At 37.3% G+C, this 484,094-nt stretch overlaps 7 protein-coding genes across 8 annotated transcripts; 3 read left to right on the forward strand and 4 right to left on the reverse strand.

Moving 5' to 3' along the window:
* Positions 1-42,022: 42,022 nt before the first annotated feature.
* LOC134798253 (semaphorin-1A) lies at positions 42,023-427,759 on the forward strand. 2 transcript variants are annotated; one of them, XM_063770644.1, is made up of 17 exons: positions 42,023-42,612; positions 379,502-379,598; positions 403,452-403,560; positions 408,527-408,722; positions 414,180-414,284; positions 415,945-416,033; positions 416,479-416,620; positions 417,290-417,492; positions 417,577-417,722; positions 417,830-417,912; positions 418,027-418,255; positions 419,252-419,400; positions 419,680-419,808; positions 420,174-420,384; positions 421,111-421,318; positions 422,429-422,573; positions 423,014-427,759. In XM_063770644.1, the coding sequence occupies exons 1-16, from the start codon at positions 42,516-42,518 to the stop codon at positions 422,498-422,500; spliced, it is 2,265 nt and encodes a 754-aa protein (XP_063626714.1). In that variant the 5' UTR covers positions 42,023-42,515; the 3' UTR covers positions 422,501-422,573; positions 423,014-427,759. The 2 variants fall into 2 exon arrangements, with proteins under 2 accessions (XP_063626714.1, XP_063626715.1); XM_063770645.1 differs by having other exon boundaries at positions 421,111-421,312.
* LOC134797875 (uncharacterized) lies at positions 87,935-89,613 on the reverse strand. Its single transcript, XM_063770224.1, has 3 exons — positions 89,484-89,613; positions 89,201-89,280; positions 87,935-88,211 (listed from the first exon to the last, which is right to left on the reverse strand). The coding sequence occupies exons 1-3, from the start codon at positions 89,496-89,498 to the stop codon at positions 87,986-87,988; spliced, it is 321 nt and encodes a 106-aa protein (XP_063626294.1). The 5' UTR covers positions 89,499-89,613; the 3' UTR covers positions 87,935-87,985.
* Positions 237,801-243,845, reverse strand: LOC134798009 (uncharacterized). Its single transcript, XM_063770342.1, has 4 exons — positions 243,429-243,845; positions 242,084-243,146; positions 240,899-242,041; positions 237,801-239,434 (listed from the first exon to the last, which is right to left on the reverse strand). The coding sequence occupies exons 1-4, from the start codon at positions 243,843-243,845 to the stop codon at positions 237,801-237,803; spliced, it is 4,257 nt and encodes a 1,418-aa protein (XP_063626412.1).
* Positions 264,568-265,679, reverse strand: LOC134797876 (cilia- and flagella-associated protein 20-like). Its single transcript, XM_063770225.1, has one exon. The coding sequence runs from the start codon at positions 265,601-265,603 to the stop codon at positions 264,626-264,628; it is 978 nt and encodes a 325-aa protein (XP_063626295.1). The 5' UTR covers positions 265,604-265,679; the 3' UTR covers positions 264,568-264,625.
* On the reverse strand, positions 267,041-268,018 carry LOC134798010 (cilia- and flagella-associated protein 20-like). The gene has a single exon (XM_063770343.1). It carries the CDS (start codon positions 268,016-268,018, stop codon positions 267,041-267,043), a length of 978 nt encoding a protein of 325 aa, XP_063626413.1.
* Positions 427,760-440,244: 12,485 nt separating the features above from the next.
* Positions 440,245-447,687, forward strand: LOC134798248 (uncharacterized). The gene is made up of 7 exons (XM_063770630.1): positions 440,245-440,586; positions 441,220-441,495; positions 442,277-442,618; positions 443,183-443,526; positions 443,924-446,584; positions 446,663-446,768; positions 447,077-447,687. Exons 1-7 carry the CDS (start codon positions 440,305-440,307, stop codon positions 447,629-447,631), a joined length of 4,566 nt encoding a protein of 1,521 aa, XP_063626700.1. The 5' UTR covers positions 440,245-440,304; the 3' UTR covers positions 447,632-447,687.
* A 1,248-nt stretch (positions 447,688-448,935) lies between these two features.
* Positions 448,936-480,380, forward strand: LOC134798259 (cAMP-dependent protein kinase type II regulatory subunit). Its single transcript, XM_063770649.1, has 7 exons — positions 448,936-449,470; positions 453,721-453,911; positions 458,010-458,147; positions 461,188-461,400; positions 469,529-469,700; positions 472,426-472,515; positions 476,786-480,380. The coding sequence occupies exons 1-7, from the start codon at positions 449,257-449,259 to the stop codon at positions 476,914-476,916; spliced, it is 1,149 nt and encodes a 382-aa protein (XP_063626719.1). The 5' UTR covers positions 448,936-449,256; the 3' UTR covers positions 476,917-480,380.
* Positions 480,381-484,094: the final 3,714 nt, after the last annotated feature.

Raw genomic sequence — 484,094 nt, forward strand, 5'->3', positions numbered from 1 at the left:
ATGTAAGATAGTTTTAGTACACAAACAACAAATAAATTCAAAAACTTGAATTTTTTAATCCCTAAGAGGATGATGAGGGGGTTTAATCTTGTATGGGGAATCAATAATCGCTGAACCGATTTAGTTGAAATTTGGTATGTAGATAGGTATTGTTATGGGGAAGGATATAGAATAGATTTCAACCTCAAAGTTTACCCTTACGGGCTGAAGGCAGATTTCAACCCCAAAGTTTACCCTTACGGGGTGAAGGGTTTATATGGGGAATCAGTAAGAAGTACATTGTGTAACAGATGCCCCCAGATACTTATTTCAGGATTTTTAATAGTAAATCACCCCCAACCCTTTAAATTAGGGGATGGAAGATTGTCATAAGCAACTTACAAAAAGAAGTGAAATCCCACCAAAAACATTTTGATGTAAAATGTTGCCAAGACGAAACCATAAGGCTCGCACTGTCAAAAAGTTATCAGATCTCTTGCCAAGCTTCTAACTCTACAAGCCCTAACTTCACTAGCTCTACACCTTAGTCAAAGTATGTAGCTCGGCCGTTTCGTTTCTACAAGAACTATTGTATGTATAATAAAAAAATCGCCCAAGTGCAAGTCGGACTCGCGTTCCAAGGGTTCCGTACATTACACAATTTTTAACAATATGTTTTTTTAGTGAAAAGTGAGTAAAATGTCTTTTAAAAACCCGTAGGGATCGGATCAAAAACTAAGTACTTAAGTCCGACTCACGCCACAGATTATACAATAGTTCTTACGAACAGATACTTATCTCTCAAACAAAACGCAAGTACCTACCGTTTTGATACCTACACAAAAATACAATGGAGTGACCTTCAACGCGCCGCTCCCCGCACCGCGCGCACCGGCACAACGCTAGGGTTGCTGACGCTTAGAAATGATAAATAAATACCCACTTAAACAGAGGAGTGAAATAAAAGGAAAGCTAAATCTTAAATTATACCTAATATTCCGATTATGCTTTAGTGTTTGCGAAATAGTCATTTTAAAAGGTCATATGTCCCTGCAGTAACCGCAGTGTTTACGCCGTTTTATAAACCGCGCAATAATCCCAGCAAGAATTAGTTTTAAAACTTCGTGTAATTTAAAACCAGATAGAGATTAATGTTACATAGTAAAGAAAAATAATAGAAACCCCATGAATAAAGGTAATTAATTATAAGTTAACCAGAGCAAAAATGAGTAGGCACTTTCCGGTGTAAACTTACTGTCGTTAAAATAAACATTTACCAAAATAAATTAAAAATTTACTACCTATTTCAAATAGATAGATATCTAAATCTATACATTTGTCACACATATTAAACATTACATGTTTAATTAAAGAAATTCAATAGTAGGTAGGTACCTACTACCCGCGCGATTCGAACTTTAAGATATCGCGCCGTTAGACTTCACTAGATATGAAATAGTAAAGATATGTGACGTTCCACGGCAAAAGGTACCTTATGGCGGCTGGCGCTTACGCTTATTATGATCGCCACTCCAATATTCAGTCGGGGCAATGGTACCTTTTGCCGTGGAACGTCACATATCTTTACTATTTCTTATCTAGTGCATCTCTAATTCATTTCCCGAATCCCGCCGTCCGTGTAACTATCGTAAAAATTGACAGTGCGGCGCGCGGTGACGTGCGTACGTGAGCGCGTGTGGCAACCAACTGGCTTGCTTTTCTACCGTGAACGGGAGCAGATTCGTAGGTATTAATCCGAGCTCGCGCAGAGAGTTCCATAGGCCTGCTCACGCTTAGCTCCACATTTCTAATAGGTTTTCCTGTCATCTATAGGTAAAGAGCTAATATGTGTATTTTTTTCATAATAAAAAGACCCAGTAGTTTCGGAGATAAGGGTAATGTTAATTTTTTGCCTGTTTTCTAAAATAACTTCTAAACTATTTATTTTAAAATTATGAAAAAAATATATTTGAGATTCCAATTCTAAAATGAGCCCCTTCATTTGATATATAACAAAGATATAGTTTTTTTTCTTCTATTTATCATTCATCTCAAAAGTGACCCCTTTATTTAAATTTATATTACATATTTACTTTACATGTATGTCTTTGGGTTATAGACAAGTTTCAACTTATTAGTCCAGTAGTTTCGGAGCAAATAGGCTGTGACAGACGGACAGCCAGACACACGAGTGATCCTATAAGGGTTCAGTTTTATTCCTTTTGAGGTACGGAACCCTAAAAATAATGATTATAATAAGTTTTTCACCTTATGCCCATGTGGCGGTAGCAAAACAGCCAAGCCACATATTTTGACTAAGGTGTAGAGTTAGTGAAGGGGCTTGTAGAGTTTGAAGCTTGGCTCGACAAGAGATCTGATAACTTTTTAACAGTGCGAGTCTTAGGCTTATGGTTTCGTCTTAGCAACATTTTACATGAAAATGTTTTTGGTGGGATAATTTTTTACAGTATAAATATTTATTCGTAACAGTTAGTATTATCTTTTAACATGATTTTTACTGTACATCTGGGCCCTATTTCACCAACGTGACAGGTGCGACATTTGTCGACATCACTGTTACTGACGTCACAGGCCTTTATAGGCTACGGTAACCGCTTACCATCAGACGAGCGGTGTGGTTGTTTGCCACCAACCAGTGTTGGGCGTAATTAATTACTCGTGTAATTTAATTACATGTAATTTATTACTCGTATAATTTAATTACATGTAATAAATTACTCGTGTAATTTAATTACATGTAATTAAAATGTTTGTAATTTAATTACATAAAATTTAATTACATGTAATTAATTTTTCTGTGTAATTTGCAATTGTGATTACATTAATTAGTAATTAAATTACTCAATTACTTTTCATTTACCTTTTTAATAATATGCAAATATGAACAAATTTACTTGTAGTAATTATAAAGAAAAACTTTTATGAATTCCATTATACGCTGGATAACGTTATAATTATAACATATTTTTTATCCCTGGAATCATACCTTTACAGTGTGACAAACCACGTTGAATATGGCGGTCGGCGCTTACGTCGCGTAGCACCGCATTAGTTTGCACGATGCACATCCCTGGTGCGCCGGGTGCGGGCCAGCCCCAACCCTATCCTGTGTGTGATAGCGGACAGACTTGACTGCCCGTATATGAGACACTGCTGCGAAATGCATGTTTCCAGCAGTGTATATATATTGTAATAGTTAATTAGGTACTAATATTAGGAACGTAAGTCTACTAACAAATCTGTATGAGTCCATAGTTGCTCGAAATAAATATTTTTCATTTCATTTTCATTTCATTAGTATTAGGGCGCCGGTAATATTGACGTAAGTGCCTTTCGGGTTGGACTGTAGCAAAGGGGGGGCTGGGACTTGGACAATTGTCACAAGAAATACGACAGTTGTCACGAAATTCCGACACAGAACTCATTTACTGTCATGAATTACCGAAAGTTCTTTGAAATCTTGTGTCAATTGTCATCATTATCATCATAAACATCACAAGAAAGATACCTGTTTTTTGCCGATATAATAAAGTTTTTTTTTAATAATACAATGATAGTGACAAACAGGAATAAGGCCCGTCCGATGGTAAGCTATAACCGTAGCCCATGGATGCCTGTGACGTCAGCAACAATGTCACGTTGGTGAAATAGGGCCCTGGTGCTACATTACGACACCGGTGCTATAATAAGCACATTAAAACACTCCCTTTGGCCGTGTTTTAAAATTCGTCATTCGTTGCAAAATTTCAATTTTTCGCACTTCTATCGTAAATAACTACCTATGTATTAATAAAAAAAGTTACCTATATAAGTAAGTAGTTACTGCCTTTAAAAAGTATAAGTGTCTAAATGTTATTAGACTTTTTGATTCTTTAAAACGTCTTTAGGTCAATAAAGCAAGTGAAAAATTATTAGAGTTAGACCAAGAAAAGTCTGCAGCGATTTGGACAGCCCACGCAGTGAAGGTGTTATTTATAAGTCATAATTTCATAGAAGTTTCTTCAAATCGGCCTTATTAATGAGAGATTAAAAATATTCAAAATTATCTAAAAATATTTTAATCTATTATTTCATCTCATACGTTCAATAAGGCCCGGGACTGGACCTTTTTACCTGCACTGACAGTGGATCTTCTTAGCAACAAGTACAAATTCAGAATAATAGGGAGCAACTGCTATTTTTGAATGCTGGGCCTTGTTACCCGCCGGGCCTCATATGCCTGCACCTAGTGCACCTCACCTACCTTATTTATTTGTTTTACAAGGGGAAAATTTGTTGATTAATCATGCTAATATTGATACCCAAACAAGCGAAACATTCTAAAATTGAACCACAAGCGTAGCGAGTGGTTCGTAAAGTTGAACCTCGAGCGTAGTGAAGGTTTCAAGGGACGAGGGTTAAATAAAATTTTCACTACATCAGCTCGTAAAGGCCCTCTTGATTGTTCGAAACGGATAAGAAGAGTGGCATTTAATTTGATGCAATTTTTGAGTTGTTTCCGTAGGTATACTCGTAAAGCTCAGTTGGTTGGTAAAATTGACTTTAAAATGATAAATATTGAATAACGTTAGTTTGAAATTGATTTAAATGATAAAGTAAATATTATCGGAGATATATTATATATCGGATATCGCTCTTAAACAAAAAATATATGTCGCTAGTCATTTATAACCTAAAAGCGCCAAATTACGCAAAATTATATTGAAATGACACCTGTCTATTGAATTTGAAGAATACTTTAACAAGGGTGGTTATCTGTATGACAATGCACCTAAAATAATTTTCAAATGTATCTATTATTTCTATACTTAACACGATAACGAATTCTACGTAAACCAAACCGCGGGCAATCCCTAGTACATATAGAAATAAATAAGTGTAGGTAAGTTTCCATTAGTGTACCTACTATTAACAATATAACTATTTACCATTGATAATAATTTTATAAACGTTTTGCGTATTTTTTACGGGCACCGCGCTAATCGCTAGCCCGCCACCGTCGATCGCTGCCTCCTGCCACGGCGCACAGCGCGGCGCGCGAAAACGCCGCGCGTTTGAAATGTAACTCAATATAAGCGCGGAATGCATACTTACGTATCAGTATTTAGTGTCGCCGTGATTTTATATTTCTAATATTTTGTGTGGGAACTAAGATCTTTATTATGACTGTGTAATATTAACTCTACAAACTTTAATTCAATATTGGCTATACTGCTTAACCAGAAATCAATATCTAGACAAGCACATTGTCTACATTTCTAATTTTTTACAAGTATACTAAGTTGATAGATAATATCGTAATTTTACAATATCAGCTACTTTAATTCTTTATTGACAAAGTAATTCGTGTTTTTACGTTCACCAGAAAGCAGCTGTTCCAGATTTCTAAAAACCGAATATTGTGAATAAATTAAAGTGTTATTGAACATGTTACAGTTTTTTGTAACTTTAATTTTATATTTACATAGTTATTTAGCAAAATTGAAATATTTAAATATGGCCGAACGCTCCACCTATAATTTTCTAATATTTTACATAAATGTTATTTAACATGCATGCAATAACATACCAAAAAAGAAAAAAACTTTAATGTTATCACAACCCATTTTTGTTCCACCGCTGGTCTATTATTCACCCACTGCGAAGGAGAAGAACTCATTTTATGCTGTGTGCACATAAAAATCGCCTGACTACTTTAATTAAATTGCACGGGGAAAAATACTTTTTTATTCGTCCTGTTTTGATGTCACGCTTTATGATTTCGATGCACTAAATTCTGGCAGCTTCGCCCCGTTCGAAAATTGTTTGCCAATTCTTGGACGCAAGTTTGAATTTTCCCTTACAATCTAGTGCCAAACTAGATAAAACTACCTATAAATTATTCAAGCTAAGTAAAAAGAAGTTATTTAGAAACCATTCTTAAACAGCACTTTGAAGATGGTATCGTCTTGGGTCGTCCCATTCGTTTTTCGTCACGTTCTTAAATTAGTCCTATTCTGCTTTCGTCACTCATTCTACATTGAAAGCCACCGACGATTGTGACGAATGTAGAATGAGTGACGAAAGCAGAATAGGACTAATTTAAGAACGTGACGAAAAACAAATGGGACGACCCAAGACGATACCTTGAAGATAACATGGGTCTCTATTGTCTCCCATAAACGCGTATTTTTTCAGGATTGCCATAAAACAAACCTAACCTAACCTATCTATAGGATAACCTTGCGAAAATCCCGAAAAGTTAACGGTTGCAGAATTATGACTAATGATAGTAATGATAATCTAACATTCATTACATTATGACTTTCAATAATTATGTCAAACAAAGGGATCCGAGATAACATATTTATTCCGACAAAGCATTTTCTTGAGTACAATCCAGATAGTTGCATTAATTTTTAAAGGAAATAGCCCTGTCCAGGCAAGAGTCGCAGGCCGAGTTATGATGATTGTAGTGGTTTTTTACGGCTTCTCCTTTATTAGGGAAAGTGGATGTGACGTCGTGCCATTCCGGCGCGATGCCGACTGTATCTTTTATAAGAGAATGCGGACGTTCGCGGACAGGTTTATTACTTGTCCTTTTGTAAAACGATCCTTATAATATCAGAGCTTGGTGTGCACAAAAAGTTTTGCGGAAATCCGCAGCTTTATACGCTTTAGAATTTTGTTCGCTCAGGGATTCAATGTTTGATGAGGATTTATGCCTCGGTCGGTTTACCTATTTAATACTTTCGGGACATTCGTCGGGGCGCGCCGGGTAATCGATGCAATATTGGCGGAGCGTCCTATTAGTCTTAAAGGCTGTTGAACATAGATAACGGCGTCAATCTAAACTGTCTGAAATCGAATGTGAAAGGGTTGTTTGATCAGTATAATAATAGTGAGAGTTCAAGGGCGGCGGGCAGGCGCCAGTTTCAATATAAATATTATTGCAGTGGCGCGCTAAACGCAGAATAACATTTGCATATTTATAAGAGAGCAGCCCTCAGCAAACATGGAGGGAATTGGCTACGGGAGGCCGGGTTTGTTTTTGACATAATGGGCCCTTTGTCGATGGAAGCTGTTTTCCTTACAGTCATTACTCAGCCTCTGTCTGTTCCTACGCGTGAGTTAGCATATTGCGGACTGAAAATGATGTTTTGTCGACAAGATACGACGGTATACGAGACTGGGTTGCCGAGTTTTAATTTGCCCGCATTGTACTTTTCGCCAAAATATCTAATGGATCTTTCCTTTACGTTAGCTCTGGCGTTTATTTTTGGCATACATAAAGACCTTCATTTTGTGATTAGTTATTTGGCCGGTAGATTTTATGACGTAAATATCTGTGTTGTTGCAACAATTACTATTCACGTTTAACTCGAGCAAGATTAGATAAGGGTTTCGTACGTTCTTATACTGATTTTTATATATCAAGAGTTAACATATTTTCTTATTTATCTCACTTATTTTTGCTTTTATATTCGTTTAATTTTAACAAATCTACTCCAGAGATATTTTCATATAAAACCAACCAAATGTATTGAAGTAAAAAAGTTAAACGACCTTAGCTCCAAACAGAAAGCGCTATGTTTTTCATTCCCCACATAAGCACAGCCGTTACAGCCAAATGGGTTTGAAGTGGTGTCACAAGTGGAATTATTCTTGAAATTCAACACTACATTTACACCTGGCGAGACCGGCTAGACTTGAGCTTCCCTGCCCCTCTGTTGACTTAGCAGGTTAGTAATGTTAGGGTAGAGGAGGTATGACGTCATGGGTCTTGTAGGTTGGTGATGTTCAGCTTTCGTTAGTTGTTAAGGACATGATATTCGACGCCCGTAGGTGTCGGAGCCTGAATTCCGAGGAGAATTCTCGCGTGCTTGCCTGTGATGTATCCGACACCCGGTCAACAGCTGCTATATGTGTAGTAACCTGGTGTCGTAGGGCTAATCACTGGAGAAATTAGTCTTAACTACTTTAGAGCTAGGGTAAAGAACAGCCTTTGTCCGTCATCCTTTCGCGTAGACGTCGTTCCACAGCCCGCATTAAATGTACAGTAAGCCATAAAATTACTTTTTTTTATATACAAATCCCTTTTTAACCCCTTTAGGAGACAATTTTATTCATCCTCGATGGGTTATAAAGGGGTTAACCCTTTTGAACCCTTTCAATTGTGAAATGTCAAAAAGCGGTGTAATGACTTTTTTAGTTTAAATATAAATTGTCTAAATAATAATATTCAAACCTCGCAGTATAAAAAAAAACAACGGGTTGCACTCCGGGAGTGCCGACAGAAGTGAAAACTCAATAACTAGTCCAAAATGTTTGCAGCACTATGTATAATTGACCCATCCTCCTTTCTATTGAAAAACTTTAGTTCCGAAATTGCTGGCCAGTGAACTTAAATTTGTAGCGTTAATTGTTTAAAATTCGAATAGAAATTGTAAAGTTACCTTGCAGACCTCGCATCTAAATATATTTGGTCATGATATTTTGAGTTTTATTCACCAGTACTAGAGTTCACTTTTATTAGCGATTTCATCAAGATGAGACTTTATTGAATTATTGAATTATATTGGAGTGATATAAATTTAGAATGTAACTGTGAGATCCTCGTATTTCAGCCCGTACAAGATTAGAACATTGAGCTTTATTGCTTAATATAAAAGTCCAGTTTTAAATAATTGACCTGATTATGATACGTTATGACTAAAGTTCTCTGGTGAATAACATTGTCCGTCACACATGACATAAGTCACGCAAGCGCCCTGCGCCGCCTACATGAAACAGCCGGCTCAGGCATACATTTTCGCCGTGCGGTAGAAACAGAGGAGAGACGCATTCGCGTTACGCGTTACGCTGTCCCGAGTTTATCATTTTTTCCCCACCTCAAAAAGTGCTCAGCGCCGCTAAAGAAGTTTTCACTTCAAAAATATTAATATGTTTATTATAATCTCGAAAGACTTCTTTATTCATTCACAGATATATATGCCTATCGAAGCGCTACGTCGTAGCAGGTATTTTCCGCTTCGTAGCGAAAATCTGGCGTAGCAGCTTTGACGACGGAGGCCAATTCGAACGTACGTAATGTCGCTTAGTTTGTACTTGTCCGTACATGTATTAGTGCGAGCGAGACGCAGACGCAGATATCATTCTGATGTCAGTGTATGTTCGAATTGGCCTCTTAATTATTGATGTCATGAATTTAATGTCATTTTGTATTTATGCAAGCGGGATACTGGCAAGTAGGTAATCTATCTGGCAAGTAGGTAATCGATGTCGATTACCTTCATAATCAATATAATCATTTGCAAAATTTAAATGTCGTTTTAGTATACTAATGACAAGTCAGGCTATTTCTATCGTACCTATATATATACACTGACAGCAGAATGATTTTGAATCATGCTAAATATAATTGTTTTACAATAAACAAAGTGATGGCACGTGGGCGGAGGTCGGAGGATCTTGAGGGAATCGGAGAGAAAACAGCGTGTGCTTCTTATCGTGTCTATTTGGAAAGTGTAAGAGTACATCACAAATTAACTAGCCTAAAATAATTAAAACTAATAACAGCACCACCTATGCACTTTGTAGGGAACTAAGTAGGTATTAGGTACTTACGTTTATCAAAGACATATGTAACTTCGTATAAGATGAATAAAGTCTAAGGAAAAAACGTGCCTCGGAATTGAAGCAAAAGTCATTCTCGAATAGATGGCGCACACACCTTTAGCCTATCCTCGGCTAGGTGGCGTGACGACACCGTTTCATATTTAACAATTTTAACACATAGATATTAGTTGAATGAACATGGATCAAAATGATATAAAAATAATAAAATCATTTATCCATATATATACATTTTTTGATAACTTTATACGTTTTCATTTTGAGTTTTAGTCGTGTGTCGATAGATGGCAGTAAATTTACAGTGACTACAAAATTTACAATGACAGGACCCCTCTATACTATCTATTCTTTTTGCGTTTATGTAGATCATTATTAAAAAGTATGTAAGAGGTGAGATAGATGGCGCTGTTAAATATACAATTTAACACAAAGTTATGAATACACGAAATCATTAGCGCACCCAAAATCCCGGTGTATAATAATGAGATTAATGAGTGATCGGTAACAACGTTGACTAATGATAATGGGTTAGTAGAATGAGTCTGAACCTAGAATACAGTGCAATGAGTATACATACACATACTACTAGAAGACTTTTGCGCCTAATGCCTTTACCATTAAAGTCCTTGAATGAAAAATGTCAAAGAAAATACCTCAATGTTAAAATTGTCTTTCAATCGTACATTTCCCTCGCGTTTGAATAACAATTTCTTAGAAACCGAACAAGGGACAGATTATATGTATATTATGAAATTCAATTCTTAATTGATTAGTGTGTATATCACCGTAAATAAAAAGCCACGACGTGCCGGAACGAATCGCATCCCCAGCGATATGGGGTTGGAAAATTTAACATTGTAATTTATTTTTATAGTCTACTAGAGGGGGTGGACGACGCATGTCTTTAGGGATTAAATAATCATGGTATTGCATTCTTTCTGTTTATCTTTATTGGTAAACACATCGGGAAAGAATCACTTTGTTTTTATTACGGGTATTACTAGAAATAGGGATGGTGAAGGAGATATTACAAATATGTACCTTACAGACTAACATTCATATGTATTTTATAAACTTAATAATAAACACTATTTAAGCGACAAGACGGATTTATTTGTTTTATTACGTTTATGTTTCTATCAAAAGTATCAACTAGGAAATTTGTTGGTTGCGTTTGAAAAAAAAAACATAAATGAAATTGGTGCCAACTGTCATTCCATATCAATTGATATCATCAACGCAAAAATGTAACAAATGGTACAGATGTATTGTTACGTTGCAACCGCACGTTAACAATTGACAGTCGACTGATTCCGCGGCTTAATTAATTCGAACAAACCCAGCAAACGTCAAATGAAAGTCAAACTCCAATCGTATCGCAAATCGACGAATTTTAACATCAAACATCCCTACCACTAACTTACTAAATCTCCTATCTTCCGCAGCTGACAGTCTTCAAAAACAACCCTACTGCATGAAAATAAAGTTAACTTTCAAATGTAAGGGAATGAGGGTTTTGGTGTTTATGAAGCCAGCAAACGTGTGCCTGTTGTTTTAAAAATTCTATAACATCGATAAATGTTTGCGCAACGATCATTGCTTTGATTTGGACCGCAGACTTGCTTTTATTGTTTGCCTTTTTTTCGTTTTTCCTCTTTGTTTCGATACGCACAATTTCAAATTAACTTTCAATTAGGTGTTTGATTAAAACAGAATTTTGCTTCAACTTTGATATAAAAATTCCGGAAATAAGTTAATTATGTAGATATTCGTGAAAATAAATATTTTTGTGCTCATTAAGCCCAATCAACTCAATATTTTTTTGGAAACTGCAGTCTGTCCCTTTACGGAAGCCAGAAACTCGACGTTACCCGCAGTCGCCTTCTAATTATGAAATAACAGTCCTTTCATTTTCTGACACCTTAAGCCAGTTAATTGACAATCAACCAATCAAGCTATTAGCGAAAGGGAAAGAAATACAAACACATTTTCGTGCTCGGCTAAAGATTTTTTCCGTTAATTAGGTTAAGTAGTTTGCTCTTTTGTTCACCGCAGGGTAATACTGTAAGGCTGCTGAAACTCGACGCGACATCGCGAAGAGCTGAGTGAAATTAACGACACCCCTCTTATTAACCCTTCCTTGCTCCGACTCTATTTCGGGAACTAACAGCCTTGCTGTAACGGTATTACCCAGACACCGGCGCTCGGCAATTTCAGTAGATTTTACGGCGGGCTACTTGAGGCACGGTTTATAGCGATGATCGGTAGATTTTAATGCTTTTGTTTATGATGCTGATTAATAAAAAGCATTTTCATTTCAACAAAAGGAATCTCATGTAATTTATTGAGCATACACGTACTTGTTATCGTGTATCTCGAAATAAGAGCTCTGCTGTTCCGAGTGGTATTGAGGGTCGAATTTTAAGTTTAAGTTTAGTCCGCACAACTTATATGCTTCTCCTTCGTTATTCGATTGTACAATATACCGATTATTGAAAACGATCGCTTAGTTTTAATTACATATTCTGGCATTTCAGAATGAATTCCGACTGTCGGGTATTTCATTTCAATCGTATCATCAGAGTCCATTTTCGGAATTACCCGAATACATTACACCTTCTTCGATCGATCAAAACTCTTAGAATTCTTATAGTGGGAAAGAATAACTTAGAATCTGCCTTTTAAAAGTAGGTGGAAGGTATGTAAACCATAAATAGTTTACCAGCCAATAGTATAAGTGGGAAGTGGGAACCAATTCAAAACAAAACTCGCCTATTCCACCGCTGTCTAGCTTCGAGAATCTTTACATTTTCCAAGAAAGCTCATTCCAACTTAGCCGATTGAGCATTTTGTTAAGAAGAGAAAAAATACAAAATTTAATTAACAAAGTTATCTGAGAGCTAAAACACAAGTTTCCGAAGAAAAACGAGCCAACTGACACGTTAATTTGATTCTGTAGAATTACAACCGAGAGCGTGTGAAAGAGATCGTGGTGAGAATTTTAAGAAGGAACTGGTATCGCTGATGTAGGGTCTGCCCCTGGTACTTGCGGTAGTTTGCTGAGGCGATATTTATGTCGGCCGATACTGGCGGTGCAAAGAAAATTAGGACCACTTCGTTAATGCACTAATTACAAGCTTTCTTTTCTGTTTCTACTTTCGTTAAGCAGTAATTAGCTTAAGATTTATTTTGGTGGAAATTGGTTGGTTTTGTCCAAGTTTAGCGCATACAGTAACAATATCTGTTATCAAAAGTGTGTGTCTTCGTCTCTTTGGTCGGTCCCTCATGTCTGAGGATCGTGGTCAGTATCAGGGTTGCATCTGGAGCGGATGATCTGTCTCCACCGGTTTCTGTCCAACGCGTCTCTGACGACCGTGTAGAAAGCAGAGGATGACGAGTCTTTAACTTGATCGGTCCATCTTATTGGTGAACGACCGCGTGATCTCCTGCCTTCGGTGTGTCCAATCACTATCAGTTTTTCCAAACTTTCGTCACCTCTGCGCACTGTGTGTCCGAAATATGATAGTATACGCTGTTGGCATATGGTGGATAGACGAGTTTTCACTCGGAGCTGGGTTAGGATTGATGCATTAGTACGTCTCGCCGTCCAAGGTATTCGTAACATTCGTCTCCAGCACCACATCTCAAATGCATCAATCCTTTTTCTCTCTCTGGCCAGGATAGTCCACGTTTCCACTCCATACAGGAAGATAGGGAATACTAGTGCTCGTATCAATCTGATCTTGGTTTTGATACCAATTCCCCTTTTCTTCCAAATGTTATTTAAACGGGTCATAGCATCCTTTGCCATCCCGATTCGCCTTCTTATCTCGGACACACATTTGCCATCATTGCAGATTTGGGAACCCAGGTAAATATAGCGGTCGACTATATCAATGCCAGGAATGTTGCAGGTGACAATTGCTAACTTTCCGGCTCGATCCACCACCATCACTTTGGTTTTCGCTCTGTTCACAGCGAGACCTACGTTGCCACTTTCTAATTCGAGTCTTTGAAATAATTCACTCATGTCTTCCATTGATGTTGCCAAAAGAATGGTGTCGTCTGCATATCGGAGATTCGATAACCTTTTCCCACCAATAGGGAAACCCTTGTCCCAATTTTCGATGGTTTTCCGAATGATGTATTCTCCATATATGTTAAAAAGTGCAGGAGACAAGATGCACCCCTGTCTCACTCCCTTTTTTGTTTGGAACATATTGGAGCATTCAGTGCCTATTCTTAAGTAATTAATTCTGAGCCTCATTTCACCTTTCTGCATGTAGGTACCACAGTCGGAAATGTATAAGTGCTAACGTTTCCTATAATAAATTAAGGCTACAAATATAATGACCACCAAAGAATACTTTGGTACCCTAAATAAAAAAAACATGCTTACCAAAAAAAATTACTGAACACCAAAAAAATTAGGCCTAAAAATACAAAAGTACCACCGTTTTAATTACGACTGCCCTTCAAATTGTATTCAAATACCAAATATATTGAATGACCACCAAAAATCATTAATGATCACCAAATCTTGAAGACCAAATTAATGCGATATTTTCACCTAAATAAACCACTATGATTACCAAAAAATTTATACATATTACCAAATAAAGTAATCTGATGCCAAAATTACTAGCCCCTCCCGCTCAACCCCCCGTACCCCGCACCGCATACCTACCTAACCTAACCTACTTTTCTAGTAGCATTTCGTTATGCTACTAGAAAAGTAAGTTAAACTGCTATCAGTTAAGTGGGTTAGGTTAGGTTAGCACTGCGACCCTTACAGAAACGAAATGGTACTATAAAAGTAGGTTAGGTTAGAACTGCGACCTTTACAGAAACGAAATGCTACTATAAAAGAGGGTTAGGTCCCAAGTAACAATTTGTGGTTCTATAGTAGTCGATAGAACGTTTCCCAAATACCACCTAAGGTCCTATAAAAGACCAAAGAAGATTGTATAAAGCCGAAATGGCGCATCTTATGTGCCATTCAGTGATATAGTAGACCTGTAGCAGTGTCAGTCGTGACGTTTTAGGTCTATAAAAGTGATGTGATGATCACTTTTGTGCTAATTTGTTGTCAGTAACGCCATTATAGTGTTAATTTATACTATAGTGGCATTTGAGATTCCATTATAGTGCTTGTTTTATACTATAGTAGTATTTGAAATTGTATTATAGTGCTTTTTTATACTATTGTAGAATTCATAGTTCCTTTACTACGAAATTTGCTGTCGAGTTTTCCATCAACTGTTGTGAGTGGTTTTGTTGTGTGTTTACTTCACAAAAACGGTACTAAGTAAAATGGTGATACGTAAAGACTTTATATGTGGTATTATCTATGAAAAGGGACCTTATTGTCGATGGCGCTTACGACACTAACATCGATGAGCACAAAACGCAGTAGTTTAAAATTGGGGATTCTGGCCCATTTTAGTTATTTTGATTTCCAATTTAGCAATTAAGTTTCTTTGATTACTGGAACATTCAATGTTGCTGTCTATCCAATGCGGAGGTCAATTTATGTTATGTGACGCTGATGAACTTATCAGTCATCGGGTGTAAAGGTCCCTTTGTAGTTTTTTATAAATAACTCGTAAACGGTGACCTGTAGCAAAAATGTTCTGATACATAAGTAATCTGCGTAAAATTGTCTACATTAAATATTCTATACACTTTTTCGCTAGGATCAGTATTTAAAAAAATATTTAAGGTAAAAAGTTAAATATGATCAATTGTTAATATTTTTTGTAAATAACTCGTAAACGGTGGCCTGTACCAAAAAATGTTCTGATACATAAGTAATCTACTTAAAATCTACTCACACCAGAGGATGCTGAAGACCGGACGCTTAGCTAAAACGCTAGGTTGAAGGAGAAGAAGATTGATCCTAGCGAAAAAGTGTATAGAATATTTAAGGCGCTCTTATACTCGAGTTTTACGTTTTCAAGGGGGTGAAGCAGACGAGTGGTAGAACGGGCAGGCGGGCGCCCTGCGCGGCGCACCGCACCATTCCCGCGCAGCACGTCTACGTCCTTATTCTGACGAAATCGGTATTCTGAATCGTCAGTTCCGGGATTTTTAGTTCGGCAATTAATATTGAAAAAGATTTATTAGTAAATTCGAATTTTGATGAGTACTTAATGAAATTAAAAACCGGACAAGCGCGAGTTGGACTCGCCCACTGAGCCCACCGAGGGTTCCGTACTTTTTATTTTTTGTTGTTATAGCGGCAACAGAAATACATCATCACGGTTCGTGAGATACAGCCTGCTGACAGACGGACGGACGAACGGACGGACAGCGGAGTCTTACTAATAGGGTTCCGTTTTACCCTTTGGGTAGGGAACCCTAAAAATGGTAGGTAAGACGGTGAGGTCGGTGAGTGTACCTAAATAATTATTAATTATATGTATACAATATGAGTGTATACTTGACTGATCATGTTTTTGTAAAAATCGATTTCGACTGGCAAAACATATTATTTTTTGGCAACCGGGTTTTTTAACGTAATTAGACCCCGCTGAATCCGAAATTGCCGGTTGATTGATCGAATTCTTGACTGGAAGAGAGATAGTTGATATTAAAGGTCCCTTTTTTTTAGTTTTTCGTAAATAACTCTTAAACGGTGGCGCATAGCAAAAATTTTCTTAAACATAAGTAATCTGCATAAAATTGCCTACAAGAAAGATTCCGTACAATTTTTCGCTAGGATCAATATTCAAAGAGATATTAAGGCGGGAAAGTTAATTATAATCACTTTTTGAAGGTCTCTTTTTTTAGTTTTTCGTAAATAACTCGTAAACGGTGGCCAATATAAAAAAAATTGTTAAACGTTAATAATCGACACAACATTTTCAATAAAAAAAGATTTAGTACATTTTTAGCAGGGATCAATATTTAAAAAGATAATAAAGAGGGAAAGTTAATTATAATAAATTCTAAGGTTCCTTGTTTTTATTTTTTCGTTAATAATTTGAAAAGTATGACTCATAGCAAAAACAAATTTTACACAAATAATAAACATAAAATTTCCTACAAGAAACATGTAGAACACTTTTCGCTAGGATCAATATTTAAAAAGACAAAGCATCCGGTAAGTCAATTATAATCAATTTTAAAGTCCCTTTTTAGTTTTTTGTAAATAACTCGTAAACGGTGTCCCACAGCACAATAGGTTTTTATGAATAAATAATCTCCATAAAATTTTCTGCAAATAACATCTGAACACTTTTCTCTAGGATCAATATTTAAAACGATATTAAAGGAAGAAAGTTAATCACAATCAGTTCACAGGTCGCTTTTTTTTCGTAAATAACTCGTAAACGGTTGCAACGGGGGCAGTTGCAAAAAATATTATTCATAAATATTGAACATAAAATTGTCCACAAAAAAGGTTTTTTACACTTTTTCGCTACGATCAATGTTTAATGAGGTATTAAAGGGGGTTAGTTAATTATAATCAATTTCCAGGTCCCTATTTTAAGTTTTTCGTAAATGACTCGTAAACGGTGGCCCATAGCAAAATAGGTTCTTAATGTTAACTAACCCCCCTTGGCTAAAATGTGGCCTCCATGTTTAAAATTCATTTGTTTACGTAAGATGTCCGTCTTTGGGTCACGAATTTACATGTGTGTACCAAATTTCAACTTAATTGGTCCAGTACTTTTGAAGAAAATGGGCTGTGACAGACGGACAGACAGACAGACAGTCGCACGAGTGATCCTATAAGGGTTCCGTTTTTTCCTTTTGAGGTACGGGACCCTAAAAACTAAAAAAAGTGACATGTGAATTGATTGTAATGAACTTTCTTCCTTTAATATCGTTTTAAATATTGATCCTAGAGAAAAGTGTTCAGATGTTTTTTGCAGGAAATTTTATGTAGATTATTTATTCGTGAAACCTATTTTGCTATGGGACACCGTTTACGAGTTATTTACAAAAAAACTAAAAAGGGACTTTAAAATTGATTGTAATTAACTTACCGGCTGCTTTGTCTTTTTAAATATTGATCCTAGCGAAAAGTGTTCTACATGTTTCTTGTAGGAAATTTTATGTTTATTATTTATGTGTGATCAACAGGGTAAAGACCGGTAGTGATCACCGAATCGTAAGAGGCACACTGAATATCAATATTAAACTTGAAAGGTCCAGCCTGATGAAGTCTACGCTCCGACCTACTCGAGCCCATGTTCAAAACCCCGAAAGCTTTCAACTCGAGCTCTCTAACCGCTTTGCTTGCCTAGAGAACTTAGCTTCAGTGGACGAAATCAACGACGGGCTAGTGGAAACTGTCCACACAGTAGGGTCTAAGTTTTTTAGACCCCGCCGTAAAGATAGACCTCAGAAATTGACCGAGCAAACCTTAAACCTCATGGCTGAACGACGCTCGCTACAGTTGCAGTCTCCCGATGACGCGGAGTCATATAGGCAGCTCAATAGACGTATATCTAAGTCCTTGCGACATGATCTGCGTCTCTTTAATACTAACCGTATTAAAGAGACTATTGAGCGAAACCAAGGCTCCAAAGTGTTCGCAAAGGACAAAGCAACGCAAGCAAAGCAAGGGTCTATTGGGCAAAGCCAGCTGACAAAGCTGAAACGGGAAGATGGCAGCATAGCGTCGAGCAAAGCGGAGGTTTTAGGTGAGATCGAGAGGTTCTATGGACAGTTATACACTTCGATCGCAAAGCCCGTTGACAGCTTGGTAGGAGATCCAAGAGCCAAGCTGTCCCGACATTATACCGAAGATATCCCGGACATCAGTCTGTACGAGATTAGGATGGCCCTGAAGCAGCTTAAGAACAACAAGGTGCCGGGCAAAGACGAAATCACTTCAGAGCTTCTGAGAGCGGGTGGAACACCGGTACTTAAAGTCCTCCAGAAGCTCTTTAATTCCGCCTTGTCCGAGGGCATAACGCCTGAAACATGGAATAGAGACGAGGTGGTGCTGTTCTTCAAAAAAGGTGATAACAACCTATTGAAGAACTACAGACCCATCACGCTTCTGAGCCATGTCTATAAGCTGTTTTCAAGGGTCATCACGAACCGTCTCGAACACAGACTTGATGACTTCCAGCCTCCCGAACAAGCCGGTTTCCGAAAAGGCTATAGTACCATAGACCACGTCCATACGCTGCGGCAAGTTATACAGAAGACCGAAGAGTATAACTTGCCATTATGCTTAGCGTTTGTGGACTATGAGAAAGCCTTCGATTCGGTGGAAACATGGGCGGTGCTTGAGTCTCTTCAGCGATGCCATATTGACTATCGGTACATCGAAGTGTTGAAGTGTTTGTACAATGTGTCTGGTCAACGATGTCGGAGCCGTTAAGGGCGTGTAGTACAATCGATTTTATCGATAAATCACCACGTGTTTTTTCTTTTAAGTCAACGGTAATGAAATGGCGGCATTTTTAATTTTTCAAACAACTGAGCACGGGTGCATGTGGTATTTTTGACATTATCTGTCAATTTTTCGTCCTACGAATACAAAAAATATCTTATTGGATAGCTAAACATGTAAGCAATCGATTAAAGCTAATAATTGTACGCAAACATTTCAATAACAGGGCAAAAAAAAATATTGAAAGTAAATAATTAGGACAGAAATGCATTACTTTTTCAGTTTTTATTTTTTTATGTAAAAACTAGGTCATTTACCTACATTTTTTTCGTACTGCATTTGTAGTACAGGATATTAGCTAGAAATGCATACCAAAATCATAGCTCTATCTTTGATACTTCAAAAATAACACGTGTTCAAATATGACCCTGTTAATTACCTTTATTAATAACTTGAGATAATCCCAAGAATTATCATCCCCACTCCCAGTTTTTCTTTTACAAGCAAGTAGATAAGTCAAGGGGTGCTGCCAGGTCAATCATTCATCCCTCGCTCTGCGTTGTGATAACAAACTTCTGCTATCTTCGGCTTACTTCAGTTCGATTGTGTTATTGTTGAAACTTTTGTTAGTTGTTGGACCTGCTGTTTCCGTTTTTGTTAAAATGGAAGACGGCCACTATTCTAGTCAGCACACTGCTGACATACATGTCGTTTATGGGTTTTGCAACGGGAACGCTAATGCTGCTGTTCGAGAGTACGCAAGGAGGTTTCCTAACAGACCCATTCCGAATGCTCGCACATTCATAAGAATTCATGCACGGCTCGCTGAGAACGGCATAAGAAGACCCGCCGATGAACGTGTTCGACTTGTTGCTTGTTGGGGTGCTCCCCAGGACGAAGAAGAGATCTTAAGATTAGTCACACACGACCCGAGACTGAGCATTAGAAGAATAGCCAACAGGATGAATTTATGCAAGTGGACAGTCTGGAGAGTATTAAAAAGAGAAGGATTACACCCTTACCATTTCAGACGAGTACAAAACATTATTGGACCAGATTACGCTGCAAGATCAGTTTTTTGTTCCTGGATAACAAGAAGAGCACGAATGGATCAAACGTTTTTGAAACGTATTATGTGGACCGACGAGGCCACTTTCACGCGTTTGGGATACGTAAACCACCGCAACGAGCATCTGTGGCAGTTGGAGAATCCTCATGCTGTGAGACCAAGTTCATTCCAGCACCAATTCTCAGTAAATGTTTGGGCGGGAATCATTGACGATATTTTAGTTGGGCCAATTATTCTACCTGGGACAATGAATGGCCCACGATTTTTAGAATTTCTCCAAACACAGTTCCATGACGCATTAATGGAGCTGCCTGTAGGAGCTGCCAGGAGGAGGATGATTTTGCAGCTAGATGGTGCTCCTCCACATTTTGCAAGAGATGTGCGAAATTATTTGAATGAGCATTATGTCCCGTGGGTTGGACGTGACGGACATGTCGCTTGGCCACCTCGATCACCGGACTTAACTCCACTCGATTATTTTCTATGGGGCACCTTGAAACAAAGAGTGTACGTCGACATACCGGGAACAAGGGAAGATTTAGTGCAAAGAATAATTGAACATGCAAACATGTTAAGAGAAGATAAGGAGATGATTCGGCGGTCTACGCAGCATATTGCGATAAGAGCAACTGCTTGTCTACAGAATACTAGCAGTTACTCAACTAGTTAGTCATCTTTAGCCTTAAGATACTTTTGTTATGATTTTTATTAAAATTTAAATTATTATTAGCGCTTTGTTTTATTTTTTCTCCTTTTGTAAAAAAAACAACATTTTTAGGTACATCTTGGAACCTCTGTAACTTCTAAAGTTATTATGTCAGATACGTAATTTTGGTATTGATGTCTATCCAATATCCTGTACTACAAACGCAGAGCAAAAAAAAATTAGGTAAACGACCTAGTTTTTACATAAAAAAATTAAAACTGAAAAAGTAATGCGTTTCTGTCCTAATTATTTACTTTTAATATTTTCTTTTGCCTTGCTATTGAAATGTTTGCATACAATTATTAGCTTTAATCGATTGCTTACATGTTTAGCTATCCAATGAGATATTTTTTGTATTCGTAGGGTGAAAAATTTACAGATAATGCCAAAAATACCACGTGCACCCGTGCTCAGGTGTTTGAAAAATTAAAAATGCCGCCATTTCATTACCGTTGACTTAAAAAAAAACACGTGGTGATTTATCGATGAAATCGATTGTACTACACGCCCTTAACGGCTCCGACATGGTTGACCGGACACATTGTATAATAACGCCACCATGTCGGTCCGAGTACAGGAGCAGAGCACGAGGGCGATTCCATTGCAAAGAGGCGTAAGGCAGGGAGACGTTATCTCTCCGAAACTGTTTACTGCCGTAATGGAAGACGCCTTCAAGCTCCTGGAATGGGAAGGACTTGGCATCAACATCAACGGCGAATACATCACTCACCTCCGGTTTGCCGACGATATCGTAGTCATGGCAAAGTCGATGGAGGAACTCAGCATGATGCTCGATGACCTCAACCGAGTTTCACAACGGGTGGGCTTGAAAATGAACATGGACAAGACGAAACTTATGTCAAATGCCAATGTTGTGCCCATCCCAGTCTCTGTTGGGAACTCGGTACTCGAAGTTGTTGACTCGTACATCTACCTAGGACAAGTAGTCCAATTAGGTAGGTCCAACTTCGAGAAAGAGGTCAACCGCCGAATCCAACTCGGTTGGGCAGCGTTCGGGAAACTACGTAATGTCTTTTCGTCCGACATACCTCAGTGCCTCAAGACGAAAGTCTTTAATCAATGTGTGTTACCAGTGATGACTTAAGGCTCCGAAACGTGGTCTTTCACTATCGGCCTCATCTCAAAACTCAAAGTCGCTCAACGAGCTATGGAGAGGGCTATGCTCGGAGTTTCTCTACGTGATCGAATCAGAAATGAGGAGATCCGTAGACGAACTAAAGTCACCGACATAGCCCACCGGATTAGCAAGCTGAAGTGGCAATGGGCAGGCCACATTGCACGCAGAGAAGATGGCCGATGGGGTCGAAATGTGCTCGAGTAGAGACCACGGACTAGCAAGCGCAGCGTAGGACGTCCACCCACAAGATGGACAGACGATCTTGTTAAGGTCGCCGGAAGACGCTGGATGCGGGTCGCTTCCAACCGGCACGTATGGAGGTCCAAGGGGGAGGCCTATGTTCAGCAGTGATTGTGAGCAGCAGCAGCATGATGATGATTTATGTGTAAGATTTGTTTTTGCTATGAATCATACTTTTCAAATTATTAACGAAAAAATAAAACCAAGGAACCTTAGAATTTATTATAATTAACTTTCCCTCTTTATTATCTTTTTAAATATTGATCCCTGCTAAAAATGTACTGAATCTTTTTTATTGAAAATTTTGTGTAGATTATTAGTTCATTTTTTTTATATTGGCCACCGTTTACGAGTTATTTACGAAAAACTAAAAAAAGGGACCTTTAATATCACATATCTCACTTCCAGTCAAGAATTCGATCAAGCAACCGGCAAATTCGGATTCAGCGGGGTCTAATTAGGTTAAAAAACCCGGTTGCCAAAAAGTAATATGTTTTGCCAGTAGAAATCGATTTTTACAAAAATGTGACCAGTCTAAATTATTCAATTTGATTAATTTTATAGCCTTTTAAAATATGTTTACACAATTTATCAATCGTGACTGAATTCCGGATTGGTTAGATGGGTGTGTGCCTTTGCTGCCCAACTTGTTATAAAATGACAATATGACGGACGAATGTCTGAAATGTCACCGTATTTAAGAATTATTTTGCTTTTCTTCGTAAGTATGTTGAAAAACATTGTGTGTATAACATATTTGCATATTTATACTGTGATTACCCATTTTATGAAACGTCCGCTAAACTAGCACAGGTCCGACGCTGACAGTGGTCACGGGCGTACTGGCGTGAGGAATAGGCGCAAGGTATTGCCGCGTAGGGTTTAATTTAGTAGGCAAAATGTTGAATTCATCAAATGATGAATGAAAAAATTAACGTATCGGTAAAAGGACTAGCAATAATGAAGATTTACTTAAAAGGTATCGACTGAAGTCAGTTTCATATACATTTTCGTCCTAGTACTTCTAACATAAGGAAATAAAGACAGTGTTAGGCATGTTTTCAACTTAAGATTCTATCGAGAAAATAATGAGCCGTCGTGTTTCTGACAAGCAATAACGTAGTTCAAGGACTGAAGTTATACATACTAGAAAATAATGCATGAAATCCTTGTAAAAGTCTGTAAATATGGTGGTGGTAATCAAAGAAACTTAATTGCTAAATTGGAAATCAAAATAACTAAAATGGGCCAGAATCACCAATTTTAAACTACTACGTTTAGTGCTCATCGATGTTAGTGTCGTAAGCGCCATCGACAATAAGGTCCCTTTTCATAGATAATACCACATATTAATATGCGCCATTTAGATGTCGAATAATTCGGTCCTTAGTGCAAAAAGTATATGGGACGGAAGTTTTACCGTTAGAATAGTATTAGTTTAATGAGGAATTTTAAATGCCCCCTCGATTTATTTATGTTTTTAATAAAATAATTTAATAAAATATTATACCACACCATAGTTACTACTATACAGCCAAGAAGTAAATCCGACGCTTTTATAGGCTAACTATAGAACTTACGACGAAATATTCACCGCCATCATGATTAAAATTAGGGTTCCAAAAGAATTTTGCTGTGACCCAGTTACACCTACAAACTCTTTAGAAAGATATAGGATTTTTTTTCATTTAGATATAGTCATTACTGTTGTTTCCTTTTTCAGTGTGATTGGTAAAAAAAATGTGCTAATAATGGATGTCGATAAATATCTAAACCGTCACGATTTTATGCTTGTATTAAATCATTGATGATAAATCTCACCTACAGTCACTAATATCACTGGGGTCTTTTTTATCAATTCATTAAAATATAAAAATATTTTGTACGGAACCACATTATGTGGCTTAGGCCTGAACTTATATAAGCAAGATATAAGTAGCCATTACAGATCAAATTTATCATTTACAAGTAGTCGTTTTCTACCTTTATGTATCTAACTCGGTTTATAAAAGACATAAAAACTCAGCTATAACGCTGTTGTCTTTTAAAAGAAAAAACAAAACCACTATACAACAGTTTTGTGATATAAAAGAGTCATTGTGACGTTTACAGCGATGAGATATAATAGGGATTTAAAAACTACTAAAGCGCTTTTTAACACTATAAATAACGCTACTATAGAGCAAAACAGTTCTATAATAGTGTTCATATGACTACTAAAGTATTATGTACTATAGCAGTGATCTCTAAAGCCACTATATCCTAAAATCGTTGTATAGTTGGGTTTTTGTCACTGTTAAAACACAAAACTATAGCGGCTTGCAGGGAACCTTAATAGCGCAAACTACTAAAGTATTATGTACTATAGCAGTAATCTCTAAAGCCACTATATCCTAAAATCGTTGTATAGTTGGGTTTTTGTCACTGTTAAAACACAAAACTATAGCGGCTTGGCAGGGAACCTTAATAGCGCAAATTAGTTGCATAAAAGTAATTCCAAATACTATTATACAGTAATATTGCTCTATAGTAGTTATATTTCAACCTGTTATAGTACACGCCTATAACGGCTCTATAAAATGATGAAATAAACCTTTACATCAATTGCTTATAGAATATATTAGCTGTATAAGCCTATAGAGCAAAAAGGTGTTGCCAAGCGCTTTTATACGACAGGTGGTCACCTCTGAAATACGACGTCTATACAAGCTTTTAGCGATAAAAACTACAATTATAGGACTAAAATGTTACTTGGGGTTAGGTTAGAACTGCGATCCTCACAGAACCGAAATACTACTAGAAAAGTGGGTTAGGTTAGGTTTCAACTGCGACCAATACAGAAACGAAATGCTACTAGAAAAGTGGGTTAGGTTAGGTTTGAACTGCGACCCTTACAGAAAAGAAATGCTACTGGAAAAGTGGGTTAGGTTAGGTTTGAACTACGACCCATACAGAAAATAAATGCTACTAGAAAAGTAGGTTAGGTTAGATTTGAACTGCGACCCTTACAGAAAAGAAATGCTATCAGAAAAGTGGGTTAGGTTAGGTTTGAATTGCGACCCTTACAGAAACCAAATGCTACTAGAAAAATGGGTTAGGTTAGGTTTGAACTGCGACCCTTACAGGAAAGTAATGCTACTGGAAAAGTGGGTTAGGTTAGGTTTGAACTGCGACCCTTACAGAAAAGAAATGCTACTAGAAAAGTGGGTTAGGTTAGGTTTGAACTCGACCCATACAGAAAATAAATGCTACTAGAAAAGTAGGTTAGGTTTGAACTGCGACCCTTACAGAAAAGAAATGCTACTAGAAAAGTGGGTTAGGTTAGGTTTGAACTGCGACCCTTACAGAAAAGAAATGCTACTGGAAAAGTGGGTTAGGTTAGGTTTGAACTACGACCCATACAGAAAATAAATGCTACTAGAAAAGTAGGTTAGGTTAGGTTTGAACTGCGACCCTTACAGAAAAGAAATGCTATCAGAAAAGTGGGTTAGGTTAGGTTTGAATTGCGACCCTTACAGAAACCAAATGCTACTAGAAAAATGGGTTAGGTTAGGTTTGAACTGCGACCCTTACAGAAACCAAATGCTACTAGAAAAATGGGTTAGGTTAGGTTTGAACTGCGACCCTTACAGAAAAGAAATGCTACTAGAAAAGTGGGTTAGGTTAGGTTTGAACTGCGACCCTTACAGAAAAGAAATGCTACTAGAAAAGTGGGTTAGGTTAGGTTTGAACTGCGACCCTTACAGAAAGAAATGCTACTAGAAAAGTGGGTTAGGTTAGGTTTGAACTGCGACCCATACAGAAACGAAATGCTACTAGAAAAGTGGGTTAGGTTTGAACTGCGACCCTTGCAGAAAAGAAATGCTACTTGAAAAGTGGGTTAGATTAGGTTTGAACTGCGACCCTTACAGAAACGAAATGCTTCTAGAAAATTGGGTTAGGTTAGGTTAGAACTGCGACTGTTACAGAAATAAAATGCTACTAGAAAAAGGTGACGAAGTGGATTAATTAATTTAATAGTATTATATTAAATATTTGCACATTTTAAATAAAAATGTGGTTACAATTTTGGTGGTCATAAACTATTTTTGGGTTTACAATGATTATTTTGGAGTAATTTGCTTTAATAGGATAGCAAGATTTAAAAATTTGGTTATAATTTTACATTAAAATGGAGTTCTAATTTTGGTGGTCATTTACTATTTTTGGGTTTACAATGATTATTTTTGTGTTATTTTCTTTAATAGGATAGCAAGATGTAAAAATTTGGTTATCATTTCACATTAAAATGGGGTTTGAAATTTGGTAATCATTTACAATTTTTGGGTTAATAATGATTAGTTTGGTGTCATTTCCTTTAAAAGGATAGTAAAATGTAATAAAATTGGTAATAATTTCACATTAAAATGGTGTTATAATTTTGGTGATCATTCATTATTTTAGGGTGGTAAAATAGATTTTTTTGGTATTAAATTTTACTAAATCTGGTGATCAGTTAAATAGCAGCCATAAATTAAGAGTGAAAATCATCAATCAAATTCAAACTTAAATTGGAAATTACGAGATCAAAAATGTTTTTTTACGGTGCGCGGTTGTACCTCATGTAATTTCATTATGATTTTCAAAGTAATGTCACTATACGGCTCGATTCGGAAAATGAATTAGATTTCTACTAGACTTCAACAAGTTACGATACGGATAATTTAAAGATATTTGTAAATAGGGAATGCAATAACCGGCCAAACTTCATAACCGGTTTCGGTTACGGTTATGCCCGAAAAATAACCGAATATCGGTTATAATCGGTTACGGTTATTTTCGACGAAAAATTATAAATTTACAATGAAGTAATTAAAAAAATACAAAACTCTTTGTTTTAGTACCTACAGTATTAGGGAATGTGAGTAAAAGTCTTCGTTTTTTAGTAAAACACACCTAATACAGTAAAAGTAAAATATGACCTTGGACGTGATACAATATTCAATAAAAATATTTCATAAATAAGGGAAGTAAATTTGGTATATTTTTGTTTTTAAAGTCCACGAATGACAAAAATCATAGTCACAGGCGTCCCAGCCAAAAATGGCAGGATTTTGTAGTCATTAGATGATAAAAACATACAATTTAAGTCATAAATAAATAACCGAAAATAACCGTAACCGGTTATTCGAGTTTCCAATATTCGGTTATGAAATTTTGTCAAAATATTCGGTTATAACCGAATATTTTGGTTACGGTTATAACCGATTTGCATTCCCTATTTGTAAGATAGATATGTCAAATTTGACGTTTCCCCGATTCTGGAGGTCCTCTTGAACGATTTCGACAAGTTATGACTTAGATATCCAAGTCACATCTCGTCGATATCTAATGTAGATCTAGTTGATCTCTAAATCGTCTCAAGATCTTGTGATTATCTCGAAATCGGAATAGGCCTGATAGTCAGGTGAGACTTTTCCTTGAATATAATGGAATTTTTATAACAGGTAAACAAATTTTATAGAAAGAAAAGAAAGAAGTTCCTTTTGCCTAAAGTGCGTAGTAAGTTATTTGGTAAGAAATGAATAATAAAGAAAGATGGTGTCACTTACAAAACCTACGCATTAAATGAAAAAATAGAGCGATCCTTTCAAAGGATCAACTGCAAAATGTAAATAAAACTGTTAAGTAAGTCGATCGGGCCCGGATAGTTCACGCTGAAAGTTATAGGTATAAAATTGAATTGCCAGCCAGCCGGCAGACCTCGTCGCCGTGAAATTATCCCAGTAAGTGCAACATCGGAGATTAAATGACGATCGTTGCCTACTGAATAAGGCTACTCCATTATAAACTCCTATTTACTGTAAACTGAGTGGAAAGATTGCTTATTTTAATATCTTATGAAATAGATAGGTACCTATATTTCATGTTAACTAGAAAACTAAACAGCTTCTTTTTATTTAAGAATTTTTGGATATATGTATATCTATTACTGTTTAAGTATAAAACTTAGAACTAAGCGAAGACGCAAAGAGAGGCGAGGATGGGAAAAAGTGGAAAAATTAAAAAGTACTTTACATGTAAAGTGTTCTTTTACTTTTAATAGCATAGTTGGTTTCTGAAAACTTTACATCTTAATACCCAAAAATGTTAGATTAGGTTAAAAAAAACTGAAACATAGTTTGATTTGTTTCACTAGTCGATTACATCAAAGTATTTTATCGATAAGATTACACGAAACCTAGTTAAATTAATTCATTACATTACTGTAGGTATAGATCTGATTTATTGAATCACGAAATGAGATGCGTATAAATTTATTTATTCGAAAGCGAGGGTTAGACCGAGTAGAATTGGTTCCAACTATCCTATCCGATATTGGAGTTACCCTCTGCGTATATCAAATGAAGTCTTTCTAAACTATTCGTCAGAGGAACCATTCTATTGACGGTCTCTATACCGGGATGTGATATTTTTGATACGTTGAATTCGATCTATATTCAAACGCCTTTCATCGATGTCTTTCACACTGATATTTATTTTATACGTGAAATGCTAATACATTCAGATGAGTTGATATGTGACTCGTGTATCTTACCTTTGAACGAGCAATTCTTGTTTATATATTTATCTCGGAAACGGCTCTAACGATCTCGATGAAATTTGCTATATGGGGGTTTTTGGGGGCGAAAAATCGATCTAGCGAGGTCTTATCTCTGCATGGGAAAACTTGATTAATGTTATGTAATGTGTACTTTATCTGAATATATGTTGTCTTCCTTCTTCTTCCTTTAGCGCGAGATGTTTACACATACTACTTATATTGTGGGTTTACTTATAAATGTTTCTGTGTGGCGTGTGAGTAGGTTTTTATAAAAAAACTAGGTATATCATTATGCGTCTCGTGTTTAGCAAATTACAAAAAAAGAACAGTAACGCTCGGCGGAGGCTACACTATTTGTATTAACTTTTTAAAACAAAATCAGCTAGTGTGTGCTTGTGCAGTCAGGAAGTGCTTAAACGAAAGTACCAAGACACAGCATTCCCCGCACCAGCCGGGATCGATACTCATATGATTGTAAATGTAGATTGATTGGCTGCATGTCTTTTTCCTCTATTGCAACACCGACTGGGTGATGGACTGATGGACTCATCATGGCACTATTCTGCCCGATTTGCTGACTCTACCAGCTACAAATAGATTTGTAAAAGCTTTTAGAAAGCTCGTGTTTGTAGTGAACGTTGTTATTTGGTTTGAGTATTTATTTCGCTCGCTGTTCAATTTGTGAAGTTCTGCCCTGTTGACCCTGTTTGCGTGTACGGAGCCAGGGTCTTTAACTTAAAAGTCGGTATTAGACATCGTCGAGCGTCAAATGTAATATAATAGTATAGAAAATGATTTAAATTGAAAGGGATGCTATTCAGGAACCGTAAAAGTTTATGATTGAATTAAATTGAGAACGGTGTTGATTTATTAATTATGAATGACAAGAAGTGGTCGAGTCCGCCTTAGCTAATTCTGTGCTGATTTGTGAGATATCGGGAAGAAAAATTATAAGATTCATAAGATATCGTTATTTCCGGTTTCGGTTTTTAAATTATAAAACTTGTAAGTTAGGCGAAGGTGGGCAAATTGCCAACACATAAGGGAAAACTCAAATTTAATCCAAACTGTAAGAAGTGATCAGTCTCATTTTATTTATTTTAAACTTTGGACGTTCCTATACAACTGTTACCAATAATTTAACTTAAAGGAAGGCGATTCTGATGTACCAACTTGTCATTATGCATGGTATAATAATATACTCCGCCTGGTACTCCATTCCGAGATTCGCGTATGACCTAACTGACACGCGCCTACGCCTACGTCATCATGCTGTTTACAGGTTCTCAAACTTTGAAATGTGGGAGAATTTTAACCAACGGTGAAAATTATTTTAACGGCATTAATTTTAAGTTATTCATGTAGAAACATAGTAAAATAAAACAAATCTAATGTATTAAATTAAACTTTATTTATCTATACAAGACAAACGTTTAAAAAACTAATTCACAGTTACACATTAATTACCAAGCTTACGACGTGAAAAGTTTGGAAAACACTGCGACTGCTGACGTGCTGACACTGAGCGAGAAGGAAATAACAATTAACACGCGTTCGACAAGGATGACGGTCAGGGCATGAAGTTATCTAGATCCGAATTGTCAAATGTGCACAGCGCTATCCTGTGTTGCCAGTAGTATAAACAGAATTACCCGAAAGTCTGAAATTTCTTTCGTGAATCGGAAGATATTGCTAACGAGTAATTAAAAATGACGTGTTATTGTAAAATTTAAGCTAAAATACGTACAAATGAAAATTATAAAATTATAAAGAAATATTTTAACTTATTAACCATAGGTATAATGTACCCATGTAACATCTTATGTTGAAATAAAGTGGCAATGTTATTGTGACGTATGCCCATGTCACTCTGGGAATGGAAGACCATGTTTTATTAGACCATGGTCATTATGCATCTTGCTTGCACTTATTGGTGCGCGTAAGACGTGTAAGGTCTGTGAGTCGTGTCAAGATCGGATTATAACAAAATCAACACTTTTACAAATCGTTTAATCAGAATCGACTTTAAGGTTTGCACATATTTTGAAACTATTATTGCAATAGGGATGATGACACACGTTGAATTTAATAACAAAATCTAGTAAAATTTTCGAGCAACACGGAAGGGAGGCGGCATTCGCACTATTTCCCCTCTGCCGAGGTACAAGATTAGCGCGTCAATCTAATCTAGCGCGGGTAATAAAACTAGTTGCACTTGGATTTTTCACTAGACCGAGTCCAGACACGCGCGTGAACACTGCTGCACAAAAATGCCTGTTTGCTCGGTTTTTTGTTATAAAAAGAGGTCGGGGACATCAAATTTACAAAAAGAAAGTGTTACATTTCACATGTAATATTTTTTTTTACATATCATACGTTTAATTACATTCAAACACAATTATTATATTTTAGTCTCATGTAATTGTTGGATTTATCGATTTTGCTCGCTCAGTACAAATTGCGGATCGGTCGAGCGACAAATCCGACTTCTCATCTCTCAGAATACAATAACATACTTCAACGAAAATGTGTTAGTGTGCGTGTTGTGACACTTGTCACTCGTCCGTACACAAAAAGAGATCGAGGTTTGCAAGATTTGTCTTTGACGTGTGTCATTTTCTATGTATTTGTGTCGTCATTACAGATTGGATTTTGTATGTAAGTGTGTGAGAAGTGCGACTGTGTGCACCTTTCCCCCCGCGAAAAATGGCAGAAAGATTTGTACGGTGAGATATCGCTTGGGCCCCTCCCTTCCGATGTGTCGGAAGCCGGTGTTGCTCGAAGAGTAAAATAGATAGCAAATGAGCAATTTAATGTGGATATTAAAATAATATGTATATGAAAATACTACAAAAATACCGGACCTGAAAGTTTAAAAATTTACGTTATTTTTAACTTCCAAAAAGGAAAAAAGTAAGGATAACATTCGATTCCTTACATTTTATCCAAAAAAAGATTGTATAGCAATTAACTATATACATAAACGCAATATTTCACCGACAAAAACGCAATTTTCTTGTTTTGTCCATACTTCAAGATGGGTTCTCAGTGACCGTGACGTCACGGTCACATATCGATTTGTTAGGAGCGTTCCGCGAATGAAGTACGATTATCGGGCTTTGGCTATCATTTCTGACATTTGTATTGCTTTAATGCAATGGGTCCTATATAGACAGTTGATCCTAAAAACAAACCTGATCGATTGATACCATTAATGAAAATTTGTCATCTAGCCTATAATAAGACTATTTGCACTGTTCGTTGTGAGATATGAAATTGCGTGCGCCTGCACCTAGTCTGGCCCGTGGCCGTTAATATGTTAATAGTCCGTTGTTATTTGTAACACACACACATAATTCCATTAAATTGCCGAACGCACAAACTAATCCCGCGCAGTAAACAGTTCCGCATACTAAGTACTTACTAATTCGCCCTGCGGTATTTTAATTTGGAACATTAAAACAAATCGCCGCATCACCACTTTGAATTCGCGGTACAAATGCTGCAATTAATCTTAGCTTTGAACACAATGCAGTCATTCGTTTAATTATTTTAATAGTGTTGGTTGAATTTGATAGCTTGCCCACAAATTATGTATATTTTTTTACATGCTCACTGGGAAGTCAAACACTGCATATCCAAAGGAGGAAATGTTATTGTTTTGTTTTGGCAAAGGAGTGGATTCAAATTATTAAGATACGCATGAAGTTAATGGAGTAGGTTTTAGAACTGCCGACCTTTACCTATTAACAAATATTCTCACTGATCTAGAGCATTTATGATAAAAACTTGTCTGTTCAAATCGACAATATAATGTCTAAATATTTTGTAAATTGTTACAGACGGAAACAAATAATAAACCCTGGCTTACCAACAACAAAAGAGTAGTCCTATATTACCCCTAAATACAAAATTCTGCGTAACTCTACATAATATGTATATAGGCACTTATGTAGGTATAGTTACCTACCTAGAAATAAAAGCATCATAATACATTATTTAAAAACGGTCCAAGTCATTAGGTGTTCCCGTAAACCGCCGCCTCGTGAGTAGGCGTGTCCGGCGCGGGCCGGACATAAAACGCTTATTCTATGTGCGGGTAATATAAAGAGTTACCGACTACAAACACTGCCAACACCTTGCGAGTACTCACAGCGACGCTGAAGCGATTTGGAGTTTTGATGAATCCAGAGACTTCTTTATAGCTAAATAAGAGCCTTATCTAATACGAATCGGGAGGCCAAAATGATATATAATGTTACTTTAAAAGCCCGAAGTAGGAACGGTGAAACCTAGATTTACCGCTTCCGATCGGTGAATATAATAATTGTTCACTTCGGGCTTTTACCGACGATTGTAAGATTGTCTTATGATATTTATTTTATTTATAGCCATTGCAACAGTGACTTACCTAAGTTTAGCAGAAGAGTTATCTCACATTCAAAGAATTCTTTTATTTGTATCGTTCGCGACTTCTTCGGTAAAAGCTTCCAGGTTATGTGTTGTAATACTTGTAATAAAATTTACGTGCAACATCTCTCTTTGAATTGCACCAGCCACAGGAGAAAAGTTGACCTGATATGTACATGTTAGCTTTAGGTCATCTCGAGTCAAAAAAGGCAGCAGCTTAGGACTAGGTACGTATTTTATTTATTAAATAAAAATCAATCTTATTAACATTGTCTGACATTCGATGTGAAAAGTTGCAGACTAAATAAAATCCTGATGTTTGACGCCTCATATGAGTGATCGATATTTGTTTACAAGACTTTATGAAACTTATTCACTTGAATCAATCTTTATTACGACTATTAAACTATTGATGATTTCTACTTTTGTGTCAGTTTTATATACAAATAGCGACCCGCCCCGGCTTCGCACGGGTTAACAAATTATACGCGTAAACCTTCCTCAAGAATCACTTTATTGATAGGTGAAAACCGCATGAAAATCCGTTCAGTAGTTTTTGAGTTTATCGCGAACATACCTACAGACAGACGCTTATAATATGTAGTGATTCTTACTAAAACGTATAATACAAAGTCCCCCGCCGTTCTAAGGTGTAAGTAAGTAAGTAATCATTTATTGTCAGATTGTGCATGTCAGTTTACAATTGTTACAATATTATTTTGATTAGTGAGTGTCACAATCAACCGGTTTACGGTATACAATGTCCTTATTCCTAAAAGTGCAGTGATAGTTAATAAATTAATACACTAGTATTGTAGGTACATACCTATAGCTAAGTAGTAATTATAGAATAGAATAGAATAGAATAGATTTATTCGTAAGCACAAACAATCGGAACAGTACATAGTATAAAAGAAAACACAAAATAAGATTAAAGTGCCACGAAATGGCCCCATCTCAGCATGTTGCTGGTGGCTTCCAGCGCTGATCTTCCGATGAGACCATCAAGTGAGAAGAATCACGGAAGGTAACAGACAAGAAGAAAAAAGACAGAAATAACATACAGTAAACAGTTAGTTAAATAAGAAAAAAGTTACACAGCAAGAAGATACAACATAACGACTATTTACAATTAAGATTAATTAATACAAAAACAAGCATCGTGCTCTAAATCGCTGTATCGATCCGGTCCGACCATATCTTGGCTGAGCATTACAGCTGTATATACTACTAGCGCCAACGGTGGCTACACTAACTAAAAAGCAATGTCAGACCAAACCAATATCGAGCGTTCATGAAATCTACGTTAAAAAATCTTGTAAGATTAGCTTATTAGCAAAACAGCATTGTAGGATGACGAATTTACGAAAATGTACGAAATACTAACATAACAGCACTCTACTAAGCACAAACAATCGGAACAGTACATAGTATAAAAGAAAACACAAAATAAGATTAAAGTGCCACGAAATGGCCCCATCTCAGCATGTTGCTGGTGGCTTCCAGCGCTGATCTTCCGATGAGACCATCAAGTGAGAAGAATCACGGAAGGTAACAGACAAGAAGAAAAAAGACAGAAATAACATACAGTAAACAGTTAGTTAAATAAGAAAAAAGTTACACAGCAAGAAGATACAACATAACGACTATTTACAATTAAGATTAATTAATACAAAAACAAGCATCGTGCTCTAAATCGCTGTATCGATCCGGTCCGACCATATCTTGGCTGAGCATTACAGCTGTATATACTACTAGCGCCAACGGTGGCTACACTAACTAAAAAGCAATGTCAGACCAAACCAATATCGAGCGTTCATGAAATCTACGTTAAACAATCTTGTAAGATTAGCTTATTAGCAAAACAGCATTGTAGGATGACGAATTTACGAAAATGTACGAAATACTAACATAACAGCACTCTAAAGGAATGATGAACCCTTGTCAGGCCAAAGGAACAAAACACTTGAGGTAAGCATAAGTAAAATTACAAACTACAGGCAGCTGGTATCAAGTCTGTAGGCTTCTTGGCTACGTTGGTGATTAAGTAAATATATATTATGGGACAATCTTAGCCCTACTTTACTGTCTCAATAAGGTTTGTGTTGTGAGATGACGATAGGTATATACTCGTACATATATATAATTGATAGATATAGATAAATTCTGAAATACATAGAAAACATTCATTATATGTCATATACTCATATCACTTACTATAGCGTCGCCCTAACGCGGGCTTGTAGGAGGTCGCTCCTCGTGACTTGGGGCAGAATGGCTGATTGTGTGATATAGTACATACAATAACAGTGAATCCGTCGCTTCGCGTTGAAATTTCTCACTATACCCCGTTACTGCAACTTGCATACTATGGCAACATGGAGTATTAAGGCGTATTTTGTTGACTCTTCGAGACGATTCAAATTTTATTAAGTCGGTTTACATATTTAGGATTGGAACATAAAAATCGACCTACCTACTATATACGTAACAGCTTGGTTACTTAGATACTGACAGACAGCTCACAGCTTAGGCCGTTATAGTACATTGAAATTTAAAACATACAGGGTTATTTGGTTACGTCTGGTTTGATCAATCTGACCATACTTTAAGAGGTTGATAAGTAGCACATATGTAGTAGGCCAATCCTAAAAATGCAAAAAGCATTCTATATATTCAGGTATATTGTTAAAATCTGACAGAGCTCCACAATAACAGGATTTTCTTTTGAAAATCAATATCAAACGGGGGAAATGGGGTTGAAAGATCGGTACTGTAATATAAGATCTCTGAGGTAATAACATGAAAATATTAAATCGTTAACATACATACATAATCACGTCCATTTCCCGGAGGGGTAGGCAGAGACCACGGATTTTCACTTGCTACGATCCTGCCATACCTCTTTCGCTTCCTTCACTTTCATAACAGTTAATTTAGAATGTTCTCTTTTATTTCAGAACCGGTTTAAAAATAAACTTGTCAAGTTAACACCACCTACTTACAACCAACCATATCTGTCAATTTCTATCAATGAACGGAAAATTATATTTAACCCACCCCATCAGCGTCAATTGGGCCAGCCATAGTTTCTAATAAAGAAATCATAAAACTGTCATTAATAATACCATTCTATCACCAAATTAAGATGTTCCCTGCAAAATGGCTTCGGATTCAATTAAAAATGAATCGTGAATTATGTGCAAGTAATAAGTTGAGGAATGGCCGAGGGGACCCCGGCATCCGGACGATCTTGGAAGTTGAGGGTGAAGGGAGTGGCAGCGGCGATCGAAGCGGTTTCAACGCTCAGCTGGCTATTTTAAAAAGTTCTTAACCTATTTCCAAAGCATGATCAATATTTTTATTTCGGGTTATCCGCAGATGGTCTAAAACGCAAAATGACTAGTGTGTTGTTTTGCCTAAATCGCAATTAGTCTACATCGCAAACGGTCTAGAACGCAAAATGCCCGAATTATTTTTTCCGTTTTATCTTAACTTTATAGCGATGTCGACGGAGCCCCGCTTCCGCGGGGCTCCTATTCTTTGCTGTTTGGCCTTCGGCCATTTGAAGATACCTAACGAACCTAACCTACCTATGTAAAATGTGGTGATATACAAATTGGGCAATTTGCGTTCTAGACCATCTGCGGATAACCCTTTATTTCGACTGTATGTTGTGTATGCTATTAGGACTTGGGGTAGTAGGTAGTGCTTGGAAATTTAGTACCTTGTGTTGCTGAGAACTACCAAAGTCAAATACTTATTTATATTGACAACTATTTTATACAACTTCCGAATGGTCACACGTTAAGCACACTCTTTAATGAATCAGCATTTTTGTGCTGCTCATAAATAATTAAATAGCGAATGTACCTATTACTGAAAATAAAACGGTTAATGGTAAATTACATTTATCGCAAACTAATTAATTACTTATACATATATGAAGCTTAATTTTCTTTAATGGTTTTTATTATAATAAAAAAATCTTATATCATAATCAAAAACATTACGAAGTCGAAGATCCATTGCTATAAACTTAATCCTAATTAATGTAATAAAAATATTATTTGAAGATTTAATTATTTTCTGAAATTACTTTCACTGCTGTAAAATGAATAACATAATACCATGAAAATCTAATTATCTGAAAACAATATAAGCCGACTGTTATGGGCCTTCTTTTATGTGCCTAAAACGAACTTAAAAATACAACGCTTTATCAAATACAAAGCAAGTTGAGGCAAGCAGTTTGAGATAGTATACTCAAGTTTGATATTTGCTAAGATTAAAACTTCATTAAAGTATTCTATTTCGATCGTATTACAAAGAACCGTAATGGTTGAATTTTTATATCAAAACGATATTTGGAATGAGCTTTTTATCGAGAACGGTACGTAGATCGTATCGAAACATTATTTTTGATAGCGTGTTTAAAACAATGTTCTGAACAGGAATATAAAATCTACTGGTTTCATTTATATACCTATACAGTCAGCAGCAGAAGTTGCTAAGTGGGCGAGGTGTTCAAAATTACCCTGACTTGACACGATCTTATTCTCTTAACAATAAAGTCGCGTCAAGATCATTTTGAACACCTCGCCCGCTTAGCAACTTCTGCTGCTGACTGTACCTACATACTAGCGGGACGCCATAGACGTTGTTCTGCCTACATAAACGATTTTTGATGGCACTAATTGTTTTCGTAGTTTGACTCCATAATTTAATAAAACAAACCAATTCTATAAAATATTTATATAATTGGATAAGTATTTATATGTTTCCTCTGAGTAACAATGGACTGTAGGTAACGAAAGACAAAAGACTCACGAACAATAATGACGAAGAAATTAAAGGAATAAATTATAAACATCACGAGTCCAGGCCTGCAGCCCCATTCAACCGCACCCCTCGATTCCAAATGCACTCAACAGAATCCCCGAGTCTTTAAAGTTAAGTAATTTTTAAGTTTTACGAGTCCCAATTTGTGCCAGGTGCGAATTACTGTAAAAACTTTAGGTTTAAATAGGTTTCTGTTATCAACGTCTTCAAACTGACGTCCATTTATATTTTACATGAAACTACAGTCCGACAAGATATTGTAGAAAATTATTTAGGGCGCCACTTCCTATGTAACTGTCACATTTTTGACGTAAAATGCTTAAACATGGCAACAATTTAGTATGGTTTTTTTTAGTTCTATTTTATTTAATACTATTTTATGGCACACTATACGTATATCAAACTTTTAGCTTAACTTATGTAAAGTTATTTACTTATTGTTATCCTATATATTATGCACTATAAAGTTTTTATACCATTTTTAAGAGTAAAGTTTGACATATCGGACCTCACTGACGGAAAAGTCTCTAACTTTTAGGGTCGCCGTCATCGGAAACGATGAGGCGAACTGTAACAGGTATAAATACGAGTTTGCTGAAACTCCCATAGAGTTCTCCCTTCTAGGCAATAAGCCTTTCTAGAAATGCCGGTAATATATCAAACGTTCGCACCTCTCCTATCGAGGCGAGAAACTTTAAACAAATAGGAAATCAACCCGCTCCCAGTACTCAGCATGCTTGTGAATGCTGGAACTTTCTAGGAAATGAGGAAACTTAATACTTATTCAGTTTTAACTAAATTTATTTTGTTTGAATGACAGATCGATCTTGGTTTATAAAGATATATAAATTACTAAAGTATTAATTATCTTTATGTATGTAATGGTGTCTGAGGCTGAGGTGCTTAAAATTCAAAGCATTGAACGCATTTCATAAATGTGAGTTAATATGTGTTCAAAACGCGAATGTTTAAAATATTAAATTGTATGACTAGCTCTTTTGGATAACATGTAAAAGATAACTAGTAATATCCATACGAAAAATACGAAACATTACGGTGTTCTAGAATTACCTTAAAATGAGCAAGATAACGTTAGAAACGTACCCATTGTACAGTGCCAATGGGATAAGCTAAGTAGTTGGAAGTCCCTAAGCCAACGTATTGATTAAGAGTAAAAACCTTATTCCGTTAGCAAAGCCGCAATAGAATTGTAGCGTACGACAAAGTATTATCAGTTCGTGTAGCTTAAGTACTCCTCATAACTCAACTATATCTATTTATACACACGTATTGTATGTAATGTAAAAAAGTAGAACAATACCCCAACAAGGGGTCATTTTGACAGCTGAACTAGAAGTGACAGCGCCTCACAAAACTTAAAACGAAAACGACTTGGACTACACGTCACTTCTTGGGGGTATACAATATACATCTATCTTGAACTGCAACACGTGGCATAAAATATTCAATCGTTGCTATACTTACTTTTTGCGTGGGTGTCACACCCACGTCCAAAGTTATTGGATGACGTACGTCAGTGAAAACCTTTTTGGAGACTACTAAATTAATATTTTTCTATTATAAAGTAAAAACAAAACTAACAAATTTTATTATTCGACCAAATGAAAGCATTTATACGATTTCAATTTGACGGTCACGTTGAAATGTGTAGGTAAGTGTACTACTAAGAATGTACTTAAAATATGTGTCTGAATAAGGACGCCGCCTACATCTGTTGTTATAAACTAGACAAAACTTACAAAGGAAACTTTAAAAAAATTCCAACCATTATTTTTTGTTCGCACTGCAGTCTCTGTGAGCAAGTTTTAAATTTCAGACTAATTGGATTATTATACTGAAACGATGTTCAAAACGTGTGTCTATCCGCTTGCAAGTCGAACGGCCACGGGCTACGGTACCTATGGAATACAGTCAAATTGTATCAAAAACGAATTTTAACATTTCAGTTTTAGATTTTTGCGTAAATCGAGGAACCATAGAATAAATTTAAATTCTTTCTACAAACCGTACACGATTCAAATGGCTTTAAAAACCCCTAAGATAACCATGTTGGGTTGGGAAAAGGGCGGAATGTTTGTGACAAGTTTTACCGACTTTTCAAAAAAATCACATGATCATGCCAGGTTGCTGTCTAAGTGCGGTTTATATCTAAAATTCATAATTACGGATTATATATCAAAATCCCGGTGCTCGTTGTAGCTCTGATGTTTCTGTTTGTTTACAATCATGTTTAGCATACGAAGATCCTACGTAAACCATAATAATAATCGTTTGGCACGTTTATTGCTTAGCGGAGAATGTGACTAAACATCCGGTTGTTGTATGTTATGATCTTAAATGGTGTGAAAACTTCTACCTCTGTGTTGGTAACGAATACAAAAACGAATTTAAAAATCTGTTATATACTTTTGGTTGTCATTGTCACTCCCACAACAACTAACGAGAATATCGGAATACTAAACCTACGTTTGTACCTCCGTCTGGTCATATGTTCGTCATGGCTCTTTAATCTCAAGAACCGTAATTGGTATTTTCCTTAACACTATGTATTAGGTAGGTACTATGTCATAGAGAAAAAAAGTAAGCTTAGATTACTCACTCCATACATGGATAAAAACCGACTTAAGTATAATAAGTTAAGTATTAAGCGAGCTTTGCGAAAAGTCATTTATTATTAAGCTTAGGTAATGGGTATTCAGTTTAAAGTGAGTTTCTTTTTATTAATAAGTAAGGAAAGTCGTATATGAAGTGAGTACTCTAAGCTTTATTTCTCTATTTTATATTTATTGTCTAAACCTCAATTATGATCCAGGGCCTAGGCAAGACTTTCACTACCTTTTTGTGGGGCGGAACGTATAGGATTTGACTACTTTCGCAAGCCGGATAGTGAAAATCTATTTCATCTATTTCTACGTTATAAAATGTGCGATCCCTATGTTTCTCTACTCCGTGGTTACCAGTCTTCCAGAACTGCGGAACTGGTAACTTATTTTAGTAAAAGTCTCTTTTCGAGATAGTTAAAGGTTCGAGATAGTAAGTTAGTCTTCGTAATGATTTCATTAAATATCTCCATAATCCTGAGACGGAGATGCACGTCTTACCTAATTAACGTTTATATCTAATTAATTGTAGTTTTCACTAAAGAGTTATTTTTGGATTTCAAAATCAGTCTTATATCAGTAAAATCATACGTGTCATAAAATATCTTTTAAGTCGCTGTATTTAAGGCCTGTTTACACATTGATACAACCGTAAAGTGGACATGGCGTCGACATTTCGGGTTAATACAGAGTATTACAGAGTAAATAATTGTAGCTACTAAATTGACTGACAACTTGCTTAACCTACTTACTCAATTTCAGTGCAACGAAGGAAATCATCGATAAGCTAGACTTTCACCTAAACTGCCTATAGCAAAGTAACTACCTAACCGTATGCATGCATGATTAGATACAAATATTTGGTAGTTTACCGAACATAAAGAGAATGCCCGCTGCACGCTCTATGCAACGCTATAAAGGGGCCATCGATAAAGGAGTCATGCACAATAATGTTTATTTTATCGATTTTCACACGGGCCGACAACAATGCATCTCACTGGTGCTCTAACATCGAACACGACTTAGTTTGGTACGGTTCCAAACTGACCCAATAACGCTATAAGGGACGAACTTTGTCGAATTAAAAATAATGAACAAGTTGCTAGGGCACCCCACCGTTCCACGAAAAGTATTTCGACAAAGTTATATCCCTCTTTTTCATGAACCCGGATTTAGAACTTTGTGTTAGCAATGTTTGCATGTTGATTTTTTTTCCTGAATGGTAACTAATAATCGATTAGTTTTATGACGTGTATCATTAAACTATCCATCATAAGACCTCTCTATTATCAAATAAATTTAATACCGTTGGTTATAAGTAAACAATACTTTAGTTTACTATTATAATTGTATACCATTATATTACTTGAATGGTTTGTAACGAATTCCAAGAAACACCGATAACTGATCGGTTAACAAGACAATTATAGACTAGGAGGCACCTACCTATTAGACGGTTCTACTCAGTCGTTAAGGAGGAGGCGTCAATTAGTAAAATCACGTCGACTCGTGTCTGGTTATTTTTTCCGGAAGGGGATTTATAATGCATGCTTAAACCCGCTTGTAAACTTGAGTCGTAATTGCGACCTTACGATTCGCTGAACTGTCACGCCCCTAACGAATTTTTAATGCACCCAAAATCGTTTATAAACAAAGACTCCCCGCCAGTTCCAATTGCAGGTTTAGTGTTCATTAGGATATGCAGGCGCTTTTTTAACGCGATTATGACGTCGCAGGGTTGGATAGCCGAGGGTTGCGAGGAGGGCTGCGTCACGTGCGAGGTCCGCACTCCGCAACACCACGCATGCGAGACCGCGGGGCGCCGCCAGCGCCTGCGCGATCCGCCGGCAGTCAGTCCACCGCCGGCCGCCGCGCGCCCCGCCTGTGCCCCGCGCGCCGCGAGTGCTTCAAGTGATGTCGCTCTGTGACTAGTGCCATGCTCGTGCTCCGCTGTGCCCTGCTGGCGGCACTGCTCGCCGCCGCCGCCGCCGCCTGGCAGGAGAACGTGCGCCCGAAAGTCTTCGCCCAACTAGGTGAGTTCACCGCCACGGAAACGCAGCGGTGCAATAGACCTAATAGCTAGTGTTAAGTGAAGTTCACGACCGCGGCACAGCCAATGTTTATGTTGTTTTGTTTGGTGACAACGCGCCAACAAACGCTCCTTTCAAAAGTTTTTGTGTTTGTGTCAAAGTGTCATGAGTCCTCTGACGGAATGTAAACAGAACGCGTCCTGTCTGTTAGGGGCATTCTTATATGAATTGGTAAACGGAATCTTACAAGACAACTAGAACACGCTGTTAACTTGTTGTTTACCCATCTGTTTGACTTAGGTATAATGTTCAAACATTACCCAAAGTTCTGAATCAAGTATTGTCAACACATGTTCGAGGCCAGTTTCGGGAATAGGCAAGTTATTGTTCTCCGAATATTGGGAATGCCAAATGTTCACAAATACATATAATTTGGCTAGCTCTTGAGACCTCTATAGCCGTAGGTGTGACATTTACCAAGGAGAAATTACACAATCGTAAGGATCGTTATTTCGAGAATACAGCGGCTTCGGTAAATCCCTAGGCTCTGTCAAGGGCTTTCAATGTCTGGCTCTAATCTTGTGCTGAAAATCTAATAAATAGAATATTTACGAATATTCGCCAAAATAGGGTAATATAATTTTAGGGTACGTATGAAGCGGGTACTTATGTACTTATTTGGAATTGGTTGATACTCTTAAAGCCCTTTCATCGGGGAGTAATCTTAAAATATATTAGATACAACAAACATCACATTATACAGGTTCAACTTTTAAAGGTAAAAAGCAAAGCCACAAAGTTATAATGATTTTGCGAAATGAACAAATTCAATTTCAAATACAGCAGACAACAACAATAGCGGTTATCATGGAAGGATAAACGACAACGTTGCCATTCCGGCGACGCATTTGGAAACAGTCGGCCCATACAATACAAACAGTCAGGAACTGAAGTAACGAGTCGGAGTCACGCGACTCCTGCAGGAATAGTCGACTGTGTACTACTGTGCATTGTTTTATTGTGCAGCCTGCAATGCGGGGGACAGCCACGTGGCCCTCATTAGTGCAACACAAAGAGAAGCAGTTTGTTCTGCGTTTTGCAGCGAGGATTAGCGGATGCGATGCTTAACGTAGCGGATGAAACTTTGTCGATAGTCGCTTCAACGTGTTTGTTTTAATATGCTGGGAACTTTCGAGTCATTCGAGGCAAACTGCAAACTCCAGCGGATATACACAAGCGCTTTAAGCTTGCAACAACAGTCCACCACCGTTTAATGATAATGATCAACGTAAATTAGACACGCTGACGTCACACATGGAGACGCGAATGTGTCGGACGCATATCCTGCCTCATATCCGGCCATTGTTTCGGATCGTTCGTATGTGTTATAATGTTTAATGTGCTGACATTCTAATGTTAAGTAATTTGCGAAGGCATTTGTCTTAAGTTGAGACAATCAGGGGCTAAATGTACCCGTAATAGTGGGAGTAATGGGGCAATATTGACAAAATTAAGTTCGCGAGTTAATTAGTCCGCTACAGTTACTGTGTTTGATGTAGAGACACTCGAAGCGAGTCAACACCTCTCATGTAATGTGATCCAGAGATCGAAACCAGAAGGGTCAGATATACCGCTTGCGGTTTAATATACGACCATTTATAGCGATGCGGGGTCTCGGCAAAAGTACTGAGCATGCGGTCACTGCTATATGAATTACACAACGATATCCATTCTCGAAATATCAACTTTATTAACCGCAGTATCAAATTAAATTCGAGAACTGATGGGAACGGATTGGAATCGAATTAGAAAAGTACTTTGTGCAACTGATACACGCATTTGAAGAAATAAATACGAATGTTACGATGTTAATGAGATTTTTATTGAGAAAATTGTTATTCGTCGATAAGCGTTGGCCGTATCTGTCACCATTATTGGTCGTGAACTATTGAAGGGTAATTGAACTTGGTTGGAACAATTTGTCTCAATGCATAACGGTGAAGTGATGAATCGTGTTCCCAAGCGAGATGTGAAAGCGGCTGATAATGATAGGGTAAAATGCATTGTTGGCGATAGTTCAATGATAGTTCATACGCCTTAGGAGATAAGTTGGTGCAATCTAACTAACCTAATTGCGAATAGTGTTGCACCAGCGTCCGGCGGCAGTAGATAGTGTTACTTGCTAAGTGTGCCACCAGGGTAAAGATTCCATTATAACTAGAGTGCCAGCGAGATAACATACTATTTTACGAGTTTCAAAGTGTTCTTGTAATAACCAAGATAGGGGAAGCCAGAGTCATTTGTAGAAATAGTTCTCACAACACAACATGTTACGTGTATTCCAAATAACGGTTTGGCCATTTCGTGGGTTGAATTAAACAAACATTCTTGACCGATATCTAACAGGACATGGCATCGACATTGGTGACATATCGCTGTCGGCTCCGATATTAAATATCGCTTAGGACGATGTGGAAGGAAGTTCTTCAGTCATAAATTTAACTCCAATACCGATATTTACTGTATTCATTTTCATTACTCACTTCAATAAAAATGCGTCGGTTGTAAGGGTGTGTATCACTCTATATAACAACTATTTAATGAATTATTGATATATTATTGGTCGATATGACGATCAATGGATATAATGAATAAGACATACACATGCGTATGACATATTCTTATCAGGTAACTCTCATGCGGTAGGTTACGCTAAAGGTCAACCTCCGTGTAGTAGTGTAGTAACAGTAACGTAGTAACGCCCATAGGTACTTTATAATAACTTTCGATATAACATTCACTGCCTATTTACGTACTAAAGACATATTTGACAAGATAATTGTGCGTCGTATCGTGCAGTGTAGGTTAGAGAGGTTCAATCTTTATTTCAATAAGGAATGTAATGTATGTAATTACCGCTAGAAATTAGGTACCTATTATTGCTATATTGAATGTACTTTATAATGTGAAAGTAGATAATTTGTGCCGTTTGCAAGCAAAAAGTGCCATTTTGTCGCTTGCCATAAGGACGCTTTGACATGTTATTCGTATAAAGATATAAGCAAATCTCGTAGTAGTAGTAGTAGTAGTAAAATACTTTATTGTACAAAAATCAAAACAAAACAGGAAAAATAACCTTCGTCATTAGTACAAAGGCGAATTTATCCCTTTGAGGGATCTCTTCCTTATGGTAAGTGATAAAGTGGGACCTTTGACTAGACTTCGACACATTTATTGTTATAGCGATCATTACACATCCGATCCTCACACCCGTAAGGATAATTTCAGTGCGTCAGACTTTTATACCCCTATGTATATGTGCCAATCCTCGAAGAACCTGGACCGTTATTATATACGAGCGTTACAAGTTAACCAGTACAAATGTGATCTCGAGATATGTAATAACTATGTCTAATCGAAGCTTATGCTTCAATTGGTTTATCTGAGGCAATGGATTGGTAAGTGATGGGAACACAGGGCCTGTTAAGATCATACGACCGGTTCGTTTACGAGTGGGTAGGCTGTGGAGGGCTGAACTGGTTACTAAGTGAGATTTCTCTGACTCAGCGCAGATGAATCATGGCTCTATATCCAGCTATATGTTAAGATAGGTTAGTTTATGCTCTGATGCCATGGGTTTGACTCAACAAGCGCAAAAACTTGAACAAAATATTTTTGAAACGTGCGCAATGAAAACTAGACTTTAACTTTTTAGTAATAAGAGTGCTTACGGTTCTCCAATAGGCCACCTGCATCGAAATTAAGCTTCAAGAGGGAGCAGTAATATTTATATCAAATATGAATAGGGGACTGAGTTAATATGGTATAAATCGTACAAATAGATACTTAGGCTTAAAAAGTCTCCCTAAAAACTAAGATTTATGACCTTTGACTTAAAACAGGTGCCGTCTCTAGTACGATTCCGTAGCTCACGAGCGAGTCACGTTGCATTATGGTTTCCGACACCCTCTTTTATGCTTGAACTGCGTGGATTATAGAACGTTTAAGTGGGACCATAAAATAACCATTCACGGACTACCTGAAGAAGAAATAAATTACTTAACAGGGTAAAGCTTTTATATCCGGGAATGTTTTGTACGTGTCGCGTTTTGCCTCGTGGGTGCTTATTGGGTTATTCGTCAGAGCCGATACCCGAGGGACCAGTTATGTGGTGGGGTGCATAATTCTGTGACGCCAGCCTTGTTTATGATTGCACTCTCTTGTACAATTTATTAACCTACGGCGGGAAGCTCTTCGATTATGAAATTTATTTATCGCTGCAGCGATGCCGCAGGCTTTACGATGACAGTTAAGAAATTGCACGAACTTTTGCCGTTCCGATAGCGAGTAAAGCCACAATGGCGACCTAACTTATCAATTCCGCGACTCGTAAGTCAGTGTCGTCGCCTTTATCGTTGAAACCGCACAAAAGCGAATAAAAATCTAAAGCCGCAACCGCTAATTTACAAAAGGACAAAAGTTCAAACGTTCATCGACAACAATCGCTTTTAAGTCTCGGGAATGCGGCCGATGAGCACCATAAAATGTGCTTAATAGTAACGTGATATGGTGAGTAATGGATTGTGCAGCATCCTTGGAAAGTACAGGATTGATAATGGACTTTAATAGTGTCCGTTAAGGTGTTTTGTTGCTTGGATAGTGATGTTCTCAATGGTGGAAGCAAGTAGCTGTGCACGCACGTGCGTGCGGCGGCGTCGCGGCTTGAGGGTGGCGGGGGAGGGGACGAAGAAAGGGGGGTCATGGCGCCGCCTGGCGGGAGAGGGACAAGTTTATGATGACGCGATATATTGTCTTCTCAGTGTGGGATTTATGGTTCCGTTTGTTTTATTTTTTGGACACGTAGATTAATTTATTATAGTGGTAAGAGCTGTCTATGATATTGTTTGTTTGCGGTTGCTCGTAAACAGCACTTGGTTTGATGTTAACGGCCGCGGCACTTGTTCGTATCTAAATGTGAGCTGCGAATAGTCATTGCGGCAGTTAACCGCATGTGCATAACATTTGTTGCTTGAGGCATTTCCTTTGCGAGCTCGGACACAAATGTAAGTTAGTTATTATTAGAAATACAGTACCAGGAACGTTCTTTATGAGTAATTAGACTATTCCCGGGGCTTCGTTGATATAGGAAAAGCAGATGAAAGTTAACGTTGATAATTTCTTGTAATTGAGCAGAAAGATAATACGGTTACAGTTTTCTAGTGCATTGTGTGACAAAAAAATGGAATACTTAGACCTTTTCTATTTGAAAGCAGTCATTGTACAGTCGAGGACATAAATGTAACACAATAACACCTTATTTCAATGGGTTAAGGTGAAGAAATGTATACATATTTATGTCCTCGACTGTACTATCCAGTCATTTGCAATTTCATTCGGACTGCATGCAGTGTGATAGATTTGCCTCAACACTGCAATCACTGTTTTCCTCAGCTTTATTCAACTTCTAAATATAATTAGAAATATATCCTTAGGTTTATATTCCAAAAAGACAATTTCAAGATTCGTACCAGAATTTAGGCAAATCACAATCAAGGGCTGATTTTATTCAACCCGTCCGACAAAATCAGCTCAAACATTGGTTTACTTATAAAAATATTGACGAGGGCGTCGTCGGCGCAAATACGGAAGCTTTTTAAAAATAGTCCCAGTCGGTGTTAGACCTTTTGTAATGCAGTTTAAACCCGGATTATGAAGATAATAATGAACCAGCCTGGGGCGAATTCAATCACTTGCTCCATGAATACTTCGCTATTGTTGAAGTAGAAACATAATAAAAACTTGGATACAATAAGGATTTGCAATGCTTTTATTGCGCAAAAAGCGTGATGTTTATTTACAGCGTGTTTTTTTATTTTAAATTGAAATAAAAATATTATACTAATTCCCTAACAGATCAATTACGTAAAAGAAAAAGGCTTTATTAAAATCCGTAATCGGTTGGAGTCGGGTTAAACTTTTTACTTTGTATTTACTTACAATTGACATTTACTTCAAATAAGGATAGTGTTAATCTTTTGTCACGGATTGAGGTCAAAATTTTCTATACATGCATGTAATAAAAACCTACTTATTAGAGCATAAAACTAAACAAACCTTCATTGCCCCTATTAGCACGCTCAAGCGCGATGCCAAAGCTAAAGAGGCCCTTACTCCAACAATAAATCTCCATTCGTCCTCATTTACACTGAGTTTCATTTACCCCTTCATTTGAAAAGGCCCGATGAATGCATAGCAGTCAATGGGACATAAGAAATGGGCCAGTGACGTGAGGCACTAGTCAAGTGAAACGTGTTTCCCTACCACTCCTGTGGGAGCTCGCGATTTCCAACTGTCTCCTAGAGTGGGGATTGTTCTCAAGTTTAATCTTACTCCTTAGAATGCAAATAAGTATATAAAAAAATTGTATAGAAGAAAGAGAAAAGAAAACAAGGCACTGGAGTACTTATTTGAATTTGAATACCGATGTCCAGTTTATTTGTGATCCAACATCTTATAGAACACTTACACTAAGAAGATAATTATTTTACAAAACAGCATTGGATACAATCTAAATCCGATTAAGTAACCCATACACACATATTTTAGGGACCTACATTTATCCAGCTCACATGTACTAAGAATAATATTTTGGATTATATTGAAGCTTGCACCAAAGTTATTCTAGAAGATCCACCTCTATGGGTACCTATCCCAATATCTCTATACAATAGACATATCCACGTATTCGAAATTCGATAAAGCTGGAAATTGTATATGGGCTTTTGGAATACGTGTATGCAGTCGAAATTGGTTTGTTTACTCAAGTAACATCAAAGCGATCTTAACCGCACGGTCACCAATCGAACTTCTATTACATTGTCAACAGTTTACTAAAGCGCCAGCATTGACAGCCGTGCAAAGTTGAAATAAATTTAAAGACCGGGAAAAAAAGGTTCAAAAATTTACGAGATCTTTATACATGGTGCTCACGAGGAATGCGAAAGATTTTTACCACGCATTTCTGAGGTCAAACGAAGGAAAAAATTTAATATGAGTTTAGGTCAATTTCGCCAAAAAAAATTTTTTTTGTTTGGTTTTTTTTTTTAATTTTTGAATGTATTTGTACATAAAAAGTAAATGTTATAAAAAAGTAAATGTTGTAAACTTGTCACTTAAAATGGATTATTACTTTTTTTTATGGAAAACTTAGTTTTTGCAAAGTGTTACTTGTTACTTTTTGACATCTATCAATAAAGATATTTAGACTACGTCCCATAGTAGCAACATCACCATCAAAAAGGCGTTTTGCACTATGTAACAATATTTTTTAAATTAGTATTAACTCTGAAACTAGACGAATTATTAAAAAAAGTTTATAGGACGTTATTGTCTCTAAATATGATCAGGAATACGCTGTTAATGTTATTCGGTTTTCTCATGTTACACCGTGTATATTTCCTTTTCACCGAGCTTGGCACCGAGCAGATCTCATAAGTGTATTTAATACTAGATGAGTAAAAACTTCGAAACATTGTACTAGTATTTCCCTGCACTGGAGAGGGTCCTAGCTTCACTGGTTCCCCCTAATGAGCTGGAAGCCAGGTGCTCTTGCACAATGTACGCGGTAACAATAGGGGTAAGTCGCACCCTATTACGCGTGCCAGTAGAAATTTCCAATTGACTATTTTGTACGGGCGGGACAGCTGGTGGCCATGTGATTCGTGTTTATTAATCTCTGCCAATTGGATAGGCAGTTTAAAAGTCGATTTAGGTTGGGTCCATATATCACATGCCTAAAAATTTTAATCAGTGTTTTATCGAATGGATGTCGGAGCGATATAATATGTTAATGTAGGTATTTTTTAACTAAAACTTGGTTGATTTAATAGAGTTGCTATGCTTGGACTGACGTATTGATATAAAATTTAAATAGGTACATTTTCACAATATTTTAACATTAAATTCAACGCTTACCGTCCTGCCTAAGTACATAATAAATATGTGTAATATTTATTTTTTACTTAGTTTTACTTTATTTCGCTTATTTGACAAAGACGCTTAATATTATGAAGCACAATTAATTTCAAGTACCTCTGGAAAAAAGCACGTACCGTTCACGAAGATCCGTATCTGCCGCCTTGGCATGAATATGCTACAGGATTTTAGTGCTCTAGCCAAGTCTATTCCGTAAAGTACCTCATTGGTCACGGCAGAACGATCTGTTTGAGATAGCAGCTTTACCAACACCAAGCACTCCGTCTCGGACTATCCAGTATTAGGGTGATCTTGGATTAAGCATAGTTGTTACGAATCTTGAGGTCACGTTACACTGGTTTCAAAATTACATAATAGGTGATTGTATTTTCCTGCCAGCTATTTTGTGTTGGCGGTCAGTTCTACGCTCCATTTGTTAGGTCTGAAAAATTACTATTGATATCTATTTTGGTTAATCATTTCGGCAGTTGATATTAATACCTATTTTTAATAAATGAGACATGGCGTGGCGTCTTCCTCGCACAACGTATTGCGATACAATGAGGAAAGTATATTTAATTATGGAAATAAATGCTTTCTGATGCTAAATATGAGTGTTAGGTAAATGTTTATGCTCTAAGTTCGAAAATACTAATGCTTCATGTTGTTGTGCTTAACGAAGCGGCTAATAAGAATACCTAATACGGGACAAATTTAAACTTAATTTCATTCAAGAAATTGCACTCTTTCAAATTGTAGCAAAAACGACGTAGGTATTACATATTTGAGTAAGTATTAAACTTATTAATGTCACCTCCTTGTGCCTTTCCCCTTAACTTATTTTTTTTTGTTAGCCTGGTTTAGTATCCCACTGCTGGGCAAAGGCCTCCCCTCCTTTCCTCCACTTATAACTTATAATAACGTCTAAAAAATTATATCAACATCTTCCGGTCAAAGAGTCAACTGGAGTTAATTTGTAAATGAGTTTGCGCGAGTTGCTGGAGCAATAACTGTTTCTCGCGACATTTGCCCGCGTCAACCAATCAAACGTTAGCTGAAGGAGTTGAGTATATTTAGTGCCCTAAAAATAAACAGGAGCACACTTGAACTTGACTGGGGTTCAACGAACGGGGCTGGCCGATCATTATGTACCATACTTGATTCCGATTCCTAATGGAGTAGGTTTGTTATGTTGGATTGGAGCGCTGTAGAATGAGTATTGGTTTAGTTTGGGTGGAAATTATTGTTGAGGTTGAAATTACATTTAGAGGCCAATACGAACGTACATTTTGATATCAAAATGATGTTATTTAGTTATCATTCGCGTGTGATTTTCATACATGTAGCGCACAAGCAAGACGCACGGGATTTAGTGCATAACTGTACTCCTTACTAAAGTTACCCTTTTGACTTGATGGAAAGGTCAAATTGATATAAAAAAACATAATTTGACCTTTCCATCAAGTTGAAAAATAGTTCTGAATGTCGGTATCATTATCACTATTAAAATAATATGACCATCAGACATATACTCTAATGTATTCATTAAAATCGAAATGAATCAAATGATACTATCATGTGGTCGAATCATTAACACCAAATTTGTATTTTTGTTATACCTACTTTTACGTCTTTTTTGCTAGAAAAGTAGTGCATTTTCAAGTCGTGTTTTGTTTTATCTAAAGATCGCTGCGAGGAGCAAGCTGTATTTAAATACACATTTACTTTGGGTCGCCGCACACTACGATGGGCCGATCGTTATCAACGAAAATAAAATTTGTCCGCGGCAGAAAATCAGTGTGATTACTGAGGTTAGATGGCTGATAAGGTATTATGAAGTAATTAAGTCGGACTGTTTAATTATTTTAGCCGAATCAAAATTGTTTTAGCCGTAATATCAAGAAATTAATAAGTAGGTGTAGCAATGCTATGCTGCGTTTTTGTATATGTGTAATACATTTGTGGGAAAGAACACCTCGAAGTCTAGGAACCCCACGGTTGTCACTCGCGCTTTTTGCCTACCCGGGCTGTTTTTTATTTCATGCCTTTTAATTACCATTATATTTAAACAATTTCCATTAATCATTTCAACACATGCAACCATTTAGTCGTTTTGCGTGATTTAGTAGCAAATTTATTAAACCTTCCCAATTATAATATTAATAAAATAAACTTGAAATACACAATATCAACAATACAATATCCTTTCTGTTCCTTGGAATAATTATTCTAAAATTATATAAGTACTCATATTTGACACTCATGTTGAGTTTGTCGAGTCCACGCTCCTATCTTTCATCATACGCCTTCCCACTGTCTCCAACGCAAATATTTTGACTAATTAATCTCAAGTAGATTAAGCAGTTAGCTCACAAATTAAAGAATAACATGGCTGCCAGATGTGATGTAAGTCCCACGTTTCGTTCAGCAAGAAGGCCTTAAGAGTCCCCAGCAAGCTCGGCCGAATTTCACCTTCCCATACAAACGGAGTTTCGTTCTCATTTTATTTTAAAACTACTTTTTGGATTGTACCTAATGAAACTTTGCACTTACAATGACATGATGTATATCTTGTCCTGTAATTAGTTTACTCGTACAGCTCCAGTTTATAAAGCAAACGAAATAGAGCAAGAACAAGTTTCTGTATGAAAAACATAAATTCACTGATACAATACAATACAATACAAATACTCTTTATTGCACACCTCAATAAAAGAAGACAACTCACTCACTGATTTTTTTTAACTATGATATCTGAAGCTACATAAACTAATTACAGGACTCATCATCATCACAGGCCTTTCCGTCTATTGTAGACGATTTATGCATTGCTGTTTAGACAACGGGTTTGGTGACTGTGGAGGCCGATGCGTTAGCGGCAGGACCGATCTCCCACATTTTTATTAATTACAGGCTAGATATACCTTATCCTATTGTAAGTACAAAGTTTCAGAGCAATCTAGCTAGTCGTTTTAAAATGAGAGAGTATCTAAGTGTGTATGGAGAACCGAGCTTGCTGGGGAAGAGTCCCTGAGGGAGAGAGTCTAAGAACGCATGAGTTTCATGTATTTTACTGCGATTGCTTTGAGGGAGGGAGGCATTGCGTCGGGTATTGATTTCGCTATATTTGGAACCCGTCTGCCCACCACGTGACAATTTGCATTTTGCAGCTACTGATGAACTATATCTCTTCGACTGTCTCGTCTATATGAATTACTGTTGTGTACCAATACTATCAACTTTGTCACGGTTTATGATGGTTGCCTTTATTTGTTGATTTTGTGACGGAATCAATTTCATTGATGTGTATTTGGTTTTTTCACATTCAGATTATTTTTTAACGTGAAATAAATATAGTTACATTTTAGGATTACAGTTGAAATTGTATGAATTCCCATCTCTAACGTTTTATCATAATTATAATTAATTTCACCAGTAATTAAATTTGCTAAGTTGGATTATTTTTATGGATAACAAAGTGCCTATTCTTAAAAACGTCATTAATAATAATTCATTACATTCTTGTTTTTTAAGTAACATATTTGACATATTTCATTTTCGCATCATATTAATTACTTAAAAAAAAAATCTATTATTAGCAACATAATTATTAGGTACATAGTTAAGTTCGTACTTAAGTAGCTAATTATATGGCCAGTTAAATACAGAAGATATAGTCTATAGGAATATAGTTCTACAGTCCCCGCACGATATCGAATATAAAAAGGATTACCTATCAAATCTTCTTTTACTACATAAATCAACGTCCAAGGCACGGCGAAAGAAGTACACGGCATGATAGCTCGTCTAGCTATGACATAAATATACCTACGTTAAAACAAGCATTCTGTACATTAGACATCCTTTTCTCCGATAACTAATATTCAATTCCATTTGACCGTTGCACTTTTACGAGGAGCATATGCATTCCCAATTTCCCATCCTAGCCCGAGAGCCCATTTCACAGGCTGGTTTTACATGCACTTTATTAAACATTCACAACAGGTGCTACGATCAATAGTCCAATGTCTACTAAACTACTAAACAGTTTGTTCTGGAATAATTTAAGCAATCCGACACCGAACGGAAATAGACCTTTAAGGAAAAAGCTTGTACTTTGGACTATTGGAGATTTGTTTGTAAATGCATCTAAATAAGACGCTCTGTTTAGTTTATTTCTTGGTTGGATAAAGAAATAGACTTGTTTTTGCAGTTAAATAAATCTACATGTTACGCATTTAGATATCTACAAGAATTTATGAGATAGGTTGAATTAGATCCTCTGCGCGGACTTGAAATAATGTCTTTTTGAAAAGCGATTCTAAAAGTCAATTTCTTTGCAGTTATTCATCAGTGGCGTTTATATTATTATTATGTAACTCGATTCCCATATTCTTACATATTTCGAGACAAATGAGCACCTGTTGCAAGTTTTGACAAAAAAACAATCCAATGCGGCAATGACATGCCCAACGGGTACTTATTAAATTTATGTTCGACGGCCTGCTAAACTGTTCCATGAATGTACTTACATGTGTACATGACAACGATCGTTCTGCATTTCTGGTTATAAAAACCGGATTCAGTTGATAGATTTAATTATGTATGTATCTAGGTGAGGCGTAATATTTACTTTTGTAAGCAGGTGCTTTTGCATGTCGACGACATGTATTGAAAACTTAAACCACATTGATAAATAATTCAGCAACTTGGTAAACATGCAAGAAAAAACTCGAAACAGCCAAAATCAATTTATTTTGCCCACCACTAAGTGGTCTAAGAAATGCTTTAAATTCTATCCAAGTCGGTTGGATATTTATTGATGTTAGAAACTTTTCAATGTTGGAGTAAGGCTGTATAGGCTGAGGAACTTATGTATTCGTAAGCAGACAACCAAACATTTTTTACGAAGCGGTTAAGTTAAGTGGATAAGTGGTAAAACCAAGTCTGGGATACTAATTTGAGTGGGCAGTCTGGATTATTTTAGATGGCTCTAGACAAACATGTATTTAATATATATATATATATTGTAATAAAATAAATTCGCGATAGACCCGTCTATAAATGTGACTTAATAAACATGTAGTTGGTCTATACCTAGCTATTATTTTAGCTGTTATCTATGTACGGTCGAGTTAGCAAACCTTTCAGTGTCTTAGAGGCGTGTAAATATTTTTGGAACGTGGGCTTATGAAGATGTTTGTGAACTCGACTGTAACACAGGAGTGACAACTTTAATTTTGAAACCTCTCTATATAACTGACCTAATTATCTTGTGGTATAAGTAATATTCCTCTTTACCTTTCGTATGCCTTGTCCCGTATACATTAATAATTTTACCTATAGATCCAGTGTCTAGCTGTCAACATAAAATTTTGATCTAAGAAGAAAAACTTGTCTCACTAGATCCATTTTGGATCTATAGAGAATGATTGCTTCCCCGACAATTTGAACTGTAATTTACAATTTCAAGGTTATTAATTCAGTAGGTAATTTTTGACAAAGGCATACGAAAGGGTTAATCCATCTTTAACATCAAAAATCTATTTTACCCGTGATAATACGAGAAATGCTATCTCCAAAAAGTAATTTAACCCGTTAACGGTGTAATGATTTTAATAAAATATTCTAAAAGAAATGACCTTACACCTCTATTGTATCGGATCGCATCGCATTCCGGTGGTTCCCTAGATTCCGTTCAGTTAAAGGAAAATGTTCTCGACTTTAACGATCCTCTTAAATCTTTTGAAAAATAACTACAGTTTTATGGTATGTGACGACCGGTGCCTAGCCGTTAACTTTTTGAAGGGTTCTAGTATTTTAATTCCAGCATTACCTACGTGTATTTACCTACTACAAAAATATTCACAATAAACCAACTATTTTGATATTGTCGTCTGGTAACTATGTTCTATGTTACATAGTGTACTTACCTATAAAGAAGATACTTATTTGCAAATAGGATAACATATAGGAATTTTAGCCCCGCAGCATTACATAAAATATTTTCTTGGTGCTGGTGCATTTGTAAGTACAGTACCTACACATTTATATTGTTTTTCATCCACATAATTTTTCCATTAATAATTTATGTTCAACTTTCTATACAGGCAAAAGGAAAGCTCCAATGTAAATAGCTCATATTATTCTTTTGACAAGTTTGTATACCTATTCCCGACGGGAGGCCAGCTAGGTGACGTACAACCTCAATAAAAAGCCAAATATATCGTCAGAATAGAGCCGTTTACGCAACTCCCTCAAGAACCTTAAACTCACGCCGCTTACCAACAACGTATCAAATTACAAAAACACGAACAATAAATTTCAATCGCTCCAGGCGCTACATTATATGATATTTATGCGACTAATAATTAATGAAGTCGTGAAGCCGTAACGAACTTCACGAACTTCAGGGAGTGACTCGGCTAACTTGGAAGTTACACTTCCTGTTCCGAAGTCGACTTACGCTTACTTACTTCCTTAGTGACATTAGATTAGTTCCGACCAGTTGGAAGTTTGGTATGGTGACCTGTCTGTTATGTCTTGCATATGGCCCGGACCCGTGGATTACAGATGTCATGAGATGCGTTATGTTGCCGTCCTAACCTTAGGCGTGAAGTCCATCGAAGAAACATAAACTCAAGGAAGGAAGGTAGCTAAGTGATGTTAGATTAGTTTCGAACAGTTGGAAGTTCTGTGCTATTCTCGATTTTTATTAATTGTATGTACCTACTCTCGAACCGCTAGATGGCAGTTACAAAACCATTTACTTAGTGATAGCTCAAACGTAGTACACATATGTAATCATCATGTTGTGTTGTGTTACCTCGGGGCAATCCCATTCCTTTTAACACGGAGACAAATGAGCGTTGAAAATAAACAAAAGTAAATTAGAAACTTTAGCGGCCACGATTCAAGGTTAGTAACAGTCAAATTATTAAAGAAGGAAATACTAAAATTACCGTACAAAAGTATGTAAGTTTTCTGTCGTTTCATACGAATGTGGTTAACGACATGCCATAAGTAATTGCCAGCGGAGACCTCCCGGCCTCGTGACAGAGCCTGCTGGGCAATAGTGGCTTTTATCGTGCTTTTATCGTTTTATTTCATATTAGAAGTACCTAATCAATTTATGACTCAGTGAGTAGTGGCTTTTATTATATTATTTAATTAAATAAGTAAATCGATTTCGTTGTTGTAATAAACGGTGAACAGGAAAGGTAATCGAAGGCCTTATTCGAGAACTTCAGAGCGTTCTGGCGTACTCAAATTAGAATCGTATTGGTTGGTATGTGCGTCCCACTTCCAGTTTACTGTTGTGAAGCGAGTGCGACACGTGACACATTTATTTGAGATTCTATTAGTTTAGCGTAGCATCAGGCCCAACCCAACTACCTAGATTAAAATGTGTTCAAAATATCTATTGTTAATAGGTATGTTACCTAGCTTTTAAATGTCTTTCATTTTCTGTGTATTTTTAACTGTATGGTCCACAATAATAGTACATTATTGTCGAGGCTCGGAAGTAGTTACTTACAGGCTGAGGATTCGTTTTAAACGGACGACCTTGGGAGTCCGTTTAATTGAATCCGAAGCCAGCAAGTAGCCTTCCAGCCGAGTCATATATAGTGCTTTTCTCAAAAATGGTGCAAGAAATATAGATATCATAGAAATATTTTACAAAAGCAACTTTCTTAAGTATATATTTTCACAGAAAAAAGTAGAAACAATTGAAAATATTAGCTTTGCCGCCTTTTTATTTTTTTAACAAAAAAATAGAAGTGTATTTTTCTGCCGAAAATACGCCAACCTATTTGAGACAGCTAAATAGTCCCGGTACTAATCATCTGTTTGGCTGTTTAATGGGCCTGTGCCTTCATTTGATATGGCCATTTCAACTTTTAAAAAGTTTGGAACTCGACAAATAATGGAATTTGTATGCAACATTGCAGTCCCAAAATCGAGACTGCAATGTTTTTAACTTTTTAATTTTTGACTGACCATAAACTACGCGCTTCGCAACCTATTTTTTAAACGGCAAAGTTGACTTTGCCGTCCATTTTTGAGAAAAGAATATTTACTTACTAATTATTATTAAGTAGGTATTTATTACATTTAGTTAACTGAACTGCTCGTATGTTATTTTCTTTATTGATATTTAGAATTGCAAAACAGATCTTGTAAACTAGCTAACGACATCTACCAATTAAGTGCAACACCAAGCACAACACCCACTTGTCAACATTAAACATACATTCAAAATACACGCATAACCCCAAGCGATAAGTCTCTAATTGCGTCACATGTCCCAGAAACCAATTCCCACATGAACGATCGCCCGAAGTGGGGTCAAAAGTTAAAGGCGGTAAAAAAGCGTCGGCAGCTGTTTGGCACATGGCGCTCATGGAAAAACGTTTAATAAAACCAAGGACTGGCTCGCTCATTTCTTTTAGCTCACGTTTTTTTGTCAGCTCCATCGAGTACTGGATACCGAGTTTGTAGAACGAATTGGTTGTTAATTCAGGATGAAGGCAATCATTAGTGTCGTTTGTCTTGGCGCGTATACAGCGATCTTAGCGTAAATTGTAGGGTACGTGAGTTTATGAGATTTGTACCGTTTTAGGTTACGCCTTTTGGCTGCGACTGCATGAGACCATTGAGGTTGAGACAGGATAAGGACTGACCACATAGGGATTTAACGTAGCGTGCAGCGTGTAAGTCAGAGTCACGTGAGCTGCGTAATCTTCCATAATGTCATTCCATCAACGTTAAACATAACGTAAACGTTGTGTCAACCAATTTAAGCTTCGGTGTGATTGATCTGTTAAAAATAGCCACATTATTTCTTTTCGCAAAGACGTTTTTAGTTTTAATAGAATGTACTTAGATAACTACATACAACACAAAATTAGTCAACTCCAAAAGTGGCTCATAATTTTCTCAAAGCGTCATTTCTGAAATTAGTTTTTGTTCAGTCCGCCGTACTGATGCGAATTATAATTTCCGAGTGGTTGCATTTTATGCACGGCTCCGCTGTGTGACACCTGATCGCGGTAATTTCCTTGTGCCACCAATTAACCGGAGAATCCTCTGCAATTCACAGGAAATTCGGCTTCGGATATCGCGTATAAATGTGCAAAAATATGCACCATTCCGATCTGATATCCAAAATATAACTGTTGACTATTGTGTAGGTACATATACCTACTTACATCACACGGTACAGTACATATTACAATAAATTCTCTGAAGTTTATCATCGCTGTTCTATGACTAATCACTCCTCTCATCTACTCAAAGGTTAACTGGAAGAGATCCCTCAAAGGGATAAGTTCGCCTTTGTACTTCTTACTATTTTTATGTTATTTTTAATGTCTTTTTGTACAATAAAGAATTTACTACTACTAATCTGCTTATAGTAAGTAAAAGTGCAGTTGTAGTAGTGTATAGATCATAGGCAGTTAATACAATTTCAGGATTTACGGCTAGTCCTTAAGTGCAATTTGCAAAAAAAAAATCTCTAGGTCAACTGTCTAATTTTAAATAACTCTAATTACGCGCTATTCTCGCCATCAGTGCAGCATTAAATTAATTAAGAAACATCAACACTTAAAATTCTGGCCCAATAGCCACTTAATTTTCTTTATTATAAATGTTTATGGCAGCTGCGGTTTTTTCTTTTGGGCGATGGAATTGTCCCCTTGATAAATTGAGGCTGTTGCCGAAAGGAAGGAAGCGATGAAAAAGTTTGGGCATTGTTTTAAACACTTCGTTCATAATTTGGATATCGTGTTTCCTGGTCAGCGTTGCGTCGGATCCAACCCGAAAATATTGCCTAGATAAATCGCGAGTTCGTAAATAACTTGGATAAACAAGCTTGGTATTGCGGAAAACTTTCCGGAATCAATAATTAGGTAAACTTTCGGTTTAACTTTGTTTTGTATTGAGATTTCAGAATCACTTGGGTATACGTTCCCTTTCATTGAGGTTTAATACCTTTATACACAGTTCTATTGTGTAATAGAATGTATGTTACCAATTCATATGATCTTGTGAAGCCCTTTAAGATCTAGTGAAAGCGCAAACTCCGAGTATGTTGACGCCTCTTTCTTTAACACAGCGAACACGTTTTTAGTCAAAACTAGTACTCAAAAATTTGGTTTTCCTGTCATACAATTAGTTATTTTTGTTGCTACTTTATTCTTAGCAAGTGTTCGTCGAAATATTTGTTGTATTCCTTTCACGAAGGACAATTTAAAGGCTCGGATACTGAACTTTTTGCACAAGCTTGGGATTAGAGGACTTGTCGCCATTCTCTTAATTACTGACATCCGTTTGATTGGTCACCGGCATTGTTTGTGCTCCTCTAACGCAATTGCACCAGATCCCAAGTCCCTTTTAATAGACGGCAGACAATTAACCGCAGGCTATCGACCTTTGTCACGCGTTCTGTGAATGTTCGCAAATCGAGGGCATGACATTCGTGTAGTTCATGAAAATCATGAACTTAGTTATAGTTCGTTTTTTTTTAGCATTAGAAAGAAGGTAAGCGATCTTGACATGTCTTTAAATTGAAAAACGCTTTTTTAAAAATCAGTAACTATTACTTATGAAAGCAGAAGAATATAAATGATTGTACTAGATTCATAATTATTACATATTTGCCGTGACTTATTTTTAAAACGTGCTTTTCAATTAAAAGACTTATCAAGATTGTTTACCTTTTTTCTAATGCAAAAAAAACGAACTATGTATAGGTAGGTACACCGTTTTCTCGTAATTTTTTCGGGGTAGAATTGGGTGAAGAGAAACGCATGATCCGTTGCGTTTCTTAGCGTGTACCTACATATAGTAATGAATGTAGCAATCGTTATTTTAGATAAAAACAACTTTTATCTGGCAACTCTAGCATATAAAGTACTCTTACTTAACGTTCCGTAGCTAGTCTCAAAAAAATAATGTTGGAGTTTAAAATGGCATTTTCTATAATTATGTTACCTAATTTTTGTCCAAGGAATTATTATTTATATGAGTTCTTGAACAAACTCTATCGCTCTAAAGTAAGTACACGATAAAGAAGCATGTACTCACGTAAAGGAAAGTGCATCGCTATGTCGCGACATTAAATTGGGTACCTAATTCAATGATAACAAATAAAAAGCTACAACGGTCTCGAGACGAAGGAGATGGAGTTATATCCAGCTACATTTGTTAGAGTAGTGTATAAGATTAGAGTCTCACAGTGCGGTCGGTCATTCAATTTATCTCGTGACAAATAGATAAAAATCTGTATTTGATCGAGTGAACGCATACGTTCGTTTAACTGCTTGCGAGATGCTGGTGTGTGTATTGATTTAACTATTTTAAAGCTACCTACCTATATTTTAAAAATGGGAGCTAATTCTAGTTTCATAGATATTTATTTCTAGATAGATCCTTTTTTTTCGCTGCACAAATACAAATACCATTTAAGACAAGTATTAAAGATGATGCTAAAACAAAATACTAGCTGCTCTTGCCTTGGTCTGTGTAGGACAAGTCTATGTAGTTTTCTTGCGGTTTACCTTATCAAAGTATTCTTTTATTTTGATACTTGTATCGCCCTTAATCCGTGATCTGGTATAATAAATACGTTTAATAAAGCAGCGTTTATGTATGGCCGTATCGTGTAATACATTTTTAAAGAATCGTATGATAGATTAAAGCCTCCATGTCGCAGAGGCGTAGTAAAAATCGTCATTGCCAGTGTGGACGACCATTTTGTCGACATCATAGTTTGATAACCCTCATTTGAATCTCGCTTGATCGATTGCTGACTTGAATATTATAGTGCAGTAGCTGAGTCGAATACTAACGTAACCGCTCATCAGCCCTGCTATTACTATTTATAGAATCAGTCATTTTTGTAATTTTGCCTGCTTCCTAAATGAGGACTCCTAAATGTCGACTTCAGGCAAAATAACTACAGGTCAGGTGCGTCCTTTATGCTGTTTTAGTGTATTTTTTAGCTGTAGGTGACTTAAAATAAACAAAGATTCGTTGTACTAGTAAGTTAGTGCCTAACGCATGTTATTCTTACAATTTGATGATGGGAGCATTCTCCGGAAAGGAAAAATAATCTTGGTGAGGGGGATCTAAGACGAGAAGAAAATCTATTCACCCATTTGTTATGAAAAAATGCGATTATAAATAAAATACTACAAACTGAAATAAATGCCATATACTAAGAAAAAGTGACCAAGGCCTCCAGTGCCCCAGGCTGGAATCGAACCAGCGTCCTCTGCTATCGCGGCAGGTGCCTGAACCACTCGGCCACCGGGCCACAGCGACATTAGTCAAATTTTCCAAGTATATGCACTTCCTACTGAAGGCTTGTGGCGCCCCCTGGCCATCTCTAAGGTAGAACAGTATGGTTCGAACCTTCTATCTGGATCATTCTCATGATGATACCGAGCTAGCGAGAGAGATGGCGCTGCCAATCAATACTATGAAGTATTTGAACAAATTAAATTATTTTTCAGAAAATATTTTAATTTGTTTTTATCAAGTAGAAACACTACTATATAAATTATAAACTGAAATAAATGTCATATACTAAGAAAAAGTGACCAAGGCCTCCAGTGCCCCAGGCTGGAATCGAACCAGCGTCCTCTGCTATCGCGGCAGGTGCCTGAACCACTCGGCCACCGGGCCACAGCGACATTAGTCAAATTTTCCAAGTATATGCACTTCCTACTGAAGGCTTGTGGCGCCCCCTGGCCATCTCTAAGGTAGAACAGTATGGTTCGAACCTTCTATCTGGATCATTCTCATGATGATACCGAGCTAGCGAGAGAGATGGCGCTGCCAATCAATACTATGAAGTATTTGAACAAATTAAATTATATATTATTTCAGTTTATAATTTATATAGTAGTGTTTCTACTTGATAAAAACAAATTAAAATATTTTCTGAAAAATAATTTAATTTGTTCAAATACTTCATAGTAAATACTACAAGATATAATCTAAAATATAGTAATCGATACAGCAACTTTTTCAAAGATCAATAGACATGCGTGCTACACGGACGTAAACATACGTCCGGGAATGATATTTTCATTGCTTCATGCAGCGGGTGCGTTTGTCTCAGGCCGAACTATATAAATATGATCTTCAATTACGCATAGTCGTTACGGGTCCTGAGTTCATGCTAAATACTGGTTTGCTTAAGGCTTGTTTGGTGAGGGATAGGAATACAACCCAGCAGCGGACAGCCCTCTCGTCCCCTGGTATTGAGCGCACAAAAGACGAAACGTTTTCGCATAGAATCGCATCGAAAGCGAAAGAAAAACTGACAATGGACGCTGGACAATACCTACTTTCGCAACCGCGTAACTTTCTCAACTGTTTAATCGCGAAAAGGACCCTATGCTCTAGTGCTTAAAGACTAAAACGTAAAGATATGTGAAATTTTGAATAGAAGTCGACAATACGTCCCTCACTGGTTGATCAGTGCGGTCTCTCAGAGATAACAAATGAATGATACGGAACCCCATCTGTGCCAGACTAATATGATCCTCCCTCGCTTACTTTCGAGTTTTTCGATGCAAAATCTGTTGTTGACTTAGAGAGTGCCTTTGATTTTCGCTTTGTACCATTTTTAATCATGGATCGATTTCGATATCCTTTTTGCTTCGAAGTGCATTCAATAAGCCTGTTTAATCAAGGTTCTGTTCTGATGAAGATTTATTCGCTTAAAAAATTTGGATTTTAAACTTGCGAGTGAATTTAATTCCGATTCCGATAGAAGAATTTAAATCCAAGTGGACTATCGCAAAAAAAACGGGCAACGTAAAATCTATCTAAACCTCTCTGTATCTTTAGGTATTTAATATAAGTAAACAAACAATTTGTACATTTTCGGGTAGTTATAAGATTTATTGGTTAACCAACCAAATACAAAACTCCTGACTTTAACCTACATTATTTGATTGTGTAACGATTTCATCTACCCTCAACTGGCTTAAAGAGCCATTTGAGGGTAGATTTTATTTATTTATATTTAAATACCTAAAGATACAGAGTATAGAAAATAATTTTATAACATGACTGTTTAAATACGACCTTGACAATAGTCTTGGTGATCACACACACAACACTCACTTCATTTCGCATGCACCAATCAGCGTGAGTGATTTTCCAGTTCGTTAAAACCATAACAATATGTTAAATCAGAATTGGGCCCCAGGGCTTGGCGGTAAAAAGAATGCTATTATCTTTAACTCTATATTTTATTTTTATTTTTATTAGCCTATGTGTGTGTCCCACTGCTGGGCAAAGGCCTCCCCTCTCCCTTTCCAATCCTCCCTGTGCTGAGCAAGATCCCGCCAATCCCGCTGGAATGCATCCAACTCGTCTCGCCATCTCTTTCTCGGTCTGCCCTGCCACGACTACCCTGGGGATGCCAGCTAGTGGCTATTTTGGCCCATCTATCATGCATCCGGCAGACATGTCCAGCCCAGTCTCACTTTATTCCTGAAATAAGGCTACCCTCAAAAATAGTAATATAGGAAATCTGAAAACTTGTCATTGTCGGACGCTTCGAATTCACTTCACGTCACGTCTAGGATCTAATTTAAGCGGATACACTTTTGCTTTCGCTTGGAACTGAAGGGGTATTCAGAAAATTTAATTTCCGTAGACAGATCGAACAATTGATGCAACGTGGCGTCGCAGTAGATGTGACATATTCAGTAAGAATACTGTGTCATGTAGAAAAATGTGGTGATTTTATTATCTGGTACGATTGACCGGGAGGTCTGTAAATTACATATGGATAATGGAGGTAATTTCTTGTTATTAACTTGTAATGGACGTAATCTAGCTGTCAGCTGTCAAAAAAAATTTGGTTAAAGTAATGTAATTTTTGCCAGCTGACAGATCATATCCATTACAAACAAGACATTACTATATAGTTGAATAGACCCTGGCTTTCTGAATCAATATCTTCATTTGGTGCTGTTTAAAAACTTGGACTATAGCAGAAAATAAGAGTAACAGTATTACGTAATACAAGATTTAAGAATTTGTTTTTCTTCTTCTGATAAAAAGGCATGAAAAAAAGATATTCCGCCGCCCGGTTTCAGTTGCAACATTATTTGTACAAAACATCATGCTGCGAGAGTAAGGTGTAATTTAATTACTCTGTGGCATTTCTACTGGCCAGTCTAGGCTGTGGTACTGATTGAGACAATTCTACTGTGGCGCAGTAGTAATTGGGTCAACCCGACGGACAATAGACTTTGACAATGTTATTATTAGGTATCTTACTCATTCACTCGTTTCCGTGCTGATCAGTCATCTATTTGGTAAATTTAAATGGACTGTTTTAAGGGGCGTTCAAAAAGTTGAATAAAGCGGTCATTGGCCCCACAGGAATACATGCAGGGTAATTTTGTAAGGTTTGAAAGGGATGCCGGTCGCCTTTGATTGGTTCATTATCTCAATATAATAAATGAATTTAACCAATCGTCTTCGCCGTTTTTGTAAGTTACTTGAGGAACTTCTGTTATTCAATTAATATATGTAACTCGTATTAAAAAAAATAGTCACGAATTATAATGCTTCATAAAAAATATAATTCAGTGAGGCAGAAAATCCAAGTTACCTAGTTTATTCACGCCTTTTGCAAAAATCTGCACTTTGCAATGGTGTTTGCTCAAATGTACCTATTTGAAATCAAACTCTCGTCCAAATCAAGCCTTCCATCAAATTAGTCACAACTACAAATTACAGACATCAGTCTTGAATACAGACTCAATCTTAGGGTGCAATGAATCGAAAAGATTAAGAAGGTAAAGTTGGGGGAAGAGCAAATCTAATCAACAGTTCGATTTACACAAATCGCCGGCGCTGAAGCAGGGGTTATATATCCACCACATACCGAGCACCAGCCGTGGCAAACCCGTACACAATGTAGTCGCCTAATACTCACAGTTGCAACAAATCGAGGTTTCTATTATACTGGTTCGATTGAGGCAATGTGGTCGATAAGCGACGACCATAACATCCCGGGAATGTCCCGGTTAATCTCTCTATTTGAAAAGAAGACAGTGCTAACAATGTATGGGGCACGTGTAGTCTTAGGACCTTTTTCGTCTAGATAGGCAATCTCACCAATCGATTATGCCAGCGGGTTAATAAAGAAGGACCTTTCATTCGACATCACTTTTGGCGAGCGTCCATATAGGTACCTATAGTGCGATTCTTTGGAAAACATTAGCGTAAATGTGGTTGTCATCAAACCTCATTGTGCTTCTGTAAAAGCCTACTTGTTTTGTTATATAATGTTGTTATATTGAGTGTTTGTTTGTGTATTTATGTATATTTTATTCGAATGTGTGACATGTCGCAGTTTACGAGTACAAAAAAAATGGTGATCCATTCGAATGATCCAAACCCTGAAAAAGTAACAACTGAAAAGTAGAAACAAATTGTAATTTAGATTAACTTAATTGCCATGTTAGCATTTTTTATGTGGAAACCGAAATTCATCAAACTATTACCAAACGTTACATTTGCCAATAGTTAAGTGATACATAGTTGTTTAAACTTAACAGTTTAACTCATTCATATATAATTATACGACGTAATTGCATTTAAGTAATTAAGCAAGTGTATTTGTAAATTGTTTTGATTAAGATTGACGTGTAATTTGTGAGTAAACTTGGTGCTCCTCAATTCCAAATCGTTCAGATATAGGTAAGCCATTTCAGCGATTTAATTCAAATATATAAATTGATATAGCACAGCCTATGATTTATCTGCTTTTTTTCTCAAGTGTATTTTATAGCATTAAGATCGTATTATTGGAAATAAGTTTTTTTGTGCAATAAAGATAAATAAAAGTAAATATCTTTAAAGTATTTAAGATTATTATTCTACGTTTCTTTCTAGTTTTCAACTCGAGTATCGAATGAATAGTGTTAATTTTAAAAGTCAATGGATTAATGATTAAAAACTAGATTAAGAGGGCGCAGATATATCCTGCTAAGATGTACTTACTGAAGAGAGAGTATTCCATAGATTTCTTGTTATATTTATACGCATTTCTTATATTTCCAGTCGTTTGTACTGAAGAGTTACGTTATATTCTTAAACTTTAAATTTATTACTTTTAACGCAGACATCGATAAGGAACCGCTGGTCAGCCTCAAAATTCCCATATTTTTAAATTCCCTCAAGCTCAAGAGGCATTTGAAGTTGATCACTACCAGTGGAGGTGGGAGGGGGTTGGCCGAGTCTGCGATCAGTCAATGTCAACTTGCCGATAGCAGAAGACGTCTGGGCCCAGAGTTTTATCGGTAACGATATCAATTCGTGTTTATAATCGAAAATTTGCCGTGTAATGGGATTTGAGGAAGCTTGCTTGATGTTGAAAAAAGTAAGCTCGTGACATGTTTTGTAGCAAGTGCGTGTATGTTTAAGAATGCAGTTACTTTTTTAAGGTTGAAACGATAACTTGCATGGAAACCTTTTAACGGTTTGCTTTAAACTTACATAGGAGGAGTCCACATACAATTCATTAATATTTAATTAAATTGTCAAAAATTCAAATGAATACCAAAAATATTTCAGTCTGTTTATCAAAAATTCAGTCCATAAGTATTGAGGTTTGACTTATTTCAGATTAAATACGTACAAAGGGGATGGCAACTGTCAATGGTTTTAAGTGGTATATAGTATAGATGGCGCCAGTATAGGTTTGCTCTGTTTTTAGTTTTTTGTTCTATTGGATTTGGCTAGGATCCAGGTCATACGATTCCAAAAAAACCGGACAAGTGCGAACCGGACTCGCCCACCGAGGGTTCCGTACTTTTTAGTATTTGTTGTTATAATGGCAACAGAAATACATCATCTATGAAAATTTCAAATGTACCCCCTAACCCCATTGTTGGTAGATAAAGTTAACTCGCCGTAGAATAGACATTCATGCTTTAGGAGGAGAGATATACGAGTAGATGCCTTCATTTTCGTAGACGCGTTTGTGTTTAAAAGTATGTGAAATTGCCAGGAATAAGTATACAGTTTAGTATGTCGAAGTGAATAATAATTTCACTGCTTTTCTTACTAACGGAACATCGTTTCAATTCCAAGCTCTTTGAAAAGTAAAATCGCAGCGCCTTATTCAGCGCGTCAAACGCTGTATCGTTATCATTCAATTCGATCTGCGTCAGGCCGGTCCACGGGGAATTTATTACTTCACTGATTTTTCCAATTGCTCGAAATGCTTCCGAACGAGATTTATAAGACGTTCGACAAAGAGTCACGTAATACCCCGCCGGTCAGCCGTGCGAGCTTCTTCAGGGGAAAATTTGTACGACCACTATAGGAGTTCCGATCATTACTGGGACGAAGGAATCTTAAGTTCGGTTTATTTTAGTGCTGCCTATTCACTCGACAAATAGAAGAATATAAATTAGATGCTTCATAGCTCCGTACAAAAGTAATATAAGTAAAAGTAGTAATATGTATTTTTGAGATAATTCATAAGTATTACCAATAAGACTTGTGGCTGGTGAATCCTATAGATTTGGTAACCTATTTATTTAAGGTAATGTTTAGTTAAAACTTAGACTATAAAACCATTCAAAAAACAATTGAAGACAATGTTTGCAGAAATTTTGGTACCCTACCAATTCTAATTAAAGTTTTCTTTATGACACCGCAAATATTGGAAAGTGTACCAAAAATGCCTATAATTTCAAGACTTAACAAGATAACATTGCATTAATATTTATACCTAATAATTATTATGCAATTGCATCATTTCGTACATAGAAAATGAAAATGAAAATAGTTTATTGCATAAATTTAAACATACAGTACATCACGACCCTGTGTCCTGAGCTAGGAAACCCTGTGTTACAGGGCCCATTTTCGTTACTTATACTAGTTTCTTAATCTATATATTGGTACAAATTGTAATTGGTACATAGGTCGACTGACTTCCATTAATTGATTTATTAAGACTGACAGTGAGGAATAGGTAATAATGAACCGTAGGTGTTCTGTGTCATTAAATGGTAATGTAGTCTGTCGGCTAAGATCGATAACGATTAGGTTATAAATAGCTGTTCTACTATTTTAAAGAATGCAAAGAGAAATGTGTACACGGATATTTCAATATAAATGGTACGGCGAGGTTCTTTATCTATAACAAACAATAGAAAAATACAGATAAAGGACAATAATAGACAGTCGCAAAGCATCCACCTCCGAACCGTGACTTTTTCCGGGGCAAGCCAGACTCGTATCCTGGGACAGCATTCAAATATGACTAATCTCATATTGATTTGATATTTTTTCAACGCTTTTCGCTAGCACCAGTAAGTACGAGCAAGATGTACTGCTAGTAATGTCAAATTAATATCGATTCAAGAACAGATAATTATTTAAAATTGGAAATCCGCTGCAGCTCTGATATTTTTTTAAGAAACGCAGATTGCGTGACGCTGTAATTTATTCAAGATTGTCGTCTTAAGCTAGCTCCTGTTTATGACTTCGTTCAGAGATCTCTGTAAGTAACATACATAAGTCAAGTCGCCATCAGAAGTATCGCAGCGAAATAGGTTGCTCAGAAATATCTTTTGGTCAAAATGTAAGCAAGATACTAATTACATTATAAAGTAAAATATGTACTTAAACGAAATATAATGAGCTTGATAAACCAATGTAAATATATAACCAGTTTTTATTAATTAACGACTCCAGTGTAATAGTACTCGTACCTACTGTTTAACGGAGAAGCAGAGGAAGAAATGATGAATAAGTAAAAACGAGCGATATAAAACTCTGTACAATTTACATAGAAGACTAGTAAAGTTTCTGTTGAGACAAATGTACTTTATGATAAAGAAGCAAAGTTTGTTTTGTTTTAAACCCCTGTAGTTAAACTTCGAAAGATATGGTTTCTGAAACAAAATATCTCGTTTCCGAACTTTTAAACCCAGAATCAAGGGTTCCGGTAAATCTTGAATGTAAAATCTTGTATAGGAATAACCCCTTGAGAGAACAACATTAATTAAATTAACACATATTTATATAAAAATATTTACAATCGTGTTCTGGAGGCCTGTCTAAACTTAACAATATAAATACATCTTATTTTTGACATCTTTTTGTTACCCAATAAGCTTCCAGTTTTACTAGGTTCCCAAAATATAAGTGGATTGGACTGATTTTTGGTATAGTTTAGCTAGAGCTCAGCGGGTGATCCTAATTTGATATGTTCCAGTGCAGTTAATATATACGCCACTTAAACCTACTGAGACCAATGGACAAATGATACCTAATATTTTTATTTTAACTAGGATTGAATAGAAGACGGCATGATAGATTTTAAACAAGGTATATTCGTGTCAAGTACAATATTTCCCAAAAAGTCGGTTTGTATTTAAACCTACTCAATATGTAATACATATTATTAGAGTAGAATGTTCTGCAATTGGTTAGGCGAAAACAGGAACTAAGCTGTCAGTTTGCTCTTCCGATCATCAATTATTATAATTAACAGTCACTTGGCATTTGCTTCGGATGTGGCTGTAGAATGCAGAGAGTAAGTAATATTATTAATACCACTGTTAAAACACATTGTATGATGTAAAGTTATCTGCCAACAACTGCAAAGCGGTTTGGCTGACAATCAGTTATAAATATGTATATGTAGGTAATTCTTTTTTAGATTTAATAAAAATGAAAAAGCATTGAGCCTTCTAAGTTTATTTAACGAAGCAAAATAACGGCAGACGATACGTCACCTAATCCTAATCGGTAGCCTAAGACTAGTCACATGTGACTAAAAGTCACGGTTGATTTGCCAAAGTAAATGGGATTAACTCCTGTGCATATGCTTCAGTAAATGAAGGCCGTAGGAGGCATAAAGCTAGCCTCGCCTCCCATCACCCCCTCCACTCTATTAGCACTTCTTTGTCTCAAGGAATGTTCGAGCTGCTTAAAATTCTAGTTATATAAGCCGTTCTTTAAGAGCGTTTTAAGTGCAAGAGATGAAATTAAACTTCATAGTTTGCGTTCATTAGAAAAAACCGGGCAAGTGCGAGTCGGACTCGCGCACGAAGGGTTCCGTACCATAATGCAAAAAAAAAAACGAAAAAAAAGCAAAAAAAAACGGTCACCCATCCAAGTACTGACCACTCCCGACGTTGCTTAACTTTGGTCAAAAATCACGTTTGTTGTATGGGAGCCCCATTTAAATCTTTATTTTATTCTGTTTTTAGTATTTGTTGTTATAGCGGCAACAGAAATACATCATCTGTGAAAATTTCAACTGTCTAGCTATCACGGTTCGTGAGATACAGCCTGGTGACAGATGGACGGACGGACGGACAGCGAAGTCTTAGTAATAGGGTCCCGTTTTACCCTTTGGGTACGGAACCCTAAAAAGCACGTTTTTGCTACGTATTTGCAAAATTTGGGCCGAATATAATATGTTACAAATTGTGGATAGATTCAGGCGTTACTTTGCGGAAATCCATATTAATTAAAACCAAAATTTTACTTTGCTAATCCGCCAAAAGAAAAAAGAAGAAGAAGGTTCTTTTCGCGGATTAGCAAAGTAAAATTTTGGTTTTAATGTTACAAATTGTATTTCAAAACATAACGTACATTAGGATTTTAATATTTGTTAAAATTAAGTTAATAGCAATCTTTCAACAAATACATTATCAGAAACGTAGGTATTGGAAACGACATCATTGAGCCAAGCCACATAACTACCCGCATCCAATAAAACCGACAGGTCTTCATTTTTCCAGACTCAATTAAAAAGTTTCCCTTTACATATAAAAAAAGTATTCCCCAAATCCTTACAGTCCGCAATGGAGCGGAAATTAAACTTTGGTAAACTCTTTTTATTTCTTTACTTTCTGAACGAAATCGGTGATAGCTGCCATTTGTTAGGTCTTCAAACACGTCACAAGGACGAACAATTGAAAGGGCCTTGTAAGCGTTGGGCTCGGCATTGTGTCTCAGGGCTTGACAGGGGCGGCGGGAAAAGGTCTCGTGAAAGAACTCCTTTGTATCTGCGATCAATTTGCCAAAGATATCGCCTGTGGTAGCGCCGAATATCTCGGCAATTCCAACCACGCACAAGTTTCTATGATAAAGGAACATGGATTAATCTCTTTAAATGTGAAGTATTTTACTTAAAATGTTATAATGTTTTGCATTTTTGCGGTGTGGTATTAAAAGCGTAGTTAAACGCACAGAAAATGATATTTTGACAGGGCGTTTCGGTAAAACACAGGCTTAAATTGCTTTAAACTGCTCCCAGCTTGTACAAACAATTTTAATTCACACCTAAAAGCTTTTACATTTTAACTATGAAACATTGAACCTAAAAGTGAAACAAAAATAAACTGTAATATGAATATATATTATATCAAATATTTTGCTAACGAAATTACTTAATACTTAAGAAATTTCTCGCTCGTTTCTTTTTTATTGTAATTAAGTTGAAGATATTTTTTCTTCTTCCATTAGTTAAATGACAGTGATGCCGGCGCGTCAGAATAATACTCAAAATAGCCACGTCAAATTAAGCCGAATTTGGGCAATCTGCGGAAATAATTCGTGTAGTTTTGAAAATTGGTACAGGCATACCTTGTGGTGTCCAGATAAACATACTAAAAGTCCTCGAGGGTAGGGGGTGTGCTGAGGGTGTGGGGGGTGGGGGGGGGGTGAAGGTACTTTTTTTCATATTTTTGCTCATATCTCGAATATCTGTACGAATAGCATTATAATTACTTTGGACAAAAATTTTAACATTAAATTTCCTACAAATTTGGTTATGTTTATTTTTACTCTGCGATCAATACTTTAGGAGCTCCAGACTGTTAAAGTTAAATAAGAGATAAAAAATAGACGGTTTAAGAAAACGTCGTTTTTTTCGTAATTGTTCATCATAAATAAAAATTTTAGTTTAAAATAAGCAAGCTAAGCAACCTGCTGATAAAATATAAAAAACCGGCCAAGAGCATGTGGGGCCATGCTCAGTGTAGGGTTCCGTAGTTACCCGTCCGTCAAAATAGACTATTTGCAAAAACTCAAAAACTGCTAGACCGATTAGGTTCGCTATATTTTCCTTGAAAGTCTTTACTAAGCTTTACTTGTACGATTATTTTCATATTTTTTGGACCCATGGTTCAAATATTAGGGGAACTAAAGTGGAAAACACAACTTTTTTTCTTTCAGATCGATTATTTCCGAAAATATTAAGTCGATCAAAAAATGGTCCTTAAAGACCCGTATTAATTTTAAATGACCTATCCAACAACACCCCACACTATAGGGTTAACGCGAAAAAAAATTTCATCATAAAAAATATTTTTTCTAGTTTATATTTTACGACTTTGTCAGCGTAACTGATTTATATATTCGTGTCAAATTTAATCATAAAAATTAGAAAAATATTTTTTTATGGTGGCTGCCCTACATTAAAGGGGGGATGAAATTTTTTTTCACTTCCACCCTATAGTATGGGGTGTCGTTGGATAGGTCTTATAAAACGAATAAGGGTCTTCAAGAACCATTTTATGATCAACTCAATATTTTCGGAAATAATCGATCTGAAAGAAAAAAAGTTGTGTTTTACCGTTTAGTTCCCCTAACTTTTGAACCATGGGTCCAAAAAATATGAAAAAAATCATAAAAACATAGCTTCGTAAAGACTTTCAAGGAAAAATATAGCGAACCTAATCGGTATAGCTGTTTTTGAGTTTTGGCAAATAGTCTATTTTGACAGACGAATAACTACGGAACCCTACACTGAGCATGGCCCGACATGCTCATGGCCTGTTTTTTTTATATTTAATCAGCAGGTCGCTTAGCTTGCTTACTCTAAACTATTTTTTTTATTTATGATGAACAATTACAAAAAAACGACGTTTTCTTAATCATCTATTTTTTATCTCTTATTTAACTTTAACAGGATGTAGCTCCTAAAGTATTGATCGGAAAGTAAAAATAAACATAACCAAATTTGTAGTAAATTTTATGCTAAAACTTTCGTCTGAAGTAATTATAATGCTATTCGTACAGATATTCGAGATATGAGGAAAAATATGAAAAAAGGTACCTTCAACCCCTCCCCCCCTACACCCTCAGCACTTTTAGCACCCTCGAGGACTTTTAGTATGTTTATCTGGACACCACAAGGTATGCCTGTACCAATTTTCAAAACTACACGAATTATTTCCGCAGATTTTTCTAATTTGCTTAGGGTAAAATGTAATCTCATTGTATTATAGGTGACTGACTGGTTTAATAAAACTGCTCTCTTTATGCTATAATGATCTATAAAAACTTTTGAATTTTAGTTTCTTTTTACAAAGTTTTAAGATTTTGGATATGCTCGCTAGTTAGTAGTTTTTATTAAACAACTTAGCAGACGTCGACGCGAGGCAGGCCTGAGTGCCCAAGAGCGGGGCGACCCTCGTCTGTGTTTGCTCACCGACTAAGTTTTCACATTGTAATATTGCTAGACAGCGAATTGTTCTGTTTGACCGCTACTCGTGCTTTACTCTTACCAATGCGGGCATTTCAGCAGGTGTTTTATAAAAATGTCAGTGCTAAATGAGTAGGTAGGTACCTAGGACCGCATTAACACAGGTCGTCTCGCGTTGCGTTGAGCGATGTGATGCATTAACGTGTCGCGTCGAGTGCACATGATATACACAAATGCCTTTTCATCACACTCGCTCAGTAAATGTGGAATTGCACGCAGGTTTAGCGGGAGTTATAGAAAAATCGTTCTCCCTAGGGAGTTATGAAGTTTCTAGTGCCATAATTAACAATTTTTTGTCTTTATACTTAATTTTTGTATCGCAAGTGTGATGAAAAACATTGTGTGTAACTCGGGGCGTAATAATATTGCAAACTCGATTCTATAAATCGCTCCGGCAAGCCGTCGCGATTTAACTTACTCTCGTTTGCAATATTCAACTTACGCCCCATGTTGCACAATGTACTATTTTATACACGGTGAAATTTTATTCACCAGCCACTACGTAGTTACGTCATACTGAACAACTTTTATTATGGTCCCAATGCCGAAATCGCGTAAAAATTTTTGTCTGTTTCATACATACCGGCTCTAATGTGATGCCGCTGATTTCTATGGGATGGATATGGGATGTATAATTTCCATGTTAAAAATCGTTGCAGAATAGAAATAAGTTTATGCAATGGCACTATTAAAATAAGGTAAGAAACATGTTACATAAATATCGTTTTAATAACGAAGAAGATCACAGCATTCCGTAATTTTTAATCCTTTTCGAACTTACAGACACGTCACATACAATAAATAGATTTTTCAAAATGTTTATTTCATCTATTACCGATAAAATTGGTAAACATATTTAAGAATCAATCAATATGTTTGCTCGTTGCCTGAATAAACCATTAGCGCAATACCACATGCAGACATTAATTTTCTTTCGCCCTGAAAGACCTTTACGATCTTCGATACTGTGATCAAAACAGTTTCATTCAAGTTAATATGGCACACATGTTGCTTAACATATATTCAAAACAATGTTTGCTTTGACATCGTATTTACAATGCTAGAGGTGGGTACAGTCGGCCTAACCCATTAGAGGTACGAAATAGGTAAACATGCCGTATGAGTACGCCTAGGTAATAGAATTGTAAGTAGAGAGATAGTAAGGGTGGGTTCACCTGACGTACGAATTGTGATTGTTTGCCAGGGTTGCGGCTATAATACCTATTTTTTATGATTTTTTGACGAGTGAATGAAATATCAAATATGTTTTAGGGCTAACATGTGTATTGTGTAAAGTTTTATAAAAAAAAGAAGCTAAAAATATTTGCTTAATAGATGTACCTACCGACGTTGTGATTTTTGATAACTATTGCCTTCAAGAAATTTTAGAATATCTGGAAAAAAAGACAAAAATTCAATAAAAGGGTTTGTGCACAAATGGGGGGGGGGGGGGGAGTCACGAAAAAATCACGATAGCTCACGTTGGGGGAGGGGGGTATAAGGAAACCTCACGTGTATTTTTCTATAGTGAAACCTACCACAAAGTTGATACTTTTTCTCGGTTTCGTTAAACATAAATCTTCACTCTGCACTTCAAAATAGCGAGTTTATTTAACGAAAATAGAAAAGTAAGCAAGATTTTCTATATACAACACTATTTATCTTAAAATTAGGTCGAATGAAAAAAATTCAAATTAATAACGTGAGGTTGTTTGGGGGGAGGGGGTAGCCAAAAACCTCGCCAAATATCACCAAGGAGGAGGGGGGTCAAAAAGTAGCCGAAAACACCTCGCGTGATTTGTGCACAACCCCAAACCAGTTGAAATTAAATTATAGTTACCAAAGCCATTGACGTTGAAATTTTTTATTTTGACCTACCTCGTCTTTCGAAAGTTAAAAGTAGGTCCGCCCTTATATAGTTCGACGACTCCAATCTCCGATACTATCTAAAACATTTACAAATGTATTGGATTTTTTTCGGCTTTTTGCACCAAGTTGTTTTGCTTTTTCACTGTAATCCCTGGAGTCATTTATCAAGTTGTTTATTACCTGCGGTATGTTACGTTTCTACTACTAAGTAATGTCGTTTTTGCCAAAATATTTTACGACGCTACAGGATTTAAGATATATTAGCAAATATTGTCCAAAACTGCTCAACTTTTATATACTAGGATAATATATTTATTATTACAAAGACAAATTATGACTGACTTTTTACACTACCTCCTACTTTACTTTTTAGACCTCCTTGTAAACACTAAACAGACAATTGTAACACGATTTCATGCGAAGTTACTTCTTCGTTGAATTCATTCAAGAATCTTTAATACGTTGTGTTTTTTAAGTTAATTATTTTACTCGTAACGTGTTTTCAAATCAATTAAATTGTGTTTGCTCTGCCCCGTTCGGTGGTTCCGCGAATATAACCCTTTGTAGTGCCACTAGTGCCTGTGACAACAATTTTTGATTTTTGTGCAATGTCAGTCATGCGTCGCGCTATGCCAGACTTGTTACTCAGCAAAAGCTTATACCCCATTTAAATTATACATGCGCAAAAATCATATATTATGTCCTATGACACTTCATACCACTGACCACTGTATCTATTTCTCTACTATCCCTTCGGACTGATTATCTCCACTCAGAGGGCCTACCGCGAACCACGTTCGACGTGTTGCCTCTGTGTCGCACTTGTAAATTAGTACGTAAGTGTGACAGGGAGGCAACACGTCGAACGTGGTTCGCGGTAGGCCCTCTGATATACGTAAGTCATTAGTGGGTATCGACAGTATGCCACCATGATTTTAGCATTGCCCTCTCGACTGTTAAAAGGTAAAAAGGCGATAGACGATCGATTGTAAACGCGCCCTAATACACTAAAATTCCTCTGGCGTGCAGTCTAGCTGACAAAGAACGCCTCTAGTGGTCTCGTCGGCTGCATAATGTCAATAGTCTATCCTCTCGAGTACTAGTTTCGTGCCCAGACGCCAGTATTACGTATTCTGTCTTTCTCCGATTAATTTGACGCCTAATGTGTGATTGCTTTATGTATTATGCATTGATTTCAGATAAAGCTATTTATGTGGTAATAACTTTGAGGCTTTCGGCTTAAGGGGCTTTGCGGCCAGACTGCGAAATACTCGAGCATTTTGAACGTCTTTAATTTGATTTCTAACCGATGTTTTTTTATTGCAGGTACGTTTAATGTGGTTTGGCGATTATAATATAACTGCGTGTTGGTAAGCTTGTTTATAGTTTTATGTCGGAGTTTATAATTACGGACATACATTGCTTTGAAACCGTGGAACTTAAATATCTCTATTGATAATCAGTCAATCGATTAATTGATCGTTGGTCAATTTGTAATAAAAAAAACATAATTATTTATGACTGCTTTAGTTACTGAGAAATTGTAGATGAAGTCCTTTATGCACATTTATTATGTGCTTACTGTTACTGTTTAAATGAAAGTTTAAATAAGTAATCATGGTATAATAATATACTCCGCCTGGTATTCTCTTCCGACCACGTGACTGACACAAGCCTACGTCATCATGCGACAGCGCTATATAATAGTATGCAATAGCGCTATACAAAGTGGCAATGTTATTGTGACGAGAAGACCATGTTTTATTAGACTATGATAAGTAATGGCTTCAAAAATAATTATTTTGTTCACATATTTAATTACACAAACGGTAAAAATAATAAAATAATAATAAACGGTAATAATAATTATGTTATAGGTAAAAATAATGAAATTATATCGCGGTAGACCCGTTTGTGTAATTAAATATGTGTACAAAACGCGAGAGTTTAAAGAATTATTTTGTTTGTAAGTATCTACTGAAATTACTGAAATAATGTAAAAAATATTAGTGCACATTAAGTGGTCTTTGTGAGGATGACAATATAAGCTCATTAAAGCATAAGTTGCTCGTTAACCTTATCCGCAACTTAACATATCTTAAGTGTAAATGTCAAAATTTCGTAGTAATACCAGAGTACAAAGTAGCAAGCAAACGTCCACGCACGTGTGTATTTGAAACTCTATGTTTTGTGTAATAGAGTTGATATTATAGTTACATTATAGTTGGTTGTTCAAATCATTTCGTTATAGACATGTAAGCCGTGCTAATTACTTAGCAAGTATACTGCGCTCATAACATTAATTAATATTATTAACTAACACTTCGCTGTAATGCAGCAGTCACGCTATAGCGTGTAGAAAATTGTAGCTAGCTAAAATAATTTTGCAAAAATCAGAGGCTAACAAACGCTATAATTTCTAGGTTGACCTGGAATTGGCGCTGGTAATATTCTAGCCGTTTGTGTTTCGCTTGGCTTTGTTAAATGTAGCAGTACAATTCCGTCACCATTAAAACAGACATTTCGGTATTACAATAAAGATGTTTGAAATGTTGTAGCGCAATGAGTTGATCGCGTGTCGAATTCGTAAACGCTGTAGCTACTTGGGCAGAGGTTAGGTTTATATCAAATAGACTTTGTATTGTCAAATGCTGTCTTGAGCCCTGGTTTGAGTTAGCTGTTGATTTTAGTTGCTCGACGTTCCCAAATAAAATTAGCTCGTAAAGTCTTGTTGTTATTTTATTCAATCAAATATTAATTCCAAAACAAATCCGGGGATTGGATCCATATTGCAGGTATCATCCAAAGTGTATGATTAACATAAATTCTTAAGATTTAACGCGAGATTTCACTAAATTTTTTTTTATTAATTTTGCAAATAAATTATACGGAATATATACCTATGACGTATGACCTAATGTATATAGATATTCATGACAGTATACTATCCAGATTACATTATTTATTTCTAACTAATCTGTGTTTTACACCCCAAAAATATTACTGAAAAGTTGTCTTGAATTTTGCAGTGTACAGCGTCTGTTAATCGTAGTTAAAACTTTGGTTGCTTAAAACACTGCGACGGTACTATGTAGGTACTTAATTTGTATAATTATAACATACAACATGGAACCAACGAAGCCATACATCTTGCATCCAATATGATACAGCGGGTTTAAACAGAAACATATTAGTTAGACACGGTAGTAGTCGTAACTCACGTCCATTGGTCCCGTTTGAGCATCATGTTGTTCTAACATCATTATTAACTGCGGTAGTAATAACGAATATGAATAAAATCGCTATAAAACAACAATAAAACTGCAATACGGTCGGCAACGCAGCGGAAACGCTTCGTTAAAGAGCGGAACTACCTCAACTCCTGCCGCAAACTGCTTTTCTACTGTATAAACTTTTCTTATTGGGTGTAGGTATGCTTTAGTGCGGGGTCGTTAGGTTTTCAGAGTTAAAGTTGATGATTATACTCATGGTTACGAGTATTATAAGTATAGGCTTGTATTCGACACTGTGTAGATTACGTTTCCATGTGTTGGTAACTGCAGCATAAAACTTTGTTTGGTTCGTTTCATTAAGTGCTACGAAAAACTCTTGGGCAGCTTGCTACGATACGAACACGTGTACGATATTTTCCTCCGACAGTGTGACGTAAAGAAGTGTAATTTAACACATTCACTGCCAGCGATCCGCTAGGCGGGTTCTCTGTTCGTAGGCGCTTTCCGTTACATACGGTTTTTCCCGTAGCGCGTAGCTCGCGCTGGCACTGAATGTGTTTTACAGTCTATGTATGTAGGTATGTATGTTCTTTCTTTTGTGTTTTATTTTGATGATTCTGAGTTCTTACATCAATCAATCCATTTGTCTTAATTGTCTGAATATCACTTTTAACTATTAAACAATATGGTTTTCGTTTATAGTTTTTTTTTATCATTTTTGATGATGGATGACCCTTTAAAAAGTAATTAAAAATGGTAAATATTTGACGGCTATGTAAATATAATTATTATATAAAGGAGTTAGATTTACTTCCCTTGTTACTAGGGAAATATAACGGTAGAATATAGCGAAGTTTATATATATATCTATCTAATCTAATAACTAAACGAGCAATTCTTGTATATTTATTTATTTATATGTATATATATTTCGGGGATCTCGGAAACGGCTCTAACGAGTTCGATGAAATTTGCTATATAGGGGTTTTCGGGGGCGAAAAATAGATCTAGCGAAGTCTTATCTCTAAGAAAACGCGCGTTTTCGAGTGATTATATGTTTTCCGAGCAAAGCTCGATCTCCCAGATATTAGATAATAAAGGAACTAAAATTAATGTTCTCACATATAAAATATATGTCATTTATAATACCATAAAATATCTCGGTCTTATCTCTGGGAAATCGCGCATTTTTGGGTTTTTATATCCTCCTAAGATCCAGAGTCATTTTAGCAGTACTGAATATGGAACCTTCTTTTATTCCATTATACTTCAAAATTCGATTTTAATTTGTTCTTTTTAAAGGAACTCAGGACTTAGGATATGTTTTCCGAGCATAGGATGGTCTCCCAGATATTTTTATTTAATAGCATATTTTAACTAACGCGAGGTAGAGGTGACCCTCTCAGACGGAACGAATTTTCAAAGTTAATATGGTATTGAAACTAACGAAGTAAGTTTCACGTATGAAACATTAATGCAATCTCTCGAATTGAATGAAAGAAGCACACTTAGTAAATTAGATTCAGAAATTAAAATATATGAGAGTTTTATTTACTTTGATTAAAATTTTGAAATACCTACAATACAAATCTTACAATCTACTTACAAAATTACAAATGTCTAAACCTAAACTAACAATTAAAAATAATCTAATTAAAATGTGTAAATTTAAGAGTTAGGGCCCGATTCGGATTTTGAAATAGACATCTATTAGACATCTTTTAGACATCACCAAGATACGATAACGATATGTTTAAGATCTAACCTGTCAAATTTGACATTTGTGCGATTCTGGAGATACTGTTGAACGATTTCCACAGGATATGACTTAGAGATCCAATTCACATCTAATAGATATCTTACTCTATCTAACATAAAAGTGACATTGGTTGCCCGAATTGCGCTGCAAAAGAGAACTAGTTGATATCTAAACTATAACGTATTTAGAATGGATCTATAGTTCGTTTTTTTTAGCATTAGAAAGAACTTGAAAGAAGGTAAGCGATCTTGACATGTCTTTTAATTGAAAAATGCTTTTTAAAAATCAGTAACTGTTACTTATGAAAGCAGAAGAATATAAACGATCGTATTAGATTCATAATTGTTACATATTTGCCGTAACTTATTTTTAAAATGTGTTTTTGAATTAAAAGACACATCAAGATTGTTTACCTTATTTCTAATGCTAAAAAAAAACGAACTATAGTACGTGTCGTCTCTTGTGAATATCTTGAAGTTCGAATACGGCAGTTAGACTCTTGTCGGTGTAGCTCTCTCCATTTGACTCTATCCAGGGCCGCCTCCTTGAAATGTTATAAAAATGTTAAAATGTTATGTTATGTTGTGTTATGTTGCTAATTAAAATGTTATATTATATTTTCAAATAAATAAGCAATTAGTAGGTAATTTTGAGTTACCTAAGTAATTCCTAATTTTAATTTGAAATTGGTATTTTCTTGTTTTTATTTGAAGCTTGGATTATGTTCTATTATAGATTTTTAAGGATTGTGTAGATATTATTGATGTAGTTACTACTTAATAAATTCCATCTATAATAATGTCATTACCATTACCATTCTAAAATAATTCGAGAATATAATCCCAATAAGTACAAAGGATCGACACAATCAGACATTTAACATCATAAATTTCAGCCGAAAAGATAACATATTTCCATTATTTGCTCGTAATTTAATTTTCTCTAACTAAAATGAGTTTCTTTTTTCTATATAACTCCCGTTTCAGCAAACAAGGTTATAAAACGCTAACTCTTAATATCTGTCAACTGTACTTTGTCTCGGCTTAAATATAAAGGTAAAATCGCGTAACATTTTTTCAAGACTAATAACTCTCGGTTGATAGTATCGCGCCGCTAGATAGCAGTAAAATAAACCAAATTGGGCCATTCCTTTAGCTTGTCTACTTTTATGGGGCCTATTCTAGGCTTCCCACTTCCATGCCGAGATAACATCGATCCATTATGCGACGGTTTTGTTATCTTAACCGTTTTATAATGTTATATTGTTTTACATATTAGGCCCTATTGCACCTTGAATGCAGCAGCACTGCTCTAGAGTGTAATACATAGCTCTAGAATGTATTGTATCTAAATGTAAGTAAGCTTGTGAATAAACGCTTTATTTATTTATTTTTTTTTTTTTTTTTATAAGAAACCGATGATAACGTAGTTTCGTACCTAGGTGCAAAGAACTATCGATTGTAAAGAAATGGAAATTTTATTGCCAGCTGATATTGTTGGCACTGTATGGTGCCATATGTTTTGTAGTAACTGAATTGTCGAACGTCATCTTTTGAACACGATAGTTTCGACTTCGAAGTTTGTAGGATTATTTATGTAAATACCTATTCAATAAAAAAACTAAATATAAAAATTAGCAGTGTTGTCATTAGTTCAGAATATTTGGAAAGTCGTGTTTAGTATGAACGGTTAAATCAGAGCACAAAATTGAGTTGTCCAAAAGCTCTTAAAGGATGAATTATTAACCCAACTATCATTTTCTCCAGCGATTGAATTAACAAGCGTTCTCAAGAACAGGAGATCCATAGTAGATGTGTCTATGTAAAATCGGCCATAAAGTTCACAGGGAACCCCCTGTCAGCCGCAGGCAAGAATGAACGAGATATTGTGCGTTTTCGTCACTTCTCCACCCCACCCCGGCCCTTCAGCCCCCTTGTCGTTTGCTTGCAATGACGTAATCTTTAAAGGCGATAACTAATCTTCCTAATTAATCTTTTCCTTGATGAGTTAAACAAATGAGCGGAGTGGGCAAAGCTACGCGATTATGGGCATAAATCCGAGCGTAATACGGTCGATTTTCTTCTAGTAGAAAACCCTTGTCGGTTAAGAGAGCTGTTCGTCGCGTAATGTAACAGTTAGTGCTTTTGGCGAGTCGTGGTATAATTATATGCTCGTGCGAATTTAATACTCTTGGCTAAAGTCTTGGTTGCCGCTATGAGAAAATCATGAGAATGACGAATGTTTTATTAACGCATTCTATGCTTGTAACGATTCTTCGATCAAAGCCAGCAAAGAACAAATAGTTTGTATAATAAGGACGACAAAATTGTTAAAGAAAGTCAAAAGAAATCCGATGAGCGGAGCGTAATGCAGAGGATGTTTATGAGTCAAGTTTACTATTTGAATACCTCATGTGTTTGTTGTTTTTATCACACTTGCGTAGAAAATAAGTAAAATAATTAGCTAAATAGGTATGGTAAAATTATAGATATAGTCCGCAATGTTGTTGTAAATCTAGAACGTAAACAGGCTAAGTCCCCGGATTACTTTGAGCATATCTTATGTTTATCAACTAAGTAAGTCAAGTCCCCAACCCACATCCAAGTATGGTTTTATAAGGTTGGACATCTATCGAGTTTCCCCCGATAAAAAATTGAATTTATCTGCCATTTGTGTCCATAAAATCTTTAAATTTAATGTGTAGTTTCTAACTTTATAAAATGACTTTTAAATACATAAAAACTTTATATCTGTAGGTAATTCAGTTTTAGTAGGTAAGTACTTAAATAGAAAAAGCTTCGGAGACTGACAGATAAATTGAATATTTTAAGTTCACTGTCGGCAGCAATGTGAAATATAAAATAATACTTACCGAGATAAGAGGAATATTTTACGACTTAACGAAATCACTGGATTATATGGATTTGGCGAAACAGCCGCCCAGACAGGCCAAAGGAAAGCTTTCGGAGCGAATGAACTCCAGTTGGAAACTTAAGCGTCCCCTGCGATACAAACGTGCAACTGTGGGCTCTATGTAAATTTGCTCAAACTTGACTGTTCTGGATATTACTAATCTTTACTTTATGGTGCGGTGAAGCCAGCAATCAATACGTGCAGCGTTCCAGATTGGCACGTTTGGAGTTATGTTTACCCGCCTGGAGCCAGTCGAGTCGGATGTTGTGTTAGTGAGTATTGACCAAGTGAGCATTAAACAATTCATTTTAAATTAAACAAGTACTTAAGTCGCCGCTTTCTTAGGCTACTCGGTAGTTACTCTTTCTACGAAGCTGGAGGTCCTGGGTTTGAGTCCTGAATTGCAAAAGTACGTATACTTATTTATTTATCGTATGGCGTTACAGTTACTAGATTTTAAAATATTTGGTAATCTAGAGATTGAGGTTGGTGTGTAGGTATATCGTCGCCTAGTATCCAATAGACAAGTTTTGATTAATTTGGGGTTAAGTCAATCTAATCAAGATGGTCCCCCCTATTAAGTAAAAGATGCGTTGCCTGTAGCTAAGAAATTTTCACAAGAACCTAACGAGATTTCGTTATCCGCTTGTCTCATTTTCGGGGATCATTGATATTTTAATTCTTTACGTGCACCAATAAATACTGTCACAAACGTACCCTTTCTGTTTATTCCGAATTACTGGACCAAATAATTGTTCGCCGTATCGAGTCCTACATTCTTAATTTTTAATATGGATTTAAATTTGCGGTGTTCCAGTTTTCGCTTCAGTAATTAACTTTTTATGCTGTCTGTGCAGTGGCACGGTGATAATGATAACGAATTATACGGCAAAGAGTCAAATTGGCTGTAGCGTGTACTTTTTTAATAATTATTAGTGAGATACCTATACAGACCAATTCGAGTTTTAGTTATTGGATCTCATTCCGATATGATAATGATCTGTCACTTTTGACATTGACAGATCAATCATATCGGAAGGGGACCCAATGATCCAATAACTAAAACTAGAATTGGCCTGATAGAGGCAATATGTAGATACTATATTAAGATTTAGTACGCTGAGTACAGCGACAGTCGACGTCTTTTGGCTGACTTAGTCATCATGATATTCGAGACGAAGTCTCGTTAGGGCTAAAGACGCAGGTACTGGTCCAGTATTAGCAAATTCACTCTTACCTTAAAAAAAGCTAAAACGTTGGTACCTTATCACTACAAACAGAATGTTACTGTTAAAATGCAAACGCCAACAAAACCTGGCTTATTATATAGCGAAATCTATCCAAGTATCCACTCATCTCATTAAGCGCATTCAACCACAATGACAAATTAAATTATTGACACGACGCGTTCCATTGTTTCATGCAAGTTATTCAAACTGAAATGCCTTTTAAATTGCTATTTCAATTGTAACTGTGGAACGTTATCAGAACTGTCGAGGGGACTCATGAGCGAAATAATTATCGATAACAAGTGTCTGGGAGTCGACAAAAGATTTAATTGGGCGAGCATCGATAAAAACTGTCGACATTGTTGTCTATAAGGGAAGTAGCCCATTTGGAGCTTACGTGTCATTTAGGTCTGACGGCTTTTGTAATAATGAGTGGGTTGATTGTTTGGGTGTTCATTTCTGTGAATCGTCATTTATTAAGCGGATATTTGTACCTATATTTAATTTTATCGGTTACCTGTTAATAATTATCACATGGAAGAAGAAGGCAGGCATCGCGTGCTTGATCCCCCCTAGAGTTGCAAGGATTCATAGGCAACGATAACCACCTTACAGCAGGCAGGCTGTATGCTTGTTAGCTACTGACGTGCTATAAATTATGTAAAAGGTTACAACGCTTATTTTGTTTTCCAACTTCTTACCCTAGCCGGACTCTTATTTGGTAGATATCAAAGTGAAATTAAAAAATATTGCAATATTATACAACATAGGTATACTCCTAGCACGGTTATCATAAATTTACTTTTGACAGGAAAGTGTGGAAACATATGGACGCACACGCAATGAAGACGAAATGTCGGATCGTTTCATGTTAGGTTAATCAACACCAGGTTGCGTGCGAAACGGTATTTATTAGTATTGCTAATGTCGCGCGATAAAACTGATGAGCCTAATCGCATTTTTTTACAAATTGCGACTTGTGAAGATAAGTAAAGTCTTTAATTTTTTTGTTTATTATAAATATTCTTTTGTTAATTATCTGTCTAATTCCGATGCCTAAATGTGATTATACTTAGTTCGTTACAACTATTGTTAACAAATAACTACGTAACAGAAATTAAAAAAAAATCAAGCAGCAAGCAGTAGGTACTTACATGAGTTATATTATTAGAAAATTAATTGGAAGATGTAAACAATTTTTTATTCGAACTTAGAATTTAGTATCTATGAGGATAATTTTTAATGTTTTCAATATGCTCCCAATGAACAGTCAACCCTGAGTTAAACAAAATGCCAGCAAATAAATCAAATAGCATAATAGGCCGATGTTCTGATACCGCCAGCTCGATAACACACTCTGAATGACCGATGTGCATCCCGAACCAATATATTCCCCGTATTTTCATAAAATTTCAAAAACAAAAGGATGTGACAAGATTATTTATACATGATTTATTATTATGGCTCTGATTCACCCCAAACCTCAATGGCCTGTGTGAAATTTTATACAGATAAGTCGACACTGTTTGATTTAAATTATCAGTTGCTTGGTAGAACAGAGCATAGGTGTTTGAAATAAAATAATCCAAAAACCACCACACCACATCATTTATCACTATCTAAACAGCGTACATACATTCTCTTAGAAAATATACACGTGTAAAGAGATTGAACTATACCTTAGTGTACACCTTAGAGAAACAAGTATTTACATCCAATTATTGACTAAATAGGGCCGTCCACACCGGAAGGCTTACGCAACATAATCATGGACGAAAACGCTACGCTAACACACGATTATATACACTGCGTTAAATTTCGGTGTAGTCAATCCTCAATGCCATCCATGATGCTTATATGGTACTGGTACAAACACCGGTTTCTCGACTGCCACCGTCTCGACGATCGGGACGTGGACTGTATTTACAACTGGTACAGTTTTAATGATTTCCTTCAGCACCGGTACTTCTTTGATAACTGGTACCTCGTGGAAAATCGGCACTTTCTGTACGTGGTGGTGGTGGATGGTGTGAACGTCGTACGGTACGTGGATTCTGATGCTGCAAAGTAAAATTACAATGTAAGCTTGTATTTATTTAAAATAAAACAAAACATGCTAACCTATATATTTGATACTAATAGATATTATGATGGTTTAGGTAGGTATTACATTTCAAATAGCAAAATTCTTTGGTGACATCGGCGCTTCTCACTTATGTTGCCAACATCTTTTGCAGTCACCCCTAATATGTTTGTATATTTATATATTTAAATTGTCATGAGTCGGCCGATTCGATCGGCAACGGCCGATTGTATGACCAATCATTTCAACGAGCCCCGTGGGATTATTAGACGTTATAATATCAGATTGTTACAATAAAATAGATTTGGCATGCTAAATAAAAATGAAATTAATTTAAGCGAGGAGGAAAAATAAAAGGACATAATTTCCTGGTAATGGAACCCGCAACCTTCGGTTTAAAAGTCAAATCAAACTTTGTAACCGCACGCGGACCCCGTTCAATATTGACGGTACTTTATATTATAATGTGGGCCATCGCTCACATTATACATGTGCGTACATTATCCTAATACGCAAGTTTGATGGATGCATGCAACTTTGCTGCGAATGGCTGTCATTAGTTCATTTGTCTTTTCTATTTTGTTCATTTTGGATAAGCTACCGAGTATTGCAACGGGTTTGGTTTTAAATCGGCTCAGTGATCGTAACTCAGTATTAATTAAGTAAGTAGGAGTAGTAGTAGTAGTAAGTAGGTTTTAGTTTGTAAGGTATGTATCTATGGGCCTTAGTAGCCTGAAAATAAATGCTTTGATTGATTGATTGATTGATTGATTGATTAATTTATTGGCCAATCAAATTAGATCCAAAAATATCGTTTTGAGGAATAAATTCCCAGCAAGCTGGAAATAGTTTTATAATACTTTAAAACTTGGTCCTAAATGCGTGTAATCCGAGTTTGCGCAATTCCAGGAGGTGTGCCAATTTGATAGGCCTATATAGTATAAAGTATTATCTACTCGTACTTACTGTGTTCTATGACCGGGATCAGGTTCGGGTACAGGGGAAGCGACCGCCATATGGCTGGCGATAGCTACGCAAAAGATTATCTGAAACAATTATACATATGTGTAATGAGCAATTTTATAATATAGGTAGTTATCCCTTTACTACACCTGAGATCTGCAAATCTAAGAGCCTTCATCAAAACCATTGGACATACATTAATTGTATGAACTCAGTTGATAAAAAACACAACAGGTCAAGGTCAAGAAGTCTAAACAACATTGTTTTTGTATAAATGGGTACTCACAGCGACGTTCTTCATGGCGGCGGCAGCTTCGTATGCCGGCCTGCGTCCGCGTATCCTTCTAATATCTGCGGTTGTTGTGCAAGCCTGTCACGGTTCCTGGCCATCATATTGTACTGCACTCAGCAATCATTACATATGTACCTAGTCGTGATATGTTCGTTCTTGATGTCCTTAGGGCTGATTTAGACGGCGCGCGAACTCGCATGCCATTTTAGTTACATTGCGGACTGTTGGTTACGTCCAATTCAACCGACCGAACAAAACCCGCAATGGTATGAGATTCGCATGCGAGTTCACGCATCGTCTAAATCAGCCCTCTCTAGTCATTCCTGGCGAATAGTTTACTCAGTACTATAACTTGTCACACACTGGCCTAACACAACTTTAATTGTTTTTTTTTACGTTTGTTGCGACGTTATGACGAGGGTACGAGTACCAGTCTTGATAGCGAACAACCAGCAAAATGTCACAAGATGCAGGTAAGCATTTTAAGAATGTACCTGGCAAAAGTACCTAATTAAAAAAAATGGAGGTAGACTTCTAGACATATTGGACATAATGTGAATTCACGTTTACGGGAGTGAATATAATGAGTTTCACGCGTTTTGGTGTATAGTGGTGTGTAGATTTAATACTAAAAATAATATTTTTCAAAACAAGCTGATTGTAAACTGTGAAAAATACCGATGTTTAGGTCTCTTACATTGCCATGATATCCTACATACGAGTATATAGCAGCGAATGTGGGTCGACGCGGTAATTCAAAAGTTGTTTAACTTTATGGGCCCCACGCGACCCTTTTAATGTATCGGGAAGCTATCAACTGTTTTCTGAAAAATACCTATTTTATTGAACGGGTGATCCGATATCAAGGAAACTTAAATAGGTTGTATTGTGGTATCTAGGTTTTATGATTTGTAGTTCATTTGTTGTAATTATTGATAACTAAATAACTAAAGTGATGAACTCGTGGTGTCGAATAAAGCCTTTTTTACGCTTTGTAACCTAAGGAAATATAAGGTAGGTGTTGTAGCTACGCTACGCTATAAATATAACGTCGGAAAGATAAAATGGATAAACAATCAGTAAATCATAATAGGTACATACCTAGGATCCCTAGGATAGGTAGGATCTGAGGTGAATCTGCGCGAACTTCGAGTCAACGATTGGCTAGAGGTCGCACGCACAGGACCGAGAAAAGTGCCACTGACTGGCGCTTACGTCTAGGGTTGCCAGATGGTCGGGATTTGGCGGGATTCTCCCGATTTTTAGCATGTGTTCCCGATTCCCGACAAAGTGAAAATTGTCCCGAAAAACAGCTTCACGTTATAAAACAATAATTTCAAGTTCTGAACTGTCGTCGAGCCGCTCGACGCCGCGAATTTTGTTTGTTTGTTCAAGATCTCAAAGAATTTATACTATTTTTATATAAAAACGTCTATGGGCAGAGTAGCTGACGTAGTGCCAATAATGTAAAATATCGTTTATATTTTTTCCCGATAATAGCGCCCTTCGATCTGGCAACCCTACTTACGTCGCATAGCGCATAATATTGGAGCGGTGTTAATAATCGCCAATGGCCATAAGGTACCTTTACCCGTGGGACGTCACATATCTTTACTATTTCATATCTAGTGAATCTCTAATTCATTTCCCGAATCGCGCCGCAATTCTCATTTAGGGTCGCTGAGCCAACGGAGTAACGGAGTAAGTAATACATATGTATTTATGTACTACAAGTGGGTAGGTAGATACTTACATAGCATGTGTATTCAGGAAATCATTAATAACATACTTACATACATCCTTTCAAATCAATCATTTCAACGTTTTCTGTAGTGCAACTCTACGCTGGAGGCCACTTAAATGTTTTAGGGGTCCGTACCCGGAAATTATCTACTGGAGTCCAACTTGAAAAGGTAACAATCTGAGACAATTAAATCACAAAAAAAACTAGTTACTACTGATCATATTCTTTAGAAGGGTGAAACATTAAAAAAACGTTAAACTTAAGAACTATGATGAACTTATAACTATGTAATTATATAATAAAAATAATGAAAATAGACTATCTATACCAAATATCCAATTTAATAGATTAAATGCACGAAACTCTCGCGGTCTAAATATGGCCATTTGACCGAATCTTGATTTTCCCGTACTTCTGCGGAAAAATTCAAAGCAAGTAGATAATAGCATTAAGTACTTTTGCATAATTTATCATTCATTTTTTCTAATATCGTTAATTGCACCTTACGATATTGAACGATATTGGGCCACGCGTGCAGTTGCAGTGTGCATAAATATTGCATAGCATACTGTTGCACTATGACAGCGTAGTTATTTAGTTTCACCCGGTTAGGGTGCCAAGGCGATGCTACAATTTATTCGATTCGCATTGCAGATTGCAGATAATATGTTTAGCATTTAATATAAATAATTTGAGTAGGTGCTTTATACAAATCGTTGGGTCATGCCATTACAAATTCAAATAGATACAATACGTGTGTATATAGAATAGTACCTATGTTACATTGTTATCAATGTTGATAGCGTATAATAAATTATCCTACACGGCCTTTGTGCTACATAGTCAATCTAACCGCTTTCATACAATTGCCTATACAATGGAACCCCCTTCTCAGTGAAAATACTAGGGCAGGAAAAACCATCGTTACAAAAGTCGGGTATCCTGATAGACCAGACACCCAACGGCCGTTAAAAAAATTCCCATCAAAGAGGCTTCAGTTGCACGGAAAAGGTAAAAGGGAAATTTTCGGAATGCACCCCACGCCCGGGACGGTTGAATAGAGAATGAGCACAATCAGAGAAATTTCCCCTGACGCGGTGCATCGGCGATGCTACAATTGTGGACCACTCTACATTGAATCGCTGGGTTTTGTTTTGGTTTTCGGTCAGGAGGCGGAATCGATTTTATTAATATCGGTGCAAAAGTATAAAAAATCTCTACCTCTGCGTATACTTTTTTTCTGCCTTTCTAGATACATCAACAGCTGACCGTCTGGTCATTCATACCATAACACCATGATATCAGTCACAGTTTGGATAATTTATTACCAACGGAATCAATAGATATAGGCTAATAATAAAAATAAAATCGGCCAAAAGCAAGTCGGACTATGCTCAGTGTAGGATTTCGTAGTTATAATTCTGTCAAAATAGGTCAACTACGGGCCCACTACGGGGGTTATTAGTAAGTATCATGTACAAGTACATTACAAGCACAAGGGAGTAACTTTGCATTTGCAGCGCTTTGTATGTCTTAGTTATTACTAAGAAAAGAAGATTTTTTGCAATAACTCAAAAACGACTGGACCGATCATGTTCGCTATAGTTTTCATTGAAAGTGTTTATTAAGCTTTTAATTGTTTCACAATTTTTTTTCATATTTTTTGGACCCATGGTTCAAAAGTTTTTTACTTTCGGAGCGATTGTTTCCGAAAATATTAACTATATCAAAAAATGGTTTTTGAAGACCCTTAATCATTTTGAAATACCTATCCAACGATACCCCACACTATTGGGACAAAGCGAAAAAAAATGTAAAAAGAAACATTATGTATGGGAGGTACCCCAAAAAAAAGTTACTTTTATAGTTTTTATTTTACCGTTCTATCGCAATGGATGATTTATGTATCCATGCCAAATTGCAGCTTTCTAGCGCTAACGATCACGGAGCAAAGCCTCGGACAGACAGACAGACATGGCGAAACTATTTTAAGGGTTTCTAGGTGACTACGAAACCCTTATATATCAGGGATGTGTTTAACAGATAAGGTAATTTTTCCACAGTTCCTCATAAAGTCACGTAAAATCTGTATATTATACGAGAAACATACCACTACCACCCAAAATAGGAAAAGTCACATAACTACCGACGTGCATACTGCATAGCGGGCAAGTGAAGCAAGAAATCGAATACCAACCGCTGTGAGAACTAGAAACTAACTTGTCCTAGAACATTTCGTCAACTTTAACTTGGGGGATATAGGTATACCAGAGTAGATGAGGAGTATTTCATCTTCAATCAAAGGCAGGGCAACCGAGCAAAAACAAGTAAGGACACACGTTATAAAACCCCAGCTAGTTCCGATTTGATTGCTTTTAGCTATCTTTGTGTACGAGATATAAATAAATAATTTAGCCTATATACGTCCCACTGCTTGGGCACAGGCCTACTCTCAAGCATGAGAGGGTTTGGGCTATAGTCCCCACGCTGGCCCAAAGCGGGTTGGGGACTTCACATACACCTTTGAATTTCTTCGCGGATGTATGCAGGTCCTCACGATGTTTTCCTTCACCGAAAAGCTAGTGGTAAATATCAAATAATATTCCGTACATAAGTTCCGAAAAACTCATTGGCACGAGTCAGGATTTGAACCCACGACCTCCGGATTGAAAGTCGGACGTCAGAGCTACCACCGCTTACCACCGCATAGCTAGTCACGAAAAGTCTTAATTGTCCTGAAATATGTTACTGTCATTGTCTCTGTACTGGGGATATACTCCGCCACCCCGATAACGTCCGTGATGTTGGCAATTATTGATTATATGAGTTCTCATTCATATTTGACATTTCCACTGGGTATCGTAATTAACTTACCTAGGTGGGTAAACTTACCTACCTACTCTGAACCCTAACCTACCTAACTGGGTAAAGGTGACAGTCCATTTCCAACGACAGCTGCACTACTGTCGCGACGTTACTGTCATTAATTGTCTTGTCATTCATTTTACTATGGAAATTGACAATAACATCGACGTGTCGGAGCAGTAGTGCAGCTGCGGTCAGAAATGGAATGTTGCATTAACTTGGGTTACCTATTCTACCCCACCACACCTAATAATTATAAATCGTAAGTCACATTGGGACATTAGGTTGACCTTGGAATTGATTGCACATAAACATGGTAAATAGTTGAATGTTTGTTCGAATGTCACTTACGGTTGTTATGCGTGGTGGAACATTAGGTATTATGATAGTATTTAAGGGGTCCACTGATTGACAGTCCGCCGGACGGTATCGGGCTGTCATTTGTTCGGAACTGTCAAAATTTTCTTCTAACTGACAGGCCGATACCGTCCGGCGGCCTGTTAATCAGTGGGCCCCTAGGTCGGTTTCACATTTTATGTACTTTTAGTGCGATGTTAACGTGAGTTTATTTTAAATAGTCTTCAATGTGAAAAATACTTTAAGGCATAATTAATCCCCAATAATATGAAATAACAAAATGTGTAAATCTGGAAAAATAATTTAAATAAAACTCTAACAAAATGGCCCATCGGGATTATCAAAAAGCGCGGGAGATGAATATCTGTCGATAGCAACACGCGGAGTGATTTGTGTGCTAGTCGCAAATAGGAATATAATTATACTGCTCCATTGATTTATATACCATCGACTCGTATTCAATTTATTGACGGACGAGCATAGGGTTCGTCCGCTGTTTTGTCCGTGAATTAGGGTTCAGGATTCATGACCCCATAGGCCCACCATGAATACTTCGAGGGATAAACGGTCAAACCCGATAAGTCGTGCAAACGCCATTTTTCGTAATTGTACATGCTTAACAAACAGACAAACTATTACAGTTATTTCTTGTGTTTTGCATTACGAGTATATGTAAGTATGTATAATTACAATAATCCTTGCAATGTCTTTACGGTACAGAATAAAGACTTAGCTAACAAACAAATGCATTTGCTTTTACACCACAAAATATACTCGCGTAGTTTTTTTTTATAAATCCATAACATTGTTTTCATCCCACCGTGCCCATATTGAGATTGAATAAAAAATTCTCGGAGCCCAGGTGACGCTGCTCGACTGACCTCCGACGGATTACCTCTGTAAGCCGCTCGCTTCAAAGCGAAACCGACTTACAGACCTTCTGTGGGCTTTTATAAATACGCTTTATGTCGACAACCAAAGCTCAATGCGACGTGCAAAACTTAGTGGGCGAGGGTCTCTGGCTAGTTTTAGTACAGAAAAAGGTTAAGACTACGTTGTACGTCGCTAATGAGTAATGTTTAATAATAAATAGTCAAGCTTTTGAGGTACGTGGCTGAAACATCAAAGATATTAAATCTGCTTACTTCTGGGATATATGGTTTCTTATGTACATATAGAAAAATAATTTGTTTTCAGTGATGTTACATGAGTATAAGAGTTACAGGTAGGTTAGGATAGGTATACCTAAATATTTTTAATATTTAGTAAATGTCGGTCATAATGTGGTAAAATGTGACTAATTGCATAAGAATTATGTCTCCGGTCATCTTACAAATATTTGTCACTATCGGTTGTCATCTTATCAAATACCTACAGCGTTACCATCGCTAGCTTCCTACTCCCTAGTACCTAACAAATAGCTAACAGCCGAGTCATTTAGAGTAAATTACGTCGCGTGACACACTCGATTTAGATTATTTCCAAAATTCATGAAATAAAACCTGCTAACATTTCTTTATTTGTAATATCTACTAAATACATCCAAAATATACATTAGCGTTGATGTGCTTTTTATACACAAATGCTCCCAAGTACCTATGTAGGTACAACAAACAATTATCTTATTTCCAAGCTACGAAAACCTACTAATTCCATTAATCAAAACCAATATTAGCACTTTATAGCCGTGGAACTGCCAAGTTACGCTCGAGGAAATATTTGATCTGTCATCTAGGGTGCCTGACGAAGCAAAGGGCTAAACTTCATCATTAATTACGGTTTGCAGCTTCTGCATAATCCGTCTGGAGTATGCAAGTATTTCGACGTCATTATCATATTATAATTTGGCGGAGCGAGCGAGCTTGGTAATTTGATATTAAACACGCTTCTGACATCTGACGTGACTGCAATGCGTTCTGGAGCCTAATTTCAACTGTGAAGATGTCACCTGCGCGCTGGTTGCGCTATTTTGTTAGTTTAGCTAGCCAAAAATATTGTGACGTTATTTCACATTAGATTAAGGTACTAACTAGCTATATTTCCGTAGTGTGTTTTTTAACACGTTACTCTTTTTTATAGTTTGCACGTTTGCATCCATAAACATAATTTGTAATGGATTCGTCAGACGTTTTACGTGGTAAGATTTTGTCACTCACCTTTGCTTCTTTCGCTTTCCATTTTTATTTTAATAGTTTCTTTATGAAAACCTGCTAAATATTTTTCGTGTTTCCAATATAAAATGTCGTAAACGGGTAGCTAGAAAATTCTAAAGACTTCATAACTCTATTAGGGCATCGTTTCTCCACAGCATTTTGATCGTTACCTGTCTGAATATTCAGCGAGCTACCCGCGTTGGCTTCCATGTATCGGCTTAGTGAGGTTTATGAATCAAAGCCTCTTTCCTTTGTGATTTCTAGAGCAGGTCGCTTGGTGACCCGGTTTCAAAAAAATACGTTGTCATGTTTGCACGCTAGTTTTGGCAACTTTGTCTGTTTTGTTTTCGTTTCTTTTCTATTTTAACTTTTTTCTACTTTAGTATTAGTCTGTGGCTACGCCAAAATTAGTTACGGTTTGAAAATAACAGGATGATAACAGCCTTAAAATTATTATTTCCAACCAGAAACCGTAAATCCATTGCCTCTTAAAATCACAACATCTATCATATCCCTGGTGTTGTCCCAGCTTTTTGCTACGGGGGAGCCTTGGGTCCGCTTGGCAACTAGTCTCAGGAATTCGTCTGGTCATAAGTCCCGAAAAATTCATTCGTACGGGCCGGGTTGACCGGGTTGACGGACCCGCTACCTCCGGATTGAACTCTCTCTTTCTAAGAAGTTTACTTATATTATGTTCTGTTTTAGTTTTAATTTTCTCTTTCAAGTTTTTCTGGGTGCCCTGAAAACCAGTGCCGTCTATTACACGTCTTATACTGAGCGACACTCTATGTGGTGTAGGTATCTGTTACTAATTGTTCGTTATATCTTGTTTATATATATATAGTTTTACGCAAAATAAATACTTTATATTTCTATAATAATCAAACTGTTATAAATAGAACTAAATTGTTAACCCTCGATTACTGTAGGTATATAAAATAAAACAATGATTTTAAAATGATGCCTACAGATGGAAAAGTCCATATACCTACAATCCATTAAGTCAGAAACACATATTCACAAACACTGAGTGAAATTGTATTTTTAGTACTTGTACTTACAGAAAGATAGCGAGATAAAGGTACTAGGTACTTAGTTTTATCGGTTGCGTCTAAATCTAGGTTAATAAGATTGAGAGGCTACGAGTACTGAAGTGCTTTCATTAAAAGGATTCACTGAAGCACAAACTTACAAAAAGCGAAAATATAGTGAGAAAAGCTTGTAAAAGCAGAATAAGTATCATGCTAATGACCAGCACTCACCTCACAAGTTAATTATAATTTTGTGATATTAATGATTATAGTTTGTAGTTCGAATGGTACTATTTATGGAGACCAAAATAAACATTAAGAACTAACATTATTATAACAAGACTCTTGAATCTGGATCTCGTTACTAATCCAAAGTAACCCAATGAAAAATTCAGGCGTTTCATCTCCTAATAAGAAAAGTAAAAATTTGATTTCCAATTCAACTTACATTAACGTAAAAGTAAATATCAAACTTTTTTTAATTTGCACGAAGTCAAACCAAAATTAAAGTATATTACTAGTTTGATTAGTTTTTAATTTAAATGTATAATTGGCGCGGGTAGTTAAATTTTATTGGCTTCTAAATAAAAAAGTTTTTCAAAGAGGTCTAAATGGAAATTTGATTAATATTTTACATTTAAATTTGAATGCATATATTGACATTGAGCGGTTGAGCATTGTTAGAATTATTCTCAATTTCAGAATTCGTTCTCATGTTTGAAGTTTCTCAATTTCAGAATTTGTTTACGAGTATAGAGCGCCGTGGAGAATGCCTGTACATTTTATAAGTGTAAATCGAACTTGACCAAACAACAGAAACAGTATCTCTCTTTCCTACGAAATCTACCTAAAATTATAAATTATAACACATAGACGGTTGTATATGGGACGCTTTCTCTTAGTTTTAAAACAGGCGTCCCATAACGTGATCTCGACTCGATTTTTCGTGTCGTTAGACGTTCGTTCGCTTAGAAATGCTCCACTTGAAATTTTCTCCGCCATCTTAATTTCTACGTGACTCTGCGGGTTAATTAGTGCAATTACGAGATCCAGTCGAGTGGTTTTTTTGTGCCGCACTCACCCCGGCATTCAGGAATAGCCATTGTGGAAAATTAAATTAACTATAAACTAGTGCAGCGAGGTTATGTCTGTAACGGGAACGCCTTACGGACCCTGTCTCTCTCAACTCCATGGCGACAAATTATATAGTGTCCAACGGAAGTTTCGGTTTCGGCATAAAAATTATATGTCAGTCGAAGGTGCGTTTTTGGCCAAATAACTGCCGAACCTTTCGGCCGCGCCGAATCTGTATTTTCGGTAGTATCCGACCGAGGTGCCGGTTTCGGTTTTGGCATTAAAATCATGAATCAATCGGATATTGAACTGTTTATATTTCATTTCTTACTGACTACATTTGAGATACAGTTGATGATGATCTGGATAAATCGCGATGCTGTCGTTACCCGTTACTGTCGCGATTAGAACATTAAATCCATCATTCATTTTATCAAGGAGATCGACAGTCACATCGCCGGAGCAAAGGGTCTTGCAGCTGCTGTCAAACATTAATAGTTCTAATTAAATTAAATGTAAATCTGCACAATTTCTAATACTCACAGTAGGTTTCATGACGATTTATCCCACTTATCTAATATATTGCTTAGCTAATATCCGCTGTAAATGTTATGTAGTCAGTATTTTAGGGGACGTCTTAAACAGGTCATTCCTATGCAGAAGTCAGTTGCTAGTATACTGGTACGGAGCTTTAAGCGTAACTTAATACTGTGGTAAATACTATAGTATTATTTGTTTAATCGGACACTTTACGGATACAGCTACCCTTTTAAGCAGCAAATAATTGATAGTCATTGTCTGCCAGCGAAACCATTTTAATCAAATCTGTCGATCGATCTATGAAATTATTTGGTACGATGGTCGAAATATAATCGACATCTATTTTCTATTGTTCTTGTGTTTGGTTTCGACTAGAGATTGCGTTCAATCATTTCACCTAATGCGGTCTTCACATTGGATGCGGATGCGGAGCCGCACTCCGCTCCGATGTGCGAGCGGGACATCGCTGTATACGTGTAGCACGGTCTCACTCAACACCGACCGGAGCGACGTGCGGCCGCACACTGCGATAACCGCGTAGCTGTTAGAGGTCTATGTGTACTTTATTAGTACCTTCAGGTACCTGACGTTTGTTTAATATAGCGGTTCTGCAGTTTATGCTGCGCTGCGGTTTATTTCAACAGCAATTACGTAAAAGTAATTATACAGGCGTTAATAAAACGGTTTTGTATACCAATTGTGTTCATTTGTGTTAAAATTTTAGCAGGATCTTTATTAGCTGTTGGAGTTGCTTATTATTAATTTCTTCTTCTTCTTCTTCTACCCTGTTTGAGTGTCCCATTGCTGGGCAAAGGCGAATTAATTTACTTAAACCAAATTATTTAGCAAATAAAACTATCTACGTATCTACTAAGTTAACTATTATTGCTTATTAGTTTGAAACACCCTCAAGAAACGAATCAATCTTCTCTTTTTATCAAAATCGGTTAAATAATTTTAAGTGGAACAAGTAACGCTTACATATTTAAAATCATAATTCTTCTTTTTGGCTTAGCCGTAGAGTAAAAAGTGAAAGATTATATAGACAATGTTATCTGCCGCGTACGAAGCTCAAACCCGTAGTCTCAAACATCGTTACTTTAATGAATTGTTTGTATAACCGTAATTTGCAGCACTCGCGTGCAATCGCAATAGTCACGTTGCAAACACCCTCCAAGGCATTAGGTTTAATTCACAGCCATTTAACTATTGCAGCGTTATGCATTCTTTTGATAAAATATGCTGCATTGTGCAAATAAATACTAATGGGATAATTTGCTACTGATTTCTTTAAATTCACTTATTTAATTTTATTTTTGGAGCGCATTTTCCACTTATCGCAGAGAGAAGAAGCACATTTGGAGGTAACAAAGTTCTTAGAGTGGTATAATATTACTGACTTGGATTCAATGTTTAATTCAATTTCATTTGGAAAAGTAAAGTCAGATGTACGATGTACCTAAAGTACTTACAAACATTATTTTTTAAATTATGTAGGTATCTTTAAAGATTCAAAACTTTAAAGAATTAATAAAAATGTATAGTCAATAGTATAAGAAGTGTCAATAGGCTCAAATAGTTAACTTTTGTATATAAAACACTGTCTTATTTAACTTTTTTTAGGTTACTTAACTAAAGCCAAGAAAACGAGCGTGGCATGGTTAATTTAATTTCCCTAGAATTTCCTATTCCCTCGTATGTCAAACTAAGGGCCCGGTTCGGATTTTGAAATAGACATCTATTAGATATCTTTTATACATCACCAAGATACGATAAAGATATGTTTAAGATCTAACCTGTCAAATTTGACATTTGCGAGATTCTGGAGATACCCTTGAACGATTTCCACAGGATATGACTTAGAGATCCAATTCACATCTAATAGATATCTTACTCTATCTATCGTAAAAGTGACATGGTTGCGCGAATTGCGCTGCAAAAGAGAACTAGTTGATATCTTAACTATAACGTATCTAGAATGGATCTAGTACGTGTCGTCTCTTGTGAATATCTTGAAGTTCGAATACGGCAGTAATTTCTCGAAGCCCGCAAACAACTAGCCGAGTATAAATGGTGTATTTATAGCGTCAACATGTTGCAAGTTTTATGTCAGGAAAATTGCACGCCAATGACCTGTGATGCTTGCGCCTGAATAAAGAATGGTCGCAATCAAACTTGTTCAATCGATAAACGTCTTATTTTGTTTGTAGAACTATAGATAAAAGGAATTATGTTATTGTTATTTAACAAGTTTTTTGAAAACGAAATTCGATAAGCTTCATTCATATGAGACTTTTGACGCAAAACTAACACGTTTTAAAGTTTTATACGAACAAGTTTTGTAAATACTTATATATTTAACATGACTCCGAAATAAGTTTAGTGCGTTTGCCTACGTTTTAATAATAAAAATATAATTAAATATATTTTTTATTGTTTTTATGTGTTTTTGTATTTTACTTTTATATTCATGTTATAAAGAACCTAACTTAGGAAGAAAATTAATACAAAATATAATATAATACATAAAAGTAGGTATTACAGTAAAAGGTCACGACGCCGCAGGAGTAATGCCTCAACAGTATAAAAGTGACAATCCATTTCCAACGACAGCTGCACTACTGTTGCGACGTTACTGTCATTCATTGTCTTGTCATTCATTTTACTAAATGGAAATTGACAATAAAGGTGACATTCCATTTCCAACTGCAGCTGCACTACTGTCAATTTTACTATGGAAATTGACAGTAACAGCGACGCGTTCAGTACCAGAAGTGCAGCTGCAGTCAGAAATGGAATGTTACCCTAACATCGACGTGTCGGAGCAGTAGTGCAGCTGCGGTCAGAAATGGAATGTTACGTTAACGGTGGTGCTGCCGTCATTCTAATGTCACCTTTATAATCTTTATATACCTAATCTCGCGTTGATAAGTTGTGCTATGCGACAAACTGAATAGATAGTCCTATAAATACGTATAAAATATGTGGATTCCGGTTGAACCGGCAATGCATGCCCGAGGCAATTATCATGCATCATAGGTGCCGTTTGCAGTTATTCAGGTTAATATTCCAGCTCTAAACGCTAACCCACTTTGGCGCCTTAAACATTTCATAAATTCTTCATAACGTACATATATAGTACAGTCACTTGCAATAATATGTTACACAACGAAGGCCGCAAAAATATCTGACACGATCTTATTTGTAGAGCCATAAGAGCGTGTCAGATATTTTTGCGGCCTTCGAAGAGTAACTTATTATTATTATTGCAGGTGACTGTACGAGTTGCATACAGCCCAGTTTATGTTCTTTAAATAAACATATGGTTTCTTATTGTATAATTAAACTATATATTTATAAACAATGTTTTACACAGTGTTTCTTGCATTTCTCCGGTTTTATTAATGTGTGAGTTTCCAGAGACATTGCCGAACCCGACACCGGAGCGGACGATTCAACGGAGCCACGCCGTCCTGTTCTGTAGCCTAAATAGTGTTTTTAGTGTTAAGTTATATTTTATAATATGCATGCTAATTTTTAAGATAATATATGTATCTATAGGCCTCTAGAATAGACCCTTTAATTTGTAAGGTCTAACGCTAAGTATAAGTAGGTTGGTAAGTAATAATTTTATAAGTCTAAACCAATCGGCACATAAATCGGCAACACCGGGCCTTTTCCTTCTTAGCATTATGCAGGAAGTCTGGGCAGAGGCTTTATTATAAATATTTATAATTATCAATGGGATGACAGCTGCCATCGCCATATTCAAAGTTGGTCAGTTCATTGATTGTGTGTGCGTGTGCGTGCGTGGTGTAACACGCCCTTATTTATTATTAAGACTCCGCTGTCCGTCTGCCTATCTATCCGTCTGTCTGTTACCAGACTGTATCTCATGAACCGTGATCTAGGCAGTTGAAATTTTCACAGATGATGTATTTCTGTTGCCGCTAGAACAACAAATAGGTAACGCTATAACAAAAACAGAATAAAATAAATACATATTTAAGTGGGCTCCCATACGATAAACGTGATTTTTTGCCGTTTTTGGCGTAATGGTACGGAACCCTTCGTGCGGGAGTCCGACTCGCACTTGGCGGGTTTTTTTAGGCACGTATTTAACCGGTCAACTAATTAATCGAATTTGAGTAGTTTAAAAAAATAGAAATGGGTACTAAAAGTAATAGATTGGCAACAAAAACAGAGCCTTAAAATATATCAAGATGAGACAACATTTTAATGCCGTTACAGCTTTTGTTTATTTTTAGGCAGGTACCAAATATTTATTTGGCAACTGAATTATTATACTGGAGACCATTTATGAAGCACATTTTAAAAAGAAAATGGCTATCTATTAACTTAAAGAATGATCACTACACGGCCAACCTAACACGCTCCTCCTCGCTTCGCTCGTCGTCGCACCTATCTTTTGACTCTTGTAGAACACCGTGGTAACTATTGAAATTAGTAATTAAAAATTTAAAGTCTTAAAGGTATAATGGCCATTAGGTGTTTCATGATTAGGAATTTCGATTATAAGTTATAGGTACTGACCATTGGTAAATAAATTTATGGTGTTTGGTGGATTACGAATTTTGACAGTTTAAAATACTAGGTATGCATATGTTTAAATTATTTAAAAATGGAGTATTTAAAGCTTATGTATATATGTATCTTAGGTATTCTGCATATGTACATATATGTCGGAGAATGGCTGAAATGTGCCATCTGTCGCCTTCAAGAGGCGTTTTATCATGCAAACCTTGACAAATAGAGCAAACTAGGGTGTTACGTACACCTGAGTGGCGTTCGACGCAGTTCCGCCAAGACGTCATAGAGTGCGCTGTTAAAACAATTGAAGTTATGCTGTCAATCAATCTTCAGAAGGAGCACTATACATATATTATTATACTCTTTGAGAAGGAGCACGATGAGAATGAACGGGAGAGGATGACGTCTGTGGCCGTTCCTGGGTCAAATCCACTGGTTTGCTTAAGATAAGAAACGTATCGCGTACTGTGATTTGTAATGAGTCTTGTGCAGTAAAGATTGTGAGTTGAACATCGTATTTCATTGAAGGCCCTCGTCATCCGCGATTGAAGGTTCTGATGTGCTGCCGATAGTATGATACGCCCACAATTCCCGACATAAGAAGTGTGGCCGAACATACGGAATTCGCTACGGAATTCCTCTTGGAAGCTCAAATTTGCCAAATGGAGGTGGACTGAAGGTCCCGAAAATCTGCCCTGATTCTGAAAATCCCTGGAATTCCTTAATTCAAGAGTTTTAAAGGCCTTAGAAAATGAAGAAATCTCATGCTATCGCTGGTGGAAAATAAAGAAGTATCGTGATGGAAAATATTTGAAGTGAAATGACAGTTGACATATTTGATATTTTATAAATTGTGATCCAGATTTGCCTTACGTTTTGTGTTATGTTGTCATATGTTGTGTGAAATTTTCGTAAAAATGTTGTTGTTAATGTTGTTACTCTAAGTAATACGTTTACAGTCATTTGCACCATGAAGACTGAAGATAGATGCTGCGAGATCTCCCGTCTCGCACGGGTTGGAGCTACGGTTGCATAAACGTGGGTGCCTTAGTTTGTTTACAGAAACCGAGATGAGCTGCATATTTACTGATTGCCAGACTATCACTGGAAGTTAGAAATCACGTGAGTTGCTTCCGTTATTTTATGATTTGTAACTGTATTGGTTGAAAAGTGTTAAAATGGTGTGATTATATTTGAAGAACCTAAAAGGTGAAAACCCCATAGAAGCTGATGGAATCCTTTTGTAGTGATTTTTGCTGTCAGTTTTGCATATTGCATGAATAATAATACCTAAGTAAGCAGTTGGGTTTTATGATATTGACATAAGAGACAAAACGTGAAGTTCACACCCCTTTTAAAATAACAGAAGGTAATGATACCATTGAGAATAGTTTAGTTGAGAGGTTCATCACATAAGTTTTTTTTTTTTTAAAGACTAAGCCCCACGGTAAGCTCAAGAAAGCTTGTGTTGTGGGTACTCAGACAACGATATACATAATATATAAATACTAAAAACATAGAATAATAAGTCCTATTCGTAACTGCAATTGCGGGATTTCGGCCAGGCAATGAGGTTAGCTGTGTGTTGGAACCAAGATGTTGTAAAGTCAAGTTGTTGGTACTGTTATTGAGAAGGTGGCGCTGAACTTGTTCATTCACGACAATGATCTATGTGCGTGTTATTGAAAGAGTTGCTTGTCAGTATTCAAAAGTTATGGAAGAACTTACTTTGGTCAGGTAGGCCGAGCAATGAGCTTAGATACCTCAGATTGTTGTATTCTGTCCGCAGATGTATGCAGTGATGCATATAATGTCAGGATGCCGTGGTGGTGCAGATGAACTGCGCTCTACAGTCTCTATAAAAAACCATTTTTTTTTGGTTTGGCAAATTTTATGATCGCTTTACAATATTAGTTGCCAACTTATTATTTTAGACGCCAACCTGTTAATTCAAGTTCCCTATAATTTTTTTGGGTGGCTTGATTTTGCTGCCAGTTTTTTAATAATATGATGCTTTTTGAGGCTAATATAAATTTATTGGCGCTTAAATATTAATGCACAGCCAAAATATATTATTATATGCCCAGTGAAAGTTCCTGTTTAATATTTTAGTTGCCCGGTTAATAATAAGCCGTTTTTTTATTTATTCAACGAATTATTTATCTTTGTTGCAGGTAAGTCATTAATGCTGGCGGTAGTGACTATTCGAAATAAATGCAATGATGGTGTTCTGAAAACACGGTAAGAATATCATGTTATAAATAATTAATCCATTTTAAGTAAGTAGGTAGGTACAGTGGCGTTCAAAAGTGCATGGACAGATGTCGACCGTAATGCCTTAATAATATTACGGTTGAAACATGTCCATGCACTTTTGAACGCCAGTGTACATGATGTGGCACCAGACAGTTCTTAGTGAATTGTCTTGTCTATAGCATCAAGGTCTCGACCAAGAATTATAAATAGGGATATCAATTTTTTTTACGATAGGCGCACATCAATTAGGTACATTTTGGTGAGATTTCATTAAAAAAAACCTACGCGTTGCACCTCCTGTTTAAAAATATGATTAGTCATTACTCATTAGCAATTTGAGTATGAAGAAGTTATGTTCTCAATTTGAGAATAACAAGGAAATATTATAAGGGCCAAAATTCCGTCCCCAACGTAACAATGTAATTAACACAAACGTGTCTAAATGCAAAACAAATTACTTGGAATTTTACTCGTAAACCTTGAGTCGAACGTCAAGCGCTGACTAACGTTTAAGATAAAGGGTATAAACTTTATTGGCTTTATTACGTATACGCATCGCGCCGTCTCTGAGCGCGGCGAACGCCCCACCACCCCTTCGGAAGCCGTCGAATTAAAACCATAAAACGTAATATATCAAGAAACTTGCTGCGCTAATGTGTACTGTTCCTCTATTCATTTAAAGTGCCAATTCGGATGACTTGACGGGCTTCGTACTGCTTCACGTGCCGCACCGCACATGAGGAGTTTCAGCATAAACGCGAAGACATCTTTGATGTGCACCCTCTCGCCTGGAGCGTGAAAGGCTCTCATAGATAAAGTGCATTTCGATATTAGAAGTTTGAAACACAGTTTTAAAGTGAAATTTACGGTAAGAAATTGTTTTCTTCGTAAAGGAAGGATGGGCAAAGGTTAAAGGATGCAATAAAAGTGTTCGTTTTATGATGGACCGTAAGGGGTTTTATTATGGAGGTGTAATCCGCTGGATACTAGATCTTTTGCGATGTTGCCATCAAATGCACAGATTTGAGTTTAAGTCCTAGCTTTATTTAACTTTTGATTTGTATCTCGCACACATCATCTTTTTCCATGGATAAATATCAATTATATCAAAGTTATATTTGTTTCTTCGGTAAACTTGTTATTTTATCCGTCAATCAAACGCATGAAAAATGTCAAGGAATGTTTGATTCAGCCAATTGTTGACCCGTTTCAAAATTACTTCAGAACAAGAAAATAGACCTGTAAACTATGTGAAGGGTTTTGAGGGGCCCTGAAACTAGTTTACCATATTGTGATTACCCTTGGGACTTAACTTTGTTGTACAAATGTTAAAACGGAATCCTCCCGCTGTATGTTATTGATTGGTCTGTTTTGATATTAGTTTGTTATTGTTAATCAGTTCAGAGATTAACTTTTGCTGTTTGCTTTGCTTTGTCCCGAAACTTGGTTGTGACTTGAGAAATTGTTGTTTTGAATCGGCATAACAGTTATACGTTTATGTTTATATTTAATTTTTGGTTAAAAGGCTTGTGTTGTAGGTACTAGGATGATACAATATAGCCATTTAGGGTAGAACTCGACAAACAAATGAATAATCTTACCGATACTTAGAATGTAATCCAAAACTATCAGCGTTGCTTCGCCGGTTGGGTTACTGAAGGCTGCAGTGGACTTTAAGGAGCCCACTGATTACCGGTCTGCCGGACGATATCGGCCTGTCAGTTAGAAGCTAAATTTGACAGCTCCGAACAACTGACAGGCTGCATGATGTCGTCCTACTGGTAATCTGTGGGCCCCTTTAGTGTTTTATTCTGTTCAAAATTTTTGTTTCACCAACGTGCTTAACTTTTTGGAACAGAAAATATAAACAATACCTCAATGTCTGTATGACACCCATAAATCATGCAGTCAGTTCAAATCACCAATTTCTAACAAATTGTAGATAGCCGATAAGCACATCAATTACCTACGCAACGAAAATAAAATATCGTAATATTCTTAAACCTCATGAGATTCAATACTTTCATATTTGTAAATCGACGTTATCCTACTTAATCTTACACAATCGAATACGTCTATACTTATTTCGATTCCATCTCGACAATCGGATTAACCGATTATTTATAAACTGGAATGCATGAGTTAGAGCCGACTCGTTTATGTCGGTTTGGTCGTTTGTATTATTCTTTTAGATTTCGCTTATTTTTATGTATTTTGTACAGTTATATCTATTTTTTTTAATAGAGTACTTATGTACCTACCTCGATCACTCTTGTAGTAATTTGAATATATGTATATTTATGGAATACCAACTTGTAATATCACACAATGTTTCAAATTGATCTATTTAAAAGTTATATATTAGGTAGCTAATAACCATTACCATTTCGGCTTCGCATCTGTATTTCTACTGCTTTGTTTAACTTTGCCTTCTACTTGTATATAGATGTCTTATTTGTATTGGTGTTTTGTCTGAATAAATGATTTATATTCTATTCTATTCTAAAAAAATATTAAGCACGGAATATAAACCAAGGGGACCAACGGACATTCACAACGCATACTTTTTTTAAATGTTAGGTACTTTGGAATTTTTGACCATATACCCTTATTAAAAAACGATTTCTCAAATTAATCGGATTAAAAGTTTTGCTACATTTACCATTCGCAGTAGGTACATGCAAAAAAACTCAATTTTTATTTGCGAGCTATTTCCGATGAAACTCTAACTCTCTTTTAATGTGGGAAGTTGTAACGAGTTGGCGGTTGAAAACGAAATTGGCTCTGTATTGAATTGAATCGAATTCCCCAAAGTACGCATTGTTGTTTTTTACACTGTTTTATTGCATTACTTTTCATTTTTCGCATCCGAAATGTGGGAATGCTATTAGCGTAGCAATTTTGCCGCCGTATTATATACGTCATCCGTTTACATTATTTCAAGATGGCGCATGAAAACTGTTATAAAATCCCATCTGAATTCAGCAACTTGTTCGATTCCAATTTCATCTGAAATCAATAAGATTACACATATGTTTTATCATAAGCGCTTGCAATACATTTTCAATGTACAAAAATAACATAGTTGTATTCCTATATTAAATGTCAACCCTCAACCCCAAGGAAGTCTGAGATAAAAAGTATGTTTTGTCTTATATGGGTGCCATTCATACACAATTGGCCGCTTTTAGGTGATTGGGTATAAATCCAGAATTCTAACTTTCACATTTAAAACATAAGCAGGATTTTAATAAGTAGGTACCTTCAACAATTGTTATTAATTATTTTCGCCCACTACAGTTCGTATACATAAAATATCAATGTTTCCGGCAAATATATAAACCGATTACGGACTCGTCTCCTTTGAGGGAACGCTTTAATGGAATTCCCTGTTTGCCCCGGCAACTTTTCTACGAATCACTTAATCTGCTTCACTTCGGATATGTTTTTGTGTGATTTATGAACACTGATGACGCCAGCAGGACTAGACGAAAACATTTATTTATTTCGGATTTTACGTAAAACGGCTCATGATGCTCGAAGGCTTATTATCCGTGACATGAGCATCGCGACTCCTCTCTCACTATCTACTCGTAGGTACCTACTTAGTACATAACGAAAATGGCAAAATTGTAATTCTTACGAGTAGATCTAGCTGTGTTCCAAAATGTTTTAAATGCGCCTGTATACCTTTATTTTGTTTACCTTATGCAAAGTGAAAGTTATTCTTTTTTTTTTTAAGAAATATCTGCTAAGGAGAATGATGAGAAAATATCTCGCCATATTTACCCTGAATTCGTATACTTATTATATAGGACCCATCAATTATTTTTTATTTTATTTGACAAATTCACTTGTCGAAAAACTCTCTTGCTAACTACGAAAAGGTAATATACTAAAGTTGTCATTTATTTAATACCAAAAATCACGAGCTCTTTTGATACCAATATTGTAGAAAAGAGAATTCTCCTGTTTTGCCTTTCTGTTGAAATCAAAAGAGTGACTCTTTAAATAATAAATTTCCCAAATGTCCAATATTGGGTTCGTTTCTTTTAGAAAGTCGCCGAAACTGTACGCATTTTTTAACGTAACGCTAAATTGAGTTTACCTATAGGTAAAAGTATTGAAACATTTCTGGTTTAGTGTAACTAGTTTCGGTTAGCACTATTCATAATAATTTCACACTAACAAGACTTAGGTACGTACGTGTAAGATACACAAGTTAAAATGATGTTTGTAGAAGCTTCCAGGGTCTTAGCAACCACTGCGGTGCCCTATCCTTGCAATCTGATATGATTTCGAGTAACTGACAGAGTTGGATATTCATGCAGCAAAGCAAGTCAAAGGGAGAACCAATTCTATATTGAATCTCAAAGGTGTAGTTGTGGACACGTTCTGAACCACTATATATATATTGGAATACATACTGGCAATTTACTCTCTTTCGCGTATTGTTCTGTGTGGCATCGTAATTAACTCCATTTCATAGTTACAAAATATAATTAAAGAACATATAATTCACTAATAACTAAATGAATTATGTATCACGACAAATACATCTCCTCTCTCATTAAAATTCCGCCCATTGCAACAGCCGAATACATAATCAAAAAGTAAACTATGTGTTCACAAATATTCGATAGTGACAACCATTGTGGACGGTATTCTGACATTGTGCATAAATTGGTTTCTGTCATATATTTCTGATTGGGCGTCTGTGTCCGCGTACGTTCCAAGAATTTTTAATTAAAACAATAAAAGCTTACGAAACAAGAGGCGTTGGATTATGAATGTCGTAAATTTTTTTCGCCTATAATTTTAAAATACCGCTTCTGTTATGTGCAAATGAAAAATGACAGCCGCCTGTACGGCGTTCATTCGATTTGCATTGCGTATTTAACTTGGACATATTGCGAATTTTTTTTTACAAAGCCCGTATAATAAAAAACTGGATTTTAGTACTAGGATATTTTTTAATAATTTGACAAGTTTTGACAATACGTGTAGGTAACTTACTAATGGTAATCTCTACATTTGTGAACGCTTTATTAATTAGTACGTGTCATGAAAGAGCGGGCTTCGCGCATTCCAAGAGTTAGTATCGGCTCTAGTTTTTTTTCTAAATATACTGTCATCAACGAAAAGGAGAAACTAGATCATTTTGGGATTTAGTTTTGCCACGAAAAGCTAGTGGCAAATAACAGATATTTCGAAGTACCATGATTTGGTTTAAAATTTGCACGCAAGTAACCTATCTATTTACGACAGTTTACAACCAAGTTAATGTATGTATTGGTACATTTGTGTCACAAAGCACTTAGTTAATCAGAGTAATTAACTAATTGCATGAAGTAAACGTTTACAGTGACTTAAGTGAGGAATTAGTAGACGCAATATTCAATTCAATATAACAATATAAACTACATTTTATATACTAACACAAAATAATGTAATACCAGCGGCGGTATCATGGTCGCATTTTTATCACTTGTCATGGCATGCGTCACTTTCGCACTTACGTATTTGTTAGGACGTGACAGGCATGATGACAGATGATAAAAAACCGGCCATCTTAGCCCTACAGGACCAGGACCGCTGGAACAGCAGGCGAAGTAGGCAATAATCTAAAGCAATAATCAATTGACCTAGTGAAACAAATATCTTTTCCATTAATATAGATATAATGAAATTGGAACAACCTAAATTATATTGTTTCTCAATAGCAGGCTTTTAAATAATTGAATGCGACGTACTCGTACTGGAATAAATTGACTGACTCACTTATGTAGGTACCTAACAGAGACGATGACCTTTACACAAGAATAAATAATTTAAGCTTGACTCTACTCTGATTTACTTAAACAAAGGTAGCAGTTAATAGGGTAATACTGGTCACTTCTGCGATCCGTTTGCAGCGGGGAGTGGTGCCAGTTACAGCGGGAACATCATCGGTATATAATTACGCAACATTCTATTGTTTGTAATGTTTTTTGTGCTAATAAACGCACTAAATACATTTTTCTAGACTTTATTCCGAATCGAATGAAGTATCACACGCAAGGCTCGGAACCGGTTTTTTCCTCATACAAAAAATACCGGTATTATTACGTTATTTTTCGTACTTTGGTTTATTATTTCATTTTTGATGGGTCAATCTAATAATACGAAGTCGTTACCTAAATACACGATTCAGTCCTACGGAAAGAGCATAAAATTATTAAAAACATTGGGCTATTTTGGGATTTAAAACAAAAACCGGTTTCGAGCCCTGATCACACGTGTTTTTTTGGAGCAGTATCTCTATTTTTCACCATTTTGAACTTGTTGACTAGGCTATACAGATAATGCTGATTTGAAACAGACAGAAAGGATACGGCTTTAAAAATGATTTTCATGAAAATAATAAAATGCATTTTTTTATGTAACTTAGGCCCTTAAGTCCAGGGTTTAACCTTTTCGACGCCGTGTCAAACACAAAAGCTGTCACTCGGACGCCACGTCATCGAAGTGTCAAAACAAAAATTGAACTTTATGCATATGCACGTAGGTCTATGTTGCTCTGTGGTATGTGACTGATTAATCAGTCTTTGGCGTTGGACCTGCGGTGCGGATATATCGGTCATTGGCGTCCAAAAGGTGAGTGTATAGATCTTTTCCCCAAAATCGTTAATTCCGCGTAGCAAATTTTCCATTCGCATTTTTTCCCACCCGAATTTCTACTCAAACCGTTTTTTTTGTTATTCGCTTGTGTCTCTATTCTCAAACTATCGCAACATTTTTATTTCTTACGCTATAATTTTCTTATAATTAATACTTTCCATGTCGTTTTTTTCGCATTCTTTTTATTTCTTAGGCGATAATATTACCATGTGGTCCCACCGCACTGTTTCTTTTCAAAAAACGTTTAACCTAATCTATTCATTTAGTGTGACGTCCATGAAAACATTACACTTTGGGGAAAAAAGTGTAGGTAGGTTAGGTTCGTTAGGTAGCTTCAGATGCCCGAAGGGCAAACCGCCCAGAAATAGGAGCCCCGCGGAAGTTGTAAGCTAAATGTTTTTTGAAAAGAAACAGTGCGGTGGGACCATGGTAATATTATCGCCTAAGAAATAAAAATAATGCGAATAAAACGACTTAGAAAGTATTAATTATGAGAAAAATTTAACCTAAGAAATAAAACTGTAGAGATATAAGCAAATGACAAAAAAGGGTATGGGTAGAAATTCGGGTGGGAAAAAATGCGAATGGAAAATTTGCTACGCGGAATTAACGATTTTGGGGAAAAGATCTATACACTCCAAAAGGTTAACAATAATTAGAATCGGATCTTTAATACGAGTATTCTAATCGATGAATAACGTCTACAGGTGACACTGATTCGGAACATTTAGATAAATAATCTCGCTGCATTACGGTCATACCCTAAGGGCGGCTGACCACAGCACTTAACGAATTAAGCATGTCACAATCTAATGGGTAATGCGGACAAGGGTAGGGGCATTAGGGCAAATAAGCCATGCCGATTCTGCCCAAGACATCTCGCAGCGGTACTTGAAATAATAAGGATTAACTTAAGTGGCAGCCGCTCAGACTTTGAAAATGTATGGGCTGGTGGAGCGTTTTTTTCACTATCAGGCCTATTCGGATTTCGAGATAATCACAAGATCTTCAGACGATTTAGAGATCAACTAGATCTACATTAGATATCGACTAGATATGACTTGGATATCTAAGTCATAACTCGAAATCGTTCAAGAGGACCTCCAGAATCGCGAAAACGTCAAATTTGACATATCTATCTTACAAATATCTTTAAATTATCCGTATTGTAACTTGTTGAAGTCTAGTAGAACTCTAATTCATTTTCTGAATCGAGCCGTATAAGCCTAAAACTGCGGTCGGCAACCTGCGGCCCGCGGGCCGCATGCGGCTCGCGAAACTGTCACTTGCGGCCCGAGAGGCGCCTTGGCTATTTTGTATGTAATAGTGACAAACGACAATGTCTCATAAAGTCATAAATATTAACAAAGAACGGCCCGCGTCACCTCCGTTAACTACTATTGGCCCTTGGCTGCTAAAAGGTTGCCGACCGCTGGCCTAAAACTTCTTTATTTTATATGCACTTATTGAGGAAAGTGACAGTAACATCGCCCGTGTCCAAACAGGCCGTGTAGCCAACGTGCCAATAGTTAACGCTAACGCGTTAATCGTAGCCATCTCTCTCTATCACTCTTCCTTATTAGTGCGACAGTGACAGTTGCGTTTCGTTCGCTACGGAGCGCTAAAGATTGCATGTTGGCTACGCAGGCTGATCCGAATGTGACCTTTATTTTTATAGAAAAACCGGCCAATTGCGAGTTGGACTCGCTCACGAAGGGTTCCGTACCATTACGCAAAAAACAACAAAAACCGTTTTTACCCTTCGGGTACGGAACCCTAAAAAATGGACTATGAACTATTTTTTTAATTATGTACGTTGAAGACCGGAACCGTTTTCGGAACAAATATTAATTCTTAACAGCTTAGAATTAGAACAACCTATGATATTCCGAAGGCCGCGTCTGTGACGTCTGACATAATTAAATGAACTACTCCTAACCGTGACAGGATGCAAAGCCAAACCGGTCCAAACCAGACAGACTGACAGCTGCATTAAAGGCTCCATCTATCTCAACTGTACTTAAGTATTTAACACAATATACTAATTAATGTAATGTTGGGATTCAATTAAACTAAGTGGAGTACTTGATCACCTTCGGGGGTTAGAGGTGGCAAGATATTGGCAAAATATTATTTAGTTATGATCCCTTCACTCGATGAGAAGAAGAAGTGTAGTACTTGAATAATGTAGGTACTGTGAATTGTTAATTATCAGCAGGGTATATAAGCTTTCATATATTTTTTCATATAAACATATAGGATAAAAAATACTTACTTGAACTCAATTCGTATTTTACTAAAATAATATTCGACGGTTAAACATTTGCGAAATAAATTGTTATGGGACGGTATTCCAAGCGTCATTAAAACAATATTTGGATCTATTGGTAAGGCGAAAAGACTTACACTATGGTTTTGGACTTTTTGTGTATTTATGTTACTGAACGTACCGCAGGATACACACCAGTTATTATGAATTTCACAAATTAATTAACGGCTTTGTCAATTTTTTGGACACACCGATTATTATGTGAAATGTTTTTTGAACTACCTAATAGTTTTGTATAATACTAAGTTATATACCTACACATATGTAGTTTGATGAGAATATTAGATAGTACTCGGCTCAAAGTATCAAATATTCTCAAGGAAACAGTGTCTTCCATTGGGCCTCGTCTATTATTCACCCCGCGCGAAGTGGCGAGAAACTAGTAAACTAGATAAGTTTTAAAAGGTGGAAGTTAGATGAATCTTGACTGCATAATGACATAGATTAAAACTTGCGGGCTGAATTTCACACTTTCGGATCAAGTGCGGAATTATTAATAAAAACCCTTCCTGTACACTGCGTGAATAATTAAAACAACGGACAAGGTATGTAATTTATACTTTGTGTTTTATTCAGGATTTTTCCGGGTCATGTTTTGTGAGGGTATGTTACACGGAATTCGAAATGTAGAACGTCATATTACCTTGCCCGCCATTTTGAATGTTGAAAACACATGAACAAATTGTGTTTCATTTGGTTACGGGGCGGGGTTTTGAATATTAATTTATTATACATTAGTATTTGAATACAATCAACGCTGATGATTAATATATTATGTAGATATAGTTTAGTATTCGTATATTTTTAAGAGAAAAACGTACTAAGTATGATTTCTTTGCATGTTAGTCAAATTTTACGTTGTAAAGTTTTTAATTTGACAGTTGACTAACTCAGCAGATCATGCTACGTAGAAAACTAGAATAATATGTGGACTTCTTCACAAAGTCTTATTATTAACTGTCATATCATGTACTTCATATAAATTTACCTAATGTTAAAAAAAGTGAGGTGACAATCTTGGCCATTGCGGACCAAGTCGCAAGCAGTTGCTTGTGAGATGTATTTTTTAATTTTAGAATTAATTAATTGGGATTAGTCCCAAAGATCTTGACTCAAGAATACACCGTTTGTAACATGTTATTGAATATTAGTGACATGATTACCTCGCACACGAACGCATACAATAATTCACACATGAGTCATTATATCTCAAGGGGAGTAATTAACACAAGCTGCCCTCTATCAATAACAGATTAGCATGTAAAAGCTAATGGCCTAATGGTCGTGTGTGCCAGTAATAGCCCAATAAATTGTAGACAATGCTATAATCAAGTTGATACCCGATATCGTAGTGCGGGCATTTTTGTGCGTGGTTTATGTGAAATTTTACACCGAAGATATTAATTAGGTAGGGTAATTCGCCAGTAACTGGCCACCTGTTAGTAACTGGCCACCCTAAACTATAAATGAATTCTATTCACCGATAAACAGAATTCATTTTAGTATAAGGTGGCTAGTTATTGAAGGCTGGCCTGGCCAGTTATTGAAACATACTAAAATGAATTCTGTTTATATGTGAATAGAATTAATAAATTTATTTTTTAGTTAGCCAGTTAATAAATAAATAATTTATTAAGCTAAATTCTTGTCTAATTTTAAACGTAACCAAGCTAAAGTTTTATATTATTCGTATTCGTATGATGATGATGATCCTCTCGGCCGATTTCGACCATGGCGAATACTTAGACTCCTATATAGTTAGCTCGGCGCTCGCCCATCGTATTCGTATATCTAATCTATATATCTATCTATCTATCTAATACCTTTAAACCAGCAATTCTTGTTTATTTATTTATATGTATATTTATATATCGGGGATCTCGGAAACGGCTCTAACGATTTCGATGAAATTTGCTAAATAAGGGTTTTCGGGGGCGATAAATCGATATAGCTAAGGTCTTAGGGCCTACCGCGAACCACGTTCGATGTGTTGCCTCCCTGCCACACTTACGTACGAATTTACAAGTGCGGCAGAGAGGCAAAACGTCGAACGTGGTTCGCGGTAGGCCCACTTATCTCTGGGTAAACGCGCGTTTTTGAGTTTTTATATGTTTTCCGAGCAAAGCTCGGTCTCCCAGATATTAATGGTAACGATAGGTATTCTGTTCTGCTCAAGCATACGTATAACTTAAGAGAAGACTTAATATAGAAAACTTAAGAGAAGGATGCACTTAGGTACATGTATATCACCTATATCACCTGGTTGGTTTGCATATCCATCATTATAATTTTTTTAAAACATTTATTTACATACAATATATATACAGTGGTACTACTAAACGAAATTAATAACTAGCTTGAATCTAAAATAGGCCCTTGAGGCATTGTACCATCATTATAATTAATTTTACTTATACGAAACAAAAATCAAATGATCTGCCTAAGAGTAGGTATTTCTAAATGAGTTAGGTTGGCAGGACCCGTAGGTCAAATAAACTGTTCATAATATATTCAGATTCGAGTTTAAATGGTTCAGCTAATAACGCATAGAGTTGAATAGATTGGCGGGGCAAGTTGGTCGGGACTCAATAGGCCAAATTACACCTAATGTACTGTACTCCGTCGACCGCGGACGGTACGACGAACTTTGTACAAAGTAATCTACCGCACTTGTTTGTGTTAAAATGTTGCCTTGTTGTTAAGGATTATGTATTTTATTAATGTTGCCTTTTGTTTCGAAAGTATTTATTATATTTGAAGAGAATTATTTCAGTTCAACGGTATTTTAACGGTGTTGGAAGCCCGTGGACATTATATACTTAGTTATTTTCGGAACACACACTGAACTTTCAATACCCAGAGGCCAATTTGAATGAATTTACAAATCTATAAAATTTACAATTTGATGTGAGATCATTATAAGTATAACATCACTTAACCGTGCTTCTCTCCGTATTTATATACGAGTATCGGTGCGAGGGAGAAGCGCTGGGAGTAATAGTAACATATCAATACGAAACTAATAAATTCAAAGCCCGGACGACGGGAGCAAAAATGCACTTTTCACTAGTAGCTTAATTAAATATCGACTATTCTATCGACATCCATACGAACAATTTTTGAATCAGAAATTTATTGATACAGTAGATTTAGAACGGTCCTTTAGTTAGCTGATTAGGCGAAGGAGTTTAAAATCGGAAAATGTATAAAAAATACTAATTGTTTAAAAAGAAAAAAATTAAAAAGAAATACAAACAGCTCATTTTAATTTTGTTTACAACTACCTATAATTTTTCTGAATTTCGTAACGGTGGTCCAGTACATCGTGCTTTTTATCGATTTATATTATAAAATGTGTGTCCTCGCACTATTGAGACGTAATCCGAGCTTTGCTAATAATTTTGACGACCGGTCTGGCCTAGTGGGTAGTGACCCTGCCTGTGAAGCCGATGGTCCTGGGTTCGAATCCCAGTAAGAGCATTTATTTGTGTGATGACACAGTATTTGTTCCTAACTCATGGTTGTTTTCTGTGTACATATTTATATATTATACTTATATATCGTTGTCTGACGAATACTCACAACACAAGCCTTCTTGAGCTTAATGTGGGACTTAGTCAATCTGTGTAAGAATGTCCTATAATATTTATTATTTATTTATTTATATGTAAAGTTAGCCGCTCCTAGTATTAAAATCCGGTTACGCTAAGGAATAACTACTTTCATTTTCTATGAGCATTATGTAGGTAGGTATACATACAAAGTAAATAACGTTTAGGTACAACGACTCTTCGTTATTTTTGCTCAAGTGCACAAAATAGTGTTCTGTGTTTAAAACATTATCTCATTATCCAGCAAAATATTAATGTGTATCGAAAATTCACTTGTTTATGGTCAGTCCCTTTTACCACGGCTTAGTGATTTCTATACCGTTTGCCATGTCGGCTGCCCTGGCCGGCCGGCAATTAGTTGCTGTCCCAACTAGTCCCAAGCCCAGCTTAATGGTACATGGCACCTACTAAGAAAATCATGGGATCAAGTTAGCTGTTTAAGAGACTTTTGAGGTGCGAGAGGCTTTTGTTGGTTGCGGTTCGGCTTTTCGTTTAATCTATACACAAGCTAGCACACAAGTTTCCATGTACCCATACATGGAAACTTGTGTGCTAGGTATTTAAGTAGTTATTGTTTTACATAGAAATAATTCTGTAGGCCTAATGATAACATGTATTCGGTCATCATTATTAAATTGGGACACAAACCGAAATTGTGACAATTAATATAAAAATTACGATTACTTTTAATAGTGTTAGATTAGATAAACTTTCATATTGTGGTAGGTTTCATTAGTTGTGGTTTTTATTTTCCAATTGATTCACGTCGTTTAATTATCCAATGTAAACCATTCTACGAAATCCTTTTGCATTAGTCCGTATTTATTTTTCCCCGTGTTTATTTATACTGCGAAATATAACCAAATTACGTCTGAAATCGAATTTCTTGGAATATTTCATTTAACATACAAGATAAACAACATTCTACGTAAATGTTATCCACGAATAATAATACGCGCTTTTGACATTGTTTTCAATATTAATTCTGATGAAACCCATGCGTACCTATAGGTACTTAACGTTACATACATTAAGTGACAAACACATTTCGTAGAATTGAGAGTTCCAGTGACTACAACAATAGGCAAGAACCGCACGTACGAGTATATTCCCTTCTTGTTTATTCGTCAAAGGTAAGGAATAACGAAAGCATTAACTACACTCTGTATCTTTAGGTATTTAACTAAAAGTAAACAAAATCTACCCTCAAATGGCTCCTTAAGGCAGTTGAGGGTAGATGACAACATTACATGATCAAATTTAATAATGTAGGTTAAAATCAGGTCATTCAGTTACAGATCCAGGCGGTTTTGTATTTGGTTGGTTAACCAATAAATCTTATAACCACCCGAAAATTTAAAAATTGTTTGTTTACTTTTATTTAAATACCTAAAGACTCCTGTAAACTGGGTCGCATCATTATTGCCAATCGATAGATTTTGTTAAACCTCTATCGGATACTTGATATCCCTGTCCGACGAATGCGATAACTTCTAAGAGTTTAGTTACATTTTCAGGCTAGTGAAGTAATTTCACCTTTGTCTGGGACGTTCAGGACGCCCGAATGTCAGTAAAAATGTGTTTATTGATAACACGTACGCCTCGAACATAAATATTTTTAAAATTAATTGGATGTTAGCGTGCAATGTTCATCTTTATTCAATATTTATGATTTTATTAGTTCTTCATTTATTAGACACTACATTGTTAGAGTTTCGGCTTACGGTTCGTCAACCGTATCAGACGTAGGTATTTAATTGCATGACCCTTACGAGATCTTGACCTACACGTTGACATTGGAAAATACAACCGCCACCAGGGGCCGATTGCATAACAAACTAGAACTAATATTACAAGTGGAACTCCTTATTTAATAAGTGAAATTAGAAAAGGAGTTCCCCTTGTAATATTAGTTGTACTTTGTTATGTAATCGGCCCCAGGTCTTACAAAAGTCTCGAAAATAAGACGTCAAGTTGATTTTATATAAATAAAAGTAAAATAGAACCACGCATAATAATCTTAATTCAGATTTCAAACCATATTTAACTTAGGTAGGTTAGGTAGGTACCTACTTATGTTTAACTTAATCTCATTTTTTTCTATTAATGATGAATTAATCGTCTTGACACCAGAAGCACTACCACCAGTTTTAACATTGACATATTCACTCACGTTTAAGTAACTTACTTTCTATGCATCTCGCTCGTACTCGCATATTAGTGCAAGCGAGATGTATAGAAAGTAATTTACGTAAACGCGAGTTAATCTGTCAATGTCAAAACTGGTGGTAGCCGTACTTATGTAAGTGATGTGTGTTACTCCTGTGAGTAATGTTCGTCCTGTACCAACTTGATGCATTTTTGTTTGGGCCTAGGAATGACTGGCAAAAAATACTTACCGTTTGGTATTACTAAGGTATCAGAATCCGTTAATTATTATTGTAACAATGCAATGGAGAAAAAATAAATAGGTCGTTTCAAATATGGCTAAAACAGCATTTAAATATGTAGGTAAAGTCAGTACTGAACTAAACAATAATCTATAGGTACTTACAAAAAATAAATAGGTCGTTTCTAATATGGCTAGAACAGCATTTAAATATGTATGTAAAGTCAGTACTGAACTAAACAATGACCTACTCACAAAAAATAAATAGGTCGTTTCAAATATGGCTAGTACAGCATTTAAATATGTAGGTAAAGTCAGTACTGAACTAAACAATGACCTACTTACAAAAACCAACATATAGCATCTCCCCATATGTTGTATCAGGGTGAAGATCTAAGACTCCGCAATATGCCGTAGATTGGTTGAAGTCAGTGAATTTCCGTACGGCTGACTCATTAACTTGTTTACAATTCAGCCAGTGAGCCGCGTCCGCTGCACAAAGTGAACTACACTGTTTGAGATTAAGGCTCATCTATATTAGGATCTTTACTAACCCTGGTAACACGAGAATATACCCATAAAACGATTTTTAATCCTAATTAAATTTTGTATAATGTTTTGGTAATAAAATTGGATAAGAATGAAAAAAAAGCTAAGCTGTATTGTAGCTGTAGACCTCGTGACCATGGCTCTGACATTTTGAAAAAGTAAATGGATTTTTCGTCTTCTATTATCGAACCCTCTCTCGAGAATCAGTTGAGAAATGTGACTTGTGGAGGAGAACAGCCGAGCCGGACATACGAAAGCAATTGTGTGGGTCCAAACTGAAACGGAGACACTTCGCGCAGTCAATTACATTTCAATTAAATTATTTACATTGTTGTACAGTTGTTACATGACATACAGTCATATAAGCCTCAACATTCCTGTGAATGTTTGTTGTGTTGTCGCAATCAACTGGTCCTTTAAGAACCTCTCCTGCTCCAGAAAAAATCGGGCAAAATTTTTGTTCCTCGGATCAAAAAGAATAGATAGTATAGAGGGGTCCTGTCATTGTAAATTTTGTAGTCACTGTAAATTTACTGCCATCTATCGACACACGACTAAAACTCAAAATGAAAACGTATAAAGTTATCAAAAAATGTATATATATGGATAAATGATTTTATTATTTTTCTATCATTTTGATCCATGTTCATTCACTGATACCCATGTGTTAAAATTGTTAAATATGAAACGGTGTCGTCACGCCATCTAGCCGAGGATAGGCTAAAGGTGTGTGCGCCATCTACCCGAGAATGACTTTTACTTGAATTCCGAGGCACGTTTTTTCCTTAGACTTTATTCGTCTTATACGAAGTTACATATGTCTTTGCTCGGATTGATTACAATTTTCGTTGCATTTAGGTTAGCTTCAGCGCGTACTATTTATTCCCTTTGTGAGTATAACACGTCGCTTACTGCAGGCTTCTTTTAATAAGTGATCTTTTGAATCTTGGAGCATTTAGTAACTGGAGACGTCATGGCTTTCATTTTCTGTACAAAACAGTCTGCCGATTTTTGCGGGGGACGCCGTCAAATGTATTGCTATTTCTACATTTATAGGCTCTTTATTTTAAGTTTATTTCGGTTAGAGATAGTTTGTATTATAATTTTTAAGCTAATTTAATGTTTTATATTTATTTAATAGTGTTGTAATAAAAATGCTGATTCACATTTTAAAAAAATTGGACGTAACGTACAAATAGCCATGTCAATCCATACAAAAGTTAGTACAATTGTGCAAGTTGTTCGGCAGAAGGGTAAGCTCTTAAAGGCGACTCCAGTTATTAAATGCACTAAGTTTTGAATATAATCCCTCGCTGGGCCAATTAGTTATAACATAAAAGTGATCAATGTAATCATAGCTCAAAATGTTATTCTTGCGTAAAATCTATATCATATAACAATCTTGTCAAAAAGAAAGTTAAAAAAAATTAAAGCCATCGCATCTTAAGTGCTACATCTATTTTAAACGTTATCACAGCTTTGCAGACGAGCTTCGCTCGCAGTAGCAGAATGGTAAAGCAAGCTTAGTGCCAAATAATTACCATCTTGTCTCATGGGCTTCATCATAATCCTTACACGAATATTATCTCATATCCTTCTAATACAGATCTTACTTACTAGATAGAGCATTTACTATAACTCGAACTTATCCTTTATAAACTGGTATAATCTGTGCGGAAAGAGTAGAGTCATGAAATGTATAGGAATACATTCTGTGACTACTCTCTTTCCGCGCAGACTATAAAATGTACGTATCTATGCATCTAAAAATGTTCTAATTATATAAACTAAGTTACTTATAATATGACTATTATTAACTTCTATTATTAAGTTATAATATTTACTATTATTAACTTTGCGTGATTAAACGCCGCTTTATAAATATGGAAGTTAGGTAACTCATATCAGTATTTTATTTCTCTCCGGTATACATTTTATAATATAGAATCTATGGGAGTTCCTCCAGGCAACTAGGTTGGGAGTCGCAAAACCAGTGTGGCCATAAAACTAGCCATGCTTATAATGACGACGCCAGTTTGGTTTACGATCCAATTTATTACTATGTTTGCCTTGTCTTATAATATATTTTCTGCTTTCAGGTAATAACCCTCTAATGCTGGTTACTCGGGTCACTTTACAGTGGCTAGTCATATTATGGAGTTACGGTGCATTCAGAGTAAGGTAAAATTAAGTTCCGAAACGATAACGGTCAGTCAAAACAACGTATTCTTCATCATCATCATAATTTAAGAGCACGGCTCTTGACGGTACAGTTTTCGCGGTCCTCGGCCAGGTTCTTTAGGTCCCTGTAAGACAAATGTCGTGTCTTTTGCATTTAGTTGCTGTGGATAGCTTGCTCGTAATCTTATATTTGTAATATGTATAAATTGTATTGTGATTTGCATCAATGAGAAATAGTTACAATTTTAGATAGATTTTTGCTTTTAGGGTTCTGTAGCCAAATGGCAAAAAACGGAACCCTTATGGATTCGTCATGTCTGTCAGTCTGTCTGTCTGTCTGTCCGTACGTATGTCACAGTCACTTTTTTCCGAAACTATAAGAACTATACTGTTGAAACTTGGTAAGTAGATGTATTCTGTGAACCGCATTAAGATTTTCACACAAAATTAGAAAAAAAACAATACATTTTGGGGGTTCCCCATTCTTAGAACTGAAACTCAAAAAATGTTTTTTTCATCAAACCCATACGTGGGGTATCTATGGATGGATAGGTCTTTAAAAATGATATTGAGGTTTCTAATATCATTTATTTCTAAACTGAATAGTTTGCGCGCGAGACACTTCCAAAGTGGTAAAATGTGTGCCCCCCCCCCCCCCCTGTAACTTCTAAAATAAGAGAATGATAAAACTAAAAAAAATATATGATGTACATTACCATGCAAACTTCCACCGAAAATTGGTTTGAACGAGATCTAGTTAGTAGTTTTTTTTAATACGTCATAAATTGTAAACCGCAATTTTATTATGTTACTTGCTGCTACGGAACCCTTCATGGGCGAGTCCGACTCGCACTTGGCCGCTTTTTTTAATATTCGCACAACTTCGCAAAGACGTAATGTAGGTATGTTTCTACAATGAATATTTTCATAGAAAGTAATTAATATTTCAATGAATATTTTCATAGAAAGTAAGTAATTTGTTCTTAGAGTTGGTACGTTTCTGGTAAATAGGTTAATAGGCATTGAATAAAAATGCCTACATGAATGAATGACTGCATATTGTTATGTACGCTACCTTACTAATATTAGAGCGTCTAAAAATATACAGTCACTTAAATATTTAATCAACTATGTTGCATGCAATTTGGAGATTGAAATAGAATAAGCTTTAATTTAGTCGAATACACTCAAAACGCTGTTTATACGTGCTTAGCCTATCTTCGTGGAATCAAAGTGACGCCTACGCGTTTATTTTAGTATACCCGGTAGAATTATTAAGTTGATGGCTTCACTAAATTAGTTTTCATATCAGGCTGTATTTCTATTATTAGCAACTCACTGAATAATTTACTTTTATGGTTACTGCATAAACGATCTAACACGTGGAAGCTCTACGAAGGTTCTTTTCTGAAAGTGTACTTACACTAGCTACGGGCTGCGTACGGGATTTTACGAGGTGAGCTTATTTAGTAATACGAGCAATATTTTTAATTTAATAGTACATTACGAGACAAGTGCGAAAAGTAGGAAATTCGCAAAGAGTGGCGATAACTTGAAACACGACCAAAGGAAGAAGTCTCGAACTTACAGCTCTTATTATCCCAACAGAAAAAATGCTTCCAAAAACTCCATATGTTTTTTTTTTCATTTCAGTAGTGTTACTGCAATATAAAGTATATATGGAATTATGGTAATACAATAGGAATACAACATTGAGACATTTATTCCTATTACAATTAAATTAAATATCTCACAAAAATTCAAATTTAAGAAAAGTGACTTTTTCTTGAGTTGCTCTAAATGAGAATATTTGTTTTTGCATTGAATGCAGGATTCGATTTATACATATACATTTTGAGATTTTCAAGTGTGTGATAATTTGATCATGTATAGAAATTCGTAAAACCGAAAAAGCATCCCTCAGCAGATATCCCTTATCCTGTAAGGCAGACTTATATTCTAATAAGTCAGGAACCTTACTCTGGGTTTATAGCACATTTTCACTTAACACTCGTCGGTATATTCTCTTTGAAAGTTATTTTACTGCGCCGTCTGGCCAATGTGAATTATTTAGAATACGACTCGAAAGATAGGGCATTAAAATTTCACTGCAACTGAACTGGATTTGCGACTTTAAACCTAAAGTATTTGGAACCGTATTAGTTCCATTGTGGGGGAAAGTAATTAATTAAATAGTCTGGACGAATTTATTTCACTGCAGGAAAATAGATAGGAATGTGTATTCTAATTGCAATAACAGGTTAAGAATTTGTTTTGTATTTGTTATGGAAATTGAAAAAGTGTCATTTATTCAACTAAAAAACGTCACTTTTGACACTGAGAGATCCATAGCAAATCGAAATCAAATTCATAGCCTATTATTACCTACAATCATAACAAACCTCAGGGATATGCATGATTTTATTGTACTAATATAAGTCTATAGTTTAACTCAGAAACGTTTAGTGATAAATTATTACGGTTGATTACAGTGTAGTTGAAGGACTGCAAGCGGTAATTTTATAATATTTTAGTGAGCATAGTCATTACTTACTTACTTACTTCGCTGGCTCAGCGACCCGAAGTGGATCTTGGCCTCCGACACTAGATCTCGCCATTCGTTCCTATCCTGTGCGATCTGACGCCATTTGTACGCCACACAGCCGCTTGTACGCCACACAGTCATTAATGTATGAATATAGGCTTTTTCATTCGATTTAGGTTCTAACCAAGCTATTTAATACTTGAAAACCAGTACGTAGATACTCCGCCCACCGTCTTAACTATGTAGTAGGAATTTAAAATATTTACTTGAACTTTACAAAACATAGATAGTAGTAATATTAATTTTATATGACAACTATCCACTGTCCATCCAATTTGCCTGACAGTCAGTCGTGTAGCAAATGGTGCAAATATGAGTCCTGTTCCGGATAACCATTTGACTATCACCTCTTTAAGTATGTACTTAAATCATGAAATAGTAGATACTTAAATGTGTGTTTAAATGATAGCCTCGATGCGATTACCATTAGGCAAAATAAAATACTTGCCTTTTACAATATCGAAGTCATCAATTATTAACGTAATTGTCGTGATAATTGTATTTCTATTATTGAGCTCACAGGATTCAAGATCTTAATACGTGAACCATCTGTCACAGAGGCCATTTGCATTCAGTGTGTCCAACGTAACAATGTCATTGATATGTAGATGCATCGCCACAAACGCATCAGTCACGCTTTGCGAAGATAACACATTGGTTGGTTATTCGTCTTCGAGGCGTGTGCACAATTGTATTGCCAAATGAAATGGACTTGCTAAAGAGAGGCATATTATGATTATTATGCTAATTGAATTGAAATTTAATTGGATTGTTTTTCGTAAACCTTGATTCTTCACAATAAAAATACTACTAAGTTTAAAAAGCTTTATGACAAAAAAAACCGTAAGAACGGTTTAAGCCTGAGGTTGATAACAGGCGGTTATATCTTACGGCCTCTCCCAGACAACTTCTACACGGCCTTTTGGATAAATCAATATAAATCACAAATAATAAAAAGTAATAAGTACGTATAACTCCTCTCGCTGCTGAAAAACGGTTTATGATTATTGAATACATAGTTGACTCGCAGACCTGCTATTATTGTAGAAATATTATTATCAAAAGAAGGTTTCTCTGCTTAATTGACCGAAGCGTAGCGAAGGTCTACGTTTTGACTCGGGCATTTTGCTTTTGTATGTCCGGATGTTCTCCTCTACGGGTCGCAATTCTTAACCGATTCTCGTGAAATTTTGTAACCGAATTCTATGATTCGATAAAAAAAATTTGTCGAGGCGGTTTTTGGAATTTTTTTAAAATAGAAAAGTTGTGACAGCTCGCGCTTAAACAAATAGTCGTATCGGTATCATAAGAGTATATTCTTTTTGAGACATGTTTACAGATTAAATGGCCAAAAATTAAAAAAAAATATTTCACTGGTTTTGGAGGTATTAAGATATTTTAGTTTGTATGTCCGGATGTTCTCCTCTACAGGTCGCAATTATTAACCGATTCTCGTGAAATTTTGTAACCGAATTCTATGATTCGATAAAAAAAATTTGTCGAACCAGTTTTTGGAAATTTTTAAAAATGGAAGAGTTGTGATAGCTCGCGCTTAAACAAATAGTCGTATCGGTATCATAAGAGTGTATTCTTTTGAGACATGTTTACAGATGAAATGGCCAAAAATTCAGAAATTTTATTTCGCTGGTTTTGGAGGTATTAAGATATTTAGTTTTTACTTGAGAATGAGTAGTTAAATTTCGTCACCTTAAGTAAGAACCATCATGGCGTATTTTGCAAACGTTCGCTTTTTTTGTTTGCACAGAAGGTCTGGGTTCAATCCCCAGTAATTATATGCTGGGATATAACTTTTTGTATTTTTTTTGCACTATTCGTATTATTATTTTTTACTATATTTTCATCGTGCCCAATAAGATATGCTCGCGAGGTCTACAGCTCACAGAGCCACTAGTTATAATAAGTAACGTCTTAAATCATTCTTAAAACTTCAAGATTATTAGGCGAAGCCTACCGTCCTTAAGCTCTCGCATAAAACGAGTCCATTGCCAGAAGTACCTATTTACTAACCGTAATGTGACTCAAAATAAACTGACTCCCAATTGAATTTTATACTTGCGATTAGCTTTCAAAGCGATTTTCCCTTGGCTAGATAATTTCAAGTCGAGGCTCCATTATCGTAGACCTTTGTAACCAAATTAATTTTATTGGTACCGCGCGCTTAATACCTGCAAGTGGAATGATAATAATTAATTCTACCCAATTAAAATTGCCTGTGTTCGTTTCATAAACGAAGCTTTTTTATGAGCACCTTATCCATTTACTTTACCGGTATTTCGATTCAAGAGTCTAGAATTATGTTATCTACTTTTAATTGTTACTTATTGCTGTTTGTTCGATTTTATTATTGTTATTCTCTTTAACTTTATTCTCTGTTGTTTTACAGCCGTATTCGAACAATGAGATACGTCAAATACTAGATATTGAAACGATATGGATTGGATATGTCAGTGTCAAACAAGTGTCAAAAGTGACGTTTTTGTTTGAAGAAACGTCAATTCTGACACTTGTTTGACACTGACATATCCAATCCATATCGTTTCAATATCTAGTATTTGACGTATCTCATTGTTCGAATACGGCTGTTATAGTAGAGAAATGAAATTTTATCGATTTCGTATTTATTAAACGTTAATCGTAACTTTTCAGTGAAGTAACAAAGGTACGAATAACAAGGTAGGGAAGCCTTCATTATGCGGGGTCTAACACGCACTTGGCCAGTTTTTTTGTCAATATCAATATTGTTAAGATTTTTGAAGAAGGCAATTTGTTGTTTCAAAAACGTAATGAAGTCTCCGTTAAAGCTATGAATTAGAGCTCCCGATACACGTGTTACACGCTGACACGGGTACCCGTGTTCTTAAGCCCGCCGGGCTTAAGAACCCGAACTACACGAACCCGCCCGGATTCGGAAACGTTTACACGGGTACCCGTGTACACGGGTACACGGATACACGAAATAACGGATCTTATTTACCCGCCGGTTCGACCCTTCACTCTCGTGTAGCGGAGATTCGTGCTATGAAGACATACGATTGAATATGTGGAAGTTTTACTGGATTGATTTGTAATGTCAATAATAGGTAGGTAAGTACAATTTGTTTCAATAATCAAGATTAAAATTAACAATATCTCAGTAACCGTTGACTTCATTGTTGGTATTTCAGTTTCTTCATTGATGTAGTTTTTTGATAATTAAAGTAAACCTAAATACCACCACCACCATGTTACCATTTGTTGGGACGTCAGTCTTTCCGTGACCACAGCTGGTGCAACTCAGCTGAAACGTCGGAGTTAAATGTAAAAACAATGAAATTATATCGCGGTAGACCCGTTTGTGTAATTATGTGTACAAAACGCGAGAGTTTAAAGTGTTATATAAACCTAAATGATTATTTAATACAAAAGTAGATAGTTATGCTTACTGAAACCAGAGTTGGGCATTATTCGAATCATTTTTAATCTAAATAATTATGGTGAGATTAATATTCGCGAATAAACCATTCGTTTAGAATTTCGAATAAGAAATGAATTATTCGAATAAATTACACGAAGGATTTTTGTAATACACACTCAGATGGCAAATCTGAATAGGTATGCAACTGCAGCGTATTTTACAGCCAAGCAAAATTTTGGGAAAGGCCCCAACTGACCGTCGCAATTCATGGTGGGGACAAATGGGAATTGTTTATATGCAGCGCCTATTCCCATTTGTTCCCGGCCGGGACAAGTGAGAATACATCCGATATTTGTGTAAAATATTATTATGTAGGGTCTACCCATATGTTCCCCGCGGAGATAAATGGGAATTCACCCATTATTGGTAATTATTAGTAATATGGGAATACACCAATAATGGGTGCATTATTGGTGTATTCCCATTTGTCTCCAATTCACGTGACCTACGCCATGCACGAGGCGGGGACAAATGGGAATGTTTATATGAATTTTGGTGTTCTCATTTGTCCCCGATATTGGCGTTGCTATTTGTCCCCACCTCAAAAGATTTCTATGCAGCGTCTTTCTCCATAAGTTTCTCGCGGGAACAAATGGAAATACACTCTTTATTGGTGTATTCCTATTTGTTCCTGCCCTACGTGACCGCCGCCATACGTGAGGCGGAGACAAATCGGTACGATTTATATGCAGCACCTATTCCATCAGTTCCCGACGTAGACAAATGGGAATACATCCGAAAATTGTTTTCCCAATTATCCCCACCCCAATAAGGTGGGGAAAAATGGAAAATATTTTTATGCAGGGTCTTCACATATGTTCCCCGCGGAGACAAATGGGAATTCGACCATTATTGGTAATGATGGGTGCATTATTTGTGTATTCCCATTTGTCCCCGATTCACGTGACCTACACCATACATGAGGCGGGGACAAATAGGCATGTTGTATATGAGTTTTGGTGTTCCCATTTGTCCCCGATATTGGTGTTCCCATTTGTCCCCGAGGCGGAGACAAATGGGTACGATTTATATGCAGCACCTATTCCATCAGTTCCCGACGTAGACAAATGGGAATACATCCGAAAATTGTGTTCCCAATTATCCCCACCCCAATAAGGTGGGGAAAAATGGAAAATATTTTTATGCAGAGTCTTCACATATGTTCCCCGCGGAGACAAATGGGAATTCACCCATTATTGGTAATGATGGGTGCATTATTGGTGTATTCCCATTTGTCCCCGATTCACGTGACCTACGCCATACATGAGGCGGGGACAAATGGGAATGTTTTATATGAGTTTTGGTGTTCCCATTTGTCCCCGATATTGGTGTTCCCATTTGGTGCCGATACAAAAGATTTTAATGCAGCGTCTTTACCCAAATGTCTCTCGCGGCGTGGACAAATAGGAATTCTTCCGAAAATGGTGTGTTCCCATTTGTCCCCACACCAATAAGGACAGATGGGAAATATTTATATGCAAATCCTATCACTTCTGTACCCGGCGGGGACAAATGGGAACACATCCGAAAATGGTGTGTTCCCTTTTGTCCTTACAAAAATAAGGTGGGAACAAATGGGAAATATTTATATGCGGCTTCTTTTCCTATATGTTCCCCGCGGGGACAAATGGGCATACACCCATTATTGGTTATAATGGGTGCATTATTGATGTAATCCCATTTGTCCCCTATCCACGTGACCTACGCCATACATGAGGGACAAATGGAAATGTTTTATATGCAGCGCCTATTCCCATCTGTTCCCGGCGGGGAACAATAAGAATACACCCGTTAATGGTGTGTTCCTATTTGTCCCTGCTTCAATGAAGTGGGGACAAATGGGAAAGATTGTTTGTCTTTTCCCACATATTCCCGAAGGGGACAAACGGGAATACCCCATTATTGGTGTATTTCCAGTTGTTCTCGCCCCACGTGACCGCCAATACATGAGGCGTATTCCCAGTTTCCACACCTCAAATCAACCAACCAGATAAACCGATAGAAAACATTTTCTTTTTACTATTGGGATATAAAACAGCTAAATAGTTATTTTGTAAGCTAACTATTCGACAATATTATTCGCAAATAATTTATTCGTGGGCTATTTTATTCGCCGAATAAATTATTCGCGAATGAATTGAACACGAATGATCATTCGAAAAATTTATTCGTCATTCGCGAATGATTTTGTAATTCTCATTCGTAATTCGTCATTCAAATGAATTTTGCCCATCTCTGACTGAAACTACCACGAACGGAATATGTTATATTTTCCTTTAACAAAATCGCATTTTGCTCACTGTTAGCAATGTACCCTTGTTCGAGCTGCTGAGGTGAAAAATAAATTAAATTGGTACAACACATATCAATCACATTGAACATCCATATATACATTACTACAATCTCCGCTACACGCCAAGGACGGGTTAGGCCCGCGTGTATTTAAGGTCCGTTTCGCCGTGTACACGGGTACACGGGTACCCGGATATTCGGATCTTAATTACACGTGTGCACGACTACACGTGTAGAACGGGTCAGAAAACCGTGTACGTGTAGTTCGGAAACGGGTACCGAACACGTGTACACGAAACCCGGACACGACCGCGAGCCCTACTATGAATGCGGTGAAACGATCTATTCGTTTTATTTTCATGGAAATGGCAAACGAGCGAGCGACCCAACCTAATGACAATATAATTTCACTTAATACAGTTTTAAATCCACTAGACCTTCGCGACAAAATGGAGGGTAATTGCCAGCACCGTGAGGACATTAAAGTGAATATGGCCGCGAATAATATGTAATGGAAGTTTCCAGCAACTTGCCTAACTTATTAGGCTCTTAGCCGCAAAAAGAAGCCCTCTACGTTCGCAAAAAGGTGACGAGTTTTATAAATTCTCTATTACGAAAAGTGTGCTAAAGTTTCTGGGTCATCTGTTAACAATTTCTGTATGATTGGTTAGGTATCAGATGAATAGCTAACGTGGGTAGAAATGTATATCTTATCTTCCAGTAGCTCTGAAAGTGTCACCCGCTGACCTTTCTCACGAACCAGTGACAGGTAAATCGATACGTACCGATATCATTATTAAAAGGTAACTCTGATAAATTCTGACATTTTACGCCATTGCCCATAAACGTGAACTGAGAAAGAGTATCTTGTATCACCGCGTTGTTGGAAATTTAAATAATTAGAAAAATTATTCTAAAAAGTACATAATGATGACTAAATAAATAGCTGTTGCTACATTTTGCCATATTTCAAAATCTAAATAAATACAGGCAACGAGTACCTACACTAATGTAATTGTCTTAGTTTTTGTACACCAACATTGTAGGTTTAGCAGCCTACAAATTGTCATTTTTAAATGTATCTGCTCAAAGTCTTACAAATAATGCAACCTAAAGGAATTTTTGTTATAATTTACCTATTCTTTATGAAAGTACTGTCTAACGATTTACTTACCTTTGTGGACACATGTAGGTATTCAATCAACCTTTCTTCAACCAGAAACGACACTTTTGAAACTGGCAGATCATATCCATAAAAAATCCGGATTAAACACATAACCTCTTATTACGCTCAGAATAGGCCTGATAATCGACTCCGGACTAACGTGGAGTCCGCATATTGATCAGCTATGTGACCGCCTGTCATCCGCTTGCTTCGCCCTGGGCAGACTCCGCCCCAGTCTAAACATTAATAATATTAAGAAAGCTTATTACGGCTACTTTCATTCAATACTAGCATACGGAGTCGACCTATGGGGCGATGCTGCAGACCGACTAAGGCCATTCAAACTCCAAAAACGAGCAATTCGGTGCATATCTGGCGTCCCATGGGACCACCCAGCCCAGGAACTATTCAAACAAACAGGAATTCTTACCCTGCCGTGTCTATACATTTTCGAAGTGGCAAAATACGTAAGACGCAACATAACACTGTTTCCGACTCGTGGCAACGCCCGAGGTGCGAGTTCCAGGAGGCCTATTGAACTTAATCCACCTAAGGAGGCCTATTGAACTTAATCCACCTAAGACGCGACTTGCCAAGTCTAGAAAGTGTATACATACGGTAGGACCTAAAGTATATAATAAAATCCAGCTGGAGTTGAAACAAACCACCAGCGACCTATGTTTCAATAAAAAACTTAAATCTAAACTGGCGTCTGACGCATACTACTCAATCGACGCCTTTTTCGAGACCTAACACTGTACCAAGTAGATAATACTATAATATAGGTACTTTCACATTAATTTATCTAATAAACAACTACTAGTTCGCGGGCTCAGCCTTGCCTGTCCAACTATGTAAATAAATCTAATAATTAATTAATTATAAGACTTAGCATTAAGCATATATGTACCTGACATGTAAAATTATATTTTTATCAATAAAGAATTGAATTGAATTGAATTGAACTGAATTGAATTGAATTGAATTGAATTGAATAAGCCTTTTGGATTAATCCGGCCATTTTTTTTCAACCAGAAACGTCACTTTGGTACTGGAAGATCACATCCATAACAAATGCAGGTCAAATTCATAACCTGTTATTACAATTAGAACACGTCCCATGGACTTGTGAAATATGTTTTATAAATCGTCTAAAAACCTCCTACTTTCATGTTAACGTAACCGCAAACATCGAACACCGTCTTTCGACACAGCGTTCGACAACCGGACGCGTATCGAGATTATCCATTTCCCTGCGATAAGTGAGAAGTTTTCCGCTGCTAGATTAAATATTGCACCCCGTTTGCCCCCCGCGGCGACTGAGTAATGTACCAGAATGCATGTTTGGCATAAATACATTTAGCTCCCTTGGAACTTGTGAAATGTCGGTGCTAGTCGATAAATCAGGGGTTTTGGTAGTTCTCGAATTGAAATTCATTTACCAGTTTGCATTGCTGTCGGTGTCGATTTTCAGGAACTAGTGTTAAGTGTGTAGATCGGCTTTCGGAAATAAATACAATGTGATGTGCATGTGCATGGCTTTATGTGAAAAAGAGATAATCTGAAATGGCTTTCATCCATTTACAGCGCATTAACTACTATTACAATGCCGTTCCAAATATTTATGATAACAATGGCAATTTCCGGTTTCATGTAAGATAAGCTCGTTTGCCGTATTAATATTATATTTAGCAGAAGCTAAGACTAGAAAAAAGTAGCTTTTACGATACCCTTGGCCTGAAGTGATATGAATTCAGAGCAATATATCACTGGCACCCTGTTGAGACCGATTTTCACCACAGGACCGATTCCAGAATAATTCCACTCCATTACACCTAGCTATGTGACGACATCCTGCCGATTTTGTAGCACGAATATTCAATTATGCGGTGTCGTATGTATATCGATTTACATCAATTGCATTCGGATACACCCCCTACGGGTACCGATTGCTGAAGTTTTCCGTATATTTAAATTATAGACCGCGGGCCAGGAGCATATATCGTCAGTCATCGCCTCCCGGCTGATACTTTGTCAGATAATAGTTTAGATGTTATTAATGTTATTATGAATTAAAAAAATAGCCGGTTGTATTGCGGTGGAAAGAGCGTCAGTTGATGACATGAACATGTAATAAATTGTTTTTTCAATCATCGCCACCCGATTGATATTGTGTCAGATGATAGTTTAGATGCTATTTTTAAATAAAAAAACCGTCAGCCGGTTGTATCGCGGTGGAAAGAACGTGAGCTAGTCACATGAACATGTAAAAATAAGCGTTACTTTAATGTTTAAAGTTAATGCGGTGGTTTGTGGCAGACCATTACTTGTTCATTATCATGATTCATGATCATTTCTACCAATGACTTCATGGGCTAAGTGATATTCTAAATCCATGATGTTCCCTGGAACTAAGAGCTTTATATGAACTATATGCTAACAACTATTCAAGAAAACAGGAATTGAATAATATGTTTCATCTCTATTTCTATAAGCGTCACTTTTAACACAATTAAATTTGCACAATCATTACCAAAAAATAAGAGGCAAGGAATCTCCTCTCAATTTAGGTGGTATTTAGTTTATTTAACTAAGCCTTAGAGCAAACTAACCGAGTTCCATTCCTCCTTGTGTTCTGGCTCGGTAGCTATGCCCACTGACCACAGATCACTTCATGGATTCACTATCTCACTGCATGGATTTTGTAACCATGCGCTTACCACTCGCAACTGCTCATTTCAGTTACGTTTCCATACTTCATGTCAACCGATATAGAAGCGATTCTAGGTCGCGTTGTTTAGGCAGAGGAAAAAACGAACGTAAACGTTTTTATTTAAAAATATGCCCCACTAGCACAGATCTATTAAAACTCGAGTTCGAATTTAGAATTTGTTGCAAGAGGATACGCGAGCCTATTCAATCAGTTTTCAAAAACTAGAACTGTAAAGTTATTGTTTTGGGGACAAAAAAAATTGTGACACCCCGATCCAGAGTCTTTTGGGGGTGGTCTATGCTACCAACATACGAGGCTGCTCTAGAAAATATTACGGCCGTTTGGTTACAGATACGGCCATAGCTGGCACAGCGCCACGCTTCAGATATATCAAAGCCTACGACGAATTCCTTACAGAATAAATTAATCCCAAAACCCCACTTACCATCAAGCTCGTTAACATACTCGAGATTCGGGAATGCAAAATCGATTCCCGCCCAAGTTATTTTAAGAAAACAATCTCGAAAGAGTTAAAAAGCAAATTATAAATTCCGTTCCCGGAAGATGTGATGAATAAATTGAAACAAAAGTTTTTTGTTTCTCCGATTCGCTTTCGTAACTTTCTGGCAGAGTGCTACGGCCTTAATCTGAATTGTTGGGCATGCCGAATAGTTTTACGAGGGAATCTTTATTGCACTACCTAGCTTAATTTCGCTAAACTATGCGCCGGGATAAATGAATTTATTACGCGATGCAGATGCTCGTAAACGGAACTGATGCTACCTGGGAAAACTTATGTGTACAGTCGCCATCAGATATATCGGAGCGTCCGAGGTGCTCATAATATCTGAACACGCACTCTAGCGCCTTGGCAATAGAGGCGTGTTCAGATATTTGTGAGCGCGTTGGCCGTTCCGATATATCTGATGGCGACTGTACGTTTATAAATACGATTAGGCTTACGGCTATATACTGTGCAAATTAATTGTAACTTGAGTTACGGCGCGGCGTGCGCGTGAACGGGATTCAAACTTAAATAGTTTCCTCTTGAATACAGTGTTTTAATGCGAACAGTACCTACACACACACACACACTCACACACACACACACAGTACAGTACAGTCCAGTAGTAGTACAGTATCTTGATCGGGTCGGTCGGTGGTTGAGACTTAACACGTGAACCCTTTAAAGCTAGCAAAGGAAATTAAAAATAAACACATTTTGAAAAGATTTGCTGTTGAAGTAACTGTATTATACGACACACTGAAAACATAATCTCGTATTTAATGCAATTCTCAACATAAGATATAATAACAAAAGCAAAATGTATTATTTTCATGTTACGCCAGCAGTGCTATAAATAACAAAACAAATGAAAGTTTATTTACGATTACATAATGCAACATGCATCCAATTTATTTACTCCGCCGCAGCAAACAATGCATGTTAATTATTACTCAACTGTCCTGCTTTTACCGTCGTAACTCATATACTTTTAAATTTTAATTGCTTTTTAAACATCAGTGCTTGCTTCCCATTACTATGCGACTGTCCATTAAAGTCAGGTAGCAATCTCTGTGACAGAATCAGAAGATAACCTTTTCTAAGTTCTAATAGTACTCTGATTATTTGATCCCATTTCTCCGTACTCGTAGTAGTTGGGTACTTACAAAAATACAATTTTTTAAGGACTTCATTTTTGTCTAAATTTTATGTTGTGATTTTCATATATAGCAGGAGATCTAAGGTCCACCACCTTGCATTTTGGAGACAAAGCAAACCGCTTGGAACAGGTGTTCCTGGGGGTGATCTGAGCTGATTAAGCCCGGTTGCCAAGAGGTTCCCCCCAGCAGGTGGGCAGGGGAGGGGGGGGTAAAAGTGCCTCCGGCGCGCCTCACTCTAAGCTTTATATCTGCATACATCTCGCAACTATATCAAGTTTGGTGTCTTTTTCGTGTAATTCGAGGATAAAGAATTCAGTTCTGTGACTAAATTTTCACTCACCCATACAAATAAATCGAGAAATTCAAAATTAAAAAAAAATCTTTTTTTTTTTTTTCGTAAATCCTCTAAAAAATTTAAACTATGAGGATTTGCTCTAGAAAAAAAAAACCTGTGAATAGCCCAGTTATCCTACTATACAGAATAGTAAACTTGTCAAACATTTTTTTTCATAATTCTGTTAAAAAAAATGTTTATTGTCGCGCGGCGTACCTGCATTGTAAGAGCGGTATGCAGCGTTTAGGATTTTTAAGTATGTTTAGATGATTTCTGATAAGTTGTTATTCTTCTGGTTGTAGATTACATTAATAAATTACTTCTGGAAGTGATAAATATACAAATATAAATTAAATATATAAATAAAGATGTTGGGAAAACTTTCGCCAACAGCGTTAAGTATTATAAATGTGGTAAAATTAACATTATTATTTGCATGTCTTTTCCATATCTCGGGACCATGGGGTCCCGGATCTTTGGGAGGCGTACGTGGGGACGAAGCCAACAGCGCAGAGGCCCTTTAAGGCACGTTAATCTAAAAGCAAGGGATACATGTGGTGGATACTATCCCCGAACGCACAATGTGATACATCCGGAGATGGTCCCCGCCAGGTGCAAAGACTATTACAGTGCAGCACTTTTGTGCTGCGATGGGAACTAAGGTCATGGGCTATAGATTTGAAAGTTGGATGGACTGGATAATGGGCTATGGGAGAGACTAGCGGACACCTGCCGTGACAATCAGTCTCAAAATTGTAAATGACAGGTGGTGACTCGCCAACTCATTGAGTGGGCCCCGCAATGGCCGCACGCACAGTGCGACAACAGGGCAACGCTTTGGAGTGGCTGTGAGGTTGTCGAGAGGTGAGTCTGCGGTAGCCAGATCCCGGTAATCCGTTCAGCAGGCCGCCGGCGTTATGACATTTTACACTTCCAACCTGGAGCATAGGTCCCGCTCTTGCGACTCCATTCTAGCCGGCCAATCAAGGCAAGCACAGAGGCGAGGGCCAGATGACAGGGCCCTCTGGAATAGGGGTCCGCGGTGTCGTCACTCACCGTCAGCTCGCCATAAGCTGCCCCCGCGGGACATTATTATTATTATTGTGGTGTTGTGGGCCTTTGAGTGTCGCATTGACCAGCATTGATCTATTGTGACGGCCCTTTAAGTTCATTACTAATGCCCGTTGCACCCAGAAAGTTCCAGATTCTTTGGGCCGTAATGTTTTGTACCTCATAGGGTTGCACTACGTGTCGCCCTAGGTAGGTACTTTTTGACATTAGTAGTCCACAAGAACAGAGAATGTGCGTTGCAGTCTCCTCTGACTCCTGACAGAACCTGCATGTCGCATCTTGTTTCTTGCCAATTTGAAACACATATGTTTGTTCAACTTGCAGTGTCCAGTCAGTATTCTGGTCACCGCGCAGGTTTTGTGCCTTTTGAGTCTTAAAAGCTCCTTAGCAGTTTTGCTGTTGAACCCTTTGATCAGAGCTTTCGAGTGTTCTTGTCCTTTAACGAACTTCCACCAATCGATTGCTCTCGTTTTTTCTAAGTTGCTGAGCAGAAAATATGCATCTCGTTTTGTGCTTCCACAGAAGGGTTCTGGGCCGACCAGGGGTGTGTCTGCGCCCTTTCTAGCAAGTTCGTCCGCTTCTTCGTTTCCGTTAATGTCGGAGTGCCCTGGTACCCATCTAAGTGTAACTTTGTTGGAGTAAACCAGTGCATTTAGGTTTGTTTTACAGTTCTGGACTAGTTTTGAGTTTGACTCAAGGGATTCTAGTGCCAGCGGAGCAGCCTGGCTGTCTGAGTTGATGTAGATAAGCTGGTGTCTTAGGTTTCTATCCAGGTTGATCTCCGCACATTTGTTGACGGCGAAGACTTCTGCCTGGAAGATTGAGGCCAATGTGCCCATGCTGACGCTAGCTCTGAGCTTAGATCTCTCACCATAGATCCCACATCCTACATCATTGCCTTTCTTGGAAGCATCTGTATACCAGATGTGGCTTCCCTCTTCGACGTACATTTGGTTGTTGATCCATTTGTCTCTAGGACATGACATTCGGTGTGAGCGTCATCAGTGGGCATGCTAAGGGCTCTATTCGCAAAAACCCAAGCCTTTAGATTGGTTAATGCCTAAGAGCGCCATTTTGGCCTGTTTAGCGTGCATATTCTGTAGACGCACTGCTTGGCCTCCTTTTGCACCTGCAAGTGGAGTGGTATGATGTCCAGCAGTGCATCCAGGGCCGCTCCCGGTGTCGAGGAATAGGCGCCTGTTACTGTTAAACAAGCCGTGCGTTGCAGGCTGTTTAGAGTGTCTATTGCTGTCTTTTGGCTGGTTTTGTTACACCAGACTGCGGAGGCTTAGGTGACAATTGGCCTCACTACCGCTGTGTATAACCACATAGCAATTTGGATCTTAAGGCCAATCTTTCTCCTGCCATTCGACAGCATGACCACATGGCCATTTTCACTTTTTGTATAATGTTTCTCAGGTCAGGGTTCCAAGTTAACTTTTGGTCAAAGGTGACCCCTTGATACTTGACCTCTGCCGAGAACGGTATTATTTGTCCATTAAGTCTTGGTTTTGTGAGTTTATCGAGCTTCCGTTTCCTTGTGAATGGTTAAATGGCTATTACAGTCTTGCTCGGATTAATGGACAAGTCATTTTCTCTACAGCATTTGAATATTGTGTTTAGAGCTCCTTGCATTAGGTTGGATATTGTGTTGAGGCAAGGGCCTTTGACGATGACTACAAGGTCGTCGGCATATCCTTGTGTATCAAAGTCTTGGCCTGACATGATTGCAAGAAGTTGGTCCACTGCTAGGGTCCATAATAGTGGGGATAAAACGCCTCCTTGTAGGCACCCTTTAGTGGTATAAAATTCATGCTCTATATATAGTATTGATGGTAAGAGTGGCTACTCTGTTTGAGAGCATGCTATGTACCCATCTGGTGGTTTCGTCTACTCCCTTTGATTTCATACCATTGAGTATGGTCTCTGTGGGCGTATTGTCGAAAGCACCTTTAACATCAAGGAACGCACATAGAGCGGTTTGCTTTTCCTCTAGGGTTTTCTGCACCTTGTCAACCTGGTTGAAAATTATTTCGGCGACACGGCGGTTTTTGGCGCACGGCGCGATTTGGTCTATGTTTGGGGACAGATTATAGCCCCTCAGCAACAGCCACCATGCCCTGCTGACTGGGGCTGGTCCAAACAACAAGGTTGGGAGCCCATATGGACAAGCCTACCTGCGGCGGCTGCTGCTTGTTTAGAGCTTATTCGTTGCCGCTGCAAAACAAAATGCGCAGGGAGGTGCAACTGCGTTAAAAAAAACCTAAAATGCATAGTCCCATGGGCATGTAATGGCAATTACGAACAATATAATATCTTATTTTAACCCGCATTTTTTGTCAAACATCTCCTATGTTAATTTTATCACATTTATAATACTTAACTCTATTAGCGAAAGTTTTCCCAACATCTTTATTTATATATTTAATTTATATTTGTATATATATCGCGTCCAGAAGTAATTTATTAATGTAATCTACCACCAGAAGAATAACAACTTATCAGAAATCATCTAAACATACTTAAAAATCCTAAACGTTGCATACCACTCTTACAATGCAAGTACGCCGCGCGACACAAATCATTTTTTTTAACAGAGTTATGAAAAAAAATGTTTGACAAGTTTACTATTCTGTATAGTAGGAGAACTGGGCTATTCACATGTATTTTTTTTCTAGAGCAAATCCTCATAGTATACATTTTGTAGAGGATTTTCGAAAAAAAAAATCTAAAGATTTTCTTTGAATTTTGAATTTTTCGAATTTTTTGTATGGGTGAGTGAAAATTTAGTCACAGAAATGAATTCTTCATCCTCGAATTATACGAAAATGACACCAAACTTGATATAGTTGCGAGATGTATGCAGATATAAAGCTTAGAGTGAGGCGCGCCGGAGGCATTTTTACCCCCCGTCCCCTGCCCACCTACTGGGGGGAACCTCTTGGCAACCGGGCTTAATCAGCTCAGGTCACCCCCAGGAACACCTGTTCCAAGCGGTTTGCTTTGTCTCCAAAATGCAAGGTCCCCTTAGAAAACGGGACCTTAGATCTCCTGCTAATAGGTACATACTTCCTTTTCATACTTATGAACTCTTACTTGCGACTTGTGACTCAACAGAAAAAAATCATAATAGGTACATACATAGGTACTTCAAAACCACCCTATTATTTTCGACAAGTGCTTTTTAAGAAAGTCTGTATCTTTAGGTATTTAAATAAAAGTAAACAAACAATTTGTACATATTCGGGTAAATAACATTTATTGGTTAACCAACCAAATACAAAACCGCCTGGATCTGTCACTGAACGACCTGACTTAAGCCTACATTATTTGATCATGTAATGTTTTCATCTACCCTCAACTGGCTTAAGGAGCCATTTGAGGGTAGATTTTGTTTGATCATCATCATCTCAGCCATAAGACGTCCACTGCTGAAGATAGGCCTCCCCCTTGGACCTCCATACGTACCGGTTGGAAGCGACCCGCATCCAGCGTCTTCCGGCGACCTTAATAAGGTCGTCTGTCCATCTTGTCGGTGGACGTCCTACGCTGCGCTTTTGTTTACTTTTATTTAAATATCTAAAGATGTTACAGAGTATAAGGATAGAATGCCAAAATCATGTTTGATGTTTATTACTTGCTCATTAATTATAGAAACCAATATCTAAGCTTCACTTTGAATTAGTAATCCCGTTTTGCCATTTTTGCTCACGTTCCTGTCCCTCATTGTGTAGAAGCAACACTGAAAGTGAATTAAACCGGATGATCACAGAGGCATCACAAATTGCACCCGCCTCGGAAATGGCTTTCTGACATGCATTCCGGAAGAGCAGTATTTGACATGCTATTTCGCACCATGATGACTAGTTATTGTTAGTGGTGTTCAATAGAAGTGAGGGCAGAATCTAAATTAAGCATGTTTCAAATTTTTATACATTTTCGATCGGCGTCTTTGCTGTGGACAAAAGTTTACGATTTGTATAAATTTTTCTAAGATTCACCATACAACTTGTAAGAAGTAAAAGGTTTTAACATACATATTTAAAATCCGTTTATCTTATAATTCCCAAGGAAAAGCAGCTTAACGTAGCGTAAGTGTTGTAACTCTTACAAAAAAAAATCCTCGTTTTCCTATCTTCGTTCTTCGTTCGTTCCTAGATATCAGGAAATATATATTAATAATATTTCTGTATCTACTTGGGAAAAACAGATTTCATGTATCATAAACTTATAAGAGTATATATTGTGTTCTTTTTGGGTCGAAAAAGAAAAAAAGAAAGTTGGCATATAATAGTAAAAAGTTGAATAACAGAATGAGTTCTAATGCACCTACATTTCTAACCTGACCGGATCCCGTGCAGCGTTGCACCGGTTCTCGGACGGCAAAATTAATAGTCAACAATAATGCACCCATAAATCAGCTCTGATGTCGACAAATTGCAAAACACGCACGATATCAATGATTAACGACATGCCCAACCAACATTAGCGCAACCTGCGAGCTGCTATCTCATTCATTCCACTATCATGCAGATTAAGACAGACTGAGATAGAACGGTAGTTTCGATTTTAGTTTTGCGGCTGCAGGGGTGTCGTTTCAATGGTTTATTGAACACGGATGAGTCGAAATTTCAGACCAACCAGTATAAATGCGATCTCTGAAAACGAACAGTTGTCACGGATTTTGAAATCAAGTTACATCAGTTAGCACTACTAATGTACTCGCCCGCGCTGGCACAACTAATGAGAATATCTGGCTAGCAGCTACAGTTAACTTTCTCAATCTCATATTTATATTGCAACATTTCGAAAAACGAACTTTATTTCATCTATTGTTCGTCAGATTTTCCATGCCTCACGGTAAGTCATGATGTTTGGAAAGTTAACCTGTGCGTTATCGTCGCGCGTCGTTCGTTTTATGGTAAATTATGTTGAAACATGGAGGCGGAAAGTTTAAATTGAATGAATGGTAATAGGATCAATCACTGTTAAGCAATGGAAATGTTATTAATTGCGATTATCGATTCAGTTCAGTCCGCTGAGCGGTAATGGTATCTCATATTAAGGACCGACCAGTTTATATATTACGCGTTGATTACTGTTTAGTACGATTTCAAGTAATGGCCTCTTACTGCGAATGTGTGAAGTTGTAATCATAAATCAATGTGTTTACAGGTCTTAAGACAAACATGCATTATAAACATTCCGACATTTTCTTTAATAAAGTGTTGTCCAGAGATAGAGGCCGTTTGTAAATATGTAAATTGCTACCTAACAAAATTAAAGTTACGAAAATTGAATTACGTATTCAGTTTAACTTTTATTTACAGTAAATATTTTTACAGGAATTAATTTACAGAAATGCAAATTGGGATAATTTTACAATAAAATGCATTTAACATTTAATCCATTTGTTTATTCTCGTAGTCATATAAACGGCTGCATAAAGCGGCGTCTATCTGTAGACCCTTTATGAAGTGATGCGACTTCACAGTACTAGCATATTAAATATCATGTTTTTTTTGTTTTTTAAACCTCTGTCCTCTGTCTTAAATGTACTGTCGCATACATCTTGTTATAAGTTATATCTAACGTTCGATATTTTTTTGGAGTAGTAAACCGGCTCATCTAGAGTATTTGTTTACAGTCGCGTATATATTTAATACCTATCTGCGTAGGCATGACGTTCAAATATATTTGACTCAATTTTATTGTCATTACAATTCCGTTCAATCATATCATAGTGCAATCTGCAATATTGAAACAACGCCTGTAAATTAAGTTTAAATTAAATAGATTTGCTATTTTGGTATGATAGGTTTTCTTCGGTCTCAGGTCTTCTTTAAAACAGGGTTTTTTTCGGGAACTACATACACGTAGGTATTGTATTTCAAATGGAGAATTATTGCAAACAAAACAACAAATTTAAGCACTATTCATAAAAATAAATATTATTCAAACAAACCCCTACGATTGTAAGTTATCGTTACAGATATGATTTTAAATGCCAATATCAAAGAGACAATAAACATTGAAGCAATCCTCGACATGATTTGTATAAAATAACACGTGCTTTACGAGACTCTGTCCGTATCCGTGCCATTCCCCGATAACATATCATTCGCTGCGCATATTGTATCGACGTCTCAAGGCGGGACATGAAATATTCAGGTCCTATACAGCATACAGCATACATGCTCCGTCTATACCTCCACGTAGGGTAAGTTCCGACTACATATTTCGGCACTCATCTGTTATGTTGGTGAGACATGGTTTATACGAAAGCTTAGGCCTGGGCTCGCTCGACTAGCGACCTAGATTGCTAGGCAAAAGTAGGATCGATTTTGGTGCATATTGTCAAACGACGTAACTTACATTAGTTTTAAAAAATGCGTGAGATTGATAATGATTGATATTAACCTATTAAAAAATACGTTATATAAATGTTGAATCGAGGGCGTAATCTTCTGTTACAATACCTACGAGCCAAAGTCATAACTTCCAAAATCGTTAATAACATGTCCCTCATACCGTGTACGTAAAAACGAAAACGAATGAAAAAACAGATAGGTGCAGAAATCTGAAATCGTATCTTAGACTATATGAATACGTACACCCTTCCACGCCACGACACGGTATATGACTTCCAAAAGCAATGTACCGTATCGTTCGCCAAAGGGGCTAATAAATTCGCTTAGCTTACCCTCTAAATAATAATAGCACAGAATCAATAAATTCAACGAAGTTATTTTTGAATTTCTTACGCGTGAAAAGATATACTCGCCTTTGAGGCATGAAAACAAAAAGAAGTATTTGTGAAAATTATGAATATTCACAAGTTCTAGTTGTTTCTGAGAACTGCAGCAGATGCTAGAGGCATAACTCAGAACAAAGACTGGATATCTGTCATCTGGGTGTCGGGCACGCCTGAGATATGCGGCCATTCAATAAAGTCAATGCAGTGTCCCACCCACAATGGACATTGGACAGGTTAATACAATACAAAGATAAACTCCGGCTGGTGCTGGGAAGGTGGAAACTACTTACTTGTCCTTGTATGTGAATTGTGAATACACGTGTCCACTTTTCCTTGGAAATAATAAATAAATAAACATCTTACACAGATCAAACTAAGCAAAGCTTGTATTATGGGTGCTAGGCGGCCATATACATATTACTTATATAGATAAACACATATGTACATAGAAAAACTTTGCGAGCCACATTAGGGCATTTCATAATCCGGATAAGAATTGTTGATGGAGTCGCCATTGCCGGATACGGCAAGGAAGGAAGGACAGGACATAGAAAACACCCATGACTCGGGAACAAATATTTTTGTTCATTACACAAATAAATGCTCTTACCGGGATTCGAACCCAGGATCATGGGCTTCACAGGCAGGTTGGCACTACCCACTAGGCCAGACCGGTCGTTAAATGACGTATCCTCGTAACTTCCTCCTTGGCAACTTTATTAATTTCGCAGGTCTTTTCTGTAGAACAAAATTTGACAATTCCGAACTACCGACCGGCCGATATCGTCCGGCGAACTGTTAGTCAGTGGTCATCTTAACACCTAATATGACCTAATTTAGAGTTAAAACGTGTAAAAACACCCAAAAAAAACCATCGGCTAATAGTATGCTAGTCTTTGTTTAACATATTCATGCAGTCCGCTGCATCACACGAGCATGGCGGCTTGCCAAGGCTAGCTTATCTGGCCCGCCAGTGTATCGCTACGGTTAAGCGTAGTGTATATTTTAGGTATATTTTAAGTTGCACTGCCTAATTGTACACGCAATTTATTTTCATTTTTAGGGTTCCGTACCTACTACTACTAAGACTCTGCAGTCCGTCTGTCTGTCCGTCTGTCGGTTTATCTGTCACCAGGCTGTATCTCATGAACGGTGATAGTGATGTTTGATGTATTTCAGTTGCCACTATAACAACAAATACTTAAAAGTACGGAACCCTCAGTGGGCGAGTCCGACTCTCACTTGTCCGGTTTTTATTATAACATCACAACTTACTAATAGTTGGAGCACGAGGACATTCACTATAAACTATTTATATTATGCACTACCTAGGATTTTGGTTAGTCTATATGTATAATATGGATGAAAACTAAAATAATGTTAATAAGGTTTTTCCGTTATAGATAACTGAAGAAAACTCTGTCATCATGGTAACTTGCGGCGCGATTCGGGAAATGAATTAGACATTCACTAGATATGAAATAGTAAAGATATGTCACGTTCCACGGCAAAAGGTACCTTATGGCGGCTGGCGCTTACGCGCCGTTGGTTTTTGTTTTGTGTGCGTTTGTAACGATATATACAATTATACATGTACTCATACAAGTTATGTAATGTATCAAGTTTGCCATCTCAAGCTCAAGGTGTACGTAGAATTTGATATGCTCGTAATAACCTTCATTCCCAAAACATATTTGAGCCGTATTTTCTGACATGGGGCTTAGGTACTTTGTTATACTTTAGTTTACCAAAGTACCTTTTCCTAAAAAATATGTTAGGTCGGTCGTATTGCAGCGAAAAGTTAATATGAACGATGAAAACCATTCGGTTGACTGAAGCCGCAAAACTTTCAGAATATGTAAAATTGTTACCTCCTATTTAATTCTTGTTTATTATACCTAAACAAGTGACATCATTATTTCTCCTCTTACGTCATCCATTACTATACATATAACAATAATTTATAGACAATTTTATTGAATACGCTTCTTGTATTATTTTTTATATCCGCTGATTTCTACATCTCTACTCAAAATACTATTGAAAGCATTAATCATTTCTACGGTTTACCTTTATTTTGCCGTCAATTTTTCTGCAGATTTTCGTTTCACAGAAAATTTTTCAAGTATAGTAATTTCAGTAATAAAAGAAAAGGTTCAGGTCGTGTCATACCAGAAGGTTAAGGAGTTGGCAGAGGACCGGACGACTTGGAGATTGCTCCACCGACAAGAGCACAGCTCTTAAATATAAAGAAGAAGAAGTAATTTCAAATCACAAAATAATCTTTACATAGAATATTTACTTCAAATAATTTTAGTTCGGATTAGTTATGTTTCACCAAAAATTTAAAACATAAATTTTGTTTCAAGAACATTTTGATAATGTAATTTCATTTCACAGAATCATCGATCTGCAGAAAAGTCACTTCTTATAAATACGGTTCACCAAAATTTTATATACAGAATAGTCATTTAGTCGAATTTTATTTATTTACTCGTTAATTTAACGCAATCAGCTTCTCTGGAAGGAATTCGTTTTTAGGGGTTGCCGTTCTAACCTAACCCACTTTTCTGGCAACAGTTCGTTTTCTTGGGGGTCGCAGTTCTAACCTAACCTAACCCACTTTTCTGGCAACATTTCGTTTTCTTAGGGGTCGCAGTTCTAACCTAACCTAAACCCACTTTTAAATAATAATTCTACAGTCAGTCTTTTATTTTATTTAAAAATCTTTGTATAAATATTCTGAATTTTAATTAAGTTACAAAATATGTTTTTTTGAAATGAATAATCGAAGAAACAGAATTTATTGTAACAAAAATGTGCGATTTGATTATTCTATGAATAATTTACTGTATAACAAAATTCTGCAAAAAATTTGGCGATAAAATAAGGGTACACCCATTTCTACGTTACAAAAGTCCTTTGCTATTACGCTTGCTCAAGCCTTCACTCTTATAGTCATCTAGTGCAAGTGCAACGTAGGTAATATAATAATAATTTCAGTCTATATACGTCCCACTGCTGGGCACAGGCCTCCTCTCATGAGCGAGAGGGCTTGGGCTATAGTCCCCACGCTAGCCCAACGTAGGTAATAATAATTGGAATATTTTTAAACTATTTGCGAGTGTGTGTGTACATCGCATGTATTAAGTATGTTGGAAACCACAGCTAATTAGGAACGTAATCTTGTTTACACTCGGCTGTGATTAGTGGAAAAAGTTTTACGTTTGTCGCGGCTCTTAAAGTTGAGCAAGCGGTCTTATATGCCTCAACTTAAATGAAATTAAGATTAATACGTGTTGAATACTGAGTCTGGACTCGTGTATAGACCGACAAGAAATTGTAGAAATTAAAAATTGGCAACATCGTAGTGTCGTGGCACTCGTCGCTTTCAAATCAATCTAAGAAAACGGGACAAAGGATGTTGCCAACTTGCCACTTTTTAATTTCTACAATGTCTTGTCGGTCTATACGTCGTGCGTACTTTAAATGTTTTTACACATTTAGATTTACCCCAAGGATTTGCAGCGATCTATGAAAATAGATTGTGTGTAGTCGACGTCAAAGACATGTTTACATATTTCGCATAAAAGAGTAAGGTGTAACATATCTTTGACGTTAACTATACCTTCCTATGCCAATAAATCACCAAGTTTTCTGACGAAAAACATTATGGTTTGTACACCTAATTTTAGGTCATATCTTCATATAAATAGGTACCTACCCCAAACCCCATGAATAGGTAAGTGTTAAAATGAAACATGAAAAATGAAAACATCACCGCGTCATCGATTAAGTTCATGAATGTAGGTCGTATACATGGAATAGACATATGAATTGAACATCGGAAATGGTGCTCCTTAGCCACCGGATTTGGAAATTGCTACGGTGATCTAACTAGGCAGTAATATGCAAGTCGTTCCAGTCTGATTGAAAGTATACATGAACTTATAAGCATGTAAATACATAATTACATAAATTACATTATACTTCGTGATGCATATTTATTTCAAGTAAATCATCGATAAAATTGAAAACATTCTAAAACTTAAACTTCAGAATATATGTTACAACTTAATATACAGAGTAATATATTGTACTAGCATCAAAATAGTTGTACAAAAACAACACTAGTCACAAATCTCCCCTGCAATAGAGAATACAAATTATTCATCAACCAAATAGTATAGCGGCAAAAGCTCCGTAGACAGAGTGTCTTCCCGGCAGACGGCTCGGGCCCTTCATTAGGGGCTCAGAGGGCCTCGGAAGGGCCTCAAAAGGGCCTCGGGACGCAGTAACTCACGGAGGAGTGGCGCTGACACGCCCTCACTCTGTCGTGGGGAAAGTCAAATGTTCGCTAGTAGCATTCTACGAATGTTCATTTCTAAATTTTGGTCACAAACATCGTTAATATTTATTATGATTCGGTTATGCGCCATGCTGGGCGGTGATGACCTGCTACGTTAATCATAATATTATTTATGCATAATTATCGCTGAATAAATCTGCAGTAAGTATTTGTATGCAATAATGTCTAATAGAAAACTTGAAGCTTTTGAAACTTCATTATTTGCAGCCATATTCAACGTTCATTTATGTTGCTCATTTTTTAACCTTGTAATGTTTTCACACCCGATTCCTTTGGTTAATGTGTATATGGCGTCGGTCGAAAAAAACTCGGCGTCACACGTCAGCAAAAACGAGAGGCCACTCAGACGCTGTTACGTACAGACACCTTGATCAGATCATTTACAGGCATCCCTTTATAAGCTGGGCAACCGTTTAGGCGTACATATTTATATTCAAAAATTATGATAGCAACATGATTTATAGCTCGCAGGGCGACCAAAATATTACGAAAAGATGCACCAACAAATCACATTGGAATCATTTTTATTTAAATCTAAATGTGCCTCGCAAGTTAAAATTATAAATACGGATTACTGGTGAATGTTGTATTTAAAACTGTAGCATATTTTCTACAGGATTTCCGAAGCTATTACTGTTTGTAAAAGGATTGTTTTATTTATCGTGGATAAGTTTATTTACTGTTGGCGTCATGAAACAGTTTCACTAGCTGGCCAATGTTTTATCTTTATCAGTTTTTATTTACTTTAAAAGGCTTAAGTTTAAAGCCATCTTTATTTACATTACATTCTCAATGTCACTAGTTCAAAATTCAAACTAAATAGATTAGTGAAATTTCCATATGTACCTATAGAAAATCAAATCAGACAGTAATAAATAGGCGTAACCACGAATTAGATATTAGGTACATTATTTTCAACTGCTCTTAAGTAATATGTGAGCGAAACTAGTCTGCCTGTGATATTTATATATTAGTAGTAGCTATAAACAAGCCCCACATACATATTCCGACTGTGCCACCAACGATTACCATATCCCTCAAATATATCAAAACGTTCCGAATATTTTATGCTCGTCGGTATCTAACAGGCGTTTTGTGGTAATGTCTTCGTTTGATGTATAGCAGTCAGGAGCACTCGCGGTCTAAATATCTTGCCATTATGGAGACTTGGCTACATTAAGAAGTAACGTGGCAGAGGGCTCTTAGCGTTTTTTCGGTCGGTAATCGCGAGTCAGATTGCTCGTCGCGAAATGTATTGCCGCATCGAGAAGGGAATTTGCTAAAATTATAGGCAAGCATTTATTTCGCAAGTGGGAATATCGGAGTGGGCGGCGACGGGTGCTTTTACCGAGCCGACGAATTACAGGGCAAATGGCGCCTCGTTTGTGTCTAATTTGTACATTTGCTTGTGCAATCTTTTTTGGTTGAGATTTTGCCCCAACATTGGCGGGGCTATTTTGTGATGTGCCAAATAATTGGTTGGGCTACGTTGTTAATTATAACGCCGACGCCCTGGTTTCATCAAAAAATACCCTTTTCATTTAGGTTCATGTCATTCATCAGCATAAATAAAACCGTATGCTCCCCGAGCACGATTTGAAGATATTGGTATGAGCAATAAAACGTAGCAAAAAGGTGAACCCGACGAAGGTAAGAAGTGCAAAGAAATTCCGTATGAATTACAAATGAATTTCTCCGAGTCTTTCAAAATACTCGGACTGAAAAATCTCACGACGGGCAGCTTCTTTAAATAATGTAAGAAAGCGGAGGTGCGCGAATTGCAGGCCCAGGGCTGAACAAAACGCAGAGCCGGTTGAATTTGCAATTTTGAGGCGTTTCGCTCTCACAATTTGCTTACTTATACCGCGTTCCCTGTAATTCGCTCCGCAGTGCTAAAGTTAAATAATCGTTGGCGTCGCCTCGCTGCAGTCGCGTTACAGGACCTTCTTATTTTCTGGCATCATTTCAAATTAAAAACGATGAGAGTAAGCCTAGGTATCCTGGCGCAGAACGCTCGCTGGCACGGCCCGCCTCGTATACGTAACCGACAGTTTAATCCTTTGTTTGCGAACTTGTCTCAAGTAGCCGCGGTTAAAAATTTTACTTCATTTTCTCAGAACGGGCTTAAAGCTAAAGCCAATCAATTTTATTTTAAAATTAATTTAACAGTACGATTGAAGTACGACTTAGTTTATTGTCATTCGTCGGCGTGGGAATAAAATCTAATTAAACACGTAATAATATTTCGAGTAATATGTAAACTAAAAAGCTAGTCTCTGTGGGAAAGGCGCGGCTGCCTTTCGTTTTCGCTTAAATAACGAACGAGTTCGCTTATAACTTATTTAGCAGCCTGCACAAAATTTAATTTTAATGCTGGTCCGGCCACTATGACGCCGCCTAACAAAACAGAGCCTGCCTGCCGCAGATTAGAACTCGCTTACACAGTGTTTGTTCACGGCCCACGTTTTTGATGTTCTGAAGCCATTATACGTGTGTTAGGTTAATCGATTGCTAAACCTGCTTGTATACATGGCTACTTCAGGCAACCCTCGAATACTAAAACGTTATTATTACCAAAAGAACCGCAAAAAGGATCCGAGAGACGCTATTACTAACAAAAACATAATGGAACATCAAAATTCTTCGGCATTTACAATTGGGATAAAATTTGCTGCAATTTCAGGAATAGTCGGCAGTTATTATTCGGCGTGTAAGCGGGAATTTGTCTCTCCAGGACATAGTCGGTTTTGTCGGGAGTTTCTCGTAAATTCGCATGGTTCGCTGGCTCCTTTCAAAAGTCGGGATTGGTTTTACGCTTTCGGCGGCATTGTTCGTGGCGTTTTGACTTTGAATTTTAACTGTCCTGCTTCAGAATATTTGCGGCGATGAATAATGTTTTCACTACACGTTTAGTGCATTTTAATTTGCATAATTACTTTTATTTGCTGCGTTTGCTGATCACAAGGATAAAAATGAGTCTTCCGTCAAATAAATAATTCTAGATTTCGACAATCTCTTCCAAATATACATATTCACTGACGTGGATTTCAGTAGGTAAGTACTTACCAACCTACTTACCTACACATACTTTTTCTTATGTCGGGACGCAGACATGGCGTGCTCTTGAGGGACGGAGTAAGCCGCGGTACAGATGCATTTGACGTCTCTAATCTCTCAAATCCTTTTCAAGATTCTCTTGGCCGCTACGCGAATGCTTTGAACACTGGAATATCAGAGAAAATAAGTGCTTATATACACAATAAGTGCTATAAAATTGAAGAGTAACACTAAATCTTTTGCGTTTAGAAATTCTTTATCGGTTTTCTATGTTTATTCGTTGTAAATTGACAAAAAACTAAACCCTTAACTCAATAACACTACGCACCACAAAGGCTTTGAAAGCAAAATAACTTTCCGCTATTCGTCGTGAATTCTAATTTGCTTCTATTGTCGCTTGAAATTCGGTAAACCGAAGAGCCCTGTACTGACCTATCCATAGCTTTTAAAATAAACATTCAATAGTTTTCTATTACAGACAAAGCTTAATGCCGTGTCATTGAGATTCTCCACAAGTTTTGTTGCAGGCTTGGGCGTGAATTTTCCTTCTACAGTTAAAAAAGTTTGCCAAACGTCGTCGGTGGCGCGCGTGGATGGAATGCCATCAGGAGCAACAATAGGTACCTACCTACATGAGTTTAGAAAAACAAATATTGGTAACAACTTTGTTACGAAACAAAGTTAAATAATAATACAGGACGTATTTTTATAACATTTCGTTTAGGTATGTCTTTTATTCCGTTTCTGGTTTTAGATTTTTATATTATGTATAGTGGATACGAATTGTCAATTAATAACTCAAAATAAATAGGTAAAATTTTATCCTTTTTGGATGCGCTATATACTGATGTTTTTGAAGTCGGTGCCAAGCCTTAAACGCATCTATAACCTATCAAACCGTATATATCCGACCCTGACGCGGCTCAACAAGATGATACCGAATTTTTGAGGTTATTATATGAGCTGTGATGAGCTGAATGTGATGCTTAGGTAAATTACAGAGCAAGATAAAGGCAGTTGCTACATTACAAAAAATGTTTTTGGTGTTACGAACAGTTAATAATTTAAAATATTCTCTTAAGCGGCATAAAGCAGAGACTCGGCGCTCTTCATGCCGGTAATTCTGCTTCGTTGACGCAATTAATTTTATATTAACGTCGAGAGCCATCTGTTACAGCCCTGATTCTCTGTCTTACGTCTGACGAAACGATATTTTTCAAATTGAAAAGTATAATTTAGATAATTTACTGCCTTGTCGCTTAGAATAACAAATCATTAAATTTAAATAAGGCTATTTTTGGCAGCTCATTATTACTAACAATTAGTCAAATTACCTAAGTATTTTATCTTGGGTGCAGTAAAAAAAACCTTAAACTGTAATATCGACGTCGGTTGTTAATTAAGCTCTGTTAATTTAGTGTATTATTGGCAATGCTAATTATGAATTAAACTTGATGCATTGCGCATAATTTAATACATGTATTTGACTCCGTTGGGAAATCTGTACAATGCTGTCAAGGTAAAACTGAATAATTATATCACTTTAAAATTTATTTCATCGTATTCGATTGCGGTTTGAATTTATGAACGTTTCATTTCATTATAAATTACCGCTAAGTAGCCCTATTAGTATTACTATTGTGTGATTGTTGTTTTTTTTCAGGCTTCTGAAGGATCTTGAATTCATAATATACGGTGCTATTCCTTTCTGTGCTTAATAAACGTAAAGGTAATTCAATAATCGACACACGTAGTTAACTTCAATTAAATCCTTAGTTTGCTTTTACCAAACGAACGGAGGCCTAACGCGATTCGTCCGCGGGTTACCAAAATTCAAAATGGCGGTAATCTGAGCCGTACCTCGGCCTCATATATCACAAACTTGCGACATTTCTAGCTAATGTTTCACTGCGATGCTGCGAAATAGTGTAATTAGCCCCCAAACTGAATTTTAAGGTCATATTACTGGCGATTTAAGGGTTTCACTGGGTCAAGTAATTTTGGTGATACGAATATAATTGGGGCTAATTTATAGGCCGTTTTAGTGTAGTTTTGGTGTCGTTAAAACATGCCTTAGAGCTGTTTAAACACACTAAATATCAGTTGCTTTCGAACAATCCATAACTATTTAGTAAAATATTATGATAACGAGCTCCTAAAATTAAGCTTGAACAGCGTTTGAGCACTGTATGGATATTTTTGGTAGTTACCGTTGTATTTATAACCAAGCTTGCAGGTAAAAGTTGCTCTTACAAAACAATCTCAAAATATTTTTACGGGACAAAAGCAAACATGTAATATTCGTAATGTTAGTTGAAACTAAAAAGATTAACCATAAGGCTTGTTCAAAGGTTCTCCAAGAAAATAAACCAAAACTAAGAAAAAATTGATAATATAACCAGTGGGGAGACACTCATGACTTCGTGCAAACTCGGCTCCATTCGGCTCAGCATTGCTCCGAGCAATTATTAGGGTTGGCCTAACTTGACGTCCCTTTGGTGCATGCAAAGGGACGTCCACAGATAAGATACTTACTTGAATTTTGACAACCCTAAATAGTCGAAAGGTGCCATAAGTTAGAAAGGGATATCATGATTCGACCCTGAATCGCTGTCAAACTTCGGTTTTGTAGGAAGTATCCTTTCTGTACGGTACCTAGTCCTATTACTTATTCTGTGACATAACCTACTTTTAATTCAAAGTAAATGCCGACATACATAAGCACGCGTCTGTAACCACTTAGGCAAATTTTACGCTTGCTTACCTACTCGTACCAAGGACGTATTCTGGTTTAAAAAATACGATACCATTACTATATCAAGTTGTATCAGTGCCTTAGAAAGCTATTTTCATACGATTAAATTATTTAGCCATACGAACAGAAAACCAAAACTTGTCTCTTGAGGTTCCTAAAGGGGCCCACAGATTACCAGTTTGCCGGACGATATCAGCCTGTCAGTTAAACGCAAAAGGTGACAGTTCCGAACAACAGACAGGCTGATATCGTCGTCTGCATGGTAATCTGTGGGCCCCTTCATGTTAGGGATATTGCACTGGACCCTTATTCTGATTGTGATTTATGAGGTCCAACACCGACGCCTATGTACTTTTGGCTTGCTTAAAATTTCCGAAACAGTAAAAAGAAATGAAAACCTGAATTTGCGTGACGTCTAAAGATTGTACCTATTACATACATATTAAGTACAATATCTGGAAGACCGAGCTTTGCTCGGAAAACATATAAAAACTCAAAAATGCGCGTTTTCCCAGAGAGTTAGCTCGATTTTTCGGCCACGAAAATCCCCATATACCAAATTTCATCGAGATCGTTAGAGCCGTTTCCGAGATCCCCGAAATATACATATAAATAAATAAATATAAGGTCACTGTGGCGAAGTCCGGCATACTTTTTTTTTTTTTGACTTTGGAGTGATCTAGTTCCGTTAATTATTCACCTATGTTACTGCTTGTAATCGCATACGATGAAGAATTTAATAATTAAAAGTTTAGCCTTAGTGACAGCTCATTTCAAGCACAAATTAAGCATAAACAATGGCATTTTTTAAAATTCGGCGAGTAGACGGACTTCCCGTGCAGTTTAAGGGAAGTCCTTCTAGTTATGATATCTGCCAATCTATGGGTGCGTATATGTTCGTAGTCAAATTCCTAAAAAGAACGGATCGAGACAATGAAAAGTGTATTTTAAACTTGTTAATATACGGTTCAGATTCGAAATAAACACCATTTTTCTAAAACAAAGGCAAGTCCGCGGCATATACTACCAAAATGGGGTGGTAAACCTGTTTTGGTAAATAATTAAACATAATTATTTTTTTGATTTCCGAAATAAAAGATCAATAGTAATTTTAAAATGAATTTTAATCGTTTCTTTTAATTTACTGAGATCAAAATTTAATAAAGTAACATCATGCGCAAAGTCAGTAGGATTTTTTGATACCTTATCAAATCGTTATAATATTAAAGTCGCAAAAACAGTTGGTAATCTCTGATTTAACGAAAGTCCGGCATATGACGGACTTGCCTTGAACATAATAGACGGACTTTCCAACTTAGTCAAATTTTAATATGATAAATTGTGGAACACATAATTACAAAACTAAGCTAATTTCTGATATTTTAAAAATAGAATAAAGACAACTGGTTCTTATGCTACCTACGTAGTTACTTTCTGATGCACAATCTTTTCAAAAACTATTTTTAACAAATTTTATTCGAACGGCTGTCGCACTATGACTTCGAGTTCAAAACACGAAATTACTTGTTGAGGCGGATTGCTCTGAAGTTGGTTGTCACAGCGCCATCTTTTTACAGTGACGGAACTAGCGCGAAAAACTGGTTAATCGACTGGACTCCAAAGTCGCATACGCCTTCAAATTCAAAAGTTATAACGTGTTGACGGACTTGCCTTGTAGACGGACTTGCCCACAGTGACCTTACAAGAATTGCTCGTTTAAAGGTATTAGATTAGATAGATAGATATATAAAGTATCACATATTTTGTATCTGAATAAGCTTGCAAGGCGTGTGCAAACTGAACTTGTTCGTATAAGACGCAGAATCAGCAGTGCATCTTCAAATATGAGTAATTAGCCTCGCTGTGCTCATAATTAAATAAGTAAGAGCGGTTGAATTTATACTTTCAATGATCTCGTGTTTCATTTGCCCCTAAAATTATTAAGTTGGTAAGGAGTGGATATGTCTGCCGAATGCCGAACGACTTGTGGGTCAAGTTAACCACAGAGTGGGAGCTCCACGAGTTTAACCGGGGAGCCGGCAGGCCTCGTCGGCGCTGGCGGGATAACTTATACTCCTTCTTGAGAGGCTGGCCAGATATAGCACTAAACAGAGACGAGTGGAAGAAGAGGGTGGAGGCCTTTGCCCAGCAGTGGGACACAGTAGGCTCTGAATAATATAATAATAATAATGAGTCGGCAAGCAACAGCTCGCGAGCCGCATGCGTCTCTTAGGAAGTAAAATTGTGGCACACTCATTCCCTTAAGTTTTTAGGGGACCATCAAGCAAACCAACTATTAGATCTCTTTGTGATTTCTTAATATGCTGTTTACTACTGGAGCTGGCTCTTTTTCTCAAAAGTTTGCTAAACCCTAAATAGGGCAACAAGTTAAAAAAAATAATACTAACTAACGGCCCAAGAAATCACTGCGGAACGGTATCGTTTTTGGTTATCTAAAGAAATATTATTTTTAACACTGACAGATCGTTATCGTAACGCAGTGATCTATTAGAAGCATTGTTCGAATACGGCCGTACCAGTATAACGACGCCTTGAATGATACATTTTTTCAGTCCGTTAGAGCTACAGACTCTGCCGAAGAACCAAACGCCCTCACCCCTAAGAGTAAGATATAAGTACCCGCTTCAGACATACTTACCTAAAATGGTAATCCGTTTTAATTGCCATCACGTTGTATGGCATTATTATAATCGTTATATTAATTAACCACAATGATAGCCAAAATCTGTGTTGTGTGTTAACCTGGGATTGATTGTATGATTTTGAACATCTCAATGATCTTTTTTGTGTTGTTTTGTTTTTTACGTAGGTACTTCTTAATTTTTCAGGCATATCACCCTCCTAGCTCTTTGCGCTAATAGTATTCTCAGATGTTCTTCCTGGTGGGTTTTTTCCTCGTAATCTGCTTCGCTACTTTCTCTCTTGAAGCATTCGCTAGATGCTCACATGCTCAGTGCTCACTTAAGAGTCGTAACAGAAGTTTATCAATTCGAAATCCAATGGATGAAACGTGTAAGAAACAATGAACGTATAGTTAACAGCCTTTGTGCCGCCGTCTGCATGCCTAACGAGTCTCGAAGGCGAATTAGATTTAATTTTTGATTCTGTTTGCTGGCCCACGACTGCTCCGCCCTTAATTATTCAGCTCCGAGCCGGAATGCACCGTAACTTATTGCTTAATAATATAATTATGAGGTTTCAAGGAAGGAGGTACCTATCAGTTTTGCCACTGTCTTTGTAGCCAGTAAATAACGTGGTCTATACTTACTTATTTAATATTTAAATCCTCTTAGAACAGGAGCGCCGATGTATAAAAGTCGTATGTTGCCAAAATATACGATACCTATTGAGTAGCTCCTAGATAAAGGAGTAGCTACTAAATAAAACTTTTATTAATAATATTAATTAATTATATTTATTTGAGTATTTTCTGTCAATTTTTAATTAAGCTTACTATTAAATTAAGTTGATTAATAAGAATATCCCTAGTTCATTATTTATTGAAGTATAGTAAATAATAAATTAGCATATAAGTCACTTAAATAGTTGGCAGCACTGTCTCAGAGCAACTAGTTTTTTTCTAAGTGACTGAAGTAATAACATAATCAGAGCAGCATCATAATCATCGTAATAAATTAAGAAAAACTATAATATCTTTCACTGCTTTTTGTCAGTGACCTACCTGCCTACCCAATACTACCAATACCTACCTACGCAATATTGACAGATATCTCAATCACTATCCACCAATGACTCGAAGATATACGTAAAGGTATGAAGAAAATTCATATTCATATTCATATATTTATTGCGATCATGTTTATTACAGAGGATGGTATAAAACATTATGAAAAGTAGGTATATGAGTCCCCGTTAGGGCATTGCAATAGTCTTAAATACTACTTAATGGTAATTATTTACAAATGATACATTATTAAACTTAAGAATTGCAAAATAAATTATGATAATACACAAAATTTTAATTAAATATCATTCATATTGCATTACTGCTTATTTTATATATTTAGTTCATCATAAAAGCCCAACAATAATAAATAATAAAATTAAATTAAAATAATCAACTAATATTTACTCTAATTCATTATCTGATAAAAATTCCTCGATTGTATAATATGCCTTTCGTATTCAAATTGATTTAAGTTTGTTAATAAATGATTGCGTTTTTTGCTCACTAGTGACGCTTTTTGGTAATTGGTTGTAAATTATTCACCCATCACCAGACAATTACCGTTTACGGTACGATACAACTTGAGTCTTCCTTGAAGAGTTGTTTTTTGGCATGCAACCTTAAAACCAATAAACCTGTTTGTATAAGGTTATTAGACCGGCATAACCAACACCGATGCACATTTTCAGAACCAACTTTTTAATTCTGAAAATTCCCTTCCTACGTTCAGTTTCAATGGAACTCTGTTAATCAAGTATTAAGCTTAGCTTTTCATTAAATCGGTCCCCCCATTAGGCGGGCACGAAAGGAACGGTGCCTCGGCCGCAGTGGAAATAACAAGAACAGTATAATTTTCTACTATTTACCTTTTCCGTCGTATCATTCAGCTGAAAAGGAAAACATGGGAACATAATTGAATACATGTATATTTTCTTATATTGGCTTGTAACCTAAACGGCCTGGCAAACTTAGACACATCTGAAGTGTCGTTAGATTATTCTCAATAGAATTTTACGTGTTAAACAACACGTTTACATACTTTTTTTGTATTTTTCCATGACATTATAGCATGTTGTAATTTTGGACGAGACAATTTTGAAGGTTTCTTACTCGTATTATGACTTACAATATTAATTGCACGTTACCATGTTTGGGATTCTAAAAGAGTTTTATTTAAGATGTATAAGTATAATATCGATTTCATAAATGCTACAGTAGCGGTCCAAAGTTTAAGTTCACCCTTTGTTTTCGGCACAAATGAGTACTTTTGTGCGATATTTTTTTGCAGTTCGGATGTCGTAATTTGTTTCCAACTGATCCGTTATTGTTTCCAGAGTTGTTTTTGATTAGTCATTCACAATTAAGGTCATTTCTAAACAACTCATTCCCTAAAATCTTATAGGCATGACGGGGTACTGTTCTATTACTGTTTCTGTGGATTCGCTGAACTGTTTTCATTAGACGAGCACGCGATGTCTGGATGTACAATTTCCTTTAATTTGCCGTATCCATCATTGATTCGGGCTGTCCAATCGGCTGATTATACGAGGAATTACCATTTTTGGGTCACGTGTTCCAATATTAAAAATATAGGGAAATGAAGTTATTACTCGTAAATTGTCTTGAATTAATAACTTACTACAGCGTGTCAAGTCTACACTATATTGTTGCGTTTGTAGATTTGTAGATAAAATAATAAAGGCAGGGTTTCATTAAAAAGAAAGCCTATATATACTTGTAAGAAGTTTATCTTTAACTTTCATTATAACTTTTGTATATTTTAATTAATTTTTCTTTATTCTATTCCATTGATTCTTAGTGCTTTAAATAAAATAGGTTTTTAGACAAGAACATAATTAGACATTGTTACTGGTGAATACTCAACTAACCATTTAGAAATTGGGCGTTAAACAAAAAAAAACATCAGTTGTACTATATTCAAAAGATGACTGATATGAGTGATGACGAATACCTATAGCATATATGAAAACAGTTCAGTTGTCTTATAAATTATAATGCTATGGACAAATGTGTGTACTTCAGCGCCACCACTCGAATGAAGTTGATTTAGATATCACTAGCGACCCGCCCCGGCTTCGCAAGGGTTAACAAATTATAAACCTAATCCTTCCTTAAGAATCACTCTATTGATTGGTGCCGCATGAAAATCCGTTCAGTAGTTTTTGAGTTTATCGCGAACATACAAACACACAAACAGACAGAAGCGGCGGGGGACTTTGTTTTATAAGATGTAGTGATTGTCGATTTAAATGTGCTGAAGTAGACTAAAAAAAGATTTACTTATAGATATCTCTACTTTAATAACTACCTACCCACTCTACTTGGATAACTAATCTATTTTCACTTGAATATTTCTCACCAGGCTTCACCCTGAGGTCCCGGACCTTTCGCTAGATAACTCCCACACATCAAAAACCCAAAGCGCACGGCAGCCATTACGAACCGGAAGGTGAGCGTTATAATTTTGCGCACATCCGGCATCCGAGCGATTAATACCCAGGCAAAGACGGTTAAGATGAATAATAATGTAGCAACAATAGCCGGAGGACCCCATTTTGCCCAACTATTAAACTGGGTCGTTATACAAGAGAATCAGAATCTATGTTATTACAGCGGAGATAAGGCGGAATTATTTGACGATAATTTAGCAATTGTTGGAGATAATAGATAAATGTTCTATATTATCTCGGTTTGTAAGGGCGGCGTGCTTATGTCGTAAATCATCAAAATTTAGTAATTATAAGAAGCAGGAAATATTCGAGGCGGGACAATATTCCTGCACGTTTCCTCTCATCTCCACCTCAGTGGAAAGGCAACCCTAGACGAACTCATCATTCTCTTGCCCTTGTCCCATTCACTTGGGGTCGGCGCAGCATGTCTTTCTCTTCCATATCTCTTTGTCGCCCGTCATCTCATCATTCACGTGCGTTCGTTTCATATCATCTTTCACACAGTCCATCCACCTTTTCCTCGGTTTTCCTTTCCTCGTACTTCCCTCCACATTCATTCGTAATGCCTTTCACGTGGTTGTCTATTGTTTGTCCGAAAATTATATAAAATAATACTCATATGCCCGAATTTTATTTGTCCGAATTTAATTTGCCCGAATTGTTTGTTTACCATAAAAATGATGTGACATACTCTTTGTTTACCCGATTATTAGATTCCAGAACGTACGAGTGCCATACGTGTTGTTGTCCATATTATTAATTGTAATAATATTATTTAATAGAATATTTAACCTCACCTAACCCACTTTTCCAGTAGTATTTCTTTTCTGTAAGGGTCGCAGTTCAAACCTAACCTAACCCATTTTTCTAGTAGCATTTGGTTTCTGTAAGGGTCGCAGTTCAAACCTAACCTAACCCACTTTTCTGATAGCATTTCTTTTCTGTAAGGGTCGCAGTTCAAACCTAACCTAACCTACTTTTCTAGTAGCATTTATTTTCTGTATGGGTCGCAGTTCAAACCTAACCTAACCCACTTTTCCAGTAGCATTTCTTTTCTGTAAGTGTCGCAGTTCAAACCTAATTAACCCACTTTTCCAGTAGCATTACTTTTCTGTAAGGGTCGCAGTTCAAACCTAACCTAACCCATTTTTCTAGTAGCATTTGGTTTCTGTAAAAAAAATATATTATGGCTAGTGATAATTATGGCTTACAATAATGATGACAAATGATATTATTGAAATTGATGTTATGGGAAACAAAGTTTCTGGCACGTGACTAATATAGTAAACAATAAGTATTGCATATGTAATTATGGGAAACAATATAATGGCTGTTGACTATTATGGCAAATGAAATTCTGGCAAGTGGGCGTATACCCTTTCACGTCACATGAATTTCATCCCTCTGCATCACATGCTCGTGAGTCGTACCACGCTAAGCGCTACTTGCACCATCCCACTAACCCGGGGTGAACCGGTTAAACCGTTAACCCAGTGTCAAATTGTACTGGTAACCATGGTAACTCCAGGCTTAACCGGTTAACCTCGGGTTACAAGAACATCCGTACCACACCAATTTTGGTGGCTAGCCATAAGCCGCGCGTGGCGCTGTCGCCACCTAGCGGTCATATCTGTCCTAATCGTAACAGACGCGTTTTGTTAGAGAGTGAATATTCTGTACCTAGTACGATTATTTATTCTGAGGGTTAGTGGGATGGTGCAAGTGGCCCTAAGCGATTTGCCCTTGCTTTTTCCGTTCAACCCTAGACGAACTGTCTGGTCTAATAGGCTTTGTCATTAACTTGAATCACCTTATCGTTATTTTTGTGACAAATTGAGTAAACTTTGTTTGGCTAAAAAACATAACTTCATATTCATTTATCGTGACCGTGTAAATCTTATTACTACGTTATATGTACAGTCTACGTAGGTATGTTAAGGGTACTTGTTGCTGTCAGTACCTTCATAATAAGTTTTAATCTTTGTTTGGTTATGGTTTTCGGGGGCCCTTGCGGATACGCTTCGACCCATAGGGATCTTTTAATCCTTGCCTATTTATAATTGTCTATATAGTAATTCATTTTTAAATTAAATGAAAATATCACCACTTTGGGCAAAATTCGAACTTGCAACCTTTTGGAACACCGCGGTCCTATCGCTCTTAACGAATCTTTCCATTTCTTCCTTTTTGTTTACACGCTTTAGAGGGCGTTATAGCATTAATGTTTTATGTTTTTCACCTATACACATTGATTTCAATTCCATTGATTTTAGCCGAGGTAACTAATATCGAACCAATCGCACAAGAGCTGCTATAGGGGTCTGCACCGTCAATAGGAATTGCAATTTAGGCCTCAATCTACGCATAGTTTGCCTGGAATTTCATTCATTACGCTCTGTCTTCCATCGGCAAGAACGCCCCACTTTCATCCCGTGGCCATTTTGTGTACTGTTATGATGTAGGAATTTATATTGGTCAGGTGTTATGAAATTACTGAGGTGTGTCGGCTTAGGTAAGGAATTTCTGATATTATTTTATACTAATATAATTTAGGTGAGTTTTGATGTTTAATTATAGTAAGAAATTCGGACGTTTTCGTTCTCGATTCTATTCAGGCCAGATATTATTGTGTTATTAAGTATCTGTGCAATATATTAGCTTCTCAGAATAAAATTGTTGTACTTTCTATAAATATTTTGCATTAACACAAAAGCAACAGGGTTATTTTTCAAGTTATAGTTTTTTTTTCTTTAAAATCATAGCAAAAGTATACTCACTCATTTTCTTTTATTGCACAGTTAGAAATAATATATATAGACAAATTAAGTTGAAAAGGCTGTGGCTTATACATAATAAAGTGGAGGCTCAAAAAACTTTCGATGTCTGATAGAAGAACTCATAAATTTTAATAATAAAGTTCGTATCTTGTTTGCCCCATGTCCCACGCTCGCGTATGTAAAACTTACACAACAACAGTAAACGACATTAGTCCAATAACTTTATGACAAATATTTTTGCGGTTCCGATAGTCGAGTGCTCTCCAAAAATATACGGAACAATGGACGTATGGGTTTAGTATATTGGTATCCCTTATTTAATGAAGGCCGAATTCTGCCGAAATTGAATGGGTCCGCGACAATCACAGTCCGCAGATCATATTTCAACGAGCGAGATAAACTCGGACAAAAGAAAGGAATCCGCGTTTACCCAATTGGGTAATGGCCCAGCTCTGTCGTTATCTCTTGCCATTATTTCTGTTTGAGGAAGGCTATGGTGTTCTACTTAATGCTAAGGGCGAAATCTTTAGAAAGATCTTTGATAAAGTTCCCCGGTACTTGATCTTGTTGTTAGGAGTAATGCGGGGATAAATTGCTTCCGCGGCCGCTCAATTGGTTCACCTAACATGCTGGCGCGCTGCTGCGAGCAACGATGTGAAACTTCCTACCTTATTATATACGTGATTTGTTTGCAACCAGCCGGGGCTCACAGGAAATCCAACTTGACATAAGTCGTATCACCATACAACATGGTTTTTATAAATGAAAAAGTACAACCTATTAGATAATATACTAGTTATGCTGTACGATACAACTACCAGCATTATTTTTGTATGTCATTAAGTATCATGAGGAAAATAATAATTTATTTTACCTTGTCTAGTGATATGGTTATATTAATAGGAGTTCACTTCTTATGAGTTTAAGTAGGTATATTTGCATGTCATAAGTATAAACTAGGTACAAAATCTTGTATTTATTTCATGCCATAGTCGGAATATTTGTACGTAAACCTGTGTTAGCAGCAGCCCCAACAGTCGAGAGGTGTAATCCGTCGGACTTTTCTGTGAGTTCAAAAGAGCATAACATCATTTGGCTCTCGATGGCGCATACGTCATTGTTTGGTAGGTCGGCAGTAGACAGGTAGGCCCTCGGCTTACGGCGATGTAAACCCGGCGAGATTATTGGTTTTTAGGATCAACAGAAACTACTGTGGTTTGGAGTTTTGTAAGAAATATGTCGGTTTGTTCTTTGATCAAATGATCAATCGATGTTTCGAATTATTAGGTAGTGGAATAGCTATTTTGAGAGAGCGCTACTTTAGGTAAGTAAATAAAATAGTATGTGCTGTTCATAGTAGATTTAATAAAAGTAATCTAGGTTAACATTAATTTCTGTGTTTAGCACCGGTTAGATTTTACCAGTTGTACGTACAGTGAGCTGCGAAATTGCGTGGAGAAATAAATTCGCCATGCACTTTTGCATAATGACGAGGTTCTATATGAAAAAATGCGTAGTCAGGCTATAAATAGTTTATCAAACGTTTTACTTGTGTAGGTACTTACAAGATAAACAGATAAATAAAATTTCATACACTTGAAAAAGAGATTATCAGGCCCGCAGGCACTTGGTACGGAACTTGGAATTTAGGGGGGCCGCCCTTCTCCATCTCAAAACCTTGTCCTCGGAAATCCAGCCCTGGAGTTTATCTTGCTTTCTTCGTCAGCTGTGCAAAAGCAGAACAAAAGTAGGTAAATGTGAAGTGTGCGCTTCAAAATCGCTCCAGTTTCTTACCGCCCCTGCCAGGCGGGCGCGGAACGGAACGGCCTCCTTTGCAATTGACGAAAGCCACATTACTTTTTAATTTGAAACGTTGTTGGGCTCGCTCGAGACTTTATTACACTCCGAGGAGCCGCTTTTGACCCGTACGCCCTTTGTGAGCCTATTTTTTATTCATTCCCACGATTCATACGGGAGTTAGCGCAGCTCGCTTTTAGATACCCCGTTTCAGTTCGTTTTCAGTAGAAAAATGGAGACTTTCATCATTATCTTTTGTTTTTTTAGAGGTATTGACGTCGGGTTTGGGTTTTATGTTTATCTTAATTTTTTGCGTTTTTGTTCTGCATGCTTAAATTAAGTTTACTGAAAGAGATAGGAAAACACTTGCAACTTATTCTGTCAACCTGGCATAGGACAAAAATAAATATTATAAGAATAAGTAACACATCTTTTTATTCAATAACACATATTAACTTTATAACAATAGATTTGAGTAATTCTAGATTAATATCAAAATTAATTATTATGATATAGCTAATAATGGTTATTTTTCTTGTTACAGGTACTTATACCATTTGAAATGCCCCGAAGGTAGCCAAATAAGAAGTACCTGCACAGTCGATCCATAAGGCCGATTTTCCAGTAACCAATACTACATACAACTTAGAGCTATTACGACGCACCGTCGACTGCTCGCCGGCGACTCGTTCGACTATGGGCCCGATTCGGATTTTGAAATAGACATCTATTAGACATCACCAAGATACGATAACGATATGTTTAAAATCTAACCTGTCAAATTTGACATTTGCGCGATTCTGGAGATACTGTTGAACGATTTCCACAGGATATGACTTAGAGATCCAATTCACATCTAATAGATATCTTACTCTATCTAACGTAAAAGTGACATTGGTTGCCCGAATTGCGCTGCAAAAGAGAACTAGTTGATATCTAAACTATAAAGTATCTAGAATGGATGTAGTACGTGTCGTCTCTTGTGAATATCTTGAAGTTCGAATACGGCAGTATGACGTTTGTTTATATAGGCAGGGCTCACACATTACCAGAAGGCCTACCGCGAACCACGTTCGACGTGTTGTCTCTCTGTCGCACTTGTAAATTCGTACGTAAGTGTGACAGGGAGGCAACACGTCGAACATGGTTCGCGGTAAGCCCTCAGTTCACCGGACGATATCAGCCTGTCAGTTGTTCGTCACCTTCACCTTTTACGATTAACTGACAGGCTGATATCGTCCGGTGAACTGAGGGCTTACCGCGAACCATGTTCGACGTGTTGCCTCCCTGTCACACTTACGTACGAATTTACAAGTGCGACAGAGAGACAACACGTCGAACGTGGTTCGCGGTAGGCCTTCTGGTAATGTGTGAGCCCCTCCCTTTTAGTCACCGAGAGACCAAGTCGCCTCTTAATGGACCTATTTGAGCATCACACTGAGATCAACGAGTATTTATGTATTTACTGTAATAAATATAACCCACTGGAATAAAAAACATTTCTATCTGTCTGTTTCTTTCGACGTTGCCTCGATAAACAAGCTTCCGTGTTGTAAAAACGCCATAAATAAAACAACATACTAGTTATGTAAGGGTGGGGCCAGAGATTGTTTCTAGGGTACGTCTGTAAATTATTGGAATGTCGTTGATGTCACAACGCCTCCCGTGTATAGTAATGTGGTGGAAAAAATGTGTGGAACCCTCTACGGTTTATTTATGGTGCAGATACGCGCATATTTTCCTTGCACGGTGTTTCTGGTTGGTTAGAACGAATGTTGTCATGATTTACCACGTACGAGTAGTACTACAAGCTTGTTTTTGTACGCGTAGCACATGTGGACAGTATTAATATTCGTAGCACCACCTCTTGCTACGAAATTTCGTAGTCGCTACATAATAAACACAAGCGATTATACAATTTGAACGCTTTCAACTTAACCAATATATTAAAAAAAAAACTATTGTTAAAAAAGTATGTCTAACAACTCGTGAGAGACTTCGCAGCATAGGGATACGGTGAAGAAAAAGAGGGAGGCCTTTGCCCACCTGTGGGACACGTCAGCTCGAAAATTAAATTAAATGTAAGCAAGTATTAAAAACGCATTCATGATTATCATGTTGATGTTTTTTTTTTTGTTTAACGACAGTTGTATTTGGTGGATATTTAAAATTCAACGTCGACTTCATTAAATACCTGTAAAACTAGTACACTGTGACTTTCTAAGAATAGATAAGTTTAGCTAATCTGCTTGAAAAATAAACACCAACCTACTAATAAATATGTAATTCATATATTATTAGACCACAACATACACTTGGAACAGCGAAACACGAGAAACCCAATTTGTTTTACACCCACATAGCGTTTTATCTGTTAATATTATTCTCACTGTCACACTTTGCTTTGCCGTTGCTTGGAAATATAAACTTTATATGCAACGGAATAAAGTTTGTTTTACGAGCGAAAGTATGAAAGAAATAGGAGGTTTTGTAAGTCGTTGTATGGTTGTACGTTGACGTGCGGGCTTATCTCATAGCTTATCCGCACATTTTTCACTCACACTTTGACTGTTTTATTGTGCCTAATAATGTAGGCACGTAATCTAGAGGAACGTTGGTAAGATCAATAGATAGGTAGGCGAAAGCTCCTTTTTAAATGCACTTTAGTAAAAGTCAAAACGAAAACATCAATTATGTAGTTCTAAGGCCACCATACATATAGGTATATGGCGTACGTACATATGTGAAAACATGCCTAAGGCCGTTGCACCATCGCACTAACCTGGGGTTAAGCGGTTAAACCATTAACCCAGTGTCAAATTGTACTGGTAACCGTGATAACTCCAGTTTTAACCGGTTAACCCCGAGTTATTGAATGGTGCCCTAATAAGGTTAGTATTAAGTTAGTGGATTTAGTTGATGTCATCTTCCTTATCGTAACCTCATGGCTGAGGGACGTGACGATTGTGGTCACTTCACCAGTGATCTCCAAGCCGCTCTGTCCTGGGCCCAGTGCATGCTAGCCTGCAATGTGGCGTTTGTCACTGACGTTATTCTGCCCGCCCAACGTGTGGCCATGCTTCCATCCCTACGCTTCCTTGCCGCATGACCAGTAATTATTAGCTTTAGTTGATGTGTGGACCTCATAATATGTAGATTGGTATGAATTAGTTTAAAACTACAAGCTTGTCCGCTTCTCCGATCACAAGGGATAGGAATCCCCACTAAGATTAATCTTAATGTGACTAACCAGTGTTCGTAGTGAGTTCATAGTAATTTTAAATAGAGTAGTATATCTGAAATAAAACACAACGGCTGCACGCAATAAAACAAGTGATTAGAAACGCTAGAAAGGCGCAACCCACCGGTAGTAACCTAGTACCCACTTCCCAGGGACAAGAAGTCCCGTCCGATATATGTGAGGCTAATGTGAATTCCTCTTTGGTGATAGGTTATTGTCTTTATACACGGTGGCTAAAAAATAAGTGTATTCCTGTTGCCAGGGAGGTTTTGGGATACTGAGCAACCTTTACTATGGGACCAACCCCGAAATCGCGCAATAAATGATTACCCTCCCATAGAAAATGGAACAGCCAAAACGCCAGCTTCGAAAATCTCGGCCCAAGCCCTCCTACACATACGCTTACGACTCAAATGGCGAGCTTTACTGCATGTCTTGCGGCCGGTAGTTTAAAACAAAACTCGGTTTCGCAAGTCACGTTCGAGCCCATGCACGTCAGGCTTTACTGAATACCTGATACTGATTTGTCCGGGTGTCGCCGTTGACAGATACGTCTGGGAGGACATCATCATCATCATGAAACAGACAATTTTTTTTGCGATTACGGGGTTGGTCCCATAGTAAAAGTTGCTCAGTATAATCCCAAAACCTCCCTGGCAACGGGAATGCACTTATTTTTTAGCCACCGTGTATATACTGTGGCGGGGTAGGATTCCATTACAATACAAGAACGCATGCGGGTCAGTAGTCGACTGGGTTTAATTTTCCACTCCCGTGACCACCGACTAGCGGGCTACGTCAGCTCCGCTGTCTGCAATCTTGTTATTGCATAAAGTACCTACATTCTTGCTCGATGCGACTTCGGAATATGCTTAGGTCGCCGACCACTGGGAGTTTAGGAAATAACTATATAGCAATAGTGAGTTACAACCAGTCATACTGTTGAAATCATATATTTTGCATTTTCGAGAAATATAACGATTGTAGGTCAATATGTAGTCACCCGGAGACAAGTAGGCAAATATGTTCAACAAATATTTGGAACTGAGGTTCATGTTGAGCATACCCAACTAGCAAAATAGTCGTATAAGAATTGATTTACTCAGCCTGTAATCGTATAACAGCCGAGTTACGGTTGTTGAAGCACCAATATATCGTATAATAGCGGTTAACTCGACTATTTAGCAATTTTCGCTAATTAGTGCTATAATCATGTCGTATAAACGTTTATAGCACTATCTTTTAGCACTTTTATTCCACCTTTTAATAAATGCTGAGTTAGCGCTACTAAATCACTTTTATTCAGCATAATTGTTCTATTAAAATCATATAACAGCTATAGATTAGCTAATTGTCTGAATAAAGCGCTTTAATACAACTGTTACTTAACTCTCTTCTCTGTTGCTATAAAAGCCTATTAAAAGCAATCAAATAACCATTTGGCAACAATGCTGCTGTAACAGCGCGCTTATATCATAATTCGGGTAATGGGGTTCAAACCGCTGTTATAGGAGCTGAAGTGTATTTACAGGTTTTATTCAAAATGTATTCAGCTTAGAGTACTTTTAAAGAGTTTCGAACTAAATTAACAGCACAAGTCAGCCATGTTGACGTTTCAATATAGTCCGGTGGCCAACTGCATGAAACCCTACCTGACAAAAAATAGAATAATCCTACTCTGTAGGGGTAGCTGACTTTTAGTAGCATCAACTGTTCTTGGTCGGCCGCGGCTTAATTTGGAAAATTTTGCGCTAATGGCAAAATAGTGGCACAAAAATTCATAAAAAAAACCCCATCGTATAATAGAATGAAACTTGCATGGTAGGATAGCTGCCTTTGAGGACAGCAAAACAAAACTGGTCAGCTACATCCTGTGTTGGCAGGTTCTTGTGTCCGACCGAATTTGTGGTACCACGTGACAGCTACAATTTACCTCATCGAAAAATAGAATCAAAACAACTGATTGTAATACCTACATTAAATTTGTTGACATATGTCTTGGTCGGCCTCACCGTAGCCTGACAGCGTTTTCAGTCCGTCCGCATTAAAAAAAAAGTCAATGGCAGCTATCCTACCATACAAGTACAAGTGACATTCTATTTTTCGATGAGGTAAATTGTAGCTCACTTGGTACCACAAATTCGGTCGGACACAGAAACCTGCCAACACAGGATGTAGCTGACCACTTTTGTTTTTTTGATGAATATTTGTACCACTTTTTTGGCATTTGCGCAAAATTTGCCAAATTAAGCCACGGCCGACCAAGAGCAGTTGAAGCTGCTAAAAGTCAGCTACCCCTACAGAGTAGGATTTTTCAATTTTTTTATCAGGTAGGGTTTCATGCAGTCGGCCATCGGACTATAAATCCATGAACATGGCGACATCATGTGCTATAAGTGTAGCAGTAAACGCAGTTACTCGACTTATAGTCGAATTAATGAGATATAATAGAAACTAGATCGTGTAAGCAAATTTTTACTTATTTTTATTAATATTTTTTTATTGAAATTTAAGAAAATAGGCGGCCCATGAATATATATGAACCAGTGCCTTTGGTTTTATCAATAAAGTATTTTTCGCGCTGGGTTTTACTATATTACGTGTACTTACAGACAGTAAAAACTTATGTACACAATCACGGTAAAAATAAATGTCATGGATGACAGCAGTAAAAAATACTTAAGTACCTTTTTGTTTTATTAGACACGTGAAGACGATTAGGCCTCAAACTTAATCAAATAATGGAGATATAATCGCTTACCTGAGATCGTTTTTAGCACATATTAGTTGAATAAAAGCATTTACTGCACTCTTACACATTTAAAATGCCGAGTAAAAGCAATCCGGCTACCTTTACGAAACATTTTTGCTGAGAAAAAGCAGTGCGGCTGCTTTTATAGAACACTTTTACTGAGTAATAGTAAATTGCTAATGTTTATAGAACAAATAGTCGAGTAAAAGCACTATCGTTGCTATTAAAACACTAGAAGTGCTTTTATCCACTTTTACTCAACCCTTACAGCATCGATTTGCTTCTTATACAGCGCTTACTCGATTTTTATAACACTTTTAGTCTGTATAAGTGCGCCTTTTCGCGTTGAGTAAACGCTTACAGGACTTTTACTCGACTGTTTTTACACCGTTTATAGCACCAAAAAGCGAAAATAAAAACGTGCTCTCAACTTTTATAGCACATAGATTTGCTAGTTGGGTACATTCCCATTTACGCATTTACGTACTTAAATATTCAAACATTTAAATGTTAATAGGCAGAGAGTTCCTTGTTTTCAGCATCATTTCCTATGTAATTCTTTCTGATGCATTCATAAAAAGAGACCACAAATACTCGCAAAGCTGAAACGGCTGCTAAAATAGACTCTTCTGCATAATGCTGCACTAGATGGCGCTAGAAGTTTTAGGGAGATAGGTGAGCGTTTTTTCTTTTTTGCCATTTTTATATATTGTGACCTTTTTTGCCACTTTTGTGTTATTTCTAGTCAGGATCGCGAGCCCTTTTTATCCTTATAGGAAAAAAGAAGTGTCCTAAAATTTCCATACATTTTTCAAACTTTCCTTTTTGTTACCGCCATACAAAGTATAGGGAAATGTTAACACAATAGAAAAAAAAACTCTGGGACATTCTTTCATCCCATTAGGATCGAAACAGCTCGTGATTCTGAGTAGAAATAACACAAAAGTGGCAAAAAAGGCCACAATATATAGAAATGGCAAAAAATAAATGAAACGCTCAGGTACTCTTTATTTCGCCCGTATAATTGTTATAAACAGTGCTTATTTGACCGTTAGTTAAATATGTACTCGTAGTTCTTTAACGATGTATTTTGAGTTGTAGTGTTTATTGTTTATGCTGAGTTCTTTTGTATTCCTATTGAATTGTATATTTTGGCAATGTTATATTTTTTTAGAAATAAAATTATCTTTGCGCAGAAGCGTGGGTTTTATTTTTCACTCGTTTTTTCTTTAAAAAGCCATCGAAGTCTTTTTTTAATATGCTCACATTTCGGGGTGGGTGGATTGTTTTCTTTCCCTGATTCACGTGTATTATCTTATTATAAACTTCATAATCATGATCAATCTATAAATATGCCACTTTTGGATAAATATTTCCCCAAGGTATACAACAATAACAATAAAAATAAATAAATATCTGGGGGCAATTTTACACAGATCAAACTAAGCAAAGCTTGTACTATGGGTACTAGGCGACGATTATGACGATAAACATACTTATATAGATAAATAGTATAGGCATTCCATACTTAGATACTTAGATACCCATAGGCAACATCCATAACTCATGAACATACAAATAAATGCCCTGACCGGCATTCGAACTCGGAGCCCTACTACCCTACCGACTAGGCTAGGAGGCCGTTAAAATATGTTTTCTTTCAACATATTGGCGTTGGTGTTTGAAAGATAAGGAAAAGCGAAAAGCCTGTCAAATACCAAAGGTGTGACGTGTGCGATAGTGTGAGGATATAAGAATTCCTAATATGTTTCCCGTAACCTTTTCTTTCTTTGACATATTCACGACGTGTTTAGAAACTTTTTTTTGTATTCGACTTATTCCAAAGGGTCCTCCCGTTTTGCAAAGTTACATAGTTAAATTATTTACACAGAAAACATCCACAACTCAGGAACAAATATCTCTGATGAACACACAAATAAATACCCTTACCAGGATTTGAACCGACTAGATTAGGAGACCATTAAATTTTGTTATGAAAAACCCCGAAAGATGGTACCTAATAACGTTCCACTCCTATCACTTCTCATAACATTCGATGTCGAAATGATAAATATTATTGTTATTAAATAATACCATCCTAACAATAACGTCCCATGCAATTATCCATACAACAATGTTGTATCACTTTACAAAAGGCTACATACGCACGAGTTTTCGGCAGTATTTATTTGACGCGAAAGCGAGACGCCTATTCCTTATATAACCGGGAGTGAGTGAGACATGTAGAGGAATTTCTAATGAACGTAACATGAGAGCCGGGTGAAGGGTCGACGACCTTTTCTTTAGGGTGGGTCCCCCTCGGACCTTCGGAAAGCAGTAGGCAGTTTATTTCGATGCATTTTCTAATTGAATCGTTCGGGTTGCCATAATACTTGTGTAAGGAAAGTTGCTGCGGCATGTTCTTGTTGGGATCATATCGAGAGTACTACTTGTGATGTTGTTAATGATGACAAACATTTAGTTAATGTTCTTGTCCTTTGAAGTGTTTGTGGTGCAAATATTAATCGTCTTCTCGATGTTTGGTGAAGGGATTGCACAAATGAATTGAAATATTAATGTCAATATTGGTCTTAGAGTAAATAAAGTAAGATTAATGGTAAATGAAGAAATGCAAAGAAATATAAGATGCATGATGAATGAGGACAAAACCTGAATAAAAACTAAATAGAAGGAGGATAATGTTTATTTTTAAATAGACTTTTGATTTGTTCTGTTCGTTGAGCATTTAAAATTACAAATCACAGTTCACATTTAGGTATATTGTGCCGTTCATACAAATACAGAGAAGGTTTTCCAGCTACTACTTAACTAGCCTCAGGCACCTCAGTGCTGTACGCACGTACGTTTACAATTTAATTTTTCAATTTCCCCACACATCAATCAGCTGTGTACTGAGTTAACGTTACAAACAAACTTCTGTTTATTGAATTGGTAGGCAATGGCGGCCCCTTTATGTGAGCAGGTTAAAACCGGTTGTAACCGCCCGGCGCCGGTTCAAAACGGAGTTTTATTCAGGCGTGAAAAACACGCCGGACATGCGGGCGGCCAGATAGTTTACACGTGTTAAATATGGACATTAGCATTTATTTACTAACGTAGAGAGTTTATCTCATTCATATATCGGCACTGATTGGGTGCAGTGATCGTATATATTATAAAATTATAATATTATCCATGTAAAAGGAATGAGCTTGATTTTTAGGGTTCCGTACCCAAAGGGTAAAACGGGACCCTATTACTAAGACACCGCTGTCCATCCGTCCGTCCGTCCGTCTGTCACCAGGCTGTATCTCACAGTTGAAATTTTCACAGATGATGTATTTATGTTGCCTCTATAACAACAAATACTAAAAACAGAATAAAATAAAGATTTAAGTGGGGCTCCCATACAACAAACGTGATTTTTGACCGAAGTTAAGCAACGTCGGGCGGGGTCAGTACTTGGATGGGTGACCGTTTTTATAGATAATGGTACGGAACCCTTGGTGTGCGAGTCCGACTCGAACTTAGCCAATTTTTCATAACATTTTATTAATCGAGAGTTTAGTAATGTGTTATGTTTGTTAAAATTAAGGGACTTATATAACCCTGTTGTTTAACCTCTGCTTCCTGTATTATTTGTATTGTTTTCTGTAATGAGGTGTGCAATAAAGAGTATATTTGTATTGTATTGTATAACTTTTGCAACATACCTTAGCATAGAAGAGGAACATAAATCGCAATGTTAGAAATAACGGAAGAGAAGAGTGAACCACAGCATTTATTCTACCTCTTTTATATTTCCGGGAAAAACCTCAACTCCCTCAGTTCTCAGATTTCTGTATTCTGTATTGATTACTTTATTAAATTCACAAAACTGCACGGTTTCATCGAAAACCCTGAAAATATGTCTGTTAGGAATAAAAAAAGGCAACAAAAAGCAGTTCCACGGAATGCCTATAACAATTTTTAAACCTCGGCAGTTTATCTAAAAAATCAGGGTAACGAAACGTGGCGTGCCCGCAGTGTACGGACTCGCAGTAGATCCAATCAGAGTCAAAAGCGACGCAAAGTGGGGTGCAAGTGACCGGCGATTGTAAGCAAATTACTGTGCGGCGGCGAGCAGTTTGTTTCGAGTTGTTGGAGACTGCACGACTCGCTTGGCCGTATTACCTGTGTCCTGTTACATCCCTTTATTTGGTCTAGGACTATATAGGATGAAATAGGTACGGATACTTACTTATGACTTAGTAATGTAGACCGGGTTTTTTTTAATCAGCTTAATTGCCACCAATTTAGCGAAAATATCTTTGTTTAGTTCTAAGATAGGTATACAGCTTGCGAGACGTATTTTCTCGTTTCCTGCATTGATATCATTGAGCTTGAATCATAATTTCTAAGAAACACGTATAGCATTCGATCCGGACATCTCTGTGGTCATCCAATTAAAAATCTGTCCTTCCTAAACAAATCTCGGACACAATCCCTAGAGGGATAATTGTAGTAATATTGTTAGATCAATCGAGAAAGTTCGTAGGCAACATGTCGGGTCCATAGTTTGCGATATCCCTAACTTGGTTGCCAACTGGAACAAACAAACAAACATGAACTTTGCGTGCGTAATTTAGAACAAGTTTGTGAGCCTGGTTCACAAAATGTTTTGTCTCCGGTGACGCTATTACACTCAAGGGTTAAGAAAGGTGATAGCGCTAGTTTAAATGAGTTTTAATGAGATAGTGTTTTGGTTATATGTAGGTATAAAAAGGAACAATCCAAATAAGTTTATGTTAATAAAATGTTAACCTATAATTCTTCCCATCCTGACCTACGGAGCACAGACTTGGTCCTTGACAAAAGTTCAGAAATCCACCCTCAAGGTTTGTAAACGCGCCATGGAGCGAGATGACCTCGACGCCTTTGACAGGAACTGGTGGGAGACGGGTCAAGACCGGGATACGTGGAAAGGGAGGGGGGAGGCCTTTGCCCAGCAGTGGGACACTCTAGGCTCATATAAAAAATTAATTTAGAGACTGCGATTCTGTTTGGCCCTATAGTTGACTGGTAGATAATCTTGCGTCGCTTTTTTTCTCTATAACCAATAATACATATGCTAATATAAAGCTAACGAGTTAGAAAAATAATGACTTTATATTATTTTACGTATCTTGATACGTATACATTTTTCCGCTCTTATGTATTGCTGAGAGCGTGATATTCGGCATGTAATGTTAACTAAAGTTTGTAATACAGAAAGTTTACTCAAGTAACCCGGCCAAGTAAGCAGTTTTCGAGAATCATGTGTATTCTCGTAAGCTGCTGCCCACATCGCCCCTACTATGAACGTAATTTCAGTATCAGTCAACGATAAGTTCTAGTTAAGGCTATACAAACAAGCTCCAACTAGCTACCCGTAAGATAACAAAGTAAGAATACGCTTTCTAACGCTCCGATTCACGCATCAATTACTGAGTGACGTACGATATTCCGGCAAACGGAACGCGGTGTATGGCCACAGTGTGTTGGGTACAGTAGGCGCACTGCAATGTTTAACGTTTTTGCTGACGCCCTGGGGGCTTAGCTAAGACAATTGATAATAGCCACATGACATTTCGTAGCATTTGCACATTTTTGTCGTTTGGCGTTTGTTGATATACGATTGTTTTCTTGGCTAAGCCCCATGTTATTCTAGTTGTTTTTAGAAGACGACAATGTGGATTATTATGGAAACAGAATACATATTCATTAAAAGAAATACGACGCCTCCTAAAAGCATTAGTCTTTGCAATTAAATCTTTGTAATCACCCCATAAATTGTTGCATAGTCTTATAACGGGTTTATTTTCCCTTCTATTATCACCAATGGTTGCATAAAGCCTACTGCGTCGCCTTTGTGCGTACGTCGTGACGATAACGCGGATTATTTGCAAATTGATTCAGTTTACGGAACACGGGTACGCTTTTAGTGCGAGCCGTTTAATGTGTAGCTCAATCAACTTTGTTTGCCAAAACACGATCAGGGGCATTACATTTTTAATACGATTCTTTTGGGCCGAAATCTAGTTACAATATCAATGAGATTTGGCATCTTTAAGAAGATTATTTCCTGTAATATATTTTGTGAATTATAATATTTATAAATTTAATATGTTTTAAGAAGTCCTTAATCAAAAATATGCATAGCACCGTGCACCCTTCCATTTGTGCTTAACTAATATATTTGTTACTTATTAGTTATGTTACTTCATAATTACCTACTGGTATATGCCATATACCATTTTTTGGCATCATTTTGAATTATTTTGCTGACACTCTATTTCTCCACTCCAGTACGGATATGATGGTGGTTCTTGTCTACGCGACAGCGTGATAAAACGGTGTCCGTCACTTTTTATCCCACGGTGTTAAAAAGCTATCCATAATACACCGGCAGTATGCAAAATAATCATAGGTAGTTTAAATGATAAGCATCCTGTAAGGTTATGATGTTCGTTCTTGTCTACGTGACAGCGTGATAAAACAATATCCGTCACTTCCAATCGCGCTGCGTTCAAAAGTGACGGATATTTTGTCACGTGGATGAAGCCATCCATAATAGGCCTGCTGCATACTTAATGCAAAACAGACTCACTTTACCCTGCTTACGTACTACGGCCGATCGTTAAACGTCGGTTTACTTAGGTTACATCGTCCACCTCTTTACGTTTACATAAAACTTTAACAGGCGACTTAAACCGTGAAAGCCTCAAACTAACGGTTATGCGATACATTTTTGCTTAGTCGTGCAACGTCGCAACTGACAAGGTTAGCTATAAATTTACGCCATTTTCAAAGGGATCTGTATAACCCATCTAGCTAGTTAAATTTGTTAAGTTACCCAAAGGTCTGAAGGGTACTAAAAGAGAATTTAATTGTGCTTTACTGTATTCATAGCCTTTAAACGTGACATATGACATGGGCACTAGAGTTTCCCTGCAACTGCTTGTTAAACGTTAATACGCTTGCAATTAGCTATATGACGTAAATATCCGTTGATAGTAATGACGCTGTACATTTTCTGGATCATGTTTGGCAGCTTAACCCTAAACACGAGCAAGGCCGCAGGAATCTCGCGTTCGGTAAATATCGCCGACAATAGCGTGAGTGACAGGCCCTTTGTCATGCGAAACACAACGGCCTAGCGTCTTAGGGGAGCTCTATATTAATATTAAGGAAAAACGTTGTGATTTAACGTGTCACTTTTTATAAATATACCCTGCAGGTTAATATAATAATAATAATACACAGCACGTTGAGATGACACAGACTACGCCTAAGTTTGCACATAGCTGATGTTACATTAAAATAATTGGGTGATACATCACGTTAAAATTGCAGAATAACTGAACTGCAAAAACAAAATCAATGATATAAGTGCTTGCGACCACGAGACAGTGTCGCTATCCCGGACACTTCCCCTTGTCCAAGCCCAAGCCCAAGCCGATTATAATCGCGGTAAAAACGCGTGATAGAACCCCCCAGACACCCCCCGCCTTATCCGATCTGCTGTCAAAAGTCCTTCCAATTTATGTATTGCAGCCGACACCCCGGTATTATTTATTGGTAGACGTTCCTTTCGCGCTAACTTTTCTTTTACGTCTATCGAAGGATAGCTTCGAATGAATGAAGATGTATGACTCACGATGTAAAAGGGTGGTGTGCGATACAATGTCGAAAATTATGTAATGAGGATTCGTCTTTGTGTTAATTCGTAAGCTAGCATGAGTAGCTATAATAATTATATTAATTCGTGTTTGTTGTTGTTTGAGTACAGGTTTACAAAACTAGCCTGAATTAATCAGATAAGCGACAGAAAATATCTAATAAGTAAGTGAGTACTTGTGTTTGTCACAATTTGTCAAAATTAAACTTTAATTTGCCAGGGCTTAATTCACACAATGTTACATGCCATTCGTTTTCTTCTCGTTATCTTTTCTCGTGTCGATTTAAAATACTTGCTTCGGTCGTGTTTTAATATATCGCCACTTGTTGCGAAATTCCTACTTTTTGCACCTGTATCGTAATGTACTATTTCAGAACTCGTTTTGTTTGGAGATGAACAAAAACAGATAATGGAACTGAATCGAAATTAGATTTTTCATTTATCAGATATAAAGTCTTCAAGTCACAATTTTGTAAATTGTAATTGTTCTAAATAACAAGGTTTTCATAATAATATTCTAATTGATGAAAGTTATACAGGGTGGCTAAAAAATAACTGCATTCCCGTTGCCAGGGAGGTTATGGGATTATACTGAACAACTTTTATAATACTATGGGACCAACCCCGAAATCGCGAAAAAAAATTTGGAAGTTTCATACATTTTGGCTGGTCCATTTTCTATGGGAGTGTAAATTTTTTTCCATGATTTCGGGGTTGGTCCCATGGTAAAAGTTGCTCAGCATAATCCCAAAACCGGGAATGCAATAATTTTTTTAGCCACCGTGTATAATATTTAGGTACATAAAAATATGAAAACATGATTCGTGAAATATAGTTTCAGTAAGAATTATATAAGTTATAAGACGTGAATGTGGAAAGTTCCAGACTATATTCCTGTGAGACCGGAGACGTTGACATCTCGAAACTTGAGCTATTTTTCTTTCATAATATGCAGACTGTGAGATCTAGCTTCTAAAGTATGTTGTTATATGAGATTAAAATAGTTGCAAAGTCGAGCTTGTTAACAAATGCATAGCTACTTGTTGGTGTTTATAATCAAGAAAATGGTATAAGGTTCATTTGGAATTCTATTAATACATGATAACTTAATTTAGAATATGTATTTTCACTTCTCATGCTCAAAAAGTGCACCTTTATGTCGTGCGTAGACGACATAAAATCGCATTTTATGCTCTAGCTAGAGCATAAAAGTAAAATTTTCTTCTAAGACTAAGGTAATCGGTCTCAATAGCCAAACAGTTAAAACATATTGCACAATTTTACTGAGCAATAAAATTGTGTAGATGACAAAACTTGTTATGTTATTTTATTTTTGGTACAATTTATTAGAAATCCGTATTTTCTGTCATTAAATTTAGTAAATCACATTAAATGTCGATTATCGTTCAAAAATGCTCCGAAATGTTTGATTTGGCAGAAAACCAAGCGTCTGAAACTCTGATCACATTATGAAAATTAAAAAAAAAAATTAAAAAGTTAGTTGGCGGGAATTGGTTATGTATTATGTTCTTTTGCTTTACGACAATCACAATCGAAGTGAAAAGCAGAGTGTACAACAAGGGTAATAAAACCGGGCAAGTGCGAATCGGACTCGCGCACGAAGGGTTCCGTACCATAATGCAAAAAAAAAACGAAAAAAAAAGCAAAAAAAAAAACGGTCACCCATCCAAGTACTGACCACTCCCGACGTTGCTTAACTTTGGTCAAAAATCACGTTTGTTGTATGGGAGCCCCATTTAAATCTTTATTTTATTCTGTTTTTAGTATTTGTTGTTATAGCGGCAACAGAAATACATCATCTGTGAAAATTTCAACTGTCTAGCTATCACGGTTCGTGAGATACAGCCTGGTGACAGACGGACGGACGGACGGACGGACAGCGAAGTCTTAGTAATAGGGTCCCGTTTTACCCTTTGGGTACGGAACCCTAAAAATGGGTCACTTTATGCCCTTGTTGTACAATCTACTATTTGTAACATGTTACAGTTATTGTGTTCTAATAATCACACTCAGGAGCAAATAAAGCGGCTCATTTTGTATGAACAATCTTTGGAGCATTCCTCGGGCTGTCCCGTAAAAACGCATTTTATTTCCTGTGTTGCGACTTTTTTTTCGGCATTTAAAGCAGGCTATTATTTTTCTGTGCATATTTTTGACCATTTGTCATAGAAAAAGAAACTCTTGTACCTGCAAATCTTCAGAAAATTCGCGTTTGTACGGGACAAACGGTAGACAATCTCATGGAATGCTCCGATGACATATTGGCCGCGGAGCGTGTCTACACTGTGTACCTAAATCGGCCTGATTCTAATTTTAATAAACGTCAGAAACAGGCCATAAGTCAACATACGATATTCTGACTGTTTGGTCTGTCATTTAAATATGACAAAGTACATAAACTTTACTACTCGCCCTAAGTGCTTTCCTACCCCGGCCGATCGTATAAAACAACACAACGGTAAGCATAATTGTAAAAAGGCATTTTATTAAGTGCCTCCAGTACCTATACAGCATCCGGAGGGAACATAAGAGTCTCCCGTGGAGACAAGAGGGCGCGGCAGTATTTATTACTAAGATTAATGGCACACATCTATATCGGAGAAGAGTATGAAGCATAAACCTGAGGTCGTATGTTTGATGGTTTTTGCGTTGTTTTCATAAATGTTCAGCATGTCATAAAGTGATGTACCGTTTGAAAGTAATTTTTTGAGGTGCGACATTAAGGCGAGGTATGTCTGGGCCGATCTTTTGTCGCTAATTCGGAACTTCAACTGACATTAGGATCTTACTTAATTATTGGCTACATAACGGTAACTGGATAAAAAATCGAGTTTAAAATGACATATATTACCTACCTAGTTATTACATTATCATTGATTGCCAAACATTTTTCTCAAAACAACAATTTCATTCACTGCGCCTTGCTTGCTAGACTGTCGCCAAAGTGGCGTGGTTTTACATAGACATTTTTTACCATAATGATTTTATCTTTTCTCTTCCGATCCAATAGTTTTATAGATTTGTGTTAGTAAAGTATAACGCGGAGAAAGTTATGTAAGCGAGGGGTCCCGAAGAAATCACAGCTGCGTCGTAAACCATCGCCGAATCGAGTAAGCCGTAAATGTTGAATGAAACGCTGTAAAATACAAATATTCGACGCGATGCCGCGTTACATACTACTATATATGTATAATATGACACAGGTTTACTAGAAGCGGTTAAGGCCAAAATATAATAGGGAGATTACTGCAATGTTCTGCCGCCAGAGTGCAGCACAAATTTATTTAGTAAACCATAGAGTAACTCATACATACTACGCCTTAAACAGTTTTTGAGAAGTTTTTACAATGACATTGATGCATCAAGGCGGTTTGTTTACAGGTGGCCTACCGCGAAAAGCGAAAATCGAAATTTCGTTATCTGCCTCTCTATCGATCGAATAAGCAAGAGTGATAGAGAGGCAGAAACCGAACTTTCGACTGTCGTGTTTCACGGTAGGCCATGTGATTGAGTTAGTGACGCCCTCTACGCAAAGTTTTGCGTCCCTATTATTACGCCGTACTAAGTCATGATGTCCTGTAGCTGTGGACGACGGAAAGAAAAAACCGGACAAGTGCGAGTCGGACTCGCCCACGGAGGGTTCCGTACTTTTTAGTATTTGTTGTTATAGCGGCAACAGAAATACATCATCTGTGACAATTTCAACTGCCTAGCTATCACGGTTCATGAGATACAGCCTGGTGACAGACGGACGGACAGACGGACAGCGGAGTCTTAGTAATAGGGTCCCGTTTTTACCCTTTGGGTACGGAACCCTAAAAAGACACGAAGAAGAAAAGAGCGTACTCCGATCTTAAAGACCGGCAACTCGATTAGTTATAACCACTCTGGTTTTGGGTGACCATGGGCGACGGTAATTGCTTACCATCAGGTAATTCGGGCTCGTTTGCCTCCTAAAGCATTAAAAAAACGACGCGATACGATCTTTAACCGGCGTCATATTTTTATGATACGTGATTATAATAGGAAACACGAACGGCGCAGCTTCATTGATCGCTGCTATTTTTTCACTGCGAATTCCAACTTCACGTGAAAAGAGACGAATCAAGTCGAAACGAATGACGCTAAAGATGGTGAAGTCGATTTGAAAAATCTGACACGTTGCGAATTGAATTCGTTAAAAGCATGCACCCAATATTTGGATGATTGATTAAGTTTGGCGTATTGCCAGTGCAATTTTATGCGGACTGCCGGACCGAAGCCTTCGTTCATTTTCCATTTCGTTTCAAGTTCCATTTAGGCAACGGAAGCATTGTAGCCTTTATATTCCTTAGTGATTCATTTATCATATTAACACTTTTCATAGGTTTGCCTATGATTTAGTGTTTCAAAGTACGACATTCTCAGTTGTGCAAATCTGTGTCTACTGGTAGGAAACCGCGTATAAGGGTCTAACTTAATTTATAGCGAGACGAGAGCTTTGTTTAAATAGATATTTGTTTATTTGTTTCTTACTAAGTTTTAGTTGTCAAACGACAACATAAGATATTAAGAGCGAAAACGTAAGTTATTAACAAACATGTAGTCTTTTCCTGAAAAAAGTATATTTTATGCATACGTCACCCGCAACGCCAATGAAATTCAAGCCTTCACATTATTATTCATCAACTTTCAGACGGCTCATAAATAAATAGGGCCAACGTATACCTAGCGGGTTTATAGTGCTCGATTCCGCTGCGGTCGAGGTCGGGAAATGAATTGCCCAATTTTCCGCATTTTCGGCCATTAACAACATCCGGTCGGCGCCAGGATCTGGGTGACGTCCGCAAATAATGCACACCCGTATAACGTTCAGTCGGTAATGATAAAAAACTCGTTTAACATGGTTTTGGTCAAATATTTGTTTGTGGAACATTTGCGTACCATGAGGGCGTACCTATTTACGAGTATGTGTTGGATGGATGAAAGGAACTGGTTTCTATTGCGACAGGTACGGACTTATGGAGTAACACACAAGACACAACCGATACAACGGAGCCACGCCGTTTTGTCGCATAAATAGTATTTTATTTTATGTCAGTGTCAAACAAGTGTCAAAAGTGACGTTTTTGTTTGTAGAAACCTGACTTTTGACACTTGTTTGACACTGACATATCCAATCCATATCGTTTCCATATCTATTATTTGACGTATCTTAAAGTTCGAATATGGCTGACATTCATTGCCACTAAGTGCTACGGGTTACGCTCGTAGCGCGTAGCCACTGTTTTGCCGTATATAGCGCGTAGTCGCTACGAACAGTGTACCCGACAGTCGGGTTCTTGGCCCTGAATGTCGCTGCGATTCGGGAAATGAATCTGAGATTCACTAGATATGAAATAGGGAAGATATGTTACGTTCCACGGCAAAAGGTACCTTATGGCGGCCGGCGCTTACGTCGCATAGCGCCGCAATAATATTGGAGCGGCGTTAATAATAGCGTAAGCGCCAACCGCTATAAGGTATCTTTATTCGTGGGTCGTCACATATCTTTACTATATCGTATCTAGTTAATGTCATACAGGCCTATTCGGATTTCGAGATAATCACAAGATCTTGAGACGATTTAGAGATCAACTAGATCTACATTAGATATCGACTAGATGTAACTTGGATATCTAAGTCATAACTTGTCGAAATCGTTCAAGAGGACCTCCCGAATCGCGGAAACGTCAAATTTGACATATCTTTCTTACAAATATCTTTAAATTATCCGTATCGTAACTTGTTGAAGTCTAGTAGAAATCTAATTCATTTTCCGAATCGAGCCGTAATTCATTTCCCAAATCGCGCCGTGTGTTAAGTTTATTAAATACATAATATGTATGTTTAGTCTGTAAGATATTTGTAATATGGGCTTTGACCCGATGTGCACTACCAGTCCTTGTGAAGGTCCTTAAAAGTGCCTTTTTCTACTAATTTTTGATATGATATAATAATACAAAAAAATATGCTAAAATATCATACAAAAGTCTGTTTAGTATTTGCACCGCTTAATGATGTTGTTCACTTTTGCTATGAAAAGACTGAAATAAATAACGCGCATTAATTGCAAAAAAGAAAACCTGTTTTCTTTAATACTCCAGAGTGGTAAGTAAAAGGAGAAAACTGGTCCAATTCAATATAGCCGGAGGGCGCTAAGAAAATTCCCGACGAAAAAATGTCTCGCAAACTTGTAACTTCAAGAGGCCATAACTTTGTTTCCCAGCCGTGAAACTGTAGCACAATATTCTTGAGCTTTATCTCCAGCAGTAATGCCGGTGAACCACCAATCATAGCGAGACGGGCTAACGATTTCCGATACCAACAGTAACCGTTAACGACAGCAGTTACCTCGCTAACGGCTCGCGATACTCGGATACCCGTTGTATCGCGGCCGTAATGAATTTCCTCTTTTCATTTAGTGTCCGCCGAGGTTTAGCTAAGCTCGTTTATGGGGATTTTATTTCGTTACTAGTGCTGCGACGGAGATATTTTCTTTATCTCGGCGGAACGCCGAAAATCGCTTATGCCTATGATTTTATTTCGGATGGAATTTCAATTTCCGGTGATATTATGTTTATTTTGGATCTTAGTTGACCTACTGATCATGAGGTTTAGTTTGGTATGTTTACCTTCACTAGTCTAGTATTTCAATTTGAGAAGTACTCGATAGAACTAAGCCCCTGAAGTCCGAAGTAAGCTTTAATAATTGACATTAGTTAAGAGTGTTTTTTAGGGTTCCGTACCCAAAGGGTAAAACGGGACCCTATTACTAAGACTCCGCTGTCCGTCCGTCCGTCCGTCCGTCCGTCCGTCTGTCACCAGGCTGTATCTCGTGATCTGTGATATTTTCACAGATGATATAGTTCTGTTGCCGCTATAACAACAAATACTAAAAACAGAATAAAATAAAGATTTAAGTGGGGCTCCCATACAACAAACGTGATTTTTGACCGAAGATAAGCAACGTCGGGCGGGGTCAGTACTTGGATGGGTGACCGTTTCTATAGATACGGAACCCTTCGTTTGCGAGTCCGACTCGCACTTGGCCGGTTTTTGTCTTTATTCCATCTCTTCTTTGTTTCGGTTTATGACAAATTCTACATAATTAGAAATAAAATAGTTTTATCAAAAGACCCACCATACAACATTTTCCTATTATCAAAATGAATCTTGTTGTACAGTAAATTGAGATGAATTTCGTTTGTTTGAGAAAGCAATAAAAAAAGTAATGCTACTTTACTTGGTTTAATAAAACGTTTTCTTAGATTGAAACGGACTCGGAGTGTACATTGTAATGCACACTGGACATTACGAGGTTAGTCATATCATTATATAACTAAAATTGGAGCTATCTTACTGACTAATAAGTAAAAAAGCATGATAAACTGACACGTTTCACCAATAGCGATAAACGATAAATCACCGGCCACAATAATATTGCCAGGTACTCAATAAGACCTATAGGTTAAAAAAGGCAACAAAATGGGTTTCCCGCAAGGCGCGCAACACTGTCTCTTTGATTTTCCGCAACTGTGCCCACGACTATTGATTTCCCTGATTTGGAGGGATGCTCTTTCCCGTTTTAATCACAGGATTATGAATTGCGATACGAGACGTGACTACTGCAGGAATTAAGTATCTATTCAATTAATTTATTTGGGCGATTTGCGGTTCTATATTCAAAGGGTGTGTGATTTGAATTAGTTTTGGGGCTCAAAGTTCCAAAGCTTGTTGGTTGGGATATTAGATAATTATATTCATTTGTAGTCTAGAAACTATAATTCCAATAAGTAGAGGTCACTTCTTAGGAAACAAAGTACTAGTCCCGTGGAACTATAACGAATACCACTTTCGTTTTTGGTGCCGAGGTTTTATTGGGCATTAAAATATTTTTTGAAGATTATACATATATTAAAGGCTGTGTAAATTACACTGTGTCTTCTTTCTGGAATCTTATTTCAATGTTAAATTTTAGGTTGGATAAATTTGATTAAAACATAGGTAAATGACGACCGGTCTGGCCTAGTGGGTAGTGACAGTGACCATGCCTATGAAGCCGATGGTCCCGAGTTCGAATCCTGGTATGGGCATTTATTTGTATGATGATACAGATATTTGTTCCTGAGTCATGGTTGTTTTCTATGTATTTAAGTATTTATATATTATATATATCGTTGTCTGAGTACCCACAATACAAGCCTTCTTGAGCTTACCGCGGGGCTTAGTCAATTTGTGTAAGAAATGTCCTATAATAATATTTATTTATATTTATTTTATATTTTATATGACTTATTTTTTCCTAATGAATAGGAAATTCATACATGCGAAAGTGTAATGAGAATAGACTGTTTCTAATTTTGAGACATACAAATATAAGCTTGTGGCAAAGGAACATCTTTATGTGTTATTTAACCGTAAAATACCGAATACTGAATCTAAACTGAACTGAATGACTTGTAAAATGTACTTATTTTACCAATAAAGATCTGTATATCTGTATCTGTAAAAACTAGGTCAGAAACATAAAAGCGTAAAATCAGTCTATGAAGCAGCAATATCATTTTAACAACCCACTCAATATTCATCGCTTACATTTTTAGGAATTAAAGCCCATCAAACCTTTACGAGATGTTCCTTGGGCATTGCCTATTTATGAGGCTACTTACTTTTTAATATTCCTCCAAGTGTCCAAAACCCTTATAATCCATGCATAAATACTCCGGCGGTATATTACCTAGTAAACTGTGGCCATAATGTTTAAGAAGGATAAAAGCATGACTTATAGTTCACATAAGACTTAGTTAAGAGAAGGTATAGGTAGTTGTAAAACTTTAATTTAATAGTTCGGTCCTCGACTTTTTCTTCTTTCAAAAGTGAACATATAGAAATATTATTTTAAACAATTATCAGAATTAAATGTTTTATAACATAACTAATGATACTATAGGTACTTAAATGGAGGATAGGAGTGGATGGTACCTAATACCCGTACCTGAGAGGCATAACACTAAGTCCATTTTTTGTGATTTTCGGATTTTTACAGTATCGTACATAATTATGCACTATACGTCTCAAAGAAATCGATTTTAGCATATTCAGTAGGTATTACTTAATAAGTACCTAAATATAAAAAGTGCGTATATTTTAAAAGTACCTAACAGATTGACAAAGAATACCTATTCCAAATAAGGTGCGTGTAATCCCTCAGGATTCTTAAAAGTTTTATTATATTTGCCAGGACGATAAAGTACCTACTTTTATATTTGATATGCTCACCAAAAGACTTACCAAGCTCAAATAAACCCTCTTCGCGATGCCACGGGTGTAAAGATTAAACTGTTTACCATACTCTTTAACATCTTGTAGTAGTCAAGGAACGTTTTAAATGGTTAAATATTTCAGTATGTGAAAGCACGATTAAAAAGTCAACACATCTAAAGTGTTAGATCCAGTGACTGTCCAATATAAAATGGCGGTGTAAATAGTCTCTTGTTAAAATAATATACTTATCTATTCTATTGTTAAAACAGCTTGTATTAAGATGCTGATAAACAACGCGCAGTTTAAGACGAAAGGAGACGACCGCCTCGAAGCCGCCTTTCCACACAAACGTAGTCCCAATTTTAGTCTCTGGATATTAACATTATTGAAAATATTTTTACACAATTTGATTTATTTTAATCCTAGCTTTGCCCGACCTCCTCTTAAACAGTTGAAGTTAGTAGGTAACGATTTCTACGCGGGCCATGGCCTAGTCGCAAGCTAGGTGACCTATTTCTAATTAACTAATTCGAATGTCGTTTTGTTATAGGTATGTAGCAGAGCAGAGGCAAATAATTTATGGAGCTATACAAAATCTGGTACGTGTGCTGTAACTTGGTTAGTGTATATTCCCTGCAACTGCCGTTGTATCAGGATAATCATAATCCATGGCTCTTTGTGATAACTTTCCGACCATTTTCTTAGAACGAAACCGTTGCTCAAATTGAGAATGGTTTTTTGCTCGCCCGGAGAATACGAGATGAAGCAGGGGAGACGGTCGCAATGTTGTAGGTATATTTTTGTCGCATTTCATCTATATTGGATGTTCAAATAGACACTGATTTCTATGCGAAACGATATTTACGAGTGTGGAGCCAATCTATTACCCCAAATAAGGTTTTGGAAAGAAACTATTTTTGAAATCTGCATGGTGAGAGGTTTTATACATGAACCAGTTTGTGATTATAATGTGTGACTTGAATGACCCATATTGACACAAAAAAGGTGTTACTTCTTTTCTTGAAAGTAGGATTGCCTGATTCTGATGCAGTTATGATCCGCACTAAGACTATAGGCATTTGTTTCATTTATATCTTTTCTGAAGTTAAAAAACAAAAAAGGCAAATTAGAAATTAAACTCGGATACATCGTGGTAAATCTATTAATAGTATGTAATCAGTATTCAAAGTAGATTTTCATTCAGATATGAAAGTCTATGGATATTATCAGTAGTAGAAACGTTGTGGCTTTTAAAGAATATTCCTAATCTCCAGACGATCTATTTCATTTAGGCTATGGCTCAGCGTAATTTTATAAGTTCCAAAATATATTGAATTGACATAGACCAAGAACGTCTGTCAGTCAGGGACCAAATTACGACTTTAATGTAAAAAAAATGCAATTCCTTCCTTAACCGGCATTTCACTTTTGTCTGGGACAGATTCTAATCCGGTTCTCGGGAGGTTTTCGATCGGATCGAACAAACTAATTAAAACTTAAAAACGAACAGCACTAAGAGGTGCAACTAAAAAACAGCTTTGCGACCTTACTAATTGGATCGGGCCAAAGCAGATGTCCTAAGTGTTTGGAGTTAGAACCGTAACTGCAGCATTTTGCTGAAGGAACTTTATTCGACTTTTTACTAGCTATTGGGAAATTCTCGTACTTCACTGATTAAAAAGTTGCGGGACCGAAATGAGAGATGTTTAGCTGCTTTAAGCGTAGTTTGCAGTTTAAACTGCCCGGTCATTTTAATAGCACGATGCAAAAAGTGAAGAGCCTGCAACTATTTTTATCGATTAAATAACAGTCGATACAATGCGAATGAAACGTCAAGAACTCGACGTGAGGTATCAATATGAGTAGTAGGTATTAACCGTATTAACAAATAACTATTATCTGTAGAATGATGGATAGTTTGCCGTGACCCATAAAAACAATACAATATGTGACCGAACAAAAACTGAACTGACATCAATCTTCTTCTGCTCTCATCGGACAAACGAATCAAAAAGCCAACCGGCAATCGGCGACTTGAATACAGATGCCTTTTTTAAGATTCCTGGCCGAAAACACCCGCTATTATCGCTTTGGATCCCAGAAGGGAGGGGTAAATAGACGAATAGTGCAAAGGGAGTGACGTCACTGCTGTTTGGAGTGCCATTTGAGTGTTGAATTTGTAAACATTGGTTCGTTTTTGAGGGATCGTGAACGTTCCTCTTAAATGGAGTCATTTGTATTGTGGAGGGGAGGATAGGTTACTTGTAAGTGTAGTGCTTATTGACCACTTTAGGAATTGAGTGCGTGTGGGGTCGGATTGCTGATACAGTCAACGCATTTTGAATTCCAATCGAATAGCAAAGGCAATGTATCTTTGTTAGCTGTATTTTATCTTGCGAACTAGTAAACGACTGCCACGTTTTTATCTAGTTACGTTTTGAAAACTTGACACTGAGGCAACTAACGGGGCATTTGGGTTTTTTCACCGACACTCAAAGAAAAAGGAGAAAGAGATGAGTTTTCGTGAACTATAAATATAATATTTTCATACAGGTAATATAGTGAATATTTTAGACCTATTTTCACTGCATTTTACCATGTTGTTGTCTTCGTGTTAGTTTAAAATATCCGAGAGACCGAGCTCTGCTCGGAAAACGTATAAAAACTCAAAAGTGCGCGTTTTCCCAGAGATAAGACCTGTACGATACGAAAACCCCCATATAGCAAATTTCATCGAAATCATTAGAGCCGTTTCCAAGATCCCCGAATATATAAATAAATAAACAAAAATTTCTCGGTTAAAGGTAAGATTTGTACAATCCCCAGATAACAAAAATGTATAAAAAAATGAAACATGATCAATATCACTTTTTACTTATTATAACGCAATTCAAGGGCTCGGCATTTTCACAAAGCAATTTTCTTTCAAGAGTATAACATAATTCAATGGCGAAATAAAGGAATTTATTCCTTTTTGCCTGTCGTTTGCATTCATTTTGGAGTGGGGCATCTGAGGGTAATGGCACCGTATATTATTATCATTAATCGAATTTATCAAACAGCAAGTACCTACTTTTGGAAATACTACGTTCGTTAAAGAAATGATTGGTGCTGATTTATAAATGAAATGCTCCGTATTAAAAAAAGTAAGAATAGTCCGAATTTAGAAATATCAGGTAATCTCGTGCATGCTTTTCGTTAAAATATTGCAATAATTCGACAACACATCAGCTTAAATACTTTTACTGACGGAACTTTTTTATTTCGAGTTATCCATATGTTGTTACATGAATATCTTGATTATTTTATTACCTATATCATTTCAAAGAGTCTCTTACTAGTTAAGAAACTTACTTCAAGTCACAGGGATAAAACTTTTGCTGTGAAAGTAAGTTAATTTTAAGAACACAGAAAGTAAGAAGTATTAAATTTGACGACCGGTCTGGTCTAGTGGATAGTGACCCTGTCTGCTAAGCCGATGGTCCTGGGTTCGAATCCCAGTAAGGGCATTTATTTGTGTGATGAACACTAATATTTGTTCCTGAGTCATGGTTGTTTTCTATGTATATAAGTATGTATTTATCTATACAAGTATGTATATCGTCGCCTAGTACCCATAGTACAAGCTTTGCTTAGTTTGGGGCTAGGTTTGATCTGTGTAAGATGTCCCCTAATATTTATTATTATTTTTTTTTTTTATTAAATGATAATAACAGAAATTACATAAATAGACGTGATATGTAATCATAGCGGCTTTGCCTATTTGTCTAGGATTAGCAATAATAATAATTATAATTTACTAGATACCTATAGTGAAACATGAGGCCTTGTACTTACATCTTGACAGATGATTTTGAGCAGCGTCAATAGCTGTAACATGGCTCCTAATGCCACGCAAAGTGAGGCTGACTTCATTGCCACATTTTCGCACCCCGGACAGGCCTACACTCATCAGGCACGGTTAACCCAAAAAACTTCGCCATTTGTGTTTTCAACTTCTGACCTATTAATTCATTTCAGGTTATAACGAGTTCCCAGACATTGTTAATCCTGTTTTGCCGACCCTCCCTTGACCGCGTCGTCGGAAAAGATCATTTTGCAGAACGCAATTAAACTTTAACTTCATTAAGGAAAATACCTTATTTTCTTTCGTTCAAATAATAGGGCAGCCACATTGTTCCGTACCAATTCAGCCCCTATTGTTCGTTTCTACAATGAAAGGCGTATTTCAGTGTTTGGGCAATTGTAGGGGCGTCAGTTCTTTCTCTTAATTAGAGCACGTCGCAAAATATTAAGTGCCTAGGCCATTCGAGTTTTATGGAGCCATTGGGAGACGAATACGATCTTAGTTTTTCCATTAATTTTATTGCTTTTCATCATGTTCCGGTAATCACTTCAGCCCTGTAATTAAATAAATTAATGAGAAATGAATGGACTTGTCCTAATTGAGGATTAATTCTATTCTTAGTCCGTTTTATGACTTGTAGAGAAGATCTTGTTCTAGCTTTTCTAGTTGGCTATAAACAACTAACATAAAAGCTTATAACTAAGCAGATCCTGTAAAAACCCAGGTTAGAATTGGTTTAAATAATTGCATCTGTTACTCCTCATAAACATGTTACAATGTGAATATTCGTTGGCGATACTATTCCTTTAAAAAAACACATACACGTTTCATATAAAAATAAAACCTCCATAAGTTAGGTCTGTTATTTTTCGTCTGAAAACTATCTGAAGCAATAGCACGCCTCTGTTTGCTGAAACAACACACAGACCCGGCGAAGAACCGCGTCAACTGGAATAAAACTTATGTGTGTAATGTTAGTGAAATGAAACTTTATCGTTTTACCTCTGTTGCAGTCACAGAGCGCATTTTATTCATGCATGTTTCTATATTGGTACGTACGTAATTTACGTTCAACTTTGTTGCGAACTTGCTCGCAGTCATCGTTGTGTTGTTGTTCTGCTCTTTTAAACATCAAAATAAGTAATTTACTTATAACGAAACTCACATTTAGGGAAATTTAAGTAGCTGTTATTTGTTAATCAAAATGAATGCGATCCTATTCATTTATTTTTTACAATTTATAATAAGGTTTGGTTGCGTTTCTTGTATTCGTTCTTTTAATTTTATCGCAAACTGGATTATAAAATCTCTGTATTCATTTATATTCATGAGTTTCATTTATAATTACTTTTATTTGGACTGCTGTTATGATTGAATAGTGATACAACTAAATCAACCTATCTGCTATATAATTCTTGCAAATCGTCTTATTTTCATATATGAGCACATACCACTGAGAAGGATTTCCTAATTTAGCTCTATATAGTAGGTACATAATTTACTTAAAAGCTGTAACGCGAAACGGCTGAGGCAGACACGTCCGTCTCGCTGTAAGTACCTTGGCGAAATGCCAAGGGTGACGCCTCCCTTCGCTTTATCCCCGTATCTACCTTCAATAGCCAATTGAATAACTACCTTCACCCGCGTACCCAAAGCCTATCTTCGGACGGCTAAGCCCCGATCGTTAAGCCTTTGTGAAGTGGGTATGGGTAGCATTTATCGACACATCTGGATCTGAAAACAGGGATGTTGCACTATTCTGTGATTTTTCTTTGATATTACCAAAAAGTTTTGGAATTTCTAATATCGAAAGTGCTGAGGTGCGTTTGCTGTATGGATTTAGTTTAGATGGTAACACTTTTATCTCGCGCATAACACGCACCTATAGCATCTAGATGAGTACTTCCCAGCAGGAAACTGATGAATAGTTTAATGGAACATTTCGGTAATACCCGTTTGTAATTGGTAATTCAATGTTAGCGATATCATACACCTTAAAACTAAGTCTATATCATATTTTGCGTTTTCAAATATGCCCCTAAAAACTTCAAACTCCTGAATTCTTTCTGGGATTTTAAGCAAAAGACGAAGGACGCGCTTGAAAGCGCCTTAAACGCCAGCCTCGGCCGATGAGTGCCTTCTTTAGAGTCGTAATTTCGCGCGACCAACGAAACCAGAGACTCCTTTGAAAGGTTAACTCTTTGTGGCACGGTACTGTAATTAGAGCCACGGAAGTCGCCACTACGCGATAGAAAATCTTTCTTTGCAATCGGACACCCCGGGTTCGGACTCTGAATGAACGATTTTAAGATTACGTAGCGTAAAAGGAACAACAAAACTGCTATAACTCGTGAATCAAAATATTCAGTTGTTCTTGTGGTAAAGTTTGTTATCAACTAAAGGAAAGGGAGGAATTTACTTGTTCAGTTGATATTGAGCGTTAAGGGTATGAAGATGTATATTGTCTTTATTCACAGCACACAAAGGTTGTACCTACTTACCTTTTGTCTACACGTTGTGAAGTAATTTTAGGGAATACCTGCCTAAGACTTTATGAATAGTATGGCCTCAAACGTGGTATGTCGGAAAAATTATGAATAATTAATAGTAGGGGAGCCCACGATGCTAAATCGGGATTTACTCGAGCGTCATACAGACCTATTGGAATCCAAATATTAGATGATAAGAAGAAAAAAAGGTTCTATAAAGTTTTTTTTTCCAGCGAGCCGGAAAAAGTCTACAATTTTTTTTAAATTTCGGGAGTTTGGTGGAGGGTTAAAAAATCGTTAAGCAGTTTGTGGGTTTGGTCGTTTTTGTCCACTTTAATGCTAGTTATATATTTTTTCTATAACTTAATATAACACTTATTTGTAGGCATTTTCTTAATCTGACGAACACAAGTTTGACGCCTAATTTTTACATTGTAACCGTCAGATTAAGGAAATGCGTGCAAATAATTATCAGATTTAGTAATAGCACAATTATAGTTCGTTAATTTGGACTAATATGACCAAATCCACAATATGCTTAACAATTTCTTGAACCCCTCACCAACCCCCCACCAACCAAGGGCTCAATAGATGGCTAAAAGGGGTAAAGGTAGACTACACGGGGTAGCAAGATATCATTCATATCTTCATCTGACGCGCTCGAGTAAACACAAAAATCCCCTCTTGGGCTCCTCTACCATAATTAGGCAAATGAAGAATTCATATTGATGAAATATTATTTATTCTATCATTAAAACAGGTGTTGTAATGGAGAAGACTTTCAAGTTCTGAACGCAGAACCGGCCACATATGAACAAGACTCGCCCGCGGTCATTCTTTTGTTTAACGCCCTGTTAACGAAGACTATTCTTTTTGCGCCGAAAGATGTCGCCCGCATTGTTTGCATAAATTGTTCCGCGATTGTTGCCACGGCTGAATACTCAAAGGAATGTTATGGCGGAGGAAATATTTTTTCTCGAATGTTGTTTGTTTAGTCCGTCTGCCTGATCTGAATTCAGGACGGATGTTTTATTTACATTGTTTGTTTTCGTCTGTAATAACATCGTGTAATTCTTTTAAATGTAAGTAATGTGAAGTTTTATCAACTTTAAAACAGTAGGAATATATCTCTTTTTAAAGTTTCAAATTAAAAGTCGATTTCCTTCAGTTGTCTATTATTTGGCGCGTTAGTGTATTAGATCCCGATTTTATATAGATCCATATCGATAATCCCACCTGTTTAGTTTTGTTATGATAAGAATTCACATTGCTACGAGTTCATGATATGACCATACTGGGGTGAAGACGAACTTCATAAATTTATGTAAATTTAACACCACTCGTAATGCATCTCGCTCGTACTCATATATACGTGCGTTCGAGATGCGCTGCAAGTTATGTCAAAATCAGATCAAATAAGTTCGAGTGCCGCTGCTGTCCGCGCTACGACGACGAATTACTTCACTTGCTACGAGCGATCATTTTACTCGCTACGAGAAACTAACTTTTAACATGGACGTAGCTTGTCACTAATTTTCTTTTCCATGGTAATTATAATAATTTTAATAAATAAAATAATAAATAAGAAGCAATTTAAAATAAATCCCCCAAGATTGGAAAGTTCTTTAGTGCATTGCTCGCTTTGATTTACTCTCTGCATAAAAAATATAACCCCAAATGAAACCATATGGTGCACAGCAATAACAATATATCGTATCTCAGTATTCAAATCTGTTTAAGGCGCACCTGCATAGTCATCATATGAAGATATTCACCAAAAACGGGACTTGCGGGCTTATTTCGAGGCATTCAACTTTATTGATATAGAATATTGGAAACACAATGGCGTCAGCAGCACATTTGAATTCAGAATGTTTTCTGTTGCAGCCGCCGCTCGGTCCTGTGTGCTTTATGCTGTAAAGTTTAAGGTTTGTTTTGTGTTGGAGTTTGGATAGCTAAGGGGTGTTTGGTGTAAGGGTCGGACGTCGATTTGTGAGCTGGCTGTACATCCTGCTGTAGATGGTTGGCAGGCGGCCAACAGCTCGGCTACCCTGCAGGCTAGAAGGCCACATCGTTTTATCTATTCAGAATTGAAAGCAGTAATAATAAAATTGTCTGGCCACCTTCAACAGCCCGACGTTCTCATAACTTAAATTGAACTCGAAATTGATTGAAAACATTTTGATACATTGACGGAGGTAACGGTTTGGCTGGGTTTGAACAAAACCTCAATTGATTAAATTATTTTATTACCGTTTATTTAGAGCTGGGATTTAGGTATTCTGTTATATGCGAAAACAAACTTTAGAATTAAGATATTTAATTATAGTTAATTACGTAAGCCCTATGTGGTTTGCGGGCAAGGGTTAGGGCAAAGAATCTTTTGAAAACTGAGACCTATTTGCGCTTAGATTTGATAACGAGTCCATTACGCTTCAAAGGTCTTGAATTTTAGGATCGAATAGTTACTATAGTAATTTAATTAAATACTTTATGCTCAATATTTGGCATCAATATGATACGATGCCATTAAATATCATACATTTCTTATAAAGAACGATTACTAAACACGAAAAAATTTCAAAATTTGTAAAAGTGAATAATAATAATTGATTATGCAAAATTACAGTGAAATAAAGTAATTAATATAGTTTTAATATTTCCTGGTAGTATTTAACCTACAAGTACCTGACATGCTGCTTGCTCTCAACGTATAGATACATAAATAATTGCAACATACATAATTTTATTGGGTCATTATTTAAAATGAATCCGTCACAACAAACAATGAATCATAATAAAACACGAGGCGGAAATTAAATTCTGTGAGCATGTTTCGTGAATTAAAATGCATAGCACGTAACGCACCCTTCTGGGGTGCATTATTACTGCAACTTCCTATTCTCGTGTCTTGTTTAATGAGTCGAAGGGAAAAACTCGCTTGTTACGCAGACAATAGAGTGCAAATTAGAGTTTTATGGTTATCAAGATACGAGCTTTATGTAGTAAATAGTTAAAATGCCAAGGGGCTGAAAGTGGTACAGAGCTTCGCTTACCGAGCACAGGTGACGCTATGGTACAAAGAAACCAGTATAAGTGTGATCTCCGTTTAATACGCATAGTAGCTAAAGATCTCGAGGTCACGTTACATTAGATGGTCCGAGAATTTGTCTCCCCGCGCTCGCGTAAGCAATCGAAATACATGGTTGACTCCATACCGTGTCGCGGGCACTTAATGGTTAATAATGGAACGCACGTCGATCAGTGAGGTGCAATTTGTGGCCGACTTCGTTTATGAAATTAACCTAACCACTACGTTATTAGGAGCACGTGAGACCAATGGAAATGGAGCTTTGGGAGCCTATTACAGAATACAGCTATATGATAAATAGATTTGGATTAGCGCTTGAGAAACGAACGTTACAGTAAATTGTTGTTTAGATTAGACGCAGTGAATTATAGGAATAATAAATTCAAGGCCGTCACAAGCTTATAAAGTTTGCGTAAATCACTTAAAAATAAGTGTTCCGTGAACAAAGTTTTGTTACGGAACACTAAAGATATTTCAAAACTTAAACCAGACTGGTCACAAACAAAAATCGCCCGTCAATCAATTTGTTTACCAAATTCAAGTTCAATCAAAACGTCACGTCCCTTGTTTACAGCAAACTGTTTTCATACGCATCGATTAATGTACAGTCAAAAGCAGATGTAGCGATTTTTTAATCAATACCAACATGGTATTAAAGAAAATACAATAGATCCCGTTTAATAAGATTCCCGCGTAATATTCTATTTTACACTGATCTTTGCACCTTGTTTTCATGCATTTTTTTTCACGGTTAATACGCTTTTCTGCTCAAGAATCGTTTTTAGCGAGGTCCCATCAAAATTTTCAAGCGATTTTTTCTGCAATATCATGTTAATTAAATATGTATGTCTCCAAGATTATTTTAACACCTCGCCCGCCTAGCTATTTCGTGACTGTTTAGGTAGCCGATACTTTTGCTAAATGACAGTCATATCCTGCATTTAGCAAGCAACCGAACCAAGTTTATTCTGCTAATGCACATTTGTTTTCCTGTTAGCGCAATTCATGAAACAATACAACTAGCAATCTAATTCCAATACGTCAAATTATCGCTCGAGATTGACCCCAGAGTGGCAGCTCCTAACCCGGTTACTGTTGCTTCTAGCAGCATCGGTTGCAAATTAAATCACTGCGGCATTGCCGATTGGTGCAGTAAGGTTTGTTTAAAACCAATACGCAAATAGCTGAATACGACCAGATGAAAAAATCACAAGGATATATGAAAGGAAAAAATCTAAATGAATTCTCAAACAGATAAAAAACAAATGAAAAAAAAACATTCTCAAAACATGTACGATAGTAACATTTTTGGGGGTATTTTTTCCCGTGCTATAAGCGTAATTATGTTTAAGTGGGTATATTCAGTGACTTCGACTTCTAATCGGTTTACAACTGCTGACATGAGCTACTTATGATGTAATACGATTAGTTGTATAACTTACATAACTTAAAACAAATGTTAGCACATGTTATATGCTACTCAAGTTATCTTATACCTTTGGTATTCTGCCATAGGAATGAGATCGGTTCGTAATCCGTTTAGGTACAGCTGTTTCCTGTGGTATCGGTCGCAAACTCAATAAATAAGACAATTGGTTGTATAGGGATACTTAATTTGTTTGTTATTATCGTATGTCAATGTTATATTTTTTTGTCAGGATAATAGAAAATAAGCATACGTTCCGCATAATGCTAATCAGACACATTGAGCAGTATTCAGACATTACTATTTATTTCAAAATGTATATTTTTATGACACGTCTTTGCAACGCATTTCGTGCGCACCAGTAAGCGCGAGCGATACTTCCATACGAGTATCACTAACAAAATCATAACTTATTACATAAAGTAAGTTAGCATAAAGTGAGTAGGTGTTTCCCCATTTGGGTTACTCCAAATTCGTATGAGATATCATCCCGTGTTGGCCTACCTCTTTATCTATATTTGTGTCCTACTACAGCTACCAGTATGCATGTAAAATAATAATACCTAGTCGTACCTAAATACAAATTCTTAAACAGCTTCTCTAGATCAGACTTAGCTTAAGCAAGTCCTAACTTAGTTTATATCCTCAAATAAATTTACTTGATGGGTGCTAAGCGCTGAAGGCGATACAAAGCTTCCATCTCACGTAAAATTTATCTTAAATGCACTTTATTATGCTAAGTTTCATTCCTTTGCGACCGTAGAAAGGTGTTAAGGCGAGAATAAACTTTGGATCAGCTTAATGTATAAGATTTAGCATAGTACGGTGCAAGTTTAAAGCACTCAGAGTATACTCGGGTGCTTTAGTCCTAAAATGCTGGGAAATAAACAAAAGGTGTCAGGTTTGGAGTGGCGCTTTACTGCTTAACCAAGTGGTATCTTCTGCATGAGGATAACTCAGCAATATCGTTTGCGTAACGCGTTTGGCAGCTATGCATATAGTATTTGAATACACTGTTCAAAGTAAACCAAGTCATGGCTTCACAATACACTCGCGTGCAAAAGTATTGCATCACTTTGCATTTTTTCGTCCGCACCCAATATATTTGTAAACTGGTCAATTTCGCTAAATTATTTGAATGTAATCATGTTCCTTGAAGTTTTAGCTTTACGAAAAGTAAAAAAACATGGAAACCGGCCCAGTATTTTTCAAATTATCGGCATTTTCCCGATTTGTAAGCGGTTTCACGTTATCACGCGCACGAGTTGCGCTACCCTTGACCCCTATAAAACGGGGGGTAGAGAAGGGGTTGTTATCAGTCACTTATCAGAAGTCGATCGTTACATATCCTCGCGTATTTTTCCGTAAAAAAGACCTGGAAAAATGAAAACCACTGAAGCTGAAGTCCGCCAAATCGTCCAGCCCCTGCAAGCGGGGCGTAACCAACGTTCAGTAGCTGCCGAGCTGAATTTAAGCCAATCTGCAGTTTACCAGAGGTTCCAGGGGACTGGATCCTTTACTTCAAGACCAAGAAGCGGCCACAGAAAGTGTACATCAGAGAGGGACGACCGCTTCTTTGTCACAACATCTCTCCGAGATCGACACCAGAGAAGCGTGCGTCTGCGTGAGGTACGAGGAGTGGCTGCCAGTGAGTGGACAATAAGAAGAAGACTTAAGAAAGCGAACTTGATACCCAGGAGGCCCGCAGCGGGGCCCAGATTTCTGGCGCGACACCGTACAGCCTAAAGAGAGTTTGCTGAAAATCACAAGGACTGGACCATTGAGCAATGAACCCCAGTACTCTTCTTGAAAGAGCGCAGAATGTGCTTGAATGGATGTGACCGAAAAGGAAGAGTCTATAGAAGGCCAGAAAAACAGTTCACTCAATGTTACTTCTCCGAAAGGGTCGCCTATGGCGGTGGGTCCGTAATGTTCTGGGGCGGCATTTCCTACGACGGGCGGACAGAGCTGGTTTTCGTGCCTGGCGAGGGCCGTGACAGTGGATTGACCGCTGCCAAGTACATCACTGATATCCTGGAGGAACATGTTGTTCCTTATGCCGGTATTTTTGATGAGGGGTTTATCATAATGCAGGATAATGTCCCGTGTCATACCCCTAGGGCCACCGCAGCCTACCTTCTCGAAGTGGGCATCGACACCATGGACTGGCCAGCGATGAGCCCGGACCTTAACCCCATTGAACACGTGTGGGACTACCTAAAAAGGAGGGTTTGGAAGCGGAATCCTGCCCTGGTCAATGTTGAGGAGCTGAAGGGAGCCTTGCTGGAGGAGTGGGACGCTATTCCTCATCATCACATTAAAAAATTAATTAGGTCTATGAAAAACCACTTGATTTGTGAAAGGAAGGCTGTGGGTGGTAATACCAAGTATCAATGAAATATCTGATTTATTTTTGTAGCATTATGCGACTACTTTCAGTTTTCTGATGTTTTTTAGTCTTCAGATTCGAAATTTCATTGTATTTACCATTTTTCTAATGCGTTACATTATAAGCTTTCAGTTGATACCAAAATTTTCAGAATCGGGTATAGAATTACAAAGATATTGGGTGCGGACGAAAAAATGCAAAGTGATGCAATACTTTTGCACGCGAGTGTACACGTAGAGTCATTTTTGAGCTCCAGTTATCTATAGTTATTCTAGTTCGTTGCCTAACAGTCTACCGCCGACATCGAAAAAACGTAAATCATTATCTAGGTACCTCTCTATCACTCTTGCATATTTGAGTGATAGAAAGGCAGATAACGAAGTTCGATGTTGGCGGTTGGCCCTCTGGACTTGGTAGCAATCTACGAATTTTTAAATATGTGCAATCTTATAAAGTATTCCTACTCAAAATTTTATGACAATCATGGGTCTGAATAGTCCTAAAGTTTTCACATATCGCATCATAATGCTAGGGTATTATTATATATATTATCGGAGAAAGTAGCTTTTATTTATCAATCACTAAACTTTCCGAGCAAAAGTAAACAAGTTTGGCAAAATATTTTCGGCAACACTATCCTCCCCCGGTTTATCCTGACAAATGGGGGGTGCATTATTGTGGCATGCCCCGGAACCGAACGTAAGACCGAGCGTAATGTATTTTCGGGTTAGTTTCCTTTTGTTGAACACTCTAGGAGATAGCCATGAAGCTTTTTCCTGTTCTGTGTATCGCTTGCGAGTTGAGATATTTGTGAGTTATAATGTCTCAACTGGTACGAACGCGGCGCGAAGAAGCGCTGTAAGTTATGCCAAAATGTTCAAATAGGTCTATAGGTCTCTTGAATATCGCAATGCAAGCATGTTTTTGTTTCCGGCTATATTAGGTCCTAGCTTGATGTATTTACCATAGTGAAATTACCTAGAAATCCAATTTCATTCGAATTTTTCGTTGTAAACCGGTTAATGTATTCATGCTCGTATCCCACACGTTATGGCTGGCACGAATTTTCGAGGGCAGCCAATTTGCCACGACGTGATGAGAATAACACGGAATTACCAGCTAATATAGATTGTTGCGTGCTATGGCTTCTATCAAATTTGATATTATACCTATCGATTATACATTGGTGTCTTTCCTTCGTTTAGCCATAGGTACTCAACAAGGCGAATATGTAGGGCAAATAACTTTTACTATGGGTCCAACCCCGCAATCGTAAAAAATAAGTTGTTTCATACATTCCGGTTTACCGAATACCTAATCGACGTTTTCTATGCGATAGTAAATTTTTTCGCGGTTATGATGTTGGTCGCATACGTAGTTCAGTATGATGTAGGTATGTGTACCTACTTATATCTTAACCTGGCAGAGTATGGCAAAACTTTAAAATATGTACTACCCTGCGTTACTGTAAACTTAACTAATAACCTTTATTCATTAGTCTATGCTTAGTTCTTATGAATTTACAAAAAAAATACGAATGCTTTAATAAAATTGCCTGCAATCACTTAATAGTCTACATTATTAGGTTTATTTGCAATTAAGTTAAGCAGTTAATCTTTTTCTAATCCTCTAAGCCCCCGTAATCGATTAGATTACGTCGGAATTATTCTTAATTTTCTTCACTTCCAATTAATCGGTTTCTCAAGGCAAATGCTCTTTAATTTATCTGTAGTCTTGTCTTAAATGTCTCTCTGTTATGATTCGTTGATTAGGTGTCTTATTTAATGGACATCTATATAACTACGTAAAAAAGGAAATTCTTAGATTTAAGAATGACCATTATATTTAATTGCAATTGTTAAATAAATACTGTAACATCTATATGTTAACCCTATGGTTTATAAAAACAATGTAGGTTTATAGGAATAACTCAAATAATATTTTACTATTTAATAACTAATATTTTGATAAATTATGTTATTGACTTAAACATAACATAAAATAGTTTATTTTGGGGAGAATATATGTAATCTGACATTTGACACTTAGATAATTATTCGATAGATAGACGATAGACGTAAATAATATTTTAATATTTAATAACTAATATGTTTCGATAAATTTTACTAATTTATTTATAAGGTAGATACAAACATTAAAAATAAAATAAACTAACTTATCTATAAAATAAAACTAAATTAAAACTAAAACTAATAAGTTCTAAATAAAATAAAATTAAATAAAATTAAAATACGTCTAAGAAATTGGGCCCCTTTGGCATGGTGCCGAGGACGCTGGCAGCATTTCCCCGCTGTATTGCGAAGCTAATACGTTGAGCGAGAAAGCTGCCAGCTCTTCGGTCACCAGTGAAATCGATAAGCCTTTTTGAAAGGTCTTTAAAAAGTTGTAGGGCATTAGGACCCCACGGGCCAAGGGTCTCAACCCCAAATGGCATAAAAATATACTCGGGGCCGAGACCCCTGTACTTATGGAATTTGAGCTTTTCGGCCGCTTTAGCCGCCGCACCTGCTTGGTGACTGGTTCCCGTGAGGTGGGAAGGGGCCAGAGTGTCAACGCAGGTAGCGTCCCACACTAGCACCCTTCCCAAACTCCAAGGAACCAGGGACATACCGTCCGGTCTCTTGCCGTCGTCTCTAGCCATGCCAGTTGGCTCCAGTAGAGCTGGCACGTTGACGGATGCAAGAGACCGCCGGATTATGTCATTCAGTGCGGCGTGTCTTGAAAAGCGGCCAGCACTTTTTTGACAGGATAGCCCGTGGTGTCCTAATTCATCGACTTCACTGCCGCAGGGGCACCTGTGTGGAGCACAGACGCGGACTCCAAGCCGAAGACAGGTCGCGATGCGGAGAGTGTCCGGCGTGAGGAAGGTTCCGGTGTTCGGTGAAGGATAAGCCCGGAGCCAATCACCGGACTCCCTCGACGCCGAAGCCAGTAGTCTGGCCCGTTCGCGGCCTGTACTACGGCTTAGGAGGGAATTCACTGAAATTTGGCACATGATGTCATCCCAGCTCCTTTGACAATTTGGATGGGTTGGGAAATCCTTGTTCGGGCAAGCACTTGACCAAGCTTTCTTAGCTTCGTCCAAGCCCGCAGTCTCATAGTTTGAGGGAAGTCCCCGTAGTTTCGATAAATTATGTTATTGACTTAAACATAACATAAAACAGTGAATTTTGGGGAGAATATATGTAATCTGACATTTGACACGTAGGTAACATAATTAACTGCAAAGGAGTAGATATGTTTACATTCTACCAACATCAACACTAGTTTCACAATCAAGCTTAAGACAAATAAAAGCACGCACTGAATTTAATTAAAAAAATACGCGCAATAGAATGCCTCCGCGCGAGCCCACGAGATTAGCCTACTTTTTTCTTAGAGTATTAGTAAGGCCTTGCCACAACACGCGTTCATCCTGACAAATGTGCCGTATTATTTCCAGCCTTATATTTGTTAGGTAATTTATTGCAGCTTTATTTGCTTTTGTCCGCGGAATGTGATGAACTCGCACCAATGTTTTTTCTCCTACAACTGATTTCTAGATTGTTTATTTTCCTTATTAATTATAGGAATGTACGCGTGAATAATCACATATCCTTTTGGGTGGATATGTGCCTCGTCTTTGGTGTTACTATGCAGGATGGTTTAGATAATTTATTGTATTTAGTGAACTCTTTATCTCATGCATGAGACACAGACATATCAAAGATATCGTGAGTGACCTATTTTAATATATTTAATACGTAATGATCTACTTATTAAAGTCACTAAACGAAATGTTGAAATACACACAAGTGTATTTATATATTATTTACGATTTTGTTATACTTACATATTGATATGGAAATTAAATACCTGGCTACAGAATAGGTACCGAATAAAAACAAAAATAGACAACCAGCAGGATCAATTGCTCATTTAGTATTGTTGCTAGACACAGACTGTAAAGAAGACCAACAGCTATGTAATTCACTAGACCAATCCTATTACCTGACTACTAAGCCTTGAACGAAAGCTGGAAAGTTTGTTCAAGGACACGATGGAAGGCTAGCGGTGCCTTTTAGCTTATATTATGATTTATGGCATATGCCTTTATGCTATATTTATAGATATCCTATCGGCTGGTGATACACTGCCACACACAAGCACGCTGTTTCTTTCTTCTCCTCGATTTTTCGCCTAACCTAATGATTCGTTCCTTCACACAGACGCCAAACAAACATAACAAACTAACTCAATTATACCGTTAGTGCGAGACCTATTTGTGACATTGAATTTTTCCTCCGACCCCGCTCGCACGGCTTGTTGTTTAAGTGAATTTAGTTAAATTACAGGAGTGTTATTTAGATGAAGGCGCGATAATTCAGTTTGCTCGTGGCTCGAGACGAGCATTATTTATTCAAATCGAGTTAGAGGAACGTGAGTCTGTGGCCCGAAAACGACACCGGTGAAGGAGATTTTAATTTACACGAACATATTAATTTTGCCAACTGCGTTTGCGTGCGTGTGATAACGTTAGGGGGTCGTGTTTTAATTTGTACCGGGATGTAACGTATTTTCATGTATTTTTTTATTGCATATTAAGTTGAAAACATTTTGTTAGAAATATTTTACATTAGTCATAAAGTCATAATATTTATATCAAATCAAGCGACTGATATCAAATCAAGATCAAGTATTAAAAGTTCAGCTACCTCCAAGGTCCCGGGCTACTGAGTCCGAATACTCCAACTCTGATATGTACCGTATCATCGGCGGCCACTCGTACGCTTTATATCTATTGATCAAACGCCAATCCCAAACGGGCGGTGTAATCCTTTACCGACGTCAAAGTATAAATTAACACAAAGGCGTCCGCCCGGTCAAATGGATGTAACTGCCAAAGGACACGGCGGGCCGGATTAAATGAAACGGAAAAGTGAATAAAACGTTAAAAAGGAGACAAAAGGTGCACCTGACCCATCAACCCCAAGGGGAATTGTTAAGTTATTTTTCTTTAATTACTGACCCCTTTCAAAGGTATCGTATTGAATATCGGTAATTACTAAGAGCCTTTAATCAAGCCCAGTATTTTTATTAGCGTTCCATTTCAACTGGAAGTTAATTAGTGTGTATTCAGGTCATTTGAGGTGATATGAATGATTTTAATGAATCCGTGAAGCGAGTAATTTTGGATTGTGTTGGGTTTTGTGTTACTTGTGTTCCGGTTAAAGATTTTGAATTCTACTTTATTGCTTAGGCATTGGTCTCTATTACATATTTAATGATGTCCCTACATCGTAATTTTAATATGAATACAAAGTTTGGAATATGCCAATACATCAAACAGACCAGAGAGTTCTTGACTACCGCTTTCATCGTCAAACAAATTTACAAGAAGATCAAGAGTACTTAATCTGGCGATCCCGTATGCGATACGATGGCAAAATTGCTATCTTTCTATCTATCTATATCTATGTATGTAATACCTTTAAACGAGCAATTCTTGTTTATATATTTCTGGGAACTCGGAAACGGCTCTAACGATTTTGATGAAATTTGCTATATGCCCCCATATTTTTGGGGGCGATAAATCGATCTATCAGCGCATTTTTTCCTAGCAAAGCTCGGTCTCCCAGACATTTGTTATTAAAGTCCTTGACTTTTTGTCACGTAATACACGGATTGGTATCCAGGCAGCCTATTATGGATAGCTTTATCTACGTGATAAAATAAGTGTCACTTTTTAACACCACGTGATTGAAAGGGACGGACACTCTTTTATCACGCTGTCACGTAGACATACACGACCATAATATCCGTGCAGGTAAGGTAGAAAATCCGGTTATAACTGGAAACAAGCGGTATATGCGTAACGCCCGCTATCACGATGTGCTACTGTTTTCGCTTATCTTGACAAATGGTGTACATTACCAGCGTGCAGCGAAGAATAAGATGTCGCGCTTGCCCAGGTATTGTTATTTGTTTACTTTAATTCTGTGTGAAATGATATACTGCTGTCATACCTATTGTCTTGTCCCTTGAGAACTTGTAGTTTGGATTCATCGGATAATAGCAATTCTTTTTTAGGGTTCCGTACCAAAGGGTAAAAACGGGTCTCTATTACTAAGACTACGCTGTCCGTCTGTCCATCCGTCTGTCTGTCACCAGGCTGTAACTCATGAACCGTGATAGATATACAGTTGAAATTTTCACAGATGATTTATTTATGTTGCCGCTATAACAACAAAATACTAAAAACAAAACAATAGAAATATTTAAGTGGGGCTCCCATACAACAAACGTGATTTTTTGCCGTTTTTTGCGTAATGGTACGGAACCCTTCGTGCGCGAGTCCGGTTTTTTATTTTTAAGCCTGTTGCTAATCCTAAATAATTAATTTCATAACAGGACTGTCGGGACAAATCTACTGTAATAACTTGGCATTTCATTATTGATAAAAGATTAAATATAAACTGTAAATATTTTTTCATATCTCATGCTCTGAAAGTGGGTCGTTGTTGTTCTAAAAGGTGCGCAGAAAGTGATACGTTTATGCTCTAGCGCAGAAAAGTGGTGTACTCCTCTGCGTCCCCGTCCCACGAACAACTGGGTGGAAACAAAATGGAAAAATAATGTCTTTATTTCCTCGCCTGGAACAATTGGTAATTGTTTAATTTTACTAATCCCACGTTGATCCTTTGTTTATAAAAAATGATGTAAGTAAATTGTTAAAAACAAATTATTCTTGATTTCTTTCGTTGAATTCTATTTACTCGATTTCAGATAGCGGGAACCAAAAGGAATACACCATAAATATTTTTTTAAACCGTACACTTGCGTAAATGAGCAAAGGCAAAATCTTATGCAGCCACATTTAAACGTTTGTACGATATTAAATTGGTTTTTAAAGTTATTTAGCACTATATTCACGAAAATAAAATAAAATACAAGATAAAAAATTCTTATATTTTTAATTAAATTGTTATTTAATATTTAAAATACTTTTATTGTATTATTACGTAGTGCGGCGCACCAAGGTCGCGGAGCGGTCCGGTAGTCTGTTGTGGCTTTTAGAACGAAAAAGTATAAAATTAAAAAGTAAGAGGCAATCCCGCTGATTTTAAATTTTTCATACTTTAATGAACACATAATTTTAAAATTACTGCAGTTTGTTAAAAACTTTGTGTTTTCGTGAATATTGCAATCTAAATGATTTTCGCTAGGGGTTATTAATCTTCACACATGTAAAGTCTCCGATTGCAAGTAAGTCCTAAGGAAAAAAATCATGGCCGTAGGTCTATTAGGTCTAGTTACTGATTTTGCGAAATTGCCTTGTCTTGTTTGGTTTCCTCGCATTCGATATGAAAAGTAGAGTGTTTAACTCGGGTGAAAGGCACCATTTCCGTCTCGGACTATTGGCGCTCTCACTGCGTTCGAGCGCCAAACTACCTCGACAGAAATGGGTGCCTTTCAACCCTTGGTTAACAATCTACTATTTAAGCATATGCAAATGATTAACTAAGTTTGAACAATTTATCAAAGCTATTTACAGCCAAAGTTATTGAACTTTTGGAAAATGTGACTGTATTGCTTTGGTTTATAATATGTTGTTTCGTCCTTTACGATTTACGAGGGTCGACCGATGTGGTAACTTATAGGGTCACAGTACAATCTTGTCTTTACAAACGGTCGAAGCATTTTGTACCATAACGCTTTAAAGATAAGAACGGAGTTGCCATGTAAATCTTTGGTAAACTAATTGCTTATAGAACAAGCTTAGGAAATGTAAAGCTTGAACTATGTAATCTATGCACGAAATAGAGGCCAATAAATAATTTGAACATTTTGTTTTGAACTTGGATTTATATGTATTTACATAATGTGAAACCTGGTTAAGTGGGACCTGGATAAGTGAGAAACCTCTATAGCTGGGACTCATGGTGCGGTCCCGACACTTTAGCTCTGAATTACCTCTGTTAGTGAGATAAAACGAACCTCTATAACTGGGATTAGTTGTTGTGATTTTATAGTCAGATTTACCTCTATAATTGAGACAGAGAGTGTATTTTACCTCTTTTACTGAGACCATGTTTATAAGATTACATTTTCCTAATTGTTTTTTTAGAATTTTATAGGAATTGGCCTCTGTATCTGAGATAAAGTCAGTCTATGACCTCTCTAACTTGGACTTTATTGATCAATTTCCGTGTTCTTACTAACTCTTAGTCTATCCACAAATTCAGCATTTGCTTAATTGTGTCTAAACGACTTCAAGTTTCATTTAGTTACTTTATGTAGTTAAAACTATCGAAACGAAAGCTGAAAACTTGATAAGTAACACGAACAAACACATTTTCATTTAATAATTTTCTAAGAGGCAATGAAATCCGTATCAAATTTAATTGAAAAAAACTATCATTTGAAGATAGAATCATTCAAAATAAATTAAAAAAAATAATTAACAGACTTAAAAAATATTTAGGGACAAGAATTTACCTTACTTATTTTTAAAGATAATTACAAAATACCTTATTAACCACCTCTATAACTGAAATATCCTCTATTCTCACCTCTCTTAATGGGACCCTCTGTAAATGAGACAGAAATGTATTTGTACCTGGCTAACTGAGAGCCTGTGTAAGTGGAATACCTCTTTAAGTGAGACAAATCTGCTCGTCCCTTGAAGTCTCACTTAACCAGGTTTCACTGTAATATGTATTGTGTTAATTCCATCGGAATGCATTATCTGATGGCAAGTTTGTGTAATTGTTTGTTTCGCTATAATTTTTATAGTAAAATTGTTTCTGCTTCTCAAATTAGAAAAATAATTAGCAAGTTACAATATTGTAGGTAATAATTGTTGTATTGACACCTACTCCATGCAATCAGTACTTAACCAGTAAACCGGTTAAAATAGTTTGCTAAAAACATCGATATCAAACTTGTCAATATCTACAAAAATACGTAATAATGTCTGCAACACTATTTTTTGCTCGTGACTAATTTTAAGTTGCTCTTATCAAAATAAAAACAAAACAATAACATGTCCGCCATAACACAAAGTTGTTTTCATCTACTTATAGCACTACACAGCTTACTAGATTTAAAGTTTGTTTTTTATAGCATTAGAAAAAGACTACGCGATCTTGACGAGTCTTTTAATTGAAAAACGCTTTTCTAAAAATCAGTAACTATTACTTATGTTATGAAATCAAAAGAATGTAAATAATCGTATATATGTTACATTATTTGCCGTGACTTATTTTTCAAAAGTGTTTTTAAATAAAAAGACAGAAGATTGTTTACCTTTTTTCTTATGCTAAAAATCGAACTATAGATTCACGCATAGAATTTCTATAAAACAATGGAGATTCTAATTGAAATGTGCAAGTTAAACCGTTTCGCTCGTATCTAGCACGACGGGGTACATGTACCAATTCTGAACAAGGACGCTATGAATAATTTCGGTGTAACCATGTCGCCGTGCCAGCTAGCGACAGCCCTGCGATAGGTACCTATACTACGTGTAAGGTTTTCTGGAGATAACGAGGTGAAGACATGCTACTCTGCATGGTGGAAATGTAAGGGTTGACACAAAACTGGAACAACATACTTTAGTGATACTTTTATGCAGCCTTGTTAAAAGGTTTCCAGCAGCGAAAGTTTCAGAACTTGTGCGCAGAAGTCGTAGGCATTTGCTACGAATATCTGATGAATAAATGTAAATGTATTATCATAATGAATATGTAGGTATAGACATACCTGCCTATATTTCATTTTACAGATAGGTAATTTCACATCATATTTAATTTCGCAAGACGTGCAATCCATGCCAAAAAACATGCATTATTTTGGCTAGCATTTTGCGTTTTGCTTGCTACTTGCTATCCAATTTAGTATTAAGCAGTATGAGTAGTATGTAACAAAATTTCCATCTTCCACAAACAACTTCATACACATTTGTCTGTATTGTAGTTGATTGGCGTCGGACATCACTACGCCAAGACACGCTGTCCCAAAGGTCACGCCATTCGTGTCTCAACCAGCGCGAACATCAGGATTAACCCGCGCTTTATTACTTGAACTCAAAATTTTCGTATAACCATGACGGAATCCCTTCAGGCCGTAATTTCAGTTAGATCGAGCGCAAAGAGGCCGGTCATTAAAGCCCCGGCTAAGGGTCGGCGCACACGATCGGAGCCATGAATACAATTACATACCCCTGGTACGACCGCCTGAGGATTAAATTCTCTGGCCCGATGAATCTCAAGTTCTGGGCCTCAAATTGCTATCAGGCTTAATGATATCTGTGATATATGTTACGGATTACAACATTTTAATAGGGTATGTATCTACTCGGATGTCCTAAAAGCGATTTAATTTTTTCGTTATGTAGACCTTTTTTTTAAAGGGATGATAGGGAGAAAAAATGCCTTAATTATCCTTATGCTTTGTATAAAGCTACACAAGATTACTGTTAGATGTTCTCAAACTGCCTGAAGGCCTCTGTCTAGACATATCTACTTCTGCTTGAGACGGATGGATAGATGATAATATATTTGTAAATTGTAAGCGAAATAAATTGTGTTCATAATTTAAACGTGGAGCTTCTTATTAAAGACCTTAGAAACGATTAGGCATGCCAACACAAAACAAACTTACTGGCAAGCTATAAGCTGCTATAAGTATAAATATTTGCAATTGGGTACGGGTAATCAAATCGTGTTAGTCTGGCCTGGAAAGACTAACCTAAACATTCCACATTCTAGAACGTTTCAAATATTAATTTTATCGCGCCATCAATTATAACCACGCCAATATTGGCTCAATTTGTAATAAATTGTATTAAACCGTTGATTGCCTGTAATGTGCGGTAGAATGTGTGTTATTTTCTAAATAATTATGTTTGACCTGGCAACTCGTGTAACCAAAGCGGGCTATTAAATATTTCGGCCCCTGCATAATAAGGGTCGGGATTTTTTTTCATGTTTGATGGTGAGTTTAATGAGAATAATAGCGTCATTAATATAGAGTGTTCTCTACGTTTCAATGGGTGCCTGTTTATATTGTAATAAATGTGTACATTATGATAAATGGAGATATATTTCAAAAATCTGAGTTGTACACTTAAATTGCAATACATTCAAAACGTCAGACTAACCAAAAAAACGTCTGAAGCGACAAACGCGACAATGATTAACAACAGGCGGGCCACATGCTTGCCATTGTGGTGATATTAAAGAAATGGGATAGCGACAATATTACGCAGGGTATTTGAATGGGTCGATATGAGTAGCTACTAGGCCGTCGTATGAAAGTTCTAAAACTTATATTATTGGTTCGAGGTGAGAATCAAACTCAACACCTCCGGTTTGGAAGCCGTATGACTAATCACTTACCCACCTCCAAATTTATTTGCATTTGATCTTAATCATTTAAAGAGAGCTATATTAGGTACTACAAACTAAATCTTTGGTTATAATAGTATTAATAGTAGCATATTCAGTCACGTTATCTAATCAAGCGAAACAACGATTCGAGAGAAACGAGAACGAAACACGTCAGTGTCCAGCCAAACTCGAGAATTCATCCCCTTTGTTTTCCGAAACCAACCAAACAAAACCAATGCGTCCTGCAAAACAAAAACACACCCGTACGTCCAATACAAAAGTTCCCGGCTAGTTACAAGCTACAACTTCACAAGCTGAACGGTATTCGAAAACTTTTAACTCTCCAAGAATGCACCCCGTCTTAATTACTGAATAATTTTATGCGCGCACAGAGAGCAAGAAAAACACAAAGACTAACATAGCCGAAATGCTAAAGTTTCTCCTTAAGAACCGTTAGGGGACGCTAACAATGCCGCCATGTTTGATTCCTTCGAACAAAGAGGCGGCACAATGGGCCGGAGGAAGCTTTATTCGCAAAACTAGTAACAGTACTCGTGGTCGTAACGCCGACTACCCTGAATACTCGCATAGGAAATGTGATGATTGACGTTTTGCTCGAAAAAACTTGACTCATTTGTTTTGGTCCACTTCTGTGTCATACATTTCGCAGTACGAGTAGAAGTAGCTCAGGCGAGTGAGGGGTTCAAATCGAGCTGAGCACTTCGTTGCTAGGATAATACGAGCGTGTGCAGATCGTTTTGAACACCTCGCCCACATAGCATCTTTTGCTGCTTATCGTGCCTACATAATCGAACGATGATAATCCTTAAAAAGCCAGTTATACAACAAGTTATAAAAAGGAAAAGTGGTAGTTAAATGGGATGACCATATTAGCCGCGGAACCAATTACTGTAAGTGTAGACGTGTTCTTTAGTAAAACCACTTCTTTCTCTTAATTACCTACTTGGATCTAAAGGCGTTCTGTAAATTGCCAAAGGCTTTAAAAATCTTTACTTTTGAAAAGTCGCTTAATCAACTAATTACTCGTAGTTGAATACTCAAACAAATTCTTTGCCAGTAACTTGAACTCCATGTGGCCGACTATCTAATAGCATATATGTACCTACTTCATTGATTCGTTCCAATTTAATTGCTTTGCATGTTAATTATTAAACTCATCTCAAAGAATCTGAGACCATTGGTTCTAAATAGTTTCATGCAGCGGTACTGGCCGTATGTGTCCCTATTCTATTTTTATACATTTTCCATATCAGATGATGAACTATCTAAGACGAAAGTGATTCTCCCCTCCATTACAACCATAACCGTATCTTGGTGTAATAAGTAAAAGAAAAGCAAGCATTGTTTGTAGTAGAGTCTCAATCCCATTAGAAACCAGTAAGTGTAGCTCAGCTATTACCATTATCATCCCGAAGAAATTCACACGGGACTGGAATCTCTGCGGAGAGCGCAAACGACCTCTCTCTCTCATTTACAGCGGTATACTAATTCGGGATACGCAATTTTTCGGCCGTTATCCCCTCCCCCTGTTTACTCCCCCACCCCGGTGGACGTGATCCGAAAACAAATGCGTACACTTTTAGAATACTGTATTTGTTCTCGCTAACTCGACCGTCGTTGTTCCGAATGGAATGCGATGGACAATGTTGTTCTCAGAGAATCTTGTTAGATACAATATAATAAATGTCAAGTTACATATTACGATATTTTCTTGGTAGACGTGATTGTGGAATGTAGAATATATATTTTCCTTGCAATTCCCGGAAATTATTTGGGCATCTTATGCGAACTGTGAAGCAATACCGGAACAACGGACTTGAGTGATCTGACAGCATCAAGAAAGGCCTTTGATTACCTATTTCATGGAGACACTGAAATATTACCAGCCATGATTCTTCCACGGATGGTGTATCCGTCATAAGAAAAGACGAAGTATAAGATTATTTTAGTAAACCTTTGTCGAGAGCCTATTGTGCGACTTAATATATTATAATAGAAGTACATAGTCACAGGAAAACTTATAAACAATATTTATACCTTGGGGTAACCACGTCCAATATGTTCCGACACTGTTTATATTACCTCCCATATCACTTTCCAATCTCATATAAATTTAGCAAATTTACTGCCCCTACCCTCCCAATATAATCCAATTACTAAACAAGTTATTTAGCAACGTCTTCGCCATTTTCCTTCGGACCCCATTTCATATCTGTATGGAGTAATTATTATCCAGGCTATTGTTTAGTTGGAAATTAGAAACAGTAGGGACGAGTGAAATATGCGTTTACTGGCCACGCGTGGCATAACGGCCAATCACAAAGCAATAAACACTTTATTGCTATCGGGCTAAGGGTGTTAATTGCCTGTCGCATTACGAGGTGTCCCGCAAGAGTGGGTCTTCGCGCTTAGGGAATAAGATACACATTTAAGTGAGAACAAAAAACGTGTATTGAATAGGAATCGGAATTCCAAGGTATCAATTAAGTGAAATTACTTAGTCACGCTTCGATTGTCCTAGAGGAATCGTTATTACGCATTACCATTAGTACAAGGTTTGTTTCTATGTTAAGCTTTGTCCTTATGGCATTATGAGATATCCCAAGCTTATAACATTATATTTCCATAACTTATAATTAACCATTAAGCTTAGAATAAATTTAAAAGTGGAAAAATTACTGTCTTGGGTGTGACTTCAACTCACGGCCTCTGGATCGATACTCCAGCGTTCTGCCATCTGAGCCACCAAGACCTAATCCATAGCCAGCCAATCTTTCTACCATATGGGTCTAGGGACCCTAGCGACATCTATATATATATATACATATCTATATATATAGTCCTCCTCATCGTTTTCGATGACGGCGACCCTAAATAAACATCATGGACGTTGTCTAGCGTGAGCCCTTATGTTGCTGGCCAGGCCGAACTTGGTCTTAAATACTCTATTGCACGCGTGACAATAAAGTTGGCCAGCTGCGTTGAGCGTGTACACGTAGGAGGGCTTAGGTCTCTCTTTCCGTAATTGGCGTTTTGCGTCTAAGCTTGTGAGGCGGTTATCCTCAAACATTTTGACACCGTTATGGATGGTAGAACGCCAAGATGACCTTCTTCCAGCAAGCTCCTCCCAACGCTCAGGGTCTATGGCGCAAGCGCTCAGATGCCGTTTGAGCACGTCCTTGTAGCACAGGTACTGACCACTGTGCTCAAAATTGACGTTTCTTCAAACAAAAACGTCACTTTTGACACTTGTTTGACACTGACATATCCGATCCATATCGTCTCAATATCTAGTATTTGACGTATCTCATTGTTCGAATACGGCTGATAGTAGTAGGTAGACATATTGGAGTTTCTGTACAATTACCCAAGGGACTAGAACTGAATCACCTCGGGATCTTATAAGACATTCTTCTATCACTTGGGTGATCCATACCAGTGATCATAAAGGATATCGCGGTGTGCCCGTGATTCTCTTTCTGCAATCAATAATTTAACGACACACCCACGTCTTACACTCCTATATCCCTAGAATACTTAATGACCACCAAAGATAGCCAACCCCAGCCTTAGCTTGAGCTAACAGGACACACTTCAAAACCTAAACATCGTCTCCCACTTGGGATATTTCTTCACTTAAGTCATTTCCTTACTGAGACGAAGATAGGTCCGAAAGCGGTTATTTATCGGTTGTAATTCAAAGTGCAAAGACCATTTGTCAGCCGCCCCTTTGGGGTGAGACGTAACTGAATACCAGGTAGTCCCGTTTACAAGGAATTATGGTGCGTCTTGCCTATGCATTGACATTTAATTGGTAGGGCGAAGTTGTAAGAAAGGAAAGTCTACCTAATTTAGGCGAAAATATAATTAAATATTAGGTAGCGAATGTTTTAAAACACGTTTTGCAGGTACAACACTGTTGTGCTGTAATATTTGTTGAACACAGAATGAAAATCAGTGATTATTTAGAAATAACAATAAGACACTACGAAGATAAGAAAAGAAAACTTAACAAAGTTGCTGTCAAACTTTATAATTGTTTACAACTCTTAAGATTTCACTTGTGTATAAGTAATTTATCTAGTTCACTTCATATTGACTTATGTATTCGATAAAAATAAAGCTAACTTTTAAGTAAATTATCGAACTTACCTAGTTATTTAGTTATTATTAAAGTTTATGCATGTTGCATAATACAAGCACAAGCGTCTTTTAAATTCATTTTATCGAAAAGCTGCGAAAGTTGGATTAAAAGTTGTAAATTGTAAATAAACACGGAAAGTAAATGTATAGGTAGGGGAGACCGAGGTGAGTTGTGACAGAGGAGAGTTGTGACATCGTCGATTTTTTGGAATCTATTAACTTGAAACTAGGTCGCAATAGCGCGCGTTTGTTAGTTCAAGTTACGAGCTAACAAACGCACACTGTTGCGACCTAGTTTGTAGTTAATAGATTCCAAAAAATAGACGATGTCACAACTCTCCTCTGTCACAACTCACCTCGGTCTCCCCATTTACCCTAACTCGCACAATTAGGCCCACTGTATGTACTATACATCGCAACTTCTGTGGGTACATTAACTCTGAAAACGTGCAAACTAAAGCATTTGTTAACTAACACAGAATTAAAGTTACCGAAACTTTCGGTACACTGTCTGGCAAGTTTACGTGCTGACAACAGGTGAGCATTAAGATTATATCTATGGACTATTTCGTGGGACAAACATGTTTGCGTACACTGGCGTGCATGTAAAGTGGGCGGAAGTGCTTGCAGAACTGTAATAAATTTGAAGTGTGATAAATCACAAATTATTATAGATGAACTGACTTGTAGCTAGGCAGGTATATTTTAGAAGTGTAAAGTAAAATAGAAGCAAAAACACAATTACATATATAATGTATCCCTATAGATACCTAAAATTACATTGATATGTTTAGCTATAAAATCAAAAGAAGTATTTCAATCTGGGAAGCAGCACCGCAGAAAAAGCAGCGTAGAAGAAGTACAGTCAGCAATAAAAGTGACACTTTAACTTTAACAATAACACTTTCGTCTGTTTCTTATCGGTTGTACTGTACAGCCATTAGCCATTCTCAACAGTTAAATAGTAGGTTTAGATGTTATATTTATGTTACAGTAAGATCTCTATAAAAATTTAGTTATTACACAGCCAAGACTTCAAGCTTTAAATTTTTACCAATATACTTCTTAGGTACCAACCTCCTAAATTAAGCAGTTGACCTGTGATAGGTATGCACAGTTCATAATGATGGTCGTTCTTGTCTACGTGACAGCGTGATAAAACGGTATCCTTCACTTTCATTTGCGCTCTGTTAAAAAGTGACGGATATTTTGTCACGTGGATAAGGCCATCCTTAATAGGCCTGCTGCGCAGCCTTGTAAGAGCGAGATGCACCTATCAGATACTGCAATTACGACCATGAGTAGGTTATTCATGTTTAAAATCTCAACCTGATTTGTTAATACTAAAAGTATTAGAACAAATTAAATTACCTGAGCCTGGTGGTTGGTGAGCCTGGGGCACTGGAGGCCTTGGTCACTTTTTCTTAGTAGGTATATGACATTTATTTCAGTTCTGATTTGTTATTGTTATGGTACGACTATAAAATATCACGACTCGTAGTGAATTAACTGCCTCAGTTGTGTTATGTACAGTAAACGTTACGTTTTGGGTACTGTCTACCCATAGACAACTGTCAAACTTCCTATTACATGAAATTTGAACGGGATAACTTCGTGCACAACTTTGTAACATCGGTCCCAAATGTTTGACACATTAGTACCTCCAGATCCCATCACCTCTCACGAAGATATGGGTTGGGACACTTGAATCACTAATTTACTGTATTTTGTCACTTGAATTTCATAGACATCAACGTACAGTCACCTGCAATAATATGTTACACAACGAAAGTCGCAAAAATATCTGACACTATCTTATTTGTGGAGCCATAAGAGCGTGTCCGATATTTTTGCGGCTTTCGAAGAGTAACATATTATTGCACGTGACTGTACTCCTTATTTGTATATACGTTGGGTTTAATGCTTGGTGACAAGATTGTAATTTACTTGCTATTAATATTAAGCTCAATTCAAGGACCTAGCATTCAACCCCTCGTGTGTGCAATTTGTACACGACTAATAAAACTTGTCAACCCTTACCGTGCGAGATAACGGAAATAATTCCTCCACCTATTTACATTATAAAGGCTGTGGAAGTAGGCCACGGTTTAGGTCAATAAACAAATATTAATGTAATTACGAGCAGTATTATTTAGGTCATTTTACCTGAATAACAGGTGTTAACTTGTTTCTCTGTCAAAATTAACCCTTTATAAGGCATAAGCGTGTCAGGAATTATGCAAAATTGAACCATATCAATTTGAAATAAAGTTCAAAATCAGATGGGAAATATATTCCCTCTGCCTTATAAAGGTAACTACAAAAAACACTCAGATGCCTGACTTCCAATTTAACATTCAGGCTAATTCGAACTTACACGTCTGTACATGTACAAAACACAGTATATGACTGCCGTGTCACGTCAAACTCCGTTAACTCGAGTTACATGAGTTACGGATAACCACTCTAAATCGTCTTAAAAACCATTACTAACGATAACTTAATGACATGATTCAAATATAATTTTAGTGTCAGTGTACGTTCGAATTGGCCTAATTGATATCAATTAGGCGACTATATAGTCGAGAATGCCTATTAGAACTGCTAAAACCTCTATAATTGTATATTTGCATCGAGAAGTCTTTAAGAGCCAACGGGAGTGGTCATTTCTCCATACAAACGTACTCCTCGTTTTCCTCCATGGATTTTGAAGCTAGAGCAATGATTTTTTTCAACACAGATTAATATTGTCAATATCTGTGTCGGACCGTTTTGCTTTTTTTGATATTTTTGTTTTTTTAAGGCGCTAGAGCCCTTCAAAAATTGCCAAAATGGCCTAATTGACTATGCCGCAATGAGAGGCGTGGCATTCAAAACTGATATCAATTAGCCAAAAAAGCAAAACGGTCCGACACAGATAATTTCATAATCATTTAGATTTCCAAATTTGGTTACGATTGGTTAAGTTTTGGAGGAGGAAACAGAGGAGTACGAAACCTCGATTTTTGAGATTTTTACGCAGGATTTTTCGCCTTGTCCTTATCGCACTACTTTTAGGTGCCGCTTCCGTTAGCGAGACGGGTATATTTACCTAAAATATTTAAAACTCAGCTCCTGTTTCGTCTTAATATTTAATATTGCTCTTATATCTTGGTGCGAGTAAAAAAATATCAGTAATTATGATAAGATTAAATCAAAGTTACGGCCCGATTTGAACTTTAAGATAAGTCAGTTAATAGATCTAGAAACGATATGGATTAGATATGTCAGTGTCAAATGTGACGTTTCTTCAAACAAAAACATCACTTGACACTGACACATCTAATCCATATCCATATATATTAATTGACGTATCTTAAAGTTCGAATCTGGCAGTAAATCAAACATTGTTAAAATTCCAACGTGCCTCGATCGCGACGCGATATATTTTACACGATTTTTATTGTGATTTATATTGTTTCAGGTAAAGTAGTGCTACCAGTGCTACGTAATTTCTGCTACTAGCTACGATATATCTACGACTACAAGCATCGCCCATGCTACATACCAAGGACGATAAACAAAGTCATCTAAATTTAGCTTAGGGTGACGATTATGTTACACCTGCATGTTTAGTTTGTTTCAAGCAACAGGCGACATACTTACTCAAAAACTCTTTTGAAAGGTGACCCCTAAAAAAAGTGGATTTTTGTAATTAATTGGAAGAAAAACCATTCATTCTAGTAGATATTTTTCTTACACTTTAAAATTGAGAGCGAATTGTCCAAGTTTTTCAGGCTTGCAAATGGAAACCTCTATAAAAATCGCAATATTAGTACGCGAGTCCAACTAAGTTTTATCTCTGTAGTCCCGCCGCAAGGCAAGTTTCACAAGTAAACGAGTTAACTTAAACGATTTCCTCCGCCAAGAAAAAAACTCACAAGTAATGGCATTTGCTCAAGTTCCAGATCTACATAGATGAGCATAGTGTAAGTAACAGGATCCTAAGAAGAACCGATGAATGAATTTTTAAGGATTTTTTTGTAGAAGCTGTCATAATAAGAGAAAACTGAAAATATGTAGACATACATAGCATAAGTTAAAATAGTAGCTTAAATCGATAGTTTGATAAAGTACTATTAATAGTATTGGCTTCCAGTTACGCTCGCATTGTATGAGAAGACAACTACATTTTATATACCTGTAGATCTGACAATGAACAGTGTATAGTTGTAAGATAAGTAGGACAAGGATAAGAGAGGAAAAATACCAGTCAATGGTCTTTGAGATTTTAATGAGTGTGATTGCCCAAAGATTTGAAGTTAGACTACTGTTGTCCTGATCAGGAGTTAAAAAATCTCGAACTATCCAAAAAAATAAATAAAACGACACATCAATTATTTCAACAGCACTTAAGAGTAAGTCACAATAATTTCAACGAAAGAACAAAAGCGGGTTATCAAAAATGAGTCTCATTAGCGCGTCGTTAAATATTGAAGTGTTCGCGAAGACTTGACTTTGAGCCTAATTGTTGCTTAATTAATGAGCATGAATCAGAGCGTCAAGTGTAACGTGCTAAATAGTCAATCTTGTGCTATTAAATAATTTATTAGAGTTACGTATTAGCGTAAAATTGTATTGAACTTTATTGGCTAGGTGCGAAGTTGGTGGTGGGGGAAATACAAGGACGCCAACGCACCACGTAGTGAAAATATGAACTTTGGTGGGACGAAATCTTCATAGTATTTGGCAGCTGCCAACTGTCAAATATGTAAATATCTCGCACTCCCACTAGGACGGCGCCATCATGACTCGTATTATCATCCATTATGGAAAATTCAGGATTATTGTCTGCCTACTTTCTGCCTAGATCAATCTCCTTTACAGGTTAGTAGGAGTCCCCAACTTTTTAGCCATCGCGGCGATATCACAAAATTTATTATGTTGAACTTTCTGTTTTTTTTATGTACCTATTATTTTTAATTTTTATATTGAGTCGGTATTGGCAACTTATATAGGTATTTTTTATTTAATAAATCGGACTGGGACTTCAGAGATTAACTGCGCAAATACTTTATATAGGTAAACTTATTCATAGCTGGTTGACATGACAGTTCAAAAAATAAGCTGATTCGCCTCAGTTAGCGTGTCTATTATGAAGATTATACTGCATTTTATGACCTACATTATAATTTTGGTACATATCAAACTAGTTGACATCAATACTAGAACTACAAACTCACATTTGTTCGCCCACATTTATGCAAAAGCACAAAGCCATTTCGCCCTCAACACGCTGAGTCTAATTAACAAAATCCCGGGCATTTTGATAAAATATGTCCTCAGTATAATTATTACTTTCAACCAACGCTAGTGTAGTCAGCCACTCGCAAATATGATAATTAAAGGTAAACACCGACTACCCTGTACTTTCCTACTCTCGATGTCCCGTTATAGAATCAAGTGAAGAGCGAGAAGAGGATGACGTGTTTCGTAACATATCACCTTGTATAACTATATCGTGCCAATGTTATAAATAAGATTAGGTACCGTAAAGTCAGGTAACTTATAGTCCTATAATAATAAATAAATAAATATTTGGGACATCTTACACAGATCGACCTAGACCAAACTAAGCATAGCTTGTACTATGGGTACTAGGCGACGATATAAACATACTTTTATAGATAAATACATACTTATACATATATACATAGAAAACACCCAGCATGACTCAGGAACAAATATCTGTGTTCATCACACAAATAAATGCCCTTACCGGGTTTCGAACCCAGGACCATCGGCTTCGAAGGCAGGGTCAGTACCCACTAGGCCAGACCGGTCGTCATCATAATACAACTATGGTTTAGTTATTAACGTTGATTATCAACGAACCTTTTTGATTTGTACTCGTCATATTTATTTTGTTGCTTATTGTTAGATATACTAGTTACTTCACTATAATTGGAAAAATATTTATACATATTTTACTGGAACTTGAATTTGGACCATAGTTGTAAGTTGTGGACTAAAGTTACCTGATTTTACGGTACGTTGTATATTTAAAGTCGCGGTACGTACATGGAAGTCCAATATTTATTTAGACTAAGCCACAAAAATTATTTTAAAATATTTGTTCGTTAATGTTGTACGTTAAACGGCATAAAAGCTACTCTTAACACATTCACTGCCGGCGCGAGCTACGTGCTGCGAGCGTAGCCGATGACGCGGTTTTTCCCGTTTGTAGCGAAAAGAGCCTACAAATGTTGAACCCGCCTAGCGTATTCGTAATATGTTAATCTTACTGGACACTAGATAAAATGAAAAAGCTAACTGATATGTGTAATTGCATTGTTTCTAAAAACATTCCTGATTTCGTTTTAAACTGAATGGTACAGCTAATAGTGAATCTGCGCTTCACTCAATGGCTTTATAAGTAGTTACACACTCACTAGCGGTCAATAATTCCCCAGCTTACTCTCCATCACAGAATCACAGATCACACACATAGACGGTTCATTTATAAAAAATATCGCGCTCACCACGCATTGGCGTTATCACACTAATAAAGTTTGATAATTATTTTCGCTGCGGTCAAGTTTACAACTTGCGCATTATAAATAAAAACATACTATTCTTATCAATCTTAGAAATAGAATAAGCTGCAGCAGTTGGTACTAGTAATTAAATGCAACTGACCCCTGAGCTTCGCTGTGTAATACGTTTTAGTATTGCAGTGTCTTTGTGTCAGCCATTTATCACTTACCTTTATGGGTGTGTTCTGTAATGTCGCGCTGCTGGGTCAGTGATAACCCCGCTCGATGCTAATTTACTGACGGTGCGACTTGGGCCGACGCAAATGTTGTGCAAGCTTACGAAAACGAAACGAAAAAAAGGCAACGTCAGGTAAGAACAGGATGATTCATGATTTTCAGTTGACAAACGTCGCTTTTGTTAGACATGTGATGCCTTCGAGTTCTATATGTCTCATAACGCGTAATCTACGGGAAGTAGTCTATGCTTTCCATCACCCGCTGGCCGCTCGTCCCTCGCCCGCCGCCACCGCGCCGAGCCGACTCGATACCGCATTATTCTTCACTAATTACCTCGTGGCCTGCAGTGCAGTTAATTTCAGTTTCTGTTCAATTAACATTATGTGTTTACCTGTTTCTGTGTTAGCGGTGCAAATGTTTGCCTACAGATGATCAACTGGCTATCCATCTGGCTCTAGAATTGTAGATATACGAAAGCTATTGATGGCATTTTGTCTAGAGTCGTCAAAAAACCTTTATTCTAACTATTAAAATAGACAACGTATAAACATAGCTGCATCGATGACAAAGAAATTTGAATATTCTTACGGTAGATGTGGCTACCAACAAATGCCGGTTGAAAAACTCAACGCGAAGCAATTAAGCGGTTAAAAAACGACTTACTCAGCTCTGTAACGCTCTGCAGATTTTGACATTGAATTTAAATTAAGGTTATTGGTACTCTGTTTTGCTCAGACATTGTGAGAACGCGAAGTAGGTTGTATTTTAATGAGGACACTGGGCCCGATTCGGATTTAGAAATAGACATCTATTAGATATCTTTTAGACATCACCAAGATACGATAACGATACGTTTAAGATCTAACCTGTCAAATTTGACATTTGCGCGATTCTGGAGATACTCTTGAACGATTTCCACAGGATATGACTTATAGATCCAATTCACATCTAATAGATATCTTACTCTATCTAACGTAAAAGTGACATTGGTTGCCCGAATTGCGCTGCAAAAGAGAACTAGTTGATATCTAAACTATAACGTATCTAGAATGGATCTAGTACGAGTCGTCTCTTGTGAATATCTTGAAGTTCGAATACGGCAGACTTGTGGATGTCTCACCAGTTACACGCTATCTGCATATAGAGTCGGACCAAAAAAAGTCTGCAACAGATTTGATAGCCCACGCAGTGCAAGTGTCATTTATACGTCATAATTTCATAGAAGTTTGACGTTTAAAATAACACTTTCGCTGCGTGGGCTATCAAATCCGCTGCAGACTATTCTTGGTCTGACTCTACACTCCATTATGTATAGCGATACAATGGTACATAATACATTGGTAGACCATACTCAGACCCTTCGTACATATGCCCTTAATCTTAATGCACGCAAAACGTTCGATATTCGAAATGAAGGGCTTTGCTTCGCGCGCAATTAACCACGGAGTTCGTCCCTCGACTTCCACTTCCGGTCGGGTTCGCCCCCTCATTGATTACTAACATGTACTTATAGATTTGCAGAAAAAGGTTCTGTTTTTTACGCGTATTATTGACGAGAGAAAACAGCGTGGAAAGTCCTGAGAATATTGCAAAAGTAAAGCAAAAACTTCTACTTGTGGAATATATGAGTTCTGCAATTTACAAAATTGTGTGTCAAAATTTCATAAGTGCGACCATAATTGGAATGAAATCAAGTCTCATTTGAAGTATTAAATTCAGAAATAATATGTGATTGCCTTCATTATTTCAAATTACTGCGTTGAATAAAATTTAACATTGGATAGCAAACAGTTTACCTTTTCTGTGTGTTACTTTAATTATAAGCCTCACTGTCCTGTTTCTTCAACCCCCAAATTTGGTACCTGCTAAAACAATAATAACGCTGCTAGTGTGATGGGGACCTTTGGACCCGGCATGGCTCAGAACGGGTTTTAGTTTCTTAAGTTTTGTATATATTGTAAAATGTATCCTTTGTTTACTTTGTTTAACAGAGTGTGTATGTTGTTTTCGCAAATATAAAGGAAATCATCTATAGTAATAGTAAACAATAATTATTTCTTTCAATATTATATGGACTTCATTTACATTGAATATTATTTTTCACAACACTCACAACGCAGGAAATGATTAAGAGGGCTCGCTTTCCACGTGTTCCAACAGATTTTATAGATGTGTGAGTTACCTACCTGTTAGATAAGATAAAAATAGATTTATTATTTTCCTTTCGCATGTGTAAGAAATGTTCGATCATTTTTATGACTAACAATGTAGGTAACAAAATGATTATGATGAGTAGCCTTTTCTTTTTTGTCGCTTGTCAACTTTCTTTTTGTCTCTGTTTATTGTTTGTGTCACAAAGCATGTAAGTTGTGGTTGAATAAAGATTTTTTCTATCTATCTATCTATGAATACAGTATTGAGGTATTTCACCTCACTAACTGTATTCATAATCATTTGCTGCTTGTAAAATATGCTCTGCGTATCAAAAATTAAAAACTCATGAAATTAAAAAAATATATGATTTATTCAGTTTCGGATGGCATTGTTTCGCAACACTTGAGACGGGGCGGTGCGGAAAACGATAATGAGGGCCCGCTTTTCCGCTCGGAATGGGGTCGAATTACGTATTGTTCTGTTTTTCTTTCATATTTCCACCCTTCAGTTTAAGTAAATACGTGAAGAGTAGGTGTAGTTGGGTTTTACGTTCGAAATAATGCTAAGCTTGGCTAGGCTTCGACCTTTTGCTGCGAATGTTGTATGTTGATTGTTACCTACATAAAGGTTACTATTTTTATACCGTTTCAGTTTCAAACGAGCATGTAACCGCCTGATGGTAAACAGTCATCGTAGCTTATGGACGCAACTCCATTAACCGATGCTTTAATAATCTGTACACTTCTTTTTTGAAGAACACGATACGGAGAGTCCTTTGAGAAAACCTTGATTGGGAGTTCATTCCACAGCCGGACTGACCGCGAGAGGAAATTTCTCTTGAACCAGAGCATTTCAACCGCTTAATATCTACCAATCAACTGAATAGGTCTTCAAATGTTAAGATACTTCTGAAATAAAAATTAAAATATATACCCAGTATACATATATCAGCTTCCTGGTACATTAATGATGAAATCGAAAACCAATCGCTTAAAAACATACACTTATTTGATTTTGAAAATATTTTGAACTTAAAGATCAAAAAAATATTATCATTCCACAATTCTCTTCTCTCAAAAACTAACCCTAGAACCCCCTCAATTAACTCCTCGCAATATCTTCGTCACATTCGCTTTATAAGGACAAGAATATAATTACCGACTTACTTACATATAAGGACGCCAATTAACAATTACACTAAGCGTCATGTAGCTATATGTTTCATATCAGATATCAAGTAACACTGTATCAGAATTACTGAGGTGCCATTACAACTTCACTCCTACCCCCTCGACATAAGAATCACTTCTTAATGTGCTTAATTTACCGTTTTATGTTTATTACACGAATAAAACAACCTAACGAACCTTTATTAGGAAGAGATGATGTCCAAAATCCTATGACAAGTAATATTTGAAACGTTAGCGAAATAAATACTAAAAATTATTTTAAAATATTTGTTCGTTAATGTTGTACGTTAAACGGCATAAAAGCTACTCTTAACACATTCACTGCCGGCGCGAGCTACGTGCTGCGAGCGTAGCCGATGACGCGGTTTTTCCCGTTTGTAGCGAAAAGAGCCTACAAATGTTGAACCCGCCTAGCGTATTCGTAATATGTTAATCTTACTGGACACTAGATAAAATGAAAAAGCTAACTGATATGTGTAATTGCATTGTTTCTAAAAACATTCCTGATTTCGTTTTAAACTGAATGGTACAGCTAATAGTGAATCTGCGCTTCACTCAATGGCTTTATAAGTAGTTACACACTCACTAGCGGTCAATAATTCCCCAGCTTACTCTCCATCACAGAATCACAGATCACACACATAGACGGTTCATTTATAAAAAATATCGCGCTCACCACGCATTGGCGTTATCACACTAATAAAGTTTGATAATTATTTTCGCTGCGGTCAAGTTTACAACTTGCGCATTATAAATAAAAACATACTATTCTTATCAATCTTAGAAATAGAATAAGCTGCAGCAGTTGGTACTAGTAATTAAATGCAACTGACCCCTGAGCTTCGCTGTGTAATACGTTTTAGTATTGCAGTGTCTTTGTGTCAGCCATTTATCACTTACCTTTATGGGTGTGTTCTGTAATGTCGCGCTGCTGGGTCAGTGATAACCCCGCTCGATGCTAATTTACTGACGGTGCGACTTGGGCCGACGCAAATGTTGTGCAAGCTTACGAAAACGAAACGAAAAAAAGGCAACGTCAGGTAAGAACAGGATGATTCATGATTTTCAGTTGACAAACGTCGCTTTTGTTAGACATGTGATGCCTTCGAGTTCTATATGTCTCATAACGCGTAATCTACGGGAAGTAGTCTATGCTTTCCATCACCCGCTGGCCGCTCGTCCCTCGCCCGCCGCCACCGCGCCGAGCCGACTCGATACCGCATTATTCTTCACTAATTACCTCGTGGCCTGCAGTGCAGTTAATTTCAGTTTCTGTTCAATTAACATTATGTGTTTACCTGTTTCTGTGTTAGCGGTGCAAATGTTTGCCTACAGATGATCAACTGGCTATCCATCTGGCTCTAGAATGGTAGACGAAATATACGAAAGCTATAGATGGCATTGTGTCTAGAGTCATCAAAAAACCCTTATTTTAACTATTAAAATAGACAAGGTATAAACATAGCTGCATCGATGACAAAGAAATTTTTAATATTCTTACGGTAGATGTCGCTACCAACAAATGCCGGTTGAAAAACTCAACGCGAAGCAATTAAGCGGTTAAAAAACGACTTACTCAGCTCTGTAACGCTCTGCAGATTTTGACATTGAATTTAAATTAAGGTTATTGGTACTCTGTTTTGCTCAGACATTGTGAGAACGCGAAGTAGGTTGTATTTTAATGAGGACACTGGGCCCGATTCGGATTTAGAAATAGACATCTATTAGATATCTTTTAGACATCACCAAGATACGATAACGATACGCTTAAGATCTAACCTGTCAAATTTGACATTTGCGCGATTCTGGAGATACTCTTGAACGATTTCCACAGGATATGACTTAGAGATCCAATTCACATCTAATAGATATCTTACTCTATCTAACGTAAAAGTGACATTGGTTGCCCGAATTGCGCTGCAAAAGAGAACTAGTTGATATCTAGAATGGATCTAGTACGAGTCGTCTCTTGTGAATATCTTGAAGTTCGAATACGGCAGACTTGTGGATGTCTCACCAGTTACACGCTATCTGCATATAGAGTCGGACCAAAAAAAGTCTGCAACAGATTTGATAGCCCACGCAGTGCAAGTGTCATTTATACGTCATAATTTCATAGAAGTTTGACGTTTAAAATAACACTTTCGCTGCGTGGGCTATCAAATCCGCTGCAGACTATTCTTGGTCTGACTCTACACTCCATTATTTATAGCGATACAATGGTACATAATACATTGGTAGACCATACTCAGACCCTTCGTACATATGCCCTTAATCTTAATGCACGCAAAACGTTCGATATTCGAAATGAAGGGCTTTGCTTCGCGCGCAATTAACCACGGAGTTCGTCCCTCGACTTCCACTTCCGGTCGGGTTCGCCCCCTCATTGATTACTAACATGTACTTATAGATTTGCAGAAAAAGGTTCTGTTTTTTACGCGTATTATTGACGAGAGAAAACAGCGTGGAAAGTCCTAAGAATATTGCAAAAGTAAGGCTGGCAAAAAAAGGCAAAACTTCTACTGGTGGAATATATGAGTTCTGCAGTTTACAAGACTGCCTGTCAAAATATCAAAAGTGCGACCATAATCGAAATGATATCAAGTCTCATTGGAAGTATTAAATTCAGAAACAATATGTGATTGCCTTCATTATTTTTACCTTTTCTGTGTGTTACTTTAATAATAAGCCTCACTGTCCTCTTTCTTCTACCCACAAATTTGGTGCCTGCTAAAACAATAATTATTTCATTAAATATTATATGACCTTCATTCACATAGAATATCATTTTCACAATAAGGGCTCGCTTTCCACGTGTTCCAACAGATTTTATGGATGTGTGATAACTCACACATCCATAAAATCTGTCCTTAGATAAAAATAGATTTATTATTTTCCTTTTGCATGTGTAAGAAATGTTCGATTGTTTCTATGACTAACAATATAACAAAATGAGTATGATGAGTAGCCTTTTCTTTTTTTGCCTCTTGTCAACTTTCTTTTTGTCTCTTTTTATTGTTTGTGTCACAAAGCATGTAAGTTGTGGTTGAATAAAGATTTTTTCTATCTATCAATACAGTATTGAGGTATTTCACCTCACTAACTGTATTCATACTCATTTTGCTGCTTGTAAAATATGCTCTGCGTATCAAAAATTAAAAACTCATGAAATTAAAAAAATATATGATTTATTCAGTTTCGGATGGCATTGTTTCGCAACACTTGAGACGGGGCGGTGCGGAAAACGATAATGAGGGCCCGCTTTTCCGCTCGGAATGGGGTCGAATTACGTATTGTTCTGTTTTTCTTTCATATTTCCACCCTTCAGTTTAAGTAAATACGTGAAGAGTAGGTGTAGTTGGGTTTTACGTTCGAAATAATGCTAAGCTTGGCTAGGCTTCGACCTTTTGCTGCGAATGTTGTATGTTGATTGTTACCTACATAAAGGTTACTATTTTTATACCGTTTCAGTGGCAAACGAGCATGTAACCGCCTGATGGTAAACAGTCATCGTAGCTTATGGACGCAACTCCATTAACCGATGCTTTAATAATCTGTACACTTCTTTTTTGAAGAACACGATACGGAGAGTCCTTTGAGAAAACCTTGATTGGGAGTTCATTCCACAGCCGGACTGACCGCGAGAGGAAATTTCTCTTGAACCAGAGCATTTCAACCGCTTAATATCTACAAATCAACTGAATAGGTCTTCAAATGTTAAGATACTTCTGAAATAAAAATTAAAATATATACCCAGTATACATATATCGGCTTCCTGGTACATTAATGATGAAATCGAAAACCAATCGCTTAAAAAACATACACGTATTTGATTTTGAAAATATTTTGAAGTTAAAGATCAAAAAAATATTATAATTCCACAATTCTCTTCTCTCAAAAACTAACCCTAGAACCCCCTCAATTAACTCCTCGCAATATCTTCGTCACATTCGCTTTATAAGGACAAGAATATAATTGCCGACTTACTTACATATAAGGACGCCAATTAACAATTACACTAAGCGTCATGTAGCTATATGTTTCATATCAGATATCAAGTAACACTGTATCAGAATTACTGAGGTGCCATTACAACTTCACTCCTACCCCCTCGACATAAGGATCACTTCTTGATGTGCTTAATTTACCATTTTATGTTTATTACACGAATAAAACAACGTAACGAACCTTTATTAGGAAGAGATGATGTCCAAAATCCTATGACAAGTAATATTTGAAACGTTAGCGAAATAAATACTGTTAATTATACGGAAAATTGGACTTTATTTTATAATGGGTAGAGTCTAAAATGACAATTTCCTGATGTCATGGAAGTCAAGAATGAGGTATAATGAATTCGCTCGCACTTAATGCGTGTTAATTTAGCAAAACGTGCCCTCGAAGAGGAATACAAATGTGAGATAATTGCGTCATCGAAGACGTTTCCAACTAATGAGGCCGTGTTCTATATGTATAAAATTAAACGAAGGCTGTATAATTGTTCGTGACATTTAACCAAAATTGTGAAAAGCCAGTGTACTGTTTTATAGATATACAAATCTAGAAATGTATTAAGTATGTCGGTAAAGTCAAGTCGATCGAACTTTTATGACACACGCAAAGCAAAGACTCAATATTACTCATTTTAAATTGAATACAATGAATGGCAAGTTTATGCTGTACATACTTACCTACTTATCAGTTTCAATGTATTCTTGATGAAAATCAGTTTTTAGTTTTTACAGAGTAAGTCTATTCAATTTCCAAATACCAACAAAATTTACCATCAAAGGTTGTTTTCAAAATCCAAAACATCCCCTATCTCGTGTGACTTGCAACATGCACCCCACGCAGATCCGTGAATTTTTCACCAGATTTCAGTCCCATGAAAAAATAATCAGTTGCCGTTTCACCTTCGAAAGGTATAGATTTGAGTTTGATTCCCTGGGCCCTACCTCCATTTCGCAACCATATAGGGGCGAAGAAAGGGATCAGAACAGACGCTTTATGCCCCCATAAAAAAATAATGGAGGACCTTGTGAACTCGAAATTGAATATGAAATCTGCGCGATGGAGTCTAATTTAATGAAAGGCAATCGTCTGAAAACTTGGTAAACTTTTCCTACACATACCTAAATGAACAAACTCAACTTTCTAGGCTAAACGACGATTCCTAGATCTCTATTTAACTTACTCAATTCTACTTCTTTTTTTAATCATGAATATCTGGGAGACTGAGCTTTGCTCGGAAAACATATAAAAACTCAAAAATGCGCGTTTTCCCAGAGATAAGACCTAGCTAGATCGATTTATCGCACCCGAAAACCCTCATATACCTAGCAATTTTCATCGAAATCGTTAGAGCCGTTTCCTAGATCCATAATATATAAATAAACAAGAATTGCTCGTTTAAAGGTATTAGATTACAAGTTTGGTATGCACCATATAAGTCTGATATTTTTGGAGTTACATATTAAGCAAAAAATGATAAGATTTAGAACCACGTCATCACAAAACAGAAAGCTATGCTAACGCATAGCTGTATACAAACATTACATATCAGATGTCTTGATTAATTTTCTAAATAACATATGAAAAAAGATACCAACCACAAAAAGATTTCAGTGGGATTAAGCTTTCTCGTCGTTATGTTATGTATTTTTTAATGTATTAAGTATTAAGTAAATAAGGCTATAATAATATTATTATTAAAAGCTTTCTCTTAAACAAAAGTTCAGAATTCCTAAGAAAATCAGAGTTTAGACAAAGTAAATAATATATTACCTAAGTCTATAAGTAGGTACCTAATAGAAGTTATAAGTTTGGCCAGAGAAGAGCAAAGAACGCAGACACTTCTTATCGTTCTATATTCAAGAATGATGTTCCCATTTATAAGTTTGTATCTAATTCAGTCACATTAAGAAGTTTGTAATGATAGAACAAGTTCAAGACAAGTCGCCGGGGAGCGCTGCTGCATGAAAGATAAAAAATAATCAAGAGCGAATCCACATCCTTACTTACTGGATTTATTATTTACTGTGGCGGAGTTAATGATAGAACAGTCTTGGGTACTAAAATTATCTTTTAATATTAAGTTGAACAAATATTTATTTTCTCACGTTGACGAATCTCGTCACATTGACAAGTAGCGAGCCAGTTGATAAACGGTGATCGGTTGTCTAAGAGAAAAATCAATTGAAATTATTAATAAGAAATAACAATAACCATATAAAATGGGTCTTATTTACTTAGTTAACCAACTTCCTTGAAATTGTTTGTATTTGTATAGGTCAACTATGCTGCCACGAAATTACTAGATTAACGATCACTATTGACGACGAAAGTATAACCTTGCCATTCATTGCGTTTAATTGAAAATGAGTAATATTAATTGAATAAGTACATATTCCATGACTTTGTCAAATGAATGATTTGATTGAACAATTTGATTTGATTTGATTGAATTAACAATTTGATGTGTTTGAACAATCTTTTAACTGATCATTCATTGTATTGTCCCTCCCCTCCGCCTTTAGCGCGGACCCCTAAAAACCTCAACTTAAGAACATGTTTAATGAATCTTAATATCTGCGGGAATATTTCAAGATGTTAGAGCTTTCGTAGTTAATGTACCGTTCTAAGATAAACGGCGTGATTATGGAGAGATCGCGAGATAGGCTCTTATTTATGGCCTTTTAACCCTTCAAAAGTTATGTGCAAAATTCATATTTTTAACGAGATAAGCAGCTTTTTTGCAGTTCATTTTAGATCATCTTTTTAAAGTTAGCTCTTGGAGATTTCCGCACTTGTTACTGATTCGTTAAAATTGCGCTTTTAAATTTAGATTGAATAAATACGTTTAAATCGTTATATTTTTACGATATACAAAATAAAACACATACCTACGTTATAGGTAGGTAGGTACATTAAATTACACTTTATTAAAAATACCAACATATACTTAAATATACCTAATTCACCTAGGCACTGAAGTAAAACTGAAACAACCGACACATCGGCTGCCGAGGCAGCGTTCGCAGGCAGCTATCTACGGCTCCCATGCGTATTACTGCATAATCCCTTATTGTCCTAGTTTAGAACTTACCTTTTATTTTAGTGCTAAGCAGAAAACATGGCTACGTTAGAAATAGCAACTTCTTACAAATCTCTGTTAAATTTTATCTCTTCCGAACAAACACACGACATACGATTTGTTAGGTTTGACAGACGTTTATGAATAACGCTAACAGTATATTCTAATAAAATATTCAGCAATTCTTTTCAACCAGTTGATTGGAAAAACACGTGAGTCTAAAAATCAACTCTCCCTACAAACAAAGTGTTGTTCCGCTGAACGGAATCAAACCGCGGCTAAAGACAGTGTCGCGCTGAACTGTTATTGAAAATCACGAATGCAAAACCTAGCCGAGTTCAATCCAAACAGAATGCGCTCACAACCTGAACCATGCGGCGGCGCCTAGGGCCCCGAGCGCCAACACTCACACTTTTGTCGCCTACCACTTGACCCACATCCTCTATACGTGTCTCCTGTAACAGGAAGCGGTTGCTAACACCCCTTCTCCCCCCTTACCCACCCACACGCCATAACACACCCTCACACCTCGACTCAGAGATCAAACTTCCATGCCCTATCAACTAACTCAAAGGCGACTCCCCACGCAATTTAACACTTTGTTTTTCCTTCAAACATGGCAGAATATTCAATGCCAGCGGAAAATGAGTTGGATGTTAGTATTAAGCGATTTGCCACTTTCCTGCTCAAGTAATAAGTTTCATGTTGTAATGCCGCCGCGAGGGCTCGTAATGAATTTTTTATACAGTTTGTGCCTATACTAGCTGCAATAATACGTGTAATCTAAGCCGAATCCGCGACTCGATCTGTGTATTCACAGATGGATTATTATAAATTTATAAAACGTTACCGATAGAGATAGATATTTTTGGAAGTTCGTGGAGAAAATTCTAGTGGATATTGAACAAGAACAATGTGCTTAAATGGCCGGTTTATGAGCACATTTCGTCACGAGTTTATGTTGAAAGCGAGGCAGGGTAGAGGCAGCATGTGGTGAGAAGGGCATGGCTTGAAATGAAATCTGTGGAAAGGGCGCCAGTTCGAGCAAATTTGTTGTGCGTTGATTCAGTTAATGTTGCCAACTTTTAATTGGTTTAATAATTCGCGTTTTCGATCGCGATGTAGGTAGGCATAAAGTCTTAACTTTTTCAATTATCGTCAGTGAACTTTCCTATTGTGACCGTGACTGACGGATTTACTTAAGGAGCAAATTTAATATTTCAACAAATCTTTTTCACTTTTTTTCAACTTAATGAAAAATATGACGGGATCAAATGGCGGCAAGTTCTATGTTATTTGCTCTGGCTTTTTTTGAATAATTTGACCATTTTAATCCTGCCTTATTCAGTCAGTACGCGCGTCTAAGTAACAAGTCGTAACATGGCCAGCACTTTTATCATATTTTATACTTATGTGCTACTCAATCAAATAGGCCCCAGGCCTACCTATTTCGTATCAAGCGTAATTGCGACCTAATTGGTCAAATGAACCATTTCTATTGTGACCAACATAATAGCTGCCACACGTTGCAAATTTATGAAGAAACTTTTTCCGCGACCACTTCTTTGTACTGAATTAAACATTAATTAGTCAGGGGCAGGCGGCCCTCTGATTTACGCCGCTTTTCACGAACTACGACTAATGCTATCGTCCACGCAACACCATAATAACTTCGATTATAACCGAAATACCTACCGATAAACACCTGGGCGTAAGTAGAAGCGTATGTATTTATATATATAGGTAAAGAAGAGGGAATTTCGATAGCTAATAGAGTGGGAAATAATCAATAAACCAGGCAGTCGACTTGATGCTATGGATATATTTTGCGAACTGACAAACAACAATATAAAACAGTCAAAATTACATTAGAATTTAAATATGGAATTAAAAAAGAACTTAAGACTAGACATAGACAATAGTATAAAAATATCAAAACCTATTTACATATACACCCGTAACATCCCACCCCCTTGTGTGCGAAAGCACACAAAACTAGCCAGACTAGATATAAACTGAGACTTTATGCCTCTAATCTGACCAATTTTTTAGAAGGTCGACGAAGAATTCCACCTGATGTGGCTACGTCCACCACCCTGACCACTCCGTCTCTGCCAGGGAATGTAGCAACGACGCGGCCGCGTGGCCAGGTTCCTCGGGGTAGGTTCTGGTCTACAACGATGACTAAGTCGCCAATAGTCAAGTCGTGCTCTCTGTTCTCCGCTATCTGGCGAGGTTGCATGGTTGGCAGAATTTCTTTTACCCATCGGTTCCAAAAATGGTCGGCCAGTCTCAACGCCTTCCTCCAGTCAGCACGTCTTATGAGGTCTCTGTCGTCAAGGGTTGCGGGCAGAACCTGGTTAGAGGATGAGCCAATTAAAAAGTGGAAGGGCGTTAGGGTTTCCTGGTCTTCAGGGCCAACAGGGACATGGGTCAGAGGTCGAGAGTTTACTATTGCCTCCGCTTCTAGAAGGAGAGTTACTAGGACTTCGGGATTAGGTTCTCTTTCACGTAATGTGGCATTCAGCGCGACTTTGACGGTGCGAATCAGTCTCTCCCAGCATCCGCCGAAAAAAGGAGAAGCGGCAGGAATGAAGCTCCATTTTATTCCTCTATTGGCAGCAAAATCGTAGACCTCGTACTGATGAAATTCTCGTAAAATTCGGTCTGCACCAACAAAACATGTACCGTTGTCAGAATATACAGTATTGGGAGCGCCTCTCCTAGCAATAAACCGTCGCAGGCTCATTATTGCGGAGTCAGCAGAAAGGGAATGTACAAGCTCCAGGTGAACGGCTCTGGATGTCATGCAGGTGTACAGGGCCACATAACGTTTCTCTTGTCTTCGACCGATCTTGGAATTTATCGGGCCGAAATAATCCAAGCCAGTGTACGTGAATGGGCGACGGTGATGGGCAAGCCGCTGAGGGGGAAGGTTACCGGTCATCGGATTCATTGGCTTTGCTCTTTTGATGCGACAGAACAAACATTTGCTGGTGACGCTTCGAACAGTACTGCGCAGATGAAGAAGCCAATATTTTTGTCGAACCTCATTGACCACCATTTCATTGTTTGCATGTCCAGCCTTGCGATGGTAGAAATTGACCAATAAGCGCACTACTGGGTGTCGTCCATCTAGAATGATTGGAAACTTGATCTCGGAACCGACGTCTCGTACAGCAACGATTCTGCCAGCTAGGTGCAACAAGTTGTCTGGCCCCATTCTGGGAGAAAGCTTCGCCAGGCGACTACTCTTTGGTACCAATTCTCCACGTTCTATTATTGGGATTTCGTCACTAAATGATTCAGACTGTACTTTCTTCAGTACGTGCCTTTCTGCGGCTTCCATAAGTTCCGCTGTCAGGGGGATTAGAGTGGTGGACGTAGGTGTATTCGTACGTTGACGAAGCCTAACATCGGTGCTAGGAGCAACGCGACCTACGCGATCTAAAGCCGAGCGAAATTTAGACGCAGCTTGCAAAACGCGAGCAGTAGCACGAAGTAATCGTAGCCAGTCACTAAAACGACTGAAATCCGCGGTGATTTCCAGATGACCAACCACAAGTCCAGAAGTCTGCTTCCGCTCTTCCTGGACTATAGGCTGACCAGCTGGTTCAACAGGCCAATTCTCCGGTGGATCGAGAAGGAACGAGGGACCTGCAAACCATCGGTGTTTAGGATTAAGATGAAGCGGCTTAATCCTAGTGGCATCGTCCGCAACGTTCAAATCAGTTGGGACCCATTTCCAATCTTGCACGCAGGTATTTTCTGTAATTTCACCTACGCGATGGGCCACAAAGGATTTGAACGTTCGCGCATCACTTCTAAGCCAACCGAGGACAGTTTTTGAATCTGTCCACAGGAAAGTTCGTAAAGGTTTTTTTTTATGAAACTCTTTAATAGTGACAGCAAGGCGAGAAGCTATCAAAGCGCCCTGCAATTCTAGACGAGGAATTGAAGTGGGCTTCAAAGGTGAGACTCTCGTCTTACTGGTGATGAGTGCGAGCTTGACTGTACCATCTGTATACAATAAGCGCCAATAAGCGACGGTGGCAAAGGCAAGCTCGCTTGCGTCCGCGAAAATGTGTAACTCCCTGTGTAGAGGTTCACCATTGAGCTTGGCGTACCATCGTGGAATCCTAATTGTAGATACGTCAGACAATTCCTTAAACCACTCGTTCCACTTTAAAATCTGTGATGGTGGAAAGGGTGTGTCCCAGTCAATATTGGATCTCCATGCCTCCTGAAGTAGTATACGCCCTTTGACCACTATTGGGCCCAACAAACCTAGTGGGTCGTATACTTTCATGAGGTGGGACAACACTTTGCGTTTATTAAAACTGCCCTGTAGTATGAGACCTTCTAAACCAGTCCTAAATCCGATAGTATCCGATACGGGATCCCATGATACACCTAAGGCTCTGACGCTACTTGACTCACTGCCAAGTGACATCTCACTAGGCTGGGCGGCGCGCAGTTCAATCGGTACAAGACGCAATGCTCCTTGATCGTTAGAAATCCAGCCACACATTTCGAAACATGCGTTACGATGAATAGTTACAACATCGGATGCCATCTGTGCAGCTTCGTCAACATCGTCCAGGCTATCCAGGAAATCGTCCATGTATGAACTATGGATACTTGCGTTGGCTGCCGCTGGATACGAATCTTGGTGTGACATAGCGTTTTTATGTTTAATGTACAACGCAGTAAAAGGACTGGACGATGCTCCAAAAATGACAGCTGTCATCCGATATTCTTTTAGAGGCGTTGTTTTCCTTGACTGAACGTCGCGCCATAAAAAACGTAGTGCGTCACGATCTTGTTCACGGATTTTTATTTGAGGAAACATTTCCTTAATATCAGCTGTTATGGCAACAGCGCCCTCTCTGAACCGAAATAAAATACCTAATAAATTTTCTAAAAGATCAGGTCCTTGAAGCAGCAACGAATTTAATGAAACACCCTGATTAGTCGCGGCTGCGTCGTGGACAACACGAAGTTTACGTTTTTGTGGATGGTACACGCCAAAATGAGGCAAATACCACCTTATTCTTGCGTTAATGTCACTTTGGTTAGGTTCAGAATCGGTTATTAATTTATTTTTATTGTTGTTCACACTTGACAGCTTAATGTCAAAATTTGTTTCTGCTTTATTCGGACTGACTGTACTAGGTTGTAAATTATCAGATAAGATGTGAATTTTATTTGGATAATCGCCTAAATTGGTATCGCGTTTGAGATCAATGCTGGTGTTGACGCTTTTAGTGATAAGATGATTGTAATAAGTGCCGGAATTGCACTCCTCAGCATAATTTTTAGCAATCATGTTATCAATAAACTTTTTATACGCGTCAGCGAAGGCGGGCTCACGAATCATTCGCCTTTCGAGGCTTAGAAATCTTGTTAAAGCTTGTGGGTAGCTATCGGGAACACACCGTATGTTGTCACACCACGGAAGACCTACTTCATATCTACCGGTCGGTAAGCGTGTGGTGGTAGCGTCAAGAATCTCGACGGCACGGGAGTCTAGCTTGCTAAATAGAGTCTCGCGCTTAGAGATACCGAGCGAGTCGAGTTTGTATTGCTCCTTTATCAGTGACTCCAGGCGTTCATTTTCAGAAGGTTCAGTGCGGTCTAACTGACAACGGTTGACGAACTCGACTGGCTTGGTTTTGCTACTCGTTGGTCCATACAAAGTCCACCCAAGCAAAGTGCGACAAGCGGCGGGCTCGTTACGTCTGCCTTCACAAACTTCGCGACATATTGACAGATGCCAATGCTCAGCACCAATAAGTACGGTTGGTGTAGCGTCAGCATATGTCAAGTATTCGGCTAGGTCTTTTAAGTGAGCATAAGATTCAATAGTCTCTGTAGATAGAGTTTGTTCGTTCAAGCCTAACGATTGTACAGCCTTAGCACGATTTACCAAATGGATATCAGATTCATATTTACCTCTTATGTAAAAGTCAACGTATCTTACCTTTGTAGTTTTTTGTAAACCCATGATACCATTGACAGTTATGAACTCTTCAGGTCCTATTAAACCTATGCGAGCAGCCACTTTACAATCGATCATAGTCGCAGTACTGCCATCATCGAGAAACGCGAAGGTTTCATAGCTGCCATTTGGCCCTGACAGTGTCACTGGTAAAACCTTCAACATTGTAATATTTGAACATATTTCATTAGACGTTTTATGTTCGCTACACGATATACCTATATTAGACACAGTCACATTGTTGTCTGACACCTTATTACCTGCTGGCGAGGAACTCGACTTATGCTGGGTTAGCTGGGTATCACTTTCAGCCGCAGGAACGCAAATGATGTTATTAATCCGTGTATCGGGTGTAGGCGGTGATGTAAACGTATTCTGCCTACCGTGCAAAAGAGGGTTGTGTCGAAAAGTACAACCATCGACCCCGCAAGGGTTGCTTTTGCATAATTTCCATAGGTGTGAGTTGTCTTTTAGACATCTATAACAAACTTTGTGTTCACGCAACCAACGCCACCTATCGTCAACAGATAACGACGTAAATTCAGTACAGTTTTTAATATTGTGGGATTTTTTACAATAAACACACTCTATCTTACCAGTTGTTTTATTTTTGTCATGAGTAACGGCATGTATATTTTCACGTTTAAATGGTTTATTCATTGGAAAATGTACTCGTGATTGTTGCGGTATAGACGTAGAAAGCCCTACTTCTGGTGATAAAGCGAATTTAATATAGCGTTCGTGTTCGCGCGTTAGAAAATCAGATAAAAGTTCTAACTTTGACTTGAGATGGTTTGACGTTTCTGACAAATCTGACGCATAATCAGACCATCTCATTTTCATTAAAGGGTTAAATTTACCTAGAATATTATGAAACAGCTCCGGCGATTGTAAATATTCTCGTAGGCCGAGTAATTTCATAGTAGACAAAGAATTGCGTACCTTATTAGCGAAAATACCTATCTCCTTTAGGTCAGGCCCGAGCCGAGGCAGCGTTTTCAAAATCTGAACTTCGCCGAAGACAATCATTTCGGGACAAGCAAATGTACGTTCGAGTGCTGCCATTATGTCTTCGGAAGCTGCCGCGGTATTGAGTAAAGAGGCGACGGCCTCCCGGGCGGGCCCGCGGAGTGCGTTATGTAGACGCGCCGTATTTTCTGCGGGGGAATAAGAAGTTTTAGTACTATCAAACAAGTATTTAAATTGAAGCCATTGTGACGAGTTGCCATAGAAAGATGGAAGCTCAATTTTAGCTTTTCTTGGCACGTCTCGTGCGGCGAGCGCTTTAGCTGCGGCAGCCGTATCGGCAATAGCTTGTAAAAGCGTGGCAGAGCCGGTTATTGGTTCGATTTGATCTTGTCGGCGGCACTCTCGGTTTACATAATCATTATTAAAATCAATCACTGCATTATCGTGGCCGTTTTGACGTTTGACGTTTTCACGCAATAAAGGTGAATTAATACGGTTATTTAAATTACACTCTACAGTAGGTTCTGGCCGTAAATTTATAGTGGGATCGGCGGTCATGGTGGTAACTACCGCTATATGGGGCGGAATAGTTACATCCACTTCGGCCCGTGTGTCTACGGGTTGCCTTTCCTGATTTACGTCACGAACCCAAGATGCTGTACGAGAATATGCATTACTAACCGTGTGATTGGATCGCTCCTCGGCTTCTAAGGCGGCTATTTTCGCTTCAAGTTCAAGCTGTTCTACCTGTTTAACCTGCTCAAGGAGTTTCCGTTGGTTGTCGAGGCTTTCGCGCTCGCGTTGAAAGAGCTCTTGTTCTCTTTCTATGCTTTTGCGGGCCAAGTGGGCCTCCGCGGTCAATCGTCGTGCCCTGATCGTGGCCGATGATCGCGTAGAGCCCGAAGCGCGAGACCTGAAACTGAGGGGAACATTAACTTGTTCGGCGCTGGTGCCGGTTGTGAGGCACTCGCGAGACGTCCCGGGGATTTGCGGGTCGGAAGCCGCGGGTGGTACGGTGGCGTCGGCCGCACCGTGGTCCAACTTTTTGGACTGGCCGAGCCTACCCGTGGCAGGGGTACCCGTTTCCGAGCGCGTCATTTTAGCACTTTTAGCCGACTGCTTGGTTTTAGTAGATCGCAAGATCATGAGTGAGGGAGAAGGACCAAATAAAGAAGAGGGAATTTCGATAGCTAATAGAGTGGGAAATAATCAATAAACCAGGCAGTCGACTTGATGCTATGGATATATTTTGCGAACTGACAAACAACAATATAAAACAGTCAAAATTACATTAGAATTTAAATATGGAATTAAAAAAGAACTTAAGACTAGACATAGACAATAGTATAAAAATATCAAAACCTATTTACATATACACCCGTAACAATAGGAATTTCTATTTATAAGTTGTGGACGAATGTGGAAAAGGTATCACTTTCGACTATTTTATATCATTATTTTTACATAAATAGGAAACTATTTTCAGAGGTTTGAGCTGTGACTAGAGTTCCAAAACTAAAAGACCTATTTTAGTGACTAGAAACTTTACTGTATACTATTTTAACTAAACGGGACAATCGTGTAAGTACGCTAACATATTCGTCCGGACGTTTCGATCATTACGTTACGTTCACTGCAGGTAAGTTACCTATATTTTCTCTGAAGACGCTTGTTAAAAACTTTAGCCCTACTAAGAACGATTTCGTATAAAAACTCCTCTTTTTATACAAGAACTGTTCTATAATTTCATTAAACATCGGCGCAGTAATTCTAGCGCTATGATATAGAACTACCAGAGAGGCGTAGACGGTTAAACATATAAATTGGCTAACAAATGCAACGCTTGATCATGAGTTTTCACAAATAAAATATTATGGAACCTTATCTACTCGTTACTTTTTTTAATTTTGAAGCTACAAAACGAATGCCGGGTACAATAAGCTAATATTTTACATTTCCGTGAATCTATTTAAATTATAAGTAAATACACACGGTAAATTAAAACTAGCAAGAACCCTCTAACAAATTCCCAGTCCGTATCTGAACAGGACAGCGGAAGTAAGAAAAATCGCCGACGACAAGAGCAAACAACCCGCAAAAACACCACGTTAGCGGAAAACCTAAAACATTACCCCGCTCCGTTCCGTCGGGTAAAAAGTCTGTTTGAGCTTCGTGTGAAATTTAATCTCCAGTTAGTCTAGTTTGTAAAGCTTTGCTATACAGATGTCGAAGTAAACTGTAGTAGGTGTCAGTCAAATATGTAATGACATGGGACAGCAGGCGTTAAGAAAAATCCGCTGCTGATGTTGCTGATGCACAGTTTGCGACTTACCGGATTAAAAAATGGACGGATTTTAACCGTTTAAGAACAGAACAGAATACAATAAAAATGATAACAAGAACAAAATACCATCACATTAGGTAGTCCGTTTGACTTTCGGGTGAAACATGATTTCGTGTTTGAAATGCTTCGCAATTAAAGTGTCGTAATAAATTGCAGCTGTCAAAACTGAACATCAACGGGCCCACAGATTATCAGTTCGCCGGACGATATCAGCCTGTCAGTTACTCGCAGTGGCGAATAACTGACAGGCTGATATCGTCCGGCGAACTGGTAATCTGTGGGCCCCTTAAGATTGCTCCTTGGTGATATGTTTGCCTGTTATGTAGACAACATTTTATAGTTTTAGTTCTTTTTACTGTTGTTTTCTTTATTGAGAGCAATAAAGTATACTAGTGTTGTTTTGTATTCAATAACACGACACCGTAGTAAAAGGTTTTTTTCCTAAGCATGTAAGTTGCGATGTTCCTTTATTGTATGATAAATGGTTTACAATAATTATCTATTCTGATTAACATTGCTCAGTCAATTATACCAGGGGGTCACAATACAACGGCTCGCGAAATGTGTCCCAAAAATAAACGTTTATATATCTGATTTATTCTGCGACTCTTTTCGTAAAGTTTGCCGACCTCTGCAATAAATGACCGTCATCGTGAGATCACAGTCATTCCCTAACACAAACACACAAAGGTCGATCCCTAAGTGTCATTAGACTAATTATGCAGGTATTTTAAAATAGAACTCCGTTTAGCCAGAGAATAAATAATAGTACAGAAATGAAACTTCCTACAAAACCGAAGTATGACAGTGGTTCAGGGTCAAATCATGCTGTCCCTTTCTAATATATGGCACTATTCCTTTAGGCTATTTAGGGTTGTCAAAATTCAAGCCATTATCTTATCTGTGGTCGTGCACGCAAAGGGACGTCAAGTTGTGTCAACCCTAATAATTGCTCGGAGCAATGCTGAGCCGAGCGGAGCCGAGTTTGGCCGAAGTCAGGAGTTTCGCACCCCTGGTTTAGCTCCACGCCTTCTCACGACCACATTGTCGCGAGGTAAGACGTTCACAAACAGCCCGCCCCAGTTTCGTAGTCGGGCTACAACGCTGCAGAATGAGGGCAATTTCGCAATTGCAACGGTAACGATGCAAAATTGTCACCGCGTTCAATGCGGAGTTTTGAACATATGTTATTTTAAATTTTGTGGATCAAAACACATGGGTTAACTTTGGTGCGGTGAATTTTAGGATTAACTTCGCTCGGTTGTGGATGATAAGATGAGTGGGCACACTCCCATATTGTTACAAAATCGTTTTGCTCTCGTTAGCAGTTGCAGTTCGCAGTTTCAAAAGTTCCTATTCAGTATGCACTGACAATCAAATAATAATAATCATCATCATAAGCCGTAAAATATTAAATAGCTGAAACTAAATAATTGTCGTAGGCCTCGTAGCAGTTCGTAGCAGACCGTGTAGTATTGCTACATTATTATGTATGCTACAGCATAATTGAAGAGAATCATTATTTATTATAAAGTTGCTTGGTTTGTTGTTAGTGTTAGTTGTATATTTCGTAGTTCTATTGTGATTTTGTTGACATGTGTTATTTTGACATTAAAGAAATTGAATTTGAATTTGAATTTGTTGCTATTGTAACTTCGTAAGTCCCGGCGTGTTTATATAAGTACAAATTATACCCGTAATTAGTTTTGAACTGATATAAAAATAGAAGAAAGTTCTAAATTCAACAACGCAAAAATTGGCATGGGTCTTACGAAAATAAAGGCTTTAATTGGCATTGACTGCTAAATACGTACCGTACCGTATCCATACCGTATTTATAACGTAACCGTTACGGTACAGAAAATTTATCTTTCTCTTGTAACACTATACCTCCCACTCGGCTGCACTCGTACCCACAAAGCGTGTCACGTCGCAAGAACCACAATATTATTCCTTATTAATAAGCCTGTGTCATATATTCCTCGTAATTTGGGTAATAATGGCCACGACATTAGGGGCACGTGAGCGGGCAGAGTACAGGGTGTTTATTAAGCGATACTATCTCCGGCCCGCTATGAATATTCATGCACCACCCTGTGTACAGTTTTTATAATGTGGCTTTTTGTTGTAGGTATTTTTTGTGGGTGGATTGAATATGAATTTTAAAAGTTAGACATTGAATTTTATTGATTTCTAACCATATGTAGCAATATTAGTAGAATTCAACTACGCTATCTATACAGCTATAAAGCTATGTTGCTACGAATTATTATTAGTTATTTATTTATTTTAACTATTGCACAATACATTAAGAGTACAAATGGCGGACTTAATGCCAGAAGGCATCCTCTACCAGTCAACCAGTTATCTACATTCTTTGATACAAAATAGTTGGTATGAAAAGGTATCAACTACATATGTAATTTAAACATTGTATTATTGTTTAAACAACTGTAATGTGCAACTCAATGATTGACTACCTACTACTTGCTACTACCTAGTAAAATGCCCTGAGATTCATTTTACAATAATTTAATAAAACACAGGTAAATATTACAAAACAGAATTAACGTTTAAACTATTTGTTTCTCTATCGACATACTTTATTTTTAGGGTTCCGTACCCAAAGGGTAAAAGGTTCCGTACCTAAAGGGTAAAAAACGGGACCCTATTACTATGACTCCACTGTCCGTGTGTCCGTCTGTCTGTCACCAGACTGTATCTCATGAACCGTGATAGTTCAAATTTTCAAAGATGATGTATTTCTGTTGCCGCTCTAACAAAAAATACTAAAAAGTACGGAACCCTCGGTGGGCGAGTCCGACTCGCAATTGTCCGGTTTTTATTTCATGTTTCATTAACAACTCCTAGTTTATTTCTCTGGCGTGTTGCTCTTGATAGTGGCTATTCGTTTTATTAACAGCGGCATTTGTCCGAGATGACTAACTGCAGCTGTCTTCGTCTGGTTACTGTAAAACAAGTGAGACGGCTGCTTTATTAATTTTACTAGTAGTAGACGCCGTTGTTTTTGCTTAACTAAAAAAAAAGGACTATTTTTTTTTAAGTTTTGTTAAGTAGGTATATCTTTTTTTTTGCCTCGCACTGACACTTTTAAAAAAATCAAATTTGATTATGTAATTTCTTTACAATACTATTTTAATTACCTTCCACTCCCAGAGTGCTTTTTTATTTAGAAACTATTATTATTAGACATATTGTACTATAGACACTATAATACATCAAACATCAAACATTTTATTCAGGAAATAAGCCACATGCAGGGGCACTTTTACATGTCAAATTTTACAAGCAATAAAAATAACCAAAATTACAAAAGACAATTACAGATATGGAATCAATGAATACATATTGCGAATTTTATTTTGCATTTTTATTAATAAAATAAACAGAGCCTCCGGAGGTTAAAAAATGTATTGTAACTGACATCTGCTAACAAAATTCAATTAAAGGTAAATTGTTACAAATTAAAGCAATTAAAACTTGGTTGATATAAAACAAGCACGGGCCCGATTTATGTTTCTGATTGGGCGAAGTTGCATTCAAAAGCTGAATACTGATATTAAAATTATTTGGCAATAAATATGGACTATCATCCTACGTGTGAAAATTTGTATGGTTTTCACAAAAATGCCTTAAATAATTGTAGTGACGTTAAGCACACATTTAACCTAAATCACTACACCTTATAAAACAAAGTCCCCCGTCGCGTCTGTCTGTTTGTGTGTTTCTTCGCGATAAACTCAAAAACTACTGAACGGAGTTTCATGCAGTTTTCACCTATCAATAGAGTGATTCTTGAGGAAGGTTTAGGTGTGTAATGTGTTAACCCGTGCGAAGCCGGGGCGGGTCGCTAGTAATTAATAAATCGGAATAAAAAAAGTTCATCATGGAAATCGTCCCCTAATGTTGTTACATAGGATATGGGAGTTCCACACGGACATACAGGTCTATTCGAACGTACACTGACATTAAAATTCTATGTAATAATACATGTACGAGTAAATGATGTCATTCAGTTATCGTGCACTGTACATTCACGTACATGTACGTACTGTACATTCGAATTGACCTGAAAGTCGCAGGCAGTTGCTATTTATTAAATAAAGCAAATATCTGCAACGCGTTTCTCGGCTATTTTAACATTTTTAACCATCCCGTCAAGAGCGTGCCAGACGTGCAGCGGTGGCCAGACATGAAAAGTGCTGAGAAACTGCCTAAGTATAAATTCAACCAAATATAGGGAAATATATTTCAGTTCAAATATAGGGAATTAGTGTGGTCATACTTTTAATATTTTGCTATCTCCTCCTAACGATTGGGTATCAATATTTGCTATATAAAATTGACAAAGATTCCATACCTAATGAATTATAGCGTAAACAAGGTACGTGTATAATTTTTGCCGTGAGGTGAACGGTCACTCTGATCATAGTGATTCGAACACCAGATCATTTTAAAATCAATAAGGACTTGATTGTTGGATATTGTGAGAAGGTTTGGGAACTAAACTTCAAACTGCGAGCAAATTAATGTTTTCGTAAACGCTTATGTTTTTGATTTCTAGTTTTTTGGGTTCCGTACCCAAAGGGTAAAAACGGGACCTTATTACCAAGACTCCGTCCGTCTTTCCGTCTGTCTGTCATCAGGCTGTATCTCATGAACCGTGATAGCTAGACAGTTGAAATTTTCACTGATGTATTTCTGTTGCCGCTATAACAACAAATACACGGAACGCACGGAACCCTCGGTGGGCGAGTTCGACTCGCACTTCGGTTTTTTATGTTCACGCAAGAATCTCCTGTCAAGTCATGTTCTTCTAACCAAACTTACAATATATACTTACTTCCCTGAGGCCCTTGGAAAGTGGATCATAAATATAGTAGAAAGATATACAGTAGGGCTTCCAAATACCGGACTTCTTTCAATACCGGTATTAATACCGAAACTGTCTTTATCAATACCGGGATCCCGGGATCCCGGTATTGACTATAAATGGCTTAAAAAATTTAAGTTTTTTTTTTAAAGGCTTACTTTTACACCAGATATGTATGTCCTTAGCTTAGGATATTAAACCAAAATCGCCATCTGCAATAATTATGTGAACCCTCCAGGTTGGCAATCATTTTATCCGCCTTGTTGACTTCACAAGTCACATTTTTAGTTCAACCTAATAATCAGCCAATAAATATTCTTTGGCACCAATAATTCGTATGCCATTACAATTAATTTCTTTCTACTTTTTGATAAAATTTTAATAACTAATTATATTAAGGGGCTACCCGACATTTTTGACAAGTTTTGAATCGAATCTCCTATTTTTTCTAAAAAAAAAACACTTTTCGTATCTAGTTTGCAGTGAAGAATCTTACAATTACATGTACGAAATCTAAATATTTGGGTTCGTATTTGACGTCTCGAGAAACATGTCCAGGGTTTTCATTTTAAACTAATTAACACAAAAGTTATGGCCAGAAAACCAGTTTTTAAGCTAAAATTGTTCAACTTTGATGCCAAATATCTCGAAGGCGATGAACTTTGAAGTAAATATAGGATACTAAACTACAAAACCTAATTCAAGACCAAAAAAAGTAAGACAATGTTGCCACTGCAATAATTTGTTTGTAAAATAGTAAATTCCTTTTGATAAATAATCATGCTAAGATAATTAATTTATTAGTAATTTTACTCCTGCGATTTAAAAAAGTACTTTTATATACTTATTTTTGCATAAATACAAGACGCGCTAGTAAAAAGTGGCAACATTTTCTTACTTTTTTTGGTCTTGAATTACGTTTTGCAGTATATATTGCTTCAAGCTGTTGCTGTCAATATAATAAGCTACAAAAAACATTAGAAAACTAAGGGATTCAGATCGAAGGTCATTCGCGTGGGGTAGCCCCTTAATATATCCTGAACATCAGAATTCATCACCAAATATTTATCTAACGCATATGCACAGATCTTGTTTCAATGAAATGATCTTCTTTAATTAAATTGGCAAGTTATCTTCTTGATACAGCCGAATTTGACCATTTTAATAGATTTTAAACGTTATAATAGGCACATTTTCCTTGTTTTTTGAAAATACCGGGATCCCGGTATTTCATTAAACAATACCGGTATTGAAAAATCTGTTTAAACAGACGGGATCCCGGTGTTTCGGGATCCCGGGATCCCGGTATTGGAAGCCCTAATATACAGCAGCTATAGCACTCATATACCGTGCAAAAAACTGAGCTATAAGAGTTACAAGTGGCGTGGTCAGTAAATAACCGATACGCCGTTATCGCAGCGGCGCAGGGACGGACGCTCAGGCGGTTTAAAATATGGCCCCACGGGTCGTTGTGACCTGTCTCGTGTATTCCGAAGACGGGCGAGTACTCAACTCGGAAAAACCTGTATAAAGGGGCCCACTGATTAACAGTCCGCCGGACGGTATCGGCATGTCAGTTAGAACAAAATTTTGACAGTTCCGTACAACTGACAGGCCGATACCGTCCGGCGGACTGTTAATCAGTGGGCCCCTTAAGGGCTCATTTAGACCCACCAAAACGTAATAGCTTCAGCCAATGCCATCGTCGATAACTTTTGGGAATTAAAAGACTAATTAGGACTTTATTATTTGCGAAAACGGGACTTAATCGCGTATATTAACCACCAAGTGAAGTAAGACCAAGTGCCTAGTTTAAAAAACTCGTGCAGCTAGACGATGTTGGTGCCAGGCTTCTCCGAGATCACGAGTAAAAAGACGGCCTCGAAACGTCGGAGGTAATTTTAAAACTTAATTATACGCAATTAAGTCCCATTCTCGTAATAATGTGTAAAATTCGTGTAAGTTTAAATTGGTGTAATTAGGATTTAAATATCTGTTGACAAAAGTATACTTAGACCAAATTGAGAGTTAATGCCAGAAAAATAAACTTATACTGGTCTGTCTCCAGCGAGGCGATTGCTCGCTTATAGCCCATACGCGATAACAACGCTGCCTCATGTACTGTGAAGATACGGCCGTAAACATTTTTAACTTGCGATTCACGATGAGTAATAGACGAAAAACAACAAATGAAGAGCAGGATCGTCGAGGAACTATTTATGGACGCGTTTAAACGATGAGCTACGCTTACTTAACTTTAACGCCATCGCCAGGTGCAGACAGAGCGATATCTGTAGATCTTATCTCAAAGGAATAAGGTTGAAAAATTATCACTTAAGGTTCTGCAAACATTATTCATGAACTGTACATTTTTAAAGGATCGTCGGAAAGAAACTGTAAGGTTAGTCTAGGTTTCCGACAGGCCAGCGGGAGGTCAAATTAACTCGGTTTAATAAGTAGTCTGGCATTTTATGATGCTCATTGCTCACCACTTGTTTGAATTTTATGTCCAGGGTAAACAGGGTAAATAATATATAGTTATTTACGATACAAGTGCGGAAAAGAGGAAACGAGTTCCGAATTACCTATTCGCACGTGTATCGTACAACGATTTACAGTACATATGGCCCTTTAAACTTTTGACATCGCACGAAAAGTGCTATTTTACGCACTGGTGCGGGTAAATAGGACCATATGTATTATTGTAAAATAATATAAGTACTTACCTTTTAATTTTTAGTTTAAGTTATTTTAATTGTAGTTAGTTTTATATTCCTGTTCTTATCTATATTGTTTAAATAAATAAATTTTTCATACTACTTAGTATATACCATTATTAAAATGCCACTGTTTTGTTATCACTAAAACACAGTATGTGCACATTTATGGACATTTACGAACTGTCAAAAATGTGGAGTACCCATAAATTGTTCATTCCCTTGGGCGCTAAGCACACTGGATAGGTACGATTCGCACATCGTTGCGATGTGCGAGCGGGATGTCGCTATAGGACGTGCGAATCGAATCTAGTGTGCTGAGGGGTGGATTTCAAAATCCTGCGAAAACTTATGGTTCGGTCTTTATAAAAAAAACTAGTAGGTTGTGCGAGTTGCAACTTTTTTATGTTTTTAAGAACTATTATCTTCATGTTCCTTCAATTACCATCTCCAATAACTTAATAGTTTTTTTTATATAAAATGTTTTATGTGTCTAAAATCATCACCGTCTACCGGAAAAATCTGAACCTTATTGTTTGCAGTGAAAATTATAGCATACCTATCGTACGATTGCGATTTTTCTTTTACTTATATCTTTTCCATGTTGTTGTTTAACACATGGGAAAATATGCAATAATCCCTTCACCGAGAAAGTACATTTAAAAATATTTAAAATTTTGTCACGAATATTCGTCAACACCGTCATGGTAATGTCAATGTGAGCTTATCTCCGTGTATGAACAACGAAATACCGCTAAAGGTCCTTGCCCTATTTCTCCCTTTAATATAGAATGCCAAAAATGATTTCACTATAAAGTCACATCATTGAATCGTGAGAAATATTACGAACAAATTTGTAAAACGTAGTTTGTCACAACAGAGCATCATCACCGTTATGCTTTGGTTTAAAAAAGTTACAAATGATATATTAGAAATAATTATTGAAATGAATGGCAAACTACATGAAGTTTATTGTGTAGCATAGACATTAACTACTATTATTCGTATTCTAGAAATAAAAACAAGAAACTCTCAAATCGTCAACACCATACCCATCATCACCGGGAAAAAATGACGACCGGTGATGATTTCATGTGTATGGTGATGACGGTTCTCAGAAACTTTTCTAGTTATTTTGCTATAATTCATTATGATATTAAGCTGTATGTTTGAAAAACGTTCTCTATGTCTTCTAACACTATATAATGTCTACCTTATAAATGTAGAATAAATGTAGAAGAAGATATGACTATTTTTTTTCACACTAGAGGATGGTTAGTTTTAAATAACATTTTGACTGAAGTAGGCAAAATTTAGGTCACTTAGAACTTAGACTTAGAACATACAAATGTTTATTTTTTATTATCTAATAATGTAAATCGTGCAACTTAGAGTCTGTAATTGCATGTTAGTCGTGTTAAAACAAAGTATTTAAACAAGCAACATATATTAAGTTTTAAGCGACCATAGGCTACGGTACTGGCTCACTATCGTAATGGCCTTATGTTTTTTGATAATATTATATTAATTGATGTATATAATTACAGCAATTAATAATTATACCATTGGGTAGTCACCGGACCCAATACCTAACATTTTGTAACTTATGACATGCATTACAAGTAGGGGTCTTGCAACTTATAAAACACTGATTATATATTAATGTTTAGCTATTAAACAATATATATATGGATTTAAATCATTATAGCTATTTTTAAAGTTAATTTATTAAACAACAAAAATACAAACTTATGCAATGAATCAAATTATCAAAAAAAAAGTAATATATCATAAAAATTAAGCTCACTGGTAAGCCAGCAAATTTATAATATGATATAAATACCAAGTTATGCAGTAGATAAAAGAAGATGCGGGTTTAAACTGATAATAAGAGTACAATATTGTTAATATGATTTAACATTGAAAAAACCCAAAAAAATAAATGAATACATAAATTGCCTATTTCGGAATATACATTATTTAAAATTATACAATAAAAATACTTGTTATATATTTATTTATATGAATAAAATGTATTTTTTATAATTTTCTAAAAATAATTTATGTAGCTAGTCTTATGTTCAAAAACATGTTATTTGTAATGTTTATTAAAGTTCTAAAGCCTTACAATTAAAAAAAGTTTTTGTTTTATTAATTCGTTTTTAATACATATATAAATTAGTTCCCAAATCGTCATTACCGTACATGCAGTGTCATTACCGTCTATAAAAGAGTCATTACCATACCATGATTGTCATCACCATCTTGCGTTTTTATTTTCCGAAAGCGATAACTTCAAATATAGCCACAAATGATTGTATAAATACCATAAATATCCTCAATATACAGCCCCCTATTACTTTACCCAGCTAGAATCGTGTTAAATTAAACATTTAAAAAAAATATTTTTTTGTATGGTGAAATTTTTGGTGATGAAATCCACCCTGAGGTGGTGCTAAGCGCCATAAAATAAGCCATATTATCTGCAATAGCAACATTTTTTTTATCTTCCATGATATTTTCATGCGGAATTCCGTTCCGAATTGCAGTAATTGAATCTGCATTCGCAAGTAACTACGGCTCGCTTGCTTTAATTTGTGTAAGTGTTGCGGTAGGGTCGGCAAAAACCCACGCCGTCTGAGAATGATCAAGTGCCGGAGCTTGGCGAAGCTGGAGTGTCGAAGTAAGCCGAAATCATTACTCTCCTTTAAGCGCATAGTAGGTTTTTAGGATTTCTATTTTTATTTAAAACAGTATTTTTTAAGATTAGGACAATCGAATAGCATCTACAAGCAATTAACTAACAACTTTTAAGTTGTCGGAATTAACAATTAACTAATACTTAGCAGCAATATACGTTGTTGTTAACACTACTACAAGAACTATATTTAAATAACATAGATTTCCTGTACATTCAGTGCATAATTTGTGTTAATAAATAAAAATATATCTCCTTTCCTTTTTATTAATAATATATTTTATCTTCAACATTGATTTGATAATATGAAGGAACACATGATGGAATCAAAAATCGGTTTTAAAATAATGAGGAAATGTGTTCACATTTTTAAAAACACCTTTTACCATGACACCGAAAAAAATAATTTTCTACAATACTACCAGAACGTATAGTAATTAAAAATATAGTTATACCTACTAAAATCCGGTAGTAATAACAAAAAATGTTGTATCGTGTAAAACTTGTTTTTTAAACATCACTGTTTAATTCTAGTTAAATGCAATTTAGTACTGCTTACAATTTCGTTGTATATGTAAAGATGCAAGTGTTGTAAATATTAAACGTTTGTCTCGTTTAATATATGCATCGTAACACTAACTATTGATATGTAAAAATAAAGATACGAGTGTACACGTTACAAGTTATTATGTTGTGGTTACTATAATGCATTGTAGTCTGAACGAATCAAACAGTTGTGCCAACACCACGGTGTATGCGCGGGTGGCGGGGGGCGGAGAAAGGAATTGCGCAATTCACAGAACGGCAGCCATTACGCCAGCGTCTTACGTTCCGGCCGGTCGATGTTTTATTTACGTATATCCTGTCCATAATTTTATTGTAAACTAGTACAAGTGTATAGTATAAGTGCGTGTTGTTTGCGTGTTACTGACACAGTGAAATGTGCGGGCTCCGATTAAGGAAAAGTCCTCCCGCACCGATGTGGATAAGGAGGGATTCAAACTGGTGGAAAGGAAACGCAAGGCGCGCAGGGCGCCTCGTAAAACTCTGTGTGGCACTGCGGAGCCGGTTACTTCTGGCCTACGAGTTGCGACAAAAGGCGCTCTACGTGTCTCGCCTGCATTACTCCGCCGGGGCCGACGAGGTGGTGGAGTACGTCCGCCGGAAGACTGGCTACACGCTGAGGGTGCACCAGCTACAGTCGCGTCACTATGTGCACTTCAGTTCATTTGTAGTGCGCGTGCCGCGGCCTCTGCAGGACACCATCGCAAGCGCGGACTTCTGGCCGAAGAGTGTGGTGTTTCGGCGGTTCCGGGGCAACCTGCCGAATCCTACGCCGAGTCAGACGACGCTACGGAGCCACGCTGTTACGTCGTCGCCCAAATCCAATGTTTAATTTGTATGTCATTTTTGTGTATATTGTTTTCTTTGTGGAGACAAAATGTTTTTTTCTTTTGTAGTGTCACAGTGCCTTGGTTTTACTGTAATGCTGTGTTACTTATTTGATCAATAAAATAAAAAAAAATAAGTGTGTAAAACTTGTCTGTATTTACTAGAAGAACAGTGTACTGGTTATATATTGTTCACGTAACCAGAACCCACTGTGCTGAAGGGACTTCTAAACGGGCCATATGTTCACTGCAATATGTGGCCGGCAACTATTAGTGTCCCTCTCTAACATGTGAGTAAGAGGACACCAATAGTTGCCGGCCACATATTGCAGTGAACATATGGCTCGCTTAGAAGCCCCATTAGCACAGTGCGTTCTGGTAACGTGAACAATATAAAACCAGTACACCGCACAAATCGTTCAGTTACATATACTGAATACCTTGTTATAACAACAGGACAGGAACGTATATGTTACTGTATTATTTAGTAACCATTAACAGACCGGCTAGTTGGGTTTACTAAAAGTCTTATACCCACTACTATACACTTCATAGAATTAACAAATTTAATTTAACAAGAATGGTCTGGTTATGTTTACAAAGTGTCCTGTCGTCACATATACAACAAGACAATATAGTACAGCTAACCAGATTCTGGTTACCAGTACCAGGTTTTTTTTCAGTGGATGAACTAGAGTCTGGCTAGCCAAAAATTGTTGACAGATAATTCGTTGTTGTATCACCAATTGTCTAAACTTAAAAAAAAGCTAAAAGTCAGTTGTCAATTTATGTCATTCATTCAAATTGTTTGCGGTTTATAAGGGGTTTATTGTAAATAATATGTATTAATAATGTCTATACTGAGTAAGGTTCGCAAACTTATATTTAAGCTCGTAAATAATTACGACAATGTGCGAAATCGACGTGTAACGTTGTATAATGAAAAACTGGAATGTTTACAACTCCTGAACAAATGTAAACAAATTAAGAGGTTGGTGCTCTATAAATATTTTGATATTTGCATATTTGGCATAGTACTTGTGTATTTTTTTTGGTGATGGATTAATATTACGGTATTATTGAGCTAGGTCTTATTCACACTACATTTAATTTTTCGCCTTGTTACAATGGTATATGGTGAGAAAGTGTTAACATATGTGTTTATCGTTGACTGTACTGTACTTTACTTAGGTACCTTACGTGTGCACAGAAAATCAAAAATATTTTCTAGTATCAAAACTATAATTCCTACTACACAAAGTGTGACCAGCCCAAGATTTTTTGAATTTCCCGCCAAACATTTGTGTAATATTTCAGTAGCCAGACTCTAAAAATTAAACACTACGAATATGTATATCAAAATATATACGTAACACAATACCTTCTTACATCTTACCCCACAAACTATACAATATTCTTTCAAGGAACCTACGGCCCGATTCGAACTTTAAGATACGTCAATTAATAGACCTAGAAACGATATGGATTAGATGTGTCAGTGTCAAAAGTGAAGTTTTTGTTTGAAGAAACGTCACATTTGACACTGACATATCTAATCCACATCGTTTCTAGATCTATTAATTGACGTATCTTAAAGTTGGAATCTGGCAGCTAGTATTTCCCCAATAAAACCAGAAGCGATCATCACTACACCCTGTTTTTGCTTACCGTACGATTATTCGGGAGGCCCGGCACGTCCGTCCTAGACCGTACTTCGGATGGATTATACTCCCTTTGTCGTAAATTTTACGACTTCAAAAATTAGGCGCCGTGAGCGGACTGGCTCCGCGGACACGTTCCTCGGCAAATTGTTTTAACGGGTTTGTGGTCACCCCGGACTGTCTCATTTGTCGATTTAAAAATCGAATTCGGACTAAGTATCCTGGCACTCTTTTAGTTAATATCGTATTAGTGGCACTTTTGTTGGACGTAGCTTTGCGTCGGCTGAAACCTTAAGAAGTGCTTTCGGTATCGGTCATTCGTTCAGAATTTTAATTAGTGTTTAATTATTATTTAGTGTTGAAACAGATTTCAGAAAACGAATAGCTTCGTACCTACTCGCTCATATGCACTAACACTTAATAATCTGGTTAATATTTAAATAATTTGGTTGATTTAGATTGGATCTGAATTATACGCGTACCTAATGCCAAAATGAAACCAAACTATCTTAGTGTCAGTTACGTACCTAATTAGCTAATTAGCCAGATTAATCAGATTTCCTATTGACTGCTTTCATTATATCAGGTTAAAAGTTTAGTAATTAATGTTGATTTTATACAAATAACATAACAGCAATATGTTATTACATACTATTTTCATGTTAAAACGCATTTAATAAACACAACAAAACCACCGTCCTTTTAAATATTACATTCACCTCGCCGCTTATTGCGAAACACGCTCTTTTATATTTCAACTAATTTTGGCCATAACTTAAAATGCAGCAGTAAATTAAAGTTGTATTATGAAAAGCCGACGCAGCGGACTGTTCGCGTAGCCTTAAGGGCCTGGCCCAAGTTATGAACTATAATATCCGGCATGATAATCTTCTTCTTTTCCCTGCCCTTATCCCACGTTACTACTTATGTGGGGTCGGCACAACATGTTTTTCTCTTCCATTCTCCTCTGTCTTTCGTCACCTCAGCACTCACCCAACACTCAAAATCCAGCCTAATAATATGTGTATGAAACAATTATGCACATACAATACTCGTAATATCAAAAACAAACAAAGCTTACCTAAGTTTTGTTGCCCACTAACCAACAATAGACCATAGAAACCACGTTTTAATCCAAAATTTAAACATTGCTAAATTTGGCAGGTACCTCACTTAAAACACCTCTAAATACTCGCATATTACGACATTCGGCGATTATAGGTTCAAGGCACAGATTAATAAATAGTTACTACGTAACAGATACTTCATTCCCAAACAAAAGCAAAAATACCTACGCTATAATAGCCTACAGAACCTTAATAATAATACCTGCTGCTCAGGACAAGAAGAAATGTACCATAATTACGCGCACAAAGAGTCGAAACTGTGTTGCCCGCCGTTCGAGTCACGTGCCAACGCGTCATCGTAAGAATGCGCTAGGGTTGTAGCTACCCTACCTATGATGATTATTGTAATAAAACGAATGTTGCGAATCAAATATGTTTTAGTTTTAATATAATGATTTATAATTTTTTCACTTCTCGGAATTCTCTGTTATTAAAATTTAATAAGTAGTTGAAAATATCGTAAATCGCGTAAATAATTTTAATAAATATTCAGGAGCAAAGCAACAGACAATCAACGGTTTTTAAAAGTTGTAATACGGTGCTACCAGGCCGATTAATTATTACGTCGTCAAAGTTATTTAAAAATACTTTTTCTAACCCTTCAATATAATTATTAAACTTTCAGGCGGGACCTTTAGCCCGCCATAAAAAGATGATTTTGTATTATAGGCTTTTTCCTTTGTTTTTTTGACTTTTTCACCCATCTACTGCACAATAATTACGTGGTTTCGGCATTTCGAAGCATAAGCGCGGGAAACGCGCGGTGCAATGCGGTACGAGCGCTGAGGCGGGCGTTCGGCGGCCCTCTGTCGGTTGTATCGTCAACGATACGCCGAGCGGTAGGCATATAGCGCGTGGCCTTGAGCGTGTGACGGAGGCCTGTTCAAGGCGACGACTTTCGGATGGCAACCGCATCAGCGTTGCTGTTGCAACATTCCTGCTGCAGCGTTGACTTAAGGTGACAGTCCATTTCCAACGACAGCAGCACTACCATTCATTTTACTATGGAAATTTGCAATAACACCGACGCGTTCGTACTAGTAGTGCAGCTGCGGTCAGAAATGGAATGTTACCCTTATGCAGACACTGTCAATCACCTTAACAATGAGTGACGGATTGAACGCTCTAATCGCGGTAAGGCGGCAACGAACGTCAACACATTTTTGCAAGGAAATTGACGACATCCCCCGAGTTAACGCTGCAGCAGTAACGCTCCAACAATAAAGGATGACTCACGTTAGACCGGGCCGTGTCCGGGCCAGAGCTTCCGGCGCTTACTTTTCTATGACATGACAGGCGATCACGTGATGCTTTCCATAGGAAACGATGCGCCGGAAGCTCCGGCCGGGACACGGCCCGGTGTAACGTGAGTCATCCTTAACGTTGTTGCAATCGCCAACCAACTAAAGGCAGGATATTCCGCCTCCCGTTTGCTTTTTGCGCCATCGGCCAAACGTCACTATGGTTCGTGATTTATCACTCGCCACGCCGCTAACTTATTACCACGCTTATGTTGAACGAATATGGCGAGATCATGTGTTTTGAATATAACGATATAGCGACCAGAATATAAATCACACCATTTGGATTAGACACTCTGGCCTGGTTAACCGAGTTAACGTAAATTAATCCCTTATTCAGTATTGTTTTGATTTGATACCTTACTTATGGAGTTATGATGAGTATTTCGTGGCTAACAATAGTAGATATTAAATTGCAAACGTCATAATTATTAATGATCATTAATATCAGTAATCACTCACTGCACAGGGTGGCCGTCGTCCTCGAAGATTGAAATTTTAAAATATCTTGCATTGTTGGAGTGAGTTGGAGTATATCTGGATATAGAGACACAAAAATTTCGATTCCGAAGTAGTGGTAGGTTCGGTACGCCCTAGATAATACGAAGGAGCAACCCGAGCTTTTTCTAATATCAAAAACTTATTAATAGCAGCTTTTAGAACGTCATATCTAAAACGATATGAAATATTCCTGTTTCGAATGTATTTCTTTTCCTTTATACGTAAGTTTTAAATTAGTGTCTTGAGTAGGTACTTCAAAGACTTAAGAAAACTACACATTTTTATCAATTCAATGTCAGAAGAATACATTGTAATATTCCGGTTTTCTTGGGCTAAAAAGGAATCTATAAATATACTATTTTTCCTATATAATAGGTATTATATTGTAACTAGATATTGTTACTTAACTGGTCAATTATAAACCTTATTCCAACTCAATAACGTCTACTAATGGTCAGCGTTCTGTTGTTAGTACATTTTTTATTCTCTTTCACATTTGCGGGCAGGGTTATGTACGTATCTTCAAACGAAAACGTCACTTTTGACACTGACACATCTAATCCATATCGTTTCTAGATCTATTAATTGACGAATCTTAAAGTTCGAATCGGACAGTGCAGCGATGTACGCGATGTAATATAGGCTACGGTAACCGTTGCATTCTGTTTTGGTAAATACAGCTGAACACCACTTATCATTGCGTCATATCCGTCACTCCGTCCGTCCGTCCTTCCAGTAATGTTAGATCCATTTAACTAAATATATATATCGAAAGTGCGTATATCCTGCAATTAATTACCGTATGATTCATTTCACGTTTCTTTGTTTCAGGTACATATTTTCTTCTCTGTAACTGAAGGATTCGCTGTTATACGCTCGAGATGCAATCTTGAAATCCTTCGATTCGTGCCAAGCGTTAACGTTGCAGCCTGAAATAACTAATAGGAAACAAAATTGAAGCATAAAAGAAGGAAGACAATTGGAAATATATTTTTTATTTCAAGTTTTATACTTATACTATGGCTCAATGGAAGACAATCCGCACTATCTCTGAGCAACAAATTAAGAGTATATTGCTCAATCATCAAACCAATCTGGTCATATGGAATCCAGATATGGTCTTCTACTAGCAAATCAAACATCCTCTACCTTCAAAGAAGAGAAGTGCTGGATATTTAGGGGAAGGTGGGGCAATGGCCCTATAATTCTGGAAACGTCATATATATTTCCCTGAACCAATCTGATTATAGTCTTGCGACTGATTGCAGATATTATATAAGAAAAAAAAAGTTTTATAGGTACTTGAAATATTTGAACTTACAATACTATGCAGTCTGGCCTGTAGAAATTGGTAATAATGTCAACGAACCAATTTTATTTACCTGCATTATTATTATTTATACACTGGAACCTTGTACTTATTTCTGTTGTCGAAAGCAAATTGTACTTCATATTTCACTGCCAAAGGTAGTTGTAAATATTTCAGCGATGTCAACTGAAATACAAGACAAGTACTTAGAGAGGATTAAGCAGAATATCAACTATATTCGTGAACCTCCTATCTTACTTTACTGTAAATTTGAAACGACAAACTTACGCAATTGGAAATAGAGTCCAAATTACAATCACTTTGAAAGCTGAAGATATGAGGTTTTAAATATAGAGTCAATATCTTCAAAATTATATTATTCAGTAAAGACATCTGTCCCTAAGCTTGAAGGGCAATGTGCTGTCTTCAATTCGACTGAATTAGTTTAATATAAGCTGAGTTTAATTTACATAAAGCCTATATTCATGACTGAGCGTAGTTGAAACAACATTTGTAAAACGGGCTTACTTATTATTGTATCCATATTCAAGGCACTCGCCTACAATAAACACTTAAGACACGTTTCCATTATTGGACTTTATTACTTTTCAATAAGGTGGATATTTTTAAGGTGCATTGGATAACTTCAATTGCGGGATATTTAAATAAAAATGCAACTAAACTAGAATCTCTGTACCTACTGTAGCAGCGTAAATGTTGCCAAAGAAGTTTAGAAATATATTAGGGATTTTTAAAATTACACCGCTTTCGAGGTTACCCCAATGCACCTCAAACATTTATGACGTCAACCGAAGTGCTCAAAGTGTAAACTAATCTCAAAAGTGCTGTCGATGCATCGAAATGTGATCAAAAGTGTACCTAAAAGTCTACTGCTAAGTCAATATTCAATCAAATCAGTATAATCAATTCAGATTGAATTGTTGTCATTGAACAGAACTGTTTCTCTACTACGTCTGTTGCATGCTGTAAATTTTCGTAATATCAATATCTTCTTGTATTTATTAGCCGACGAGCGTGAGTGCCCTGTTAAAAAGCAACGCAACAATGGATGTAAAATATCCTGGAGGAGAATTCGAACTTACATTCCAATCCAATATCAAAATTGTCATTTTGCTATCAGTCACGCGTGCATTTCATTCGTACTTGTACGTACAATGTATTGGCACGAGCGTCGAGCGTGATGCACGGGCGAATGATAACAAAATGAAATGTAGTTTCGAATTGGCCTCCTAACTAAATTGTGTCCAATCCTCAGCCAGTAGTCTATGTAGTTTAGATACAGTTAACTGTATTGATAGAGTAGGAAATAATTGTGGAAATAACGAAAACACGTACGCCGTAAAAGTAAAAATAATCAAAGCAAACTGGAAAATTAAATTAAATAAGTGGAACAGTGAACGGTAGTGCAAGCCACCGACGATAAATCTCTCGACGTTCGTACAGTCCGTTTGACGGGCACAACCCTAAATAATGGGCGGAATTTCGCGCCATAGACCAGAGCATAAACTATTAAAGAGACGGCTACAACCGACGATGGTGCAATTTTATGACCCGCTTTTGCATATTGAATGGGACGCCACTCGCGCTGGAAAATGGCCCGATTTTTTATTGGAGATTAACAAATTATTGCTTACGCACCAAAATAATGTTGTTTTTGATTAATACTGGCCTTTGTAGAAGGTTAACAAATGTGAAGTCTAGTTTTCAGTCATCTATATGTAGGTATATCTAGTATTTTTTAGTTCGATTAGGGCGATCAAAGATTAGACACATTTATTTACAGCCGATTGCATTACTGTCATAACATTTGTTAATTAATACAGCACCGGGTGGCACTGGGATAGAATAAACTATAACTTCTTTAACATTTTTATTGATTAAATAACTGATATAAAAAATAATACTATTCAGCTTTTAATCCTCTGGGGCAGGGGTCCCAGCAGCAGGGGTCTCAGCAGCAGGAGTCGCAGCAGCAGATTCCTCTCCTCCTGTTACATCCACAGGTTCTGAAGCGGGCTCGGAAGGTGTTCCCGCAGTAGATTCCGGAGCGCTCTCTGCTGGGGTCTCTGCCGGTCCCTCGGCGGGCTCTGGTTCCGCAGCCTCGGCCTTGGCTGGCGGCTCTGCTTCACCTTCAGGCTGTGTTTCGGTCGGTGTAGGAGGAGCTTCCGATTTAGGCTCTTCAGGTTCAGGTGTAGGCGCTTTGGGGATTGGTGCAACTTCAGCCGGGGCAGAGACAGGAGCAGGGGCCACGTCAGAAGCTGCGGCAGGGGCCGCGGCAGGAGCCGGAGCCGCCGCTTCTTTCGCATCTTTTTTATCTTTCTTCTGTTTCCTCTCTAGCGGCAAATACAGTTTGTATTCCTGTGGCAACTCTTCTTCAGTATACAAGCGGTCGCTGAAATAGATCCTGCGCAATCGAGCATTGGCATGTACTTGGACACGGAGCGTTTCAATAAACTGCGTGCCATACGCTCTTTTTGTAAAGTCTGCCAAATTAAACTGTATCTGGTTCCATCCCCCCGACAGTCCGATAGGCATGCTCGTACAAAACGGTTTGATTTTTGTAGTCGACTGAAAATTAGATATTCTGAACCGTCGCCGCATATTGTTGTCATCGAGAACAGTTATTTCGAAAGAGAAATACCGTTTTAGATTTTTCACTATTATGACGAGAAAAGGTAGTTTTATTCCCAAAACTTGGTGGTTCTTTGGGCAAGTGATGTAAGTAGTCGCAACGTTCGTGCTTACGATTTCGAGGACGATGGAATTGACTTCTTTGTCGGTGAGCCGTTTGATGTGCCCATTCTGGACTTCGCTGTCCCATATCGCAAGAGGATTAGATCCACAACTGTAAAATATTGATAATAGTCCGCTCTGAAACGTATTTTTAAACATTATAAACAAAAGTAATATCAATCGAATCGTTAATATATTGGCAGGTCACGTACCTTGTGACACTTGTTTGACAAACTTGACGCATGCCGCCGGCCAGTCGTGTGTTTACACAGGCAATGACTTAAATAGGTTGTAGCATTATAAAATAACACTCATAATTATGTATCACTAGCGACCCGTCCCGGCTTCGCATGGGTTAAGAAATTATACACCTAAACCTTCCTCAATAATCACTCTATTGATAGGTCAGATAGGTGAAAACCGCATGAAAATCCGTTTTTGAGTTTATCGCGAACAAACAGACAGACGCGGCGGGGGACTTTGTTTTATAAGGTGTAGTGATAGACCTACTATTATATAGACGTGCCATGGACGTGCCATACGCGTCCGTGGGGGAACCTGCAGAACATACGCAATGCGACAAAATTAAAAACACGTTTTATCATTCCTGACAACATATCAAATGCAACCTACGTAATTGGATTCCTTGTCAGTTGTTATTTAATTTATCTATTTGGGTATAGTATAAAGTGCTTTATTAACACGAATAAAAAAATTAACAATAACTACAATCTTTTTCTTAGAAATTAAATTAATATTATAACTAAATAAATTAGAGCTAGCAGAAAAATATATAAAAAGAACTGAAAAAGAAGAACCACAATCATAAAAACTGTGGGCAACAAAAATATTCAACGTCACAGGACTTTTTAGAAATACGCAAAAAGGAAAAGTGAGACTATAAGGACAAACAATAATAGCGCTTTCTCTGTTACTCCTACTGAAAGTTCCATGAGCAATGCATGTTCCAAGTGCATCTCGTTCGTTCACCTTCGCCCTCCCCCATTCCATCTCTATATTGTTGTACCTCTACGTTAGTATAGTACAGTCGCCATCAGATATATCGGAGCGGCAAAGGTGTTCGCAAATATCTGAACACGCCTCTATTGTCAAGGCGTTAGAGTGTGTGTTTAGATATTTTTGAGCACCTCGACAACTTCGATATATCTTATGGCGACTGTACAAACACTACATACAATGTACAGTTACCTACACGTAAATGAAATAATTAATATTAAAATTATATTTAATAAACAACTGAAACATAACATTCTTAGGAAATTAATCAATCAATCTATATGTAATCAGTAATTAACCATTTGAAGTTATATACGAATATATCTTATATATCTATGTACACTCAACACCAAATATATGTATAGTGACGTACAAAGTGGCCAAATAACACCTTCGCTTCTGTAGAAATAAGAATGTGTAAGGATATATTTGGCCACTTTGGCCGTCACTATCTGTTTGATGGTGACTGTACAACTAATGAAGTTACTCTTAGTCCGCCGGGGCTGAAGCTGCCTCGGCTGGAGCGTCTGGAGCTGCCTCGGCCGGATCATCTGTTGCCGGTTCTTGGGCTACAGGTGCCTATGGCTGCGCTTCTGCGGCTGCTTCAGGTTGTACCTCTGTGGCTAATTCATGTTGTACCTCTGCGGCTGATTCAGGTTGTACCTCTTCGGCCTCTGCAGCAGCCTCACCTTCAGTAGGGGCTGATTCCTCCACAGGCGCTTCAACTTCTTCCGGAGCAGCTTCGCCCTCCTGAGCAGGGGCTTCAACCTCCTCTGCAACAGGCTCAGGAGTTACCTCAGCCTGAACCGTCTCTGGTGGCTCACCACCTTCCACGGGACCTGCTTCAGGAGGTACCGCTGGAGGCAGCTGCACAATACTGACCTGAGACGTTGTTTTCAACTTAGTTTGTGATGTCACAATCGGTTTAGACGGTGCAGGCTTAATTACCGTAATTTTACTTCCTTCTTCAGCCTTTTTGTATCTACCTACTTTACTAGGTAGGGGAAGAAAAATCCTGTATTCAGCAGGCAAATCTTCATCAGGAGTCAACCTGTCAGCGAAGTAAATTCTCCTGAGACGTATATTGGCGTTCACTTTAATGTTTTGTACTTCGACAAACGACTTGTTATATGCGCGACGTGTGAATTCAGATAGGTTGAACTGGATCTGGTTCCAACCGTCAGCGAGACTGATAGGCATAGCAGTAGACATGGGCAAGATCTGTGTAGTACTTTGAAAGTTAGATACCCGGAATCTTCTTCTTACCCCGCCTTCGTCCAAAATGGTCACCTCAAAAGTGAAATATTTTTTCAAATTCTTTACCACCATAATCATGAACGGCATTGTTATTCCAAGAGTTCTGTTATTCGTTGGACATGTTATATACGCTGTGCTTACATTAGTTCCTCTTATATCTACCACCATGGACTTAATATCAGGGTCCATTAGCCTTGCAATATGACCATTCTGCATATGAACTTCCCATAAGTCCAATGGTTTAGAGCCGCAGCTATAGAACACAGTTAGGAATCCGCGTTGGTATGACGTCCGGAACATTTTAGACCTGGTTTTACGTTATGGCTTCAAGTTGAATAGTTCTTTACTTTGACCCTATTTAGTAAATATCTCCAATTAACATTTCATCACTAAATACGCTATTTGTTTACTTTTTCCTTTAAATGACATTTTCTGCCTGTCAACTTTAAAAAGAATTGTAATGACAACTTCATTCTACGACAAAAAAGGCTACACATGTCAATATACCTACTTCTTTTTATGACACGGAGTTCTGAAACTACATAGAGTTAGACCAAGAAAAGTCTGCAGCGATTTTGATAGCCCACGCAGTGCAAGTGTTATTTTAAACGTCAAACTTCTATGAAATTATGACGTATAAATAACACTTGCACTGCGTGGGCTATTAAAATCGCTGGAGACTTTTCTTGGTCTCACTTTAGAACTTTAAGTGTGGTCAAGTGAATACATAAATATGTGTACAAAACGCGAGAGTTTACAAGTGTTATAATACCTGCGTACCTATTGCAATATATCGTATTGAAGTTGTCGTAAATCATACTTACGTTAAGCTAATATTCCGGTTTAAAGCGCGTATTTAATCACTCGCGCGCGATATGTTAGCCTAGGTCTCCATATTTAAACACTAGTTGTGCTGAGCATCGGTTCATGTGGTGCAATATATTATAACTAAAGTCTGCATAATCTTTTAAGAAAATTTTGCGAATTGGATTGGACTAAGGGCCTGCATGGGTACGTGAGCATTGTACTGCAGTCTACACTAGGGAGTTAGGTTCGGCGCCGGACTACTTAGATCCGTCGCCGGCGGAAATTAGTATTTTTCTACCCCCCTTTTTGTGTTCGTTCACTTATTCTACTGACTTTTCTATTTATAGTATTTGAAGTACAATATTTTAATGAAACCGAAGAACTACTTTTACGAAGAACTAATGTGAGCGCATCGGCGTTCAGTAAAAGTTTCATATAAAGACTGTATTTTTGTAAAATGTTCAATGCTTGCCGTATAGGTAACTATAGGCATGTACATATAACCGTACCTCGTAAACAGCCTTGTAACAAATGAGAAAGTCAGAAAACACAAAAACTTCCTAACGTATGAGTATACGTAGAAATATAAAAAAAAAACTTTTAAAAGAAAAGCTCGTTTCGCTGTGATTTATCATCCCATTTGTCATCCTCGACACTAGGAAAATATGTCACGCAAACCCACAAGTAACGCGCACACGCGGCCGGCAAAATAACATTTTTGTCGTCTCTAAATCACGTGACTTTTCCACTATGTGGGCGCCCTTAGAGACGCGTCGGCAAAACCTCAGGACAAAGGCGAAATGAAAAAGATCCTTTGTCCGTCGCGATAAGGAGTGCATGTGAAGGGAGACATACGTGCCTAGTCGCCTACTTACCTCATCGCAGCCATCAGACTGTGTATTGTTATTGCTGGCGCGAGTCCTAACGAGGTGAATTCTAGCGCGTACCATTGTAAAGTGGCCTCGAGTTCTATTACAACTCTGAGACCACTATAAAACTAGTCTGGCAAGCCATCAATTCGCCCGCACGTAGGAAGCGTTGAGAGTGTCTCCATGGCTCCTGCAGATCAACATTAGCTACCTTATTCGAGATAAGATTTTTTCGAACATTTTTTGCAACCTAGGGGAATCCCCTGGCGTTGTTAAGATATCATTGCAATTTTTCGGGATTAATGGTATAGAAAACGTATAGCGATGACACCAACGGCTGTCGGAAGAACAATAAGATATATTGTTTGCACACTTTTGTTTGCAATTGCCAAATATTACGGCTAGATACGATATGGATAAGATATGTCAGTGTCAAAAGTGACGTTTTTGTTTGAAGAAACGTCATATTTGACACTGACATATCCAATCCATATCGTATCTAGCCGTAATATATATTTGACGTATCCTAAAGTTGGGTTCGGGCCGTTTGTTTTTGGTTATATATTTACAAAGTTCGTTCATGGTAAAGAAAGCCTATGTGTGGCATTAACACAAACAGAAAAACGAAACATAATTTGCGTTGACATTTTTCCGGAATGAAATGCCTCCAGCTTTAAAGTAAATTATTTTATGACGGCAAGTTTTGAAATGTATCTGAAAGTCAGAAAACTATAGTCGATTCGCTGAAAAAACAAGCGGCGTTTCAGATGTGCTTGGTATATTTACAAAGCTCATTGCGCGGCGCAGCGAAGCGTGGTCTGCATAATGTATCGAACGGAGACTCGGCGAGCTTTGTCTGCGTTATTTACAACCGGCCCGTGTATTCACGCGGAAATTGGATTTGTAAAATAAGACACTGTATAAATAATCTTTATCTACATATCTCGCTTACGCACAGAGACCATGATTCGCGAGCTTTAATTCGTTCTACATAAAACACATCTTATTTCTATGCTAAAGTTATGATGTTGATCTTTGTAAATGTTCTGTATCATAGTGTAAAAAGTTGAAGCATAGCCCTTATAGCCCAAGTCCTGGAAACGTATTCTGATTGTAATACTGCTTATGAGTTTGATCTGGATTTGTTTTTGATATGATCTGTCAGCTGGCAACGTGTACATAATGCACTATTATGTCATGGACCTGGTCAAATGATAAAACAACGCAAACTAATTGTGTATGGGGTTGTTAGAAATTGTCTCGATGAGTATTAGTTGCATGAGGAAAAAAATACAGTCAGTGATAAAAGCTTTGTACCAAAAATGAAATTTTTGCCAAAATCTTATTTATTTTCTATACTTGGAGTGTGCAAGAATCTTATTTCTATGCTAACGTTGACGTTCCCACGATATTGCAGCTGGCTGGAAATAATCGTCGTCAGCCTGGCCAGAGACAATGTATCGAAATTAATATCCGAGCTCGCCGAACAATTTGTCCACCCGGAATGCGGATAATTAAACGGACGGTCCTTAGCCGGCTAAAAGTATAGCTATAGTTCACTAATAAATCTCTGGAAACAGGTCAAGTGTTTTGTTCAACTAACGACGTAATTGTGACAACAATAGAGATGCAATCTTTTGAACATTTACTACCTGTATTTTTTATTTATTTGTACTTTGTGTAAATATACAGAAAACGACCAATGGCGCTTGATGTTAAGGCATTACCAGACTACCAGTCTTCCATGTGGCTAAATAGATACCTTCGTAAATTACATAATTATAACAATTAATTTAGGTTATTTTGGTGCCAATGAAGCGTGAAACAAACTTATAATAATTTAGAGAAATCTAGAATTAAAAAAAAATTCAAATGCCCTTAGACTTTTACAATTTATTATAGGGCTTCAAGTTGTGTATAAGAGGCTTATAAGTAGTTTATAAAGTCAAAATATGCTATTGTGTGAATTCCATATTAGGTAGATCTACGAGTAATAGAGTCGGACCAAGAAAAGTCTGCAACGGATTTGATAGCCCAAGCAGTGCCAGTGTTTATTTATACGTCATAATTTCATAGAAGTTTGACGTTTAAAATAACACTTGCACTGCGTGGGCTATCAAATCCGCTGCAGACTTTTCTTGGTCTGACTCTAATACGTTTTCCATGGTTTTGAACAATATCCCTATTTAACAAATATAGATTACCTTTATATTGAATTTAAAAACAAAACCGCATATATTCTAGTAGGCTTCGAACTGCAACCGGTAGAAAATTCCGCTTCCTCGAATACGTTTTCTCTGTCAAATGCATTCCGCGAGATAAGGACAGACATATTACCTAGTCGGAGCGGGTTGAATGGCTATTATAAGCCTCGGATTTCAGTTCATTTTTCGCTCCACATTGAGAGGTGTTATTCACGATGCTTACTAATATGCATAGCCTCAGGCCGACAAATTAACACTCTTACGTAGGTGTCAAAGAACCCTATGATCAATGAAACGGTTTCAGTAGCCTCTGAACGCCTGTAAATCAAGTGAAGTCAGTTGCGCGTTGCCGATTTTTTTTAAATCCGTATACCACTTTTTGTAATAGTCTGTGCGGAAAGAGAAGAGTCGTAGAATGTATGGGCTCCCTTACATTCCACGACTATTCGCTTTCCACACAGACTCTAACCCCAAACTGTGTACCAAGTTGAACTTGACAAGTAATACCTAAGGTACGAGTAAACGTACTAGTGCTCGACATGCTAATGCCCAATAGAGGACACCTTGCTGTCACCTCTATTGACAATGACTTTAGTTTCAAGATGACATACGTACTGAGACCGCGTTGAGCACCAGTAAGTACGTTTACCTTATTACGTGCAAACTCACAGTCGAGATAAAATGTTTGCTCTAAAAGGCAGTCTCGGCTGTCACTTCATTTCGCTTACCAAGCGCTTACTGAATGCTCAAGACTCAGCTAAACTGAGTCGCATTAGAATTTTATAAATCTGATCTTTTAATCTTTTTTACCTTTTACATCAATTACTCTCAAAATATACCTACTTCTGTTCTAAATTTTGCTTATTGGGGCCCGTTTCTCACAAGCTTGTAACGTGTAATACAAGCGGATGTCACTTTTTAATAGCTTTTGTTAAAAAGGGACTTCCACTTGTATTACTAGTTACAAGCTTTTGAGAAACGGGCCCCTGATCCCTCGGCTATATCACTAGCTAGTTTATCCTAAAATTATTCTGCTATGGTATGGTGTACGGTCAAGGAATCAAAAAAAAAAAAATCAAAAATATACTTTATTCATGTAGGCCTAGCAACAAGCTCTTATGAATCGTAATTAATCTTAATCTAATTATCAGAGCAATTTATTGATGTTAATATTATTCCATAATAAAATTGGATTATTATACATATCAAATTTAACACTAAGAATTTCACAAAAGGATCGTCAAACATTAAAAAGATTGTATAAAAAAATACTAGTCTAGAATTTCTAGAATAAAATCTAAATGTCAAAAAAAAAGCATAAGTAACAAAAGAAGTAGATAGTATTACATCGGAATATCCATTTCCTCATCAATAATCAAATGTACCTAATAAATAAATAATCATTTCGAATAACAATTAATCCCACGTTGTAATATCATTCATGTAGTCTTGTGTGGTATAATAAGCTTTAGAAATAAGTTTACGCTTTACATAATTCTTAAATTTATTAATAGATAATTCAGTAATATGGTTTGGAAGTTTATTATAAAATCTTACACAATTACCCATGAATGATTTTTTAATTTTATGGAGCCGAGTGAAGGGCACTGCGAGCTTATGTTTATTTCTAGTATTAATATTATGAATTTCACAATTTTTCCTAAAATTTACAATATTTTTATGTACATACAGAATATTCTCATAAATGTATTGACAGTGCACTGTCATTATGTCAATTTCCTTAAATTTATCTCTAAGTGAGTCTCTATGGTTCATTTTGTATATTGCTCGAATAGCCCTCTTCTGCAGAACAAAAATGGTATTTATCTCTGAAGCACCGCCCCACAGTAAAATACCATATGCCATAATGCTATGGAAGTAACTAAAATATACTAATCGAGCTGTTTTCACGTCAGTTAACTGACGGATTTTGCTCACTGCAAAAGCTGCAGAGCTCAGTCTATTCGAAAGAGTAGCAATATGGGGACCCCACTGGAGTTTAGAATCTAAAGTTATACCAAGAAAAACTGTACTATCAACTAATTCCAATTCCTCATCCTTCACAATGACACTTGTTTGCACATGCCTTACGTTACTACTAGTGACAAACTTAATACATTTAGTCTTTTTCTCATTTAACAATAAATTATTAACATTGAACCAATTTACTACTTTTGAAATGGCATTGTTTACATCATTGTAAGCTTGTTGCTGTCGTTTGACTTTGAAAATAAGTGAGGTGTCGTCTGCAAACAATACTATATCATGGTGGGTCTTAACAAGGAATGGCAAGTCATTTATGTAGATAAGGAACAGGAAAGGCCCCAATATTGACCCCTGTGGTACACCCATAGAGACCAATGACCCAGGTGATCGCTGTCCATTCACATCGACCCTTTGTATTCTACCATTTAAGTAGGACTTAAGTAAATTCAGTGCCGATCCTCTAACTCCGTAATAATGAATTGAATTTTAGTACCATTTTGTACCTTGCCACAGTGACAACAGTATGAGGTCCCTAGCTACTTTCATTTTGATTTTCACTGTGACAAGGTACGAAATGGTACCTACGAAATGGTACCTACTGAAATTAAATTATTTTACTGTGCACTTGAAAATAAATGAAAATTAGTAATTCTTTTATTTTTTTTTGGTATCAAGCCGTTTTCACCTTTTAAGGTTTCAGTCGGAGTATGCCCTTGCAAATAGGTATAGTTTCCTTGTGATTTTTTTAATGGCATTTACCATTGGTTAAAACGTGTAAAAAATCAATATAAAAAGTACAAATATTTCCTTTCTACACGGTCGTCAAAGACGCGTTGGACTGAAACCGGTGGAGACAGATCATCCGCTCCAGATGCAACCCTGATACTGACCACGATCCTCAGACATGATGGACCGACCAAAGAGAGTCAATTATTTTGCATTAGCCTCCCTCTAACACACTCTCTCTCTTGCTAGTTAGGCCACGTTACGGTGGTTGAACTGCACTCGCGTAGCCAATGGGAACAGGTCGGCAGCCAGGGCCCGGCGCATCGGAATGAAGACATATATTTCGCTCTTGTTGTCCTTTTAATCCGACGTGCCTGTCGAAACTCGTAAATCTGAAATGTCGATTAGGACACTGTTTGTCCCTGTCGACGGCTAATAAATTGCAATAAGCGGGAGGGCGGAAAAATACCGCTGCTATGATGCTGGTATTGAGACAAATATTAGGTATATGTCACGTGGTCAGTATCTGAAAGATTTGATGAACAGATGTCAGGCTCCACAGATGGTTTAGTTTTTATTTTTGCTTTATTTTTGTTATTAATTGTGGACCACCTTATTGCTTAGAGGATATAACCAAACGGAGTAGCCATTAACAGGCGTTCCCCTCTGTTTAAAATAGCCGGCTAATGGTCAAACACATTGTATAGACAGACGGTTATCTGACATGGCTATTTTCACGTTACGTATACATTTGACGTGTTCCTCCCCCGCAAAAATCGGCAGACTATTTTGTACCGAAAATTTTCTTAGGCTGCGAAAATGTTCTTGTTTTGGAAGGGTGATTACTTATTTCAAAAAATCTGAAAGCAATATTTGTTCATATTATTTCCTGTTAAATATATATTTAGTGAACTGAACATTATTTTTCATGAACAGCACGTAATTACGGACGAGAAGTGAAAAAGCCTCTCTTGCCAAGCATTATTTCTGTGTCGAGTTATCCAAGGCGCACAAATAAATTGGTCTTACGTATTAAAAATTCTACACATAACAAGATTCTGCCAAGAAATCCTGCCAAGATTTCCCGAGTTCCTGCTCCGTGCCAATAATAAAAATAGGATACAGTGAAGCTTTTTCTTTCCCTTGTCATAAAGCAGGGCTTGTTCTGATGTTTTCGTATTTACTCTTAGTAACTCTTAGGTCATTTTGCATGGCAAAACTGAATAACGTGCCAGCACTTATCTATGTTATGAATCAACTTAATTTGGGGTAGTAAATATTAGTAGTACAGTTTGTAAGTTTGTATTTGTAGCATTAATGCCAATATGCGTAAACAAGTACAAGTAGATGGCGCTGTAAGATGCGTTAAACTTTTACAGTAAACCTGTAAAAGTTTAACGCTTGACATCCTACTTACTTGGCTGGCGCGATGACCCAAATGAGTCATGGCTCCAACACAAGAGCACGCCACTTTGCTCGGTTCAGAGCGGTATCACGCCAGCTTTCGCAATCCTACAGCTTTTGACATTCTACAGCAAACTAATTTGCAGCTACAATAAGTTGTTTCAACATACAATATTTGGTCAGTTTGTCTTTCTGCAACCCTGGACGGGACCATAAGCACTCATGCAAATTATCCAAAAACTTTGTTCTAATGTGCCCATCTATACCTATACTCTGGCCCGATGCCAGTTTTAAAAGGAATTTGTCAGAGACGCGTCTCGGTGTAAAAAGTTAATGATATGTGAAGATCCCTCTGATATCCTTGGTCTAATTGTAAGTGAATTTAATGACTCGAGCGAGGGGTAAGCTGTGAAATTATGTAGGACCAATTTTGGCGAAGCCCAGCTTAGGCAGAGGTTAGTTCCGCTACGATACATTTGGATTGATTAGGAGGTTTGTTAAATAATTAGGGGTTAGGTATATACAGCGGCAATCTTAAGCATTAATGTAGCATTGGCTTCTGTCACTCTTATTTATCAGAAGGTTATTCTTCAAACGAAAACTCAATGTAATGTTAGATCAGAGTTATATTTATTTCGCACCATATTGAACTGATAATCAAGTTTATTTCAAATTAGGCTTCGAGTAGATAATGCCAATGCAGAATTGGACATGTAATTAATTCTACAAAGCGTATATTCAGTATTCTTCATGAAAAATACACAAGAATCAACATGTGTATAAAACACAATTTTTGTTCATGTTTTATACCACCGACACTTCAGAACTTGTTGAACTATCACTATTGTACTCTTCTTGCACCCTATTACCAAGTAAATGCCGTGATACGTAGGACACTAAGGGTGTGCACTGTGCATCCAGCGTAAAGGTCTTCCGCCTGAGTAAACCTTGTCGCCCGTGTACTTAAGCACTAAACATTATTCGAAGCGGATTATGGCGATTGTGCAACCTTCTTTACTGACCTACCTATCCTATAGGTATTACACGGTAGGCCGAGCCCGGTATTTAGGGCCCCGGTCTACAATGCAAGGAAACTCCCTCACTTTTTGCTACTACACCATGATTCAGGGGAATGGAATGCATTGCTCATAAAGAACAGATGCCTGATTTGAGCCTCAAGCGATTCCGTCAGAGAAGAACAAGAGCGAGGAGCGGTGTGCGAGAAGAATATCCAACAATACATGAATGCCAATAATAACGCGCGTACAAAGCGGGACTTTGCTTCTTACTTAATTAGAGGGACTTATACTTTGCTTCACCCACCCTTAATTAGAAGCAATAATGAAATAACTGCTAACAGTGCTAACATACTTAGTTACAATTAAATAGATATAAATTAGATAATTAGATAAATAACGATAGATTATTAGGATCTAGCTAATTACTTTCATTCATTCAGTTTTACTTTGTGCGTAATATGCTCCATGTAATAAATTAAATAATAATAAAAAAATAAAGAACCTTACATGTCCCGTATGATGCTAAATGCTGAATAATTGTATTCAATGTGTATTTACGTCTTCACATCTTTGAACCAAAATAACGTGAAAGAAAACCAGAAACAATTGAACGCCAATGAACAATGCAAATATATACAGACTTGGTATCCCACTATAAAACAAAGTGCCAGGAATTTCATCCGGCAAATGCAATTTTCGACAATAAAGTGCACATGATCCATTAGAGGTAGTAAGTGGAGGCAGTAAACGCCCTCAGCAGGAGCTATTATACGACTTTTATATTCACACTTAGGGTTTATTGAAAGTTCCTGCTGGCTTTGTTTCAGCGACATTGAAATAGCTCAATTTAATACACTTTATTTTTTACTCGGTGAATATCGTGTTCGCAATTCTTTGACTTTATAACAGTGCATTGGTGCAAATAAACGAAGCTTCATGTAAATACTATCGTGTGCAGTTATTGGAAACTGTAGTTATTGATTCCAAGTGAATTGTTACATTTTTGGTACTACATTTTTTAGAAAGGGTTATAACAAATTATTTAAATATTTGCTTAACTAATTATTATCCTGAACGAATCCAAGTTTTTTCATTGCTGTAGCCAAATACTTTTTTACCCGACCTTTATTTATTCAACACTTATAATAAATATAATAATCATTCTTTCTAAATATTAACTTAAAAAAAATTGCTTTTAAACATTTCTAAGCTTCCGGAAAAGACGGGGGCTTATAGGACTATTATATGATTTCATTACGTAGTTTCATTACAGGCATTTCCCCGACAGCACAGTAGAGCGCGTCACGGCTCGAAATAAAAATCTCTTATTTTTCAAGCGGGTGCAGTTTGAAGCGTCGTGACCTAAGATATATTCTACTACCGTTACCTATCTACATTTCAAAACGTTATAATACTCGTAAAAAACTAGAAAAACAACTTATTTAATAACAAGGGCATACATTTATTTTCATCTTAAGTAAATCCTACTGAAAGCCACGTAGTATATGGAAAATATCACGGTGGATTCAGGGAAAGCTTACCAACCACTTTATTCTCCCTTTCCTCCCTTCCGTTAAGTACGAGATACACAAACTATAGCAACTAACGACGTCTGCTTATTATATCTCACGCTTCTATAGGCGCAGTCAAGTGGAACCATCTTTTTTTATCACAACTAAGGAGAGTATCGAAAGAATGAATGATACCTACATATTTTTACATTCAGCTATCAGATTGCCTAAAGACACCCCTCGATTTTACTCGCACTTATCCCGGATTATCCTCAGTAATGACCGGCTCGTGTATTTTACTTACTTTAACGAATCTTTTAACCGTGCATTCGCACAGAAATGGCGCGCTTGGATACGGGTGAGGATTAACTAAATTTATCCAAATATTCCGCCGCTGAGTCTGATTACGCAATACTTCGTGTGTCTTCGCGGCTTTTGCTTACTCACCATTATTATTTCAAGACAAAAACGACACACCCGAATGCTTAAATACACGAGGAGGCTTCATTTGTTAGCTTTGCGGAAGAAATAATACAAAAGAAGAAAAAGTAAATTAATTTCATTCACGGCGAATGATGATAAAGAGTGCAAGGGAACGCGGCACATGAGTGACACCAAAAGTACAACGATTGCGGGGCGATGAAAAATCGACATTATCCTTGTAAAAAGTTGGGAGTCAGGAAAAATTCCGTTACGCTCTATCAGCACTAATGGCTTGCAAATAGCTCCACCAATCGTCTTACACTCTTATATCATTCTCGAGCCACCCGATGCATTATTCAGTATTTTGCTTTTTAATATTCAGACGACATATTTGAGTCTCCTTTCAATTTTTTTCCGTTCCTCTCGTGTACCGGTGTGCACGGAATTTTAAAAGCTCCTTATCGATGTTCGCCTCTTAATCCCAACATATCACGTCGACTGTTGGGTGTTCCATTTATATTTTATCGATACCGCTGAGGGGCGCTTGTTTTCTTGTTCGCATTATTTTTATAATCTGCGGACGGCGTCGTATTCCGATTCTAATCGCCGATCGAGCCGGCGTTGTCTGCAATTTATTCGGGAAAGGAATAGATTCATAGCCGGCCGGATTAAAAGGAAAATGAAAGCAAAATATATGGGTCTGTCGAGCGAGCGAGCCGCTGAAATAGCTAGCTGCAGGTTCGTTTAATTATCGACATTCCTGCAACGAGGTCCAACAAATTGTTTTTGTCGGACGGCGCTGGACGCCCATCGATATTTCATTATTATAACCACGATATTGAGGCTCTGTCCGATATGACAACACGTATTTACGGCCGTGAATAAATTACGTTTCACGGTAATTGTGAAAGTTTAATATGTTTTATTTATTGATCATTAGCTGGGTAATTAACGGCCTGATTAATTTCGTAGGTCGTAAAAGTGTAGGTAATAGTCTATTGGCCGATGATTTGTGGACGCATTTTAATCAATATCGCCTGTAGGGTGGTCGGCGTCTTTGGAGGCTAATATGTCCGAATCCGAATGCAGCACTAGCCGGAATATTGCCTACCTAGCGTTCCAAGGACCACAGAATATCTTCAGCGCTATAAAGCTACTGGATAGGGTAGCCATAAACTGTATATTCGCGTGGGATTGGGAAATATTATATATAATTATTATGACAAGTGGTACACATTTGTGTAGATAGTGACATTCATAATCTTTGACCTATTTCTTTAATCCATTTCTTAATCTTGATTCTTGAGCTTTCATCTTGATCATCATTCATAAAAAAAGAGCTTTAAAGTAAAGAGCATATCATCTTAAAGGCTGGCAACGCACTTGCAACCCCTCTGGTGTTTGTCTGGTGTCCACGGGCGACGGTAATTTCTTACCATCAGGCGAATCGTCTGCTCTTTCGCCTCCTATACCTATCATTCCTTGGCATGAAGCCATTTAGTATACAAAATTAAGTATTTTACATTATAGGCACTGACTAATCAGTTTTTCTTTCCTAAAAGCTCTACGTTCCATACGCAGCAGAACCACCTTTTACGTATGCATCCTAAAAGTCCACTCTTTGTCACATCCAGCGTTTCGACCGAGCCCATAACTCACGAATAGCGGTCCATTCCGGCAGATTGCCTGCAGTTACCCCTGCACTTATTGCCGATTCGCTCCTCCAATCTCGGCCTTCCCCTCCCCCTTAGAACCCCCTACTTGCCTCGTTAACACGACCGCTTCATTTGTTTGGATTTACCGGGTAGTGGGCCATTGAACCTTGCATAGGGACATATTGTCATATAGTGTAAAAGCCGTACCCTGTCTTGTCCCCCGGTTGTGCTCTATATATTTTTATTATATAATTTCACTACACGAAGTTGGAATAAAGGGAAACTGTATATCGTATAGCTGCAAAGTCATCAGTAGACATAGACAGTATTGTTATTTTGTTAGGTATCTATACTGTTCGATTGAATTTATCCAAACGGTAATTTTGGTCAAAGTGATTCATTCCAGGGGCAATCACAATTGATCATATTGGCCGGTACTTTGTTTATAAATTATCTAATCTTATCACATACGATAAATAAATAAATAACTACTCAAAATATTGGAAAATATTACAATCTGTTTCGTCAGCAACACTAACATTTTTAACAAATGCGACAGTTATTAAATAAATATATTCGTGTTTGCTTCATATTATATGTAGTTAATGCGTAATGTCAATAAGTATATATGTCGGCGGCAGATCTTAAGATCAGGCATATCGTGAAATTCCTAGGCATATTGTGAAACGTGAAAATCTTTGACTCGTTCCCTGAGTCGACGGAGCCCCGCTACGCGGGGCTCCTATTTCTGGGCAGTTTGCCCTTCGGGCATCTGAAGCAACCTAACGAACCTATCCTACCTGTATATTGGTTTGATGTAACTATCGTCAAAACATTACACAGGAAGATTACGATCTGCCTGATCGTACGATCGGCCTACGACATATACAAAGAATTTACAATATATGTATATCTCGATCGCACGGTTACTGCACCGGTCAGTATCTCCCTGCACTGTTTGTTTGCGTATGAAAATGAGGCTCATTAACCATCGCCTAATGACTTGACACGACAATCATGTCATGATTTATAATTGTAAACACATCGGACAAACAGCCGGTGATTAGTGGACATCAACTGTAACCTATATTTCAGATGTCATTTATCGATATTACTAATGTTACATGTGTACTGTTTTAGAATGTCCGAATGTCCATTCAAATGTGTGTGATAAATAAAATAAAATTAGTAGTTCGCCCTGAATTGTGAATTTGCGATTTGCAAAAAAACGAATAGGTACATAACGTTGTCTATTCTTCTTCTTCTTCTTCTAATACATAACATTGTCTATCATGATAAAAAGCAATTTCAAAATGCAATTTCTTCGCTAATCGTATTAAATAGCGTAGTTAGCAGCTGACAGACAGGGTACTCGATGAATTGGGTTCTAAAAATTAGGTTTCAGGCTCAAATCATAAATAAAAAATTGTTGAGCTGCTCCAACATTCCTCGGCATATAATCGTTGGTTTTTTTGGAAACTCGGTATATAATTTACCAGCTGTTTTATTAAATCCGCCGAATAAATACTAGAATAAATAAATAATTCCAACTAAAAAGTAGTTAATTCTGTTTGAGAATTCGATTAACAAAACCTAACCTACTCGTACTTTAGCTGTCTAAAGTCGGTCTCGACCTTGCGCTGCCACTTACCTGATTACACTTGTATATAATTTTTCCCCGAGTAATTGGCCAATTTTTCCCAATCTACGCACCCCGAAATAACGAAATTACAACTGCCATTTCACGCGTGTTAAGCTTAGATTTGGGTTCGTTTTAATCTTGTGACATTAGCTAGGGCGATAATATGGTTTTGCTAAGTTTACTTTAGGACATAGTTCAAACGAAACATTTACTTTTAAATGTAGATACGTAAGGTAACTGATTGAGTTAAATCTATGCGCACTTTGCGTTTGTTTTAAGGTGTCTTTTGATTCGCAAATTGTATTTTTTAAAGAAAATTTATATGTTTAAATTATAGGAATTCAAAAGAAGTTCGATATAGCTTTTTAAATCTAAGTGACTTGAATGTTCGTATTTATTCGTATTTATATATTATATATATCGTTGTCTGAGTACCCACAACACAAGCCTTCTTGAGCTTACTGTGGGACTTAGTCAATCTGTGTAAGAATGTCCTATAATATTTTTTTTTTTTTTTTTTTTTTTATTTATGTAAACAACCAAAAACATCATATTGTATTTGTTTATCCACTATAAAATAATTGTACCTACATGGTTACTAAAAAAAACACTTCTTGTTTGATCAATGTATAAATAAAATGATATGTGTATTTTATACCTCACCCTTCTTTTTAATGTTTTTCTTATTTTTTCACGATAAATGATTTATTCTGAACATTTTCGTACTGATGAAATCATTGTTCGCTTGAAGTAAATCCAAGATAAAACAAAATCGTTCACTATTGTTTGAATATAACGAGATTCTTCTGCGGGCATGTAAAAACCAATCCGGTGCGAGCAGCAATTTCCTTGCCCAATCGAGTGTGAACGTGCGCCCGCCATTTTTAAACCACCGCTGTTTTCTAATACAGGCTAGTTGTTTATGGCTAGAGGGTAGAACGACACGACGTTTGTGGGATTGAAAGCATAGACACGATCTAATACACAGCCCGTGATCTTTTTTTCGAATATCCCTGCCTGACATCCAGCATCAAGCCTGAATGTTTTGTGCGCATTCATCTTTGATCTTATTTGCTGTCCTGCTTTTATTTCAGACAATAATTCAGGTGCATATAAAAGTACTTACCTACCTATTAATTAAATGGTTTTAGAACCGAGTGTATTAATTTTTGTGAAGGCCTTTTTCGGGTTTGTGTAGACCGGGCGCGGACGCCTATACAGAGGCAATAGACCGTGTCGCTTTTCATTCACTTTTTGAATACATTTCCAATCTCGATCCATCCAATTATCGGACCTGAACTGGCCAGTAAAAAACGTCTTTACATATAATTAGAATTTAAAAATTCAAAGCCCCAATAGCATAGGGAGGATTTCTAAAAACCTTCGCATGTGTCCGAGGTTAAAAGGCAAGTGGTTCGAAGACGCGAGACACGATAAGGCCGGGGGCACAAAATCTAATTTGCAAATGCATTTCCGACCTCACCGTCTTGAACCCCAGTTTAAACGACGCAAATTCGCTCGTCTGTTTTTGGCTTAAAACTGCGGAGAGGTTTTATCGACGTGATAGATTTGGGAGGGGGATGCAGATTGTTTTTGTTTAGTTAAATACTTGCAAAAAGAGGGTTACATTTTGTTTGGAGTCATATTATATAGTTCAACAATTCGGAACACGACGTTGTAATTTCTTAAAGTTTTTATTAAAAAAAGATTATATAGAATATTAGGTTTTCTAGCCACTAGTCATGAAACGTGTACTGAAATTTCAGGTAAGTTTATTTTAGCTCTGTCTGTTCTATATTACTCAAACAATCTTACCGCCTTTAACTTATATCCACGCAATACCCGTATGTATCGTATAGCACACGATCCCAGTCGCGAACAAAAAGCCTAGGGCCGCAACGCAACGTAATTTCCGCTAGCAATGGACCGTGAACAGTGCCGAAATAGTCCTCAATCGCGTTTATTAAGCGGACCGCGAGGCACGTTTGTTGTATGACGTATAGGCCGAGGAATTACGCAGTGAAGGATCGATGGGCTCAATGTTTGACTTGCGGTCTGGGTATCGCTCGCTAAGTTGAGATTAATCTGGTTTTTATTTGAATTTGGTGAGGTCAAAGCCGGGTCTAATTTCATGAATATTGTAGGTTTTGCTGAGAGGTAGAAAAGGACGGTTTTTAGGGTTCCGTGTCCAAAGGGTAAAAACGGGACCTTATTACTAAGACTCCGCTATCCGTCTGTCCGTCTGTCCGTCTGTCTGTCTGTCTGTCTGTCACCAGGCTGTATCTCATGAACCGTGATAGCTAGGCAGTGGAATTTTTTTCAGATGATGTATTTCTGTTGCCGCTATAACAACTAATTCTAAAAACAGAATCTAATAAATATTTAAGTAGGACTCCCATATAACAAACGTCATAATTTGCCGTTTTTTGCGTAATGGTACGGAACCCTTCGTGCGGGAGTCCGGCTCGCACTTGGCCGGTTTTTTATAATATTTGCTCACGGCATTTTCCCCCTTCGTATGGAGTCGATGGAACAAGATCTTTTTTGTTACTGAGCTATACTGTAGTTAGGACATTTTATGAGTGTCAACTTCTAAAGTAGATAAAACAAATTTAGTGCCCACGTAAAGTAAACATCAAACTTTATGTAAAGGTTTTGGGATTTTGAGAATAACAAATACCAATGAACCCTTATAAGAAGTTCCTGATTCTCAAGTAAAACGAACACCTACACATTATTATCATAGGTAAAGATTATCTGCCTACATTTTTCCCAAAATTGAAAGGATATTTACCTAACCTTAACTATCGCGCGCCTACCAAAACTGCCTACTAAACCGACTGTATCTATAGAAAAAATGGAAGAGGAGAGATCAGTCTTTTATTTCTTGCCTTAGGCTTTATATAGGTTTAAAGAGGTTGCTCAGATTTAAATCCAACTTAAATACATCTGTCCCTAAATAACACTTATTTTATACTTTAAACCTGATATAATTTGATCTTTTGAAATGGTTGTATGATAAGAAAGATTTATGAACGTTCGAATGTATGGATTAAGATCTAAACATAATTGTAGATATCTCTGTTTGGCCCTATGGTTGACTGGTAGAGAATGCCGTTTGGCATTAAGTCCGCCATTTGTACATTGTTGTGTATATTTTGTGCAATAAAGTTTAAATAAATAAATGAATAATTAAGGGCATGTTTTCGGCCATACCAAACACAATTAGTATTCAATCTAATAATCAGTGGCATGGGTTTTATACACATTTGGTTGTGCGGTACCTACAATAACTCAAATCGTATAACGTGTCACTATAATAGGAGGTAAGTATTTGAACTTTAGGAATTTATACACTGAAATAGATGTCATATTCTAAATATTATGACATCTAATTCAGTTAATGATTTATATATATTTAGTAGTGTGACACTTGAGAAACACAAATCAAAATATTTAATAAAATAATTTGATTTGTTCCCAAAGTTGTTTAGAAATCTAATTAATATTGAAGTACCTGTAATTACCTACGAGCAATATGCGCCAGCGAATTATGTCAAAATGAGCTCAAATTTACTTCAATTTGTAAACCGGAATCAGCCTCCGGATATCAGAGGGCCTACCGCGAACACCGAAGTTCGCAAATTGCGGGCATCTTTCTGTCACTCTAATTACGCCTTAATTGGAGTAAAAGAGAAAGATGCCCGCAATTTGCAACTTCGGTTTTCGCTGTAAGCCCTCTGATACTGCAATAGCACATTTAAAAACACGTGGAACACGCCCACGTCTCTCGTTAAAATAAATGTCTGCCTTCATTATTTGTTTGTAGGTATAATTTATTTGCCAGACCTACACAATCCGTTACCGATACCTACATTTTTGTTTCATCTGAAACAGTAATTCAATTAGGGTTTTTGTTTTTAATCCTCGGCTTATTTTATATTCCATTATTAAGCAAATTCTAACATAAAACTTTTGAGAATAAAAACTGCGATATACAGAACAACCCCTTACAGCCAATTAACTAAATCACAAGTAAATAACCCTTAAAATGCCAAGACACTTATTACCATAGAAACAATATTTTTCGCTATTCCAGAGGAACTTGTATAAATGTACTTATATCGAACTCTTACTTTTCATTGCGAATACAGCCGTATATTCTAAAGATCAGGGTTCATTTTCGTTCGCTCTCGTTATGTTTTACGTAACAAGTACCAGCTGGGTTTGTATTGCGTGGTTTCGCCAAAGCGCCGTATTTTTCTGGTAAATTCTGGTCTCTTAATTCCTTTTGCGCGGGAATGTGTATTCTTATGATACCAAATAGCAGCTTATTAAATCCCACAGGTGTGTTTGTCCCTTCTAAATAGGAACTTTAGACCCTTAAATGTCATTATATCTAATTGAGAGTAGCTTTACGGGTAATGTAATTTGTTTCGCGGTTTTATATTGCCATCACCATATTTTCTGAATTGTTTCTTTGTCAGATAACAGACCAATAAACCGGTTATTGTTTTCCTTCGGTTATCTCTCGTTTTATTAGGCTTATAGGGTAATTCTCCAGTAACTGGCCACTTTTAGTAACTGGCCACCCCAAACCAAAAATGAATTATATTCACTTATAAATAGAATTCATTTTAGTATAAGTTATTGAATCAACCTTATACTAAAATTAATTCTGTTTATAGGTGAATAGTTTTTTTTTTTGTTTGGGGTGGCCAATTACTGGCAAATTACCCTATTAATTTGTATTATGTCTTCAACTGTAGTTTCTTTAATAAATATATTACACTTGTAGTACTCTGACACAATATGTTTGACGTTACGGTTCTAATGGTAGAAAGCCTACTCCACATCCAACTATATGTGACATACAATTTATCAAAATATAAAAGCAACAAGAGTTCGTACTCGTACAGAGGAAGAGCAAAAACAATCCGTTACAATCAATGCGGCTGTCCTGCCAGAACGAATAACTTCCCATACCATGCTCACTGCACACGTCACTAACTCATCCCCCTGCGTCCCAACCCTTACTTTCTCAACCACATATCTATATGTTTTATTCGATTCCAATATGAACTTTATGTTAATAATTCTAGAGAACTTTTTCCAGTTATCAAATCCAGCTAGATACGAGCTAAATCAACTAGTCAGTGGATATATTCGGAACTCCAACAAACTTGTACATTAGAGATGATGCTTGGAAAGTAATGAGTGGAACGAATCTTATGGAAGAACCCAAACTGTGGTGTTTGACGTGACTTGCCCATTTTCCTTAACCATGTGAGGAGCAAAGTTGCAGTCTGGAGTTTGGTAGACCATAATCAAAAGTTATACTTATGTACTAATGTTAATAAACATTTGTTTTTCTTACAAGGATTGAATAACATCATTTAATCAAAATGGTCAAGAGGATTCTTACGTATAATTAGTAGATATAAACAAATGATGTTTTATTAAATTCAACTTAAACAGATAAGTAATCTACTAATGGGTAAGTATTATCATATAATAATATTGCCATAAAATATAGGTATAAAAATATAAACATTATCCTTTACTTAACTTAAATACAATAATAGGTACATATCCCCAGCATTACAGTCGCAAGCCATCATAATGGTTGAAATTTCCTAAAAATAGCTACGAATCTCAATAAAGAAAACTCAGAAAAATAAATCCACTCAACGTTGGATAGGTACAAGTATGAAGAACATCATGAGATCAGGATGTATTATATAAATTAATTTTTGATTTATGAGACGGGGGCGGAACGGCTCGCACTCACAATTTCAGCCGTATTCCGGAAACGGAAAGACAGGTATATTCGATAAAAGCCAAAATCGTATTCGGTCCTTCTCATGCAGATTTTTAACATATAACCCAGTGTTGTAATAATATATGTCCGTCTTTCGCACTATATATTAAAATAGTTTGCAATCCTTACAATAGAGGTATAATCAAAATAATTGAGCATTTTCAGTCGAGGAAATAGTTTATTAAATGCAAACAAATCATAAAAGATCAACCCAGCCCCACATTAACCTCCAATCTTTAGTGCCCCAAGTCTCTAGAGATCTGTAACAAGTTTACTTACTCCTATTATAAATGCCACAAATTTTATAATAAGTTGAAAAAAGATATCGTATGCTAAATATATGTGACTAAGTTTCTGTCTCTAGCTTAGGATTAAACCAGTGTCTTCAGCATTCGCGGCTGGCTCTATAACCCTTAGGCCAGGGGTCGCAGAACTGCGGTTGGCGACAACCATGCGGCTTTTTGGCCAATTGCGGCTCCTTAGGACACCCAAACAATTAACACAAAGAGGACTAAGACCAGCGAAAACAACTTTAATTAGCTCTTCGACATTTCTTAAACTGATGATTTCTCATTCAGTTGGCCCATAGCCTCAAAAGATTGTCGACCCCTGCCTTGGCCACTACTCACGAAGGCTGTCAGTGTTATAATAACATAGTATTTTGTATCGCTTCTAAGTGTACACACCAGAATACGGCCGCAGGAAGGAATGTTTTTGTCACAAATTCACAATGCGATGGCATCTGCTATTGTGATTTCACTTTGCAATGTGTATGTTCTTTGTTCTCCGTTGATTTATATTATTTATTCATTGTCCTTTTACTGCTTAAGACAAGTATACGTATACTAGTCGTAATATAATATATGAGAGACAAGGATCATAAACATACATAATCTGTGAAGCGAAACAGGTACAAGCGTGTTATCATTTCAAGACGTAAAAGTCTTTTGGGTAAAATGAGTATCAGCTGTATTCGAACATTTCGAACAATGAGATACCTACGTCAAATACTAGATATTGAAACGATATGTATCGGATATGTCAGTGTCAAACAAGTGTCGAAAGTGAAGTTATTATTTGAAGTAACGTCACTTTTGACACTTGTTTGACACTGACATATCCGATCTATATCGTTTCAATATCTAGTATTTGACGTATCTCATTGTTCGAATACGGCTGTATGTTTATTCGTTCAAATGTACCTATTTATTATAGTCTATTATCAAGAGGTGAGATTTAAGAGGTAGAGTAGTGACCCTACCTCTTAAATTGTTTCAGCTCAGTTAGCTTAATTTATGTTCATTACTAACTTGCATAATTTTTTTTTACAGGTAAATCAACTCTTAAAACCTACATACCTATCTAAGGATAAGTCCAATTTTGATGTAAGTACCAAACACGTAAAGTTAGACACGTAGAATAATTTGAAATGAAATCGTAATTATTCTATAATTACCACAATATATCTATCTTCAATATATCTTAATACTCTTAATGCTACCTAAAATAATATATAAATACGGTCTTGGTTTTCGACGTTTATAATCCAATAACTTCTGATGTGTATATCTATGACCTATAAGATATGGATTAATTAAATCCACCGCCACAATAATAATATACCTAGGGTATAGGTTTTCTTATCTACTTAACCTACTAATATAAACGAGTCGAGTATACATATATAAGATACAATGAAATATAAATAATACATCCCTACCTATAAATTATTGATGGATTCCATCCACGTTTTGGATTAAAGATAAACAGAATAAAAAATACTTGGACTTTTTTATATTATATTTATAATGGACAGAAGAAAATCTAATAATGGCTCAATCTACTCTCTTTTGATTGTTGTCTTTACAAACACAAGACATATTGCATCAGGTTATATTGTGTATGTATTTTATAAATAAATAGATAAATAAAATTTTGCTACGAGTACTTTAACGAATTAAGGGGTAAAACTAGGAAATTAGGAGGAAACGAAACATATGGCGCGCCACGCCAAATTTGCGACGGAAGATATGGCCGTCGCGCGGGTTTCTAGATTTTATATTGATGATGATGATGATGACGATGATGATGCTCTCCTGACCGATTTTGGCCACAGCGACTGGGTGCTCTGGAGTAGGCAATTTTTAACTCGTGTTATTAGAGTGTAGCTGATCCACTCTCTGGTGCGCCCTTACGTGGCTCACGTAACCCATCTTCTTGCTAAATACTCGAGCGCATTTTGGGCACGTCAGCACACCACCTATATAATTGTAGGAAATTGAGGTTGGTTGGAGATCATATATTAATTAGTCTAAAAATGTATACTTTTGTTTAAAATTATGCCTATAATATCTCTCGGCTATATAACTAGCTATTTTATACTAAAATCATGCTGCTATGGTAAGCAGAGTAACGATATACAACAAACTATGTACTTAAATGAAAATAAGACATGTTTTAGTGATTTTTATTCTATCGAGCCGACTTTTACCTTCTACGGTTTTGGATAGAATTTGCCCTTGCAAATACAGTCTAGTTTCCGTGTTTGATTAGGCCTTGCGTTTGATTACAACGTGTCAAAAATTTAATGTAAAAACTACAAATTTGCGCCAGCCCATTTGTACAACGTTAAAAAATCTGAAAACTACGAAATTAGACACAACAAAGCCGAATTCTTTGTGCGTACTTACCTACTGTTCATTAAAAGTGGATTAAATGTATCCTAGGTACTACACGATTACAGTTTTAAAACAGCAATAAACTCCACATATATATAGCAACCCTAACAGTTGTCACTTAGCAATGGCGCACACCCCTGCAGCTCCGGCAATAAACTTAATGGCATCGAGTCTTATCGGTCAAGATTATGTCTATACGCTACCCAACCCCTCTAATGTGGTTCGATATATTACTTTATTTGTCAAATATCAATAATGTAGGATCGAGCCACTTCAGCACAAGAGCAGCATCAGCAGTAACTCGACTTCTTAAAGGGCACTTACATAAATCAGCGTTTAAACTTCTGTTCCCGCCGCCGTACGTCAAGCTAAACACATGTACTTTACTACGACTACCTTTGTAAATACATTATTTTGTACAAGTAGGTAATAAAACACACAAAATATAACAATTAGAGAGCGCACCATTCACCAACAAACTGCACTCAGTTTGGCAAAAATATTGGAAACCTACATAGGGCAAGTTTTTCTTTTAATAAATAAATAAATTTATGGTTCGAGAATCAAACAAAACTAGGCATTAATTCTTGTTGTAGAGTTAAGAGAAGAATAGTATATTGTAAATGATAAGGATAACTCCAATGATAATAATTTTATTGTTTAGTCATAAATTCAGTCGAGATATGAAGTTAACGTACTGATTATAAGTACTATGTGCCGGGTAAGTCGATGGCATTGAATATCGGTCGGAGCGGCGCTCCGGGAAGCGGCCACAGCTTTTAGCATCGGAATTGGCTAATTTCTCCACGAAGCAAATGTATAATATTGATAAATAGGGTGTTGCCACTTCATTTGCGGAAAGTGGATCGAATTAAGGATTATCCCCTACTTTCATTATATACAGTCAAAAGTGAATGCGATCTTTGAGAAAGCGTTTTTTGGTTGCCTTTCTTGGAGCAGAGAACAGAAAAGCTTGTTATTTATAATTATTAATTAATTCTGATTATATTTTATTTGAGTATACCTGTAAATGTGTTATAATAATCTAATAATAGTGTACGATGAAACAGAAGTAATTATAGAAAAAATATTTTTGTGTAAATATTAGTTTCTTACCAAAGCTGTAAAGGGGCCCACTGATTAACAGTCCGCCGGACGGTATCGGCCTGTCAGTTGTTCGCAACTGTCAAAATTTTGTTCTAACTGACAGGCCGATACCGTCCGGCGGACTGTTAATCAGTGGGCCCCTTAACGGATATGATGATCGTTCTTGTCTGCGTGACAGCGTGATGAAACGGTGTCCGTCACTTTCTATCCCGCGGTGTTAAAAGTGACAGTTATTTTATCACGTGGATAAAACTATCCATAATACACCGGCTGAATGGGAAATTAGTTAAAATCTACAATCATTCCTGCCTAAGGTTATGAAATGGGCAAACTGAAAATAACCTGCGCAGTCATGGCATTATTCCCATTAGGTGTATTTCAAAACCCCCGTACACATTGCACATGCATAATTCAGTACAAAGGTCCAGTCATAATGAATTTCCAAAATGTGCAAACCGTCTGTGTCGCGATTTGCATAATATCGTATGAGACTAATTTAGCAAACTCAATAACGGCGCGACACCTGTGACCAATAAATATGTATGTGCTAACATGCGCTGTATTACATGCTATCCGTCTATTTTTCTAGAAAACGTGGATTTATAGAACATACAAATATGAAAATGATTGATCGTGGGTAGTTTTCAGGGTTAAGACTCCATTGTCCGTCTGTCCATCTGTCTTTCTGTCACCAGGCTGTATCTCATGAACCGTGATAGATGATAGAATTTTCACAGATGATGTATTTCTGTTGCCGCTATACCAACAAATACTAAAAACTACTACGGAACCCTCGGTGGGCGAGTCCGACTCGCACTTGTTTAAGGATCTGTGGACGGCTACCACCACCACTAGTTTGACAATGACATATACGCTAGAGTGTGCGTAACTAAGGCACTAACGTAAGCCTACAAAGAAACTACATACAATCTAGGTACCGATTACTATGTATAGTTCCGATGGATAATAAGTTATATAATTTTCATGTATCTTGACTGTTGAATTACTTAGCTATAATATGGAATATAACAGGCAAAACGCTCAAGCTAAGATGATATTGATTTCTTTTTGAATGTTAATTTAAATCGTCGAGGTAAAACCCGGTAATAGGAGTACCTAACTGCGCCAGCACTATGGGGCAGAAATCGACGAATCGCAAGGTTGCAACTAAAAATAATCCAATCTCGGGGTGCGGTGTCATCTAGCGCGGAGCACCTAACAAACTAGAAATTTTCAAGTCGATATTTCCGACCCGGTTGCCGGCGTCGGGCAAAAGGAGGAAATTTTCCGACTTGTTACTCTATCTGTGGTTCTCTTATTCTAGAAACTTCCCCGCTTGAGGTCACAACGAGTGACACTTAGAGGTTCTATCCTTTTTTTGTTTAGGTGCTCGTTAGTGACGTTGTTAAAAAGTGTAACTAGGGCATGGATTGGATTGAAGACTGGTGTCGAGAGTATCTGTCTGTACCAAGATGTTGTTCATAAAGTAATTAATAAAATGTTGTTGAGCAGAAGTTTGATTTTAAACGACTAGAACAAGAATTGGTAAGGACTAATTATGTTACTATATAAGTCCTTCTTATATTTAATATTACTCAGATATTGCTGGGGTATCAGTATGCAAGAAAATCCGCTATCAATTATCTTAATCGTTTGCTTTAAAGGTGTCCCGGAAAATATCCCAAAACATATTCCTGTCAAAATGGAGAATGACGTCATTATCCTCAAATTCGTCCGTTTATATCTCAAACATCCAAAAGAGGACTTTACCTGGAAGTATTAAGGGTTTTTAAATCGTTGAAGAGATTTTATTGTGGCATTTAAATATCTACATCTTTCCTTATAATTCGGTAAATCGCCTCATTATTTCGGGGCAGTAAATCCTGGGCTTACATTTCGCCTTTTAATTGCGCATCCGTCGGACCCTCATCGAGAGGCTTGTTTTCAGAATTTTCTGTCACGTTAACCCCTGGCTTGGTTATGATTCCGTCTGAATCATGGTTTTTTATGGTTCTGTCGCCCAGAAAACAAAAGGAAGGTAGGTAGAATAAAGGACACATTAAGAAGCAGTTGAAAATAGTAATTTAGGTGACGAATGTTACAAACACTTATAGTTAAGCGATCCTTAGGCACTATAAATATTAATTAAATAGGTAGGTCGTAGTACTCGTAGTCACCTAATGTTGTCCTATAATTTTGAAATGTTATATGTTACAAAATAGTAAGGGATGATCAAATTGTCAATTTGATCTAAAAAAAATTACGTCAATCTTATATTGCGTCAAAACGTCCACAGTTTCGTAGTAGAATCGGCGAGTCGAATCAATTTCATTTTTGCGTCCATCGTTGCGTCTGATTAAATTAAAAAAAAATATCCCGTCTAGACTGGCCTTTAATTTGACACCTTTCGGAAGCACGTATAAGTCTTATAACGGATCACTAAATTATTGATATTCGATGCAGTTCTTCGTCACTTTTTGCCAATGCTTAAGTTTTGTTATGTAAGTAGATGAAGTAAAAACATGGCTCCCAAACATTTTATATTCTTAATTTACATATATGTATGTACATTCCCCGGGTTTTCTAACCTTCTTGGGTAATTATTAAAGCTTAGCTTTTAAATCCGTTATCACTAGCATGCAGACGCTAAGCCCTTTCTTTACATAATATTCGACGGGATGATACTTGGGGCTATTCTAGTTTAGATCAGTCTTAAATGTATGGATATGTGTATTTATTCGTTTTTTTGGAAAGTTGACAAAATATAAATATCTGGATTGTTTTTATAGTCGAATAAAGGCCGGTCGCACACGAACGTGAAATATATCTAATCCGAATAAGGGTCTAATGAGACATGTCAGAGAATAATCCTGGTTAATTAGATATTACGCTGGCTCGCTCCGGCCTCATATTCATATTTTAAGTTTAAATCATTAATACGTTTAATGAAATGCTTTCCGGTAATTATGTTTATGGTACAATGAAATATTACTGTAATTAATTTATGCACTATACAGAATGAACATAATAGTTTAGAAATAAGTATACAACACAATAGTTTAGAAATAAGTATATATTTAAGTCGGTAGGTATTGTTAATTCAGTAGGTGGGTATTGCCACTCTGTATTTGTATACTTCATTAATACATAAGTACTCTTTGTGCTCTGTCTGATAGATAAACAACTGTTAGTTACCGTTTCATAGCTAAATTTTTGATGCAATTATTATGAAATTTTTACTCGTAGAAACTATAAACCCTCACTTAAGTAGGTAGTATATACCTAATTAGGTATATGTGTAGACACAAAATATAGGTTAAATATACATTTTATGAAATCCGCCCCGTTAAATGGCACAGCCTAAACCCCACTTGGCGTACCTAAGCATATTTCTTACACAATGCATAAAGCTATTCAGTAATAGTATACACTGTATGCATAGGTCTCACAATGAACATATGTGATGCAGTGCCACTGTTAAAGTCCCTTTCAATTGGTCCCCGTGTTTATACAGCCACAAAGGTCAAAGAGCTACAAACTAATAAAGCGTAGCACCACAGAGTTCCACGGTAGCCCAGTGCGCGTGCTTGCAAGTGGGAAAGTTCCAACGTATTACTTTGTGAAGAGTTCTAGTTGGTGGACGATGGAGGGAATTTGGTTATTGGGCGCCAATGTTTCATCTTTAGAAACGGTTAATAATTACTAGAATAGCTTTCTGCTAAATATAAACGAGATGGCCAATTTGTGCTAATCCATTCCACGCACCGCAATAAGAAAAAAAGGGCAAATAAATGAACAAACAACCACTAATATAAAACTTGACAAGTGTTTCGTCTCTCGACATATCATAATACAGTTGCCAAAAAATATGAATTGCAATCTTAAGGCCTTTCTCTAGTAACTTCAACGTTCACGCGATACAAAAAAAATCACGATTTTAGGTCTAAAACGCTCCATTAAATATTTGTAATTATTTTTGCACAAAAACTAAATTAACATGAAAGTTCCTTCTAAAACTGCGTAATTTTATTTTAGATCGAACTCGTTGATTACTTTTTTCTGTTAAAATTAGTCACAGAACATATTTATAATGATGCACGGATATTGAAACAATGTAATAGTTATTCGTCAAGTTGTATTTGTGTACAAAACACTGTGTAATAAGGATGAGACACACATTCTAAAACCGTCTCAATTAAATATCGGAAATGGGATGCACATTTTACATTCCATCATATTGAAGGAAGCGACGGCACAAACACCTGAGAGATGTCGTGGCGACCTAGATACATTTCTAGACCAGCAACAAATAGAAAGGTGTGAAAAAGGGAGCGTCTTGCCCAACAATATATAGGTTTTCAGGTGCGATTTGGAGCGAGAAACGACTCCATATCGCACCTTAAATAGGGCGTAAGTCGACTTGTTTTGATAACGTTACAAAACAATGATCAGTGATCGGCATTTTGGATGCTACACCTACACCGCGATATACCAAGTTGTAACGTTTTAAGCCCGCGATACCTTTTAAACTGCTTGAAAAAATGCTATTTAGTGTTTGATTCTAGACCTCTATTTATAACTGAGATGATGTGTTTGTAAGGTCTCCTTTTTCATTTCATAGTACAGATTAACTGCTATTAACCCATTTGTAGTTGAAAACCTCTCAGGAATCAAATAGCACAAACTGTTAGTTATATTATATGGAAAACACATTTTGATGGTTCGTCTTATTGAGTACTGAGTTACATTTTCAACATTAACCCATTTCTTTTATGGACAATAACGCATCACTTAATATGACGACTAACCAAAAACGTTACGCATACACGCGCATAAAAATAACTAGGGGTCCTATCGTATCGTAAAGCGGCACGCGTCACCCTTTCTAATCTCATCAAATTTACGGGTCCGCTTGGCGCACGATGAAAACGCATTATTATTTTAAGGGTGATCTATTTATTAGGCCGCGAAAGGGCCCCTTGTGAGGCCATAAACAATCTATTAATAAATTAAGGCCATCCTTCGGGGCAGCGATGGACGCGAGAAATATTATAAAGCGGAACTATTCACTAAACTGATGGGCCGAGCAAGGTTGGGTACGAAATTGTAGTGTTAAATGTTTAATTTGTTTACCCGACAATATTATCTTGTAGATACGGGATTGAAATTTACTCGTTTAATTTATTATACTGCGATTATCTGATTATCAATGCGCTGCACTGTAATGTAGGTATTTTGTTTTTATGTTTACTAGTAACCGCACGGATATCTAATGCATAAATTCCAGAGCAGGCCTCAACGACATTATAAAAAATATTTATGTGGTGGATAAAATTTTGAAGCATCATGGCTAGAATTGCAGACACTGAAGGATTTCCCCAGAAAAAAACACTTTTTATTTAGTTTGTTTGCTGATTAAGACAAACTTGATTTGATTTTACTTTCACTCGTGTAGGATGAACTTCTCAGTCATTACGAAATATGCAATTCATTGGGAACCGGATTCGAAGAAAATCGTACCCTAGTTAATTTAAGAAACATGAACTGATCTGTATTAATTAAACTAAGGCCACTCAGCAAAAAAAGGCTCTTTCCTTAGCATTTCCTGGGTAATATCCTGCTTGGCACTAAGTGGATCCTAGTTTCTTGAGTAGGTAGGTAGCTTTGTAGCTATTTTTAATCTAGACTTCTAGGCTAATCATGTTGATTCGTCTGTCCCCCAGGTTACATATTTAAAGACATCTTAGCAGGTGGATGAGTAGATAGCTATAGATAGATCATTCTGAAGAAGGAAACTATCTAATTTCTAAAATATTACCCACTTCAAGCTAAATTATTGAAACTTCTACCGACTAGGTTTTCCTGTCTCATTTGAATTTGAAGATTCCTTTAAACTAATAATGAGGCTAATATATGCTAACCTTATACCTAAAGGTATAAAACCAGATCATTAAAAGTCGGATGTCATTGATATTGTAAAGGTACCTACTTAACATTGCTCTTAGTCTTAGAATAAATTTAAAAGTGGAAAAATTACTGTCTTGGGTGAGAATTGAACTCACGACCCCTGCTAAGCTTAATAACATCGTTCGCAGACGTTTCTGCTTGTTAAAAATTAAAATTGCTCTTAGTATTCAAACCTATCATATCTTCTTAAACTCGCAATCAAATATTCCTAGGCCCTACTAGGCTACACGAACCCGGCAATGCAATCTCCATATCGCCGCTGATTACGTCATCCCTGTGCAGCGAGCGCTCCGTCAAAGTACGTTCGCCGTCGCATCACCGCTAGGTGTAAACTGAGAAGATTCGCGTGTATCGATGAAACACTATCGAATAAATGGCTCAGAAGCGAACGCTGCATTGTTAGGTTATCTCAAACGACGTTCCGAAGCTCCGTTCAATGATAGGCGATAGCTACTGTAAATTGAGCCACTTCGTCCCGAGCGCTCCCGCGGGGCGGATGTTACAAGGCAGGTAAAATGGAGATATAAGAGCTCTTCCTTAAATGGGTGGTCTGATCCTGTTTCTAGCGATATTGCAGAATATAAGCAACTCGCTGCTGGTATTATCCTCTAATTAACTAGGTAGTACGGCATTATGACAGCTCTTTGCTCGAAACGTACTGTGTGCTTATCAAAGAGAAATAGGTACTTCATAGCGAGCAAATGTCTCAGAAGAATTAATAATAAGTAGACAAAACTAGTTCCTGAGAAAATGTAGCTCTTTGTTAACTTTACAATAGGTTCATAATTGGATTATCTATCTCTGATTAGTTAATTCTTAATGCGCACTTGTACATGGATTTAGACGTATTTTAATTTTAATTTTATTTTATTCAGTATTAGTTTTTAGTTTTAATTTAGTTTTATTTTATACATGGATAAATACTTCAATTTATTATTTTCCTTTGCACAGTAAGTACTCACATGTTTTACTGCAGTCAAGTATTTTTAATTTTAGGTTCTCTCTCTCTCGCCGTTAATTGTGGAGTTCAATGTGTTTGAATGTATGTTTTCACTAAGTTGTCTTACATACGAAAAATAAGATATCCGCTGAACATCCCTCCAAAAGCTTTGCCTCTATGATACAAAACACCATATCAAATTCCGCATTCACGCGCTGCATCTTAATTCAAAGGCAACAGTGGCTCAATCAGTAGCGGGTAAGCCCTGATGCGCTTAGCGATTTTAGCGATCGGCGGTGCCAGTCGCTATCGGGTATCGATAGGTACCGGGCCGGTATGCCGGGATCTAGGGTGTCATTTCAATCGCTTCCCTAGCACAGAGTCGAAGCTCCTTACGGGACAGTAGGACTCTGATTCCGCTTAGTGGTTACGGCTCTGGAGGTCATGCTACGCTGGTTAGTTCAGGGATTTGACTTACATAGGCAAAGGAAATGCAGGATTGGTACCGTGATCCTGCTCGGGGGGAGGCGCTATCGGCAGGATTGCCCGACGTATCGGTTTTGAGATCCGATCTTACTGCCAGCCTAATGCATGTACGGTGCGCAGCGCCAGTCAAAATACCGTCTGTACCTAAATAAATACGCTGCTTACTTATACGTTTCGTTCTATCTAATTTAGACACCAGAATGTATATCCACCATCAATAAATAATACTCTTAACTTTAACGCACGTTAATGACTTGTTGATTTACTAAACATCATAATACGCTTAAGTAATTGCGTTTATTAATTGTTTGATACAATAGTACGATACTGCTATTAATATTTTCGCGATGTTAACCAATAAGTTTTAATTGTTATGTGCTTTGAATTTTGAATTACATTTCAGCACGATATAGACAAAGCTTAATTAGAAACTGAGAATGTTTTATTGTTAAATATTTAAATTATAATAATTGAATACTGTATTTTAATGTTAAATATAATTAGGGCAACAAAGGCGCGGCACAACCTTTAAAACTAAATTACATTAAATATTTTCTATGAGTCTTGAAGCTTGTTTTAAACCAAATGTGTTGGTATATCTAGCTTAGGTTATTATATTTCTTTTTTACTATAAGATAAAACATATGACATATACCATGTATACATAAATTCTTTGTCGAAAACTGGCTTTATGGTTAACGAAAAATTTTATTGATTTAGCTGCCGATAATATTTTTTGCCTCAAGAAGTCTTGTATATTATAGGCCATAGGTTTTAATTATTTACTTGCGTAATAATTGAACCATAGTTTACTTTTTTGTACATAGTGTTCGTTTGTCTATCATGTTTTATTTAATTTACTCTCAATTGCTCAAAGGTTAACTGGAAGAGATCCCTTATAGGGATAAGTTCGCCTTTGTACATTATATATATTTTGTTTCATTGTAATTTAACCTGTCTTATGTACAATAAAGTGTTTACATACATACATACATACTTGGTATACAATATACGTTTCAATGGAGAAAAATTATCTCTATAATGAATTACTTAGTAATTCTGTTACTTCGAATGTAATGTAATATAGCGCTCATCATATTTATATCGGCTATTTTTGTAGCATATATTTGCAGATATAAATAAACATATGTAACTCGATGCTAAATCTTAATTCCCAGGTTAATACATACTGACATCAAACTTTTTTCTGTTGAAGAGCATTAGGTTATTCCAGATATATACAACTAACTTTTATGCCAACGGTACTGAGTGCAGAAGCCATTGTGCCGTCATTAAACGACACCCCGAGGCGACAGACGGACGGATACATATTCATGAGAATAATTCGACAGATTCCCTTAACGGCTCGTCAAAAAGCGGGCGGCGCCGCGCGCGGCCACTAGTAATAATCGGATTACTAGAATGGCCTGTTAAAATTAATTATGATAAGTCCAGTCCAGTCTTTAAGTACCTATTCTTTTATATCGCCAAATAATAATTGAATGCCAGATTTAGCTGTAAGTTCTTTTATAACCGGGATAGACACGGTTGTTGTACCTATCAGTGTAATGACAGCTAACTGATATGATTCCAATATCTATCTAATATCAGTTTGATGATAGTGCACGTTCGAATTGATCTGGAAGTCTCTCTCTTTTCTAATGTATGTTGTCATAAATGTTTGCAAGAATTATATTTTAATACAATATAAACATTAAATTAAACATTTTAATAACCTCCTACGCTATACGCCAAAAAATCCATTTCATGCACATCATACTCTCCAAACTACTGGATCGATTTCTGTCAAACATAGCTAAGAACCACCGCAAGGAAACTGGCTTTCACTTTTAAAAAAAACCGCATCGAGATCGTTTCATCCGTTGGAGAGCTGCGATGCCACAGTTAGACGGACAGACATTGGCGTCAAACATATAACACCCCTCTTTTTGCGTCGGGGGTTTAAAATATATCTTTGAATAGTTTGAATATATCGTAACCCTTTAGCCACCACCAAAGGCAGGAAAGTCTTTTATATTTCTCTGTTGGTCTTTTATTTTCAGCCGCTGATTATGTCGGAAAAATAAACAAAATTGCCGTCGAAAAACACACATGGTAAGCTTAAAGCTATGGGCTTCAAAGGATTACCAAGTTGGAATCGGTTTATCAATTTAACAAGGGCTCATAAATGAATCTTCAAAATAACTTTTCCATTACGTTAATCTGTTTTGTAGCATAAATTTCATTATTGTTCCAAAAACCAACCTCTCCCAAGCCAATCCAATCTCGCCCAAGAGTCCCGAGACATGAGATAGAGAAACATCAAAAATACAAACCACAATGAAAAAATTTACGAGTACATGCAATCAAAGTGGCTGTCTGAAAGACATTAATCTCCTTGTACTTATTGCGATTTCCGCCCAAATAAAAGCAAAAAACCGCCCGACAAAATCATCTACGACTTTTTCGTAGGCTTGACAAGGAAAAAGGGAAAACCGCTGATTGCCAGCGCCAGCGTGAAAAATTACACATCATCGCATGCGTCTGAAAGCGCGCTCGCGGTGGTATATCATGTATGTACGAGTATGTATTACGCATATATGATGATTGGGGCAAAATATGAGCGGAGCGAATTACGCTCAATAGTATAATTTATGCATATGTATAATTTTTCATCTCATATACAAAGGTGAAAGGCTGGTGCTAAAGGTGTTAAAACCAACCAATTTATTTATCACAAAAACCGCGCGCTTTAATATGTGATTACTTATGCGTTGAAAAGGTCTGTCGTAGTCGTGGTAGTCGTCGTCTATCTTTGGTTGTCTGTTGCGAACTGTTTTCATTTTTTGCCTTGTATGATCATGTCGAATTTGAATTTAAAAAATGTCGGTGGTTCCAAATATGTATTTCAGTCAGCCAGTCGGTCAGTTGGTCTATGTCAGGTTAGAAGCCCCGACATTGCGTAGTATTAACATTGTGCATATTGGTTCACCCAGTGCATACTAAGATGCCTCCACGCCTTATATCACTTATTAAAATACTATCATCTAATTAAATTAAACAAATAGCAGTTTTGATATAGGCAGTAATCTTATTCAAATATAACAAAAAAAAAGATAGTAGTAATATTTTTTCAATGAGGTATATTCAACGCTATTTCTTTTCACTTATGCCATTACTTTGTTTCGTATTTAGCAGAGAGTTGCCCCACAGAATGAGTGAAGCTAAGGCTTTTTGTGTGAATAAAGGGAGCTTTTTTGCTAATGTAAAATGTAAAAACAGGCAAATGTCGATGCTTTACAGATAAACATTACAGAGACACCAAGCCATGGACAGTTTAACAGAACTTAAAACATAGTTTGGCTCAGTTTCTCAACTTGATACGGAATGAGTAACAGATGGTACAGATTGCCACAAAACTAGGGCAAAGATGGCGTCCAACTAGTGAGGAGAAATTAAATATTGCGATATCGTCCATGATGCTGGTCTGCCTTATCGTAACAGGAAAAATAGAAATAAACAAAACTCAGTAGTAAAGATAGTACAAGCAACGCAAGCGGTAAGGCTCCTTCATTTGTTTATTAACCTATCAACACAACTATGTTATGTCAGTTATGTGTGTGTGAGGGTGTCTTATCTACTTAGGTACAGGTACCTAAAAAGATTCGGATGTGTGTAAAGCGAATCCATAACCCACGTCGACCTTAGTTTAGTTGTCACCGTTGTGATGATTTAGTTATTAAGTAATCCCTCAACATAGTTTCCTTTATTTATATAAACCACAATTTGACTAGCCCAATAATAGAACATTGTGAAATATGTCAACTTTTCCGACACGTTTTAACTTTCTTAGACTTTATGCTTCTACTAAATATAATTATTCATTTATTTATTTAGAAATTTAATTAGGGCATCAAGGCCCATATTACAAATACCTTACAGACTAACATACATATGTATTTTATAAACTTAAAACTAAACACAATTTAGACGACAAAACGGCGTGGCTCCGTTGAATTAACTAACATAAGTCAATATGATAACAAGTAATTAATGAACAAACAATAGACAACGTTAGACAGCTTTTACATAGCAATAGTACCTTAGTGCTCATTATAATAGTCTAAACTTGCCCGATATCGTGCGGCAACATGGCCACGTACTGAATATTCTGCTGAAGAATAAGACGTGCAAATAGTAAATAGGGGCCATTAGAGGCGCTTGGCACGAATTTGCATTAAGATTAACGACCGTGCACAGTTGGGGGGTTGTGCACGCTGCAGTCGCCCCCGGCGACGGGGTGACAGTGACATGGAGGCAATTTTATGGCCCTTACATTCTGCCATCGTGGAATACTTTCGCCTAATGTGTAAAAGTACTTAGCAGTGTAGGCTGAAAATTAGGGAGGAGAATATCTCTACGCCGACAATAATAGTTGTACATATTTAAGTTCTGGGCAATAGCTGGTCATGTAAATGTTAATATATTGGTGCTATAAGAGCTGGACTTTTGTCGGTGGAGCAATTTTCAAGTATCTTTATCCTAAGTATACCTACCTTCTCTTTGACCGCCTGATACGACACACGTTTACTTTTTCTTTTACTTGGTCAATGTAAGTTCTTCTTGGCTTCCCTCTCTCTTCCTCTTTTCTTCCACTTTCCCTTCTCTAATTGGGTTTATAAAGATCATTACAGAAGGTAATATGTATTGATCTTATCTTCTTCTTTATATTATCACTTCCAATTTATATTCTTAATCACTTCCCAAGTTAACTTAAAAGATAAAAAAATATAACTGGTTCTGTTTTTTTCCTACTCATTTACAGGTGAAATCCAACGCTACCAAAATTTGTAAAACGAGTTTCTAGCAGTGTATATGAATCGTTATGCAGCTTGTTTCAGCGTGTGCAGTGTGAGCTGTTGTGGACTCACAAAGCAATATCAACTTGTCTGGCACTATTCCTTGGACAATGAAACTGGAAATGGTGATACCAACATGTACACAATGCTAATAATTATAACACTTTTTGTTATGAGAATGACTGAAACAGTAAATACTTAATGTAAATTTTTGGAACCAAGAACAATAGGGTATTTAATGTATATATTATTTATAAATTAAACAAAGCAATATCAACTTGTCAAAGCACAATTATACCAACCTACCAACACCAAAATAGATACCAAAATTTAAACAATGCTAATAACTATAGTAGTTTTTGTTATAGTTAAGAATGACTGAAACAGTTAATGATGTAAACTTTTGCAAGCAAGAACAATAGGGTGATTTCCTAGATAAATTGCATAACGGTAAATGAAATTACGAGTACATATTCAACGCATTTTTTTAAAGTAAAAGTAGTTACGTCTGGCTTCCATGTTTCTAATGAAGTGCTTCGAAGTATCATAATTTAAAGTTTAAATGTTTTATAATACTTACTACCTAGTATCTGCCTCACTAAGAAACCTGTATACCTTACTCATATTACCTCCTTTTGCAAAGTTTTATCTAGGTACATGTATAATTCTTCTAGTTATAATATAGATGACTATTTTGTGCATGGGGCAACTATACCGGAAATACACAGGCGTTGCCTGGCATCGAGCCAGATCTTGTAATGCCTAGTTATGCCCCACTGGCCCCACGCCGCCTTGAGTAATTCATTAATACCGTCACACTGCTCACACTAACACCTTAAATCTAGATGGGCTTTTTAGACTTGCGGTTTCCTAATACAACACAATAACTTTTTTAATGCTTATAAAAATATAAATTATATAAGGCTGTTAGTAAAACAAAGGCCAGAAAACGATTATTGGTGGGTTGTTGATAGTTTTAGCTACGAACGATGTTGAAGTCGTCAACTAATTGTAAAACTAGTTGATTTATGAATTAGTTGATATTGTAAACCTATTTAAACTGGAAGTGTAAACAATCGTCTCAGTCTCGTTTTCTCTTAGCAACAACTTCATACATGTATGTATCGCGCTCTCTCGAAAACTCAACGAAACGTCAACCAGCGTCGTTTTATTTGACGTTAAAATTCAACTAGTTGATGTAATCGCACGAAACGTTTCGTTCGTTGACGAGCGATCAACTATTTCGTCGACCACCACTTAAGTTCGGATCGGATTCGAAATTCATTGCAGATCTGTGATATATGTATAATTATTATGTAATAGTAGGTATAACGGTACTCACAAGGGATGCCAATGAAGGTACCGTAAACAATGCATCGTGCAAAACAGAACTGACGTGGGACGTATGAGTTTACATATGAGCTCGCCACTTTTCCGTAGTATTTTTTTATACTTAGTAGATAATGCTAAGTTATGAATTTTAAAGAATTTTCTTTGGAAATTTGTATAATTCACGATTTCACGTGTCTTTTAAACCTATATGGAAAATGCGTATAAGGAATATTACCGTTTGCATTAATTTGGCTCCTTACCGTTTAACTTACGTCTCGCTTTCACATTTTTCTTTACTTATGAGGCCGACCGTCTTTTGTCAGTGTAATTTTAATTGTTAACAAGCGAACGTCTGCGAACGATGCTAGCTTAGAATTATAAAAGTGGAACAATTACTAATTAATTATAATTTTCATTAAGCAAGGAATTATATGCAAAATTTTATTTGCACAGTTAAATATATGTTTTAATTGTACAAAATGACTAATAACTAATAAAACTAAAATCTACAAACAATGGAATAGGAGCATTCGGATATCTTTTTCTTCAACCTTTTGTATGGGTAATAAAAATCGTGAGTTTAGGCCTCAGTCATACCTTTATATAGAGCAACGAAAATATTTTAAAATGAAACAGGTGACTAAAAACGACTCAAAAAACTGAGTAAAATGCGCCCAACGAAAAGGGTTTTCATTTATAAGCCATCTAAAACTGTCCAGTCAGAAATTCTATGGTATATTTTGTTTCTAGTTTCCCCTCTCTGTTTCTATTAAGCATTGCTATAGCGTATGTATATAGACAGTGGAGCCACAAGACGCCTGCCAATTTGCGTTAATGCTCGCTCCTAATACAATAATATTAGTCCATTTGCCCTATTTATCCACCGGAGGATTCATGTCTGAGCCAAACAACCTAGCCAACTCGACTCGACATTGCGAAAATTACTCGACATTGATCAAATCTGTTTTTAGGGTTCCGTACCAAAAAGGTAGGTACAAAAGGGAACCCTTATGGTGCTACTCTGTCCGTCAGTCTGTCTGCCACATTGATAAATATCTCGAGAACTACTGAAGCTATGGATTTGAAATTTGGAATTGTTATAAACAACGCTAACCCAAACACATTGGAAGTGTATTTTGTTATTTATTTTTTATTAATTATCGATAGCCAATTTGCCGACGGATGGCGCTGTACACAATTACGCTCAAAAGTCTATTATAGTTACATGGGAGAAATGAGAGTTTGCACGGAACCCTCAGTGCGCGAGTTAAACGAACTCGCACTTGACCGGTTTTTTTAACTGGTAACTATCTACGCGACAGTGTCCGTGGAACTAGTTGTTGACACTCTTTTTATTACAAGCTTTTAATAAACTTGCAATGTATGTATGTGTGTATGTTCGGGTCAAATCTTGAGCTGAAGACTCCGAAAATTAAAAAGAGTGAAGAGAGTAAAATAAAAGACATTAATTTATTACGCCTTGGATGAAAGTTCCATTGCATCGATATTACATATACATTCCAAGAAAAAACGGTTTGCACTTCGGGAGTGCCGGCAGAAGTGAAAACTCAATGACATTATAACAGTTTTTCGATCAGGTCACGTGTTCGTCTTACGAAGCGTCTTGCGTCTTACGCTGTCGCGAGTTTAACATTTTTTCCCCATCACAAAAAGTACACAGCGCCACTAAAGAAGTTTTCACTTCAAAAAATCGATTTGATTGAGAGTTATGTTCCGCATATGAAATTATCAGTCCATAAACTCATGTTTGCTTTAGAAAAAATAAATTCAATAGAAATGAAAAGCTAATCACACGTCCAAACATAAAAGACAGAGTATCATCAGTTAATTGCGTTAGTCTGAGTCTAAAAATGATGAAAATACTGAAAACAGTGTTTTTAGCGAGCACGGCCATGCGGTGGATTATTGAATTAACCACTCCGGTCTGCGCATTGCAGACTTTTGCAGCCGCGGAGGGAGGAACCAAGGGGAGAACGCTTTGTGCAACTAGTGCAAATGAAAATAGTGCATTATATCAGGACCGGATCTGACTGGACTGCCCGATTCCAACTTTAAAGGGGCCCACTGATTACCAGTCCGCCTGCAGTCTCTGGCCTTATCGGGCGGCCTGCCGTCCTAGACCAATAACGTCCACAAACATAAGCGATTATTGCCGGCCGGCAATGGTCTGCTGCCACCTCTGCGACTACAGACGAGTCGTCAGTTTCCCATCGTACGGCCGTCCGCCGGCAATAGTCTGATATAATTTTGACAGGTCCCTACAAATTGACAGTTCGCCGGACGATATCAGCCTGTCAGTTGATCGCAAAAGGCCACACATTAACAGTTCTACTTCAGATTTTACACTGACGGCTATTCGAACTACGGCTCGTCGATTCCGGTCAGCGTCGACAGATATCTGCCGGACAGTCCGTGGCCTGCAGGCCAATTTACACACACATTATCAGATAGCCGGCCGGTGGCCTGTTGGCCGTCATCTGCTGTCAGTCGAGAGCCTTCAGTTTCATGTTTTTCAACTAGTTTAATTTTTTCATCAAAATGGACAGTCGACGTCAAAGATAATGTTTACACTTTTGGACCTTATTCCTTTGTAATAAGGCAAAAAATGTAAACATATTTTTGACTACTATAGTGAAACCTGGTTAAAAGGGGATATTACTGCAATGTTCTGCCGCCAGAGTGCAGCACTACCGACTCAGTAAATTCATAGACTAACTTATACATACTGTGCCTTAAACTGTTTTTGACAAGTTTTCACAGACAATAAAATATGACATTGATGCATCAAGGCGGTTTGTTAACAAGGGCCTACCGGTAAACGCGAAAATCGAAATTTAGTTATCTGCCTCTTTATCGCTCGAATATGCAAGAGTGATAGAGAGATTAGATAACGAAATTTCGATTTTCTTGTTTCGCGGTAGGCCATGTGATTGACGTGACGTGTGATGTGTCAATGTGGTTTGTTTACTGTATGTGCCACAAAGGTGCCACCTACGCACTAGGTTGTTGTCGAATACAATGGCTTGCTTTTCGTATATACTTGCAAATGATTACATCGAGGATGAATGTGTCACTGAGTTTCATAGGATACTTTCCCAAAACACAAATTACCGTCCCCGCGACGTACTTTTGATGCAGGCTATGCATCTAATCGAGTCCGTTCCCGCCGAAGAAGAATTAATGATATATTAAATATATAGTAAAAACTACAAGGGTTGTGAAACTATAAGGGTTCCTATAGGGTAGTTGAATACGGAATCCTAAAAACAGGCAAACAACCTCTGTAAAATATAACGATGCGAGCGGAACACTAAATGCCTCGAGCTATCTCGGGTTTGGCCAAATTATTTATTACAAGGTATCAAACAAAAAAATCACTCGGGTAACGGCCAAGTAGACCTAATATTATGTAGAAAAGGTTTAAAAGAGTAGAATGAATATAACAAAAACATAACAGTAAAGTATTTTCATTTTTTTCAATTTGGTATACATAGATAGTACCTAAATAAGAGCCGGTGTAAGTAAAAGTATGTTGAATCCACCGCTTGCAGCTTGTGACTCCATATCCTTTTTTTGTAATAATTGTCACATATTACGAGAATTTCGGGTAGGTAATATCGCCACGCCACGCTCTGTAACTCCGAACACAGTTTGCTCCAGATATTCTCTTAACTTAAAACGGAATGAATTAATGATGTCATAATTCGGATCCCACTTGTAGCTGAAGAATTTCAAGCGTAGGTCTTATCTCTTGTCTAAGCAGGTACCTCCATACTTGCGCTAGTGTTTCTACCACGTGTCTTTATAGCGGAATCAAATCGCACAATAGCTAGTCTTTTCATTGCTAGCTGCCGTGAACGCCATCGAAGGTATACCTCCCGGCGTTGTCTTGAGAACTATTAAAATTTTAACCAGTGTTGTTATATTGGGACGCTAATTTCCCTATTTGAATCTTTCAATGTTTGCTCCTTTTTTACTCGGTTACTTACTCTTCCAGCAATCAATAATCAAGTCTGTATTTTCAAATATATAAGCCATGCAAATACAATAATAACATATGTCACATTTAAAATTAATAGAGAAAAAAATAAGGTTTATGTTATAATTCTCTCTATGACATTTATTTTTGACTGACAGTAAACAACAGTTGCGAGGTAACAACATGATAAATAAAGAAAAGTCTTGACAAACTAGATACTATGCAACCTTCGCATTGTTGTATTCATGCCTTAAAATTAAAATGATGCCTATGAACCAACTATGAACTCTAACTACTAGAATTAAAGTTGAATTTTACTAACGTAAATATCTGTTTTTTTTTTACTGATTCTATTTCAATTTGACAGAAGCCCTACCGTATTTAAGGTTAATAAGGTCTACTGGCCTTAAAATTGTGTATGAAATTACAAGCAAATATCAGCGTCATAAATTAAGTATTGGATCCGTGATGTTCGAAGACAAAAAGTCGTATGCTTATTTTAGGGACTATGAACTCTTAAGTACTAGGAATAAAGTAGAATTTACTAATGCTGTAACGTGTGTCGATCGCCGGCCGGCTACCTCATGATGTGTGTTTGACTGGACTCGAGGCCACGGACTGTCCGGCGGATATCTGTCGGCGCTGACTGGAATCGTCAGGCGGCCACACACTATCGGTTCGTGTAAGTCGTCAGGCCGAAAACTGACAGAGAACTGTTTAGTGTGTGGCCTTTTGCGGTCAACTGACAGGCTGATATCGTCCGGCGGACTGGTAATCGGTGGGCCCCTTAAGATACGACAATTAATAATAGACCTAGAAACGATATGGATTAGATGTGTCAGTGTCAATAGTGACGTTTTTTGTTTGAAGAAACATTACATTTGACACTGACATATCTAATCCATATCGTTTCTAGATCTATTAACTGACGTATCATAAAGTTCGAATCGGGCCGTGAGTTTTATCCTTGCATTTGCTTTTGACGAGTTACAAATATACCTGAAATGTATTGGTTCCTCACGCTCGCTTGCATTAGAACGTAGCTTTATGATTATATAAGCGAACGTGACACACCGATGTTCCGTTTAGTTTTCGTTTCTTAAAAGGTAGAGTATCGTGGGTCGTAGGGTATGCGTAATTAAAGTCTATGAAAAATATGTGATACGCTCTTATGGCCCAGATATTTTAGCGGCCTTCGTTGTGTAATTTATTTTTTGCAGGAGACTGTACTGTACCTATTACAGATCGTTCAATAATAAATTTAAACATTATTAAATTGTACAACGGGACTTAATCGCGTATTTAAGATTTACCTCCGACGTTTCGAGGACGGCGTTGACCAGGTAAATTTAAAGATGCTAGTAAAACCATTTACGTTCACAGGTAGTGTGTTTAAAATAATAAATAATATACTATACAATTTAGGTAAAGTACCTGAAGTCACGTTTCAAATACTTGGACATTGTCCAACATTGATAATTCAGTAAAATAAATCGGTTAAAATAGGATAAAAGGCTACTCCGCCGTTTTCCATTTTCCCAGGCTACTGTAGCCGTAGACTTGGAGAGCATAAAATGTAATAATTCTTTTTTCTTACTTAAATACAACTATTATAAGAATTACTTTTAGAATAAATGTGAAAAGTAAGCATTTTGAAAAGGTAGAAAATAAAACGTTAATACCTATGTTGATAGGTATCAACGGTATATTTTGTTTTATTGGTAGATAAAGGTATTGTATGACAGTACAAATGGGCCTTAAAAATCTTCTTCAAGCACATAATAGATAATTGCGTATTGACAGGATCAAGTAATGTGAATTAACGATATTGACAATATGGGCCTTTGCTAACTTGGCGGTAATCGGATCCATCCGCAGTATTTCTGGAGCCCTATTCAGATGTTGTACTTTGTTACGGTTCCTATTTTATTTTGATACGACCTTGAAGATATATTGATTTAAACTAACACGATTTTCAGTCATAATTGTAAAACTAACACGGGACTTAATCGCGTAACTTATGTTTATTTATGGCCTGACGTTTCGAACGTGACGTTACGTTCGTGATCACAGGCAGACTGGCGAGCAATTGTATCAACATCTTGCTGCCCGGGTTTTCTGAACACTTCCTTCCTGCTTCCTGTGCTAGGCCTACAGTCTCTCTCTCTCTCTCTCTCTCTCTCTCTCTGTGGTCGCTCCCTCATGACTGAGGATCGTGGTCATTTGGTGGTTGTGGATGCTCCACACCTGGTCTTTATGATCTGCCTCCAACGGTGCCTGTTCATCGTGTCTCTGATAACCGAGCAAAAGTTGGTTGAGGCTGGGGCCCCTTTTAATTGATCGCTCCATCTTGTTGAAGGCCTACAGTATTAATCTATAATATCCCTAATCTCGATAACTACGTATTTTATGAAAAATTGTTACATACTTTTGCTCTGAAATTGCGTCAATATAAGCCAGACATTCATAATTTATTGTCAAAATGATTGCTTAATGCAGAATGACGTGCGTTAATGAATGCGAACCGATAATAACCGGTAATAACCGGTTTTATCTGCAGCGACGGCGCGCGATTGGCTGACTCGCTAATGTGGATGTGCTTTTTGATATAAGTGGCTGAATTTTATTCCGTGATTATTTGAATTTTCCGTATGTATACTGTTATAGATCATGCATCTTCGGCGTTAAGTAAAAATTATATTTTTCAAAGCTTTTAATCTTGTTTTAATCACTGAAGTCATTTAGCCCTATAAGATTGGATTGGATTGGAGTGTGACCCCAGCATAAGAATATATACCTAGTAATATATGATTATAGCGATACTTGGACGTTTTTCATACGGCCACACTGGGATTATCGCGATAATCAACGGCGTTTCCCGCCGTTTCCCGTTAGTGTGGCCCTGGCATTAACCTTATCCCAAACTAAAAATAAACCTATGGAAATTTAAACAAAGATTATGCCTTGTGACATGGTCGGTATGTCATAGGATTTGTTCAGTAATTGTTTGCTATTTTCTAATATCAAATAGAGAATATGTTTTATATTCAAAATCGTTTCATTCGCCGCACGTACCACTACGATACAATTAGGGCCATTGTTTATTTTATTGCCAATTTACACGATCCCAACATAATTAACATCAAGAATGCGTTTTGAAACCATTACATTCGCTATAAATTAGTTAAACGTCCGGCTTGAACAACCATTTCACGATCATCCCCCACTGACCTTATTAGGGGTTAATAACCCCGACTTATTTCCATTCAAAAGCCAACAAGTGCGACAGATGTGAGAATTAAAAACACTCCCCCCTTAATTTATTTACATCACGACATTCGACTATTAATCCCCCTGTTTTTAATCTGCTAATGTTCATTTTATTTGAACACTAAGTCAAATGTCCACAGTACGCTTGCAAGCAAATTTAGACCGTATCGCAATCAATTAGAATATATCTTGAATTGCCATGATGTATCGACAGCTGATTCAGAATGTATTTGAAGTTTAGTAGTTTGCCCGTTTGCCTTATGACAATGGAATAGAAGTCATTTTCATAAAACACGTGCAATTGTTTTATCAACTAATTGCATGGGTGTATCATAATGGCAACATAGTAAAGTCGCCTTAAATCTTGCAATAAAAAAGTTATACGTAGATTTGGAATTTATACGTATGGGTACTCATACTGTTTTTAATATGGACGGTCGGTAGGTAGAAATTATTTTCGCAAGCGTGTTTATATTCGTAATGTCTTGCTTTATTGTTTTAATAACGAAGTTACGCGTAAACAACCTGTTTGCTCGGAGCTCTGAACAATATTAATAAAATGCTCAATTTACCTTTGTGGTTAAATTAACAAAATGCATGAAATATTGCATTTTTATCTTAAAATTATAAACCATACAACTTATTTGTCTTTCAAGATACAAAATACCTTCGTAAATTCCATGGTTTGAATACCACATTCCACCATCCAATAACCAACCATCCATCCATCCATTCAACCAACCATCAAACAACCAACCAACCATCCATCCATCCATCCAACTCCAACCATCTTTCCAAGTTTCAAGTTACATCGATTTGCTGATATCAAACTAACGACTTTAAACCATTCAAATTTGATTAAGCAACATTAAAATAAAATGATAAAACGAATTTTTAATTTGTGTGAAATATACATGTTCATATGTATCTACAACATCGGTAGATCCCCTTAATGTATATTTATTATGTCCTAAAAGCATTTCGCGAGTACAATTAATACCGTTCAGCTCGACCTAACCCTAGCTGGCAGCCTAATTTGCATACATTACTTTATATATTGCACTACGCCATGGGATATATCACTATTTGTTTAATGCCATAGAGCTCTTTAGATTTACATTCCTGAGTTCTTTTCTCTTACTAAATAATAATTTTATGTCGAGATAATTTATTTGTGAATATTATTCGTGTATAATTACTTATTACCTTCGGTGACTGGTAGAGACTTACAGGCCTATTCGGATTTCGAGATAATCACAAGATCTTGAGACGATTTAGAGATCAACTAGATCTACATTAGATATCGACTAGATGTGACTTGGATATCTAAGTCATAACTTGTCGAAATCGTTCAAGAGGACCTCCAGAATCGCGGAAACGTCAAATTTGACATATCTATCTTACAAATATCTTTAAATTATCCGTATCGTAACTTGTTGAAGTCTAGTAGAAATCTAATTCATTTTCCGAATCGAGCCGTTATATTGGGCATTAAGTTTGCCATTTATTTATCTTTATATTTTTCGCAACATACGTAGTTTAAATACCTATATAATATTTTAACTATTTGTTGTAATCTATGTTATACCTATTAATACGAAATAAAAACTTTTTACAAAAAAAAGCAAACCGACTTCAAAAAGGATGAAATAAAATATTATCCTTTTTGAAGTCTATGCGTTACCAACTGATATGTTTGAAGTCGGTGCCAAGCCAAATTTTGAAGCATACCATGATTTTGGTGCGATTCGATAAGGATGTACCTACGTTGGATTGCCTTACACGACGACAATGAACGTACTTTCTGTAGGTACAGTCGACGTTAAAAATATGTTTACACTTTTCGCCTTATTACAAAGGAGTAAGGTGCAAAAGTGTAAATATATCTTTGACGTCGATTGTATCTAAAGCCCCCTCCAGACTATGCGCGTGAATCGCGGGCGAAGCCGCGAACGCGAGTGTGGAGTCGATTTCGCAGGTCTGCGTTCAGGACTCCACACTCGCGTTCGCGGCTTTGCGCCGCGATTCGCGCACGAGTGTGGAGGAGGCTTAAGAACACACCTCAGAACACACGATCAAACCTTCTTGGCGCAGTCTGTACCATGTTTGTCGGCACATTAGTGGAAATCCAATGCATTTTTTTTCGTCGTATTTTTTAAAGAGCATTTCTTACTAATGCTCGAACAGTCTATAGCACGCAAGCGTGAGATTGGGACTGAGTAATTTCCCGTCCCTTATCCAGAGGACTACATTTCAAAATATAAAACGAATTTAAGAAATTTACCTTCTTGCCAAATTTCACCTAAAGCGGTTCAGTTGTTTAGCCTTGAAAAGGCGACAAAGAGGCAGACAAAATTACTTACACATTTGTAATAGTTATTAGTGCAGTTCTAGTGGGATTTATAGCCATAAAGCTGATTATTTTGACTGGTATTGTTACTACTTGGCTTGGCACCGACTTCAAACATATCAGTTGGTAACGCATAGACTTCAAAAAGGATAATATTTTATTTCATCCTTTTTGAAGTCGAGTTGCTTTTTTTTGTAAAAAGTTTTTATTTTTCCATTTTTAGTTTTAACGCATTGTTAAGAGCGCGACGCATGAATGAAAAACAAGATCATGTTTAACACTAAATTCGTGTACCTATTACTTTAATAAATATGTATGTAATCAGGAATTTTCTCGAGTCCGTCTGGGAAATTATAATTCCTGTCACTACTACACTAAATCCATCCTCTTATTAAAATGGGACCAACTCGGAGGTAGCTCCTTTCAAACAAAAAAAGAATTACTCAAATCGGACTACGGATGTCGGAGTAATCGGTGAACGTACATAGAAAAAAAAAAAAAAAAAAAAAATAGCCACAACCGAATACAGAACCTCCTCCTTCTATGGAATTGAAGTCGGTTAATAAAAACTAAACCGAAATCCATTTTAATACACATAATATTTTTTTATATTTTACGTTACCCTAGTGTGGTTGTTATACATATTATAAAAAAATCTATTTTAATTCTATTATTACATTTCAAAAGACAAAAGCTTATCAAACGCATTATATTTTATTTTAAATGCATTACGTTAACGCGTTAACACCGGAGAGAAAGGAAGAATTCTAAGTATAGAGTTACCAGGCACTTAAGGCGAGGTGTCAACACCCGCGCTAACACAGAAAGTTGCAACTTAACGAGAAATACATGTAGTTACGCCCTTTGTCGACAGATGGCAACACCCTGCTGTAAGTAACTTTGCTAAAAGGTCCTAAATTTAACGTGTGGCTTTTATTTGCCTGATTTGAGTTACCGTGTGTAAGGAGATTAAAGGAGAGACTTAAAAGGAAAGCCAAATAAATGGTTGGAGACACGCAACATGTAAATGGTGTGGGGCAAGTATCACTAATCATGTAAAAAACAAACACAGCCCACACTATATTTTTATATTTCATACACAATTAATATTGTTCATGAATAAATAATGATGATGATGATGACTACAGAGATACAGTGTTGGTAAAACGGCTACGTCATTTTTCTACTTCAGAATATATATGAGTAAGTACATAATACATATCCGATAGAATTACATACATGTATAATACACACATACCTGCACATCAGAATTTTACACCTCGATATGAGATTTTTATTGTGAAAGTTTTATTAAAACAAACGCAGAGGTAAAATATTCGATAAACTACGATGGAAAACAAAACGAAAAAAAATATTGCCAGCGTTATATTATTGTGCTAAAGTTTTCACGTTGTTTTGTGAAACGTTTTATAGGTATTCGTTATTGGTAAAATTATAACCGCTATTCGACCCGATTCCAACAATGTTTATAAGAAGTCACAGCGTTACGATACCTATCTGTCGGTGTTAGTGTAACGTGAAAAGCTTGCTTGTTTTTGTTTGTGTAATTTGACATAATAACTCTATTTATAATTAAATTGGTTTAAAATCAAAAAATCTGCTACAAAAACCCGTTCGAAAAATCTAAATTAGACATTTCGTCTACCAAATCAACTTGACTTCAAAAACATGGCAACAGTTATGAAAAATAAGATAAAATCAAAGGCATAATCATTTTCAGGTGGAGTATCACCGAAAATAATCAGAAGCCGGCTCGACCCTTCAGGCTTTATTCCCTAAATTGATTTGATAATGTTCGCAAATTGGGCTCGACGAATACGTACCAAAGTCTCAAATTAAATGGAGATTTATACCTACCTAAGACTTCATATTATTAAATGACTTTTTAAGGTTTCGGCAAAGCCCCTGCCAAATTGTTTGTCCCTTACACAGGGTTCTTTGTAGCCGCTAAGCTCGACGACAACGTTTATATATATACTTTTCAAAGACCTCGTAACTTTTTAAATTAGCGGTTGACCTGAGATTTCGCCATGTGATCATAAATTCATGTTTTAATTAAGTCCAATTACTTAGAATCATCAGTGCTGGGACGATATACCTACATTCTGCTCGCAGAATAAACATTCCGCACTACGACGAACTTATTTCGTAGAATGTAATCTTTTGAGCAGAATCATATAAAGTATAAAGTATACCTATCTACGCTTGCGTACCCTAACTTTGCCGTTTCTTGATTTAATTTATCTTCGCTAACTAAAAACTTGGTTTACATTCATTTTGTAATTACGTGAAATAACGATTTTTTTATTTAGTCCACTGTTGAGCACAGGCCTCTCTCATACACAATTACACGTACACGTGCCTAAATAATAATATGGAATTATTTTTAAAGCAATACCGTAAAATGGGGTGAGTAGGGTCAAAACTGAAATTCAAACCTCGATAACATTTTATTTTTACATATGAAAACTGAATGGTGTATATAATAAGTGTTCCGGACGTTTGTATTTTAGTTTTTATTTTTATTTTGGGTAGTTCCATTTCATAACTTTGACGATAAAGAGGAAAACCCACCTCACCCCGTAGTGCCTCGTATTTGGGGTGAGAGGGGTTTTCATACAAAGGTGATTTTGGAAGATTGTTGGATCGATTTTTTTTTATTATGCGTATTACTATAGCTCCATTTTAAATTGGAATACATTATTTTTGTAGCAGTAGCCTTAAAATTCCTTCTCACCCCCCTCTCAAACCTTCTCTCCCCATTCATAACCCACCTCTCCCCGCGAAACCTACTCACCCCGTTGTACGGTATCGGTACCAATCGCCAAAACATTCGCTAACTTTGGAAGAAAAAATTCCTCAATTGTATTAAGAGCATCCTTCAAATCCAAAAGAATGGCAGTGACGGATTACGCTTAGAATTTACTCCGAAGTGATCCCAAAGTTTGTGCTAAATTTCTTACCGTATTGTACGTTAAATGTTCTCCTAACTTGTTTACTCACGTACAAGAGACGTAATAAACGAGAGAGGTCGAGGCAAAATGAAATTGACTAAATTGAAACGATAAAGTGTAACACAATGATACTCCACGTCATGTACGGCGAAACAACCGCATATCTTAAGATCGTCCCAAAAGAAATGCCTTTTAAAAATACACGACCACTCCATTCACCAGAAGAGATCATTGTTTGCAAAATATTCGCTGATAAAGTCGCCATAGAAAGGGGCCGGGTTTTTTTCAATCGAGAATTTTCTACGGGGGGAAATATTCATTCCCCACTCAATCTGGTCCTTCGGCTGTCTTGTTTTCCTCCGTTCATTCAGGGGCTGCGGCCGCTGTTATGAGAAATATGTGGAATCGGTTTGCAGAGCAAAAAATGTCGACTCCACCGTATTTGTTCTTCGATAGGATTTCTCGGCAGGTTGTTTTTGCGAACCGGGTCGACATTACGGATTTCTGCAGTATTTTCTGTCGTTATGAGAGTATTTCAAAAGGTTTAACCGGATATAGATACGATTAACGTTTACCTATACTTATGTTTATACATATGGCGGTTAAATTAAATATGCCTACTTAATGTGTTTTTTCTTTTGTTCCAGGTACCCACATAATTACGCAAGTTACTATTATCGACGCAGCTACATTATTATTAATTATGAAAATATCTTACAAAAAACTTAAAGAAGCCTACACCAAACACATCAACATGAACATTATAAATCCAAATATGATTAAGCGACTTTTTTTAATAATATACAAAAAATACAATTATCCCGTTAAAGTCACGTTTCAAGTAATTCATTTTTAAACTTTGCGAAATTTTTCATTTTTTACGACGACGCCGGAGTTTTATGTTATCTTATTCGCCAGTTGGTTTATGTTTACTTTCTCTACTCCTTAATTTTTCGCTTCGTAATTTTTTCCCGTCGCTAACGACGGTGGATTTGGAATTGCAAATGTCGTTAATTGCCCGATGGAAATTAGTGTTCGCACTTTACGGAACACGGCTGATTCTTGAAATATTTAACGTCGTAGCCGGTTGAATAATTCACAGAAATGACTTCCAAACAACGTCTACCCGTCTCCGGGCTTCGGCAGTGTTTACTTGGAAAGCTGTTAAACACTCGAGCCTCAGACGCATTCGATAAACTCGTTAAAAATCATTACGCGTCCAATATGGATTCGCACTTTTAGTCCTCAATCGGCTTCTTGATGGAACAACTGTACTCAAAAGTCTACGACGGATCTAAAGTATTTCAGAACGTTCTCAACTTTCCCTGAGAGCTCGACTGAATTCATCAGTATTATTTGTACTGAAACACTGCCAAATTGGGTGCCCTCTCGTATTGAGTTTTCCTTCAACTTTCTAGCATAATATTCCCGCATATATTAATATGGCCGATATTCTTGAAGCACAGGCTCACAGAATTCGCAGAAACCAATATTAAGCTTAGGCAAATTCAAATTCTACTCTATTATTGGAAGCTTATTATGTGAATTCGAGATATTGTTGTTTAACAATTCGATGTATAATAATTTAGACAATTTTATCAAAATATAGAAAAGCGGTTTATATTGTAATGAATAGGATTACGTTTGACAGTTATGTTACGAAAGAGGTCCCAGAAAATTACGTTCACTTGCTACTAAGTTAAAAGTCAGTCCCCTAGTATAGCTTTGTTGTGGCGGAGAACATTTTTTCGTACCGTTATAAATTTTATAGGCAATCGCCGATCAAGATAAGTGTAATTATTTTCAGAAAATAATATTTTGGGGTTGTTCTAGATCGGTCTCGCGATAGGGCTCGACGCTGACCGGTCTACTATATTGTTTCCAAATTTATGGCATACTAACCAATAGTAGGTTCTTTTCAAATTTCCCACACAATGCCTCCGCAAGCTTAAATGTTCCTTATCGTAATAGATGCCTGTTCCACGCTGGCCTACTTCCTTAACGGTCGCTGCTATATTTGCACTTTTTAAATCGATTCGAGGTGACGTAACAATGAACGAAGTGAACGTTTCTTTTAAGTGCGCTTTAAAAAAATACTGCAATAACTACTCCATTTTACACTAATAGGCACTGGGCGCCAATTGTTAGCAGGATTTTTGACTAGTTAATGGATATTTATTCCTAAAACTGCAATAATAAGAATTTCTTCGAATAATTTTAAAAGTGGAACAATTATACTGTCTTGTGTGAGACTTGAACTCACGGCCTCTGGATCGATACTCCAGCGCTCTGCCATCTGAGCCACCAAGACCTCATCCATAGCCAGCAAATCTTTCCACCATATTATAGGTCAAGGCGACCCTAGCAACATCTACCGTAAGAGTGTTACACTTCCAATAGCATCGTTCGCAGACGTTTCTGCTTGTTAAAAATTAAAATTAACAATTTCTTCTCCATTGAAAGTTTATGTTTCTGAGGCAACTGAAGGAAGACAATTTGGCTTGTGCAAGTTAATATCTAGTGATAAATTTCCGGATGCGGCAACCATGTCGCAAAATTAGTTCATATAACTAAACGTGATTACTCGCTTGTAGTGCGGTGTCGCTGACCACGCGGCGGTCTAGTAATCAACCAGAGCCCGAATTAATCGCTCTTATTGGTCCCTGTTTAATCTGGACATCGCCGAGCTCTGTCTCTCATATAATTTCCCTATGATGGTTAACCATACCACTTAATGTTCATACAGTCACTTATCTTTGGATATAGGTAATTTGCTGAGTTTCGCATTTAATATTTTGTCTCCGCCAGAACGATACTTCGGAAAATACTTACTCTGGACTTATATCAAGAGGTAGGATGGAAAATAAGTAAAACAATTGGTCGGTACTTAATCTATTATACTGACTAGGTAAGCTAGTTAGATTTTTATATAATTACTACCTAATGTTTTTCACATGCTACCATCTCGTAATAAAAATATATACGACGATACTTTATATGTTTACCTACGATCGACGAAATCGAATCGTTTTCTATAAAATCATGTAAGTAGCTAATTCGTCTTAATTGCTATCAACTAGATAGAATACAAATATAACCTCAGAGTATGCGTAGGTATACATTATACAAGTAAATTTACGTTCTGTAAACAAGTCATACTTAATAGAACGTCTCAAACATAAGCGGCTTTAACGTTCAATTACATTTGAATAAGTACACGTTATACGGAAACCTCCGAAAACCAATTAAATTTCCCGATACTAAGTAACCTACAATAAACCACGATGACTCGTTCAATGAAAGGACCTGAGTATCGCAGGACAATCGAAACTCATTACTGGGAACCACAACAAACCTACTGACGGTTTGCGGTGTGATCAACCGATAATCGTCTTTTTGTGAATGGGGTAAGAGCACTGACAGTTTTCGGTTAAGTAGGTCGTTCAATCGTTCCAAGTGATTGGGTCATCTGTGTCAACTGCCAATAACAATTGATTAAGTTGGCATCACTGCGCCATCTGTCGTGCTATTGTTGCTTCATTGACGACCTTGCGTTTTATATTCCCTGCTTGTCTATGGTTACTTTCAATTAGCCACATCTACTACAGTGGCACATCCACCATAAAATATGCTTTTTGTTAACGCTAAGTAACGAAGATCGAAAACGATACATAATCTATATACTCGTTTAGTTAATTTCATTCAAGTCAGCTTTGGCCAAATCTTGATCAACGTGAGTGAAAAGACAAGAGTCTAAAAACCGATATCTTAAGTTTATTAATGGTAGACGCTGGCGTGCTTCTCGAAAATGGTTAGGTAAAAAAAGTTTATCAATTCCTACTTCGAATATAAAACCCAAAATATTATAAACGCTTGTGGAGAAATCCCTGTACGCTTTATTTTTCATACCGGCTTTAGATCTCCGTATGAATCGCAAATTCCCTCCAAACAGCTCGCGTCGAAGCATTCACTCTGATCTGTAGTTAAGCTTCGGATTTCTAATGCAAATTCATTCATCAGTGTTAATGCATTGGAAGTAATCAGTCGGGCCGTCATGGCGGCTGAGATATAAATCAAACCGGATTAACCGGTTTAGGGCGATGATTGCTAGAACTAGGAAATGGAAAAGATGCAAGCTTTGGGTAACAACTTAAGGGTAACTGCAAGTAGTTTCATATTCAGTTTATTTGAATCCGTCTAAGCTAAGTTTGCACCGACTTTGACGTTACAAAGTGTTGAGCCACATGGAACGTCATATTTTCATAGTTTGTCGTTTAAAATGGTGACACGGCGGTGACATACTTTGTCATTAAAAAGTCTATGCAGAATTTGCACGGTCCGATTGTTTTTTTACTATATCGAAAAAAACATAGTACAAAAAATGTCTTATGCAGTTTAGTTTCGGTCGTATTAAGGTTTTTTATGAATCGTAAATGTTCAGTTAAAAATAAAATTCCTATCAAAATGAAAAAAAATTTTTGAATCATCAATCAGTATATTCATTATCATATTAATTGTGAAGAAGAGCGAATAAATGACGCAGGGACAGGAGCATTCCGTCTTAAAACCAATATTGCGTACTTCCTACCGCCACTTCACTTCGAAAAAAACATTAATTTTGACACATCAGTAAACTCGGCGCCCTCGCAATATCCATCACGAGTACTATTTGCATAGGGGGTGATAAATCTGAGGAAGAAATCTCATATGGAGCGATATTGGCGTGGAAGCCAGCAATGTATCATAACGGATTCATTTGCTGACTTATTGCCCCATATTCCGCTGTCGTACGTTTGAATCCTTCAATTTTACTCCGAGCAATACACCGGGGTAAACCACAGGCTTTGATTACTGACAATCTGGAGGCCTACCTCTAATTACAATTAGTTTGAATACACTGTAACATGAGAAGTTTTGGAAGATTGATAACGATATCAACCTACTTGAGTTCTAATCATAAATCAAGGTGCATTTACACTCAATGAACGAACTCACACAACGGGAGAACAGCGCTGGCTTTGCCAGCTACATGCTGAGTTTTATGGCATTTTGCTCTAAATGTTATACATTGTATATTTGTCAACATGTTTTTGTCATCTGTGTTTGTTCTTTCAATGATGTACCTAAGTACGAGGAGTCAGAAACTTGCTACAAAAGAACAGTTTTTGTATTCTATTTAACCATATTGCGTAACATTAACATATTACGTTAACCGATACAATGTTTTTATAGAATACATTACGTTCGTAAATAATATTTATTATTGGTATTTCATTGATAAAATAGTTCTACCATGGACGCAATAACTTCCCACCGGACTTCCAAAATACCTCAATCGTTCATTCAATAAAATCAAAAATTCCACAGCAAATCGAAAAATCGCCGCAAATCCGGCGCCGACCGACAAAATATTCAAATACTTACATTATGAACTACATATTTTAATAGTATCCGGGGTTTTGTTATTGGGATTTACTACTATATCATTAGTATACTACGTTATTTAAATTGTATAACTTAATTAATAATGGTAGTTGTACAAATTAATGAGGACAAAGCTTGCATTCAGACTTAAATCGAAATTGATTTGATATTAATTTAAATCGCTCGCATCGATATGATTGTTTAAGTTCGGGTGAGATGCATTGAAAATCAATATCAATAAAAGATAGGATATTTTAAGTTGACATACCGGTACTACGAGTAGGTAACTCCTTACAATTACAACATTTTAAAAGAGAAACAAGGAAATGGAATAAGAATATAATTATACCTTAATTACTTAATTACGTTTCCGTAATAAATGTAAGGAATGAACGTGTTTTAAATTAGTAAATTTCTTCAGTTTCAGGTGAGTCTTGCCTCTTGGCGAAGGACTCTTAAGGTACTCAAGTATCAGAATTATCGAATGTTTGTTGTCGTATTTATTTTCAGTTCTCAATTGGCTGAAAACTGATGCGTGTAAGTAATTTGGTCGGACTTCATTTATCCCACGACTGATCAAGAAATGTCATACGGAGCGATATATACTCCCGATATTCGTTTTTGCAATGCGATAAACATGTTTTCAAAGCTGTTGCGTAACAGGGCTTTTTAGAATCTTTATGGCTATTTGAAACTATGAGATATTGTAAATTTATCACCGCCATAATAGTTGGAAGAAATGTTGTAAGTATTTGCTCCGATAGTAGTAATATATCGGACTCAAAGCTTGTGATTTACATAGTTTCTATTTGACGCATAGATTCTGAAAACCCCCGAACGACGGCATCAAGTACCTATATAATGCATCGCGTCTATAAATGAAGTCCGCAACGTGGAAATGTTAAGTCAAAATTTGATGAGCACCGCTCATTCCTCAATAATCTAACGTCATCGAAATTCAATTCATTCTTTCTTTCATTTACTCTGTCTCTTGTTTTGCTGTGGTCAATTTTATTTCAAATAATGCAAATCACGGCACCATTTCCTACGTCTGTTTTGTTCGCCTTAAATGTTTTGTATACTATCTTAACTCTTCTTACTTTCATTGTTAGCTATGTTTTGCTCTGTCTGCTGCGTTTGTCTGTGTGGTATCGTGGTACCCCGCTATTGCCTGCTGTTTCCATTTATTTTGCAGTTTTCTTTTATGAAATGCAGTTGTTTGCATCTATGTGTTCATGTAGCTATCAATCGATTAGATAAATGTATACATTAAATTAGTAAGTACATGGAATACGTAGAACTTGTTATAATAAAGATCATCAATGTGTTTCCAGAATTAAATTGCAATCAACACTATTGCATTACATACAATAAGTGTCAATTGTCCATGGGCAATACATGAACAGCAAGCCTTTAGCATGTCAATGATACTCTAAAGCCTATTGCGTTCAAATTAATCTGCACTATTCAGCCTTAAAGGCTTGCATTACACGCACAATCTGAAACCACTCTCAACCGTTACTTAAATTTCTGCAATCTTCTTCACAGGCCATACTTCCCCTACATATCATCACTTCCATAGACCATCCGTATAAAACTGCGTCCCAGTGGACTGCGTTTGAAGTCAAAGTGCATACCGTGACAAAATTTAATTAGAAGACAAAAGCAAAGCATTATGAAACTACTAAAAATTTCATGAGCCGCGCTCGCAGACCCCAAAATATTGATCGTGCCTCTCTCTCATTCATGCGGACGCGTGACAAAGCTCGCTTTGGCTCACTGCGGAGTGAGCACACATACAAGCACGTAGTGTGCGTCAGCTGAGGGGACATTACGACTTTTGATTACTCTTTTAACTTCGCATTTCCAGCTGCGATGCTTTGAAATTTGAACTTTATTTCACACCGCTCAAACCACTTTTTACGTCTATTGAGCACACTAAGATACGATGTTAACAAAGTAAGCGGTCGATTAAGGACATCGCATGCGCCCTGCCGCCTCCGCAACTCCAGCGCTTTATTTCAAAGCCAAGTGTTAGACTAACAAGTTGCGGTTAGCGCTTACCACGCTTCCGAGCGTCAAATCGACGGCCATTCAGAAAGCAAACTACATACTGGAAGTAGAGTCGTTGTTCCAGCGAAATTAGTTCAATGGAGTTTTCATTATAACTTTCGGGGTGGTTACCTACTCTAAAAATTTGTTATGTGAAATTTGTCCGGTTTCCGTAAATATTCCGTATGCACATGATTGTTAATTTGGGGCTGAAATTCTCGGCACGTACGGTATAAACAATTTATTAATGCGTGGCACTGCACTGCCGACGCGTGAACGTTTCGAGAGGCCATTTTTAAGAGTTCGTTAATTTGGAGTGGCCGTCGGTTTGAAGCGTCGATATTGGGCCTTCCCTATTTTTAACTGACATCCAAATGGCGCGAAAACTACGATATAATAAGTGCAACGAGAAAATAAAACTATTTCAAATTGGCCTCTTTAAAGGTTACATTTTTGAAGAGGGTGTTTTTTCGACATTTGTATGGCAATTTTTTATTTTTGGAAGATCTGATTTATAATCATCGTTTTAGGAATATACTGTACGAGGCACCACTCTACTTTTTATAGTTAGCACTATTTAGCCATTTGTAAGGCGCTTTTGACACAAAGTAAGTTTAAGTAACAATTAATGACGAAACCTTAAATATATGAAGCCATGATGGTAAATTTGTGCCGATTTTAAGAATAACTGATGCTGTATTATAGTATTAATTTATTAGACGGGTTTTATAATTTCTTTTTACTCGACTAGTCCAATACTATGCGCTCTGAGCTAAGAATGTCCTGATGCACACCTGCACCTGTATTCAGGATTTTAATTAAATTTCTCTCGCGGATGTCTCTGCACGGAGTCACACTAATTTATTAACCGGTAATGAAAATGCATCATTTTGTGTCTCAGAGGGAACCTGACACCACAGATTACAAAATAATTTTCCAATAATAACAAAAATAATTTTACAATAATTTATTTTTCGAATTTAAATAAGTATGCGATCAGATTGATAACTTCTTATCAAACTTTAAGATGGTATTAAAAGAAAGAAATAACCTACGTGCACGTATATTTATTTTTAAAATTACAATGATTTGTCAAAATAATTGCTATAATTACGGTGTATGCCTGACTGCCTGTATATATGTATCTTTAAAATGTAACAAATTAAAACCAAAATTGTTACATTGGTTGGGTCATTAGTAGGGAATGCAAATCGGTTATTTTTTGTATGGAAATAACCGCGGTTTCGGTTAATAACCGATTATTTCCATACAAAAAATAACCGAAAATAACCGATTTGCATTCCCTAGTCATTAGTCGTTTATTATAAATTCAGTCACTGAACACAGTCAGAAAGGTCACTTTTTTCCTTTATTGATTTCTTCAACAATACTGGCTCGGGGATACTGGCGATTTTCCGATTTTTTTTCTTTTTGAGCTGCTCATAATCTTTCGAATTTTTCTCAAAGACTACAGATTTGAGGTAATCCTACAGAAAAAAAAATCATACGGACCGAGATTGGGGCTGGGTGGTGGCCATTTGTTATCATTCCTTTCGGAAATGAGATTAGAGCATCTGATTGGCAAAATAAAGTCAGTTATTCCCACCATTTGGTTTTAATTCATAAACAAACTGAATCTTTTAAACCTTAAGATGCAAATTATGCTTCAAAACTTCTCGCAATGTTGAATTTTTTACTGTCCATAGCCCAAACTCTCTTACGCGTTGATTGTTTCGGAAGTAACGCTACTTTTGACACTGACAGATCATATCCATAACAAATACAGACTATCAAAACCTGTTACAATCAGAATACGGCTCCAAGAATACATATGTATAATATCTGTTGACTACGGTGTATTGGTATAGAGTACTGAATACATTGGAAACCTTCTAGATTTTAAATACATATTTTATTCTTGGTTACTCTACAACTATATTTTTGAGATGACTCCTAGCTCTGTTGACACAGACAAAGGCGAGTTAACGTTACGAGTAAACTCAAGCACACAGTAAAGTTGGGTGGTTCAATAAACATCATAGCTAATAAACCTTTACGCCCGGTCGTATGTCTCCGCCTGGCACAATACAGCAGTATAAACTTATGCATCCACATAAGTATTTTATAACTTAGTTGGCGACGAGGCGGCCTGTTTGGATACCCAACTTTATATACTTAATGGTGTTAGTGAATATACATATTTAGTTTACCATAACACAAAAAAAGGTAAAAGTTTTACTCTCTTAAAATATTCCTTCTTTTATTTTTCAGTTGGGTTAAGAGCCCATCAACGTGCACACTAGCGCCGCTGCTAAATAATAGTGATTATTTAAATTTAATGACAGGTATTTAAAAAAGGGGACCGCTACGGACTGTATTGTGTATTTAAGTACCTTTTGAATACATCAAACTAGTTTTTATGTTACTGGAGTCGTCAATCTACGCGTCCAAAGTTAAAACGGCCGTTTTTGTTTTGAGCTCATAGATCGACGAATCGAGCAACATAAAAACTAGTTTGGTGTATTCAAAAGGTACTTAAATACACAATACAGTCAGTAGCGGCCCCCTTTTTGAAATACCTGTCGCTAAATTTAAATAATCACGATTATTTAGCAGTGGCGCTAGTTTGCACGTTGATGGGCTCTTAAAACAGACTATGTACAGTCACCACACGGAATTGTTACGCCATTTAGGGTTGTTGCTATATTAGAAATTCTATAGCGTAAGTATTAAACATCCAATTTAGCTAGGACCCGAAATGGCGCAACAATCGCGGAGTGTGATGGTACCTTAACTCATACAAAACGTAAGGTTTATGAGTTGCAACATCTTTGTTTCTTGTACCTAACACTATAAAAACCGGCCAAGTGCGAGTCGGACTCGCAAACGAAGGGTTCCGTACCATTATCTATAAAAACGGTCACCCATCCAAGTACTGACCCCGCCCGACGTTGCTTAACTTCGGTCAAAAATCACGTCTGTTGTATGGGAGCCCCACTTAAATCTTTATTTTATTCTGTTTTTAGTTTTTGTTGTTATAGCGGCAACAGAAATACATCATCTGTGAAAATTTCAGCTGTCTAGCTATCACAGATCACGAGATACAGCCTGGTGACAAACGGACGGACGGACGGACAGCGGAGTCTTAGTAATAGGGTCCCGTTTTTACCCTTTGGGTACGGACTACGGAACCCTAATAAAAACGGTAACGCTGGGCACTTACTTTAATAAAAATGTGCGAATAATTGTGTAACCCAAGACCTTTGGACCCGGCATGGCTCAGAAAATGTTTTTGTTTCTATTGTTAAATGTATCCTTTGTGAGATAGAAGCTGGCTAGCCAAAAATTGTCGACAGATATTTCGTTGTTGTATCACCAATTGTCTATGATTTAAAAAAAAGTTAAAAATCAATTGTCAATTTATGTCATTCATTCAAATTGTTTGCGGTTTATACGGGGTTTATTTTAAATTATATTAATAATGTCTATATTGAGTGAGGATCGCAAACTATTATTTAAGCTCGTAAATAATTACGACAATGTGCGAAGTCGACGTGTAGCGTTGTTTAACGAAAAACTGCAATGTTTACAACTCCTAAACAAATGTAAACAAATTAGGAGGTTGGTGCTCTATAAATATTTTGATACTTAGCATTTAGCATATTTGGCATAGTACTTTTGTATTTTTTTGGTGATGGATTAATATTACGGTATTATCGAGCTAGGTCTATTTACATTACATTTAATGTTTTGCCTTATTACAATAGTATATGGTGAGAAAGTATTAACATATGTGTTTATCGTTGACTATACTTTCCATATCGGTAGAAATTATGAGAGCTGACTTTGAGTGCACGTCAACGTATATTTAACTTATATCCTTAGGTACCCTACGTGTGCACAGAAAATCAACAATATTTTCTAGTATCAAAACTATAATTCCTACTACACAAAGTGTGACCAGTGACCACCCTAAGATTTTTTGAATTTCCCGCCAAACATTTGTGTAATATTTCAGTAGCCAGACTCTAAATAATACAATAGTTATTTGTTTCACTCGGGGGCAAAGTTGTTGTTTAACCGCTCGTGCTAATATTGATACCCGAGCAAGCTAAAGATTCCAAAATTTAACCACGAGCGTAGCGAGTGGTTCGAAAAATGGAATCTTGAGCGTTGCGAGGGTTTCAAAGCACGAGGGTTAAACAAAATTTGCCCCCGAGTGAAACACAAAATTTTTCACCACACCAACCCGAAGCAAATATTAAATGTAAAATATCAAACAAAATCAAACCAAATCAAATTCAAATGAATGTTATTAAATATTTATCAAAATTTAATTAATTAAAATCATCATTTTAAAGTCAATTCTACCAGCAAACATAAGTAAACAACTCAAAATTTGCATTTGATTACTTTGCCTCACATGTGAATTACTGATCCGTGTAGTGTAGTGTGTATCCGTTTTTGAAGTGCAAAGTAAGCCTTTCGGAGCTGGTGTGGTGAAAAAATATTTACACAATTATTCGCACATTCAAAAGTAACTACCAGTGTATACAGTATAATATGAATATTACTGTTAATGAGAGCAGACACACCAATGAAGATAATCGCATTCATTATAAATATGCATAAAAGTAACAAAATCAGAAATATCTGAACTCTTAAAACATTTCATTCAATTCTCCGGGAGTGTCTCCAATTCGCAGATCAAACTTTATTTCCCGCACAAGGCTAGAAATTAAGTTATCCCCCATACTGGAACGTGTCTAGCATCTAGTCTCGCTTTAAAGATTAATTTTCTTGCCAGTACAGGGGAAGTTGCAGGAGAGGGCACAACGAACCTTGCTAAATCACAGCGCAACTTTGTGCGCTATCCTAGGCGGGGTTATCGCTGTTCTATGCTTAGGAGAATGCGTATTATTGTTTCCCAAATAATAATAAATAAATATTATAGGATATTTCTACACAATTTGACTAATCCCCACGGTAAGCTCAAGAAGGCTTGTGTTGTGGGTACTCAGGGCAACAACCATGACACAGGAACAAATATCTGTGTCATCACACAAATAAATGCCCTTGCCGGTATTCGAACCCTGGACCATCGGTTTCATAGGCAGGGTCACCCACTAGACCAGACCGGTCGTCACAAACATTACAGCTCGGCCGGTATAAACATTATAATATAATGTACTTATATTCAAATATTAATGATAAATCATTATAAAATTAGGTTACTTACTTCATAATGCAAATATGAAAAGAAAGTTGCACATATTAAATTATAAAATGTATAACCGAGATCAGACTTAGGAGTTTAGAACCTCATTCTGTTTTAAATGTAGCCTGTTACCCGAGTCATAAAAACGAATTGATTTAAAGCTTATTTATGAATTTTATGATAAATGGTCCTACAAAATCGACTCAGTGTTTTCGACGCTACAGTGGAATATACAAAATAGTAGTAACATGTATTCGGGTAATACCGAATCAGTTCCGAATACTGAGTATTTCCGTACGTAACATACCTACATGCACTGCGAAAACCATAACCTTATATTTTGGCTTTTCAGTAGCCGCGTTAAAGTCAAAGACTCAGGAACAAATATCTAATAAAAAAAACTGGTCAAGTGCGAGTCGGACTGGCATTTCCAGGGTTCCGTACGTACATCACACAATTTTCACCATTTTCATTGTTTTGGAAATGAGAATGTTAAGATGGATGTGTGGTGTGACGAGAATGGATAGGATAAGCAATGAGTATATAAGAGGAAGCCTGAAAGTTGCACCCGGAGTAGAAAAAGTAAGAGCGAATCGCCTAGCGTGGTACGGTCATGTGATGCGGAGGGATGAAAATTATGTGACGACAAAGGTATTACGAATGAGTGTGGAGGGAAGTAACGGGAGAGGAAAACCGAGGAAAAGGTGGATGGACTGTGTGAGATATGATATGAAACGAACGCGAGTGAATGAAGAGATGACGGGCGAGAGAGGGTATGGAAGAAATAGACATGCTGCTCCGACCCCAAGTGAATGCGATAAGGGCAGGCAAATGATCATAGTACAAGTGTCTAAATGCGAAGACTGAAGGCCGAGCTCGGCGTAGAGCTGAAAGCTCGGAGCATCCGCTTCCCACAACTTCCGCAAGTGTTTTAAAAGCGAAGGCCGAAGAGAGACCTATAGTGCTTAAACACGTAACAATAGTACAAGTACCTAATCAATCAATAGTACAAGTACCATTGCGGCTGTGTGCCAGATACAGCGTATAGGTATCGTCGTATTTTTTGTCTTCAGTCTTTCACCTCTTTGGGACGCTTCGGGGCTTCGGCTTTATGCGGATATCAGCCTACGGCCTTCGCAATAGCTGTCTACACCACGTTTCACTTAAACCATTGCGGCTGTGTCCCTAAAAAAGCCTAACCGCATTTTTGTTCCTAAAACCGACTCACGCTTGACTGTAGATTTCTAATAGGTTTTCCTGTCATCTATCGGTAAAGAACTATATTGTGTATTTTTTTCAAAATTTTAGACCCAGTAGTTTTGGAGATAGAGGGGGGTAATGGTCATTTTTTGTCTAATTTCTTGAATAACTTCAAAATTGTTTATCATAAAATTATAAAAAAAATACATTTGAAATTCTTCATCATCATCGCATCATCATTTCAGCCTGCTGGGCACAGGCCTCCTCTCATGCGCGAGAGGGCTTGGGCTATAGTCCCCACGCTAGCCCAATGCGGATTGGGGACTTCACATACACCTTTGAATTTCTTCGCAGATGTATGCAGGTTTCCTCACGATGTTTTCCTTCACCGAAAAGCTAGTGGTAAATATTAAATGATATTTCGTACATAAGTTCCGAAAGACTCATTGGTATACGAGCCAGGATTTGAACCCGCGACCTCCGGATTGAAAGTCGGACGTCATATCCACTCGGCCACCACCGCTCCCTTGAAATTCTTACAATGAGCCCTTTCGTTTGATATATGACATGATATAGTTTGCAATACTTTGTTTTTTAATTTTTGAATTTACCCCCCAAAAGTAGCCCCTATGTTTCAAATTTATTTGTTGACGTTACATGTCCGTCTTTGGGTCACAGACTTACATATGTGTACCAAATTTCAAGTTAATTGGTCCAGTAGTTTCGGAGCAAATAGGCTGTGACAGACGGACAGACAGACGCACGAGTGATCCTATAAGGGTTCCGTTTTTTCCTTTTGAGGTACGGAACCCTAAAAACAACGGGTTGCACTCCGGGAGTGTCGGCAGAAGTGAAAACTCAATGACATTGTAACAGTTTTTCGATCAGGTCACGTGTGTCCGTCTTACGTCTTACGCTGTCGCGAGTTTAACTTTATTTCCCCATTACAAAAAGTGCACAGCGCCGCTGAAGAAGTTTTCACTTCAGTAATACATGTATAAACCCACATAGTATCACTCAATTCGCGGACGCGAAAACTAAAATGCTCGTGGTGGCAATAATTTGACAAAATAGTGTAATAATAACATGCTGTATTAGGTACAGCATAATGGTTTTTGTTGAACCGCAGAAAGCATTATGGTACCTTTTCACGCAACCACAATTCGTCAATGCTAAAACCATGGATTTGATATTCCGTGATTGTCTGATGATGTTTTGCCATTTAATTTATATTGTCAGCGATGGCAATATAAATGAAATGGCAAAACAAGTAGTTTATAATCATAAGAAAAATTTTCACATAAACTAAAATAAATGTTCGGCGTTTCTGTAACGTAAAATATTTTGAAGCTAATACTTTCCGAAAGATTTTCAGATTCATGATTCTACTCCTTTCTTTTTTTTTATAAACTTATGTTTATTTAATCCTATTTTGAATAGCACTTATTGTAAAATACTATTGTACTCTCCCGGCCGATTTCGACCACGGCAACTGTTTCAGCTCCGCTGCTGAAGACGTTCGTGTGCCCGCGTGGGGCTTGCGTAGCCGATCTTATTAACAAAGACCCGTGCACACAACGGGCAGGTAAGGACACCATTGGTGTAATTATACCTAATAGCCCCTGGTGGTCGGGCTTTCAGCTCATCCCGTCTGATATCTAGTTCCATAAGTCGACGGGATTCAAAGTCATCAGTTTGTTTAATGACAAAAGATCTCCATACAGGGCGGTCGGCCGCCTGCTTCTCCCACAGAAGCGGGTCAATGTTGGTGTAAAATACTACATAATATAAATAAGTAGGTAAAACAAACAAGTCTGTCCACACAAATTACGTTGCTTTGCCATTCTATAAATCGCTTAGTCCGTTCAATCGTTAACAATCGGGTCCCTCGTACTCGTATAATATTTCCAGCGTTAACGCCGTTGTAAAAATGTCAATCGGTATTAGGGCTGCGCGGCTCCATAGCGAACGGGAATCCGATATTTTCCACGAACAGGGCAAAAATGATTTTTCTTTAAAATATCGATTGAGAAAATACATTGAAACTTGGGAACATTATCAAGTATTGCTTATTGGACACCTCATTGAAAAAACAAACAATAAGTACAGAGAACAAGGTATAGACAATTAAGTTATAGGCTGGCCTTATTGCCTGAAGAATGAAACTAAGTTGAATCTACCTAAGTTATTATCGGAATTTACGACGGCATCAACAGCTAATTTTCAAGTAAATTCTTAGTGAAAATCAACTTTCAAGTTTAGGGCATATGTTTAGTTAAACCTAACACACTGCCCGATTCGAACTTTAAGCTACGCCAATTAATAAATCTAGAAACGATATGGATTAGATGTATCAGTGTCAAAAGTAACGTTTTTGTTTGAAGAAACGTCAAATTTGACACTGACATATCTAAAATCCATATCGTTTCTAGATCTATTAACTGACGTATCTTAAAGTTCGAATCGGGCCGATAGACAGTTACTTATCGATAGCAATAAATATTTCCAATTGTGTTTTCCATCCGCTGTAAAACAAAAGAAAACATTAAAATCCGGAAACATTCCGTCGTGACGGACTGGAGAATGGAGAACTGTCACGGCGGAAGCGCAAAAAGCTAGCCATTGAACCCCATGAGCCGTGCTGAGCTTTAAGCACTCGTTTGATTAAAAAAAACGTGATTTAATTGGAAAAGTATTCATTTACTCTTTTGTTTCGGTGTGATTTATCTATATCAGCCGCTCAGGGGGAACGCATTTGGTACAGCCAGCAGAATTAGCAGGAATCGTTTACAAAAATGGTACGTTTAAAACATGTTCAAACCAAACACCTGAAATAATTAATAATAATGATATAAACCTCCTCTACGTCTACGCAAGCCTATAATGAGAAATCCGCAAAAAATATTATACTCGATTAAAAAAGTGAGCAGCATAGTTACTCTCACTCATAAATTCACACACACTATTAAAAGTTTGAATTTAGCCTCCTGTACCAATAGACCAACGCATCCAATATACCTTTGATATGACGTCATGTTAATGTGTGACGCAACATACGTCAAAAATAAAGCCTAAATAAAAATTATAGTAGAGTCTAATACCTAGAACAGCGGTCGGCAACCAGCGGCCTGCGGGCCGCATGCGACCCGCGAACCTCTCACTTGCGGCCCGCGAGCCTCCCTGGCTATTTTGTATGTAATATTGACAAATGACAATGTCTGATAAAGCCATAAATATTAACAAAGTGCGGCCCGCGTTCACTTCGCTAACTGCTATGTGGCCCTTGGCTGCTAAAAGGTTGCCGACCGCTGACCTAGATCAATAAAATTAGCAGCATTTTATTAAAAAAAATATAGTATATTTTTACACAAATTGACTAAGTCCCACGGTAAGCTCAAGAAGGCTTGTGTTGTGGGTACTAGACGACGATATATATAATATACAAATATATATAAATACTTATATACATAGAAAACATCCATAACTCAGGAACAAATATTTGTGATGAACACACAAATAAATGCCCTTACCAGGATTCGAACCCGGGACCTCCTGCTTCGTAGGCAGGGTCACTACCGACTAGGCTAGGAGACCGTTAAGCATATTATTGTATTACGGCCCCGACACTATCATGAATACATTACTTTGAAGGAATGACGTTTTTAGTGATAATGTAGGGATTGTCATGAAGGCAAGTAATGAAGTTTATTTAAATAATTTCCGTCAGTATTGGAGTTATGTCAAAGTAATGATAATGACGCTAGAAATTGATTAGAATGATGGAATCAGAAATGACAGAAAGAATGACGGACGATAATGAAGTTATTAAACTTTATTAATATTTTTGAAGTAATGACAAAATAATGACATTATACTGATAGTGAGCGGAGCGCATATAAAAGATCGTTTCATGTATTGTCGTCTGAATGTTGTTTAAATATTGTTGATATATTTTGCCGACTGTACGGAATCCAAAATGGCGCGGATGTTTTTATGGCAGCGATTTCGTCGATTTTAGGATGAATGATGGCAAACGTCCGGCAATTAAAAAAGTTCACACGGCACATTTGGAATTTATTTCGCGCTCTAGCGGGCCGCTCGGCTTTTAGCAGTTTGTCCAATGTGTACTAAAATCAATATTTAATATATATATATTATACGTATAGTCAGTTTACAGTCAACATAGGTACAAATGGTAATTCAATGGTCAGTTTGGGGAAAATTGAATCAATAATCGGTTTTGTTTTCATGCGTTATTTCTTTGATAGCAAGTAACTTACCTACTGCCGGATTCGAACTTTAAGATACGTCAATTAATAGATCTAGAAACGATATGGATTAGATGCGTCAGTGTCAAAAGTGATGTTTTTGTTTGAAGAAACGTCACATTTGACACTGACATATCTAATCCATATCGTTTATAGATCTATTAATTGACGTATCTTAAACTTGGAATCGGGCCGTTAGTTACTTACTGTTGCACAGTGTAGGTCCACATCCACAGTTGCTCCACAATAGTTAACTACGGTGTGTAACCTTTAAATAAAAAATAAATTCGATAAAAGTGAAAGATAGAACCCTGTAATATTGGGCCAGCGAACTGTATGTCACTTTCGAAATTTGTTTACCATATTCTTTTGTTTAACTGCAAATGTTTAAAACAAACCTTGCGAAATTTGTTTACCATATTCTTTTGTTTAACTGCAAATGTTTAAAACAAACCTTGCGAAATTTGTTTACCATATTCTTTTGTTTAACTGCAAATGTTTAAAACAAACCTTGCGAAATTTGTTTACCATATTCTTTTGTTTAACTGCAAATGTTTAAAACAAACCTTGCGAAATTTGTTTACCATATTCTTTTGTTTAACTGCAAATGTTTAAAACAAACCTTGCGTTAGTTAATCGCGTAACAGGCTCATTTAATGGGAATAGCCTAAAGTCGTGTAAATACGGTTACATTTTAATAATTATCCCGCAGTTGCACCGCGGCTCAGCACCGCAACCTAATTAAAGGTTGCGGCGAGTGCGGTTCTAATAACCGATCACGTAGGCACTACGCCGTAGCACAACTACGCCGTAGCACCGCTACGCTGTAGCGCGTAACGGCTACGGTGTCTACGGAGCTAATAATGATTTAACACAGGCCAATTCGAGCGCACACTGATATTAGAATGACATCTAACTGATGTCATTCAAATATCGTGCATTTCACTCTTACTTGTCCGTAAAAGTATTGCGCGGGTGAGACGCACGATAGCAACATAACATGATTGAAACATAACATAATGTCAGAGTACGTTCGAATTGGCCTGATATTTACTGACATCAACTTGTTGTGATATCCTAATGCAGCTCACAGTACATCTCGCTCGCACCAATAAGTCCAGGATTTCATTCTGAAACCTTTCCAATGTACGTTTATTTATGTACAGTGGCGGACTTTAATTGTTGAGCCATTTAGGGTTTATTTTACATTGGAAATGTCATAGCGTTAGTATCGACAACCAAATTAGCTTGAACCGTCGTAGATTGGTCAACAATTAAAGTCTCTCGACCCGATTCCAACTTTAAGATACATGTCATGGATTAGATATATGTCAGTGTCAAAAGTGACATATATGACATTACAACATGCGCGGCCTGTGGTATCAAATTACGTTAAATGGTGATCATGTTGTTAAGATTGACGAAACATAAAGTGAGCCGATCTCTCGAACAAGTTTGAACAAGCTCGGCGCACTATTTTCGTCTACATTATATGTGACGTCCCACGGTCAAAGGTACCTTATGGCGGGTATGGAGTTATGCATACCCCAGTAATCTACAATAAATAAGCTATCGATAACACAAAAGATCAACCTTCTAGGTTGCGTAGTTACAGAGATATGATTTTTTGAAAATAATGTTGTGAAATGAGCAACTTTACGATAGAGAAGTTTTAAGTTTAGCCGCCTAAAAAACTATGTTCCTGAAGTAAGTTACATAGTTGACTACAAATAATAATGCCTTATATATCTGAGATTAAAAAAATATTGCGACTTGTTCTGTAATGCAAATAGAAACTTTTGATATCGACTGATTTATGTGTATACTAACCAATCTCTTGAAAATAAAGTTTTATTTCATTTTCACGATTGATTGCAATGAGCTCTCAAGATTTAAATTTTATCTATTAGAAAACGACACTGACAGACAGTTTAAGCAAAAAACAATACCGATTTAGAGGTGAAAATGTATTTTCTGACTTTTTCATATAAAATCACAAAATTGAATATTTTTACTTTTAATGTGACACACAATAAATTTTTCTGAGCACATATGAAAGAAATTCTGTCATTCAAATGAAATAAATCCTAAAACCCCAACTAAATACTATATTTAACCCCTTATGCCACTTTAAACTTACATAACAATAACAGTATTTGCTCCATACATTTACGAAAAGGTACCTTATGGAAATAAATCTAATAATACATCACTACAAAATATCAATCATATTATAGTTTATCTTTTATGAATAGAAAATATTAATTTACATTAAACTGCCCCCAATTTAATTAGTTCTTCGTCATAATAATCTTAAAAAAGACCAATAATTTGTATGTAATGAAAAGGTACCTTGTGGTCAAGTTACATGATGAGGCATGATGATGATGGAACAGTTAGGATAAACTAATAATATTTTGGGGTTAAGATGGTATAAATCGTCTATTTCTTATCAATAATATATTTCGGTTGCTATTGAAGATAAGCGGCATTGAGGTTCAATGACCTCAGATATTCCATAAGGTAATGCGTCGCGTATTGGCATTTTTCAGCAAACTAATGGCTGATTTACTGCATGCGACCAAACCAAATGAAGATTATTCTAGTTAAGAAAGACTTGACGAGAGTAACTTTGGTATAATAGCAGTCTACTTGGATTTGTGATGTCGGTCTATGTACGGTTATAATATTTGCGAGGCGCCCCAACCAGAACTGAAATTATCAAATTAGTTTTGCAGAATGCTAATACAGTTCTCTACCAAACTTCTTTTCCCGTATTGACTAGTTTTTTTGGGAATTTTCAATCTTTTTTCCATAAGGTACCTTTTCTACTAAACTCTGAGACGACATTACTAGGCTTATAACTAACTTATAACAAAAATAAAAACAGGTAAACAAACGTTACGCATTAAGGTTTCAGATCACACATTAAAAAAAAATTGAGCATTTTTTCACCTCTTTACAAAACATTTAATATCTCCGAAACTAGAAACCCTCATAATGTACCTTTTCCCGTGGAACGTCACATATTTATATTTCGTCAAGTTGACACGCTGCCCGATTCGAAGTTTAAGATACGTCAATTAAGAGATCTAGAAACGATATGGATTAGATGTGTCAGTGTCAAATGTGACGTTATTGTTTGAAGAAACGTCACATTTGACACTGACATATCTAATCCATATCGTTTCTAGATCTATTTAACTGATGTATCTTAAAGTTCAAATCGGGCCGACGTTTCGTTACGTGTGACTCGAAAAACACAAACCATTCTTAACTTGAATTATACCGGGTGTGGCCTGTAACACGAGCAAAGAATTAAAACATAGATTGTACTCCTCAAACGGTGACACTTTTGTTCAATAACTTTTAAAAATTATGAAGTATTTAGACTCCCTGTTTTTCATACAAAATAAATATTATCTTCAATGGACGCCATCGCCACGCCATATTAGTGTGATTGACGTTGCTTGTCACGCCTTAAACATAACAAAATTCGCAATACATTGCGTCTTAGAATAAACATTAAAGTGTAATAAAAATCAAACCACAAGTTATTTTTAAAAGTCGCTGAACAAATGTTGGTCAGTATGAGGAGTACAGCCTACAGTTTAATTTTTTGCTCGTGTTACAGGCCACACCCGGTATAAACCGTTCCAAATAAAGTACCAGAAATCATTATAACATTAAACATGCATGAAGAAACTTGGAAGTTGTTTGTTGTCTCTAACTTGGCTCATTATTATTCAAATCAAATGACATATTAAAGTATGAAGGCTTCCGAGGTGTTTCCGTGTTCGACATCACACCTGCCACGAATGAATCCAATTAGGTGGAACACGTGGAATATTATTACGTACATTTAATTTGGTGATGATTAAAATAATTGTTTTGGTAAATACTTTCTTGATACATGAGAATCTAATACCTTTAGACGAGCAATTCTTGTATATATATTTATTTATTTATATATATATTTATTTATTAATATATATATTTCGGGGATTTCAGAAACGGCGCTAACGATTTCGATGAAATCGATTTAGCTAGGTCTTATCTCTGGGAAAACGCGCATCTTCGAGTTTTTATGTTTTTCGAGCAAAGCTCGGTCTCCCAGATATAATTATATTAAAATGTAACATGTAAACCACTAGATGTGAATTTCTTACGTTCAAAATGTTTAAATATTTCGAGATTAAAATGTCTATTAGCCAATGTGACTACTCGTATTTCTTATATTTCTAGTTAAGGGGCTACCTGCAATTTTCATCGATTTTTGACAAGTTTTGAATCGTATCTCCTACTTTTGCACTACAAATAGATTTATAAGACAAACGGCTATCGGTACTTCAATCTTTATCTTCATTCTTGTCTACCGGATTTTGCTACCGGAATTAATACTTATTTTTTTATGTTTTTTTAAACATTGTCTAAAAAAACACTTTTTTCGTATCTAGATTGCTGTGAAGGACCTTACATAATATACGAAATCTACATATCTGCGTTCGTCTTTGAAGTCTCGGTTTTAATTTTAAGCTAATTAACACAAAAGTTATGGCCAGAAAACCAGTATTTTAGCCTAATATTGTTCAACTTTGATGTCAAATATCTCGAAGACAATGAACTTTGAAGTAAATATGGGATACTATATTGCTTAAAGCCGTTGCTATTAATATGATAAGTTGATAAGCTACAAAAAAACATTAGAAAACTAAGGGATTCAGATCGAAGGTCACTGGGGTGGAATAGCCCCTTAAGAGGGGGCGTAAAGCATAATTAGAAGGAAACAAAAGATATAGCGCGCCCCCGCAAGTTGCTGAATTATGGGTACCTTTTATTTCAAATTATTCTAAAAATATACTTCTGTTTCAAATTTCGTTCACTTTATCCCTCGGGTATATCACTAGCTATGTTATACTAAAGTTATACTGAAATGATATGCGGGTAACGAACGTTATACAACTGAAAATTAGACATGTTTTCTTGTTTTTTTTTTATAAGCCAACTTTAACCTTTTAAGGTTTTGTTTGGATCCTGCTCTTGCAAATATGGTCTAGTTTTCGTGTGATTTATTTCATTGCGCTTGTCATCAATTAAAATGAGTAATTCAATATTAAAACCATTAAAGAGTTAGCACTAGCCCCCTATAAAAGAGTTAGACTTAACATTACAGTCGTATTGCACGCCTCGATAAAAGAAACGTTACAAATCACAATTTTAAAAGTAGGCATTCACAACACATTCTTAACATTCAGTCATACAGTGTGCCTGTTAAGGCAGATTAATCCTTTTGGAAACCTTTAAGCTTTATGTGTCCTGATTAACTTAACAAGCATTTACTTGGAAGCATATATATGTATTTATATTATACCTACGTAAAATGATAGACCTATTCGAATATTTCACCTACGCAAATTATCCCTAAAATTATCGAAAATGAGAGTTCCTCCTACGTCATAACTACCCGCCACTAGGCAGTGGCGGGTAGTTATGACGCTAAGTAGAGATCTACTTCCTCTTTTAATTTTCTTAACCCACAAAAAAATATGCCAGTAACCGCCATTGCACACACACCCTGATTAAATAACCCGTACTGACGGATCAGCAGACGCACAATAAATTTCACGGGCGCGGAGTAATAGCAATCCGGTCGGTACTCGCTTAGCAATGGATTATACGCGACAATGGAAGACCCGACGAAGATTGATACGCCGCGCGCGCCATCCATCAAACTACGCCGGGCCAAACAATGACTCGAACAAGCTAATAATTTCTTTCATTAATCCTTGCTTGAGCAATTTAAAGAATGGCTAGTACCCAAGTTCTTAGTTACAAGTTTTTATAGGTCTGATCTTGGCGCGTAGGCGCGTAGTTTTTGCCAAGATACATAATTTTATTTTGTACGCAATTTCAGTTTTTCCAATGTAATACGATAAACTTCAGTGTACGACTGTCGGCCCGATTCGATAAATGCTTATAAGATGTCACAGCGATACGATACTGTCAGTGTTAAGTGACGTTTTTTCAACCAAAAACGTCACTTTTGACTCTGACAGATCAGTATCGTATCGCTGTAACATCTTATAAGCATTGATCGAATCGGGCCGTTCTCTTAAGCCATTACTAACCGTAAAGCATAAGCCTGATTCTGATTCAACAAATTGTTAAGGTTTTATACGACCTTATAGGTGGGAACGAAAGGTCCGATCGTTATGTCTCGCTCCAACTTATGATTATCGCTGCCGCCATCGCAAGGCGCTCAATGTCGTGGCCGAGCCGTTAGTGGTGTGCGCGACTTCTAATCATCAGAGTAGTCTCATTAGGCACCTCGCTCGCAATTATTGGTGCGTATGAGATAACAAATGACATCTATGACATGACATTTGGCGTTGAGACACTTGGTTCATGGGGCAGAGGCGCATAGATGCTCGACAAGGCGCTCGGCAAGCGGCTGAGGGAGGCAACGGGAACCGTAGATACAAGAGGTCAAAAAAGATTGAACTTGAGAGAACTTGGATTTAAAAAACATGATTTTTTTGTAAACTACACATCGTTTTACAATTATTTTTTTTGGTGAAAGCTGCGTCTGAAATTGAAGATTCCGAAAATCTAAAAACCTCGCGCGAGGGCACCAAGTTTTGATAGGTATTTTTTAAGTAGATTTAGATATTTTAAGTTTTAGTTTTATATTCCTGTTCTTATTTATATAGTTTAAATAAAAACAAATCTCAAAAGACATCTATAATTAATTGGTAAAGGGGCCCACTGATTAACAGTCCGCCGGACGGTATCGGCCTGTCAGTTAGAACAAAACTTTGACAGTTCCGAACAACTGACAGGCCGATACCGTCCGCCGGACTGTTAATCAGTGGGACCCTTAAATCAAAATCGGCCTCCTGTGATACTGATACAAGTATTTTTAATGTAAAATATACTCTATAGTTGACAAATATGGCGATCCTTAATAATGGCAACATCATTATTTTTTTCGTTAAAAAGGGAAAAACTCGTATTTTACACGTGCCTCGTTGAAAAGGGGTCTTCGATTCGTGTGGGACGTAAAAAATGTTAATTAAGGTCACAGAGACGACCTCCAGACGCTATCGACGGGCTTACATACACTTATTGTGCACTCTAAATAAATCACTTTATAGGTAAATTTTATTATTGTGCTGAATTGATCATACATCAGCCCTCCACTTCGTTAGTCCCAAAAATAGGTACCTACATATTTTAAAATGATTATTATTTCTTACACATACACCAATATTAATTTAAGGTAAGGTGGGGTAAGACGAACATAGTTTATTTTGCTCGGGGCAAGACAAACAGTATGAGGATTCCATACAAGTGTTTATCTTGCCCCGATGATAGTCTTATCTCACCTTACCTTACGTTTCTTTAAAATATTCTCTTTCATCAACGTAAAATGACGATTGCAATCATCAACCAATATCTCCTAAGTGAAATTATTTGCATAATGCAAATAAGTACATCTAAGGATTTTTTATATTAATGGAAAAAAAAAATTTACCCTTCCGGCTTGACTTGAACCTGTGACCTCTACAATCCGTGCATCGCTCTTAACCAACTGAGTTACGGAAGCCTACCAGAAGTGCGCAAATCTTTCCATTCCTTCCTTTATGTACACGCCTCGGGGTCGCGTCTAGCGACATCTACCGAATCACTGTTCTTCTTAACGTCACCGGAATTCACCAGTAACAAAATAATTTACATTTAAGGAATCAAACAGGACCGATTTCAGCACGACAGACTATCGTTACGTAGTCATCTATCTACTCACACCTGACAGAGATACCTTTCTGATATTGGTGCACATGATTTTTCCCAACGCCTACAAAAAAGCGACATCTATCGACAAAAAGGCGCACGGCATCAGACTCAGACGGCACAGCGTCGCCCCGGGCTCCTCGCCGTAATCAAGCAAGCTTTGTACCACCAGATGGGAATTACAGATACGCACCGCCCCGAGCGGGGAGCGTTCACAACTGTGATTGGTTTAGTGCGAGCACAAGTAATCGAGCGGCATAAACTTGCCACTATTGTTTTATTTGCGCGCTCTGATTAAAGTTTTCTATTTCCTTTACAGTTCTTTTGATTCCTTTTATTATTTGATAATCTTTTATACGTCTACTTTCTTTTTTAACTGACTATTAACTAGCCACCGTTATGGGCCTCTCTCATATAGTTTTTCTTTCTTCTTTCCTTTCTTACATTCATTTACGTCAAACCAAACCAGTTAAATTACAAACAAGACTATCAGATGGACGTTAAAAAGGACGGACTCAGCGTAATGCTACGGTAAGCCGCAGCGCTGATTTTTAGTGGGGACCTAACTTATAATTAACTTAAAACTAATAAGGAATACAATTAAGGTCACAGGGTATTGGATCTAGATTCCGACAACACTCCCCCCCCCCCCTCTCGCCAAGAGAGGGATAAGGAGCGGCGAGTCCCACACACCGTGCGTAAATGCATTCCCACTCCGTCAGAAAAAAAAGGCCAATTCGAGCGCAGTATTGAACTTGAGCAATCTTTAAGTTCGATTACAACCTTACACATTATGAAAACAGAATTGGTCTAACAATTCCGTAAAAATTGAAAACTCTTTTAGTTTCTATTTGTAACGAGCACTTACACGTAAACTTCAATATTGAGGGGCCCACTGATTAACAGTCCGCCTGAGCGTACTGATTGACTTTACCTAATTGAATTCTACTATTTCAATAAAATATGTACAAGTCAGATTGACATAAATATTAGGCTTTAGCGGCCGTCGTTTGCAGGCGGTAGGTAATCAAAGTAAAAAGGTTCGCATATTTTTAATGGTATAATAAAATCACAGTATTTCTTCAGTTATTTGTACTATAATAATATCATTCACCACACAGTAACTCACGGCACAGAATATATAATAGTACTAGGTACAGAAGGTTCACTCTCTAACAAAACGCATCTATTACGACAGATATGACCGCAAGGTGGCGCAAGCGCGAGCAGGCGTCCGTTCCATAGCGGTTCGCGGCAGCTACTACTGCTAGACACCAAAATTGGTGTGGGCCGCATGTACTTGTAGCGACGCGACGAAATCGCGGAGTGAGCCACGCCTGCTCACGGGTAAATTGCTTCGACATATATATGGCCCATAGAAGGTAGCACCCTTTAGAAGTGGTGTGCGCGTGCCCCCGTGAGGGACAAAACATACGCAATGCGACAATATTAAAAACACGTTTTAACATTCCTGACAATATACCAAAAACAATCTACGTAATTCGGTCGGGTTATTTGTTGCCCACCATAACCCATACTAAATTTATGGTGGGGAACAAACAAAAAGTGAGACTGTGACAAGGCCAAGCAATAGTACCGCTTTCTCTGCTACTCCTACTGAAAGTTCTATAAGGGTATCTCGTTCGGTCATTTGGCCCCTCCCCCGTTTCATCTCTATATTATTGTACCTCTATGATATGGCCGGTCTAGATTGACGCCCTGAATTCGTCGTCGTCATAGAAAAAATGGCTACCGTCCAAATATGGAAATGCAATAGCCTACCGTATAATTCAGTTACTCACAATACATTTGACGGATCACTGGGAGTCCATCGTGAAGTATTGGATAAGTGACAAAATGAAACCTAGAAATAGAAAGCAGAGTTATTGTCTTGTTTTGTTCATTTTATGAGACAAATTTGCTTTTATACCGTTAGGATATACTTGCAAAAAATGGTATACGTTAATGCAATGTTAGTACAAAATGTCTAGATGAAAAGCAGCCAAAGGCAAAAACAAAACATTTCAGTCAATAAAAAAATATATAGCGTGGAAGTCCAAATACGATAAAATATTTGATGGTTAGCATTTATATCTGTTTGAGGGGATGTTATATGTAAAAAAACGATGTCCAAAAAGTTATTATATTGTCTCAGTTAAAAGTAAATTAGACTTCCTCTTATTTGACTTTTCACCACTAAAACCTGAATATTCGATCGCATTGGATTGCCGCATTGTATTTCTTACTTTGTGACAGTTATCGTCCTCTGTTTCAATGTTAATACTCGAAATTGCTACAGTCTATTATTTAGCATTTTAGCCCACTAGCCTCCAATAGGCCATTAGGCTTGATAGTCCATTTCCTGTTCCAGTGGCGCAGTGTGAACGGGGCTCGGAGGGCCACACATGTTCGGGGTCTATTCGTTCGCACGCCTTCGACACGGCTCCGAAAAGCTTTTTGTTCTTTCCATTAGACCTAAACTACCGACGGAAATTTGAGTTTTTGTCACAACCTTTCTATGTATATTTTTAGAGTTGAATACGATTGCACAGAATCAAAATATTTAGTGTAACACGCATATAAGAATTTCTTTTATTCTAACTCAAGATAAATTATAAATATGAATTGAAGGTGAATATGGTCAACGGTACTTGAATTGGTAAACCACGCTTAATATTATACATAACTAAGTACCTACTTTACCTTAATAATATAGGCAAATTATAGCTCAGGAAGTAGGTACTTATAGCCCGACATTAAATTGTAGAAAATTATTGCGGGCGCCACTTTCTATACGTAACTGTCACATTTTTGACGTAAAATGCTTACACATGGCAACAATTTAGTATGGACATTTTTTTAGTTCCATTTTATTTAATTTTATGCCGAACTATACTTAGGTATCTACCTAACCATTAACCATTAAGTATTGACCATTGAAACCTAGAGAGGATACAGGATAGGTATCCTCTCTAGGTTTCAGTGGTCAATACTTGTATTATGAAACGTCCAATGAAAATAGATTTTAAATAGCTCAACAATTTAAGTCCCTGACTTAAATTCAGCATCAATAAAGACAGCAAAATTAATTATTGACATTCTAAGTGACATATTATTTGATATTTCAACGCTCTCTTGATATTTAAAAAAAATATAGACAACTGTGTCCTAACATTTTGGTAATTTGTAAATCTGCAGAGAACAAACATAAACAAAATCGGAAGTCAGCGTAAGTTTTTCCGACTGTTTATGTGACGTCAAGATACATTGACACTTATTGGTGTTGTCACGCGGAGAGGCTGTTTACTGAGCGCGTGATGGATGACGCAGCATCGGGACGGAATCAATCTTCGTCGCCAATGTTATCGGGCAAAACAAAGTTTGCCGGGACATTAAAAGTGCACCCGAGACGTGGAAATTCAGGATGCTCCAGTTTTATGGAGTTTTATAATTGTTTGCGCATTAGTTTTGCGATTAGGAGTTGCCAATCGATTTAGGTTTATCGATAAGGACGCTCGCTTAAATATATAATTTAAATATTAATCCAATATTAACGCATGAGATTAATTACGAAATATTATCCGTGATCGTCTGTAGCTTTGGATACTTATAATTTATTTCACATATTTTCCACATACATTTTAAGGAAATCGAAAATATTTAATAAAATAATATTCTCCTCAATAGATAGAATTAGTGAGTAAAAAATAAATTTAGCCCTGTTAAACGATCCAAGAGTTGATTCTCAAATATATTTTACACATTCGTTTATGTAGTACTACTGTACCTAAATATTTCATTTATTCGAAAGTTTTGAAGTCATAAATAACCGTCACATATCTGTTTACAATATGCAACGTTTAACATTTCACCGATGCTTTTATTTATCGTGTGCGATAGCCGATAAGTTAATCAAACGCACACAGACAGAACAAACAGGCATGCAAACTCCGTGGAGTTATACATGGCGATATTGGGTGCGGTGCCGGAAGCCGGGGCTGCCCGGATTTATGGTGCCGCTTCCGGTTCCCGCGTACGCATCATATCGATTTGCCGCATTTTTACGCTTTAAAAAAAGAATGTCAGAACGATTGAAAAAAACCGCATTTAACTGATTTGCAAGACCGAAGTGTTCCGTGAACAAAGTTTTGTACGGAACACTAAAAATAGTTTGGCATGAATATTGTGTCCTATATGTAGTTAGTCAGTCGTAGGTGCAAATACACGAAAAATTAGATTACGTAATAATGGGGATATGGCCTTAATTATTAACAGTGAAACAGAGTAGGCAACTTACTTTATACAGGGTGGAACATTTCTAGAGACTGAGCTGAAAGGATAATGTTATCTAAGTGATCTACAATCGAGTTATTATAATCGTAAAGCTGAAGTAACAAGTAAAACAAAATCACTAAAATGAAATATTTTTATATCAGTGACAACCCTACAAAGATATTTACATTTTAAATTGACACATGTCATGTCATACAATAGGATCTACTCGCTAGGGTTGTAACATACAGATTTTTGCACTAATGTTTAACAAACTGTATCTCTAAAACGGTTCGAAATATTAACGTGATTACTAAGTGAAAAATAAAGTATGTAGCCTAAACAATTCCCCGTTTGCGTAAAAGTCCTTCGTTCTGTTCCACCCGATATAAGTATCCCTTCTGAGAAAATAAATACATCCCTAAATTAATGTAAATATTGACTACAATACAAATAGGTATTACGTACTGATTCGCCATGTTGTAACCAATACGATACTATTAGAAATATTATAAAAAATATTTCAAACAGCTGTATGAATCACACATACGTATTTTTCGTATTAATAATATATTTTACGCACTTTATTAGCACAATCACCGTTTTAACCTTACACAAAAACATTCATTTATCAAGAGAATAGCAATTCATTCGTACCGAGCGAGCACAAGCCTTTGCTATATTTCCATGGGAGTCGTTTAAAAGTAAATTGTAGCAATATTTTCAATGTAATGGCCACCTGAAGGTAGTAAAAACGTTTCAGATGGGCCTGCAATGTATTTGCAGTTAAAAATATAATTTACGAATTTATGGCCTCTTGAAAAAATATTTTGACGTTCTTGTGTTAATAATAAAGAGTGAAGGTTTTATGATTTATCTTTTTACGGCAATGAATGAAGTATACTTGAGTTGGTTGGCGTTTATACATACTTACGGCGCGATTCGGGAAATGAATTAGAGATTTACTAGATATGAAATAGAAAGACGTTGCACGGCAAAAGGTAACTTATGGCGGCTTGCGCTTATGTCGCATAGCGCCGCAATAGCGTAAGCGCCAACCAACTTATAATATGAATTACTACGGATGTAAGCTTGTAAAATGAGTATTTTTATACAAATGGATCGTACGTTGAAAAAAACCCGTATACGATTAGGTACGTATGTAACAAGTAAACAACAAGCTCTGTTGCCAACCAATACGGTTAGGCAGTGTATCTTGATAGACTAATCCTGTTTAATTGGGCATATAACTCGTGAAACTAAACGTTTTATCCCGGATAATCCACCGGCACCGTCAGCCTGAAAGTATTCAGGTAGAATCGACCCGGAGCCTGATTCGGACCTATCAACCTGTTACGGTTTTGATCTTATTACAAGCTTTTTTTGGGTTCCGTACCCAAAGGGTAAAACGGGACCCTATTACTAAGACTCCGCTGTCCGTCCGTCCGTCCGTCCGTCCATCCGTCCGTCTGTCACCAGGCTGTATCTCACGAACCGTGATAGCTAGACAGTTGAAATTTTCACAGATGATGTATTTCTGTTGCCGCTATAACAACAAATACTAAAAACAGAATAAAATAAAGATTTAAGTGGTGCTCCCATACAACAAACGTGATTTTTGACCGAAGTTAAGCAACGTCGGGCGGGGTCAGTGCTTGGATGGATGACCGTTTTTTTTGCCGTTTTTTGCGGTATGGTACGGAACCCTTCATGCGCGAGTCAGACTCGCACTTGCCCGGTTTTTATTAACTAGCAATGTACCTATCGATACAAGTTCAATTTGACCCACTTCCCGATTTCAGATGAAGCTGAAAATTTGGATACATATGTACATAAATCGGGGACAATGCAATATTATGGTACCATCGAACTGATCTGATGATGGAGACAGGAGGTGGCCATAGGAACTCTGTGATAAAACAACGCAACCTAATTGTGTTTGGGGTTTTTAAAATTGTCTCGATGAGTATTTGTTGCCTTTGGAAAGAAAAAGTCAGCGATTTTTGAATTTTTGCCGAAAACTTATTTTAACACCTTGAAGATTGCTTGACGGTGATTGGTGCATGAGAAATGAAGTGAAAGTCGTACGCGTTTCTTTTATTTTTTGCCATTTTTATTTATTGTCACCTTTTTTGCCACTTTTGTGTTATTTCTACTCAGGATCACGAGCTCTTTCGATCCTAATGGAAAAATGTACCAGAGTTTTTTTCCTATTGTGTTACCATTTCCCCATACACTTTGTATGGCGGTATCAAAAAGGAAAGTTTGAAAAATGTATGGAAATTTTAGGACACTTTCTTTTCTCTTATAAGGATGAAAAGGGCTCGCGATCCTGACTAGAAATAACACAAAAGTGGCAAAAAAAGGTCACAATATATAAAATGGCAAAAAATAAAAGAAACGCTCACGTGAGATGCGCGCCAATCACCAAAACGTCAAGGTAATATCAAAACCAGTAACCGTAACCGTAACACGTTGTGACATCTGAATCGGCCGCAGGTAGAATCGACCCGTGGCCGGAACCTAACTAACGAACCCTCGGCATCATGACTATTCAGTGGATTTCAGCCTTATAGCAATTAGTATTAAGGTTTCACATTTTCGTGATTGATTATTAATACATATTTATTAAACTTACCGTAAAATCAGGTAACTATAGTCCTATAATACCTACAACTATGGTTCAGTTTTAACGTTTACATACGTAACGTTACGAGTAAGTATTAAAATATTTCTGAAATCGGAACAAGTAGACCTAGCATTAACGTTTACACGCCTTAGAAAGGCGCATAGCGTCATCTAGTGTAAGAATACCGACATGGCTCAAATGGATCCTTAAGAGCCAACGGGAGTGGTCATTTCTCCATACAAACGTACTCCTCGTTTTCCTCCGTGGTTTTTGAAGCTAGAGCAATGATTTTTTCAACACAGATTAATATTGTCAATATCTGTGTCGGACCGTTTTGCTTTTTTTGATATTTTTGTTTTTTAAGGCGCTAGAGCCCTTCAAAAATGGCCAAAATGGCCTAATTGACTATGACGCAATGAGAGGCGTGGCATTCAAAACTGATATCAATTAGCCAAAAAAGCAAAACGGTTCGACACAGATAATTTCATGATCATTTAGATTTCCAAATTTGGTTACGATTGGTTAAGTTTTGGAGGAGGAAACAGAGGAGTACGAAACCTCGATTTTTGAGATTTTTACGCAGGATTTTTCGCCTTGTCCTTATCGCACTACTTTTAGGTGCCGCTTCCGTTAGCGAGACGGGTATATTTACCTAAAATATTTAAAACTCAGCTCCTTTCGTCTTAAGCCAGTTGAGGGTAGGCAGATGAAAACATTACATGATCAAATAATGTAGGTTAAAGTCAGGTCATTCAGTGACTGATCCAGGCGGTTTTATATTTGGTTGGTTAACCAATAAATGTTATCATCATCATCATCATTTCAGCCTATATACGTCCCACTGCTGGGCACAGGCCTCCTCTCATGCGCGAGAGGGCTTGGGCTATAGTCCCCACGCTAGCCCAATGCGGATTGGGGACTTCACATACACCTTTGAATTTCTTCGCAGATGTATGCAGGTTTCCTCACGATGTTTTCCTTCACCGAAAAGCTAGTGGTAAATATCAAATGATATTTCGTACATAAGTTCCGAAAAACTCATTGGTACGAGCCAGGATTTGAACCCGCGACCTCCGGATTGAAAGTCGGACGTCATATCCACTCGGCCACCACAAATGTTATAACTATCCGAAAATGTACAAATTGTTTGTTTACTTTTCTTTAAATACCTAAAGATACAGACTATATGACCTATATGTGCCTTCCTGTATTCTAGAAAAAAATTAGTATCGCTCGTAGACGTAGATATGCTTGTAAAAATGTGTTTACTGGCATTAAGAGGTTTATGAAATCTGAATGGCGCGTTAGATCCGCCGCTGGTGGTTGTTTGGCAGTGTGGTGCCGGGTGCCGCCCACGGCTGCCAAATGTCGCTCATTCGGGTCAATGCGGCCGATAGCATCGCTCCGTCGCATGCGCTATCATAGCCTGTGAACCAGCTGTTCTGAGTTTCCTTTTGGGACTTTAGATCCATATGACCCGGTCACAAAGATCAGAGGCATAAATGGATATTTTCGAAACTCAATATTTAAGGTATTGGAACGCGTCGCGGGCCGGGGTTTGGAGACCCCTGGTGTAGGCGATGGTATGTACCTGTGTGTCTGGAGCCGGCCCTTGGTGCGGCGGAGGGACATGCGACTCGGCATGACGGGCCCGCTGCGCGCGCGCTGCTGCGCCAGTAGTTCTTGCTCTAAAATAGGGGATATTACTGCAATGTTCTGCCGCCAGAGTGCAGCACTAAGCTAGCTAGTAAACCATAGAGTAACTTATACATATACATACTGTGCCTTAAACTGTTTTTTTGACAAGTTTTGACAGACAATAAAATATTACATTGATGCATCAAGGCGGTTTGTTAACAAGGGCCTACCGGGAAACACGATAATCGAAATTTAGTTATCTGCCTCTTTATCGCTCGAATATGCAAGAGTGATAGAGAGGTTAGATAACCAAATTTCGATTGTCTTGTTTCGCGGTAGACCCCCAGACTGCGATGGATAGTGGCATTGGCGCCCCTACGCAGAGTTTTACGTAATATTCTCTATTGCTATTAAAACATCAGGGTAAATGACCAGCCTGGCCGAGTGGGTAGTGACCCTGCCTGTGAAGCCGATGGTCCTGGGTTCGAATCCTGGTAAGGGCATTTATTTGTGTGATGACACAGATATTTGTTCCTGAGTCATGGTTGTGTTCTATGTATTTAAGTATTTATATATTATATATATCGTTGTCTGAGTACCCACAACACAAGCCTTCTTGAGCTTACCGTGGGACTTAGTCAATCTATGTAAGAATGTCCTATATATAATATTTAATGACAAAAAAATTAACGTAGTTAAAAACTATAATTACTCTTCAGTTAATTGATTAAATATGTAGTAGGTACCTACCACGAAACATACTAGTTCGTTTCACGCATGACTTACTTCATTTCGTATGCACCAATTAGTGTGAACGATCTTCAAGGTCGTATTCAAATGTCATCAAACCAAGTTGTTAAATCTGAATTGGGTTCATGGTCAAATACCAACGGCCCGATTCGAACTTTAAGATACGTCAATTATTAGGTCTAGAAACGATATGGATTAGATATGTCAGTGTCAACGTGACGTTTCTTCAGATAAAAACGTCACTTTTGACACTGACACATCTAATCAATATCGTATCTAGATCTATTAATTGACGTATCTTAAAGTTCAAATCGGGCCGAGAGAGAGATGACTATAATGATGATAAGCTACAGAGCGTTAACGATTGGCACGTTGTTGGCTACGCGCCCTGTCACTCGTGCACTAGTCATTCACTTCGTAGCGCTACGCCGTAGCGTGGCTGGTATTTGTCATATTCAACCATAAACTTAGGTATTAGAAAAATCTTATTTTTCTTTCATGATTTAATTGAGGAGTCTTTTCAAAAGGGCTTATTTCTCTATAAATACCGTACAAAGATAAGCCCTTTTGAAAGTCACTCCACATTTAATGCATGCAAACTAAATCAAATTTAAGGGATATTCTTAAACAAAGACAAATGTTACACAATATCATACTGTTAATATTTGGAGTAACTGACATGGTAAGTGGTAAGTCAAGTCAATTAGTTTCAAAAACTTTCTAGAACACTAACATCAAAACTTTATCACTTAAAAGAATTAGGCCAAATGTTTCCAAACTAACTGAAACTTTTAATATCATTACACATTCCTGTATAACTGTCTAGCTCCATTATAACCATAAATTAAATTAGGAAACTTATAATTGTGTTGGCGGCTACAAAACTCGTTATACGCGTCTGAAACACTGCCGTATTCGAACTTCAAGATATTCACAAGAGACGACACGTACTAGATCCATTTTAGATACGTTATAGATTAGATGTCAACTAGTTCTCTTTTGCAGCGCAATTCGGGCAACCAATGTCACTTTTACGTTAGATAGAGTAAGATATCTATTAGATGTGAATTGGATCTCTAGGTCATATCCTGTGGAAGTCGTTCAACAGTATCTCCAGAATCGCGCAAATGTCAAATTTGACAGGTTAGATCTTAAACATATCGTTATCGTATCTTGGTGATGTCTAAAAGATGTCTAATAGATGTCTATTTCAAAATCCGAATCGGGCCCACAGTCTTGTATTAGGTTTCAAGAGCGGAACTAAGACATGGGGGTCTGAAGACTCTGAAGTATTACGAGGTATCGGTGTCTAACTTCAAACAATTCATTTCATTATCGCTAATTCTCGAGATCTTTCTAACTTTAGTAATTATATATGTAATTAAGAATAAAGTGTGAAAGATATGATATCTGCCTTTAAATAAGAAAAGTTGTTATAATTGTCTGCGACCTATGTTCATCAGTAATTACCTATACTTTAGTAAATATTAATTTAATAATTTAATATTTTATTCATAATTGAACATATGTGGCTTTCCATTAGATAAAAGTCTCATGGAAAGCTCCACGAAAAAATATCATAACCTATCCGTTAACGAGACGACGCAAAGTCAGATATCCATATCAGATAATTCTATTTCCGAAATCTGACGGAAAAACTCGGCAGTTGATTGGCTATTGCATTTTTTGTCGCCATTTTATATCAGCCAGCGCCATCTGTCGGCGTCGGGCGCAGATGTCGCTGCGGGCCGTAACTAACAAATGAGTCCGGCCCTCCGGGAAATTAAAAATAGTTTCACAATTTCTCCACGAATCAAAAACACTTGCCCAACTTTCGCCAATATTGAAGTGAACTTTGCGGCTTTGAAACTTGTTTTAATAACAAGAATAATTAATATTCCGACATCTTAAGTTTTCAATGGAATAGTTTCGGTTACTGATGGCTTTATGAAATTTTGTAGCCTAATGGAAGAAATGCTTGCAAAATATTTTAAAGTGATGACTAACTGGTGATTCGTTTGACACAATGACTGAGTTAAAAGGGCAAACTGTTATATTAGGTACATCGATTCAAGCTTCCTGAGAGTATTGGCGCAAAATGTGCAATTCAACATTTAACGCTAACTGCAACACAGCGATAAACGTATCTATAGATAGGTAATTATTCAGCAGACATCGCGCCCATTGACTAATCACGCCAAAATGACCTGCGTCACTCATTACCAACGGTAATTGAGGAATCAAATTCCCGTCGACTCGATAGTCCAAATTAATATTCCAATTTCAAACGCAAATATCAGGTTTAATCACCGCTGTCTGAATAGGCCTCGACGCTTAACGAAACCTTACGAAAATACGATTCATAATAACATTAATTTTGCAATCGTCGATTAAATATTCATATTTCGGAGCGACGGATCGATATCTGTATTTTGGAAGGGCCGATAATGTCTACGTCTCCGCTCAATGCTTCCTGTTACCTGGAATCAGGTACCTATTGATGTTCATAGAATTCGGCGATAAAATAAATGAGCAGCGATATCAGAACGATTGGTTCTTTTATTATTATAAACATAATGACATGTTTCTATATCATAGACAGGTACCCAAGATATGTTTTTTTCTTACAACCATTTTTAGAGTTATATTTCACGAAGTAAACGTTTTTTTTACCCCGTTTAAGCATTTTTATTCAAATAATATTAAATCATTTATTCATTTGCAAGAATGTAGTACACAAAACAAGTTCTTACAATATAAAAATGTGCAATACATTCTGCTTAACAAAGCATGCAGAGAAGGTTTGCTTAAACTAAACTGAACTAAATTTCAAATATTTTAAAGTAAGGAGATACAAATATGTCAATTATCAGAATTCCAGAAACAAGAAAAAATAAAGTAAGTATTGCAAAATAAAGTAATATAAGTCATTTATTAGAATGTCAAATTTTAAATCACAATAGAAACATTCATTCAATAATTAAATGGCATTTTAATTAAAATATTCATTTAGGCTGTAGAAACAATTTTGTTGAAGCGATTTTGTCACTTTTTTCTTAAATATATTAGCAGAGTTTAAGCTAAAACTTTTTAACGTTAGCACTAGGTATATCAATATAGTTTTTATTACGAAAGAAATCAGTCTAAATCGTTCCATCCACATCGTAATCCGGCTAATACCTAGTTGCTATAAATTTTCCACTTTACAGACCGTAACATAGCCATAAACGTATTTTCTCATCGGGTATTAAAGCTAACGTTGGTACCCGTAGTAAACAAGTTTTAATTTTTAATGTTGAGGTAAGATGTCGTAAAATATAAATCCTAACGTCATAGGCAGGTAGATTAAATACAATTTAACGTTAAATGGTTTCATAATGCTTTTTTAACTCAAATGGTTGATAACTGTCAAGTTTCTCTTTGGTCTTTCACCGGTAACATCTTTTAACTTTACCGGTATGCAACATAGAGCAATCTTCAACAGTCCCAGAGTAACAGCAAATCATACCTACTACGAGTATAAGTACTACATTATGTTTAGTCTTATAGGGCATCTCAGTCGTGTAATGGATTTCTGTATTCGTATTAGTGTACCTTTATGACGGCTCGATTAAAAGACACACACAATGAAACGCATCATTTTATATTGAGATTCTACACAAATCCATCATCATACCTACAATCAAAATAATAAAATAAGTATTGAATGCATCGTGTCCTATATAGTATACTATAGTATACTCTTTGATGTATCGCCCATTCAAAGCTGAACAAGATTTTCTTCCTACCTATAGATGTCACATAAAAATTAAAAAAAAATATCTTGATCTTGATTTCGCATCCATCCAAAAAAAATATTAAACTGCGACTTAACAAGAAATGTTGCAGGTAAGGTTGAGAATCTCATTATAGCCAGCTGCCACTGATTTTAATTTCCTGAAGGTGCAGGCGGCATGAAGACGGGATTTATTTGCGTAAATAAATACTGTTCGTCTACTTACCCCTTCGTGCAGGGATGGCGGTAATGACGAGTTTTAAGCTCTGGCTAGAATTATGGCTCTTAGGCCCTTAAGCTGTTAAGGCAAACTATACACAGTTGCAAGAGTAATGTCTACTATTTATATATTATGATTGGTGTTACCAGTGTAGCCAGTTTTACAATATCTGTCGATTTATTCTTCTACGAGCATTTGACACATTAAAATTGTATTGTGTCTGTCCACTCGTTCGCTTAATATAATATATTAACGTATCGTAGCGCCCACATATATTTATAGTCAGAATTATATTGCTATAGAATTATCGTTTCTGAATACAGTCTCTGGACTCTTTATTAACATACGTCGTTATCGCGGGGGCAACAACGATTTGACAGTAGTGATAGATTATGACAAATAAATAATAACAGAAGTGACAGTCCTATCGAGTAACGTAAAACAAAAACAAAACCCACACTCTCCACACTCTGTGTATGTACCTATGAGTTCAAAATGTAGCAGAATCGAATTTAGATAAACATTTTGGTCATCTATTACTAAAATCACATAAAATACTTTCAGAAGTAAATATTGATATAAATAATTAAATACATTGGTGACTTATTTTTCAAGTTGACACGTTGACTTATAGATATACGTTTACAAAGTGAAATACGAGATTAATTGACCTTTTCTAGTGAATACTTTATGAAGAACATCTTAGAGGTTTAAATGTGTAGGCAGTATATTCCACTTTTACAAAACAGACGTTCTGTTAGATGTGTTCTTTGACTGGCTTGTTTTTGCTCCCGCGATAACGACGTATGTTTATTAAGCTATTAAAATGGTGTTAATGGCTTGAGAGAAAGCCGTCTGGTATTAATATAAGCTGTTTCATTAAAGTTGCAGTTTTATTATCATTAAAACATTGATAACACGGTGTGTACCTGAATATTGTAAATAAACACACGAGCCTGTTTCTATACTCTGTATCTTTAGGTATTTAAATAAAAGTAAACAAAATCTACCCTCAAATGGCTCCTTAAGCCAGTTGAGGGTAGATGAGAACATTACATGATCAAATAATGTAGGTTAAAGTCAGGTTGTTCAGTGACAGATCCAGCCGGTTTGGTATTTGGTTGGTTAACCAATAATGTTATAACTACCCGAAAACGTAAAAATTTTTTGTTTACTTTAAAGATACAGACTATACATTCAGACAATTGCTTTCAACGAATTTTTTAAAACAATGTGACCCTGTTCTTTACCAAAGAAATCACAACTGTTGTGCTAAAAAGCGACACTTGGCATACTTCGGCGAACGTTCGCGTTCTGGTCTCGCAACAAACATTTCCCCAAGTGCTGAGCCGACATAACAAGTGTTCTAAGAACACTGAGAACTCTCATGCACTGTGTAATACTATGAGCTATAGTCTAGCTGCTAGATGTGCGCTGTAACCTCATGGATTATGCAACTGTGGTCTTAATACAGCTGTGTTGAAGACGAAAAGGTTTTAAATAAACAACGCTATGTTAACTACGTGGAACTTTGTGTTTATTAAAATGTTAATTTGAAGCTTTCGCTTCGACGTAGATTACCTTCGTATTGTAGTTGCGAATTCTGTTTTAATACTTTAGTAGGTATTATACAAGATGCCTGATGTTTCGATTCAACGAGAAAATAATACCTTGGTATAGCAAACAAAAGTTACTTAAAGCTAATTTCTGTATAATGTTTCCACTAAGCATTGGAAAAACCATAGTTTAGGACCACTAGTAGTATATCGTCAGAGTGACCTTCGACCGTCGAGAGCTTAGTTCATCACCGTGTAACCAATCAGCCATAGCCTATAACTCCAAAATCATTACATGTAAATCAGGAAACAGTTCTCTCAGGTATATTTCAAATATTGTCTATTTCACACACTTATTCACGTCTGTTTCGGCGGACTGCAAAAACCAAACTTTGAATTAGTGCAATGAATCACCGCTTAATTCTGGGAGATAGGAAATCACGGCGCAACAATCAGATGGAACAAAACGAAGGCGAGCACGGCGCTCGGGAGCTCGGGGCAAGACGTCCCGTCCTATTAAGGGAGAAATGGCAACAAACTTGAAACAAATGTTAACCGATTATAGGTTTATACCTTTTGGTGTGTTTCATTGTTTTTAGAACGCGTTCCCGTTTAAATAACATTTTACAAACTTTTTACTTTTTATCGCTGTCAAATGTTGTGTTGTCTATTATTTAATTGAGCGTTTTCCAAAAAAAATTTACATTTCATTCATATCTTCAAAATATTGACTTCTTGGGCTCATTTTACTGAGAATCATTTGTACATTCACGCCTCATACATGAAAAATGTGTCTTTGCTTATTAAAGCTTTGCTTTAATATTCTTTAGCGCCACTTGTACCACCCCACTAACCTGGAGTTAACCGGTTAAACCTACTCCAGGTTAGCAGTACAATTTGCCACTGGTTTAACGGTTTAACCGCTTAACCCCGGGTTAGTAGGATGGTGCAAGTGGCGCTAATTGTGTTAAAATATTCAAAATAATTTGTACACGGGCCTTAAAAGATACATATTTATATGACTACCCTATTTACTATTTGAATGAGTGAATTGAATATGTTCAATTCACCTTTTTAGAACACCGTAAACTTTCATACCGTGAAATTGGGCACTTTAACGTAGTTAAAATCAAAAGACCAAAGACACTCTCGAGGCGCCAAATCGCTCCATCGTAATTCGACGTCCAAGTTGGCCCGTAATCAGCCGGCGGAACTTCGCTCCGAACAAAATAAGTACCTACGTACACAAGATTAATTGTACCCCCGCGGACAACACTGCACCGGAAGCGCATCCATGTCGACCACTCGCCGCCATTTTGTAGTTCCGCTCCAAGATAAGATGGAGGTCACTGCGATACGGTATCGTGCGATTATCTCGTTGGAGGACAGTTTTGTCGAAAGTGATTGAACGATTTCTAGCTAGATTTTAGGGTAAGTAGTTGATATTTTTGAAACCTAAATAAATACCAATGCTATTCCAAATGCTCCACGTTGAGAATATCTCAACATTGAATAAGCAGTGCAAAAGTAATAATGTGGACCAGTAAAGTTGTGATTTATTTAAAGAATATACTAACTGGATAACTGCGGTAACATTAATTGCAGAAACTATTTAGTTTAGAGTCTTCAGCTAATTATTCGTATCGTCACAATTCTAAATCGTGTATGTATTCACATCACAGTATTGTCTACTTAATATTAATGGCGCATATTGTTCAGTATTATCTCAAGAGCACAATTCGCTAAGTGTACAAGCTAAATCAACAGTTGACAAGCTATCAGACGCAATCACATTGCTTGCTACGTTCGCAATACAACCTTTGATGTCAACTAATATCTGTTTAATTAATAGGACATACCTATGTAGGTACGAGTACTTATAAGTGACTGGATATAGGTCGTTAGTTTAATTGACGATAAAAGACTTTAGAGGACCTGATACAGACAAATTAAACGCAGAGATGCTATTAAACTCTTATGAGATAGAAAAAATAAAGTTGCCTGTTTAGTTTCACATAAGTTGACCTGACGACGCTAATCAAAACGCTCGCTTACTCTTAGCTCAGAAGAAGAAGCGCAAGAAGATCGCTAAAACAAGATAAAGGCCTGGTGACAACTTGTGTAACTCGACAACTCTGCCTCAGAAGTTCCTGCGAATGACAGCTCCGGGCCCGCCGCTCGCCCCGCAGCCCGCCGGCTCCGCAAACCACTTTGCACCATCCGATACTATCTCTTACAATGCATTTTCCTTACAAAAAAAGTTTGTTCGCCACTCTTCGGTAGATATCGAGAAGTCTCCAACTTTTAAATCCGTCCGATTCGAAAGTTTGCCCTGCAAAGTCGTTGCGATTTGATAAATTATTTTATAGAGAAACTTGCGGCTCCATAGTGCATCCAGCGAGTTGAATTAATTTTTATAAGGCTATAATAAAGTTAGTTCGCAATGGTGACTATAATAAATAGATCGAAACTGAGTTTAAACTACCAATATAAAGAGCAGTAACTTTAAGGCAAACGATTGTCAGTATCTCAAAAATATGACTAGTTGTCGTGAAAGAAAAGAGTTGTTTTATGATTGTGATATGGGTCACACAAACACTGAACTGTTTTTATGATATAGGAGGCAAATGGGCAGACGAATCGCCTGATGGTTAGCAATGACCGTTGCTTGTGGACACCATCCAGAGGGATACGCACAGTTGAAGACTGCCAACCATCTAAGTGGTAACGATGGCAATGTTGCCACGTAGAGCTATGGCACAAAATAGTTCTCGCCTGTTTACAAGATTAGAGGCTTGTTTCAGCCGCTGTTGACGTAATTTTGACATTGAAATAGTCATCCTTGCCCTTGGTCAAGCTCGTTCAAGTAAAAATATATTTCTATGAATCAGTAAATAACAATATACACTAATCTCTTCGGAGCGAACACATAGTTTCAAATGTTACTTCCACTATTGCATATCGTAATATATGATATGTCAATAACACGATAACTGATAGTTCCTAGACGTAGACAGATAGATGTAGCTTAAGTAGCATGAGCGATTTTCGCAAAATCCCCCCTTCATATTTCAATATGTTTGTAGGTTGCACCTCAAAGCCAGGATAGTGCTCCTTAATCTCTGTCACGTGATATAGCGGTCGTAAATCACGGCGATGGCGAGACAGATTGAACTTAAAACGACAAACACATACGTCGTTATAATCTGTTGTTCATTAAAACATTAATAGACACCGAACAGCTGCTCTGTGGTGGAGTTTATAGCTTTTCGCGAATGTCTGAGATAAGTGGTAGGTAGATCTTCAGTAACTTTCTATCAATCAAAGTAAATGACTACATTTTTAAATGTTACCCATTTTCAGACTGACTTTATTCAAGTTTTATTCCTTTCCTCACGGCCAATAAATTAGAGTAATGTATAAAGTAAAATGAGGAAAGAATATACTTAAAGTTTATTAGTAAGATATCCTTTTTTATTAATGTTGATTAAAATTAGGGGCAATGCACAAATCAGTACAGATAGAGTCCAAATTTTTTATTAAAATTTTGTTATCATCATAATAATGATATTATCGGCTACCACGATTGTTACTCATCGACTATAAAAAAAAATATCATATCGCATAGATCAATTTTAAATAGTTAATGTACATGAGCCAAGCAAGTATATATATACACCATTTAATCCATTTTAATTGTGTTATTTATTGTTTTGATAAGTTAAGATTGTATTCGCGTGCATTAATAGTGCCATGAATCACGCATTCATTGTAATACAATAACCAGAACACATAAACGATAGATATAAAGGTAGGCAAGATTAATCGAGCCGCGCGCCCGCCAGCGCCGGAAACGCATCCATATCTGTCCACTACCGACCATTCTGGCTTTCCGCTGCCCTGTAAATATGTATAGTGTGCCAAGCTCTTAAGTGTAAGGCCTGAGTGGACGCTCGAGTTGAGCGTGCAGCGGGGCGGGGCGTGCGGCGTGCATGTTAAACAAATGCAAACCTATAGGAGCGGCCTTAGTGCACGCTGCTCAAATGACTTGTGAGCCCGACGCCACGCTCCACGCCCCGCCGAACGCTCCGCTTCGAGCGTCCACTCAGGCCTTACACTAAGGTATTCTAGGATGCAACTTCATGGCGGACGTTTTCGGTACCTTATGAGTTGCATAATTTTACTTTGAATGATCGATAGTTACATCAATAAATCTACCATCTTATCTGAAGTGAAGAAGATAGCTGAGTTTTGGAACTAAAACTAGTTTATGTGTTGCATCCTGACTTACACACATACATAACACATAAACACATAGTACATTATACACATAACACACACACCTATTATTATTAACATAGTACATTAGAAACACACCTAGTTAGATATTAAACCATTCGGGTTAATATCTCCATTTAACGATTGTCCACAGCTAACAACATAGGCCATTAATTATGCTAACTGTACTTTCCTTATAAACTAACATTTTAACCCTAACATTCGTGCTTAAGTATTCCCCTAGCAACCTGGACAGACATAGAGTACAGAAACGTGCAGAATAATTTGCTTGATTGTTATTTAAATTAGGAAGAAAGAAAATATCGCACATTTACTTGACGCCATTTCTCATCTTTTTTTTAAATTTAATTTACGTTTTTTTCAGTCTGAAGTGTTCGTTTAAAATCCGGTAATTTAATCATCTTTCCCAAACTACCTATACACTGGATTAAAAATGTAACACTTTCTGGCACCATTTAACTAAATCAAGAGGATAGGTATTTACAGGAAGTCCTAAACTAAACCCATCATAGGTAGATAGATGGACCATAAGAATCATCTTGATTAGTAGTGGTTGACTTACACTTATTGAGACAAATGCTGATGCGACCGAATAACTTTGCTGACTGTACCTCCATTTCAACCATACCTAACGCCAATACCTGTAATGCCGAGAAACATAAACGTATCTCGCTCAAATTTTCAGCTTTCCTACTTCGTATTCAAAACAATTTTACTTGCAATTCTAGGTTCCTTCCAGTGCACCTTCCCATTTCCACGCATACTTGTAGAGGAAAGTGGGGTAAGCGCAGTGGTGCACAGGAAATTAAATCGGTGCCACCTAACTTGAAACTTACATAATCTTGTTCCCCACTGCTTCTACGAAAACAGATTTATGTAGAAAATTTTCCGCACCGCTTCCTTTGTTTTCTCGGGGAAAAAACGCTTGTAAACTGCGGCGGTAGTTACACTCGATCGAGGCCAGCACATTTAGCTTTAGCTTACTACCTATTACCTACTTTTTAGGGTTCCGTACCCAAAGGGTAAAAACGGGACCCTATTACTAAGACTCCGCTGTCCGTCCGTCCGTCCGTCAGTCCGTCTGTCACCAGGCTGTATCTCATGAACCGTGATAGCTAGGCAGTTGAAATTTTCACATATGATGTATTTCTGTTGCCGCTATAACAACAAATACTAAAAACAGAATAAAATAAAGATTTAAGCGGGGCTCCCATACAACAAACGTGATTTTTGACCGAAGTTAAGCAACGTCGGGCGGGGTCAGTACTTGGATGGGTGACCGTTTTTATACTAACCCGATAATGATACGGAACCCTTCGTGTGCGAGTCCGACTCGCACTTGGCCGGTTTTATTATTTGTAACTTACATAGACTTTTATTTAAAACATATTAGCATGTATACAGTCTGGCCCAGAAATACGTTGACAAATAATTTGTAGGAATGTTTTTGTTACTTGCTTACACATAATTTCCAAAATGTCATTAAAAATTAAATCTTATATTTTTTAAATAAAACTACGAGTTAAATGTATTATCTCACATTAATTATACTCCTTTGGTCTTAACTTGATACAGAAACGCAAACGTTCGTTAAAATGACCAACAGTATAAAAAAAAATGTTAACGTATTTTTATTCTTACAACATATTTGTATAGTACATGTATTCAAACATAATTAAGTTGAATATTTTATATTCGATTTTCTAATTATGAAGTTAAATGTGACCGTAGCAAAACTATGTAGGTAGATACCTACATAGGTACCTACATAGATAGGTACCTATTTCTTACATAGGTATGTAAGAAATAGGTATTTCTTATATAGGTAACTATGCCAGAAATAGGTACCTATCCATTGTAGTATTCTATGCGAGCTCAAAGCTGTACAGTTGTAATGAAACAGGTATAAGGTTATATTTACTTACCTACTATCGAACAAAGCGTTAATAACCATCTGAATTTCCAATGTTTTATAAAAACTGCATACATTTACCTATTTAAAGCTATGGGATTTTCACAGTCATAAGATAATGCTTTCATTTTTTATTTTCCGATACTGTGTCGCTTAACATAACTGATACATATTTTAAATATGTATGAAATCCGCATAAATTATGAACGTAAAAAGCGTGAAAACCAAAATCCAACGCCGCGCCATTACGAACCATAACTTTATATCGTACGGTTTATAATGTCACATCAAAATCTCATTACTGCTGTTCCTGTAATACTGAAACATTATGTTTATGTACGTTTTCTTGTATATAATATAAGCATGTACGTGTACATGCGGCCTCTTTTTACAGCGTTTGAGGCGACCACAAGGTTAACGTGAAACGGGGTAGCGGAGAGCTTTATAAAAGTGGCATTAATTCTGCGGTAATACGAGGGTTGTATACACTTATCGTACGATACCCTTTTTAGAGCCTACTAGGGCTTCAGCGGGATTGATAACGATAACATGAATGACGTCTACTTACATGCTTGGGGAAAATACTCGGTGACACGGTTTAGAGACAACGATAACCGTTTACAGTTTTTGAAAAGCTACTAGTAATCTAGGTTATTTAGACGCCCAACAGAAAATTTGCGTAATCGTAATGTTATAGATTCCTTCTGAGAAATTTGGGTAATATTTTGAAATGCAGAACAGAACACTTGATTACTTACAAATACTTTCATTAGTTCAGTCAGGGGAACCCGGGGGAACCAAAGTGAAAAATAAAAAACAACTTAGGGCCCGATTCGGATTTTGAAATAGACATCTATTAGACATCTTCTAGACATCACCAAGATACGATAACGATATGTTTAAGATCTAACCTGTCAAATTTGACATTTGCGCGATTTTGGCGATACTGTTGAACGATTTCCACAGGATATGACTTAGAGATCCAATTCACATCTAATCTTACTCTATCTAACGTAAAAGTGACATTGGTTGCCCGAATTGCGCTGCAAAAGAGAACTAGTTGATATCTAAACTATAACGTATCTAGAATGGATCTAGTACGTGTCGTCTCTTGTGAATATCTTGAAATTCGAATATGGCAGTTACTTTTTAACTGAATGTACATAAAGTAAAAAGTATTAAAAATATTTTTCCTTCTCAGTGCCGGGCACCGTGGCGGCATAAAGTAGCATTAAGTATTGACATTCCTAAGCCAGGCCGGCGATCGGGGGATAAATTATGCTTATATCTGCCCGATAGTTTCACTGACAACAATACTTCTTCCCCGTTTCCGGCTTATTTATGAAGAAAATGATACATGCGATTATACATATGTATGTTTGTTGTTTACCTCATTTGTTTACCCTAGTTTCGACTTTGTTTTTGAATAAATATTTTATTACTGTGATGATAAAAAGTTTGTTACATAAACAAAACAGAAGGGCCATTATTATTTAACATATACAGCTATTATTCATCGAACGTAACGTAAATGTGCGAAATGCAATTTTCCCTGAGTTCCCAGTGACGCATTGCACCTAACTGCAGGTATTCAAGTCTAATTCCAGCCTTAAACTACCGAGCTCTAAACACGGACTTAGTGCAGATCTTGGAAGTTATTATGCGGAATGGAAACTGAAGGCTTACCGAAGCACTGTCTAAACTCGGGCCTGCAGGCAATTGTGTTCCGATTGGCGGTCTCTAGTAGAGTTCGTTTTAACCAGCGAAATGTGACCTCTGAACCCGTAACAACTATTCGTAAAAGAAAAGCGCACTTATATTGTTTTTCATAAGACCTAGACTCGCTCGTGCTTTGAAGGCGATTTGAACCACGTCCCAGGTGTCTGCTGCGCCCGCTTGAGACGTTTTAGTTGGAGTTGCTCTATGGTTAAGACTTAAGAGTAGTTAAACTTATTTTTATTTCAAACCTTATAGTCATTAACTTCACTTATCATTCACTCAAACTGACTATGACAATGAGATAAAATGTTGTAAGGCGTGAGCAACTAACTTCCAGCGGACAAATTGAATTTAAATTGCGAATTAGTTACTTATGATGTGCATGTAGGTGAATAAAAAAAGGAAAAAAATATATCCCCATTTTCAGGAATATTTAATAATACTGGTATGTCGGTTAACGCATTCGCTGCCAGCGTGGGCTATGCGCTACGCTCGTAGCCTATTACGTGGTTTATCCGCGTTGTAGCGAAAAGCGTCTACGAACATAGTTAGTATAATTATACCCGCCTATCGGGTCTCTAAGCAGTAAATATGAGGCCAATTCAAACGTACACTGGCATCAGAATGATATGTGAATAATGTCATTTAGTTTACACAAAAAAGACAAATGTATCCCTAAAAGGGATCTCTTCCAGTTAAACTAATATTATAATTGTATTGTATAAGATGTGCTTAAGTCGAAAGCGATGTATCACGAATTTCCGCAATGCCACCAACTATGAGCCAACTATATGAACCTAGCCGATATTGTGGTAGTTTCAAACTAACTGCATTTCCAATCGAGAGTTGCTTCGTTTTGCTGTAGGTACCATCGCCCACACTGTTACCTGTACATTGGTGGGCCGTATGGCTTTTGTAATACGGTCCACCGATGTACAGTTAGGAACGTTGCTGTTTGTACCAAGTAACTATGACAACCATAGTGTTAAATCACCAATAGTTTTAAATTACACACGAATTATATTTTTAGCCAAATTACGAAAAAGAACCTACATATTTTTCAAATCTTTAGCCCAACTATCATCTTTGTTAGTAATGTAATAAAATATAGTAATAGTTAGCAATGTAATAGGCAAAATCGTCTCAAAACTTGACGCTAACGACATCATAAAATACTATTATGTACCTACCATACTATAGGGAAGATTCCCATTGTGACATAACACATAACGTCCTATCAAATGGATTCTAGCCGCCTTATTGTATTTTACAAGTTGGCTAATGGCGGCCTTATCGAGATAGTTTGCCAAACTTTATGTCCAATGAAATATCATTGATACATTTATGTGTTGTTTATGTGTCGATTTCATAAGAAGAATAAAATCCATTTAAATAGACGTAGGTAGACATAAATATTTGGTAAGGTCACAATTTACAAAAAACTACTGACAACTATTTTACACATTATTCAATTATTATGAATTAGGTAATTATTCGGGTTTAATTTAAAAAGTGAACCAGTAAATAACCAAAATTTTAAAAAAAGTGAACAACAAGAGTAAAGCAATATTATTCGTTGTTAATCTACATCCATATTGATATGGATAGTCCTTAATATAATTAATTTATTAGTTACTGTTGATTACTCGCAGTACTGTTCACGGAAACAGCATTTAAAGCAAATTGTCCATGTGACTGTATTTTAATGTTAAATCCGTTGCATAAAGAGCCATGTTAAACGCAGCGTCCAAATTGCACCGCTGCAACACGAAACTTGTAGTAAACAGACGAATATAACAAAAAGCGTCCAAAATCGCGTGATAAAAGAAGGTGATAACGTACGAGTGTCGTTCAGTTTGGAATAGCCGCGGCCATTAAAGCTAACGAGCCGGGACGAGGACAAAATGTCCTGCCGTGCCAACAATGGCTACCTTTACCTTACTCTGTACCTGAATATACCCGACATATTATCGCATATTGTGTTGGTAGACACGTCCGCCTTTATGCTTTGCTGACTTTGGAGTTTTCACGGTTTATTTTTTAAACCATTACTACTTGTTGGGATTAGATAACAGTGTACATTTTAAATTTCGCTCGTACTCCAACTTTAAACAAAGGAAAATGTTATCCAGTTCTTGTTGTAGTTTGGCGACCGGTCTAGCCTAGTGGGTAATGACCCTGCCTGTGAAGCCGATGGTCCTGGGTTCGAATCCCGGTAAGGCCATTTATTTGTGTGATGAACACAAATCTTTGTTCCTGAGTTATGGGTGTTTTCTATGTACCTCATACCTAAATATGTATTTATCTATATTAGTAGGAATGTATTTAACGTCGCCTAGCGCCCATAGTACAAGCTTTGCTTAGTTTGGGGTTAGGTTGATCTGTGTTAGATGGCCATGCAGTGATTTAGGTAACGTATCTACCTTCTGTACTTATTTATTATTTGAAAATTCATGTTTTCTAAGCTACAGGTACGTTTATTGCCGAGAATATAATTTTTTCTCGCTCTTACATAGGTACTTGTCTGACTATGTCGGTTATAATTATTATCCACTGCTAAAAGTTATACAAGTACGAATATCATAGAAATGCTAAATATAGTTACAAAGGAAATGTGAATATTACTTAAAGGAAATTTAACAAACATTCTCTCCTCATTCTCGAAGAACTTTCTAATGCGAATCGGTTTTGAAATCTATCAAATTTTGAGAAAAAAATCCTTTATTTCTGATTTTCATCTGATTCGTCGATCATTTGATTCTTTTCATCCAATTAACATTCCGTATTTATACCGGGTGTGGCCTGTAACATGAGCAAATAATTAAAACATAGATTGTACTCCTCAAACGGTGACACTTTAATTCAACAACTTAAAAAAAAATTAAGTATTTTGACTCCCTATTTTTCATACAAAATAAATATTATCTTCAATGGACGCCATCGCCACGCCATATCATTGTGATTGACGTTGCTTGTCACGCCTTAAACAGAACAAAATTCGCAATACATTGCGTCTTAGAATAAACTTTAAAGTGTATTAAAAATCAAACCACAAGTTATTTATAAAAGTTGCTGAACAAATGTTGGTCAGTATGAGGAGTACAGCCTACAGTTTAATTTTTTGCTCGTATTACAGGCCACATCCGGTATATAGCTATACAGAGAACTCTGTTCAATTATTTTGGAACTAAGAAACGCTCTCGGCGTGACAGTCGTCTCACGTATATCGCCCAAATTGAAATTGACGCGACCCCACCACGAGCACTTCTTACTGATTCCGCTATTCTTATTACTTCGCTTTGTTTGGATGCTGGACGGGACATGTGAGGATAGTTTTAAAAATGCTAGTATATTAGCCGAGCTAAAGTTAACTACGCCAATTACCCTATATTATTTAGTACCTAAACATTTTTTAATCTGACTTATAAACGGAGTAGGTACGCCTCTATAGCATTATGACTTATTTTAACACAAAACTTACAGAAACCGTCTGCTTATGAACTGAAAGAATTAGGTAGCTAGACTTCTCAAGTCAAGGTACGCGATGAAATGTAGATTTTTATAGACTAAACTATACGTACCTACCGTGTGGCCATTTCGTAATGTCGCTAGATAGATCCGAATTGGCGACACTACTAAATAAATGATTGTTATTGTTAAAAAATATATTACATAAGGTTTAGTTAATAGAAAATCCAATCGAATATACCACATACCGGCTGGGCACATCCGTTTTAAGTTTTAAGCACTTGTACAATATAACTACTTCCCCTGATCGTAAATTACATGGCACTAAAAGAAAGAAGTTTACTTTTTAACCTCGCAGTGTTCAATTTGTCGTTAGCAGCTTCCCACAGACAAGACATCCTCCAGACTGAGCATAGTAGCTCTACTCTACCCCCTCTGCCACGCATACGGTAGTTTTACTCCATTTACGGGTCGAAAGTGTCTTTGTGTGACGTCCGCGTCTTTGAACGGACCAATCACGGCACGGGACCTCGCTCACCTCGTCCCCCGCACCCCCGTATTTTTGGCAGGATCGGTTTCATGAAATAATTGCTCTAAACTCCGTCTAGAGGATTCCTAATCTATGGCAGCTTCCCACTTGTGGTCGCGCTCGAGTGTGCTCGTAATGAAGACGGATTCACGCCCGTTTCGCGTTCGCGGCTTTTTTTTCATTGTTTCCTTCGCTGCAGTAACAAGAATTTTAACGATGAAATATTTCTGTTGCTTGCTGATTGCGCCACTAATGTCATTTCTTAGATGCCACTACTCGTGAATGCAACTTAGTACTTACAATAAGGCATTAATACATAGGTATCTAGGTACATACAATTTAAAATATTGTAAAGTGACTTAATTTAATTGTAAGCGTTTAAACAGCAATAATTTAAAACCATAAGGCATTTAGTCCGCCATGTGTACTTATAATTTATGTGCAATAAAGTTTCACTATATTTATTCCATGATAATAACATAACATTAGGTACACCACAGTCGAACGAAAACAAAAAATAATTAAACTTAAAACTAATTATTACTACGTAAACCTAACCAAGCTACAACTAGATAAAACTAAAAACAATAACAAATTGTTAACTAAATGTAAAAAAATCTCCCCTAAATCACCCGCTGCCGGGAAACTCCGCAAAATGCTGGCGACATTCCCCCCTCTGAATCGCCAGGCCTAGCCTCTGAGCAAAAATAATAATATATATTCATGGAGTTTTAACAGAACAGCTAAAGATTAAAAAACCACATCAATCGATACCTATCCATTTCGAGCGTTGCCCTACATTGTGAAATTAAAAGCGTTCGTTTTTTTCGGTATTTTCCATCATAGACTCATATTAAACAGGCATTGAAACCTTTCGGGTTTTCCAAGGTTACCTTTACCTTTTTTTGGGATCTGAGTAAAAGCTTTTCAAAGGGATTTTTCCTCGGGAAAATTGAGAACGTTTACAATATGCCCGGATAATGATGATTCCTCGTGATTGGAACCGTATTCGGTATCGGATCGGATTCGACGCAATTAGACACGTTGCTATCTGATACTTTGGCGCAATTTATTTTTTGCTAAATAAATACTTTCAGCAAGTAAACAACTTTGAGAAATATTTTCTTTTTCGATGCCATTACCGAAGATTGGTACCTAACTATCGTTTAAATGGTGAAATCCTCCAAGCCAAGTGTCTACTCGATGTGTGTTTATAATAAAATTACGTATTGTACCTACACCAAAATCAATAGATCTGATTTGTTAACTCCGGTCATCCAGTAGTTTGGACGACAGTTACCGTTGAAGGTATATTTTTCATTTACTGCTTATAGGTACTTACCCATACATTGGTATAGATATCTATTATATACATATGTATACCATCTTACTATATACATATATGTTAAAGTAAATACGAAAATTTAAAAATGGTATGATAATCTAGACTAGATACCCAAAACTAGCATGAGACAGAAAAGTCCTGCAATTTCACCGAATTCCGCGCTAGCGAAAATACAATTTACAATACGTTTCACGTAAATGTCACTTTCGGCGAGAACCAAACTAAAAAGGCGAAACATCGGATGTCGTTCTCGTAAAGCGCGTTATCTTGGTCGTTTCAGAGAAAAAAATCTCATCGGTCGCTACTCGAGACCCATAAAAAGTGGCAAGTATGAATAAGAAGTAAAGATGGTCGCGATAGGCTGGATGCGTATGTTCTTGGAGTTCGGATGATAAAATGAAGAGTTTAATGCTCGATCGGTTGCCGGCGACGATCCGGCGGTTAACCTCGTCCAATTAGGGATAATTAGGCAGAACGGTAATTAGGTTTGGAGTTAATATAGGTTTTTGGCACTACTTTTGCTTAAGGCTTCATTTAACTTCAGAAACTTTATAAGTTCATACGCTAATTAGTACGCCGCTTACATTAAATAGGTATGTTAATTTTATTATTTTATTTGATACTGAATTGAATGAGTTTGCATATCTAATACATGTACCTATGGCTGAGAACCTAGGATATCAATTTGTGACATACTTAATGTATTTCCCTTTTTTGTATATTTTATGCCACACTATTAAATAAATAAACTACTTGTATAGTAAAGGATATAGATAACATAGGATATGTGAACCAATTTACGCCAATCAACTTTTAGAACTTGTTCTTTTGTCCCTTAACACATTCAGCGCCAAGAACCCGACTGTCGGGTACACTGTTCGTAGCGACTACGCGCTCCATACGGCGAAACCGTGGCTACGCGCTACGAGCGTAACCCGTAGCACTTAGTGGCAAATGAATGTGTTAACGCAAGAGGTGAATGGGCCCTTAAGGTCTCCTCGTAGAAAAATAAATAAATTTTGAATTGTGACGTAACATTTACCTAATCACTGATTCCTCATTAGAATTTATAACATTAGAATTTATAACAATGTAATTCTTTAAAAATAGATTAATTTTAAATCGTCAAAGTGTAAGACAATGTTCAATTCAATGCTTAATGAAGTTATAGATTCTTTAGCTCCGAGATTATGCTATCGCGCGGCACAGAAACTCGGAGCAAGTTTTACAAAGACTTGATCAGATATTCGCTGACAGATTATACCGTCCCTTGGCCGAAAGCTACTCAAACGTACCCTGTGATTACTTGATAACATTAATCACATGATCTTAGACGGTTTTCGTGGTAATTCTTACTGATAACTGCTAAATAGGTATTGAAAATGCAGACAGCTGTCATCAAAACAAAACCTTGAAAATAAATTTGTAAGTAATAACCTAATACCTAATCTTTATTTTCGATATCCTATTGTGTATGGCAAAAATAGAAAACTTGAAAATTATTTTAGGATATTTTAGGAATTACAAATCTAAATAAGTATATTTTTGACAGTAAGTCTAAAAAGAGTATTAAGGGACTTAATAAAACTGTCACATTTCATGTAATAAACTAGTCATCGTTTAAAAAAAACCTTAAAAACTTTTACTTACCACGATACTCCTATTTTATAATACTTTACAGTGTAAACGATCAGAAAGCGAATAAAACACGACATTAATATAACACGAGTAAGTATTCTGAAATATACTATTTTAAAAGCATTGTAATACAACAAAGGAATATAATATCAAATGCTAAAGTTAAGTGGTTTCTCCCTAATCGCGCTCGGAGGGGATGTTAAAAAAACTAATTACGACGAAGTCATTAAAATGTATGGTGCTATTCGTGGCAGAGGAGCTATGAGCAGTGCCCCGCTCTATGAGTTAGGGTGCAGGCTATTAGATGCTCAAATAAATTGTGAGTAAAGGTGCGTTGGGATAACTTCGAAAGTGGGGTTATTTTGAAAATCACTCAGATCTACTAAACCAAAAGCACTCCATGTTTAGCGATACTTAGATACAGCTGCAACGCGTAACAAAGCATTTGCTTATTATTTCTATACTAAAAAGTGCTTCTAGTTCAGTATATATTCGCTATTTTCGAAATTACCCTGCTGTGCGTGATAATTCCGTAAACCAAATCAAATTTTTCCTAAATAATAGGTAATAATATTTAGGTATAATACAGTTTTTTTTTTATACCACATCGGTGGCAAACAAGCATACGGGCGCCTGATGGTAAGCAGTCACCGTAGCCTATGGACGCCTGCAACTCCAGAGGTGTTACATGCGCGTTGCCGACCTTTTAAAAACCTGTACACTCCTTTTTTGAAGAACCCCATACTGTAGACCCTCGGGAAAACCTCGGAAGGGAGCTCATTCCACAGCCGGAGCGTCCGCGGGAGGAACAGTACATTGTAATCATCATAAAAGGCCTCTATTGTACCTATACTATCATATCATTTATTTTGTAAGCTATTCATCAAAAGTATTATGTTACATAATAAAAAAATATCACGCTCCGCTCCGCCTGGCACCACACACCACATACCCTCTATCCCCTAGGAGTCATTCGGTCAACGCACCACCACCGTATTGTATGTATAGTCGCTTTACAATTTCATAAATCTACCTAAATGCTAATTAGACAACCGAATGTTTGGAAATTTCGTTGGAAATTTAATTCAACGCTATTTTGTTTTGGGAGTTATGACAGTGCAGAGTTGCGCAGCGATGTTTAGAAGGTTTTAGTGTTGTAAACGCATAGTTCAACAACAGAGTTTTAGTGGTTTGGTGCAATTTTATTTTCTTTGACTCTTTATTTCCACAAATTTAAATTAAATTTTCACATGAACATCAACATTATGGTTCTATAAAATTATCAAAACTAACGTAAACTAACGCGTAATATTAATAGTGTTGGGTGTAATATTAAAGTGTAGCGCGTAATATTAAAGCATCGGGGAATTGTAAGTAATATTCGTCACGTGATGCTTTTAACAGACAAAATTCAATTCATGTAAGCATTGTAAGCGTTTATTATGGACGCCTTAGTTATTGTTGTCGGCGAACTCCCTTTCAAAAAGTAACTGATATTTAAATGAAGTTATTTTAGTTTTGGTCTAACTACGTGTGAAGTGGGAAGCAAACATTGCTCTTTATGTTTTATTTTAAACTCCACAAAGACATGTTATTTTTATTACAATCTTTTTATGAACATTACACACCTAGAATAGAGAAATCATCCCTTGTAGTCGCATAACTCGTATCCTCGGCAACGTTCCTCAGATTTGTCTCCTTCCAATATCAAAGGCAGATATTATGATCAGGGCCTTCGAAGAGCTATCAATGTGTCAAGAAGGAATAAACTCGCGAATCTGTCGTCATAAAAAGGCCTTTTTAGTAATCTTTGATTTTATCGCACGTGCCGCCGAAGCGTTTTACTTGTCGTCTTATTCGTGGAGTTTTTATGCTTCACAAATAGGAAACGGTTCGTTTTATGAATATTGTTTTACGCATAACTGGGTCCGTTCATTCCTGAACGCTTGGCGCCTTTATACCTATTATATTAGTCTACATAATCAAACATGGTTTTTTTTCTGGATCCTACTTACCTGTTTATAACATTTGATTCTTCGCTTGCTAATTCCTCAAGTACTTCACTAATTACACCATTTTTAATTGATTTAACCTTTAAGGGCCTTATTCTACTTCATCAATGTTTTAAAAATATTTATAGAAATCGGAAATCTGTGCGTTTAGTTCTCGTGAACTGCAAATAGTTAAATGCCATAAAGTAGAGTTCCTTATGCCATTTGATTCTTAACGGACTACTTCAATAGTCAACACTATTATATAAATCCAGTGATATTACAAATTACTGGATTTATTGAATTCAAGATTCCGTTACTGGAAAAAGTTGTCAAGTGAAATGAATCCCCAATTTCATTACGCTAGCAAAAACTAAAACTTTCGTATCTATAGACTAATGACGGTCGCGTATTCTTATCTCTATCGTCTACAAACTTGAATCGATCAACTAAATAACTAACTAACTATTTTGGCTCAGCAATCCAAAGAGAATCTTGGCCTCCGAAACGAGAGCGTGCCACCTGTCCCGATCCTGCGCAACTTCCCGCCAGTTACTGACGCGAAGCTGACGCAGATCTGCCGCCACACTGTCTTCCCAGCGATACCTGGGCCGACCCACCGGACGGCTACCAGTCGGTCGTCCCAAGAACGCCTTCTTGATCAATTAAATAGTCATCATAAATCCATTGTTAACTTTGAAACTTTATTAAGAGTTCACTTTTTGAGGATTACCTATATACCTACTAATTAAGAAAGAGATCCACAGATATAATTATTCGTGGATTTATGAACAAAATAGGTTCATTATATAAATTGAAATATGTTTATTGCGAGAACATAGTGTTTGATTTATACAATCGCAGGTCTTAAAATAAAAAGTAGTTCTTATGGTCTACCCTATGTAGGCAATACAAAATATAAACATTTTACATATCATATCATGTTTTTAGTTTTTTTTTATATTAAATATTCATGCTTACTATCGAGGACATGAAAACGAAGTACAATTAAACTTTTTTTTTTACTTAATCGAGATTAAAATCGGTCATAGTTATGTAAAAAGTGGGTGCATTACATTTGTTATAATTACTTTTCATATATTATAGTTTGATATATCGTTATTTTGAATAACGTAATAAATGGCATACTACCGTAATACCTAATTAACGGTATACAGAATGTTATTATTGGTATAATGGTCATAAGGTATATTTACACTTCATCTAATATACATTGCCATAATTATTATATACTCTAAAGCATATTATTTGTTATAACAAGTGACATCACATAATTATTTATGTGGCATAATAGTTGCATGACATAAATGGGTTAGGTTAGGTTGAACTGCGACTCCGCATAAACGAATAACTACCTAACAAAAGGAGGGTTAGGTTAGGTTAGAATTTTGACCCCCCGTAGAACAAAATACTCTAGGAAAAAAAGTGGTTTAGGTTAGGTTTGAACTGCGGCCCCCGCAGAACGAAAACCGTGAAAAATTGGTTAGGTTAGGTTAGAACTGCGGCCTCCCTAGAATGAAAAAGTATGTAAAACTTTAAGTTATCAGTAAATGAAATATGACAAAAAATGTTATACAATATGTATTAATACTTGATAAAATTGTATGAAGTATTACGTTATACAAAAATATAATATAACAAATGTCATTATAAAATATGTCTATATACTATTTGAAAATTATATTACATTAGGCATTATATCAATGACAGTTTAGATGAAATCACAATATAATAAAGGAAACGTATAATAAAAATTACATTATAACATACAATAATATATCAAGTGGCGTTATAACAAATGTATGATAGTTTTTTTATAATTATATTAAGCATTTTTTATAATTATGTGTACACCCGTAAAAAGTGCCTGAAGGTGATGGGGAACGTCAATTTAATCTTAGCGCACATATTAGCTTAACCTTTTGGACCTAATTTTGACAGCATATACCTACATATGTAGCAAAGAGAATAGATAGTGTAGAGGGGTCCTGTCATGGTAAATTTTGTAGTCACAGTAAATTTACTGCCATCTATCGACACACGACTAAAACTCAAAATGAAAACATATAAAATTATCAAAAAAATGTATAATATGGATAAATGATTTTATTATTTTTATATCATTTTGACCCATATTCATTCACTGTTATCTATGTGTTAAAATTGTTAAATATGAAACGGTGTCGTCACGCCATCTAGCCGAGCCGATCTAATTATCCGTGGATTTATGAACTACATAGGTTCATTATATAAATTGAAATATGTTTATTGCGAGAACATAGTGTTTGATTTATACAATCGCAGGTCTTAAAATAAAAAGTAGTCCTTATGGTCTACCCTATGATAGGCAATACAAAGCAAGCGGCAAGCAAGCATGCAAACATTACAATTTAAAATATAAACATTTTACATATCAAATCATGTTTTTAGTTTTTTTTTTATATTAAACATTCATGCTTACTTTGGAGGACATGAAAACGAAGTACAGTTAAACTTTTTTTTTACTTAATCGAGATTAAAATCGGTCAAAGTTATGTAAAAAGTGCCTAAAGGTGATGGGGAACGTCAATTTAATCTTAGCGCACATATTAGCTTAACCTTTTGGACCTAATTTTGACAGCATATACCTACATATGTAGGTACTTAATAATGAAGCCATCGAGTTCCTTGGATTAGACAATACATCAGCTTCTGCGCGTTAGAATAGTAGTATTTGAGCAAAATAGAACTTAGCATTCGTAGTCGATACAGCGCTTCTGCTATATTTTTTAAAGAAACCTTATGGTCAACCTACAATAACCTTTTGCTGGAATACGTCACATATAATTCTATTAAACATTTATGATGTAGGTAGGTGTGGGTGTGACCTTGTTCAAATGAAGTTCAGACGTCTGCGTCGGGCCTATCTGGATTATTTCCACTAGAATTCATGTTGACGACCGAACCTAATGAAATATTCAATTTTAATTCTAAGCAAACAGAACTTCGTTTGTTACGCCTATACCTGTGTAAATAATTGGAATGAACAATGAGATTACAATATGACAATGGCATAAAGAATATTATAAAGGTGTTACAATTGTAATTCTAGAGCAGACTTCAAGTCTCAGTTAGAATTTATGTAATATTCTTAAGCCATATCATTATTTATTTTACTGGCGGTAAAATATTACATATGAAACTGTAACACTGAAACAAAGTGAAAGCATTCTCTTATTTCTGTATATTTATTTTGTTTACAGATATGATAAATTTTCAAAGTCGACGTCGTAATCCTTTTGAAATGCTAGCTTTGGGCTTCAGATTCGGCCTCACAGCAAGGCTATTACTTATTTGAATATTTTGCGAACCACCCAGGACCCAAGACTATAAATACACCTGTGTTTCGTCTTTTTATCTTCAATTATAATAAAACACCGATCTAATAATGAAAAAAAAAGTTTGTACTGCCGACTTTATGACGTCACAGCATGTACCACCACCACTTTCGCGCTTGTCATCTCATATATTTGTGTTCAGGGCATTACACTGAATGCATCGATACCTTATTCACCCATATCCGAGGCGACATGAGCGAGAACTAACCTAAAGCCTGTGCCACCGCTGGACAAAAGCCACCCTACTATTACTTGTCTTTCCACCACGCATAACAACAGTATGTGACTTTCGGAAACCAGTCAGTCGTAGGTACTTGATTTACTCGAAAATACGGTGAACAACTGATTGATTTGAACTAAAAAATACAATACCAATGTCACACCAGTCTCTTGCACAGGTTTATAAGCGGAAGTAAGACGAGTTGCGATTAGTATGCAACAAATACGATAATTATACAAAGTATCAGCCTGTTTTTTTTTAATATTTTAAACCAAACATGTAACCTCTGATTTTAATTTCGACGCCACAGGCTTAAATATGTTTTACCAAGACAGCCGAAACGAGCAAAAATGTAGCTGGCCAGCTTTATATTTCTTGTTCCTTTTTGTGTGTTGGATGCCTTTGTTCTAGCTTTTCTTTAACCAACGTTTTTGTTCTAGGCGTGGACGACACACACAAGTTTTTGGGCAACGAAACACACACAGACTACTTCAGATTATTACTAAGAGACGGCAACTATCTGCTCGTCGGAGGAAGGTGAGTTATTTTTTTATATAAATGTATTTAGTCATATACCAAAGCAACTTTATAGCTCGGGACACACTTATCCCACGTACGCAACGTATGCAATGCATTAGGTATGACATATGAACCCTGAAATTTGTCCTATAGTACCGTTTGGTAACTAAAAATTGGTAACCAGCTTCGAAACGGGAAAGAAATACCAATTCGTAACTGGCTTCAAATTGGGACTTTTCCATTACCGATTTGTAACCACGTTTGGTAACCGGCTTCGAAACGGGAAAAATAAATCCCAGGTTGTAACTGGTTACAAAATGGGACTTTTGAATTACCGATTCGTAACCACGGTTGGTAACCAGCTTCCAAACGGGAAAAAATATCCCGCGTTGTAACTGGTTACAAAATGGGACTTTTGAAGTGACCATCTAACTTTCTAAGTGGTGACAATTGGCATTCACAGATTTTTGATAAAATGTACAGTCAGCGAGAAATTATCATTAAAACTTAAAATGAACGTATGCAATGACAATGACAATAAGTCTGAAGTGCTTTCGTATGTACACCGTTCTAGCCTCGAATTGGTACAATAAACTCCGATCAGTGAGTGACTCTGTCCCAATACGTAACCGGCTACAAACAGGTAATTTTGGATTCCCATTTTGTAGCCAGTTACAAAACTTATTTACCAAACGGTACCACTCTGGCCCAATTCGTAACTGGCTACATACAGGGAATTTTAGATTCCTGTTTTATAGCTAGTTACCAAATTTAGTTACCAAACGGTAACACGCTGGCCCAATATGTAACCGGCTACAAACTGGGAATCTTGATTCCCATTCTGTAGCTGGTTACGAAATTTTGGTTACCAAACGGTACTAAAGGAAATTTGTACGCTTAGAAACATACTTGCCAAACTTGTGAAACGCAACGCATGACAAGTATGTTTCTAAGCATACAAATTTCAGGGTTCAGATGTCATAATGCATTGCATAACGTTGCGTACGTGGGATAAGTGTGTCCCTGCCTTAATTCTGTCTAACACTAATTTTCATAAACTCTACATATTAATTTGATACTACAAATAAGGTATTTATATCTACCTAAGGGTTAAACATAGTTCACTAATGCCGGGACTGAAAATATAAATAATATAAATAAATATCCTTTGGAATCCGTTGAATTCTATTTATACAAATCTTAACTTTCGTTTGAATAAACGTAATTTTCTCACTAATTTTTAAGCGAATTATAGGACGAGGTATAGGAGTAGGTAGTTTAAATTAAATTATTATTTTATGTAAACAGCCTCGATTAATTGTTTGAAAACTTATTATAAGTCAACCCTTTTGTAAGTCTCGATGGAAAGTTCTCGAACTTCATTCACAAGAGCTTGGAAACTGCCGATTAAGATCTAGACCAATTATAAATATGGACTCAAAATTCGTACCTAATCATTTACGTAAATAGAGCCTTTGTCCTTAAAAGGGCCATTGTTGCATCTATCTGGTGAATAAAGTTTAACATTCAAATAAGGTACTTTGCTTTTTCTGTTCCACTCCAATTCGTAGCGAAGTTAGTCTGCCCTTAAACCGCAGAGTAAAAACGTGCTGTATCTCTCTGTGACCGCAGCTTTAACTTGAATGCATCGCGCTGTTCCTTTCTGGCTCGTTGTGCGGGGATAACTCCGACTCTTTTGCATTTATAAAGAATTTCGGCTTGTGTTTGGAGGAGGCGAGAGACTTAAAAACACCCCTCGTGCTGCCGCCGGCCTACAGTCGCCATTTTATTACAGTTTTTGGGCTGTGACATTTTTATGTCGATAGAGGTATCGATACCGACAAAGATTTTTTTTATATTCTTTTTTGGTGCTTTTAACACGAGCAATAATATATTCGCAACTATAGAATTATTTTGTTTAATGTGATATTTATTCGCTTCTACTTTAAAGGGGCCCACTGATTAACACTCCGCCGGACGGTATCGGCCTGTCAGTTAGAACAAAATTTTGACAGTTCCGAACAACTGACAGGCCGATACCGTCCGGCGGACTGTTAATCAATGGGCCCCTTAAGAGATCGCCTGCTATGACAGCTTCGTAGAGCTCTGTATATTTTTTAGTAACATTGATAGTAGTATAAAATAGTGTTTACCCAATTTTTATTACTAAAATTAGTTCACCTAGGTACGTCATAATCAATTCTGGTGTAACATACGTTGAATAAAATCCCTTTTGTATCTTATTATGTTTAAACAGTTTATCCCAGAGCAAGTAATAGTATCGATGATCATGTTTTATCGATATATGTACCTCGTTACATCTCATATAAAAAATATCTGTTAAGTATATTTAATTGTCATAAAATATTGGACGGGGATCAAGAAACGTATTCAAATACAAAACTACCATAAGATTTGATAATGATTCAGAATACATACATAATGTGATCTGTAATTATAAAATGTATATACCACCTCTGTAACCATTATGTGCAATAAATGTATTGAGTATTGAGTATTGAGTATTGAAAATGTATATTGTCGAATGAGTTTAAAAATTGAAAAAAAAACTCGCACTTAAAATGTAAAAGATTGTGTGTCACTAAGAAAGATGATAACGCAAAAACTACTTTAAATGAAATACATCAAATACAGATTTGAATGAAATTTTATTCTAATAATTACAATAATAATGTAATTCTTACTGATAGGCACCTACTGTTTGGTCCGCATAAGCTCTATTTCGGATAAATACTTCTTTTAAAGTGTTCGTAGCCGAAGTTACAAACGTAACTTAGTAAGTATTTAAATCATTGTAAAGACCATGATGTTAACGTATATAGTTATTTAATAAAAGTAAAGTAGGTAAGTACTTACCTACCGTCCTTCAGTCGTATTACATTTTGTTTTACAAAAAAGATTTCATAGTTGACTTCCGCGGCAGCCAGTGCACTTGAAAACTGCACGCTGCACGAAACTGCACCAAAGTTGTTTACCTGAAAAATAAAACCCGGCTCTCGCGTCAACCTCGCGATGAAAAATTCGCCCAGGTCGCCCTCGGCATCTGTCGGCAACGCCACCTAGCGAAAATATCTGGCTACAATTTCTATATCACACAGTCGTATTGTTTCTCAAAATTGGACTTTAAGTTCATATAAATAAGGTGCTACCAAAACTATACTCGCACAACATAATTTGAAATATTCATCCGTCCGTGCTAAGTTTGCATTTCTTTCTAAATCAGATTTACATGACAATGGTCACGTCGTGCGATGAAAGTCTCATTGCTAGAGTTCGAGAGAGGTTTTATTAAAGAAAAGGTTGCAATAAAACCGATGCCCATTGCTGACTCGACGTTTACATGACAGGCTAACAAAAACTATATGATATTACTTTTCTGGCGCGGTTTAGGTACCTATTCCAGTATTCCAGTGAAATAATTTCATCAAATGCATTAGCGCAATTGAAAAACGGAAAGGGAATGAAAACTTGCTATTAGTAAAAACATTAATCATTATTACAAAGTTGTCCTTGTAATGTAATATACTATTATTCCAAGTGAAGGATTGACTCACGCTAGAACGGCCCGGGTCCGGGCCAATGCATCCGTCATCATTTTCTATGACAGGTGACCGGTTATCACAAAGAAAACGAAGGGTCGGATGCCTCGGCCCGGACCCGGCCCGTTCTAACGGGAGTCACCCTTGATTTAAAATAACGCGACCTTCTTACATCATTTTCTTAAACTATTTCATAGCGAAATTGATAAGAAAATGTAAAACTTACACCTATGTTAATACCTATTTCTGATCTTAATTTAAATGTTACCATACTACAGCGAAAGACCTATGTATGGACTTATATGAGAATTAATCGCAAATATTCTCAACACAAATAAAAAATAAACTGCCAAAACACATAACGTTAATCAATATGCTTATTGTCAGGACAGCTGAAAGGCTCTCCTTGATAATGAACCTGCCTAGCTCCGCGCCATTTCTAGATTTCGTATTAAAGCAGGCTCGGTTAATTTGGCCCCGACTACACGGAAACGTTATTCCGCCTGCGTCCCATCTAATGTTATTCTACTATAGAGGGTGTGAGCCTCTTTTGTGCCCTTTTAACTAAATTAACGTTGTCCCGACCAGACCAGAGGTGTTATAGCTGACCATTTCCTAGAGATCTCCGCAACGAAACCAATCTTTCCTGGCGAGGGGCCAGAAATGATTGGATTGGTGGCGAGTATGTGATAGCATGCCGTTCTCGCTTACTTCCATTTGTATGGTTTCGTTAATAAAAGGGAAACATTATTAAATAGATCGGTTGATACGAAAGTTGGTAGTGTTTTTTCATATTAGGCTTCACTTGGAAATTACTAGTTGTTATACTTACAAGACTAGGTAGGTATTTTTTAAACATTACTTTAGTCATTCAAATGCTTACTAACTTTATTTAAATATTGTATTTTTTGATAACAAAAATAACTTATTTTTGGGTAGATTCTAAATTTAGTGAGACCTTTACCCGTCTTCGTTTCATACCTATTTGTGCTGTTTCGGAGTAAGCTTCCAAAAACGAGCCATATTAGCTTTATCATTAGTTGTTTAAATAATTAATAAGAATACTAATTAGTTACCATTATCTATGGTCCTTAAACGCCGCAATACGGTACACAAAGCTTCGGTCATACTCATAACGCTAAAGCCGGGTCCACACAAACCTGAATAAATAAACTGTTGTTGATTAATCTTGTTCACACGAGGCTCTGTTTGAAATCAATTTCGGTACCAAAATCAATTTTGCGAACAAAAATACGGTATGTATTTAAAGTTCGAGTCTATGAACGAAAACCTATTATTTTCGGCTGGCACAATTTTAATTTTGTATTGGAATATTACATTGTCTGGCAAACTGGTGCTCTTCTATACATAGGTGTAGTTTAATGAAAAACGATTTGAGCCAATCCAGCTAACCGGTATGGTGTGTGGGTAAAAAATATATTTGATCTATACAATCTATTATTGGGCAAAATGATGCCGCGAATTCAATCAAACGGCCTCATGCGAAATGAAAATGAAATTGTTTTATCATTTTCCAGCACACCTGCTCGTAAACTATATGAATGAATGAATGAATATCTTTATTTCAGGCAACTGGTGGCCCATACATAAATACTTTAAAATTAGCATACATATAAAAAAAAACAACGGGTTGCACTCCGGGAGTGCCGGCAGAAGTGAAAACTCAATGACATTGTAACAGTTTTTCGATCAGGTCACGTGTCCGTCTTATGAAAGGTCTTACGTCTTACGCTGTCGCGAGTTTAACATTTTTTCCCTATCACAAAAAGTGCACAGCGCCGCTAAAGAAGTTTTCACTTCAAAAATATATTTTATAAGAAACACTACGAATCACATTATGGTTGCGAAGCATTACGCAATCCCGCAGTGTCAGGGAGCCAGCCGCGGAACCGCCGAAACTCAACGAATACAGAAGAGCAGGTATACCTTTCTATGTTAACGACATTCGTAACAATTTTCTCTTAAAATTGTACCTATTATACTAAATTAAAATATTCATAAGTCAATGAAGACGGTTTAACTCACTATCAAGTTCGTATATTTTTTTACCTAAAGGGGCCCACTGATTAACAGTCCGCCGGACGGTATCGGCCTGTCAGTTGTTCGGAATTGTCAAAATTTTGTTCTAACTGACAGGCCGATACCGTCCGGCGGACTGTTAATCAGTGGGCCTCTTACAGAATACGGTTCTTAACTAATACAAATGAAAGCTGTTAATTGCAATTCCAATTGAGTGTAGATGACTTTGAAACACAAACTCTTTCAGTGTCAAAGAATACGCAAACCTCAGATCTTAATAAAAACAAAGGATCTAAGAGATTTCTCGTGGCAAAAAAGGAATTAAGGTAATCATCGCATCCATCACCGGTTGCGGGCAACACCCAGAACTGCCCCCTGGGGAGCCTTGAGCTTCGCCGGCTGATGAAGACGCATCCGCCGGCCTGCTGGTTTTGACGACTGATTCTGATAACTATATGTCTGGCCTGCGGGCCAATGGTGGTGACGAAAGAATTCAGAGTACGTTTTATAATAGGAGTAAGTAAACATTTTACGGTTAAATGCAATGAATTAATATAATATAAGTACGTACAATGCGTGTCTAATGTAATAAAAAACTATTCATGATCAGTACAATGTACGTACATGTAAGTTGTATGTTGTAGTGAATTAATTAGAAATAAATAAATTAATTAAAATCATTATACTACTTGTACGTAGGTTCGGGTTAAAGTTATTTATTATTCTCAAAAGAAATTAACATACACTTCATGAGAATTATAAACTATTTACATACATGCCATGCAATTCCTAATCAGTCATGGTTACTATCATCAAAATTTCATCAAGGTAATCAGTTTATTTTCAAACTTAATGTATCGTTATATTGAGAAATTGTCAAAATGTTTCATAACTATATCATAACTCTTTCAGAGTTAATAGCCTATTTAAAATTTAATTCAACATGTATAACCGTGAACAGGATCTCCTTTAAGTAAAGCCCAAGTCAATAAAGCAATCGAAATTCTAAAACACGGTACGGAAACAGCTAATTTAGTATATTGTGCAAACAACGAAGGGCTAAAGTTCCCTTCAGGGGCAACTGGCTCCCTTCAATTAGAATTAACTAAATGCGAGGGCGTATGCAAGCTCCCGCCGATACGCAGAATAACGTGATTTAGCCCTGTAACTAGCATTCATCACTCTAATAACACCAATCTGACAAGCTGTACACACAATAATGCATTTAGAGTACAGCTTTTCTGAAAATTGATACTTTGGTCGCTAGATCCGCATATCACATTGACGAAGATTTGTGCCTAAGATGGTACGAAGTGAGCTGAACTCAACGGCCTAAATCTGATAATAAATATTTGTATGTTTATGATATTATTATATTTTCTTAAATACAATGTTGATCGAATAAACTTTGGTGCAAACCGCGTACTGTCACGCATTTCGCGTAACAAGCAAAGCGCTCGAAAAGTTTACACAATCATTTGCCCATAGATATGCGTAGTGATATATATCCTTTAAAAGAGAAATTGGATAGATAGAGATATAATAGATACCTACCTACTTAGGACAAAATACTACCATTCTTACATATATGGTCTCACAAAGAAGACCTAAGTAAAAGGAAACTAAAGTTAATACATTCTTATTCAAAGCTGCCAGCAAAGTTTTCGCCAAGTATGTAAGTAAAACATCATTATTATTTCGTTCATACCCCAGCGTTCTTTCGCTAAAACAATACACGAGTCGTAGACGCAATTTCAACCGATCCCTGGGAAACTTTGTACGTAGTGCCTATTTGTTTTGGCCTAAACAAATAAAGTAGTTTAGGGGAAAACAGATCAGTTAACTTGTTAAGTGTGTAAGGACGGCACCTCCGCCGGATTTGTTGCGAATTGCCCGCTGTTTGCTGCCCGACCGAAGCTCTTTAGTCTTCCACGCTGTTCGTGAGTAAGATCAAAAGCATACGGATTAAATACGTGTTTGTAAACACATACGAGCATTAAATATAGACTACTATACCCTACCTCAAATATGTATATACGTGTGTCTTCGTTATATATTCTTGAGATCAAGGCAAAACTGCGGTTTCGGTACTTACGTTGTCAGGGAGCGCTATATGTAGTCAGGGGGCCTACCGCGAACCACGTTCGACGTGTTGCCTCTCTTTCTCACTTGTAAATTCGTACTTAAGTGTGACAGGAAGGCAACACGTCGAACGTGGTTCGCGGTAGGCCCTCTGTTACCTATTTAAGTAGCATTTAAATTATGTGGACCGGAGACATCGCTAATGTCGCTAATGTGACGCGTTCAATAATAGATTTGAGTAATGAAACTTTGTATTGAGACTACCAGTTTTGAGTATAATTTGTTGTCTCTGCCTATATGTAGGTATATTAGTAGGTACCTATAGAAATCGAACAGTAAGATAAGATAGCGTGGCGTCGTCCTATTATTGACTACCATTGAGAATTTGTAATATTATTTTTCTATTCTTTTAACCATTCATTCCATTCAAAACTCAACTAATTTGCGACTTCTGTACCCCGTTTTACATAATTGGTACTTCTCTATATACAATGTAGGATGAGTGTGTAACCGTCGCGTCGCTTACATAAAATTAAAGCCTGTCTGTAGCGGGTGCTTTATCTCCGATATTTGGGGGTAATTCGGTAAGTGATTGACATGTTTGTCGTTAAATATTGAGCCGTTCTGCGCTCGAATTACTAAATCCAACGCCTCAATGACGGTCGTGACGACGTAATCTAATATAGATCCTCGACTGACAATAGAGATATAATTATATTTACAATGACGGGTTCGCGGGTCATTCAATTCATAGTTAATATACTTGTTTTGCCCGCGTATAATTTAGTATTAATGGTGCGGAGGAATTTGCAGATACATATTTGGAAGTGTTGCCCGGTATTTATATAACAAGAGGAGCTTAATATTACTACCTACCTATAATAAAACCAAGAATGTGTTTGTACCTAAACTTAGTTTAGGATTTATGTACTTAAGCGGTTACTTTCATAAAATATGTATGTTGAGTTTGCCTGTTATTGCCTGTTTCACCTGATTGCAAACCTTAAATAATAAAAATAAAAGAGATGAATAATGAAACTATTTATAAATGCAGCTATCGACGTAGTCGTAGCGTATATAATAACTGAAAAGACAATTTGGAAATTGTTTTGATTTTACTGAAATTCTATGTACAGATAAAAATCTAAGTAACAACGTATCTTCTAAAGAACGTGCAGTGAAACGAATTGAACAATAATGAAATTAATGAAACGAACCGACGCTCGCATGTTATAGCTACTGCAGTCACTTTGCAGTCAGTGGATCGTGAAAAAAACCCGTAGAGGTCGGATCAAAAACTAAGTAGGTAATTAAGTCCGACTCACGCTTGACTGCAAATTTCTGATAGGTTTTCCTGTCGTCTATAGGTACAGAACTATTTTGTGTATTTTTTTTTCAAAATTTTAGACCCTGTAGTTTCGGAGGTAAAGGGGGGGGGGATGTCGGACAGACAGACAGACGCACGAGTGATCCTATAAGGGTTCCGTTTTTTCCCTTTGTGGTACGGAACCCTAAAAAAAAACAACGGGTTGCACTCCGGGAGTGCCGGCAGAAATGAAAACTCAATGACAGTCTTACGTCTTACGGTCACGTGACACCTGTTACGAGTTTAACATTTTTTCCCCATCACAAAAAGTGCACAGCGCCGCTAAAGAAGTTTTCACTTCAATTTTATCATATTATACAGCATAGTGCGGAAGTAGAGCAATCATCACAAGAACTCCCATAAAATAGCGTACCTACCCTATTGCAGATTGTATAGAATCTCTGCGTCTTAGCCATGATTTAGGAATCGTTATCATTGTGGGGCTTTAGTAGGGGACCATATCGGAATAGGGAAAAACAGATAATTCACCAGACTTTGCCGAGTTTTATCTCATTTTCCTACTTTGGGTGTTGGATTACTTACTATAGGTACTTATAACGTCATTAGGTACTTACCTACTTTTCGAAAACATCGTTATTACTTCTTCAGTATGGGAAAAATGTGTTGTATGTTTATTAACACGGTAATACTTAGCTGATATTCCAAAACATAATATAACATTAACAAAATCGATACTGTCCTAAAACCCATAACTATCACTATTTGGCAGAGATACCGCACGTGTAAGTGTAAACCGTGATGGCTAACATGTACTGATATACATACAGATTAGCGGTATATTGGCTTGGTCTTAATTAATGCGTCATTTAGTATCACACAGTAATCTGCTTAAATCTAGGTTCATTATGTAAGTCTGGGATTCGAGACTAGACAAACGCGTTACAAACCCATTAAGTACAAGTCGTTTTATATTTAGGCTGTAGGCCTAGCACATGATTGGCGCGACAGGATCTCGCGGCGAGATAGACTACTCTAACTATGTTTATAAAAGACGGGTAGCCCGGGAACAAACAATTAATGCTTACCTGAAATTAAGTTAATTGTATTGAACCGCGGTGACCGAATTGCTGCCCGATTCGAACTTTAAGATACGTCAATTAATAGATCTAGAAATGATATGGATTAGATGTGTCAGTGTCAAAAGTGACATTTTTGTTTGAAGAAACGTCACATTTGACACTGATATATCTAATCGATATCGTTTCTAAATCTATTAACTGACGTATCTTAAATTGCGAATCGGGCCGTTGGTCTTGTCCGTACATGTAGCAGCGCGAGCGAGACGCAGGGGCGAATGATAAATAACTGACATCATTCAGATATCGTTGTGATGTCAAGTGTACGTTCGAATTGGCCTCAATTATTGGACGTATTATGTAGAAATAAGCACTGAGATAGGTACCTAGAGGGCATCATCAAACTGATTATTACTAACCCCTAGAATGAGGCAGAATAAAAAGCGCAATGTTCCTAAATAAATACTTCGGGTGTGTCATATAAATGACACTTTTCATTTGGTATCTCGTGAACAAAAAAAGGCAAACCATCCCATTCCTACACCATAAATCATGACGTCGAAAGAGCGAGACAACAATTGGGCCCCGAGGCTTTGTGCGGTCGGCATTTTGAACGCTTTTAATTAAAATGTTAAGAATTTTGTATTTTGTATGCGAACGTCGGACCCACCAGTTTAATGAGACCTGAATTTCTTCGTCTCGGCACTCTTCGCCCACGCACTCTGTGGATTTAAAGGGTTCCCGGGGCTCGTGTATGCGGGTCGTCATAACACTGAAAGGAGGACTGTGACAAAGAGGGAATTTCATATGAATTCACGTTTTTACGAAGAAAATGTTATTTTAAAGTTGATCGGGCTCCGAAGTATGCAGCTACGTATGAATACATTACAGTGTGATTTGCATACATAGGTACTAGTGTAATATAGTTGTTGGCGAGAGTGTGATTGTTGTTTTTATTTATTTCGGTTCGTTAAGTAAATATGCATCGTAGTGTGAATGAATGCCACCATTTGCATATGTTCAGGGATATTGTATGTATCACAGATTTTGCAACACAACATATGTCGTTTATTCGTAACGTGAACTGCTGATTATTGTGTTGTCTGGCTATCCGTACCACCATAATATCGCCGGCTTGGAACGCAATAATTATTTGTCTGGCATGACAAGTCTTGTTAAGAAAATACGGCATAGAAAATTCAGATACATTATATGACACAGCATAGGAATCTTTGTGATAGATTTTCCCATCCCATTTAAATATAATACACGACCAGACACTTATACAAACTTATTACGTTATGATGTTTAATCCTTCCAACATTACACGTAGTTATATTCATGTTTTCCTAACAGTTTACCAACCATAAAGAACTTTTACAAACTTGGTCAAATATGTAACTACGGAACGTGGAAGCACTTCATCGCCAAAAACTTCGCCAAGCAATCACAGCGGTGCCCCAAAGCCATCCAAAGCGGAAAGTTAAGCCGTCGCGAAAAACATCGAACCGCTTACGGAATAAACAAACATTGTCTCAAGGTAACATCATAAATTCGATGAAATAAACGATGAATGTTGTTGGGAAACAATTGCAATAAATCTCGTCGCATGTGAAGCACAATTTCTCAGTTGGAGGCCGGTGGCGGGCGCCCGAACTTTTCCAATATTGACGCCAGCCGTTCGCCATGTAAAAACGCTTCCAAGACGCCCGTATATCAACCAATCCACGTGAGTGCCCATTTGACAGTCAAATGCTGATGACAAACATCGCAAACTTGCCTCGATAAGACTTTATTGCTCGCGTATAAGTCTGCCTATTGCGAGTTTAAAAGTCGCTAAAGTCCTTAGTCTATTTTTAAACTACAAAACTCGAGCTTAGATATACATAGGTTCGATTATGTTGATCACTCACACAAACAAGCAATCGGGCAAAATTTTACCAATAAACAAAGGCTTTTTTCTTAATAATATTAATCAATTTCTAGTATTTTTTACGTTACGCGTAGATAGAATTATATATACGAGTACTACCCAAACATTACATATTCAAGTAAAGAAACCCTGTATAATAGGAGTTAAGATGCCAAGAAAGTTTGTATGAAATTCGAGCAAGAAGAACCACCTTAAAGAAACATAGTATAATTCCGTGACATTTTGTGTCTAGGATATGCGATATCATGCTTGCAAAAATAGTGCACTATTGCACAATTACTACATGTTCACATGTTATTGGTAAATCAGGAAAGTTAGTCTGGAATCTTACTTATATGACTGTATAATATAATATAAGTAGTATAATATACATATAAGTAACATTCCGACGATATGTTATTGCTGATTACAGCTAATATCGTGAAACTAATTACGTAAAACAACGTCTCTCGCCTTCAGCTTGATGGATTTGGTCGAACATGTAATATTTTACAGCTAACGAGGTAGGTTCGATAGGAAGTTTGCTAACGACCGAGTGACCGGATGCAACTAACAAGCCCGATGTCTTGACCGGTCGATGGCGACCTAATTAACGTTGTGATCCATTACTGTATCAATAATTACTATGTTGTTATTATGTGGAAGGACGAATTTATGTATCATCATTACAGGAACTGTCTGAAAAATCATACAAAGTCTATGATGAAACCATAAACGCAGGGGTCATTTTAGCGAACACATTTTTGTAGAAGTGGTCTTCCGAAGGAAGGAAGGATCACGACACGACATGTAATTATAGGGATATGATAATATAATTAATTTAGTACTGATATATCATTTATCTGAGGTGTCTAATTACTTAAGGGGTCCACTGATTACCAGTTCGCCGGACGATATCAGATTGTCAGTTAAACGCAAAGCAGCTCCGAACAACTGACAGGGGGCTATTCATAAATTACGTCATTTCAAATTAGGGGGGGGGGGGTCTGGACATCTGATGACGGTAGCATGACGTAGGAGGAAACGGGGTCATTCAAAGCATGATTTTTGGATGATTTTAGGGGGGGGGGGGTCAAAAATCGTCAATAATCGATGACGTAATTTATGGACAGCCCCCAGGTTGATATCGTCCGGCGAACTGGTAATCTGTGGGCCCCTTTAGTGAGTAGGTCATTGACATAGATATCTCAGGACTGGCCTTACGGGCAATAATAATGAGGCATGACAGGGGCCAGACACCGCTACAACGCGATTGGTTGATGAGTTCGCATCACGCGCGCGATTGGTTGACGAGTTCGCATCACGCGCGCTATTGGTCGCAACTAGTTGCGTTAGACTGCACGATTGGCTGGAATTCGTGAGTCACACCGCTAAACTAGTATCATTTTTAGTGCCCGTAAGGCCAGTTCATAGATATATACGTTAATCGAGTAGGTCGATTTATCGATGTCAATAATAAATTTAAACTCTTTCACACTCTCAAGTCCCCAGGTGTGTTTGCGCTTGCACAGTCAAAAGCACGCGCAGTACCCCAACGTCCTATTGATATTGTTCTAAACGGACTCGTAAACTTTTCCAATATCGCCGCGTGTCGAGTGCACGCAGACAAATTGCATCTGTCGGGCGAATTTGGCTGCGTTCGAATTTGAATTCTTTGAGCACAAAAGTATACTTCATATGTGTGCTGCTTAATACTTCAATGGGTTCATATTTGAACCGATATTGGGTAGGGTGGAGGTGCGGTCACGTGGTAACTATTATTCAAAGTCGATACAATACAAGTGCATATTATAAATACCTATTATACCATAATACTTATGCCAAATTAACCAACCCACCAAAATTATTATAACCAAAGTATACTTTTTTAATTTTTATATGTTATAAGTGTAATACCATTAATAATATTATAATTTGGCTACGTTCGAATTTGAATTCTTTGAGCACAAAAGTATACTTCATATGTGTGCTGCTTAATACTTCAATGGGTTCATATTGAACCGATATTGGTAGCGTGGAGGTCTGGAGGTGCGGTCACGGACAAAATACGCCAGATACAATACAAGTGCCTATTATAAATACCGATTTATGAATTAGAGGTTTTTAGTAGGTACCTACTCAAAGACTCTAATTCAGTTCATGATTATAGCATAATACGTATGCTAAATTAACCAACCCACCAAAACTATTAATAACCAAAATATACTTTTAAGTAAAATAGACTTATAAGTGTTTACCATTAATAATATGTATTATATTTTTATGGGGGTAAATAATAGCCTGGTTTTTATATCCCTCCTTCCTCCCAGATATTATAACGTAACAAACACAAAAGTTCAATTGACATGTGAGTAACGAGATTTGAAACGGAATACGTTTGTTTTACCTTTATTTTTAGATTGACTTTCATTGTTATCGGTGTTTTTAGTATAGGTTGTTAGCTTTAATAAAATAACATATTTTCACGCTGTTCGATATTACAACTGACATTCTATACCATATTCACAAATTTCGCAAGACCAGCCTTACATTATATCGTCAGGTGACAACCAAAACTCACTAATTACCACCACAAGTTCATATCCATAGTGAACCGTATTAGTACCTAAATAAGGTTAATTCTCGTTTAAATATTTTTTTGTAATTAGTGAGTTTTGTTTGTCCCCTGACGATATGCACTACACAGGTACCTGATAGTTCAACATAGGTACCATTTAAGGAAATCTAGTATTATAAAATCCATTCAACGCTTCGCCGTCAGTTCAATTTACCTTAAATCAATTTTTAATAACACCATCCCATAAATATGCGCTCCAAAAAGGTAAATAATGTGATACATGTACTCGTATTGTATGTAAAGCATTGGACAGGTCGCTTCTGACAGCAGCACAGTACAATTATCATAAGCAGTAACATAACGTCACTTGCTTCAATTAATCTTTAGTCTGTCATTAAGCGAACGACCGGAGGATGTGTTCCAGTCGATTATTTTGAAAATAGTGGTTGATAAAATCTTTTTGGTTAAAGTTCATTTCTAACCTCATACACTAATCTAATTAATATAATAGTATCATTATGTCATTGACATAATCAATGACATTTTGAACATGGCTGACCACATAATGAGAAATAAAAAAGTGTAAGTTGCACCTTGTAATGCAGGCCAAAAAACCAAGAACAGAAAAATGTCGGCAGTAATTGAGTATAAAGTCCTAGTGTAATAGTTCAAAATCGCTCTACCTTTACTAACTTTATTGTATAAGGCTGCCTGCAGCGTTGTAGGTTAACTCTTGTACGAGTATAAAGTGAGAATACCTCCAGGCTATGTTCACTGCGTTAGCCGGCAGGAGACGCATCAATCAATGTGGATAGATCGCTGCAGTTCGGATGCGGATGTCCGCTGCGTTTGCTATGCTATGTCTGACGACTGCTTTAAACCTATACATATATGTAGGTACTAAATTATAAACATTTTAACGACAATATTATAAATTAGAGAGAGGGATTTAATATTCTTCGTTATCGAGCGTAAAAGTGTGAAAAAAGTGTAATAATAATTAACTTTTAAGCGTCACTTTTATTTTTATCATAATAAGTCTCTCTCCCAAAAGTTGTCTGAAAAGATCGCTCTTTAACGATAAGACCGCTCATTGTTTTACCTCTAGGTACTCGATTTGCGACTCGAACTGGTTTTCTATTTTGAGGTGTACGATGAAGAGTTTTATACTGAAGTAATCGTTATTATTATTTTATTAATGCACTGGCAGCGCGATTCGGGAAATGAATTAGAGATTTACTAGATATGAAACAGTAAAGATATGTGACGTTCCACCGCAAAAGGTACCATATGGCGGTTGGCGCTTACGCTATTATTAAAGCCGCTCCAATGTTATTGCGGCCGCCATAAGGTACCTTTTGCCGTGGAACGTCACATCATCTTTACTATTTCATATCTAGTGAATCTCTAATTCATTTCCCGAATCGCGCCGTAGGTATTATATTGTTTTTATGTATATCCCAGAAGTGCGCAAGATCACTGCGCAAGTAGAAGTAGGCTACGAGCGCTACGATGTAGCAGCCATTCCTCGCTTCGGAAATCATCAACAGGCCAATTCGAACGTACACCTGACATCAAACCGATATTCGAATCATATCGGAATCATATAGCGGCCCTATTCAAACTTTAAGATACGTCAATTAATAGATCTAGACACGATATGGATTAGATATGTCAGTGTCAAATGTGACGTTTCTTCAAACAAAAACGTCACTTTTGACACGGACACATCTAATCCATATCGTTTCTAGATCTATTAATTGACGTATCTTAACACATTCAATACCACTAAGTGCTACGGGTTACGCTCGTAGCGCGTAGCCACGGTTTCGTCGTATGTAGCGCGTAGTCGCTACGAACAGTGTACCCGACAGTCGGGTTCTTGGTGTTGAATGTGTTAAAGTTCGAATCGGGCAGTGACTTAGCTGTCATTCGCGATTATATATTTATCTCTAACTAAAGAACACCAAAATACAAGTTATTTCCACCAATACAACGTTAATTTAGAATTCCAGTCCAATATTTCTGTTGAAATTAATTATTCAGTTTTAGGCCATGAATAGCATGAATCATGCTGGAGCGTTATTTAATTAGAAACACTATTTTCGTTCGTCGGCCGTTCGCAATCCGGAATGATGAATGTCACGGCCCAACTGTGACATTATACAATCCACTTTTGATTGGACACGCGACGGGCCAGCTATTGTGACAAAATTTTTTGGTCAAACTATTTTGCATAGCTAGGTAGTTATATAGTTAGGTAGTTATGTTTTACCGTTACTGACGCAGAAGTAGTTTTTCAAAAATGTGTTTCAGTTTTATTGTTAATACTTTATATTACAAGTGCGTATAATGTCCCTTTTAATCTCGATTTACCCTTAAGCACATTTATGATATAAAATGATAAAGTACTAAGGCCGCAATTAGATTATCATAGAAATGATCATATATAAAGGATCCTATTTGACAGTAATCCTACAATTATGATCATATACGTATTTTTTTTTATTAAACCATCATAGGTTCTTTATATTTAAATGCCTCCTATATCTATGATCATATTTCTATGAAATATTGAAACCATATGAATCGGATATGTCAGTGTCAAACAAGTATCAAAAGTGACGTTTCTTCAAACAAAAACTTTGCTTTTGACACTGGTTTGACACTGACATATCCAATCTATATCGTTTCCATATCTATTATTTGACGTATCTTAAAGTTCGAATATGGCTGTTAATTAGTATTATCAGCTGTAACATAAATTCACCAAAAAAATAACCTTTTTACAGATCCCTGAAGGGGACGTAGTCCCGCGATAAAGTCAGTTTGTTCCCCGTCACAAATTAGATACGCCAATAATATATTCTTTCAACGACAATTCCTTTGTCTCCCCTATGTTTTCGTTGCGTTTTACTGCACCTTGTTAAGGGACGTTTTATGGACCCTTAGTAATCCGAAGTCTTAGATTCACATCCTGATTCGAAGATTGTGTTTGAAGGTCGACAAACGACAAAACGATGCCTTGAAATGGTGATTGTGGCTGTAAATGCACATTAGGGGCTGTATTCCTTGTCTTTCTGTCTGTCTGTCTTTCATGCAACCTACAGAATTTGAGTCCAGTCGAAATATAACTTAGGTAAAGTGTTTGTTCTTGTTTGAGTTACTTTAAATAAATAAATAAATAATAAATAAATATTGGGGACATCTTACACAGATCAACCTAGCCCCAAACTAAGCAAAGCTTGTACTATGGGTGCTAGGCGACGATATACATACTTATATAGATAAATACATACTTATATACATAGAAAACACCTATGACTCAGGAACAAATATTAGTGTTCATCACACAAATAAATGCCCTTACTGGGATTCGAACCCAGGACCATCGGCTTCGCAGGCAGGGTCACTACCCACTAGGCCAGACCGGTCGTCTTTGTAATTAAAATCAAAGAAATTTTTGACTACTATTACTTACGTCAATTTTAAATAAACACGAACACCTAGATCATAGTAGGTTAGCTAGAGACATTAATTATACTTGTAGTTTCATAGCTATTAAATATACTATACCTACATCTCTCTAATACCTACACTGTTTTCTACTACAATTTCCCTTGCCTACTAGATTTAAAAATAATATATTGACATATCCCGTAGCGGCCTCAAAAACAGGCAGACGAATTATGGCAATAATATTATTTATTATGTAAATCTCGTTTTAAAAGCGTCACCATATTTGATGTTTTCATTTCGTTTCGATCATCGGGCGTGAGTCCGTCATGTTTATTGATGAGTGAGACTCTGATTGGCACCCACTGCCGCCTTTATACGGTCAAATTAATTTATAACTCAAATGTAACGTTTAATTGCTTATAATCTATCAATAACAAATATCTGACACAAATAGATATATATTACGCACGTGACAAAGAAAAGACACGGTCATAGGATAGGCACGAAAATAATTGTAACTTCAGACCATCAATCAAATAGCGTTGCGACGCGGAATGGACAAGAGAACACAAAAACATGGGCAAGTGTCCGAACAATAGATGGCGTTGACGATCCGTCGCACAGCGCCCAAGATGGCCGCCTTTTGGCGGGAATCACTGAAGCGCGTAATTGACAAAGGATGTGTCTTTGTGTTGGCCCTTCGGCTGACCCGGCTTGATGCCAAAATATTTCGCAAGAATATCTGAAAATATTCGCTTAGTGGCAAATTTTAAGTGTAACCTACATAGCTCGCTATAGATTGGATAACGTTTTAACAACAAAGAGTAGGTAACGATGTCCATCCCCCATTAGCGTTGTATATCTGAATCCATTTGTTTATTACGCCCGCGCCCTATAGTAACCTAGTTAAAGCCAGCTGTCGGGGCTCGGATCGTGAGTGCCATACACAGTCGGCTTGATTGCGTCATGCCACTTCGCTGCACAACAAAAAACGGTTAGCGCATAAAATATGAGCCCTACTAGCCACAAATTGGCTGCCTACTCGTTATTGTCGGTAAATTAGAGACATTTCCCGTTTCTTCGCGAAAGCCCCTCTGGTATTAGATGACAAAGAAATGCATTATTCGCACACAAGATATCGAACTAACGCGATCGTGTGCTCGAGGCATCGTAATGGTATTATGGTGAAGGTCTTGATCACCAGGGGGAGACAGTTTTATGTTATGCGCTTTATAACTTTGGACATGAATTATAGTTATAACACAGGACTTTTTCACCTTCGATATATAAATTTGGACATACTCAGTACTCACGTACTGTAATAGAAAAAAGATATAAGTATATAGATGTCAATCCGTTTTATGTACTGCATTCGGTAATTATTCGGCATTCGGGGCTAGAATTCTTAATTGAATTTTCAAATCTTGTCTGTATCACTCTCTTTAACGGTAACCCATGGAGTATAGAGTAAAAGGAGTGAAAACTCATATGGTAAGTAGAACAGTTGTAAAAGGGCGTTTTCAGAAATAAATATCGAAAACCCGATTCTCACAGATCCCGGTGTTTTCGGGTTCTTTCAACTCAGAATCACTAGCATATTCAATTCTGATGATAAAATAAAATGTCCCAAAAATTTGTATGAAAATTGTACATTCCACTACGTCACACATACAAGTGAAAAAAAATTTCATACTAAAACGTGACGTAATGGAATGGACATTTTGGGACATCTTTTTTTAATTGTGGGATGAAGAATGCTGTCGATTCTGAGTAGAATGAGCCCAAGAACGTCCAGATGTGAAAGAATCAGGTTTTCAATATTTATTTCTGAAAACGCCCATAAGTGTCCAGCAGTGAGCTGTAAATAATAGTTCCATATCTCTCCACAGTAGCGCTAGAGTAGCTAAGGACGTAGGCGTTATTCACGGAGTGAAGTGCGCTGTCAATGTTTTTTTTATCAAATATTCTAGGTATTGTAGCGCCACTTATTTAAGGTTTTTTGACGGACTCTTTTTGATACATGGAGATTGTTTTCCTTACCTTTACCTTCCATAACGGTAACCATACCTACTCCGTTGTTTTAGGGATTAAGTAGTACCTAATTTATCTACAGATATAAAGGAACTTGTTTTAGCAGGCACATTTTGCATACCTACGTACGAGTATATTGTGGACAGTGTGAATATATCTGCGAAGTTCTTTAAACTGTTAGAATGTTTTCTGGTGCTTATAGTAAAGACATATAATACATACATGTATTCAGAATTTATCGATATTTACTTCTACGTATAAAATAACTATGTAGTAGGTATGGCGCAATGTCCAGCCTGTTTAATTTTCCACGCCATAATCGGTCGTCCGCTGTGGGACAAGTTGGTAAAAGTTCGCTGATTAAAACCGCAGACACCAGTTTGTTCAGGACAATAGACGGAGGCAATGGCTTAAACCAAACTAGTTTTTTAGGGTTCCGTACCTCAAAAGGAAAAAACGTAACCCTTATAGGATCACTCGTGCGTCTGTCTGTCCGTCTGTCACAACCTATTTGCTCCGAAACTACTGGACCAATTAACTTGAAATTTGGTATACATATGTAAGTCTGTGACCCAAAGACGGACATGTAACGTCAACAAATAAATTTGAAACATAGGGGCTACTTTTGGGGGGTAAATGAAAAAATTAAAAAACAAAGTATTGCAAACTATATCATGTCATATATCAAACGAAAGGGCTCATTGTAAGAATTTCAAATATATTTTTTTTATAATTTTATGATAAACAATTTTGAAGTTATTCAAGAAATTAGACAAAAAATGACCATTCCCCCCTCCCCCCCTCCCCCCCTCCCCCTTCTATCTCCAAAACTACTGGGTATAAAATTTTGAAAAAAATACACAATATAGTTCTTTACCGAAAGATGACAGGAAAACCTATTAGAAATCTACAGTCAAGCGTGAGTCGGTTTTAGGAACAAAAATGCGGTTAGACTTTTTTAGGGACACAGCCGCAATGGTTTAAGTGAAACGTGGTGTAGACAGCTGTTGCGAAGGCCGTAGGCCGATATCCGCATAAAGCCGAAGCCCCGAAGCGTCCCAAAGAGGTGAAAGACTGAAGACAAAAAATGCGACGATACCTATACGCTGTATCTGGCACACAGCCACAATGGTACTTGTACTATTGATTGATTAGGTACTTGTACTATTGTTACGTGTTTAAGCACTATAGGTCTCTCTTCGGCCTTCGCTTTTAAAACACTTGCGGAAGTTGTGGGAAGCGCGAACCCTTCGGATGCTCCGAGCTTTCAGCTCTACGCCGAGCTTGGCCTTCAGTCTTCGCATTTAGACACTTGTACTATGATCATTTGCCTGCCCTTATCGCATTCACTTGGGGTCGGAGCAGCATGTCTATTTCTTCCATACCCTCTCTCGCCCGTCATCTCTTCATTCACTCGCGTTCGTTTCATATCATATCTCACACAGTCCATCCACCTTTTCCTCGGTTTTCCTCTCCCGTTACTTCCCTCCACACTCATTCGTAATACCTTTGTCGTCACATAATTTTCATCCCTCCGCATCACATGACCGTACCACGCTAGGCGATTCGCTCTTACTTTTTCTACTCCGGGTGCAACCAGGCTTCCTCTTATATACTCATTCCTTATCCTATCCATTCTCGTCACACCACACATCCATCTTAACATTCTCATTTCCAAAACAATGAAAATGGTGAAAATTGTGTGATGTACGTACAGAACCCTGGAAATGCCAGTCCGACTCGCACTTGACCAGTTTTTTTATAGGCATTACATGTCGTTTATCCTACTAATATACAGTATGGCCAAAAAATAAGTGCTGCCCCGTTGCCAGGGAGGTTTTGGGATTATACTGAGCAACTTTTACTATGGGACCGACCCCGAAATCGAACTAGCTTCCTCTTATATACTCATTCCTTATCCTATCCATTCTCGTCACACCACACATCCATCTTAACATTCTCATTTCCAAAACAATGAAAATGGTGAAAATTGTGTGATGTACGTACAGAACCCTGGAAATGCCAGTCCGACTCGCACTTGACCAGTTTTTTTATAGGCATTACATGTCGTTTATCCTACTAATATACAGTATGGCCAAAAAATAAGTGCTGCCCCGTTGCCAGGGAGGTTTTGGGATTATACTGAGCAACTTTTACTATGGGACCGACCCCGAAATCGAACTAGCTTTGTTAAAGTTAATACAACTTGTATTTCCGGTCCTAGAAATTAATTATTCAATACCAAAAACAAAGTAATCTTAAGACTAGTAGGCAAGTCGTAAGACTATATTAAATATTCATCTGCTAAATCTCAAAGGCATTATGTAAGAAAGTACCGGCTATTTTGAGACTTATAATTGGCGAAGTTTACGCCATAATTTCTTTAAATTATCAAATTTCGTGCCAAATATCTTAATTAAGGTTGGAAGAGTTTTGCAATTATGTCGACGCAGGTATGCTTTGGTAAACTTTATGAATTGCTCTAAGTTTAGTCACTATTCAGATCTATTGTACCTACTTGGAGATATTTTAAACTTAACGACTCAGAACAATAAATTGTCTTGTACGAAATATTATTATAAACCCATCATGCCGTGTCATTTGTAAAATGTGTGTTCTGTTTTTAACAGTTAGCTGTCACTGTCCAGTGTCCAGTGTCAACCTAGTTACAGGTTACTTCTTTTTAACGATCGTTATGGTTTATACACATTCGGTTCTCGTAACTAAAACAAAATAAAGTCAAGTAAAGCCTGACCGGAATATATGATAATTGTCAAGAGAGCGGAGTTATAGTATGAAAAAAATTGTTCCTGTGAAATTCCGCAACATGGTGCGTGATCATATATTCCTGGTCAGGCTTTACAGAGCCTGTGACCTGTCATTAACAATAAACGTCACTGTTGACAATGACAGATGATAAATCCAAATCAAATTCATAACCTGTTATTACAAACAGAATACGCGGTATTACGTAAACCGGGTAAATTCTTGAAATATAGTTATTATACATTAGTATAACTTCACCAACTACTTGGTTGTTTTCATAATTACAGCTCCCATGAGATCTACCTATTTGAAACCTTGTACAACTCTCACCAAAGGCTGCTCACAAACGAATGTAACTCGGCCGTATAGCGCAGTTCCAAAGCCACTGAAGGCAACAATCGTTCCAGCAAACTTCACCTGAAATCTCCAACTCCAAGTTGTTCGATTAAAACCACGAACAAACATTATGCTTATAACTTTGAGGCCACATGTTTCCATCTTAAAATGAGCTACCTTGTTCCCCGAAATAAACATAAACCTGGGATAACGAGGTGTTCCTGTTGTTTTGCGGGAGGTCTACGTGGGCTGGCCGAGGTCTGGGCAAGCCTATTAGGTGGAGAGTGGCCACGGTAACAACTCCGTAACGATTGTTTGAAGAAGCCTTTTTAGAACTCGAGAGACGCAGTAAAGAAAATCCTTTTCGACTTTACTTGATTTTATTGTTTTAGGCCGTTGCTAAGCAAGCAGGCGTAATGTCATTTAATTTATTTTTTGAACTAACGAGGCGTCCTTGTTAGTCCAAAAAAATAATTTAGTCCTTGTCAAGGACTATCTTGAATAGCTGTCACACCGGCGACTAAGAAGCGAGTAGCTTACGTTAGGAATATATCTATCCTAACTTAAGAAAAATACTCCAATGTAAATAAAATATATTATGTATTGTATCTATCGTTAATCAGGACCACTAATAAGTAGTTCATACTACTAGCAAGAAGTATCCCGTTTCTAGTTTGTTTATCGATTTTGTTTGTTTGTTTCAGAAATGTGGTGTACAACCTCAGTTTGACAGACTTGACAGAACAGCGTCGGCTGGTCTGGTACTCGCCGGAGAATGACGTCAAAATGTGTGTCGTCAAGGGAAAGGACGAGGTTAGTATTTAATATATATTTCGATTTTAGAGTTGCAATTTTTGTATTACTTTTATTTTTTTATTTTTTTTTTTACTTTATTAGGTACACTAAACAGACATCGTACAATATCATGGGTAATACATTTGCACATTATGGCTTAAATCTAGCACGAGATCCAAAACAAGTGTACACAGCATGTTTTACAATTGAGCGGAAATATTACAAACCTTCGAGCAACACGGAAGGGAGGCGGCATTCGCACTATTTCCCCTCTGCCGAGGTACAAGATTAGCGCGTCAATCTAATCTAGCGCGGGTAATAAAACTAGTTGCACTTGGATTTTTCACTAGACCGAGTCCAGACGCGCGCGTGAACACTGCTGCACAAAAATGCCTGTTTGCTCGGTTTTTTGTTATAAAAAGAGGTCGGGGACATCAAATTTACAAAAAGAAAGTGTTACATTTCACATGTAATATTTTTTTTACATATCATACGTTTAATTACATTCAAACACAATTATTATATTTTAGTCTCATGTAATTGTTGGATTTATCGATTTTGCTCGCCCAGTACAAATTGCGGATCGGTCGAGCGACAAATCCGACTTCTCATCTCTCAGAATACAATAACATACTTCAACGAAAATGTGTTAGTGTGCGTGTTGTGACACTTGTCACTCGTCCGTACACAAAAAGAGATCGAGGTTTGCAAGATTTGTCTTTGACGTGTGTCATTTTCTATGTATTTGTGTCGTCATTACAGATTGGATTTTGTATGTAAGTGTGTGAGAAGTGCGACTGTGTGCACCTTTCCCCCCGCGAAAAATGGCAGAAAGATTTGTACGGTGAGATATCGCTTGGGCCCCTCCCTTCCGATGTGTCGGAAGCCGGTGTTGCTCGAAGTTACAAACTAATTAACACCATATTATAGCTACAGTGAAAAATATCAGAGAAGAAATAACTATCTAAACATTACAATATAACGAGTAACGAACTATATGACTATTAAACATCACTGAAACAAACTTAGAGGATTAAGGCAGATTACGTTCGTATATACCATCACGCTCCGCGATTGTTGCGCCATTTAGGGTCCTAGCTAAATTTGTCGTTCCATAACTTACGCTATAGAATTTCCAATTTAGCAAGAACCCTAAATGGCATGGCATAACAATTCCGTATGGTGGCTGTACCTACCTAAGCTTTCGTTTTTATATTCAGCTAGATACTATAAGTATAATAGTGAGGAAAAGTATACATATGTCGATTTGAGTCTAGATCATATAATGCCACTTTTCACACTGGTTTCAAAGAACAAAGTGAGGTTCCCAGCAGGTGGTGAAGATTGTTTTCAAAATAAAATTATTATACTTCTCAAGAAATATTTTTAATTAATTAAGGAAAGTATCTCCAACAATTTAATCCGGTAAAATCCTGCCACTGCGAAATTGTTTCCGTTTTAAACAATGTACCTTGGGTGCAATATCGTTACCTGGCGCCACCTTGCGTTGAATAATTGAATTTAGAACGACTCAGCTACTCGGCACCATAGTGTAACGTCATATCCGGGAAACGACGACGAATACCGTTGGCTTACTGCAGCAAGTACGGTAGTAAGTTTTTTATTAACTTGGTTTTTCAAGTGAAACAATGCGATAAATGTTTACGTAAAGTAAATATTCAGCCTTTTAATGTTTTTTTACGACTCCTAGTTCATATTTCATGTAGAAAGAAAATAAAGACGCCGTTTGCGTAATTACTTTTATTTACGACGGTTTGCCGTAACCTACTGTTTAGGTATACAAGACCGTAAATAAAACTGCTGAACAAATGACGAGTTACTGACGAAATACATCCCATTGACTCAATGTACTGTTTACTAGTTGAATAAAGCTTCACAAAAACAAAGGCCTGGAGGCGGTCGCCGGCCCGTATGGAAACTCCGCCGTGCGCCCTTTACGCCGTCGCTCCACAGCTGATTGCTTAGCGCTCGTGGGACGGTCGGAAATTCATGCTTCAATTGCACACGACCGAGGCCCGTTTACTCCGCCCTAAGCACTCGCTAGACGTGCGAAGACTTCCGTCGATCTCTAACCAGATTTGGCCGGTTTAAACCCGTCCTAAGGCTTCGATTATAGACGAACTTCCGAGTTGTGAAACACAATCTTCAACAATTTGACCGACTCCAGGGAACTTGGAATTAGGTTCTAAACACAAACGTTCTAAAATTCAATCGTCGTTCGGTTCGGGTTCTTGTTTCGAATTCCTCGCTCAGTATTCACAGAGTGTTCTGAATTCGAAAGTTGTAACACACTGGCGGAGGAACACGGTCCGCCGAGTGGTTGGTGCAAGCGTGGAATAGTGCGGCGAAATGGGAACAGTTTCAAGGATCGGAACACTCCAAGCTGTATAGGTAACAAGTATAGGACGGAACGAATCGTTGTGGGATGCGTTCAGCTGATAGCTTGCGTAATGGACGCAGCTGACGCTCGTTCAATACGAACATTGAATCACTATTAACGCTTTTGAAGACTCCCCGCTACACTATAGAGGGACGAAATTTCGCAGAAAATTCCATTGACATAGAACTCTATTCGTTCTTGTACTCGTTGAACAAACAATAGAACCAATATTGCTTTGAGGCACACCGTTTACTAAATTCGCTCCAGTAAATTTTCAGTACATTCTTCAACGCATGCGATAAAATATGTAAGTACGAATATATGGACTGGCTTCTATTTGCAGCTGGCGTGAATAAAACAATAGAGGTATTATGGAGCTAGTCAGAGGAGTCAATAAGTTTCTTAGCTAGAATAAGCCAACTGAATAGCTATTGTTCACAAACACATGTTTGCAGTGGGCTGCGGCAACCGGCATAATCTCTATTATCTCAATTTAATATAGCATGGATGTCTTCATTGTTAGGGATTACGGTTTCAAAGCCGTCAGATTCGACGGAATAATCTCACGACATCTTGTATCGCCTACAGAAGGTGTAGCGAGGCGAAACAAGTTGCTTTATGTTAAAGTGTAAGATTGTGCTAGAAATAAACACCTTTTGAGATTCTAAATTGAAGAATGCTGAAGCTCAAAATTACCTACCATTTGCTAAATAGTACAGCCAAAAAACCACCTAGCAGAGTAGTAGTTTGTATGTAAAATTGTCAGTACGGAATGCAATTTGAATACGTTTAAAACTTCTAACGTTCGCATAATAGGTATTTAAACTAATTTTGATGCGGCTTCTCCCATTTTCTTCGTCTTTCAGCGAACTAATTTCCGGACTAGTTTAAATTGGTGGGTATCATCTAGTTCCATTTAGGTTAACTACTCTAATTTACATGAACACAATCTGCTTGTTAATATATGTAGTTTAATAAAGCATTGAGGAACAGTACTTATATTCATTTTAGAAGGCGCATTATGTGTAGGCATGGGTGTGTAAGAAGTAGCATACATATTATGAATCTTTGAAACGGCATTGGCGCAGTTGGTAGGTTAATAGGTTTATGACATCATAAACCTATTAACTAGTTGTATATAGTACTCTCGCTCCATCTAAAACGTAGACCCTAGTGTGGCATAGGTACATTTATGATCATACCTACGGTTGATTGTATTCCGTTAACTTTCAGGTATATAAGTGTTATTTTTTCAGTATTTGTATTCCATTGAGTTTTTAAATAATTACGTTCCAAATGCTAAAAACGTTATGTCGTTGATCGATGACGCGTTTTTACGTTGACTAGCGCGTGAATGGCAGATCTGTCAAACACTCAGCCAAAATGGCTTTAGCCGACTGCCCAATGTCAGCAATGAACGATGAGATGAAGCGGGGTGTAATAATAGTCTCGAAATATTTTTATTTAATGAGCCACATGGCACGTCTACCCCTTAATATTATTCAGGTATTGGCGGCGCCTATCAACGTCAACTAGCATGAATGGCAGCTCTGTCAAACACTCGGACAAGGTGGATTCTGCTTAGCCCGATGTGGGCAACGCGCCATGAGTTGAAGCGGGGATCGATTGTAAACTAGTCTGGGTATTGATTTAATGAGCCACAAGCACTTCACACTATTTAGACACTCATTACCTACTTCTGCCGGCGTATTATGGATGGCTTTATCCATCTTTATCCACGTGATAAAATAACTGTCACTTTTTAACACCGTGGGATAGAAAGTGACGGACACCGTTTAAGTTTATAGAAAAATCAAGTCGATATGTCAAACTCACGAACATAACACTCAGTATTATGCTTACATAGACTCGAACTTTACAACTCAAATTGTAGAAACATTTAACTTTACTGTTTATGCAAACTTTAAATTAATTGTAATGCAACCGCTCCATGTTGTTGTAGTGACCGAACCCCAAAATCCGCTCATCTGTCAGTCCCCACGTATGAGTTATCCGCATAGGATTACGACGCAGACATCTAAAGGATGGAAATGCAAATGCAATCAAATCATCTATGCACGTGTCGATCTATCTGCCACGCCTTACCTGTCTTAGCTTACATTTACCTATTAATAAACACCTATAAACATTAATTGAATGGAGTTGCAATATTGATGCTACATAATAATAAAATTTGGTTATATTCGTGACAGCGTTAATTTAAGAGAAAAAGTCACAATGAGGCGCCGGTCGTCAACAACGAAATCGTAACTCATGAGAAAAAAATAGTTAATCTCTATTTAATTTTACTTATACTTTTATGTAGGTACCTAAGAGATATAAAATTTTATTGGTGCTAGTGATTCTACGGTAGTTAAATTTTTTTAGACGCTTCTGAAGTTACGGTGTTTTTCGAGTGTTTATAGTGTACTAAAACAACCCGTTACGATTAACTTGCGAGTATATTGGTTTATCATTTTTATAGACTCTTAGGTTATGTTTTAAAAGTCGGTGAAGTTTTTTTTTTTACCTGAGGTACATGTAGATGTTACTCGCATTACAAACCCTCCATGTTGTTTTCAGGAGAGTTGTCAAAACTATATCCGCGTGCTCGTGTCCCTGGGTACGGGCCGGCTCCTGGTGTGCGGAACCAACAGCTTTCGGCCCTTCTGCCGCGAGTACGGCGTCCAGCGCGACTCCTACCACATGGAGAAGGAGAAATCCGGCCAGGCCGTCTGCCCGTACGATCCGGAGCACAACTCCACGGCTGTGTGGGCTGGTGAGTTTTTAAATCTTTATGTCTAGTGGGTAACTTTTACCAGCGATGTACTTGCCTTGTTTCTTTTTTAGCGTTACGTACCTCAAAAGGAAAAAACGGAACCCTTATAGGATCACTCGTGCGTCTGTCTGTCTGTCCGTCTGTCACAGCCTATTTTCTCGGAAACTACTGGACCAATTAAGTTGAAATTTGATACACATATGTAAATTAGTGACCCAAAGATGGACATGTTTTTTTTATAATTTTAAAATACACAGGTTCCAAGTTATTTAAGAAAATAGCCAAAAAATGACCATTCCCCCCTTTATCTCCGAAACTACTGGGACTAAAAATTTGAAAAAAATACACAAAATAGTTCTTTACCTGTAGATGACAGGAAAACCTATTAGAAATGTTCAGTCAAGCGTGAGTCGGACTTATGTACGGAACCCTAGAAATGCGAGTCCGACTCGCACTTGGCCGGTTTTTTTTTTATTATATTTGATTTAATTAATAAAACGTATGTTGCATGCATTGACCCCACAAAACTCAACAATGAGAATCACCAGTCCCTTGTTAAAATAAAATCTGCTATTTAGTTAACTAAAATTTTGACACAGCCGAAATCATATATCAGGTAATTATTATACAGTGTATGGAACAACTTTTTTCCTTTGTATCTCCAGTGTATCTAAATATCAATTGCCTGCCGTTTTTGCCATAGATGTTTCACGAACAAACGTTTCAACTTTATCGGATAGTCGAAAACTAGTCGAAAATTTCAGCTCAGTTCATAGCAGTTCGCACGTCCCAGTGCTAATGGGGGTTGACGGTCCGTGTTGCACTAAGCGCTCATACCAATTAGGCCTGTTCTCGACAATCCTACTATGGGAAGCTTAGATAGGCACTGCGACAGAGCCGAATAGGAACTAGCTGGTTGTTGGTGATCCTACTTAGCGAGTTATCAATTTCTAACGGAGATTTTAGGCGAATGGTTTTGAATGCGAACAGTATTGAAGGTTGCATGTGTTGTGTGTCTTCTGGCACATCAGGAGGTAACCCTGCACAGTGCACACCTGTTTAAATTGGCATAGACATGGTTTGTTAATATTTTTATCCTGCTTCTATTGTCACTTGCAATATTAATATATTGCAAGTGACACCACGTAACCACACGCACCACACCACGTGTTAACTATCAGACTCCAGTAACGCTGCTAAATACCCAAGATCTTTTAATAGACAGTCAGAATTAAAACAATAGTAACAAATTTTTGGCAATGTTCGCATGAGAACTGTACAAACTTAAACTCCCCTAATCCCCCTATTCACCTCTTTAGGGAATATTACCTTACTAAAAACTATCATGTGCGAAGTTTCACACAAATTTTCGTGAAAAGGTATCTTATAACCATTCATCAACCTTCATAAGCTTTTGCATTAACACAAATAGTGCCGCAGGTTAAGTTTTCCCAAAAGTACTTCCAAAAACCATTAATATTCAGAAGAAAATATCTGGCTTACAATAAGCCACAGAGAGCCCTCAAGGACATACACGTCTAGGATACTCATATAATAAAATTCCATTGTAAGAAAATTAGGGAAAGGAAAATCTTTTTTCATATCAATTGAACCCACTTTCACAGTCTACTGGCGCACAATAGGCCCTCATTGTTGCATTGTAAGGAACCCGACATTGAAAAGGAATGCTCCAACTCTTCCCAACGTGACTACACTATCGTATGTTATAACTACGAATGTTCTAGAAACTGACAATTTTTAAAACTGGATTCTCGTGCATAAAGCTTTGACGGACATGCGCGGCGTAGCTGAGATATTTCCAACTAGGATTTTCTCATGAAATTCTGAAAGATTTATACAGTTGTCCAGGTCGCACTCATCGGAGAATCCTGTTTTATAACGGGCATCCCAAACTTTGTTAAAAACCCGTTATTTGTACGTTTCGCAATATCTGTCTGAAATAAAATCGAATAGGATTAAAAATTTTGTAGAGCTACATTTTGCGGCAACAATAAAATTGTATTGCTTATTTTCTGCAGATTGGTTCTTTGTTTGAAACTTTTCCTTGTCAATAAAACACAATAATGTTGACGTTTAACTCTAGTTCGTTTCTATATAGTAATAAAAGCTGTATTACTAGTAGAAAATTAAAGTATTCGGTAGTATAGCAGACTACTTCGCCGCCATTTTGCAATTCGGTTGAGTATTGCGTGCCAAGTGCTTGAGTCTGGGAAGCGATCGAACCGTATAATGGGTGAGCTGACTCAGCAACTCCTAGTAGGCTGGTTTATAAAGTGTACAGACCATGAGAATGAGACATGAGGACATGACACTAATAAACCACAGTATTATCATAAAAAGGATTTTCTATAAGGGATTATAGCTATCTACTTCAGTAAAGTTTAGAAAAAAAAGAACTATGTACCTAAATTTAATTTAATGTTTGTGATTAATATTTGTATATTTAAAACATTAATATATATAGGAGTAGCGCAGACATTGTTATTATTCATTATACAATTTATTGATTGCATCTTTCATGCACTTTTACAGCTGCGTGTACATATTAAGCCTCTTTTTATAGTAATAAATATATTGCATTAAAATGGTGATCAAGTATATATCTAAGAGTATACATATTTCTAATTAAATACTTAGATTAAAAAAAAACTATTACTACTCGTATTCGATTTCAATAAATTCTGGCTATATGTTAGATAGATGCTTACATTTTCCCGATACAAAATACTTGTATACACAGGGAAAACACCATCAATTACCGTCGATCTGTCCCTTTGTACAATCTTCCTTGCATTAACGACCCCAGTAAAATTCGCACCCATTTATCACGGGAATCTGTTTAGAAGAGACGTGTAGAGTTTAATAATACTAAGTAATCGGCCATTGATGGAATAAATAAATTTGCTTAATAGGATTCCGTTCAACAACCATGATCGTTAGATATCAAATATTTACATATGGGTCAATTAGTTTTTTTATTTACTGTTTATATGTTTTGGTTACATGGAATTAGGTGCCTATATTTATTTAACAATGTGATGTCTTGTAAAAACAGATACCTAGATTCCAATGATCTCGTGTCGAAAGGCTTTTGATGAAAGAATGTAAGAAGCATTTTGTTACATGACCACACCCTTTTAAGGATGCAGTGTTTTAACGAAGTACCTTTGTATTTCATATGTAGCAAGTATGTAATGTATTAATCTAGACCTCTTCGCATTCGTTATTAGATTGTTGTCTTTATTTGATTCTGTTCGAGTTTTGTAAACTGTGTGAGGTGTGCAATAATAGTATTGTATTGTTGTTAAAATACCACACATATTGTGTCTTGCTTCAGATATACAATATAACTCTAAAGGAAAAACACGTTTGTGTAATGTCTGCAACTCTTCCTGTTGGCTGTTTCCTGTTCTACTCCAATTAATTTAATTTTTCCTTACATACTGCATCTTATGTACCTATACTGGCGTTCAAAAGAGCATGGAGATGTTTCAACCGTAATATTAAGGCATTACGGTTGACATCTATCCATACACGCACTTTTGAACGCCACTGTACCTACCTAACGTTATTAACGTTGTGGAAAATTCTCCTTAACTCGTTAAGTTGGTATTTGAAATTAATAAAAAGTTCCACAATACAAATGAAACGAACGGTTCGCCTGGAGCCATAACAGCACGGCCGGCGCCGTTACATTTTGGCCTTTTCAGTAAATTGCTTAACTTTTAACCGCACTACAAAAAAAAAGGTTCCCGTCGCCGCACTCGAGAACTTTATTATTTACACACTAAAGTTCCGCCAACCCTGTCCCCGCACACACGTATATTTTTATCCCACACATTGGTACGCCCACACACACATTCCAGGGCCGTCCATTACGTGGACACGGTTAGTTATCTCCTATTGATCTGGTCCAATTAAGCGAAGCGACTCCCCGGGGACGTTCGAACTAGAGCCATGATCTGCTGTTGCTCATATGCGGCCAATATAATTTAGTGATATGCTGCCGTCACACAATACAACTTGAATACTCGTATTGAGTGGGAGTTTGTAAACGATCTTGACAATGCATGCCCATGTTTGTCCGTTTATCTGTGGCACTATACACCTTCATTTGGATAGGATTATATAAATTTATGTAAGCCATTAAAGTCGTGTTTCTACTTGCTTATTATAACGATATTTATAAGTATGTAGTATAAGTTGAGATTGTTGCTATCAGCTATGTTACTAATGACTAACTACTACTAAGTGTATTTTCTGTCTACGATTACCTTAAAATAATTTATTTATCAACATATAGCAAAGGATATAAATATAACAATAAACACAAAACGTTCAATAAAATGTTAAAAACCTTCAACTCGACACTACCTACTATATTTTTGCTGCCGCTAATAATTGGTAATTTTTAGCGGGCAGTTTTGGGATCAGATTGTATAGGGGTCAGGTTGTATATGGGGTTGGTTATGTGTATGTGTGTGTGTGTTTTTTATTAGAATAAAAGACTATATTTTTACCCAGTTAACAATCCATAATTGCAACAAAATCACCACGAACGCAGTTACAGCCCGTAGCTCCAGCCATTTCCTATTACGTCATTGGCTAATTAACACCGACAGCATATTCAAGTCACGTAAATCCTGTCCTATTACGCACTGCTGGTAGGCTAGTGCTCGCGTATTGAATTATTGGTTTTCATAGGAGGCTTTAGTGGGATTAAATCTGAATGTAATGGTAATGGTGTACTTAAACAATGTGGACTTTAAATTGATGTTGGCAATAAAGTACCTAATGTAGAATTGTCTGTCAGGTTACAGGCAGCTTTTATCTTAGCCTTAGGAAAAGTTAATTTTAGGTTAAAGCAATGTCTTTTAGGATAGTATGATTTAAGTCAAGACTAGCATAACTAGACTAATATCGGCCGGGATATGAACCGTTATTATTACCTTTTGTATGGTTTTCGAGCCCCCGATATTTCGACGCAGCTACAATAACACAAAATTCGAAAACAATACAAAAGGTAATCGCGGTTCATATCCCGGTCGATATATATCTAGTGAAACTAACCGTGAATCATTCAAAACTGTTAAGACTAGGATAAGTTTTCTACGATCGATATTTAGACAAGATATACACAGTCTATTTGTGTGATAAATGTCTTAGATATTTCATAGAAGCAATTTTTTATTCTTATTCGTCTCCATACTTTACATCTTTCATATTTTTACAAGCCATTTTTGCGTAATGATGTCAGCAAATAAATAAACAACCCTATTAGGCTCTTAGGTACAACGCGCCCGACTCTACCTACACCTAGGTAGGTAATCATAGTTTATAGCTCGGCGTGGCACAGCTGCCATCTAAAAATACCAACAACATAGTAAATCCCACAAAAATTCTGATGGCCTGATAACGTGTTTTTTACCATTTCAGATGGAGAGCTATACTCTGGCACAGTGGCAGACTTCAGTGGCATGGAGCCAATCATTTATCGGGAGCCTTTACAAACAGAATCATATAACTCGCTAACTTTAAATGGTGAGTATTCTTTTTTTTAAACATGTTATTAGTGCCAATACTGCCTATATACGGATAAAGATAATAGTAATCGGAATTCGGACGGATCGGACGGTTTTAACTTTTCTGTACTAAGGTCTTTTTCTTATGTATAATGTCTAAAGTTGCGACGACTCTTTACTTTTCGAATACCGTCTTACAGAACGCAATTGAACCCACTTATTCCTAAAGTATTTATCGACCGCTTCAAGTATTCTGACTGCGAATAACCGAGCCCGATTTCATGTAACAATCAACCCTAAAATACTCAAGTGATTTGGGCCCTCCGTGTAATACGGCGCGGTGGAGGACAATGTTATTATCCTGCCGCAGCGTTGAATATGTATGGAGCAACCTGCGCCTAACACGGAACGGAACATTAGTTACGTGCAATATTAAATGATAATCTGGACTGCGGATTACGGATTTTACATCGAGGATATTTTGGGATTAAGCTTAACATGGATGATGTTGAAAAAACAGATTAGCGCCCCGAAATGGCGTGATGACATAGTTTATGAATACCTAATCAAGAACAATTAGTTAAAATCTTCTTGTAGGGCGGTTTCCGTACCGCAACCAACCTACAGCGGTGTTCTAAATTACCATTAGATACCTACAATATTGTAACTGATTAAAAATTGAACTACAACAATTTCATATCATTATAAAATTCTGGAGTGTTGATAAAATTAGCGATCTTTAACGCAGTTCAGCGAAAAATACCTCATTAAAACACTGCCCGTTTACCATTCCGAAAGAAGCTATTTCATGGACGACTTACGATCGCGAAAACAAGGCGAAATATATTCATATAGATACGCTTCCATATTAGGGCGCTGACCTATTTCAACCTAGTGTAACGCCGGACACACGTATAAAATCGACGACCGCCATTCTTTATCTATTCAAGATCTTTCCGACACATGCATAAACAGACCGCAACAAAATACTCGTAAAGCCAGTAAGGTTCTATTTTTATAGGTTACGCTTAAGGAACACTCACTTTGAACAAACACGAACTTAACAGTCAATTGAAATGTGCAATATTCTAGTATCGGTATCGGTATCTCGTATGAGCATAACCACGCGTACGCCTGGTTTGAAAGTAGTTCGTAGAAATTTGTGTACGTGCTGTACACCTACTTTTTATTTTATACTTATTAACACAGTGTAACTTTACTGAATTTTTGAGTAGTTATGACACCTATCACAACCCTCTGCTGCAGTATGATTTGAAGTAGGTCCGTATGACCGACCCTTCGTGTACGTTTCCGCCTGTTATCTAAATCTGTTTACGTCCGGGCTGGTCCGGGACACTCGATTGTTCTCCAATGTCGCCGTCAAACATCCCGCCAACTTAATAGAATTTAGAACCCGTTTGGCGGTTCGCGACTGACATTTGCCGCGTCAACAATCACTAAATCGGATTAGGAACGTATACGCACCCGTAGAACAACGCCACATGCGTCTGTAAGCTTCATAGTCCACTGCGTTCCAGTTCACTGTACCGTGCAATATTATTGACACTAGCCTGACTACCCTTCGTATGTCTATTCCAGTTACTTGCTAGTGTATCACTTGCACTAATTTAGGGACAAGTCGCTCGACTAAATTAATTATTGTTTTGTTTTGTTCACAGCTCCTGACTTCGTGAATTCATTAGTACATGGGAACTTCGTGTATTTCTTCTTCAGAGAAACAGCTGTTGAATATATCAACTGCGGAAAGGTAGGCATTAAACATACAAAAGTTATAAATCGATGATGGTAGAGCTAATGACACGTGAACTTTTGGGCTAGCGGAGTGAAAAATGTTCACCTGATTATTAACTTAACTATATAAAGATTATAAAGTATTATATTGTGATTAATCTACTTATTCATATTCAACCATTCTACCGCAAGTCCCAATTGTCAGTAAAAAAACGCCACCATAGTGAACTGAGTGCTTGTTACAACTCCTTTAAGGGGCCCACTGATTAACAGTCCGCCGGACGTAATCGGCCTGTCAGTTAGAACAAAAAGTTGACAATTCCGAACAACTGACAGGCAGATACCATCCGGCGGACTGTTAATCAGTGGGCCCCTTTAGGCGTCCTTGGTCCTTGGTGTTGAAAAATTTAATGAATTCTTGTGTGAAAAGTACTATAGTAAAAGGATTATCTAATTTCCAGTCGGTGTTTTCCCGCGTGGCCCGGGTGTGCCGCGACGACCGCGGCGGCCCGCACCGCTTCAAGCAGCGATGGACGTCTTTCCTCAAGTCCCGGCTCAACTGCTCTGTAGCCGGTGACTTCCCATTCTACTTCAATGAGATTCGTAAGTACATACATATTTATTTATTTTTAGGCTTCCGTACCTCAAAAGGAATAAACGGAACCCTTATAGGATCACTCGTGCTTCTGTCTGTCTGTCTGTCCGTCTGACACAGCCTATTTTCTCGGAAACTACTGGACGAATTAAGTTGAAATTTGGTACACATATGTAAATTAGTGACCCAAAGACGGACATGTACCGTAAATAAATGAATTTTAAACATGGGGCCACTTTTGGGAGTAAATGAGAAAATAAAAAAAAAAGTTTTTAAACTATATCGTGTTATATGTCAAATAAAAGAGCTCATTTTGAGAATTACAAATATATTTTTTTATAATTTTATTATTATAGGTTAAAAGTTATTTAAGAAAATAGCCAAAACAAGACCCCCCCCCCCCCCCTTTATCTTCGAAACTACTGGGTCAAAATTTTTGAAAAAAATATACATAATAGTTCTTTACCTATAGATGACAGGAAAACCTATTAAAAATGTGCAGTCAAGCGTGAGTCGGACTTAATGTACGGAACCCTTGGAACGCGAGTCCGACTCGCACTTGGCCGGTTTTTTTTGTTTTTAAAGAACCATGTATTTTTTTAGGTTTGAGAAATATTTCACCGTTATAGCTATATTCTGAAATAAAAGTAAGTTTTCCATTGTTTTTATTTTTTCAGAATCAACGACAGAGTTAATAGAAGGCGTTTACGGTGGTTTAAGCGCCCAACTCATCTACGGCACTTTCACGACGCCACCTAACAGTATATCGGGAAGCGCCGTTTGTGCCTTCAGCATGCAAGACATCGCTGACACGTTCGAGGGCACCTTTAAAGAACAGAGTGCTATTAACTCCAATTGGCTGCCCGTCAATGGTGCAAAGGTATGTTCCCATCCTTTGACTTTAAGTTGAATCCGGCATTAAAGAAAATCACCAAGTTTTACTGTTTCTGTATTGTCTTTTTAGGTACCCGAGCCAAGACCAGGAACCTGCCAGAACGATTCGCGGCAGTTGCCAGACCAGACGCTAGAATTCATCAAAACGCACGCACTGATGGATGAAGCGGTACCCGCGTTCTTTGGGGAGCCTATCGTCATAAGAACCAGTTTTCAGTAAGTGTACCTTCCTAATGAAGTCTTCTAAATAAATGTACGTGCCGATTTGTATTAAATTTGATATTAGGTACATGAATATAACCGATTGTTATTTATTTTTGCAGCTATCGGTTTACGCAGATCGCTGTAGACCCACAAGTGAAAACGCCAGGAGGAAAATCCTACGATGTACTGTTTATAGGAACAGGTAAGGAACCGGGAACCAACACACCTTTACTTATATTCGTTCATCGTAATATATGAACAGGCCCCCGATCACCCTTGATGAAAGATCACTGAGCTCAATGGTTGTTTTTCACAGACAATGGCAAGATTATAAAAGCCATCAACGCCGCGTCGTACGACTCCAACAAGCGCGCGGTGCCGGTGGTGATCGAGGAGCTGCAGGCCTTCGCGGCCGGCTCGCCCGTGCGCGCGCTGCGCGTGGCGCGCGCCGGCCGCGACGCGGCCAGGCTCATCGCCGTGTCGGACCGCGAGGTGCTCAGCCTGCGGCTCCATAGGTGCTCCAGTGACAAGATCAGCTCTTGCTCGTGAGTATTATAACTACCCGAACGAACTGCAGCCATAGGTATAATGAGCGTTTCTTAATTTTTTTGTCATTTTTATACAGGCTGTCGCCAGCCATTGGACAAAGCCGAAATGTACATATGCATTAGGGTATTTAGAACCAGTATACAAAGTATCATAACAATTGGTGTAGCGGTTACGAAGAAATTAACAAATTACGATTTTTTTACTTTGGAGCAACCTGTATGTGTTAGTAGCTCCTGAGGTAATAAATAGTATGAAACCTTCTTCGACCGTTTTGATTATCTTTTTTATTTATGACATTAATAAGATTCTGACTTTAGACCAATGTCATCATTGCCGCACATTTTCAAACAAATTGTCAAAAGCACTGCCAATGATTAATACAGTATGTTTCGTTTTGTTGTCGATTATTGGAAATAACTTTTGTTTGATTATTGGCTTTTTTTGTTTTTTGTTCTAATTTAAAAAAAGTACCGTTATAGCATTTCTGAGAAGTAACCCTACGTGGGATTTCAGGGTTTGTCCAATGGCTAAGGTCACCCTGTATATTGTGACCTTTTTTGCCACTTTTGTGTTATTTCTACTCAGAATCACGAGCTCTTTCGATCCTGATGGGATAAAAAAATGTCCCAGAGTTTTTTTCCTATTGTGTTACCAAATCCCCATATAATTTGTATGGCTGTAACAAAAAGGAAAGCTGTATGGAAATTTTAGGACACTTTTTTTCTCCTATAAGGATGAAAAGAGCTCGCGATTCTGACTAGAAATAACACAAAAGTGGCAAAAAATGTCACAATAATAGAAATGGCAAAAAAATAAAAGAAACGCTCTAATAAGACACTAAAATTGATGGAATACTTCATCATAACAAGGTCAAGGTTCATCGAAGTATTTTTAAATAATTTCTAACCCACATGAGTCCCTCCTTACTTAATATATTATGATGCCTAATTTCAGCTTGATTTGGTATAAACTTATGGTTCTATCATTTTCAGTGAATGCGTGGCACTCCAAGATCCCTACTGCGCCTGGGACAAGCAGGCGGGACGGTGTCGTGCCAACTCTCATGGTGTTAGTCGGTGGCTAGACGAGAATTCTTTCTACCAAAGCGTCAGCACTGGCAGCCACGCCGCTTGTCCGCACAGTAAGTATAAGAACTGTTTGTATTTTCACTCATTAATTTCTGAGACTTTGAATACATTTGGAATTGGACCACTATACCACTCTGACATCGGACGCGATCAGCTGGCTGCGTTGCCTGAATGTGGTTATTGTCGTTACTGTAATTTAGACCATTTTCAATTGAAACACAGTTGTATTTCTTTAGATTCTCTCGAATTCAAAATAAAAGTTGTTATATCGTGTTTAAATAAATATGAGGCTCTGGTTAAAATTATAGTGTTTCATCTATGCTATGTTTCAGGTGGCAAAGATGCCAGTGCAGTAGGAGGTCTGAGTTCCGGTCTCTACGACGATGCTAGAGGCGAAACCAAAGGCGAGGTCATCAACATTGTACAAGACAAAGAGGGGAAAGGAAATAACAATAACGAAGGTAAGGAACGTTTCGTCACATTTGCTTGTATACTGGGCCATGCAATATCATCCCATTGGCCCATATTACTTTATGAAACCAAACTAGTGTTTTCCATGTGGCATCACTACAATTTCACTACTAAGGTACATCTGAAGAAAACATTTTTTTAAATAATTACACATATTAGGTACTCATAATTCGCTATATCGCTTAACTCAAGAAACTTTCGTACGATAAAGTGCTTATTATTTACTTACTTAGAAACACGATAATGAGATGAAAACATAATAGTACTTACACAGTATCTTCATTGTTTTGAAAACTAATACTTAATTGAAGTCCAAAGTATGACGTTACAATTTATCCATCTACCATGACCCCAGGTCCTGAAGTCCTCGCCGCTGACCCGCCTCCCGCGGCCTACTCCGTGGAGACACTGGCGCTGGCCGTGGCCGCCGGAGCCCTGGCCGCGCTGGGCGCCGGCTTCGCGGCCGGCTACATCTGCGGCCGCCGCTGCAAGAAGGACGAGGACGACAACATGCCGTACCCCGACACCGAGTACGAGTACTTCGAGCAGAGGCAGAATATTAATAGGTGAGTTATCTGAATCTTTAACCTATTTATCGTAACTTTCTTATGTTTTAGCGGGTTTAAATGCAGTTCCTTACGCAGATCCTTTATGACGTTAAAACCATTCTGGTTTAATGTGTTATACTGATATAGCTCTTATTCTTAGTCTCTGCGGTTTTATCGCCAATATCGAGTAGGGAAGGCGGTTCTATCGTCGTCTTCGTCAAAGGACTGATCCTCAATAACATCAACTTAATATTTGTTAAATTATCATATTTATCATATTCTAAAAAGCATCACTATTACAAATAGGTACAGTAAATCCCATGTTTCTCAAATGATCAAACCGATACTACTGGTATCCGCTCCTCTTTAGCCATGAATGGACGACGCCACTTTTCTGTCCTTATCTTTCTATCAAGCCAACGCTTACCTTTAACCATCAAAGATGTCAACTGACACGCGCGGTTACCTCACAATATCAACCTTCGTGCGTTCCGATGTAGTGGGTGCGCTACGCGTACACTCACACTTCCTTAATTTAACTCTATATAAGCTCTTACATTATGTTATTCAAGACATTATAGATCGATACACCAAGCAAGTAGTTTCATTCAACGTCTCACCTCACATGGCGACCCTGCCAGGATCCATACACTGACAAGGTTGACGATGACGCGCCGCGAACAATAGACATGGCGTTCAAATGATGCTTAGTAAGTTAATACTCACCGTGAATTTTTTTCACAGGATCCAAGCCGAACCCAAGCTCCTCCAACAAGTGGAAGAAGTGACATACGCGGAGCCAGTGCTAGCGCCGCAGCCGAAGCCGGCGTCGCCGCGCGCCACGCTGCGCAAACACCCGCCGTACCATCCACACCACGAGACGCTCTTCCAGTTCCAACCGGACGCCTACCGACGTGACAACTTCGGCACGCTGCGATCGCATCAGGTCAATGTCAGTTGTGTTTTTTTCTCTATCGCATGGCTTTTAGTAGGTAGCACTTGTTTTAATCAAAGTAATCATGAACACGGATGTGGCACAGCCTCGCTTTCAAGCAACTTTCAAGCGTTCCATTTACTTTTTAAGAATCCGCGAGGCATATACAATAAAACTAAGTTTTAGTTTGATTTTATGGTCCATAAATTATGGATTACTAGTGGATATGGGTACTATTTACATGAAAAATTTTGAATTACAATACTAATACTTCCCCATAATTGCTAATGATTGCATCGATTTACGAGTAACTACTAGAATCCTTAGAAAATTGTAGATTATAAAGATTTCAATCTAAAGTGAATCACCAACCATAGGCTTGCTTCAAATTTGCATGCAAATTCTAAATGTTCTTGAGACCTCATTAATCGTAATATGTAATTAATTACTATTCATAATCATTCATTAATCATAACCATTGCTTATACCTTTTCATTGTGTAAGAATATTGGCAAATTAATTATTCGTTGAAAATATTGAAAGTTCTTCGTTTTCAAGTTCATAACTTCATTCATAACTTTGAACTAGTAAAAGTAACAAATATTGAATTCGCGAATATTCTTTACTTTCTTATAAAGGTGGTATTGATGGCACACTATCTGTATTTTTTTTCCTGATATTTAATAGTGATTCATATTGTGATTTCAACGAAGTTGAAATTGCAATTTCAATATCTCATTTGAACAATCATTGTTCAATGCAAGATGGAACCGTACAATACCACCTAAGGTCATTTTTCAAACGTTTTAATTGCTCTATTCCCGTGTCAGTATGGATGAATTCCTCAACTCTTTTTCTACTGGCATTTCATTAAGGGTCGGTGATCACACTTCCACAAAGGTCACAAAACGAATACGCGTCTTAACCAATAAATGGCTCGGCGTTAGCGTCGATCGTGCACGCTAGTAGCGTGCGTATGCGTCCATTTGGAAATAAGTGCACGGGAATGAAGCATACAAATGCTCGAAAAATAATCGTCATTGCATTTGTCATTCATCCACTAACATTTCACTCCATTCATTAACCCATGACGGCGTCACGTCAGTTAACGCAGGCATGTGACCGCAGGGCGACGGCTACCGGCGCGGCAACGACAACGGCTTCTCGACCACGCGCTCCGTGAAGAAGGTGTACCTCTGAGAAACGAGCGGGGCGGACGCGCGCGACCAGATGCACCATCACAAGCATAATACGCACCACCACCATACGTTGGGTAAGTTTATGGATGGGTCTTTAACACTACCTACTCCTAGTAAGGTGTATCTCTGAGAAACTAGCGGGGCAGACGCGCGCGACCAGATGCACCATCACAAGCATAATACAATACAATAAAGCAATAGGTCGTTTTACATCATTATTCGCTACGTGAAGGTCAGCTTATGGTAAGGTAAGGTCTCTTTGTGTTGGAAGGTCAGATGGAGATGTTTCTGCAAAAATGCCTTAGAACCACCCCACACTAGCGTCTTTGGAACGTCGGCGTCTAGTCGGCGCTATGGAAAATGGCTTCGGACAGGATCCATGAAGTTGACTACACACCGACGCTCGGGAGACGCTAGTCTAGGGTGGATTAGTTAGCAAGGGGCTTTGTGTACCAAAGCAGGAGCTGAAGATGTTTCAGGAAGATGGGAAGGTAACGTTTCGCTTCGTTTCCAGTGTCGCAGCGCAGCAGCGGGTCCGGGTCGGCGACCGGCAGCGGCGGCGGCTCGAGCTCGTCGCCGTCGCCGCCGTCGTCGTCGCCGTCGCCGTCGGGCGAGCGGCCGCCCACGCCGCCGCCGCCCGCGCCGCAGCCCTGCGCCTACATCTACCGCAACTAGCGCGCCGCCTCGCCGCCACGCCCGCCCCCGCCGGGCCCTACAGTCCACCTAAAGTGAAGTGAGAACGTTCCCGACTCTAATTGTTAGACCTCTTTTGTTATCGCTGAAGTGAAAGCGCCGCCCGGTGACGGACTTTTCTTCCGGATTAAATACGTACTGGTGATGACCCACATTCTAAAGTTTCGATCGGAAGTGTGACAAAAATAATGTATTTTTTTTAAGACGGGATTATCGATTGGTAAAATTAAGATGAGTAATGTAACAAATTGTAGATTCTCTAGTTATAGTTTACTAATAATTTAGGCGAAGATATAAGTTTTTGTTGATAATGTTGATGACTAGTTAATGTGAAATTGTGCGTGTCATTGCAGATTTTGGTTTACTTTAAGTCTGTATAATGGGCAACAAAAATATCTAGTCTACCACCTACTCAAATATCTTGATACGGATTTTATTGTCAGTGAAATTGAGACGATGCCAAGATTTTTTGTAATAATTAACAGCGTAGATATTTCTGCTGCAACTAAAGACGTATCTGTTGGACAAGTTTCTGTCAGTAGCTTAAAAAAATATGCAATGATTCCGCAAGTCGCTTTTTACGTAACTACGTATTTGTAGCGGTACGTCAATAAGTATAGGGAGGGCGTTGTCTCATTCTGGAGTTCTAGCGATACTACTAGAGTAAACGATGATTATAACGTATAGTTGAAACACAAAATATGATATAAATTATATTACCGTGTATAAACGATATGTAAAGTTCTGAAACTTATTCATTCATTAAAGTGCTTCTTATGGGTGTATTTAGATGATTATTGGATCGTTTTGATAATTAAATATTCGATAATGTTATAGATTTAGTGATGTATACATAGGTACCTACATAGCGTTAAGGGGCACAGTGCTGCCGCATGCCAATTTAGATTGTTGGTGCGTCGAAGTAAGTTACATCCTGTAACTGTGATCATTCTGTACATACATTCTGTTACCACTTCTCAATTTGTAGTCTACGGATCGTGTGTACATTTAAATTTCCAGAAAAGTGGGCCAAACTATTAAGCATTCTTGACAATTTCTTGCTGCTAAATTAAACCACCGAAGGGCTGAACAGACAGAGTAACAACTGAGACAGCTTCATACAACCGTAGGTACATATGCGCTACGTGGTCACTGACAATGACTGCTTGTCGAAGATTTGTCTTGGAAACGCTTGTATGGCGAGAGTAGTATGTACCTAATGTGAACTCTCAGTACTCCGTTGGTTTACTCCTCTGTGCGAATACTTAGGTACGATGTTTGAAAACGCTTAATATTAACGTTTTCGCGTACAGTCGACGTCAAAGATATGTTACATTTTTTGCCTTATTACAAAGGAGTAAGGTGTAAAATTGTAAACATCCTTAACGTCGACTGTACCATATTGGAACCCGCATTAGTGTTCAGATCATCTTCGCTCATTGTTGACAATTGAATGTATGTAAAAAAATGTCAATTCTATTTGTAATGACTTAGTGCCTAAGTATGTGGCAGGATTGTAATTGATATTACATGACTCAGATTTCCTTTGAACTGATGTTAGAATGAGATAGACGCATTAGAGTAGCGGTTACAATAGAAGGTTGAGGCGTGGAGACCGCAGTGTTACGTAGATATTTTTATACGCCATAAATAATTATAGAGGCATTCTCAAGATGGCCTTGTTCATACCTACTCATGAATATCCGCATTTGGACTTAATAATTTGACATTTTCTATATATAAGCAGAGACAAGTAAACAGTAAGGCATGGTAGTCTGCATACAAAGTTGCGTTCCTCCAAAACAAAGTTTCATTTGATACCGTCCGTACACTGTAAGAGTCTCTTGCCATATATTTTGTTGTCCCCATATATGATACTGTTATTACACCACTTAATACTCCTTAAATTAAATAAGTTTCATAAGATAGCGTTCTAACATTCCTAGATGACATCCTTAATATACTGAGATTTCTTATAGTGGCGCCATCTAGTGTAACTCTGAAGAAATCGCAACTTTGTGTTGAGATTAGCATTCTTTATGTTTACTTGTCTGTGATGTGAAACGTTTGAGTATTCCACTTGGCGCTTGCAACGACAGTTCATTGAGAATATTGAGATCTCTAAACATTTTTTAGGGAAATCGTTACGAGAAACAAGTAGACTACACTCTTTATTATACCAAAGATGCCATGAGTTGTATTATACGTAGAATAGTGGTTTATTTATACTAATGTAACCAACATTACATTCAATTACTGATAACGTTGATTTGTGCTGTCTAGGGAAATGGGGCCTTAACGCAACTTGCGAGAAACTTACCACAAAGTGCACTATGGTCCCTTTCTCCAGAGTATGACACGTTTACATATTTTGTAAATGTACTGCCGATTAGTGTCAACTATGAATTCATATATAATTATTTAAGTTTAGTTTACCAAAGTCAACGCACAGTTAGATTTATTGTTAATTTAACATGTGTTAAGTGAATAGATGCTTTACACTGCCAGTCTTGTTTGTTTATGTTTACGGACTTTGGAAATGGTAACCTGTAGCGAAAGTACACAAACTAACGACAAAATAGCGCTACACATCCCTATTTTATTAAGCTACAAATTTCCATTTTTCAACTTCATACTGGCAACACTTGTCAATTCGCATTTCGATTGGTCATGCGTGTGTCAATCATACGAATGTTGCCAGTTTAGAGTTATAAAGTTGCTAATGGTTTTCTTGTATTAATACCATTTATTTAGACATCGAAGCAATTAATTGTTATTCTGGCTATCATTTTTACAGTCCGTATACCTACTCTGTATTTCGAAACCCATACGTAAGCGAGGCTAGTACATGTATATAGCGAGTTCTGTAATTTAAATTAGTTTTCGTCGAGTAAATAAAATAAGCGTTAGGGTTTAAGTGCAAGAAAATTTTTGAAGGCGAGTTGTTAAGAATTGTTTTTGTATAACTTAAAAAATATTGATGAAATGTACAATAACCATTTCTACGTTTAAATTACTGAACCACCTTTTTATACTCGTAACATTAATTGTAATCATAAACATGCCTAGAAAGTCTTTTGTAATAAGCGTAAATTATTGATTTATAATATATTGAGAATTATATTAGAGCGTATGATATCGTAGGTTATAATAGGCCGCTTAATTCTGTTTGAGACTCGAAAGCCTTAGTGTTAGAAATTGAAGACTTTTATTAAAATAAAGGACTAACTGTAATTACAGATGATTGAATTGAAAGGATACCTATCCACTACTTTTATTAAAGTATAATGTTAAGGTATAGTGCGATATGTCACGATCACAATACTCGAGTATCCATCACATAGCTACCTAAGCGTAGTTTGTAAATACATTATGCCGCAAGTTGAGTTCAATCTACCACATGGAGATTTCAACGCCTGTATTGTAATGTCCCTATGGTTTAACACCGTGACATTTTTGGAGATATGCCTATGTATTTTATCTATCATTCAAATCATTTATTAAAATACAATAAAAGCTTGCATCGCTGTAATACAAGTAGATTATATTTGCGGGTACATAATCGCTTACATTATATCTTCCTTTTTTTGTTATTGTTCAATGGAACAATTTTACAAATTAATAATTAAATATTTCCGCTACCTCTTGAAAAATGTCACGGTCCATTCGATTTTCAAATATTTCTAACCCATATCCACCCCTTTGAACCATAGACTAATTAGACAGCATCTTCATAAATTAACTCTTCGTTTTATGTTCGTAAATCAAGGACCACGATGGGACAAATTGATGGGAGAGCAGTTAATGGGAAGTGCCTATTTAAATCACTCATGTGTAGTATTTTATGGCTTACCTACTCCCGAGAACCCGGCTTCGTACGCTTCCTTAGCGTGCCTTTAGTACCTTGTTACCGGCCATTAGAAATATACATGATTGAAACTGGAACGGACGTTTACATAATAAGGGATCTGCGAAAAACTTACACCATGGCGTCAAGTTAAAACTGAAAAAAAGTATAAGGCATAAACCACGATGTTCAGTTTAGCGGGTTTTCCCCGGAAATACGGCCGTTCCGTTTCACTCCACATAGCCCCGGTACAGATAGCTCCGTTTCTATTCAATAAAATAGTTTGGAAATACACATTATACTTACCTACCACCTAATTCAACATTCAATAAGTTAAATTCTCATCAACTTTTATAAGAAATCTCAAATTGTTAACCGCATTGATTTGCTTTTTAGACACTCCATAGATTTAAGTAGGAGTTTTGTAATATAATGATAATGCAAAAACGCAAATGCAGTGATATTAAGAAATGTTACACCGTATTCGCTGCCCGTATTTATAGAGTGCAATTTTTTTATAACTAGAAAGAAATAGATTGAGAAATGATGACTTGTAAAACATAAAATGGTGAAGTTTCAGGAAATAATTTTATATGTTACAAGCATCACTTCAAATGTTATGATCATTTTCTCATTAAAATATTATTAATATGCTAAATATTTTAGCAAAGAATAAAATGTATTCCTTTTCTTTAGTAAATAAAATATTGAAACTTGAAATTGTGTCCTATTTTTGTAACCATCCCAACTTCCATCAGACGAGTTACAATAATAATTTTACTGTCACTGTTCAAGCTCAGTGCTTGCTCAGTGCAAACACAAACACGAGACTGCAGATCAAAGAATAAATTAAGCATATGGGTAAAGAGAGCCCTCTGCAGATCGTAGCTTTTAGTCACGTTAATTTATCAAAATAAAATCAAGGACATATTTATTAAAAAGTACAGCTTTATTAAAATTATTTTAAACTGGTCACTCGCGTATTAAGTCGAATAAAAGCTCTACAGGGGGCCGATTTTTGAATTTCGATCGCTCCATTTCGTCACTCGTAAATCGGTGGAAAACGGCGAAATATAAATTTTTGAAATACGAGCGCTCGATTTTTGGAATCTAGTGGTATTGACCACTAGATTTCAATAATATTAGTAGAATTTAAATGCCTAGTAGTGGAGATATTATTTAACGAAATACACGAAATCGAGCGCTAGAAATTCAAAAATCGCCCCCCAGGTTTCGATCCAATTTTCGAGGATCTTCTTCACGGAGAAATAAAGGCATTTAATGCTTACAACGCCATCTATTTTTAACCCTCGGAGAGTTGTTATATCTTAAGGCCCCAGTACACAATGGGCCATCGCCGGCCACTCCAAGGGACGCATTTATTCGTTAGAGGGAGCAAGTGATATTGCTATCTCATTCTACCGCATGGCTGCGTCCCTTGGAATGGCCGGCGATGGCCCATTGTGTACTGGGGCCTTAACGCACGGCGCATGTCGAGGCGAGGGTTAAGGCCGTAACACACTATCGCACCGCACCAAGGTCATTGTGCGACGCACCGATAAGTAAGAGCGAGAAAGAGATATCACTTTCTCGCTCTTACTTATGGGTGCGTCGCAAAATGACTGAATGAATGAATGATGAATGACTGTGATGAATGTTAAGTAGCTAACACACTATCGCACCGCACCAAGATCATTGTGGGACGCACTCCTAAGTAAGAGGGAGACAGCGATATCTCTTTCTCCCTCTTACTTATGGGTGCGTCCCACAATGACCTTGGTGCGGTGCGATAGTGTGTTAGCTACTTTAAAGCCGCACGGTCATAGACTAGGAATCCTCTAGACCGAGCTTAGAGCAATTATTTCATGCAACCGATGATGCCAAAAATGCGGGAGTGCGCGGGACCAGATGAGCGAAGTCCCGTGCCGTGATTGGTCCGTTCAAAGACACGGACGTCACACAAAGACACTTTCGACTCGAACATGGAGTAAAATTACCGTATGCGTGGCAGAGGGGGTAGCTCGACTATGCTCAGTCTGGACGCGCAGTAGTCTGTTACTGCTACAAGTGCGAACAACATGCACCAGTCACTGGTCTGCGCCGACGGCATCTCATCAATACGAGTATTTAAGCAAAAAGATGTCGTTGTTCGCGATCTTACCTTAATCAGTAGGGGGTATTACTGCAATGTTCTGCCGCCAGAGTGCAGCACTAGCGCCTATCGTAAACCATAGAGTAATTTATACGTACTGTGCCTTAAACTGTTTTTTAATAAAACGGTATCCAGACAGGATGATCAAATCGACCGATTTGATCAGAAATGAAATTCAATCTCCAATTTAATCACCAATTATAGATTTATGGTGATATTAGAGCCCTCTAAATTGAAAAAATGCCCCAGAACGAAAATACCGGCGTCACAAATTGGTATTTTTGCATCCGCATCTCATTTTATCTATAATATCGGTCATTATCGGCGGTTGAATTCGGCGAGCCAAATTGGCGTTTGCGTCCGCACGTCCTGATTCGATCGGGCAATTTAATCAGATTGATGAAAAATTGACTAGTCTGGATACGCCTTAAGTTTTCATAGACATTAAAAGCGTTAACAGACTATCGCACCGCGTGGTGCGGTGCGGAGCATTTATCGATAGTGTGTAAGCTTCCATCGCACATAATTCTAATCGCACTAATCGACGAACTATGCATGCTTGTGGTACACTTTACGGAAAAACTACTGCACTGTTAGGTTTGAAATTTAACATAGTAATTTAAATTCATGTCTAGATGTGTTATCAAACATAAAAATATCATTTTATAAACCTAAAAAAATAAAATAAAGTAATAACACTTTGTATTACTACTAGCGCAATCTGTTGGCAAAATGATGAATTAACATTCGTGCTAATGTTAATTATTTCTTCTCTAACAGATGGCGTTAGTAATAAATAAATAAATAAATATTGGACATTCTTATACAAATTGACTAAGTAAGAAGGCTTGTGTTGTGGGTATTCAGACAATACGATACCTATGTGGAGTTTTCAAGTTCAATAATGTCGATGGCGCTTACACCATTAACAACGATGAATACCAAAGTGGGTACAATTCTGGATTCAACCCACCTCGCTTCACTTGGTTTGATTCCCATTTTAGCAATTAAGTTTTTGTGAATACCTACTAGAACAATCAATATCTTGCTGTATATTTACTGCGGAGGTCAATTTACTCGTATGTTTTGTGACGCTGACGATGTGATGATCAGTCGTGTTGTGTTAACAAACTTAAATCGGGTATTTTCAGTTCGAGATACAGTTTTGGCGCCATTAATTTATTACGTAAGACGAGTTTGGGGTGGAGGGGGGTCGAACATATCTTATTTTTTCTTACAAGGGGGTGGGAGGGGATTTTCATAGTTCTTAAGTAAGATCACAAAGATGCGATATTTTTTTTTATTTCTATGAAATGATGACGTTTAAAATAATACTTCCACACTCTATGCTATCAAACACGGTGCAGAGTTAGCTTAAACGAGCTCAAGTACCTTTGTACAGGTACAAATAAACATTCATAAAAATATTTTTTTGAAAATAAATTATATTGGTGGGAGGGGGACGGGGTCAGCCTATTCTTATTATTTCTTACATAGGGGAGGGAGGGGGTCAAAAGCTGGCAAAAATTGTCTTACGTAATTAATGAATGGCGCCTTTAGTGTTACTATTGCTTGGAACTGCTAAAATTATAAATAAAGATAAGCATAATTAATACAAACTTCAGTGACTTAGGGCCGTTACAGACGGACTACAACCCGACTGCAACTTGTACGAGTATGGGAACTGCACGCCAATCGAAACGTCGGCGTGCAGTTCACCAAAATGACCCAGTACCCTGGCAGTACCTTGTGGAACTCAGGTTTGGTGTAACAAAGGCACATTATGGTTTGGTCATCCGACTCATCTTGATAAGCACTTAGGAGAGTAGTACCCAAGATAGAGCCAATGCCGAACCCTGGCAGTACCTAGTGGAGCTCGGGTTTGATGCAACATACATAGACACACGCTGTTTTGGATATCCGACTCGTCATGATGATCACTGGGTAGATCAGTACTTTCAGTACCCAAGATAGAGCTGATGCTGAACCCTGGCTGTACCTAGTGGAACTCGATCAGGTTTGATGCAACATAGACACACGCTATTTTTGACATCTGACTCGTCATGATGAGCACTTGGGAGAACAGTACCCAAGATAGAACTCATGCTGAACCCTGGCAGTACCTAGTGGAACTCAGGTTTGTTGCAACATAGGCACACGCTGTTTTGGCCATCCGACTCGTCTTGATGAGCACTTAGGAGATTAGTACCCAAGATAGAGCTGATGCTAAACCCTGGCTGTACCTAGTGGAACTCAGGTTTGGTGCAACATAGGCACACGCTGTTTTGGTCATCTGACACGTCTTAATGAGAACTTGGAGGAGCAGTACCCAAGATAGAGCTGATGCTGGACCCTGGCTGTACCTAGTGGAACTGTGTGTGTTAGTTTATGTGCGGAGCAGCGTGATTACCGCCAGTAGGTGTCCAGACGGGATAGTTTTTCGATCAATTGTGTGGAGTGGACGCAAAAATAAATTCAAGGACAATTCAAAGCCAGTTGGGTTCCTTACAAAAAGTACTGGGCGGCCGTGTAGGATGTAATAAGCACTTATGAAATTGTATATTACGTGTGGATGATATTGGCAATTTGATTTTGTCGTCTGGACACGTTTTTAAAGGACAAAGTAAAAGCTGTAACAGACAGGGCCCAGTTTTATAAAGTTACAAGTTACAGGTTACAAGAGTACAGGCTACAGGCACCTGTAATGCACTGTGAACGGCTACAGGTGTTTTATAAATACACATAGATAATTACAGTTGTAAAGAACCACGGTCAATCTCGATTACATGTGAAATCTACAGGTGTGAAGGACATCACTATTTAAAAAAAAACGTCTGTCATAGATACTCTGTGCTCTACTAAATGCTGTGTAAGCTGTGTTATTGTTTGCTGTAAAATATTAATTATTGGAAAAATGCCCAGAAATTAAGGAAAAATCGAGTGGTTGAGAGCGGTGTTCGATGCCAAGGATATACTTTTCGGGCCGTTTTCAGATTCAGATTAAGTTAGATTTCATGAAATATTTACCTAATAAGTAAATAAATACTGTTTCACATTACATTATAAAATGTATCGCTTCGGTAGCGGCTCAAAGATAAGTACGCTGTGTATCGAAAATTATGAATAGTACACTTTACCATAATGTGAATGCACTATACTTAAATAAAGAGACGAATGCTAATAAATCAACGACAAATATCGGCACCAATCCTTTTCCGTTTCCTAGTAGATAAAATAAAACGATATCATCAATAAAATCAATATCAAACATATTGTCACTTTATTTCCTATTTACTATATACTTCAGATACATTAACAAAAACTGATGAGGTCAGTGCATGGAAAAATATGCATGCCCTGGCAAAATCGTTCGCGTTGGTGCCTAACAATAAAGAGTAAAGTTTAAAATCGCTCAGAAAACGAATAATTTTAATTAAAAATTAAGAATTACAGGACTCAAGACGTATGTCAGTTTTTGTTACAAGTGTACCAATCTACACTTGTAATTTACAATATTTTTATAAAACGCTTGTTCGATTATGAGTTTAAAACTATTAAACTCCCATATTTTCGTCTATGGTTGAGCTACAGGCACTTGTACCTGTAACCTGTAAAATTGTTAACACAGTACTTTTATAAAACGCAAATTGTAAAAAATGGAGCAAGTGTTGCCAGTAAACGCCTGTAAACTTGTAACTTGTAACTTTATAAAACTGGGCCCAGGCGTACCGGACAGCAACCGGTTCGGTATTACGTTAAGGTAGAAAACCTCCGCGAGCCCTTACAAAGCTCTGCTTTTTGCTAGTTAATAGCGGTGCGGTGGGCATGCACGTCGCACCAACTGACAGGTAATAATAATACTGGTGCGCTCCGCACCAATTTCCCTAGTGTGTAAGCTGCATCGCACCGTTTGACAGCTGTCATTTTCAAATTATGACAGTGGAATAATAATACTGGTGCGCTCCGTACCAATTTCCCTAGTGTGTAAGCTCCATCGCACCGATTGACAGCTGTCATTTTCAAATTATGACAGTGGGCGGCAATGTAGCCAGCCGATGAAATAACAAAAATGCGGAAGCAGTGCTTTAAAAAGACATACATTTTTTAAGATTTTCATGGAAAAAGGTGCATTATATTACCTCACGCCCTTCATCTACCTCTAAAAAAGCGGAACCACATTAATTGAAATTCAATCTTAAAGGATTCCATTGCAAAAATTCATTGAAAAACACGGAAACATGGGACACTTGGCAACACTGGCGTACGTGTGCGGCAGTCTGTATGGAGTTACAAGTAGGGCTTGCAATCCGGATAACCGTTTTATCCGAATATCCGTCCAATTTACTATCCGGATTTAGATGAGGTTGATATCCGGATAAAACGAATAATTCGAATACCATTTATGACAAAAATATCATTAAATTTTTTAATAAAACTATTTCAAAAACGTTGAAAATTATAACGTAAACGATGTCGGTTGATTTATTTATTTATTTAGATACATTTTTACGGTATAAAAACTGATTATTTAAGTATTTCTCCTTGATTGTCGTTTACTCCCTTATTTTTTTTAATATTTGGGAACAATTTTATCGTCCTAGCTCATAATTGTCCTAGCTCCGTAAAACGTACAAAGTAATTTTGAATGTACTTGTACCGTGTTCCTGTCAAACGCGCTGCGCTGCATTCTTGTTAGCGTCTGAATACGTTATTAATAACGTGCGAGAAGAACTAAAGTGGGTCCAACGGAGGAAAACTTCGTTTCATATTGAACTGCCGACCATTTGAATAAATCTGTAATGAAAGTATTGAGTAATACACTGACGTTGGAAATATAATATATATTTAAATTAAACCATCATAACATTATAACACAATAACAGATATTCCTTTCTTTTAGCGCTGTGACATTTTGACATGGAACTCTAGTCAAGATTCATAATAACATTGATAACTAACCTGCCAGTATAAATCTATACATACTCAACACGCCTCCTTAGATTTATACATAGCAACACATTAACACTAGCAACACTAATCCTCAATAATAAATTAAATAGAATTCACATTCTTTGAACAATTACTATTTTCAAACTTTATCTTGAACACGATGTATAACACGGTGTATATTATGTTACATTTAACATTTGTCTAAATTTAAAGAATTTAACATGACCTAACGATTTAGTCAGGATATCTGCTACATTATCTTCAGAATTCACTTTTATAATATCTATAACACCATTTTTAAAATTCTCATGTACATAGTGATAATGCACTTCAATGTGTTTTGAGTTTTTCGTAAAATTACCGTACTTGGCGATAATCATCGCACCTGAATTATCTTCATATATATTGACTGGATCATTGAACGTTACAAACACATCATTAAGCACACTTCGTAAAAGAATGATCTCAGTTACGGCTTCGGATAACGCAATATATTCGGCAAATGTTGAAGACTTAGTTACACTGCTTTGTTTCTTTGACTTCCAATACACAGCGTTTCCGAATAACCTTATTACAAATCCTGTGGTAGATTTTCTGTCTAAAACATCTCCGGCCCAATCGGCATCTACATAACAATCCATAATATTAGCCTTCATGTTTTGGCAATACGTGAGCTTAAGGCTCTTTGTCGCGTATAAATATTTTAAAACACGCAATGCACATTTAAAATGAGTCTCGTTGTAACTATTTTGAAACCTGCTCAAATAATTAACACAATAAGCTATATCTGGTCGAGTACCAGAACTAATATACAGCAACGCTCCTATCAAATTTCTATATTTTACATCCTCATTCAGTTCACATCTGTCAAGTTTCATATTAATCTCCATCGGTGTTTTAAACAATTTAGAATTTTCAATTTTATACTTTTTTGCTAACGACTCTATATATTTTTCTTGGCTCAAAGTTAAAATATTCGCTTTACTGTAATCATACTCAACGTCAATTCCTATATAGTTTTTAACTTTTCCCATGTCCTTCATTCTGAAATAACTACTCAATTTATTTTTTATCGTAGTAACCATTTGTTCATCTTTGCAAGCAATTAATAAATCATCTACATATACTAATATATAAACTGTTTGGTTATTATCAGTTTTCACATAGAGACACTAGTCATATTTACTTCGCCGAAACCCTAAGGTCAATATAAATTTATGAAAACATTCGTACCACGCACGTGGGCTTTCCTTTAATCCGTATAAGGACTTATATAATTTATACACTTTACCAGTATCATCGTTATAGCCTAACGGTTGCTTGACATACACTTCGGATAACACTTTACCGTTTAAAAAAGCAGTCTCTACATCCATTTGATGTACATGTAGGTTAAATTGACAACAAAATGATAAAAGTAGTTTCAAAGTTTGCATTCTAGCTACAGGTGAATATGTATCTTTGACATTATCTGTCTGTTGAAAGCCTCGTACCACTAACCTTGCTTTATAGAGATCGTTGGTTTTCTTCGTATACACCCATTTAACATCAAGTACCTTTTTGTTCTCTGGAGCATTTACCAGCGTCCAAGTATTATTCTTCACAAGACTGTTCATCTCTCTATCCATTGCCTCTTTCCATTGCTCTGCCTCGTTACATTTGGTCGCCTCCTGAAAAGTATCTGGAATCATCGCATCACAATAATTAACAGTTATACAATAGTAGCCGTATTCTTCGTCGAAACGGACTGGTGCTTTAATTTGTCTCTTAGACTTTCTCGTCTCATCGATTACGTTGTCGTCATTATCATTATCATTCTCTTGTATTGTATCTTCAGATTCAATTTCATTTAGGGTATCTTCCCACTTTTCTTCTTCTTTTTTATTTTCCTCTTTAACTTCTTCCTCGCCGTCAAAAGCAATTAATTTCACATCTTTTTCAATTATATCTACGTGTCTTGCTATGATAATTCTGTCATTAATCAGTACTCTATAACCAACATCTGTATATCCAAGAAGAATTCCCATTTCTGATTTATGGTCCCATTTTGACCTTCGCCTTTCTTCTGGCGTTCTAACATAAACTTTACTGCCGTACATTTTTAAATATTTTGCAGATGGCTTCTTCTGGAAAAATAGTTCATAGGGAGTCTTTCTTTCTAGAGTATTTGTCAATATTCGGTTCTTTAAATAAGCTGCTGTTTTTACGGCTTCTGGCCAAAATCGTCTGTCAACTTTTGCTTCTGCTAAAAGGCATCGTGCCATATCCATAATCGATCTATTATATCTTTCTGCTGTACCGTTCAACTCATGCACATATGCTGGGCAGGGCTTAATCATAATACCCTTTTCTCTCGCAAAATTAAATATTCTTTTATTAATATATTCTCTACCGTTGTCGCATCTCAATTCCTTTATTACTTTTCCTGTTAAATTTTGTAGCTCATTTACATATTCCACAAAACAGTCATATACTTCTTCCTTTGATCCGATACAAAATACTTTTGCTAACTTGCTAAAATCATCTATAAATGTTAGAAAATATTTTTCTCCTTGATGTCCTGTCGTTCTATGTGGTCCATTAACATCCGTATGCACAATCTGTAATATATCTTCTGCTTTAGTCCGATTATTATTAAATGGTAAGTTATGCATTTTGTTTTCAACGCAGATCGCACATTTCATATAGTCTGACTCTAATTGCTCAGGTATTCCTTCCAATAGTTGTTTTCTGCACATAACGTCAAGATGATTGAAATTTACATGACCAAGTGTTCTATGAAGTTTTTCTTTCAATGTCATATTACTGCTTGCTACATTTACACCAATTGTTTTTGTAATAAAGCTTGTCATTTTATATAATCTGTCCTCTTTCTTCGCAATTGCTATTAGTTCTCTATTCCGGTTATATATCTTTGACAAATGTCCTGACGAAATTATTGTATGATTGTCTGTAATCTTCGCATAGCTCAACAAGTTTGCGCTCATCTCTTTTATGTAAAATACATTACCTATGACCACTTTATTTTTATTCTCATAAACAGGAAAATATGTTGTAATGCTGCCAACTTTCGTTGCGTTCAAAAATCTTCCATCTCCAACTTTTACTTTTACGGGCATCTTTAAAGTTATATATTTGTCAAAATATTCATCTGTATTTACGATGTGGTCTGTGCAGCCGCTGTCTAAAAGCCAATTTATCTGACCCAACTTTACGGTATTCTCTTCACTTTTCGTCGAATTATGCACAATTGATGTGTGGAAGCTATTTCTGTTATAATATGTATTGCTCTGGTAAGATCCTCTACCTCTATTTGGTCTAAAATTATGGTCACCACGTCCACGACCATGATGTGGACCTGAATATCCGCTGCCGCGACCACGACTTCCGTGCCAGCAATCTCTGCGCACGTGACCGGGCTTTCCACACGTAAAACAAGTCGGTTTATTTTCAGTATTTACTTTAAATGCGTTCGATCGGTTAGGTAGCACTTCATCTACTTTTTGTAAATTTTTCATTCGTATTTTACTTTTCAGATATTCAACAGTTCTTTCAGTTTCCGGTAACACGTCTATTAAATCGCCTATGTAGCTGTAACTTTCCGGTAGCGCTTTTAGCATATAATTTAATTTTTCACCTTCAGAAATAATGGCGCCGGCATTTTTCAAATCATTGACACATCTTTCAAAATCGTCGAAGAAAACATTTATATCCGTATATTTAGCCAGCTTTATATTTTCTAGATTATTTCTGCACACAATTTGTAAAGCGGTAGATTCTTTCAAATACATTTCGTTGAATTTTAATATTATTTTATATGCCGACTCTACCTCGCTTATATATTCTAACTGCCGATTGGTAATAGCGCTGTAAATATAATTCGTGGCTTGAATATCCATCTCTTCCCATTTACTAGCATCGTCCTTGTCTGTTTTATCTCTAGTTGCTACTTCCTTACATTTCTTAAATTGTAAATATTTCATCAACCGAATTTTCCAGTTCGCGTATTCAGTTCCGTCAAACACGGGTATAATTATTTTATCGCTATTACTCATTTTGCCACTTACTTGTCGATATCTTGCCGCTTATTCTTCATTCACACGATCCTGCTACCATATTGAGTAATACACTGACGTTGGAAATATAATATATATTTAAATTAAACCATCATAACATTATAACACAATAACAGATATTCCTTTCTTTTAGCGCTGTGACATTTTGACATGGAACTCTAGTCAAGATTCATAATAACATTGATAACTAACCTGCCAGTATAAATCTATACATACTCAACAGAAAGCCTTGATTAACCTTAAATGCAATGTAATATCTCAGCAGTTAGAAGACGTAATCGATTCTATACATATCATCAAAACCACGGCCAGTACCATAATGTCAATAAGACGCCAATTTCTTAACTGAAGAAGAGTTTGACCATAATTATATAATTCATGGCTGTAAAATTTTAATGAATTAAACGTCAAATATCTTGTGTTCATCTGAAGTCACTTAAGAAATGAATTTCGCAGCGCAGGCTGCCAGTGCCAATATTAAGCGGAGGGTTGAAGTATCTCCATAAACTACATATATATTGTTAAAAAATAAAATTTGCCGAAGGTTGATTGTCATGTCACAGTAAAGGTTCAGAAAAAAATATTACTAAGTGAAATTCGGACAATAAAATTTCGACGAAAAGGTAGAAATCCTAAAAGTACCTTAGCATTTGCTGTTACGCAACCTTTTATACGTTAAATTTGATTCTATTACATTATTTATAAAATTCTGGAGGGGGCTATACATCAAGGCGGTTGGTTAACAAGGGCCTACCGGGAAACGCGAAAATAGAAATTTAGTTTTCTGCCTCTTTATCGCTCAAATATGCAAGAGTGATAGAGAGATTAGATAACCAAATGTTGATTATTCTGGTTTCGCGATAGACCCTCAGATTGTATCACAGAATTAGTTATTTGTACAACAAGAGATCAAAGTTTGATATTTCTTCGAGTGCTTATTTTGAGTCCCGTGCAAGCGAAAGATTCTATAATAGATTCACGAGCGTAGCGAGTGAATCTAATTTAGAATCTTGAGCGTAGTAAGGGATTCAAAAGTGCACGAGATGTAAATAACTTTGATCTCGTGTAGTACACAAAATTTTTCACCCTAAGCAGTGAGAACATACCTAGAGGGACAGAGATAATAGAACCCAAGTATATCGAAATTGTATTAGACCCCGCATGTTGAAATGACATTTGACTATAAAGGTCACTTGAATGTCATTTTGTCTCACTCAGTGAGCAAAATCGCATTTTGCTCACTGAGTGAGAGACACTCAGTGAGCAAAATGCGATTTTGCTCACTGAGTGAGACAAAATGACTCAGTGAGCAAAATCGCATTTTGCTCACTGTTTTTAAGAAGCAAAGTACCCTTGTTCGAGCTGCTAAGGTGAAAAAATAATAGTACTATCGTACAGAAAGGAAACTTCCTACAAAACCGAAGTTTGACAGCGGTTCAGGGTCGAATCTTGCTATCCCTTTCTAATATATGGCACTATCCCTTTCGGCTATTTAGGGTTGTCAAAATTCAAGTGATTATCTTATCTGTGGTCGTGCACGCAAAAGGAAGTCAAGTGGTGCCAACCCTAATAATTGCTCGGAGCAATGCTGAGCCGAGTTTGGCCGATCTGGAGTTTCGTACCCCTGGTAATATTCCCTCTTACAGGATATAACCAAACGGAGACGCCATGTCTGTGATTTTCGGTACAAAACAGTCTGCCGATTTTAGCGGAGGAGGGGCACGTCAAATGTATGCGTAACGACAAAATAGCCATGTCAGATAAACATCAGTCCATACAATGTGCTTGACCATTGGCCGCCTATTTTCGACAGAGGGGCGTTAATGGCTACTCCGTTTGATTATATCCTCTAAGTATTCCCTATTTATTGCAACCATGATATTACAAGATGTTCATTTATTTTAGGTGGTGTAGAACGCTCTTTATCAGCGTCGTAACTTTTTTTGCCTTGGCAAGAAAATTTGCTAGTATCAATCAATGTCAGTGTCAATCTGTCAATTCAATATTCTCACGTTGTGATGTGTTGAAGTTGAAATGTTATTTACTTATTTATTATCGTCTTCAGGTTCATTAAGGATATTTTTAAAATGTCTAATATTGTGCAAAGTACGGCATTTGACTACAAACAAATCATAATTGACGAAATAGCCTTAGACGGACTCTCGGGCATAACTTTTAATCAATTATGGAAACACATGGAAAAACGAATTTCTGCACCAGTTACAGATAAAATGAAGACTCGCTTCTGGCAGTTTATTAGTAACTGTAGCTGTATAACATTCTACGAAGTTCCAGAGCCCGTCCCGTGCATAGAAATAGTGGACAGGTTCATGACAGTTGATGAACTTTCTGGACATCTTTTAGACCCAGTAAGTCTAATCCACCTTATCCACCGCACTTGCTGCTTTAATCCCAAACGAGCTACATAAAATCAATGTTACCTCACCAGCTCGGATAGGCTTTGTTTATTGAACCAATTTTTTAAACAAGCAGATATGTCTGCGAGCGATATTCCAAATTTTATATTAAAGGTAAGTAAGGCTTCCGTTGCTCAATTGGTTAAGAGCAAACGCACGGATTGCGGTGGTTGTGGGTTCAAGTCCTGCAAGAAGTGTAACTTTTTCCATTTTTACTTTGTTTATTGCTCATGAAAAAAGACCATTATCAAATAAAATTAGAAAGTAAGCATTCACTGCTGTTGTTGTCCACTGGAATGGACGTTTGCGGCAAGCGTGAATATTAATCTTAGTACATATGGTATTATTTGTGACGTTCCACGGCAAAAGCTTGGCTGGCGCTTATGTCGCATAGCACCTCAATAATATTATTGGAGCGACGTTAATAATAGCGTAAGCGCCAACCGCCATAAGGTACCTTTACCAGTGGGGCGTCACATTTGATTTTTGTCTATAATTCAATTTCTGACTAAAAATCCTTTGCATATCCAATAACAACCAAACTATGACTCTTCAGTCCGCTAACAAATAAATATTAATTTACAGGAAAATTGCTTCGATGGACCTTATGAATACTGCCCAGTAGAAAACAATTTCGGGTCCTGCCATAATTACAGTACCAGAAAGGAGATTCACAAAGACCAACTACAGGCTTTAAGTTACGAAAAAGTTTTGACAGAATATGGTGACACTATGGTCATGGTAGCAAGTGCAGGACAAAGATGGAAAGCATTGGCATCTCACATGCCTGAAACAGTGCGAGCACAGTTGACACCAACACATTATTGCATGTTGGAGTTAGTGGGGAAAGCTAGATATAATGTAAGTTATTAAATTACAATACCAATCTCTTCGTCTTAAGGCTCAGTTTCGTTGATTGATAAATCCGTTGATTCCCCTTCAAATCTCCCGCCTTATCAACCAATGAAAATACAACTTACACACTGACATAATGACAATCAAATTTACATATCAACTGTCTAGTGCAGCGGACGGCAACAGGCGGCCCGCGAACCTCTCACTTGCGGTCCAGGAGCCGCCCTGGCTATTTTGGATGTAATATTGACAAACGACAATGTCTGATAAAGTCATAAACACCTATTAACATAGTGCGGCCCATGTCCACTTTGTTAACTACTATGTGGCCCTTGGCTGCTAAAAGGTTGCCAACCACTGGTCTAGTGTGTTGATGGTCTGTGTCCATGTAGTTAGGGTCTAGCTCAAATAGACCATGTTGCATTCTCAGTATATTGTACTGGGTGTGTCTTATTATTCATAGGTTGTGCATACATTGTTCAAATATACTGCCTGTCAGAAAGAGTAATTAACATGGTCTGTATTACTAACACAAATATTGAAACATGTTTTTATTGAAAAATAAAAGCAAATTCTGATTTTTATTTTTCAATAAAAATTACAAATAGACTTTTCTACCCTATCTAAAATTAAAATGTGTTAAAGGGCCCACTGATTAACAGTCCACCGGACGGTATCGGCCTGTCAGTTGTTCGGAGCTGTCAACATTTTGTTCTAACTGACAGGCCGATACCATCCCGCGGACTGTTAATCAGTGGGCCCCTTTAAAGGCTAAACCTTGTTTCAGGGACAAATGACAGTGGGCAAAACAAACTTAACAAAAATTGTAAAAGAATCCAAATTGCTCTTTTACAACCGAAAACAATTGCAGAGTCTTGGTCTGATTAAAGTGGCATGCTTGACCATTAAAATACAAGGCAAAGGCATAAAAAGCATAATTCTCAGGTTGAAAAGATTCCACAGACCAACCATAATGTCTTTGCCAAAAGTTGGAAAACTTTTTACAGTTATAGATTATTTGAAGCAGCAGCCGGAATATTGTGAAAAAACTGACGTCATTATATCAAAAGGATTTATCAATCAGCAGACTTGCAGAAGGTTGCAGAAGACTATTAATGTGTTTAAATTTGTAAGTATTTCTACAAATTAAGGATACACTATTTTAACACTTTTGACTGTGTAGTACTCCATCTGCAATTTGTTTTCTATACTACACACCACCACGCCACAGCCACACACCACCACACTACAGTATGTGTATGGATATGTATGTCACAATTATGCTGTAAAGATTTGGCAACGCACTTGTGATAACTCTGGAGCTTTAATCACCTATAGGTACAAAGCTATAAGTGTTGCCTTGATGACGGCTCAAACTAAAGCCATATGCACATCTCAACAAGTGATGAATGAAATGTAAATGTAAATGTAATGTTTTGTTTTAGCGCTCACTTTGTAAATATTGTAAATATTTAGTTTTAAGTTATGTAAGTTTCTCATATGAGTGAATTGTAAAAATTCTTTTGAGAAATAAAGATCTTTGAACCGATATACTGTTCAGCGTTCAGCACTGAATCCCACCGTGCCACACTAAATAACTTTTTCCTTTTTTTGCTAATTCCTTGAATCTTTGCACTTCGAAATTTAGGCATTATAGTGTCCAAAGTTTTACACAAATTTTTTTCATTGACAGGATGAGAGATTAGTGCAACCATATCCTATCAGTAAAAAAGGGAAAGCAGGTATTGCAGTCAAAAGAAGGTTTATATCCCTCGTCTCAAAAAGCGACGAGTCCTCACAGTCTGAAGACGAAGATAACGTTGACTCCCTCGAATGTCAGTATAAGATTGGTGTAGACTTGCTACGCCAAGCCTATGAAAGGCTGCTGGAGGCAGGGCTTAAAGGCTTGACACAAATTGAGCTGTCACAGTTGTTGGGGGTGGAGTTTTACACTAGTCGCTCTATATGTCGGATATTTAAAGCGAGGCATATTATCAGAGAGTACCTGGAAGATAAAGGGAAACAAAGGACAGCTAGGTAATATATAGATAATAATAATTAAATTGTTTTTGTATTGGTATAAATTTGGCAGCCCAGTCCTTAGACATAGCTACAGGCCAATTTGAACGTAAGTAGTACACCAACATCAGAATTATATTTGAATCATGTTATTTACATATCGTGCGTTTCGCTTGCATCATTAGTTAGCCTGTTAGTCTACAAAAGGTATTCCAAACGAAATTTATTAGCAAAATTGTTTATTTATTTATTCAAACTTAATTGCACAAAATATATACAAGAATATACTAATAGCCAAATCGAATATACCAAAGAACAGAAAATATTGTCAAACACCAGATACCTTATTTAATCGAACCAGTTTAGATAAGAATCTAGAATCATAATATTTATCAACTCTTTTTATTTTTTCTAGGTACTATGCAATTGCTGCAGCCACTTCCGAAATGGATCAGAAATATGAAGAGGAAAAGAATAAGCTCTTGAAATACGTTAAAGACGCTAAACGTAAAGTTGAGAAATTATCCACCAATGAAAATCCTGAGGAAGATGAGGATGAGATACCTCTTAAAAAGATTAAATTGTCCAAAGAAGCTGCTAATGAGGAAGCTACAACATCTACTAACGTTGAAAATGTAGTTACTGAAATCAAAATATTAGACGGCTTGGAAAATTTCAACAATGAGTCACTATTGTTCTCGAAAAAGAATCCTACGCTCAGACAGTTGAAGTTTGCTAATGGACTCCTCAAAATTACTAGAGAAAAGCTTGCCGTGTCAGGCTATCAGACGTTAAGCAGTCTCGTCGCAAAAGAATCCGGAGAGCCACCATTAGACACTAAAGCTCTCAAAATATTTGTGCAAAAGTTAGTTACTGATGGCCAATTGAAACTTATGAAAATAAAGTGGCCAACGGGTCCGGTTAAGCATTCCATCCTCATCTGTGCTCCGCATGTAAAATGCACTGATCCAATCATTAAACAAATGCAGAAAGAGATAGAGATCAGGGCATTCACAAACAACAAGGTCAAAAAAGAAACCATAGAACCGACTCACAGACCAATCTCACAGTATGCTTACCCCAGATACATGAAAATTCAACTATTGCACGAATTTCTGTTTCAACTAATTTATTGCAATGATATTAAAATCGAATATCAACTGCCATCTGGATTTGCCTCTCTAGTTAATGTCATTCCTGAAATCAGTGTAGAATTCGCAATAGGTAACATAAGCAACAGCGCTATGTCAGAAATCGCTCATCTGAAAGTAGAACATGAACATCTGCAATTGAAACTTCGGGAGGCGCCAGCGGAGTTGTACCAAGTCCTGCTGCAGTCCAAAAGTTTACAGGCTTCCATCAGAACCAATCTAAAAGTCCTGGCTATGCTGGGCCTCATACAATTGATCATTCAACCGTCAGCCAATGCCACCGAGGTTGGGGTGGTGCCTACTCTATCAAGCTACTCTTTCTACCTCAACAGGACAGCAAAAGTAATCGACACGACGGGCACGTGGCCGAGAGCAGACGACAAGGAAAGCTTGGAAAAGACATTTTACTTTGAAACGCTGGACGACGTCAAACAATACTGGAATGAAGTTTACGAAATTAGTACCCACACCACCATAGAGTACGCAGATCGGGGGCGCAAAAAACTGGAACCTCCCGTGAGAAAAGTAGATGAAGTGCAGCTATATGACAACGGAGAGATATTCGGTGACGGCGCCGGGCCCTGCGGCTTCGACTCTTGCTTCTACATGGACCTTTCGCGCTTCTGGAAAGCATTCTACATCCGCATCATCAAAAACAAACCGATTAAAAAATACGAATCTAAACCAACTCGTAAGAGGAAAATTGTGCCTGAGAAGAAACCGCCAAAAAAGATTGTTAAAATTAGAAGGAAGAGACAGATGAAACCTCGAGATGAATTGCATCCCAGAATCAAAGTGCCACAAAGGAGGTCCGCCGATCCTGCGGTCAAGTGGAGTGCATGGGAGGATACGATATTAAACATGTGCAAAGTTGCCATAACGATATTGAGTCCTGTTGCGCAGCCTGGTTGTCTGAAAGTGCGTAATACGGCAGCGAGAGATCTATTAGCCATTTTTGATCCGAAGAAAATAGGCAGTGTTTGTCACAGGAGGGCGAATGCTCTCGAAGCCAACATGACCCTACAACACGAGAAGGAATGCTTGATAAACGAATTGAGGCGACGTCGTGACCTGTTGGTGCAATACGAAGGCTTATGGAAGAGGCTCAGAATTAAACATTGTACGAATATGACGAAGTTTATTAACGAAGCGCGGATCCCGATGTTCGAGCTGGTGTGGCTTATAAACCAGTTAGTGCAGAATAAATCATATCTGAAAAGAGTGCCGTGCGTTGCGATGGACATCCACGATTTCCATAAAAAGTACAAAATCTCGGCCACTACCGCGAACAATGCGTGCAATATTTATAGGGCAGGTGCTGACAATCTCGAACTTACCTTGGTAAAAGAAACTATTATACTGACGTTAATGGAAAATTTGAACACCGCCCCAACAACAGAAAATGGTACGAAAGTTTACGCGATTTTGAAAGAATTTCCCGAGCGAACATTGAGAATTGCTTTAGATCAATTGCGGAAAAGCGGTGCGGTGGCCTGCATTAACAAAGTGCTGAATTACCACCTCCATCGACTGGATATCCAGGATTCTGTGCAGGCGTCGTATAAGATATCAGCGGCCTATCGGCGCAGATGGATCAACAGACAGAACACGGAGTTTTCTGACCTCTTAGCTGATGTCCTAAACTCCACCCTGCCCCATGATCAAATAAAAGCCTCACCCGAGATCAACTGCATGTTGTGCGAGTACCAGTCTTGTGGGTTGCTCGAAATAACTTCGGTGACTCTGCCCGTGATCACGGGGCCGTCGGGATCTATAATACATGAACAACAGCTCAATGTGTTGGATATTGAAATGAAGTTCAAATTGAAATCCGGAATTGTGGGATGGAAGAAAACTGCTGAATTCAAACACTTTACCGATCACTTCGACATGCCTCTAGAAGAGCTACCCCAAATTCTGTACAGGTAAATAAATGTTTATAAAAACTATTAGACATAAATCTGTGTATTATGTAATTAAAATCTACTTTTTTATGGTTTCAGGCAAGGTATACTGCCGGAGGCAAACAATAAAGAAGACACAAATGATAAAATTGTAAGACACTTGAAAAACCAAGGTGAAAAAGGCGCGCTAATAAGCGAATTACTGGTATGCACTGTTTTATTACTACTTAAATTTTTATGAAATTCTAAGTTTGCATGGAATCAAATTATAGCAAAGTTAGGCTTGATGGTTAAAGGTGTATGGACTGCATGGTGGCATATCAGATACTTGTCATCCATCACTTCTGGGCGTATTTTTCTAAACTTTCCCGATAGTATATGCTACGCGTACTCTGCGTCACCTTCATTCACCACAAATATTTTTATGTTGGGACAAATTAGTACAATACCTTCAGAATTAGAGCTGCATTCTAAACAATAAACAAAACTCTCATCTCATCATATTCATTTCAGGCTGAATTCGAACAGGACAGCTCTGCCCTAACCAAGCTCCTAGAAGACCTACAGTCCAAGAACATCATAACACAAGTGGGGTACTATGAGAACCGAATAATACTAATCGAGTTTGCCAAACCCTGGACCATCAAACTAGATGACCACCATGTGATACCAACGCCATGGCGGACTTTGAGCGGGGATGTTCGTTACGACGTCTTCTTTAAATGGGCAGGCGTCATCATTAATAAAGTATTCGAACTGCCTGCATGTACCATAGCATTCCTATCTAACTCGTACGAATACCTCACCACCAGAGCTGTTCAAGAAATTTGTATATTCTTAGAAAAGTGCCGATGTGTGGAACTAAAAGTGTTAAGGACTCCTACACTTGACTTGTTCTCGGAAGACGAGCCTTCAGAGTTTACCGAGTATAACCCGTTCGAAGCGCCTGAAGATATTTACGTGTATCCAGTGAAGGATTCTTTGACGAAATATGCATTTGTTCGAAAAATATTCTTATTAAACCAACCTAAAGAAGAAAACCAAGTGACAGTTTCAAGTCAAGGCTAGGCCTGTGCTTGTTTATAAATTTGTTATTTAAGTTAAAATATAAGTTATTCATGTTGGTGAGTTATATTTAAATACATAGACACCAATGTGGTTCTACATATGGTTTTACTGGAGGTAACTCATCTGATCATTTAGATCAGTGGTGGGCAAACTTTCTTCATGGGGGGCCAGAAAGTTTAGGCAATTTAAGTGGTGGGCCAGAATTGTAGCCAAAATTTATTTTGATTTGTGATAATCGTGGGCCAATGCCATATAGCCCATATTCTAATTATTTCATACGACCGGCGGCGGGCCGGATGAAATCCATTCGCGGGCCGCAGATGGCCCGCGGGCCGTACTTTGCCCACCACTGATTTAGATACATGAAGGCACCTTCTTTTAAGCTATCTTCGATCCCCCTCAAGCTTCCCACTCCATCCACATCCCACTCTTGAACGAACGCCTGCTACGCTGTTTTTTTTTTTCATATTACAGTACTGCAAGAAGCAGATGAATATCGCAGGTCACGTAATTGTTTCTGAATAAAGACTTTTCGAAAGTGTTAGAAGGTGTAATGAGTATACTAAACATTATAAATATTATTAAAATGAACTATCTGTAAATCCATAACTCCCAGTTAAACATCAACCTCTTTTGTTAATGTCGGCAAAACAGGAATATAGTTGTCTCATGATGTTTTTAGGGTTCCGTACCCAAAAGGTAAAACGGGACCCTATTACTAAGACTTCGCTGTCCGTCCGTCCGTCCGTCCGTCTGTCTGTCACCAGGCTGTATCTCACGAACCGTGATAGCTAGACAGTTGAAATTTTCACAGATGATGTATTTCTGTTGCCGCTATAACAACAAATACTAAAAACAATAAAATAAAGATGTAAATGGGCTCCCATACAACAAACGTGATTTTTGACCAAAGTTAAGCAACGTCGGGCGTGGTCAGTACTTGGATGGGTGACCGTTTTTTTTCCGTTTTTTTTCATTAATGTACGGAACCCATACATATATTATTATACTCTTTGTGCGCGAGTCCGACTCGCACTTGCCCGGTTTTTTTTTCCTTCATTCTATTTTTAATCATAAGCAGTATTCACACGACGTATCGTCGGCGATAGTAAAATTATTTATATTGAATGATACTGAAACGGTAGCAAAATTAGAAATATATATATTATTTTACAGAACTTTTTATCTTGGTTTCAATAACTTGTTAAATCGATCGATTATCTTTTGTTTAGTTTATGCTTGAGTATTTTTTAATATGGCAAGAATAAAATATCAATGGAATAGTGCGAAGTATGGCAATCTAGGATTCGCCATTTTTACTTTAGTGAAGGGACTGTGAATTTTTAATTGTCAGGCTGGAGGACGAAGAATATTTTGAAAAAAGTGTGTCATTTCATTTAATTTACAGTAGCTGTGACTATTATTTGGAAGAATTTTAGTATAATAGTGTGGTTTTATTTATTACTAACGTTTGTATGTAGTGCTATTTCCCCATCGTAAGATTTGCTCGTTGGTGTGTCGCTTTAGCTAATTCGATGGCTATGATATTGAAGTGTTAATCTAACGAGTCGCTTCGACGTTCTCCGCACGGGATAATATCGACAAAGCGAGCGACGCCGTTAGAAATGAGCAGGCCTCAAGGCGGACGCATACAAGTCCCAGATGACCTTAGAGAGATACTCTTGGAGTTCACCATAAGTTATCTGCTGGAGCAACCGGGAGACGTGATCAACTACGCGGTGGAATTCTTCACGAGGTTACAAAACAATAGGACCACGACCATAGTGCGGGCCCCCGCCGCCGGCACGCCTGATGAATCTATAATATCGGATGAAGAAGGTACACATTCACTGATTCTTATACTCGGTATTATCCAAGATCTTTCTCGGAACCACGTAAAGGTAGGTCGAACAGGGCCGCGCGAAAGTAGCTCTAGGATCATGTCATTTCCATATGAATGAACTGAATACCTAATTATACCTCTACCTACTATAACTTGCTATAGTTAGCAAGAATAAGAATACTCTGCTCACGCTCTAGTTATTCTTGTAATTCAGGAATCATTCGCAAATTAAATTCTTGTAACTAAGCTGCTTGCTTACATTCATCATTGATATATATTGTGAGCTAGATGTATTTTCAATGATGTCAATGACTCTATGTCCTACTGGGATATCTAACGTATAAAGGCGATACCCCTATTCTCATTTAGATTGGTACAATATTTACACACACACCATCAACCGCTAGCATAGACACATGCCCGCCTGGTTTCTTTTGTAGATATAGCTCATATAGGCTTTAGTAGACATGTATAGTGTGCATAGAGTATTTATAAAGTACTTTAAACAAAGCTTAAATTTTAAAATAATTACAAATGCCTATCTTATCGAAAGTGTAGGAGTAATCATTACATTCAGCGTTTGGCAGCTTGCCATTACGGTTTCAAAATAAAACTTTTATTTACGATTGAAACTAAATTTTTAGAAAATATGATCATCTGTTGCCAAGTAATAAATAAATGCCAGAGAACATTAATTTGACATTTTCATGGAAATGAAATATCTACTTTGATCAAGTAAGTTACAGTCAATTGAACATCAGTTAATTGAATAATTTAATGTCTGCTCTATAGCTTACGTACCTACTCACAAATCTAAGATTTCAGTTTGAACTTTGAAATGTTAACAAGAAAGAATATTGTTGGCTACTACACAGTTTGGTTACTGTGCATGTATGGGGTTATATCCCCACTTACTGCCCTTTATGGTAAGAGTGACAGGATCCATGGAAAGTGCACACAGGAATCAATTTTCAGCCCCATACCTAAGTGCTATGAATTGTTGTAGGCACTAGTTTTTACAAAAGGTGACCACCATCTGATTTTCCAACCTTGGGGCTGTCCATAAATTACGTCATCGATTTTTGACGATTTTGGACCCCCCCCCCCCCTATAATCATCCAAAAATCATGCTTCAAATGACCCCATTTCCTCCTACTTCATGCTACCGTCATCCGATGTCCAGACCCCCCCCCCCCCTAATTTGAAATGACGTAATTTATGAATAGCCCCCTTGCAGTGAAATTAGGCCTAATTGGAATTAGAGGGAGACAGAGCAGGACTCAAAAGCAGCAGTGAATCCAAAAAAGAATGTGAGAAATGGCTCAAAAGCAGCGGTGAATCCACATAAACATAAAAAAGAATGTGAGAAATGGCCCCCAAACACTAATCCTATTGCCAAGTAACAGTTTTGGTATTGAAGAATCCCACTAACATGCTTCCAAGAACCCAACAAACTAATACTAGCAAGTTTCATCGGAAAATGTTTACTCAGACATAAATTTTCAGTGTTTACTACATGCTCTTCCCATTTGTGTGTTTGTTTTTTAAAGCTTTGAAGTTGTGTGATGATGAGATTGGCTTATTTATCTCGCGGCTGACTTTTACATCTAGAACCGTACCAGATGTGCGTGCGTTACGTAGAATTAGCTGGCTATATGTAATGACAGTTACAACATGAGCACAATGAAAACTACAGGTGCTAACCAGGCCTTGACTTCTATTTACGTAAGAGACATTTTCCACTATTGTCACACTCGAACATAACCGGCAAGTGACTCAATCATTATAAATAATAGAATATATGCTATTTATCTATAGTTCGTTTTTTTAGCATTAGAAATAAGGTAAACAATCTTGATGTGTCTTTTAATTGAAAAACACGTTTTAAAAATAAGTTATGGCAAATATGTAACAAATATGAATCTAATACGATAATTTATATTCTTCTGCTTTCATAAGTAATAGTTACTGATTTTAAAAAGCGTTTTTCAATTAAAAGACATGTCAAGATCGCTTACCTTCTCTCAAGTTCTTTCTAATGCTAAAAAAAACGAACTATAGGTAATGACTCATTCTAGAAATGGCCTTTTTTAACTGAATATTCATATTTTTGAGCAAAATGGTAATGCTGAAAAAATTTAACAACATGTTTATTCCATGGCATGTACCTTTGATTAATGAGTGATGTCATAGCCTTTGTTGGTAACATATGAGGTTATTAACATACTTAAGTAGCAAGGCTCACTAGATTACCTCCTAAATTTAGTCTAATCATTCAAAGCCTTCTTACACAATGTCAAGTCTTATAGTAGGGGAGCCCACGATGCTAAATCGGGATTTACTCGAGCGTCAAACAGACCTATTGGAATCGAAATATTAGATGATAAGAAGAAAAAAAAGTTATATAATTTTTTTTTCCAGCGAGCCGGAAAGCGTCTACAATTTTTTTTAAATTTCGGGAGGTTGGTGGAGGTTTAAAAAATCGTTAAGCAGTTTGTGGGCTTGGTCGTTTTTGTCCACTTTAATGCTATATTTTTTCTATAACTTAATATAACACTTATTTGTAGGCATTTTCTTAAACTGACAAACACAAGTTTGACGCCTAATTTTTACATTGTAACCGTCAGATTACATTGTAATTAAGGAAATGCGTGCAAATAATTAATAGATTTAGTAATAGCACAATAATAGCGTTAATTTGGACTAATATGAACAAATCCACAATCTGCTTAACAATTTGTTGAACCCCACCAACCTCCCACCAACCAAGGGCTCAACATAGATGGCTAAAAGGGGTAAAGGTAGACTACACGGGGGTAGCAAGATATCATTCATATCTTAATCTGACGCGCTCGAGTAAACACAAAAATCCCCTCTTGGGCTTCCCTACCATTAATTATTATTTGTCATTGACTCCAAATTTATTTATTTATTTTTATGCGAGGTGACTATTTTGATAGGTATGTGTTTATATAAAGAGGACAATAAATAATGTAGGTACTTAGTTATAGAGTAGGTATGGTAAAAATAATTTAAAAACCGGCCAAGTGCGACTCGGACTCGCGCACGAAGGGTTCATGGGTCCAAGGGAGGTCATGGGGGTCATGACAGACATGTCAGGCTTCCATTGGACAAAAATAACTAGAATTTGCCCATGTGACTATAAAGCTGGATCCGCCCTTATACCTAACTACCTCTCCCTACTTCAGTCAAACCATGCCAATCATTCTACACATTCAAAATTAAGGTAATAAGCCGTAACTTTTTACCACATAAATGCTAAACCAACCCATTAAACGTTAGCGTGTGGGTTCTGGCGTGTATCCAACCTCTAGCTAGATGCGTCTGCCGTGACGCTCGTGACGTCAGAGTTGATATTGCACGCTACGCGCGGTGTTGACCTGTGGGCTCTTACAGGCGTACACGCGGTACGCACACTTATGAGCTAGGATTTCTCTGTTGCGTCAGGTGTCTTGCGAAGGGCCAGAATATGTAACTACATTCTTTTGTAATTTTTAATATTATATTTACTGCAAGTTTATACTCCTTTGAATCTGAATCTATTAGATTTGTAATAATTGATATTTGATAATAATCTAAACAAAGTACCATTCCTCAAGCAAAAAGAGAGTTTCATTAAATGGTCCTATGCTAAGGCCACATCGCCGTACAAAATACGGTGCTGAGGTCTTGTGACGTCTACAAAAATGACGTCAGAAGGTACCTTTATTTGGCAATTAGCAGATTGAATTATTCACTCGTCTCTGGCATTAGTTAAGTTGCCGGATTTAAGGCTATAAGTTTATACGTTTAGGTTAATCTAAAGCCTAACATGGCGTAAGTTAATCCTGTCCTCACGTATGTTCTTGCGTAATCACCTGGCCCTTTGCCCAAGTATTGTCGAGGCTTGCCTCAATAACAAAGCCGTTAGCCGTAGACGATTAATAATTCCAGCCATTTGAATGCTAAATTTGCGGTTTAAAATAAACTTTCCGCCCTAGCCCACGAGGTTTACGATTCTATGGTGAGATTAAAACTGAAAATGCGTAGGGAGGTCTTTAGCGTACTTCGGATTGTTCCTAATGAGTCAGTAACTTAAAAGCAGTGGAATCTACATTCATTAATACAGTTTTAGGCTTAGGTTATTTCTAGCCGCCGAAATTGAGTTTTAAAGCTATGCGTGTTGTGTGAAACATCGTTTATGTAGTTTTTTAATAAATCCATGTTGAATTCGTTTGTAAATCAGAGCCGCCGCCGGCGCGCTTCAACAACCGTCGCAAGTCTGTCTTCGCGGAGACCTACGACCCGGAGGAGGATGACTCGGACGAGGGCGCCCCGGTCGTGTTCCCCAAGTCGGACGCGCAGCGCGCGCGGCTCGCCGAGGCGGTGCGGGGGATCCTGCTGTTCCGCTCGCTCGACGCGCAACAGATGCAACAGGTGAGAGACAACATCTAAGTGTCAAGGCAAGTCTGTCTTCGCGGAGACCTACGACCAGGAGGAGGATGACTCGGACGAAGGCGCCCCGGTCGTGTTCCCCAAGTCGGACGTGCAGCGCGCGCGGCTCGCCGAGGCGGTACGGGGGATCCTGCTGTTCCGCTCGCTCGACGCGCAACAGATGCAACAGGTGAGAGACAACATCTAAGTGTCAAGGCAAGTCTGTCTTCGCGGAGACCTACGACTCGGAGGAGGATGACTCGGACGAGGGACCCCCGGTCGTGTTCCCCAAGTCGGACGCGCAGCGCGCGCGGCTCGTGAGACGGAACGGGGGATCCTGCTGTTCCGCTCGCTCGACGCGCAACAGATGCAACAGGTGAGAAACAACATCTAAAATTGTCAAGAGTGCACAAATGCAGGCCATAGGGGCCACACTCACCACAGTGACAATTGCCATCTATTAACAGTAACAATTCGCCGTACATTGATAGTCCAACAACATTGATAGTATATTGACGCTACGTACTGTCGTTACTTATCGACATGTCTTGCGGCCGGTAGTTTAAAACAAATCTCGGTTTCGCAAGTCACGTTCGAGCCCATGCACGTCAGAATCACACAATACCTGATTTGTCCGGGTGTCGCCGTCGACGGATACGTCTGGGAGGACATCATCATCATCACTTATCGACTTAATAGAAATATACAGGAAATTATCAGGTGTTCCTGGTTAGTAGGGTGATTCACTTTTGTATGGAGAAAAAAAAGTTGTAATATTTTTCCTGACTTTGCTCACCAATGGAGCCTCCGCACACTAAAAACTATCTATTTCAATTTTCAAAAGAATCGAATAACGTTTAGAGGTTGCACAAGTTGAAAAGGTAGAGTGAGAACCCCATACATTGCGTGAAAATGAACTATTTACTAAAATGACAAAATATAATGAACTGATACTAAAATCGAATGAGAAAACTGAATTTTGCGTCTAAAACACGATAAAAGCACTTTTCCTTTGGAAACAGGTGGAAAAACTGAAAAATCTTAATTAGAACATTTATCAAGTAACCAAAATCCAAGTTTATTACTAATTTTAAAATTTATTTATATGTAGAAGGTTCAGTATCACACTACTCTCCGCTTTGATGGTAGCCGCTTAAACCATTTTCTACCCTCCGATGTAGAGTCGTTGGTTATTTGAAAAATCTTTGTTGATGTTGTGCAACCTCTAAACGTTGACCTATTTTAATTTCTTTTAACGTATAATATTTTTTTATCAGTTAGAACAAGAATTCGAGCAAAGTCAGATGAAAATCGAAAATTCGGAAAAATGAAACACCCTACTGGTTAGGAACGAATTTAGCCAGAGTCAGAGAAAATGGACGTGTGTCCTGCGATTATTCAGTGTTTTGTAAGTTCTTGGCGTATTACTGTTACGCTAGTGTTCTCGCTACTTATCATTACGTGCACTTTCGATCTGCAGCTGGCCAATTTCAAGAAACAACACTTTAGACCCACACGATTTCGCTAGTCTAGTCTGAGTAATGCTACAGCTTAGTGCTCCGGTTAAAGATCTGTTGAATTGCTTATATTTTTTAAATCAACGATCTTCCCTTCACTTTACATTTAGATTAATCACCTTTGGTATATCTTCTTCTTCTTCTTCCTCGCGTTATCCCGGCATTTTTGCCACGGCTCATGGGAGCCTGGGGTCCGCTTGTCAATGAAACTAAACTTGGCAACTTGTTATATAAATAAAATAAATCATTAATAATAGGTAAATAATAAAATAGGCGCCCGGTTGGAGCCAAATAATACATAACTATTGTACAGAATACCATAAATACACATCGATTGAAAAACGACAAACTACAACACAAAGTCACAAACAAACAACGGTCAACGCCAGGTTCCTCTGCATCGGTAGTCGATTCGGTAGATAAGACGCGGTCAGCTTCCGCCGCGCTGGATGGAATGCGGCGGCAATGGTGGCATCTCTCATCCGGCCTGGCCGGTAGGAATCCTATATTACTGTTAATTACTTAATTGAAATAGCTTTCCGTACAGTTGGTTTCGTCTAACGAAAGCGGACGTCTCGACTATTCTAAACACCGTCACAGCAATATGTCGTGATTGCTAGCAATTTAGCCCGCATCCTACTCACAATAACACATAAACTTATGTCTTACTCATTTCAAGCCATCAGAGAGAGTAAAACGAAAACCAAGATAAAACGCGTAACTCAAGCGATTATGACCTTTCCGTCCTTGCTATTAGAATTATCACGTTCACCATATTCTCATGGTTTTGTTCTATGCGATCAGCTTGGGATTGGAACCTATCCAAATACAACATCGCAAACTGTCGATCTTACTGGGTGGGCAACGTTGTCATTAATTGCTCGTTCGATTTGATGCTACCCATAAAACTCTATAGAAGATAATGCCATCGAGTTTATCTGATCTAATTAAATTAACTCCTTTCTATTCAATGATGACTCAGATGTTTTTGCACTTTGGTCTTTTGATAGAGTTTGCTTTAAACGTAACGCAGGTAAACACAAGAGTAACGTAACTTGGTTTACGTCATACCGGTTTATAGCTGTGTTAAACCTACGAAATACGGTAATTTTGGGATGGGAAACCACATTTTACAAGCTTTTTATTAACTTAGCTTTTTATGTAAGTACCTATGTATCTATATTCTATGTAACTATGTTTGTACGGGTCAAATCTTGCAAGTTAAATTTGATCCACTTCCCGACTTCCAATGAAGTTGAAAATTTGCATACATATGTAAGTCGGGTGACAATGCAATTATGATACCATCGAGCTGATCTGATGGTGGCCATAGGAACTCTGGGATAAAACAACGAAAACGAATTGTGTTTGGGGTTTTTAGAATTGTCTCGATGAGTTTTAGTTGCCTGTGAAAAAAAAATGTGCAGACAGCGATAAAAGCTTGTACTAAAAATGACATTTTTGATAAAAACTTATTTCATTCAACCCTTGTTTATTTAATTGGCCTTTAGGTTAATTAGGTTTGTCCACTGAGCAGGGGACAAGAATCGGAAATTAAAATTTAGAATTTAAACTAGTTACTGTTAAAAAACTACTTTTGGAAAACTGTCGAAAACTTTCAATAAATTATGTACATACTAGTACAACAAGGTTGTGTTATCTGTTAATACTCAATTCTGAAACTACATTTAAGTACAGGCTATTTGTAAAGCACACAACTGTTCTAACAACAGCTGTTTGTTTTTTATATAAAGAGACATAATTAAAATACATGATCGTAAGTAAACATCACCGACTAAGTTAAACAAGAAATCAAAACAAGACGACAATGTGTGCCTTAAAGTTTTTTAATAGGTAATAGCCATTCACTACTGTAAGAACTGCAAGGCGGTTATCACACGAATACCGCGCGCGGTCGTCTCGGTATTTCGCTGCAGCGTACTCGTATTAACCGCACGGATTAACCGCGGACTACAGGTAATCCGCGCAGTTTATTGACACTTCACACAGCACACGGCACAATTTATGTAGCGCCGCGCCGCGACGGGTGTTAATCGGCTTTAGTGGACACTTGGACAGCCGACAGCGGTAAAATACCTACGTGAAACTAAAACACAGCGAAATCAATGGTTTCACTACTGGTGGATTTGTTATTGTGGTCTTTCAGCCAGGACGCAACCGCAGCAGAGTTTATTAGAAGATTGTAGCATATGACCCATTCTGGAAAGTTTTTTACGCTGTAGGCTCTCAGAGTACGACCATTTAGGTTTTAGGGCATGTAGACTTTGTCCATGCTAACTTTGCACTAACTTGGCAGTAAGAATGCAAACGTATCGCTTTACGCTCAATACTTGACGTAGCATTAGGCATGAAAACGAAGGGCTGATTTAGACGGCGCGCGAACCCGCATGCGATTTTAGTTACATTGCGGACTGTTGATTACGTCCAATTCAACCGACCGATCAAAAACCGCAATGTAATGAAACTCGCATGCGAGTTCTCGCATCGTCTAACTGAGCCCAGCGTGATCCGACTCTAGAGTTGTGAAGTATCAACAAAATGACTGACAACGTGTCTTGTTCAGGTCCTCGACGCGATGTTCGAGAAGCGGTCGGAGCCCGGCGAGTACGTGATCAGGCAGGGCGACGACGGCGACAACTTCTACGTGATCGAGAACGGCATGTTCGATGTGCTCGTCAACGGAGAGGATGGCGTCGAGAAGGTAAGGGTCCGTCAAGACTGGTCAAGACAAATCATTTCTTGTATTGTTGTCACTAAAGTAGAACTCGAGCCGTATACCTACTTCGCGGTGATGCACCGCTTCGTGTAATCTACGTCTCAGCTGAGAGTGTGGGTTAGTTCAGTGTTTTTCAACCTTCTTGAAGCGACACTTCGCTATTTGTAGCCCACTGGTATTGCTTGACCTCTTGCGGCTCCCTTATAGAGGCTTTAGGACCACACATTTGGGAGTCACGACTTACAAGTTGAAAAAAACTGGATTACTTTGACAATATGAACTGTAAGTTGGAAGCAATCACTACAGTACTACTCCATCCTAGCCTAGCTGGCTTGCCGTCATTATTTCGGTATTTGTTGTAAGACACATTTTATGCACATTGGAGAATCTTTCAAATCACTGGTAAAAACGACGTGAAAAAAGACTATTAATTTATTGCTAAAATGAACTGAAATATAAAATTTTACGTTTTCTAGTCAGGATTTGAAATTGTTTGGCTGCGTGGTTGTTCGTAATTACTTCCTTATGGCCCGCTGTGACGTAAAACTCAATAATTATAAGCAAACTTAACCTAAAATATGGTATCATTATAGAAACTAAATACTATTCCTCTTAGTCGGGTCTATTGAAAGAATAAGCTTAGTTATAAATTCTCTGTTTTTTATTTATTTTATAAGTTAGTACATATGTATGTTTGTGTCCTATGTTCCACCGTAGCATCGGAACTACTTAACCGGCATAAATGAATAGGGTGTCTTTATAAAACGAGTGACTGAGGGCTCATTTAGACGATGCGAGAACTCGCATGCGAGTTTCATTACATTGCGGTTTTTGATCGGTCGGTTGAATAGGACGTAACCAACAGTCCGCAATGTAATTAAATTCGCATGCAAGTTCGCGAGCCGTCTAAATCAGTCCTTACACTGTACTAAAATTTTTTTAGCCTTCCAAAAAGAGGGAGGATCTGTACGAAAAATCCGTACGCGGGGTATAGTAGTTTGTTGAATATTTATAGTTCTTAAAACATGACCTTCCTAAAAATATTGTATTCATTATTATGTTCGTGCTCTAATTTTAGTGTTTGTAACATAGGCCGGCACCGCCACGTCACAGCCGGCTGCCAAAGATGTTATCTCGTTTATGGTAGAACAGCCGATTTATTTTTATTACTCTCTTTGTATGAAACTACTCCCTATCTCGTTATTTATTTCTGACCCGCCAATGTTATGCTAATCAGAAATTCTATATGCAAGCTCCGTTCCATTGCATTCACATATCACGCAGTTATCAAACGTCACATGATTATTTCAATACATTCCAATCTTTACATACACAGTTTAGTCGATGTTTTGTAGCGTTTTTAGCTTTTCATATGAATTATTAACCTTTTTAGCGTCAATGACGTAAAATCTCATGAAAGACTATGACGTCATTCAGGTTCAGCATAATCCACTGTTAACTAATAGAGGAATAACTTTCACGTACGAAGTTTTCATGTTTCTTGTCAACTTTGACATTATTAAAAGTTTAAAAGAGGAATAACTAATATACAAGGTTACCACGTATTGTACTTTTATTATTCTCTACTCCGTTTACTAACCTTTGATATTTGAAAAGATCAAATCTTCAATCTACAGCTTTAAAGCAAAAATCTTCTGTAAAACATTAGTTTTGCATCTCTTTTCTATATGGCAAAAATACTGACGGAGCCGTACAACGCGATTACAGACTTCGAATTGAATTACATAGGTACATCAGACTTTCATCACTTGTGTTCAACTCTCAAAGGGTTAATAAGTTAAATATAGGATTGAAACTCTAATGCACCCTACCCAAGGCAGCCCTCTATTCTGACATAAGAGCTCTCGCTATTGTTTCGAAGCCCCACACTCGTTTTGGGTCATTGCGCCAACCCGGTTAGTTAGTTTTTTTATCCAACTAAGGCAAAAGGAAGGGTTACGATTTTAGCAGTCCATGTAATAGGTGTATTTGTACCACATGTTTTACATGTCAACACCACAAAGTTGATTTTGATAAACAAGGTGTCTTCATGGACCCATGTGACAAAGGCTACTCTTTAACTGCCAAAAATAGGTGAGGAACTGAGGAATCCGTGGTAGATTTCTAGTTTTACATACATTTTACTTGTTCAATTAAATGCATCCAAAATCCGGCCTTTCATTTACTGCATTTAAAGTTCTCTTTCGATTAAATATTTTTTTGTCATTTTGAATAATTTTCTAGCTAAGTCCTAATTGTATATGACCCTGGATGGCTTTACCTACCGACCTCGTTCAAGCAGAAAATGTCGATCACATTTCCCACTCCATGATCTGTCCTCGAGGCGTGAACTATGTCTTGCTTCATTTCTCACACGACATGCTATTACTACTATATCATACGTTTATAAAACACAGGCATGTTCGCTGTTATGACGTTCTTTATCACAGCGGGTCTATAATGTCTATATTTTACTTTTTTACCATCCCGTTCCTCCTATCGGCAAATCATTAAATCTTTGCGTAGAAACTTGCTTGAATCTTGGAAAAAGTCGAGCAAACTACACACGTACGTACTACGTCAGTAGTTACGGCGTGCAGCCTGGACAATTTCTGAAATACTTGATCAAAGTAGATTCGCACTTCGACTTTGCATTCAAAGAGACGCAAGTATAAGGATCGGAGATAGCATTGGAGTAACGAGTAAAGTAAGAAGCACCTACCATCGAGACTTATTATGCAATATAAGATAATTTAAATATTAGTATTTTAATTTGTTAGCCTTTCAGCACAGTATTGTAACACTTATGGGCAAAGGGCAACCTCTGTTCTTCTCCATATCAGTGTATAGCAGCAAATCATTTAGAATGACTATCTACATTCAAAAACAGCTTTTTTATTTGCTAAGAGTTTAAACAGGCCAACAAAATATATGTAAAAAAAAATTCCCAGACCCTCCTATCCAAAACTCAGCCCTCTAATAATTTCTCATGGGTGTGTACACACTAATCTCCTTATGTTCGCAGGTGGTGCACACATACGAAGGCTCGGGGTCGTTCGGCGAACTGGCGCTGATGTACAACATGCCGCGCGCGGCGTCCGTCCGCGCGCAGACGCCCGGCGCGCTCTGGGCCATGGACCGCCACACCTTCCGCCGCATCCTGCTCAAGAGCGCCTTCAAAAAGCGCAAGCTCTACGAGGAGCTGCTTGACAAAGTGCCCATGCTTAAGGCTCTCCAGGTACGTCACAACTACATGCCTCTGAATGTACGAGTAACGTCTCATGTACGACATGCCACATGGACTCCCGGCGCCCTCTGACCAAGAGACCGCCACACTTTGCCGCATCCTGCTCGAGAGCGCCTTCAAAAAGCGCTAAGTTAATTCAGATAGCAGCACGTGGGAATGTGTTTAAAATCGAAAGTAACTGGGTTACCGTAATGTATTGTTTTAAAATGCATGAATTCCTTGTGCACCTGTTTGAAAAATCTGAACGACTGTCGAGACAGTTTACAAAGGTTCGGCTATCAAGCCGAAGTCGGCTATATCAATAGGTAAAACTTTATCGTTTTTTAAAGAAATATGCCACAACGTTAGCATTGTTGAATGTTTTGAAGCCTTTTTTTTCATACATTTTCACTAGGTTTTTTTGACTAGGGTAGGTAATAAAATTTACAAAGGTGTGTTCCTGTTCAGTTAGCAAAATACGAAATGATATCTTCCATATCTTCATTTATTTTCCTTTTATTATAAAAGAGCACGTAATAAAACCTTCCAATAAAATAAATTGGCAAGCATTAAACTAATTCGCAGTATTTAACGACTAATAAACGTCCATATAGAAAATACCGGCCCCAATACAATTACGTATCTATAAACGGCATAATTGATCGGGTCGCTTTACGAACGCGCGGCTATCGTGTTTCAAAGGATCGCTTCATAACAGCTTCTTGCTCTTGCGACAACACTTTAAATTACACCTTAAGTCATTACCGATAAGGTATACTTTAAAAGAAGCTGTGATTAAACTTAAGCTGTTTCTAAAAGAAATGGTTCAATTGCAACCGCGCGCCGCTTGCCCCAAGGAAATTATATTGTTTTTGTATCATTGACATAATCTACTACGGATAATCGCGAACGCTGCGAGTGTGACGTCGCATGATTGTGCCGTGACATGATAAATGCGAGTACTGATAGTAAAAAACGTCAATTTCTTATTCATCTTGGTGTTTTCCAGTTGAATTTTCAGCGAACGATTCTTAAGTTAACGCGGGTCCGTTCAAGTTTTTGGTCCGTGGCAAATAAGCATGATAGTAAGCGGTCACCGGCGCCTATGGACGCCTGCAACTCCAGGGGTGTTACATGTGCGTTGCCGACCCTTTGAAAACCTAATCCCAATTATTGATATGGAATAGTGGACACTAGTTTTTGTGGAACTGACTGCCTTAAACCTTACCTAAACCTTAAAATTAGCCTTCTAAATTATATCATTAGCCGAAATTCTGCCATTAGTTCCAATGAGACACCAAACATATTTTAGAACCATTTCGACAACAAGACTTTCGATGAAATAAACTGCACTCAAATCCGTTTGGGATATACGATGCCACAAGCAAATACACATATAAAACTTATAACACTCTTCTTTTGCGTTCGGGATTAAAAAAAACACAAGGCAATAATTGTTTGCCAAATCTGTTGGCAAGAAGATAGCAACATTTTAGTAGGTCTGCTTTGTAATATGACTTCGCAACAGCTAGAGCGTTAAGACGAAAGCGGAGGACCCGCGTGAAATCGCCTTTTCATACAAACATAGTCCTCATTTTCCTCTCTGGATATTAACATTATTCAAAATATTTTGACACAATTAGTTGTATATCAACCATAGCTATGCCCTACGTTTGTTTTTTTTTTCGATTTTTTAATTATTATAAAAGTTAGTTAGCATTTGAATTTTTCTATGGAATCTGTTTTTCGCTCCTAATTTTTACAATGATCAAAAAATCGAAAAATATCAAACGTAGGGCATAGCTATGGTAAATATACATGATAACTATTATGTAAAAATATTCTCCACAATGTCAATATCCAGAGAGGAAAATGCGGACTACGTTTGTATGGAGAAGCGTCCGTCGTCTTTCCTCTTAAAATTCCATTTATTTCTGTTCTACGACTAAGGTTATGGTCTAAATAAGGTCTCATATATATTTTTAACATTCTGTGAGAACGCTGTATTTTACTCAAAGGAATGTAATGTCATATTATTAATGGCGCCGTAAATCTAGGAGTTCAGATATAAGCGCTTAATGGCTGAATTTACTCCGCAATAGCTATAGAAGATCTAGCAGATGTGAAATAGGATAAACAAGAGTGATATTCGTCGCGTTCACATTTTGCTGAGGAAAATATAAATAAGACTTCAAATGGAATAATAAAACAAGATATTTACGATAATACATATAATTTGATGCATAAGTTTATTGTTGTTATTGACAATATACGGTTTATACGCTAGAATCTAGAATATCTAGATAGTAAATCGGCAATCCGTGTGTTGCCCGTCTGGTATAGCCTGAGCATGTCATGTATTTCGAGCGCTTCATTGTTCAAAATATTATTGCAGGCGACTTTAATATAACTAACACCAGCTGTGTTTGGGAACCAAGGTTCCATTTTTAGTTTTAATCGTTTTACGATGTATTTGTACAATGTCACTTGAGATTAAGAAGGTCAGTAGATTTTTGCAGAAATTGTGAGTGATTACATGGAGTAAGAATTAATACATGATCCATAAAAGTAGAGAGCGGTATAATGTAAAAACCCCAGCGGTCTAAAACTAACTCGAATATCGTCGCTTATGTTTAACTATGATTTGAAATGACGCAGTTTTAAGATCAAATATTTTCATAAATTAAACGCGCACGAAGGGTTCCGTACCATTACGCAAAAAACGGGAAATAAATCACGTTTGTTGTATGGGAGCACCACTTAAATATTTATTTTATTCTGTTAATATTTGTTGTTATAGCGGCAAAAGAAATACATGATTTTTTTTAACTGTCTAGCTATCACGGTTCATGAGATACAGCCTGGTGACAGACAGACAGACGGACGGCGGAGTCTTAGTAATAGGGTCCCGTTTTTACCCTTTTGGGTACGGAACCCTGAAAAACGTAAGACAAAACTGAAAAGGACAATAATGTCCTATTATATTATGTGTATTACATACTCCCATAGTTGGATGGTATTACTAAACCGTAAAAGAAGTTATTATGAAGCTCGATTTCAACCAGCTGGTTACTTCGACTAGAAATTAGGGCACGTGCGTATAAAGAATACATAAAGTTAAAAGTAAGCAAACACAACTTCGCCCCTCGTACTACGTGCAGCATAGCCGGGATATTTGTATTCTTTTTATTGTGACCGCGGTTATTAATTATTTACAGAGCGATGACCCGAGTACGCACACCAAGTGTCATTTTACAGGCTTTTATGTAAATTCACATGTTCATGTGGGTCATGTCATGTGGTTAGATAGAATTTTTTTAGTAAAAATCATACAATATATCTCCTACTAAATGACTACCGTAATCTCCAGACAGAAGGTAGTACTTACAGTTTATACATGATGTCAACTAACATTATATTAATAAAAAAATGTGACTTCATTGAGTTAGCGTTCATACGTTACAATCGCCTCGATTTTGGGTAAATCTAGGTAAGTAGGAGTAGGACCTAAGTAATTAAAATTGGAAAATAAATCCGACTGATTTTTGTTTAATTTTCGAACTTTAATTTGGATTATAATCTGATATCATTTTAACAACTGTCCGACCCCTATTACATAGGTATATCGAAATAATTAAACTAAGGGCCACCAAAGTTACCGGCGGGCGGGCCGTACTGCCCTCCTAAGCTAAAAGGACGTATTTTCAATGAAAATTTATTGCAAATACCGCTTTTTAGCTTAGGGCGGTTAATTTCTTCAACCGCTACTCGAACTTCAGCCATAAACGTAAAGGAGATTAGTTAAACCGGGGCACGAGCTTCGCGCGAGACTGGACTACAAAAAAACCATTCATGTATGAAGATTTCCTCCGAGGGGTGGTTACCCTACTCCAACTATTAACCTTAGGCTTAGTCCACACGGCACGTTTATCATTGTTTATCTAATACCTTTAAACGAGCAATTCTTGTTAATATATATCTTTCGGGGATCTCGGAACCGGCTCTAACGATTTCGATGAAATTTGCTATATAGGGGTTTTCAGGGCCGAAAAATCGGTCTAGCTAGGTCTTATCTTGGGAAAACGCGCATTGTGTTTTTATGTTTTCCGAGCAAAGCTCGGTCTCCCAGATATTATGATAAAAGTTTGGCTATAAATACAAGACCGTTTGTTAAAGTCCTACTGCGTCTGCTCGTTATTTTTACGAAACGAAACGGTCGTACAACTTCTTGCTGTTTGGCTGTACTTCATTGAAACAAAACCATTATGGTGGAGGAAACATTCGGATACGGAACATTGATGTCAAAAGTTTATGTATGGACGAAATGCTTGCTCAAGTTTATCTATAAACCTTTTTAAACCGATTGTAACAAATAATTCTATAGTAGCGTTATTTGGCTATGTTTATGAGATAACCCCCACTCGAAAACTTTAGATTCCCTTCTTCGTCAGTGGGAAATAACGGTACTAACTACGCCGTGTGAACTGTGAACCCACTTTAGCGAAGATACGCTGAACGGGATTGTAACGAGGTTTACTTTAGTCGCACGTGTGGTTATATTTATGAGGTATCTTTAAATTACTCTCAACAAACTGTACTCTGATACCCTCCTTACTACGTCAGACGAATAGAAAGGCACTGCCGTGTGAAGCTAGCCTTATCAAACTAACGTTGAACGGGAATGGGCGTTTGCTACAAGGTTTACTTTAGTCGCACGTGTGGTTATCTTTGAGGTATCTTTAAATTATGCTCAACAAACTATACACTAACCCTCCCTACTTCGTCAGACGAATAGAAAGGCACTGCCGTGTGAAGCTAGCCTTATCAAACTAACGCTGAGCGGGGATGGGCGTTTGCTACAAGGTTTGCTTTAGTCGTACGTGTGGTTATATTTATGAGGTATCTTTAAATTATGCTCAACAAACTATACACTAACCCTCCCTACTTCGTCAGACGAATAGAAAGGCACTGCCGTGTGAAGCTAGCCTTATCAAACTAACGCTGAGCGGGGATGGGCGTTTGCTACAAGGTTTGCTTTAGTCGTACGTGTGGTTATATTTATGAGGTATCTTTAAATTACTCTCAACAAACTGTACTCTGATACCCTCCTTACTACGTCAGACGAATAGGAAGGCACTGCCGTGTGAAGCTAGCCTTATCAAACTAACGTTGAACGGGAATGGGCGTTTGCTACAAGGTTTACTTTAGTCGCACGTGTGGTTATGTTTGAGGTATCTTTAAATTACGCTCAACAAACTATACCCTAACCCTCCCTACTTCGTCAGACGGATAGTAAGGCACTGCCGTGTGAAGCCAGCCTTATCAAACTAACGCTGAAGCGCTGAACGGGAATGTGCGTTTGCAAAAAGGTTTACTTTAGTCGTACGAGTGGTTATGTTTGAGGTATCTTTAAATTACGCTCAACAGACTGAACCCTCCCTACTTCATCAGACGGATAGCAAAACGCACTGCCGTCAAAGATTTCAAAAGTAAAGATAGGTCCGTTCATATAAGTCCGACCGAACATTCTCGTTTGGTGTGCCTCGGTGGAATGCTTGCCAGCCCTATGAAACTAAGGGCTGATTCAGACGATGCGAGAACTCGCATGCGAGTTTCATACCATTGCGGGTTTTGATCGGTCGGTTGAATTGGACGTAACCAACAGTCCGCAATGTAACTAAAATCGCATGCGAGTTCGCGCGCCGTCTAAATCAGCCCTAAGGCTGAAAATGGGCGTTTGTAACAAGGTTTACTTTAGTCGTACGTGTGTTATGTCTATGACGTATCTTTTAAACTGACTTTGACCCAAATCTTCAATTAGCTAATTTGCATGCATGTAGTTTACACTTTACACGTTTGTGGTTTTACTACTTTTTACTAAGTAAGGTGGTTTCCTATAGATAAATTAAAATGTTTCACAGGGATCATGGCATTATTTTTACGGAAATATACCAATATAAAAACAAAATCAACCAAGTTTTTGTGTATCTATAAAAGTACACATAATAGACCAAAGTAGCCTAACAAAAAAAATAAAAAAAATAAAAATAAAATGCGTTCTCATACAAACATCATAGTAACAAATAGTTTTATTGACGTACCGAGCTGATTTGATTGGTTAGTACGCAACTTTTTCTACTAATCCGATTTCTATTCCCAAATAGATGCGCATCACGGATGGAAAACCCATAACAACGTCATGTGATAGTACATTACGAAAGCGCGGATTAAATATGTCATAAGGCACTCTATAAAAGTGTGTATTCATTAATCATTGATATAACATTACAAAAGACATTTCGGGTAGACCGATGTTTATCACGTCACCCCGTTATCACTTGATTCTGATTTACACTAAGATTATTTCATTGATAAGAATTGTTACCACGTTTTTAATGTAACCGAACTCCTATCAGGTGCGTGATGTTTTTATGCCCTGATTTAATAACTGTTTTGTTTGCATAGATACGTAATTACTCGATCCGATTCTTGTGGGAATATCTTTACATGTGCATAAATGCATCTATCTATAGGTCTTCAAAGTCTATAAATTTCCAACCGCATCGAGAAATATCATCGCCAATCGGATAAATACACTGACGGTGAAAAAGTAACTTTATTGTGACATAATGGTGAAGACCGACTTATAATATTTTGGTGTTATACATTACACGATACAGCTAGAGCATTAGAACATTCAGTATAGCGAGTCGTGTCACTTGCGGCGTGCGCCGAGTGGCCCACTCAGCCCTCAGTTTAGCCAATACATGCAAACAGTGTACAAGGATATGGAGCATACTCGACCAGTAAGCCTAGTACAGGAGCGGCGCGACTATCCGTCTTTTTCTTACTGTTAATTAGAGAGGGACGGGTAGTCTATCTCGCAGACGAGATACTGTCGCGCGCTAACCTACACTCAAAACGAGAGTTCGCAGATTAATTGCAATGTAACCGCAAAGTAACAAGATCGCCTCGAATAACCCAACGCAAGCGAAAGTTTCAGATCTGCCGCCACCTTAACACTTTGTAATCTGGTCACGAATCATGTTCAAATGTCATTGGTTGTAGGACGCGATCGCGGTTAATATGTGCGGCGAATGTGTTAATTACTTCGATAAAATTGTTGATTGATGATTAAATTTCAACGCAGACATAATTATTTTATTTCAATTTTTTACTGGATCTTTTGTCGTCTCTCAGATATTCTCTGAAGTGACCAACTCTATGTTAAAATATTTTGAATGATGTTATGTCCCAATTACCTTTGACGTACTAGATAAATATTTATGAGAAACATGTCCGTTTCCCCAGCTCGAAATCGAACCCCGATACGTAATAGGCGCCGACAGTACAGAAGTAGGTCACCGGCCACTGGACACGGTGAAAATATTCAACATTTATGAAGGCGGTGATCATTGATCAATACCCCCTTAAGGCGGTTTACTTACAGTCATATATTATTTATACAATAAATGAAGTAGAGCGATTAGTAACAATGATTCGATTTGTTCCGTTTGGTCTAATGATGTAATTAGTGTATATTTTACGCGTTAGTAATGTGCATTTGTTGCACTTTAACTAAAAATGTGTTCGTAATTTATGTTTATGTACGGTTGGACAATAAATGAACCATGTTCTCCAAGTATAAATGCAATCACAAGTTATACAGGAAAGTTCTACAATAAAAAAAACAATGCCATCAATGGCAATTTTCTGTTCGACATTTATGAAGGCGGTGATCAATACCTTACGGCGGTTTACGTACAGTCGTACATTATTTATACATATAAGATAATACAGTCGCACATGTAGCGATTAGTAACAATGAATCATAGTTTAGACTTAGAGTTATAAAAGAAAAATAATCTTTCGAAAATAAGGCATTATGTCACTAATATTGCAATTTTCGAACGTAAGTATGTAGTCAATAAAAATTAACGATCCAAAACACACATTGATCGTATACGCCCCTGCGCTAACCCTAACTTCTATAGTTAACACATTCACAGCCAAGAACACGTATGTGTGTTCATTGTGTACTGCAAACGGGGCGCCCGGCACCGAAAGTGTTAATACGTAAGAGTGTCGCTTTTTCTGCAGCTAAGTGTACATGTATTATAATTGTGATTTGTTTCGACAGCCGTACGAGCGCGCCAACCTGGCGGACGCGCTGATCCCGCGCACGCTGATCGACGGCGAGATGATCATCCGGCAGGGCGACACCGCCGACGGCATGTACTTCGTGGAGGACGGCTCCGTCAGCATCCGCATCGCGCGCGACGACGGCAACGAGCACGAGATCAAGCGCCTCGGTCAGTCCTAGCCTTGCTATCTATCTATTAAGCCCTTTAATATCTACCGAATTTCCCCAGATAATCAAGCCATAGCTAAGTAGAGATGACGCATAACCGTGATAAGCAGTTAGTGCTAAGTCTCTAGATGAGTTAAAGTATGTCTGATTTTTATTCTGAGTTAAAGTATGTCTCTAAGCTCAATGTGCCGCTTGGCAAAGGCCTCCTCTAGCTCTTTCCATTGGGGTCTGTCGTGGGCCACTCTTCTCCAGTTCGGGCCCGCTGTGAGTTTGAGTACATCCTCCCATCCGGTTCGAGGTCTCCTCTGGCTCAGTGTGCAACCTCTTGGGTACCAATACGTTACGATTTTGCTCCATTTTTCCTGCCTGTCTCTCAACATGTGGCCAGTCCATCTCCACTACCTCTCCTAGCCTTTACCTTTACATTATTCCAAACCTTAACATCGGCACCCAGCTTACTATGCTTAGCTTATTTTCTTTGACTATGCTCGGTCATGCTAACTCAAGAAAAGCAAGAAGTTGCAAATTAAAAACAATTTTTATGCATAATATTTGTTTTCACGTCATTATCATTAAATATGTACCGACCTTCATTAAAGCAGAACTAGGGCATGCTCCCGGGAATTCCCGGTTCTCAAATTCCCGGGAATTCCCGGGAATTTCATTGAATCGAAAGAACCGGTACTGAAGACCCGGTACCGGTACTTCCCGGTTCTCATCAGTATGCGTATTTATTCCCATTTTAATACTAGTACTTTAGCTCGGGACATTAAATCACATTTAATAATGTTGCTATGAAACGTAGCAAAGTAGGTATTCCAATAGATATTACGTTTTGGCTCGGGTGACTTAGGACGGTGACGGAAGCTATATTTTTTAACAACTTTTTAATCTTAAGTAAGTAGGATATTAGGTATATTCGAATATTCTTCTTTCTTTCTAGGAAGTTGGTTTTATATGAAAAAAATCCGTTGTCGGGTTGATTTTTTAATTTCTGTATGCCGTGCCGTCATAGTGCTGAGTGCATCGACTACGGGGCCTCCCGTGTAGCTCGTAAAGCCATGCCCATCAGGCGGAGGCAAACCAGCGATTCGCGGGGCTGGTGACTCTAGCGGCTAGAGCCACCAGCTATAGGCTAGAGTCTAGCCTATAGCCAAGGTTTTGCGATGAAAGCGCGTGCAATAATATTTACTTGTAGTGATTATTGGGAATTTCCAAAGGGGCGTAGCGGAAGATTTACAAAAATGTGAGCGAGCATAGGCAAAGTCTCAAAATGTAAAGGGCCGTGTGCCGGTTGGTTTCGTAAAATAGGTTGGAACCAGTGGCGGATTTGCCCTAAGGCCAAGTAGGCCCGGGCCTAGGGCGGCAAGATATTAGGGGCGGCGAATTGTGACAAAAAATTCGCTGATGATAACAAGAAATAACTCAAAATGTAGTCAATATGATGGGCGCTGAGAAAGGGGCAGTTACAGGGCCTGGGGCCTAGGGCGGCAAAGACTGCAAATCCGCCACTGGTTGGAACGCTAGATTTTTTGATAAAATAAGTCATTTATTAATACGTATGTAATAATTTATATGAAAATAAGTCATTCATAAAGATTTTACACTAACACAAACAATTTCTTAAGTATAATCTTAATATGCCTTAAGAACCGGGAATCCCGGTTCCGGCCATGCCCAGAACCGGGAAATTAAATTCTTGGTACCGGAACCGGTACTGCATGCCCTAAGCAGAACATATCGACAGGAAAACATTATAAAACTTCCATCATTAAAATTAACTGGACAAAATATAATAATAGTAGGTACCTATTGCAAATCCTTATTACAACAATAATAATAAAAACCGGACAAGTGCGAGTCGGACTCGCCCACCGAGGGTTCCGTACTTCTTAGTATTTGCTGTTATAGCGGCAACAGAAATACATCATCTGTGAAAATTTCAACTGTCTAGCTACCACGGTTCATGAGATACAGCCTGGTGACAGACAGACAGACGGACAGTGGAGTCTTAGTAATTTCGTACCCAAAGGGTAAAAACGGGACCCTAAATAGCAGTTGACCTTATGTAATATAAAATATAACTTATGAACTTACATTCCGTTACCTAGTGAAGTCATCATGCATGATTCATGATATAGTGAAAACCGCTGGATCCAAAAATTTTAATCTTAAATAGCTTTACTGAATTTTTAACATAATAATGTTCTGTGCATGTAATCAGAGCAAGTGCTCCGGGCCGTAAAGGACCAATAACCGCTTGTTATCCGGCCAGGAAATTCCATTAGTTCTGGTCACAGGAAGACGTTAAAATTTCTACACGCGGCAATAATAAAAAGCTTCAAAGCACTTGTTTATCTCTTGCCCTCCCTGTCGGTCATAAGCCAGGCTGAGTTTATGGAGACCGCCAGGTCACTAGTCATAAGCGCTCTTTCATTTGTAAAATACTTTGGCTGCGATTTGTGCCTCTCGATCGCTTCCTCCACCAGTTTGTAGTAAAGCCTACGTCTACAACAACCCTCCTACCCTATTTTTTTTTCTTTATTGTAATGTCAAAGTGGACGCTACTAAAATGAGCGGTCGCGCTCTCATACTTAATTATTAGAGCGCCAATTTTTGGAGCCTCAAATGATGTTATAAACGTTCCTCTTACGTTTAAACACGAGCGAGCGAGCGATTTTCGCACATTATAAACAGTGTTCTCATATGTATGTGTTTGTGTGCAGGCAAAGGCGGTTACTTCGGCGAGCTGGCGCTGGTGACCCACAAGCCGCGCGCCGCCTCCGCGTACGCCGTCGGGCCCGTCAAGCTTGCATGTGAGTATTCCTATAGCTCATGGAAATATGAGCCGAATGGAACATTCGTTCGCTAAAATCGCAAACGCCATTTCAAGGATATTACGGACTAGCTACATTAGCCAACAATACCTGCCAATAATAACAAACCTCTTCCACTTCTTTCGGAGGCGATAACAGGTTTACGGCTGCGACGTATTATACGAATGATTAATTAATGGAACCCCACTTGCAAATAAAAATAGAGTGTGGATAATCACGGAGAGAACTGTTACAATTTGGATAATCTAAGAGCAGGACAGGCGATCAGAGGAGACTAGAGAAAACGGTCTGAAAAGAGCATCAAACCAGAAGGATGTGTCTCACTTACACTAGTTATATTCTGTCGATTTGTAGCTGGCCCCGAACTGCTAATCCTTTGTCTATTTTTAAGTAAAACCGCACGTGCTACTTACCTGCATAAAAGGGTATTAATTATTCTAGTTTGCACCTGAGCGCGGGCTAGTCCAACGCTCAAAAAACCAGTGTAGGTGCGCTCTCCGATAACGCGCCTTTGTTATGCATCTGGATGACACATTTTAGACTGATTCGGCTCGCCAGCACTCAGTAACCGTAGAGAATTACACGACCCATTTTTTTACAGGTATGTGCTGTTTTACTTAACAATAGATAAAGGATTAGCGGCTCGGGGCCAGTTACAAATCGACAGACTATAACATATTATTGCTTTCTGTCACGTTGGTATTGTTGTTGTAGGACGTCGTGAATTTCGTAATCAAAACGAAATGCAGTACTCTACCTCCGTCGTGGAGATGAGAATTTAAAAAGACACTGACGGTTGCTCTTGAACACTGGAGCTTGGCCGGTAGCTCAGACTAATTAGTTAATTACCTGTATAAAAACTTGACAACTCAATGATTATACCTACCAAGACCAAACGGCATGATCAATTAAATTTTTTATACAATTAGAAAAACTTGCCTTTACAGATTTGTAAAAACCGGTTATTGATGATCATTATGTGCATTAAAAAAGGATGTCACTATTTTTGGTGTCCACTAATTGCTCTTGGTGTCCACTAATTACATTACAACAATAAATAGAGGGCGTTCTGAGAATCAGTAGATTAAAAATTTAAAACAATGTTGGAAATTATTGGATTTTTCCAAGCATTTTTTTATGTTTCAGAAAATTAAGGCTGCTATTTAACTGATCACCAGATTTAGTAAAATTTAATACCAAAAAAATCTATTTTACCACCCTAAAATCATGAATGATCACCAAAATTATAACACCATTTTAATGTGAAATGATTACCAATTTTATTACATTTTACTATCCTTTTAAAGGAAATGACACCAAAATAATCATTATTAACCCAAAAATAGTCAATGATTACCAAATTTCAATCCCCATTTTAATGTGAAATGATAACCAAATTTTTACATCTTGCTATCCTATTAATGAAAATGACACCAAAATAATCATTGTAAACCCAAAAATAGTAAATGACCACCAAAATTAGAACTCCATTTTAATGTAAAATGATAACCAAATTTTTAAATCTTGCTATCCTATTAAAGCAAATGGCTCCAAAATAATCATTGTAAACGCAAAAATAGTAAATGATCACAAAATTGTAACCACATTTTAATTAAAAATGTGCAATCATTTAATATATCGTTATCCTATTAAATTAATTAATCCACTTCGTCACCTTTTTCTAGTAGCATTTTATTTCTGTAACAGTCGCAGTTCTAACCTAACCTAACCCACTTTTCTAGTAGCATTTTGTTTCTGTAAGGGTCGCAGTTCAAACCTAACCTAACCCACTTTTCTAGTAGCATTTCTTTTCTGCAAGGGTCGCAGTTCAAACCTAACCTAACCCACTTTTCTAGTAGCATTTCGTTTCTGTATGGGTCGCAGTTCAAACCTAACCTAACCCACTTTTCTAGTAGCATTTCTTTTCTGTGAGGGTCGCAGTTCAAACCTAACCTAACCCACTTTTCTAGTAGCGTTTCGTATCTGTATGGGTAGCAGTTGAAACTTAACCTAACCTACTTTTCTAGTACCATTTCGTTTCTGTAAGGGTCGCAGTGCTAACCTAACTTAACCCACTTAACTGATAGCAGTTTAACTTACTTTTCTAGTAGCATAACGAAATGCTACTAGAAAAGTAGATTAGGTTAGGTAGGTATGCGGTGCGGGCTACGGGGGGTTGAGCGGGAGGGGCTAGTAATTTTGGCATTAGTTTACTTTATTTGGTAATATGTATACATTTTTTGGTAATCATAGTGGTTTATTTAGGTGAAAATATCGCATTAATTTGGTCTTCAAGATTTGGTGATCATTAATGATTTTTGGTGATCATTCAATATATTTGGTATTTGAATACAATTTGAAGTGCAGTCGTAATTAAAGTGGTGGTACTTTTGTATTTTTAGGCCTTATTTTTTTGGTGTTCAGTAATTTTTTTTGGTAAGCATGATTTTTTTATTTAGGGTACCAAAGTATTTTTTGGTGGTCATTATATTTGTAGCCGAAAATTAATAAGAAATAGGGTAATCCCAAAATGTTTATATCTTTAGAAATCTTAATCATTTGCAGTAATCGCAGGTATATATGTATTATAGGTGTTGTAATAAGAGCTTTTAAACCGGTGAGTCCGGTGACACGTCTGAGATTTCTACGTGAAAAAAGAAATCGCCCGTCCACTCCACGTGTTACGCCTTACGCCTGGGTGTGACCGAGACAGCGTATATAGCGATGTCCAGCTCGCGCATCGGAGCGGAGTGCGGACCCGCATACAATGTAATAAACATAACTTAATCGACCTCAATGCATTTGTCCCTAAACCCAACGATTATACCTGTCCACTGCCGCAAAGGGACTGTTGAACTCCGGTTTGACAGGTGTCAATTACCGTCAATTGGCCGCTGTCCGAGATGATTGCCGGGCCGGGGGCGGACGCGCTGCGACCGAGTAATTGGCCGGCAAATGACGACGCCGTGTCTGAATGAAATACGGCTTACCTTGCGAGCTGTTTACCGACGAATTATAGTACACTCCGCGGGGCTAATTCTGTCGGCAAGGAGACTAAAATAGATCGCGACTTATCTAAGTACAGTCAGATATATAAATCGTCATCGTATAGGGCGAAAGGCGTCCAGCGTCCACTGCTGGACATAAACATCCGTCAAGGATATCCACAATGACCTGTCGTACGCTGCCTTCATCCAAAACTTGTTGGGGATCGCCTCTTAACAACCTTTTTGCCCCAGCAGCCATGTTCTACGAGTAATGCTACTTAAATCGGACTCGCATGTTTTTCCCCAAATTTCTAATTTTCTGTCTAAAGACTAACTCCGAGCATAACTCGTTGGTAACGTTTATTTTCATATGTACTAAATAAAGTGCTAATGTATTTATGTTACTGAGTATCTATATCTACTATTATCGAGTTTAGGGATATTTTTATGCCCGATTCGGTTTATATGGTCTCTAGTGTACTTAGTCTAAGAATGGAATATGAAGTATGCGGGGAATGAGCGATAGCGGCGCCCAACGCGCCTGTGCCAACCGTCCCGACCGATTTGATTTAGTGCTATAAACTGCTCCTACGTCTTTGCCGCATATTCTGGTTGATCTTTGATTGACTACTCTTCTAGAAACTGTTGTGATGCTTCAACATCGCTCGAATGTCACGACCTTTCCGAGGGTTGAAATAGGTAGCTAGAATTTAATTTAAATTTGAAAGCCGATATAGATAGTACGACTTTTTGCAGGCGTGTGATAAAAGGATCAACTCTATCTAACGCGCGGAGCCAGAAAGATGAATGACGAAAGATGTCTGCTGTATCATGTATTATGTATTATATTATGTTATGCACGGTAACTAACCATACCTATTCATGTCATCTCAAAGCGCCGCTGTAATATATTGACTCGGTGCACGCTTTCACTTTTTCTGCACTTCGCACATTTATAAATGAATTTCGTCAATATATATTTCGTTTTTTTTAGCATTAGAAAAAAACTACGCGATCGAGACGTGTCTTTTAATTGAAAAACGCTTTTTAAAAATAAGTAGCTATTGCTTGTGAAATCAAAAGAATACATATAAATAATCGTATATGATTTATAATTGTTACATATTTGCCGTGACTTATTTTTCAAAGGTGTTTTTTTAAGAAAAAGACACGTCAAGATTGTTTACGTTTTTTCTAATGCTAAAAAAACGAACTTTAATGGTGTGAAATAAAATAATAAATTGTGTGTGTGTGTGTTCCAGTCCTGGACGTGGAGACGTTCGAGCGCCTGCTGGGCCCGTGCATGGAGATCATGAAGCGCAACATCGACGACTACGAGGAACAGCTGGTGAAGCTGTTCGGCGACAAGTCTAACCTCACCGACGTGCGATGAACGCGCCAACACGCCCCTTCCAACACCGAACACACCGTAATCTTGCATCCCTTACCCTCTGCCCACCCTCGAGATCACGCTCTCCCTGTCCCCCGTCCCTGCTTGACGCAGGCCCAGGTCCGGTACCGAGGCGGGCTCCTTCCATTGGTCGTTAATGTTTTATATTTGTAAGCCTTTTTTTCCTTTCCGCGTTCGTTAGGAAGATAGCGTGATCTCGATACTTTTTTGGAAAGTCCGTTTTGTGCTCATCGAGCTCGCTTGACGCTTGTGTAATAATTTATATTTTCGCTTAACCGCTACTAATGTTCGTTGGGACGAGGTACAAAATTTGATAGAAAAATATACTTTGATTTGTAAAAAAATCAGTGCCATGTTAATTGAGTCATTTGATAATGTATCGTGGTATAGATTACGAGTTGAATGGAAGGGGAGACGACGAACAGACGAGCGCTCAACGATATTGCATTGATACAAAAATACGCTTATTTTAGATAGAGAACTGCCTTAGTAGCTATGTAAATTTAAGGAACAGTCGCGAGCGGCACGACCACGGCGGTCGCGAGAAACTCACTGGCGAAGGATACTATCCAGTCAAATGTTCCAGTGATCAATAAGCAATATCATCGATCTAACTAACTTATAATGACCAAAATTCGTTTTAAGACTATTTCAAGCATTGCTCACGTTATGTGCCATAAAATTTGTGTGACCTTTGGTATTGGGTTAGTATTAAAAATGTAGATTAAAGTAGACTTTGTCAGTGTGTTTCGACGACCGCCGACTAGCGAAAAAATCAGACTGTGACGGGGACAAGGCAATATTGTATCGAGTACATATATTGGACGGATTGACGTTGGCAATGCAATACTTTTCGGCGCTCGATCGCGTCTCAACTATAGTTGCGATTTTCTCTACAGCTGTCGCCGTTTTCTATTAATATTTAAGATATTTTCACTGACACGGGCTTTTCTGGATAGAGTATACCTGTAGGTAAAGTTACTAGTTTAATTTTACTCGTGATTAGATCAAATCTACTCACATACTATATTTATTTATGTTATCTCTGTTAATGTATTCTACTACTTTGTGTAGTGTATGTATATTGAGAACGTATGTCGCGTGGTTCGGATATTGAATGCCAAATTAAAGTAGTGACATGTTTGTAATTGTTACTGGAAATGCGAATTTAAAAGTATCACTCGGGCTATGTCAAGTGCGAGGTCACTGGACCCGTAGCGATCGGGAAATCGTGGTAATCGTATCAGAACTATATTTTATTTTACAAAGACGAACATATATTATTTGTAAAAGGATCGTTTAGGGAGAGAATTATTTTTGTGTTCACTTTTGGTGTTGAGGTTTTTTGTAGTAGTGAGTTCCTATTGTTTTGTTTTGCTCATTAACATTTAACGTGAAAGATCTGAGGTATACCGACTGGACCGAGGCTCGGTTGCTAACACCGGAGAAGGGAATGTCGCCTTGCGAATAAGGAATAATATTTATTGATGTATCAAGACGACACTGAACACGACCACGTGTCGTGCGCGGCACGGTGTGGTCGCGGCAGCACAAGTAACCCTCAGGTAAAACTTTCCAGTATTATAAATTAAAATTAGAAAGTTGTACAACCTTATTTCTAAATCCAGCCAAAGTAGTGGAATGCGTAAAGATCATCATGTGTGTAGCACTAAATTTTAATAATTAAGTCTATGTTTACGTAGCTGTTAGTTTCGTCACTTATTATTGTAATTAAATATCGGTAGACTAGGTGAATGAGCATAGACGTTAAATCCTGAGGGGTGAGGATGTGCCGGTTTGATGCCATGTGCTACATGTACAAATTTATTTCTGCTGCCATAGAAGATTGATTATATTGTTTTATTTAATTAAAGAATTTACTAATGAATTATAATGTTAATAATTTTATTTTGATTGTTAGATTATCATATTAGCTATTTTCAGAGCTTTTTATAAGAAATTTGTCAATAAGATTTTTCAAATTACGTCTCTGTCCCGTGCTTTTAGCTTTCGTTAACAAAGCAGGTCTGTCATCATTTGACGTTTGTTTCGATATAGCTTAATACATTCCCATGTTACTGTTTGACATAGTATGATTATAATGCGTATATATTTTATTTAGTTTTTATTGTTACAATTTTAATTTATTTGTTCACCAATGAAGAGGGCAAAATTCTCACTTCAAGTGCCTACTTTCATACAAACATCAATCAGGAAACAACAAGCCTTTCTCACTAACAACTAAATGTTAATCTCGTGTTTTGACTTCTTAAACTGCCTTTTTCTATGTGAAATGTGTTGTGAGATATGTGTATTTAGTGCCATCAGGTATAACTACTGACCAATTCTTTTAATAAGTACAATAATCCAATTTATACCCTTGATTTCATACTGAGATCTTCATCGATAGACATGACAAACATTTATACATGGTTGTATTGACACCTTGCATAAAATACCTTTTATATGACAATTTGATTGTACTGTACGTAGTTCCGGAATATTAAAAGTTTCGGTCTTTAGTAACTCCAGTGGATGGTGCGCGTGTGTGAGTGTGACGTCACTGAGTTCCCTTCTGTGGTACAATATGATGTTTGATATTCCCGTGTACCGTGACCCGTGTATAACGTTGTGTTTGTTACCTGTACAGGTGGGCGTTGCGTCACGACATGTGTCTGTGTGTCCCCGGTGTATCAGACCCAGTAGCTGTTAATTAATAGTATTGTGCAATAACTAATTACTGTCATTTATCTATGTCGTTTTACATCAATATCATGTGTTAAATTTTATGTCAGTGTGGAATTTATTTATAGATTTTAATAAATCATAGTATACTTAAGATATAAATCTTTCTCTTTATACTGATGTCTAAAACGTGCATTCTTATTAGCATCGCATCAGTGTACTAGGAGAGGCAACCTTAGCTACGAGTGTATATTCGGTTTCTTGACCTGAGATTTGAATCCAATATAACGGGCTCGAAGTATATGGATTACTTGCACAAATATAACTGGACGAATGGAGATGTCTCGATTCTGTTGTCTTCCACGGGACGCACAGAGTACGGCCGCGTCTCCGAGCCGGTCACCTATCTCCGGCATTCTAATGTGAAATTGGAATTAAATACGCTTAACCGTAGCGTAATTTTTATAAATTACTAGTCATTGGTGTCTAATGTAGATTTGTAACCTGACAGCACGTTGAAATTTGGAGCCTATTCCATATGTTCACATTAGCTGTAAGTTGTCATACCTGTTCCACGAAAAGTAAAGCATATCAGCGCGGCGCTCGCCGCCCCCATGTTTAAATATTATTGCACCACATACGGTAGCCAGTTGAAAACTAGTACCGCTTTTCCCACGTCATGAGCTTACCCTGTACATTTATAAAAATTATGTATCGTAAAATGTTAGAAAACTGGATTATATTTGTTTGTAGATCTAAAAGTGTTGTTTAATTGCCGTAGTTGTATTGTATCTCAAATTCCTTGATCCTTATGCTCTGATTATATCATATCATATCACATCCATCACCAAACAACAGGCTTAAGAGGATTGCTCAATGCTCACTACATGTTATATTAACCCTTTACCAGGCTGCGCCACTTGCACCAATCTACTAACTCGGGGTTAACCGGTTAAACCGTTAACCTAGTGTCTAATTATATTGGTAACCATGGTAATACCAGGTTTAACCGGTTAACCCCGGGTTAGTGGAATGGTGCAAGTGGCCCGGGACATATTATTTCCCAAATACACATAGGTAGGTACTTCAAACTTGTGTTCTATTTTCAATTAAGTAGTAAGACTGACATTCGATTGTTATTTTCGATCTGTTATCGGCCTGAGGCACTTGTCCCACCAAGAGCGAGTAAGCGATTAACTATCGGCGATTTTCTCGCCCAAGAAACGAACAAAAGCTTAGGATCCTGTGTTAGTAAAGAGACACATATATTAATAGTTCATCGCTGACTGTTCACACTGCCGGCGAGAACACTCGCTCTACTAGTTTGTCGCCGCGATAAGATAAAACTTTAAACTAGCTCAGCGGTACTCGCTCGGCGATGCTCGCTTCGTAGTTAGAACTCGAGCTGCGAGACCAATCAGTCTGCGTGTTCGGCTACGAGCGAGTGACGCGAGTAATACTCGCGCCCGTCGCACTCGAACACTCGCCTATAGCCGAGCGGCAAAACTATTAGAGCTAACACTCGCTTCTCTCCGCTCGCCCACTCGTTTCTAGTTTATCGTTCTACTCGCTTATCGCTCATCGTCGGCGGTGGGACAACTGCCTGATAAAGGGTTAACAAATGAGTTCAAACCAGAGTAATTTCTTAGACAAATCTATTCTACCGCTCACATGAGCTGTACCATCTACATAGATAGCGCTGTATGGCTACGTACGTACATAAGGGTGGTATTACTGGTATTCCATATTGGTTCAATGTCATTGCGTCTCACTCTCTCATTAAGCAAAACACATCGGACAGGTGGAATACCACCCTTATGTGTTAGCCCTGGCACAATAAATAATTAGTAGTATTAGGACTACCGTACAGAAAGGACACTTCCTACAAAACCGAAGTTTGACAGCGATTCAGGGACGAATCATGATACCCCTTTCTAATGTGTATGGCACTATCCCTATCGGCTATTTAAGGCCAGGCCACACCGGATGCGTATGCGTAGACGTGCACGTGCACGTGCACGTACGCGTCCCGCTGCGTTGTAGAATACGAATTCCCATAAGAGATGACACACCGCTTGCGTGACGTGTGCGTGACGTGCGCGTACGCGTGACTTGCACGCAACGCAGCTCCGACGAGACAAACCGGCTGCGTGCTGCGTGCACGTCTGCACGCAGCGGAGCGGCAACGTCGCTTCGTTGCGTGCAGTGATGACGTTGTGTTAAACGGTGTTCCCTATGAGAGGGCGAACCGAGCAGGTTCGGACACGCACAGCTCGGTGCTGCATAGGTGCTGTGCGTGTACACGCGCAGCTAGCTTGTATTTATTTACAACTCGGCCAGTGCGCGTGCTGGTTTTTAATATGGATTCAGTCTGATTCAGTGATAAAAGAAAACCTAATTAATATCGTTCGACAATACGAATGTATATTACAACATTTAGCACAAAGATTACAAAAAATAAGTCATATAAAAATTTACTGTGGCCTGTGGGAATATTAGGTACTAACGGTACTATTGGAAAACGAGGTTGGTTGTGAACGTGCGTCGTTGAATAATATTAGGTATTAGGTACTCTCAAATCTCTCAGTTATCTTGAATCAAATATGAGACAATTTTTATCAGTTCATTTGAGATCATTCGCATCAAGCCGCTGTGTATAATTTTGTCAAAATTGTTCAAACAGCATGCAGCTTTTGCAACGGTAGTATAATAACATGATGTACCGTCGCAGGAGTATTTTATTTTACTGCACGTACTACCGAGCTGCAGCGTGCGCCTGCGTGACGTGTACAGCACACTGCGTGGCGTGCGCTGCGTGACGTGCGCGTCACCCGGTGTGACAGGGGTGCTGCGCACGTCTACGCTTACGTCGACTCACACGTGCTGCACACGCAAGCGGTGTGGCTCGGCCTTTAGGGTTATCAAACTTCAAGTCATTATCTTATCTGTGGTCGTGCACGCAAAAGGAAGTCAAGTGGTGCCAACCCTAATAATTGCTCGGACCAATGCTTAGCCTTGAGCCGAACGAAGCCGAGAGTGACCGAAGGAAGGAGCAGTGTTGCCAGATGGTCACAAAAGTCACATTTTTCGTGACTTTTCGCCTTCTCGTGTGACATGTGCGTGACTTACGATCTTGAGGCAATTTTTGTGACTTTTTAAGCCAGTCGAATTTTGGACAAGTTTAGTTCTGCAATTTGTATTATTTAGGAACGCGGTGAACGCACCCAAGTTGACACTTGCACTGACACTTTGACGTTACATCCACCATCATGTTTATTATAATAGTCGTGGCAAGATGAGACTTGTTACCTTGACATGACGGTGTCATTTAGTTTGATAGTAGTAGTTTTTTTTTTCATATCTCGAATATCTGTACGAATAGCATTATACATAATTACTTCGGACAAAAGTTTTATCACAAAATTTTCTACAAATTTGGTTATGTTCATTCTTACTCTGCGATCAATACTTTAGGAGCTATACAGGCTGTTAAAGTTAAATAAGAGATAAAAAATTGACGGTTTAAGAAAACGTAGTTTTTTCGTAATTGTTCATCATAAATAAAAAAAATTGTTTGGGATAAGCAAACTAAGCTACCTGCTGATATAATATAAAAAAAATGGGCCAAGAGCATGTCGGGCTATGCTCAGTGTAGGGTTCCGTAGTTACCCGTCCGTCAAAATAGACTATTTGCAAAAACTCAAAAACTGCTAAACCAATTAGGTTCGCTATATTTTTCCTTGAAAGTCTTTACTAAGTTTTACTTTCACGATTTTTTAAATATTCTTTGGACCCATGGTTATAATGCTAGGGGAACTAAAGTGGAAAACACAACTTTTTTTCTTTCAGATCGATTATTTCCGAAAATATGAAGTTGATCAAAAATGGTCCTTAAAGACCCTTATTCATTTTAAAAGACCTATCCAAGACACCCCACACTATAGGGTTAAAGCGAAAAAAATCATCCCCACTTAATGTAGGGGAGTCACCCTAAAAAAATTTTTTTTCTACTTTATATTTTACGACTTTGTCAGTATAACAAATTTATATATTCATGCCAAATTTAATAATAGAAACTGGATAAAAATATTTTTTTATGGTGGCTGCCCTACATTAAAGTGGGGATGATTTTGATTAACAGCCTGAAGCTCCTAAAGTATTGATCGTAGAGTAAAAATAAACATAACCAAATTTGTAGGAAATTGTATGATAAAACTTTTGTCCGAAGTAATTATAATAATGCTATTTGTACTTACATATATTCGAGATATGAGCAAAAATAAGAAAAAAGGTACCTTTAACCCTCCCGGCACCCTCAGCACACCCCCTACCCTCGAGGACTTTTAGTATGTTTATCTGGACACCACAAGGTATACCTGTACCAATTTTCAAAACTACACGAATTATTTCCGCAATTTTTTCTAATTTGCTTGGGTTATTGAAAATCTTATTTTTTAACTTTCTCATTGACCCCC

This window comes from Cydia splendana, chromosome 16 (genome assembly GCF_910591565.1).
Source record: "Cydia splendana chromosome 16, ilCydSple1.2, whole genome shotgun sequence".
NCBI lineage: Eukaryota > Metazoa > Arthropoda > Insecta > Lepidoptera > Tortricidae > Cydia > Cydia splendana.

Coding starts and splice junctions, on each gene's coding strand:
- LOC134798253 (XM_063770644.1), top strand. CDS start 42,516: ATGCTCGTGCTCCGCTGTGCCCTGCTGGCGGCACTGCTCGCCGCCGCC. Junction 379,599..403,451: donor TATCTGCTCGTCGGAGGAAG/GTGAGTTATTTT, acceptor TGTTTGTTTCAG/AAATGTGGTGTACAACCTCA. Junction 408,723..414,179: donor CTCCACGGCTGTGTGGGCTG/GTGAGTTTTTAA, acceptor TTACCATTTCAG/ATGGAGAGCTATACTCTGGC.
- LOC134797875 (XM_063770224.1), bottom strand. Junction 88,212..89,200: donor GATCCCGGTCATAGAACACA/GTAAGTACGAGT, acceptor TTTACTTTGCAG/CATCAGAATCCACGTACCGT.
- LOC134798009 (XM_063770342.1), bottom strand. CDS start 243,845: ATGACGCGCTCGGAAACGGGTACCCCTGCCACGGGTAGGCTCGGCCAG. Junction 243,147..243,428: donor AGGAGCGATCCAATCACACG/GTTAGTAATGCA, acceptor GTAAACCGAGAG/TGCCGCCGACAAGATCAAAT. Junction 242,042..242,083: donor TTGCGTTCCTGCGGCTGAAA/GTGATACCCAGC, acceptor GTTCCTCGCCAG/CAGGTAATAAGGTGTCAGAC.
- LOC134797876 (XM_063770225.1), bottom strand. CDS start 265,603: ATGTTTAAAAATACGTTTCAGAGCGGACTATTATCAATATTTTACAGT.
- LOC134798010 (XM_063770343.1), bottom strand. CDS start 268,018: ATGTTCCGGACGTCATACCAACGCGGATTCCTAACTGTGTTCTATAGC.
- LOC134798248 (XM_063770630.1), top strand. CDS start 440,305: ATGTCTAATATTGTGCAAAGTACGGCATTTGACTACAAACAAATCATA. Junction 441,496..442,276: donor TGGGGAAAGCTAGATATAAT/GTAAGTTATTAA, acceptor ACCTTGTTTCAG/GGACAAATGACAGTGGGCAA. Junction 443,527..443,923: donor GGGAAACAAAGGACAGCTAG/GTAATATATAGA, acceptor TATTTTTTCTAG/GTACTATGCAATTGCTGCAG.
- LOC134798259 (XM_063770649.1), top strand. CDS start 449,257: ATGAGCAGGCCTCAAGGCGGACGCATACAAGTCCCAGATGACCTTAGA. Junction 469,701..472,425: donor GCACGAGATCAAGCGCCTCG/GTCAGTCCTAGC, acceptor GTTTGTGTGCAG/GCAAAGGCGGTTACTTCGGC. Junction 472,516..476,785: donor CGGGCCCGTCAAGCTTGCAT/GTGAGTATTCCT, acceptor TGTGTGTTCCAG/TCCTGGACGTGGAGACGTTC.